The following is a 480,045-nucleotide window of genomic DNA, read 5'->3' as shown; positions in this document are numbered from 1 at the left end:
GCATCCACGAACCGAAGTGCTTCGCTGTCCGAAGGAGATATTGCAGTATTAATTCTGCAATGTAATATTTGTATAATATTCGGTAACTGAATAAAAGTTAAGCAAAATGTGTATGCAATGCCCTATATAGGATATATTCTTCTGGTAGTGATAACACGTTTTATTCACACAATCTAAAGTAAATATATGGTGGGCGTGAAATTTTACGCGGGTAAAATAGGGGTATCTGATGGCACACATTTAAACCACTTTCCTGAAGCGTACTGACACATTTAAATTAGGCATAGGAATCAACAAAAAATAAACACAACTCAAGAACTGACTAAAATTGTTACCTGCATTATGTAAGACCTGTGCAAAAGATGCAAACCTCATTTCCGAGAAGCCGAGATATCTGATGGGAGGAAACGCCGGAACTCCCCCATACCCGCTATTTGGTACCAATACCAGCGCAAGAAGAAAGACTGAAAATAGCATTTTGAACTGGTACAAGAACAATTGTTGCATCTCACAAATGTCATGTGTACATGTCACGTAATAATGTTAATCAGTGACCTAGGGTGATGTTCAAAGGTTTGAGAACAAACCACACTGGAGATAAACTGTTGCGTTGCTACTTTTTGGCTACTCTAGGGTACCAGTGCAATATCAACCCAGTACCAGTGTGTGAACATAGACCCAGTCTATGGTGTGAAATGTATGTGTCATTCCGATGTGTACCCACACAAGTAATCTGGTACCAATGAAGTAACTGGTAGTGTATATTGCACAATACCAAATTCCTATTACTGTCGACCACACTGACCACAGAGGTACACCGCTGCACAGCTACTTAGTGGCTACTCATCGGGTACCAATGCAGTACCACTCTAGCACCAGTGTGTGTGTACTCACTGTACTGCACATGTGATTCCAATGTGTGTACTCTAGAGTATCACGAAGGTACTCAAGAGTACCAATTATTATCTGGGCGGCAGTGTACTTCTGGGGCGTTAGCAATAGGTATCTGCACATATACACACAAGTAGCACACATATATTCACACAAGTAGCACAAACTGTGTTGGAACATGCAGCTATAGACCAACACTTAATGGCGATACAAACAGACGTACTTTGTGTCGCGCACTTGACTGGTTTCTATAAATGAACTGTAAATAGGGTCGGTTGGAGTGTGTTTGTATTGAATGTCAAATCTAAACATGTATATCATAATTTATTATAGTCAAGTTCAATTGCACCACATAGTTGTCATGTGGTTAATAGGCCTACACAGCTTTTAGTACGAATGATATTAAAAAGTTCTACCTCCATCATCGTATCTCTGTTATCTTACTGGCCAGGATATTAAAATTACCTATGTTTATACTCTTAAGGGATCTAGAATGAGCGTTTTAAGCGTTTCGACAGTATTTTTTGTGGGACATGAGAGCACCTCAGACCTATCGAATTGCATTCTGAATACGGAGAATGTCTTTCTGATATCAAATAATTTTCATTTTTCGAAATTCACGATAAAATACAAATTTTATGACAAATTATTAAAATATGATATTTTTTTCACATTTGTGATATATAACAGTCCTCGAAGTAAATGTTATAAATCTAATGATATATTCTTAAAGTGTCTGTAGCTGGGAGGAAACGCCGAAGATCAATTGAAAATTTTGACATTTCATATTGAAGATATGGATTTTTTTCCCAAAAGACCTAATTTTTTTGGGTGTTTTGGGAAAAAAGCCATATCTTTAATAAGAAAGGTCAAAATTTTCAATTGATCGTCGGCTTTTCATCCCACCTACATACACTTTATCATCAGATTTATAAAGTACTGTAAATTGGTGTCAAAAATATCATTTTTTAATCATTTGCCATAAAATGTGTATTACATTGCGAATTTCAAAAAATCAAAATTATTTGATATCATCAGGACATCATGCAGTTATTGTTAACTACATGTATGCACACAACACAGGGGCACTCACAATAGGCAATTGAACCCTACTGGTAGCGCTGTATTGTAGCTATACGGGTTGAACTAGTTAGCATCATATATCAAAAAGTATAAAAGCTATGATTTTAGTACTTGCTCTATGTTTCAATTACTTATTCTTTTCCAAATATCTGAATCTTCAACCCGGTACAAGCTTTAATAACGGGGAAGATACATTTTATTAAAAAGAAATCCTACCATATATCCAACTCGCCGTGTTATTCCAATGCACATTTTGCTTCACCGGGCAGCCCTGGCTTGGTCATATTTGGAAGATTGGTGTCATAAAACCGTCATAGGTACAAATTTAGTACTTTCTGTCAATCAAGTATGGCTTATTCTCTACATGTCAATCTTTAAATAATTGGCATAGTCCTTATAATAACGGTGGTCCGCCTTGATGAGTAAATGACAGCAAACAGCTGCCTTTCAGTGAAAAAATACCCCAAACTCAGTCAGTGGAGCTCCGCTCGTACATGTCAATAGCATCATTATCGATTGGATTAGTCTCCCGTAGCGGACAATTCGGTCGCTCATTGGATTAATATTATCAGGTGGTAATAAATTTGCATTGGACAATAGATTACAATAGATGGTTTAGTACTGCATATATCGGTTTAATCTTCAATAAGTCAATAAGCGGGTTTATGGCTGGAAAGGTCACGGTGAATTTGCCGTGGACGTAACTGCACTATGACATTCTTTGTATTCAGAATGCAATTCGATATGTCTGATGTGCTCTAATGTCCCACAATAAATACTGTCCATACGTTCATACCCCATCCCTTAAAGGTCATATATATTGTTCGGACAACATCACATCATTGGCAAGCTAATAGTATGAGGACAATGAAAATGACTCTTTTTTGAGAAAATAAGACGTTTAAAATTGATATTCCGCAAAAACCAACTTAAAGGAGTGTTTCGTGATCCTAGCATCCTCTTTTTATGACATTTTTCAGTACATATCCACGAAAAAAGCCTATTCCCAAAATTTCAGTTGATTCCGATTTTGCGTTTGCGAGTTATGCATGATTATGTGTATTACACTGCTCCATAGACAATGCGTTGTAATTTCGTTCTGGTGCACCAGAACGAAATTCAAATTTCACGATATCTTTGCAAAACGAATTAATCTGCAAGAAATATTTTGTACATCAACATTATGTAGCCAGAGGTTTTCAGTGATATAAAAATCTCAACTTTTTTGAGAAAAGTGGGGGATGAGGCTGTGGATCACGAAATGCCCCTTTAAGCGGTGAGTTCCTTCGAACGAGACAGATTAGACCTAGAAAAAAGTTGACGTAATGAAATGAGATGTGCCCGCTTTGTGAGAAGGACTCTAAACACTCTCAATGCACAGAACGTATACTGTTGTTGTTCTCAGAAAAAAAAACCCTCTGAATTAAGTATAACAAATTTAATGGTTTTTAAACATACTAGCGGACTAGTTGAGTTCAAACGGGTTCGATTACTAAAACGGGAAGAATCGCTGAACAGATGTATGATGATCTATACTATTTATAGGCCTAGGGCCTAAATGGCGTTTAATACCACGCCGAATTGCTATTACCGAAATACTTTACTAAATAGGCTTCCTTTGTTTTAATTCTAATATTTCTGGTTGGTGACCGCACCAGGATGTTAAGTCATTGGAATACAGCGATGTTTTTAGGTACATCAGGGTTACTGTATGTAAATTTGGTTCTATTTAAAAGGCTAGGTTTTAGTGATTTCATGAAGAAAACAAGTTAAAAAAAAATACGAAGAAAATGGAAATATAATGGACAATTAATAATTTAATGTCAAAAAATACTGACGATAATGACTGACTGATAATATAAATAATCGCCTCCTTTTGAATTAGTTGCAATATAAAGTTACCTCAATCTCTATATAAAGACGTTGCATTGGTGTATGTCGACGCGAGTTCGAGCCCTGGCACAGTCTATGCTTGTTCTCTTGAATAAATGAGCTATACTGATTAGGTATAATATTTTAAGTGTCAGGGATATGTATACATTTGAACTTGGTTTATTTATGTACAAGCATGAAAATGGATTTTTACCAAGTATTTTTGATGATTTGTTTGTAAAACAGTCTAAAATCCATGACATAAACACCAGAAATAAAGATCGTCTGAGGCTTCCTTTTATCAAAAGAGCTTTCTGTGAAAAATCCATCAAATATGCAGCTACTAAGTTATGGAATAATGTTGATAACAGCATTAAAAGTTCACCGTCAATTAATCAATTCCGCCATGTATTCAAAAAACATCTTATGCAAAGTTACTATTAACTCCTATTGTATCTGGTTTATATGACCACATTGGATATTTATATTTTATATTACTTATTTGTGTTGTGCATTTTCTTATTTACTATTGTTAACTGGTTTTTTTAAATGTATTTAGGTTAATTCATATCAAGATATGACAGCTTACTGTTACTTCATTGAAGTAACAGTCTGCTGCCATGTCAAATGATGAATTAACCAATCAAGGGATCACAGATTTTCAGGCCTCTCCTTGGCCTTTCCTGTGATTCCTTCACTCTCACTTATATTATGATTTTGTATGTATTCTAGCTTTTTTTTTTTTTTTTAGTGAAAAATAATAAATGAATTAATGAATATAGTTTGATCAGCACGTAATTGGCGGGCCTTATAACATCGCGTATTAATATCAATATATCTTATTTTGGGACATCTCGCAAGTCCTAGCATTACGAATTATTAAAACAAGTCTATTACTTTGTTAACTTTCTTTAACACACAGAATATAGGTCAGGCATGTCAACTATAGAACGTGGGTCTTCGGCGTAGTTGTAAAAGCCTCAAAATTCCCGCCGTTCACGAGCTAATCAAACTACCGTATAATTTCACATTCCTTTGGACAAGAACTAACTGCTTATTGTCTCGTTAAAGCCATAATGTGTGATCACAGCGACGCCCTCAATTATACTCGGATTTCTACTTTTTGCATAATTATACTGCCAAGTGGTATACTAAAAAACCACGTAAAAGACTAAGTCTGAAGTGCTTTAATAACAGTAAATTTTAACTTTTTGTATTAAAACCGGGTCGACCCGGTTTTATTCAGAGTTCAACGATCGAGTACTTGCTAACATGTACCATGGATGTCAGCTTGTATGTACACACGTCCAGCTCCGTGCAGTTACATGTAATACGATCGGCGAGCGTAGTACACGCATTGTAGGCGTTGGAATGAATCGCAATTTTCTTCGCTATACATCATTAGTTTGGCTCGAAATTTTAATTTTAAAAAGGGGATAATGTGATCAGTGAAAACAAACATTTAAATAAGAATCTAGTCTTTATGCGAATCACACATTATTGCTTTAACTGTTTACGAGAACGGGGAGTGATCCATTGTTTATAGTGATATCGTGTTCGTCGGTATGTGAAATTAATAATGAATCATGAAAACTGCTATTGTAGCTTTATTTGATCAAACATTTTGAAACTAATTTATACTGGGATAGGAAAGTAACTTCTTCATACAGTTGAACTTCACGTTCCTCAAGTAAGAATAGATGGGCCTCAGGAAAGAACCGATAATTTAATGTTTGTTTTCAACTGATTGAGTTTCACAGGTTAAAGAAGGTATTTAAATAAAACAAGCGGTATTATACATTTATTCATGCTTGTAAATATATTAATCTTTATTATACATTCAGACGTATTATCATGGTTTGGATACTAAATAATTTATTCATTACTAAATAATTGTAATAAGAACAAGAAACGGACAAATTAAAATCCACCGTTTGTTTTTAATAAATCAAAGATTAACGTTTATTACGTCGACTTTCAAGGTTTAAACGTATAGACGTGTAATTCACCCGCTGAATAGGCTGGTATGAAAACCTCCATGAAACCATCGTGATCTACGTCGGCTACTGCTGGGGAACCTACTGTACCCGACGCATAGAAGAATGATTGGTATGTGTAGGTCCAGACGGACGGATCCAAATCGGAATCATTTTCAAACATGTAGACGTTACCGTCATCATCTCCGGTTAGCAGCAACATGGGTTTCAATCTGAAATTCAATTACGAAGAAAATGAGATGATGTAAGGGTATTCACGTGTGCATTGGGTGGGATTTGCGTGACTGGTGTGTGATATTTTAAGCTTCTACCCAACAATCCACGGAGAGTGAGTATTTGGTCTTAATGCATTTAAGCAAGTGTGTGCCCACCATCCAACATTCACCCTAAATATTGAAGAAATAACAATTTGCTCGCATAATTGTTTTTTTGTTGTGATATAAGTTTTAGGGTTTACATATTGAAATGAAATCTAAGTAATGCTAATAAGATTATTGACATAGTTATGAATACCTGAATACAAAACCTATCCAAATCCACACTTAGGCCAAATTGAGTTAATCATGGGAAATTGTTGCTGATACATAGGCCTATCATACGTATAAAAGAACAACACAAATCCACCCTCTATAATTGAGCATATGAAATCCAAAACCACCCAAATCTAGGAATTGGATGGGTTTTGCGCACATATTATAGTGCCCTCGCAAACAGGGCAAGGTGGCTGACGTGCTAAATTGATGTGATAGCAACAGTGATGACGGAATAAGTGGTATAAAACGCAGAAATGAAGCTGAATGGGCACAGAACAAGAAAAAAAGACTGAGAGCAAAGGGTGAATAATACGTTAACTAGGCTTATGTGATAAAAAAAAAACCAGGTCCGGCATACAAAATGACCCCCATAAAGTCCCCGAAATACTAATGGTCAATAATTTAACCCACTCATTTGATGTAAAACTTGTCCTATTTACCAGGTAAATCTAACTGAAAGAATTAAAATGATACATAGTTTTTTTTTTCTCAAAATCTCTTTCCATGGACTTGGGTGGGTTTTGTATTCATGTTTTCATATACTTGATACGATCTAATCCAATCAGGCTAAAGAGGGCAGTTTGATAATTGACTTATCTCGCAGCAACTTAGGGACCGTTCACAAACACTTGTAAGGGGGCCTGATGCAAAAAGGGAGGGGGGTCTGAAAATTTTTGAACCTCCTAAGGGGGGCCTGAAAAAAATGAACACAAATTTTCCTCGGAAAATTGAGTTTATATGCTTTTCTATGGGGTTGACCCATAATTTTCATGTCAAAAAGGGGACCCTGAAATTTTTGAGGTCTGTAAATGGGGCCCAATATTTTTTTGCGAAGAAGGTTTTTTGCATCAGCCCCCCTACAAGTGTTTGTGAACGGTCCCTTATAGTAGTTGCAAGGTTAATAGCTTTTACCATTTTCTTACGTATTTGATTGTATTTGATCCCTATGTTGCCTGAATCTCAATTTCACAATGGGCTATTCCAGATGAAATCCATACGCCCCCTATGGAAGACTTTACCTTATTTTCCCACGGCATATACTTCAAATGGAGTCACACATTCAGGTAATCCCATTTGAAATTTACACTCCCTGTGTTGGAGATTAATGTTATGTATTTCATAGGGGTATATTGGTTTGAACTGGACGGAATAGACAATAATTATTTTGGTTCATATAGGCAAATTCGGAACTAGGAAATACAAACTCGTATTGCATTGTGCGACATTAAGTTGCAGCCATCCGTTCCAAACGCACGCAAAAATTACTTATAATGTGATTAAATTTTAAATTCTTTGCTGTTTGTACAATAAGTGAATACTTTCATCTTCATAAAATCGGTATGATAATGGGCTATTTCAGAAAATAAGTGCACACCCCCTTGAATAGTACATTTTCAATAAAAGAAATGTCTGGATATCCGAGTTAGCTCTTTGAAAAAGACTGGAATTCCAGTTGCCAAAGGTGTTGGAAAAAGCTTGGATATACAATAAAATGTATACAAAATCAGGATATTGTCCGAAATGACCTCTCAAATTGAGGATTTATAACTATTTTTGCTGAATATGTTCGCCATTTGGGAACTTTAAAAGTCTACTGGATTTTCAGCAATCACGACTGGACAAAAAAGTCCAGAAATCTGTACTCCTCTATAGGGGGTGTGCATCATTTTTTTTTTTGGAATAGCCAAAAAATTGGATTTTGAGATTTTTTTGAAGGCTGATGAGTTCAAAACACTTGACCTATGACCTAAACTGGAAATGAGCATCTCGACATTGCAAATTACCTCCCATCATGTTGCGGGTCTTTTGGATAGAATGCCATAGTTGTACCGGGAGCTCCATTGCCCTCTGTTATGATGATTCCCTGTGGTTTAAATCCTTCAGCAATACCATGGCGAATCCAGTTACCAGTACGGAAATCAGCAGGTATTTCGTATGCTACCAACTTTCCATTTTGTCGCTGAAATTACAACGTAATGGTAAAGAATTAGTTCTCAGATATTAAGGTGTCTTTTGACAGGGACGGATCAGCATATAACCAAAAGTGACGTGAGGAGATATCTCACTGCACTCTTGTTCATTAAATTACCGATATTCATGACCCATATACATTGTAGTATTCCCAAAACATTATGACACCCATATATTTGGTGTGCAGGTTAGGGTATTGGATCATTTAGGGTTAGAGTATAAAGGTTAGGGTTATGTTATGGGCTAGATTATAAAGGGTTAGCATACCAGCAAACTTTTCAGACAGGGCACCTTAGGACTAACGCACCTTGTAGCTACGCATCGACATCATTCGCAAAATATTAGAAAAGGTTGTCCAAATCGGGTAATATAGAGGATATCAAACGTTCTATAACATTGAAAAAAATATTATGAAAACTTGCTGCAAATGTACAAATTACTAACATATTTGGCAAACATGTTTTAAAAAATATATTATAACCCAAAATGAAACGGTTAAAAAAACAAGAGAATGTATATCCATATTAGGAACTCACTTATTAAGAGAATGACAAACCTCACCTGTTAATAGACACCAATAAATCACGTTTCCCATCAACATTTAGATCAACAAGCTATAATATCAACAACAAAAAAGAACGACAAGCAAGATTTTAATTTAAGAACAATCGTGATTTTGTTCAAATTAATAATGAAATTAATGTTATTTTATGTCATAATGGGATAAATTTGTAGATTTATCATCGTCGTAGTCGTCGTAGACCAGGATTAAAAACAATCTCAAATTTTACCACAGTTTTATGTCATTCTGTTTGCCATTTGCACAACTAGGTAATGTTCGTGACAAAATTGAGATATCAGTGATAATACTATTATTTATTTCCTAGATGCCCAGTATTTTCCGTCTATATTTTTCGTTTCCGTTTGTAAATATTTCGATGCTATTTGTTTGAAAAGTTCGCTTCAATAAAATACCCAAAGTACTTTACCTCGCAATCAAAATATCTCTCATCCACAACTGCATCAACCACACGGTGTTGAATGGTAGATGGGTCTTCCCAGCTGCCATCAAAAAAAAAAACAATCCAATTCTTTATTTAGAAAGATTTTTCAGATAAATTCTGACGAACAACACGAACGCATGTATGATATGAAAGTGAAGTACGGGGGGGGTTAAGAGCCCCGGCAACCTGAAGCCCCTCAACCCAAGATAGAAGACACAAGAGAGGTATGGATATACTGACTTGAGCGACAGAAGGAGGGATCGAGGCAACGTGACGGAGGAGGAGGAGAGGGCGAAGGAGAGGGGCGAAAGAGAGGGGCGACGGAGAGACACACTTGACATGCTGGAGAGGCAAGAAAGCAGATAGATTGTCTCAGTCGGATACTTACGTGGATTTGACGTTTGGGTTCATGCAACGTTATAACGTCTATGCAATATCTATAAAACGCCATTTCCCCTTCTGAGATAGAAGTGGATATTAAGAAAGCAAAGCAGGGAACAGAGAACAAGACAGGCAATTGAGGGACAGAGTTCAAAGGAACATTCTGGCAATCGCAACATTATGCCTTATCAGAAAAATAATTACCAGGCACGGATCACGTGGTTTTATTTAAATAAAACCGCCGGCTCTCACCACGCGATATTCAAATTTGCCAGTCACCGAAGTTGTCAGTGGCAATGACGTCCCAGTAATACAATTAAGGCATACTGCAGTTACTCTCCATTTTCCTATACACAATACACAGTGCTCTCACCATTGACCAGTGACCTCTACAACTAGTGTATGTTAGAAGTATAGGATATTGCCTAGTTAACGTCACTGTGTGAAAAATAACCGGCCAATATTTAAAATATTCTCTGAAATTCTAGCAAATATTGTTTTGTAACATGTCCTAAATTTTTAGCTAATTTAGGTGTTTGGAAATATTCGCACTTTGGTGTTTTAGTGTTATTTATGTTATAGGTAATAGGACATTGCCTAGTTAACGTCACTGTGTGAAAAATAACCGGCCAATATTTAAAGTTTTCTCTGAAATTTTGTAACATGTCCTACATTTTTAGCTAATTTAGGTGTTTGGAAATATTCGCACTTTGGTGTTTTAGTGTTATTTATGTTATAGGTAATAGGACATTGCCTAGTTAACGTCACTGTGTGAAAAATAACCGGCCAATATTTAAAGTTTTCTCTGAAATTTTGTAACATGTCCTACATTTTTAGCTAATTTAGGTGTTTGGAAATATTCGCACTTTTGTGTTTTAGGAAGGATATGTAAACGACAGATAACACCAAAAAAATATGAAGAAATTATTTCCAAACCGTGTTAAGTCAACAACCATTATGTTTCTCATTTTCAAGAATGCTGGTTAACAATAATCAGACTATTGTCTCATTTCGTGAACAAAGGTCCACATAGTATTGTTACCTTGCGTTTGCTTTATAATCGGTTACCCAACTGAAACTATAATACCAGCTCATTGCAATACCACACAGGTAAAACAGAAACACGTGTAGTGTGGATTTAACCAGAGAAGATCTGAGTTAATCAGTTGAGCTGTTTTCAATGAGTGTTATCTTGGTTTAATAGCTTTTAATGGGGTTTAAGTCCTGCAAAGGTCTTGGTGAAAGCTACTGTAGACATGACTGCATCATGGCTGACGACAATTGAGCACAAATAATCATGAAGTCATTACCACAGGCAATTTCAGCGTGGGTATTTTGCATATCGCGTGTTCAGAGTGTTTTTATGGTGAATATGAGTTTTTCACGGCAGTGAAATGATGCCACTTGCACCCATATCTCATATGCACAGTTTATCCCTTACATATCCTGTGTCTTGAATAGTTATATAGCCACCAACACTGTGGTTAAGAGGCTAAGAAATAATTCCTAATATCTCATACCCTAGTTTGTATGCCTTTATCTAATCTTCCCTCACATGACAATTTACTATTTAGCCTTAAATCCGGCAAAGAGTCTGTTAAGTGGAGGAATTTTTAGCCTTTTTTTATAAACATTTTTGCAATTGGCTTATAGCCATCATATGCTGACAATACACATAACTGATTACTTAATCAAAACTATCAGGTCATGGTGAGGCCTAATCACAAAGTAAACATATCATCTGTAATTAGAAAACTGTGCAGCAGGCGATTTACTTCAGAAAAAGTTCAATATAATTACATTGCACAAAACTAAGTCCAATATCTATAGTTAATTGAATGTTTATTGACTCTTGTAATAACCCATGTGTATAAACCTGTATAATATTGGAGTTCATAAAAGCAGCACCATGACCCTGACATGAAAATTCATTTAAAAAAGGAATGGAGCGCCCAATGTGAGCTTGGTCGTGATGTGGTGAATTTCATGGTGTTTAGATTTGGTATTATTATCTCTCTTGCAAACCCGGTGACACCTCATTATAGAAATCAGACCTGTCGATAGGTTGTAAGAGGGGATAGCCTTTTCCAGGCACAAATTGGGCCATATATAAAGAAAGTTTTGCTACTTTGCAACGCAATAAAAACCTAAATGCAAAATGAGGTTTTTAAAAATATTGTTTTCAGAGTCAAGACGCAGGTATCATTATTAAGCCTCATATCACTTATTTATTGTCGAATAAGTGCAGAGTAGGTTAGATATGAATATTAAATGTTAGACCAAAGTAGCTCAAAGTACATGTACTATACACCTGATCCGTGAAATTTTTTTTTTTAAAGACAAATTCTTGTTTTAAATAAAACCATTGTTTTTCTAACATATAAGGCATAATTGTGATTGCCGGAGTGTTCCTTTAAGATAAATCAAGACAACGGTATGCCAACAAAATACGGATTGACGAAGTGAAGAAAAAGAAGCACACAACTCACGTTCAATCCATGACACCACGAGCTTTTCCGCAAAGTACTGTGTACTGATAATAACATCGTATGTCCACCCGTTCACTGTCATCTGCTCGAATCGCCAGAGGGCGTCGGGTCCAGGGAACAGTACATGTTCTGTCCAGGTCGAGGTCAGAGGATCATTGAGAGTAGGGTGCTCAAACCATACCATTTCGGTGACAGCATTACCGTCTGAAATAATGTAAACAGATTCATGGTGAAACAAATCTTGTTTGCGCATACTGACGAGTAAAGATTACTTCGGCCCTTGAAAGTGTTTAAAACAAAACTTTGAATAAGTTACATAGGAGATTTTGCTTTAAACATGTTCAGGGGCCAAAGACACATAGGATGTTTTTCCTGCCCACGTAATGTAACTCGTAAATGGGATTACGCGACTCGCTGAGGGCGGGTGGTGACCCTCTGTCAACGTTACATAAAGGATCGGTTAATATTACCACATGTAGTTAGAGTGCGAAAACCCCTTCCCTAGTTTAGAATACTTACAACTGGCATTTTGTCAATTTGCTCATCGTAATCAAAATACAAATTCCTTTAAAAAGGAATGAACGATCAATGGAGCTTTGATGCAATGTGCTGCAATGTAACCGTTTGGATACTTTTCTTTTCTTTAAAGGGCAGGTCTATAACAAAAACAAGTTTATCTCTATTCGAAGAAAATAATTATTACATTACAAGTTGACACTTGTTGCAATTTTTTTGTGCGTATTTCTCCTGAAAAAGGAGAAATTGTGTGGGTTAAGTTCAGCCTCGTACGTGTTCTTCCCCCGTTTGAAGCGTACGTGTTCTCCCCCGTTTGACTGATGACGTAGGTAAATGAAGCGGACACTTTATCATGTTTATCGTGCTCTCATCATACAATCACAATCACTTTGACAAGTTTGACATTAGCAACAATGAGTTGTACTATCACTTACCATAACAATGCTGCATAACAATATGCACGCTTTTGTTCTCTTTCGGGAACAAAGCCCACACAGTAATTGTTACTATGCGTTTGCTTTGTAATATTTCATCCAACTGAAACTATAGCATTGCAATATAGAGGGAAATCAGATACATCAGTTAATTGAGTTTGTGGACTAACAGATGAAATTCTAAGCTCAAATTATGTAAATGTAATATCACAATTGTCTAATATATAAAAAAAGAAGCGGCTGATTTTATCCATATGTTTAAAAACCATGAAATTTGGAATACTTAATTTGGATTTTTTTCTGTGAACAGCAACAGTATACCGGTTTTCTAGGCCAAAGCTGTCTCGTTCGAAGGAACTCACCGCTTAAGTTGGTTTTTGCGGAATGTCAATTTTAAAACGTCTTATTTTCTCAAAAAAGGAGTCATTTTCATTGTCCTCATAATATTAGCTTGCCAATGATATGATGTTGTTTTTGCTATAGACCTGCCCTTTAAAACAATAATGTAATATTAGCATAGAAAGCAAAGAAAGATTCGGAAATATAAAGCATATTTATTTAAATGGGAGAGGTGTAAAATCGTTTGCATGGGATGTAAGAGGACTGGTTTCTAATAAAAAGGAAATAAGCTCAGGAGGTCACATACGGTTACTATTGTTAGGAAATGGTAGATCATGTGGGGGTGGTTGTTGGAGGAAAATTATTTTATTACGAATATAGGTCTACATATTTAATTCTTATTGAATTGTTGTAAAAAAAGGTTTTATTTATATTTTGCAAATTATGTAATTGTAATATCACAATTGTCTAATATATAAAAAAAGAAGCGGCTGATTTTATCCATATGTTTAAAAACCATGAAATTTGGAATACTTAATTTGGATTTTTTTCTGTGAACAGCAACAGTATACCGGTTTTCTAGGTAAAGCTGTCTCGTTCGAAGGAACTCACCGCTTAAGTTGGTTTTTGCGGAATATCAATTTTAAAACGTCTTAAAAAAAAAAAAAGGAGTCATTTTCATTGTCCTCATAATATTAGCTTGCCAATGATATGATGTTGTTTTTGCTATAGACCTGCCCTTTAAAACAATAATGTAATATTAGCATAGAAAGCAAAGAAAGATTCGGAAATATAAAGCATATTTATTTAAATGGGAGAGGTGTAAAATCGTTTGCATGGGATGTAAGAGGATTGGTTTCTAATAAAAAGGAAATAAGCTCAGGAGGTCACATTCGGTTACTATTGTTAGGAAATGGTAGATCATGTGGGGTGGTTGTTGGAGGAAAATTATTTTATTACGAATATAGGTCTACATATTTAATTCTTATTGAATTGTTGTAAAAAAGGTTTTATTTATATTTTGCAAATTATGTAATTGTAATATCACAATTGTCTAATATATAAAAAAAGAAGCGGCTGATTTTATCCATATGTTTAAAAACCATGAAATTTGGAATACTTAATTTGGATTTTTTTCTGTGAACAGCAACAGTATACGTTGGTTTTTGCGGAATATCAATTTTAAAACGTCTTATTTTCTCAAAAAGGAGTCATTTTCATTGTCCTCATAATATTAGCTTGCCAATGATATGATGTTGTTTTTGCTATAGACTTGCCCTTTAAAACAATAATGTAATATTAGCATAGAAAGCAAACAAAGAAAAAATATAAAGCATATTTATTTAAATGGGAGAGGTGTAAAATCGTTTGCATGGGATGTAAGAGGATTGGTTTCTAATAAAAAGGAAATAAGCTCAGGAGGTCACATTCGGTTACTATTGTTAGGAAATGGTAGATCATGTGGGGGTGGTTGTTGGAGGAAAATTATTTTATTACGAATATAGGTCTACATATTTAATTCTTATTGAATTGTTGTAAAAAAAGGTTTTATTTATATTTTGCAATTTCAGTTGCAATCCACATACTCCCCATGGAAGACATGACCTTAATCTACTACGCAGGGATTATGAAAATTGGGTTACATTAATGAGTGGCTCCTTTTGAAATGTACACCCACTTGTGTGGGAGATTACGGTGTCTTCAAAAGGGGTGTTTGGATTTCAACTGGAATATTTATGGCAATTCTGAATAAACATAGCGACATTAATTCTTCGATCTACTTATTACCTTCAAACAACAGCATCATACAGTTGAAATTTCCTATAACATAAGAATGCAATAATGATAGAATAATTCCCTTACCCGCATCAAGATATGCCCTGGCGCTGAGGGCGTCCTTGAGCCCATCATTATTCATATCGTGCCAATCTACTCTGTGGTACCACCATTTCTCTTGCTGGAAAGGCTGACTTGATATGTCATGTACTGGAGCTGTAAATATGTATACAAAGAACACGATGTAATGAAGTAGAATAACAGCTCTTTCAGATCTACCTTTTAATCCAGAAACAAAAGGCAATAGAAAAGTTGTCCAAAATATATTTGCCTCAAATTTTATCCGACGATATACGTTTTGATAATAGGCTAGCTTTCTAGACCGTTATATGCATGTCCTACCTCTCAGTGTGACTAATTTTCATAAGCATATGTATGAGTATTAAACTTACACGGTACAGTGTCATCAACTTCTATCAGCGCGATATTGCCGTCATCTTTTGTTGGTACCAAAATCCGACAGCACCCACCAGATGTCCTCGCGGCCAAATACATCCTCTGAAATTATAAATAGCATGCATATTAGATAATGTTTCAAAGATGTATCACTTACTGAATGACAGTATAGTATCTGTGAATCGGAATCCATATAAATCTAACAGCGTCTTAAATTGCGCCAGTCCGCCCGTGCAATCTGCTCGTCCAAGGCGGGGCTTTTGTTGACATCGGAAGTGTTTTTTGTTTTGTGTGTGTGTTTTTGTTGCTTATCAAGTTCCATTTGTCGTATTTCAAGCCACGATTATCCTTATTTTGGCACATTTTAGCATTAAATTGCAAAGTTTCATATCCCGGTAAAGTAATTCTGTTAGCGGGTGAGCTGTGCGAACTTTAGCTAGGCCTACCTTAGAAATTTGGTCCGGTACACGATTGATACTAGTCCATTTCGCTTCCTCGAGAGATTGACATAGTACACGTAGTACTATATCGCGTGCGTTTTAAGTAAGGTGACCGTGAGAGTAGACAGATTATCATCAGCGGTTACGGTTCCAATGGATGCCACCGTGTTGTTTTCTTAGTCAAGTAAGGAACTCTGTTACCTTCTGCCATCTGCCACCCAGGTGTTGAAACGTGTACCGATATAAACGACAACGCTCAAAGCACCACACTGGTAATGACGATGTGTCTGATCTGGTCTTACGTTTCGGGAAGGAGATTGAGATGTGCACGTCTCAAATAACCTTCCACGTTACCTTTACTTATAAGAATGAGTACTAGGTACCAGCACAGGTGTCTTACTCTCCAAAACAAGAGTAAACTATTCTTAATAACAAATCATGTACATTTAGATAGAGAGTACATTACTCTTTCATTGAGAGGCAGTCACTTACCAGGAACCTCTTCTACTTCATTTGGCCATGGCAACTCATCCGTCAGCACTTGTTTCTTAAGATCATTCCCGCCATATAATTTAACCTGCGTTCCTATATCCCTCATTACATATACAGGGTCCTTTGTTAGTGGCACGGCATTGAAGGTACTGACTACAAGATCTTCCTTTCCTGTAACAGCATTGTGAAGGATCTGCGCGAAGGCGCCCCATCTAATGTCTGTATATCCTAAAGAGCGAACAGGCGGGAATTCCGCGAAAGCATTATTCGCGACAAAGGCGAGTAGAAATAACGTAAGAAGATGCATGGCGATCTTGATTTGATGATTGCCTATTATCAAATGAGACTATAAAAGTACACATGCTGATGATGTGGAAAGTAAAATACATTATGTGGTGGGAAATATGCAAGATGTTTAACAAGACAAGAAGAAGTAAAAATAGTTTTAGTGTTTATACAGAAGACTCAAGAGGATTAGCATTATGTGATGTGTGTTATATACATGTGATGGGTTGTCTCAGGTTGATGAACGACAAAAGCGTGAATCCAAAAAATTCCACTGCTCAGTGCTAGAAGTGGATAAGTGCAATTACAGCAGTCCTGTGAACACTTGGCAATTTACACACAGTATATTGTACACATCTACACATGGCATATACATATTGCAGCTATTGCTCTTACCCAATTCTGGCACAGAGCGAGCGAATTATAGTAAAATTAATGAATATGATGATAATACATAAAAGAATACTACTGTAATTTCTCACTGGTGAAAGACTGTAAACATGGTAAATGATCACAAGCATTCCAATGTGCAGATGCTGTCACACCACTTCTTGTACTGTGAATACAAACTTCACATATTGTGCAGCAATAAAAAGATGATACATTGTTATTACCAAAAACCAAATCAATACCTGGTACAAATTATGCTGATACTGGTATGACATTTTATCTAATTATCAGAGTGCAAACAAGAAATAATTGGCAAAAAATCCAGAACTATGATGAATGTAAACTTAACGTGAATTATTAATTGTGTGTATATACCGATTTGTTTCTTTACTTAGGTTTTCTAGAGACTTTCTCGATACACCTTTAATGACCGACCGATCATTATATGCTTTTTTTCTATGACCATCATGAAGTATAATAATGCAACTGATCTGTTATCTATTTTGCTACGTTTCGTCTTTCAATGACTGTTTGTGTAGTGTGGATTAACCTCTGAACTTTAACATCGTAAACTTGATATTTCCGACATCAACATCTGTACTTTTAAGGATACGCGGTTACGCGTCTATAACACATTTGACTAATTTATTTATTTGGATACATTTCATAGCAGCCGAAACAATAACAACAATGCAACAATGAGACAGGTTTTCTCAGGCAAGCTGGAATATCTAAAATGTATAATAATCATTGTCAACCAAAATGCCACATGTTTCTGCGTTTTTAGATCCTAAATAATGTACCCTGTGATAACGCCACTTACGTCATTTTTTGTTCCAACTACATCTACATATAAACTATAGTGAGCGCTATTGCAGATCAACTCATATCATAGACATTTTTGTTCGGAATGCTGAAGATGGCGCTATGTGTTTCATATTGACCGTTAAAGGATTCTATGATCTTTTAACGTACAGCTTCCTATTTTAATTCACGATGGCGTAGAAACGCTTCCCGCGAAGTTGCAAATAGTCAAGGATGGCTTCAAGTTGCTTAAAAGTAACGTCTTTTTATTTTTATTATCATTATTGGTGTTTACAGTTGCATATGATAAAAATGACAAAAATGATGAAAATGGCAGTGTATACGTTGGTAAATGAGAAGCTACATTCAATTGCATGTGACTACAATTGAATACATGAATACAAAACCCACCCAAGTCCATGGGAAGTGATTTTGAGAGAAAAACCTGTGTATCATTTTAATTCCTTAAGTTAGATTTACCTTGTCAATATGGTAAGTTTTACTTGCAAATGAGTGGATTAAACTGTATAAAGTATGACGATTAGCATTTCAGGGACTTTGTAGGGTTCATTTTAAATTTTGGACTTGGGTGGTTTTTGAATCATATACAAAGACAACAACGTTGGAATGAGATTACCACTAGTAAGACAATACAAAATAAAGCACACAGGTGTGTATAATGTTGATAAGCATTCTGCCATGTAATATAAACCACACACTTTCCTTTATTAAACGCATTTTTTTCAAAAGTCACTCTCCAGCAATGAATGTGTTACAAGTGGACTTTTATACATACTGGATTTCAATCAATGTGTTACAAGACTAAAATCACGGAATTGGGTGATTCTTTCATACATGCTATTTCTCACATGCTCAATAAACACAGATTATGAATTTGAGTTGTTCTTTCATACATATGACTGGCCTATGTATAGCAACAATTTCTCATGCTTAACTCAATTTGGCCAACGTATGGACTTGGGTGGCTTTTGTATTCATATATACAATTGTCTGTATGGACAGATTCATCCAACAGTGAAGCTGAATTTATACTTGATCGGTTTTGCAGAAAAGCGATTCTCACGCATGCTCAATGTTTACTAACGTTTTCAGAGCGTCAAACGTTGGATCGCAATTGCTCGGCGATCGAGTATAAATTCAGCTTAACTATTTGACCGTGTAACCTAAGTAGATGGTCGTGTCCGGTCTTGGATTAACAGACCTATAATAATAAGCTACTCTCCAAAAATGCAAAAATCTGATTTTCGTAAATCATTGATTTCTTATAGACCGTCAAAATTTACGACTGTCAATGGGTAGTTATACAGCAGAATCCTTTTGGTGCACAATTTTGTCACATGCGTTTTAAAAGAGGCATCTCATTAATTAAAGTCTACATGCTATAGCTTATTTGGAATGACAGTGACCTACAACTATTATGACTGACCACTGAGTTTGTCAGCAAGAATATACTCTTAACCACTAAGAACAATATTACCGCCATTCTTGACCACTGAGACCAACAGCTACAATATATTTCAAATGTCTTTGGACTAACATCCAGTATAACATTATCAACGATACTCTTGACAAGGTGACCGGAACCGTGACGAGAAATTATTTTTTTCAACAACTTGGAATGTCTTTGAACGAGCCTGCTACCGATCATTGTTTTTGTTGACTTGGATGATCATGCGGCGGTACTCATTATAGAGATTGCAGTGAGAGATTGTCTGACATTGACTCCATACACGGACGTGTTTTTTTTTCTGATTTACTACAGCTACTAACCGGGGACGTTGACCCGTTTTACACAAATTATGCACATATTTTTTAATTTTAACCTGTCAACCGGGGACAGTCAACATACAGTGACAATTATATGCCCCCCCCCCCCCAAATAGAAAGTCAACACCAAACCATTATACACTTATTATAAACTGAGCTCAAAAAGAAACTTATAATTTTTCACAAGGTCATATCTTGAGATCCTGTCCATCAAATTGAACCAAAATTACACACAGATTTACTTCAATACTCTACTCTTAACACATGTCAGTAACCAAGCAGTTACCCAACTGACACAACAGCAAAATGCACTGACATGGGACAGCTTCCTGGACCACATTCACAGCCCAGCCCTGTTTCATGAAAAAAGTGTATGAAAAGCAGAAAGCAGCACCGTTTTATCATCTGTGCAAGGATCTTGTGTGCATTCTGACAGATTTTTTGTCCTGGGTGCCAAATGTTGGGCTGTGAAAGTGAAGGAAGTCCAGGAAGCTGTCCCATGACAGTGCATTTTGCTGTTGTGTCAGTTGGACAACTGCTTGGTTACTGACATGTGTTTTGAGTAGAGTGTTAAGGTAATCCTGTGTGTAATTTTGGTTCATTTTTGATAGACAGTATTTTAAGATATGACCTTGTGATTCACAAGTTGTAAAAAATTATAAGTTTCTTTTTGAGCTCAGTTTAGTTCACCCACAAGCATTATACATGACATAAAATATACGTAGGCGTATTGATACTGCACTGTTGGACAGACACAAACCACACAACAACATACAGACACACCACTTTTTATAGACAACAACAGTGTCTCGCAATATAAACTAACAGGGCCGTGATTACCATTGGCCCCAAAAAGTGCCCTGTGCAATATACATCTTCCATTTTAGCCGACAAACATTATGTTTTGGGCTAAAATAGCCTACAAAAATTGCACAATTTTGCGCGCATCGCGCTCACTGGTCTGTTATATAGCAAAATCCAGCTTTAATTGGGGCTAAAATAGTCTATAATTGAAATTTCCTAGTAAAATCTAAAAACTTGGCCACTTGAGTGCACATGCCTTCCTCACGATGCGTTTGGAGCCTCCAAATTTTGGCCTGGCCCAGGGCCCCAAAAAAGGTAAATCCGGCCCTGTAAACAAAAGCAGCCATCCTAATTGCCAGTTACCAGTATACTAAAGATAGAATCATGTTAATGCGGCAATAATGTACATTTATACAGATAGGCAGACGGACAGACATAACGACAGACAGAGCGACATAAATGATACGGAATGATACATGTCATGTGGAAATATGACCCGGGGCCACTCACATAAACGGCCTGTTACGCATGCGCGACCAAGAAAACAAGTAAAAAGGGGTGTTTTATTAGGGAAGGCAAGTTACGCGCGTGACGCATTTAGGGAAATTTGATAAACATATTCCTTAGCGGTGACAAACTTACTAAAAATAGTACATTCCTAAGTCCACCCCTACACAACCCACCAACACCTACTCCTCAACACAGCACACCCACTAAATTAATGCGATATGCACACATCCCCTACAACCACCCCTCCATTAATTCTAAAGACAAAGGCAAACACACGAAGCAAACAACTATATAAACAAGAAATAGACCATTTAAATTGTCTCTTATAATTAAGTTCTTCAGAAATTAAGACTATCCTACGGACGACTAATACAAATGACTATTTGAACATGAACCACCTCGAAATGATTCCGACTTGACCGACTTTATTGTACATGTTTTTATATCATGGGATCCTCACGTTTGGGCTGGGCTCAAATCTGCTCAAGACTGATTGCTGGACAAGTCAGGCTGGGTATTTGGAAAAATTATGCGATGAAACCCCACAACAAAAAGAACCCAAAAACAAAACATACGTACAACATTTGCGAAACTTTTCTCTTTGACTCCGATCGACTCAAACCGATCAAAACTCAAACCCTGGACAACCCAGTCTACTTAGACTACGTGCTTTACTTTGACGTGGCATATTTGAATGTAGCTTGGACCCAGGGGCTATTTTAACGTGCCTCACCGTCACGTTCGTGCAATGAGATAAAAGTGTTGATGAAGTAGAGTGCGTTTCAAAAATAAAAAAATTGACATTTTTACCTGAATGTGACCGTAAGAAAGGCTCTACCATTGTTTACTATTAAAGCATATCTACACGGATGGTTAATTGTCACTGCACAAATATTTTATCTCGTCACGTACGTGACAGTGAGGCACGTTAAAATAGCCCCTGCTTGGACCAGTGATGGGGCAGGGAGACCGCGACCCTCAAATCTTAGATCCCCTTGTTCACCCAACTCTTGTCAAATTACAAATTGGAAAATTACCGCTTTTCAGGCAAAAAATGACCCTTTTCCACCAATAAAATGTATGGTATCACCACTGAGTCTATAGTAAATTCATTGACTGCTTCATACCTTCTCTTGACTACGACCAGATGACATGCTTAGGACTAATAACGATTATTTCCCTGCTTCATCCCCGGGGGGGGGGTTCTTCAAAAAATTTCATACGGGGATGTGCCACGTATACTTTGAAATGCTGACTTTCTCTATACTTACATGATGCAAGTTTTACACCCGATCCATATACCAGGGTCAAAACACTTGACCACCGATCGCTATACCTGTTTTCTAATCTCCATCTCTATACCTATAATTTTGACCATTGTGCTCACACAATCATCAACAAACGGAATTGAATGGTGAGTAAATCTTGATGAAATATCTAATTCCATAACACTGTAAATTTATACTATCACAGCATTCCATGTAAACTGTAAATTAAACATTCTTGAATGAATCAGTTTTGGACATGCAGATGTCAGATCATGCAGGTTCAGATGTTATAGTCTAATGAAACTTACTAGTGAACAATGGCATAGACACTTGTTGGGATGCCTGTGCATGTGGAAACCAACCTTAGCTATGATATCACATTGGCCATTTACATAAAATTTAAAAATGCCTTCAATTTTATGTATGCATATGCCTTGAATTGCCTCGTAATTATATTGGAAGCCCACAATCCAGACCCATGATCAGGGGCAGAGTCCTGCTAGATGCAACAACCTTTAAGCAAGGAATTTAAGAAAGCATAATACAGAATACTAAGGTAGTATATTGTCAATTACACTCAAAATAATACACTATTCTGAAATCAAATTGTCCATTCATTATGTGGCTATTTATTTCAATGCTAAGTATCACTATCAAACTATGTGCTTCCAACAGGCTTTTACACAAGGCGTCATTAAATCTTATTATTTAAAAAAAATAGCTACTTAATTATTTGAAAAAAAAAGTAATATTCTATACTAAAGGTATTGGTACAGTGTAAAGTGCAAAAGTTATTTTCCAAGAAAATGGAAATTATACCCCTTTATTTTTTTAAGAAAACTTGAATCTAAGGATACTTGTTACTATATTGCATCAAGAACAATACAAAAACTTGACAATGCTTGGAAACAAACTTTAAAACAGTTAGACAATGAATAAGATTACTGTAATAAACATTAATTAAATGAATTTTCACCATCAATACTATGCTGCAAAAACAGTGTCTGGAGATTAAACATTTATATTCTAGACACCATCTTGTCCTCGATTTGTAAACATGTTTAAATGCTAAAATAAACATGTTTAGGAATTTGATGTCTTGTGTTTAGATATTAAACACTTGATGTTTTGAAGTTTGACATTGCTGTTTAGATTTTACACATGTTTACATCCCATACCAAACAGACGCACTTTCCCCTTTTTTTTACATCATAATGTCAATTCACCAGCATACGAACGACCACCAATGGTACGAATTTCTCATGTACAATATCTGCACGCACAGGTACAAACAATCGGTGTCTACTTTGTTCATACTGCGAAATGTGGGCATGTTGACTATAATAATAATAATAATAATAATAATAATAATAATAATAATAATAATAATAATAATATCTAAGAAAACAGGCAAGAAGATAAATATAATCACCAGAATAAAATAAAAGTTGTAGACCTTATATTGCAACATATATATCTGAATACCACTTACACATTCACCAAGTTCACACTCGCGCTACAAACACCTATATACACCCCAAGTACACCCCAACTCCAGCACACCCATAAATACCACCCACCCACCCCACCACACACCCCTTGCACCCACATCTTACTCCCATAGCGCACCTTCATCCTAAATCCACAAGCATGCATCCATAACACAATGACACGGTTTTAAAATATAAAATAGGTTATAAGCTATATTATAATGTACAAACATATTAATTAAAAGAAGAGCACCAGCAATATAGGAAAATTAAACCACATTGACAAAAGTCTACATCAGATTCAGAATTAAGGCGATTTTACAAATTGCACTAAACTAATACACATTTAAGGAACATCATATTGTACAGGAGCAAGAAGTCAAGATTGAATTTCTATGACACATAAATAAAAAACATTCATATAATACTATCAACATGGTTAAAGCAGTATTTAAAATGTTTAACATTACGGGCAGCTTTTAGATGGTCATCTAGCGCATTCCAAGACACAGCACCCCGGTAACTTAGACGTCTCTTCTTAAAATTTGTGTTAGGTTTAGGAATGCTTAGCGCCCGATAGCCACGAAAGTTATATCTCTCATTATTTCTCATATTAAAACGATCACTTAGATAGGGTGCCGTGTCGTTATTCATAATTTTGAACATTGTAACAACATCATGATAATCACACCTTTGCTTAATACAATCCCAACCTAGAACTGACAGTGCGTTTGAACTAGAATCAGACCATTTAGCGCCAGTGATAATTTTGGCAGCTCTGTTCTGGAGTTTTTGAACAATATCCATATCATTAACATTACAAGTAGACCATATTACATCACAGTAGTCTATGTGAGGTGCAATAACACTTTTAAAAATGAGAGACATTGTTTCTGATGGTAATACATTCTTACATTTTCTGAGCATGTATAGACCTGAAAGAAATTTCTTCCTGATGTTGTTTACCTGATCATGCCAGGTCATACTATCATCTACAATGACACCAAGATGTTTACAGTTGTGTACCTGGGGACTAATCGACGCTAAATAAGGTTTACCAGTTTACGTTAGCGAACTCAAAATTAACACGAGCATACAGAAAAGAAAATAGGTCTAAACGCTGTACCGGCTTAATTCAAGTACGCTTACAGAGCACAAGAATATAATATAGTATTTAGCTGTATTTCCCATCTCCGTTTTATTAATGTCTTCGTTAAAGGGGCATTTCGTGGTCCACAGCATCATAAAAACACTTTAAAACACAGATATTTACTGCTTTTTTACTTGATAATACTGTATGTTGTTTTGTGTGCAGACAGATTAACGCAAGTCAGTATGAACACAGTCTTTTGTCAATTTGTTAATTGCTAGAAATGGTCATGTGTCTCAAGGATGCATAATTATATAAGGTATAGGTCAAAGGGTAAAATAACAATGTCACAGGTCAAACTTTCAAAATGTTCTAAATTGAATGAAAATAGTATCCAGTTATTCGTCTGTGCGAATGATCATGATGAATACAATTATGAGAAGTCTTCTTTATTCTATATAGTATCAAGAGCCCGTGTTCAACAAACCTATAGAGTATGTAACCCTGACAGTTTATAGGTCATAGCATTAAATCTAGACTCCGTAGACATAGCAAACTATATATTTTTGTTTTCTCTTGTCCAGGCAAAAACAATTTGAGACTATTATTGCAATTAGTTCATTTTGAAAAATTTAAATGTTTTAATCTATACACTCCTCAAAGTATTGGCGTACATCAACTATTCACAGCAAAAGGTTCCGGGCTAGAACCAGTAATAAATTGTCAGTTGTAGTTTCTTTCTACGTAATAATGTTTTTATTATAGAAGACAAAAAAGCATAACATCGCAAATACTGGTATGATCCACCGAATATTGTTTATGTTTATATTCATTGTTGAAAGGGTTGAAATATAATTTAATGCAGAGAAGATATCTAACCATCCCCAGAATCCTTTGCAACATGATACATCACCTTACGTCATCAAATGACACTCCTGTTTTTTTGTACAGGTTCCTTAATTTTAATTTTGAGAATAGACTGGCGAAACATGGGTCGATATTTTGCAGTGTGCTCTGTTCGCTGAGGTATATTTCATCACTATCGACCCATGTGGCACTAGAAAGCAAATCAGTAGATTGAAAAGGGAGAACTGCATTGTGGGTAAATATCTTCCCTGAATTCAATATATGTCTACACCCTCTAAAACTGTCCATATTTTATGTGTCAATGCATGAACTAACTACTTCTCCGCTGTGTATCTCATTTTTCTCAAAATAAAACGTAACATACAATGTATTGTATGAGAAGATAAAATGTCGGCGGCATGAAGGTTGTCTTTATTTATTGGTACTCTTATTGTTATTATTATGTTTTGATGAATCTAAGTATGTAAAAATATTGGATTCAAAACATGATAATGATTCAAATTATTTAATAATGATACAAAATATTTTTAAAACTCGACCAATAAATATGGGCTCAATCGATCCAATTTTGTATCAGTGTTAGTGTCTTCTGCAAGGCATATAGGTGAAAGTAGGCAGGGGCGGATGTATAATCTAAATTATATTAATATAAAATTGGATCAATAAAATTGAGCCCATAAATGTCAACGAGAAACGTAAATAAATATTTCAAACTATAATGGATACTCTTGGAGTGTCAGATGACATCGGCGGATTGTCATTTGACACCAGAATTGGTGTCCTCATACAAATTAACGAAAACAGCCTGTACATTTTAATTCCTTTTCAGATCATACAACATTCTATGATAAATGTGGTTGTGCAACTATACTGCATGGGTTGTTGTTCTTACACCAATGGATAGCTGGCCACTGTGGCTATACCACATTGGTTGGACTTGTTACGTGACATCCTAATGTAACCGTTTAAACCCCAGCCTTCACCCCAGCTGCATAAAGAAAAAGATAAGAAAACTAAATGTTATACCATTCTACGATCATGATTTTTGACTTCGTGATTGATACAAAAATAAATACTGATGATATAAACTATAATGTACAATTATATCATTCATTATTTGATTCTTGTTCGTCACTACTTTGGCTTCCTCTGATCTGGTCTAGTCATACACAAAAGATATTACTGGTTTATAGTCGACTGTATCATTATAACCTCCTCGAATGCTCCGCTCAATTTTATTGCGCATCGTAATCAATTGCAATTGACGTTCATTAAAGTTCATCTGTGTTGGTATAATTTATGATTTTGATTTAAACTTTTGATCCAAATACAGGGAATAATTCCTACCTCGGAATTTTTCATCAGCGATAGTACCATCTGAAAATTTTGAGATCAATTCCTTGTGTTTGGATCAAAAGTGTCAATCAAAGTCATTAATTACAATCGACGTTTGCGGGTACCATCGTATTCTTGACACTTGTTGTTATTGTGTAGACTGCCCCACAGTCTTGGTTCCATCTCCGGGTAAATACTTGGAGCTAAAACCACCTTCCCTTCACTCCACAGATTACCCCGGTTTAATACCCACACCCCTAAGCCCTAACTGCTAGCAACAAAGTTATAGTGCTCCCAGGGCACTGTGTGTCGACGAAAACTCAATTAATCTACAGACCAACTTGTTTATTTTTTATAATAGCTCTCATAATCCGAGACTGCTTCGTTTTGAATAGAAAAGTCCCTTCCAACTAATTATCAAGCTATGTAATGTGACTGTGGCGTCAATTATGATAGCCCCGCCCCATTGTCAATTCAAACATGGTAGGCCTATAACATGCAGCGCATGGCCCAGTTCTATTGTCATTTTGCGCGCGGGTTGGATGTGATCAATAGACTATCAATGAATACCACTTCAAATACCGCCTTGCTTGCTGAGATCTAAAGTCTGCACAAAAAGTAACTCAGCTGTTAGAAATACGCCTATAGATTCAGAACTAATAATTGTTTTCACAATATTTCAACATAGCGAGAAGAATGATTTATTTACACGCATTTTGATACCCCATTCGTCAAATGTCGTTCAATATTAACAACACAGTAGTGCTTTTACAGAAAACTACCCGAATTTAAAAGTTGCAGTTTACAGCGATCAATGGTTATAATGCCAGCACTGTAAGTAAACACGCCATTATCTTTCGCGCTTACTTCAAATCAATACAAATAACTGCAACTTTTAAATTGGGGTATTTTTCTTTCAAAACACTGCTGTATTGTCAATATTGAACAAAATTGACAAATGGGGTATCAAAATGCGCGTAAATAAACTATCCGTCTTATTATGTTGAAATATTGTGAAAACAATTATTAGTTGTGAATCTATAGGCGTATGTATAACAGCTGAGTTACTTTTTTTGCAGACTTTACATTGATTGGTCAGGTTAAGTAGCCGCTTACACAAACAGCAAGACAGTGACACCACAGACGTGATACAAAACTCGTCTCACCCAGGAGCGGTAAAAGTGAACTCCCACAAAATGCTGGGAAATGGAAGGCAAATTGTCTATAGATTGGGAGGGTCCATGTATCTGGTTTATTTAATGTTATATAATCTACATTACCAGTCGTTCTCCATGGACTCGAGGGAGGGTGTAGATTAACACAGCCAAGTTAAAAAGTCACCACTAGTTCCATCCCCATTTAATCAGAGTCTGATGAGTTTAAGGCAAAATAATTTATGTAATAATTTTCTATACACTTTCCTTCGAAGGTTGATGACAAATTTGATATCAAAAGTTTTTTCAAGGCTGAGAAAAAAGATACAATTTCTGAACTGCAAACTTATTTGGCGCGCGATCTGAGCTGGTCCTTTTCTGGTGGCTGTGTCTGTTACAAGCACACTCACTCTGGAATCCAAACCAGGTTCCTGACCATTACACATACCTTTTAATTAAAATTGACGATATTTATTTCAATTAATTTTGTTTAAAATTACCCATGAGCACCGAACAGATGTTTCATTATGAATCAACTCAATTCAATCAATTTTGATAGACAAAGACACGAAAGTAGCCCAAGCTGTTTTATACTAAAGGGTTCACAAAAAATAACTCCCCCCTAAAATTACAAAACATTTCTTTGCGTAACTTGACATACATTTCGTTGATTTGAAAATTTTTTTAACCTGTGAATAAAGTAATCGTTTTTCTACCCTCCCAAAGTTCGTTCTTCTAAAAATCTTTTTGTTTTTAATTTAAATAATCACATTTTCCAAAAATGCTGCTTTTAGGAAAAAGTTGCACTTTTCAACATCCTCATTTATGTCAAAATTAGCTTCTAACATCTTCTCTGCTTCTACGAATCATTATTTTGCACAACATGATGGTTGCATGGGTGACTATAGGGGATCAGAGACAGAAAGGTGAAGGAAAAAACCCAATTAAATCAATCATAACATTGCATTGTTTTGTACATTGCATGCATGGGATGTTGAAAACTGCAGGATTTTTTAACGCATCATTTTTGAAAAATGTGATTATTTTTTACCAAATCAAAAGGATTTTGAGAAGCGTTAACTTTGGTAGGGTAGCAAAAAGATGCCTTTATTTACAGGCTTTTAAATTTTTATATATATAAAATGAATGTCAAGTTATGCAAGAAATGTTATGTAACTCCTAAATTGATTTTACCATTTTTGAAACACCTGCTCAATAAAACCTTCTAGAAATACCCCGTACATGTCAATAAATCATTGTTTTATACTGCAAAATGATTGCATGAATAACTGGGTTATCGTATACATAAAAATTAAAGAAAACAAAAACACCATTAAATCAATCAAAACATTGATATCGAGAATGTTTTTGTACACTACATGTATAGGATCTGAAAGCATCATTTTTGAAAAGTGTCATTATTTTTGGCCAAACCGAAGAGATTTTTCTAAAAAAGAACTTTGGGAGGGTAGGAAAATGATTCCTTTATTTACAGGTTTTTAAATTTTTCAAATCAACGAAATGTATGTCAAGTTATGCAAAGAAATGTTTTGTAATTTTAAAGGGGGGTTATTTTTTGTGAACCCTTTATTATGCTTTACATAATTAGCCATAGGCCTATCTTACATCGCTTGTCGACCACCGAATTTATTGAAACAAAGCTTATGTGGTAGATTATGAAATTACCCTGACGACCAAGTAAAGGTCAATGCAATCAAAGTGATATGTTTACCTAATAGTATTTTCTAAATTGTACTTTTTTTTGTTATAATCTGTACATGAACTTGGATCTAAAAAAAGGTAACACATTTTTTGAAAAAAAGTAGGCGTCTGCTTTCAGGGTACAGAACGGGTCGAAATTGGTATTGGCGCTGTTTAAACGCCAACGCCCCGGAAGACTATCCGTACATTTAAACATTATATTAACTTTTTATTGATTTGCAATCGATTAGTGGTATTTTTATATTCAATTTGTTGCCGAAAAGATCTAACATCGCGCAAAGAAAAGACGCGTTTCACGTGTGTTTCAATGAGGTCCTTTGGGCAATATCTCATATATTTGATTATAACCAGTCGATTAAAAATCGATGGGAATTCAACATATGTTTCAATGTATGGGTAGTCTTTCACCTCGTTTCCCGGTACAAGCCCGTAAACAGCACTCTCACTGTTTGTAACATGCTCCTAGGACTGCAGACGGTAATTTCCATGTCATACAATGTCATACGTACTTACCTATTTTTAACTAGCCAGTAATCTTTGGTTTCGTATGTGCCATAGCCAACAACAAGGGCTCCGCGATCTAGTTGTGTTGTACTGCACACGGGCTCATCATATACACCTGTGAAAAATAACAATGAGAAACCAAATGCTTGAAGAAAATGTTTATTGCCTGCAACACATATATCGATCTTTTTTTTTTAATCATTTTGAATTTTACAGTGAAAATTAATTGATAATAAATCTTTTCTCAAAACCGTTTATCAAACCATACCATGCGTTCACTCAAACGATTCTTTCAAAATATTTGTGCAAAAATGAACAGTGTAAGTGGTCTTTACCAGTGCCTGAGGCAGGAATTTTTAGGGGCAAAGGAGGGTGGATTTCAAGGGCAAAAATTGGACGAAACTGTTCCAAAAATGAGTCTAAATGTACAAAAAGGTCAACAATCTTAAATAATAGGACATCCAGCATCGAAAGAAACGTAAATTCTCACCTCACAGAGAGTCACTTAGTCATGTACTTAAGTATTAAGTATTATGTGGTAAACCTGGAATAATGAATGGCTGGCATCTTTGGCATGGTAATTAATCACAGTTGTTTGATGTAATGTAAAACTTTGTCATTTTAAGTAAAGTTGAACAATGATGGCGTATTTATTGTAAATCTTGTTTGCATCTTTGCATGGGATAGACACTTGTATAATGATATTAGAACATCAGAAAGAATACTGAAAAATGTAAGGGATAAGTCATATTATTTGGCTAATTTTAATTTAAAATATATGTAAAATAGCGCCTAAATATGTACTCAAATGTACAATTTATAGAATTAAAAATAAAACCGAAAAGGATTAATAATTTGAAATAGCAACGAATATCTATCTTAAAAATAGCTTCAAAGTGTATGTTTATTAGTGTGATAGCTGTTGGTATTGTCCATGTCTAGAATTGAACATTGTAAAATGATTTTTGTTTGAAAAATGAATAAATTATCACATCAAACAAACGTGCAATACCTGCACTGTTTTTAGACCATTACCACCAGAATCACAACCGTGCCGACCGGGGACACCCCCACCCCCTCGGCTCAAAATTCGGGGACAGCAAATTTGTGATGTGTATCTTCCTTTATGCCCGGATTTAGGCCATAATTATGGAAATAATGTCCCCAACAGACCACAACTGGAATTAAAAACATCGGTAGATGTTTTGCCACAAGTTTAAAAAATAACGGTTAGTTCATGAAAAAGAAGAAGTGAAATTTAGCAAAACGCGACGAGGTTTATTTGCCCGTAAGAGAGCTCTATTGTTCCGCTATTGTATCCGCTATTGTATCCACTATTGTATTCTATTCATAAAAGCTACTGCAAGAATCGTGGCAATCCCTGATATGTTGCTGGTGTCTACCGACGGCGTTTCGCATTTATTAACATTCAAAATGATCCGATACTCTTACATTTATAGACTTATTACCGCTTTTTATATCATATTCAGAAATTGCAATTATGAAAACTACAAACTTTGAAAGTGAAATATATTTACCATCGAAAATATATCATACTTAAATTCTATAGAATCTATAGATACCCAACCCAGAAGTGCCCAGTCTAAATTTTTGAGTGAACACGATAATGCGATTGATTTTCTTACACGTAAAAATACGGCCAATTCAGAGAAAATCTTGTTTCACGTATAGGGCCAGCTAAGGGCCTACTATAGACATTTTCTTTTTGTTGGCTGGCCGCTGAGCTACATCGTTTTACTAATTATAGATACGTCAAAACGTGTTGCCATGTTGAAAGTGTACAAGCTATTTCTACTTGCTTTAGAGAGAGCACAATGAAGACGATTTATTTATGCCAGGATTTCATTTAATATAACTATTTTTTATTTTAATAATACCCCATACCTAACAAGAACATAAGGAAATATTGTAAAGGCCATATACGCACTCATGCATAGGGAGACAAACATGATAAAGTTAATCTGTTCTTTTCATTCTCGTTCATTAACCTTTGGAACATTTCACATGCATGATGTTTGCATCAATCCTTCTCGGCAATCTAGGGCCATAGGCCTATAGTAATTTAAATCGTGAAACCGTAGAACGATCTGTTGGTTGGCATAGATATTGAATAAAATTGAATCCCATCACATCAATTCAAAGCTACACCCTTTTTGAAATACTGGTTACCACTGGCTTAAAATGAATTGACAATAACTTGAAATTTGGACATTTTGAGATAAATCCATATCATGGGTAATGTGAGGCCGCTCTTTTCATTGGTGACATCCTCAAATCACATCATGCCACCAAATAATGAAAAGTAATTGAACAAAGTGGTGTTGTTCAACGATGTTTTAATAAAAATTATACACTGACGTTTCGTACAAAAGTACTTTATCAAAGTGAGCAAAATAGAAAAAAAGAAAAAAGAAAGGAGGAAAGAAAGAAAGGAAGGAAAAAGAAATGAGAAGAAAGAAATGAAGAAAGGAAAAAGGAAAGGAAAGAATGAAAGTAGGCCTATGAAAGAAAGAAAGAAAAAAAGAAAGAAAGAAAGAAAGAAAGAAAGAAAGAGAGAAAGAAAGAAAGAAAGAAAGAAAGAGAAAGAAAGAAAGGAAGGAAGAAAGAAAGAATGAAAGAAAGGAAAAAAGCAAGGAAGGAAAATGAAAAGAGAAGAAAGAAATAAAGAAAAGAAAAAGAACTAAAAAGGAAAGGAATAATGAAAGTAGGCCTATGATAGAAAGAAAGAAAAACGAAAGAAAGGAGGTAAGAAAGAAGAGAGAAAGAAAGAAGGGAGAAAGAAAGAAAGAAAGAGAGAAAGAAAGAAAGAGAGACAGAAATTAATACAAAAACCTGCTATAATGGAGAGAATGAAGATCTACCAAATGGGCAGGGCGTGACCAAAAGGAAATTAAAGTTTGAATGCAGAAAATTGGACATTAAGTCCGATGCTATCAGGGCCAGCAAGGGTTCCGTAATGGCATATAGTATGTATATGAATGGATGAAATAAATTGATTGATTGATTATAATGTTGTTCCTTCAACCAACGCTAGTGATCTGAACCTGAGGTTTGGAGAAGGCCAGTGACTTTAAGATCAGACGGAATATGGGGAATTTCGTTGTAGTGGCGCGTGATGGGAGTGTCGCGGTTGTTTTTGCTCACTTTGATAAAGTACTTTTGTACGAAAGTCAGTGTATAATTTTATATTAAAACATCGTTGAACAACACCATTTTGTTCAATTACTTTTCACTTTTTACCATGCGATGTTACGTGGGACTCTTAATTTTTTCTGCACCAAATAATGAGATTTATATATTTTCTAAGACATTAGATCTGTTTAATAATTTATTTTATTCAAAAGAAAAACGTCAAGTGTTCAAACTTTAAAGCTCTTTTTCTCGAAACAGCGATTTTAATTTCAAGTTAGATCATTTTACCAAATCAGGGCCGAATTAGGCTGTTTAGCTTAATCATGTGAAGTGACCTCTTGAAATGATATCACACTGTTCAGACTGATCTTTATGTTATTACAGTGAGGCCCACATACAAAGTTCAACAAAAAGTGAACGATGTTATAGCTTGAGGGCTAACAAACCAACACCGCCAAATTCGACTGACGTGTGTACAACGTGGGAAGCTATGAGGAAATTGAACACTCGTTGTCTGATCATGCATGTGTTTATGGTTATGGATAACGGTTACTTAGCAGCTCTCGTTCTGCTTGGGTTTATTGAATACACTCTATTATAGTCATCAATATGTCGTTTCCAGTCCCTCGCTGAACTATTGGGTTCAGCTATTATTTTTTAAACAATTCTTACCCCATGCAGCTGATTGGGGTGGTCGTCAAAACCACTAACCTCGAAATGAGGATATCGAACTAGTTTGCCCCGCAGGGCTAAAAAGAACCACAAACCGCGAAATATGGATATCCAACTAGTTTGTCCCTCGAAGCTTCAAAAAACAAATCACTCATCCCGAAATATAATATGGATATCCAACTAGTTTGCCCCGCAGGGCTACAAAGAACCATTAACCGCGAAATATGGATATCCAACTAGGTCGCCTCGCATGGCTATAAAGAACCCACTTACTGCGCAATATTCTTTTACCTCAAAAAAAGAATTAATATCTACCAAAAAACGTTTCAAAACGTAAAAAGGGGCCAAAGTTTAAAGTATGAAAGTTTCTAAAGACCCATATGAAGTCATCTTTAGGCTACTTGTTTGTTTTCTTAGTTGTCATTGTTCATTTTGTAGAGTAAATGAATTAGAATTAATGTTCGTGCGTGATTGAAGTTTTTCCGTAAAGACGTTATAATGTATTTTGATTTAAGCAAAAGTAGCAAATACTCGCTTTGTTAAATTCTTCATCGTCTTGTGCGATTCTGCGCCTCATGTACAGATGTAGGGCCTATGTGCAAGTTGACAGACAGTCAATTTGCTAAGTATATATAATACTCTACTACTCTCTATGAACACGCAATATAATAAAACATAAACCTTCAAATGATTTTGATAATACATAACCTATGCTTTTGAACAGTCTTAAACCTAATAGTAGAAATTACTACTATACTGAATGGGACCAAGTTTAAAAAGGGTGAAAAGCCACACAGGAAAGATTTTTAAACTTTGGCCCCTTTTTACGTTTTGAAACGTTTTTTGGTAGATAATGAATGGCTGACATCTCCGGCAGGCGATAGTACTCACTATACCGGTTCTTAGACTACTTTATAAATGGCACGAGCAGGGTTTTCTTTAAGCATTTTGCTGAAGGGGTATTTTCAATTTTTTTTTTTTACTTTTTCAATTGTGAATTTTTCCTCTGAAGGAGTCACAAACATTGCCCAAGGGGTCTTTATTTTTATAATATTATTTTTGAAGACATTTTTAACAATATGTGCTTTTTTGGAGCCATAGGCGTATATCCGGGGGGGTGGTCAGAAGGGGTGGGGCAGTTTTAAAAGAAAAAAATAATATTCAAAAATGCCCCCTGAGAAGTAAGAAACTTTTGCAAAATGGAGACTTAATTGAAACAATTTAGTGGATCATTTTGGCACTATTAAATTTAATATGTAAAAATTTAGTCAAAAAAAGCCGAACATTTGTGAAATGAACAGTCCATGGAGTCTTTCGTGGACGGCAAGCTGTTGAAAGCAAAAGTGAAAGTGGCCATTTGTTTATCAACTACGCAGGGTGATGTTCCCCCCCCCCTTAGAACTTGAAAAATTTTGCAAAATGAAGACCTAATTGAAGCGATTTGGTGGACCATTTTGGGCACTATTACTGTGTAAAATTTAAGTTTGAACAGTTTGTCGCTGTTTTGACATACTGGCGTATGACGAAAAATGCAGTTTTGAGAAAATCGCATTTAAAGTTTTCCAATTTTTGAAGACCCACTGGAGAGCACCAAAGTAAAATATGTTTATTATTATCAAAGAATATAATCAATAATATATCTGTCTTTGTTCTCAACATAATACAAACTGTTTATTCATTCACTAATTAGTAGTAATTAATCTGCAAACTCATACGACAGTATGCCAAAATATGCACAATTTGAAAACCTGAAATGTATTAATAATGATACGACATTGTGATACGACAGTATGTCAAAATAATAGACAACTACAGTTACACGGTGGCCTATGCCGACGTATCATTGATACGACTGTATGTCAAAATACAGAATGACGTTTTCGGGGGGTTTACATAATGTCGTATCACACTAATTAGTGCCATATCTCATTAACTAATTACATTTAGGTCTCAAAACTTTGAGAATATAGAGTTTCTTTCACAGATTTTGAAAGTTTATATAATTCATTTTGCCCAAAAATCGTCATACGCCAGTATGTCAAAACAGCGACGAGTTGAAAAGCCGAAAATTGTGAAATGACGGTCCATAAAGCCTTTCGTTGTCACGTGTTCCCCATTAGACCTATAAATTGTGTTAAACATAGGGCCTAAATTGGCAAATTTCGAAAGCAAAAGCGAAAATGGTCACTTGTTTATCCACTATACGCATGGGCGTGTCTGAGGGGGATGTTCCCCCTGAGAGGGAAAATTTTGCAAAATTAAAGTCCAATTGAAGACATATTTGGTGCATCATTTAAAAAGAAAAAAGGACCCGAACCCAATTTGCAAGATTTCAAACTGACACTATACAATTTTAGAGACTCGCAATCACTAAAACTGCATACATGGATCGATGCTGACAAAATGTGATGGGCCCTACATATCGGGAGTAGGTCCTAAATGCCAAAAGCCGAGAATAAATGCACAATATCGGGTGTTTCTCTATTCAAATCTTGCAATATCAGAAACCGTACGTTTTCAAGATTTTCGCATTGGACTTTGGGACTATGGATTTGAAGGAGTCAGAAAAGTGCCTGAACGCGCCTGAACGCGTAAATACGCGTGTTTTGTGCGTTAAAGTAAACCCTGGGCACGAGAATGTCTGGCAACACTGTTTTTAGACTACTTACCACTATGATAGAACTGGAATGAAAAATGGCTGGCATCTATGGCAACTGATATTGGTCCCACAGTGGCGATTGCGTTTTGCAGTTCATCTTCAGATCCACTTCTGATCTCCACATATCCTGTAACTTTGGCTACCACTTTGTTTTTATCATACTTGCAATTACCATTCTAGTTAAAACAGTATAATGATAAAAAAAAATCAATAAAGGCCATACAACCATAAACAATCGTTAATAAGCATATGTGCCTATATAACGAGTTGCTAGAACAAATTTAGAGAAGAAAATTTAAAAAGTTAACATAATACTCGTAAATATGCACATGTGTTTATTATCGATTTTTACGGTATTGTTGTAAAACTGGATTTCCTTCATACGAATCTCGAATCTGAACACAAGGCAATATGATTTTGCTGCAACTTACACGCTCGTTTAAATGTGCGCTGCGACATCAATATCTGGACCATTGCAAGAAAAGAGCTGTTACAATTCGCTGAAATAAATTCTGCTTCAAATACATACATTTAGCATATAATAGAAAACCCGTTTTTGAATAAACTTCATTAGGGGGGTACTTTTTTTACCTGTACCCCTAAAGTATTTCTACAACGAACACAACCTGACATTGGTTTAATTTAAGGGATGGGGTATGAACGTTTGGACAGTATTTATTGTGGGACATTAGAGCACATCAGACATATCGAATTGCATTCTGAATACGAAGAATGTCCTTCTGATATCAAATAATTTTGATTTTTGAAATTCGCAATGTAACACACATTTTTAAGGCAAATCATTAACAATTTATATTTTTGATATTTAACAGTACTTGAAGTAAACTTTATAAATCTGATGATTTATACTTAAAGTGTATGTAGGTGGGATGAAAAGCCGATGATCAATTGAAAATTTTGACCTTTCGTATTGAAGATATGGATTTTTTCCCAAAACACCAACAAAAAAAATAGGTCTTTTGGGAAAAAATCCATATCTTCAATATAAAAGGTCAAAATTTTCTATTGATCGTCGGCTTTTTTTCCTCCCAGCTACATACACTTTAAGAATATATCATTAGATTTATACAATTTATTTCGAGGACTGTTATATATCAAAAAATATCAAATTTTAATAATTTGTCATAAAATTTGTATTATATCGTGAATATCAAAAAATGTAAATTATTTGATATCAGAAAGACATGCTTCGTATTCAGAATGCAATTCGATACGTCTGAGGTGCTCTCATGTCCCACAAAAAATACTGTCGAAACGCCATAAACGCTCATTCTAGATCCCTTAAGGTTACGTAGGGTGAATATTCCACTCAACTTGTCTTTTGTTTTTTATTTTTTATTTATGAAGTATATGTATAAACATCTCAGAGATGTAGATTGAAAAAAATTGTATCAACAAAGTATTTTTTTAATTATTGTTATTTGTTCTAGATATCCCACAGCACTAATTCTTTTTTAAAGAAAGTTCTTGTTTTAAGGGGACACTACACTAAATCCTTCCGCATTTGGTGTAACTCATGGAAGAAAGAGAAGGTGTGAGGGGCTATCATTTTCTTTGGAAGGGGGAATCCCAAATATACATGGGGGCCCGTGGGTTAGATTTTAAAAGGTATGCCAACATTTCGCGTCTCCCTCCCCTGCTCTCGGCCAGCCTAAATTGGCCAATATGCAAACTTTAAATGGCCTAGATATTATGATGCAAGCAGGAAATTCATTGCAGATTTGAATGTTTCTGTAGGATAGTGTTTCCCAAGCCTTATAAAGATGCACTGTAAATGTTTGCCAAAAACTGTTTCCCTCCCCCTCCCCATTCTACCCTCCCCAGGACTCATAATTATTGCACCTGGTTACTTTCTTGTATTTTCACATGTATTTCAATGGGACATTTATTTAGTGATGTGCCCTTATTCGCTGGAATAGTCATTACATCATCACCTTGGATAAAGACAGCCATGCATACAATTTGAGGTGTTTTGGTTCAAGCACCTCTCAAGGACAGTCCCCTGTGTACCATGTTTACACAGTATGACCAATTGGATTTTTGGAAACCAACCAGTTGGTAAAAAGAATATGATAATTTCTGACAAAACTTCACATTTTTAAGACATGTAAGCAGGATATTATGATTTATTTTACTAATTACTATAACTGGACAAATTTTTAGCTCTTAAAACTGTCTAGTTTTTGAGATAATGCCATTTAGGTGGATGTAAACTTCTTTTGATCAACACAAAGTCAATAGGAACCATGCATGACTGGGAACATGTCCTTGAACCAAAGTAGGCATACAGGCTGTATTATGACATCACACTATTCCAGCGAATAGTGATTATTTTTTCATGTGTTGCCAGTGCATTAACTGGCAACCCTATCACTTTCATTTGATTTCTAAAATCACTGAAGCATGAGCACAGTGGAGCATGAGTATTCAACCAGCACTATACTAGACAAAATCTTTAAAATAAGTACTATCACCTTGGTCCTGGCAACACTAACTACCATTGTAAACAACTTTGCACATGATTTGAACATGATATCGATAGTGTGGAAGTTTTGGCAGAAATGTGTCAATTTATGCAAGTTTTGTGAAAATCAGTTGATACTTCCCATGCAGTAAGGATTATCAGTAGTAATACAGAAGCACTGCACCTGGAATATTATGGGATTGTGAATTGATACTGTGAACACTGCAAAAACAAGTGTTTATATTTAAACACCATATTGTGTTTATCAGAGCAACACTTAATAAACACATAATTCATGTTAATGGTCTAACACTAATGTTAATGGTTCTAACACTAATGTTCATAAATTAACACTTGGTGTTATATTACAAACACTAATACCATTAACATGAATTATGTGTTTATTAAGTGTTGCTCTGATAAATACAATATGGTGTTTAAATATAAACACTTGTTTTTGCAGTGAAATAGCAGAAAATGTGAGTACTTGAACCTAAATCTGTGCATATCTCAAAACTCCATTTTAATTGGCCTGATATGCTGAGATAAAATAAATTATTTTTAATGTTTCCCTTAGCTGATTCATAAAATTTTGATATGCATGTGTTAGCTGATACTTCAAAGAAATAATGTAGGGAATAATTGTGTCGATATATATAGTGGCACACTACATTAATATTGTCGTTGCAAAAAAGACGACATTTACCCTATCATTTTCATTGATTTCTGTGAAAATGTAAGCTTAGTGTTTCAAATCAGGACGACCTATCGAAAGAATAAATAGGTAAATTATTTTATTGGTTTGTTTGTAACACATATCCGAAATCGCAATGAAATCGGACCCTCTCCCCATATTTTCCTGGCCTCTTTCCCAAAAAACCTCATGCTCAAGAAATTGAACACAAATTGAAACACTTACAAAGTACATTTGTGTATGAGCTGTGGCTGTGGCGTTAAAAGTATTACAATAATAATTATTAGTGTGTCAACTTTAAGATGAAGTATGATTTTTAGGCCTACCATGTTTATTTTTTGAAAAACAAAATATTTTAGGTGGCTACGTGCAGCCAATTTGCCTACACAAAATTTCAAAATCCTGTATAATCTTAAGTGTAATATTCTTCCACTGTGTCCTGTGATCGGTTCTCTCTAGTGACAAATACGAGTTAATACCATCTAAAACCTACTTGTAAAGAGCCCAAGCGATTTTGCTTCGTATGTTTGTGTACATGGGAGCGTGCGTGCATGCATCAGGAACCAGGTGTATATAGTATGTTTTGTTAAATCATGACTGTGATGCATTGTTGTTGTGGTGGAAATCACATCATACCATGACTACTTACTTCAGCATTGTATGGATAATCTGATTCTCTTTCCATTCCACCAGCATCTTTGATGTATTTAAACGCGTTAGTCATCAAGCCACCCTGGCATCCATGGTTACCATATGAAACGGAGCAGTCTACAAGTTGCTGTTCACTCAATGGTACTAGTCTTCCTGATTTTTTAAAGTGCTGCCCTTCTAAGGACCCAGTAGCACTAAATGCCCAATTTGAACCGCATTGTCCCTGTGGAAAAGAACAAAATGGGTTAAGGGATCGGATAGCGACGTTTTCATTAAAGACTAAAGTGTGTCTGATGTGCTTTCAGGTACCGCAAGAAAATACGTGAAAACGTCGCTATCCGATCCCTTAACCCATTTTGTTCTTTTCCACAGGGACAATGCGGTTCAAATTGGGCATTTAGTGCTACTGGGTCCTTAGAAGGGCAGCACTTTAAAAAATCAGGAAGACTAGTACCATTGAGTGAACAGCAACTTGTAGACTGCTCCGTTTCATATGGTAAACCATGGATGCCAGGGTGGCTTGATGACTAACGCGTTTAAATACATCAAAGATGCTGGTGGAATGGAAAGAGAATCAGATTATCCATACAATGCTGAAGTAAGTAGTCATGGTATGATGTGATTTCCACCACAACAACAATGCATCACAGTCATGATTTAACAAAACATACTATATACACCTGGTTCCTGATGCATGCACGCACGCTCCCATGTACACAAACATACGAAGCAAAATCGCTTGGGCTCTTTACAAGTAGGTTTTAGATGGTATTAACTCGTATTTGTAACTAGAGAGAACCGATCATAGGACACAGAGGAAGAATATTACACTTAAGATTATACAGGATTTTGAAATTTTGTGTAGGCAAATTGGCTGCACGTAGCCACCTAAAATATTTTGTTTTTCAAAAAATAAACATGGTAGGCCTAAAAATCATACTTCATCTTAAAGTTGACACACTAATAATTATTATTGTAATACTTTTAACGCCACAGCTCATACACAAATGTACTTTGTAAGTGTTTCAATTTGTGTTCAATTTCTTGAGCATGAGGTTTTTTGGGAAAGAGGCCAGGAAAATATGGGGAGAGGGTCCGATTTCATTGCGATTTCGGATATGTGTTACAAACAAACCAATAAAATAATTTACCTATTTATTCTTTCGATAGGTCGTCCTGATTTGAAACACTAAGCTTACATTTTCACAGAAATCAATGAAATGATAGGGTAAATGTCGTCTTTTTTGCAACGACAATATTAATGTAGTGTGCCACTATATATATCGACACAATTATTCCCTACATTATTTCTTTGAAGTATCAGCTAACACATGCATATCAAAATTTTATGAATCAGCTAAGGGAAACATTAAAAATAATTTATTTTATCTCAGCATATCAGGCCAATTAAAATGGAGTTTTGAGATATGCACAGATTTAGGTTCAAGTACTCACATTTTCTGCTATTTCACTGCAAAAAAGTGTTTATATTTAAACACCATATTGTATTTATCAGAGCAACACTTAATAAACACATAATTCATGTTAATGGTATTAGTGTTTGTAATATAACACCAAGTGTTAATTTATGAACATTAGTGTTAGAACCATTAACATTAGTGTTAGACCATTAACATGAATTATGTGTTTATTAAGTGTTGCTCTGATAAACACAATATGGTGTTTAAATATAAACACTTGTTTTTGCAGTGTTCACAGTATCAATTCACAATCCCATAATATTCCAGGTGCAGTGCTTCTGTATTACTACTGATAATCCTTACTGCATGGGAAGTATCAACTGATTTTCACAAAACTTGCATAAATTGACACATTTCTGCCAAAACTTCCACACTATCGATATCATGTTCAAATCATGTGCAAAGTTGTTTACAATGGTAGTTAGTGTTGCCAGGACCAAGGTGATAGTACTTATTTTAAAGATTTTGTCTAGTATAGTGCTGGTTGAATACTCATGCTCCACTGTGCTCATGCTTCAGTGATTTTAGAAATCAAATGAAAGTGATAGGGTTGCCAGTTAATGCACTGGCAACACATGAAAAAATAATCACTATTCGCTGGAATAGTGTGATGTCATAATACAGCCTGTATGCCTACTTTGGTTCAAGGACATGTTCCCAGTCATGCATGGTTCCTATTGACTTTGTGTTGATCAAAAGAAGTTTACATCCACCTAAATGGCATTATCTCAAAAACTAGACAGTTTTAAGAGCTAAAAATTTGTCCAGTTATAGTAATTAGTAAAATAAATCATAATATCCTGCTTACATGTCTTAAAAATGTGAAGTTTTGTCAGAAATTATCATATTCTTTTTTACCAACTGGTTGGTTTCCAAAAATCCAATTGGTCATACTGTGTAAACATGGTACACAGGGGACTGTCCTTGAGAGGTGCTTGAACCAAAACACCTCAAATTGTATGCATGGCTGTCTTTATCCAAGGTGATGATGTAATGACTATTCCAGCGAATAAGGGGGCACATCACTAAATAAATGTCCCATTGAAATACATGTGAAAATACAAGAAAGTAACCAGGTGCAATAATTATGAGTCCTGGGGAGGGTAGAATGGGAGGGGGAGGGAAACAGTTTTTGGCAAACATTTACAGTGCATCTTTATAAGGCTTGGGAAACACTATCCTACAGAAACATTCAAATCTGCAATGAATTTCCTGCTTGCATCATAATATCTAGGCCATTTAAAGTTTGCATATTGGCCAATTTATGCTTGCCGGGAGCAGGGGAGGGAGACGCGAAATGTTGGCATACCTTTTAAAATCTAACCCACGGGCCCCATGTATATTTGGGATTCCCCTTCCAAAGAAAAAAATGATAGCCCCTCACACCTTTCTTTCTTCCATGAGTTACACCAAATGCGGAAGGATTTAGTGTAGTGTCCCTTAAAACAAGAACTTTCTTTAAAAAAGAATTAGTGCTGTGGGATATCTAGAACAAATAACAATAATTAAAAAAATACTTTGTTGATACAATTTTTTCAATCTACATCTCTGAGATGTTTATACATATACTTCATAAATAAAAATAAAAAAACAAAAGACAAGTTGAGTGGAATATTCACCCTACGTAACCTTAAGGGATCTAGAATGAGCGTTTATGGCGTTTCGACAGTATTTTTTGTGGGACATGAGAGCACCTCAGACGTATCGAATTGCATTCTAAATACGAAGCATGTCTTTCTGATATCAATAATTTACATTTTTGATATTCACGATATAATACAAATTTTATGACAAATTATTAAAATTTGATATTTTTGATATATAACAGTCCTCGAAATAAATTGTATAAATCTAATGATATATTCTTAAAGTGTATGTAGCTGGGAGGAAAAGCCGACGATCAATAGAAAATTTTGACCTTTTATATTGAAGATATGGATTTTTTCCCAAAAGACCTATTTTTTTTGTTGTTATGGGAAAAAAAATCCATATCTTCAATACGAAAGGTCAAAATTTTCAATTGATCATCGGCTTTTCATCCCACCTACATACACTTTAAGTATAAATCATCAGATTTATAAAGTTTACTTCAAGTACTGTTAAATATCAAAAATATAAATTGTTAATGATTTGCCTTAAAATGTGTGTTACATTGCGAATTTCAAAAATCAAAATTATTTGATATCAGAAGGACATTCTTCGTATTCAGAATGCAATTGATATGTCTGATGTGCTCTAATGTCCCACAATAAATACTGTCCAAACGTTCATACCCCATCCCTTAAATTAAACCAATGTCAGGTTGTGTTCGTTGTAGAAATACTTTAGGGTACAGGTAAAAAAGTACCCCCTAATGAAGTTTATTCAAAACGGGTTTTCTATTATATGCTAAATGTATGTATTTGAAGCAGAATTTATTTCAGCGAATTGTAACAGCTCTTTTCTTGCAATGGTCCAGATATTGATGTCGCAGCGCACATTTAAACGAGCGTGTAAGTTGCAGCAAAATCATATTGCCTTGTGTTCAGATTCGAGATTCGTATGAAGGAAATCCAGTTTTACAACAATACCGTAAAAATCGATAATAAACACATGTGCATATTTACGAGTATTATGTTAACTTTTTAAATTTTCTTTCTAAATTTGTTCTAGCAACTCGTTATATAGGCACATATGCTTATTAACGATTGTTTATGGTTGTATGGCCTTTATTGATTTTTTTTATCATTATACTGTTTTAACTAGAATGGTAATTGCAAGTATGATAAAAACAAAGTGGTAGCCAAAGTTACAGGATATGTGGAGATCAGAAGTGGATCTGAAGATGAACTGCAAAACGCAATCGCCACTGTGGGACCAATATCAGTTGCCATAGATGCCAGCCATTTTTCATTCCAGTTCTATCATAGTGGTAAGTAGTCTAAAAACAGTGTTGCCAGACATTCTCGTGCCCAGGGTTTACTTTAACGCACAAAACACGCGTATTTACGCGTTCAGGCGCGTTCAGGCACTTTTCTGACTCCTTCAAATCCATAGTCCCAAAGTCCAATGCGAAAATCTTGAAAACGTACGGTTTCTGATATTGCAAGATTTGAATAGAGAAACACCCGATATTGTGCATTTATTCTCGGCTTTTGGCATTTAGGACCTACTCCCGATATGTAGGGCCCATCACATTTTGTCAGCATCGATCCATGTATGCAGTTTTAGTGATTGCGAGTCTCTAAAATTGTATAGTGTCAGTTTGAAATCTTGCAAATTGGGTTCGGGTCCTTTTTTCTGTTTAAATGATGCACCAAATATGTCTTCAATTGGACTTTAATTTTGCAAAATTTTCCCTCTCAGGGGGAACATCCCCCTCAGACACGCCCATGCGTATAGTGGATAAACAAGTGACCATTTTCGCTTTTGCTTTCGAAATTTGCCAATTTAGGCCCTATGTTTAACACAATTTATAGGTCTAATGGGGAACACGTGACAACGAAAGGCTTTATGGACCGTCATTTCACAATTTTCGGCTTTTCAACTCGTCGCTGTTTTGACATACTGGCGTATGACGATTTTTGGGCAAAATGAATTATATAAACTTTCAAAATCTGTGAAAGAAACTCTATATTCTCAAAGTTTTGAGACCTAAATGTAATTAGTTAATGAGATATGGCACTAATTAGTGTGATACGACATTATGTAAACCCCCGAAAACGTCATTCTGTATTTTGACATACAGTCGTATCAATGATACGTCGGCATAGGCCACCGTGTAACTGTAGTTGTCTATTATTTTGACATACTGTCGTATCACAATGTCGTATCATTATTAATACATTTCAGGTTTTCAAATTGTGCATATTTTGGCATACTGTCGTATGAGTTTGCAGATTAATTACTACTAATTAGTGAATGAATAAACAGTTTGTATTATGTTGAGAACAAAGACAGATATATTATTGATTATATTCTTTGATAATAATAAACATATTTTACTTTGGTGCTCTCCAGTGGGTCTTCAAAAATTGGAAAACTTTAAATGCGATTTTCTCAAAACTGCATTTTTCGTCATACGCCAGTATGTCAAAACAGCGACAAACTGTTCAAACTTAAATTTTACACAGTAATAGTGCCCAAAATGGTCCACCAAATCGCTTCAATTAGGTCTTCATTTTGCAAAATTTTTCAAGTTCTAAGGGGGGGGGACATCACCCTGCGTAGTTGATAAACAAATGGCCACTTTCACTTTTGCTTTCAACAGCTTGCCGTCCACGAAAGACTCCATGGACTGTTCATTTCACAAATGTTCGGCTTTTTTTGACTAAATTTTTACATATTAAATTTATTAGTGCCAAAATGATCCACTAAATTGTTTCAATTAAGTCTCCATTTTGCAAAAGTTTCTTACTTCTCAGGGGCATTTTTGAATATTATTTTTTCTTTTAAAACTGCCCCACCCCTTCTGACCACCCCCCCGGATATACGCCTATGGCTCCAAAAAGCACATATTGTTAAAAATGTCTTCAAAAATAATATTATAAAATACCCCTTGGGCAATGTTTGTGACTCCTTCAGAGGAAAATTCACAATTGAAAGAGTAAAAAAAAAAATTGAAAATACCCTTCAGCAAAATGCTTAAAGAAAACCCTGCTCGTGCCATTTATAAAGTAGTCTAAGAACCGGTATAGTGAGTACTATCGCCTGCCGGAGATGTCAGCCATTCATTATCTACCAAAAAACGTTTCAAAACGTAAAAAGGGGCCAAAGTTTAAAAAATCTTTCCTGTGTGGCTTTTCACCCTTTTTTAAACTTGGTCCCATTCAGTATAGTAGTAATTTCTACTATTAGGTTTAAGACTGTTCAAAAGCATAGGTTATGTATTATCAAAATCATTTGAAGGTTTATGTTTTATTATATTGCGTGTTCATAGAGAGTAGTAGAGTATTATATATACTTAGCAAATTGACTGTCTGTCAACTTGCACATAGGCCCTACATCTGTACATGAGGCGCAGAATCGCACAAGACGATGAAGAATTTAACAAAGCGAGTATTTGCTACTTTTGCTTAAATCAAAATACATTATAACGTCTTTACGGAAAAACTTCAATCACGCACGAACATTAATTCTAATTCATTTACTCTACAAAATGAACAATGACAACTAAGAAAACAAACAAGTAGCCTAAAGATGACTTCATATGGGTCTTTAGAAACTTTCATACTTTAAACTTTGGCCCCTTTTTACGTTTTGAAACGTTTTTGGTAGATATTAATTCTTTTTTGAGGTAAAAGAATATTGCGCAGTAAGTGGGTTCTTTATAGCCATGCGAGGCGACCTAGTTGGATATCCATATTTCGCGGTTAATGGTTCTTTGATTTGCGGGGCAAACTAGTTGGATATCCATATTATATTTCGGGATGAGTGATTTGTTTTTTGAAGCTTCGAGGGACAAACTAGTTGGATATCCATATTTCGCGCTGAGGGGTTTCGATATCCTCATTTCGAGGTTAGTGGTTTTGACGACCACCCCAATCAGCTGCATGGGGTAAGAATTGTTTAAAAAAATAATAGCTGAACCCAATAGTTCAGCGAGGGACTGGAAACGACATATTGATGACTATAATAGAGTGTATTCAATAAACCCAAGCAGAACGAGAGCTGCTAAGTAACCGTTATCCATAACCATAAACACATGCATGATCAGACAACGAGTGTTCAATTCCCTCATAGCTTCCCACGTTGTACACACGTCAGTCGAATTTGGCGGTGTTGGTTTGTTAGCCCTCCAAGCTATAACATCGTTCACTTTTTGTTGAACTTTGTATGTGGGCCTCACTGTAATAACATAAAGATCAGTCTGAACAGTGTGATATCATTTCAAGAGGTCACTTCACATGATTAAGCTAAACAGCCTAATTCGGCCCTGATTTGGTAAAATGATCTAACTTGAAATTAAAATCGCTGTTTCGAGAAAAAAGAGCTTTAAAGTTTGAACACTTGACGTTTTTTTTTTTTTTTAAAATAAATTATTAAACAGATCTAATGTCTTAGAAAATATATAAATCTCATTATTTGGTGCAGAAAAAAATTAAGAGTCCCACGTAACATCGCATGGTAAAAAGTGAAAAGTAATTGAACAAAATGGTGTTGTTCAACGATGTTTTAATATAAAATTATACACTGACTTTCGTACAAAAGTACTTTATCAAAGTGAGCAAAACAACCGCGACACTCCCATCACGCGCCACTACAACGAAATTCCCCATATTCCGTCTGATCTTAAAGTCACTGGCCTTCTCCAAACCTCAGGTTCAGATCACTAGCGTTGGTTGAAGGAACAACATTATAATCAATCAATCAATTTATTTCATCCATTCATATACATACTATATGCCATTACGGAACCCTTGCTGGCCCTGATAGCATCGGACTTAATGTCCAATTTTCTGCATTCAAACTTTAATTTCCTTTTGGTCACGCCCTGCCCATTTGGTAGATCTTCATTCTCTCCATTATAGCAGGTTTTTGTATTAATTTCTGTCTCTCTTTCTTTCTTTCTCTCTTTCTTTCTTTCTTTCTCCCCTTCTTTCTTTCTCTCTTTCTTTCTTACCTCCTTTCTTTCGTTTTTCTTTCTTTCTATCATAGGCCTACTTTCATTATTCCTTTCCTTTTTAGTTCTTTTTCTTTCTTTATTTCTTTCTTCTCTTTCATTTTTCTTCCTTGCTTTTTTTTCCTTTCTTTCATTCTTTCTTTCTTCCTTCCTTTCTTTCTTTCTTTCTTTCTCTCTTTCTTTCTTTCTTTCTTTCTTTCTTTCTTTCTTTCTTTCTTTCTTTCTTTCTTTCTTTCTTTCTTTCTTTCTTTCTTTCATAGGCCTACTTTCATTCTTTCCTTTCCTTTTTCCTTTCTTCATTTCTTTCTTCTCATTTCTTTTTCCTTCCTTTCTTTCTTTCCTCCTTTCTTTTTTTCTTTTTTCTCTATTTTGCTCACTTTGATAAAGTACTTTTGTTCGAAACGTCAGTGTATAATTTTTTATTAAAACATCGTTGAACAACACCACTTTGTTCAATTACTTTTCATTATTTGGTGGCATGATGTGATTTGAGGATGTCACCAATGAAAAGAGCGGCCTCACATTACCCATGATATGGATTTATCTCAAAATGTCCAAATTTCAAGTTATTGTCAATTCATTTTAAGCCAGTGGTAACCAGTAAAAAAAAAAAAGGGTGTAGCTTTGAATTGATGTGATGGGATTCAATTTTATTCAATATCTATGCCAACCAACAGATCGTTCTACGGTTTCACGATTTAAATTACTATAGGCCTATGGCCCTAGATTGCCGAGAAGGATTGATGCAAACATCATGCATGTGAAATGTTCCAAAGGTTAATGAACGAGAATGAAAAGAACAGATTAACTTTATCATGTTTGTCTCCCTATGCATGAGTGCGTATATGGCCTTTACAATATTTCCTTATGTTCTTGTTAGGTATGGGGTATTATTAAAATAAAAAATAGTTATATTAAATGAAATCCTGGCATAAATAAATCGTCTTCATTGTGCTCTCTCTAAAGCAAGTAGAAATAGCTTGTACACTTTCAACATGGCAACACGTTTTGACGTATCTATAATTAGTAAAACGATGTAGCTCAGCGGCCAGCCAACAAAAAGAAAATGTCTATAGTAGGCCCTTAGCTGGCCCTATACGTGAAACAAGATTTCTCTCTGAATTGGCCGTATTTTACGTGTAAGAAAATCAATCGCATTATCGTGTTCACTCAAAAATTTAGACTGGGCACTTCTGGGTTGGGTATCTATAGATTCTATAGAATTTAAGTATGATATATTTTCGATGGTAAATATATTTCACTTTCAAAGTTTGTAGTTTTCATAATTGCAATTTCTGAATATGATATAAAAAGCGGTAATAAGTCTATAAATGTAAGAGTATCGGATCATTTTGAATGTTAATAAATGCGAAACGCCGTCGGTAGACACCAGCAATATCAGGGATTGCCACGATTCTTGCAGTAGCTTTTATGAATAGAATACAATAGTGGATACAATAGCGGATACAATAGCGGAACAATAGAGCTCTCTTACGGGCAAATAAACCTCGTCGCGTTTTGCTAAATTTCACTTCTTCTTTTCATGAACTAACCGTTATTTTTTAAACTTGTAGGCAAAACATCTACCGATGTTTTTAATTCCAGTTGTGGTCTGTTGGGGACATTATTTCCATAATTATGGCCTAAATCCGGGCATAAAGGAAGATACACATCACAAATTTGTTGTCCCCGAATTTTGAGCCGAGGGGTGGGGTGTCCCCGGTCGGCATGGTTGTGATTCTGGTGGTAATGGTCTAAAAACAGTGCAGGTATTGCACGTTTGTTTGATGATAATTTATTCATTTTTCAAACAAAAATCATTTTACAATGTTCAATTCTAGACATGGACAATACCAACAGCTATCACACTAATAAACATACACTTTGAAGCTATTTTTAAGATAGATATTCGTTGCTATTTCAAATTATTAATCCTTTTCGGTTTTATTTTTAATTCTATAAATTGTACATTTGAGTACATATTTAGGCGCTATTTTACATATATTTTAAATTAAAATTAGCCAAATAATATGACTTATCCCTTACATTTTTCAGTATTCTTTCTGATGTTCTAATATCATTATACAAGTGTCTATCCCATGCAAAGATGCAAACAAGATTTACAATAAATACGCCATCATTGTTCAACTTTACTTAAAATGACAAAGTTTTACATTACATCAAACAACTGTGATTAATTACCATGCCAAAGATGCCAGCCATTCATTATTCCAGGTTTACCACATAATACTTAATACTTAAGTACATGACTAAGTGACTCTCTGTGAGGTGAGAATTTACGTTTCTTTCGATGCTGGATGTCCTATTATTTAAGATTGTTGACCTTTTTGTACATTTAGACCCATTTTTGGAACAGTTTCGTCCAATTTTTGCCCTTGAAATCCACCCTCCTTTGCCCCCTAAAAAATTCCTGCCTCAGGCACTGGTAAAGACCACTTACACTGTTCATTTTTGCACAAATATTTTGAAAGAATCGTTTGAGTGAACGCATGGTATGGTTTGATAAACGGTTTTGAGAAAAGATTTATTATCAATTAATTTTCACTGTAAAATTCAAAATGATTAAAAAAAAAAGATCGATATATGTGTTGCAGGCAATAAACATTTTCTTCAAGCATTTGGTTTCTCATTGTTATTTTTCACAGGTGTATATGATGAGCCCGTGTGCAGTACAACACAACTAGATCGCGGAGCCCTTGTTGTTGGCTATGGCACATACGAAACCAAAGATTACTGGCTAGTTAAAAATAGGTAAGTACGTATGACATTGTATGACATGGAAATTACCGTCTGCAGTCCTAGGAGCATGTTACAAACAGTGAGAGTGCTGTTTACGGGCTTGTACCGGGAAACGAGGTGAAAGACTACCCATACATTGAAACATATGTTGAATTCCCATCGATTTTTAACCGACTGGTTATAATCAAATATATGAGATATTGCCCAAAGGACCTCATTGAAACACACGTGAAACGCGTCTTTTCTTTGCGCGATGTTAGATCTTTTCGGCAACAAATTGAATATAAAAATACCACTAATCGATTGCAAATCAATAAAAAGTTAATATAATGTTTAAATGTACGGATAGTCTTCCGGGGCGTTGGCGTTTAAACAGCGCCAATACCAATTTCGACCCGTTCTGTACCCTGAAAGCAGACGCCTACTTTTTTTCAAAAAATGTGTTACCTTTTTTTTAGATCCAAGTTCATGTACAGATTATAACAAAAAAAAGTACAATTTAGAAAATACTATTAGGTAAACATATCACTTTGATTGCATTGACCTTTACTTGGTCGTCAGGGTAATTTCATAATCTACCACATAAGCTTTGTTTCAATAAATTCGGTGGTCGACAAGCGATGTAAGATAGGCCTATGGCTAATTATGTAAAAGCATAATAAAGGGTTCACAAAAAATAACTCCCCCTTAAAATTACAAAACATTTCTTTGCACCACTCGACATACATTTCGTTGATTTGAAAAATTTAAAACCTGTAAATAAAGGAATCATTTTCCTACCCTCCCAAAGTTCTTTTTAGAAAAATCTCTTCGGTTTGGCCAAAAATAATGACACTTTTCAAAAATGATGCTTTCAGATCCTATACATGTAGTGTACAAAACATTCTCGATATCAATGTTTTGATTGATTTAATGGTGTTTTTGTTTTCTTTAATTTTATGTATACGATAACCCAGTTATTCATGCAATCATTTTGCAGTATAAAACAATGATTTATTGACATGTACGGGGTATTTCTAGAAGGTTTTATTGAGCAGGTGTTTCAAAAATGGTAAAATCAATTTAGGAGTTACATAACATTTCTTGCATAACTTGACATTCATTTTATATATATAAAAAATTTAAAAGCCTGTAAATAAAGGCATCTTTTTGCTACCCTACCAAAGTTAACGCTTCTCAAAATCCTTTTGATTTGGTAAAAATAATCACATTTTTCAAAAATGATGCGTTAAAAATCCTGCAGTTTTCAACATCCCATGCATGCAATGTACAAAACAATGCAATGTTATGATTGATTTAATTGGGTTTTTTCCTTCACCTTTCTGTCTCTGATCCCCTATAGTCACCCATGCAACCATCATGTTGTGCAAAATAATGATTCGTAGAAGCAGAGAAGATGTTAGAAGCTAATTTTGACATAAATGAGGATGTTGAAAAGTGCAACTTTTTCCTAAAAGCAGCATTTTTGGAAAATGTGATTATTTAAATTAAAAACAAAAAGATTTTTAGAAGAACGAACTTTGGGAGGGTAGAAAAACGATTACTTTATTCACAGGTTAAAAAAATTTTCAAATCAACGAAATGTATGTCAAGTTACGCAAAGAAATGTTTTGTAATTTTAGGGGGGAGTTATTTTTTGTGAACCCTTTAGTATAAAACAGCTTGGGCTACTTTCGTGTCTTTGTCTATCAAAATTGATTGAATTGAGTTGATTCATAATGAAACATCTGTTCGGTGCTCATGGGTAATTTTAAACAAAATTAATTGAAATAAATATCGTCAATTTTAATTAAAAGGTATGTGTAATGGTCAGGAACCTGGTTTGGATTCCAGAGTGAGTGTGCTTGTAACAGACACAGCCACCAGAAAAGGACCAGCTCAGATCGCGCGCCAAATAAGTTTGCAGTTCAGAAATTGTATCTTTTTTCTCAGCCTTGAAAAAACTTTTGATATCAAATTTGTCATCAACCTTCGAAGGAAAGTGTATAGAAAATTATTACATAAATTATTTTGCCTTAAACTCATCAGACTCTGATTAAATGGGGATGGAACTAGTGGTGACTTTTTAACTTGGCTGTGTTAATCTACACCCTCCCTCGAGTCCATGGAGAACGACTGGTAATGTAGATTATATAACATTAAATAAACCAGATACATGGACCCTCCCAATCTATAGACAATTTGCCTTCCATTTCCCAGCATTTTGTGGGAGTTCACTTTTACCGCTCCTGGGTGAGACGAGTTTTGTATCACGTCTGTGGTGTCACTGTCTTGCTGTTTGTGTAAGCGGCTACTTAACCTGACCAATCAATGTAAAGTCTGCACAAAAAGTAACTCAGCTGTTATACATACGCCTATAGATTCACAACTAATAATTGTTTTCACAATATTTCAACATAATAAGACGGATAGTTTATTTACGCGCATTTTGATACCCCATTTGTCCAATTTTGTTCAATATTGACAATACAGCAGTGTTGTGAAAGAAAAATACCCCAATTTAAAAGTTGCAGTTATTTGTATTGATTTGAAGTAAGCGCGAAAGATAATGGCGTGTTTACTTACAGTGCTGGCATTATAACCATTGATCGCTGTAAACTGCAACTTTTAAATTCGGGTAGTTTTCTGTAAAAGCACTACTGTGTTGTTAATATTGAACGACATTTGACGAATGGGGTATCAAAATGCGTGTAAATAAATCATTCTTCTCGCTATGTTGAAATATTGTGAAAACAATTATTAGTTCTGAATCTATAGGCGTATTTCTAACAGCTGAGTTACTTTTTGTGCAGACTTTAGATCTCAGCAAGCAAGGCGGTATTTGAAGTGGTATTCATTGATAGTCTATTGATCACATCCAACCCGCGCGCAAAATGACAATAGAACTGGGCCATGCGCTGCATGTTATAGGCCTACCATGTTTGAATTGACAATGGGGCGGGGCTATCATAATTGACGCCACAGTCACATTACATAGCTTGATAATTAGTTGGAAGGGACTTTTCTATTCAAAACGAAGCAGTCTCGGATTATGAGAGCTATTATAAAAAATAAACAAGTTGGTCTGTAGATTAATTGAGTTTTCGTCGACACACAGTGCCCTGGGAGCACTATAACTTTGTTGCTAGCAGTTAGGGCTTAGGGGTGTGGGTATTAAACCGGGGTAATCTGTGGAGTGAAGGGGAAGGTGGTTTTAGCTCCAAGTATTTACCCGGAGATGGAACCAAGACTGTGGGGCAGTCTACACAATAACAACAAGTGTCAAGAATACGATGGTACCCGCAAACGTCGATTGTAATTAATGACTTTGATTGACACTTTTGATCCAAACACAAGGAATTGATCTCAAAATTTTCAGATGGTACTATCGCTGATGAAAAATTCCGAGGTAGGAATTATTCCCTGTATTTGGATCAAAAGTTTAAATCAAAATCATAAATTATACCAACACAGATGAACTTTAATGAACGTCAATTGCAATTGATTACGATGCGCAATAAAATTGAGCGGAGCATTCGAGGAGGTTATAATGATACAGTCGACTATAAACCAGTAATATCTTTTGTGTATGACTAGACCAGATCAGAGGAAGCCAAAGTAGTGACGAACAAGAATCAAATAATGAATGATATAATTGTACATTATAGTTTATATCATCAGTATTTATTTTTGTATCAATCACGAAGTCAAAAATCATGATCGTAGAATGGTATAACATTTAGTTTTCTTATCTTTTTCTTTATGCAGCTGGGGTGAAGGCTGGGGTTTAAACGGTTACATTAGGATGTCACGTAACAAGTCCAACCAATGTGGTATAGCCACAGTGGCCAGCTATCCATTGGTGTAAGAACAACAACCCATGCAGTATAGTTGCACAACCACATTTATCATAGAATGTTGTATGATCTGAAAAGGAATTAAAATGTACAGGCTGTTTTCGTTAATTTGTATGAGGACACCAATTCTGGTGTCAAATGACAATCCGCCGATGTCATCTGACACTCCAAGAGTATCCATTATAGTTTGAAATATTTATTTACGTTTCTCGTTGACATTTATGGGCTCAATTTTATTGATCCAATTTTATATTAATATAATTTAGATTATACATCCGCCCTGTCTACTTTCACCTATATGCCTTGCAGAAGACACTAACACTGATACAAAATTGGATCGATTGAGCCCATATTTATTGGTCGAGTTTTAAAAATATTTTGTATCATTATTAAATAATTTGAATCATTATCATGTTTTGAATCCAATATTTTTACATACTTAGATTCATCAAAACATAATAATAACAATAAGAGTACCAATAAATAAAGACAACCTTCATGCCGCCGACATTTTATCTTCTCATACAATACATTGTATGTTACGTTTTATTTTGAGAAAAATGAGATACACAGCGGAGAAGTAGTTAGTTCATGCATTGACACATAAAATATGGACAGTTTTAGAGGGTGTAGACATATATTGAATTCAGGGAAGATATTTACCCACAATGCAGTTCTCCCTTTTCAATCTACTGATTTGCTTTCTAGTGCCACATGGGTCGATAGTGATGAAATATACCTCAGCGAACAGAGCACACTGCAAAATATCGACCCATGTTTCGCCAGTCTATTCTCAAAATTAAAATTAAGGGAACCTGTACAAAAAAACGGGAGTGTCATTTGATGACGTAAGGTGATGTATCATGTTGCAAAGGATTCTGGGGATGGTTAGATATCTTCTCTGCATTAAATTATATTTCAACCCTTTCAACAATGAATATAAACATAAACAATATTCGGTGGATCATACCAGTATTTGCGATGTTATGCTTTTTTGTCTTCTATAATAAAAACATTATTACGTAGAAAGAAACTACAACTGACAATTTATTACTGGTTCTAGCCCGGAACCTTTTGCTGTGAATAGTTGATGTACGCCAATACTTTGAGGAGTGTATAGATTAAAACATTTAAATTTTTCAAAATGAACTAATTGCAATAATAGTCTCAAATTGTTTTTGCCTGGACAAGAGAAAACAAAAATATATAGTTTGCTATGTCTACGGAGTCTAGATTTAATGCTATGACCTATAAACTGTCAGGGTTACATACTCTATAGGTTTGTTGAACACGGGCTCTTGATACTATATAGAATAAAGAAGACTTCTCATAATTGTATTCATCATGATCATTCGCACAGACGAATAACTGGATACTATTTTCATTCAATTTAGAACATTTTGAAAGTTTGACCTGTGACATTGTTATTTTACCCTTTGACCTATACCTTATATAATTATGCATCCTTGAGACACATGACCATTTCTAGCAATTAACAAATTGACAAAAGACTGTGTTCATACTGACTTGCGTTAATCTGTCTGCACACAAAACAACATACAGTATTATCAAGTAAAAAAGCAGTAAATATCTGTGTTTTAAAGTGTTTTTATGATGCTGTGGACCACGAAATGCCCCTTTAACGAAGACATTAATAAAACGGAGATGGGAAATACAGCTAAATACTATATTATATTCTTGTGCTCTGTAAGCGTACTTGAATTAAGCCGGTACAGCGTTTAGACCTATTTTCTTTTCTGTATGCTCGTGTTAATTTTGAGTTCGCTAACGTAAACTGGTAAACCTTATTTAGCGTCGATTAGTCCCCAGGTACACAACTGTAAACATCTTGGTGTCATTGTAGATGATAGTATGACCTGGCATGATCAGGTAAACAACATCAGGAAGAAATTTCTTTCAGGTCTATACATGCTCAGAAAATGTAAGAATGTATTACCATCAGAAACAATGTCTCTCATTTTTAAAAGTGTTATTGCACCTCACATAGACTACTGTGATGTAATATGGTCTACTTGTAATGTTAATGATATGGATATTGTTCAAAAACTCCAGAACAGAGCTGCCAAAATTATCACTGGCGCTAAATGGTCTGATTCTAGTTCAAACGCACTGTCAGTTCTAGGTTGGGATTGTATTAAGCAAAGGTGTGATTATCATGATGTTGTTACAATGTTCAAAATTATGAATAACGACACGGCACCCTATCTAAGTGATCGTTTTAATATGAGAAATAATGAGAGATATAACTTTCGTGGCTATCGGGCGCTAAGCATTCCTAAACCTAACACAAATTTTAAGAAGAGACGTCTAAGTTACCGGGGTGCTGTGTCTTGGAATGAGCTAGATGACCATCTAAAAGCTGCCCGTAATGTTAAACATTTTAAATACTGCTTTAACCATGTTGATAGTATTATATGAATGTTTTTTTTTATGTGTCATAGAAATTCAATCTTGACTTCTTGCTCCTGTACAATATGATGTTCCTTAAATGTGTATTAGTTTAGTGCAATTTGTAAAATCGCCTTAATTCTGAATCTGATGTAGACTTTTGTCAATGTGGTTTAATTTTCCTATATTGCTGGTGCTCTTCTTTTAATTAATATGTTTGTACATTATAATATAGCTTATAACCTATTTTATATTTTAAAAACCGTGTCATTGTGTTATGGATGCATGCTTGTGGATTTAGGATGAAGGTGCGCTATGGGAGTAAGATGTGGGTGCAAGGGGTGTGTGGTGGGGTGGGTGGGTGGTATTTATGGGTGTGCTGGAGTTGGGGTGTACTTGGGGTGTATATAGGTGTTTGTAGCGCGAGTGTGAACTTGGTGAATGTGTAAGTGGTATTCAGATATATATGTTGCAATATAAGGTCTACAACTTTTATTTTATTCTGGTGATTATATTTATCTTCTTGCCTGTTTTCTTAGATATTATTATTATTATTATTATTATTATTATTATTATTATTATTATTATTATTATAGTCAACATGCCCACATTTCGCAGTATGAACAAAGTAGACACCGATTGTTTGTACCTGTGCGTGCAGATATTGTACATGAGAAATTCGTACCATTGGTGGTCGTTCGTATGCTGGTGAATTGACATTATGATGTAAAAAAAAGGGGAAAGTGCGTCTGTTTGGTATGGGATGTAAACATGTGTAAAATCTAAACAGCAATGTCAAACTTCAAAACATCAAGTGTTTAATATCTAAACACAAGACATCAAATTCCTAAACATGTTTATTTTAGCATTTAAACATGTTTACAAATCGAGGACAAGATGGTGTCTAGAATATAAATGTTTAATCTCCAGACACTGTTTTTGCAGCATAGTATTGATGGTGAAAATTCATTTAATTAATGTTTATTACAGTAATCTTATTCATTGTCTAACTGTTTTAAAGTTTGTTTCCAAGCATTGTCAAGTTTTTGTATTGTTCTTGATGCAATATAGTAACAAGTATCCTTAGATTCAAGTTTTCTTAAAAAAATAAAGGGGTATAATTTCCATTTTCTTGGAAAATAACTTTTGCACTTTACACTGTACCAATACCTTTAGTATAGAATATTACTTTTTTTTTTTTCAAATAATTAAGTAGCTATTTTTTTTAAATAATAAGATTTAATGACGCCTTGTGTAAAAGCCTGTTGGAAGCACATAGTTTGATAGTGATACTTAGCATTGAAATAAATAGCCACATAATGAATGGACAATTTGATTTCAGAATAGTGTATTATTTTGAGTGTAATTGACAATATACTACCTTAGTATTCTGTATTATGCTTTCTTAAATTCCTTGCTTAAAGGTTGTTGCATCTAGCAGGACTCTGCCCCTGATCATGGGTCTGGATTGTGGGCTTCCAATATAATTACGAGGCAATTCAAGGCATATGCATACATAAAATTGAAGGCATTTTTAAATTTTATGTAAATGGCCAATGTGATATCATAGCTAAGGTTGGTTTCCACATGCACAGGCATCCCAACAAGTGTCTATGCCATTGTTCACTAGTAAGTTTCATTAGACTATAACATCTGAACCTGCATGATCTGACATCTGCATGTCCAAAACTGATTCATTCAAGAATGTTTAATTTACAGTTTACATGGAATGCTGTGATAGTATAAATTTACAGTGTTATGGAATTAGATATTTCATCAAGATTTACTCACCATTCAATTCCGTTTGTTGATGATTGTGTGAGCACAATGGTCAAAATTATAGGTATAGAGATGGAGATTAGAAAAACAGGTATAGCGATCGGGTGGTCAAGTGTTTTGACCCTGGTATATGGATCGGGTGTAAAACTTGCATCATGTAAGTATAGAGAAAGTCAGCATTTCAAAGTATACGTGGCACATCCCCGTATGAAATTTTTGAAGAACCCCTCGGGGATGAAGCAGGAAATAATCGTTATTAGTCCTAAGCATGTCATCTGGTCGTAGTCAAGAGAAGGTATGAAGCAGTCAATGAATTTACTATAGACTCAGTGGTGATACCATACATTTTTATTGGTGGAAAAGGGTCATTTTTTTGCCTGAAAAGCGGTAATTTTCCAATTTGTAATTTGACAAGAGTTGGGTGAACAAGGGGATCTAAGATTTGAGGGGTCGCGGTCTCCCTGCCCCATCACTGGTCCAAGCAGGGGCTATTTTAACGTGCCTCACTGTCACGTACGTGACGAGATAAAATATTTGTGCAGTGACAATTAACCATCCGTGTAGATATGCTTTAATAGTAAACAATGGTAGAGCCTTTCTTACGGTCACATTCAGGTAAAATGTCAATTTTTTATTTTTGAAACGCACTCTACTTCATCAACACTTTTATCTCATTGCACGAACGTGACGGTGAGGCACGTTAAAATAGCCCCTGGGTCCAAGCTACATTCAAATATGCCACGTCAAAGTAAAGCACGTAGTCTAAGTAGACTGGGTTGTCCAGGGTTTGAGTTTTGATCGGTTTGAGTCGATCGGAGTCAAAGAGAAAAGTTTCGCAAATGTTGTACGTATGTTTTGTTTTTGGGTTCTTTTTGTTGTGGGGTTTCATCGCATAATTTTTCCAAATACCCAGCCTGACTTGTCCAGCAATCAGTCTTGAGCAGATTTTAGCCCAGCCCAAACGTGAGGATCCCATGACATACAAACATGTACAATAAAGTCGGTCAAGTCGGAATCATTTCGAGGTGGTTCATGTTCAAATAGTCATTTGTATTAGTCGTCCGTAGGATAGTCTTAATTTCTGAAGAACTTAATTATAAGAGACAATTTAAATGGTCTATTTCTTGTTTATATAGTTGTTTGCTTCGTGTGTTTGCCTTTGTCTTTAGAATTAATGGAGGGGTGGTTGTAGGGGATGTGTGCATATCGCATTAATTTAGTGGGTGTGCTGTGTTGAGGAGTAGGTGTTGGTGGGTTGTGTAGGGGTGGACTTAGGAATGTACTATTTTTAGTAAGTTTGTCACCGCTAAGGAATATGTTTATCAAATTTCCCTAAATGCGTCACGCGCGTAACTTGCCTTCCCTAATAAAACACCCCTTTTTACTTGTTTTCTTGGTCGCGCATGCGTAACAGGCCGTTTATGTGAGTGGCCCCGGGTCATATTTCCACATGACATGTATCATTCCGTATCATTTATGTCGCTCTGTCTGTCGTTATGTCTGTCCGTCTGCCTATCTGTATAAATGTACATTATTGCCGCATTAACATGATTCTATCTTTAGTATACTGGTAACTGGCAATTAGGATGGCTGCTTTTGTTTACAGGGCCGGATTTACCTTTTTTGGGGCCCTGGGCCAGGCCAAAATTTGGAGGCTCCAAACGCATCGTGAGGAAGGCATGTGCACTCAAGTGGCCAAGTTTTTAGATTTTACTAGGAAATTTCAATTATAGACTATTTTAGCCCCAATTAAAGCTGGATTTTGCTATATAACAGACCAGTGAGCGCGATGCGCGCAAAATTGTGCAATTTTTAGGCTATTTTAGCCCAAAACATACTGTTCGTCGGCTAAAATGGAAGATGTATATTGCACAGGGCACTTTTTGGGGCCAATGGTAATCACGGCCCTGTTAGTTTATATTGCGAGACACTGTTGTTGTCTATAAAAAGTGGTGTGTCTGTATGTTGTTGTGTGGTTTGTGTCTGTCCAACAGTGCAGTATCAATACGCCTACGTATATTTTATGTCATGTATAATGCTTGTGGGTGAACTAAACTGAGCTCAAAAAGAAACTTATAATTTTTACAACTTGTGAATCACAAGGTCATATCTTAAAATACTGTCTATCAAAATGAACCAAAATTACACACAGGATTACCTTAACACTCTACTCAAAACACATGTCAGTAACCAAGCAGTTGTCCAACTGACACAACAGCAAAATGCACTGTCATGGGACAGCTTCCTGGACTTCCTTCACTTTCACAGCCCAACATTTGGCACCCAGGACAAAAATCTGTCAGAATGCACACAAGATCCTTGCACAGATGATAAAACGGTGCTGCTTTCTGCTTTTCATACACTTTTTTCATGAAACAGGGCTGGGCTGTGAATGTGGTCCAGGAAGCTGTCCCATGTCAGTGCATTTTGCTGTTGTGTCAGTTGGGTAACTGCTTGGTTACTGACATGTGTTAAGAGTAGAGTATTGAAGTAAATCTGTGTGTAATTTTGGTTCAATTTGATGGACAGGATCTCAAGATATGACCTTGTGAAAAATTATAAGTTTCTTTTTGAGCTCAGTTTATAATAAGTGTATAATGGTTTGGTGTTGACTTTCTATTTGGGGGGGGGGGGGTGCATATAATTGTCACTGTATGTTGACTGTCCCCGGTTGACAGGGTAAAATTAAAAAATATGTGCATCATTTGTGTAAAACGGGTCAACGTCCCCGGTCAGTACCTGTAGTAAATCAGAAAAAAAACACGTCCGTGTATGGAGTCAATGTCAGACAATCTCTCACTGCAATCTCTATAATGAGTACCGCCGCATGATCATCCAAGTCAACAAAAACAATGATCGGTAGCAGGCTCGTTCAAAGACATTCCAAGTTGTTGAAAAAAATAATTTCTCGTCACGGTTCCGGTCACCTTGTCAAGAGTATCGTTGATAATGTTATACTGGATGTTAGTCCAAAGACATTTGAAATATATTGTAGCTGTTGGTCTCAGTGGTCAAGAATGGCGGTAATATTGTTCTTAGTGGTTAAGAGTATATTCTTGCTGACAAACTCAGTGGTCAGTCATAATAGTTGTAGGTCACTGTCATTCCAAATAAGCTATAGCATGTAGACTTTAATTAATGAGATGCCTCTTTTAAAACGCATGTGACAAAATTGTGCACCAAAAGGATTCTGCTGTATAACTACCCATTGACAGTCGTAAATTTTGACGGTCTATAAGAAATCAATGATTTACGAAAATCAGATTTTTGCATTTTTGGAGAGTAGCTTATTATTATAGGTCTGTTAATCCAAGACCGGACACGACCATCTACTTAGGTTACACGGTCAAATAGTTAAGCTGAATTTATACTCGATCGCCGAGCAATTGCGATCCAACGTTTGACGCTCTGAAAACGTTAGTAAACATTGAGCATGCGTGAGAATCGCTTTTCTGCAAAACCGATCAAGTATAAATTCAGCTTCACTGTTGGATGAATCTGTCCATACAGACAATTGTATATATGAATACAAAAGCCACCCAAGTCCATACGTTGGCCAAATTGAGTTAAGCATGAGAAATTGTTGCTATACATAGGCCAGTCATATGTATGAAAGAACAACTCAAATTCATAATCTGTGTTTATTGAGCATGTGAGAAATAGCATGTATGAAAGAATCACCCAATTCCGTGATTTTAGTCTTGTAACACATTGATTGAAATCCAGTATGTATAAAAGTCCACTTGTAACACATTCATTGCTGGAGAGTGACTTTTGAAAAAAATGCGTTTAATAAAGGAAAGTGTGTGGTTTATATTACATGGCAGAATGCTTATCAACATTATACACACCTGTGTGCTTTATTTTGTATTGTCTTACTAGTGGTAATCTCATTCCAACGTTGTTGTCTTTGTATATGATTCAAAAAACCACCCAAGTCCAAAATTTAAAATGAACCCTACAAAGTCCCTGAAATGCTAATCGTCATACTTTATACAGTTTAATCCACTCATTTGCAAGTAAAACTTACCATATTGACAAGGTAAATCTAACTTAAGGAATTAAAATGATACACAGGTTTTTCTCTCAAAATCACTTCCCATGGACTTGGGTGGGTTTTGTATTCATGTATTCAATTGTAGTCACATGCAATTGAATGTAGCTTCTCATTTACCAACGTATACACTGCCATTTTCATCATTTTTGTCATTTTTATCATATGCAACTGTAAACACCAATAATGATAATAAAAATAAAAAGACGTTACTTTTAAGCAACTTGAAGCCATCCTTGACTATTTGCAACTTCGCGGGAAGCGTTTCTACGCCATCGTGAATTAAAATAGGAAGCTGTACGTTAAAAGATCATAGAATCCTTTAACGGTCAATATGAAACACATAGCGCCATCTTCAGCATTCCGAACAAAAATGTCTATGATATGAGTTGATCTGCAATAGCGCTCACTATAGTTTATATGTAGATGTAGTTGGAACAAAAATGACGTAAGTGGCGTTATCACAGGGTACATTATTTAGGATCTAAAAACGCAGAAACATGTGGCATTTTGGTTGACAATGATTATTATACATTTTAGATATTCCAGCTTGCCTGAGAAAACCTGTCTCATTGTTGCATTGTTGTTATTGTTTCGGCTGCTATGAAATGTATCCAAATAAATAAATTAGTCAAATGTGTTATAGACGCGTAACCGCGTATCCTTAAAAGTACAGATGTTGATGTCGGAAATATCAAGTTTACGATGTTAAAGTTCAGAGGTTAATCCACACTACACAAACAGTCATTGAAAGACGAAACGTAGCAAAATAGATAACAGATCAGTTGCATTATTATACTTCATGATGGTCATAGAAAAAAGCATATAATGATCGGTCGGTCATTAAAGGTGTATCGAGAAAGTCTCTAGAAAACCTAAGTAAAGAAACAAATCGGTATATACACACAATTAATAATTCACGTTAAGTTTACATTCATCATAGTTCTGGATTTTTTGCCAATTATTTCTTGTTTGCACTCTGATAATTAGATAAAATGTCATACCAGTATCAGCATAATTTGTACCAGGTATTGATTTGGTTTTTGGTAATAACAATGTATCATCTTTTTATTGCTGCACAATATGTGAAGTTTGTATTCACAGTACAAGAAGTGGTGTGACAGGATTAATTACCATAGCGATGTATCTACACTACACATGTATTCTCGAATGAATTGCCCTTCACAAGACGTGACGTCATTTTAATTTAACAACTCGTAGTGCAAAAGAGCTTATTTACCTATATTTTCATAATTCATTAATAACTCAATTTCACTTACATTGCACCATGGATTGATCAAGAACAGGTAAAGATCACATTTTAATGTGATCTTAAAAGCTTTTAATAGTCCATGTATATTTCGATCGCACCTGTTGGATTAGTGATTGCACACTTATAATATACAGGTGTTATAGAGCAGACTATTACTAATCGGGAAGAGTAAGTGAAAAAAAGGTTACTATTCCAAAGTGGTATGCCATCTCTTTGACCTAAATTGACATAGGTCAGTCATCCTTCCCGGCATGCTTGGTAGGCACGTCCGTACATGACATTTTTTCTTGTGTTTCACACATGTACAATATACATTCTGTTCCATTTTGTCAAAATGATAAAATATTAATACAGTAAACGTGGTATAAGAACTACGAGGGTCGGTCAGTATGTAATAAGAGTTGACGCTATATGTGGATTGTTTTCATGTCATTTCTCAATGATCACATAAAACACTGTACCTTTGTGTTTCAAACAACACATGTAAAAATTATATCACACACATGATTACGAAACAATCCACATAGCGTCAACTCGTATTACATACTGACCGACCTTCGTAGTTCATAAAGGAACAACATTCGCCTGGTCAAGTGCTTGTTATTAGTCGGAGCGTACCAACAAGTTGCTCTCTCCAGCAAGCAGACGTGAAGTCCACGGAAGACAATTGAGATCTCAATTGTCAACGCGCACGAGCAGATTTATCATAAGCCCCATTTTCTACTACATTGATTTGCTGAATAAGCGACAATAGTTGGGTTAGTGACTTTTTGTGTCCCCAGTGGGTACCGATGGCTCCGTCTAAATGGGATCTGAACATGTACATCGTGCTTTTTTCTAAATGTACAGGCTGTTTCAAAATGATTGGTACCCATTGGTTCCAGTGATTATAGAGAAGACTGACGCATCAAAATGCAACATAGGAGTTGTTTTATGTATGAATGTTATAAAAGGTGATAAAACTGTAAATCATGGGCACAAGAGGATCCAAATTCGCATATATTGAAGAAGCAGGATTGTCAATAAACACAAAGAATAATGGGTACCAATCATGTTGATACAGCCTGTATCTTGATAACATTATCCAAATATTATGTATTAATTGTGTTCTATACAATGTTTTACTTCTCCGTACATGCCGTACTACGATAGAAAGTACTGTGGTGTGTAAGGATAGCTGAAAAAAGGCATAGGGCGCCGCGTTTAGCTTGGTCCTATAAAGCTCTCGGTTGAGTCGGTTCCCCCATATGTAACGATGGCTATTTCTATTAGACCAAACTAAACATGATGCCTGTTATGATATTATGATACATACTACAGTAAAAAAATTTAAAAATACTAGACAGAGAAATAATAATTAGAGAATGAAAACAAAAGAAACCGCATATAGTTTGTTCGGCTTATACTTAATTTATACTTAGTTTGCCTAAAATTATTCGATATTTATTGCTGCGCGAGTCAATCAAGCCCCAAGTTACTTCGCTCGCGTATATTTATATGAGCGCGCAATAGTCACGCATTACACACCGCGCAACTAGCGTATGTGCTGTGTGTACGTCATTCTATATAAATACACGACGTAATCAGTGTCATTTTGTTCGCCAATTATAAGCCGAAAAAACTAGCTTTGGACTAAGATATTATAGAGATATAAAACTCACATCAAGCATGATACAGAATACGGTATCAGTCACCCCAGAATTGCACTTTGACATCTTTGCTTTCCCAAGTACAAACACAGTATCTACAGACCTGTTTCAACACTGATACCGCCTTCTTGTTTGGGAAACAGGTGCATGTCTGCTCACAAAATCAAAATGCTGTATATACATGTAAATATCATTGGTCCTTTGCAGCCGTTGATGGCGTTTTGATTCGGCTAACTCCCAGACAAACGTGGTATGTCTATGGGCTAACTCCAATCAGGTCAGGCAAAGCGGAAAACTGAAAGCAAAGACGATTGCTTCGGTAATTCCGACCTGATTGGAGTTAACCGAACCAAAACGCCATTAACGTCTGGAAGGGACAAATTAACAGATATGTCATTTTGATTTTGGAGGCATTATATTTGTAATCAGTCTGCACAAAGTAAAAAGCAGAACATATAGTGCATTCTTACTTGTAAGGGCAGCTGTCAATAACTTTACTCCGTTGAAGAAGAAGTTATTTCACAAGTTAATTCTGTTTGCAAATCTATACAGGTTAGTTATTTACAAAATGAAAAAAAAAAATCATTTTCTGCCCATTTGATCCAGGTTGACACATTATTTCAGAGGCATAATTTAAGGCGATGGCATACGAGTACAACGACATAATTTAAATTGTGGCCACATGTCCCCCTACAAATCGAGTTTTGTATACTTCTAATGGTTATATTAGTCCTTTGAGTAATACTGTTAAAACCCCCACACTTGCACACATTCTGTAAAGAAAAGCCCTACGGTTTGAAAATTAGTGTTATACCATGAACGCTCATGATCTACCTGACTAACGAAGTAAAACAGCGGGATTCCCTATGCTTAGGCTACATCTATTAGACCCTATATGGTCGAATCCAACCAAAAGTGTACACGGGCCAAAAATAAAAGTCCAAAATAAAAATGTCTCCACAACTTTTTCCTTTTGCCCATTAATTGAAGGCATTTTGGCCTTATAGGAACCAAAATTGCCATTACTAATCTTGAAAGATAAAGCCAGGACGTGTGATAGTAAATGTGACATCATAACCCAATGTTACCTACAAATACCACTAGGATGCTTTCACTATCGCAATACTAATCACCCTAAAACAAATGGAATATTCCCATTAATGCTTTTTTCATGTAATGTAGACCACAGGGTGTCAGGAAAATGCTAGCTCAACCAGAAAATATTTGTTTTCATTTTTATAACGCGATCAATATGATCTTATTCAATTTATGCTAGTTTATTTTTGAAAATGAAGTTTAGGTCAGTTTCTGTATTTCATTTATGAAACGAGTATGAACCAATTTACATATTGTATAAGAAAGAGTGGGATATCTGTTTTCAGGAATATTAGGAATAATAAGCATACACCTAACGCTTTATAAAATGATAGGTGAAGAAACCCGGGTATTCGTAGGTAACATGATCGATTTAACAATATCTATATTGAGTTTAGAGGTTCAAATTTTGCTATTATGTTAAAGAATGAATAAAATGGTAGTTTTTAGATCGGTTTCAGATGGTACGTCCAAATGAATAAATGTTATTACCTTAGATCAAAATTTTTTGATGCTTTTAGCAAGATTTTGAACACTTCATTTTGATATACAAGGTGTTAAACAGCACATTTACATGATAAACCATTGTTGAATGAATCCGTATATGGGTAATAATATTGTCCGGGGGTACCGCTTAAAGTATTTGACAATTAATTTCCATTGGTTGGGACACTTCATTAAACATGTCATGTATTATGCTGTATTCGAAAGTAACATTTCAGTGTAGGTAAGAATTAGACTTTTGGTGGATATCGAAATCAAATCTTCATTTTATAAAGCACTTTGAATGTATTATTTTCTTTATGTGCGTTTATTTATACTAGAGACCCTATCATGTATTAATAATATCGGTTCACAGCGGTTGAATGAGGATTTAAGTAAGAAACAAAGGCACTAAAGTGACTTTAATTTGCTTAATTGCACACAAATCGCTTAAAACCGTTATTACAGACTTGTGAAGTCCATCTTGGAGTCAGTTACGTCTTGTGGCCTTTCGTTTGAGGGCAACTACAATTAGCTTTATTCCAAGGTCCATCACTGTGTTGTATAGATCACAAGACAATGAGAACAGTCGTTTTGTCCATGGTATTCGTAGGTAACCTAAGCGAAAATGTCAAAAGTTACCTCCGAATTAATCAATTTGGACACAAATTACTCAGAAACCTGAAGTTCGGTAAACATTTAAAATGAAGCACACATGACAGCTGACTAATCCAAGTATTTACCCCCTTCTAATCTTCCTCGAATCTGATTTTTTCTTTCAAATGAGCAGACCGTCGTCTATTTCAGTACATATTTTTCAACAATTAAGCCGTATTCAGTTTTGCATGGCAGGTATGTATGTGAATTTGCCACTTTCATTGACATATTATGATTTGATAGCGAACGTACGGGCCTTCTTTATGTACCGATATGGGCATTGGCATGAATGGCGATATTTCACAATAGGGTCATGATGTCAAATTGTATTTGTAGGCAACATTCGGCTACCGAAAGTTACCTACGAATACTTATTTTGTTAATATCTCAGAAATAGTTAAATGCAGGCTATTGAAACTTGGTAGTATTAAAGAGTGTATTACCCTGCACCTATTGCTTAAATATAATTTACTATTCTCTCAGTTTGTGGAAACGACGGAGCTTGTAACATGTATTCGGAGGTAATGCATATTTTTTACCAAACCTACCTTTGTGCCATTTAGAATTTCTGGCAGCTAAACACATTAATAAAGATGTCTCAATGCAATGCATTTCAGTATTGGACATATCAAAGCTTGTATCAATCGTGCATTTATTAGTGATTCCCATTTTTAAAGATATATCTAGTGCTATGAAAAATTGTATTCGTAGGTAATGTAAAAAAATACCACTCAAAAAATTATAACAAACAATTCATAATTATGTACAAATATGTGAAAAATTGAACAGGCAATCTTTGAATACACACCTTTCAGGAAATCAATTTAGATTCAATCCAATGTCTGCTTTTCATAACTGATGTAGATGTTTTTAAAAATACCTTAAGAAATATTTTGAAAAAATGAGTAAAAATAGCATGTTTTGTGGTCTCTGTGTCTAAGTTTTTCACAGAAGGGGGTCTTATTATATATGGCGCGAAGCGTATGATCAAGGGGAATAAACACGATACAAAAACGAAAGCCAATTGTTTAATACTTTAAAGTTATGGCCTTGAACATGCCGTGTACAATTTTGGTTGGATTCGACCATATGCGTGTACTTATTGGTATGTTTTACGCCAATCGTACGTCATTGCGTATAGTCCACATCCATGATAGTACTAATTGTCTAGTGATGTTTATTAGTTCCAGCTCAAGTGTAAATAAAATAAAATTACCTATAAATTGCTTTACAGTGAATGATAAGTTATTCAAATTGACATTTGTTATTTCTGAAATGAAAAAAAACCCGGCAAAAATGTTGAAGCCTCATTAAAATACATGTAGCCAATTTATATACTGTCAGTATAATACTACAGATTCATGTAAATGCCTATTTTTTTTTTGTCTTCAATACACAGCTTTCGGCTGAACCACTAGCAGGCAAAGTAAGCACATCTATAACAATGACAAAGGTACCAAAATCTGATTTTTTTATGATTGTTACGATCATCCGGATGAGCAAATCACTGAATGGGCCTTTAAGATTGTCAGGATTTAGTTTTTTGAGAACTCGTGACGTCAATTTCATATCATTCAATAGTGCCGATTGGTTACAAAGATATCACGTGACATGACGTTAACTGTCAAGTAAATGTATCAGTAGTCATAAACTAAGGATCTACGTACCAAAAGAAATCGAGTAGGCTAAGTTGCTGTGCAATAATTATGAGGGGGGGATTTCCAAATGGCGCACCAAAAATTGCTTGTCCCCATCTGCCTGCCAAAAATATTTGCCCCCCATGCACACGTCAAAGTTTTAGGATCCCGATTTGCAAACCTTAGATGGTCTAGATATATGTTGCAAGGGCAGCGATCATGACATTTTGCATATTTAAACGTTTCCGTACTGTTTTCCATAGCCTTGTTTAGAGCGTTTTATTTTAAAGGCGCCCCATGAATGTGTGCCAAAAATTGCATGGCACTCCTTGGCTTGCCAAAAATTGCTTGCCCCCCCTTTTGGATCGCCAACATTTCTTGCCCCCCGGAATTTTACTCTCCAACTAGGGTTCATAATTATTCCATAGCCCCTAAATAAAACCTTGTGCGAGATGAAACTAATTTGTTCAAACACAAAATCATATACAAACATCTGAATGTCTTTATATCATAACTTCTTTGCACACGTTTGCTGATGAAAAATTATCTAAGAACATTGAGCTGCTTTAATATCGTCATTTTGTTCAATGAAGAGACTGCAGAACCCTGCAATTAAATAACATTTAAAGTTTCAATAACGAGAAGACAATATTTCATATTTTTTTGGCAAAAGCAGAAATATTTCTTTTTTGCAAATGCAATTCATTCACACACAAACACCATTAAATTGTTCGTATTGTTAAAAACTGTACATCAATGAAAAGAGCACCCTCAACGTCTAGTCACAACGTGGACTCCATTTTGTTCTCAGCGACGCCATTGTTTTCTGTAGTCTCATTACAGTCCATTATGGTCATAAGTGCATCGCACTCAACTTTGTGTACACGGGGTTGAGGGTGCACGTGTGCTTTGGCGGTTAGCGGAGGGTGTCGCGGACAGAATGCGTTGTTCGTCGGTGAGTTTTGTGGTGTACGTTGCTCGTAAGGCTCAGCATCCCGTGATAGGAATTCGCCGTCCCATCTGCAGAAAAAACAACAAAAAACAAACAAACATAGACACAAATTAATCTTGAGCATTAATTTCATCAACATACGAAAGATCTCTGTAATAATGCCATTTCGTTTGTTTTTAGAGCTGGCTCAAAATACAACCACCGGCTAACAGGCAGAACCAACGGTTGGGCCCTCTTTCTTTCCAATATTTATAGGGGCGCAAAAAAGCATAAAGAGAAGCAAGTAATTTTGGCAGTGGATGTCGAAGGGGGATTCTTAGCAAGTCAAGGGGGGGAGGCGATGAGGACAATAGGTTTTTTAGCATACATTCATGGGGTACATTAAATAAAAGGAAAACAGCACGGAGTGAAAATGTCCTGCTCCTTACACTCGCATTAAATATAAAAGATCATTTTAAGGTTTTCAATTTGAATTTGGGTTCGCAACAATTTGGTATGTGTAGGGGACGAGAATTTTGTGACAGGCCGCAAGGGGGGGGGGGAGCAATTTTTGACCGATCGATTAATGTTATTTTGGTAGTGTTTTTTTTGGGGGGGAGGAGGCCAGTTTGTAATTTCCTCGCAAATTTCACACCAGCAGACAGATAATTAATGCACAGCCTTTAATTATTTGGAACAATATAACGCGGTCGACCAGAGATTGGGTTTTGAAACCACCCCTTCCGCATGCAGTGATATTTTCGAAATCTATTTAGGACACTATACCAGTATTGTCCAGGTTTTACATGTAGAATCGAGATGTGATAATTTCCTATTAGGCTTCTGAAAATTGAGACACGATTTGTTTACTTTTTTTCTACATAATTATGGATCAAAACCTTCATGGGATTAATTGAGACTGTGTGAATGACCTCCTTAAACATGTACGTAACAATATATCGGCTATGGGAATCTATTAAGTGGGCTTGCTTTCTTTGTAAAGTGCCGTGATATTCCTTGTAAACACAGTTCTCCATGGTACACTGACATAGTTACGACCAAAACTTTCTCCGTAATATCTTATGCAAAATCATTGCAAATTTTGAACGTCCCATAATGCCTTGCAACACGGAGAGAAACCAATATAACTATATTAATAATTAAAAATAAATAATTGAGTTAACGTTTGACCGTGTCAATCAAACTCCAAACGACATGTGATTGGTTAGTAGAGCGTAAATGGAGGTTGATTCATTTGGTGCCTTCATCGTGCAAAAGGAATTGCAGAAGATTGCGAACGATATTGTACTTTTTTAGGCATTGCTGATATGGCGTTTTTAGCATATAGATTTCCTGTTATTAATACCTAAATTGTGAGATGGTTTGCCTGTTTGAAGCTGAAAAAAGGGCATACTGTTTTACCGCTGAGTTCAGAAATTTCAAACATCACGACATAACAAATCGTAAACAAACAGTCTCGGAGTTTGATTGACAGGTAACGTCGGACGCCAACTAGTATCTGATTCCAACTGTTATTAGTCTTCGTCGTCAAGCTGATAACTGGTTCAGTAAACTTCTTAAGTCTGTCAGGTGGACCGGAATAGATACCCATCCTTTGCCTTTGATAAAGATCCTGCTAGGATCGAAAGCTCAGGCCACTAACCCAATTTGAAAAATTATAAAACTCAAACAAAGTGTTTACTTTGTTATGAATTTGTGAATTCGCGTAAAAGGTGATTTTAGCCTTGAGTCTTTCCGACGCGAAACCATGTTCAACAATCTTAACAAAAATTTGACTTCAGCTTGTGGTGTATGCTCCAAGTCGATCCATTTATTTCTCTAAGGGTGTACAACATATTAGAGAGATTGCGATTTCCAAACGTAGGTATCGGACGTACGTTGATCTTTTCAAAACCACTCGCCTGTATCGAAGCGAGGTCACGTGTTTAGCAAGTTTTGAAGATTTTCCACGTCCGAAATAAACGTAGATACATCGTTGAAAATGCACAAAATTTGTCCATTTCATAATAATGTTTAAGACAGTCAATGATAATGAACATACGAAGGAAAGTCTAATTACTATTATGATCCTTTTTGTTTGTACCAAATCATTATGATAAAGGTGTGTTGAAAATCGACTAAATTTATACGCGATGTCCATACGCAGAGATTGCCCATTGAAATGTGTGTGATACTTTGCGTACCGGCAAAAAGTGACATTGCGATTTCCCATTTTGGATTCCAACGTAGAAAACGCAGATGCTACGTTGAAATATGCTGATTTGACCTCATGTCGAAGTTCATGCAACGCGCCCAATTTTCAGGACGAAACATTTTGAAAGTAAAGTCATGATATATGGATGAAGGGATCTTTAATCTACCAAAATATATGTTTTGGGTAACTATAATATTTGGGGAGCACAAAAATACAATTAAGTTTAAGCAGCATGTTAGGTCAAAATGTTAGTAAAAATCAAAAGCGGGCTGTTTGAAGTAGGCCGAGACTCAGAAACCTACGCTTACTATTAATTTTTCAATCATTATGCCCTCTATCGACCTAGATTAGATTTGCTCAGATTTATAGTCTTTATTCCAGTCGACTTGTTCTCCTTCGTGACGAATGAGCACAATCCAGTTTGGAACCGAGACTAGCAATATTTAACACCATATTAACGTACGTAAAAACGTACGCTCCACGTGCTGCGTTTGGAACATCGCGCGCAATCTCTCTATTATGTTTAAACTACTTTGTCCTGGCAAAATGAGCATGTTTAAGATCCTAGTGTAACTGTTTGGTGTTTAAAATGAGGGTGTGAATGTAGGATCCTAAGAGACGTTTCTTGTTATTAAAACAGGAAAAGCATGTACAAAGATTCGCTAAAGATCAGAGATCACGTTTATGAGAAGCCCACACACAAACTAATAGGTAATTAGATTCGAATCAGTGTTTGGTTTATGTAATTGCATTGCGTATTGGGATGTATTTGGTACGTCCTTTGGAGCGGACTTGATATTCCCTGTCAACATACTTCTCAATAATACGTTGACATATTTAATGGCGTTGTTATCGATCAGTTTGAATTGGCACATTACAGGGCACAGTTTCTTGATTTACTCCAAAGGGTACTTTTGTATGTCATAAAACAGTAGTATAATGTGGTTCGATTGATAGACGTTATTTAGATTGTGGAACTTACTTGCGGACAAACGAGCGTTCTTTTACGCTAGGGTGTGTAAGCCAATTGACAGTTTTATAACTTCACCATCACCAACTTTCCTGATCAAATAACAGATTTAAAAGCCAAAGTGGGCTACTTCCACTTACTATACAATTGAAACATCAGAGCAGCTGAATTGTGTTTTTGATGATGATGATGAAGAGGATGATTATGGTGATGATGATGATGATGATGATGATGATGATGATGATGAGGAGGAGGACGGGTAGGAGGAGAAGGAGGAAGAAGAAGAATAGGAGGCGAAGGAGGTTATTTATTATCCTTGAGTGGCGCCGATATCCATACTATTATCAGCTGAATAATAAAGTCTTAATGTACGATCTTTTAAAGTGAATGTGGTCATTTTTTTCAAAACCTGATTTTTTGGCATATTTGTAATGTTTACACAATTTCCGAACTTAAATGCATTTAGCCAAATTCATTGCTATTTTAGGACAACGGAGCAAGTTTGAATTAATGTGATAATTATGACATTAAACCCCACTTAGAACACCACATTTAAGCGTTTAAGATGGTAAGTGAGCTTTCTTTCAATACCTCATAAGTTTAGTTTAAAATGATAAGAAAACTTTTTTGACAGTTGTTACTAATAAAATTTAATAATATTTTTCCCAAGAATAACCGAATTAAAATATGAATGAAATCACATACGCTTTAACTGTAATTCGTGGTCAACAGATTACCAATATATTGATAGCATGCACTTCTTTTTCGTATTATCGCATACCAAGAATTGCGGTGTATCTATATACTCACATTCCTACCGAAATATTATAGCACTGCATTTTTATGTAATGATTCATAAAAGAAGAGACAATGTACATATTACCACAAAGCTTTGGGAAATCTGAAAGTGGCGTTGTTGTTATAGTAAAGCCTCGACTCAGACGCGATATCCCGCATTACCACCGATCTCTAAGGTACGTTGACAAAATATTGATGTTTTCTAGATTAGAGTCGATGAGGTCGTGTGCGCTATGTGCACTACAATAGTCAATACCATATAACTAACGCCTTTCCTCTTTTAATAATATAATGAAAGATTTATAGGTTAATAAATGCGCATTACTTGTTGGAAGTGAAATTGTACGAAATTACACGCGTACTGAGATGTTGGTGCGTTTAATGCACGAGTCCCGTCTGCTATTTAGTCAGTCATCACCCTGTCATACCCCCTTCCTTGTTACTTAGTCAGTCATCTCCATCTCCCCCTCCCTTCCCTGCTACTCAGTCAGTTACCGCCGGAGTAAGTCAGACAGACAATCTGTATGTCTGTGTTTTGTCCGTCTGTCAGTCTCTCACCCTCTCTTTCTTTTCCACCTACATTTGTATCTTGTATTGTTTCCTTTGCATCATTCACATTTCAAATCTTATTATAACTTATTATTGAACATGTTACCATTACCCAGACACCCACGAACACATAAGCATAATAAGTAGGGCTATGCACCTCCAGGTATACGTCTAGTAATTGGAGTTGATTTGATGGCTTCCCAAAGCAATTGTGCAACATGAACAGAAAATTACAACACTAGCTAATTTTCTGTTCGTAAAGGCACTAGTACCCCAAACATGCGCATCAGCCACGGCATAGTTAGTTAACCCCAATACGTTTGTAAATTGGAAAGTGTGACTTGTCAATGTGTCGGTTACAAAACTTGTGCTCGTCAACTTGCGGTCACATTATAGGCATGAATACTACTGTAGGAGTATTGAACATTTGTTCTAAGATGTGACCATTTTGGTGTATAGTGAGGTTGCAAAGGGGTTACAAAAGGGGGGGAAATGGGTACGACAACATTACATAAGCTTTCAGAGGAGACGACAATGGGCATGCGAGACAGGTAGATATATAACTACATAGAGAGAAAGAGATATAGACAGAGAGAGACAGAGAGAGTTATATAGACAGACATTTTGTTTATGTCAGTTAAAACAATGAACTGCACTCATGCCAATGTACCCATCAACGTATATCTTATGAACCGTACAGCTCTAATTTGGTAAAAGGGTGTATCTCATTTATTGCCATAACATGCCAGTTCTTTTTGTCATAGCTTTGGGAAACTATTTTTAATTACCCTTGGCCTAAAAGATATAACTTGTATTAAAGATGATATTTAAGAGTAAGATATGTTTTACTATGGCAAGAGCAGTAACGTTATGTTAATTTCTTTATATGTTGCAACAAAATGTGTGCACGTGAGTCAAATAAAAAGTGAGCCATGCCAAAATGATAGTAAAATGCTAGTCATGTAAAATAATATACACATTTTACCATTACCAGAGCCGCGTTATGCATATTTATTTGTTATGTCAATGTAATATTGTGATAACCCATATAACCCAATTCTTGGACTATAGTCACGTTTTTGATAATACAATCCGTGTGCAAACTCTGAAACTGGTTGTCGAATCCTAATAAAAATAACAGTTTTCAAAATATCAGTTGAAAATCAGGTCAGATTCGAGTTTGAAATCTTTACCGCATCCGACTTAAGGCAGCCGGTTAAAAATAGACAGCATCGGATAAACTAGCAGACATTGAATAATCTATTGAAAGATGTGATGAAGTGAATAAGATGCCTCCAATCGTTTTCAACAATTATCTGTGTCGTATTATAACATGAAAATTCAAAGCAGAGGACTGTTTTTAAAGGAAATTAAAAAAAACCCAATGGTATCTTTGTACCCGATTCTTATTACATTAACCAATGTATACGAGAAGAACACTGGTAGGCATCGAACATTGTGGTTGTGATATAATTTAGTATCACTCGACCTAATTATTCAATGTACAACGGATACTAACTTACATCCGGGCACTCTCGCGTCAAAACGAGTTACATTGAATCGGTAAATTGGTAGATATTGTTTAGAATGTGATTTTGTTTTCAAGAATTGCCTGTCTGTTTGTAAAGTGCTCGCTGTTTAATTGTATTTTCGTATCACTCCTTCCTATTCTCTTCACCTGTCGTCTCCCCACATCATACTCCCTTCCCTTCAGTCAGTAACTGTCAGTTATTAATCAGTCGGTTAGTTTATTTATTGTCTGTCTGTCTAGCTCTCTATTTCCGTCTCTTTCTCTTTGTTTTGTTTCATCTATCCCTCTCTCTCACTCTCCCCCTCTCTCTTACTCCATCTCCCCTTTGTCTTATTATCTTCGCTTTCCTTTCTTTTGTATTTCAAATAAGCGGCGTAAAAATCGCAATAAAAGATAGCTCTGCAAACAGGTTTAACTCAGACACTATAAGAACATAATAAGTAGGGCTGTGCACCTCAAGATATATGTCTTGTAATTGGAGTTGACGTGATGGCTTCCCAGAGCAACTGTGCGCAACATAATTATAAAGACAATTATAACACATGGTTTTTATTTTCCGTCCATGTGCAGGTTACAAAAGGGTTGAGAAAGGTGTGTTAAACATGCTAAATAGTGAAAAAGGTTAAATAATATTACTCATAAAGTTCTGAGGTTCCACACCACTAATGCAGTCCCTTATATTTTATATAAATGCAATTTTCTCAGCTATAAAGCGTCTGGTTGATTCAAAATACAATAGGTTGGTTGCCGGTATGGCACATGCCTTGGCAAAAACATATTTCCTCTTATCATCAAGTTATATCCTTTTACCATATAGATGAGGTGACCTATGATGTCACATGTTTACATTCAGACCGCCCTCTGTTTTTTCAAAGCAGGCAAAATAACTGTGTGTCTATGACAGACCACATAAATCTGTCTAAGTGTCTATGACAGACCACATAAATCTCTTTAAAACTCAACTTTTAAAAACCTTTGAAGTTTTGTGTGATATTATGTATATAGCTTGATGCATTTATAAACAAGATTGATACCATTTTTTGTATTATTTGCTTTGAAACCAAAGTTTATGAATACAAATCAACTTCTTCCATGTAAACTATAGTGTTTTTTGCCTGACAATTTTGATCACAGACCAACAGAGGGCGTATCAAATGTAAACACATGTCACCTCATCTATAGCCTAAGCGTCATTATGTCAAAAGGAAGTAATATATATGTTATAGAACTTAAATAACATTTAAGTTTTTTTTAAAAAGTTATAGCTATACGGTTCATAAGATATACGATCCACGTTGATGGTACATTGGAATCATACCAATTTTAGTTTGATCTGACATAAACAAAAATTGTCTGTCTGTCTTCATATCTGTCTGTTTGTCTGTCTCTTTCTTTGTCTTTCTCTCTCCGGAGTCCACACCACTAAATAAAGTAACATGGTAGATGACGCGAGATCAATCATGGAAGCAGCTGTCATCGTCACATTGAACAATTTTGTATGAAAATGTGTGTTTTGATGCTACTTTGATATCAAATCATAGATAAGGTCACATTCCAACCTATGGCGAGAACAGTAACATTGTTTTTAGTAACTTCGTATGTTTGTTCTATCCATTAACCTTCATCTTCATCAGCTTTCTCCAACTGTTGCGATATTTGGCTAGCGAAACAATTTTGTTTGGCTACAGCATCCCTTCAGTATCTCCCGAAAAAACCTTAACCATGGCCAAGAGGAGTAAATTGCTAGTGGTTTAAATATAAGAAACACCCTTTACCATCTTAGAACCACAGAATTGTTTTTGTTATTTTCACTGTAATACTATTTCAACCCACTTCGCCGATAGTCATATTTTATTGATATATAAAATCCGTGAAACCAGTTGTCGAAAAACAGTTTACAAAACATGAGTTGAAAATCAGGTCAGATTTGGGATTGAAGTCTTTACCACATCCGACTTAAGGCGGCTGGTTAAGAATAGACAGCAACATATATACTACCATATATTGAATAATCTATCGAAAAAAGTAAATAAGCTTTAACAAAAGCTGGCCATATTTTAACTACGATAGACGTGTTATTTCTGTAACAACGGCTGAGTATGCCATTCAAAATAATTGTTAAGCAAATCAAAAACAATTACAAAAGAACATTATTCACAACTTCCAATGAAAACACAAGTCTTTGATTAAAATTGTCACAAGGCAGCTATGGAATTTGCTCATTTCTTTCACCACCTGTCGTCAATTCTGCTCATCATGTTTGTGTAATTTTCAGGAATACTGTAGAGCTATGATCATGGCTGCCGTATAATGTATTCGATATGAAAGTACGTCCTATTTAAAGATAAAAGAAACTCCGCTTCAGTTTTTTTTTTTTTCAATTTTGTTTTTTTTTTCTACGTGGAGGGATCCATTTTAGTATTTAAATATTCAAAATGTACCCACAGTTCAAATGGGCTTTTAACCCACCGCATGATCCAGTGCAAAATGCGCATGACGAATATTTAGAAACATAATTAACCCGACCTATTTACTTACTAATTTTGCGGGTATAGGCTTTATACCACTTATTATACATGGGTGATACGTGGACACGGGAGAGACTATTATTTGTATGGATGTTTTAAAATAACTGGAAATACCATGTGAGGTACACTAAAATATATTGTATAATTGATGAATTAATTTGGTATAATCTACTTTTTTGGGTCAGTTTTGTTGACATGCTACCAAAATTCATCCGCACAGCTTCGATTCAGTACTGCATGGAAATGTTCTTGACATGGAATGCGTAAGATTAGGCTAGTAAATGGGATTAAAGATGCCACTTGTGACATTTATTTATTTATTTATTTATTTATTTATTTATTTATTTATTTATTTATTTATTTATTTATTTATTTATTTATTTATTTATTTATTTATTTATTTATTTATTTATTTATTTATTTATTTATTTATTTATTTATTTATTTATTTATTTATTTATTTATTTATTTATTTATTTATTTATTTATAAGCAGCCTTACCTTAGAGGAGTAATCTCATCTAGCTGTACATGGCGGAAATTATTCACGTCTTTTCTCGTCTGTTTCCGTTTCAACATTTCCCGAAATGCTTCGACATCAACAATCCCATCATGCAACGCTGCCGGATATTGCAAAGTATTCTGGGATGCATTGTTGTTTTTCACATTGTTCATGTAGCTCATACTTTGGTCATTTGTGGGTAATGTTGATGCACACTCGGGTCTATTTGCGGTAGAGTACGTTGTTTGACGATTTGCTGTAGGCGAATTCGGTTCTGAAGTTGGGACTTGTTCTGGTAAATGATCATCACTCTGGTCGCGATATGGCCGCGTGATTCTAAGCCAAAATTGTTGATGGAGAAGTAGATATAGCCAGGGTATTCCAGCTGGGTAGTATTCCGCCATATGCATTGCTTTAAATGTTGCATAATTATCGAGTGGCATTCCATGGACGTTTTGAGTTATTCTTAACTGTGGAGAGAGAGAAAAAAAGACAAAGTTATTGTCAACCTCAACTGTGGAGAGAGAGAGAAATAATTTTTGACTTTATATTTAGCAAACAAACAATAATTTCAAAAGAAAATAACAATTAAAAATAGTTAACAAGTAAATTTGTAGAAATCAAAACCATATTATTTAGATCTCCTTTTGCGTTGCAAGTTCGAGCCCGGGCACAATTTGAAATACCCCCAGGCTAGGAACTAATTGTTTATTGTCTTGGTAACCATTGCGAGAACCCGGGAAGCTGATCTTGGTTGTGGGTGTCAGTGTACGAGCAATGTTTATAAAACGTTTTTTAAAACGAGTTATATTTTGGGTTTGGCTTTGGGAAAAAAATACTAACATTAAATGTCGAGTTATATAAATGTGACGGAAACATTTTAACACGTTTTGTTTGAAAACACACTACAACAATATTTGTAACTGTTGTCAAAATATTATTCTAAAACATTATTTGCAATTTCAAAAACACTTAAATAGTATTATGTCAAAATTATTTAGCAGTAAGTTTTCAAAAGTGTTTTTGAATGTTATGTAAAGGTGTTATACCCTTTATGCCCATTATATAACACGACATTTAAACGTTTTATGTCAACTTTTTCTATTTTGTGTGAATAATATGGAAAACGTTTTGTGTTTGTGTGCATCCAGTTATGCTGTTTGTGTGATTCTCATCATTACTGCTTTGAAGTAGACAGGAAGTTGTCTTTGCTGTTTATGCAATCACTTTTAATAAGATTTTACATGTTTGACGTTGCGTGGAAAATAAAATAATTAACAGTATATCCAGGTGCAGGGGAATAAACATTAACCATTATTAAATATAATGGAGACTTTAATAATGGAGACTATTACAACTAATGATGTTCATATTAGTATGTCTGTGAACCTGTTTCAGTACTTTTTTATGAGTCATTCAATCAAATGTAATAATGGCACATTGTTTTAATTAAAACGGACAAGAGGGCAAACAAAGCACCGCCTTTATTATGGATCTGACAAAAACAACTAAAGTGCAGATATTTACAGCTGATTAGACTTTATTTGAAACGTTTGATTAATTTTGTCGTTAAATATCATATCATTGTAAAATTAATATAAATAGCGTTAATCCATGTGCTTACACATGGCCATATACCATGTATTATAAATAACATTGTTTCACCTTGCAAATAATTAAAAGAGAATAATACGAAAATCTAAATAAAACTCCAAAGGTGAAAATGGGAGGCAGTGTTTGTATAATTATATTCACTTCATAATTTAATTAAATCAATAAATCACTTTTCTGAAATAACATATTTTTGTCAAATGCAATCTTGATCAAAAAAACGTATTTGAATCTGAATCCGAAAACGAATGTTAATACCGTCCTTTTATTCACCATCCTTATTTTTTAAATAATTACAAGAAAGAGCCTTAAAAAACCTTAGAAAAAATTATTACCAGATTTACATGTTTTGTTTTGTTAGTATACAGTATACGGTATTCGCTATTCGCTATACAAAATACGCTCATTCGATCAGGCTGAGTTCACATAGGAGTATATACTATGTGAACTCAGCCTGATCGAATGACCGTATTTCGTATAGCGAATACCGCATACCGAATACTTCTATGTGATCGCAGCCTTATGCATGTTTGTTTTTATCCTTAGCATGGGAAATCAAATTTGGAACTTTTCTTAATAAGTGCTGATTTGGTCAGAAATCTGCTGTGGATTGGCGAACAATTGTCGTAGTGAGCTTGACGAAGAATATCAGAGTTTGTAGATCTTGTGGTTCTTGAGTTAAAATGTAAAGAGTATCAAAACGAAACACCATCATAAAACGACAAACATCTCAAGAACCAAGCACTTTTTGAAAGTCCATGTGTTGCAATCCGTACCCATTCAAATCTTCAAGGTGTACCTTCATTAAGTTACAAATTATTAAAAATACATACAAAAACAGACTATGATATTGAGGAATAAGGCCAAGCAGGCCCGGATATGATCTTCCCCTAAACTAAATATTTCAACAGTACTAATAATAATCATATACATATAAAAAATTGAAATCTAAATCACTGGTGTATTGCAAAAATAAAAATCACAATCCTCTGATCTGCTCTGAATTTTCATTCATAAATCAAGATGGCGATACCCTTTTATGCGCCTCATATACAACTAACGTTAGGTCACCCTGCATTACATTAGAAACTGTTCAAGGCAATATGAATTTCGTCACCTATATCAAAGGCTGGTTACTCTCTTCATTATCTCCAACAAAAGAAAAACAAATCAAAATCGCTGTAAGCCAGACACTCTACGCTGATCCCCTATGCTTTATTTCATCTAATTACCAATGGTTTAGTTTTCAACTAAAATAACACCCACAAATGAATGGTACTTAATTGAACAGTCTTCAAGTGCACGTAGATTGTGAAAAATATATCACTGTGATAAAAACATATGATGCGTTTTATTACTTTTATCCGTTCATAATTAATACTGACCTATGATTGAAATAGGTACAGACATATTATTATTCGAGTTTGGTCGAGTATTGATGTACTGTTTTGACTTTTGTAAAGGACATAAATAAGACAGCTGTAAGCAAGGCATACAGAAATAATACAAACAACGAGCGCTTAATATCAGCAATAATGTAGAAATATTAAGGGAAGGGGTATGAACGTTTGGACAGTATTTATTGTGGGACATTAGAGCAAACCAGACATATCGAATTGCATTCTGAATACGAAGAATTTCCTTCTGATATCAAATAATTTTAATTTTTGAAATTCGCAATGTAATACACATTTTATGGCAAATGATTAAAAATTGATTTTTTTGATATTTAACAGTACTTGAAGTAAACTTTATACATCTGATGATTTATACTTAAAGTGTATGTAGATGGGATGAAAAGCCGACGATCAATTGAACATTTTGACCTTTCGTATTGAAGATATGGATTTTTCCCAAAACACCAAAAAAAAAGAGGTCTTTTTGGGAAAAAATCCATATCTTCAATATAAAAGGTCAAAATTTTCAATTGATCGTCGGCCTTTCCTCCCAGCTATAAACACTTTAAGAATATATCATTAGATTTATAAAATTTATTTCGAGGACTGTTAGGCCTATATATCAAAAATTTGAAAAATATCAAATTTTAATAATTTGTAATAAAATGTGTATTATATCGTGAATTTCAAAAAATGAAAATTATTTGATATCAGAAAGACATGCTTCCTATTCAGAATGCAATTAGATACGTCTGAGGTGCTCTAATGTCCCACAAAAATACTGTCGAAACGCCATAAACGCTCATTCTAGATCCCTTAAGGAGTCCATGGACAATTGATTTTGTACACACAATGGTGCTTTAAAACAGGTGTACAATTCAGATAGCATTCTTGAAGCAAAATGGAATATTAGATATACTATCTTGACACCATACGTTCTTATGCTATTGTGATACGCCCAACATTTGTGATATTTTCAATGAAAAAAATGCAAAATCTATGTCCAATGTGTTGGGAAGAAATCTAAAAAAGTTGAATTTAAAACACGTGCGACTTTATTGCAAACAATTCTCTACTCTAAATTTCAATTCATAAATCAAGAGTATGATACCTCTATATCATTCATAACTAACGTTAGGTCACCTTGTATTTACATCACAAACTGTTCAAGGCGATATGAGTTTTAACCCTAAATTAAAGTTTAGTTACTCTGGTAAATTATCTTCAACAAAAGAAAAACAAAATCAGAATCACTGAGTGTCAAAAAAGTCTCTGCTGATTCCTTATGCTTTATACCACATATCTCATCACCAATGATTTTCAAAACGAAGCTCCGAAATGAATGGCACTTAATTCTACAAAATTGTGACGAATTCACTGTGATAAAATGTATATGATGCGTTTCATCAATTTTATTCAATCATCTGAAGGGTCATAAAATTTGTATAAAGGACATAAAATTTATATAAATATCACAGCTGTAACCAAGCCATAGGTACGACAATAATACAAACAAATTGTTTTTATATACAGTGTTTTTTAAACATCTGAACACTTCAGTCAGCATTTTTGGTTTTTTTTCCAATAGTATAATGCAGAATTTTAGTCTAATGTATTGTGAAGCAATCTATAAATAAATAAATAAATAAATAAATAAATAAATAAATAAATAAATAAATAAATAAATAAATAAAATAAGTAAATAAATAAATAAATAAATAAATAAATAAATAAATAAATAAATAAATAAATAAATAAATAAATAAATAAAACATGGGCGACTTTATTGCGGAAATAAAAATCGCACAATGTTCTACTCTGAATTTCAATTCATAAATCAAGGCGTCAATACCCCTCTATGGGCCTCATCTACAACTAGCGTTAGGACACCCTGTATTTACATCAGAAACCGTTCAAGGCGATATGAGTTTCGTCACTTAAATTAAAGGCTAGTTACTATCTTCAATTATCTCCAACAAAAGAAAAACAAATCAAAATCGCTGTAAGCCAAAACTCTACGCTGAGCCCCTGTTCTTTTTATCAAATATCTCATCACCAATGATTTAGTCGGTGATTGAAATGAAGCCACGATATGCATGGTACTTAACTCAACTGTCTTCAAGTGCACGTGGATTGTGAAGAATAATTCACTGTGACAAAATTGATATGATGCGTTTTATTAATTCGTTCGTTTTAGCTAAGAGGCCAAAATGCAAGTAATTGAGTCCCAAATATTGACGATTTAATACTAATTGAATTGGATACAAACATGCAACGTATTTGTTCAGTATTGAATGTTTTGTTTTGACTTCTGTGAAATAAAATATAGTGCACAGCTGTGACAAGGCATATTAAGACAAAAGGAAATAATACAAACAATGAGCGTTATAATACATCAGTAACATTATAGAAATTTGATGAGTTCAGACAAGATTGATTTGATACACGTAACGGTGCTTTAAACCAGCTGTACATTTCAGTCAGCATTTTTACAGCAAAATGGCGTATGTCATATCTACTTTCATGATATCATACATTCTTACCAAATTCGGATGCGCTCCTTATTTTTTTTTGCAATAGTGATAATAGTAAACAATGCTTTTCAATTAGTTTTAATAATGCATTGCCAGCCGTATCAGAAGTACATACATGTTCTTGTCTGTCAATTCCAAGATTGCAAAAGTGCAAAAAGTCTAAAAGACATACGCGTCTCTATATGAAGAGCTTTGTTGCAAAACCCCTTACATCCACTTTGGACTTTTTGAGAAAAACAGCTTTTTTAATTGTGCAAGTATTACTTGTTCGATTTGATTCAATTTGGGATTGGATAAAGTGTTGATGAATAGAAACTAAAAGAATAGGTTTGGGACAATTTTCAAGGCTTCTTATTTATTTTATTATTTCTTTTATATCGCACCTTTTGTGGATATAAGGGGTTTTGCAACAAAATAAATTTACCCCTTTTCTAGAAACCACCTTTGCGATCAAATTTGAGCCCATTTGTTTGCACTACATTATGCAACTTGACTAATGCTTTGAAAATCAAAAGAAAAATTGAAATACCTCATTTACTTTTTTAATTATGAATTTTTAATTAAATTCGGGAAAATGGCATTTTTTGGGTATTTCCGAAGCTACACCTTTTGTTAATTAAAATGATTTTTTCAAACATAGTGACCCAAAAACAGTTCCTTTTGGTTTTAATAGGTAAAGAACATTCCAGGCTACCATTATACATCACAAAATTTAAAACAAAACAATTCTATATTCATTTTAAGTTCAGATTTCCGGAAATTCCCTAAGATTTCCCAAACGGGAAATATGTGATAACTCCGGAAGGGAAGGTAGTATGAAGGTCAAACAATCACCAAAATGTGTATTTTTACCCACACTATAATATTATGCCAATAACTCAATTTGGCCAAAAGTGGATGTAAGGGGTTTTGAAACAAAGCTCTTCAATATTATCATGACAGTTATTTTGCATTGGTAATCCATAATATACTCGTATAAAGATTTAACTCTTGATCGCAATACAAAAATATTAACTCCGTAATTTCCAGCTTTTACTACTAGATTACGACCAGATTATTACGTCACACTTCAAGAGTGCTCGATCGGGTCATTCCTCCGACGAAGGCTGTAGTAGTAACGGAGGTAAAGATTTTTGGTACTGAGATGAAGCGTTAAAGTCTTTCTATGTAGCCTATATGATAGGCGTCTCTATAACGAATTCATCTAATTATTGTTGTAACGTATTAATGTTGACATAAAATATTGATACAAATTGAAACAATCATGGATGAGGTATAATTCTATGATTTAAAACAAGATACTTTATTAATCAAATTATTTTACAATCCATGTATACAAAAGTGTTTATGTATTGAAACATACTTTTGTATTTTATTTGGTTTTATAGCTGTAAGCTTCGGAAGTATAATTTGTGATCTAATGCAAAACGTATGCAACATCTAATTCGCAAAGATATTCAGAACTAAAAATCTTTAGTACATCGCATTCAATAACACAATATATATATATATTCATACGTAGCGGTAAACGTAAATAGAAAGCAACTTTATACTTCTACGCTACTCAAATTTGGTACACTCACCGGAGCGCTTTCACCGGTATATAATAATGGTTTCTTTCAATACCATAATTAATTTGAATGCATTGAAACCAAATGAATTAAATGAAGTTGGTTTCAAAGATATTGCTCACGAATTGATAATCGGTTCTTTATACAAACAGAATGAAATAGAGATAACAATCCGTTGATGTTCTCATGCAAAAAGGTCAATGATCGTGTGGTATTAATATAAGATGTATGACATTGAATTCTGCCCACGAGTCATTGTATCTATGATTGAAACATCCTCTGCTGGAACCTGCTTTGTTGAGTAGATGGTGTCCCGGGGATGATGTACGTCAGTTCCAGTCGGTAAAACCAGTTGAAATATCATCATGATTCGTAGTATCATTTTATATTGATAGTAATTTTCAATGTTGTCACAAATCATAGGAGTCGTGTTGTGTGAAGGATGCATTTCACGGAACATGAAAGAACAACGCACAACCAGAGACAACGAAACCAAAGATATTACATGTACACCTCACATACGCTGCCCTTACAAATACATCCTAGCGTTCAACACACATCCCAATGCACCCCTATTCTGACTATTGAAAGTAATTATCAGCGGTTAGTTTTTTGAGAAATTTATGAACGGAGACTTTCTTGTGCAATTTTCGGATGCAACTCACTTTTTGTTAAACTTAATGTGCTTAAAACCCTGAAACCTCAGAATTGTCACACAATTGTATATATTATGAGGGGTAGGGGAAGACTCGAGTGAAGGGAGAGAGAGAAAGAAAGAAAGAGATAACGGAAGAGAAAGATCACGATCTAAGAGGTTGAAGCAGGTTGATTACAACTCTGTAAAGGTCTTTTCCTGCGAACAAATGGTGCAAATGAAAAAAAAAAAACCGTTACGTCTTGATCAAAATGCATCTTCGTCCTTATAGGTAGTTTTGTAATGCATGCCGGGATACGAAAACTAAACATCAATTGGAATAGAAGCATACCCGGGACTGGCCTGTGGGTGAAGCGTATAGTCATGAGACTTCTAGCTACAACATTTACTCTATCCCAAACAACACTGTCATACATACAATGTTTGTTGAAACATTACAGGAAATGCAATGGCTTCCCGCGTACTAAGTAAACCCACCCTGTGCTATCACTAATGCGTATAAAATCGTCACCATTCTGATTATATACGTAATGTTTTATATTTGGTCTAAATTTGAAACCTTTATCAATTCAAGACGAAAGCAAATGAGTCCAAGTCATCTGGTAATCATATTAGAGCTTCAGGTGCATAACACGTTGTCCTTGGCACTCTTGTAAAAAAACCCGCCAAATATTTCCAAAGATGAGAGTAGGTCCTCCGTTAACGTAGCCTAGCGACAAAAACAACTGCATTGACTGCCAAATTGGGTTATTTTGAGCATAATGAATCATTTCATGAAACAGCTATAGTTTATTTTTCCTACCGGCTTTGGTTATCCTTTGATGATAGAGGAAATCGCACAGAAAGCTACCGACTTTGGTAGATCCTTTGAAAACATGAATACAAGCTATGATCACATGGGAACTTATTAACCACTTCACAGCGAAACCTTGTAGATGAGGTCAAAGTAATGTGTTTACATTTGGTACACCATATGTCAGTCTGAGAAAAACAAAATGCCAAAGACCCTATAGTCTATATAAGGATAAGTCATTCAAACTGTCATTAGGTATTTTGGGTATGAAACATTTGGCGAAAAACAAAGAAAACAGCAGTATTGACCAAGTTGAAGCCCCATTCAAATTAGAGATTTGTGTAAAATAGCAGGCTATGTTGAAGACCTGAATATTTATGATCATCCAGGTGAGCAAATCGCCTTTAATTTTGGTTTCAAAGCAAGTACTCTCAATGCCAAAAATTGTATCAAATATATTTAAAGGTGCTTCAAGCTACATTAAATTTTAAAAGTTTTTCAAATTAGATTTTTAAACCGATTGCATTATTTTACCTTGTGTGAAACAACAGAGGATATATTTATGCGAGCTGCTGAGTTATGCGTATTTGACACACACCTATAACGCCACACTATAATAGTAGCCGTTGTTAAGTAGTTTAATAAATATATTTTCACAGAGAAACTTGTTTTTGAAGACGATCATACTCTAAACACTAAGAGATGCCAAAATAAACCACTTCGGAGATACAGGGAACAAATAAACGCTTTACTTCTGATAAACCATTTTATTAGTATTTAGCATAGACTTGTTTTCGAAGAAAATTATTACATCAGGTACTTTAAACATTAAAAGATGCGATAATGAACCACTTCGGAGATACAGTGAACAAAATATTATTTTTTCTTACGCTTTACGTCTTTAATATTGACAGACCATTTAGTATTCAGCCTTTGCTTTCTCAGGAAGCCTTGACATGATAAATAAAGAAACAAGGATGACAAATCACTTGCTCAACAATTCTAATGATTGTCCTCCATCGTCGAAACAGGATAAGAATTGCCCCTAAGCACATCAAGTATCTTTGACCTTATTGTTGAATGGATGATATTCGTTTATCAAAATAATTATTTAAATGAAAGGAGCATCTGGTAAAGATTGACTTACTTGTTGCAGTGAGACTAAAAAAATACACATTCATATTTTCTTTTTTTCATAATCCTCATTATATCATGGCCACCTTGCTCTCTTTTTTTCTTCGACTTACTTCTCCATTTTTTCCTTCTTAATCGCCTTCGTCTTCTTCTTAATCTCTTACACCTCCTTCTCCCTCCTTCTCCTACTCAACCTTCTTCTTCCGCCTCTTCTTCCTCGTCTCTTTTCTTCTTCTTCTTCTTCCTCTTCCTCTTCCACCACTTCTTCTTCTTCTTCTTCTTCTTCTTCTTCTTCTTCTTCTTCTTCTTCTTCTTCTTCTTCTTCTTCTTCTTCTTCTTCTTCTTCTTCTTCTTCTTCTTCTTCTTCTTTTTCTTCTTCTTCTTCTTCTTTTTCTTCTTCTTCTTCTTCTTCTTCTTCTTCTTCTTCTTTTTCTTTTTTTTTTCTTCTTCTTCTTCTTCTTCTTCTTCTTCTTCTTCTTCTTCTTCTTCTTCTTCTTCTTCTTCTTCTTCTGGTCAAACATGTGAAAGAAAAAATCAGCCATGTTCCCATAACCGTATTGATGAGTTATGTTCGTTATTATTGTCACGTCGTAACTCGTCTTAATTGATCAAAATTGACAAGTTGAACGTTTGTTTTATAACATGGATATGCTAAAATAACAAATCATAGTGCTTTTTAAAATATGCCCGGAAATCACAAACCTCCTGCCTTTTTTCAGGACCATCGCTTTTGAATTTGTGTACTTAATTAAAATTAGAACTCTTATTAATATCACGAGCGCATTAGAAATAATATCGCCTGTAAGAGGATTATTAATTGGGGATGATTGTTTTTCTAATGCTTTCAAAAATTGTCGTAAAAAAGTAACTTCGGATTCAAAAGCTTATTATGGGTAAGAACAAAATTGTTGCACGAATAGATTGGGTTAATTACGGGTTAATAAAAACGTAATTGATACATATAATTTCCACGAGCTATTTTTCTTTAGAATATGGGACAGGATTAATCGCTGAAGTGCATACTTTTCTTATCAATATTCTGCGTTTAAATTGTACAAGTCACTCAAATACGCCTGATTAATTGTGGGAAAATGATTCAGATGCGGAAATTAAAAATTCATAATTACAAAAAGCCGTCTTACCCAAAGGCTGCTTTGTACTGGACAATTCCAGTTGAAATCCATACACCCCTATGGAAGGAATGACTATAATCTTCGACGCAAAGAGTTTGAATTTCAAATGGTGTTACCTGGATGGTTGACTCCATTTTAAATTCCCCTGTGTGGGAGATTACGGTCATGTCTTTTATGTGGGATGTATGGATTTCAATTGGATAAACCCATTACTTTTTCAAACGGTATTATTTTATTTAATATTTTAGATTTATGTTAAGAACCGACATGGACTCGCAAACATTGTGATAAATACATGTGACATTATAGTTGTTATATAAACACCTCAAAAGAAATAAGTCCCCCTCTGAACATGTTGTCATAACACCGTAAGGTTTCGTTTTGTACCAACAAAACTAACTTTGAAATAATTATATAACTGTTTACTAAGTGCTGTGTGAAAATGAGAGATTTCCATGACTTCAGGGCTGAATGAGCCTAAATTGAAGGCAAAAACTGCCCTTTTCAAAAGTCACAAAGTAGGCCTATGCATGTTAACTGCAAGGCGTATTGGGACAAGGAATGGAACTGACCATCTTACAACTCACTGTGTTGAACTCTGCACCAAGGGGATTTGCATGGCTGAATGATCAAGAATCGATACACATTACAGTAAATATTCACTTGGTGAGGATTTTAAACTGCACTCAAACACATGGGGTTTTCCATTAGTAACAAGCCATGAATCAACTTTTGTGACAAGCATAGGCCTACTTTGTGACTTTTGAAAAGGGCAGTTTTTGCCTTCAATTTAGGCTCATTCAGCCCTGAAGTCATGGAAATCTCTCATTTTCACACAGCACTTAGTAAACAGTCATATAATTATTTCAAAGTTAGTTTTGTTGGTACAAAATGAAACCTTACGAGGTTATGACGACATGTTCAGAGGGGGACTTATTTCTTTTGAGGTGTTTATAAAAAGAATAAGAAATGAGGAACTACGCAGTAAAAAAGTAATGATACTAATGACTAAAAAGAGTACACGGCAGCGTTTATATATATCACGTTTTACATTTGAAGTCGTCAACTATCAAGTGGAGAAAATTGTCGATAAATGTGTTATTGTAGCAGGTACTTAACATGAAATCGACAATCTTGTATCTAGTTAATATGTTAAACTTATCACATTTTATTTACTTTACTTGTGACATAATTGGCAATTGCCAATATCAGGAATATTCTACTAATCACTTGAAATATATTTTGAATGTCTTGAAAAGTCATTTGAATTAGGCTAATTGTTTTAAAACACCGGGAAAATTACTTATAATTGCCCAATTTTTCAGAGACTCAAAAACATATAATCACCATTACAACCTAATGGGCTATTCCTGTTGCGATATAAACACACCGATTTGAAAGACATATGTGACCATCCACCACAACTGAGCCCGGATGTCGCCAGTGCCACTATTGAGATATGCTCCATTGAACTTAAAAATAAACAATAGGAAACAAAGGATTTATTGACTGTTTTATTGATTTTTCACTACTTAAATGTCAAGTACTATAGACATGATATACATCATTTTAAAGCTAATTTCAAGCAGAATATTTTGGTTGAATATCTCAAAATGATGATTGGCGACTTCAGGGCTCAGTTGTGCTGGATGGTCACATATGACCTTAATTTCTCAGACAGTGGATGAAGATGTCAAACGTGTTTATCCAATCAGGTAACTCCATTTGAAAGTTAATAATTATGTGGGGGTGGCTAATGTCTTACCTGTTGAAATCCATACATCTCCATTGGAGATGTATGGATTTCAACTGGAATACTCCAATTTTAAACATTAATAAATTTAATTTTAATTGTGTTGGGAAGTACATAGAAGCCCCAATCGTAAACTCACTTGCTAACGTACTTGAAAGAAACGTTATGTGTTCGATAGATTTGTTAAAAGATTCATGAATTTCGGAAACAATGTTCGAACGCTAATTTGTTACTCCCACTGAATGTTAATACTTTGTATTCTCTGCCATAGGTTTCAACATAAAAACTTCAACATATCAAGAGCTATTAGAGGAAACATTAAACCAATACTGGGATTGTTTGTACTTATTGTAATTCATTTTTTCATGCTGAATTTAAGTATGGTCATGAAAATGTTCCATGAAAAAATTGAATTTTTATAGAAATTTCGGAACTTGTTGCCTGCAGTCGACTTCCGTGTGGAGAGGGTTTTAACGACACTGATTAATATTCAATGCTTTACACTTGTATGACTGCAACCGTTAAAGAAACGTATGTGTAGGGAAATATCGCTACTTCATTTGGGTGCTGTTTCCTAAATTTTCGAACAACCAAAAAAATTATTATGTTTTCTTTCATATGTGGTTATATGAATTTCAGGGGTCCACTTTTGGTGAAACAAGCCAACGTTGACCTTTCATCCTCTTTTCAGCCCACATGGCTTAAGCTAAGTTAAACGTCGGGTATTATAAAGGGCAGGTCTTATAAATAGTAAAGGGTATAAAACGGTTTATTAAAACTTGCTGCAGAAGGTTCATAATGTTATTTAAGTATTGAAAAAAATTAGTTGGCAAATGCTTACCCAAGATATTTTACAACGTTTTCAACATTTCAGCATATGCTATTGTATTTGTTTTCGGAAAAAAAATGTTTCATGACCTTTAGTAACCCGACATTTAAATGTTATTAAAACATTTTGACCAAAACCAAAGCCCATAAAAAAGTGTTTTAAAAACATGTGTTTGGGGGATATAATTATACAACAGCTATACTAGCCTAAAACGAACCACCCGATGTTATATAGATTCTTATAAAATGTGGACAATAATGTGCAGGAATAATTGTGTAGCAACACTAATTTCGATAACTTCCATTGAAAGATAAAACAAAATGTTGATAACTTCCTTTTCCATTTCCCTGCTATTATGAAAATAGAAATACTAGTACCCCTTCAAGAAATATATTTTTATATTTTTTGGCGAGCAGAAATGGCGACATTGTATAATGTTAAAGAATTATACTGTAGTTATAATGACCACTACAACAATTGTGGTTTATAACTACAATGTAATTCTGTAACATTGTACAATATTGTGCGTAAGTTTTATTTGTTTGATCAATCAAAAGTAGTAAGAATGTTGAGAAAAGATAAGCTGGAGATCACAAGTAAACATATAAATGAGTATTCTGTATTCTACACAGACACTCCTAACATAAGTACACAAACACATTACACATCACCAAAAGCAACCATAATACGCAATTTCCTTTATCGACAGTATTTTGTGACTTTAACACAACACAAATGATTTGATACAACTACATCCTTATATCATGTATATAATCCAAGGAAAAACAGTACATTGCTACGAATAACCCGTAAGTTACTCTTTTTTGCCACACAAGTGCTGACGATTTATCTATTTTTGTTCTCTATACATTGACGTCTTCAAAGCATAGATTTCTACAAAAGTAGCCTTAAGCTAAAAGAGCAATAAATTGGAGGGCTTAATTTAATGATACATCGTACATACTCGACAAGATGACATTCGACGCTTATTTGTTTGCATGCGTTTAAAATATGCCGCTTTAGATAATAATCATAATTCCTGCATCAACACTAAGAGTGTTTGTTCGTAATGGTATTACAAGCACAGTCACATCTTCCAAATAGAATACAATAATTATGTGTACAAATGTCATGTATGAATATTGCGGTTTTTCTTATCAAAACGTGTGAACCGGATCAGTCTTATTGCATTAATGGTTAATGTTGGCTATACGTGTTGAACATGATACGAAATTACAGGAAGTAAGAGAATAAATATAAAATGACTAACACCCTAGAACTAGAACAACAAAGAGTAATAATAAAAAAAGCTAAGTAGAGCAAGTAAGTGCTTTTAAGATGGATTTACACTAAGTCGATTAGCGATATTTTTTTTTACCAATGATGAATAGCGTTTTTCTAAACGCAACCAGAAACGCTCTCCCTTATTGGTCAAAAATCAATCCGCCGTCGCCTAGCGATTGAGTTTAGATACAGCTTTCGAAGTAGATCAAGGAACCGAGTTGCTATCGATTTTGAGGATGGATAATATTCATAGAATAAAGCGCTTCAGGATTCCGGCAACTCTAGTTTGTGAAAGGTGTTAGTATTTTTTTTTCAAAATTCAGATTATTATTGTGGAAATAAGCACACGTTTAATTTTTTTTACTAATATGTAAGAAGGGTTATATCTGTCATAAATAAACGTTTGCGTTCACACCCAAATAACTTTAAACTAATCGTAGATCCATACATTGCGCTTATTTTAGTGATAACATTTTAAGCCAGCACCTAAATACCCGCGGGTCGGACCAACCATCAAAACATAGAGGGTGTGTTGGTAGCCCACCATGGGTTTCTACAATAAAACTCTTGATTGTGGCTTTGAACTTAATAGTTAGTTTAAAAGAATGAATTCTTTTCATATTTTGGAGACAATTCAGTGAAAATCACAAGTTTGTATAATTTTTACCTGAAACCAATTTGCCTATAATTATTTGTGTACATATAGCCATAATTTCTCACTCAATTTTGTGAGATCGCGCTCACATTATTCCATCATATAATATTTGTACTTATTTTGGTATCATTGGGCAGAGGAGACACCGGTGTGGTGGGGGGGGGGGCAGAGGGGGCTTTTTGCTTTGACACCACATGGCGACGTCAAAAATGGCGATATCGCATCCGCCACCGCCTGCAAACAACCGTGTCAGAAGGCTTGATTTTTGTTGTAGTGACAGCTCAATGAAATTTGTGCATTCTTGACCTTAAAAAGTCAAAAGTGCAAAAAGCATACATTTCATAAAACTGCAATATCTGTAAAATGATAGTCATAAGGGGGATGTTATCATTGAAAATGGCTTAAGCTTAAAGTTATTAACATCATATTAAAAATTTAATTATTAAAGAAAATAATAACCATTCTTTTAATAACCTTTCTTACTAACAATTAACTCTTGCTGTTCTAGGTTAGTTTACCTACACTCTCCGACTTGTAAGAAAGCGAAACGTGAGTCATAGAAGAAGTGTTTCACGCTTATATTTATTTACATGGGCTATTTCAGGTAAAATCCACACACACTGTATCTCACAAGGAGTGTGTGAATTTCAATGGATTACCTGAATGGGTGACTCCATTTTAAATTGATATCCTCTGTGTGTAAGATTAAGGACATATCTGGGATCGGGGTGCACAGATTTCAACTGAAATAGCTCATTTTAGCAGTTAAGAAGCATTAAGGCGTGTATTTCCAACCGTAAAACTATCATACTTAATAAATCGGCCATCCATACTAAATACTTTGATATTATCGCTTATAAACCAAATTACGTTGCATTGATGCTGAAAATTCTCTGTCACACAGGAGAGAGTACAAAAATTAAACTTTAATGCGAGGGTTGAACTCTTATGAGGTTTTTCTGAGGCAATTGTTGCGCCTTTAATGCTTAAGAATAGAAACGATATGCACACATGATTTTGAACTGATAGCAAGAGTCTTATCCTTTTGCAACTAGATACTACTACCCGGAATAACATTATTTTTACAAGAATAAACAATGCTCAATTCTAACAAAATGATCCTTTAATATAATATAATTCAAACAACTTGCTAGGCAAATACAAACGTAACTCAATAATTTAGCTTCGGGTCTGGGTTTACGTCTTGATCACAAGTGACTTGGTCCACTGCTTTTGTTGACATTTCCCGGAAGTGATGATGTTTTTGTTTTCAGCAGTGGATCGTATACGTGATCGAGAGAAACGATACCTTCGTCACGACATCAACACTAATTCCAGGAACTATCAACAAGCAGAGGACGAAAGCTGAAGAAGTGAGTTGATTTTTGTTTGTATTTGATTTTATTATCTACAATCGTAGTGCATCTTTTTTACCAAAACAATTCTTTAGTGTCGCTGAAAGTCATATGAACAGTGGCTACCTCTTAATTAAATTTTGAAATTGCATTTGCAGAGGATACCAAAACTTGACAAAATGTTAATCTCACGAGGCATTGAAATGTGAGATTGTTTCTCAAGAAACTTAAGTTGCTCCCGGAAGCATTTCAAGTCCCACTTGCCTCATACTCGACACTTCAACTTTTTAGCAAATTTTTATGACAAATGGCAGCTTTTACACATACGACGTCCTTGCACTCACGTGACGAATGTCCCCCATCGATCATTTTAAATCACTTCTGTAAAATTTATGGTTTATATAGATTAATATTACCTATCAATGTTCAATGCGGATATTATGACCCCGATGGAAAAACGAGTACAGCTTTTATCCCGGGAAGTTCAATATGTCCTTAGTAATAGAGCAAAAGCCTCATTGTTTATAGTTTGTTTATTGTTAAGACTTGCCAAACGAAAATGTAGATCAAAGAAACAACGTGCTATGGCAAGCAGGTTAGTCAACAGTTTGCTACATAAGTTTTAATATCCACTGAATTTTGTTCACGAAGAGAAGACTTTTGACCCGTGAGATCTTAGAAAAATATTTAATCTCTGATAAATTCTGCTTGATTAAACATACCCGAATAAGATACACAAATGAGAATATTTACCGTGTATTTTTGACCTCTATGGAGAGATGAGCAGTATCATTGTCATAATGCGTGAGTTCACATTTGAAAGTTGAGTGCATTACCACAGATTGTAATCAAATTATATACATAATATATTGCGAGGCTTGAAAACAACATCTACAGTTTACGCTTGGGCATATTTACTGCACAAAACAGTTTGATAAATTTACCCATCAGCTGAAACCATTGGTCGGCCCTGACTCAGAAAGACCTGGAAACAAGGTAGCAACAACTATTTTTGCAACATCTAAATGTTGTTTCGACAGAAAATGACGTGACATTCTGGGAATGACATGGAGACAACGGTCAAAACAAAAACGCTCGTGATTGGCCAGCAATCTCAGAAACGAGCATCGCCATTGGTCCCTGCGTGGCCAATGATACACATCACGTTTTCTACTCTTGAGTGAATCGAACTATTTCTTCCACAGGGGATAATTATTTGATTTATTTGATAAACAAATAAAAAATGCATTCACAAAGTTAACAAAAATGTTTAAATAGCACCACAAGCTCGGAGCCTTGCACTTGTACTATTAAACAAAACTCCGTAATGTTTCAAATCTGCCCTCGTACAATGCAATTACTACAAATTAAATACATTACATAGAAAGTTATTATTTAGTTGTTTGCATTATTTACTTGTGGGTGCCGACTTGCTGAAAAACACCTGTCTCCCAAGTAGCATCTGCAACGTAATAGACCTATAATAATGTGGAACCTGCTACCACGAAATGAGGGTAAAGTCGCAAGAAGCTAGTTTCGAGACATCTTGGTTGACTGAATTGATGTTCTTTGTTTGTTGCGTATAAGTACAAGCCAGTGGTATGTCCTTCGTGAATGCCCCATTGTGCCCCTATTCACTAGGAAATACAGACATACTACTGGTTTGAGCAGGTGCGTACGAAACAAAAAACACCAACGCAGTTGCCAGGCGTCTCGAAACTACCATCTTGCGACTTTATGCTCATTTCGTGGTAGCAGGTCACATTTACATGTATAGCATTTAACTTGACAGGAGAGACATATGATGACGACTAATTCCCGGACTAATTATGGCTAACTCTCTAATAATAGACATGGTATAGGTTGTCCTGGTCACTGAAATCAATGATTTAGTTCATCTGTATACCGTGGGTACAGATCTAGTTGAAGAGTGGAAGCGAAAAAGATGTATATTAGTGCTGCCCGGTGTTATTTCTATCAATATGTTTGCGGGAACGTATATTATTACTGATATATATATACTTTTTGTATGAGCATGATGTTTTAATCATGTCCATATTCGCCATGTCCATAACAGATAGAAGTATCTTATCTAATGGCTCGGATAGCAACGTTTGCACGATATTTTTGTGGAACATGAGAACACATCAGACACATCAAATTGCATTCTTAGTTCGTGTAATGACGTTCTGATATCAAATAATTTGAGATAGGCCTATATAATACAAAATATTCAAAATTGATATTTTTGACATTTAACATTCTTTGAAGTAAACTTTATAAATCTAATGGTATGTACGTAAAGTGCATGTAGCTGCGGGAAAAGCCGGGGGAAAGGTCAAAATGTTCAAATGATGGACGGCTTTTCCTCCTATCTACTAGACTATGCCATAGTCGAATTTTGATAAAAATATGTTATTATTAATCATGATGAACGCATTCCGTTGAACTCAAAATTATACTGATGTTTATTAAACATGTTACAATTAAATTATTCAATAGTAAAATAGTCATAAAGAGTTAATATAATTTGATGATTAGTGACAATAAAAGTTATTGAATGCAACATATCTTGCATAATTATAATGGCTCCTTCAATACTGAACAATTCTGATTTGGAATCTACCAGTTTACTGATCGCGAAAGCCCGAGTAAAGCTAACAAACAGAGGGAGTATGGTGAGTGAAAATATCAGATGTGAAAGTCTATCAATTGCACACAAATTAATACAAGTCAGCGTGTTATGCTTGATTGTAATAGCCAGAGTATGCAAAATAGGCAAGTGGACTACGGAGAAGTCTACCTATCTACATACAAGTACATATCATTAGATTTATAAAGTTCACTTCGAGGACTGTTAAATATCAAAAGTATCCCAAACATAAATAATATAAACTTTTAATAATTTGCCATAAAATTGGTATTATATCGCGAATTCCAAAAGGTCAACATTATTTGATATTAGAAGGACATTCCTCGTATCCATAATGCAATTTGGTGTGTCTGATATGCTCTCAGGTGCTCATACTGTGCAAACGTTGCTATCCGATTCCTATAATACAATTTAATACATGTAACAATCATTGTAATATATAAATTACACAAGGCAGCGATAATATTATATTGGTCTTCAGTTGTACCGTTTAATAGATAGTATCTGTTCTTTTCATCAGACAGATGCTTCAAAGTTCCACATGACAGCTTTGAGTCGCTGCCGCGTTTAATAATTGACACTTAACAATTTGTCTATTGCGAAGTGAGCTTTTTGACCATTTGAAAAAATACGGTCCTAAATCTAAAACGTCCCATATATCATTGCCATTTGAACCTTTTTAGATTTAGCTGCTGTGTTGAATTGGAGCCTAAATGATGAATGAATTATAATAAAATATGCCTATACATATATAAAATTAGCAGTCTGGTAATTGTGAACATATGGATTGTCTATAAAATAGTAAAAATGGTAATAAAATTTTATCTGTTACATACGTTTAAAAATATAAAGAAAACAGATGACTGTACATTTGGAAAGACATAATTATAAATAATTTATATATTTTTATGCTTAATCATTCAGTAACCAGCATTGGGTTACAGTGAAAATCAAATGACGGTTTATAAACCATCTGAAAAAAAGTCTGCTTCCCAATCACTTTAATGAAAAGCAAAGTAGAAAATGTACAAACATGGTTGATTGCTTTAATTTTTTGACAGTTTTGTTGAAATGTTACCAAAATCCATCGGCATCGAATCTTATATAGTAATAAAACACTGTAAAACGGCGTGGGATTAGCTCTGAAGCACCAGGCTAATTGCTATAATCCAGGACACATTTACGGTTCAGTGCGCACAACTGTACATGAAAACCGTATGGTCAAGGAGGGAAATAATTTGATCATTTGGAATCTAAGTACTCTCATTTTTATCTCATAGATGAAAACCTTCTGAATACTAACAGTCATCAATTTTGTATATTCGTCTCCATAACTTCATTGTGAGTTGCTTTTGAGGTCATTCAGGGACTATTAATCGTTTAGTAGAATTGTTGCCAGTTAGAGCAGTTAGCTGTTGTAAATATTAGTAGAATCATGGTATCCTGTGAATAGTAATAACCTTTGGCGATGACCCCTGTATATCCTAAACAAAGACAGATATATCATAATTGGAATAAGCAGCCAATAGCAGCATCTGTATATCCAAAAACCCAAGGAAGATGTAAATTCAACAGTTGTTTTTTGCTCAGTGCATGCCCTATTGATTTGCACACTAAGCGTTCTCGAAAAAGAGAACTAGCCCAGTGCTTTTAAATGATTAGCACATTAACGCGGCTGTGTACTCTAGACATTGTTTCTTTCGCGAAATTGGGCTTTTTTAAATGTATTTACTTTGTTATGTTTTTTTTATAAATACAAGGACAGAAAATCCAGATTTGTTAACTCCAACTGCTCTATTTTATGGATTTTATTTCACTATTTCACTATTTCACTCGTTTCCGCAATTTAAAAGGAAAGAAAATCTTTGTTGTACCATCGGGGTATACGCGCGCACCAACGATTCGCGTTTTGTAGACGCGCAATTTGTTAACGCACAGATACACTACGCATACGCAACGCTTATCTGCATGCGCGGCGCATCTTATGGAAGCACCACGGAAGCACTGATTTTATAAAATACCTAGCGGTCAAATGGCCCCGTTTTAGATGATAAAATCAGAATTTTTCAAGTTCTTTCCCCCGATTTAAACATCAAGATATGAATAGATTTCGCCCAAACTTCTCAAGGGGCTGTGGATTTACCCGATGTTCCCGTAATGTAAGGTAGAAAAACGAGAACTGCCGCATTCTCCTGTGAGCTTCGATCAAAGTGCAAAAAGTGACCACTTTAAACTTCAACGGCCTTTATTTCAATGTTCATTTTCTCGGTAAAATGACGATTTAGGTACACGATAACTCAATACAGCATCTATAGGTAAGCAATTATGCTCATCATAAAAAGCATGATCGACTTAAGAAACGGTTTCTCATTTTTTATATTTTGGTCTATTTCCGATTTTAGGCATCATTTTGTGCAAATAGGCGTTTGTGAATTTTAAAAAGTTCATTTTGATGCCTTATATGGTCAATATCTCAAAAAATAAGGCCAATATCAAAAACTAAAAAAGCCGTTTCTGGAATGGTGTCTCAAGATTAAGAAAAACAAAACAAAATTTTTTGGAAAGAGTGTTTTTTTGTTATGATGTACCGAACAAAAATTGCCAAAAACTCACTTTTTTGTGATTTTCTTCATAATTGTTGTTTTTACACCAAATCTGTATTTATATTAAGATTCATTGATGTATTGCCTTTATAAAAATGTATACTTTTAAATGTCTTGCGTGAATAATTACAAAGTTATGGCACTTTTACTACATGCATGTCTGAGAGTACACAGCTGCCTTTTAAAACTAGCGCCGTGCTTTCATTGATTAGAACACAAAAGTACAAATTTTAATTTTGTTTCTTTCTTTGGTTTTAGATCACCGTTTCTTTAATTCTCAACCAATTTCAACAAATGAGGTCTTAAATCAGAGCTAAAGACTACATGTATTGGCTGTTTGTTTTAATTTTGACATATTTGTCTTTGTTTAGGATATACACGGGATAACATAACTGGTACCTTAATATTTTGCATTTTGCATTAGTATTTGGCTCTCAACTGAAAACGCAGCAAGTGTTATGTATTTATGTAAACTGCTTCTTATCCAAAATACCTGTCTCCAATGTAAGACAAAATCTATTTTGTAACTATTTGAAGGCAAATCCTTTTTTAATCAATGGAAAGACAGATGTATAGCAATTTGTGTACGAATATAAATACAGGTAACTAAATATAGATACTATAATAATTATATGTATAGATATTATTTTCAAGGGAAACGAGGATCTTAGCAATATTAGCCTATACGGAACATTTTGTGCACGAATATAAAGAAGACCCATTTTCTTTGATAATTCAAGATACATTTCAGCTCGAAACCGAGCCTTTATAGTCACATGAACTGTTGGTCACGTCACCATGTATCTAAATAAAGATGATATTGTGATTAACGTGGATCTTATTATCTTACTGTCAATCGAATGTACTATCTTTCGTATTCATGTTTAGAATGATTTGTTTAGACTCTGCATGGCTGTGTTAAAAAGTGTATTCACCATCCTATAAATATATATTATCTGAGAGGATTTTATTCTGCATATTTTATCAGCATGATCTGATCCATTAAGACCAAAGTCGAACATTTTGAAAATTGAGCTATTGCCATTTCTAACTTGCAACCGTCCCTGGAATACTTGGTTGCAAAGTTGAATTTTATTATCTGAATCAATATATTATTGAAAAATAACACTTTGGTGTTTTGCAAAAGTTCATTCTACAAATCATATACTTTGAAAACGTGCTTAAGTTATTGTTGTTAATGAGTTATGTACGTTTTACAAAAGTGTTCTTGTTTCAGCCCTCTTTACAACATAACTCAAGAACCACAGGACCTACAAAAGTATATCTGTGATATTTGAATTTTTCTACACGCTCGCTATGAATTGAGCAATGCATTTTTTGCTAAAGCTCACTACCATTTGCAAGATGCTGTGAACTCCTTTTTTCTGCTGCTTCGACCATCAATACATCGTATAACCTTAATGCCGACATTGGTCGTATTTTATCAGATCATGTCACATATCAGCTATTGAGAGTGCTTTCATCTTACTGTGATGAATATTCACATAAAATGGTGTAAATAAGACTTTAAAAAGACAAATTATGTCAACGGAAACGAAAGCAATGCAGATTTTCCATTAATTTCATATTCAAGAATAACAAATGTAACAGAAACTTGACGTATTTTGATATCAATCCAGGGTATTTGTCATATTAATTCAAAGGGAAGAGGGAAATACGTATGCCCTCACAAGTAGAAATGCAATATCCTGGAATTAATAACATGAAAGATGCAGTCTTTTTGTTTAGGAGACGGGTACTCTTCAATTTGTCTGCTTCAAAAGAAAAAAATGAATTTCCCTCTTTAGAGGCATTATGTAAATGTATACAATACTCAGTATACTCAGTATACTGGCATATACAGGGTGTCCCAGTAAAAAATACAGGGCGAATTAATTTGGACGTACGTTCAGAAATGGACACCAGAATCCAAATATCCAAAAATCAACGTGTAGCCCATCTTATTCTGCATCTTATACGCTAATTTTACTGGAATCTGTTGACTGATTGCGAGGAAATGGGTGATTACATAACGTATGCGTCAATTCACATCATTCCAAGTTGGAAAGAAAGATCATTCAACACAATGCGCACTAGTGGTTCCCAGCAAACACAAAAACGTTTTAAATAAGTTATATTTTGGCTTTTGGTTTAGGTAAAAACGTTTTAATAACATTAAAATGTCGGGTTATATAAAAGTCATGATAACGTTTTAAAACGTTTTCTATGAAAACACACTACAACAATATTTTTAATTGTTTTAAAAAAAATGTTATTGTAAAGTATTTTTGCAAACATTTGTGCCAAATATTGTGTCAATACTTAAATAACATTATGGTAAAATATTTGAACCCAGCAAACACAGAAATGTTCTTAAAACCTTTTAATAACATTTAAATGTCGGGTTATATAAAGGTCATGAAAACGTTTTTAAAACGTTATTGAAAATATTTTGGGCAAACATTTTTTTGCAAAATATTTTTTCAACCCCAAAATAACATTCTGTTTAGAATGTTTTGTATCACGTTTTCAAGAATGTTTTTGGAATGTTATAAAAACGTTTTTATACCCTTTATATAACCCGTCATTTAACGTTTTCTGACAACCTTTTGCAACCCTTTGCGAATAATGTCGAAAACGTTTTGAGTTTGCTGGGTTAACACTCTCAATGGCATCATATATTGTTCGGTAAAATCTTTTTTCGTTCTTTTTAAACAATATGTTTCTTTCAAAACATTTGATTAGGTTTTGTTCAGATTTGAAAACATACACGATCTTGAAAATGAAAGCGTGTACGTAAGATGATGTTCGGTACTTATAAATATCTTTTTTCGTTAATGTTGATATAAATGTTGCATAAAGAATTGTTGCATAAAGAATTCCAGCTGGCTTAAAAAAATTCTCACACACATTAATGATTTGGGAATATTTCCAAGAAATTGTAATGCAACGTTTAAATCTTTTAAAACTTCAACATTAATGTAGCACTTGATTATTGTCATTCTTGGCTCAAACATTCTTTGGCAAGTTAAAATATATTTGCACAACCTAAAGAATTAAAGTTGGAAGGCTTCCAATTGCAGACATCAAAGTTTTCTCGGACAAACTGTTATCTCAAGTGAAAGCATGAATAACTTAAAACATAAAACATAGCATAAAAACAGGATAATAAAATATATAGATAATGTGGACTACATTTTATGAGATACACAAACTTTAGGAAGCGGTGAGCGAGTACGTAAAAAGCGCTAGCCGTTGATCAACATTGAATGAACTGCATTGATGCGCGCATTATGTAGTCATAATCGTTAATTTCTTCGCAACCGAATCAAATACAATTTCGTATGTGATGTACAATAAAATAGGCTTTGCACTACATTTTAAATTTCTCGACTTAAGTTTAATTTTATTCACTCGGTAATTTTTTCTGGGACACCCTGTAGATTAACACTACAACCCCCTTATAAGGGTATTTTTCATAACAATTATTAGCACACCAACGTGTTTATATCGGCAATATAAACACGTTGGTGTGTTTATAATTGTTATGAAAGACACCGTTATAATCACCCTTATTATACACCTTTATAAACCTGGTTTAAGACATGACCACGGGCAATTTTCAAAAGAAGTTGCCTCTGCTTCAGAATAATTTTATGTCAACCCTTAAGCATGTCCCCGAGCTGTTGTTATGGTTTATGTTTACGATTTGGGCCACAGTGTTCAGCGAAAATTTGTCTTAAAAGTGAACAGGGGCCTTGTAAATTCTATCAAGGACATTATAAATCACTTTATAGTTGAGCTGAAGTGAAGAAATATTATTTTGTAATTTAAGTACAAATCAAAATGTTTGACAACTACTTTATGCCAAAGTACAACCTGAAGCAGTTATATAATGGGTTAAATCGTGTCATCACTTCTTTACGTAATATTATTTCATCCCTTCAATAATCCACATAATATACCATACCCCGCATGTCACACGATACGGTATGAAATTCATAACATACATATTTATATGTAATTCTGCACTCTTTTAAAACAGATTTCTAACGAAGGCATGAATACTGAATGCGGGGTACCTGACATGGTGAAGAATTGTATAATCCGATATCGTACTGAGATAAAATTACGGTTTTTAGTTGCCAGCAATTCTCTTTTGAATCATAAACTATTGTATTATAGCAAAACAATCTACAGCTATGTAGAACAACAGCAGATTGGGTCTAAGTTTTCATACAATATATAAAATATGCATTTTATTCAACCAACGACGGTATTTTGTTGAACCATTTTGCTTTAAACAAATATACAACCCAGGAGGATCTTGTTTCTTATACAAATCCCTGAGATAAATTAATAAACAAGCAAGAATGTAGTCGAAAACTGGTTGACGCTGTGAAACGCTGCTCAATTGGAACAATTTCTAGGTTATGTTTCGCTTTTCACAACAGAGAGAAAGAGGCAACAAAACAAGAGCAAAGCTATCTTTATAAACTGAAACAGAATTACAAGAGCAAATTTCGTTTTTTAAACCTAATAGTATACACTATCAGGTAAATTTATCACCGGGGTTACCCATACTGTGCCCCTCAGCTTCAAGAGCTGTAACGAAATTGGCAATTCCAGTTGAAATCCATACACCCCCTATGGATAACATGACCTTAATCTTCCACACAGGGAATGTGAACATTAAATGGGGTTACTTAAACTGGGAGCCTCCATTTGAAATCTACACTCACTGCGTGGGAGATGAAGGTCTTGTTGGCCATAGAGGGTGTATGAATTTCAATTGGGATAGTTCAATGAAAATAACATCGTGAACATAGACAATAATGACTTTGGCAGACAATTTATTTATTCATTTACACCTCTGTGTCAGTACCATTACGTACGCTCCTTCCCACTGCCTTCTCAATAGTGTGAATCCAGGTTAAATCGCCGGTAACAACCTACTGCTTCAGGCTAATCAAATAAATCATACTTTCGGTACAGAATCTAACAACAAATCTGATTGGATTGTGAACAATGATTCATCGCTGGCGATTCAATTATAAATTCAGATGAATGTTAGCACTTTATATTGTTAAATATAGCTGGATATTAAAAATTTTAACTCAATGTATATTTGTATTGTTCCTAAAATATTATTTTAAAGACAGGACGTGGAATCTCTTTGTATACATGTTCATAAAAACCCTACATTTGGTTAAAAGGGATAAAGCTTTTACACCACAAGTAAAAATATCACGATTCAAATTTACCCGAAATGGAAACCGAACGTCTTAATCAATTATAGATGAAGCAGTCATGAGCGCATGAAATATGCACATTTCTATTTCTGAATGATACTTGATGGCTGTATAATTCATTCGTATAAATAATAATTCTCGTTTTATTATTTGTGTTTTTACCAGACCATTTGTGACCGTACACCACGAATGAGCCGTAAATGTCCTCAATTGTATTCTGAGTTACAGTGTAAAATGGGCATGAAGGTCGTATTCATAGGTACCTCAATTTGGTGCTACGTGTACCTCATTTAATGAGATACACGTAGCACCAAATTGAAATACCTATGAATATGACCTTCATGCCCATTTTACACTGTAACTCAGAATACAATTGAGGACATTTACGGCTCATTCGTGGTGTACGGTCACATTTAGCCTTTTAAGAAGTCAATATAGCTCAAGCTGAAGTCAGAATGTTAACCCTCACCCAAGAAACACAAAACGTTTTCGAAATTTCGTAAAAGGTTATAAAAGGTTACCAGAAAAGGTTTAATGGCGGGTTATATAAAGGGTATAAAACGTTTTCGTTACGTATATTGAAAAAAAAATGCTTACAACAAATATTTAACAATAACATTTTGACAACATTCTGCCAATTTTGTTGTAGTGTGTTTTCTTTCAAAACATTTTAAAACGTACTCAAGACCATTATATAACCCGACATTCGATGTTTAAAACGTTTTTACTAAAACCACAAATATATCCTGTTTAAAACGTTAAAGCGTTTTGCATTTTGTCGGTGCATCTTACTGTAGGTAAAATATCTAATTCTCGATCATGAGAGGATTTACCTTCTGCGTCAGCGTACTTTTCGTGGAATAACACGATCCGTATTCGAAAACCATGATTGGTCAAATCTCAAAAGCTGTGTTTGCGCCGTAAGCGTGCTCGAGGGATGCGTGTGGCATTTGCGTAGTACGCTCGACGCAACTGTCTGAGCGTGCCCAAGGTGGCTCTCATGATCGAGAATTAGGTATTTTTGCCTATAGTGGGTACGATGTGAACTCACACCCCCGACGTGATTGTCCAGTAAATCGCTCAAATAAGCGCCCAAATGACTTGGGGGTAAACTTATGTCCACCTCATTGCTCATTTTAGTAACTTTTAATAACACATTATCAAACTGCGACGATAGATTTTTTTCAAAGGGTGGTAACCATCACCTCCACTTTAGTACAAGTACAGCGTATGTGACACGATCTGGTCCATTTGAAATTGAGATAGACGCAAAAATATGGAGTAAAAAAACAATAACATACACTAAGAAAATATAAATCACAAAACTATAGAACCGAGTATGCTTGACCAGGATATCCTAATGTATGTATAAGGTAATAATTATAGTAACTCAGTTGTCAAAAATTCCTCCTTTGGCCTCCATGAACCAATTCGTGTCACCTATCTAAAAATACGTCAGTAGGAGATGATTTATAGAGATATTCAGAGAAACGTCATTCCGTCATTTACCAATCCCAATAAATAATCCCTACAATGAATAAGCTACTGTATTTTCATATCATGTTAAGAGACACAATATTAATTCTTAAAAGATCTATTGGACGTAATCTTTCAGGTTTCTTTACATTTTGTCAATATTTCTGAAAATATTTTAAGCGTATTCCCTCCATTTATTCAACCATTTTATGTAACTTGCAGATATTGGACAGACCTCTAAATGTCCCTTTAATGACAAGTGTTTTACCATATCATCTAATAACCAGTCTAATGTGCCTCGACTAATATGTCTTCACTAAATTATTCCACATCTTATACATTACGTTCAACACCAAATAAGACAGATATCATAAGAGAAAATACTTGGACTGATAATGTTAGTACTCAGTGGCTAACAGCCTGGATTGGACAGAGGGGAGGGGCAGAGAAGAGAAAAGGCGACTTTCGAGGCGGGTAAAATTTGACAAAATAGTTTTTTAAAAAGGCACAAAAGGCATAACATTCTATAATATCACGGCGGTCACTATCCCTGAGGAGGATAAAAAGAGCAAATATTTCCTATTGGCTACACTAATAGGTATTTTTTTAAATTTTCAGATCTATATAGTAAAATTGGCAAATTCAGAACTTGAAGAAACACATTATACACTGTTCATATATGTCATCAATAGAACACCTGCGTTAATAAGGGGCTAGACGAGTCATTACGATTAAATATAGATCAACGCGAGTCAACGAGATGGATGTCAAAAAATTGACAATTGGGGTTTGGTATCGCTGCAAGATGCATATTACTAGTATTAGGAATATTGATTCTTAATCAGATCTGTATGTTTACAGTAAAAATAATAAAATTTTGATATAGACATAACAAACATACATAAAGATTTAGTTACGAGGAGTAATATACGCTATTGGTTGCAATCGGTAAATAATTGGCTACAAAAACGGTGAAAATGTGGCTGAATTGTTGTTAGCATGGTTAGGGGACGCGATACGTGGGATACACTGCGTAGGCACGGTACGAGACACAAAGAAGCTTATTATGGGAAAAGTGTAAGTAAAAGTAGAAACAGAGGAAGAATTATAAAAAAATAAATAAATAAATGTAGATATTTATATAGCGCTTTATGCCGTAAACAGCCTCAAAGCGCTTTACATTTATTCCGCCGTTATTAGAATATGTCGGAACCACGTTTGCTGCCTACAAATAGCGCAGGGTTCATCAGTACAACGACTGTGACTACCCCTAACAGCTTCCCATTGCACCTGGGTGGGGTGAGGCAAGCGAGATAAAGCGCCTTGCCCAAGGGCGCAACACGGTGGCGGGACGGGGACTCGAACCCACGCACGTCAAGCAAGCTCTCAGATTATGAGTCCAAGGCCGTAACCACTGAGCCACCGTGCCCTTCAAACAACATGACTGGGTACGAGATACGCAGGGGACCGTCGTAATACGGTAAGAAGAAAGTGGTAGAAGAAACTGAAGAACAAGAGAGGAAGAAAATAAGAAATCCATATAACGACTTCAAATTCTTTAAAACCCGAGTCTTTACACACATAGTTTTGGTCTCTATAGCAAACACATTTGCCGATATCTGTCTTATTGACTCACGTTGATGTACAAAATACTAAATAGGGTTATCCCAAGTCATATCCTGATTACGTGGCCCGATTATACAGGAGGAACATGAATAATTCAAGTAACTATTGGCGTATGTTGCGAACAGGTAACGGCTGGTTGAAAAGCTGAAATGATTACTAGGTGCGACAATGCACTGTACAAACAGAAATGATGTTAACAAATTGGCCAAACGAACAGTTGAAAACTCAACAGTGCAAGATGCTAAATTAAAGGATGTACACTAAACAAGATCCATAGACAAAAACGGAATAGCAATTAAGAGAAAAAGATAGCAATCTGAAAAAGATAGAAAATATTAGTAAATGACCAAGATGAAATGTGACTGACATGACTTGAAGGAGGCCACGGTATGAGATTGTGACCATAGTTATGGGGATTCCAGAGGGAGATTGCATTGGATAAGAAAGACTTCTGAGAAAGAAAAAAGCCGACATAAGACCCGTGTCTGTTAAGGCATGGGTGGTGATGAAAAGAATTGTACGGTTTCAGAGAGATGAGCATTATTAGTGCACATCTTTCTATTGTAACGTTAAGTGGAAATATCAAAGTGAAGTGATAAGGTATTTTACTTATTGTAATTTACTTTCCCTTTTTTCCCTCCTCGTCTTGTGTCCCTCCTCCTCTCCTCTTCTCTATTTTATTCGTTCCGTCACCCACCTAAATGGTTCAATTTATTAATTTTAATGTTGCATTCAATTCCTAAACAATGAAGCCAAGCAGCCAAGGAAACCACATGACTAAAACCAAAACCAATAATGAAACTCAATGCTTAAAACGACCGACTGTCAAAGGAGGTTTTGAATCAGTGTCCTTGTGACATTGAAGTGTTTCGTAATAATTGGTTTGACATGGCACAGAAGCTCATCCACGTTCTGGACATGATCTGGACAAGCCTGGGAAAACCAAGACAAACTTACTTTGATTTTGGATGTCTGTACATTCCTGGGCACAGAAACATCTGAGATAATCAACTGTCCGGGCAAAGCCAAGGCAGACCTGGACAAAAACTACGTACCTCTAGACATTGACTATTTATCCTGCATGCTTCAATATGCATGTTTAACAAGCTAACAAGCTTGTGAATTACCAAGAAGAAAACAAAATAACCAAGAAGTGTCAATAGCACCACTGCATAAAATCGAGCCGCACTTAACAGGTATCACTCATATCTATAACGTTATATATAAGTCATATTTCGTTGTTATGTTACCATCGTTATAAATGTCACAGGCTTATCGTGCATTCAAGTGTGTTTCATATTACACCTTGCATGTCTGCAGAGCTACCCCGGTAAGAACGCATTATCTCTACACAAATTATAAAATTATATACTGCTTTTTGGCTCGGGAGACGGTTTTTTTTTAAACCAGTCTTGTCCGAAGTATATAACACACCAGTTATTGTGTTTTTATCTGGGAGAGAACAGGTTATATCTGGTTGGAAATGATTGCTAGGTGCGAACAATATATTGTAAAAAAACCCAACAGATATGATATTTAAAATTGGTCAGATGACCAGTTGAAACAGTGCAAGATGCTAAATTAAAAGATACCTAATAACAATAAGCAAGAGTTATAGACAAAAAAGGAATAGCAAATAAGACGAAAAGAGAGCAATCTGAAAAAAGATAGACGAATAAGAAAACAGCTGAGATAAGATGTGACTGACAGGACTTGAAGGGGCCACGGTATGATATTGTGGGGATTCCAGAGGGAGATTGCATAGGGTAAGAAAGACTTCTGAGAAAGTGAAAGCCGGCAAAGAAACGTGTCTATTACGGCCTGGGTGGGAATGGTAATAAAGATTGTACGGTTGGGAACGTAACAATCAGTGCACAACTTATTATTGAAATTAACGTTAAGGTAAAATACCAAAGTGAGGTGGTAAGGTATTTACTATGTAATTTACTTTCCTCTTTTTTGTCCTCTTTTTGTTTCCCTCCTCCTCGCCTCTTCTCGCCTCTACTTTGTTCTTTCCGGCACCCTCCTAAATCTTACACGTTATTGAATTATTTTAATGTTGCCTTAAATTCCTAAACAAAGGAACAGGAGCAACCAATGAAGCTAAGCAGCCAAGGAACCCACGTGACTAAAACCAAAACCAACCCTGAAACTCAATATTTGAAACGACCGACAGTCAAAAGAGGGTTTGAATCAGCGGCCTTGTGGCATTTACCTGCACTGAACACTAGATTGTTCCGTAATAATTAGCTTGACATGGCACGGAAGCGCATCTACGTTCTGGACATGAACTGGACAAGCCTGGGAAAATCAAGACACATTTACATTGATTTTGGATGTCTGTACATTCATGGGCACAGAAACCTCTGAGATAATCAACTGTCCGGGCAAAGCCAAGGCAGACCTGGACAAAAACTACGTATCTCTAGACATTGACTATTCCTCCTGCATGCCTCAATATACATGTTTAACAAGCTAACAAGCTTGTGAATTACCAAGAAGAAAACAAAATAACCAAGAAGTGTCAATAGCACCACTGCATAAAATCGAGCCGCACTTAACAGGCATCACTCATATCTATAACATTATATAAGTCATCTGTCGTTGTTTTGTTACCATCTTTATAAATGTCGCAGGCTTATCGTGCATTCAAGTGTGTTTCATATTACACCTTGCATGTCTGCAGAACTACCCCGGTAAGAACGCATTATCTCTACAAAAATTATAAAGCATGTACTGCATTTTGACTCGGGCAAAAAGGTGTTTTATAAGTACATAACATACACCGGCTACTGTGTTTTTATCCGGGAGACATGCATTTTGAATGAGTAGGACACCGAAGTAAAATACAGTAACTTTCAGCATTTAGGAAGGCGGATAAAGCATTTTACTTAGGAGACCATATAGAGAACCAGTCCGTCATTTAATTTACCAAGAGACATAGCCACTGGGTACATTAAACTTGCAACTTTTTATTGTCCAATCGCAAACGCTAGATGATCAAGTGCTCTTGTCCAATGAAATATATCGTATTACCTAGCTCAGGAAGTATTAATACATCTTATAGGTTAATACTTGCTTTCTTAGTTATAGCGATTTAACTATAAGTTCGGATTCAACGACAGAAAAGAATGCAAATTCATGTTGCATCATGTTATGTAATCGAGGCATCATATAATATATTGGGTAATTAACCCATTTTATAGGATTCTCATTTTCAAGGTCAAGGTGAAAACAGCTAGAGGCTGTCTAATTTACACGATCTTGTTGTCAATGCGGTGAAAGTGACATTACAGACTTTGGTTAGTTTGATTATTTGTTTCATATGTTTTGTTTCCCATGCATATGCTTTTAGATTTCACTATTCGGCGTTAAATTTTTCCCAGAACTATTGACTATTTACTGGTTAGTTAGGTAGAAATAGTAATTTCTATTTATATGTATTAGAAAATTGCATTTTTGTACTTTAAAATTGCATTTTTGCACTTGAAAATCGCATTTTTGTTGACTTTTTAGATCAATTTTACTATACTTTTGTACAAAGCCAGAATTTCCCAAATTTGCATGGGCGCCCTCACATTATGACATCATAGCGACATTACGTGGGCAGTGTTTGTACCTATTTTTGTATTACTAGATAGAGGAGACCCATAACTATACATTGGTACCAAATATCCCAGCAAACACAAAACGTTTTCGACATCATTCGCAAAAGGTTATAAAAGGTTGTCAGAAAACGTTTAAATGTCGGGTTATATAAAGGGTACATTAATGGTATAAAACGTTTTCATAACATTAAATAACATTTGTTGGTAATTTACTGCACAGCAAACACAAATGTTTTACAGAAAACATTTAAATGTCGGGTTATATAAAGGGTATAAAAACGTTTTAATAACATTCCAAAAACATTTTGAAAACTTGGTACAAATCATTCTAAACAGAATGTAATTTTGGGGTTGAAAGATATTTTGCAAAAAATGTTTGCCCAAAATATTTACAATAACGTTTTTAAAATGTTTTCACGACCTTTATATAACCCGACATTTAAATGTTATTAAAACGTTTTGTAAAAACATTTTAAGAACATTCCTGTGTTTGCTGGGTGCAAATATTTTAACATAATGTTATTTAAGTGTTGGCAAAATATTTGGCCAAACATGTTTGCATAAATAGTTTACAATGACATTTCGAAAACATTTTAAAAATATTGTTGTAGTGTGTTTTCATACAAAACGTTTTAAAACGATTTCATGACCTTTATATAACCCGACATTTTAATGTTATTAAAACGTTTTTACCTAAACCAAAACCCACAATATAACTTATTTGAAACGTTTTAAAAACGTTTTTGTGTTTGCTGGGTATAACGGTATATGACGTTTATAATTGAAAATTAGGGGTGTTGCAATATCCCCACACACTTCGCAGTCCGTGTTACAAAATATAGCTCAGTAGTTCTAGGGTTAAGTCTGGTTATTCTATTAACGTGAGTATATCATCACTTGCTAACATTATTCACTTCCCACGTGTTTCTAAACATGAAATGTTGCCAAATTAATGATATCAATGTGTACTATCCAAATTCCTAAGAATAAAAAGTTAATCTATTCGATTTCGATGAGGGACAAATCCAAGCTAAGAATAATTGTTTAAAACTTTATAGAAAGTTTAGCGTAATGAATAAAATCACATGGGATATTGATATTTAGTTGCTGCTATATATCAGATTTTGTCTTTAGGTTCAACATCACTATTTGCCTATTACACGGGTTTCATTGCTAAACAATTTTCATCAGAACTCTCTCAGTTAAACGCCAGCAATATTAGATGAAACTAGATGAATTAGATGGCAAGTGAATAAGAACTCAACGCATGCAGCTGACATGAGCCTTTTCTTGTTTTAACCCACTGAACCGTAGAAGGGCGAATATTGGCTAAAAATCGATGCCATGAGAATGTAATTTGGTCATATAATGATAGAAATAATGTACTGTTTCGAAGCATCAGAACCGAAAATATCTTTTTTTTTTTTTTTTTTGCTTTGTGACTTGGTCAATTTTAGCGATATTAAAGCAGACTTTTTAGATGGCCCGCAAACAAATACAGTTCCTCGTCGTATTTTTATGCATCGCTCGCCCAGGCCTATAAGAGGTACATAACGTTTAATGTGTATTAAGGTTTGGCAAATCGTTGATAAGCCCTATAACCAAAATGAGACTCTCTGATATACGAGTTGAATAAACCGATATCATTTATTGATGATTGGAACAAATTTCTGACAGCGAGTCTTCTTATACTTAAATGACCGACTAATAGCGGGGAGGTATACCAGTGATATTTGGTCGCTTGATATCATATCAATCGGCTGCTTAGAGGATTTTCAGTGATTCTGACGTTGAAAGTTTTCCCCTTGAAATTCAAATTCCTCAGTCAAGTAGATATAAAATAAGCAAAAGGTGAAACGATTATTTTACCAGTGAAAAGAGTGTAAAGGTTTAAAAATAGACTCGCAATATCTAAAAAGAGTACGTGTTTCGGTATTCTGTGTATGATATATGTCACATATATTTAATATAGCTTACTAACGTGCTGTTTTTTGTAGTTAAATTATTGTTCTTCTTTTGTCTTAAAATATGTTCTTCAACCCATAGGGGCTATTCCAGTTGACATCAATACACCCCCTATGGCAGACATGACCTTAATCTCCCATACAGGGAATGTTGATATTAGGAGTCGCGCATTTAAAATTCATACTCCCTGTGTGGACAATTAAGGTCATGTCTTCCATAGGGGTGCTTGGATTTAATTTGAATAGCCCAATGAGTTTAGTAGTAGCATTTACCCTAGGCTAGAGAGACACCTGTTGTCGGTCTCCATTATGGGGCGCCTCTCAAATGACAACAACAGGTTCAACTACCTCACTCGGACTAAAGCATGTCTGGGACTGTTTTCTTGTCTATTCAGTTATCTTTTCCTTTTTTTTTTTTTTTTTCTATTTCGCTTGATTTTCATTCACTTTTTATGTTGTCTTGTTCTCTTTTTTCATTAACTTCTCTCTGTTCGATTGTCTAAGTAGAATAATTTTTCTTCTCCTTCATATTTCTTTCTTTCTTTCTTTCTTTCTTTCTTTCTTTCTTTCTTTCTTTCTTTCTTTCTTTCTTTCTTTCTTTCTTTCTTTCTTTCTTTCTTTCTTTCTTTCTTTCTTTCTTTCTTTCTTTCTTTCTTTCTTTCTTTCTTTCTTTCTTTGCGAGGTATTTCCGCTGATGGAAAGACTACTTACTGAACATTGTGCAAAATGTATAGATCACAATACCCAGCATATTGCTGATTAGCTTTAATGCAAAAGACATGGTCAGATGTGTAGCTGTAGAAAGTAATTTAGAATTTAACGCATTTTGAACACCTAATACTCTTAGTATCTCATGTCACGTATGGTCATTGAAAGAGATATAATATTCCGTAATTTTTGTAAAAAGAAAATGGCTCTATTCTGTCATTTGCACGGATCATGTAGGTGGATACTGTCAGCACCGAGGGATTAGACACGTCCATCAGTCAGAATCATGGAGCTACATGTATAGCTATGTGGTCAGAACAAAGCTCCCTGTTGGTACCATCAGTAATCCCACGTAAAGGAGTAAAAATAAAATAAGGATGACTTAAAAGCTAAGGATATAGTCAACAGAATTGCCATTGTGTTTTTTTTTACATAAAAGCAAATTTGAAACAGAAATCGTGTTCGATCTTAACACCTAACATGTATGTTAACACTAATCGAGAGTAAAATCTCTGATTTTGACGATAATACCTTTAATTTCAATATGCTTGCACAAGCAATATGCTCACATTATGGCATTTTACGTAGTGATTTTGTATAGAAACTCATAATCCACAAACTTGAGGCTAAATTTTAAACTACGTTTGTCTAATGGAGGTCCTTGATAGAGCCAGTATAAATTCTAATTGCTTGAGAAAGATGTAGTCATTGTTGAATCGTTATGAGCTTACTGACCATAAAGCCATCACTCAAGCGATCGGACTATTAATTGAGCTCAAAAGTTACTCATCCTTACTAAATTTATTAGTTAATATCCTGAGTCAGTCAACCTTATGGGTCAGTTATAGTCGCAATTCCCTGCTTATAGTGTGCAACATACGGTATCTCAAATTAACATTTTATAATAGCTTGAATACCACAGGGACACAGACTTATTATGTAGGTTTTTATAATGAATCTTGGGTGTTCTGTCTTGCGGAGTAAAATGTAGTAACTACAGAGGCAGGTGTTGTCGTTTGCACGGACCATCTAGGTGGATAATGTCAGCACCGATGGATCAGACACGTCCAGCCGTCAGTACCAATGTACCATGGAGCTACATTTACAGCTATGTAGTCTGAATACACAAAGTACCCGGTTGGAACCATCAGTGATTACATGCAAAGGAGTAAAAAATACCATTTTTTTTTATGGAATGACTTATAAGTTAAGGACATTGTCAACAGAATAACTGTTATTGTGTTGTTGTTGTTTTTATATGAAAGCAAATTTGAAACAGAAATCGTGTTCGATCTTAACGCTTAACATGTATATCAACACCAATCGAGTGGAAAAATCTCTGATTTGGACGATAATTCCAATATGCTTGCACAAGCAATATGCACACAATTATGGCATTTTACGCGGTGTTTGTGTATAGAAACTCATAATCCACAAAATTGAGGCCAAACATTTTGAACTACGGTTGTCTAATGAAGTTCCTTGACAGAGCCAGTCGAAATTCCAATTGCTTGAGAAAGATGTAGTCATTGTTGAATCGTTATGAGCTTACTGACCATAAAGCCATCACTCAAGCGATCGGACTATTAATTGAGCTCAAAAGTTACTCATCCTTACTAAATTTATTAGTTAATATCCTAAGTCAGTCAACCTTATGGGTCAGTTATAGTCGCAATTCCCTGCTTATAGTGTGCAACATACGGTATATCGAATTAACATTTTATGATAGGTTGAATACCACAGGGACAAAGACATATTATGTGGGTTATAATAATAAGTTTTTGGAGTTCTGTCTTCTGGAGAAAATGTAGTATGTGCAATACTAGTATTACTTTGCAGAAGATGATTCAAGCAAGTCTGTCTCCAGAGTGAAATGTAGTATAATTTGTACTATAAAGGTTACTTACTTGTAAATGGTATATGTACCAAGCAATAACACACAACGTTTTACAGAAAATGTTTTTTAAATGCGGGTTAGATAAATGGTATACAAACGTTCATTAACATTCATAAAATATTTTTGAAAACGCGATACAAAACATTCTAACAGGATGTTATTTAACTGTTGAAAAAAATATTTTGCAAAAATGTTTGCCCAAACTATTTTACAATAAAGTTTTAAAAATGTGTTCATGAATTTTGTGTAACCCGACATTTAAATATTATTAAAACATTTGGAATTAACGTTTTAAGAACATGTTTGTATTTGCTAGGTATGGTGATCCGATAAACCTAAATACGTGAGAATTAATGTATGATAACTGTGTACAACCTTTTGGTTTAGAAGAAGTAGAAAAAAAAAAAAACACTTTTCTTGTTTCTTAAAATTAATGACCCCTGATTTGCATGAGAACCTGATTATGATCCCCAAATGTTATTGTGTTTTCTTGATTTCATTTGACTAAGAGTATTCTTATCAATGTTGCACCACAATATAAAAGAGCCACATGTCCATCATTTTGGCATAAAATAGTGGATTATTTTCAAATTTCTGGAAATGTCTTCCATGATCTGCTCATCATTTGACCCCTTTTGGAACAGTTGTTTTTCGGTTATAATTCCAAGTAAGAAATAACTATAAGCACTGCAGGAACGTAATGTATACCACTGGCAAACCCCAAAACGTTATGCCACTGAGAAAACCCAAAACAAACTTTGATATAAGGGGACGAATAACTATTAATACCATCTCCAGCACCTGCATAAACAGCTTATCAACGGATATTTCGACTCAAATATCCTCACGTTGTACCAAAGGAAACTCATCGGTTGACGTACGTTAACCAAAGGAATTCGCCACTTACCCCGCACAAGCAGTAACCCTTCTCAGCCCAGAGAAAGGAAGCATATAACTTTAGTGCAATTAAACAACATATATATGAAGAAGTTGCTCATTGTTATGGATTATGTGAGTCGTACACATTGCACTCGATTGAGTACAAACATATCAAGCATTATGTTTTAAGATAGTTATGGGAAAACTAAGAAAGAAAAGTATGGGTTGTTTTTTAAAATATTATTTTTACCTTGTTGTGTGCATGGATTTATCCGTAGTTTAGCACCCGAGGCAAAGAGTGCTTGTGGGAGTGCTGCTAATGAATTTGACGTTGTATTATGTGACAAAATAATGACGGATTTCGCGACATTCATGTAGTAACATGATACAGAATATACATGATTTAAAGTACGCGTGTCGCCGCCATTACAATAGATTGTGGCTCGGATTTGATGGAAAAAAACATTTAAAAAAACATTAATGTTCGAAGAATTTTCTCGAAAATGACAGCGATTTTCTGAAACCCAATCTCCCATTATTTTACGTGTTAAGATCACTTTTCAGTTGCAATGATAACCAATGATGTTAAAATATAAAACATCACGTTCGTTGGTGTGTTCCATCTTATTCAGCAGATAATGGGTAAGATTTTGAACGGAAGCTCCCATTACCCATTTTATTCTTCTTTCAACACAAGGAAAAAATCATCAAATCTATTCTAGGCATTTTCTACCTACTAATACTATAGATTTTCATTTCTATATATTTTCAATATGACATCGAAGGTTGATTTGTGTTTTCGAGGCATTTTTCAACATACTAATATAAATTTTCATTTCTAATTTAAGTATGACATCGAAGTTTAAAAAAAAAATAGTTTTCGTGTGTTTGAGGCATTTTTCAACATACTGATATAAATTGTAATTTTCTATTTTGAATATAACATTAAAGGGGTGAAGAGAAAGTCAGTTTATGTACAGTCATCTCTGCCCTCAAAAAGTAAAAATACAATTACTGCTCTGCTTATTGCAAACAGATAAGTGTGTTTACTTTGAGTGCAGACTGATTAAAAAAAATCTGCCCCAAAAATATGGTACCTCCACCCGTCACTCTCAAACCACACGTATTAAACCCCTCAAAACTTATGCACTTGTAGAATATGTACTAATGAAGTAACTAACCCCCGCAATAAATAAGAGAGACCAATTTTATTTCTTTATGCCCGAGCATATAGGCCTATTAATTCCAAGTGAATTGAGTAGACCTTTTTGTTGTCTTATTACTATTAATCGATTTAATTTTAAGGGCTTTCTAGCAATAATTTATTAACCATTTAACCAACTGTACAGATTTGCTTAAGTCCCTTAAACATAGTTTGCATTATCTCATTTTTATAGCTGGAGCCCCCTGAGGTCGTCAGCCATGTAGTTTATAGCTAGGAAGTGACATTCGCCTGAGGCAATTGGTTGTCAAATGTTGACAGTCTGCATGGGGGTATGCTACGGACACTAAGATTTTAAACATGCGTATATTGGGATATTCCATCCACACAGCCTCTATGGAAGAGAGGACCGTAACATTCTACAATGGGAGTGTGAATTTCTAATGGGGTTACCTGAATGGGTGACTCTATTTGAAATCTATCCGCACTGTATGAGACATGAAAGTGATATATTGCCCATAGTATAGTGTGTATTGGATTTCAACTGGAAATACCCATTGCAGGGCACATTACCTTAATTTAATTAATTAACCTTTAGAAGAAGTGACGTAACAGGTTAATTACCATAGCAATGGGTTTATGAATGTACTATTTTTGAATGTACTGCCCTGCACAGAACGTTACGCTGTTCCTCTGTATTGCACATATATTATCAAGGAACATGGATAAAGACTTGCATCGTAATTCTTTAGAACTTTCACATCATGCTGATCACTAGCACCTGTAAGATTAGTTTCTTTGAAAAGAGCGGTATTATAGTCAATCTATATCATGTTTGCACACATACACAGGTGATGAGCGCATCCGCCTGTAATACATTCAAACATTAATGAGAGACTGATTCAACACCTACCTCCAGTTATGTCCACATCTGTATATCCTAAGCAAAGAAAGATGTATGTCATAGCTGCATCTTTTAGCTCGGATTTAAGACCTCATTTTTTGTTTTGAAATCGTTCAAGAAATAAAGACACGATGATCCAAAAACCCAAGGAAATTGCAAATTCAAAAGTTGCCGTCTGCTCCATTCCATACTTTTGATTTTGTTTCTTCCTTTAATTTTTGACATGTATTTTCATAAACAATGATATGGATTTTTTTGTATATTGCTATTTCTTTTGAGTTGGATAATGTGATAAAGTTTTTAAAACGTTCTTCCCGAGCACGACTCGCACGAGGAGGGTTAGCATAATAGAACGAATCTGACACACACTATATTTTCTAGTTTCCAAATATCAATATTTTCATAATGAGTCTATCTAGGCCCATATATTAACCCATATCTAGGTAAATTATTTAAACATTTATGCGATATTATCTCAATATCTAGCGTCCCTGGTTGTATAGTTTAGCCATATTATGATACTGCCATTATTCGTATTGTTATGGCGACTACACCTACGTTCGGCGATGAGATATTTCAGTAGCTTACAGCCAGACCTTTTTAGAGATGCTGTTGTTGAAAGGACTTGAGTGAAATACCTAATAATGATTACACCGTCTATGCTTGTCTAAATAGTTTAATTAATTACTTCGTAGAGTATAAGAGGGGCGCGACTGACACGTTACATCATCAAGTTCTTTTTAGACGTCGAAAGAAACAGTACATTAGTTTTGATATAGCAATTTACATTGTACAAGTTCAATGTGTTAAGGCTGAGCACAATGGCGTAAGTTTTCCTTTTAAACAATGTGCAGGAAAATGTCGTTATTTAAACACCCGCAATCTAAAGGCAATTTGAAATATTAAACATGTACGTAGAACTTTATTCTCTCTTCAAAATGGTAAATTGTTTTGCAATAATGAATGGTAGTTTCGAGCAAGAAACTAAACAAAAATTGTACGTATATATTGAACTGCTTTGTTCATGTGTGTGGGTGTGGGTGTTGTAGTGGGCGAGATAGGTTACAAGTACGGGTACAGTTTTGTGTGGGGTGGGTTTGTTTCTGTGTGCAATATTCGTAAAATCATAAAATGCTATTTGTATATTTAATGTTGTAACATTGTCATGTTTGTCACTTTGTTCAATGATCAGGCTGTTTAACCACTTCAACGAATTACATTAAGGTTTTGACACACTTTATGTTAATTGAATTGATATGCCTTACGTTAGGTGTACATTTTGTGAGTAGCGCGGTACCGGTTTATGGGGCTAGTAGGGCGTTGCAGGTGTGTAAAAGGTGGTGGAGGTCTGTGTGTAGATTTATTGGTATATATGGTGTGAAAGTAATGGTATTTATCCCGTCAATAGGTGTTCATGCATGGGTTCTTAAAATTAAAATAAAAAATGCGATTTTACCACTCTCGGCAATACTTACACATTGTGTTGTATTGAGTTACCCATTGTTTATGTACAATAGCAGATATTGGAACCAACAGCTCATACTAAAGTTGAAGGGTGTATGTAGGTGTGTGCATATGGAACAATAAAGTGTCTTTATCGACTGCTCAGTGCCAGAAGTGGGTAAGTGCTGCCATGTGTAGCTGCCATGTGTAGATGAGTACAATATACTGTGTGTAAATTGCCAAAAGTTCACAGCATAGCTATTACACTTACCCACTTCAGCACTGAACAGTCGAAATGCACGTGTGTGTACGCGTTAATTACAAGTGGTTAAGTGGTGACCTCGAGTGAACTCGTTGACACTTTCTCTCCCAACCGGGATTCGAGCCTGGCCCCTCTGTTAGGTCAATGTTAAAACAAAGTATAAACAAATAAAATTAATCTTTATATCCTTTCCATAAATGAAAGAAAATGATATATACTCACCACAACGGGAACATAGCAAGTCATCAGTAGGATAGCTATCACATCAAATTGTATAGTCAACCACAATATGGCTCCATTATTCCGTTTTTTAGTTCTTCGAACATGTAATGCTCTAACAGCATCCCCACGTTGTATTTCCACGACACTAGATTTAAGTTTACATTCTATGATACACTTATTCAATGCGAATAAGGTGGCTCCAAGACCCAGGCAGAATATCACAAACATTACACCTCCCAGTTGAGCAGCTAATATACTCGTATATAATTTTCCTACGGTGCTGTCATTTCTCCAATCAATAAAACACCATGTGTTCGGGTATTGAAGCGTCATTCTTCCAAAACCAATGATAGGTAAAAAAGCGGTAAATACAGCAAATAACCAGATGAGAGTTATTAAGTATGGAACTTTACGACGTTCTAAACGTTTTGCATACACGGAGGGTTTACAAGCTGCGAGGAAGCGTTCAAATCCTAAGACTCCTGTTAGGAAAGCAGTAGCGAGAAGAAACGACAGAACAGACATACCATGAAAGTCACAGGACATGTCACCTCCCCACCATATTAACCCCCTCAAATGAGCGGTTATCATAAACGGGTAAACAGATGCGTAGCCTGCCAGATTGGTAATGAACATGCCTTTAATTAATCCATAAAACGCAATCTTTTGATGTCGTCTACCAGAGCACTCGTAACATCCAATAGCAATAACATTCCCCATAAATCCAACAGCAAACATGATGATCGGTGATAATATATTAGCGCTTGGTTCCAGCATTATCATCCCAGTGATGTTGTTATCTTCATCGTTCATATTCATGATATCTCCAACAGATGGACATATTTCGGACGGGTTCTCCCGTGGTGGAGATTGCCCCCGTGTTTCCGCACGGTGTGTTGTAAACGGTGTGTCATTCATGGTGTACGGCACGGGTGTCACACCCGTCGTGTTCACACCGTCCGTAGAAAGTGTATAATTTTCAAGCAAAGCTTGCATAGTCGATGTTGCTGCATCCATCGTGGCAACACTTGTTTATTACAAGCGCCCTCAAAATGGCAACGCGTTTATGTTGTCTTTAACTAGTGAATAATGATGATGGTATTATAAAATAATGCAAATAGTGAATTATTTGTTAATATCATGACCTACACAATTTGTAACCAATATAACGTACAGGTATGAAATGTAAAGACATACTGAAAGTGCTTTTGCGAAGATATATATTTAATCAGGCATTACGATGTCCTTTTTTCTACATTCATGCACTGATATAAGATGCAATGTTATTCAAAATAAAAACATCCTGGTTTGCTGATATGGCCGATCGTGTTTTTTGTTACATCCCATTGATTGGTGAGGCAGTTTATGCTCGTCCTCTTATATCCATTATTTGCAGTAAAACGGCATTTTCCAAAGCTAGTTCAATGAGAAGTACGGGTAATCATCTGAAATAAACAAATAAGAGAAAAAAAATGTTATTAGAAGTTGTAATTATTGTGTGTATAAACGCAAACTGTAAGTATACAGTAATAGCGAAGAAGTAAGAAAATAATACCATGGACTTGTATTAGTCATTTGCAAGAATCCACAATCCAGCATGTAGGTGGGAGATAAAATTAACATGTACTAGATCACATAAATAACATCTGTTATTTATAGAACGCAATGCAAAGCAATATAGACACAGAATAGTGCAAATCACATACACTCAAAACAGAAATGAGCTTACTCATAGAATACATATGGTTTTGGTTGACTACATGTAAAACCGTAATTGCTTGGATCATGAAAACCATGTATGCTGCAAATTGTCATCAGTACTTTCAATCTAAAATTGGTAAATTGCCAGATATGTGACATCGTGTATCAATTGAGTACGTTATAGAGCCTGTAATTGCCAGTATTAAGTGTTAACATATATCATAGCTATGCATGTATGTATTTATTCTCTACCCGCATTTTGTCCTCAAAGTAAAAACGAATGTATCTGCTTATCTGTTTATCAATAGTTGCCAGAAAATACCGTTTTTAATACTTTGGAAGCAGTAATACGTAAAAGGCAGTGCCAGACGTGATTTGTGCTTGCAGATACCACATTTTTTGCTGCACTTTGGAAGTAGACAGCATGATTAAAGCAAAATGAGTTACAAAGAATATACTGTAATTGTTCCAATCAGCACGCGTCATTACAGAATGATTGAGGTTATCAAATTGTATGGTTCGTATTCATACAGACGGCATTTTTTTTTGCAGAATACCTCAAGTCAAACATTCAAGAGACAGGATTTGTTTTGATTTAATGTCAGGTATTATCTTTACAATTTATTTATGAATGCAGATCAGATCTTGAAGTATTTACTTTATTGTGCTGATAATGGTCAAGTATTATACTCTCACACAACAAACATAAAATTACATAGTAATTACTAACCGGTACTGTGTTTTATCCTTGGAAGCAGATCGATTCGAAAGTATTCAAACAGTAGGTTATCTGACTATATATATGTACAACCAACTAAAATCTGCTATGGTTTTCACTTGTTGTGGACAATAATAATTTTACTTTGAAAGTAGACCGAGTCACTTACACCTGGCTCCGACATAAAAAATGCAGTATCTCATAATATTATACATGTATTATTTATTTGACAATATGTACATTTTTGGGAGGCTGTTTACGCGGAATCCAATGTGGAACATATTTACATATATATCTTTGCACTCTGTTTTACATAATTAATTACCATGAGATATGCAATCAAATGATGCCGATAGCTGAATATGTTTCCAATTACATTTTAATTGTGTTTAAAAGTGGTTGTTACCAATATTTTGTGACTTACAAAATGCATTTACGATTTTCCTCAATCAGAATACGACATTAGCATGATTATTACGTTATATTAAAAGGAGCGTAATCATACACACGGCGTGATTTGAGCTGAATCTCACAAGTCAAAATGCTGGTTCTGATTTATAATGTATTTACAGACACTGTGAGATACGGCAGATCGTAAAGATATATATATAACGTCAACTATGCCCCTATGTTAATGTTACAGGTCGATATATAACGTCAACTATGCCCCTATGTTAATGTTACAGGTCGATATATAACGTCAACTATGCCCCTATGTTAATGTTACAGGTCGATATATAACGTCAACTATGCCCCTATGTTAATGTTACAGGTCGATATATAACGTCAACTATGCCCCTATGTTAATGTTACAGGTCGATATATAACGTCAACTATGCCTCTATGTTAATGTTACAGGTCGATATATAACGTCAACTATGCCCCTATGTTCATGTTACAGGTCGATATATAACGTCAACTATGCCCCTATGTTAATGTTACAGGTCGATATATAACGTCAACTATGCCCCTATGTTAATGTTACAGGTCGATATATAACGTCAACTATGCCCCTATGTTAATGTTACAGGCCGATATATAACGTCAACTATGCCCCTATATTAATGTTACAGGCCGATATATAACGTCAACTATGCCCCTATGTTAATGTTACAGGTCGATATATAACGTCAACTATGCCCCTATGTTCATGTTACAGGTCGATATATAACGTCAACTTTGACCCTATGTTAATGTTACAGGTCGATATATAACGTCAACTATGCCCCTATGTTAATGTTACAGGTCGATATATAACGTCAACTATGCCCCTATGTTAATGTTACAGGCCGATATATAACGTCAACTATGCCCCTATGTTAATGTTACAGGTCGATATATAACGTCAACTATGCCCCTATGTTAATGTTACAGGTCGATATATAACGTTAACTATGCCCCTATGTTAATGTTACAGGCCGATAGTTTCTCATTTCAATTTATACCTAATACTTATTGAAAAAAGCATGTTTCATTCATAAAACTAATCATTTATTTAAAAGTAATACCAAAGTGAAAATTAGGACAAAATATCGGCATGTACTCACAATTTTGAATGCTTAGATTTCTTCCAAGTTTTGCCAATAACACAATACCTGTTTGGTTAATTATGTTGGTATATAGTTGGTACTGTGGTATATACTTTTGGAAGCATATTGCAAAATTTAATTATTAAAAACACAATTATCTGCGTTAATAAAACAAACCATAATCTGCTATGGTTTTTACTTGTTGTGGGTAATAACATTTTACATTAGAAGTAGTCTGAGTCACAAACACCTGGATTCAGGCAAATGAAATATCGGCATATACTCAAGGCTTTGAATGCTTATCCAATTTTCCCCAATAACACAGTACCTGTTTTGTTATTTCCTAGTTGGTACTGTGGTGTATGCTTTTGGAAGCATTATTGCCAAATTTAATATTAAAAGCATAATTATCTGCGTTGATAAAACAACCCATAATCTGCTATGGTTTTCCACTTGTTGTGGATAATAACATTTTACATTAGAAGTAGTCTGAATCACAAACACATGGATCTGATTTAAAAATGCAGTATTTCATATATTATTTATTTGAAAACAAAACAGACAGTATAAAATTCACCTATGAAGAAGAGAAAGAAGGAAAAATTCCATTTCTTGACACGCTAATTGTCCGGAAACCTGATGGTTCGGTAAAGCTCCTGGTATACAGGAAACCAACCCACACTGACCAATATCTCAGTTTTAAGTCAGAACACCCTCTCCATCAGAAAATGGATGTAGTCCGAACCTTGTTTGATCGCATGTACAGCGTGGTCACGGACGAAGCGGACAGAGCAAATGAAGAGAAACATGTGCGAGGAGCCCTAAAAAACTGTGGCTATCCAAAATGGGCAGTAGACCAAGTGAAATCAAAAATGCACCTTAAAACAAAACCAGCTGTGAAACCTACCGCAAAGAAAGACCAACAGAATGAGGACAAAAGCAAGAGTATGGTAGTGCTCTCTTATGTCAATGGAATTTCCGAGCGTGTTCAAAGAATTTTCAAAAAGCATAAAGTCGACACCGCTATGAAACCTCATCAAACCCTCAAAAAAATCCTGGTCCACCCCAAAGACAAAAGAGACAAGCTAAAAACAGGCAATTGTATTTATGAGATTGGCTGCCAAAATTGCGATCTCACTAATGTTGGCGAAACCTCACGTCTGTTTGGGATAAGACTTGCGGAGCACAAAGCGGAAGTAAAGAAAGCCAACGAGAAACAGTTTACTCGGTCAGAACGTAGGGCATCCGAGCAAGAACAAACAAAGTCCGCCATATCGGATCATGTCGCAAGGGCAAATCATGTAGTCAATTGGGACGACTCCAAGATACTGGGCAAGGATCATGTCAGAAAGTCAAGAGAAGTACGAGAAGCGATGGAGATCAGAAAGAGGGGGACCAAGACCATGAATAGAGAGGAAGGCACTTATTTCCTAAGTCACGTATTTGACCCACTTTTGAAGACTGGAAGTAAGACTACTCAAAACCGGAAGCCAGTTTCCCGGGAAAGTGGATCAGATGCTCAAATCTGATGAAGTCCTCCGACGAGATGGACGAAATATTAGTAAGTAAAAACTTACTGGTTTTGCCAAACAAAAATTACTACTTGAGAAAGAATGTTGTCTTTATACTTGAGAAAGCAGATATTGAAATGTGATCTAGATTGTCTAATGTGTAAATGATTGTAAAAACATGCGTTTTATGGCGTTTTTCGTATGCTGTAACAACCAAGTCTAAAGACTTGTACGAAGTCTGATTTCAATTAATACATTCTAATTTAAAAAAAAAGGCACTTTCCATTCATAAACCAATAACTTAGTCAAAAGTAAAACCGAAGTGAAAATTAAGGCAAAATATCGGCATATACTCAAGGCTTTGAATACTTATCCAATGTTCCCCAATAACACAGTACCTGTTTTGTTATTTACTCGTTGGTACAGTGGTGTATGCTTTTGGAAGCTTTATTGCACAATTTAATATTAAAAACATAAGTATCTGCTTTAATAAAACAACCCATAATATGCTATGGTTTTCCACTTGTTGTGGATAATACCATTTTACATGATAAACAGTCTGAGTCCCAAACACCTGGATCAGATTTAAAAATGTAATATTTCATATATTATTTATTTGAAAATACTGCATAATTAACGAGAGGGTAGTGTTATTATTAATTGGCGTCTTTCCGGGAGCTAATAATATGGAACAGACTGTTCATAAAACCCACACATTTTTATACTAATGCCACGCGTTATTCTAAGGAGAATATGATATTGAGAGTTGAATTTGTTAACACACATAAGCACACCATCTGGTATATAACACAAGATGCAAAGCAATAAGTTAAAGAAATCAGGCAAATCACAGGCATTCAAAATCAGAAATAAGCGTACTCTGAGAATACATATGGTTTTGGTTGACTTACAAAATCAGAATAAGCTAACTCTGAGAAAAACATGGTGTTGGTTGACTTACAAAGAGTATTAAGGTATTTATAACAGTTTATTAACCGTCTAAGATAACAGATAATTAGTTCAAACTTTGCCTAATTGAGGCCAATTTGCGTACGGAGGTTGTTGCAACCCCTTAATTGTCTGTATTAATTTTTACGTCATATTGTTACAATTGCTTCAAATTTATCGACATGAGTCTGTTTTATCCAGCGATACCAAAATAGGTATACAAAACATCCCCACATAATATCGCTATGACGTCATAATGTGAACGCACCCTCTCAAAACTAGGAAATTCTTGCCATGTACAAAAGTATAGATCGGTTTTTGTTTAAAAATCCCACGAATATTCTGCTAAACCCAAGTCAATATACCAGCAAATCTCCACCGCCAGGAATTGAACCCGGGACCTCTTGCACTATTTAGGCAAGTACCCTCACTATTAAGTCACGTTCTCCTTTAATTTAATTACCAATACCTACTTGTCAATAGATTATTTTATCAGTAATTATAAATAAGAGCTCCAACACTTTCCTTACTTTGATATTCGCGTGAAAGGAGTTTACCTACGTTAATGGAAGGAACACTTTGTTGTTGTACTTGATTTTCATTGAAAACATTTACTGGTGTTGTTCAGAAATTAACTGCAAAGTGACGTTAGCCATCGAATGTGTAAATAATGGCCAAGGAGTAATATCATTTACTTACCGAGATGGTCCTTCAACGGGGTCAATAACATGTACTGGATATGGTTTATTTCAAGTTTGTCTCAAAATGAATGGTACCCACGCAGGTGTCAGTTGCCTTGATATTAATATTAATATTTCAGGACATTAACTCATTATTATGCTGGCCACGTGGCTGAATATTATTAAATAGTGATCAAATACAATTAAAAATCATTTTTAAATGATGCTAACATTCGAAATTAAAACAAAATTTATTATTAAACTTCTGAAAGACTGCGCACATAATATCAAAAAATGATTTATTACACATACAGGCCAAAGGCCTAATCCAATAATTGCATAAGTATCATTCCCAAACATCCAAAGAATACCTCATTGCTTGTTACAAAATATGACTCAGTAGTTCTAGGGTTAAGAGTGACTAAAACGTCCCGAGTACTGGTACACGAGTGATTTTTGAGAGGTTATAACTTGTATTGAAAAACAAAGGGATCTTAAGGTGACATGTCCTAGAAAAGGGCCCTATTTTGATGTATGCTAAGACGGGGTCCTTTTCAGTGACATGTCGTACTATACTAAACAGACATCTTTATCAGACCGAATGGATAGTAGAATGACAGATGACAGGCCTTAAATGACATTTTTGGTAAAAACATGTCATTTCGTTACGAAAAAGTAAAAACTAGGTGTTTTGTGGCAGTTTGTTTAAAAACATCCGGAGTTGTTTCTTTAGAACTTATGTTTGCAAGTTATAGCATGCAAATACGCCTCCCTTCAGATTATTTTGACATATTTTGGCAGTAAGTATTAGGAGATACACGTTTGAAACAAGGTCATGCACAAAAATGGGAAAACTATTCCAAATTAGTCTTTTGTCCCTGGTTGTATATCTTAATATACACTTGTTAAAACACTTGTCTAACATTAATCAAAGCGAGGTGGTTTTTTCTCTTATGAATGATCTCAAAACACCTAATGGCGGAGTACTTCTTCAACCATTGGAATATAACAATGCACTATATTGGTGCTAAAGGCACAAAAATACACCAAAAATTTATTTTTTTCTACTCCCGTAATTTATTAAGAATTCATACTTAGCTCTATAGTAAGATTGTGTATATATTTACGCACTAATTTTGTTTTGGATTATGGCAAACGCTCTAAGTGCACATTTTCCGATTATTGCTATACTCAAACACCATTGAATAGAAATGAATGGGAAGCTTTTGTTCTCAAACACCGTTGATTACGAATAAATAGGACGCTTTATTCTCAAACATTATTGATTACAAATGAATTGTAATACAATGATATTAGAAGCCAAGAGCAAATAGCGTGGAAGGAGTAGATGTTCAAAATATGGATATACCGTTCATAGGTAATAATGGTTAGATTGTTCATTAGTGTAGCATTTCGATAAATAAGTGATAGTTAATGACAAACTCCCGCTTCAACAAATTTATCAAAGTAAATTTCAAACTATAGTACCACAAAGGTTAACTTTTCCACTTTGTTATACCACTTTTCTATGTAATTGATGGCAAGGTTATTTGATATTTGCAGTATTTAAATTTAGATTAGTTAGTAAATGGCAGAATTACTGCAATGCAGTTTATTGGAAATAAGTTATGTATAAATTGTTGTAGCTTTTTACACGATATGACATTTACTAGATGTTAATACCGGCAAATCGAAGGAAAACAACGTGGATCGTTCACTACAACATTACCATTTTAGTTCTTAGAAGAATAAATTAATGCAATTTTAGTTCATTTCAGCAATTTCACATACTGATTGTATGCAATCCAATAAAATAACTATAATGACAAAATGGTAGGTAGCTCAACGGTGGGCTATTCCAGTTGATACCCATACACTCAATGTGCACGACGTAACCTTAATCTTCCACACACGCAGTGTGAATGAGATAATAATCTTACTATAAATAGGGGAATGGGGTGGATTGGGGTGTGTGTATGTGTGGGAACGCAAAAGCTCCGTCAGTTTCGATCCAAATGTCGCCAAATTCATACGGGAGACCAAGGAATATACGGGAATGTGTTTAAACTTTATTTGGTTAAAAACGGTCAAGAATTGGCCTCAGAATCAGTAAAAAAGTGAGTTTTCCGGGCAATAATAAAGTGGTTGTTTGTTTACGGCCTATGCAACCCAACGCGTCCACATGTCTAGCATAAACCGCGCCGTCGTTAGCGTCGTCGGCGTACACGACGCGCATCACTTGACTTGCACGCAGGGCGTACACGAGTTCGCATAGCCATCTTGCGTACGTGGTCATGGTTTAGGGTACGGGATGGGATAACGGGATTAGGCCTACGAAGACTATAAATAAAAGGTAGGCCTACTTTAGATGGATTACTGGTACAGTGTTGTGGTTTAGGGTACGGGATGGGGCTAAGAGATTACCAAGGTGACAAAAATCGGAAGGAAGGAAGGAAGCGGTATAGTAATGCAAAAATGGTAAGAATACGGAAGAAAACTACAATTATGAAAGAACAAATAAATAAAATATATATAAATAAATAAATAAATAAATAAATAAATAAATAAATAAATAAATAAATAAATAAATAAATAAATAAATAAATAAATAAATAAATAAATAAATAAATAAATGTGAAAAAGGAAGCTAACATAATAAGAACAGAATTAAATGGCCAATTTCATGCAAACGGGGAAATGTAAGAAAAGCAGATTTAAAAAATAATTAAATGCATTTCAAAAAAAAAAAATAAATAACATGGAAACGGAAAATTACAAGCTAAGCAGAAAATATTTTTAAAGGGGGGTAGGCCACGTAGATGAAACTGAAAAGAAAGAAAGAAGCTAAAAAGAAAATGCAAGAAGGGACAGGTATAGAAAAAATAAAAATTACCTTTTTAATGAGTCTACCTGTTCAGTAATTCCTCCTGTTTGAGTGAACGCTCCCGTTTACTCATCTAGCGGGGACCCGCGCGAAGCGCGGGTGTCCCGCTAGTAATAATAATAATAATAATAATAGGCCTACTACTACTACTAATAATAATAATACACAGATTTAGAGAGCGCTTTTTAAATGAAGAAACAAAGCGCTATGGAAAAGGAAAAATGCAAGAGGGAGGACACATTAGGTGAAAAGGTGAGTTTTTAGGTTCTTTTTGAAAGTTTAGACATTGGTAGAGTCACGAATGTGGGAAGGCAAGCCATTCCATAGAACAGCGGCAATGATGGAAAATGCTCTGTCACCAGCCAACTTGTGGGATCTTGGAATGGAAAGACAAGTGGCAGCAGTAGAGCGCAAAGAGTACCCAGAATGACGGGTGTGAAGGATGCATGGAGGACAGTTATTCAGGTGTAGATGAAGCAAGAACCTTATAAACATGGACGAGGGTGCGGAACTGGACACGTTTAGCAACTGGAAGCCAGTGCAGACTATGAAGCAAAGGAGAAGTATATGCGTATATTTTGGTTCTCTGAAAATGAGTCTGGCGCACTTGTTCTGGAGAAGCTGTAGGCGGGTGAGGTTTTTCTGGGAGATACCATTAAGCAAGGAGGAGCAGTAATCAATCTTGGACAGGACAAGAGTCCTAGCCGCATTGGTACACGCATCAAAACTAAGACACCGCCTAATCCTCCAAATATTGCCAATCTGCCAGTTCAAAGTTTTGGACAAATGTGCAACATAACTGGACATCTTCATGTCATGGTCAAAAATGACCCCTAAATTCTTGATGGATGAAGATACAGATATCTCCAACCCATCCAAATAAAGGGTGAGATGTTTGAGATTAATGTAGTGATAATCAGAAGAGGCAGCAAAAAACTCAGTCTTCGCCATATTGAGCTTGAGCTTGTTACTGGTGAGCCAAGCTTGTAGCTCATGGATGCAGTTGGAAAGTTTGAACAAGACACAAGGTGCATCACCCGGGTGAGCAGGATTAAAGGTGATAATCAGCTGAACATCATCAGCATAGAGGTGATATTGGAGGCCATGATTACGAATAATGTTCCCGATGGCATGAGTGTAATAGGTGAACAATATCCGGCCAATGACCGATCCCTGGGGTCACCATAAGGCAGATGAACCTTATCAGAATAGCATCCCTTCACAAAGACCTTCACCCATTCTGAGATTACCTGAATGGGTGGCTCCGTTTAAAACTCGCACCTATTTGTGGGATATTAGGGTCATGTCTTCCACAGGGAGTGTGTGGATTTCAAATGGAATATCACATTTCAGTACCTTATAATGTAAGGTGCTGAAAATTAACTCCTTTTTACTGACAGATAACAGGCCTTAAATGACATCTTTGGTAAAAACATGGCATTTTGTTATGAAAAAGTACACAAATTTGTTATGTTGCATTTTGTTTTAAAACATCCGTGGTATTTTCTTTAAAACTTGAAAACCATAGCATGCAAATACGCCCCCATCCAGATTAATTTTACATGTTTTTGGCAGTTATTATTGAGTAATACACGTTTGAAACAAGGTCATGCACAAAAAAGGTGAACACTAGTTTTTTATCCATGATTGTATATTAACACTTGTCTAACATTAATACAGCAAGGAAGTTTTTCTCTTATGAATCATCTCAAAACACCCAGTGGCAGAGTACTTCTTCAACCATATATAACCATGGAATATAACAATGCAATATATATTGGTTCTGAAGGGGTAAGTGGCAAAAACACAAAATGTAATTTTTCTACTCCCGTAATTTATTAAGAATTCATACTTAACTCTATAGTAAGATTGTATATTCACGCACTTATTTTGCTTTGGATTATGGCAAACGCCCTTAGTGTACATTTTCTGATTACTGTTATACTGAAACACCATTGATTAGAAAAGAATGAAAAGGTTTTGTTCTCAAACACCGTTGATTACGAATAAATGGGACGCTTTGTTCTCAAACACCATTGATTACAAATGAATTGTGATACAATGGTGTTGGAAGCCAATAGCAAATAACGTGCATCGAGTAGATGCTCCAATTACTGATATAACATTTATAGCTAATAATGGTTAGATGGTTCAATATTGTAGCATTTTGATACATATGTGATATATAGTTAATGACAAACTCCCGATGCACACATTTTTGAAAGTAAAGTTCTACTTTGATGAATGTGAATTTCAAATAGGGTTTACCCGAATAAGTGGATCCATTTAAAATTCACACTCCTTGTGTGTGAGATTCGGGGCATTTCTACCATAGAGTGTATGTGGATTTCAAACGGAATATTCCATTTCTCTAACTTTCAGCACCTCATATTAAAATGTAAGGAGTTGACAAGTTGTCGACAAACTTCTGAAAGAAACTAACCACGCCGAGAGTGTAGTTTATTTTCTATTACAGCATCACAAAACTGAAATTGATAGTAAAATGGGACAGCATGTCAATTTTCTATCATTTAAACACAGTGATATTAGGGTATGACCACAGGACAGGTTTGCCACTGGCTGCAACGCCACATATTATGAATCAAAATATGATAAAGCTGGTCTAGATGGGAAACGACGCACACTTACGGCAATGCTATGAAGTACAGTGGTTGTAAAATGTTACAGTCTAATATTATTTTGCAGAAAGTAGTTGGCAAACATAATAATGTAGATGTTCAAATTACTGCAGTACCATTCCATAGATTAGGTATTTGTGTTAGTAACAACTAAAATAACACTCCAAAGTGAAATATTGTTTCAATCTATTACCTATTACCTATAGGAAATATTGGATGATTGATCCATGCATTTTCGATTAGATAATAAACTTTGTTCACAAATTTGTAACACTTAATGCAATAGCATTGATTACGAATTAATGTTAGAACGATTTGACATCGTAAAATTTTAATTGACAGATTTTGGAAGTAAATGACACATACGCCCATTGTGCTAATTATCATATTAATCGAATTAGTAATAAGCATGATAAGTAAGTAATACTCAATATCACAATATTGCATTCTACTGATGTTGGCAGAATGCCTAGAAATCCACACAATGTGAATGTGTTTCAATTTAATGTTATTCCCTTGGATTTAATGGTCAGGTGATTCATTTATTTGCATTATATAACACACGACGTCCGCAGTGCACATTTCACACGTGCCACAATCCCAGCATACATATAACGTCATCATTCGCAAAAGGTTAGCAAATGTTGCCAGAAAACGTTTAAATGTCGGTTTATATAAAGGGTATAAAACGTTTTCATAACATTCAAAACATTTGTTGATAACTGACTGCAAATATTCTGACATAATGTTATTTAAGTATTGATAAAATATTTGGCAACAAAGTTTGCACAACACATTTTACAATAACATTTTAAAAACATTTTAAAAATATTGTTGTAGTGTGTTTTCGTACAAAACGTTTTAAAACGTGTTTCATGGCCTTTGTATAACCAGACATTTAATGTTATTAAAACACGTTCCCCCAAAACCCAAACCCAAAATATAACCTGTTAAAAAACGTTTTAAAAACGTTTGTTTTTGCTGGGATGCCACTACGAATTAACATTGTTGCGCTATACGATGACATTCTACACACTATTGTTGACAATGTGACAATGAATCAAGGGCACTGAACATTACAACATACCGTATCTAATATATATATATATATATATATATATATGTGAGGAGAATGAAATCCGAGGACTTTTGTACAAGTTATGCCAAATCCATTCATACTACGTAGCTAATACATTTAGAACGATATCGACAATTCATCAATGTCTCCATTCTGCTATCCGAGTAAGAAAGCATTATCTGCTCTGTTAACTGCGAAAAGATACTACTTTTTGTTTTTTACTTTTGTAGCAAAATGATTCCAAAATATCTGTTTCCCAAGCAAGATTACAGTATCCTACTTTGTTATCTACTTGTCCATACTGCTTTTTACTTTGGGAGCTGGGTGTTCACATACACCTATATCCAAAGTAAAGTACCTGCTATTTTATCTATTACCAGATATTGCCATTTACTTAGAAGGGATGTATTGGCCTTGGGTTCGAATGATGACTGTACTTCTTGATATTATCAATCTAATCACCTTTACCATCTGTTTTGATCCAATGACAATATTGAAGAGTGCATGCGCAAAACGTGATATATACCGCGTGCTGCCTTGTGATAATGGGCTATTCTATTTACAATCCACACTACCACTGTGGAAGATTTGGTAAACATTTGCCACAGATGGAGTATGAGTTTCAAATAGAAATGAGCACATTAGGCAGCTATATTTGAATTTTATACACCCTCTGAAAAAGATTCAACCCGAATCTTTCCCAGAGGGAGAGTGAGTACCAAATGGAGCTATTAAATTTGTCAGTTCCATTTGAAATTCATACTCCCCCTGTGGACAATGGTGGAAGATATTTCCAAAATCTTCCACATTGGTAGTGTGGATTTCAAATGGAATAGCCCATTTTTGTATCAATTTTGATATTGATATTTTTTTATATATTGTGTGTAAATTGTATTTCTTTTTCAAATGGTTATTCGGTGTTGTACACGTAGTAGGTGCTCCTCTAGTCATTGCAAAGGGATAACATAACATAACATTTTTTTTGATAACATAACAAATTGATATAAAATAATGTATCCAAGACAGCCTTTTAGGTAGATCATTTTCTGGTGTATTGATCTCTTCTATTGAAAACAAGAACAACTGGAATACAAGAGCTGCGGTGTGCTATTTTTTTTAATTCAATTGTGTAGTTACCGTGTATATTTTACATGGTAATCAGATCAAAAACACTTAGTTATACACAAGGCAGGTCTAAACACTTAGTTATACACAAGGCAGGTCTATACTTTGAATTTGTATATATATATACTGGAAATCTTGTTAAACGGCAACCTTCAATTTATCCAAGCGTTACTCGTGGGAATATCATTCACTAGATAAAAATATGCAAATGTGTTGATGCATATTCAAATAGTTACAAGAAAAGGTGTGGTATGCAATTTCAAAATTTTAATCCAACTATCACTTTTATTTACTGTATATTCTGTTGATTTTATCATAAACATAGACATGAGCACACGTTGTAAGCAACATTTTATTGGGATTAATCATAATATTCAAAGTTTCAACCGTTCGCGGGGATGGGTTAAACATCATTTTTGACTATCATTCTCGTTGACATGTCAATTATCACATATGTATCAATGCATATAGGTATTTTTGTCATGCAACCATTTTGTTTATTCGCATTCTTCTACGTCAATAAGAAGCACATTAAAACGCATTGACTACAGTAAAAACATAATGACAAGAGTCTAAACACCACACACATTCACTTTTATTATTAAAAGCAATCATTATTTATTGGGCTATTCCAGTTGAAATACATACACCTTCTATGGAAGACATGACCTTAATCTGCCACACAGGGAGTGTATATTTTAAATGGAGTCACCCAGTCATGTAACACCATTTGAAATCTTCACTCCCTGTGTAACAGATTTCAACTGGATTGAATAGCCAAAGTTATTACTTGCTATGCTCTTTGTTTGGCCTGTACGCAGCGTCTGGATTATTTAGGCGGGGAGTATAACACGGACAACCCGGGCCTTTTCAAGTATTTGGTATACAAACTGTAGTCACTATGCCCACCTTAATCATAACAGCGTGATATTAAATGTGTAACATAAGGATGCACAAACGATCGTACTCAAAACTTGATTTGCTAAGGTATCAAAACACAATCAACGCCATTAAAAATGACACGCTAATGGCTCGTATTATAAGAGAAGCTTGTCAAAAGCCACGAACAAATACGTTAACGCAAGCTTTGGTTTCGAATTCACGTGAAGTTACGGGCATTCGGTTAATAAAAGATGTTATCTTGGCGTTACCTACTTTAATGCTCTGCGTGTTAGAGATAGGCTTCAGCATAAAAGTTTTGTTTTTCTTCTCAAATATCACGAGCAATCTGAAGAACCACTGGATCAATACCAGGCTTGTTTGTACTCATTTTAATGCATTTCTCATGCTGATTCCAAATATGGTGATGCAAATGTGCAATTCAGAAATTTTTGACATTAAAAAATTAAACTTGTCGTCTGCAGTCTACACAAGCGAGGAGAGGGTTAAATATAGTATTTGTCTCTAGATATCATAATATAATGACTCGGAAAAAGAGCGCGTTCTTGTTCCATATTTCAGTTCTTATCAAAGAATCAGCATAGATTTGTTTAATATACTTTTTATGTAGAGTTTACATACGCAATTTGAATGATAAGAGTTTAAACTATGACATGTTTTGATTTTACAAAATAGTTTTCATCATGATCTATTCGACCGAAAAGGGGTTTAAACTCAAGTGTGAGTTTAAGTGTTATACTAAGATCGATTTCCTGTTTTCAAACACGGAAATAGTGTCAGAACACTAACATCTCACGCATCCCTATTTCTTACAGCCCAACTGCACGTACCTTCACTCAATCATCCTGTATATAATTGTATTCTGGTATTGAAACGCATGTTTTTACAACATACAGGAAGCTTGTTTTGCTATATGATTACAAGTTAGTGTTAATACTAAGTTAAGAGGACATAGGAGCAAAGTTGTATTCGTGTCTATCTTTCTTTGCGTTCCAGATGTACCATAACGTTAGGGATGGAATCCAAACTCGACCACCGGCTCCGGTTGGAGCCAGTTTCTATTGTTCTGAGCAAGGGAACGCTGTGTAACCAAAATCAGTGTTTCTAAAACTGAAATAGGGGTTAAAATATAGTACGACCCCGGGTTATATACGACCATAACATATGCTCCAAATATAGCACCTGTTACCAACTGTCAACATTTGACCGATTGCTTCAGGTCACTTTCCGGAAAGCTGGACGTACAAGGCCATATGATGTAACTGGTTGCCTATCATGACACCTGTAACCAACTGTTAACATTTGACAACCAATTGCACCAGGTGAAGGTCACTTTCTGGAAAGCTGGACTGTACAAGGACAGTGAGAAGAAATATAATTTCCACGTGTAGTAAGTCTTTTAAGGTGGGTCGAAGGCGAGTATAACGTTGCGATGTTTTGCACTTAGATATCACTTGATATTGAGACAAATAAAGCTGACACACAAGATAAATGGCATGGGTCCTATATGGAGATCCTAAGGTTTTATAAAAGGGGTGTTATTTCCGCCACATGTTCATAATTTATCGGGAGAAGGAAACGCCCGCGCCTAAGCCTTTGTTTTGATTTAATAGTCCATGACCTTGATTCAAGACCCACAAAACCTATGGAAATATGTGATAATAGGTTCCTTGATTCATTTCCTATGAATAAGATCAATGTAATATTATTAAGACGTACACTGCAGTTTTGTAGTTTAATCAGTGGACTTCGGGTATATATATATAAATGCGCTTTTATAAATGCGCACGTGACATCTACAAGTCGCCATACCGTGTTCAACGATGTAAGGTACCCGGATGTGCACAAATTCCACACGCAAAAGTATAGGCGAAAATGACAGGTTACAAGGAAAATTGGTTTTGCAAAATAGTGGCATTGATTGCAAAGGGCAAAATAATTTGACCCGAAACATAAACTCTTTATTTGGATTTTCCATTACGGAAAACAAAAATTTATGACGGAAAAGCTAGATATAGCTGATTTAAAAAGTTATATTTCATTATTTCCGTGCTAAATGGGCGTGGCAATTGGCCATATTGATGACGAAATGTGATTCTTACTGGCATTAAGGTCAGAACTGGGTAGTTGCCGATGATGTTATTTGATAATGTTTGCACGTAGGGAACTTAGGGGGCTGTCATTTTCTTCGGAAGGAAGGGGTCATAGATTTATTTATTTGGGAGTCAAGATAAGTATCCCCCCCCGTAGTGCCGCCAATGAACATAACTCTGACCCTAATTTTAACCTTAATTATAACGTAAATTGAGGAAACTATAACTTTAGCCCTTTTCGGTATAATGACCCTCTCAAACTAATAGGCTAGATGTCCCCGCCCGACCTCCTCAACTCTAACTTACTCATTCGCTCGCAAATGGACAAAAAACAAATTCAAAATGTGTTTTTAAGCACCTTTTTGTGTCCCCCATGCTAAATCCGTATTCTGTACACCCTTTGTCACCCTTTGACGTACAATTTAGAGTATAAACACGTAGATGACTGTACATGATCTAATCATCCCGGCTGGAAGATGTTGAGGAAGACTCGTATACTATACATCACGCTCATACGTTATATGACAATTTGACGTACAATCACGTATGTGATGCATGGTTTGAGGTTGAATAAGCATGGTAAGTTAGATCTCGTCATACACATTATTGTCATGGTATTATATTGTAACTGCATACGTCAATTTTGTTCAGTTTGATTCAACCGGCTTATAAAGTTTTACTTTACACGGAAGGGGGAGGTTAACAAAAAAACGATTAATTTATGGGGAGGGGTGGTTTTGGGGGAAGGGGGACAAATAATATTTATAAAATTATATTAAGTAAGGCGAGAAAAGAGAAACCCTGTTCTACGGGCGAATGTACCTTTCAAGTAGGGTCGGTCGGTCGGTTGGTATTTAAATTTTTTTTAAATAACCCAAAAAAAAAGCACAAAAATCTGTAAATAAATTTCAATTTGAGAAAATACAAAAAAAAATTGTCCTTAAAATTCCGAAATTTGGGGTCGGCATTCATTTGTACAGGAAAAATTTGTTTCCCAATTTGTTCAAAATAGAACAGGGTTTTCGTTTTCCGTCGCATAAATAAATAAATAAATAAATAAATAAAAATAAATAAATAAACATTAGTTATGTTTGTACATGGGGGTGCTGTGCAATAATCATGATCCTTTGATATCCATGATTTATCCTTGCAAATTTATAGCATCGAACCTCCAGCCAATGTTCCTTGCCAGTGCTAGCCATGAAACAAGGTCACAACTGTAGCCACTCCTTCAATGGTCGCCATTTCAGTGATTGACAGTGATGTAATGCAAATATGGCGCTGGCCATCTGGTCACGAGCGCATTTATAAAAGCGCATTTATATATACAACCGAAGTCTACTGTTAATAGCTGAAACTGGGAAAAACATGTCTCCGGCCTGCCATTTAAATCTCGGGATCGCGTTGTTGACAACAATGATTATAATTATAAAATGGTGTGTAAATCAGTAAATGTGTGGCAACATCCAATAAACAAGTAATCATTACTAGCTATTACTTGGTTATTGCTGTAATTATGCTATTAAATAGTATTCTTTTTGCTTTCGTCACAGCACATTGCCTATGGTTACATGTACAATAGTTAATCATCGACTTGTCATCGAAAAAAAAAACATGTATAAAACGAATAAAATAAGAAACGAATTAACCCACATATTCTTACCGTGCTGAAACATACAAGTCGGCAATTTTATAGCCAAAATGGTAATTATTCAAATAATAAACTGCAGAAATTCCGCGCAGTGCCGAGATAACGTCCTCTTGTCTTCCATGGGGTATATGGATTTCAACTGAAAGAGCCCATTATTGTGTTTGCACAACATAATTGAACGTATTAATGTTTTGGGTATTTTGATTAAATTATCTGTTTGAGATGAGAAGTTTAATATTTCGATGAGGCACTCGCGGGGAAATGTGGCAAAAAACCCCAGAAAAGCAACATTTATAAAAACACTGTATATTCGTATTCATACTGATGTGGGTAGTTTTACGTGCACGCTTTACTATCAGAAATTACATGTAGTATAACCCTATGGCTTTCCATTAAACTAATAAACATCCCATGTCTTCTCGTTTTTTCTATTGTAAGCGTTGTATCTCTTTATTCCAGTGACACCAAAATAAGTACCAGCATAGAAGATGAGGCCAAAGTAAAAACAATACATTTGTTTCCTGTAGCAGGTCTAAAAACTCAAATGCGAAATGGGTTTTTTATTTTTATTTTTTATTTTTTTTCATCCATGTCTTAAAATAAAAATCCTGCAATAGTAATTTACACACACCCCGCCCACACACACGAGGCCCTGTTTCTTCATATTCAAGAATATTTATGATCCCATTTCAACTGGCAGATTAAAAAGGTATTTAAACAAAATCACAATAGATATTTTCTAATTTGTATAGAAAACATAGACACAGTACCGTTCTTTTCTTCTCTTAGTATGTATTTGCTCACTGAAATCAAGATGTTTTGCTTCAGTGTTGAAGGCGCCAAGTCTGGGGAGTTTAAGTTATTATATAAAAACAAGTCTTCATTGTCTCGCAAATAAAAATACAAAAATTTGAGACTTTTTGTGTGTTTTTATCTTCTTCTTCTTTTTTTTTTTGTTGGAAAGAATGAAAAAAAAAAATCTGATGCGCAAAATAAGCCGTCAAAAACGAAATGCGCGCTACGGGAAACAATCGTGTTTTTTATATTTGGCCTGCCATAACAAGAGAACACCCTCACAATATTCATGTACAGACATCTTTAGGTAATTTGCCCACTACAAAAGGGATAATTGATTTTTGGATGCAAATATCGTACACATATGTTGCTTTAACCAGATTTTGGATACACATTGGAAAAAACTAGCATGATAACAAAACCATCAAGTTTTATCTCTGTATCGCTAAAATATCCTTACATGAAGTAATGTTATTGTACATATCAAGTCATATTGCTTAGACATTTTCACAGCATGGAAAGGGGTTAAACTCCATGTGGTGTTATACAGACTTGACATTTAATATGGAATATTTCTTCACGAAGTTCCAAAACTAATCTTAAAGGGGTATGCAAAAACCGCACGGCTTAAATATTTATTCGGGTGTGTCGGGAGATGGTGACTATTAATTTGGTAATGTGCTTTCTATGAGTGTACATTAGGTGCTCATAATATAGTGCATTTGCCTAAAATGCCAGATTTAAGGAGGCTGAATTTGAGCTTTGTGGAGACACAATTTTGAACTGTATGCAACGTTATTCTGTTATTATCAAATTTATTGGGATTTGGGGTGATATTTCCTAAACTGTGTTAGCAATTGACATTTGTCACAGCTGAATGCACTTGCAATGTACATTTTTTGAAAATGGGATGTGCTTAAAATCTAGCTCTTCAAAGTGGTACGAACTCAGAAAGTTTAAATGACACACACTGGGGTCAAATGTTATAAACCTACTGTACAAAAACGACTGCGTGGATTCCTGGTTGTCCAATGAACTCACACTGTTTATTTATGTAAATTAAGTTTATAACACTTGAACCAGGGGGGCATTCAAATTTTCTGAGTACGTACAACTTTAAGGTTATTAACTATTTTTAACTGTTGCGATTTAGTAGTTCACATCATCTTGCGAATGGTAGTGTGCTTTGGCGAAAACGGCATTGCTCATTTCATAACGAGCGTGTAGAAGAATCAAAATATCACAGATATACTTTGGTAGGTCCTGTGGTTCTTGAGTTATGTTGTAAACAGGGCTGAAACAACAACACTTTTGTAAAACGTTTGCAGCACATTTTCTATCAAACATTATTTGACACCATCTCCCGACACACCCTAATAAATATTTAACCCGTGCGGTTTATGCAGACCCCTTTCAGATTAGTCTTGGCACTTCGTGAAGAAATATTCCACACTAAATGTCAAGTCTGTACTATACCTGAAGGTGCCAATTGATAAAATGTTTCATTGATAAAACGATGCACTTCAATTGCATTTCGCACTTAACTCTTTTTAATTTTCATTTAGGAGAGTAAAATATAAAACACCGCGCACGAACGACTTGCTTGTGTTCATCGCCATCATTGGTCTATATACAGTGTAGCATTTTCAAATAGAAGTGAGTGGCGATCAGCAATCGACCTTTAAAATTTGCAATGTCTTACGTAAACGCTAATGTCTACGCGTACGGTAGTTTAAACAATTTAAAAATATGAAGTTGATCGGGTAGCTTATATAACTTAGATGTTAATAAATTTGCCTCTGTTTTTCTAAGGGTATTGTGAAAAGTAAAAAAAAAATAGTTTTTGGAATCACAGAATGCATTCCCCTCTAAATAATCGAATAGCCAAAGAAGGATTTAGCAAATCCTTACTACTAGTGACCAATCACAGCACTGCAAAATCACTCAATGCTCAAATACAAAGAGAATATAGATATTGCGATGTTCCATACGTGCTGCGTGGACCGTGTGCTTATACGGCGTTCAAATCGTGCGTACATATTGCTAGTCACGGTTCCAAGCTAGATGAGTGTACACAGAGGTCATTACCGCGTAATCGAGACTACGTCACACGTTGATGTCATTTATGAATATGTGTGCGTACGCGTCGTCAAATGAGCAATTTGAATTGGAAGCACTTACTACATGTATTACGTCATACGCGGAGATTATGAATTTATCATAATACAATGACAAACTTTAAGACGGGGTTAAAAACAACGGTATTCCAGGATCTGTAAAGGCAACGGTATTGTACATTTGTTTCCAGTGATCAAACACAACAAGTATTAAGTTAATCAGGAAACAAGCGTTTGTCAAGTTAAAATGCACCGTTGGCTTTGTTATAATTATTAGTCTAACATTTCAAAAAGAAAATGTCATTGTTTGCTTTTACGTGTAGGCGAGGAGATAATGCTTTGTCTATATAAGTTAATATACATTGTAACCACCTGTGGCATGTGTGTTCTCCTTAGTAAGAACAAAACATCTGCTATTAAAAACAAAACCCCAGCAGTTATTATGTCCTAATCTGGGGCAGGTGCTTTTGAATTAATGTGGTACCAAAGTAGGACGCATCGAAATAATGTATAATAAAATGAATTGGCAGATATACAGCTTTTCAATTAAACCCTCCCGCGGGCTCGTGGATAACGACTGGTGATGTAGACTATACCCATTGCTAATAAACTCAAAAACGAATTTTCTATAATTACATCACGTCCGTGCTTTCACTGCCTTGCCGTTTGTGTAAGCGGCTACATAGCCTGACCAATCAATGCAGCTCTCAACAAGCGAGGGGACATTTGAAGAGGATATCTTCAATATTCTTTTTATAACAATTAAGTCTCGCGTGTAAAATAACAATAGAACTAGGTCGTGTATGTTATGTGCTTACAATATTTGAATAAACATGGGGCTGGGCTATCATAATAACCAAAGTCACCATACACAGTTAGCTACAGTCAGCCACCTGGACAACCGATTCTTTAGAAATGCTTAGTCGCGCTAAAAGTCGATCGATACATGTTAAAATCAGCACAAAAACTTGGTGCTTGGATATACATTTTTTTTTAAAATCCTGGTGTTAAAATTAAGCATCAAATTGTGTCTTTTAGTGTGATATTTTTGATTTTTGTAGGCCTTGAATTCGCCCGCGAGCTTTTTACGGAATTCATGTTTTAGCGTCTCAAACTAATATAGTTTGCTAAAGAAAGATATTTCCCACCCCTGTAAGGCACATCGTGTTGGTCTATATGTTATAGTTTTGTCAGAATTTCCGTTTTTGTTTTACCCTTTTTCCCTTCATGCTCCGAAATGTCTAACTCAGTACTTTTATCTCGAGAGCAACCAGCAGAAATAGTCGATATTTCCTTTGTTGTTTATCCAGGTCAATTTTCCATTGAAAGCAAATTGCCCGACCAGCGATTTGGTAGCCCAAATCCCCAATTGAGTGTTCTGGTTAAACATGATCAGTAGGAGCGCTATAGGCCTGGGAATTTCTTTGCTATATTGAAGTTCTAGCAACACTATAGCCATGCCGGTATTCCTATTAAACCCAGGGATATCGATCCACAATGCTAGTATTAGCCTTAGATTTCACGCGTTGATTTTGAAAAATGGTCAGCCGGCAGTAAAAATGGTGAAATGAAAACGCAAATTCTGACAAAACTATGATATATCGCTCACGGTGATGTGCGTTAGAAAGTTGGGAAAAATCCTTCTTTAGCGAACTATCTTACTTTGAAAAGCTAAAAGGTTAAACCAAAAAAAGGCTCGCGGGCAGAGTTTAAGCCTATCAAAATCGAAAATCTTACACTAAATGACTAAATTTCACGCCTAAGTTTAACACTAGAATTTGAAAAAAAATACAGTATCAAGCACTACAATTATTCCTGACATTTACTGAAAAAATTAAAATGATTGCTTTTCATTTGGCCGAGAAAATTAATTTTACATCGAAAAGGTGTAACTAAAAAATTAGCTCATTTCAACACCAAATTCGATCGTTTGTATTGCCTCATTAAATGACTGAGTGAGCCTTGCATAACAAAAGAATCGGTTGTCCAGGATGCTAACTGGCTAGGCAATCATTTGAAAGGAATATCGAGAGGTCGGAGCGGTTTTGAAATGGTCGCGGTCAATAAAACGAGTGGATTAATGATAGAGTTATCGTCAACACACAGTGCTCCCGGTACACTGGGGTTCAGGTAGTTGTGACGATAACTCAATGTTGCTAGTTCTATAATCCAGTGTTGTGTGGATATGATGAAGAATGTGGCTTTCGGAGCGGATTTTGGAGAGAACTGATCGGAGGTGTCGGACTGATCGTTTCACATTACATTAGGTCTTGTAGAATGCCTATGTATTGCTCCAATAACGGAATCGAGACCGTGAGAGAATCTACACTGTCTTCAATATGAGAGGCAGATTTTTTTCCATGCTTTTAAATCAGTTCGCTCCCAAAGTAAAAGACAGTATATACAAGTACTTATCAAAGCAGGTACTGCGTTTACACTTGAGATGGCAGATGTGAGGGTTTACCCAATAGAGATAACAGCCTGTCCCAGGGGACAACGCGATTGCACACGTAACCAAAGAGAATACAAAAATAAAAGGGGATCCAAAATACTTTGTACTGGACTTACATCAGCCCCTATAATACTCGTGCATTGGTCTCCAATCAAAGTGCCCCCTTCTTATTCATTGGATAGAGGGTATATAACGTATGTATGTTGAGCACAGTTTGATTCCTCGCGGTGATTCCTTTGTGCCCCGGGACAAACAACTATCACGATCTGATACGCAGAGACGATTATAGAGAGACAATTAAAATTGCCTCTTGTGACACGAAAAATTGCCTCTTGTGACTCGCTGTTTTTTTTACTTTGCCCACTGCGGGGGAGCTTACTACATTAGTATTGCAAACATGCAAAACCTGGGAAGGTATTGTGGGCGATGGGCTTTAAATTTGCCTGAAACTCTTTATCTGAATTTCTGAAAGCCTGCAAAATTCGGTCTTAGCATGTGCAGGATATTATCACGCAATACCTGCATTTAAATTATCCCATTTCCCATCACCTTCAGTGTTACGTTCTCCCCTTACGATGCAGCCCCCTTCCTTTTTTACCTGACATTAACCAGTTAACCAGTCATACAGCCAATTCGGGATATTTTAACAAAGATGTGGAATCAGTTACATCAGATGACTTTGTTTAGGCCAGTGACATTCACCAGAGGCAATTGGTTGGTAAGACACCAGCACCAAAATTGGTCCGATCTTTGGATCGACCGTCGATGCTGCTAGCTTCAATCAACTAATTCAGTATAAAGAATGCTAAATTTGTATTGGAAAGAGTCATATAATCACATTTACCAATGACGTAATAGATTCATAAATAAGGATCGACCAAGAATTGATGGTCGAGCAAAGATCAAGCTAACTTGGTTATATTGCCTATAATAATCACACTGGAGGCAGTTTGGCCATTGTTGAATAAGCTTTTACTCCCGTTTTAGCTAAAAAGCACCGATTTGTTTAATGAGACTCTAGCCCAGCATAATGTATGCCTGTTATGTTTCTCGATATTCCTTATAATGATTATGATGGAAATAAAATAGAAACAGCTATTATTTTCTTGTGAACGTTATTTATATTCTGTACTTTAAAAATCATTGATAACATATGTTGTAATGTCTGCTATATCTTGCTAATGTAGAATAACTGGAATACCGATATTTTACATAACTGTTTAGTGTACTTGTCATTCTAAAAGTGTCAAGGGAAACGATCCAATTTTAATGTACTCCTCAAAATTCATAATTGTCGTGCTACACTTTGTTTATAGTTGACTATATATAGATATATATACAGATGAACTATTATATATCTCAATAGTGAAATTTAATTCTGACGATCCAGTGGAACTAATTTTCCTGATATCATATATCCCGAGAAACAAGCAACGTATTCAAATATACAACTACTCGTCTTTGAAGATCTCATCAACGTGATCAGTTGCCAAAGCAGATATTTTACCCTTCCCAGAAACCTTTGCAGCAGGATACATCACCTCATTTCATCAAGTGACACTCCCGTTACTTTGTACAAATCCCCCTAGTTTTCATTTAGAGCATAGTCTGGTTAATTATAGGAGCCTATTTTGAATGCTATGGATTCATTGAGGTACATTACATCAATACTCTCGACCCATGTAGCACTAGATAAGCAGATACGTACAGGAAATTAGAATAGGAGAAATGCATTATGGGAAGTGTAAGATATCTTCTTTTATCACTTCCTATATCATCTTTCCCTCCTATATATCTAGTTTTCTCAAGCCTGAGAGTATAGTTCAACATTTATTTAAAAGCCGATTATGACAAGTTTTCTGATATGAACAAAATCGCAACACCCATTTCAATTGGCATCATTTTATTGTACTTGAATTTCTTAGACGTCTACGCTACAGCCTCCTCACAAAATCAGTCCTATTCTACCAAAGGTTTAGCTGAAATGTTTAAGTTCTAACGAATATTTGATGACGTAAAATCGATAATATATTTCTGCTAGATATTGTATGTAACATATTATCGATTTTCGTCATCAAACATTCGTTAGAACTTAAACATTACTGGAAATAGAATGGCAATAGATTAAATAACGTACATATTGTACATACAATATTGTACGTCTAATACTCGGAGTCTGTATACGACTTTAATGTCAGTGTTTGTTTAATCTCATAGAATAACAGATTAGGTATAAAGTAAGCTGTACAAGAGTTTGTTGGGTATGATAACTTAAGTCTTGCTACTTCCGAGTAATTATATAATGTCGCTCGTCTGGCCATACAGATCTTAGATTAAAATTCTACTTTGAATTATCTTACGCTGTTATAAATCGTGACCGATTATGTTATCACAGAATCACCTATAGTAGCTTTTGGTTATTACTATGTATTATTACTGGTACCTCTGTGCCTCTCGATCCAATTTTTAATTCCTAATAGATCACTCTGATCACTATAAAATTCATCACACAATCTGAAAACAGTCAAATCACATTATAAAACTTGTACAATGTTGTATTTGTATTTGAACAGCTAAAATTGTCTTGCTGTTTGCTCAGGAAAATAAAATAACCATTTTATTTGCAATATAATATCAAAGTAACTAATTTACATTTTGAAGATGAAATCTTCTCTACTTGAAATGTTTACCAACTCGTATTAAGAATAAAGAAATCTTCACCATACAGTGATATATAGAGTAAGCAGTGTTTACTGACTTTTTGTGCTCATTGAAATTCACTTCTTTTGACTGATTTGCAATTACGAATTCGAGTATATTATACTGATACAATAAATAACGGAGATACAATGAAACACCTGATATATCGGATTAATACTAATTGGGATCATGGCATATATTACAGGGCTACCCACGCAAAGGTGTTGTATATCTTGATTAAGTCTGTTTGCACGATTTCGCTATAAAAAGGCAACTGCATTTTTTGTTATATAAAATAGATTATTCATACGAAGTTGTATAAACTAATAGATTAGAAGAGAATATAAACTTGGACACTAGTAATTTTGATCGCTTACCACGCTTACCGGGAGCGCTTTCACAGTACCATTCGTAACTTCAGCCATAAATCATCAGCCACAACATCATAATATATAATTGAAGACGCAGCTGGTACTGTGAAAGCGCTCCTGGTAAACGATCAAACTTCGAAGTCTTGGCTTTTCTTCTAATCTACTTTTTATTCTATAAGATATCACACCACAATATTTAAATCTGGTCGAGCTCCCTCTATATATCCGGGTGTTTGTTTCAAGGAAAAAGGTCAGTCTAAGTTAAAGACCAGGGTTATAAATCATAATGAGCGGAAACATACATGATTTTGGTTAGAATTTGAAATGAGCGGGATTACTAGTGTTCATTCTGCAAGAATAGATATTGCTGATTTTAAGCAAACGATTTCTTCTATTTGCTGCATAGATTCTGTAGCCTGAACTCTGATAGTGTGTATGTGAGCCCAAAACATTCATAGACGTTAAGGTTCAGTCGTCAGAAACTTAATTTGAGCCTATTGTTTTTCCAAGTCATATGCATCAGATAAAATTTCATTATTTATTTGATGTTTAGGATTTTCTCCAGTTACCCAGCAAACACAAAACGTTTTCGACATCATTCACAAAAGGTTATAAAAGGTTGTCGGAAAACGTTTAAATGTCGGGTATATATATATATATATATATATATATACATTTTTAAAACGTTTTTGTGTTTGCTGGGTAGCCATTAGCTTGCGGGCTTTAAACATTATTGCATTACGTCACGATGAAGGAATATTACAGACTTTAATACCAATCACTGTAACGTACATGTACATAATGTGCTTCCGTCTTAATAAATCTGTTAAATAGATTCCAAAACAATGTTTCTCTATGAGGCTTTATAATCACAAAATTGTTATTCAATTAAGTGGTGGCATTAAGAATCCTTATTTTTCAGAGATGTTGCTTAATTGCTAATTATACCGCCAGATCACTCTGCTGGTCCCCCATGTGTTACGATCCAATAGGGGGGATTTCCCGTTGCCTTACACATGGGGGTTCAACTATTGAACAGTCTGCCGTCAATGAAACGCAACAAGGTGGATAGATGCACCCTTGCTTGCAGACTCAAACTGGTACTAACATTAAAACAATAACGATTTGCGCAAAAATGCAGATGATTCTTTTGAACAAGCTATTAGCTTTGTAGCTTTGTTTGTGACAAAAGGAAGACGGATGGTTCAATATTAGTGCTTGTATGTTAAACTGTTTTCAAATACTTGACATGATGCTATTTTCGGAAAGAAAATTTTGTATTATTAGGCATATCACCTCAAAAATAAGCGCAGCAGAAGAAGTTCTTTCGTTCTTTTGCTAATATAGTTCCATGTCTTCCTTTTAAAAAGCTGAATTTTTAATATATATAAATATATATCACGTTACACTACACTCTCAGAACATTGGATAAAAATTGAATGGGCAGAAAACAGTTGGCTTAAAATTGCCCAACAATGGTTAAGATTCTTGAAGTTGGGCAAAATACAGTTTAATACATGGATGGTCAAACCTGTCAATATGGTATTTACACAGGTTGGGTGAATTCAGAGTTCAAAATTACCAATGTTGGTTAAAAGATAACCAACCTTGGTAAAGAACATCCTTTTCCCGCCAATAAAGTTGGGTAAAGTATGGTTTTGCCCAATTATGGTCACATGGTGTTCCTTTGCGAACTGTGATTGGTCATTGCGTTGGGCAAAAATGCATTTCAGAAAACAAGATGGCCGATGAGTGGCTTGCTGCAAAGCTGTGGATTGGGGTCTTCAAGATCTGTTGGAGACATTTGAAGGTAGGAAATTATATTATAAAGTATATCATTTTATCGGGTATAACACTTAGTTTAAGTGTGTGCGAGGCCGAGACTGTGAGCAAGACTTACGATGCTTTATCGACGACAGCTACCACCACAACCGGTAAGCTTAACCAACTGTTAAGCTTACCGGTTGTGGTGGTAACAATATAACCAACTGTTGGGCTGTTCACCTGTGAATACATAGTTGGTTAAAAATTTTAACCAATGTTCTGAGAGTGTATTTAAGAAATAAAGGGCAACGGTGTATCGATATCCTTTACAGTAAAATGCACATAATAAACGAGGCACAACCGATCCCAAAATATTTAGACGTTTTAACTGTTTTATGTACTATTTGGAATTTCGCGTGACAGGCTCATAGTAATTAAAAAGTCTATACATTTCTTGCAACATGTCAAGAAACTGTCTGTTCAAACTATAATTTACATGTTTTGTTCATATCCATTTTAATAAATGTTATAGCGCCACATTAACAGCAATAACTGCTAAACCTCTTTGAAAATGATTGTACCTGTCGTATGACATCCATGCAGGTTAGTAGCCAGGGATTATTAATGGCCAGTTTGTCCGGTAGCTTAGTAATATTTACCAAGACGGTAATGACTTGTCCCAAGTGATGATGTTAACCACTATGTACTGATATTACCTGCATGGTGATCATATATATTGATTGTTTTTCTTTTAAATTTTGCAAAAATGTTGAAATTCCATTACTTCAAGGCTATATTTGAAATTTTCGTCTACAATGCGTTACAATGAGTACAAACATGTGTAGTATTGGTTCAGTGGTTCTTCAGATACGGGATATGAAATAGGAACATTTTTGCAGGATTTGGACGTTAAAGGCTATTTTATCCTGCGTAAAGAGGATTAAGCAGTACGTACGGTAATGTCAGTCTCACTGGGAGGAGGTTTGACCAACAGCAGTTTCCTTAGAGGAATTAATCCGTCAGTGATGTTTTTAGGTCAAGATATTTTCTTTTGTATTTTCAAGTAGAGCATGTAGAGTGTGCGAATGTTGCTCTGCATATTTTCCTGTTATTTACCTCGACAAGTGCGTGGTGAAAAACGTTATGTTGTTTTACCAGTTTTAGTAATAACCTTTGGGTGATTGTTAGAAGCATGAAAGGGAATTATAATGAGACGGAGAGAAATATATGCTGAAAGGAACGGGTAAGAGAGTGAGCGTGATAAGAAATGAGAGATAGAGAAGAGAGGAGCAGAGCAGAGCAGAACAGAGGAGAGGAGAGCAGAGCAGAGGAGAGGAGAGGAGAGGAGAGGAGAGGAGAGGAGAGGAGAGGAGAGGAGAGGAGAGCAGAGCAGAGCAGAGCAGAGCAGAGCAGAGCAGAGCAGAGCAGAGTACCGCATAGGATAGCAGAGCAGAGAAAAGTAATAAGAGCGTGATCATGATTAAGAAAATGGGAGAGAGGAGGAAAGAGTGTAGAGGAGAGAGGAGAAGAGAAGAGGATATGAGAGCAGAGTAGAGGGAAGAGGAGAAGAAGGGAGGAGAGGGAATGAAAGGAAAGAGGATTCCATCTGCAATTATAGCTGCCACGTGTATTATGTTTTTTTGCATTAAACATTCGAGAAGTTGAGATAAATCATTGTAAATAGGGAAGAGACAAATGATATGACAAAGCGCGATATAAATGGTGTGTCGGGTGTAGGTTGGGTGCAGATATTGTGCAAACGCCTCGAAGTGTGTGATGCTTGTAGATCGGGGTGCGGGGGTGTGTGGGTATTGTGCAGGGGTGGGGGTAGATGTTTGTAAGTTCACTTTCCTTAAAATGTATCTTGTTAAAGTTCAAAGCCAACGATCAGGGCATTCAGGATCTTTTTCATTTACTGATTCAAATTCAAATTGAATTTCTTGTTCAACTCTATAATACAAGTATAGGCATGTATCTACTGTCTTAGAAATTCCAGACATGTTTAAGAGAGACTCCATTATGTCAAAGTGTCTGCAAGTGTGGCCTTTTCTCGGGATATCCACCCAGTACTTTGAGTAAACACACCACTCGGCACGTGGGTTTACGGTCACCAATGGTATAGTCAAAACATTACATTCTTTCTTTAAAAATATCCCAAAATGAGGACTCAATCTCAAGAACCACATACCCAATACTATGTACGTCTTTATTTGTTCAAGTGTGTTTTTCATGTGACGTTTTATTGGCAATGAAAATGTATAAGTGTGTGAATTCTTGAAATGTCTTCTAAGAAATTGGGAACTTTTCTATAGCTTGGGAAAGGGTTTATACGGCGAGAATGAGTGTGTGCTGAGTGTTCAAAGGACGGACATGAAATACACCATAATGCATGATGGCGTGTGGCTGGATTTCAATGCTAAAAGGATATGGCAAGAAAACAAACCTAAGAGACAATTTACATCATCATTTTCTTCACCCCGCTTCAATAAGCCCAATCGCCATTCTAACTTCCGGGCAGTTTTGTGACACTTTGACCTCTGACATATCGGGGAAATTGACGTAATTGTTATTAATTTTCATATTATTGTCGTAATGTTGATCATTAAAAATACTAAATAATTAATTTATAAAATACTAATATTTTTGTTTTTGTTTTAATTATTGTAAAACATTTTAGATTATATTTTGTACGTACAAAAACTCACAAGAGAGCTTTCTTTTCTTTGTTTTTTCAGTCTGTTGACAAAACGTGAAAGGTACGATCAAGTCGCACGATTTCCTTGTTGGTCTTCAGTTTAGAACAGCTAGACTAAATGTTTTACCTCTTACCCACCAGCATTTGAAGTTACCCGGATAATAAACGTTACAACTTGCCCTAGTATTTCGAATGATTTATATCAATTTTACAGCTTGCCCGCTAGCATTTCAAGAAATCCGGATTTCAATATCTACAGCTTGCCCGGCGGTATTTCAATTTATTCGGATATACCGCTTACCCGCCATCATTTCAAGTTACCGGATATCAGATCTTACAACTTGCCCGTCAGCATCTCAAGTGGCCCGGATAATTGCTTCAAGCGTATGCTATTCGTATGACCAGTCAAGCAAATGTGAGGAGATTCGACCGGCTACGGTTTACTACTGGACCCCGGGCAAGTATTGGTCGTTTGATAGTGGGTTATCAAATTGGCAGTTAGCAAGTGCCTATTGTGCCCTTTATTTCTTAAATAGTGTAACGTATGATATAAAAAATCTGCCTTATAAAAGGAAGGCATGGAACTATGAGCAAAAGAACGAAAGAACTTCTTCTGTTGCGCTTATTTTTGATGTGATATGCCTAAAAATAGTCCTTTAACGGTTTTAACCCCCTAAGATGTTTTTACCCATCACTAACCAACGCGCATGTACGCCCAAATGACATAAGCTAATCGTAGCTCCATCCTTTGCGCTCATTTTAGTGATAAGATTTTTACCCCCCAGCACCTTACCCGGGGGTAGGACCGGTCATCAAAAGTGACCATAATACGGGACGGGATAGTTGGTGAGGCCATTGGTTTCTACAGTAAAATCCACAATTTTAATTTCAAATTATTCCAAGAGTTACTTATTACTTGTTAGTTAAGTATTATATTTCCTTCTATATTATAAGAAAATTTGGTGAAAATTGCATGTTCGTGGAATTAATACCCGAAAATCAATTTTGCCTATACTTGTTCATAGCTAGAATTTCCCAAATTTGCATGGGCACGCTCACATTATGACGTCAAAGCGATATTATGTGGGGAATTTTTGTACTTATATTGATAGCACTGGATAGAGACCATAGCTATACCGTAAAACCCCGTCTATAAGCATATATAGTGTATTTTATGAAAGCAAAATTAATTCGAAGCAAGCGTAAATATACCGATACAATAGATTGGTCTTAAAATAATACTTGTTTGTATTTGCTTGGATCCGTAATTTATTTGCTCAAACTCCATAATGGCGCCTGGATAAATGTAGCTTTCATCAGAAGTACTCTATATGCTTGTAGACGGGGTTTTACAGTATATTGTTACCAAATCACCATGCAGTTATTGTTGCCTACATGTATGCACACAACACAGGGGCACTCACAATAGGCAATTGACCCTACTAGTAGCGCTGTGTTGTAGATATAGGAGATGAACTAGTTAGCGTCACATATCAAAAAGTATAAAAGCTATGATTTTAGTACTTGCTCTATGTTTCAATTACTTGTTTTTTTTTCAAAATATTTGAATTTTCAACCCGGTACCTTTGTATGAGAAAGAAATCCTACCATCTATCCAAACTCCCGTGTTATTCCAATGCACATTTTGCTTCACCGGGCCGCCCTGCCTTGGTCGCATTTTGAACAGGGGTGTCACGAAACCGTACAAATTTAGTAATTTCTGTCAATCAAGTATGGTTTATTCTCTACATGGCAATCTTTAAATTATTAGCATAGTCCTTATAATAACGGGGGACCACCTTGATGAGTAAATGACAGCAATCCAGTGAAAAATACCCCAAAACTCGGTCAGTGGAGCTTCGCCCGCACATGTCAATAGCGTCATTATCGATTGGATCAGTCGACTGTAGCGGACAATTTGATCGCTCATTGCATTAATATTATCACGTGGTAATAAATTTGCATTGGACAATCGATTACTATGATGGTTTACAGTGGACTTCGGTTGTATATATAAATGCGCATATATAAATGCGCACGTGAGCAGATGGCCAGTGCCATGTTCGTGTTACCTCACTGTCAATCACTGAAATTGCGACCACAGTTCCAGGTGGTGGCCGCATTGCATTCTCTAAATTCAGTAAATTTTCATCGTCAACCGTGTAATTGAATGGGATTATTTTGAAATTTTAAAACGCTTGAAATATCACAAACAAATAGGCCTATGTTGATAAATAATATAAATACAAGCTAAAACCGTTGGGGTTCGATAATGAACCCCACAAAATTAACCGACTATATTGGAAAATGCCATACAGCCGGGCAGTTTCACAAGTTGCCGGCTCGATCATGTCATCCGCCGCCTGCACAGTTCTGACCTTAAAGCCAATCATGTCCCCTTTCATACTTTCATGCCGTTGCGACAAGAGGCATGACTTATCAGCCATTCACAAGTCTTGACTGTGTCTGTTTGTCTACAATGCGCGTGTGTCACGCCGCTCGGTGGCAAGCAGCATGATGATGAAACCAGCACTACGTCATAGATGCCCATTTAGCACGGAAATTATGAAATATAAGTTTGTAAATCAGCTATATCTAGCTTTTCCGTAGTTAATTTTTTTTTCCGTGATGGAAAACGTTAATAAAGAGTTTATCTTTCGGGTCAAGTTATTTTACCCTTTGCAATCAATGCCACTATTTTGCAAAAGCAATTTTCCTTGCGACCTGTCATTTTCCCTATACTTTTGCACGGGGAGTTTATGTACATCCGGGTACCTTATATCGTTTAATACGGTATGGCGACTTGTAGATGTCACGTGCGCATTTATATATGCGCATTTATATATACAACCGAAGTCCACTGGTTTAGTACTGTATATCTCGGTATAATATTCACTAAGCGCGTTTATGGCTGGATAGGTCACGGCGAATTTATAATAGTATAAGACGGAGAAATAAAGTTTAATCTATGTGGTAAATTAAATATGAGCAAGGTTTTTAAGTCAAGTCAACACATACATAAATGACAGCCAGTGAAAAGATTTCACTGACTATCCAGGATTTGAACCTGGGACCTTCGGATCACCGGACCGATGCTCTACCAACTGAGCTAATAAGTCAGATGGAGAAGAGCAGTGATGTTATTATCTATAGGCCTTCAGTTCAATACCCGCCCTCTATCATCTTCTCATCCTGGATAGTCAGTGAAATCATGTCACTGGCTGTCATTTATGTATGTGTTGACTTGACTTAAAAACCTTGCTCAATAGTATAAGACGCTTATAATTGAATATAAGGGTGTGTGTGTGGGGGGGGGGGGGGGATGTTGAAACAACCCTCGTAGTCCGTGTTAAAAATAGAATATTTCTATGCTTAAGGAATCGTAACTGTACCATATCTGCCTCCAAATCGTGTTGCGATGGGTTTTGGACTCATAATGGGTTTCACACTTGCGATGAGTTGTAAAGGTTTGTGAATTGCAATCCTGGTCAAGTTACATAAGCCGCAGCCCGTCAAGAAACCCGGTCAATAAACTAGTCCTATCCTAATGTCTGGAGGCCATATACGTGGTCCAAATTATAAGATATAAGAGACCATCTGATATTGTTTATTTACATATTCATGTTTGTAATCACTATCAGATACGAAGAAAGGTAATGATGACCATTTTGGGCTTTTTAAAACTTCAATTTCAAACCGTTTAGAATTACACGATCGTCACTCTATTTCAAAGTGAAGGGTTTATTCACTAAAATGTAGGCAAAGCGGTCACTAGACGGGAGAACACTACACCATCAGACTATTACGTTTCAAAAACACATAACTAGAACAAAATAACAATCAGCCTTGAAATTCACTGCTGAATAGCAATAAGAATAAAAAAAATCATCGTCAAGCCCACACACTTATTTGACATAAATTCTTCCAGCAGGTTCTTCAAAAATTCAACATTATGAAATTATTTGGCAGTATTTTTAAAACTTATCCCTAGTTCTCAAAAGTCGAATCTCAAACAAAGTGGTTTTAATATGTTCTAAATGATGCTTCTAATTTGAAAGAGCTGAAAAACCTAAAAATGCTCAAAATCTATAATTTACTATAATGTTAGAATATAACAGAATAAAGACCCTAATTCAGCTGTTAGACCATACACTATTAATAATAACGCATCCATTTCATTGTAAAAAGTGTTTTAAATCTAAGTGTTACAATGGGATTGAGTTTTGTGGGTGATTTCCATTCACTTCAATAATATTATAAAAGACATAGACGTACAATCTCCAAGGGCTGAGGGTGTTCCTGTTGATATGCTTTAAAAACAGATGAAATTTAATTGATATAGGGCTCGTTTTTGGTCCCAATATATAATTTGTGGTAGTGGGGGTAACCCCTTCACCACATACTCCTAGCCGATTACATCAGAGATACATGTAATTGTTTTCAAGGTTTAGAGTAAAACAAATGAACAAGCCCCATCCCCTCACACCCACATTGACCACAGACTCTTACCAACACTGAGATGCTCAAAGTTGTTTTCAAGGGTTTACTATATATAAAATACCAATCAAAAACCAATATGTCATAACCGAACGAGTGCTTGGTTATAAAGAGACCCACGGGTATACGGTTCTGTGAATAATGATATAATCTTAATAGTCATGTTTCTTCTGCTATGACTATTTTGTGTATCAACATTTACCATGAGTTGACATAATATTATTCAACGACAAAGCCCCTGACCACAATATTTCGAGAATGACATAAGATGTGAGTTCTATATGAAGATCAACATCAATCACTGTGACTAGACAAACGTAGTTTTTATTATACAGACTGTCCCAAAAAACCTAGTCGAAGGACCAAAACAAAGGCTACTTACAGGATCATGACCATCAAAGTAACTTCGAAGTTCCCTTGCATTTGGTCAATTTCTCGATTGTTCTTCAAACATCTAATAATCACCCGACTTTCAGCGCTACGAGTATGTGTGACACGCCACAGCAAAATGAGCATAAAGTCGCAAGTTGGTAGTTTTGGAATGCCCTGGCTACAGTGCGGTGGTGTTCTTTGTTCCTTACGCACCTGATCGAGCCAGTAGTATGTCTATATGCCAGGATGTCGCGAAACTACTAACTTGCGACTTTACGCCCATTTCGTGATGCTCTTTATTTGATGCGCACCTGTACAAACCTGTAGTGTATTTGTGAATGTGGTACCGTACAACATGAACAAGGATTGTCAAGGACACATTATACTGGCTAGTGCGTGTCATATCGATTCAGCAGCATGGGAGTTTTGAAACTAGCCAATTTAACTAAGCCAACGTGCGATATTTACCCTCATTTTGTGGGTGCAGCTCACATAATGTGATTTGGTTAGCACATTCTCATATAATTTTTCGTAAACACTAAAATAACCATACGTAATACCATATTGCATTTGAACCGATATTATAGAACATAATAGGTCAAATACAAGGGTTATTAAGTCATGCGTCGGTTTTTTTGGAATGACCTGCACTAAAAGTATTTGATCGTCGATATACACGTAAGCTTCGTATAGCTTCATGAGCATATTTTTTATACAAAAGGCTATTTTGTATAGAAACATTCTCGAAACTACCACAAGTCTGTGGCAATATTATTGCAAGCCAAAGCCACCCTACATTTATATCCGAGATAGCAAACAGTACGTCTGTGGGCGAATCCAAGAGAGAAAGGTAAAGGTTGATGCCTGGTGTGTTTACAGACCATCTTTCGAAGTGATGGCACCAGACTCATGCGTGTATTATACACTTACGGTCCGCTCAGGTCCGATACTCATCCAGCACTCCGTGTCTTATTTTGCTGAAGGAGGGATGGGTGTCTTGCACAACGAGTCGAATTAACTTCCCAGTTTAGTCGGTGTCCATTAACGACTGTGTTAATTCCCATTGCCCAAAGATACAACAAGTTAGCTGCGATGTTACTCTAACCCACATCCGTATGATTTTACAAGAATTGCCCACCATACTCCGTGAATTATAGGTTAATGAACGCGTATTACTTATTGGGAGAGAAATTAGACAAAATAATGCGCGCGCTGATGTTGATGCGTCTAATGCACTCCCCTTCGGGGCTCGTGCATTAGACGCATCAACATCAGCGCAAGTGCATTATTTTGTCTAATTTCTCGAGCAATAAGTAATACAAATTTATTAATCTATTTCATACACGAGAAGAAAAAAACGCGTGATTTTTACTTTTTTATATAACAAATTATCACTAAAAATATCTTGGTGTAACATCTGACGTCATCACGTCTTTCGGACGCAACGTAGCAAAGTGAGTTGCAAATTTTAGTTCCAGTATTTGATTTAATTTACAAAATAATATCACTAAAAATTTTGGAAAACAGAACCAAATATAAATGCATCAACCCGCCCGAAAAATGAATCAATCCTACGCGACGCGAACGAGCGCGAAACACTGCGCGTAGTACACGGAGTGCAATTAGACACAATCAATGCATGGTTTGGATTTTTCTAACGCTTGCTCTGATTGATTCTCGCTATCTAAGAGTGTATGAATTAGAGGTTAATGACTGCGCATCAGTTGTTTTGAGGGTATTGTGAAATATCTAAACATTGTGCTTTGGAACCGAGGGATATTCCAAGGTCCAAAGCACAATGTTTAGATATTTCACAATACCCTCAAAACAACTGATGCGCAGTCATTAACCTCATTCATAACCGTCACTTTTCACTTTTTTAAATCAATTTACGTCGCATTTTCTTCTTTTAATTTGAAAACAGAACTCAATTTTAACTTTATCTGTCGTTTTCCCTGTAAAAAATCGATTAGCCCATTAAGGAAATACCGCTAGTGACCAATCACACTAGCACGCAAGCATGCGATGTCCAAATACGGCGGCCAGCGTCCGCGTAAATTGTTCGAACGCGTAACACGTCACGTAACGCGTCACGTAACGATTGTAGAGCGTACTTTTAGCTACGTCACGAGACGCGGTCATTATACTTTTTCAATGACCTGCATTTGCGTCCGCGTATTTAAAAGTTATTCTCTGTGATTGGATCGCAGTTGCTGCGTATATTAATGAGGTTATGAATCCCATACAATGTCTCAAATAACTTTCGGGGAACAAACTTGCGTGGCAAAATGATAATGATCCTGTTGTTAGTTCCACCATGACAGTACATCTTCATGTATATATTTAATCTCAAAATGTTTGTAGACTAAAATAAGGAATAATCGCTGAATGTATGGGTACAAAAACTCAAGGTGCGGAAGCAAGGTCAGAAACATAATTTTACGAAAACCATTCTTATTAAATAGGACATCGGCTTGTCATAGAGAATGTTTGTATATATTCGACATACAGGTATCATTGCTAACATGGCTCAGGGCGGACACACTGGACAAGTAGTGATTTATACTTTTAATTTACAAACACGATCTCAATGCCTGCAGACGATCTTAGTACGAGAGTGTAAAATGTATTATTTATACTCGGGCAGCTTCCCGGGCAGTTTACTTGTATGGAATGGGCTATTACATTTAAAATTCTCACTCCCCCTTCTTCATGAACAGTATGAATTCCAAATGGAATCAGTAACAAACTCTATTTCAAACTCACCCTCCCACTGTGGAAGATTCAGGTTGATTCTTTCTCAGAGGGTGTATGTAATTCAAATGGAGCTGCCTAACGTGTTCATTCTATTTGAAATTCATACTCCTCCTGTGGAAGGCATTTCCAAAAAATCTTCCACTGTGGTAGTGTGCCTTTTAAATTGAATAGCCCAATGGGCCAATGGAGTTACTCGGGGTAACTTTCTTTGTAAAGCTATCTACACAATACTAAGAAAGCAGCAGCAGAACATAGACCTATATATGCCTCAGGACCAGTGTGTCTTAAGATCTGCTCCAAATGAGACAACTGTAAAATTAAAAAAATAGGGAGCAAACACCACATAATATAATATGTCTGTCACACTACGACGGACTGGATCAACGTACATCACCGAATACAAAAATATTTTATTCGGTGGAAAAATCACCAGTCCGGCAGAAGATTCGGTGGGATTTTGGGTCCGATTCCCGTTCGTCTCTCTATGCGTTGTGGCCGCTAATAATCCTGCAGGCGTCTTATATCCGATCGTTCAACGTCCGACAAATGACCGGATTTGGGGATCCGATTCCCGTTCGTTTCTCTATGCGTTGTGGCCGCTAATAATCCTGCAGGCGTTTTATATTCAATCGTTCAACGTCCGACAAATGACCGGCGAATCCGTGGCATGTGGCACCAACAAGGACGTCCACCCTATCAGAAAAGTGGGGGAGGAGAGGGTGTTTGAGAGGGTTTTGACCCCTTAGAGGCAGTGACGTAGCAAGCACTTTTTCAGAGGGTGAACAAAGTGGGGAAAGACAACTTTTAAGGGAAAAACTCCCGGGGGGCACTTCAATATGAAATGGATATAGGTGTAGGGCTGGCACTTTCGCACTAAGGGGCATTCGGTGAGAGCAAAATGTAAAAAATATGGGGTCATTGGGTGAGAGCATGATTTTTGGCATTCGGTGAGAAGCAAAATGTAAAAAATATGGGGTCATTGGGTGAGAACATGACCTTTTTTTTAAATGGAATCTTTGGGTGAGAGCCGAAAACGCGCTTCAGAAACCTCGAAAATCGAATTTCTAGTTCTATTTGGCTTCAAATTCATTGTTTTTTCAAAATAAGAAACAAACTCAGTGATAAATGAAAGTTGCTGTTCAAATTGAACTTGTAAGGGTCTTGGGTGACAGATAAAAAGGAAAAATAGGGGGTCTTCGGGTGACAGAGTATGTGTTCGTAAAAAATATGGGGTCTTTGGGTGACAGCGATGCTGAAAAAGGGGGTCTTAACAGCCCTACATACGCGTCACCTCCAAAGTTGAGTGCCCCCCCCGGGGAAAAACTTTGACGAAAATGGTCAAATATTGGCTAATAAGTACAAAAGGGCTACAAATCTGATATATCAGGGCAACCAGCGTCCGGGGGCAATAGAGGTGAGAAACCTTTGGACAATGAAGGCCCAATTGAAGCCATTTGTCATTTTTTGGATCAATTTTAGCACTATTACTGGGTACTATTTTAGTTTGAAACAGCCGCAAATTGGTGAAACGAAAGCCTAATTGAAGCAATTGAAAAGTTTTCACCATTATTGTATAATATAAACAATTGTTCAAAATGAAGGTCCAATTGAAGTCATTTGCATGGGGACTGTAGGGCCTATTTACATTATTAGGCCTAGGCCTATTGTGTAAAAATTAAGTTTTAAAAATGGAAAATTTGGAAAATTGTTTTTGGTGCATCAGTTTTACACTATTATTGCCTTAAACAAAAAACAAAGAAGGCCCGAACTGAATTTGCAAAATTTAAAATGTTACACTGATCCACTGACACTTAGATATAAGACTTCAGACTCGTAATTTCAGGTAAAGCATGCATGGATTGATATGTTAAAGTCAGTAATAGACCTAAGTCCGTCTTAAATACTGACTTTGGCGACAAAATGTCACGGGCCCTACATATCGACGGGCCGGCAGTATTTTCACAGGCTTTTGGGCCAAGGAACCACATTTAAGCACGGCCTATAATAATCACAGGCCTATACTTAGGCTTACTATACTATCCTGGGCCTACTCAATAACGTACAATTTAACCTTGTCCATGTTTTCTCTTCTTTTTTCTTTCTTGTCAATCACTAAAACTGGTAGGAATTTGATATTGCATCCTCTACCCTTCAGAAAGTGCCCCTCCCTCAACACTACTTACATGCATAGGCCTACTAAATTACGTAAGTGCAATTTAACTTTTTCTCTTCTCTTCTCTCTTCAATTTTTCTCACTTTCTTTTCTTTGTTCTCTCCTTTCCCCTTTTTTCTACTTGTCAGTCACTAAAGTACTGGGGGATATATGATATTGCGTCACACACCCTTCAGAAAGTCCCCCCCACCCCATGATCGATGCACATGTTCGCCATAGGCCTACATCCGGCACAAGCTTCTGCGAAACCTTGCAAACACCTGCGGTATATAAACGAAAGAATAACGAACAAACCCAGGGTATTATACAGAACAGTACGAACACACATCGGACAACTTCCGAACATGTGTATTCAGCACACTCCGTTTCAAGTTTTGTGCATGCACAAAACTTGAAACGTATTGTCGACGGACTAAACAAACATCACCTAACACGAAACGCATTTGTCGGATAATAGCAGGACATATGAAGAACATAAAACGAACATTGACGAACACTAACGGATTTGCTAAAATACCATCCGTTTCTTATACGGAAGACCGATCCGGTGTAGTGTGACACTAACACGGTCTGGGTCAACGTACATCACCGAATGCAAAAATATGCTATCCGGTGGTGAAGGCCTCTCAGGAACGTATTTGCAACGAACACGGGCCGAGTGCAACGAACAAAGAACGAACATGAACGAAAGGAGAGCGAACAAACTCCGGCAATATGCAGCACCATACGAACACACATCGGATAAATACCGAACATGTGTATTCGGTACACTCCGTTTCAAGTTGTGTGCATGCACAAAACTTGCCGATGGACTTAACGAACCACGAAACGCATTTGGCGGATGATAGCAGGACATAAAAAGAACATAAAACGATCATTGACGAACAACAACGGATTTACTAAAATACCATCCGTTTCTTGTACGGAAGACCTATTCGGTGTAGTGTGACAGGCGCATAAGCAAATTGGCATTGTTTGGGTTGGGCGGATTTTTATTTTTTATTTTTTATTTTAGTGTGTGCCTTCAGTGGGCAAAGTTGATGATGAGTTCAAAATTATCTTTTTTGGCATGGTTTAAGATTTGGTCGTATCACATTATACAAGTATACTATACAGGGTGACTCTCAAAGAACTGTACCGTCATAAATTGTAATTGTTTGCTATTTGAATTCCTGAATAAGATTAAACTTCTCCGTAGTCCAGTTGCCCATTGCTCATATTCTGGCTATTACATTTAAGGATAAAACGCTAATTTGTATTGATTTGTGCACAATTGATAGATTTTTACATCTTGATCTTTTCAGTCACTGTACTCCTAAGTGGACTATACTGACTTTGGATTGCGCTTAACATGCTTGACATGGTTGTCTATGGATAAGATTGTCGGATTTCTGGCCTATTAAGTTGATCATGATGTAATGCGTCTTTAAATGGATCTATCTTGTGATTGGTCGCCCAGATATCGTTATAGTTTAAATCCTCCGGGCACGTGCCATTACCAATAACTGCATCGTACACAACTATATGTGGACTTATGCGGCGCTTTGTGTTGGCGCGAAAATTAGACTCTCATTAGGTACATTACGTACTTTCTAGCGCGTCGTGTACTTCAATGTTTTCTACATAATACTTATTTTTTGAACTTATTTGCTTAAATTTAAGTACTTTTTTCTTTAATTGCATTGAGTAATTACAATCTTAGTAATTACAATCTAATACAATAAATCTAATCAAATAAAGCCAATATACAACACATTCCGGCAACTCACTAATGGATTTTTGCAACCACTTAGATTTTTTGATTTTAAAGTTGACCACTAAGACTACACAATTCAGCCCAGCATACCTAGTAACCACGAATTTCGTAATGAGCATATAATAAGCACTCTTAAACGTGTTGAATGGATTTTAGTTTTTGTCACAACTTCGTTAATTTAGTTCCGTGAATTTATGATATATACTTTTAGTGCAGTAAACATAATACGGAGTAAAATGTATTTAAGCTTATGTAATGTTAAAGATATTTGAGAGTATTATGAAATTGACCTATTGTGTTCACTGTCCAATTCTTGGAGCTGTAAGATAAAACAACTGATTACGCTGCATACACCATAGGCCAAAATCACTTGACCTACAACCACGCAGTTTTCATCAAATGTTTGGGTAAATATGAAAAGAAATCACTTGAATACCTAAGTAATATTTTCTTAAGAGTATACACATATTATGCTGATGTTGCAACAGCCTCCTCCATCAAACACCCAACGTTTTAAAACGTTTTAAACGGGTTATATTTTGGATTTTTGTTTTGGTAAAAACGTTTTAATAACATTAAATGTCGGGTATTATGAAGGTCATGAAAACGTTTTAAACGTTTGTTTGAAAATACACTATAACAACATTTTTAAAATTGTGTCAAAATATTATTGTAAAATTATTTTTGCAAACGTTTTCTGATGAACATTTTGTCAACACTAAAATAACATTAGCGTAGAATATTTTGCAGTACATTTTTAAGAAATGCTTTGCAATTTTGAATGTTATCAAGACTTTTTCTGGCAGCCTTTTCTAACATTTTGTAAATAATTTGTGTTTGCTCGGTCCCTATACCCTATATAACCTAAAATATTCATGAGACAACGAGAAGATCAAGCGCGATATAAGCTGCTGTAAAAAATAAAACAATATCCGTGTCCCCGATGATTGCACCGATCATAAAAGCTCACGTAACCAGCGAGTCATAAAATCAGTAGTAAGCTTCTAGCAATGTGTCTTCTTAAATGTCTTAGATGTTCTTCCCTGGGAAGAAACACATCCAGAATAATAGCAATAGTAGTAATGTGTTCTGGTACAGTTACTGCAATAATGCCTGTGGTTATAAATAACATGGTGGATTACTAAAGCAACTTTTTGGGTTGTGCTGTAGAGCAACTAAGTATTTTCCCCTTAAGTTAAGGACATTATTCTACAGCTAATAATAATAACCGTCGATGCTTAAAATTGGTAATAATATTAAACCAAACAAGCACCTATTCAATACTCTATACCAGTACTAAGCATGTTTGTACGCATTTGAATGCTTTATTCAATATAATAGATGTCAATTGTGACCTTAAATATTACTCTTTTGACATTTCGTTAAATTATAAAGTCGTTCCTGCGCGAAGATGTTCTAGGAAGTTTACACTTTAAGCAGGGAATACGATCACAAACTGTCTCAAACATTATCATACCCTAATGTACCATTGTAAAATTACAGATTAGGTTGTTGATCCACAGAATACAGAACTCTGATATTTTTAATTGTCTGTACTTTTTCAGGCATGTATAAATTAATGTGGTGAATTCCAGAGCAATATAGTACTATATCTTGAGAAATAGGGCTATTATAGATATGACAGAAAAGAAGGGTGCAGTTGTAGTTGTGCCTTTATTGGAGATACAAACATGACGAACCACGTTTCCATGAAATGACTTTATGCTTCCTTATTTATTACCTAAAATATTCATGAGACAACGAGATGATCAAATGAGATATAAGCTGATATAAAAACAAAAATCATCCCGTGTCCCCGATGATTGCACCGATCATAAAAGCTCACGTAACCAGCGATTCATGAAATCAGTAGTAAGCTTCTAGCAATGTGTCTTCCTAAATGTCTTAGATGTTCTACCCTGGGAATAAACACATCCAGAATAATAGCAATAGTAGTGATGTGTTCTGGTACAGTTACTGTAATAATGCCTGTGGATATAACTAGCATGGTGGATTGCTAATGAAATGTTCTGGGTTGTGCTGCAAACCAAATAAATACTACCTTTTGACATGTTTGAGGTAAAGGAAATTATTTCCAAACATGTAAACATTATTCAGCACTTAAAATAAGTACTTACTGTGTGCGTTACCGAATTTGTGTTTTTTTTTAGTTTATTAGTTTATCCTGAAGAGATTGTGAACACGAACTTTGACCTCTTAATGAGTGTTAAGTCACAAGTTGGTAGTTTCGAGACATCCTGGATGCTGAGTTGATGTTCGCGAATGACCCTTTGTGCCCTAGTCCCAAAGGACATACATACATACTTTATTACTAGTGACTTGAACAGGTGCGTGTGAAACAAAGATCATGCACCAACGCAGCAGCCAGGAGGTCTCGAAACTACCAACTTGCCACTTAACGCTAATTTCGTGGCAGCAGGTCACATATTTTGGAGAAAAAAAATATTTGTCACGTTTTCTAAAAATATTATCATACAAATGGCGAATTCATTTCCAATATGCTTGGTTTCTTTTATTTGTTATTATTTTATTTTCTGTCAATGATAATCACAACACTGCGCAGCTATCTAATATTAGGTAGTGCTGACGGGGTAGCGCCAGCAGCTTACCTCACACTAGACTTCTCCGTAGTCCACTTGCCAATTGTGCACTACTCTGGCTATTACATTTAAGCTTAAAACTCTGATTTAATTAATGAGTGCACAATTGATAGATTTTCACAACTGATCTTTTCAGTCACCGTACGCCCTCTGTTTGTTAGCTTCCCAAGTGGACTACTGACTTTGCCTTGAGAGTTAGGCCAATTTCTGGCCTAACTAAAATTGGTGATGATGTAATGCATCTTTAAAAATGAATCTGGCTTGTGATTGGTCGCCCAGATCTCGTTATTGTTTAAATCCTCCCGACGCGTACTGGTACCATTATAACTATACATGGTACACAACTATCTAGGGAATGCGGCGCTTTTGTGCTGGTGGATGAACGTATGCATCTAGCGCGTATTGTACCACCATGCTTAGTCTTGTGGTTAGATTTTATTGATAAACAAGTATGATTGACAGCGTGTGAGTCCCGGGGTAAAGTTCTGCTTAAAAGTGAAAGTCCATAGTCGGTTTTTCGGATAATAAACTGGCAGATTCTAAAATTAGAATTGTTCAGTATTGAAGTGTCATTATAATTATGCCATTATGATATGTTGCATTCAATAATATAAGCCTACGTAGGGCCTATACTTTACTTTTACTGTCACAAATATAATTATATAGCCTAAACTTTTTCATAACCATTTTATACTAGTATTTTGATGTACTAAATATCAGTATAATTTCGAGAAGAAAGAGTAAACAGTTTAACCAACCCAAAGTGTTACAATTAAACATGACAACAAATAAACACAAATCCCGACCGGCACACAAAAAAACTTGAAAAAAAAAAAGCAAGGGAATGTGCCGGCATGGGAATCGAACCCACGACCTTCCGATATCTAGACGGACGCCTTATCCATTAGGCTACCAGCTCCCACTGATAAACGGTGGTTAAAGCTGGGTCTAATGTTATAGCAGTCATGGTATACAATACACACACACAAGTATTACGCAAGTACGCATGTGCAGGAGATCATTATTGATGCTTAATCGTTTCCCCAGTATAATTATAAGTAAAGTAGGTAATGGGGATACGCATCCTGCACAAGAACAAATAAACACAATGGGGAACGGTTGCTCGCTACAAGAGGAAACTGAATATATTTAATAAGAAAGAGTGAACAGTTTAACCAACCCAAAGTGTTACAATTAAACATGACAACAAATAAACACAAATCCCGACCGGCACACAACCCTACTTGAAAAAAAAAAAGGCAAGGGAATGTGCCGGCATGGGAATCGAACCCACGACCTTCCGATATCTAGACGGACGCCTTATCCATTAGGCTACCAGCTCCCACTGATAAACGGTGGTTAAAGCTGGGTCTAATGTTATTGTCATGGTATACAATACACACACAAGTATTACGCAAGTACGCATGTGCAGGAGATCATTATTGATGTAATCGTTTCCCAGTATAATTATAAGTAAAGTAGGTAATGGGGATACGCATCCTGCCATTACAAGAACAAATAAACACAATGGGGAACGATTGCTCGCTACAAGAGAAACTGAATATATTTAATAAGAAAAGAGTGAACAGTTTAACCAACCCAAAGTGTTACAATTAAACATGACAACAAATAAAGCACAAATCCCGACCGGAGCACAACCCTACTTGAAAAAAAAAAAGCAGGGAATGTGCCGGCATGGGAATCGAACCCACGACCTTCCGATATCTAGACGGACGCCTTATCCATTAGGCTACCAGCTCCCACTGATAAACGGTGGTTAAAGCTGGGTCTAACAAATACATCAGTTTCCTCTTGTATAACATCGTTCCCCATTGCTTTACCACCGTTATGTGCAGGATGCGTAATGAGGTCATTACCTACTATAATTTCGAGTTCAACTGAATGCGTTCATCATGGCATAGTCTAACCTCACACATGAAGCTCTACGTATCCTGGTCAGCCATTATGTTTTCAGGGAAGGTGCTATTCTTGTTGGTGATCTTTAAGGGGGACGATCTTTTGACCACTTATATTTTAATCAATGCAGATTTACTGTGATATTTATAGGTCAGCATCGTAAAATTCGACAGATATGATTATAACTTTAGTAATAGCACTATACGGCAGGGGCGTAGCCAGCTTTCTTGGTCAGGGGGGGGGGGCAAAATAAAATTTGGGGGGCACTAACGTAAACAATTGCAGTTGCATCATACAATACATAGAGACTGTATGTCTTCGAGCTTCCCGAAAAGGGCCTTATTGGGATGATGTGCGCGCGTAGCGCAAGAAAATGGTATTTTACACTACTTTCGCCCATTATCCGGCTAAAAAAGGCTTTATTGTTACAATGTGCGCGCGTAGCGCGGAAAAATTAGGTATTTTACACTATTTTATCCCTGAATTTTGCTAGAAAAGGGGCTCCTTGCCCTTTTTCTTTACCTTTGCCCTCCTGATTTTCTCTTTCATTTTTTTGTCAGAGGGGCACTTTTTCTTTCATTTTGTTTGTCGGGGGGCACTATGCCCCCCCTCCCCCGCTGGCTACGCTACTGCTATACGGTTGTAATTAGAAGATAAAGTATGCTCGCAAATGCCGGTTAAATATAACTTCAATTTTCAAGGGGCTATTTCAATTGAAACTCATACACCCCTTAGGAAGACATGAACTTAATCACATGGGGTATGAATTTCAAATGGGGTTACCAGAATGCGTGGCTCCATTTAAAAGCTACACCATCAGTGTGGGAGATTATTGGGCCGGGATCGATTATTGATCATGACCCGAATGTCTTTCATAGTGGTGTATGGATTTCAACTGAAATAGCTCAATAGAATTGTCTTTAAAATAACCTTTGAAACAGACAATTGGAATAAATTAATGTTATATTTTGATCGTTGCCATGACAAAGGTATTTTTCTATAGATGGGACTATACGGAACTGATGGATAATATATGTCATCATTAACTCTTGTGGTAGATCAAATTATTATGGGCAACATGCGGCGAGAGGGTGACATGAGGTGTGATTGATGTATTGAATTTACAGTGTACACAATCATGAAGTCCACGGGTCTCGCAAACCTAAGATGGGGGGGGTGAGTCCCGGTCAAAATTTCTTTTCCCGTTTCATCATTTAACACTCCTTGATTTCTTTCTGTGTAAAAAACTTCTTTTTCAAGAAACAAAACAAAAATAACAAGATATGAATATTAAATGAAAAATTAAATATTGTCTTTAATTTTGTGTGAACTTTTGTAAAAAAACCCACACAATATTTACAGTGACACTGCAAAACAAAGTTACCCACTACGTGCTACGATTTCTGGCGGCAAATTGTATAAAATATCACGCAAATAATAATTTGTCAAAAAATATGAACAAAATATAGCTAAACTGTGCAACCGTTATTTCGCTTATTTGAATGTAAGTACTACACAATTTATGAAAATGTTTATGTAATAAATATTTGGAAAAAATGAATAGACTGGTTGATGTCCAGTCATTTGTACAACAGCATACAAGAAGGGTATATGTTCCACACGAATATCGTTGATCAATACCCGTAATTTTGAAGTTATAATGATTATCTATCTAAGAAATTAAAAGCTGGGTCAGCTGCATATAAGTTTACTGGTATTTTATGAAATACATTTATGTAATTTACAATGATATGGTCATAAAAACAGCGAAATTTGTAATTTTTTAAGATAAAATTAGTGTTTTCTTTACTTGCTCTTCGCGCCAAAAATGGTTAACATAACTACGTGTGCGAGACGGAAATTACGGGATGATGGGATTATAGGATGCTTAGCTAATGTTTTCATCTTCCGGACTATATTAGAAAATGAACTTACTTGTAACATAAAAGGGATTACGCATTGACTGTCTGGTGCTTACTCTTGACGTGGTCAGGGATTAGATGGCATTGGGAAAGGAGATGGAATTGAATTTAGCATTGAGGAATTATTGACTTCACAAATAAAATCGTAGTATCTGTAACAACGTTGCAAAACAGATGCTGCCTTTTAGCTTGGGAGTTATTGTTTTGTGTTAGTATGATCGTAGCAAGTACCGGTACATCATGGAATAGGTAAATACCAATAAGGTTGTTACTCCTTACAGCTCCAAAAGTAAAGAAAGTATCTGCTAGCAGATACTCGCGCTTTTGTGGTCGACTGTTATTGTTGCTGATGGTGATGGTCGATGATGATGATGAGGATGATGATGATGATGATGATGACGATGATGGTGATGATAACGATGATGATAAAAGATGAATATGATCGTGCATAGTATGATGTTTCAGGAAGAGGCGGAGGAGGAATCACGCAGAAAGAATACAAAACAGAAATGACAAGGCAAGACCAGCAACAGTAACACGATCGATTTTTCTTTCTGGTCGCATGGTCAAATCTTAATGGTGATAACGTACCCGATTCTCACCCTGTAGCAACTTTGACGTTAGTGTCGGTTTACCGGTCACAGCGATAACACAAACAGCGTACTTGTTGACTTTATACACCTGCTTTTGGGCTTCATAGTGCGTTGTCTAAAAGAATGCTATCAATTCTAAGTATTAATATTTGAACCTTATTTTTTGTTTTGATTTTTTTATAAGATGAATCCAGTGGCGGCACTACAGGGGGCAAGGGGGCATTTGCCCCCAAATATTTTTCTTGCCCCCCCCCCCCCGCTTTTGAGGCAAAAACCCCAAAATCACGTCAATTTCCACTTTTTGCGGCAATTTTGCGCAAAATTTGCCAATTTTGCCCCCAAAAAAAAATTCACTTTTCCCCCAATGCCCCCCGAAAAAAATTCCTGGCGCCGCCACTGTATGAATCAGACTGTGTTAGTGAATTTTAAAATAGAAAATAAACATGAGTGGAATAGTAACAAGACGAAAAGTTCACGAAGATTGTGCAAAAAAATTATAAGAAAAATAAAAACGACTTTATATAATAAGATCGTTGCATGCGACATCTAACTTGACTTATGTTGATTCTTATGGCATTTCATTCTAATAAAGCCTGTTAAAATCATAAGTGAAACAATATAGTATAGAAATCATAACTGACCACGTGTAGTTTTCTTTTAGGACCTTGCGTGATATTTGACGAAATAAATATAAACATCATTGACGATAATGGTAAAGATGATATTTACCTTTGTCCATGAGGCTCATTATCTTCATTTATGATTGTACACTAATTTCCTTAAACATCCTTTATATGATTCCTTATGATCCTGATAGCATATTTAGTAGCCTGTAAAAGAAAAGAAAAGAAAACGATAACAAAAACTCGTCCCTCCTCTCTTTTAACCATGGATACATTATAAAAAAAGTAGGAAATGGACATCTACTATAAACGACTCTTTTCAGAGCCACGTATCTTTCAGTTGTCTTCTAGTGGCCAGTCTGTTTAAACGGCTCTTTTTAGAGTCACATTTGTTATGAAATACTATACTATACTATAATACTTTGCAGACAAAGTGAGTTCTATATGCAAGTTCCTACTATTTTTTTTAGTTTATCATTACGAAAGTCGTACAAGTTGTGAAAAATATATCTAAATTAGTTAATTGAATAAATACTATGAAATGAATGGGTCATGGTATATTTATGTCAGCTGAAATGAGAACACGTCTAGAGCCTAAACATACTAAACATAAAAGTATCACCTTGAAAAATCTTTGAATTGTAGGATATACATTGTCACGTGATTTTCCTTTTGGTGACAAAATAATGATGAAAATGCTGTTGAAGAAAGTATCGTACGGTAACCTTGAATTTTGGTTAAACCATATAAGAAACTTCAGGGGGTCAGCGATATAGCAATTAACAAGATGTAGGCGAAAACCCTGATATTACTTAGTAATTACCCAATAGTATGGAAAACAACCCCGAGAAACGTCCACGATTTACAGTAAACACAGAATATATAACCAATTACGTGCGGTAAGGATATTTTGGTAACTTAAAATTGACTTTATGGCTCCTTCTATAGGCACGAATTTCAAGCCCCATTATGTGATTCATTTTGGATATTTTATGTCCACTCACACGCAATACCAGCTTAGAATAACAGCAACAAAACGCAGCTTTCCTTCGTTTTCTATAAAGGAAAATGCGAGGCGACTTCATCTCATATAAAGATCAAATTATCTTTAACCTGATCGATAACAAAAACATCCCGGACGGACCTTTCATTTTATGCCTTATCACGTAATGGAATACTATTGATATACGTAGAAACTCACTAACCATGCGGCCATTTTAGATGCACTTCCTTTTGAACTGATCGAATCCGGCCTACTCAGTAGAGAATGGTGCGGAACTCGCGCATTATTTGATGAGAATGAAGCGCACATGTGGTATTGTGGTTCAAAGAAATCTGAATCAGTTCAAAGGATATTTTGTCAACAAGTTACAGAGAATAATTATATAAAATCATACGAGATCCCATCAAAACAATCTGAATCAATCCTGATTTAAATATGTCGTGTGAATGGGTAGCATATTCTCTCATCGTAAAGACGTATAGAGGTAGCCCAATGTAGTTAACCATTTTCGCGCCAGTTTCCTATGCAGACGATATTTTTTTCTAAAAATATTTACTAGCAAATGTCAACTAATTTTAAATCTAACTTTCATTACCGTATTTTAAACAGCATAAACTATGCATTTAGGTACACACAAACATTCCCATCATTACCTCAGTGGGCCTCAGTTTAGTCTTATTTATGGTAGTAAGAAAATACTAAATCAAGTAATTTTATACGGCGATTTTAAAGGCACTAGCTATAGGGGTAATTGACTTCTTCATTGCTCTTTATATAATATTTGCATTGGCAAGTTATTCACCCAGATTTTAAGTGTAAAGTGACCTAGTTATTCAATAGGTCCCTGATGAGACATAATGATGTATCATCAGCTATTATTTAAATACTTATATAAATACCTTAATGGTAGATTTATTCACAAAAAAAGAAGAAACGTTTAGCTTGAGATACCAGGATTGTCTGTACTTGCATGGAAGCAAATTGCACGGGGAATTAAATGTAAGCATGGACGTACATTGAAGATTGAAGAATATTCGATTTTGGAGTATTTTCCAAAAAATCTTGTCTCCAATTGTATTCTCTTCACCAACCATCTACGCTTTCAGTGGGTTATTGGGTAAACAAAAGCCACGGGATTCATTTCACTGCATAAAGCATCGTGATTCACGGCAATACACAGTTGGCAAAGAAAGAAAGAAAAGCGTCGTGATTTAGAGTGCGCTACGCACAGGCATAAATCCACAAACATCAGCACACTTTACAGGACTTTGATAACCACTCTGGCTCAAGATAAACCATATGCCCCAAATCAGTTTTTGCAGCTAGAAGAAACGCACACCACATACATACCACAATTATCTATCGCAGCCAGTGCTCCATGAGTTCTCGTCTTTGCCGCCAAAAGGAGGAATTTCAAGTTTTATAGCCCAATTATTTAACGGGAACAAACATGGACTGTGCCGGGGCTTGAACTCGTTCCAAAACACTCCAAAGTGTAGGAAAACATGGACCATCCCCTTCTCAATAAAATAGAATAGAAAATAGAGAATAGAGAGAATAGAGAATAGAGAATAGAATAGAACGTTCGCTCAAAAAAAAAGTATACTATTAATCCGTACTATAATAGTATGATTTTAAAAAAAGACGCGACGCATGGTCAATGTGCAATCATTATTATGTCAGGCAGTTGCTGATTTTGGCACCAATGAACCGAAGTTCCACTCAAACAACAAGGAAACTGCTTGTTACTAACTGAAGAAATCTGTAAGTGTTGAGTTCTCTTATATTTTAGGATGCGTACCAGGCAGTGAATATTCATGTATTAATGACATAAATATTCATGAGCACTATACGCATGATATTTCCTCCATTAACTCGTGTGTATAATAACACCCTTGTCTAAGATTGCCGAAAGATAACCATTTCATCTATAGTAAGTGGTGATCGAATTACATTATTTCATCCGTGTTTCTAAAATAATCTAATCTTCTGTTCAAGTACTTCTATCCCATAATTATGAATTGTATTATACTTATCCGTATACTATCCTGGTAACATTTTTTTTCTACAGAAGGAATCGGTGTTTAATATTAATACCTTAACATGTTTGCAGACGGGGACCCAACTACCCTTAGAGACCAACCGAATAGCCACGTTCCTCATTATTGTCAACTAACAACTGAAATGGGACACCGCACTCTTTTCAAAACTGACTTTCATGACATGTACAGATACGCCTTTATTCTATGCACAGGACCGACGATAACGACTTAACATCCCTTCAAAGGACGAAGCATTTTTATGGTTTATATTAACAAAATTATGTATATTTAACCAAGCTTATCATCGTACCCCGCGGGATCCTGTATCTTTATTATTGTTCATCGTTGAAATAAAGACACTGTCAACAATCTGTTATACGGGCATTGTGGTCAGCGACAATCTGTAGAGTATGCAGGGGCCTCATGGGGCACTATAAGCATACAAAAATCAATATTTGTTCACCCAAGGGGACGTGTGCAACATATAAACATGATATAAATCTATCAAATTGTAGATTTAACCTAACTTCCTCAGTGTACCTTTATCATTCTCCATCCTCATTATTCTATATTGAATGTCAAAACGCCCAGAGTCAATCCAATAACAACTAGATATAAATTCAAAACAAATGTATATTTTGTAGTTATGAATCCAACCTCTGTGATCTATGTCGTGTGTTATTAGGGTTGTTTGCCGATGATGTGATGTCCTGGTCTGACCTCAAGCGACACATAAAAGCAACAATAACATCTCCTATATCATTACCTTGCTTCTTGATGTCAAGGCACGCACAGGACGGCAACAATTGTGTTCACAAAATTGAAGATTGATATTGTTATGATCATAACTGACCAAAACATAAAATTGCTACAGGGCTTTTATATTGACGCAGTACCTTTTGCACGCTCATTAAAGACTTATAAAAATGGGTGTTACTAAGTTTGGTCAAAAATTATATATACTTTTATAAGGGAGGGTTTACACACAAATATGCGTGAGCGAACCGCAAACGAGAAGAAAAATATGCTTTCAGAGGTCTCATCGTTATTGCTGCATGCTGTGAAAGTAACCGACATCGCTTCCAAGTAAATATTATAATAATAATAATAATAATAACAATAACAATAATAATAATAATAATAATAATAATAATAATAATAATAATAATAATAATAATAATAATAATAATAAATGGAAGTAAGAAGCTGACATTTTGACTTGGGAGCTTTGAAGGATTTTATCACGATAAATCAGCCTGGCTTGAAAGCACACATTCTGTATCTACAATGAAGTGACATAGCACGATACTGCAGTTTTTACTAATTTAAGGTATTAAGCATACTATTTCACTTCTGCATAATATTATTGGTTTTCATTTGATTAAAAACGAAAACACTCTACATGGTGCCTATCAGAGAGAGCCATCGGTACATATCGGGGTAACGATAGCGTTAAAGGACCAAATTAGAAGCTGTGCCTAAACTACTCCCAAAATAAAACCCAGGGTATAATAATTTCCAAGCAGATACGGCGAAATTATACTTGGAAGGTGAGCACCATTAATTTAGTATAATGTAGCATAATAATCATAATTTGTAGTTTATTGTAGATTTAAGCTAACTTCCTCAGTGTACCTTTATCATAACGCCCAGAGTCAATCCAATAACAACTAGATATAAATTCAAAACAAATGTATATTTTGTAGGTATGAATCCAACCTCTGTGATCTATGTCTTGTGTTATTAGGGTTGTTTGCCGATGATATGAAGTCCTGATCTGACCTCTCTCGACACATAAAAGCGACAATAACATCTTCTATATCATTTCCTTGCATCTGGATGTCAAGGCACGCACAGGACGGCCAAAATTGTGTTCACAAAATTGAAATTTGATATTGTTTATGATCATACCTGACCGAAAAATAAAATTGCTACACGGCTCTAGTATTGTCGCAGTACTCTTTGCACGTTCTTTAAAAAAAGAAAAGGAAATATAAAATATGTGTTACTGATTTTGGTCAAAATGTATATATACTTTTATAAGAGAGGGTTAAAATACAAATATGCGTGATCGAACTGTAAACGAGAAAGAAAATAGTTTTTCAGAGGTCTCATCTTTATCGCAGCAGGCTGTGAAAGTAACCGACGTAGATTTCACGTTAAACTATCAATTTGCCGATCATCAATCTTTTATAAACTTGAGCTTGAAAACTATACTTCAACGTTAAGTTGATATCATAGTCGAAATATGATCGAAATGTGGTTGAAATTTAGTCTTCAGGTTGAAAATGTGGACGAACATCGACGCCGATTTGACGTCAATACAAACTTTCAATTCCTACTGTCATTTCAACCGGCGGTTAAAGGGCAATGCTACGTTGAAATATTATTACTTTACCCCCTTTTTATTCACGAAATACAGGAAAATATCTACGGTCTGGTGCCGTTGCCGTATTCCATGAAGCCGGAGGTGCAGTCATGCCGGGCAGTCATGTAGCGCGTGAAGTTTGCATGTGTCTTAGGATATCGTGCATGTTATGTTTCGCACACGCATGCGTGTTTTGATTACACACCCAACAAACACAAAACGTTTTCGACATCATTCGCAAAAGGTTATAAAAGGTTGTCAGAAAACGTTTAAATGTCGGGTTATATAAAGGGTATATTAAGAGTATAAAACGTTTTCATAACCTTAAAAAACATTTTTGATAATCTACTGCTCAGCAAACAAAAATGTTTTACAGAAAACGTTTAAATGTCGGGTTATACAAAGGGTATAAAATCGTTTTAATAACTTTCCAAAAACATTCTTGAAAACTTGATACAAAACATTCTAAACAGAATGTTATTTTGGGGTTGAAAAAATATTTTGCGAAAAATGTTTGCCCAAAATATTTGCAATAATGTTTTAAAAACGTTTTCATGACCTTTATATAACCCGACATTTAAATGTTATTAAAAGGTTTTGAAAAAACAAACATTTTAAGAACATTTCTGTGTTTGCAGGGTTCAAATATTTTAACATGTTATTTAAGTATTGACAAAATATTTGGTAAAAATGTTTGCAAAAATAGTTTACAATAACATTTTTTGAAAACATTTTAAAAAATATTGTTGTAGTGTGTTTTCATACAAAACGTTTTAAAACGTTATCATGACCTTTATACAACCCGACATGTTAATGTTATTAAAACGTTTTACCTAAACCAAAAGCCAAAATATAACTTATTTAAAACGTTTTTAAAACGTTTTTGTGTTTGCTGGGCAGGTATTAAATACGGAACATTTGACCTGCCAGTGTTGTATCATAAATATTAGTTAAGAATTAGTAGGTAATACGGATTTCTATCTAAGTGGTGTTTGACCAATGAGATTGGTAGAATTGATAGAATTCATGTCAACTAATGGATAACAACATGTGTCCACTAGGAACCCCTCTAAGTCAAATGACTTATCTTTAACTACAGGGTGTCCAAGAAAAAATTACCAAGTGAATAAAATTGAACGTAAGTCGAGAAATTGACATCAGAATCAAAAAAATTAAAATGTAGCACATTGCCTATTTTATTGTGCATCACATACGAAAATTGTATTTGATTCGGTTGACTGGTTGCGAAGAAATTAACGATTACACAATGCGGGCATTAATGAAGTTCATTCCAAGTTTGATCAACAGGTACTTTTTCATACTCACTCACCACTTCTTAAAGTTTGTGTATCTCATTGAATTTAGTCCACATTATCTATTTTATAATCCACGGCGTTATGTTTTTCATGGTTTCACTGAAGATAAATAACAGTTTGTCCGAGAAAACTTTGATTTCTGCAATTGGAAGCTTTCCAACTTTAATTCTTTAGGTTGTGCAAATATGTTATATTTTAACATTCCAAAGAACATTTGAGCCAAGAATGACAATGATTTACTGTTTTACGTGTGATATTTGATACCATGCAAACATTAATGTTTTGCATTACAATTTCTAGGAAATATTCCAAAAAAAATGATGTGTTTGATAATTTTTTAAGCCCGCTGAAATTCTTTATACAATAATTGTTTATGAAACACTTATATCAACATTAACGAAAAAAAGATATTTTCAAGTACCGAGCATCATCTTACGTATGTACATGCAAAGGTTTCATTTTCAATATCGTGCAGGTTTTCAAATATGAACAAAACCTAATTAGATGTTTTGAAAGGAACAGATTGTTTAAAAAGAACGAAAAGGATTCCACCGAACAAAATATGAAGCCCATTGACAGTGTTAACCACTAGTGCGCATTGTGTTGAATGATCTTTCTTTCAAACTTGGAATGAAGTGAATTGAGGCATGCGTTATGTAATCGCTCATTTCTTCGCAATCAGTCAAATGATTCCAGTAAATTAAGTGTATAAGATGCAGAATAAGATGGGCTACACGCTGATTTTTAGATTTTTGGATTCTGATGTCCATTTCGTGACTTAGGTCCTAATTCATTCGCCCGGAATTTTTTTTCTGGGACACCCTGTATACAGGTAGGAAAGTCCACTTTTGACAAAAAGTTTGAAAAATAACCACAAAGAAAAGCGTGAAAATGACCAGAATGGTCCTAAAACGGGCTGAAAATAAAATCTGGATTACTATAAAGCCGGAATTCAGGCAAAAGCCTGAAAACTAACATCCCTGAATTATATATAAGTAACAAGCAGACACTGACCTTTAAATTGAAGCTTTGAAGGATGTTATAACTGATAAAACAGCCTGGCTTGAAAGCACAAATTCTGTATCTACAATTTAACATAGCAGGATACTTACTAATTTAAGGTACCACATCAAGTTGGTCCTATAGCTGTGTTATCGGTGGCCTGTTATAATGGCTCTTTCTATCATACCCTAGTCGTGTATTAAATTGTATCAAGCATAATAATATAACTTTTACATAATGTTATCGGGTTTCAATTAACTAAACAACGACACTGTGCATGGTGCCTATCAGAGAGAGCCATCGGTACATATCGGGGCAACGATAGCGTTAAAGGACCAAATTAGAAGCTGTGCCTAAACTACTCCCAAAATAAAAGACAGCATTTTTAATGTCTACAGCTGGTACGGCGTATTATACTTGGTGTGTTAGTACCTTTAATTTATATAATGTAGCATTATACGAGTTTATAAATTACAGGAAGAATATGAAGATTTGTCACATTCTTGTGGAACTCCTGAAGAAAATAAATTACAACTCGCATGTTAGCTAAGATCTGTATGAGCATGGGTATATTTAAACATGTGTAGTAGACACATTGAATTATGTACGTGACTAATGTCTTTGTAATGTCTCTCTAAATTATCATGTGGATGCATCCCACTTCATTGTACTGAAACAAAACACCAGCAGGCATGTAATATAGTAATACCCGCTGTCATTACTGTCTTTGCAGGTGCAAATGGCTATTCCAGTTGAAACTCATACATTCTATGAAAGACATGATCTTCATCTCCCACACAGGGGGTGTAGATTGTAATTGGATTCATCCATTCGGGTTAACCCATTTGAAATCTCACTCCCTGTGTGGGGGTGTGTGGATTTCAACTGGAATAACTGACAGGGTTTGTCACCTTCAATTTCATGCAGTAATTAATGTTCAGAGTGAATGCTCAGATATTCACATTCGAGGCTTATCTTGGAAAATCTGTTGAATGTTCAAATGTACATTCCTGTGTGTGAAACAAAACCCTACTTGTCAAACACTAGTGTCATCTTTCCTGTACGAATGCATGTACACTATTGTCTTCCAATATGGATTGAGGGAATGTTAATGATGCTGGTGACAATGATAATTATGACATTGATGCTGATGGTGAATTTGAGTGACTTTAACGAAGAACACCGAATGAGGACCAGCTTAAACTTTTTCCGAACTATTATCATACCTCTACATCAGACTCATACAGTTCATAAATTTAAGGTTTGTAATTCCTGACTGTGCTAAAGACAAAATTAATCATTCGCATTTAAATTACTTTTTTCTTAGCGAGTTTCAAATCTATTCTTGTTTTGTTTATTAATTCAACATTTGCTAACTATAAGCAGAATGTTGTAACAAACTTAAATTTATGCACCAAAAAGTAATAATTTAGTTTACTGCAAGTTTCATCACTGACACTAAACAACAAACTCTAATGCTAATGCTCTAACAGAATGGCTTCTAAAATTAGATCAACTTTACCCATCATGCCCCAAAGCCGGCGTACAAATATGCCCAGTTGCGCATTAATTGATCACTTGGATGCACTTGATCTACTTGTATATATTTATTAATCATCCTTCCAGCTTGAGTAGTACAAACGTCCAAAGTATTGCTTTGGTAAACTAAAGTTAGCACTAAATAAACTACGTTCCGATCTAACTCACATGCAACTTATACTATAGTCGTCTCCCCTGCCTACGGGTTCCCTGTATATTGTATCACCAGCCATGTCTGATAACAGCATCACCAATAATGAAACGCGATTACGGACCACAATGATGTTGACAGAATTTATTAGGGATAGAAGAAAATAGACTAGTGGCTATGTAAGCTTAAGCGTAGCTTTTATGTAGGACACATAATGTTGTACTATTACAAATTAACTTGAAAGAAACTAGCGAGCCAGACGCTATTGTATGATGCTATTGTTTAATTTCGAGTTAGTAATAAACCTGGTCTTATATGAATAGATTGGTAATGGGCTGTGTACTATTTATAAGGTCACAACGGGTAAATACAGATTGGATTTGTTACTTTATGCACGTATTTTTTTATACTTTTATATCCAAAGTCACTATACTTTTTTTACTCTGATGCCTCATTTAGTAACGTTAAAGGAAAGGAAAGCAACATCTATTTTGTGGGACATGAGAGGACATCAGAGGACATCAGACATATCGAACTGCATTCTGAAAACTAGGAAAGTCCTTCTGATATAATTTTTTTTAAATTCGCAATATAATACACATTTTATGTCCAATTATTATTATTATTATTATTATTATTTTTTGATATTAAAAGTCCTCAAAGTAAACTTTTTCAATCTAATAATGTGTACTTACACTGTATGTAGCTGGGACACGGCTGATTGATGTATAGAATTGGGTTCATTATTAACTAAATGCAAACTATAGACGGCGCTATTTATCCTAAATCATATTTCTTTATTTGCAAGGGTTGGGTGATTAATACCGCCATTAAAACAGCTGAAATAGGTGAAACAAGCAACAAGGATATTTTATAAACATATTTTATAAAACAATAAAAGGAATTATTTGTATTTTAGCTTGAAAGGGTAATTTCCAGTAACCAATTTTGTCATTAATACATAAAGGTACATTTTATATCCGAAAAAGCTTATAAAAGTGAATAATTTTGTAAAAGAGGGGAAATTAAATTAGCGACTCAAAAGCACCTGTTTACATTAGCACAATATCACTTTCAGCTGTTTAAGACTAAAATTTGGTTATACATGATGTTTTGTTTGAAAAACTAATAAATGAGACCATCAAACAACTGTGGGGAGGAAAAGCCGCACATCAATTGAAAACGTTGACCTTTCGTGTTGAAGATATAATTTAATCCCTCAAAACACCAACAATTTTATAATGAATATTACGTTAAAACATGCAAGTATTGATTTGGTAAACTAAAGTTTTCATTAAATAAACAATGCTCAGATCTATTATGCTACAATCTCACATGCAACTAATACTCTTAAGGCTGGTTCAAAGTGAATATTCGAAGGCGAATATTCGGCTTCGAATACGTTTTGGGCGTCAAAATATATATGCGGCTTCGAATATAAAACTATGAACCGGAGAAAGATATATTTCTACAATTCACAGCGTTGCCCGACTGTTAACAAGTATTGCCCGTTGACCAATGTAAGCAAAATTTAGAGAATTTCTTTAACGAAGTTAATAAAATCATAATAGGTAAACTCCATTTAACTATTGTCATGATTTAATGTCTGTATAAATGGGTCTAAATAGGAGCAGAGGCGTAACCAGTGGGGCCGGGGGTGCAAGCTGCCCCGGACACAAAAAACCTGGAAGAAGAGTCAACAATTGGGAAGGGGGAAAGGGGGAAAGCCAAGAAAATGATGGAAGAAAAAAGAGGGAAGAGAAAGGGAAAGACGAGAAAAAGGGAAGGGAGAAGAAAAAAAGGGAAAGAAAGAGGGAAGAGAAGGGAAAGAAGAAAAGAAAAAGAGGGAAGAAAAGGGAAGGGACTCAAGGGAGAAGAGAAAAGGGAAAGAAAGAGAGAAGATCTATAGGCCTACTACTTTCATTGTGAAATTTGTACTCTGAAACACTGATATTTTCTAATATGCCAAAAACCAGGAGCTTCATGGCGCTCAGCCCCCTTGACCCCGCCTGGGCTTTGCCCCTGGACCCCACCGACTCCACCCGTTTAACGCTTCGCGGTAAGCGAGCTCTCTCTCGAACATAAATACTAAAACTTTTGATCAGAAATTGGGAAATTTTTCAATCTTGCCCCCCCCCCCCGGAAGGTCAGGTAGGGCCGGATTTACCATAGGGCCAGATGGGCCCGGGCCCAGGGCCCCCAAATTTTTGGCCCCCAAAAAATCTTCCAAATCGCCTTGTGCAGTGTGCATCTTCCATTTTAGCCGAAAACACCATATTTTGGTCCAAAATAGGGTACAAAAATGACAAAAATTTTCGGGCTTCGCGCGCACTGGCATGTTTATAGCAAATTTTAGATTCAATTTGAGCTAAAATAGTCGCGCACAAATGTCCTAGTGAAATCTAAAACTTGGCCACTTGAGTGCACATGCCTTCCTCACGGTGCGTTTGGGGGCCTCCAAATTTTGGCCTGGCCCAGGGCCCCCAAAAAGGTAAATCCGGCCCTGAGGTCAGGTCTGGTTACGCCCCTGAGAGTCAAAAAGATTTGCTTTTCGGGGCATTTACGACCTCCCTGTAACCGGCGCGGAGGTTGACCCACCCCTTCTTGCAGGTTTCAACTGAAAAACAAATCAAGAAATGAATGAGGCAATAGATAAATAAATAAATAAAAAATAAATAAATAAGTCAATAAATAAGTCAATAAATACATAAACAATGAAATAAATAAATAAATAAATAAATAAATGAAATAAATAAATAAATAAATAAATAAATAAATAAATAAATAAATAAATAAATAAATAAATAAATAAATAAATAAATAAATATCATAAGATATGATTGAAGCGACGACAAATATGACAGCCCTCACAAGTGTTATATATGAGACCACCAACGGTGACCCACCAAATATATATCTGTCGAGTTCAACAAAATTCAACTCCCACAAATATATTTCCGGTAAATACTTTTTCATTGGCTGATATCCACTTGAGATCGGTATCATCAAAGTAGTATTGCTCTCATTTCATGATTCATTGAGCAATCAATTTTGGCATTCGACCGAAATACGCGTCAAAAGATAAAAAGTCTCGTTCCGAACTTGTGTAGGCCTACATTGCTAGGGCCTAAGTGTGTTTTAATGCCTGATTCACAAATTTACAGAAATAAACAAGAATATTTTTTAAAAGAACACGCAATGATAGGGTACCAACGCTCGTGGTTTTGGTTGTTCTGCATAGTTTATGAAGATATTCATTGCAAAGCGCTATATATCCATTCCTACATGTTACTTATTTTGCCCTCTTAATTATTAATTATAATTATGAATTTGACTGAACGCATTACATCTTTATTCCGCCCAAAATAACATCGTTTATATGTGCCCAAAAACGTCAAGAATTCCGCTAGTGCGGAAAAGATGACAAAAATGGGTGAACCTCCGTGGCAAACGCATTTTTATATCAATAACCAATGATTTACCACCCCCAGACCCTCACACATCCTCTGCCATGGGCAGATGCATATGGGGACCTAGAACTGGGGCCAAACATTATTTATGTAAAACCGGGGTCAGAGGATGATTTAAGGAAGCACTATCATGCACTGCAAACGTGTTATCACTAGAGTTTCAACTGCCACTTTACTTTTCAAATCCCATTGAATTCTGTGCAAAAGATATTGTTTAAGAATATTGTGCGTGTGTCATTTAATTATTACTTGGTCGATTTCAGAACAAAAGTGATGTATGCATAAAGGATAATTCACACCTTCTGTAGGTAACATAAAATGTGAAATCGGCTAGCATTTTGAATGCGTTTTTATTGTAAATATATCAGTCCAACTTCAAATTTAACCATGCCCGTCGATGCAATGTGCGAGCAGTGGTGTCATGTTCACTCACACAGCTGTGCTAACCGCAAGTCAACACAGTGGCGTGGTGGGAAGTGCTTAAATCATCCTCTGAACCGGGGTGGAGGCATAAATCTGAATTTGGAGTTAGACTTTTTCGCCAGCCCATCGGGCTGGTACCTATTTCTGGGATGGGGTCAGTTTGCTCAAGAGATTATTTTTATTGGTATTGGAATGACTTTTGTTTAAAACTTTTTGTGGTTGAATTTTTTTTTAAATATTTTAATTCGATTTGTAAGGAAAAGTAAGTATGTTTTGCCGTTTCAACGAACGAAAACGAGGTAGTATTACCAAAGTTATGTTTGAACTAATTATGACTTTAAAAGTTCTAGGTATGAGGCCTAAATGTAACAATAATAGTTAATATATAGCATCATATGGTCAGCAGAAGAAAATCTGACATCACCTATGATGTCATATCAGTGTCCTTGACCGGGGGTCCTTACTCCTTGACCACTGAACAGCGTGATATCATGTTGATAACAGATCTATAGAATCAAAATCTTCATCATATCCCTGGATCATATCACAGATTCTCAACAATCTGTGATCATATGGACCATATTGATGTGAAAGTAGTTATCTATCATATCCTGTGTCGTTTTATGGATAAAAATGACTCAAAATGTTATTGATGAAATGGTTGCTATCATAAACATCAGTTTTGTCTTTTCAACGGGAAAAATCCGATGCAAAATAAAGTTTTTAGGGCCTAGCTATAATACATAATTTATGCATGTAGGCCTATAGTATTGAACAATGTACCCCATTTGACATGCACTTATAGATAAATAAATTGTCTTACTTTATTAATTTAATAACTTCTTGATTATAAATAAAATGACACATAATTATTTGATTCATAAAATTACATTCAACAAAATGATTGAAGAGAAAACACACAAGGCACTATAGGCAGACTGTTATAGAATGGAGTATGTAAGATGCCATGTCCATAGCTTCGCAGGAGTTTCCGACTAGCAATCAACATGATCAGCACATTCAGAAAAACACAGTTTAAGAGTGAAGATTGTAGTGAGTAACCAGTCCTTTATAAATGTGCTGGCCACTATCTATTATAATATAGTAGGCTTAAACTATACATTGCGAATTAATTAAGTTATTTTAAAATAAAATGTAAGATGCCATGTCCATAGCTTCGCAGGAGTTTCCGACTAGCAATCAACATGATCAGCACATTCAGAAAAACACAGTTTAAGAGTGAAGATTGTAGTGAGTAACCAGTCCTTTATAAATGTGCTGGCCACTATCTATTATAATATAGTAGGCTTAAACTATACATTGCGAATTAATTAAGTTATTTTAAAATAAAATGTACATGTAAGTTAACTCAAACCGGCAGTGTATTTGTGAAGTGGTATATCGAAAGCAGTGAAATCGGACATTCCTAAGCGAAGATATTGAGTTTGTAAGTTCTGGTATTACAAAATTGGAAATTGAGATATCGTGGGTAAAAAGCTGAAAAGACAAAAAAACCAAAAAACAACAACAACAACAAAAAAACAAACAAAAACAGACCAGAACAATTTGGAGTAATGAATTAAAAGAGTTGACATGAGATTAGGAATTAATGTTTTCTGCTGTTTCAGTGTGCATGTTCTCATCGTTGATGGTTTGGTGGACTGTCATGTAGATGTAAGCGTGATCCTAAAATGCCTTTCACATTGACCAAAACTAATTACAAGACCTCTTCTACATTGAGGCTGGCTTTCCCTTTTAAAGGGAATTTTTATTCCTGCATCAGTCGATTTAAATAGAGCTACGTTAATATGGAAACATTCACTTGTACATTTAGGTTATGTTTGTAAGCCTTAATATCATAATTTTGCATAAAACATTACTTTATACCATCACTACAGCATTGGAATGCTATTGCCTGCCAGGCATTTTCCTTTTCCTGGACGTCTTAGTAGTCCCTTACTTTCATATCATATAAAAATGGGTACGCTTGTACCGCACTAATAAGGGGCACACCACTAAATCAATGCGCCATTTGTGTAACCCTAATGAGTTCCGGTAAAATACAAAAACAATTTGAGGTATTTTGGGCTGGTCTTTAGACTTATTAATCAGAAAGAGTGGCGAATTATAGCTTAAATAAAAGTGGAAAGCCTATACATAAATTCGTCGCATTTTTACAAAAAAAGTCGCATTTTATAATTATTGAGAAAATAGGTCCGCGAATTAAAAATGGCAGAATCGGGTTTGCAGTCTTGAGAGCATGTCAAAATCATTGGGGATTTTTGAAATCATCGTTCGTCGAACGATATTCAGGTGACCTCGAGCCTTTCATATAAATCAATAGTATCTCGCTATCAGTTGAGCGATATTTAATCCGATCCAACTCATATTTTATTCGTTGCCGTATATATTTTGACGTCACAAAAAGTATTCGAAGCCGAATATTCGCCTTCGAATATTCACTATGAACCGACCCTTTACATAGTCTTGATGGCCACGGATTCCCGTAAACCAACCATGTCTGAAAACAGCATCACCAATAATGAAACGCGATTACAGATCACAATGATGTTGACAGAATTTATTAGGGATAGAAGAGGAGAGACTAGTGGCTATGTAAGCTTACGTTTAGTGTATTATGTAGGGCATTGAGCCAAACGTCTATTGTCTAATGCTATTGTCTAGTTTAGGGTTAGTAATGGACCGTTGATAATGGTTTGTGCACTATTATGAAAAGGTCACATCGTGTAAAAAATTTGGTGACGTTACATTGTTACTCATTTACTATGTTTGGTCATTTGTTATGGCTATACATTCCATCATATGCTTTTATTTGTTTGTTTGTTTGTTTGTTTGTATTGTTGTTGTTGTTGTTTTTCATAAAATTTGATGCTTCATTTTTGTTGTTACACCAAAAATCATTCAAAAAGGATTCTATTCTTTCGTGAGCGACCTGCAGAACTCCAGGGGCTTAGTACAGAGCTCGCTCAGTCCACTGCCACCATATTACTCATTTACTTTATTTGAACATTTGTTTTCAACATGACCGTTTGTTTGAGAGAGAAAGAAATAACGTAATCAAATAATTTAAAATTGAAATTTGTCCAAGCATGTTCGTATTTGTATAACAGCATTAGATTTGATAATGAAATGGTACGGACATGCAAAGTATTTACTTAGCACATTTAAAGTTAGCACTATATAAATAAATCATGTTCAGATGTATAATATTACAAGCTCGCATGCAACCAATAATCGTCTTTCCTGCCTACATGTTTCCGTATAGATGAGGTGACCTATGATGTCACATGTTTACATTCAGACCGCCCTCTGTTGTTTCAAGTCAGGCAAAATAACACAGAAGTGTCTATGACAGACCACATAAATCTCTTTAAAACTCAACTTTTAAAAACCTTTGAAGTTTTGTGTGATATTATGTATATAGCTTGATGCATTTATAAACAAGATTGATACCATTTTTTGTATTATTTGCTTTGAAACCAAAGTTAATGAATAAAAATTAACTTCTTCCATGTAAACTATAGTGTTTTTTGCCTGACAGTTTTGATCACAGACCAACAGAGGGCGTATCAAATGTAAACACATGTCACCTCATCTATACGTTAACCAGTCATGTCTGAGAACAGCATCACCAATAATGAAACGCGATTACGGACCACAATGATGTTGACAGTATTTATTAGGGATACAAGAGGAGAGACTAGGGGCTATGTAATGCTTACGTTTCGAGTTTAATGTAGGACACATTATGTTGTACTAATTAATGTTATAAATGTGTTACAAATTACTTGCCGGGGTTACTTGTCGCTAGCAAGCCAGACGCTATTGTCTGATGCAATTGTTTAGCTTCGAGTTAATAATATTGGACATTAATGAATATTATGTTGATAATGGGTTGTGTATTATGTGATATGGTCAGCGTGTAATTTGCTACTTTATAATGTTATCGCTGGGTCCCGGCGCTGGGTAGTATTTGCCTTATTGGATCATTCTATCATTATCATATGACAACTTTACTGTCTATTCCACTCAGTGACACCATTGTGACACCTCATTAATTCCCTACAATTCGTCCGCTATGTATTGTCATAGGTATGACCATTTACTTTGAAAACACAATATAGCAGAGCTGTAGTCCGGGACAGTAGGGGTGCTAGTTTTCATAACCCTCAGGTAACAATTGACCTTATCCTATCATTGGCAAAATACATAAAGTGTCACCGGAATTGGAACAGATAATAAAGTATTCTGTTAAGTCATTTGCTGCTGAACTCTTCTTGTCATTAAACCTTTTAAAAAGTAAGTAAGAAAGTTAGTAAATAAATAAGTAAGTAAGCGCGTTAATGATAAGGTAACAATAAATGTAATAGTTTCTTAAAGATTATTTCAAATTATTGAATGTTTGAAGTATTGCTAGATAATAGATATTTTATTTTAAAGGCTGTTGGAAAAAAAAAGAAATCAACACACAAGTTAAAAAAAAAACATTTTATCAAGTTTCTTTCTATTTTTCTATCTTGTAGAGAGCATAAATTGACCGTTTCAGTTGAAATCCATACTTCAGTGGGGTTACCTGATGAATGCAGGGGCTATTTTACGTTCGTGCAGTGAGAATGAAAATCCGTGCAAACAAAAATTGAACTCCGTGCTTAATATTTCTATACTATTCAAGTTTTAAGCACACTAATCACCAGGAAATTAAAGTAGTTCCGCATCAAACACAAACCGTTTCACAGAAAACGTTTAAATATCGGGTTATATAGAGGGTATAAAACGTATAAATCTTTTGCAGGACCTTTATATAACCCGACATTTAAATGTTTTTAAACAAACTAAATCGCGTTTATAAATTATAACGTTTTAAAAACATGTGTGTGTTTGCTGGTTCCTTCTAAAGGCAAGACTAGTCGGGTCAAAAATTTTATCCAAAAAGGTTTAATTTGTGCATGCAGTCAAACGAGAGAAAAAATCAAGCAATTTTTCATTCACTCCGGACAAAACGGGGCAAAGTGGTAAAAAGTGTGTTTTTATGCAACTTGGCGACTTTGTATGCGTTTCTTGGATTCTTCTTAACATTAAATCATAATACCATTTAACTCGATATCAGTAAACCAGCTACAGTGTACTTTCATCCCGATGCAGCTGATAAAAAAAACTTACAATTCAATTCAATGGATTTTAAATGAAAATCTTTCTTTCTAAATAAAACCAAAGATTTTATTGTCTTATCAACATTTTACAGAGATTTTAATTTTATGAAATTGTAGGCAATGTGTGCATTGAATGCAACTTTGCACATTTTACACGAATCTGTAATTTCACCACATAAGGGCTGGGTCACCCACTTTTGCTCAATATTTTTCATGGGACCTGAGAGCACATCAGACGTATCGAATTACATTTCCAATACGAGGAATGTCCATCTGATATCAAATAATTTTGATTTTTTGAAATTCGCGATATAATACAAATTTTATGGCAAATGATGATATTTTTGAATTTTAAGAGTCCTTGTAGTAAATTGCATAAATCTAATGATATGTACTTAAAGTGTATGTAGCTGGGATGAAAGTGTATGTAGCCGCCCATCATATGAAAATTATGCCCTTTCGTATTGAAGATATAGATTTTTCCCCAAAACACCAAAAAAAATTAAGGTCTTTTTGTGAAAAAAATGCATATCATCAATATGAAAGATTATTATTTTTAATTGATGGTTGACTTTTCATCCCAGCTACGTACACTTTATATCATTATCTTACTATAAATAGGCTAATGTTGTAATGTCTCCAAATACCGAGACGGTAATGCGAAAATTTGGTTGAAAACGGTCAAGAATTGGCTGCCAAAACAGTGAAAATATGTAATTAGGCCAACGGGTTAAAGTAACTAAATGAAACGGGAACGAAACAAAGAAGGAAAGAAACTAATCAGGTAATGTAAGAAAAAAGAAGCTAATAATGAGAACAGAATGAAATAAAAAACATGGAAACGGGAAATCACAAGCAGCAAAAAAAAGAAGCTAAAAGGGAAATGTAAGAAAGAACAGATGTAGAAAATAATGGGAACGGGGTTAAATAAATAAATAACATGAAAACGGGAAATCACAAGCTAGGCAGAAGAAACTAAAAAAGAAAATGTAAGAAGAGACAGATTTAGATAAATAAAATGTACCTTTTCAATGATTCTACCTGTTCAGTAATTCTTCCTGTTATAGTGAACGCTCCCATTTACTCATTTAGCGGGGACCCGTGCTTCGTGTCCCGCTAGTATTTATAATGTTTACTTTGAGGACTGTTAAATGTCAAAAATGTCAAAAATATCAATTTTTGATCATTTGACCTAAAATTTTTATTGTATTGTGAATTTCAGACAATCAAAATTATTTGGTATCAGAAGGACATTTATCGTATTCAAAATGCAATTCGATATTTCTGATGTCCTCTCAGGTCCTACAAAAAATACGCGAAAACGTCGCTATCTGAGCCCTTAAGTAGAGGCATTAGCTACATGTATTTCAATGGGGCTTCAATTTTGCCACGGATTTTTCACGGAAAATTGTCTCCTTGTGAATAGTGCTGTTTCCTTGATGTTGTTGTTTTTTTTTGTTGGTTTTTTTTTTTTTTTTTTTTTTTTTTTTTTGGTTTTAATATTTTGTTTTGTTTTGGCCCAAATTTTTCATTTCAGAAATGCATAATGATAATTTTTGGCGGTACACTACGAATGACTACGAAAGTCGGCCAATTGTATTCTGAGTTACAGTGTAAAATGTGCGTATTCATAGGTACCTCAATTTGGTGCGACATGTGTCTCATTTGATAGCGCCAGTAAACACCGTTTAAACCAATCAATAATCCTATTGCTGTAGAGGATAACACGCTTCTACCTATTTCTATATAATCCTTAAATACCTCTAGACTTTGTATGCATTGGCTAAATCCTGTTCAAGTGGTGGGTTACAAAGCATTTTGTCTAGGTATGTATAACCAACAATTAACAATGAGAGGACATTCCTGAACCTCGTTGAATTGGCGATGATTGGAAATAACCACCAATTCTGACTGTTTGATATTTATTACCAGCAATGTGGAAAAAGAGACACACGTAGAACCGAAATCAGGTACCATTTTGTTGAAGAAACAAAGTTCAACAAACCATAACTATGCTTCTGGATATCGTCAAATGATATACCATTTTAAAGCTTATGATATAAATTTCTTAAACACGAAATAAAACAAAATTGACCAGGCCGACATTACGGCTGATTCGCGGTGTACTGTCACATTTGTTTATACTTTCACTGAGATCACTGAATGGGACTTTAACTAGGCCTTAGTGAACCAGGTGTGTACTTTCATCAATCTGTGGCTAATAAAAATAATGACATGTAAATTTAATTGATTTACAGTTTTAAAGAAAACACACCCTTGTAAATAAATTGTAGGCAGCTGTGTGCATTTTGTGCAACTTAGCAAATTATAAAAAGATAAAAGTAATTCCGATTAACATTTTTAAATCGTTAACTTTGCATTAGTTAACCAGGTGTGTACTTGCATCGATTTCTAGCTATAGGTTTAAAAAAAATGACAACAAGAATCGGGTCATAAGTATGCACTTTTAAAGATTATACGTTTTATGCAGCTATTAATTTTAGTTATGGCAGAAAAAAAGTCACATCACAAATTAGTGAGAATGTTGGTCAAACGACGAATAGTTGGTTAACATGTTTATCATCATTTGAAATAATCTTAATCGTGTAACCAATCGTGGAAAATATTCTTAGAAACAACAAGTTGTCCTTACGACGATATTACGCGAGCTATTGGTAAAATTGTAAACATTGGTAAATGATAAAAAGTAATAGCTTTAATTTTAGAATATAAATTGTGGTGTACCCCAAGGGTAAATTCTTGAACCTCTTTTATTGTTTATGAATGATAATAACTGTATGAAGGATGTTCTAATTTATTCTCAAATACAATGGGGATCAATTTTTCGATACCCAAGGAAACGGAATATCAACATTAACAAGATAAAAGTACAGTATGGCAGGTAAGGTTTTAGACAGATTGATAAATACGGTATGACCCTCCCCACCATGCACTTGTACATGGATTGTTCAACGACTTCGAGATGACGGCCACCCCCCCCCCCCACATGTCAAAAAGAAATCTATATGCCACTGGTTGAGATCAAGAATGTACCACCAAATTGAGTGAATAAAAAGAAATCAGAAACCCCTTCTTCTTGCACAAGCACAACATGCTTGGGCATCGAGGCAAAAGTAACCAACAAGTCAACGTGCACTAACTTTTTTCCCCTAAAATAGCCCTTGGATGAATGGGTGACTCTATGTGGGAGATTAAAGCAATGTCTTCCATATGGGTATGTATTCCAACTAGAATAGCAGAATGAACAATTAACTTGAAGTTGTCAACTAGCAACTACACATGTCACAGAAAATGATGAAGTGGATGTTCTATATCCACTATACGTCAACGTTTATGATGTATGATAGTCCTAGCTGTCAAACAACCTCGTCAGGCACATCAATCTCCAATCGCAACAGGTATATTTTTCAAAACATGCCTGTATGGATGCATGCGGGACCGTGTTTTCCGGGAAAATGTTTGACTTAACTTTCATCATATCTTTTAAAGTAATACAGACAAGCATTACGTAAGAATATTTTTGGAACGGCATACGCAACGATTACGACATTAATTTTGAAATTAGGGATAAGTACCGATTTGAAAGTACTTGTGTACTTAAAAAAATCACCTAAAATATTATTTTTCAATATTTTTTGGAAACACAATAACTGTTTACGCTTCCACTTCCAACAAATTATTTAAAAAAAAACCATCAACCTAGAGACAATAATATCTTACCAAAATTGTAATTGAAAAATATTCCCAAAAAATTTCCACAAACACGATCATGGATACATCCTCAAACTGTTTTCTTCTTTTTTTTCATAAAACAATGCCGTTTTATAAAGCTTTATAATTGACCATGTTTTTTTAAAAATTAAGTTTCAATTACACGGAAATGCTGTTCCCCAATCCTTCAAAGGGATATTGCACTGATGTTGTTCCCATTCGCCCTAAGTCTACCATAGGGGGTGTAAGGATTTTAACTGGACGTTGTTCCCCCAGCCGGCTCCTTCAAAGGGATATTGCTACTTAAAAATGCTCCAAGTAAAATGTTATTTTTCTACACACGTATTATAGCAGAAACTGCCTGTCCTATCTGCAAGGTTTTCTTGTCATACAGGGTGACCAAACAATGGCTTTATTCTCTCTCAGTATGAGCAGACAATATCCGTTCGAGAACAAACTTTCACTGAAGATTAAGAAGATGTCAAGTTCGCAGCCTTCAAGCTCCAGCTCCAGCTCGCAAGGAACAACGGTGCAAGGTCCGAGAGGACAGGCGCCTAGTTCAGTGGGAAACCAGGTGCAAGGGTCGAGAGACCAGGTGCCAGGTGTTATTTCTCTGTCAGGGTTAGAGCCATTTGGACCTACCCAGGACTCTCAATTAATTGCCCCAGGTCAGAAAGTGCGAGCCGTTGTCCCCACACCACCGTCAAATTCTGTTCCTGAGATAGAACTCTCAAAACATAATCACGCTTTTGTTTTCGGCCTTATTGACATGGTGGAAAGTAAATTTATATGTCTGGCGATTCTCGAGGACAAGTTGACCAAGCTTACAAAATGCTGGATGGTCAACTCGAGATTCCAGAGGCGATTTGTGCGGTCCGAAAGTTGCCTAGCCTACCGGGGTCTAACTTCTCTGTTAAGATGAGGTCGGAAGTAGACACCCTTTTTAGAACTCACGATTTGGATTTTGTGAAACTAATGAAAGAAGACCTGGAAAAGAGGGTCATTCCCGATTTTGAAATTGAAATTGATGAGGCTAAGACAGCATCTAGACGAAAAATAGATGCAAGCAGCCCGATCATTGAGTTACATGTCGCACGCCGTAAATTTGAAGAGGCATGCGAGAAAAAGAGAGTTAACAGAGCTAAGTTGTTGGAAGACAAAAGAAAGCCGAGCAAGAATAAGAACAAGAGTGAGGAGCTTTCTAATGAGAGACCTGCGAAGAAGAGCAGAACAGCGAACCGGCAACCGCCTCATCCTTCACGGGGTGGGGGTTCTCACCGTCAACCCCAGCATGCTAGAGGTTACGGGAAGCAGTACCCGGCTCATCATGGTGAAGGCTGGAATTTTAGGCGAGGTCGCGGCAGAGGTCGTGGCTGGAGTTATTAACTCCACTAAAAACCAAACGGCTCTTTTCAGAGCCACCATTTGTTTTAAAAAAGAGAGATGAGGTTGTGTCAATAAAATGCCCCTTTTAATGTTTTGCTTTTACAAATATATAAATAAAAAAAAATATATATAAATGAAATGTTTTACTTTATAAGCTCTAGAGGCATGAGAATGCATTAGGGCTTAATTATAAATAAAATTTAAAACCTTGTGGTTTACTGAAAGTTCTAGAGTCATGAGAATGCATTAGGACTTTAGCGTTCTACCGATCTTGATAGCCCTGCGGGGCCTATATAAAATTAACTCACTTGGAGTGTTTAGTCGTCGTATGGGAGTCACCGGCCTCGGGCCTTCGGCCCTGCGGCCTTGATGTTTTCTAGTTGTCAAAATACACTTTTCAGTCTGCTTACGCAGACGGTTTTTGAATTTTTATATATAAAAAACAGAAAGAAGTAAAAATGGTTGAGTAATAGATTAATTTGGATATTTGTAAGATTTTTTATGGTTTGGAAAGATTTCGAAACAAAATACTTTCTGAAGCTTGAAATATATGACGGTTATTTTAAGAAAGACAATTTTATATGCATGCCTGAAGTTATACTGCTAAGTTTCGAGAGATATAAGTGGTATTAGGTCACTTCAACATGTCCATATATAGCTATACTACTCTTCTAATTCAGAAGATATAAGTGGTATATTTTGAGAAACACATATACTTTCCTTAGACATGTTTAAGAAAGTAGTGTTTGTTTTGCGTATATATTATGCATTTCAATTCGTTTTATTTAGTTTCACAGAGTGAAACAAACTTTTGGATATTTTCTTTTATATATATTTTGTTTACCCCTTGATGGTTTGATTTGAAACTGGATTCAGGTTCCGACCATGGGCCCGCTCACTTTCTTAAAAAATATAATTTTTGTTAATGTATTTTGGGTTTCATTCTGTGTTTTATTTTAGCTGTTACGAACTTACAATCTGTTGACCGTCCCCGTTTAGCTGACATGTGCAATTGACTGCAAACAGAAATGCATTTGAGAGTGCGTCCTCTATTGTCGATATAAAAATCAGTCCCCGATAGATTTTAAAAAAAAGTATAATTTGTATAAAACGGGTCTTTTAACTCGGGAGACAGGTGGTTTGTTACCCAGTCTATTCCCAACTCAAAAGTGTCTACACTAACAGATTCCCTATTGCATCCGCCCATAGGTACACTGCTGCCCAGCTATTTAATACTATGGAGTACCCGTGTGGGTACTCTTAGTAAACCGGATGTAAAATACACACATTTGTACTAGATTGGTACTACACTGGTAGTCTAGCCACACTGTGCAGCAGTGTAGGCTTGTCTCAGGATTCGGCAGCAATAGGAATCTTGGGGTATTTGGTAGTGTACAAGTAACATACAAGTGCTGTGTTTTCATTTGGAAGGCAGATATATAGTGGAGCACATACTGCCTTTTATTTGCAAGGGTATTTATTGCACATATATCATGTCGCAGTGGTCTGAACAGCAAATACCGGAATGGTTTAGATCCATTTTCAAATGTCAACTTTCTCACATTCCTGGTGATGGGTTTCCTCTTAGGACAATCGTGTCCCAATTTATGACGAGCGACAAATTACAAATTCTTGCAGAACAGTTGTTGTTGAAGTAGCACTCAAGTTAATAGCTCAATCAGTTAAGCGCTAGGCTCTTACTAGTTCGTGACAGTATGGGTTCGAGTTCATAATTCTGCTTTAGTGAAAAAATTGAGCCAGCTGAAAATAAGCCATAATGGCATTAAAATTTGCAATGCATTGTGGGCCAGTTTTTGAAGTTTTGGGCATTTGCCCTCTAACCTATAGGTTTTTTTTTTTTCTTGTTTCTTTTTTTTTTTAGTGCGCACTACATAAAATTTAAAATGTTTTACTAGAATAAAAATAACATTTAAAAACATGTTTATGGGCACTATTTTAAGTATTGTGGAATCAATCGGTAAATTTCATAGCTTAAACGTTATTTGCTCATACGATTTGTTCGTATTGATTTAGATTATAGTTGCTTTGTTTTCATTTATAACTGTGTTTCTTGCATAATTTCTCATCCTTTTACAGCTTTTACCCACGACAACGGTTGCGTAATTTACCGGACGAACGAAAGAATAACAACGCGCAGTTCCCTCTTAAGATAATGGAAGAGCAATTATCATGCACTAACATGTATAGCGGAAGTGTTGGGGTTCATCGTGTGTTGTCATTGTGATGTTTAACAAATTGCCCACTACTAGTTTTACGCCACGGCTTGATTATGTGTTAATTAATAACTCGACGTTTAAAACATGCCTACTTTCAGCTCTATTTTGACTTTCAAGCCTCCGACAAAGCAGATTATGGTTTTCCTGTCTTTATTGCTCTGCTGCAATGAGCTATTCCAGTTGAAATCTATATACCCCAGACATGACCTTAATCTCCTACACATGGGGTGTGAATTTCAAATGGAGTCACTCTTTCAGGTAACCCCATTTAAAATTCACATTTCAAATGGCAAGTGACAAAAATTGGTTGGGTGTCTTTATTTTTAGCATTCAGCTCTGAAACAGAACTTAAAGTCCCATCACTCAGTGATTTGCTCATCAGGATAATCATAAAAATCATCAAAGTTCGACTTTTGGTACGTCATTGTCATAGATGTGCTTGCTAGCATAGCCTGCTAGTTGTTCAGCCGAAAGCCGTGTATTTTTGACAAAATAAGGCATTTTACATGAAATTTTAATTTATATACTGAAAGTAGGCCTATACACATCAGCTACATGTATTTGAATGTGGCTTCAACTTCGTCAATACGATTGTTTCATTTTTTGCCAAATTTTGAATTTCAAAAATACCAAATGATAATTTGAACGACTTATATTTCACTTTTAAGTACTTTATAAACAATTTTATTTTTTACACTTTGCGCTCGGAATACAGAATGGGTCAATTTCATTCAGATGATCCCCATGCATATTCTCATGTTCTGAAAGATAACCAGACATAACAGTAAAACTGGGATGATGGTATATTTTTAAAAGTTAAAATGCATTTTATCACTGGTCATCTTGCTGCTTGGTGACACATTTATGTTATTTCAGTCACAATCTGATAGCATTCACAACACCTAAATATCAAGCTAAACTCATAGAGGGATACAAATAAATGTTTTTCAATTTGTTACCGTTTACGGTTTGTCCTAATTTCCGATGTCACCTACAAACATCTGAAATAGTTATCAATATTCACCCTGATCTGTTGGTAACATTCCAATGTATAATTATGCTGAGTTTGATCAAGCAACCAGAGCGGATAGAACTTAACGACCCTCGTATAATATAACTTTTGTGCTTTAGAGCTTTAATTTGTCAGACAAAAATAACATTTTTTAATTTCCACACACACAATTTAAAAATGAGCAACATTTCATTCTTGGTACGCGTATATTCTATAAATGCATTATTACAATTACAAACAGACATTATACCGTAAGCACCTGTTTAACATCATGTTTAATGACTAGGGTACTGCACTATAAAATACTGCATTGCACTCTTAACAATATTTTACTCAACAAAATGAATAAAAATACCGTCAATGTTGAGTAATATTAATCAATATGTTGTCAATGTTGGATATTATTTCCTCAATTTGAGTAATATTAGACTCATTTGTTGAGTTGTGACCTTTTTACTCAAGTAAAATATTTTGCAGTGTACATAACATTACCATGAATGATTTTTTTTCGTGACTAGAGATAATTGCATAATCAGATTATTTATATAATCAAAAAGACTTTCCGTGTGCAAAAATAAACATACACTTTATCTTTGACTGAACCTTAATATCAGGTTTCAAAAAGAACGGCGACATAATGAATGCTTAATTAGCGATCAAGATTATGTAAACATCACTTGATAACAAAGATCAACAAACACATAGCAATACCCTGCCCTTTAGACTCTAACTAATTCCATTTGACAGCTGTAATTCTGTATCTGTTGCTGAGATGACCAATGGGTTATTCCAGTTGATATCCATACACTTTCTATGGAAGATATAACTTAAATCTCTAGCAGAGGGAGTGCATATTTCAAACGGAGTCACCCATTCAGCCTTCAGGTAACCACATTTGTGTGGAAGTTTATGGTCATGTCTTCCGTAGGGGCACGTATATTTCAACTGGAATAGCCCAAATCATCACTCATTCTAAATTGTTCAACCCAACCTAATTTTAAATTGAAAAGTGCAACAAACTTTGACAACTTAGATTACTCTTTTTAAATTCAACTTTTGATTTTCTTTGTCATGACCCTAGAGATAAGCTTAGTATTGATATATATATATATGATCAAAATGTCTCCCCGTATATAAGAAAAAAATCACCGTGCCCTCAATCCTATTACCAGTGCGTCGATGGAACTATAAATTATTTAATTAGCAACCGGGATTATGTAAACACCTTGCAGCATTTCCTTGCCCTTTAAATTCGAACCAATTCCGATTGACAGCTCTTGGTCAGAAGTTAATTCTACATCAAAAGTGATAGTAACTTGATAGTTTCTTCTATAGCATTCCGTACATTGCATTATTCCAAGCATAGAAGAGTTAATGAGTATTGTAATTATTTTATGACTGCCGTAAATGCATATTGCATAACCTTGCAAAAATTAACATTTCAGCTTTTCAACCAATCTTCATGCCATCGCCGTACCAATAGATATATATAAATGATTCAATTAGCAATCGAGATTATGTAAACACGACTTGATAGAAAGGATCAACAAACATGTAGCATTACCCTGCCCTTTACATTCGAATAAATTCCTTTTGACAGGTCCAAGGTAATTCTTTATCTGTCCATGACGAGCACGACCATATTACTAGTTTGACCCAGATTTGGAGTCAGTTACATCTTTCCGGAGAGTGACTTTCTTCTGGAGGAATTAGTTATTAAATGTTGACAGTTTGTAACAGGTGGCATACAGGGAGCATTTTTTATCAGACTTGAAAATGCACCTAACATGGCGTCCTCATCATCAAATGTTACAATATGGCTTTAACAGGTTTTGCGCTCCGATCAGTCGATAAGTAACTTTATATGTCTCCTTACCGTTAACGGAACGCATCTTATTCTTAACTGTTAATTTACATAGAAAAAATATCATCCAAGCGGTCCCCTTCTTTTGCAGACAATAAGAGCAATGTTATTCACTCAACCTAAATGCAAATTGAAATTGAATAATATAAAACACTTTGACAACTAGATCCAATTATCTTGAAACTCTATTTCCAATAAATTTCAATTTCAAAGATTGTATTAACGTAAATACATAAAAGCGTACTACAGAATCAGGCCTGGCAAGATGTAAACAATAAGGATTCATTCTCTTTTCAAATCACAAGCATTGTTAACTCTTGGTGTACTGTCGTACTTTACCAAGGAGAGGGTCATACCACCCCTATGGATTTCTATAGCAAGCCACCTTTTCTATTTGGTAACAAAGGATAGCCAATGGGCATGATGGGTCTCCAGTGATACCACAAAACCAGCGAACACAAAACGTTTTCGACATCATTCGCAAAAGGTTAGAAAAGCTTGTCAGCAAAAGTTTAAATGTCGGGTTATACAAAGGGTATGTAAAGGGTATAAAACGTTTTCATAACATTCGAAGACATTTCTTGATAACCTACTGCAAATATTCTAACATAATGTTATGTAAGTGTTGACAGAATATTTGGCAAAAAATGTTTGCAAAAAACTTTTACAATAACATTTTGAAAACATTTAAGAAATATTGTTGTAGTGTGTTTTCATACAAAACGTTTTAAAACGTTTCCATTACCTTTATACAACCCGATATTTAATGTTATTAAAACGTTTTTATCTCAATCAGAACCTAAAATATAATATGTTTAAAACGCTTTTAAAAAATTTTTGGGTTTGCTGGGTAAGTCCCAACATTCCCAACATATGGCCATAAAATAAGTGCGCCCATATGTAGCATTTGTGAGCACCTGTAAAATCGGTTTATACAGGTCGTATTAAGCCCTCGCAACGATCTCCCTCTTTACTAGGAAGACGAGGGTTACTATATATATAGGCTGAATATTTTCAAAGCATACATGTACTACATGTTGCTTTACAATTTAACAATATGTGACCGTACAGCACGAATGAGCCGTAAATGTCCTCAATTGTATTCTGAGTTACAGTGTAAAATGGGCATGAAGGTCATATTCATAGGTATTTCAATTTGGTGCTACGTGTATCTCATTAAATGAGGTACACGTAGCACCAAATTGAGGTACCTATGAATACGACCTTCATGCCAATTTTACACTGTAACTCAGAATACAATTGAGGACATTTACGGCTCATTCGTGCTGTACGGTCACATATATAAGGAATAGTAGTAGTCGTATACCCAAAAAGTGAAATTTGTTACGGTTGTATTAAATGATATAACAAAATGCATAGTTTATAATTTCAAATAAATACATAATAACTTCAAATAAAAAAGGAATAATTGCCATTAGAAAGCCTTAAAGATAGAAACAGCTCTCATAACACACAATTTGTAATAACTATCATTATCTAATAATCATGTTTGACATAGATAAAACTACTTTTTGAAACACTTTTTGCGCTGCAAGCAATAAGACTATATAATACACAGCTTATTGCAAAACCACGTTTAACAACTTATAAAAGCAACGTGCCTTGGAACTGCTTTTCAAAAAATAAGAACAATCTATGAGGTTCTATATCTGATGCAATACATGATGCGAGAACTGATAATGGGTTTTCTTTGAGGGTTTTTATGAATTAAAAAATGACAAATTATGCCAATTTCGTAGAATTCTGTTGGGAATACAGATGGCATAGAACACACATCACTAATGTGTTCATAAATCGTTGAGTGAATTAATGAGAATAATAATGCAAAATGTTGCGAATTGTTTGATTGTGCGCATGGTGCTTTTGAATCCAGACTATCATGGAATAACGCGCTAAACATTGACCCCAAATAAGGACGAATTACATGTGTAGTGTTACAATGGCTTATTGCGCATGTTAATTGGATTAGGACCGTATAGATTGATGTGAATTAATATGTGTCAAGAGATAACCCAATGTTATATTGTTATCGGTGATGAGTAGCTCCCTCGTGTCTTGTTATTCCCATAATTATTTCACAATTTTACTCAATTTAGTCTCTTAATTTGACATGTTTGTATTTCGGCAATGTTATGAGCCCAACATCGTCCAGGTCTCACTTAATGACCCCAAATCTGTAGGAGCTTCTCACCCAATGACCCTATTTTTGGCGTCAAATCTCACATCGAAAGTTTTGAATCTCTGTCCGCACAACCCCCGTCACTCGAATGTCTAGTGCCATCCCCTTTTTTAAATGCTAGAGTGAACAATAGCCCACGAGGAATGGCACAGCTCAATAACATATAATATGCACCTAGGCACTATAAAAGACAACCACATGGGCCAATCAGTGGTTCACAGCTTCTGGAATACAACCTTCCCTATATATAACCTACATGTATATACCCCATCTATTCTACTTGCACCGGTCGTATTCTCATAGCGCCTATTCGCATGTTTGTTTTACTGTTGCATATCTGCCATCGCATTTTTAAAGACACCGCCCGGGACACCGCCATTGGAAACAGCAGTGTTCGATGCATGCATGTGAATAGTACATTTTAATGTTCCATGATTTATTACTACATTAAAACCAAAAATGCAATATATGAAGCAGCCATTAATAAAACGTGGTCCCATAACGATATGGAATTAAAGTATATTAAAAAGGTAATGAGGTATAGCATGAATAAAATTAATGTAGAATGTTACCAACTATATACAGCTATATACATTACACCGATAGTGATACAGATGCGACTGCGGTGATATCCGTCGGGTTTTAGAAAATATTGATACGATTTCTTTGTAGTATTTGTACTAACATTGTGTAATGTAAAAAACGACGAAAACTCACTCTACAGGGTGTATCAAAGTAAAGTATAGATTTTGAAAATGCCTCTAGATTAAAAGGGTTGAGGTATTTGGTCAAAATGCTTTAGGTGACAGCTGAATCAGCATCTTGTCATCCAACAACTGTAAAATCACAATTAATAAGGACCTGCTGGCATTTTTGCGTACAAATCCGCCCTACATTATACATGTATTAGACTAAATTGGGCGCTATTCTCAACATCCTTATTGTTCCGATAATACTCTATTTACAAATGAGGGATTGCTTCTCTCTTGCCTTCATGCTCATCTCCTAGTAGAAAGATGACTCGACTGTCTCCTTTACGAGAGAATATGCCCATATAGAGGTAGGAGTTAGCAGAACATTTCGGAAAGGTTTGAACATTATCTCGTATATATCGTTAAACATTTATGTTAACTTTCACAATAACAGTTTTCGATACGACTCTCTGCATCTATGAAAACAACGTTTTATGTGTGAAAAGGGTCATTGTTGGATTTGCTCAAAGCGTTTAGTCTCTTCTGGTAGATTAAATTATAAATCCGCCCTACATTATATTATTCACATTTGGCACTATTCTACTTCCTAAGTCACCTCGATCAACTCTTCTCATCGAGTCATTGCTCCACTTTCGCCTAATGCTCCATCTCACATTTTAATGGATTTATATGTTATGCATTTAGGACGTTCATAAACAGCGGTACATTTATTAATACATTTCTCTGAGGATTTACATGCTTTATTAGGTCGTTAGCACGGTTATTAAAATCTGGACCAAGACACTTGAAGTTGATCAAAATAAAGGCCGAATAAGCTAACGTTTAACCAATAAAGTACGTCAGTGCATGGTCTTTCAAGTAAAGTGACACTGATGCATCTGATCACTGGTGATGATGGCGCCTAATTCTTTCCAAGAGTAGAGTGATTGGTGATTAGCAATATGCCTTTTTTACCAATTTTTAGCTGACAAGAAGTGTTCATCTCCCGGTAGAAAAATAACTCGACTGCCTCCTTTACGAGAAATATACACTTATACAAGTAGAAGTTAGCGGAACGTTTCGGAAAGGTTAGAATATTTCTATTTGATTTCATCAGATAGACTAACATATGTACAGATACATATTACATCATGAGTACAGTATACAAATATTAACTGTCTATGAGTGTGATGGTCGAAATATAATCACGAGGTGAAAGATGGATTGTTCCATTCCACGAGCTGGAACGGCGAGTGGAATGGAACAATACATCTTTCACCGAGTGATTATATTTCGTTCATTACACGAATTTAAGACAGTTAATATTTGTTTTAGATCACTCATGCATAAATTCTATTACTAAAATACTAGGTAGAAAATACATTTTTTCATCAACATAACACCATGTTTTGCCGTGATATACTGTACTTCACATTTTGGGGTCCACCCCATCACTAAATCGGCGAGTGCAAGAGTCAGCGCACGGCTTGGCGCAGGCGCACTACGGCAGAGCACTATGATGGTAAAGAATATCACACGGAGAGGGTGATAGTAAAAATGATAAATGGTAATCAACCAATGAACTGTCTAGAATTTATGTATGAGTGATATAATATGTATTATCCTGTGAACCACGTGGGTAACAAAATATAATTGTAAATAAAAACAATCACACTCGTATAACTCAATTTCTAGTTGTTGTCCCGCTAAGTGTCTTGTGGCGTTTTCACATCCAAATTTCGCTTTTAAACGATTTTATTTTAACTTTCATAATAACAGTTTCTGGCACCACTCAGCATCTACGGAAACAAACCAGTTGTATGTGTGAAAAGGGTCATTACTGGATTTGCTCAAAGCGTTTAGTCTCTTCTGGTAGATTAACTTATAAATCCGCCCTACATTATATTATTCACAATTGGCACTATTCTACTTCCTAAATCACCTCGATCAACTCATTTCATCCAGGCATTGCTCCACTCTCGCCTTCATGCTCCATCTCACATTTTAATGGATTTATATATTATGCATTTAGGACGTTCATAAACAGTGGTACCGTACATTAATGCATTTCTCTGAGGATTTACATGCCTTATTAGGCCGTTAGCACGGTTATTAAAATCTGGACCAAGACACTTGAAGGTGATCACAAAATACAAGTGTATTGTCTCTTCAAAATAAAGGCCGAATAAGCTAACGTTTAACCAATAAAGTACGTCAGTGCATGGTCTTTCAAGTAAAGTGACACTGATGTATCTGATCACTGGTGATGATGGCACCTTCTTTCCAAGAGTAGAGTGATTGGTGATTTGCAATACGCCTTACGATACTAATAAATAATAAATAAGCATTTATAATGCGCCATTTATCTAGAAAATTAAATCTAATCCAAGGCGCAGAAAACAAGATACACGTACAAGTAAACATGAAAACAGAGTTTACAAAAAGTATAGCTGATTAAAACAAATCAGCTATCCAAATTGTTAGCTCAATACAATTTCATACAAAATACATGTACAATCAACATGAAACCAAAGAATCCATAAATACATGTAAAACAAAAATACAGAGCAGTATAAAAGCATGATAAATCAAACACTGACATTATACGCAGCATTGAATAAGAAAGTCTTGAGTCCAGATTTGAACTGATCAACAGAAATTCATTGTCTCAGATTATAGGGAAGCGAGTTCCAAAGTTTTGGTGCAACAGTAGAAAAAGCACGGTCTCCCAGAGAATAATTAGATCGTGGATTTTTTAATAGACATTTGTCTGACGATCTGAGAGTGCGTACAGGTGTGTATGGAACAAGAAGGTCCGTGATGTAAGAAGGTGCAATGTTGTTTAATCCTTTCCATGTGAGAAGAAGAGTTTTAAATACAATTCTTTCACGTACGGGAAGCCAGTGCAGATTCATATGAATGGGTGTGATGTGATCATATTTGCGAGTGTTTGTCAAAACGCGTGCGGCAGAGTTCTGTACAAGTTGAAGTTTCCTAAGCTGTTGTTCAGTAATTCCATTTAGTAGAACATTTCCATTGTCTAAGCGCGAGGTAATGAAGGCGTGAAGAAGTATTTCGGCAGTATCCTTTGACAGAAGTTTCCTAATACTACGATACTGACCCCCTTAAGCAAAAATTGCCCTTTTTACCAATGTTTTAGCTGACAACGAGTGCTCATCTCCCGGTAGAAAAATAACTTGACTGCCTCCTTTACGAGAAATATACCCTTATAGAAGTAGGAATTAGCGGAACGTTTCGGAAAGGTTAGAATATAATCTCGTATACCGGTATATATATTTCTATTTGATTTCATCAGATAGACTAACATATGTACAGATACATATTACATCATGAGTACAATATGCATTATCTTGTGAACCACGTGGGTAACACAATGTAACTTTCAATAAAAACAATCACACTCGTATAACTCAATTTCAAGCTGTTGTCCCGCTAAGTGTCTTGTGGCGTTTTCACATCCAAATTTCTTTACGCTTTTAGATGATTTTATTTTAACTTTCATAATAACAGTTTCTGGCACCACTCAGCATCTACAGAAACAACCCAGTTTTGTGTGTAAAAAAGGTCATTGCAGGATTTGCCCAAAGCGTTTTAGTCTCTTCTGGTAGATTAACTCATAAATCCGCCCTACATTATATTATTCACAATTGGCACTATTCTACTTCCTAAATCACCTCGATCAACTCATTTCATCCAGGCATTGCTCCCTCTCGCCTTCATGCTCCATCTCACATTTTAATGGATTTATATATTATGCATTTAGGACGTTTATAAACAGTGGTACATTTATATATGTCTCTGGGGATTTACATGCCTTATAAGGTCGTTAGCACGGTTATTAAAATCTGGACCAAGGCACTTGAAGTTGAGCACTATATACAAGTGTAATGTCTATCAAAATAGAAGCCGAGATATAGCCATAGAAATAGGAGTTAGCAAAATGGTCCGAAAAGGTTAGAATACAATGTCGTATATATATTTTCCAATTTAATTTCTTCAGATAGACGGACATATGTGCAGATACATATTACATCATGAGTAAACATGTAATATCCTGTGAACCACGTCGGTAACAAAATATAACTTTCAATAAAAGCAACTTAGCATCATTAATTTGATCTCGTGCGCTAGTTTGTAATGTTTGAATGTTTCCACGTGCCAGTGTATGATGGGTAAGCCTCTTCCCTTGTTTGTCTTGTAGTGTTTCGTATCCAAATTTCGTTACACTTCCAATGATTTTTATTTTAACTTTCATAATACAGTTTCCGGCACCACTCAGCATCTACGGAAACAACCCAGTTTTGTGTGTAAAAAAGGTCATTGCAGGATTTGCCCATAGCGTTTTAGACTCTTCTGGTAGATTAACTTATAAATCCGCCCTACATTATATTATACACAATTGGCACTATTCTACTTCCTAAATCACCTCGATCAACTCATTTCATCCAGGCATTGCTCCAATCTCGCCTTCATGCTCCATCTCACATTTTAATGGATTTATATATCATGCATTTAGGACGTTTATAAACAGTGGTACATTAATACATTTCTCTGAGGATTTACATGCCTTATTAGGTCGTTAGCACGGTTATTAAAATCTGGACCAAGACACTTCAAGCGATCACTTAATCATGGAATACAAGAGCATAAAGATTTAAAAAAAATAAGTGCAGTACCATTCAAGATGTAAACGCCTGCGTAAAACCACACAAAACTAAACTTGTCAAACAATCGATATTATAATCCAAAATGGCCGCAGGTCGGATAATTTAAAATCATAGACTGAAGCATAAACGCACTAAATTGCTTTGAGCTTGATTATGTAAAGTCCACGATGAAAGGACACCTTTAACTTGATGTAATGCATTGCTAATAGACTCACACTAAATATAACTTTACACAAAGACTGTGACTAGAATTCAAAATGGCGCCTGGTCGGAGAGATCAAAATAATTAAAGCTTCAAAACTCTCCGGTGTATACTTGATATCGATCTAGCAGACCATTACATTATCCAATAGGGAATGGTTTAATCCGCCTTCTAAAACGTGATATGCAAGATTTTCTGTTTCATACGCCTAGCAAAGATGCTACAAAAGAGTTTCCTCGACCAGTTGAAGTCCAAGTAAATGCGCGGTAAGTGCATTGATTTATTGTTCTTCCCTGACATACATGGCATAAGCATTAGTCTGAGATACATGTGCTGTGATTATTCCTCAGCTGTCGCTACAGCAAAAAAAACACGACATTAAACAACTTCATTTCACATTATTGACTAAAATAGTACAAATAATTGTTTTTGCACATATTGTCATCAGATTCGTAGTTTCATATTCCATATTCCAGGCTTACATTAATACATTTCTCTGAGGATTTACATGCCTTATTAGGTCGTTAGCACGGTTATTAAAATCTGGACCAAGACACTTCAAGTCGATCACTTAATCATGGAATACAAGAGCATAAAGATTTAAAAAAAAATAAGTGCAGTGTCTGCAAAGCAGAAGCCGAGTGGGCCAACGTTTAACCAATCAAGTGTGTTAGTGCGTGGTTTTTCATGTTGTGACATTGATTGCTTCTGATCACTGATGATGGTGCTATGGTTCCATTAAAGTACGTCAGTGCATGATCTTTCAAGTAAAGTGACACTGACGCATCTGATCACTGGTGACGATAGTGCTATCTTTCCAAGAGTAGAGTGATTGGTGACTAGCAATATGCCTAACGCTACTGACCCCCGGGCAGACCCCCTTAAACAACGAGTCCTTAATGTTTTAGCTGAAAACGAGTGCTCATCTCCCGATATAAAAATAACTCGACTGTCTCCTTTACGAGAAATATACCCATATAGAATTAGGAGTTAGTGGAACGTTTCGGAAATGTTAGAATACAATCTCGTATATTTCAATCTTCAGATAGACGGACAGATGTGCATATATATATATATATTACATCATGAGTACATATGTGTTATCATGTGAACCACCAGGGTAACAAAATATAACTTTAAATAAAAACAATCACACTCATATAACCCAATTTCAAGCTGTTGTAAAGTTAAGCGTCTAGTGGTGTTTTCGTATCCAAATTTAATTCCAAATGATTTTATCTTAACTTTACCGGCACCACTCAGCATCTTCGGAAACAACCCAGTTTTATGTGTGAAAAGGGTCATTGCAGGATTTGCCCAAAGCGTTTAGTCTCTTCTGGTAGATTAACTAATAAATCCGCCCTACATTATATTATTCACAATTGGCACTATTCTACTTCCTAAATCACCTCGATCAACTCATTTCATCCAGGCCACACCACATTTCGCCAAAATACATTCTAGAAACGCTTGCTGTTAGAATAAGAAAAATTTTAATGCTAATTTATTGCACATTCTAGGGAAGCGTGGTTACCTTTTTAAAATAACCGAGTGAGAGGGTTTTCAAGAAAATATTTTTCCTGTCAAAACTGAAGCATCCTCTGCATAAAAGAAAATATGAATATTAACTGCACATCATATATAACGATTCGTGATACCCAATTGTGGCACATTTGATGTCGTTTAAGAAGCAGAGAATTTTATTTCAATTTAATATACGCCAAAAAATTTTTTTGATTGAGCAAAAATAAGGATAGAAAAAACGTTGAAAATCCTATGTGAATATTACATTAGACCCGGCAAAAGATTACTGTTTCGTTTTTATGGTAATCTAATCTTTTATTTCCTGAAAAAACATTTGGGGTCTAAAATGGAATTTTTATGTAATTGATAAAAACATCGAACGTGTATACAAGAAAATGGTAGGTTTTCCTCTATAGTATTTTACTGACCATGGAAATGTACTGAGACACAAGCACGTGTCAAAATCGATATAATGTATTGTCCATACAGACGCCCAGTTATCACTGTTTATTATTGGATTTTTTTTGTATAAAACACGCAGTTAACTTAATTGAGCGCTAATAATACACGTAAATGTTTTTAGGCAAATAAAATTCCAAAATATGGTACGTTTTCTGCCGTTGCTTGTCACGTGGTAGGCCTATGTTGAAGTTGCGATTATACCTTCAAATAAGTTTCAAATGAATTCCAAGAAGACAAATGGCCGAGTGGTCTAAGGCGCTGGGTTCATAGTGTATCCAAAGCAGTCCGCCGCCGCCGTGAGTTCGAACCCCGCCTCCGCCAAACTTTAATGAAGTAAAATTAAAATTGAAATTTTACTTTTAAAAATTTTCATATTGGGGAAATGTGACTGGCATAATTTATGTATGGCGTGGAGTGGTGTGCATCCAGGCATTGCTCCACTCTAGCCTTCATGCTCCATCTCACATTTTAATGGATTTATATATTATGCATTTAGGACGTTCGTAAACAGTGGTACATTTTATACATGTCTCTTGTGGATGTACATGTTAGTTAGTTAGTTAGTTTGTTTGTTTGTGCCTTATTAAGTCGTTAGCACGGTTATTAAAAGGTATTGGTCTGAGGTTCTTGAAACCTTGCAAGGTACTGAACTTCGTTACATGTTAAGATAAGAAACCGGTTTCCAAATGTAATGACATTTAAAGCTAAATGTAAAACGTAAAACCCAATACGCGAGACATATTCATTGTGAGTAGCGTACGTACATAAATATGCGAACACCATTTGCATTATTTAAACACATTATTAAGAAATTTTTCTTGAAAGTAACGTAAATACTGCTAAAGGCAGTAGTATACGTATGTTTGCTATATGAAAAAATAAATAATCATATGTATGACTTGAGGCATGAAATATTATTGTAAAATGTGAAATAAATCTATGTGTAAAATGCAAACTTTGTCAAGTTGGCGCTACGAATGAATTTTGTTATTTTTATAAATAAACATTTAGCCCACTTCAAAATGCTATTTAGCTTCTTTATCATTTAGCTGTTAACTTTATAGTGGGGGCTACGCACCTCTCTTAAACTACCGACTACAATTGAAATTGAGACGTAGGTGTCTTCATTCCGAAAGTTACTTCTTTTTTTTCTAAAATAGTGGAAAAACAGATAAAAATGCCAAAATAGTGTACAAATGGTTTTAGATTAGAGGAAAAACCCAAATATGTGTCTAGATAAAATTGTTGTTTTAGTAAAAGTTGATAATCTATGAATCTTTACTAATTTGGACCTGCCAAAACAGTCGGCGAGCGAGCGTTATTTTGAGTCTATGACCCTAGGAATGATCCATCGGGTTATACAGAGGTAAAAAAGTTAAGCATCCTCCGATTCTACTCATTAGCATGTCAAATTAACCGTCTGGTCATAAGAATCACAAATATATAAATTCTGTGCATATACGACATGTGGTTGCTGACCATAAAGGATCGAAGGTCAATTTGCAAGTTGTATAGGGTCTAGAATTATAGTTGCTCCGATTTTCATGAAACGTATACCAAATTAAACATTTGTGTGTGTACTATTTTATTTATATCAAACAATATAAAAACGTGTTGTAACTTTGTGGAGAGTACCATTCAAGATGTAAACGCCTGCGTAAAACCACACAAAACTAAACTTGTCAAACAATCGATATTATAATCCAAAATGGCCGCAGGTCGTATAATTTAAAATCATAGACTGAAGCATAAACGCACTAAATTGCTTTGAGCTTGATTATGTAAAGTTCACGATGAAAGGACACCTTTAACTTGATGTAATGCATTGCTAATAGACTCACACTAAATATAACTTTACACAAAGACTGTGACTAGAATTCAAAATGGCGTCTGGTCGGAGAGATCAAAATAATTAAAGCTTCAAAACTCTCCGGTGTATACTTGATGTCGATCTAGCAGACCATTTCATTGTCCAATAGGGAATGGTTTAATCCGCCTTCTAAAACGTGATATGCAAGATTTTCTGTTTCATACGCCTAGCAAAGATGCTACAAAAGAGTTTCCTCGACCAGTTGAAGTCCAAGTAAATGCGCGGTAAGTGCATTGATTTATTGTTCTTTCCTGACATACATGACATAAGCATTAGTCTGAGATACATGTGCTGTGATTATTCCTCAGCTGTCGCTACAGCAAAACAGACACGATATTAAACAACTTCTTTTCACATTATTGACTCAAATAGTACAAATAATTGTTTTTGCACATATTGTCATCAGATTCGTAGTTTCATATTCCATATTCCAGGCTTACTTTCGAATTGCGTACATGATCAGCTGTTTACATTTCCCAGCTTTAATGTTGATCTTGAAACCTTAAGTGCTTCCATAAAAAAAAAAGGAAAAAAGGAAAAGAAATTATGTATGAATGTGGATGCGTCCATGGCGCTCTTCCATCGGGGCTTGTACATTATGATGCATCAATATCTCAGTGCGCGACTGCAATTTCTCTCTTAACAAGTGGTACGCATTTGATCATCTTTAATTACTCTATGATAATTCGTGTGTGTACATGGAGGGTACTACTGACGTAAACAAATGACATTGACTAATATATCACACATTATGTCACTCAGCCTTTAACGAAGGCCGAGTCTGTGCTGATGATTTGCAAACCACATTGGCGGATTGATATTGTCAGTGGCGTTTGCACTATTCTCTTTGAGACTGCTTGCAATTGATATGCACTGGTGAGTCTCACCTAGACCAACGTTTTCAAGTCCTCCGTCGTCTCTAAGAACTTGCATGGGTCGTCTGCGTAAATTTGATTTTAATCTATCGTAAGTTCCAAATTGACGTCAGAATTGATCAATACAAATAATTCGTCCTCCATTGTAAAAATGTTGCAAAAAGTCGGCCTACCTCAAACAAGGGTGACTCCTCTAGTTCATAAGGAAAATATTTTACTTAAAGAGTTAACAGCTGCATTTAAATGGTTAAGGGGAAAATCTTGTAAAGAAAGCGGTACTGTCTATAAAAGATGTTAAAGTTCAATTAAAAAGCTAGATAAAGGGTTACGATCATGCCTGCGGAATGACAAATTAGGCCTGGGTACAAAGCATGGTAGAACAAGGTGCTATCCCATGGTGCATTCGTGCAGTTATGATCAAACACACATGGAACCTGGCTTGCTTAGAGAATAAACTGTGGAAAGAACCACCATTTGAAACTAACCCACCCCTTTCAAAATAATCGGCAGGTCCACGCTAACGACCCAATAGACGACACCCAAAATCATGCTATTGTCCAATCAGATTTGTGTTTGCTAGCTAGACCACTCCCATGGACACCACATGGTGGAATAAGAATATAGTAAGGATCGTCAGTGTTTATGAAACACCAACGAAGTCAAATATCATAAACTTCAGTCAAAGTAATTGTCTTTTCTGTTCAGAAGTCCCGTGTTGTGCAAATGTTTTTTAACTCTCTCCGCGCGGGTGTTGACTGCAGACGAAAAGTTTCAATTTGTTGTTTTTCAAAATTCTAAAATGTCAGAATTTTAAATTTCTATGACCATCACATGAAAAATGCATTAACGTGAGTTCAAACAAGCCTTGAATTGGTTCAGTGATTATAGAGATAGCTCTTGATATCTCAAAATAATTTGGACTCTTTGTGTTGAAACCTATGTCACCAGCACGCACAACAAACTCACTGGAATCAGATATGCTGGGAAGGCAAACCCATCTGCTGTGGGTAGAAAGCGAACGTGTAAAGAAAGACGATTTTTTTTTGGTGGGAATTAAAACTCAATTTTAGTAGGAAAGTAGGTCACAGTGTCGTCTGAACAATGCTTCTTAATGGAAATTGACAATCATGTATGAGGATGTTGTGATTTATTCATCAAAATGTTTAAAATGGTGACAAAAAAGGAAGATACGAATCGGGCGAGAAACAATAGAAAAGAGATAACGCCTACAGGAGATAAATTATGCCACATATCGATTGCTGTGTGCAGATGACATATAAATGATTAGAGGAAAGAATGAAACGTTGTCACATTAATTACAATGGTGTCAAACCTGTTACAACACTTCCGTTTTTGACATTCCTAATTCCGAACTATTACATTACTAGATTACTGACAGAACAGTTTTGAAATTGCCGTACTTTGCTATAATCCGGATGTTTGTGGTTTATATTATACACCAGGCACAAAAAGAAACTCGTCAGTTATAATAATTGTCATCCTTGCTGTTCAACAACCAGATAACTTTGGATTATTCTGAAATATACCTTTTGTTAATTGAACTTTCCTTTCTCATTTGACATCCTTCAGAATTTTTTAGTTGGGATAGGGTAAAGGTGTAGTACGGGTACGGATTAGGATTAGGGTTATCTTTATGATTTTGTTCAATTCGGAATAACAAGGCGAGTATTACATACTAGTGGAAACATGCTGCTGGTTAGTGGTAAATTGCTGATGAAATAAAAATAAAACAGCGGTGATACACGACGTTCAAAGGGAAAAATGTCATGAGTTTTATATTAACCCTGGAATAATACAACTTGTCCGCCTAATTACTGATTAATTGTTGTTCTAAAAGATATAAAAGTATACATAACTTATTTAGAATGGCAACATTTTTTGGGGGAAAATCCAAAATTGTTTTAGACAACATAACAAAAAATCAGTCTAATTGTTTTTCTTATTAATTACAATTATTCGTATTTTTTTTATTATTACCAACTCCACCCATAATTGAAATTATGATTTTTCATGGTTTTCTCACAAATATAGCATTTTAAACCTTTTTTGTAAATATTTCTAAAAGTTGGTAAATTTTTTCATACGTTCCTATATCTATTTTTTAGAAAGCCTCTTTAATGAAGAATATTATTATGATGTCCAAAAACTGAATGCAACATGCGTATACATGAACCTATATCCAGTGCGTGTTATGGTAGAGTACACTCAAGATAACGTCATCCGGATAGCTCCATCCACTTGCGCCTCTTTAGCCGAAAATCTTGACTGTCTGAGTGTCTGTGATACTCTTACGTCGCAATAACATGCATAAATAAATTCGTGTTATTTTCTCAGTTTAAATAAATTTGTAAAGCATCTTCAGACAGTGCAAAAACAAAACATGACCGGACATCACACTCCTTGATTATTGAGGACCAAAATGTTTAGCTTCGGTTGAAGTATGAAAGAAACCAGTCAAATTATTAAAAACTTCGGTCGAAGTTTTGCCACAAGTTTAAAAAAATAACGGTTAGTTCATGAAAAAGAAGAAGTGAAATTTAGCAAAACGCGACGAGGTTTATTTGCCCGTAAGAGAGCTCTATTGTTCCGCTATTGTATCCGCTATTGTATCCACTATTGTATTCTATTCATAAAAGCTACTGCAAAATCGCGACAATCCCTGATATTGCTGATGTCTACCGCCGGCGTTTCGCATTTATTAACAATCAAAATTATCCCATACTCTTACATTTATAGTCTTATTCTCACCTTTTATATAATATTCAGAAATTGCAATTCGGAAAACTACTAACTTTTCAAGTGAAAATATATATTCCATCGAAAATATATCATACTTAAATTCTATAGAATCTATACCCAACCCAGAAGTGCCCATTTATTTTCTAAATTTTTGAGTGAACACGATAATGCGATTGATCTTCTTACACGTACAAATACGGCCAATTCAGAGAGAAAATCTTGTTTCTCGTATAGGGCCTACTATAGACAATTACTTTTTGTTGGCTGGCCGCTGAGCTACATCTTTTTACTAATTATAGATACGTCAAAACGTGTTCCCATGTTGGAAAGTGTACAACCTATTTCTACTTGCTTTATATAGAGAGCACAATTGAATGAAGACGATTTATTTGTGCCAGGATTTCATTTAATATAACTATTTTTTATTTTAATAATACCCCATACCTAACAAGAACATAAGGAAATATTGTAAAGGCCATAAATATACGCACTCATGCATAGGGAGACAAACATGATAAAGTTAATCTGTTCTTTTCATTCTCGTTCACTAACCTTTGGAACATTTCATCAATGCCTTCTCGGCAATCTAGGTCCATAGGTCTATAGCAGAGAAGATGTAGTAAGAAAGAAAGAAAGAAATGAGGAAAGAAAGAAAGGAAGGAAAAAGAAATGAGAAGAAAGAAACAAAGAAAGCAAAAAGAAAAGGAAAGGAAAGAATGAAAGTAGGCCTATGAAAGAAACAAAAAATAAGAAAGAAAGAAAGAAAAAGAAAGAAAGAAAGAAAGAGAGGAAGAAAGAAAGAAAGAAAGAAAGAAGGAGAGAAATAAAGGAAGAAAGAATGAAAGAAAGGAAAAAAGAAAGGAAGGAAAAGAGAAGAAAGAAATAAAGAAAAGAAAAAGAACTAAAAAGGAAAGGAATAATAAAAGTAGGCCTATGAAAGAAAAACGAAAGAAAGGAGGAAAGAAAGAGAGAAAGAAAGAAAGAAAGAGAGAAAGAAAGAAAGAAGGAAAAAAGAAAATTAGAAAACACAGGAAATTAATACAAAAAACTGCTCTAATGGAGAGAATGAAGATCTACCAAATGGGCAGGGCGTGACCAAAAAGAAATTAAAGTTTGAATGCAGAAAATTGGACATTGAGTCCGATGCTATCAGGGCCAGCAAGGGTGCCGTAATGGTATATACACTGCAAAAACAAGTGTTTATATTTAAACACCATATTGTGTTTATCAGAGCAACACTTAATAAACACATAATTCATGTCAATGGTCTAACACTAATGTTCATAAATTAACACTTGGTGTTATATTACAAACACTAATGTTTGTAATATAACACCAAGTGTTAATTTATGAACATTAGTGTTAGAAAAATTAACATTAGTGTTAGACCATTAACATGAAATATGTGTTTATTAAGTGTTGCTCTGATAAACACAATATGGTGTTTAAATATAAACACTTGTTTTTGCAGTGTAGTATGTTGTTCCTTCAACCAACGCTAGTGATCTGAACCTGAGGTTTGGAGAAGGCCAGTGACTCTAAGATCAGACGGAATATGGGGAATATCGTTGTAGTGGCGCGTGATGGGACTGTCATGGTTGTTTTTGCTCACTTTGATAAAGTATTTTTGTACGAAACGTCAGTGTATAATTTTATATTAAAACATCGTTGAACAGCACCATTTTGTTCAATTACTTTTCACTTTTTACCATGCGATGTTACGTGGGACTCTTAACTTTTTTCTGCACCAAATAACGATATATATATATTTTCTAAGTTTAATAATTTATTTAATTTAAAAAGAAAAACGTCAAGTGTTCATACTTTAAAGCTCTTTTTCTCGAAACAGCGATTTTGATTTCAAGTTAGATCATTTTACCAAATCAGGGCCGAATTAGGCTGTTTAGCTTAATCATGTGAAGTGACCTCTTAGCTCATGAAATGATATCACACTGATCAGACAGATCTTTATGTTATTACAGTGAGGCCCACATACAATGTTCAACACAAAGTGAACGATGTTATAACTTGGAGGGCTAACAAACCAACACCGCCAAATTCGACTGACGTGTGTACAACGTGGGAAACTATGAGGAAATTGAACACTCGTTGTCTGATCATGCATGTGTTTATGGTTCGGATAGCGGTTACTTTCCAGATCTCGTTCCGCTTGGGTTTATTGAATACACTCTATATATAGTCATCAATATGTCGTTTCCAGTCCCTGAACTATTGGGTTCAGCTATTAATTTTTGTAATAATTCTTTTACCCCATGCAGATGATTGGGGTGGTTACGGGTCGTTAAAACAACTAACCGCGAAATGAGGATATCGAACTAGTTTGCCCCTGCAGGGCTTAAAAGAACCACAAACCGCGAAATATGGATATCCAACTAGTTTGCCCTCGAAGCTTCAAAAAATCACTCATCGCGAAATAGTTTGCCCCGCAGGGCTACAAAGAACCATTAACCGCGAAATATGGATATCCAACTAGTTCGCCTCGCATGGCTACAAAGAACCACTTACTGCGCAATATTTTTTACCTCAAAAAAGAATTAATATCTACCAAAAAAACGTTTCAAAACGTAAAAAGGGGCCACAGTTTAAAAAATCTTTCCTGTGTGGCTTTTCACCCTTTTTTAAACTTGGTCCCATTCAGTAAAGTAGTAATATGAAGAACGAGTCCTAATTTCTACATGCAACAATTAGGTTTAAGACTGTTCGAAAGCGGTACAATATGACGAAGGCTATGTATTATCAAAAACATTTGAAGGTTTATATTGTATTATCTTGCGTGTTCATAAAGAGTAGTAGAGTATTATATATACTTAGCAAATTGACTGTCTGTCAACCTGCTATATGGTCGAATCCAACGAAAAGTGTACACGGCATGTTCAGGGCCATAACTTAAAAGTATTAATCAATTGTCATTCGTTTTTGTATTGTGTTTATTCGCCTTGATCATACGCTTCGCGCCATATATAATAAGACCCCCTTATGTGAAAAACTTAACACAGAGACCCCAAAACATGCTATTTTTACCCATTTTTTCAAAATATTTCTTAAAGTATTTTTAAAAACATCTAAATCAGTTATGAAAAGAAGTCATTGGATTGAATCTAAATTGATTTCCTGAAAGGTGTGTATTCAAAGATTGCCTGTTCAATTTTTCACATATTTGTACATAATTATGATTTTTTTGTGATAATTTTTGAGTGGTATTTTTTACATTACCTACGAATACAATTTTTCATAGCACTAGATATATCTTTAAAAATGGAAATCACTAATAAATACGCAATTGATACAAGCTTTGATATGCCCAATACTGAAATGCATTGCATTCGGACATCTTTATTATTGTGTTTAGCTGCCAGAAATTCTAAATGGCACAAAGGTAGGTTTGGTAAAAATATGCATTACCTCCGAATACATGTTAAAAGCTGTGCCATTTCCACAAAGTGAGAGAATAGTAAACAATAGTTAAGCAATAGGTGCAGGGTAATACACTCTTTATTTCTACCAAGTTTCAATAGCCTGCGTTTAAATATGTCTGAGATGTCAACAATAAAAGCAAGTATTCGTAGGTAAATTTCGGTAACCGAATGTTACCTACGAATACACTTTGACATCATGACAGTATTGTGAAACACCGCCATTCATGCCAATGCCCATATTGGTACATAACGAAGGCCTGTATGTTTGCTATCAAATCATATGTCAATGAAAGTTGCGAATTCACATACATGCCCACCATGCAAAACTGAATACGGCTTAATTGGTGAAAAATATGTACTGAAATAGACGACGGTCTGCTCATTTGAAAGAAAAATCAGATTCAAAGAAGATTAGAAGGGATAAATACTTGGATTTGTCAACTGTCATGTGTGCTTCATTTTAAATGTTTACCGACCTTCTGGTTTCTTAGTAATTTGTGTCCAAATTGATTTATTCGAAGGTAACTTTTGATGTTTTCGCTAAGGTTACCTACGAATACCATGGAAAAAACGACTGTTCTCATTGTCTCATGATCTAGACAACACATTGATAGACCCTGGTATAAAGCTAATTGTAGTTGCCCTCAACCGAAAGGCCACAAGACGTAACTGACTCCAAGATGGACTTCACAAGTCTGCAATAACGGTTTTAAGCGATTTGTGTGCAATTAAGCAAATTAAAGTCACTTTAGTGCCTTTGTTTCTTACTTCAATCCTCTTTCAACCGTTGTGAACCGACATTATTAATACATGATAGGGTCTAAAGTATCAATAAACGCACATAAAGAAAATAATACATTCAAAGTGCTTTATAAAATGAAGTTTTGATTGCGATATCCACCAAAAGTCTAATTCTTACCTACAAATACTGAAATGTTACTTACGAATACAGCATAATACATGACATGTGTAATGAAGTGTCCCTACCAATGGAAATTAATTGTCAAAAACTTTAAGCGGTACCCCAGGACACTATTATTACCCATATACGGATTCATTCAACAATTATTTATTATGTAAAATTGCTGATTAACTACTTGTATATCAAAATGAAGTGGTCAAAATCTTGCAAAAAAACAAAAAAAAATTTTGATCTAAGGTAATAGCATTTATTCATTTGGACGTACCATCTGAAAGGGATCTAAAACTACCATTTTATTAATTCATTACCATAATAGCAAAATTTAAACCTATAACTCAATATAGATATTGTTAAATCGCTCATGTTACCTACGAATACCCGGGTTTCTTCACCTTTTCATTGTATAAAGCGTTAGGTGTATGCGTATAATTCCTAATATTCTTGAAAACATATATCATACTCGTTCTCATACAATGTGTAAATTGATTCATACTCATTTGATAAATAAAATACAGAAACTGACCTAAACTTCATTTTCAAAAATAAACTAGCATAAATTGACTAAGATCATATTGATCGCGTTATAAAAATAAAAACAAATATTTTCTGGTTGAGTTAGCATTTTCCTGACACCCTGTGGTCTACATTACACGAAAAAAGCGTTAATGGGAATATTCCATTTGTTTTAGGTTGATTAGTATTGCGATAGTAAAAGCATCCTAGTGGTATTCGTAGGTAACATTGGGTTTTGATATCACATTTACTATCACACGTCCTGGATTTATTTTTCAAGATTAGTAATGGCACTTTTGGTTCCTATAAGGCCAATATGTCATCAATCAATGGGCAAAAGGAAAAAAATTGTGGAGACCTTTTTCTTTCGGACTTTTATTTTTGGCCCGTGGACACTTTTGGTTGGATTCGACCATATATAGGCCCTACATCTGTACATAAGGCGTAGAATTGCACAAGACGATGAAGAATTTAACAAAGTGAGTATTTGCTACTTTTGCTTAAATCAAAATACATTATAACGTCTTTACGGACGAACATTAATTCATTTACTCTACCAAATGAACACTGACAACTAAGAAAAGAAACAAGTAGCCTAAAGATGACTTCGTATGGGTCTTTAGAAACTTTCATAAATGGGTACAAGTTTAAAAAAGGGTGAAAAGCCACACAGGAAAGATTTTTTAAACTGTGGCCCCTTTTACGTTTTGAAACGTTTTTGGTAGTACCCTTTGTCGGCATACATTTCAAATCTTGCCTCAAAATTACTTCCTTACATGCATACAGATATGTTTATTCGTTTGTACGTATTTCTTTGCAGATGCTCAAAATGGCAGTGAAGCATAATAAAAAGTCCTTAACCCCGTGAGTATACCTGCTGATCATGCTGATTGTTTACAAGAATACTGTCATGATTTATTGAGCCAATCACCAGCATGGTAAGAACTTTGTTAGAGCTGACGAAGATTGGACTTCAATATTTAACAAAGCTGTATTTTAATTGGTCACTCAGACGAACATAATCACTTAATTAACCAATCAGAAATCCTGTAAGAAAATCAGAAGTTCTCACGGGGTTAATTATTAACAAGTTATAGATGTTTGATCCTGTCGAATGACGTCGCGTGATGTCGCGATTTTGATTTAACATTTATGAACTTGAAATTGAGGGCTTGACAATTCCTTCTCCCTAAGACTTTTTAATCTTCCGCATGTGAAAGCAAGTGAACACAATCAAAGAAACAGGATTTGAACGCAATTTCACGTTTGAAATGTCACTATATTACACTTTAGTTACAACATGTTAATGTTCGTGACACTATTAATTTTTCGAACTAGTACGAACTAGCTTTTGTTTTAGTGAAAATGGTTAATGACATAGACTTTCATAAAGAAAAGACTTGGTCGTTGGCTGCCAAGCAAGAATCCCAATACAAGAACTGCCAAACGTCCCGGGGTAAACGTGCGATTCTCGCTATAGTGTCTTATTATGAAATATTAACGACGTCACGCCTGATACATGCCCGCGTTTAGAACTCTGTGAACGGAGGTGCCAGATGGTTTTTGGACAGACTAGAGCAAGGAATCATTTTTGCATGTTCTGCTTTGGCTGCTCTGTGTAACACAAATTTGTTACGAATTTCTTTCAATAGAAATTAAGCTTGAAAATTTATTTCACCTCACATAGGAACTCCACATTATATATATGAAGAGCTTATTTCCAAACCGTGTTAAGTCCACTATCCCATGTTTCTGATTTCCCTGTGCGATATTGCAATGTGTTGTGATGCTATAGTTATTATAATTTCAGTTGGATGCACCATTACAAAGCAAACAGTGGATAGACGCAGAGGAACAATACTGTGTGAGGCCTTTGTTTCCCAAATGAGACCAATAGTCTGCATATTATTATGCAGCATTGTTATGGTAAATAATAGCTTGTTGATGGTACAACACATTGTTGCTAATGTCAAACTTGTCAAAGTAATTGTGATTGTATCTCACAAGTAAATGAGACACATGGGGTTGTGGACTTAACACGGTTTGGAAATAAGCTCTTCATATATAGATTGGATTTCTTGCTCAAATTTACTTCAACGCGACCGTCTGACTAGCTACTGCACCACAAGTGTCCTATCGCATTAACTCGGGGCATGTGCAAGCGACCGCTGCCAATTTTCTCCCTTTTGTTTTGGTCAAGTGGTTTGTTGGTCACACTTCAAGACAAAATATTCTACCTTATGCGCTTTTTGAACCGCATTTCATAAACTCTCATATCACATGCTAGAATCAACGTCGTACATGTACGTTTACTTTAAAGAATTAAATGTATGTGGTCCTTAGAACATTTATTTCTTTTTAAAAGGAGCAATACCTGCAAAAAAAATAATAGACGCATAGATTTGAGCTGATTTGCAATTTGGCGATGGTGAGGGAATAAGAAATAGTCATTTTTTCTTAAGGATAATTTTTGTGGAAATTAAACAAATTTCATCATTGATTGTATATTTACCAATAATTTAACACGGCCTGAAGTTAATTGCATGACACATGTGACGTCATACCAAATAGATAGTATGCTATGGCCATTGTTTCTATTCCTTCAGTATGAACGCGCATGTCAGATCGTAAATCGTTTACAATGATTTGAGTGCTCAGATACTCTCTCATTTCAAATTATAGGTTTTGGTTTCTCTTTTGTTCAGAAACAAAAAAAGAGTAATTAATGGCCTATTGTGCTAACATAATTATTATCGGATATGTATCACTGCGGCCAGAGTTGACGAACTTTGAAATCTGATTTAATCTTACTTCAGATAAGTTTGTCGTAGGTGGCATACTTTCATGTCTAGGCCTAGAAAGTATGCGGGTATGTTGGGGGGGGGGGGGCTTTGTTTGTTTGTATGAAACATAAACGACGCATGATGGAGATGATTTGATTATGATTAGTTTATTGTCCCCGGTAAGTACAGCCCATACCTCTTACCTAGGCTCCCCTCTCCCCCACCTACTATATAACCTCCTCTTCCCTAAGTGTCGCCTCCCCACATTCGATATCTCCTCTATCTCGAGCTCCCCCCCCCTTCACTCTCCACTTCCAATGCTCTCTCCCATCTGTTTCTCTTTCTCCTTCCTCTTACACCCTCCACACACCCCTCTCTACCTCTTCTCATTTTATAAAATCTCAAGTAATAAATAAAAGTCAATTTAAACCAGCCTATATATTGGAAGTATAGCTTTATATTATATCGAACGATATCGATAGCTATCGATAATGAATACACTCAAGAGCTTAGGCAGGATAATAGGAATCCACGTCACCAAAACCAAAACTAAAACTCAATATTTGAAATGACCGACTGTTATCACAAGAGTGTTCAAAGATCATTGCCTTTCGTTTGTTGTCACCACACTGATCATTGCTGACCTGTAGCTTCCCTGAGCCGAAAATGTTCGGGTGGTCAATAATGGCTGCAGGGAGGCGAATTGACACGTCCTTGAGTTAATATAAATGAAATAAATCATCTTAACAGGTAATATCTGAATTAATCGAAATAACAAATCAGTGTAAAAAGCAATTAAATAAACAAATATTTGTCTAGTTTAAGGTTACACGAAGAAACGTATAAAAAACGTATAAAAGACGTATAAAGTTGTTCTCTAAAACCCCGTTTTCTCAGCAATCAAATATCGCAGTGAGTCAAATGTTGGTGCATGGATGTATCTTTACATTATTTTTGTGTGTTTATACAAACTTTTAGAATCCGTTTGAAAATCCTTCGTTTAAATACTTTTTACGCACCATGTTCACAAGATCAAAAACGCGTTCCATGCAATTTTTGTCAAATGTGCGCCCCGTATAAAACCACGCCGAGTGATTGCTTTCTCCTTTTTTGTATTGTACTACAAATCGACCAAAGAAATAATGTTGCCATGGGGAAGAACCAAATACAGTACCGATTAAATTTTATTAGCCCGTTTTTGGGGACAATTTTCGAGAATCTTGTACCATAAAACACTGTTTTGTTACATTGTCGATATCTGGATTGTGGAACGTTAATTTTGATATCTAACTGCCTACATTATTTCTCAAATATCTGTCGCTTACTTTACCATTTGAATTTCACTCCGAATTTAAGCTACTTTTGCAAAAAACGAGGTTTTTCGCCATCGATACCTCCGACATTTACATCGGCAATGAGCTTGTTTATCATAACAGCCTGTTATGCACTATTCCATAATAGTCAGTTTGATTTCAATCATTTTCATATGTCCCTCCGTTGCTCAATCGGTTAACGCGCTGGACTCACATTGGACTATATAATACTATAGTTTTGAGCTGGAAAACTTTGGTACGTGATCGAGTCCCTATGTGGTCCATTCCATTTAGTTTAGTTTATTTCTCTCTCACTTTTGTTCTTTTTTTTTTCTTGTTCGTTTCTTTCTTTCTGACTGCAGTGATTGATTGTTTTTGCCCGGTTTTTTTTCATTATATAATTCAGGAATTTTTAGGCCTATACTAGTCTAATAGGCGCGGCCTATGAATATATTTTTACAAATTAGATTAACTTGGTTGTTGGTTTTATTATTGTTGTTGTTGTAGTTATTGTTGTATATATTGCATAATCAGGGTATAAATATTATAGCCTATAGCATTGATTTATTTCACGACGGATAGCATCCAGGATAATTTTAAAAATTGAAAATTTAGAATATCCATAGGAAAATTGCCGAAAACGGCTGCCCACAATCAACCCCCCCCCATCAGCCCATATGGTCCTATCATGGTCGCCCCCTCCCTATCCTAGCAACATATAGGATGGCTCACGAGCCGCGGTTTGTCAGTGGCCCTAGTTCAGATTGATACACTAAGTACGCTTGAGTTCATTCTTTTCTGCATGGCTGTTTCCATTATTAACTTACGCCCTACTGGAATCAAGCCTTGAAAAATCAATTTTATTTAACCTTAAATAGTGAAGTATAATATGAAGACATAAAAAGCAGCCTTTGTTGAAAGTATGGAAATGGCATTCTTGCAATAATACCACCTTTCGAAAGAGCAAAATACAAGTAATCAAGGACGTGGCTACTGAAACTGAATTATTCATAGCAAATGTCAATGAATGGTATCACTTGAAGCGTTTTCACTGTAACTAGATAAAGTCCACTTTGTCCAAGTCCAAGATTTTACATACATTGCGCTCTAGGCTCCTTTCTAAAACGTGTTGCGTTTGATCCCGATTGGGCCAGAGAAGGTGGTTATCACTCATTTCTTATTATTTATTATTAAAAAACCAGCTTTTCCCAACGGACTGTAGCAAATTAATCATATTTTATATAGCTCATTGAATCTCATTTTGGGACTTTTTGTATACTTTTCCAAACTTGGGGGGGTACGTCGCCCCCCCGCACCACCCATGCGTACGGACCTGGTCACCGCCCAAGTAAAAAAGCAGCACCTACTTTGTTAACTATAATTAGATACAAGATTTTTCTTTAGTAGCAGAAAACAAAAATAGCTGCGCTAAAAGTATGATCGCATGCACTGTCAGTTAGGCACAGATTACATCATTAAAGTATGGGAGCAGATTGATCCAAATGACGTACCTTCTAAAGACTGGACATATTTTGTGTTTAACTTAGGACGGTAGAAAGTTAATCTTCTCGTAGTTAATGTGTTCATAAAAAATTCTTAATATATTCTCACCAATTTGGTTAATATGTAAAGCAATGGCACATATCATTGAAGAGGGGTACCCTCAATGGCACAAATTTAGATTTCAGTTTCACTTTGAGATCTCTTTTCTTTAGATTTTTTTTATTTGAGCACTTACACCAGTCATCTGGGACACCAATGGTACTCACTCGGACAGACATCCGGGAACATTGTCCCCTTTACAAAAGCGCACACATTATAGCAACCCGGTCGACGAAGGGCAACTGCACATGCGCATACTGGTTTTACACGGGTTTTCCCTTCGTGTGTTATCAACCCGACCAAGAGAATGGTTGATCTGGAAGGTTGTGTTGGTTTTGAAGGGGGTTGCCAAAAAGTAAACTATACCTTGGTTTCATTAGTGTAATGTGTGCCTATCATGCTAATGCGTCCTCTAAAGCATCGGCATGTTCAAATTGGGGTCAACCCGCAGAAGTAAGGTCCAAAAATGTGATTTCGAAACTAACATACTATGAGCTGTGTATTCTAGTAATACATGCTGTGTGTTATGTCGGAAAAATTATTGGACCAAAATCATTTTTGAAAGGTTACCCCTTTACTTGGTTTAGGCCCGGGATTGTGGCCCTGAGAATAAATAGAGATAGATAATACCTATTTATCTATATCTATCCATATGTTTAGCTCAATATCTAAATACTTTTTGCACATGTGCTAACAAATGCAGTATTTACACGAATCAGGCATGAAGTCGCAGAAAATAAAAGCAACATTTCTGGATGTGTGAGACACATTGTAAAACTTTAACGGATAATGTTGTCAACGTGATGAATGTGTCTTGTCATCGCATATTTCGTAAGTCTTCAAATCTGATATTTAGATATTTTAATATAGAATAGAACTTGATTTATCAGTGTAAATGCTTTTCTTGAAGTGTAGGCATATTTACATGTAATTATAATGGGCTCACATAAGACGCATGATTTGGTATGTCGTAAAATGGTATTAATGATTTGTTTTCGTCTGGTAACTTCACGCATTGTCTACCTTTTAAAATGGCTTTGATGTGCGAACTTTTAAAATCCGCTACACATAACTATTCAAACACAAAACATATAGAGTATTTTTTTCCAGTTGCCGGTTTTCCGTCTAATTCTTTCTGCACGTTTTCATATTTTCCTGAATATAAAATAGTTGATCAAATAAATAAATGAATAAATAAATAAATAAATAAATAAATAAATAAATAAATAAATAAATAAATAAATAAATAAATAAATAAATAAATAAATATAAATAATAAGTATTCAACGGTGAAATAAATGTCAAAGTACAGACCTCTTGAAAGGCAACCGTTACTTATAGTTCCACGGCATACCCTCACTTACGATCATTGGGTATACCGATCATCAGACAGATTTAATTATTTATTTATTTAATAAATAATTAAATAAATAAATAAATAACTATATACCAATAAAAAATAATGAAATAAGCATATTATAAAAGTATAAAGAAGTTTAAAACATGTTTACCTATGTCTGTGTATTAAATGTGTAACATATATATTTTGATTCACGAAAGAAGAATCCTTTTACTATTTTCAAATGAGTTAGCTAATAACTTTGCACTACATTGTTGAATGTGTTATATAAGTGTGTTGAATATTTACCAAAAAGGCGCACATTTCCACGCATATGTGCCTGGACACCTCGAATAAGCCGTAAAGTCCCCCTCTGGTCATTTTTACTTTTTTGCATATTTGCAAAGAGCATGTTTCAGGTATTAAAATGACACCTCAATGAACTTCATATGACACTCAGAAGCGAAGTTATGGCTTATTATAGGTTGTCATGAATCAAAACGCGAAACCGAGAAAAACGCGTTCAAAGTTAGGGAAGCATAATGACCATTCATCAGATGGGCCTCAGAAAATGTAGATTATTTCATATTTTCACTTATTTCTTTAAAATAAAACTTTGTATGTGTTTAGAAGAAAGCTTAAACATTTAAAATCTGCAAAATCTCAACTTCATAAAATACGAGATTTGCATATATTTTCACCTGTAGCTCGAAATGAAGTTTGCCGAGTTTACGGCTCATTCGCCGCGTCCAGCCACATATGATATTTCTATTTTGTTATATTTTTACATTAAACTATTTTGTTCAAACGAATAGCATATTCTGTATTGTCAGATACATAGCTCATATTTTATATACACCACTATAATACGTGTGACGACGTTAAAAGCACAAATTGCATTGTAATCCCATGAGAGTAAACTCTATATTGCAATCGTTTTATTCTTCAATTGTAGCACCCTTTATCAGACTCTTGAATTGCTTTCTTATTGAAGAGTATTAAGTATAGATGACAGATTCAATTTCGACAAAACTTGATGGAGATACAATAAGAATTGTATATGTTATGATGAAATATACATGTAGATACATACATAATTACAATATTGGCCCTCGTGAAACGATGAGGGGGTTTACCAAACGTATAAAAGATTTGTATTCTCCGTCAACAAATAAGCGCAAAAATGACTTAAGATAATCGTAAACCCATCTTAAGACAACAAAGAAAATATGACTTTCAAATAACATTATCAATACAGATAGGCCCATACTAATCAGTCCATACATCGTTAATTTTGGTAGAGCGGTTCTTGGTTCCTCCGAAACGAGTCCTGACTTACCTAAGTTGTATATAATAACTTGTGTTGGGAAAACTACAAACATATAAACAAGCGCTACAAACATTGCGCGTGTTCATTTGTATACATCCAAGCATTGTCAGGCAGACTATTAAAAATTTATAAGCAATTACACAGGTTTTTTTATTCCCCTGTTTTGATCATCCGAGAGATGACAGGTACATGCCGTTACTCGCGTTGACGCCCCGATAGGTAGGTTATATCCTCGGGAGGAAAGCGTGTCGTAAGCACGTTTGCAAGAGGTTTGAAAGAGGAGTTTTGACTTTGATTTTGTTCATATTATTCGGGTTTTGTAATCACTGGGGTACGTGATTTGTGTATAAAAGATGCGACATGCATGTCAAAGCGTTACTTCATATTGTTAATGTGTTCACGTTGCATAATTTGAATGATTACGAAGCTTTGAAAATGGTTTTATGTAGAGTAAACAGTATAATATTTGACGCCAATTTTGAATATGGTTATTTTGTTTTTATATACTTTTTCTATATCCCATGAAATGTAAGTGCCTGCTGGAATGCATTATGTTCGCGATGCATTATGGTTAGGCAATTTAAATTTACCTAGGTTTGTGCATTATTTATGATATTTTATGGTATTTTTTCATTGCATTGTGGAAGGATATCATGTTTCCCTTTGACATGTCATGTCTGTGCATATGTGCGTGTATTATTTATACTATGCCAAACAACCAGATTCGCAATGCATTGTGGAAAGCTATGTATCAACTTTCCCTCATTGTGCTACTTAAGTGATATAGCGCAATGCATTGTGGTAATGACCATTTTTCCCCGTGTGTGATATATTCCGTGTCAGCAAGATACATCTGTAGTATTCTGTACCTGTTGATGATGAATGCATTGTATTCACCTCTACTGACGCGATACGAATGCAAGAAGGAGGTACAGAAATAGAGGTGCGATTTCAGCCTTGAGAAATGACGGCGCGAATGCAGCAACAACGCCTTGCCTTGTAACTGATATGATACATTTGGGCAACTATTACATTTTAAAATATTATTCCGGCTAGACACATCCTGAATTGTAAAAGAAAGCAATTATTTTAACACAAAGATTTGAGCACATTATTCGTGTAATATTACTTAGCGGCAATTGCAATCTTGAGTTCTTGGGATGTAAACAAAGGCGTGAATTCAGTCTTTGGTCATGATGGCACGGATGTAGCCACATCACTTTACCTTGTAACTAGGAAATGCATACATTTCGGTAACTGTGGCAAATATATAATATTATTTCGCCAGATATATCCTGATTTGTAAAACAATGAAATATTACTATCATGTTACTTAGCGGTAATTACTGTCGTAAGTTTTTGCAGGATATGCTTAGAACTTTAGAGGCATTGGTTTATGGAAAGCATATGGATTTGAATTGGACACACTGATCCAATTTATACTTAACATATAAATGGGAAAGGGTTAGAAATACCCGGTTTTCTATCACACAGTACACTTTCTAAACATAGTGTAGTGGTTAGTCCTCTATACTGGAGTATGGCATAGAATTTGTTGAGAATATTCTACTATATATATATTTCCTCAAGCTTCTGGACGCTCTACATGAAAAGGGTATTCAAAGTTAAGGTAGGACTTTGGATGACGGTATGTGCGGGGTATGTGTGGGATGTATGAAAGGGGATGCGGGGCTGTTGGAGCGTATCAATTACACACCGATGCGCGTCCTTAAAACTAAGTCCTCTGAAACTGTCGTGAACGGGATCCTAAGCCGATCTACACTTTCTATGTAATGTAACGTCCTGTTTACGTTGACCTTCCTTCCTTCCTTCCACATTATTTCCTTCCTTCCTTCGTTCCTATATACCCCATAATATACGTACTGCACCTCATTTTTTAGTATTAACGCACGGACTTAATACTTGAAGTATACCTATGCACAATCATGGCACCTAAGATTGATTGCAGATATCAGAACCGATGGGACTTTCTTTTTTCTATTAGTTCTGGCACCTAACGTGACTCCTTCTGTTCACGGAAGCAGCAACGTTACGAGACATCCAGGGGCTATTTTAACGTGCCTCCTGGCACTTTCGTGCAGTGAGAATAAAAATCCGTGCAGTGAGAATTAAAATCCGTGCTAAAAATTATTTCTATACTATTCAAGTTTTAAGCACAATAATGACCAGGAAATTAAAGCAGTTCCACATCATACACAAAACGTTTTACAGAAAACGTTAAATGTCGGGTCATATAGAGGGTATAAAACGTATAAATGTTTTGTAGGTCCTCTATATATCCCGACATTTAAATTTTTTTTAAACATTTTGACAAAAACTAAATCGCGTTTATCAATTATAACGTTTTAAAAACATTTCTATGTTTGCTGGTTCCGCCTTAAAGCAAGACTGGTCGAGTCAAAAATTCTCTCCAAAAAGTTTAATTTTTGCATGCAGTCAAACGCGAGAAAAAATCAAGCAAAATTGCCTTACGCCTCTGGTAACGCCTTTTCTCCCCAATTTTCTATCACTCAGGACTTTGGAAAAACGGGGCAAAGTGGTAAAAGGTGTGTTTTTTTATGCAACTTTGTATGAGTTTGTATGCGTTTTTTGCATTCTTATTAACATTAAACCATAATATCATTTAACTCGATATCAGTAAACCAGCTACAGTTTACTTTCATCCCGATGCAGCTGATACAAAACTTACAATTCAATTAAATGGATTGAAATTTTAAATGAAAATCTATCTTTCTAAATAAAACCAAAGATTTTATTTTTTTATCAACATTTTACAGAGATTGTAACTTCGTGAAATTGTAGGCAATGTGTGCATTTTATGTAACTTTGCACAGTTTTCATTCGTTTTTGCATCATGATTAACATACTTTAATCGTTAATCAGTGATTTTATCATCCGGAGGATCGTAAAAATCTTCAACATTCATATTTTTGCACCTTTGTTATAGTGTCACAGGTGTTTTAATATAGGCTGCTAGTGGTGAACCAAAAAACGGGTATTGTAAGTCAAAATTAGATATTTTACATGAATCTGTAAAATTCCACCACCTAAGGGCTGGGTCACCCACCTTTGCGCAGTATTTTCATGGAACCTGAGAGCACATCAGACGTATTGAATTGCATTTCCAATACGAAGAATGTCCTTCTGATATCATATAATTTTGATTTTTCGATAAATACAAATTTTATGGCAAATGATTAAAAATTGGTATTTTTGAGTCCTTGTAGTAAATTGTATAAATCTAATGACATGTACTTAAGGTGTATGTAGCTGGGATGAAAAGCCGTCCATCATATGTGATTGACACTACGAATGAGCCGTAAAACTCGGCAAATTGTATTCTGAGTTACGGTGTAGAATATGCGTGTAGGTCGTATTCATAGATATCTCAATTCGGCGCGACAAGTATCTCATCAAACACTGTTTAAACCAATCAATAATCCTATTGCTGAATGGAATGATAAGCTTCTACCTATTTCTATAGAAATAGATCTTGTCTTTGTTTGTCTTTGGCTAAATCCTGTTCAAGTGGTGGATAACAAAGCATTGTATTTTGTCTAGGTATGTATAACCCCGTGTATAACCAACAATTAACAATGAGTGGACATTCCTGAACCTCGTTGACTTGGGGATGATTTGAAATGACAGCCAATTATGACTGTTTGATATTTATTACCAGAAAGGTGGAAAAAGAGACACACGTAGAACCGAAAAAATATACAATTTTGTTGAAGGAACAGAGTTCATCAAACCATAACCACGCTTCTGGATATCGTTTGCAGTCAAATAATATACAATTTTTAAAGCCTGTGATATATATTTTCTAAACACGAAATAAAACAAAATTGACCGGGCCGACATTACGGCTGATTCGTGGTGTACGGTCACATTTGTTAAAACTCTCACTGAGATCACTGAATTGGAGTTTAACCCTGCCTTTGTGAACCAGGTGTGTACTTTCATCAAGCTGTGGCTGATAAAAATAATGACATGTAAATTTAATTGATTTACATTTTAAAGAAAACCCACCCTTGTAAATAGTAAATAAATTGTAGGCACATGTGTGCATTTCGTGTAACTTTGCAGGGTTTTTATCCGTTTTTACATTTTGATTAACATTTTTTAATCGTTAACTTCGCATTTAGCGAACCAGGTGTGTACTTTCATCGTGTCCTATCGATAAGTTTCGAAAAAAATGACAACAAGAATCGGGTGATAAGTATGCACTTTCAAAGAGTATACGTTTTATGTAGCTATTTAGTTATGGCAGAAAAAAGTCACATCACAAAATAGTGAGAATGTTGGTCAAACGACGAACAGTTGGTTAACATGTTTTATCATTTGAAATAATCTTAATAGTGCAACCAATCATGGAAAATATTCTTAGAAACAACAACAAGTTATCCCTACGACGATATTACGAAATTGGTAAAATCGTAAATTTAATTTTTAAGCTTTAATTTTAGAATATAAATTGTGGTGTACCCCAACGGTAAATTCTTGGATCTCTGTTATTGTATATGAACTATAATAAATGCATGAAGGATGTTCCAATTTATTCTCTTTGCTGATTACATAACAATATTATACTCAAATAAGAATATCATTAGAAAAGTATTTTTAAAATAAGAAATATAACGTGAACCAAATACAAACACAATGGGGATCAATTTTTTATAAACATTAACAAGATAAAAGTACAGTATGGCAGGCAATGATTTGGACATATTGATAAATACGGTATGAGCCTCCCCACCATGCACTTGGTTGATGGATTGTTAAACGACCTCGAGGCGACGGCCATCCCCCACAACATATCATGAGGTGAAATACACCCCTCGGGCCCCCCCCCCCCCCTCCCTCTTGCACATGCACAACCTGCTTGGGCATCGAGGCAAAAGTAACCAACAAGTCAACGTGCAGTGTCTCCCCCCCCCCCCCTAAAATAGCCCTTGGAGACATCCGATCTTGTGTGGACCTTTGCGGTACTACCGACTTTGCGAGGTCTTTGTGAGGACTTGGCTTGACATGACAACACCAACAAAGAGTTAGACTTCAAAAGTTTTCATCATTTTCAGGTCCTGAGAAATATATGTAATACAAGATAAAGTGCGTGGGGTGTTATTACCCGTAAATGTAAGAAAGTACAATCACCCGCATACAAACAACCCCGATAATTCTAAAGACATTTTGACATCAACACAATAATACTTTACTTTAAAATCCATTAAGTCCTTGCAAGCACGTCCTGAGTATGCATTAGGCATAGCTACCTGTCGAACCCTCAAAAGAATAAGACAGAGTCTAGTGTTCAATACAATACACGCTTTCTTGGGACAAGCACGGTGAAATTAGATGGGAATTTAAGAATTACTACACCCCTGCTCAAATTTGTGCCTATTTTGCATTTTCTTAAAAATTTAGCGCATTAGGGACAAGTAAGATATGTATATTATAGGGGCAAGGACTACAACTACTGCACTGGAAATTTTATTTCAGCACATACAACAGTTGTAGAGTTACAGTCACAAATGAGGGAAAACCACTATTTGATCAATAAATCTATAACTACTAACTTTGAGAATTTTCAGTACAGTAGTTGTAGTCCTTGCCCCTATAATATACATATCTTACTTGTCACCATGTGCAATAATTTTTTGTGAAAAATGCAAAAATAGGCAAAATTTTGACCAGGGGTGTTGTACCCCCTTAATAAAACCCATTAGCCAGAACTTGCGTAGTCTTCAAGAGGTGAAACGGAATAGGCATTAGAAGAAACACAGAGGGTTGTAGGCTGAAATTCTACTCATGTTTATTGGTACACAGACTTGGCGAATTGCATTTTAAATGTTGTTACATTTAAGGAATGGCTTATATACAACTGGCGGTTGATCGGAAGTTGGATTTTGAAGCCAACTTTAACGGCTCGTATTTTTGTGGGACCTGAGAGAGCACATCAGACACCTCAAATTACATTCTGTATACGAGGAATGTCCTTCTAATATCAAATAATTTTGATTTTTTTTTTTAATTCGCGATATAATACAAATTTTATGGCAAATTAGTAAAATTTGATATTTTTTAATTTTTTGATATTTAGCCGTCCTAGAAGTAAACTTTACCAATGATATCTACTTAAGGGATCTAGAATGAGCGTTTATTGCGTTTCGACAGTATTATTTGTGGGACATGAGAGCACCTCAGACCTATCGAATTGCATTCTGAATACGAAGCATGTCTTTCTGATATCAAATAATTTTCATTTTTTGAAAATCACGATATAATACAAATTTTATGACAAATTATAAAAATTTGATATTTTTCAAATTTTTGATATATAACAGTCCTCGAAGTAAATTATATACATTCTAATGATATATTCTTAAAGTGTATGTAGCTGGGAGGAAAAGCCGACGGTCAATTGAAAATGTTGACCTTTCATATTGAAGATATGGATTTTTTCCCAAAAAGACCTTATTTTTTTGGTGTTTTTGGAGAAAAAAATCCATATATTCAATACGAAAGGTCCAAATATTCAATTGATCGTCGGCTTTTTATCCCACCTACATACACTTTAAGTATAAATCATCAGATTTATAAAGTTTACTTCGAGTACTGTTAAATATCAAAAATATCAATTTTAATGATTTGCCATAAAATGTGTATTAAATTGCGAATTTCAAAAATCAAAATTATTTGATATCAGAATGACATTATTCGTATTCAGAATGCAATTCGATATGTCTGATGTGTTCTAATGTCCCAAAATAAATACTGTCCAAACGTTCATACCCTAGCCCTTAAAGAGTACTTAGTTGGGATGGAAAAAAATCCGACGATCAATTGAAAAGTCTTACCTTTCATATTGAAGATATACATTTATTTTTTCAAAAAGACGTAAATTTTTTGGTGTTTTGAACAAAAATCTTCGATAAGGTCAAGATTTTTTTATGATGGACGGCTTTTCATCGCAGCTACATTCGCTTTTAGCATATATCATTAGATATGTACAATTTATTTCGAGGACTATTAAATTGCAAAATATCAATTTTGAATCATTTGCAGTAAAAGGTGTATTATATCGCGAAATTCAAAAAATCTAAATTATTTGATCTCAGAAGGACATTACTCATATTAAAATTACAATTCGAAATGTCTGCTGTGCTCTCAGGTCCCACAAAAATACACGAAAATATCGCCATCGGAGCCCTTAAGATACAGTGTAAAAATATTTCAAACAACGAACAAACAACAAGGCAGCCGTGTTAAATTCCTTGACGGTTCTCATAAAAGGTGCTAGTCATGTTGTATTTTGCAATGCTAATGGCACTCTTATTTGGCAATTAATCTTTTGAACTGACGTGTTCGAAATTGTATTCTAATTATGACATGAAGTTGTCAGATATCCCAAAAGGGATTTCAACCGCGTGACCTTGAAATATATTAAACTTAAAGTTTAATATAGCATGCTGTTGCGAACAATCTTTAGCAAAAGTCACTTTTCCGAAATAATGTAATAATAATAATAATAATAATAATAATACCAGCACTTATATAGCGCTATTACAAATTCAAGGAATATGAACATAGCACTTTACACAAAAAGAAAAGAAGAAAACAACAACAAAAATATTATGAGGTGAACAAATGAGTCTTTAGATGGCTCTTGAAACTGCTGACAGTGGGACTTGACCGTATGGATGATGGCAAGTTGTTCCAAAGTTTGGGACCAGCAATGCTGAAAGCCCCACCACCAACCACCCGGTGATTCCAAGGGATGGCAAGACGCGTAGTGTCTGCAGCAGATCGTAGACCTTGTCTAGCTGATTGATATATGGTAATGCAGTCGGTGAGGAATGAAGGAGCCTGATCATTAAGTGACTTGAAAATGTACAAAAGTGTCTTGAAGGCGATTCTATCTTTAACTGGGAGCCAATGAAGACTAGCGAGAATAGGAGTTGTAGAATGGCGGCGAGCAACTTGAAAGATTATGCGAGCAGCCCTGTTCTGCAATCTCTGAAGGCGGGTGATGTTGCTAGAGTTGCATCCAATTAAGAGCGAGTTGGCATAGTCTAATCTGGACAGAACAAGGGCTCGCATGGCATGGCTGGTTGTGTCCCTGTTGATGAATCTTCTTATACGGGATATGTTCCAAAGACAGAAATTTATAGAGCGACATAATGATGTGATATGAGATGACATGTTCATGGTAGAGTCAAAAATAACACCCAGGTTTTTTACTGTGTTAGAGGAACGAATGATGTCAGATCCTATGTGGATTTCAGTGTCCTGTAATCTGTTCATATTATGTTGAGAGGCGGCAATAAAGAACTCAGTTTTGGATTGATTTAATTTCAACTTATTGCTGTTCATCCAGCGATGTATTTCGTCAAAACAAGCAGTTAGTTTAAATAAAGCGCAAGCACTATCACCGGGTATTGTGGGATTGAAACAAACATACAATTGGATGTCGTCGGCATAAATATGAAACTGGATGCCAAATTGACGAATGATGTTAGCAACAGGTTGAGAATACATTGTGAATATCTTAGGGCCGATTATAGAGCCCTGATGTACTCCAAACTTGAGATAATGCCTTTCAGACATATTACCACCAACACATACTTGAAAATTGCGATCAGTCATATAAGATTGAAACCACTCGAGTGCTGTGCCTTTGATACCAAAGTCACATTCAAGTCTGTTAAACAAAATTGTGTGATCAATGGTATCAAAGGCAGCAGAAAGATCGAGCATGACTAAGAAAACAGCTTGGTTCTCATCAATGGCTGTCATGATGTCGTTTTTGACAACGAGCAAAGCAGTCTCAGTGCTACGCTTGCATTTGTAAGCAGACTGCAAACTTTCGTCCAAACCGTTACTCTCAATGTGCTCATTGATCTGAAATATGGCTGCTTTCTCAATCACTTTACCAATATAGTTGACATTTGAGACAGGCCTATAATTGGTAAGGTCGTTCCAGTCTAAAGAAGATTTATTTAGTATAGGCGTCACAATAGCTTGTTTCAACTCACTTGGGAAAACACCACACTGAAGGGATGTATTTACAATTTCAGCGATATAAGGTAAAATAACACTGATATTGGTTTTTAGCAACCAAGTAGGAATACAATCAAGATTACAGGTATTGTCTGCAGAACTGGCCACAATCTCACGAACCTCACCGTCATCGAGCAATTTGAAACTTGACATGTGGGTCTCGAGATTGACACCTATATTCTGAGCGATATCATGACGTATATATAAATCATTATGATCAGATACAACAACATTATTATCAATACCAGATCGGATCTTGACCACTTTCTCATTGAAAGAAAGAGCAAACTTGTTACTCAAGACGTCTGGAGTGTCAAATGAAGGAAGAGCTTTAACATTCTGGTGCATAACACTGCCAAGTATTCTGAATGTCTGTTTGGTGTCAGCATCTTTAAGAGTATCTTTGTAGTAATTCAGCTTTAGATCTATCAATCAACTTATTTACATGCATTTGTTAAAATTGTCCCCTATCACACTGGAGATGAGTTCTCCTAAACCTTCTTTCAAGTTTACGTGTTTCCCTACGGGCTTCACTTATTTCTTGTGAGTACCATGGGAACCTTGGTCTTATTTTACGTGTTCTTGTACTTGATGGAACATGCTGATTAAGGACACGAGTAGAAGCAATATTGAAATTGTTCAGTTTCATGTTCACATCGGCATCAGGTTGAGCTTCAACAGCAAGTTCTTTTTCTAGATCACACTTGAAGTCTTCCATGTTAAGATCACGATAGTTCCGTAGTGTACACGTAACCTTAAGGGGAGGTGGTTTTTGCTGTTGAAGCAAGAAGATAACCATATTGTGGTCTGAGCCATAGCGGAGGTCACCAGCGCAGTATCTAATTAATGCCTCATCTGATCTTGAAATAACCAGATCAAGCATATGACCCGATATGTGGGTAGGGAATGTAACATGATTTTCAAGACCATACGAAGACAAAATATCAGAAAACCGGGCTACCTCAGGCTTATGTGGCTCATCCATATGGATGTTAAAGTCCCCGACGAGTACAAACTTGCCGGGAAGCAATATGATCTCCTGCAGAAAGTCATCAAATTCTTGAAGGTATTCAGAGGTTTTGAATCTGTTAACAGCAGATGGTGGGGGACGGTAGATCACCATATAGTGCACACCGTTTTTAGGGTCAACTACACATGCATGCTCAAAGTTAACAGTCAAATGTAACCCGTAAAAGTTTTTAGCCTCACCAATTCGCCAGTTTCAGTAATTTATTATAGATATTATTATAAAATATGATTTAAATCACTCATGCTACTTACAAAGCTTCTTATATCAACAGTCTTAGTTGTCAAGACAAGTCGTTTCGACAGTTGTTAAGTTCAATGTTCAATTTTGATTTGGACGAATCAATGTGAAACTAACTCCTCCTTCATTCCTTTCTCTTGCTTCTTGTTCTCTCCGTCACTCTTACACCATCTCTCCCTCTCAATCAACATTCTCTCACTCTTTCTCTCACTGCAACTGACAAGGCCAATATATTTATAATATTACAAATAATTTAACATTTTATTGGCTTGATATAAATAAACAAACAAAAACGTTCATTTAATTCTAACAGAGTTACAGAAGAACTCTGAAATTCCAGTGTTTATGTCATATGTACTGGAATTGCGAATAAATAATAAAGTTCAATTACATCTGAATTTCCCTGACTTATCCATCACTCTCTGTAAATAGGATGTCCATTTGCCGACTGCTACAATGAATTAGTTTTTTGACAGCTCGTAAAATGTACAACCGCACTTTGAATGGACAGAGAAAACGAGCTTTCTAAAATGCAGACATTAAGTCCCCAATTTCCGGTCACATTTGCCGTGCCTCTAATGCAAGTTGATATGGCAAGGCTTTTATCTGAAGATTAGTTGTCCAACAACTACCTGAGTATTTCGGGAAATAATTTCAGTATTCATTTTTTTTTTTTTCAAATCAAGGCAGACTATACCTTGTTAAAAGAAGAAAGTTCAGAAAGGAACATTTTTGTCCTCTCATGAGAACCCTTGGAGGTTCTTAGGAGGAACCATAAAAGGACACAATGTGGAACCTTTTTGGGTTCTCTGAGAGTCAAAAGGGTTCATGTACATCTATTAAATGTTCTATATGAGTTTCAGAGAACTAATAAAGGTTGAGTTTTGGAATTAAATACTGGAACTTACTTTTTGCAACTTTTGCTACGTTGCGTCTGGAACCACCAGACTTCATCCGGCAACTGACCCGCGGGGCTGGTCACGTGATAGACGGCTAGGTATCGACCCCATGGCCCGGTCCCATGGATGAGATAAGTTAAAGCGGAGTCCCACTTTCTTGTTCAGTGATGGTTGCTCAATGCGTTAGTCCCAAATGGCTTCTTTTATGCCTCTGCTATGCCATTGTTCCTCCTGATCAAGAATAACGACTTCCTCGTTCTTAATTGAGTGTCCAGTGTCCTTTAAATGGAGGTAAATAGCGGAGTTTTGGGCTTCGTTGGTACTTGGTCTCCTATGTTGACCAATACGGGTTTTAACGCCTGTTTGGTTTCTCCAAAATAAGCCGCTGAGCAATCGGTGTCACCACACACAACACCGCTTCGAAGGATAAACGCTCAAACTTAGTGTACGGAGTTGTATTATTCAACTTTTACTGCATTGCATGCTTAGAAGCATAGGCCTACACACAGTTATATCTATAGGGATTTAAAAAAAGGGGATGCCGTACATTTAGACTACAGAGCAACCAGGATATTTACTGCGCATTATTATGTGTGTACATTGTACTGCATGATGCTATGATAGCGATTTATCGCATGTATTGTAGTAATAGTCATCTTTCCCCACGTGTCGCATATTCATCTTTCCCCATGTGTGAATTATATATTCCGTGCCACAGAGATACATCTGTAATTGTTGATGATGATTGCATTGTATTCAAACTCACTGACGAAATACAAATGCAATAAGGGGGTACAGAAATATAGAGGTGCGAATTCAGCCTTGAGAAATGACGGCGCGAATGCAACAGCACTCTACTTTGTAACCTGGGAATTTCTCTATTTGGCATCTATTGCGACGTGTTATATTATTGCAGCCAGACATATCCTGACTTGTAATGAAAAATATTTCTACCCAAAGATTTGAGCACCTTCTTACTTTTCTCGAAAGCCATCTTTCTCCATGTGTGGCATATAGTTAACTTTCCCCCTGTGTGAATTATATATCCCATGCCACCGAGATACATCTGTACTTGTTGATGATGAATGCATTGTATTCAAACCCACTGACGAAATGCAAATGCAATAAGGGGTACAGTGATATGCGAAAGAGGTGCGAATTCAGCCTTGAGAAATGACGGCGCGAATGCAACATCACTCTACTTTGTAACCTGGGAATTTCTACATTTGGCATCTATTGCTACGTGTTATATTATTGCGGCCAGACATATCCTGACTAGTAATGAAAAATATTTCTACCCAAGATTTGAGCACCTTATTCGGAAAATGACGTCCTGAATGCAGCAGTGCCACTCTAGCTTGTCACTTGGGAACATACATTTTGGCGACCAATTCAATTTAAAATATTTCGGCCAGCCATCTCCTGATTTGTAAAACAATACAATATTTCTACCCAGGATCTAAGGATATCTGTTAATGTAAAAAAAGTACAATCAACCAAATACAAACAAGCCCCGGAACAAGTCCGATATCTCTAAAGACGTTTTTAACATTAAAACATTAAGAATTTACTTTAAGAATCCATTAAGTCCTTGCAAGCACGTCCTGAGTATGCATTAGGCATAGCAACTTGTCGAACTCAAAAGAATAAGACAGCGTCTAGTGTTCAATACAATACACGCTTTCTTGGGACAAGCACGATGAAATGAGATGGAGAATTTAATGAAAACCATTAGCCAGAACTTGTGTAGTCTTTAAGAGGTGAAACAAAATCAGCATTGGAAGAAAAAACAGAAGGTTATAGGCTGAAATTCTATACATGTTTATTGGTATACGGACTCGGTGAAGTGCATGTACTTTAATCTTGTTAACGGGTGGCTCAAAATTGAACTTCCACATGGTAGTGCATGTTCAATTCCTTGACAGATCTCCAAAAAGATTCTTGCCGTGTTGTGTTATGCAGTACGAATATGTTTCATATTTGGCTCTTCTCGACTGACGCGGGCAAAATTGTATAATAATTATGGCATAAAGTTGTCAAAAATCCCAAATGGGCATTGAATTGTGTTACCTTGAAGGGTCAGCCCGGCTTCAATAACATATTATTACGAAAAATTCACTATTCACCAAAATATTGTTTCAATACTAGAAACTAGAGTTCGATCTCGATTTGGACAACTGTGAAACTCCTCCTCGTTCTTTCTCTTTCTCGTTTTCGTTCATTTCTTTCCCCGTCGCTCTTTCTCGCCATTGGTTATTTCTCTCTCACTTCCTCTACTCGACCTTCTTTACCCTCTACCGCCTCTCCCTCACTCTATCTCTCTCCCTCCCTCACTCTCACACAATGCAACCGACATGGCCAATAACATCATACAAAAATTAACATTGTAATGTTTTTATATAAATAGAGAGAAAAAAAGGTGAATAATGTTAAACAGATTGACAATGATCCAGAAGATATTAAGATAGAGCTGGGAATATTTTGAGAACATTACCATTCCTGTGTGTATGTCAAACTTGTCTGAGACATTATTAAATAATAAAATTCAATTAGCACCCGAATTTACCCTGGCTTATCCATCATTCTCTGTAAATAGGATGTCTGTTTGCCGACTGCTAGAGTGAATTAGTTTTCTGACAGATTGGACGACAATGGAAAACCTATCTTTCAAAAATGCAGACATTTATTCCCCTGTTTCCGATCACAGTGGTCGTAAGTCTATGTGCGTTGATAAGATAAGCCTTTCGTGTGAAGATTTATGTTTTATCCCACAATTACCTGAGTAGTTGTGATTTATGTCAGTATAATGGCAAATAAAAAGTCAAGTCCAAGTTTCCCATTACATTTTTTAAGATTGAGTAGGTGACTTTTGTATTATTCAATATTTTGCAAACGTTCATTATTTGAGCTGGGTGAAGCAAAAGGTACTAAGTATGCATCACATGGCTGAGTAATTACATATTCGTTAATACTTAATAAGTTCAATTGTGACACGGGGGCCAAAGGCGGCAAATTTGATAATGAGGTAAAGGCAAAAATATGCAGTAACAAACAATAAAATACATAAGAAAATAGACATCACAAAACATCAGAACTTCAGAACCAAGTATGCTAGACTTTTGGTGTTTTCAGAAAATGAAAGCTTAGTGTTTGTGTAAGATAATAATTATAGTACTCAATTTTCGAAAATGCCTCCTTTGATCCCCATGGACCAGATCATGACACAATTTAGTTCCATAGGTAACTGCTTCATACCAGTACTGTATCTGGTGCCAAAAATACATTCAAATAAGTCAAGATAAACAATCTTTTTTCAGCAGAAATTTTGAAATTATATTTGAAACTTGTTAACCCTAACCCTGCTGCCCTAACTGTATAGTCTTCGCAATTAAAATGTCAAACAACATGAAAATGCAATAAACACGAGTAACTCATCAGATTACAGTGGCTAATGCGTATCCAGGTACTATCTTGTGGTACATGCAAATCAGCCTCGTTTAATAAATCGTCCTACTTAAAAATGCAACTGCACTTTGTGTTAAGAAAAAAAACTAGGCAACATCGCTTCCAAAATAATGATAACTGTTTTTGCGAGTATTCCTTCAGATTAATATCACCATTTCGTTATATTTTCTCGTTTATATAGTATTTACAGAAGTTAGTATTCAAGCAACAACATCTTGACAAATAATAATTGCTTAATTCAGTGGCAAATGTTTCCCGTTTCACCATCTTTGTTTATATGCGGAATGCTCACCAGTGCATTATCACTGATTATACACAAATAATGCATGGTTCGTATTTTCTAACGTTTGCTTTAATTGGTTCTCGCTATTTAAAGGCGTATGAATGTTACCTGATTTAAATAATGTTATGAACTGTCTGTCTCCCAACACATAATCACATTATATCACTAGTATAATAATATGTATACTTTTGGAAGAAACGGACTCAAAACATCTTCCTCCGTAATAAAACATCTGCAATGTCTAGTGATTAAGTTTCACAGATGTTCCAATATTACATTTCACTTTTCTATAATACAACAACCACAATGCATTAATTCTGCTTTTATCTTTCCTCTTACAGGTAGCTGTCTGCTGATATATTGTTGAAATACTGTATTACAAATCTGCAGCACGACCTATTTCCTATTGAAAGACAGAAATCCGTTACTTGAATAGAATATAAAATCGCAACTCGATATAGCGAAAATTGTAATGTAAGTCTGGTTCTATTTATCATGGATACATGATGGAACCAATGTTATACTAGCTCAATCCTTTAACCTTTGAACTACAAATGGGGGGGGGGGGGGGGTGATGTTTTCCGTCGAAAACGGGCGTGCTTACGCCCAAACGACCTAAACTAATCGTAGATCCATCCTTTGCGCTCAATTGAGTGAGCTGGTGTTGGCGATTGACACACACACCTTCGTAGTCCGTATTACAAAATATGGCTCAGTAGTTCTAGGGTTAATCTAAAGTGGTAAATAGTCTGTGATTTATTTGCACGACAGTGCTAACGTGACGTTTAACTTTGCCTGATATTAAATTAATACAACCGCGCGCGCATGACGCGTTGCGTGACATGCATTTACGGGCTTCAGAAGTTGTAACTTTACGAACGTCGAGCAAGCTCTCAGATTATGAGTCCAAGGCCGTAACCACTGAGCCACCGTGTCCTCACAAGGGGCTATGCAATTATTATGAGCCCTGGTGGGAGGGTAAAATAGGGTGGAGGAAAGACATTTTGGGCGAGCCAAAAAAAAAAAGGGGGGGCAAGCAATATTTGGCCAGCCGAGAAGGGGGGGGCAAGTGATTTTTGGCACACATTCATGTGGAGCCTTTTAAATAAAACGCTTTAAAATGGCTTATGAAAACAGTACGGAAACGCATATTTTCCTGATCGCTGGGCTCGTGACATATCTAATCCGTTTAAGGTTTGCAAATTGGGATTCCAGATATTTGGCATGTCATGTGCAAAATGGGTGGGGGCAAAGATATTTTGGCGGGCCGAGAGGGGGCGAGCGATTTTGCCAGGCCGAGAGGGGGAGGTGCAAGTGATTTTGCCAAGCCTTTCGGAAATCCCCGAAGCGGGGCTCATAATTATTGCACAGCACGTTAGTAAGAAGCGTAATAGAAGAACTATGCTAATGAAAGACTGGCCCTATTCAATGACTGTGAGTATTAGTGAGCTTAAAGTCAACATATCGATAGCGGGATCGGGGCAATACCTCGTGACGCGTTATCATCCACATAGTGCAACCACTGATACTCGTTAGTATTTTTGGTGTGAGGGTGCAGAAAAAGTAGAACATATGTCTTACCTTATCAGACTCGTATTTTAGTCGTCTATAAGTAGATTTTGTTGCACCTGGAATTTAAAAAATACAATTGTTTAGGATCAATGTTCAAGTATGTTATCTAATGTTTGATATATCTAAGATGAAGCCGTGATTTCATCACATTGACGTTAAGTTTTCTACAGAAAGACTGACAGCTCTCAAAAGCTTTCTCGTAAACTAATCCAATTGCATTAAATGTTATGTACATCAATAAGAGTTTTACGTTACAGCCTCATTCTTAATACTCTGAGTGCTGGCCATGGGATTTACCATAAAAGTTTTGAGATATTTCTTAAAATATCAAGATCTTTATCAAGAACCACTGAACTAATGCTGTGCTTGTTTGTACTCATTTCGTTGCATTGTTTATGCTGATTCGCAATATTGTCATGAAAATGTACAATTCTGAATTTTGTCAACTTTCAACCAAATTTGAAACTTGTCGTCTACAGTCAACTTTCGCGTGGAGAGTTTTTAATTAAACGATCGAATGAATTTCAAATCGTATAATAACGGTTGTCGTATTTCTTTAAGAATTGACTTGTTTGCCACGTTTAATTAACTTTTCTTGCAAACATATGAATTCGTGGGTATATATATATCATCACATCTTCCCCTGCTCAAAGATTGTAATTTTCATTAGTTAAATGTGTTTATGTCCCATGCAGAATCAAAATACCGTCAAATTTGACATTTTTTTCCAGACAGCATCACACCCAGCAAACACAAAGATGTTTTTTAAAATTTTATGTACGTGTTATAAACGCGTTTTGGTTTGAGACGTTTTTCAAATCGGTACGTATTGAAGCCATTAGCATTAAAGAAGATTGAAATCTGTTCCCAGTCTACTGTACTTGTGAAATTTGCAACACCCTATGCTATTTGTCCCCGAATCTATTGATTTCTAACTGACAATAATTATTCAGTAAAATAATTTCCCTTATGCACAAAACAAAAATAGTTTACTCAATTGACATGTTCGCGTATCATGGTCGATAGGCATCATCAGAATGATGTTGGTAGATGTTGGTCTGTATAGCTGACTTGGATTGTTCACTCGCTGACTGTTGTAATTGGGTGTAATTGTAATCACTCATATGTTGGTGAAACGGGAGAAAAAATGAAACTCGTCTAAAAGAACACCAGAAAGAGACGGACAGGGTGTCAAAAACCAAATCCAATTACACCCGGCAAACCCGAAAACAATCAGCGATTGGTTAAATTTCGAAAAACTGGAGCTTTATAATGAACTTTACGCTTATTTTTTTAAAGTGTTACTAAAACTATGCTAGATAATATGTGAGACAATTGGCAATTTCTTCATGTCACGATGTCAGTTTACAAAAAGGAACTGTAACTAAGTTATCAAGTACACACGAGTAGACGATGAGGGCATTAAAAGTCTCGGCGATTTAAGATCGAAATGGCTGATGGAAACCGTCAAATACATTATCTGATTCTGAGTTTTAATTACTTGCATTTTCATTCAGCATTTCGCGCAACCCAGTTGTTTTTCCTGCTTTATATTAGTTGCTTTTGCATTATGGGACAGAATAAACAGCTTCATTTGGTCAACTTGTGACGATAATTGTCTGAGTCATTTTTTGTAATTTTGAAAACAAAGTACAAAATATGATTCAAGCATGCATCAGTTACGTAAATACCCTAATTATTTCTGATTATTCTCTTTATACGAGTACCATCATTATTTGTTCTTGTGCAAAGATTGGTGAATAAATAATTGTATAAATGCACGCTTAAACCAAATGTTGTACTATGTTCTCAACATTACAAAAAATGACTCAGGCAATTATCGTAGCAGGCTGATGATTTGGATAAGAATGATAGCAGTCACTCATCATGTGATCATGAGTAGAGATAACATCAGTGATATCTAGGGCACAAAGATTGCATCGCCGCTCCACTTTTACCCTTACTATGAACCCAATACGCACCAAACTCCCCAGGCTAAGTTCGGTAACCTATATTCATTTTATGCTCTTGTAACTGACCTCCTGGCTTCAGGGATGAGATATCATACCAAAGAATAGGTTATATTCAATGGTAATCGTACAGACACATGCAAGGGAATCGAAAGAACATTTGGATTTATTTACAATTATTTTTACTATTTATTTATGCAGATGATTTAGCAGATTATAGCAGACTATCAGACTCATACTCTAATATTAATTTTAATTGTAAGCAGACTGATCCCTTTCAATTTAGCTACGTCTTGACACATGTCGTACTCCCCATTTCAGGAAAATACAGCACTCTTTTTGTTTCTATTTAAAAAAATATTATCATGATTTGCCAAATGAAACATACGGTAGCTAAATCCTAATCATTTGGTTAGTTGGCAATAATTCTAACTGATAATAAATAAAAGTCAAATTTAAGTTAGGCAATTTCAGGGGAAATGCATGCAATTTTGCATTTTTCAATTTCTGTAACAAAATTTCAAAGACTTGGCACAAGTCTAAGCATTCAAAATGTGTAGTATAGGCTAAGAGTTAGCTCATTGATGTTAATTCTGATAATTCGTTATAAAACATGAAAGAAAATGTGTTTTCCAAAAAATTAGAATGCATAACCCACAAGTCTTTGGGCTTGATTGTCACAGCATACGAAAAATACCCTACAAATGGCATATTTTGGCTCTTATTTCCAAAAACTGCCCAAATATTAACATTTGACCATTTGCTGCCATTTATATAGAACTAAGTAAAGCATTAGGATTGATTTTTCTTTCTACCAGTTTTAAGTTGTTAACAGACAAAGGTATCGGTAATGACGTCAGTCAAGTACTTAGACAGGATAATAAGAAACCACGTGACCAAAACCAATCCTAATACATGTACTCATAATTTGAAACGACCGAATTACTAGACATACGACTGGTTTTAACAACAAATCTGTTGCAACTTCGATGACACCTATATCACTTTCAAAGGTATTAAATGACTTGATGACACAGGTGCTCTGTTCAATTCTTAGTTGAAATTGATGCTCTATTGATTGCAGATGTAGTTGCTCCTTTGCATTGACATCCACAAACCTCCTCTGATAGTGAATGGAATCTGTCCAGCGTGACGTCACAACATGTCTGGAATGTTTTATAAAACCCTATATCGGATGAAATTTTAAAGTGATCGATATGTTAGCAGTTCTTATTTGAAGGCTGGCTACTAAATCTGTAACAAATTATTGTTGGCCAATTTCTTACACCTTTTTATAGCTATCTTTTAGCATAAAACACCACCGCAGCACCTGTATGTCTCAATTTTATTCAGGAGTATGATCCGTTATCAAACTAGTTTAATCCATATTTTTTATATTTTATGACACATGTGTGTCAAAAAATAGCAGTTGTGTCAAAAAAGTACGTTGTCATAAAAGTTAGATCTATTGTGGGTGTATATAGAATACGTATCCGGTTATGCAAACGTATATAGCTACCTTATACATAATTTGGCAATTATTGCACGGTTCCACCATGCATGCATATGCGCGGAAAGCATCGATCTGGCAGCATATATGAATGGGAATTGAACCAGTCATATAACCAAGGAAGATGAATAGAGCACGAAGTGCGATGGAATTGCAACTCCGATCATCGATGTGAGGTCAGCGATCGTCACGCTTGCAACATGTGGACGTAGATGGCAGCAGCATTTTTCTTTAATTAGCATATTCGTGACGTCATGTTAACGTAAGTCTCCACAGCACTACGCATATTTTTTTAGGTAGCTTTTAGTACTGTCGTGGTGGCAGCAGCATTTTTCTTCACTTTTCTAAAATGGCGACGCCCAGGGTTTAATTACAAATTCTTCAATTTATCAATATTTCATGAAAATTTACCAAGCAAACGGATACACTCATGACAGTTAATATTTAAAGTACATGTATAAATGTCATAGTTATAAAAGAAAGAATATAAGAAACTTAAACAAATGAATTGTAGCAATATTCGATATTAATGGCAGCGGCCGTGACTTATCAATGGCGCTGGTGGGTAATACACGGGGGAAGCCGACGGTGTCGCCACCTTTTTGCATTGCGCTGGTATACGAGTTGCAACGGCCTGATATAACATTGTGCAAAGTTTCGTGTCATGTATATATTGCCAGTTCGGGGCTCTAATTACATATGGCGGAACAAAGAACAACAGCTACTGTTTTTCTGTGTGTTAACATGCTTAATATTTTTGCAGACATTAAACAAATGCATACATTTCACTTTTAACTGCCGGAACACTCACTTCGTCAGCTAACATTGTCAACATGGCAGCTATTGTGTACGTTTTTATAATCCATAGATAATATTTGAGACAAGAACGTGAGATTAGCTTCTCAGGAATCATATACAGTTGTGTTATTTGCTTTCGAATGAAAACATAGAAAACATCGTGAAATATTTAGTTACTGTATTCACTGTCTCATCAGTCAGAGTCAATAGGACATTGACTTGGAGAAAAGTCTTTGTGACATGATCGATGAATACTTGCTATCGAGAAAAATGCATCTGTATACAAAATACAAAACATACACTGCTTTTTCAATTGGAAGACAACTAGTCTGATCCTAAAGGCAAATGTTGTATCTACAAGTAAACCATATATTAACCATGTTAACAGATAATGTGTTTTTATTTTTAAAGCAGATATATGTATTTTTTTTAAAGTTTGAGTCAGTTTACATTCGAAGTCAAAGTCAGTATATGCTAGCTATTTAATAATGCTTTGCTTGCTATAGTCATCGGCTTCAACATAAAAATTCGAAGAGCTATCTGAAGAACCACTGAACCAATTATTGGTTATTGTATTATTGTATTATACAAGGCTTGTTTGTACTTATTTTCATGCTGATTCCAAATAATGGTCATGAAAACGTTAATACATAATGTTTGATACTACTATATATTTGGTGCAGCATGAGCGGAAGTATGCATCTGAATGCACATGAACCAGGTTATACTTCAGATTTTTGGTCACAAGTTGTAATCATTCAGTAAACAAAAGATTTGTTATGCTTTTTTTTTTTTTTTTTACAGTTATAGTAATACTGAAAACTTTACTCTAAACCGAAATTAATAAAGCAGACTCGGTCCTCCCGATATAAATTTCCCAAAATGTGGACCTTTTTTAACCAAAAAAGCGTAAAAAACCTGATTTGTTTGCTCGCCACGCTCGCAAATTCTGAAATGTTGGGACTTTAGGTATACTTTGGCAAACTGTACCCCCCCCGGCGTACGGATCTAAGGCTGACAACAATATATTTTCCCCTATGTAACCAGAGTAATAAATAAATGCGCAACTTGCATTGTACGGTTCGAGTAGGCCGGGATAACATAGTTAAGAATACTAAACTATTTAGTCAGCAATCAATGCATTATCAGTCAAAGTTAATGACTCCATTTACGCTGCAGACAGAGGTCTGGTGATGATATTTACTTACTAAATATTTAAAGTCTGCACAAAAAGTAACGCAGCTGTTATAAATACGCCTATAGATTCAGAATTAATAATTGTTTTCAAAATATTTCAACGTAGAGAGAAGGATGATTTATTTACGCGCATTTTGATACCTCATTTGTCAAACATTAACAACGCAGTAGTGCTTTTAAAGAAAAACACCCGAATTTAAAAGTTGCACAGTTTACAGCGATCAATGGTTATTATGCCAGCACTGTAGCACATAAAGCACGTCATTATCTTCGCGCTTTACTTCAAATCAATACAAATAGCTGCAACTTTTTAATTCGGGTATCTTTGTTTCAAAACACTGCTGTATTGTTAATAATGAAGAAAACTAGACAAACTGGATAAATTATCCTTCTTTTTATGTTAAAATATTGTAAAATCAATTATTAGTTCTGAAGCTATAGGCGCATTTATAACAGCTGCGTTACTTCTTGTGCATACTTTATATACAGTGCTATATCCTGATACTGAACTGACCATAGTGGACACTGTGGCGAACAAAAAATCCTAAAAATGCTTGATTCCGCTGATTTAAAAAGGTGTCTTTCCTTTTAAATGGCAAACATTAGTGAAATAGTGCAACAGACATGCAGTTAGTGTTTACATATCTGGATTTGTTTTATTAACTTGTATTAATATACAGAACATAGCTACAAATTAGGCTTACAGATTAAAAACGACAATTCAACGAAGACACGACAGCGGTGTTAATAGGTGACTAAAGGTGGTTCATTACACAAGTTCAAGGACGAAAAATACCCCCTCTCTTCAAGCGTACAACTAAAACATTTAATACCTTGTTTAAGTAAATCGTATGCTACTTGTCATGCTTGTTGTGGTAGCAGTGCAAATAAACATCGATTGCTTAGCCTCTTGATGCATAAAATGCATACAATAATCGAAAAGTTTTCTTATATTTCTGCCACACGAGACGGACATAATTCCCTAACCACAAGCAGAATAAACGCGTAAGCATTAAACCGGTCAAGTAGCGGTTAAGATTGTTCAGAATATTAAAATATTTAGTCAGCAATCACTGGATTATCAGTCAAAGTCAATGACTCTATTACACTGCGGACATAGACATGATGATAATATCTCCCTGAATACAACCAGGGACCGTATTTTATAAGGACACAGTGGTTAATCTGCTTATGTCGTTCTGCTGTACAGAGAGGACGAGGATCTATATAATACTGTTCTCCTTGACCATTTGTACAGATATTTTGCTAAACATTAGGACACCCGGTCCCATGAAGTTGTTATGAATGGCCAAGTGGTCCAAAAAACGCGTAAGATAAACGTGTAAGGTTACACGTGTAAGATTGCATCTTACACGTGTAAGATTGCATCTTATACGCGTAAGATTGCATCTTATACGTGTAAGAATGAAGCGGGATTTTTAAATTGACGAATCACAGAGTAAGAAATCACAAACAACCAATCATCTCATGCGTAGCAAACTTCAACCAATAATATGTAATACGTTTTGTAATTTGTAACTTCCACGACTTCTTATACGTGTAAGATTTGGATTTCAGTGATGGGCGATACGTGATATTATTGGCGACGTAACGAGGATAAGGAGAGCTCGTCACCAAAATCGTAAACGAGGCATTTTCTTAATTTTTATGAGTGCTACAATGTCCTGTATTTTATGACGAATCTATGTCAGGAATTATTCCGATTGTTGGTCCGTCATGGCCACATCACGATTTATTTCACTTTTGGCTACGTTTTTCAGTTATCTGGAGTCAATTGATACTCATATCAATTAAATTTCAAGAGGTGATGGTAAAATAATCACGTTTGCGAAAACTACCGCGGTGCAGATCGATATCGAGGTTGAGATTATTCGACACTCGTCGTACTAGTCAAATCGGAATACCGTCCATCCCTAATAGGCAATTCTTACGCGTATAAGAAATGCTATGGCGAGATTTCATTGGTCGACGATGAATACGCGTAAGATGATAGGTTGTTTGGGGTTTAAATATGGATTCTTCATATATGATTCGTCAATTTAAGCATCCCGCTAGATTCTAAGACGTATAAGATGCGATCTTACACGCATAAGATGCAATCTTACACGTGTAAGATGCCATCTTACACGTGTAAGGTTACACGTATAATCTTACACGTTTTTTGGTCCACTTGGCCATTCATAAGTTGTCAGTCATTCTTCCTAACAGCAAAGTTCTCAAATGAAGTCTTTCCCGTGACCCTGATTATCAGTTTACTAATTTATCTTGTTACAACCATGTGATCCGGAGCAACTCGTAATAACATTCGCTAACATTCACCCACAAACATTCACGCTGATGACATGTTTAACTACTAAGTCACGTCTGTCCTTTCTCTCCTTAACTACTAAGTCACGTCTGCACATTGATTATTGTTTTGAATTACTTAAAGTAAGCAAATAATAATGTATAATGGGAATAAACCTCTTGACTAAAGAGGTTGATGACTCTACTATTCAAAGACCTGACATCATAACCTTTAAAAAACAAACAAATAGACGAGCTATTAACCTCTATAAACAGAAATATCACAAACAAATGATGCAAAGTTGATATAAGTACTCCTTTAACCCATATAAGCAGACATAGAAAATTATGTGGAAGATCCTGATACATTTGGTGTAGTTTTATGCCAATTACGTATAAAATGCTCATGGTCGTAGTATGTAAATTCCATCGCATTTTAGTGACTGCTTGTGCAAAAACCTATCCATGGGGCCCATTGCTATAAACTTTACGAAGCTACATAAGTCTTATCATCAATCGTAACTTATGACGTATGACGTATCGTAAGTTTCACTAACATGACTTACGATCGGCATGATCGGTAGCCTTCGTCATAATCATTCGTAAAGTTACGTCTAGTATTAGGGGATTTAACGAACGGTTACTTCAGTTATAGAGGAGTTAAAGGGTTATCCAAATGCACCGCAGGACCTATTTTCCTACCCGCAACACTTAGATATTGTACTATTATTTGGTAGACTTATGTAGGTTTCTAGTAGTAGTAATGTTCATACTAACCTCTTTCTAAATCATAGAGAAACAAAAATTTAAAACTTGATAACGCCCATCTTATTACAAAATGAGCATAAGATCCATTTCATAAACACACAAGTATCTAATCCCGATGATAATAAACATCGATAGCTTCTTGGGCAAGCATTGGGAACAATTCAATTTTGGGCAAACCAGCATGCCCAGAACTTTTTTTATCATCAAAGTAATCCGAGTTCAATGTTCTGCAAATAATTTATCCTTATAAAGTTTTTTCTATTGAATAAAAAATAACTACGAATATCAGATGCAGTCTCATCTCATATTTAGAGGGCACAGCCCATTTGTAAGTACATGATTAAGTGACTACCTGGTAGTGGGATGACAGCAATATTCTTAAATAATAAAAAAAAAAAAACTATAATAGTTATATAGACATGATAGAACTAATACAACTTTTGACAAATTCCTGATAAAAACAATATACTTCTTTACATCGGAGTCAGCATAGTTCACTGATTTGATCTTCTCCCAGCGGAATTTTGTTCATATTATTAATATATCTCTTTGCTTTCCAGCTTTAGCATGAATAAAGTGTTTCCGAGTGTTGTTTTATTGCACGAGTACTTAAAATATCCGCATTGGCAAACATTCGAAACATTCACAAAACAATGCAAAACGAGAGTGTGCTTGGAATAAGTATTATGTTCATGGCGACACTCACTGCGTGTAATGTCTCTTTAACCTCGCCTGAGAGTAAATCGCAATATTCTGATTTTATCTTATCATTTCTTTTTTGCTTGTATTAACATACTCTGTCTATAAGCTGAATTTATACTCGTTCGCTTTTGAAGTATAAAGCGAATACAAATAAAGCCGATTTTAGCGCATTGAGCATGTGTCACTGATTCTTCGGTTCATTTGTCTGCAAAAGCGACCGACTATAATTTCAGCTTCATTCCAACGCTTGTCGTCGTGATTTCCATGTTGATTCTAATCATTCTGCAAGAGTCTCAAACATGCTCATATTTCACTACTAAGTTCTTCAATCCCAATACGGTCGCATGCGCGTAGTATGACCTTTGACTGCATTGAGTTCAAAACCCATACCCCCAAAAAGAGGTCAATTCCTGGCTTCTTGACCTTTGAATGTTGAATGTGTGCTTTTGAACTACGTCACATGATATTATTATCAATTATCATGATTACCATATCCTGAGGCCTGGCAAATTGAAACGCAAGTAATTATTATTATTCATATCTCAAAAAGCTCACCGAGAGAACTGAAAGGGGAAAATAAGCAAAATAAACACACGATAATACGCCTAACTGGGCTTTTGCAAATTGAAATACGGAACCTTATGATATTCTACACCTCCTTATATAATATTTTTGCACCTTCTTCTTCACGCCATATTGAGCAATATTATGCGTGAGTGAAGCGGATACGGGAAAACAAAATTACCGGGTTTAAGAACGTGGAACACATTAAGCATATCAAGAGACATTAACCTTATAATAGAAGTCAGAACTTAAGATGCCACTTAGCGAGGTATTATTTTTACTTGGTATCGTTACCATGGAACAAATCAGTTGAATGCTATTAGGGCGTAAGTGCAGAGTAATGAGAAAGGAGTTACGACCTTATTGGATTTGCAGTAATGGTTATTCCAGTTGAACTTCAAACATCACCTATGGAAGACGTGATCGTAATTTTCCTAACAGGGAGTGTGAATTTCAATTGGGACTACCTAAATGGGTGACGCCATTTGAAATCTACACCCCGTGTGTTATTGAGTTCAAATCGTCCATCATGTTCATAGGGGCTTATGGATTTCAACTGAAATAGCCCAATGTCGCCAATATCGTAAAATAAGGAACATGTCGCTTTCCGATATTTAGACTCAGTTATAGGTAGGGTGCATTAAAATATGATAGTAATAACACCATGTTTTGTAGCATTCAGCGTCCAATGTTCTTGAGTTTGCGATAGTGCTGGAGTCAAATAACTCGGTCCCGATATGTACGAGCATGTTTGTATTACTCAACATTATCTTTTAAATGTGCTCGAAATGTTTATGTAAAAGTTTCAGCCTTACTTTTACTTTATTTTCTAACGACAACTTACCAAATGAAAAAAAAAACACGTCAAACGTGTATGATATTTTAAAATGCTAATTTCTAAATAATTCATCAGCAAATGCAGTAAGTTGACATATTATTCATTCATGAATTACAAACAGATATGCACTTCGCTAAAAACAATCTAGAAATACTAAAAAGTGTAAAGATAGTTGAGTTAAACGTCGTCACCATCTTTAATTCATATTTTTTTAAAGTGAAATTCATCAGTAATTACAATAATGTGACGAATTATTTATTCATTGCATGATAAACATCGTTGAAAACAATCTATAAATGCTTAAGATTCAAAAGATAATTAAGCGTGTTAAGTTAAGCATCGACGCCATTTATATATCGATCATTAAAGTTTTTGAAAGTGAAATACGAGCTTTATTATGCTTTTATGTAAAAGTCTCCCATTAAGTTTACAGGCACCATGCATAATCACCCCATGGAGAATACCATTCTTAAATAATGCTTACAATTCCAGACTTCCGTACCCAAACGAAATAGTCCTTTAACTCTGTGGTAATTTTCACAGCCGAAGGCACTTGTAGCTCAAGTTTCTACACGTTGTTAGTGAATCAGGATTAAACTGGGATATGAACGTGCGTGAACCACCAATACTTTATGTGCGAATGAAATGCAGGGGTATATCACCCTTTAAATGACCCACCATATGACGTTGGTATTATGATTATGAACTCTTGAGTGCAGTACGCCATGTCAATAATGCAGTTTACTACGCATGTAAATAAGCGAGGATGAATCGAATGTTTCTGTTCGCTGTAGAAGTAGTTATGTAACAGGATTACCATAGCGATAGGTGAAAGCAATTTTTGAATGTATTGCCCGGCACTAGACGTACGCTGTAACTCTGTTTCGCACCATTGGTAATAAAAAAATAGGCATAAAGACCTGGCATAAATACGCACGTGTCCCATGCATTGACCACTATACAGAAAAGGATAGGCACTCTGTAGATGAATATCATCAAATGTACGTATTAATTGAATTGCAAATTTATTACACATTTTGCAATTCCGAATTTGTAATATGTTGTCAAAAACAACATTTTGAAAGTATTTGACGACGGAAAAAAGTATTCAACGACGGAAACGTTTACAATATAATGACAAAGTTGAGCAAAATATGCAATTTTGTTGCACATCAGTCTCATGTTGTTCCGCCTTTGCATTTTTAAATTAAAATTGTATAGGAAGACCACTCGCTATGTAGAAGGTCACTTCTAGACTTACTGTCAATAAGCTGTTATGGCAGCGCGGAGGTGGTCACGTGCGAATTTATAAAAAGGCATTTATAAATATAACCGAAGTACACTGATTATAGACTCCATGTACGTCTCACTAACACCTGTACGATTAGTGTTTTCGAAAAGAGCGGCATTATGTTCAATCTATGATTGCACATTATGCACATACATGCAGGTGATGATGGTACTTATAGTGCAGGGCAATACATTCCAAAAATATTTACACCTATCGCTATGGTCATTATTCCTGTTACATCACTGCTTCTACGGCGAATAGCATCATGTGCTATATATGTACAGGAATTCCACATTGAGTAGCTGGCAAAATACAAGGTAGGGCCCTATTATAAAATGCAAGGTACAAAACTAAATAAGCTACAAAATAATGTGGTTTTGGAAAGCATGATTGTGTAAATTAAAAAAATCCCTTTATCACATAGTATCACTTTAACACGAAGAACTGAGCTATATTTAGTACTCACCAACTTGCCGTGGCATTATATGAGACACTTTATAAGTCCACAATTCTACCTCGATCATATTTATATATCACTGATTTGAATAATGTAATTAGAATTACCTTTATTTAATTGTGCCATTCATCAGATTGCTCACGAACTTGATGAAGGGATATCGTTCTTCAAAAATACGCGCGTCGATCCGCATTAAATATGATCCGGATTTCACCTGGATTGAGGAGGAGAGAGTATTATGCATCCCCTGATTCGGAAGGAAATCATGCATAAAAGCTGAAATTAACTCAAATAAAGTTGAAATTTAAGCTTCTCTACGTGTAATCTATGTAAATGCTCACCAGAGAGTGATAATTGCTGAAAATAAAATAGGGATTAACGACTAATGCGAATAGCAATTAGTGTAATATACCGCATAAAGGTAGATGATAAAAAGAATGCGGCAGAGAACACATTATGCTTGAATTTCACCAAGACATTTAAATTTAATTTCCGAGCAGCACTTGGTTGTACGCTAGGCTAATAAATACCACCCATCACCCAATCGTGTCAGTGACTTTTCTTCCAAATTCAAATTATGTCTATAAAACTGCTCATTGTACAACTATCTTACCGTGATTTTGCAATCAAATAAGTGCATATTCTCTTATCATGTAAATTTCGAAATCATATGAGAAATAAGGACATTCTTGAAATTTGTTTAATTGATAAAAATGGGTGACCTTTTCGAAAAGTAATCTTTATATATCCGTACTGATATAACTAGAGAAAAGAACTTGTCCTTTTGATATTTAAGGGCAAGATTACATGATTTAGGCACGGTTTCAATACATTTCTATTGTTATAAGGCTCCTATAATTCAGAATAAAAGGACGGGATAATAATGGAATTGTCTTAAAATCACAAAAAATGGAAAAGGTGTATTAACCACTGCTCATAATGCCACGTGCGTATACTCAACCAAAAAAACTTGTATTCGCAGATTCAGCCAAACGGCAGGGTTTCGACGTTCGACTCATATCACAAGGCTGTGATTTCGAACCATGTCCGGGCCAATAATTGAACGTGCTGTGTCCTAGGGCAAGACACTTTACCTCTCTTGTCCCGCTCCACCTATATAGTTTGACAATGGGAAGCTGTTTATAGGGTAATCATTCTGGCACCACATTACGTACCCCGACTACAATGCAAACGACCTTGAGCAGAGAGATTAAGGTTTAAGCATAACAAAGGAACGTAACAAGCCCCGAAATACAGTGTAAAAGCTACTGAGTGAAACTTGAGGTAGGTGGGATGGGGGTCATCTTTGGGGATGTAGGGGCAGAAATGTATGTGGGGTGTCTGTGTGCTCTTGTCTTTGTGCAACACCACCACGTAACACCAACAATAATAGGGATCATGTAAATCAAAACTTGATACCGAGACAAAACAACAATACACGTGTCTTGTCGATTTCCATTAGTACACAACCACGTACAAGCATATAGGGGTGAATTTTGTAATAATAGAAAATATGATGTTTGGTTTTATAAATACTTCAAACCTTCGGGCAATGGCCGTGATCTATTGTATTTTACATACAACCTGTACACCGTGGAACATTTCATCTAACTTTCTTCCTCATAGCTCACGTTTCACTAAATCAGTTGATGCAGGCAATACATAATACAAAACTTGTTGTGTTATAGACATGATACAGACCCTTACTTTTCGCATAATGCTGTAATCATGGAAATCCAGGGTTATACTTTCACTGTCAATTAGGATACTGGGTCTTGTGCATCGAGTGATGGGAGCCCGGGGCGTAAGAAAGGTTAGGGTGTTCAATGAGACTCATGATCTCGCAAGGTTTCGGGTTCGAACCCTGTTATGATCAACGGTATTATCCTCGGGAAAGACACTTCATATCTCTTGTTCCACTCCACTCATGTGTATAACAGGGAGGTGTTGTGGTTGACAACCACATGAGGTGATATATCCTATTGGAAAGGCTCAAGAACAGTGCATTGTTGGATATGATATAATAATACCATTATATAGATGATAGCATCATTCTTTGCAGATGGTACAGTGTCTTTTGTGATAATATTCTTTTATCCTGACCCATATTTTATTACTTTTTGTCTCGTCGGAAAGCTAGACATGATTTTATCATTTGGTATTCTTGAATATAAATGGGCCTTGCAAAGCGGACTTTGAATGGATTGCAATATATTTCAAATTTAAAGTGATGTGTGATGATAATGCATTCCGTAATATCACGGCATTGACATACTATGATACGACGTATATTATGTTTTAGGTTCTTTATTCGTTGCGCATGAAATGGACAAAAGGGCAAAAAAAATTCCACTTTCACTGGGATCACTGAATGGGTCTTTAATACGCTGTTTTAGTACAAATCGTATGCTACTTGTTGTGGTGGCAATGTAAATCCACAATTAGCAATTAACAAAATGCATAAAGTAATCGAACAGTTTTCTTATATTTGTGCCACACGAGATGGACACAATTCCCTAACCACAAGTAAAATAAACGCCTAAGCATAAACCGGTCAAGTAGCGGTTAAGATTGTTCAAAATATTAAAATATTTAGTCAGCAATCACTGGGTTATCATTCAAAGTCAATGGCTCTATTACACTGCGGACAGAGACCTGACGATGATATCCCCCTGAATACAACCAGGGACCGTATTTATAAGGACACAGTGGTTAATCTGCTTATGTCGTTCTGCTGTATACAGGACGAGGATATTATACCGTTCTCGTTGACCATTTGTACATATATTTTGCTAAAGATTGGGACACCCAATTCCAAGACGTTTTCAGAAGTTCTTCCTGACAGCAAAAGTTCTCAGTCTTTCCCATGACCCTGATTATCAGTTTACTCATTTCTCTTAATACAGCCATGGGATCCGGAAGCAACTCGTCATAACACTCGCTAAAAATCACCCATAAACATTCACACTGATGACTCTATTTAACAAGTTTAACTACTAAGTCACGTCTGTCCTTTCTCTTCTTAACTACTAAGTCACGTATGTACATTGATTATTGTTTTGAATTACTCAAAATAAGCAAATAATAATGTATAATGGGAACAAACCTCTTGACTAAAGAGGTTGATGACTCTACTATTCAAAGACCTGACATCATAACCTTTAAAAAACAAACACATAGACGAGCTATTAACCTCTATAAACAGAAATATCACAAACAAAATGATGCAGAGTTGATATAAGTACTCCTTTAACCCATAATTATAAGCAGACATAGAAAATTATGTGGAATATCCTGATACATTGGGTGTAGTTTTATGCCAAATTGGGTGTAAAATGACCAGCCAAAATGGACATAGTATGTAAATTCCACCGCCTTTTAGTGACTGATTGTGCAAAAACCTATCCATGGGGTCCATTGCTCTAAACGTTACGAAGCTACGTAAGTCTTAACATCATTCGTAACTTACGACGTATCGTAAGTTCCATTTCACTAAAATGACTTACGATCGGCATGATCGGTAGCCTTCGTCATAATCCTTCGTAAAGTTACGTCTAGTATAAGGGAATTTAACGAACGGTTACTTCATTATATATAGAAGATTAACTCTTAATTCAAATACACCGCAGGACCTTTTTTTCCTACCCGCAACACTCATATATTGTACTATTATTTGTAGACTTATGTAGGTTTCTAGTAGTAGTAATGTTCATACTAACCTCTTTCTAAATCATAGAGAAACAAAAATTTAAAACTTGATCAGGCCCATCTTATTGCAAAATGAGCATAAGATCCATTTCACAAACGAAAAAAGTATTTAATCCCGATGATAATAAACATCGATAGCTTCTTGGTCAAGCATTGGGAACAATTCAATGGAAATGCAAAATTATTGTTCAAGGTTTGGGCTAAACTGGCCCACAGTCTCGGTTTGGTTCCATCTCTGGATAATGTAACAATACATAATTACATAATATCCTATGAAAAAAAATGTCAAAGTCATGTAACACCCCCCTTAGTTTTCTCAATGCCAAAATCCCATTCCTCTTCATCCACAAATCGACGCCACTGATTACACACACAGTCAACCATGCAACAATATAGAAACATACTCGTATTATTAGTGAACGCGAAAGTCCATTGAGCGCTGATTCCTCGACTGGACCAATCTGTTTGAGATCTCCCTTCCAAATAATCATTCAACGAAGCCCGGTGATTCCGATGTCAGTTACGAAAGCCCCGCCCCAGTTTCAATTCAAATATGGTAGCACAAAGCTATGCCGCGGGATGTGACGCAAGATCGGATGGGACACTTGTCAACAACTGAGAGGGGTGAGCTCAACTGGCACGCGTCTGATAGACCCATGGTACGCGCAATAATAAAAGGCAACCACTCGACTCGGAGTTAGGTCTATTGTCCATGTTGCGCATATTATCGCGTGCGGTTTGCAAATGTTTGCACATTATTTAGCTAGGGAAGCTTCTTCAAATATCCCCGCGCTGCGAAGCTGCGTTGATTGGCCGGATACAATATCGTTGTTTTAGTCGCTTACACAAACGTTAATGTAGTGAGGACATGGACGTGGTATATAGAAAAATCGCGTGACCCAGGATCGGTAAAAGTGAATTCCCACAAGGTACTGGGAACTGGAAGGCGTATTGCCTACAGATTGGAAGGGTCCGTGTATTGGGTTGATTTTTAATGTTATATAGTCTACAGTACTAGTCGTTATCCATGGACTCGAGGGAGGGTCTAGGTTTGGGCAAACCAGCATGCCCATAACTTTGTTTATCATCAAAGTAATCCGAGTTCATTGTTCTGCTAATCTCGGTGCAAATCATTTATCCTTATAAAGTGTTTTTTCTATTGAATAAAAAATAACAATGAATATCAAATTCAGTCTCATCTCATATTTAGAGAGCACAGCCCATTTGTAAGTACATGTTTAAGTGACTACCTGGCAGTGGGACGACAGCAATATTGTTAAGTAATAAAAAAATATAATAGTTAGAACTAATACAACTTTTGACAAATTCCTAATGAAAACAATATACTTCTTCACATCGGGGTCAGCATAGTTCACGGAATTTTTCTTCTCCCAGTGGAATTTTGTTCATATTATTAATAGATATATTTGTCTTCCAGCTTTAGCATGAATAAAGTGTTTCCGAGTGTTGTTTTATTGCACAAGTACTTAAAATATCCGCATTGGCAAACATTCGAAACATTCACAAAATGAAAGTGTGCGTGGAATAAGTATTATTTTCATGGCGACACTCACTGTGTGTAATGTCTCTTTAACCTCGCCTGAGAGTAAATCGCAATATTCTGATTTTATCTTACCATTTCTATTTTGCTTTCATTAACATACTCTGTCTATAAGCTGAATTTATACTCGTTCGCTTTTGCAGTAAAGCGAATCGCTCACTAAGCACAAATAAAGCCGCTTTAAGCACATTGAGCATGTGTCACTGATTCTTCGGTTCATTTGTCTGCAAAAGCGACCGACTATAAATTCAGCTTCATTCCAACGCTTGTCGTCGTGATTTCCATGTTGATTTTATTCATTTTGCAAGAATCTCAAACATGCTCATATTTCCCCAGCAAACACAAAAACGTTTTAAAAACGTTTTAAATTAGTTATATTTTGGCTTTTGGTTTAGGTAAAAACGTTTTTAAAAAATAACATTAAAATGTCGGGTTATATAAAGGTCATGATAACGTTTTAAAACGTTTTGTATGAAAACACACTACAACAATATTTTTAAATGTTTTCAAAAATGTTATTGTAAACTATTTTTGCAAACATTTATTTTGTCAATACTTAAATAACATTATGTTAAAATATTTGAACCCAGCAAACACAAAATGTTCTTAGAATGTTTTTACAAAACATTTTAATAACATTTAAATGTCGGGTTATATAAAGGTCATGAAAACATTTTTAAAACGTTATTGCAAATATTTTGTGCAAACATTTTGTGCAAAATATTTTATCAACCCAAAATAACATTCTGTTTAGAATGTTTTGTAACTAGTTTTCAAGAATGTTATCAAAACGTTTTTATACCCTTTATATAACCCGACATTTAACCGTTTTCTGTAAAACACCTTTGTTTGCTGAGCAGTAGATTATCAAAAAATGTTTTTTAAGGTTATGAAACCGTTTTATACTCTTAATATACCCTTTATATAACCCGACATTTAAACGTTTTCTGACAACCTTTTATAACCTTTTGCGAATGATGTCGAAAACGTTGTGTTTGCTGGGTCACTACTAAGTTCTTCAATCCCAATACGGTCGCATGCACGTAGTATGACCTTTTGACTGCATTGAGTTAAAAAAAAAAAAAACTCATACCCCAAAATGAGGTCAATTCTGACTTCTTGACCGTTGAATGTTGAAAGTGTGCTTTTGAACTTAGTCGCAACACATGATGTTATTATCATAATTACCATATCCTGAGGCCTGGCAAATTGAAACGCAAGTAATTATTATTATTCATATCTCAAAAAGCTCACCGAGAGAACTGAAAGGGGAAAATAAGCAAAATCAACACACGATAATACGCCTTACTGGGCTTTTGCAAAATGAAATACGGAACCTTATGATATTCTACACCTCCTTATATAATATGTTTGCACCTTCGTCTTCACGCCATATTGAGCAATGTTATGCGTGAGTGAAGCGGATACGGGAAAATAAAATTACCGGCTTTAAGAACGTGGAACACATTAAGCATATCAAGAGACATTAACCTTATAGTAGAAGTTAGAACTTAAGATGCCACTTAGCGAGGTATTATTTCTACTTGGTCTCGTTACCCTGGAACAAATCAGTTGAATGCTATCAGGGCGTAAGTGCAGAGTAATGAGAAAGGAGTTACGACCTTATTGCATTTGCAGTAATGGTTATTCCAGTTGAACTTCAAACATCCCATGGAAGACGTGGTCATAATTTTCCTAACAGGGAGTGTGGATTTCAAATGGGACTACCTATATGGGTGACTCCATTTGGAATCTACACCCCGTGTGTTAAAAAAATAAAAAAATAAAAAAATAAATGTAGATATTTATATAGCGCTTTATGCCGTAAACAGCCTCAAAGCGCTTTACATTTATCCGCCGTCATTAGAATATGTCGGAACCACGTTTGCAGCCTACAAGTGGCGCAGGGTCCATCAGTACAACGACTGTGACTACCCCTAACAGCTTCCCATTGCACCTGGGTGGGGTGAGGCAAACGAGGCAAAGCGCCTTGCCCAAGGGCGCAACACGGTGGTGGGACGGGGAATCGAACCCAAGCACGTCGAGCAAGCTCTCGGATTATGAGTCCAAGGCCGTAACCACTGAGCCACCGTGTTAAGTTCAAATCGTCCATCATGTTCATAGGGGTGTATGGATTTCAACTGAAATAGCCCAATGTCGCCCATGTCGGCCATAAACAAGGAAAATGTCGGATTTTAGCTTTCTGATATTTAGACTCAGTTATTGGTAAGATACATTAAAATATGATAGTAATAACAACATGTTTTGTAGCATTCAGCGTCCAATGTTCTTGAGCTTGCGATAGTGTTGGAGTCAAATAACTCAGTCCTGATATGTACGAGCATGTTTGTATTACTCAACATTATCTTTAAAATGTGCTAGAAATGTTTATGTAAAAGGTTTTTTTTTTTATATTTGAAAATGCTAATTTCTGATTAATTCATCACCAAATGCAATAAGTTGACATATTATTTATTCATGAATTACAAACAGATATGTACTTCGTTAAAAACAATCTAGAAATTCTATGAATTGGAAGTCGCCATCTTTAATTCATATTTTTAAAGTGAAATTCATCAGTAACTACAATAATGTGACGAATTATTTATTCATGCATGACAAACATACGAATGTCGCTGAAAACAATCTAGAAATGCTCCAGATGCAACAGATCATTAAGCGTGTTAAGTTAAGCATCGACGCCATTTATATATCGTTTATTAACAATTTTTGAAAGTGAAATACGAGCTTTATTATACTTATTTATGTAAAAGTCTTCCATTAAGTTTACAGGCACCATGCATAATCACCCCATGGAGAATCACATTCTTAAATAATGCTTACAATTCCAGACTTCCGTACCCAAACGAAATAGTCGTGTTCACATTTTGAGTTACACCCGGCGTAAACTTACGCTAACATTGATAAAAATTCCACAAATATTTTCGCTACTCCTACCGCGTGTCCACACCTAGCCTACTCCTAGCACTACGCCGACCAGTTCCACCAAGCATTTACTTCTGGTCGGCGTAAACATTGGCTACCACTTCCGGTGTTTCCGTGACCTTTTTCAACCACACGGTATGTAATGTCTTAGTTCCGACCAACAAAAGGTCAAACTTACACCGGGTGCCAGGAGTAGCAGCGTTCACATTGCAACTTACGCCCGGCGGAGGTTACACCCAGCTCGCTACTCCTGACCTTTGTCAGGAGTAAATCGTCGGACGTACCCCTGGCGGAACTTACGCTGACCATTGTTCACACTGCCACTACTCCTGGCAGGGCCTACCGCTACTCCTAGCAACTTGTGCCGACCAAGTTCCGCCGGGCGTACGTCCGACAATGTGAACACAACTAGTCCTTTAACTCTGTGGTAATTTTCACAGCCGAAGGCACTTGTAGTTCACATTTCTACACGTTGTTAGTGAATCAGGATTGATTCGAACTAAACTGGGATATGAACGTGCGTGAACCACCAATACTTAGGGACGCACCATTAGATATCAAGGGGGGGGCTGGGTAGTTGGGGTCGTGACAATTTTTTTAGTACCTCGGTGAAGCATTTTTTTAGCCCTGGATGAAGCAAAAAAATTTCAACACCTCGGAGAGACAATTTTTTTTTTTGCAATCGTAAAGTCCTATAATTTTCAACAATTTGTTTATCGAGTTGTAAAATTTTGTCCATATTTTTAATAATTTTTATGTTTTGTAGCACCTAAATTTCGAGTGCCACAAAAAACATCAATATTTTTATGTGTAAACATTTTCTTGAAGTATAATGAACCTCTTTTGGCGCGAAAAATGTTGGCATATTGGAGCTAAACTGGTGAAATACGGTACAAATGTGCAATAAATGCGTACGAAGCGCGCAAAAATTGGGGGTTTTCAGGTTAATTTCGTCAGAAACCCACATACAGGCGTCAACATTGGGGATGATTGTATGGACCACCCCTAGCAAATATTTGGGGGATTTACCCCCCCCCCGGATCTACGCCTATGATCTCAATCAGTCATGTGGCCCCGGCAGGAACAGATTTCTATAATAATTTTGACATTGGGGTGGAATTCGGTGAAAATCTGTGAAGTAGAGTGAATCAAGTGTTTTCACTCACAGATCCGGCTCACATAATAACTTTTCATAATCAAATGCGCACAAAATACGTACCAGTTCGGAGCTAAAATAAATATTCTTGATGAAAAAAGGAGCAAATTCGCAAAAATTTTGCAATATAAAAGCTATACCGTAAAACCTCGTCTACAAGCATATAGAGTGCTTCTGATGAAAGCTAAATTAATCCAGGCGCCATTATGGAGTTTAAGCAAATAAATAACAGGTCCAAGCATATGCAAACAAGCATTATTGTAAGACCAATCTATTGTATTGGCATATTTACGCTTGTGTCGTATTAACTCAGCTTTCACCAAAAACACTGTATAATGCTTATAGACGAGGTTTTACGGTATGAGGTTAATTTTTATTCACTAACTGTGACAATTTTTTTTTCACCCTTGACATCAAATCTTTTTTTTTTTTCTGGTCCGATGTGGAGCAAACTTTTTTTTTTAGTTTTTGCTCAGATGGCGCGAAAATTTTGTTTTTCTTCAAAAAACTACCCAGCCCTCCCCTTGGTATCTATACTTGGTTATAAATACATCTCATATTCAAAGTCAATACAACAGTGCAATATTAAAAAGCTAGAAGACAGAAGGGTTGAGCATTGCCGAACTTTTGCCAATGGACTGAGAGACAGTCTAAGAACCAGTCATTTATTACCCCCACCAGAATCTCGGTCCATGGCAGAAGTTTGCGCAATGCTCAAGATCATACACAACTCAGGGCCAACACGAATCGCTTCAAACAGAGCCCCATCCCCTTTTATGTCACACTTTTAAACATGCATTAAATGCCCCACTTGCTTTTATCTAAATTCAATTTGTGTGCATCCATGTCAGAGGGGTGCGCTTGTCGGCTGCTACATGTGTCTCATTTCGCATGGTAGCTGGGAGTAGAGGCCGGACTTGTCTCGGGTGGATGTCGCTTTGGGTCGTCCCTGGTCACGTGGTTTGGGAGTACGGAGAACATTCCTTGGCCATGTGACTTGCGGATGATTTGGAGTGGCCTCCGCTTGGGATGGGTCTGGTGTTTGTTCCTGGCTGTTGTGCGGGGTGGGACGCGTGTGGCGTCCGACGGGTGCATCATTTTGTTATGGATGTACACATTTTTCATAAAGATTTTATCCTGCTGGCAGGTTAAATTTTGATTTTTAGTGCTTTTTAATCAAATCTTTTGGTGATATTTTTCATTGTAATTGGCCTATTTTATTTGTGCAAATTTCATATCTTTATGTCCTTGTAATAATATATTTTCCATGTGTCATGTTTATTTATATTACCATGTGCAATACTTGTGTATTTATAAATGTTTTAAATTTGTGTGCTATTCTAAGTATTTAATTATAATTGTAATATTTCTCTGTAATTTGGCCCATGGCCACGATTGTGAAATAAATATATATGAAATGAATGAATGAAATGATCTAATGGTGCGTCCCTTAATGTGCGAGTGAAATGCAGGGATATATCACCCAATAAATGGGTAGTTTTAAATTACCAACCTTATGACGCTTGGTATTATGATTATGAACTCTTGAGTGCAGTACGCCATGTCAATAATGCAGTTTACTACGCATGTAAATAAGCGAGGATGAATCGAATGTTTCTATTCGCTGTCGAAGTAGTTATGTAACAGGATTAATTACCATAGCGATAGGTGAAAGCAATTTTTGAATGTTTTGCCCGGCACTAGACGTACGCTGTAACTCTGTTTCGCACCATTGGTAATAAAAAAAATAGGCATAAAGACCTGGGTCGCAATTCTATGGAAATTTCACATTATAGACTCCATGTACGTCTCACTAGCACCTGTACGATTAGTGTCTTTGAAAAGAGCGTTCAATCTATGATTGCACATATGCACAGACATTCAGGTGATGATGGTACTTCAGGTCGCTATGGTCAATAATCCTGTTACATCACTGCTTCGACGGCGAATAGCATTATTAAAAAAATGTTTATGCTATATACCTACACATATCCCACATTGAGTATAGCCGGCAAAATACAAGGTATGGCCCTATTATAAAAACAGTAATGCAAGGTACAAAACGAAATGAGCTACAAAATAATGTGGTTTTGGAAAGCATGATTGTGTAAATAAAAAAATGCATATATCATATAGTATCACGTGTACTGTATAGACAAACTTTAACACGAAGAACTGAACTATATTTAGTACACACCAACTTGCCATGGCATATAATGAGACACTTTATAAGTCCACAATTCTACCTCGATCATATTTATATATCACTGATTTGAATAATGTAATTAGAATTGCCTTTATTTAATTGTGCCATTCATCATATTGCTCACGAACTTGATGAAGGGATATCGTTCTTCAAAAATACGCGCGTCGATCCGCATTAAATATGAGCCGGATTTCACCTGGATTGAAGAGGAGAGAGTATTATGCATCCCCTGATTCGGAAGGAAATCATGCATAAAAGCGGAAATTAACTCAAATAAAGTTGAAATTTAAGCTTCTCTACGTGTAATCTATGTAAATGCTCACTAGAGAGTGATAATTGCTTAAATTAAAATAGGGATTAACGACTAATGCGAATGGCAATTAGTGTAATATACCGCATAAAAATAAATGATAAAAAGAATGCGGAAGAGAACACATTATGTTTGAATTTCACCAAGTCATTTAAATCTAATTTCCGAGCAGCACTACGCTAGGCTAATAAATACCACCCATCACCAAATCGTGTCAGTGACTTTTCATTCAAATTCAAATTATGTCTATACAACTGCTTTTTCTTACCATGATTTTGCAATCAAACAAGTGCATAATTATTCTCTTATCATGTAAGTTTCTAAATATGAAAAATATGGCATTTTTTTTAAATTGCTGAAATTGTACAAAATGGGTGACCTTTTCAAAAACTGATCTATATCCGTACTTTAAGAATTTGTCCTTCTGATATTAAAGTTTACGAATACATATAAATCTAGGCACGAATTTAATACATTTCTAATGTCACGACGTTCTCATTATTACTATTAGGAATAAAAGAGTGCACACCAGTAAATACAAGTCTCCTACACCCTGGGAGAAAAAAATCAGTGTTTCAAACGAGGAAACGTGCAATACGACGGAATTTAATACATTAGAAAAGGCTTAAAACCCAACTATTAGGCCCTGATTCATATTTAATCCTCATTTAGGCCTGGGAAATAGATTGTCTGTGAAAAATGTGCAGGATCTGACTTTTTATGACAATTTGGCTAAACTTTCAAAATGTGTTACATTTCAGAAACACCAAGCTATTCGTTAGGTGGCGTAAGCTGTGTGGGCTATGGGGGTGATCTAGTCGGCATTTTTCTGCGAAAAAATGCTGGACTCCGTATATAATTTCTACAATGGATGTCTTCATCTGACCTTCGACTTGCAGAAAGGGTAAGTTTTGAAGAACTGAGTCGCTCTGGAGTCAAGAAAATGACGTTTTCCCAGACCCTGTTTGTACACAAAGTCAATGGGGGCTATTTACTGGTGTGCACCCAAAAGGACGGGATAATATATTGTCCTCAATTCACCAAAAATGGAAGAGATTTATAAACATAAAGCCATGTAATCGAGCATTCGCCCAAACGCGAGGGTTTGCGCAGTCGACTCACATCAGAAGGCTGTGATTACGAACCATGCCAGGACCAATTTAACATGTTGTGTACTGAGGAAAGACACTTTACCTTTCTTGTCCCACTCCACCGAGTTTGAAAATGGGGAGCTGTTTAAAGGGTTATCATTCTGGCACCGCATTACATTCCCTGAATACACTACAAACGATCTTGAGCACATAGAATAGGGAAAAGTCGTTAGCATAACAAAAGAACAAGTCCCGAAATACAGTGTAAAAGCTCCTGAGCGTGAAACGCGAGGGGGGGGGGGGGCGTCATCTTGAAGGCTGTAGGGGAAGGAATGTATGTGGGATGTCGGTGTGCTCATATCTTTGTGCAACACCAGCATGTAACAACAACATAATAATGATTGTATAAATCAAAACTTGAGACCGAGACAAAACAAAATGCATGTGTTTTGTTGAATTTCCATTAGTAAACAAGCACGTAACAGTGTAGCGAAAAATCTGATGGTTGGTTTTATAAATACTTCAAACCCTCGGGCAATGGTCGTGATCTATTGTATTTTCCATACACCGTGGAACACTTTCATCTTACTTCCTTCCTCATAGCTCACGTTTCAATATAGATCGGTTGATACAAGCATTACATGATACAAAACTTGTTGTCCTAAAGACATGATACCGGGCATGATACAGACCATTACTTTTCCCATAAAGCAGCAATCCAGGGTTATACTTTCACCGTGGATTAGGACGTTGCGTTTTATGCATCGAGTGATGGGAACACGGGGATTGCAGGTTCGAACCTCATCATACCCAACGTGTTGTGTTCTTGAGCAAGACACAGCATCTCGCTTGTTTCACTCCACTCAGATGTATAACAGGGAGCTGTTATCGTTGACAGCCACATGAGGTGATATGTCCTTGTGAACAGGCTCAGGAAAAGTGCTTGTGGGATATAATAGAATAGTACTATCAGCTGACTATAGATGATAAGATCATTCTTTGCAGGTGGTACATTGTGATAATTTTCTTTTATCCTGACCCATATTTCATTACTTTTGTCTTCTCTTGCCGGAAAGCTAGACATGATTTTATCATTTAGTTTTCTTGAATATAAATGGGATTGCAACGCAGGCCTTGACTTCAAACAATGGATTGCAATATATTTCAAAATTTAAGTAATGTGCGTTGCTAATGCATTCTGTAATATCACGGTGTTGACATACTAAGATATTATGTTATGTTTCAGGTTCTTTATTCGTTGCACATGAAATGTACAAAACGGCAGGTGCAGATCCCGGGCGGCGGTTACAGTAAGTAGTCTACTTCAACGGATATTCACTATGCACTAAATATCATCGGTTCATGGGTGTCATAGGCGATAGCCGATAGTAGCCGCGTCGTCGGGGAACAAGCTTGTCGAGGCGCGAGTATGTCCCATTCCAGAAAGTACAGCATTAATTTTGGGGGATTAAAAAAAATATTATCCAGTTTTGTCAAATGAAACATAGCTAAACCTTATCCATTAGTTCTAACTGGCAGTGAAAGTTAAATTTTAATATTTGGTCAATTCTGTGAAATAAGAGCCAAAAACATGCGTTTTAGGGCGTTTTTTGTAAGCTATGATTAAGCCCAAAGACTTGTACAAAGACTAATTTCATGTTATGCATTATAATTTTTGGAAAACACACTTTCTAAACTTTTTCATATCCAATTATCAAAAATAACATAGAGTATAACATTATGAGCAACTCTTAGCCTATACTTAAGATTTTGAGTGCTTAAACTTGCGCCAAGTCTTAGAACTTTGTGACAAACATTGTAAGAAAACTTTGGTCCATTTTCCTTCAAGTTGTAAAGATATAAATTATTGACTTTTATTGCCAGTTAGAACTATAACTAAAGGGTCTGGATTTAGCTATAGGCCTATGTTTCATTTAGCAACACAGGATAATATTTTTTAATTAAAAACATTAGTGCTTTTTCATACATAGCACCGGTATATTTTTAAGGGTACCGTCCCGGCTTAATAGAATATCGGCCCGATTATTTGAATACGGTGTTACACGATAGCTGGTGGGTAATTACACCCGCTCGTTAGTATCAGAAGGTTTGTGCGGAGATATGTTGCATATGGTACCATACCGTAGAAACCCGTCTATAAGGAATAGAAGCGACTGTGATGATAGCATATTTCACGCTAGCGCCCTCCACAATATTATATCATTATGGAATTTGAGCAAATCATTTACCGACACAAGCAGGTATACAATGTATTATTTTATCTTTATTTCGCATCTCACGAGCATAGCTCACTTGGCAAGGCATAAGACTTTGGTTCTTTAGATCGGAAGATGGTGAGTTCGAGCCTCATCACGGTCACACAAACTTTTATAAACAAAATATTGTTCAAACTTTTCATTTATATTTTCTTGCATTTTCTAAAGACTCCTTTCGTGATCATTTTTTTTCATATTTAGTTTAATTTATTCTATTGTTTTTCTTTTATTGTTTCTTTTCTTTGTCTTTTTTTCTTGTTTAATTTTATTTTTTCTTTATTTTTCTTTGATTCATATAATATTGGCAGGATAAGGAGAGGAGGGAACTAAAGACCCATTCAGTGATTTGCTCATCCGGACGATCGTAAAAATCATCAAAATTCACCTTTGTCATTGTCATAGATGTGGTAACATAGCCTGCTAGTGGTTCAGCAGAAAACCGTGTGACACATAATATACATTTGGCTACATTTTATTATACGATAAATACGAATTTATTAAACATGGTAACAAATATTCTCTAGCAGATCGGTTATACGATGGAACTGGTAGGCATAGGCTATTATAAATTCGGGATATTAAATATCTTCCTGACGAGACAGATCTGCGCATGTGGTCAAAGACGATTCCTTACTAGCCACAGACCGTCCGCTGGAATTAGTTGAACATGAACCATTCGCTATGGCTGTTGGTCGGACCTCTCATCTCTCCACATCGATTGTGACCTATAATCCCCGACATTGCCCTTATGAACTCACATCCTCCTGTTTTATTCAATACGCTGGCGAAGTTACGTAATAATCGGATTAACTACCATAGCAATAGGTGAAAACAATTTTTGAATATACCGCGTTATACACTGATACGTTCAGGCGGTACCTCTTCATTGAACCATATCATGCTGCACCTGTAAGATCTTTGAAAAGACCAGTATTGTATTCAATCTATGATTGCAGACATACACAGTACAGGTGATGAGTGTAACCTGCTTGTAGCGCAGCGCGATATGTTCAAAATTGTTTTCACCTATTGCTATGGTAATTAATCCGATTAATTACGCAACTTCACCCAGGCGGCGGATGACACGATCGAGCCGGCAACTCGTGAAACCGCCCGGCCGTATGGCATTTTCCATATACTCGGTTAGTTTTGTGGGGTTCATTATCGAACCCCAACGGTTTTAGCTTGTATTTATATTATTTATCAACATAGGCCTATTTGTTTGTGATATTTCAAGCGTTTTAAAATGTCAAAATAATCCCATTCAATTACACGGTTGACGATGAAAATTTACTGAATTTAGGGAATGCACGTCATACACCACCTGACTTCACCAGCGTATAATGGCCGAATAAATTCTGACCATCACTTGGCTTGTTGGATTCGTCTATAGGCCTACTACAATTCGCTGTCGAAGTGACGTAATAATCGCAATAACTACCATCAAGCAGATTGCACTAATCACCCGCGTATGTCACCAAACATAGATTGAATACCACTCTTTTCATAAATACTAATCTTACATGGCGAGTGATTAGCATTTCTTTGACAACTATGGTTTAATGCATAGGTGCCACGTGAACGATGAAGTGCAGGGCTATATATTCGAAATTGTATTCATCAATTGCTATGGTAGTTAATCCGATTAATTACGTCACATCGACAGCGAATAGCCTATAGTATGGGTTCAAGTGGAACAAAAATAGTGTATGTCCATTGCTAGCTATGGTAATTAATCATGTTAGTGTTTACATCACTACTTCGGTGAAGACAAGAGAAGTGTGCCTTCTCTACCAACGCCTGTGATATAACAGGTGCAAGCGAAACAAAATTGAATGACCAGAATAGTTTCCTTTGTCAGATGAATTGATTGAAGTTTTTGAAGACACTCTATTCTTGATGGGACAATAGATTCAAATATGGAATAATTATTATTCCTCATCTATTTTTTTTATTGAAAAAACTGCAATTGTGGCAACAGAACAATATTTATTTTGATTTCATTTCAAGTAGAAACAAAATCGTGCTTAAGCCAAAAACGCACCCTACCTACCATTCCTCAAGAATTGGGATGGCACAAAGGTGCAACATAGGTTTTTATTGCAAAGACGAGGACAGACAAGTAGTTACAACACATCTGTCTAACCGTGGGTTTCGCTATTATTTAGAATAAATGCTTTTACTAGTTTCTATAAAACCACAAAATTACTAAAAAAACTATAAAAAACTAAAAAAAAAAAAAAAACACACCTAAAATTAAAAGTAGAAAGGTAGATTTGAAGAAAGATAAAAGAACATGTCAAAAGTTAAAATTAAACGAGAATGAAAAAACGGATCCGGTGCCCGGACCATGCTCTCTTCAGCATGTCTTCAGTTCAAAAGTCTGACGCTCTATCAATTGAGCTATACGATCCTGATATACGAACAGTCGTTATTATGTCAATACAATTGATTGGTGTTACAACATACTTAGATGGAATGCATAGCCACCCAGTGCCAGTATATATTTGCTCAAACTCCAAATACAACAAGCAACCAATTTTATTGAGGGCGTTTCTTAGGTATATCCTTGTAGACGGGGTTTTACGGTATTGTATTAGGCTTCGTTTGTTAAAATAGTAAACAATGATAACATGTTAAAATGGGTTTGCTGAAATCTGGCTTTTAGACGGTCTGTTTTATATAAGTATGAAAAACCGGTAGTTCCTACGTCTTTACCAACGACCCTCTTTTAACATTGATCACAATAGCAACTCGTAAGCTTGTACATTTATTTGCCAAATAACCGTCTATTATGTAACAAGTTTGCTTATAATGTGTTATTGCCTATGGCAAATTTTTTGTCATCGTCATCCTTTTTGTTTACACAAGAAGTGTATTTTTTCTTCTTCTTCTTCTCCTCCTCCATTTGTTCCCTTTCTACCGTTTTTTCTTGCTCTTTTTCTTGATGTGTAAATAGCTTTTTGTCCGTTAATCTGCTAATATTTGCATTCATCTGTGTGTGTATGCAGCTTGAGAAACCTATGTATAATTCAAGATCAGCCTTTGGGTGTTAAAATTAATTAAAATTTTTAGAGTTTGTGCCATTAAGGTGTGAACAATTGGTAAAACATACCAAATAGTAATAATAATGAAACAGCATCAACAATGTTATTAAAATGCGTTTAGGGATGAAATCAAAACTCCACCACCGCTTGATCGCCGGGTACCGGCGGTTGTATTGCGTTACATTATTTAGAACAATAAAAACGTTTAGACATGATCCACAAGCCTCAACACACTTTAGAGGTTGTCGCTGACCACTATGTCAAGTCAGATTTGAGGTCCGTGAAAATATTTACAGCGTAAATATTATTTCCCGCGATTCGTGCGCAGTGCGTCCAAAAGATTTATAGTTTCAATGCCCATGCACCGGCGGTCGTAAATGACCCAGAGGATGATTTAAGCACTTCCCAGCCAGTCTTGCGGTTAGCACAGCTGTGTGAGTTAACATGACACCACTGCCCGCTCACTGCATACACACGTGCATGGTGAAATTTGAATTTTGACAGATATATTTACAATAAAAACACCTTCAAAAGGTTGGTCGATTTCACATTTTATGTTATCTACAGAAGGTGTGAATTATCCTTCATGCATACATCACTTTAGATCTGAAATCGACCAAGTAATAATGACACACGGGCAATTCTAAAACAACATCTTTTGCACAGAGTTCAATGGGATTTGAAAAGTAAAGTGGCAGTTGAAACTCTAGTGATAACACTTTTACAGTGCATGATGGGGCTTCCTTAAATCATCCTCTGTAAATGACCTCGGAACAATAAAAAGTAGATGTTCGGATGTAAGTACCAATTGCTTAGTTTCGTACGAGAAAGGCCGAGGTTTCCAATAAAAACCAGCTCCAACCAGACGGAACCGTCCGGAAACGACGGTCGAGTTTTGATTTCGTCCCTTACTCTTACATTATTTCAATAGACATTCCGGGGTATGTTGGTGCATAAACATTATATCATTTCATGTGAAAGATCTGTCTTTACTTCCGTAAAATTATAGTTGCATTGTCTGCAAACATCTAGTAAAAGGCGTGTTTCATTTTCACGAAACCGAAGTACATATTCAATACATACTATTTCAATAGATTGCCTCACAGTTCCTTCGCGGTATTTACCACAGTTATGGTAACTACTGGGTAGCTCCGGCTCCAACACAGATAAATCAGCAGGTTATACAGAAGTCCAAGAAAGATGCCCGCATTCCAGTAGCATGATGTTGCATGGAGACAGCATGTCCGTTAATACAGACCAGCTACCATTACTAATTAATATAATGAAATTGAATCCCCTGTTAACGTCTTTAACAGATAATTACTATTCAAATAACAATTTTCTTAAAGCTGCTGCAAAATGCAACTATTTGTCTTGTAAGTTAACATACAAGTGTATGAGGAGTTTGACCCGGGATTATTATTAATCATATTCTATGCTTTGCAAAAGCTATAAGAAAGTTTCGAATCTTGTAGTTTTTGATACAATTAAACTAAAAAAATATCCGGACTAGAATTCAAACAGCAGGTTAAATAAAGCATTGTATACACTTTCAGTCTTAACATTTGCAGAGGATGTTATATCGTAGCACCCCACCCCATTCTCTTAAAAAAATGCATACAATTCGATTTTCATGATTTGTCTAAGTTATTTTTTCTGTTTTAACAATAACATGTATAGTATACTTTTAAGTATACTATAAATGCCATGACTGCGAATTTCAAAGCCGCAAAGTACGTAGTAACCATGTGCGCATTGGCGTGACGGCATCCGCGGCATCACAGGTCTAACCGCAAAGGCTTATGGGATTTACCGAAATGGTGAATTGTCTCAATTTGGCTAAATAACAGATTATGCGACGGTTATAAAATAATGCATTATGGGAGAACGTGATTCTCAGCTATACTTCAAACTACACATTTAGCATGTTTAGTAGTCGAGGAAGATTATTAAAATTTTGATAGAGTGCGATGTTGTCGCCTAAGGTTATAATGGGGATTGAAAAAGGAATATTTGTATCAAATGTATAGCAAAGATATTGAAAATTCCATTTTTTTTACCAAAGACGTGAGATGAGAATTTCAAGAGGTTGGGTGTATAGACAAAGTAATTTACATTAATAGGTTTTTTGAAGGTAATCCCGGTTCAACGGCCGTTAAATTTTCTTTGTAAAATAAGGAATCTCTGCCACAATGATCATATTAATTGTTCTGGGCTATTCCAATTGAAATCCATACTCCCCGTATGGAAGACAGTCACCCATTCAGGTAACATCGTTTGAAATGCACACTGCCATGACTGCCTGTGCTGTGTTGTATTTAAGATTACGTCTTTCATGAGGTGTACAGATTTCAACTAGAGTAGCCCAATTTAAAGGAAGTCTGTAATAACACTTACAATTTGCGGTATCTACACTTAGAAATCACCGTTTTTTACGGCACAAACCGTAAAATTTTTCCGGTAATTTAAACTGAATTACTATTTCTCTACAAATAGGCATGCTAGTACTGTTAAATTTGATTATTTTGTAATGTGTTGCATCGTCCACATTTTTCAAATAGGAAATAGCCGTATTTGTCTTGACGCTACTGTAATTTTAACGAGAAAACCTTGGCAATAAAACTGTCAGGTATTTTACCGTAAAAAATACGGACATTTTGCCGTACATTATACCGCATACCGTATATTTTACGCAATATATCGTAAATATGCTATTGTTACGGTAAAGTACTTGTTAAATCATCGTTTTTACGGGAAAAGGTTGGCAATATAACTGCCAGGTATTTTACCGTAAAATTTACGGAACATTTCTAACAGTGTAGGTATTATACAGTTATATAGCTCGATGACAAAACAGAAGGTTATTTTCAATAACGCATTATATCAAACAGCATGAAACCGAAGTGAGGTGTCAATTTGAATTTCTTGTAATCCTTTCTATGTTACATCCGATAAAGTGTTACTGGGAATTATTTCTGACAAAAACCCACAAACCATATACATGACTGTCACATTTCATGTTCCTTTATTATGTGTTGACTGTGTGCATTCATTACGTTCAGAGTATTAAATGAACACTTCTTTATTTATATGAAAAATGTTCGGTTTTTAATTATGCAATGATGTATTTAAACATGAAAATGAGACGTTGTAAGTTTAGTATGTAATACTTCACGCTATGCATGCGCTCTACCGATTCTATCATATAGGCCTAAGTCAAACAGAACGTAAAATTCAATTCGTCCACAGCGGGATTTATTTACTTGTGTTACTGTTTGGTTACAACGGTATTAAATGAAAGTCGAGTGCACTGTGTTTTCTTTATAGCAAAGCGCTACAGTGAGAAAAACAAATGACATGTATTTTTTTTAAGTTATTGTATTGCTTTAATAATAATAATAATATATTCTATAAAATGGTCGTTGAAAAAAACAGACACACTGTATTAAATCATGTTCTTTTTCGCCCTGTAGGCCTACAAGAATTTCGGAAACTAAGACGCATTCATTTAAACAAGTCAAAAATTCATCTGACAATGTCAAAACCTGTCCAGGAACCCTAAATATTTATATAATGAACACAATCAACATAACACCATATTACGCATACCCGCCACCACTTCTATGCATCGTGCACACATTGTCGAATTCATTCAAGTAAACCACGTATACCGATAACCGCGAAAGCCGAGAACCGCCGTAAGAAATACTCATACAAAACGTTGTCTTGCCAGTTCCGGGTTGTCACTTTATCATTAACTTTTTTTTAAACCAATTGCACGATAAAACAACCCGTTTCTTATGAAATATAGGCATGGTAATTTGGTGCGCCGTGACTTCATCACATTCTACAAGACTATGAGGAATTTTACTTGTCAAAGGTCACAGATCCTGGTGTTAAATCTTATCCCTCTCATTTCCTCAGTAAAATTAGAATTATTAACTCTGCGTTTTTTAACGTACGGTATGTTTTCAGCAGCAAAAAAAGTATATAACAGATTACCAAGTATTCATTGGTTCATGGTCACTAATTTACGAAGGCACCGATGTACAACGATCTAACATGCAATCATGGTATAACCATGGAAGAATCTCCTTCTTCAACGGTATAATCGCTATCTTTTATGTTACAATGTAGGCTATAATAGTATATGACGTATACCACAGATATTAGAATGGTAAATGCACTTCCCTCCCGCTTATACACAGTAGGGGCTTATTTGTTTATGCTCTGCGTGCTAGCCATAGGCTTCAACATACCAAGTTTTGAGATATTTTCTCAAAATATCAAGAGCCACTGAACCAATACTAGGCTTGTTTGTACTCCAAATGTAGTCATAAAAATGTACAAATCTGAAATTGAAACTTGTCGTCTACAGGGGACACCCAACATAACCCCTAACCCTAACCTCTAACCCCTAACCCCTTACCCTAATTCGCATATGGTGGTATACTTTCTTAAATGCCACATCTATCATTTGTACTTTGTTTTAAGTTTTTAGACATTTACTTTTTTTTTGCTTCCAATTTAAGTATATTAGTAAAGGGATGTATCTGTTTATATTATAATATACAGGCACCGTCTACTTAGAGGATGGGCGGACTTATTGTACATGTACGCGGCGTGACTTCGGCGCTTTTTATCCGCTAACGTGGGATTCATTCCCATCGCAACCCCTGGGGCTAGATTTTCTACATTGAGATGCCTCCATGTAATTGTTTTGGTCTGCATCTCATTTATATTCCAATCACTTTGCTTCAATTAGCATCAACCCTCATTGCATAGTTCAATAACCCACAATGCACATGTTGAACATAGTTCAAAATTGTTGGTGCCACTGGAATACTAGGCTTCGTACGAACCCAACGCAATCCCAAATTTCAAAGGTATACTATCATGATTCCCAAAATCAGAAAATCTGAAAAATCATCAAAAATCTTATTCTTAGCATTTTTATAGTAGCTACCATAGCATGCAAGAGATATGAAAACGACCTAAAATGTGAAATGCATCATTTTTGCGAAATTTAGTTTATGATTGTTCTTTAATCAAGGATAGTGTCTGTAATAAGTTAACACATTCATGGCAGAGTCATGAATCAGGATAACTGAAAGTGAAAATGTCCTGACTTTACGTTTTAGATTGTAGTGAATGACCATTTTCTAAGTCGGGTATAACCATTTCTGATGCGACCATCAGCATCACATAAAATTACCAAAATTGCACCAGTTTCCTTCAAATTGATAAGGGTTTCTTCAAATCACTAAACTGGCACAAGAAAAAGAGCATTATACTGGTCCTTTTCTTTTCTTTTCTTTTCTTTTCTTTTCTTTTCTTTTCTTTTCTTTTCTTTTCTTTTCTTTTCTTTTCTTTTCTTTTCTTTTCTTTTCTTTTCTTTTCTTTTATTTTATTTTATTTTTTATTTTATTTTATTTTATTTTATTTTATTTTATTTTATTTTATTTTTTATTTTTTACTTTTTTCAATATTAAAAATTGCAATTATTTCCGTACTTGATTTATAATAGAGAACAAGGATCACTTCCGTCTTTTTGTAGTACTCTCTCTCTCAGAATTTCACATAAAAAGGGGGAGTGCCTCTTCCTTTTCCTCGAGCATTATTGGAGAATTATGAAAACTGCTAACAACGCTAATTTTACATTAAGCACAGCACATCCATCCATTATCAATTCATGAAAATTCTTTGAATGAAAACCAAGCAATTAGTTTTAGTTGGCCTATATAAGGAGGCTATGGTATAGGGCTACTTTCCGTACACTTTCTTCGCCCGGTTTCTCTTACGCTATTATTAATTTTGTACTATAGACAAAATACGTGTTGGTGTGATTATAAGGGAATATCCCTCATGATTATAATGCATTTACTTATCTCTTGCTATGTACGTATTTTGTTTTCATTTTTATATCAAAAACCACAGAACCAATTAAGTACTTTTTCTACTGAAAGCATACCGTACATTAAATAGACACGTTTTATTCTAAGCTTACTGGGAAATGAGAGGGCCTAGATTTAACGCCTGCATCTGGGCCCATTGACGAGTAGAATTCCTCGTAGGCTTGTACAATGTGTTGAAGTCACGATGCACGAAATTACCATGCCTGTATTTGATATGAAACTGTTTATTTTCTTTTTATCAAGCAATTGGTTCAAAAAAGAGTTAATGACGGTCTGGAACTTGCAAGACAACGTTCATGGGCGTCTTTTTGTGGATGCACGTACGTAATTGTACTGCCTTTTCGAAAAAGTTTTTTTTTCCTTTATGACATACACAGACGAAAAACACAAGAAAGCTATCACTGTCATCTTAAACTATTTTAAGGTGGTTATAAAAGAGCTCGATATAAGTCGAGTTGCTCTACACGTAAGGAGCAATGATGGTTCCTGATCATAATTTTCATTTTTTTAAAAATTGGAATCAGCGTTTTAACGTTTCGTTGTGTTTCACTGTTTCAATGATTCAATAATATAGATACATAATCCATGTCTCTTAAAACGCAAGAGCAACATTGCGTTTATACAAAAAGAACTTCAGCAAAAATACAAAAGCAATAACAACCAACAATCAAAACAAGTGTGTTTTTAATGACGGAAATTGCTGAAAATGCTCATGAACATTAATCATGTTATAAGTTGATCAAGTTCAATATTCATATGAATAAACCATCATTTATATCTTCAGAGTTTGAGTCTGAAACTTAGCCAAAGTGTCTATAGTCAATGTGAAATGTTAATGTTGTTTAGGGGCCTAAGTAATGATTAATCCGACGGACGGACACAAAAAACATCAAGGATCAACGGGTACCTTGAATATACCAACAACTGAAAAGAGAACAAGATAGGCCTACACCAACTTAATGTGGGAAAACAAGGAAACACGAGATAACAAACATCAACTTTAGGCACACAAAGTTCGATAAACAATACCAATATCACAGTCCCATAAATTAACATGCAAAAACAACACAGAATGCAATGAACAAAAGTGCACTGGAATAAGCATGATGAGCGCTATGTACATAGGCAGACAAACTGAACGAATATAACAAAATATGTACAAAATTAGTAGCCATAAAGACATTCCAGAGCCCCAGCGGTTTAAACCAAACATTACCATAAATGGTCAGCCCAGCGGCCTGTTTGATCAGGTACAGGTATATAGTAGTTTAATTACTGTCTATTCTGTGTCTCAAGGTCTGATTAGACAACATATATTGATCAGTATTGTATTCTACCAAACGTTTGTTGGCACTTGGCAGCCATTTTGGATGAAAGCAAATAATCTCAACACGATGTCGCATAGAGTAAATACACTGAATGTGATCAATACAAATATCCGCGAGTGGTTACAATTGTTTCATACTAAACAATGTAACAAAAACGTATTACTGACTATATTGCTGGTTTAAACCGTAGATTTTTCCGATCACCATGATCAGCTAGAGAAAGGTTGATTGTTTTTTTGGTATATAGTATTCATGGTATTAGTACTATTACAATTGTAAAATGGTAACAATTTTGAATCTTAAATAGTATATTATTATAATAATGAGATGTTCCTTAACTTGTAGACATTAGATTTATCAATCTCAATTTATCCTGTTCATTGTGTCATAAACCTCCAAAAGAAACTGATAACCTCGAGTATTAAATTAATATACCTTTAACCATAATTCCATGATTTAACATAATCTACCTGTCTGATTGTTAGAAGACCTATTTCCCAAGCAGAGAGGGTTTAGTTGTCCCCATGAGCAGCATATTAATTGATGATAGGTCTGTCAGTGTACAGCACACAGGGTCCCAAATTATGGAACAACATCCCTTTAAATATCAGAGTTTCCCCCGATGTAGATAGTTTCAAGAGTAACCTAAAAACTCACCTGTACTGATTGCTGCTATTTTTGGCCTTTTTTTTTTCAGGTATTATTATGTTTTGTATAATATTTTGTATTTTTGTAAAGTGATGTGATCAGGTTCTGGAAATACGCTATATTAAGTGCTGTTTATTAATTAATTAATAAATTAGCCCATGTATGGCATTAATACAAGACGGTGTTCAAGATTGTGATCGGAGAAAAAAACACCCGAATGCACTGATTAGAATGATAGCGTACATAATAACATCATCTTGAGCATAGCATGTACATGCATACATGGACTATCGCTGATAATTATAGAATCCACATCAAACAAATCACTCAGTACCAGTAATATTTGCCAAAGAAAATTTACCAAGGTTCGAACACATTCTCTCTAAATATACACCGAGTGGAAATAAAATGGGAGAGTGAAATGGATGACAACCCTTTTTTGAGTGGAAAATGTTCACTCTTAAAGAAAAAGGGTAGTCTGTATACTCTCAAAAAGTGAATATTGCCTAAAGAAATAATGTAGGCCTACTTTCTTTCGCGTTTCCCACTCAAAAAACGGGTTGTCCTTCGTTCATCTCCTTGAAAGAGTGGAAATTCACTCTTTTACATTTAGAGTGTTGCTGCAGATACCCATATGGCGTACAAAATCATCTCGTTTTTAAACTAACGTGCATGTTGATCTCATTCTTATATTAGCATTTGGAATTTCAGATCCATGGCTCATAATTTGTTAATTCACACTTTAAAAAGTATAATCACACTATATCATCATTCAATGTTCATTGCTTTAACTTAAGGGTAGACGTGGTATTGTTGGTCGAAGCACCCAATCGATTTTCATTATCTAAATCAATATAATAAATAACACTTTGAGTTTTGCAAAAGTCCATTCTACAAATCTTATACTTTGAAAACTTGCTTGATTTAATTATTGTTAATGAGTTATGCAAGTTTTATAAAAAGTGCTCTTTACAACATAACTTAAGAGCCACGACCTACAAAAGTATATCTGTGATATTTGAATTCTTCTACACACTCGCTATGAAATAACCAATGCAATTTTTGCCAAAGCTCACTGCTATTCGCAAGATGCTGATGTGAACTACCAAATCGCAGCAGTTTAAAATAGTTGCTAACCTTAAATACACAACGCTATATACTGACCGGCATGGTCGATTCTGTAATGGTTCGTAGTAGGCCTATTATAATAGCTTTATAGAGACGTTATTCCACTTACCAAAATAAGTAGCCTCGACAAAATCCACTCAGCCTTCTGGTAAAACCACTCTGCATAAAACAATCCAGAAGATAAAAGATTTCACTAATAACACATTAAGTTGATTAAGTCTCCTCTAAGACACTTAATTGAGAGAATTGGACGCTTTTGGTCGCGTAATTGCCGACTCATCCCGTGTTTGCGGTGCTCAAATGTAAATACATGTACATTGTACATAAGTAAGTTGGCAATTTTGAAGGCCGCCCCTTACTATAGCCTGGCTTTCTGACTTTATTGATTTGACAATTTCGAGGCAGGTTGGGACTATGGCCGGGGTTGCCCCTTCACCTGCCGTAAGGTACAGTTTAATATTTGGACCATTTATATTTTTAGAGCAAGTATACCCTTTTTTTAAGTTTTAAAGTTAAATATGCCGATGATCTAGGCCTCTAGTTCGATTTCTAACAAACATGTGGGTTACGTTACTTACTATTGCACCTGTCTATGCCCTTATGACATCATAGTGGGATACATGCATATGAATCAAATCACAATTTTCCACATTTTCTCTAAATTTTCTCTAAATATATAGTGCTAATGGCATTGAACTATTCTTTTAGTGTTTCCAACATTCGAAAGTTAATCTCATGTTCGACTTAATCATTTTTATATTCACATGGAATAACTTTTATGTAGATTAAAACGAGTGCAGAATGTAAGTTCTGCAACTTTTGATATTTCGATATTTTAAGCACACTATTGTCATGCTTGTCGTCTGTGACATTTTAGTACACAATACACACCACACATACAGTACAGACTCTATTTAGAAAGTGTTACTTGCAAATTGATGCAATATTGGAGAATCTTAAAGTCGTAAAAATGCTTAAAGAAAGAAACAGTCACTTACACAATAACATACGAGCTTAGGCGATGCAATAGTATTGATCAATTATCGGTTTTGCTTCACAAAATTGTTGGCATAAATCAATTTAGTGTTGAAGCTATATCTAATGCCATTTCATACCATTTACATTAGGACCAGAATTTATCATGTTTGTTTAGGGTTGGCCTGAGGAGAGTTGAGGGATATTGTTAGCGTATCAGAGTGTTTCGGTTTTGTTAAAGCTACGGTACATATTAAGGACAGGAACGCACACGGACGATGTAGCAATAGACCATAATAACAAAAATAAAGCACCCAGTGGTAACTTGATGTATTATGGCAAAAGTGGTTCAAATTAAAATATATATTATAGTGTATCAAGTATTAAATTGCCTACTGGGTCTTGGTTCTTTTTTGTTAAACTCCACAGGCTATACCTCTTGTCTTGTTTGTTTACTCCTGTTTTGTGACTGTTTTGCTTCTGCTTTCTGTCTGTGTAAATACCCCGCTTAAATCAGAGTTATATCACCTGTGTTGTTTGAGATGTAACTGAAAAAAATAAAAAACGCACCAAAACTTAATGATGCTGTTGCAACGGTAAGCATAAAGTGGCAAGTTTTCCGCGTCACGGAAAAATCCACGAAATTTACGAAAAAACGGAAATTCGCGGAAAACGTGTTTTTCCTATAAAAATGAAGAACAAATAATAAGAATGCGAGGTAAAAATAATGAAATTTGAAGTCCGTCTTCAAAGATATTAACCTTAAAACAATTAGACATATAGAGTAGACATACGCTTATATTTAATGTTGATTTGTGAAATGTGATTTAAATCACGGAATGTGAACCCGGAATTGGAATTATACATCACGGAAAATCACGGAATTTAGTATTTAAAACCATCCACGGCAAATCGCGGAATTTGGCGTTTTCTATCACGGAAAACTTGCCACTCTAGGTAAGCATGATATTAAAAACCTATATAGCCCCGTTATATGTATGCTTTATATCCTTTTAAACATAAGTGTTAAGATTACATATGAAGTCTCATGATTATTGAATTCTTTTTTGATAATGCATTAAAGTGTTCTTCGAATATTTGTAGTCACACAATTTGCTGTCTTAACATTTTGAACTCTCTATGCACATTTAAACTGTATAATACAATTTTATTGATTAGTTTTATTCATATTTGCTTTTGCCCCACAACTTCATTTTCTTCCATATTATCGATATATAATACATTTTTACAAGGTAAGGGGTGAAATCTATAATCATATCAATAAAATCGTTTAACGGTTTGATGGTTAATTGACATAATTCAGAACCTTGGTTCAATACGTGGGTCATACTTATATAAGGCGACGCCATCATTCACGGTTGATAAAACAATACGTTATGTAACTATACTTTATGTATGATATTCTTTGTGGGGACTTGTGGCCATTAATTTTTTGATCAACTTAGTTATACCCATTCCCATTTTATGTTAATTATCATTTGAATAATAATAATAATAAATAACACTATTGATAACACTAATAATAATAATAATAATAATTATTATTATTATAATACAATACTACTACTACTACTATTACTACTATTACTACTACTACTACTACTACTACTACTACTACTACTACTACTACTACTACTACTACTACTACTACTACTACTACTACTACTACTAATAATAATAATAATAATTATAATAACACTAATAATAATAATAATAATAATAATAATAATAATAATAATAATAATAATAATGATAATAATAATAATAATAATAATAATATTAATAATAATAATAATAATAATAATAATAATAATAATAATAATAATAATAATAATAATAATAATAATAACAAATAAATAAATAAATAAATAAATAAATAAAAAGTACAAATTTAGAAGTACAGCTTTAGAAAAAGATAAAAAATAAATCAATGAATTAATTAATTGATTAGTTAATTCATAAATCATTTTTAAAATTAATTAATTGATTAATTCATTCATTAATTCATTCATTCATTCATTAGTTAGTTAATTCATTCATTCATTACTAATTAATAATATAATATACACACTATCAGTGAAATTGTATTTACTTACATTAAAAAAAAATTGTTAAAACGTTATAAACGTGTTACAAAAACGTTTGGGTTTTATTCAGAACGTTTTAATAAAATTTAAATGTCGCATAATAAAGATCATGAACAGTTTTTGAATTGTTTTAAATGAAAACAAACAAAAACAAAAACAAAAACACTACAGAACATTTTTAATATAATGTCAAAATGTTATTGTAATAACTTTTTGGCAAACATTTTTACAGAATGTGTTATCAACTCTTTAATAACATTATGTTAAAATGTTTTTCATCGGTAGGCCTAACGTAATTAAAGCGTCGTTTTTTACCCTTATAAAACGTCAATAAATTGCTGGGAAGCGTACCCTACTCACTATGCAAAGCCTGTAAATATCTTGTCATTTGTAAATCAACACCATCTACTAGTGTATGCTATATTTTCCACACAGGCACACATTTGTGCACAAGTCCATACAATTCCCATACATCTACCTGGACGTGACGTGGGTATGGGAAACAATAATCTCAATAAACTCACAAAAAGAATATTGCGTGACTTTTCTTTCTTGTGTCTTATGTAACTGACAAAACGATTATGAGGCTGTTGCAACGGTAAGCATAGCAAGCCTCTGTTTATGATAGTGGCGCGGCGGCTAGCTTGACGTGTGGAATTATGCACTTTAAATATATCACAATGCATGCAAATGTTTAGTAGAAGAAAGGAAATGCAAGCAACAGGTACATAATTATAGGTAGAAAGATAATACAGGTATAAGCAGGCATATAAGTAAGTAAGTAAGTAAGTAAGTAAGTAAGTAAGTAAGTAAGTAAGTAGGCCCTAAGTAAGTAAGTAAGTAAGTAAGTAAGTAAGTTATTAAGTAAGTAAATAAATAAGTAAGTAAGCAAATAAGTAAAAGTAAGTGAGTAAGTCAGTCAGTCAGTCAGTCAGTAAAAAATAAAAAAGTAAATAAGTAAAAAAAGTAAAAAAGTAAAAAAGTAAAAAAATAAAAAAGTAAAAAAGTAAAAAAGTAAAAAAGTGAAAAAGTAAATAAGCAAGCAAGTAAGTAAAGTAAGTGAATATAAAGTAAGTAATAATAAATCAATGATCATCACAAATCACATCACCAGCTTTATTTATTTATTTATTTATTTATTTATTACACGTATATCAATACAGTATGTATTGGACTCGCTACACTGTGTTTCACGTTGCTAAACGATCATCAGGCGAATGACTACAAACTACGGAGGTTTTTTCTTCTTCCTGGCAGTGTTGCCATGTCGACATTTGCTTATGAATTCAGTCCGTTTGTTTAACGATCTGTTTGGATCGGCTTTTTTATTATTAAGGATTGCCAATTTCTCTTCGAGGCATAGATTGCACATACCCGTTTTGCGCCTAAAAGTATTTGATTTGAGGATGGTTTCCCAGGATATATCATATTTAACATTATTGTCTTTCAGACTCCAAATGTGTTTAGATAATTCGGTTTCGTTCTTGTATTTTTTGTGGGTAAACGACTTAACATGGTTATTATACCTTTCCTTGAATTTGCCACCAGCAAGGCCTACATAGGTTTTACAACCCTTACTGGAGCTGACGTTAGCTTGGTACACTACTGCTTCTGACAAGCATTTCCCTTTTAAGGGGCAATTTCCTTTATATTTGCGAGTACAGTTGCACTGTTTCTTGGGGGGGTTTCTTCATTTTGCGTTTTATTTTTGAGTTTTGCGCTTTGATAATTGCACCAACATTTTTCATGCAGCTATAGCTTATTTTTACGCTGTTGCGGTTGAAAATTCTGTTCAGTTTGGACCCCTTGGGGAAATGCTTGTCTACAAGCTTTAAAATTTCTGACCAATATTCGTTTTCACACTTCTACTATACGGAGGATTATACCAAGTGGTTTTTCTTTTTCTGTTACGAGATTTTCTACCACTGGTTGCATTGTTCTTTTGGTATTTGATTTTTTCCTCATATCCTGAGGATGCTAGAGCTTTGTTGTAGATTTCTGCGTTACGATTGAAGACTTCCTCGTTGGATGAAAGTTCTGAGATTCTACGCCCGATAGCAGCTGGAATGTTTTTGGTTATGTTCGGAGGATGGTCTGAGTTGGCATGCACATATACAGGGGTGTTGTTGGGCTTTCTGTATGGTTTATGTATTCCTGTACGAAGGTCTAAGTTCGCGTCCAGGAAGTTGATTGAGCTTGCTACTGCCTCAACCGTGATTTGCAAGCCTGCTGATCTGAAGATTTTGATGATCTTCTTTCTTGTTCTTTCTGCTTGGACAATAATGTTAAATATGATATATCCTGGGAAACCATCCTCAAATCAAATACTTTTAGGCGCAAAACGGGTATGTGCAATCTATGCCTCGAAGAGAAATTGGCAATCCTTAATAATAAAAAAGCCGATCCAAACAGATCGTTAAACAAACGGACTGAATTCATAAGCAAATGTCGACATGGCAACACTGCCAGGAAGAAGAAAAAACCTCCGTAGTTTGTAGTCATTCGCCTGATGATCGTTTAGCAACGTGAAACACAGTGTAGCGAGTCCAATACATACTGTATTGATATACGTGTAATACTACTGCTCTTTTTCGAAATCGAGCACTCTTTTACAGCAGTTTGTGATAACTTTTTTCGTGTATATATTTATTTATTTTATTTATTTATTTATTTATTTATTTATTTATTTATTCATTTATTTATTTATTTATTTATTTATTTATTTATTTATTTATTTTATTTTTTTATTTTTTATTATTTTTTTTGTTTGCATAAAATCGTATTTTCCATACACATGAGATGTTTCTTTAATATCTTCAAATTCTGTAAATTTAAAGTCCATACAGCGATAGATCTTTAATATAGTCAAGTGCAACGCCTGATCTAAAAAACACAATAATTTCCATAAATTTATCGTCATAATGACTTGCCATACAAACACGGCTAGACGTACGTGACGTGGGTACCGGTTACAATAATCTCGATAAAATCACAGGGAGAAAATTGCGTGACTTTACTTTCTCGTCTCTTATGTAACTGATAAAAAACCCAAAAAAACTTAATAATGCTGTTGCAACGATAAGCATGATATTACAAACCTCTGTATATAAATAAAGGTAGCTCGTTTTGAATACATGACGTGTGAAACTTCTTATGCATGTCAATGTTCACACCTGTCCCATGAAATCGTTATGATTGCAACATAACTTGGATTCGTGTATTTTCGATAATGTTTGGACATACTGGCAATTCGCGATATAATACAATATGTATGGCAAATTATTAAAAATTTATATATTTTGTATTGTGATATTTTAACAGTCCTCGAAGTAAGCTTCATAAATCTAATGATATTATACTTATATGTAGCTGAGAGGAAAACCCATCCGAAATTATTTAAAAATTGTGACCATTTGTATTGAAAATATACATTTGTCCCCCAAAGGCCTACAAATATTAGGTTTTTTGTGCAAACGTTTCTATCCGATCCCTTAAAGTTGATCACGTTGAAGACGGCTGTAGAATCACCTGTTCCGTAAGCAAGTTAATCCCAGGTAAAACCAAACTAAACAGAAGTCTACTTTTCCAAATCCATCTTAAGACAAGTAGGCTTACAACCGAACTCCTTTTAATAGGGATATTGCAGTTGAAATACATACCCTTTATGAAATACATTAATTTAATCTCCAACACAAGGGGTGTGGATGTTAAATGGAGTCATCCACATAGATAACCCTGTTTGAATTTTTCATAGGGGGTTTGGATGTTAACTGGAATATCCCGTGTTTGAATAGGTGCACTCTACATTCCCAGGGAAGTTTAGACAACGGCATTAAGGGATCCAAAATGAACGTTTATTGCGTTTCGACAGTATTTTTTGTGGGACATGAGAGCACCTCAGACCTATCGAATTGCATTCTGAATATGAAGCATGTCTTTCTGATATCAAATAATTTTAATTTTTAAAAAATCACAATATAATACAAATTTTATGACAAAAATTGATATTTTTCAAATTTTTGATATATAACAGTCCTCGAAGTAAATTATATAAATCTAATGATATATTCTTAAATTGTATGTAGCAGGGAGGAAAAGCCGACGGTCAATTGAAAATTTTGACCTTTCATATTTAAGATATGGATTTTTTCCCCAAAAAGACCTAATTTTTTTTGGTGTTTTGAGAAAAAAAATCCATATCTTCAATACGAAAGGTCAACATTTTCAATTGATCGTCGTCTTTTCATCCCACCTACATACACTTTAAGTATAAATCATCAGATTTATAAAGTTTACTTCAAGTACTGTTAAATATCAAAAATATCAATTTTAATGATTTGCCATAAAATGTGTATTAAATTGCGAATTTCAAAAATCAAAATTATTTGATATCAGAATGACATTCTTCGTATTCAGAATGCAATTCGATATGTCTGATGTGCTCTAATGTCCCAAAATAAATACTGTCCAAACGTTCATACCCCAGCCCTTAAAGAGAACATAGTGAGTTTCCGTCATAAAATGACATATTCAAGCCAATCGCCAGATTAGAATTCCATATTTGTTTAATGACGATGTTTATTCCTCGAGAGAGGTTTACCCCACCGTGAATAAATACACAGCGCTAATATGCACGTGAACGCAAAGGGTGGGCAAGGGGGAAAGATGAACTTTCAATGGGGCAAACTTTATGGTCAACAAGGGGAAGCTGCTCGATTTTCCCCCTTTCTCGGCTACATCACTGTGGCACAATCATGCGTTTACGTTCGTTCCCCTATATCTATCTATAAGCCATTGTAACCTCCGGTTTTTGAGAGCAGTTTTGGGTCACTTTGACCTCTGACATAATTGGGGAAATTGCTGTAATTATTATTAATTTATTTATTATTGTCATAATTTTATCATTTAAATTATTTGAATAATTAATTCATGAAATGATAATGTTTTTTGGGTTTGTTTTCATTCTTGTAAAACATTTTAGATTGCATCTTGTACACACAAAAACCAATTTTTCTGAATATTCCCAATAGGTGATGGTGAGACAAGTCATTTGGTGAAAAAAAGGAACCCAAAACTGCTTGTGTATTTTGTATGGTTAACTTTATAGCCGCTCAGCAAATGGTAATCAATACCAAACGTCGTGACTAACCATACAAAATTACCAATTTTAACTCTCTCCACGCGGGTGTCGATTGCACACGACAATTTTAAATATTTGGAATCAGCATGAAAAATGCATTAAAATGAGTACAAACAAGCCTAGTATTGGTTCAGTGGTTTTAAAGATAGCTCTTAATATTTTGAGAAAATATCTCAAAACTTGGACTATTTATGTTGAAGCCTAAGCAATAACTTGGGGGGGGGGGGAGTTTCAACAGACGATGCTTCAGTTTTGCAGGCGACTGCGCAAAATTGTAAAACTGCGCAAACATAGTCATGAGATTGCTGTTGATATGCTTTTACAAAGTTGTGTACAATTTTCAATATCTATTTCGTTTTCTCTTTCGTACTTATCCCAGCTATCATGGGAAGTCAAACCCCATGATCACGATGTGTGTATTATTACAACCCGATATTGAAATTTGGGTTATTTTGTATTCTCTAGTGCATGGAAACAGAACCGATGTTGTTGACCCCACTCCTGCAAGTCATCCATACCTGACGTATTACTAGTATTGTCTTTGCCAATGCATTTTTAACCTGTGCTTTGAATGTGAAAGTGTTGAGAGAAAAGTTATCTGGTTTTGAACGCAAAGCATTATGATCTCAAACAAGCCAGCCCTTCAATGCGCAGCTCCTGTACCGCAATATAATGGTACACACTAACAGAATGACATTTGTTTGCATATGGTTACAAAAACTCATACGCCATATCATTGAGCTAAAAATCATGGTTGCTGATCGTAATTGGACACTGCCATTGAAACTGGGAAAAAATAAGGCTATCAACTACGGTCACGTGATCGTCTTCCACGGGGAGATTAAAAATAATTATGAACAAAATGTGATCATGCTATAGTTTGATCAGCTCGTAATTGGCGGACCTTATGACATCGCGGATTAATATCATTTTATTTGTAGAAGTATCTTATGACATCTCACGAGAAGTATATCAAATTATTCAAATTGGAAGTCGTATTATAATTATAGGACGATGAGTGATACCTTAAAAATGTAGGAACATTATTTTGCTACATTTGTTAAGGTATCACTCGTCGTCTGTCTACTTTTCGGCGTAGTAGTAAAATCCTCACAACCCCCCCCGATTACGAGCTGATCAAACTATAGCGTCTTTGATTAAAGTCATTGCTAAAATTATGAAACCACCAATGTGCATTATGCAATGTTGATCTAAATTGATTTCATCGCTAGTGTTGATCTATTTTCTCCACCCACATTACACAACTTCCGAAGCTAGCTCATCCAGGTATACATGGTGAATGGACACGTGTAATTATAGCGATATAGGTTATTATACATGTGAGGCATTGCGAAGGTATGGGTAGCCATGTTGACAACCTGTCTCGGAATAAGTGTTCGGAAGTTGATTAACCACATGGCGCGAAGGGAAATTGGTACGAATTCGTCCAATTCACCCTAGAAGTGATGATGTAAAAGGGTTAACTACCATAGCCATTGGTGAAAACAATGTATGAATACATCGCCCTGCACTACAAGCAGGTTGCGCATCTGCACTCAAAAATTGAATACAATACCGATCTATTCAAAGAAAGGTGCGAATGATCAGCCCGATATTGTGATGTACCCTGTATAATCCTATGTCATGAGAAGTGTGAGACAAGGGGAAGTTACATTTCATGCAATAGTTTGTTTATTAAGACTTTTCTGGAAAACCCCTATAATAGCAATAACAACATCATTTTCAAGACTGTTTATGTCAAGGGAAAACCCCTAGAGATTGTAAAATGAAATGACATGATGGGAAAGACCCACAGGAAGTGATGTAATGTGAAATGTTAATGTCTATTATTAGAACATTGGGAAAGTCCAAGATTTGCTACAAAACATCATGTTGGTAGTCATTCTTGTATCAATATGATTGTAATGTGAATGAATGTAAGAGACCAATGATAACCAGTTAAAATCAGGATACTCAAGGAGTATTACTGAGTGTGGCCATGGAGATCGTGAGTTTCCTACAGGGATATTTAAAACGGCCTCTAAGCGATGAAGATGGGTGGATATTTTCACCGACAAGCTGGAAGTATGGTTATTTCGAAGCTACGAAAATGGACCCAAAGTAAGACATAGGGTCTACTGCGGATTGTGAAGGACTTTATGGAAAATGTTACAATTATTATCATCTTGATACAGATCTGACAAGCTGCAATAACCTTTATTATGACAGAATGTCATGGGGGATTGTAAAACTCCACATGTGTGTGTTGGTCTTCGTGCTTCAAAAAAAAAGAAGTACATTTTAACCAGTTTACATTACCAATAATTGAGCTATTTTAATACAGCAACGAAGGGGATTTATGAGTACGCGAATGTGCTCTTCCTCATCGAAGGATTAAAGTTCTTCTGTCGACTTGCTGGAATCTGGTTTTTTAAACAACACATCTGCCAAATACAGTGGAGCAATGCAGAAAAAGCCTGTTCCCGGGAGAAAGAGTCATTGGTGAAAGAAACACCATTTTCGGAGAAAGCAGCGCAAGGAGATAAATGATTGGAGAAAACAGCGCAAGGAGATAAGCTTTTGGAAAAAAACTTAGGATTTAATACGCAAGGATATTTTTAAGTGCAAATGTACAAAGTGAATACAAGTGTACAAGTGAATAAGGATATATACATCAGCCATGTCAGCCGTCCAGAACATTGCAAGAACTTTATGATCACCAACAACAAGACTGCTGGCTAAGTACTGATTAATTTAAAGCTGTAATTGTGTGATTCTATTGTGTATGGAATTGTTGTTATATGTACCAATCATATTTAACTTTCAATTAAAGACTTAGATTTTGTTAGCTTAATCAAACAGTGTATTTGTGTTGTGCATTCGTGTGAATTCTGATAAAAGGTGATTTTGGCCTTGAATCAAGAACGACTCGTAACAATATGAATATTCTATAGAATATCCAGGTCTTTATCCATATTCTTTGACTGTTCTATGGTTCAATGCAGAGGTACCTCGTGAACATACTTGTGCAGTGCGGTATATTCATTAATTGTTTAAGCAAAGTGCTATGGTAGTTAATCCTGTTACATCATCACTTCTATGGCGAATAGTTTTAAGAAATACACGTTGGCATCAAGAAGTAGAAATATTGGAAGAAAGGAAGGGAAGGACAAAAGAAATATCCATGCCATCCTCATTTACGCTTTTGTTAACATAGTTTTCGCAAACGGACGTCTGTTTGTTAGCATTTAGGGTAAACATGCCTTAAAGAATATTACAGTTCATCGCCCTTTTTATTTCTTTTTTTTTAGATGGATGGTGGGGCCTATAACTCATTTTAGTCAAACATTGTCTGCGGAATACACCATGTTTAGTTGGATCAACGGGCCTTGTGACATCGCGGATTAATATCAATATTTTTTGTTTCGATAATTTTCTTGTGACATTTCGCAAGAAGCATCACAAATCATTTAAAGTCCTATACTTTTGTCTACTTTCTTTCACACGCAAAATCTACACCACAACTATATTACTCCAAATGTGGGTCTATTTTTCGGCATAGTGGGAAAAGTTTGATTACGAGCTGATCGAAGTATAGTTCGACTCCTGGGTTAGACTGTCAACATTTGACAACCAAATGACCCCTGTGAAGGTCACTATATGACTGCACAAAGTTTAAATTATGCAACTAATTGACCCATATCCATATTCTATCTTGTACTGTCTCTCGTGACAACCTGTTTTTGTAATCACCTCCATGAGAAATCAGATCAACACTAACTTGCTATAAAGGGCGTCGGCTCTCAAAAAGTTGTGTTTTGTTATGTAAATCAGACCATTTCACGCTCCGTAATTTTTACGCTGGATTTTGGAGCGTGCTCTTTTGATATGCTAAAACCTGTCCCATGTTCACAGGGATGTTTTTAAATAGGTGAAAGAACTTGAAAAGAGTATAATCGCACACAGTTTGTAACTCAGGGAATGAAAATGCAAGGTAATGTGGTGTAACGAATACTTCTCATACTCACAGGCTCCTTAGCATTATCAATGAATCTAGTCGTAATCATATTCACGAATTACATCTGAATGCACGAATCACGCTCATAATATGGAACGTGGAAAGATCAATTAAACGTATTGATGGGTGGAATGACGAACTTGGTCTTTCTTTCTCTTCCCCATCATTGCCCACTGCTCCTTCTGCATTTGCCCGTTTGAAATTTAGTTTGGTTTCTATAGCAATAGATTTAAGCATTGATTTCTCTTCTCCCCTTTCCTTTCATTTCGGTATACATTGTAGGATTATGTTCAAGAACAAAGAAAAAAGTCACAGGTGGTTCACCACAAGTCAGCGAGTAAATGTACATACACAAGCCAAGGTTTACCTACATAAATATTCATGAGATATTCATCATGAATATTCATTATCCATTATCGCTTTCTCAGTTGACATGTGCATGACCAAACAATATTGTGTCCTCAGTAGGTGAAGTTAACCTTGAACGCAGTACATAATACAGTTTTAACAAGTACGATAAAGACTCATGATCAAAATATTAAACGTTCTGTGACATTTGCCAAATCATATTTAAAATCCCGCAATTTTTTTAGCATTCTTGTAATTCACGTATATGCTAACAAAGCACTCGCTAACATAAATGGCAAATTAACGGCGATATCTGAATAAAGCAAATAAGTGAAATTCAAAGACACTTTCGGGGAACGTTATAGAATATCCTTATTTTGATTTGCTGATGCGGTGCATTCCAAATTTACACAATAAGTTGCAACAACAAAAATAATCTTAATAGTTTTTCTTCAGTTCATTTCACACTATATCGAGGGTTTGATCTATATATCTTATACTGTGAACAAAAAGTATATCTAAACGAACCTAAAAGTAATCAACATAAATCATTTTGTTCTGCGTATTTTGATACCTCATTCGGCACAATGCGACTATATTTCTATAACTAAGTTATATACTGATTTGAATGGAAAAAAGAGAGCATTTAAAAATGACACATTGGGGATATTTCATCCGTCGTAGTGATTCCCACCGGTTGTAACGGGCTCATTATAGCGTAAAAGATCAACACCCACTCACCGTGCTCGTAATTAGCGTCTTTTTCATTCAAATTTGTATCATTTGGGAAAACAAAGTCGCACCGTGACGAATGGGGTATCAAAATACGCATTCCTAAAAGTTCATTATGATGCTAGAGAAAACAATGCGTGTACGTAATGCAGCAAATGTTTCAAATATAAAGCATATGTCCCTTTAAACGCATGCTACAATTTTACAAAATGCGCACCCACACAATATTCCCCACGTGGTATGAACCCGGGGGTATGATCAACATGATATATGGGAGGCGTCACGGTTCCTTATCCGTGCGTGATACCAACGAAATATACCTTTTGCGTCGGATTTGATGGCCGCGTAACAAAACAAACTAAACCAATGTGTTCGTTTCTGCACATACATGCTGCTCTTTCCACGATTAACATTTCACACAATCTACTTTTGAAAAGTAAAATTATCTAAACAGCATATTCTAAAACCACATCTTTAAAACGAAGGCAAAAACCTTAGTTTGAGATGAAGTGTATCCAACTACTGGATTTCACCTTTGAACATTGTGTCCACTTATCACTGTTAACATATTTTGCAATGTAAAATCATAGCAGAAATAGCAGATGTAATTGTCAGCTGTCATATTTACGCCCAAGATATGTTTTGCTCAAAGAGTTGCCGAAAGTATAATACTATCATGGGTCAATTTTATGTTCGTTTTTGCTCGTAACTTCAAAACCACAACGTTTGGACACATATTGGTTTAATAGTAGTCGCCAATTTAAGATAGAAAACAAAATATGAAACTATCATGAAAATCAGACCACATACCATAAACCTGCTGAGTAAGCAAAGTAAACAATCAATGTAAATGCAAAACCACAACTGTAACCAAAACCTAGAATCAGAAAGGCCCAAACAAATCCCAAAAACTATCAGATGAGTTTAGTCCAGACAGAAAAACTATCAGATGACTTAGTCCAGACAGAAATAGCAGAAATCATTTATTTAACTGTGTCAGCCTGAACCGGTACTGTCATGGAATATATTAAGGAAATGCCAGATCTAATTCCACACATCAAACATTCAACTCCAGTATCGAACTTCTGTATTGAGTCAAGTTTCAATATCACTTTACATCACGAGACCTGGACTTAATAACACATCTATGTTGATGTGATTTTCTACAGTATTGATACAGACGTGAGCTTGATAACACTGTTAAACTTCTTTAACCAACTGTGTGGTCATGGTGGTTGAGCAATGGGTAGTCATCTGTAAAGCTTAAGGCAGCTCAAAAATGGAAAAAATAGCGCTCAAATTCAAAAGTACTTGACAAATTGTGGTTGTACAATGCATGTAAGTAAAATAACCCCGGGGAAAATAACCCTTAAACTATATTAATATCAAAAGAAAGTTTTTATTTTTCTTAATAACCCAGTAAAGGTATACACCCAAGATATGTTTCGTTTTGAGATATATCGTTTATAAGGTAAACGCGATGTAAACAATAATGTGGTAAAAAGTAAACCCCGCCTGAAGTACGTACGGAGCATTGTTTTGTACGTTTGTGCTTGTAACATCAAAACCGCTGGAGCAACTTCGACATTTGGAAACGCGTGTAAACAGGCGTAGTGTAAGATGAAAACAAGCGGACCACGCAAATCTAAAGATTTTGAAAAAAACTGCTCTTGGGATATTATTAAACTAAAACAATCAAGGTAAATGAAATGCAAAACCACAACTATAACCAAAACCGAGAATCTGAAAAGGCCCAAACGGATTCCAAAAACTATCAGATGAGTTTAGTCCAGACAGAAATACTATCATATGACTTAGTCCAGACAGAAACAACAGAAATCATTTATTTAACTGTGACAGCCTGAACCGGTACTGTCATGGAATATATTAAGGAAACGCCAGCTCTAATTTCGCACATCAAACATTCAACTCCAGTATCGAACTTCTGTATTAAGGAGGCTGTGTTCTCTCAGACATGCATGTAGTAAAAGTGCAATAACTTTGTAATTATTCGAGCAAGACATATATAAAAGTATACATTTTTATGAAGGCAAGACATCAATAAATCTTAATATAAATACAGATTTGGGGTAAAAACAATAATTATGAAGAAAATCACAAAAAAGTGAGTTTTTGGCAATATTTGTTAGGTACATCATAACAAAAAAAACACTCTTTCCAAAATATTTTATTTTCTTTTTAGCTCAATCTTGAGGCTCCATTCCAAAAACAGTTTTTTTATTTGTTTGATATTGGCCTTATTTTTTGAGATATTTACCATATAAGGCATCAAATTGAACTTTTTAAAATTCACAAACGCCTATTTGCACAAAATGATGCCTAAAATCGGAAATAGACCAACATATAAAAAAATGAGAAAAGAGTTTCTTGAGTCGATCATGCTTTTTACGATGATCATATTTGCTTACCTATAGATGCTGTATTTATTGAGTTATCGTGTACCTAAATCGTGATTTTACCGAGAAAATGAACATTGAAATAATGGCCGTTGAAGTTTAAAGTGGTCACATTTTGCACTTTCATCGAATCTCGCAGGAGAATGCGGCAGTTTTTATTTTTCTACCTTACATTACATAAACATCGGGTAAATCCACGGCCCCTTGATAAGTATGAGCGAAATCCATTCATAACTTGATATTTTAATCGGGGGAAAGAACTTGAAAAAAAACCCACATTTTATCAGCTAAAACGAAGCCATTTGACCACTAGGTTTTTGTGCTTCCGTGGTTTTTCCATAAGATGCGACGCGCATGCAGATAAGCGTCGCGTATGCGTAGCGTATTTGTGCGTTAACAAATTGCGCGATACGCAACGCGATGCGTTGTTGCGCGCGTGTACCCTGCTGGTACAACAAAGATTTTCTTTCCTTTTCAATTTCAAACACGAGTGGAATAGTAAAATAAAATCCTTAAAATATTGCAGTTGGAGTTTACAAATCTGGATTTTCATTCCTTGTATTTACAAAAAACATAACAAAGTACAAACATATCAAAAAAGAAACAATGTCTAGAGTACACAGCTGCCTTAAGTCAAGTTTCAATAGCACTTTAAATCACTAGACTTAGACTTACTAGCACATCTATGTTGATTTAAAGCGTTTCTCATTTGCTCAGTAGATCTTTGAATATATTGATACAGACGTGAGATTGATACCATTAACTTCTTTAACCAACTGTGTGGTGGGCATGACTGTAGCCACCTGCAAGACATCCTAGTTTTTTGAAAATGGGAAAAATATGGCTTAAATTTCAAAGTACTTGACAAATTGTGGTTCATGAAACATACGATGCATGTAAGTCATTGTAAGTGTGATATCAAAACCCTTAAAGGAAATCTGTACCATAAACTAATTAATGGCTAATATAGCTATATACCCCTAAATTAAACATACCAGACGGTCTATATGAATTTCGGAATAAGAAATAGCACTTTTAATCCTGCGTTACTGCGATTCATGGAAGCCGCCATGATAGCTGCTTCTGCCACAAGCAGTAGCGTAACCTTTCACACAGACCCACGGCGAGCGTATGTTGCTATGGCATTCGCGACCCCACAGCGAAATTTGGTTTTTAGTGCTATTTTTACTTTTCGTTCTCAAAAGACTTTGTTGATCATAAATATTACTTAAAATACATTTTTTTATGTTCTTCTGTAGTTTTATGGGTAAAAATTGTCGTTTTTTTTTTTTTGAACGAATGTTGAATATGAACTTTGGTAGTATTCGCTTCCTGTCACCAAAGTTCACGAGCGCGAGTGCTGGTGGCACGGATTTCGCTGGTTTCAATATCAGGGTACCGTTACAGCGTAATAAAAAATACATCGGGTATCAAGGCCGCCGCCATGAATTGCAAAATGACCGTTGATCGTCGTAAGGAATTAAGAATTTCTCCTTTATTTGTACGTATATAAGCTTGGGACTTTTATTGTTTGTCGTTTTTATTATTACTGCAACTATATAGCCATTGATTATTTTATGGTACATATTTCCTTTAAATGAACTTATAATCTAACCTGTGTGGTATGGTATCAAATGATACACAAAATGCATCAATCATAGTCGCATAGTTCACACACTTCCATTCAACAATTTGTTATAATAGATTACAACTTGCCCTCTGCTTGTGGAATATGAGTTTTTGTACTTAACACATTAAACGGTAATTCTACAAGTGTGCAAGCAAGTTAAGGGTAAACTATTGTGACCTAATATATAGATGAACATAATTGAGAGGGTAGTGAACATCGCATCAAGTCGCCAACATTGCTAAACCCACGCCTGACATTTTGGCGGAATACCTTTGCTTCGTTGATTCTCGCGAGCTGTCATAAATTGAAACTCCCTATGTGTATAGGCAGACGACATTGGATGCTCTGGCACAACGAAGCTATTGGAAGAGTTTGCAAGAAGTGGAAATTTCTTAAAATATGTCTATCTATCGAACCATAATCAACCATTGAACCAATATTATGCTTGTTTGTACTCATTCGAATGCAAATTTTATGTATATTCCAATTACATTAATGAAAATTTAAACTTGTGCAATTTGTGACAAATTCTTTCATTTTTGGCGCCATTGTGTAACACTTGATACCCGCGCGTAGGGGAGGTTAACCAAATCCCTTCATGTGCTATAGATCACCTTATGTAGCACGGGCTGACAAGTTGCAGGAATTAATAATATTCGAATCATACTTGATCCCCTTGTGAGTACGCGGTGAGATGTGCAGCATTATTTTTTCTGTCTGGGCCTGAAATTGGATTCGTTATATTTTTTGTGGCTGCATCCTCATTTTCTTATGATATAAGGTATGCTGATAAGAGCATTTTGACCCAATATGTATTTTGTGACCCCTTTTTAATGAGCAAAGCAAACGGAAAGAACAGGCGAACTGACATTGCAATAAATGGAAAAAAGACGGAAAGAATATAAGAACTGACGGGGATCGAACTAGAGCATTCGTGATATCCGGTCCATAGATTTTCTGCGACGGAAAGAACTGCAGAGGATTACTTGCCAATCAAGCTGCTTTTCTCGAATTATTTTCATAATATTAATAATTGATTTAATGATATTTACGCAACCTTAATAACTGAAACGATACCAAGGAAACGTGGCTTTGATTGGGGCAAAATTGGACCAGGAGTAGATATACATGTACATCGTAATCACGTGATTTGAATCAGAGACCTTACTAAATATGTGACCAGAACCAGAAAACTAGCTAGTTGTAAAGCTATCCGGAAAACCCGGTAGACCCCTACCTTTAAGCCGAATGAATACTCAATAGCTTTCGCGGGCATACTATTTGTCAATAAACTATGCGTAGTTTGTTCACTGAGTAATGTTTTTGTATACTGCCATACTTTCAATACGCTAATCTGCAACAGAGATCGAGTATACATTAGACTTGATTTCCAATTCCATTTATATTAATTAATATCTATATTATGTGTCACCTCAACAAAGTACGTACAGAAGGATAGCATTCAGAAATTGGATTTTGAATCTTTTATGTCCATCTAATATTTTCTTACAGCCGCTGACAGCATGCACCACATACTTAATTGTGATATTGGGGCAATTTTACATGGAATGGGAGATCCACATCAATGTGGTCTTCCGAAATCAAGATCAATGTAGACATGCGTAATGACTGTCTACGCAGCACACATTTCACGCAGTAACAGTGCGAGTATTTTAAACTCTGAACAACATCACGAAATGCAGTAAAAGTCTCGCTAAAAGAGCGCACGAAGTTCATTATCCCGTTATTGTGGTGGGGGTCGCGCGGAAGAATGCAAAGGCGGCGAATTATGAATATTCAGTAGTTTTCATCAACCAATATTAAAGAAGTTCGCATCCATAAGTTTAAGCTTTAGGTAGGTCATTTGGCCCTACTAGCCCTGTGGGGCTTTTATAACATTGGGCTAACATCAACCAAGTCTATACCACATAAGTTTCCTCACGCTTGTTTTAATATAATGTTGTCAATTTATGTAATTAAAGTGTTTTCAATAGAAATGCGTACTAGCAAGGTTACCCCGACGCGTTGTGAGCGCGAAAAAGCAACACTTTTCATCGCGACTATGTGAGTCTTGAAATGCAACGCACGGCGTGCTTCCGTTACACGCCGCTGGATGTGCACTTACGAGCTGCTGATGTTTCAAAAGACACAGCAATAAAGATATCACTGCACTACGTGAAATTTACGTCAAGTACACAGCCGTAAAGATTGCTATAATGAAAGACAAAGATAAAAAGACTAGTTTGCGTCTGACGTCATCTGTCAATCAAACTCCGAGCACGGTTTGTTTACAAGTGTCGTGATGATATGAGTTGCTGATCACGGCGGTAAAACCGGGTGCCTTATTGTTAATTTTGCACCATCAAACATACAAACCATCTCAAAAGTTAGGTCTTAATAGTAGGAAACTTTCTTTGGTGAAGGCACCATGTCCACAATGCCTAGAAAAGTTGCTTTTTGCCTTGTAAGAGTACGTATTTTTCGCCATTCACTGCTATTCCTTTTCTCCGATCGGCACCAGCCAGATGAATCGACCTTCCTTATACGCGCTATTAGCCAATCAAGGATCGTAGAGAATTTGATTGACAGTGACGTCAGACGCAAACTAGTCTTTTTATCTTTGTCTTTCGTTATACACAAGTCCACTCTGCATATCCGCCATCTATATTGATGCGGTTTAGTACCCGTGTGAACCACCCACTGATGTAGATTAATACGCATCACAATTCCGGCGTGGATTGCCTCGTATTATTGTTTCCTCTGAGAAAATAAGAATGACACGTAAGAAAACAGGTCGTTGAGTTGTTTACAGCATCTGTTTTCTGAAAACAGGGTCGGTCATGTCTCTATTGTAATCTCATCCGATTCATTACATTGTTTTAATAACTTTTGAGGATAAAAAGTTAACATACAATGAGACATACACATCCTTTCCATTTCCTACCTTCCCCATGTTCCTACCTATCTTTCATTTCTTGTTGCTCGCTTTCTCTCTCTCCATTCCTCTTTCTTTACTTATTTAAGTAATTAATTATTGGCTTTATGAGACACCTGCCAAACTGCATTTGAAAGAACAGATCCCGTCAGTGATTTCACACAAAAAAACCCGGAAAATATAGGCAAAACGTACGCGAGATATAGATCTATAATACTGATTGCAGCTTAGAAGTCCAAAGCATAATCTGTAGGTATGTTTTGAAAATTTTGGCCATTCATATATGGCCAAGAGACTTAAAATAATAATGATACGCTTAAGGTTACACAAAGAGACGTATAAAAAACGTATAAAAGACGTATAAAGTTGTTCTCTAAAACAGAGTTTTCTCAGTAATCAAATATCGCAGCGAGTGAAATGATGGTGCATTGGATGTAGCTTAACATTTTTGTGTGTGTTATATACAAATTATTAGAATAAATTTGAAAATCCTTCGTTTAAAGCATTTTTACCCACCATGTACACAAGATCAAAAACACGTTCCATGAGGTTTTTTTCAAATGTGCGCTCCGTATAAATCCACACCGAGCGATTGTTTTCTTCTTTTTCGTATTGTATTACAAATCGATCAAAGAAATAATGTTGCCATGGGGAAGAACCAAATACAGTACCGATTAAATTTTAAAAGCCCGTTTTGGGGGAAAATTTTGGAGAATTTGCTTGAGAAAAAGCTGGTTTGTGAAATTATCGATATCTTGATTACGAGACGTTAATTTAGACATCTGAATACCTACATTATTTCTCAACATTCTGCCAATTGCTATTCCATTTGATTTTCACTCCAAATTGAAGCTAGTTTTGCAAAAACGAGGTTTTCCTCCATCAGTTCGTTCAAAATTTCAGCGCCGACATGCGTGTTTATTCTAAGAGCCATAATGCGGACGCGATTGTAATCATATGTAATTGCATCCAATTACAGTAATATCATCCGCTTTGAGAACAGTCAATTGCGTAAGCGGAGCTAAGGCGCAGTGGATAGAGCGTTGGACTGGGAATCTAGTATGAACTATTTTTGTGGGTTCGAGTCTCCGTGTGGCTGAATTTTCTTTTTTTTTCTCTTTTCTCATTTTTACTTCCTTTCTTTCCTCTTTTCTTTCTCTCTCTTTCTTTTTTTTTCATTTCTTTCTTTCTCTCTCTTTCTTTCTCTTTTTCACTATTTCTTTATTCTTTCTTGCTCGTTTCTTTTTAGTTTTATTTGATTGATTCGCTGAGTGCAGTGAATCGTGATTGATTGTTTTTCACTTTATATAATTCAGAAATTTGTAGGCCTGCTAAGTCTGTCTTGTTGATTTTCATCCCAAATTCGATTTACAAATAATTGCTTTTTAATACCCTTACATTGTAATCAGGGGAATAGCAGCATTGATTTCATCAAAGATATCAAGGCTATAAATTCAAAATGCCCCCAATCAATTTTAAAATTTATAAAATCCTTGTGAAAATTGCCGAAAACGGCTTGTGTCACCCCCCGGCATCCGAGCTCCGGGCACGAGCTAAGCCAAGTTTCATAGCGTTTTCATGTCTTTCGGACCGTGGATCGATATTCTATTGTAAGTAGGCCTACGTCCCGGTACGCTTGTTCATTTTCTGCATGGCTGTTTCTGTTATGAACTTACGCCCCTCTGAAATCAAGCGCATGAAAAACTCTCGGCTAACCTTAAGGCGATTCGGAGAGGAGCTCTCAAATATTGAGACAAATAAACCTGGCCCACAAGAGGAGTGGTATGGATGTGTAAAGGAAATCTGAAAGCTTGATACAATAAGGGTTGTCATTTCCGTCCCATGTGCATAATTATTTTCGGGAGGGAAAATGCCTAACCTCAAGAAACACAAAACCCATAAAAATATACATGCAATATATGGCTCCCTTGACTCCCAATGAGATCAATGTGCAGTCTTTAAGTTAAATGGATAATGCTGGAAAATATGACTCGTGCCATCGCACTTGCCTTAACTCTAACACCCCAGGTACTACAAAATACTACACTCTTAGAAATATTTTACTCAACTTGAGTAAATAGGTCACAACTCAACCAAAATTGAGTAAATAATACCCAACATTGAGCTCACTTTAATTGTTGAGCCCTATATGAGCTCAATGTTGATTAATTCTTTACTCATCTGTTGAGTTGTGACCTTTTTACTCAAAGTTGACTAAAATATTTTTGAAGTGTATGCATCCCACGTGATGGGATGACGCAATTACGCTAAGTGATATACACGCTGTAACACGCACGCTTTCTTTGGTCGGGTCAGCAAAATACCCGTAGCTACCGGTCGACGACCTAGTGCTTGGCACGCGAGGGGTCTCGGGTTCGAATCCCGACCCAAGCAAACATTCTTCTTTGTTTGTTTTTCTCTTTGCTCCGTCCTAGCCTTCTTTCCCTTCTAGTCGGCCAAAAGCCCTCGGGACATTACAGTTAGGATGATTAGCTGTATGTGATTAGTTCATTAAATTTTTTGAACGTCAAGCATCGCATCGATCTTGGCAATACTGAACGTCAGGATTGAATCCTGAATCGACGTTAAAGATTACATCTTTAACAATACTTGGTGTCAAAGTTTCCATCCTGGACAATACTGGACGTCAACGATCCATCATTGACAATAATCGACGTCAAAGTAAACATCTTGAACAATACTGGACGCCAAATATGCATCTTGAACAATATTGGACGTCAATAAATGCATCTGGGTCAATACTGGTCGTCAAAGATTCATCCTGGACGTCCAAGGTTATTCGTATAATCTTATGCCGGTTTCATAATGTCATGACGCTGATATGACGCACGCGCATTGCAGACAAATGGACACAATCATTGCTTGCCATTGGTTGATACATCATGCCGCTTGCCACAGCGACAAGCGGCAAGAATGTGTGACAGGGGCATTAGGCGTGTTTTGAGTCTCTTGGTCATCCATAACAGTATCACAAATTCTACTAAACCACCCCAGGGAAATTGTCACACCATGGCTTGCCTTCTGTATGTCTATAACTTCGGTGTGCAAGTAAATAACTCAATAGACACATGAAAGATCTGTCCTCAGATAAGATGTAATGGGCATCCTAAGATTTGATCAAACTTGTGTCGATTTGATCCTACCTGAGGCTATTATAGGATGTTACTCCCTGAACTCATTTCCAATGTTCAAATCTCTAATCTATCAAGTACAACCTGTCTATATGTGCCGTATCCACTTTGAATAGTTTGTTTCAATAACCCATAATGCATTGGGTTTTTTCTTTGCACATATCAGAGATCGCAAGTGTCTTCACAGCGAAATGACGTGATTATCTCTCATTCATGTACGAAAAAACAGCATAAAGAATCGAATGTAAATTGAAAATGGTCATTTAGTGTGACGTCTAAGGCTGAGTTTTTACTTTTGCATAAAACGTATTTCAAGGATGTTCAGTGTGCAAAATCGATAAAGTTTTTTGAACATACGTGCGTCTCGCTTTTAAAGTCAGTTTTGCTTTGCGACAAAGACTCCGTCGCTGCCGCAGTGTTTCTTACTTATTGTTTTTCAAATATAAAGACAACGAACGTGAAAACTAAAATTTTTATTTTGTTCGTTTAAGTTTAAGAGGAATGACTACCTCACTCTGCCCAAGAATAAAGACAGTATCTATGTTGTTAATTAATAACGTATACTTCGATTTCCTCTGGGAGCTATGACCCATCCCAAACACGAGCACGTCATTTGTCATTTTATTTTCCTTGTAGATACTACATTTATACTTACAGAACAGACCTGCCCAAGTAATAAGGCAGTAAGCTTTTTGCAAAGATACTTTTTAACCCTCCTCTTCACATGGGTGACAGCTGCAGACGAAAAGTTTCAAATTAATAAAATGTCAAAAATTACAAAATTGTGCATTTGCATGGCATATTTGGAATCAGCCTGAAAAATGCATTAAAATGAGTACAAACAAGCCCAGTCTTGGTTCTGTGGTTCTTGAGAAAGCTCTTGATATTTTTGAGAACTTATCTCAAAACTTGGACTCTTTATGTTGAAGACTATGGCCAGTACGTAAAGCATTACTTATGCATATACTGCTTTTGCACTTCAGAGAGAGGACGACCGGCTTTCCACAAAGTTTGATCAACCCCAGCAATATCATGAATATAGAAAGCCGCTTCACGCAGTAAATACATACCGCACACTAAGAGCTTGTGTACTCGCTAAATGAAGTAAGAGTGTGAGAGCCAACTAAAATAACACTGGCACAAAACCCTTGAATAGAATGGAACTAAAAGCAGGATGCCGTGCATCTGACGGGACTCAGGAGTTGTCTCGTTTTAATCTGTTCCGATTTATGCTCCAAGCGATGCTTGTCTTTATAATTGGATTTTTCGTGGTTAGTTAGTGAGATGGGTCGCCAGAGTATGCCGTCGTCGCTGCAGCACCAAATAAAAACAGTTAAAAATCGCTGACTTTAAGTAGGATCCTCCCTAATTTTCTCATGACCTTTTGCATTGTTGATCCTTTAATTTTTCCCACACAGTTGTATTTTTATAGAATGATATTCCAGCGATACTTGTATGGGATTACACACCGGAAGCATATCAAATGTATAAAGAACACGAAGTTAATCACAACGGCAACGTGTAGATGACACTTTTGAGCATGAACTGCCTAATTGCTGTAAACAAAGAATTCTTTATAAAAACACTTTTAGAAATGGCATTAAGTACAAAGGTACTTGTGTATGAAAATCACTTGGCCTGTATGGAGACGTACAGATATTAGGGGATATTTTCAATTAGATTGGGTGCATTTTGGTGACGATGGATGCTTTATCATTATTGCCTTACAATAGCCTTTGTTTGATTATTTGGTAAAATATCTCACCCAGACACTATTTCGCCACCCTTTCTACAACAAACAATTGTTATACTTAGAGAATAAAGGTCTTGTTTATTGCCGCTGTCATCATGGTCATGCATCTTTCGTCTCACCAGCGACATTCTCATAAACACTTCAAAACAAGTAAAACTAAGTATACCAAATGTTAATCAAATTACATGCTACATTAAAAGGAATTACCTTGTGCTTAGAATCGATCTGTCCCGTTGTTGCTATGCGCCACTGATTGGTTCACATAACGAGTACGCGTATTGATTCGACGCGTACGTGATTAACAGTGTTGTCTCGTGTCGTATCATATGGCTAAGAATTAATAAGATTGCAAGAACGCTCTCAGGTGTTTAAGAATTCCTCCTAGTGAATGCATTCACTGATCCCAAGGTGTGTTAGTGCGGAAAGTTTAATAGTATCCAAACCCTTACCATAACCCGCACTCTAGCTCTTTATAACTATCAGGGCTCGGGAAAGTTTTTTGAAAGTGGGATGGGCGAAAATTGGCACGCGATGTGCCCCCTCAGAAACTAGAAATTTTTTGATTTTTCAAACGGGATTCGTGCAATTTGGTGCATACTTTTGTTGAATTTGGGAATACATGTACATTAGACCATAGCCATAGGGGTGTATGAGAGGATTTGGCCCTCTGAGAAGCTGGACAATTTTGATTTTTCAAATGGGATTCGTTCAATTCGGTGCACACTTTTGTTGAACTTGGAATTCTTCTTCTTTTGCTTCTCTTTGCTAAAAAGTAGTGGAAGTTGCAATACATTATGGGTTATTGAAACAAACTATTCAAAGTGTGAAACGGCACATAGTAAGGATTTAATTGATGGATTAGAGAATTGTATATTGGAAATGAGTTTAGGGAGTAATATCCTATAAAAGGCTTGGCTAGGATCAAATTGACACAAGTTTGATCAAATCTTAGGATGTCCATTACATCTTATCTGAGGACAGATCTTTCATGTGTCTATTGAGTCATTTTCTTACGTACATAATTTAAGAGACTTACTGAAGGTAGATCACGGAATATCCTACGGTGGCTTAAAAGACATTGGTATACTGATAAAGGAATGAGAACTATGAATTGATTCACCTTCCTTTGTGCGTATTCTTCGTTTTAAGGTCAGTATCATCATGATTAGTGCGTGCGTTTCACCACGGGTTGCAATGAGTTACAGCATGGACGTGATGGATGAGGGACATTTCTGAGAACAAAGAATGGCAAGGTTGAACTGCACTCATCTCTGTTCTAGAGAGCTTCTTGTAATCTCTTATTTATTTGGTATAATTTGTAACATGCTACTTTTATTTGGATAGTCTATTCTTCGGAATACAAATCAATCAAAAGAGACTTTATTATCAAAACACCTGCTATCAAAACACAGGCAGCACTTGCGGTGTTATTTATTGGTAAAACAGATACTGAACTTGGGACCTATTTCTTCAAATACTGGCATGTACGGCCAAAATATGTGATCTATCAAACAGTAAATTCACTATTAGAGGACCATTAGTGGTGTAGATTTTTTTTTTTGTCATCGTGTGATGAAGAAGGGGTTTATAGGAAAAAATGCTTGAATATCGTGAATCCAGCACCTTTTGGCGACATAATACGTTATGATACAAATGCGCGCGAGGTGGTAAAAGTGGAACAAATTCGCACGAACAGCGCAAATACTGACACTTTTAAAGGTTAAAATGGCCAAATATGAAGTTAGTTTGGTCAAAACCCACATACTGGCGTCAACATTGGGGGATGATTGTATGCACTCCCCTTCTCAAAATATTGAACGGGGGAGGACTTATCACCCGCCCCCGGATTTACGCTTATGAGGACTTTCAATGACCTGCGAAGAAGAATGCTTGATGTTTAAGTATCATCAACGATAAGAATACCTTAAAACCCCGAATCTTATGATAATTGCAATAAAACTAGTTAAACAAAATAGGCTGCCCATCGTTGTGGTCAAGTGCACCTATGATATTTGTCAATACAGAGCAAACATACGAGGTACATCTGATCAAACATGAGACTCATGCAAACTGCATGCCTGTATTTGTCTTTCTCGAGACTAGACATTAGGCTATTCCAGTTAAAATCCATACACCTCGTATGAAAGAACTGACCTTAATCTCCCATCATGTATATGGGGCGTAGATTTCAAATGGGGAGCTTTGGACGCCCATTTAGGTAATCCCATTTGAAATTCACGTTCTTGTGTTGAAGACTAAGGTCTGGTCTTTCATAGATAGTATGTGTTTTAACTGGAATAGCCCATTGTATGATATGTGTGCCAATGAATTCTAAATATTCAAATTCATCATGATTCCGTGATTGCTACGATGAATAAAATATGTCCATCACGCATCCGTTGTTAGATAGACCATTAACCACTTCCTACTAAGAAAGGATTTTATGATCTTTGTAATAAAAAATTTATAACGACGCATCCTAAAAGGTATACATGAAAAAAGAGACAATGAGCAATAACAAATCTGATAATTTCTACGATAAAGACCGCACAAGAAGTAACATATCCGTTAGAAATACGGGTACAGGTTGTAACAAAACAATTATATAATTTAGAAAATAGTATTAAGTAAATATGTCACTTATTGATTGTATTGGATTTTAGTTGGTCCTCGAGGTAATTTCTTAAGCTACTACATAACCTTTATTTCAATAAAATTGGTTATCTACAAGCGAACATAAATTATGGCTGATTGTGTAAAGTAATCACAACAGCTTGCACTACACGTGTCTTTATGTAGCAAAGGTGACTGAATTGAGTTGAATCATGAACCATCTGGTTGGTGCTCTTAAGATGGTTAATTTTAAACAATGACAATGGGGCATTTGAAGTGGTATTTTGATTTATGATTTTGAAATAAATATCATATTATTTATTTACTAATGTAAATTAAGTGAAAGAAAAACGTGCAAAACCTTTTGTTCTTAAATCTTGGAGGATAAGCACAATAGTTCATTTACGCAGTACAAACTTGATGTGTGAAATTGGGGGGGAAATTGCCCAACTTGGGCGATTAAGTAGAATCGGGCATAGCGATTGAACTTTAACTATGAAAGACACCAAGTAATTTGTTTTTGTAAGCCAAGATGTTACTATTAATTCTACTGCATATCGCATTTACGCCATGACCCATTTTATTATTTTTGTTAATGAAAATCAAAAACGCAATTGCTAATCATGGAAGTCGATTTTACGCAATGCGAGCTTATGCGCGAAAATGTCAAAAGTGGCCCAACTCATTTTCTGGACGATTTGATTAATTGCATAGCGTTTGAGGCCGGAGTAAAGAAATCAAGTAAAGTTTTTCTGTTAGCGAAGATATTTACTGATTCCACTGCATATAACATTGTTGCCATGATCTCTTTTATTTTGTTTCTGAGAAGTGAAATTACAATTGTATAATTTTTATTGTTACAGTCGTTTATCTTCAGAACTGTTAATCGTATTCATAACATTTTAACATAGAAGAATGGTGGTTTATGTACGCGCATTTTGATACCACATTCGCCTAATTTCGTTCAATATTAACACACCACATCAGTATTCTTAAAGAAAAAAAACCCACAAGAATATAAAAGTTACGAAAGCAGTGTGACATGTAAAACATACCATTATCTTCGTGCGCTGAATTGGAATCAAGACAATTAACTGCAACCTTTGAATTCGAAATTGTTTCTTTAAAAATGTATTTCTGTGTTGTTAATATTGAACGAAATTGGGCCAATAGGGTATCAACATGCGCGTACATTAACCACCATTCTTCTATGTTAAAATATTGTGATTACAATCAACAATCCTGAAGCTATTAGTGTATTTGTATTAAACGGCTGTGTTACTTTTTGTGAGGAATATACTTAGTATCGCAATGCATGATGGGGTATTGAAACAAAATATTCAAAGTGTGCAACGACACATGTAGTCGGGATGTGGTTGATGGATTAGTAATCTGTACACTGGAAATGAGTTTAGAGTGTAACATCCTATATTAATAGCCTACGGTAGGATCGGATTGACACAAAGTTTGATCAAATCTTAGGATGAACATTAGATCTTATCAGAATACAGATCTTTCATAGCGTCGGGTTAATATCTTCCATACAATATAAAACGTAGCTAAGCCACTTACAGGACTATGTTAGACGACTCAAAAGATACGACTTAGGTACTTTTTCACACACTTATTATTCTGTTGTCGTAAGTGAACGAGTAGAGGGATATAGTTTTACTCTAGTGTTTTCAAACACTTTATTTCAGCGATTTTTGTATAGTTAAAGTGGCAAAAACTTCTATAAACATGTAAAAGTAAAATACTTCAACATCCACGCTGCGCACCATTAGCTACAACGTCCACGACACATGAAGACGTTTTTTGTTGTTATTATGTGATTAAATGAACGGAAACATAATGTTCGATTACATTACAAGCTGAAAAGAACCTGCATACCGAGTTAGCGATTTAGTATTCATAAAATTAATTTAGACAAGGATTGTTTCTCAATACTTGACAATTTTAGTAGGGACAATCGTGAATAAATATGCTATTATTCAATAGTCAGTCCCAACAAGCTTTTAATTTCCACTTGACAAGCCTGATGAAAAGCACTAAATTCTTTAAAAATTTGGTCGTTTCTCGCTATATTTTTTTCTTAAGAGAAGTAATTAACGTCGAATATATCATTAACTGTTCTGTTGAACTTTAAATCGGTCCATCTAGTTCCAGATCACGTCACCATTGGATGTGCTACTATATATCATAAATATAAATCGACCGAATTTCAAAGAGCAGAATACTTACTGGCTTAGGAAAGAAGGATGGTATTAAGAAAGTCACTTTTTATTTTCTCGATGAATCCCGTATATTTTAATGTTAATATTTGTGTGCATAATGCTCAGAATATTAATGGATATTGGATGAATGACAACCTTCATAAATATTACATTCCCTGAGTATAGTACACTAATGATATTTAGTCAGCACCAAAGAGTCGTGCGATAATCTCTTTTTATTCTCATTCACCTGTGTAGAACCTCCTTGAGCACATGAAGTATGGAAAGGTTTTTGCATAACAAAGAGCAAACCCCTCAAATCTCAGTGCAAAAGCTACGGAGCGTAAACTGTCTCATTTGCATAACAAGTACAACTTTAATTGTGATGTGATCAAGCAAAATCAGTCGGAACTCGGAAATATTGATTTTGAGATAGAACCAACCAAAGGAAATATTTTCTTTTATTTCCTGTTGTTTTGGAAACTCTTTAATTGCTCATATCTTTGAAACTAGTTTTTCAATTTCAGTGGGGTTTTCTGCAAAATCCAGCTTTGTAACTGTTGTAATATGTTGATACCTAGTTTCTAATAATGCTCAGCATTAATAAACTAACGGAGCTTCGCTGAATTTCGCGCAAGAATAATCGTTGGATCCGGTCTGATCAGCCATCAGCCACAGTTTAATGAATAGTATGATATATCCTGACACTCTATACCGCTGCAAAGTGAATATGCCATCCCTTAGCTGGATAATTGACCACCCCGGCTTGATCTTTTTCATGTTTTTGGCATTATAAGCACACTCACTGTAACGCACTGCAACGCACTTACAAGAAACGCGCTCACTAAGCGATCATTTCCAGGATGCGAATGCCATGTAGACACTATCAATTATGGATGCGCGTCGCACTGATAGGATCTCGCTCTCATGTAGAGTCGCTATAATAACACCTGCAGCGTAAAATGGTTGTCGACGACTTTCTGTGAAATTTCGTCAGTTCACAGGTGGAATTCGTTATGCTATATTAGAAACTACTTGAACTCTCCCAGAATAATGCACTGTTTTGTTTATTACTACATGTAGCGGAGACCGCCCCGTACTTAATACTTATTCAAACACGTAATCCCAAAATTGATATATCTCCAAAATAAAATCTTATACAAGGGGGGGTAGACTGGCCCCCAGTCTCGGTTCGGTTCCATCTCTGGATAATGTAACAATAAATAATTACGTAATGCCTTATGAAAAAAAATGCCAACTGCCAACTCCCCCTTATTTTCTTCAATGCCAAAAACCCATTCCTCTTCATCCACAAATCGACGCGACGCCACTAATTATACCCACCACAGTCAACCATGCATCAATATAGAAATATACTCGTATTATAAGTGAACGCGAAAGTCCATTGAGACTGGCCCCCAGTCTCGGTTCGGTTCCATCTCTGGATAATGTAACAATAAATAATTACGTAATGCCTTATGAAAAAAAATGCCAACTGCCAACTCCCCCCCCCCTTATTTTCTTCAATGCCAAAACCCATTCCTCTTCATCCACAAATCGACGCGACGCCACTAATTATACCCACCACAGTCAACCATGCATCAATATAGAAATATACTCGTATTATAAGTGAACGCGAAAGTCCATTGAGCGCTGATTCCGAGACTGGTCCAATCTGTTAGAGATCTCACTTCCAAATATTCGTTCAACGAAGCACGGTGATTCCGATGTCAATTACGAAAGCCCCGCCCCAGTTTCAATTCAAATATGGTAGCACAAAGCTATGCCGCGGGATGTGACGCAAGATCGGATGGGACACTTGTCAACAACTGAGAGGTATTGAGCTCAAGTGGCACGCGTCTGATAGACCCATGGTACGCGCAATAATAAAAGGCAACCACTCGACTCGGACTTTAGGCCTATTGTCCATATTGCGTACATTATCGCGTGCGGTTTGCAAATGTTTGCACATTATTTAGCTAGGGAAGCCTTTTCAAATATCCCCGCGCTGCCAAGCTGCGTTGATTGGTCGGATACAATATCGTTGTTTAGTCGCTTACACAAACGTTAATGTAGTGAAAACATGGACGTGGTATATAGAAAGATTGCGTGACTCCAAATCCGTAAAAGTGAACTTCCAGCAGTTTGTGGGAGCTGGAAGTCAAATTGCCTACAGACTGGGAGGGTCCGTGTATTGGGTTGATTTTTAATGCTATGTAATCTACATTACCAGTCGTTCTCCACGGACCCGAGGGAGGGTCTAGGGGGGGGCTTGTTTTTACATACAAATTATAAAAAAATTGTTATGTCTCAAAGCCAACGCGCGCGTTCGTTTTTGTTAGCGTGTCCATGTCAGCAGAAACGGCAAATATATATTTTTTTTTAAATTATTTTTTAAATATTTTTTTTGCCGTAAAATCATGAACATTTGGAAGGAAAGTTATTTGATTCGATACTCACAATGTTTAGATATAAAACAATTGATATTTGTACTTCAATTGTGTAAATCAACCACAATTTAATGCAGTGTACGGTGTATATATCAAGTAGAGTCATCCATTTTAGGAAGCTCCATTTGAAATTGATTAAGGATATGTCTTCCATAGCTACTCGGTCCCCTTCGTTGCCTTATAATCGACTTCTCTTTACTCATCTTATTCTTTGTTTTCTTTTTCTTCGCCCTTTTTATTTAATTTATTTATTTATGTATTTATTTATTTATTTTTGTTCTCTTTTTGGCTCCTCTTTTCCTATTTGTTCACCTTGTTCGTCTTAAGTTCTTATATTATTCCATGGGCATGTATTCAAGCGATCACAGCTTTGCTATCTCCTCCTTTTTTACACAGTGTAACACTGTGCAATATCTCTCACCGATCATGCTAATAGAGACCACAAGTTGTTTGACTTATCAATTGGACCCTCGACAGTAGACTTCCTTTCCGAGTGCCGACTTGTATAACGCAACGCATCTTGAACTTATTCAACCCGTATTCATGGTATTCTCCCATTTGAATACAATCTCATCAGGGCAATTCAACCAACTCATCCATGACTCACGTTAATTGAATAGGACCTACTTGAAACAGGTTTAAGCTATACAACATAACAATCATCTCAATTTCAAGAACAACCGAGCCCAAGACTAAAACAATGCTTATACATACTATTTTCAAAGAATAATTTATCATGTTAAAAATAACACATCCGACAAGCCCGATACACTCTTTACAATGTTTATGTAGTCTACATAATGGATAGTGTTTTAGCTAAATGCACATTGAGATAATCTGTCATCGTTCGTTAACCCTAACACCTATAAATACCACAAAATACCACGATGAAAACCACTGCGCAAGCGTGAATCACAGGGTCTGCGATGACACAATCACCCTAAGTGATATGCTCACGGAGTCGCTGCCCGGGGCAGCGTTACCCGTGTGGTTACCCGTCGGTGATCGTGCGCTTCGCATGCGGGGGTAGCAGGTTCGAATCCCATGGGTGCCAAGTGACTTCTTTGTTCGTCATCTCTCCTTTTTGTTTCTTTTGTAATTTTCGACAGTAAAACAGCAGGGTGGGATGTTTGGGTTAAAAGACAGTGGAGAGTTTGTGATATGCCGTTCAAATTTACTTCGACGTCTACCATGTCTACGTCAATGTCATTCACTGTTCATTGTAGGGGGCTTCGGAGTTATGACAGTAGACATGTCAAGTGGTTTAGGAACAGATCTAGACGGCAAAGAAAACTGCTTTTCGCACAACTCTCCATAAACTGTATAAACGCAAACATGTTATCAATATTAGCTGCACAATATTAATTGCAGAAACATTAGGCAGGGATGTAAAGAAATGCTACAGTTTTAATTTTATTCATCGGCATATCATTATTCATCTCAAATAGGCCTATACATTCACCATTTTCATTGTATTTTAGTTAATTAACAAAAAAAGACTGGACAAACAGATTCATTGAATATTATAAAATACACATTTTTGAATTACGTTAAGGTAACATTTAAAGGTATATATTTTATATTCTAAGATATAAAATTATTAAGATTGCAATAAAAGAAACTTTAAAAGAAACAGTACTGTTGTATATTCTGGGTATCAACAGCAAATACCACAATTATAACTTGCTATACGTTTACTTTGTGACTTGCCTATCCTACCCGTAAGCACGTGAAGCATCTCTATATAATTGCAGGTGTAAATGACAATTCCCCATCTCTTTAATTCGAATCAATCCACATCCTAATGTGATATGCGGATGTGTTCAAAGAAAACGATCGTTAAATTTCAATTTCAACGACGCCGAAAACTCTTTAATGGAGATAAGAAGAAAAAGAAAAAAAATCTTGCATTATTACCAAAAGGCAATACTATGATTATAAATGATAACCCTAGGTCAGACACATATAAAGATGGTATGTGCGGCGGTCAATGGTTCCACTTTAGGCTCTCAGGCAGTTGTCATGCTCTAGTTCTTTGAGCCCCCGGGTTGAGCCTCAAAATCGAACAGTTGTAACCCTCTAGCTCAGCTCAAATGTGCACACCCGAACTAAAATTTAAGGTAAGTGCCCCTCACCCGGATGATGACACATCATCTCTTTAAATCGAATCAATCCAAATCATAACTGACGAGCGAATAGTCTTCAAGAAAAACAATTCGGTCTACTTGAATTCGAACGACACCGAAAACGCTTTAGTGGTATTAAAATAAGAATATAAGAATAGATTCAGTTTTAAGTTCAAAGTGTATACCTTCCGATCCAGTGTAATCTCTCGCGGTCTTAACATGATTATAAAGGTTTCTGAAGGTACAGCGATTTTATTGGCAATACCTCGAATTTGGAGTTTACAGGTGCAATAACCTAGACCAGACAAATATCATCTCTGATGGCAAAGTTGAATATCCTGCATCCAACAAGCATAGACGCAATGTTGACCTCATTATGTGGAGTATGAGTTTATGTATTAAACACTCTCAAAGTTCAAATGTATGTAAAATGCCCATTGGGGTTAAAGAACTGTGTTTTTAATCTAAAGGTACGAGTGCCGTAATAATTACTGCTCATTGCAGAGATAATTAGCCCTGCAGTCAGCGTAAAGACACGCCACGGTACATAGGGAGAGGCAAAGAACATACTTGTGTGATTTGGTTGAAAATTTCTTTAAAATAATGTTTCACGTAATATACAATTAATGCAAAATCGGCTTCCGGATTGCCTTTATTTTTAACATCCATACATCCCCTGAGAACTTTAAACGGAGTTACTGGGTGACTCTATTTGAAATTCACACCCCTGTGAAAAATTAAGATCATGTCTTCCCTAGGGTGTATGTATTTCAACTAAAATAGCCCATTTTGCGAATGTGAGCAAGCTTCGTACTCTAATTCCTCGACGACATAAAACCGAGTTTAGTTTTCCGTACGCATTGGAAATGGATGCAGATCTTGGTATAGAATTGGGTCTATCTCGGTCGTTAATACGTACGCACTAATTTACATTAAGTATTATATGCCGGGCAGAATATATCAGTTACTGAGTGTACGTTAGTCTAGAAATTCGCAATAAAAAACAACGAGAAGTTTGCTTTCCGCATCTGCGATGCGCTGGATAAACTTAATCTTGATACTAATTTCGAATTGGAACCAAAATTGACTGATCAAAGAAGATATATTATCATTCCCAGAATCCTTTACAACATGATGCATCACCTCATTACATCAAATGACACTCCTATTACTTTGTACGGTTCCCTTTCTTTTCATGTGGAGAATAGACTGATATAAAATTGGATCGATTGATCCCATTGGTCGAGCTATGAGTTTTAAAATATTGGACGAGACGTATCGAGTCCAATATTTTAAAACTCATAGCGAGACCAATAAATATTGGGCGTAAAGGATCCAATTTTATCATTATTATGTGTTGGATCCAATATTTTCACACACTTGGATTCATCAAAACATAATAAAATGGCTAAACATGGGTCGATAACCAAGAAATGCATATTTTGCATGTGGATGTGCCACATTGCACTAGCAAACAAATCTGTGCAGAAAATTGATATCGAAGAAATGCATTGTGGGAAGTGTAAGGTATCTTCTTTGTTGACTGATGTTCTCCACGATACAACTTGAAGTATCACAGACAAGATATGTTACGTGTAACCTGTTCCTGCACCTGTTTAACTTCAAGCCATCAAATAACATCAGTTTCATTGCGTGAATCGAGGTGGAAATCTGCTCTTGCACAGGCTGTTACTGCTGCGCTTATTTCTCTATCAAGTCAGACGATACCAACCCTAATTTTTAAAGTCAACGGACTGGTTTACTTAAATTATTGTGGCTTAAATTCGTAGAGGTCTGTAGCAGTCATGGAGGGCGTTAACCGAAAGTATATACAATATTTGATACCCGAGATACTGATCAAGTTAGTAATAGATGGCTTAAAATTAAGAGTCATTTGAACAAAGAAGAAGTATTAATTGCACAGCAAACACTATTTTTTAACTTTCTTTTCGGGGGTACGGGATGATGATGATTATAATAATAGTAATGATAAAAATACCAATACTACAACTACTGTGAGTAGTAAACATGAATTTTTTTGTTTTTGTTTTTTTGTTATTATTTTTTTGGCTTTTATTGTGATGATACACCAGATGTGCCACTTATCTATTCTGTTAATTTCATCCCAACATTTTCACGAGTTTCTACGAAACCTCTCTACTTATTGCTTTTACGTGACCATTATATTATTTAAACTAGTTAATGATTTTGCAATACTAAAATAAAGGAAGATCCAATATCTATAAATTAAAACTCCTAGAAGCCAAAGGCGTGTAGAAGATAGATCTAAAGACAAAGTTACCAATAGAAATAATATTTATAGTGTTAAGATAAATGACAATATTGCGTATTGACCGTTACTAATCATTCTGGGGACGCCCTACATGTACTGAAAATCCCAATAACAATAACAATTATTTCAATAAGATCGAATGTAACATATTGAAGTGACAATCATATCGGAAATCAAGGTGATGTAATATTTATTACTTCTTTACAGCATACTAATTAGGTTACCAAGTTACGAAATAATGTTTAATTACTGCTACTAAAACAATTACATGCAATAGCGTTATGCTTTTGGTGGTTATCCTGCATGCGTTTAGGTCTTCCAAACCATGTCTTTCTATACATTCTTTGTGGTTTTCGTTCACGAATAAATACTAATTAATAAATAAATAAATAAATAAATAAATAAATAAATAAATAAATAAATGAAGAAAGAAAGAAAGAAAGAAAGAAAGAAAGAAAGAAAGAAAGAAAGAAAAAGAAAGAAAGAAAGAAAGAAAGAAAGAAAGAAAGAAAGAAAGAAAGAAAGAAAGAAAGAAAGAAAGAAAGAAAGAAAGAAAGAAAGAAAGAAAGAAAGAAAGAAAGAAAGAAAGAAGGAAAGAAAGAAAGAAAGAAAGAAACATACAAGATCTGTCACAGGCTTGGCCAACCGAGTCTAATTACCTGATCATTTGGAATATTAGTTAACCATATGTTAAATAATAATGTACTAATGAATGGTATAACATTCTTTAGTACACTGGCTATATTTTAAACGTCATCTTAAAGGGCATATCTATTTCAAAAACAGGTTTAATTTTTATGCGTATTTCTCCTGAATAAAGAGAAATTGTGTTGGTAAAGTTCGGGTTCGTACGGGTCCATCCTCCGTTCGAAGCGAAATTAATTTTCAAGGCAGCGGGCTGAATGACGTAAGTAAATGAAGAGGAAACTATAGGGGAGAGTGGGGTAATCCCGAACACCTTTTCAGCCTATTACTACACATTAAAACAACGTAAGATAGAATAAATCATACCAATATCAAGAGTGGGATTTCCCGCCGTTCCCCTATGTTCACGATAACACATGAGCCTAGAGCTTTTTTCTAGGTCAAATCTGTCTCGTTCGAAGGAACTCACCGCTTATAGTTAGTTTTTGAGGAATATCAATTTTAAACGTCTTATTTTCAAAAGAAAGGAATCATTTCCATTGTACTCATGTATAATATTAGCTTGCCAATGATATGATGTTGTCGGAGCAATTATATGCCCTTTAAACGCCATTTATCTTGTGAAGGGAATGTGGGTGTAGTGTGTTTTGCATTTTTGACTTCACCTGATTAACCTTTATTTCTAATTTTCAATACCAAAATTACGGATTCACTTAATCCTTTATGTATTCCATAACTGATCACCGTCCGTAAATAAAATTGAAATGAAACAAATAAAATTGATGAGTTATTATATGAATGAACGTGTTAGTTGGATCTTAGGATTATGGCCAATGTCCAAGGGACTATCGCTATATAAACTGGCATCAAAAAGAAACTTATAATTTCTGACATGGAACACCTTCCTGGACCAAAATTCACAGCCCAACAACAGGCGAATAATTGGAACCCAGCCAAAGAAATCTGTTCGGCTGTGAATGTTGGTCCAGGAAGGTGTTCCATATCAGTACATTTTGCTGTTGTGTCAGTTGGACAACTGGTTGGTTACTGACATGTCTTTAGAGTAGAGTATTGAAGTAATCCTGTGTGCAATTTTTGTTCATTTTGATGGAGAGGATTTTAAGATATGAGCTTGCGAAAAATTATAAGTTTCTTTTTGAGGCCAGTTTATATTAGCCAAAATGGTATCATTCATTTCAAATGTCAACGTATTAACCAACAAACATAGCGCTATCAGTTTGTTTCAAATTAAAACCACGTGATAAGTGCTTGATAATTATTTTTCTAACATAGAAGGCATAATATTGTGATTGCCGGAGACATATTTTAAGATCGTGGTGTACGTCACATTCCTTTTGGGTATTGAATTTTTCAACATAAACAGGGCAAATTATTGACGAGATATTATGTTTCAAATTGAATACGAGCGAATGTGACAATACCCAGACGACATTTACCTTTATTCGTTATTCTAATCTGTACACGGACAATGACCACTGACCACTATCCCAAAGGGCTATCATTATAAAGCCAAAATGGCAAAGTTAATAAAAGTCCATGACAACATCTGACCTCGTGATATGGAATGAGTGATATCATACCCAACAAATTCAAAGGTCATTCAATGAATATGAACAACAATGACATTAAGGAACCGTGTCCTATGAGGCGAGGAGTGACATCACATATCTCTAAGTATCTCCTGTGGGAATCCCATATTTACTTAAACAAGAGAAATTGACGAGATATTATGTTTCGAACTGAATACGAGTGACTGTGACAATTAATGCCCAGACAATAATTTACCTTTTCATTTACATTCTAATTAGACTACGGAACTCGGTCTTCAAATGTTCAATGAGAGTCATTCATTCATCATTTATCATTCAAGACGGAACTCTATTTTATAATACATTCTCCGAGGAGCAATTTTAGACAATAGCTTGGGATTATTGGAGCAGATGTTATCGGAATCCTGCCATGACAACTGAAGCATAACCAAGGACACTCGCGCGAATTAAAAGTCTTGTTGCTCGGGACAAAAGAATGCTAAAGGTAAAAAACACACATTTTGTGTAATCCGCTCCCCATAATATTGGTCATGAACAACGGAGCTGTAACCTATGGACAATGACCAATGCCCCAAAGGACTATCATTATTAGCCAAAATGGTCTCATTCATTTCAATTGGCAACTTTGATTAACTTTCTAATGGCTCAAAGTTTGACTTCGTGATATGTAGTGTGAGAATTTTATTCACCACACCTTAGGGTCATTCAATGGTATATTTTTTTTGGGGGGGCTTTGGGGCGCCAGCCCCCCGGGGTCAAAGCAGGGGGCGGCAAAATCGAAGGGGCGGCGGGAAGATGAAGGGGCGGCAAAAGAGGGGCGGCGGAAGAAGAAGGGGCGGCAAAAAGAATTAGTAAAGAAAAAAGGGCGGAAAATGTGAAAAATTGTACTATACATCAAAATGTGTTGCTTTGGGGCGGTAGCGCCTATAAATCCTTTTTTTTTTTTTTTTTGCTCTTCACTTTTCAAACGACCGTAACAAAATTGGGGCAACCTTTTCGGGCTGTTGAGGAAGGGGCGGCAAAATTGGCTTTTCTTCAGCCCCCCGGGGAAGGGGCGGCCACGGTACGCCACTGAATATGGAGATAAATTGATATTATTAAAGGACTCTGTCCTAACATAATGAGACTCAAGCGTGTTTGAGATCCATATGTATATATGTGTCTCATATTCCTGTAGCAGTATATTTCTGCTTGAAAAGGGGGAAATTGACGAGATGCTATGTTTCAAACTGAATACCAGCGAATGTGACAATACGCAGACGGAATTATTTTGTTTTCAACTGTAATATGCGGACAATGACCAGCGTCCCAAAGGACTAATTATATTATTTACTATCTTGTGTGAAAGCTTCATATACGGACTTGTGGATGGAGTGGTACCGTACATAGTGCAATTTAAATACTGCTGCATGTTGAACGAAAGGCGTGAAAATTTATATCAAACTTAATGAGACCAATCATCTATTATTTATAATAGCATTGAAATAGACGAACTCAGTTTGAGATCCATGTGTACACCATTCCTTTGAGTACCCCCTATTTAAACTTAAACAGGGGTGTTTGACGAGATATTAACTTTCTAACCGAATACGAGCGAATATGATGCCCAAATATAATGTGACAATAACCAGACAGAATGTTCCAATTCATTAGTTTATGCATTCCGATCTATGGACATAAGCTAGTGTCCCAAAGGACCATTTTTAAGTTATTATTTTCTCATTTGAAATGAAATGGCAAAGTTCATTTATTAGTTCCATTTAACAATTATATCTCAAAATTAACCACATTTTATGGAGGATGAGATAACATAAATGGGGCATTCGATACAAAAATGAAGCTAAAGAACTGTGTCCTATAACAGATGAGCGTGTTTGAGATTCTGCACATCAACTAAAATGATATCCATTGGCGTGGTTCAGTAGCCTCCGCTCAACATCATGGTACAGAATTTAGCCCTCAACTTGTGGGTATGGGGTTTTGCACGGTTGTTTGATGTGATCAGTTATTAAATTATCTAACAAAACATATAATGTTCAATTCTAGACCTGGACAATACCAACAACTATCACACTTATATCTACATATAAACTGAGCTCAAAAAGAAACTTATACTTTTTCACAAGGTCATATCTTGAAATCCTGTCCATCAAATTGAACCAAAATTACACACAGATTTACTTCAATACTCTACTCTTAACACATGTCAGTAACCAAGCAGTTATCCAACTGACACAACAGCAAAATGCACTGACATGGGACAGCTTCCTGGACCACATTCACAGCCCAGCCCTGTTTCATGAAAAAAGTGCATGAAAAGCAGAAAGCAGCACCGTTTTATCATCTGTGCAAGGATCTTGTGTGCATTCTCACAGATTATTTGTCCTGGGTGCAAAATGTTTGGCTATGAAAGTGAAGGAAGTCCAGGAAGCTGTCCCATGACAGTGCATTTTGCTGTTGTGTCAGTTGGACAACTGCTTGGTTACTGACATGTGTTTTGAGTAGAGTATTAAGGTAATCCTGTGTGTAATTTTGGTTCATTTTGATTGACATTATTTTAAGATATGACCTTGTGATTCACAAGTTGTAACAAATTATAAGTTTCTTTTTGAGCTCAGTTTATTTCCAGCTCTTTTTAACATAGATTTTTGTTCCTTTTCCAACATATTCATCTTTCCTACTTTTTGTGGTATTTTTATTCTTATAAACTGTATATTAATTGTGTGCAAATTGAGGGCGCTATTTACATATATATTAAATTTAATTTAGCTAAATATTATAGGTTGTTCCTAACATTTCGTGATAAAAGGATTTTAGAAAATTTCGTTGTTATTTGTTACCTTTTTCTGATGTTTTAATGCCATTATACCAGTGTCTGCCCCTTTTAAAGATGAAAACACGATTTAAGATAAATAGCGCCATCGGTGTTCACCTTTTCTTAAAAATGACGTAGTTTTAAATGCTATCATAACAGAGTGCCGTGCCATGATATCCTAGTACACCTTCCCTTGTCCCCCATGTCACAATTTGAAAAGTAATTATATTTTGAAAAGAATACAAGCGAATGTGACAATACCCAGGCTTAATTTACGTTCGTTAGTTAATACATTCTAAGCTACGGACAGTGACCAATGTCCCAAAGGAGAGTCTAGTTCACTAACTTGCTTTATCATGTTTACCCTACATGTGCGGATTGATGTACGGAATGATATTAACTGCATGCATAAAAAAAGGCCCTTTAAAAGGGAGAGCTTGGCCATAAATTACCCAAATTAAATGAAACATATGGTCAGGAAATTCAATGTAATAAAACTCATATAATAATTCTGAGATCATTTTTTGTGTAGTATACAAAATAGTACACTTCTCAGTGTTTGAGAGGTTTCAGAATTTGTCTGACCGTGTTTGCGGAAGTGTAGTTGACAATATACACGTATTAATGTTGCAAATAATGCGATCGAATAACAATATTCAGACGGAATATATATGTATACATTTCTCGAAACTTGGCTAGGGTTTAGGCTTCCTAAGCCAGTAGGCTAGCCCTATTATTGTAGATCAATTTTAATGATGTATCTATCAGGTGATGTACGATGTAAAATATGTAATGTAAGCACCGGTATATAGGACTAATTGGGCTTAAAGCAATAATGTGTGATTTGCATAAAAATATATATTCCTATTTAAATGTTTGTTTTCACTGATCATATTATCCCCATTTAATTTCGAGCCAAACAAATGAGGTATAACGAAGAAAATTGCGATTTCATTCCAGCGCCTACAATACGCTCGCCGATCGTAACATGTAATACTCCACGGAGCATCGCGCTTATTAAATTTTACTGTTATTAAAACACTTCAGGCTTAGTCTTTTACGTAGTATTTTAGTATACCACTGGGTATTATAATTATGCAAAAAGTAGAAATCCGAGTAAAATTGAGGGCGTCGCTGTGAAGCAAATCACACATTATGGCTTTAATTAGGGAGCCTGACCACTCGCCAAGCTTCGAGAAATCGGGCCTAATAAATGGTCATTCAATGAATATGAACACAAAATGAGGTTAAAGAACTGTAACCTATAGTGTTCATCACATTCCATTTGGGTAATAATATCCCTACTTCAACTGGAACAGGGGAAATTGACAAGATATCAGGTTTCGAATTTGAAAATACCCAGACAGAATTCGTTTGAAATTGTAATCACCGGATGACCAATGTCCCAAAGGAGTATCGCTATTATCCAAAATGGTCTCATTCATTTGAAAACGGCAAAGTTGTTATGTTTCGTAAGTGAATGCGAGCAAATGTGACAATACCCAGACGCAATTCACCTTCATTCGTTTACAATTATTGTAATCTACGGACAATGACCGGCGTCCCAAAGGACTAATTCTGTAATCCACTATCTTGCTTGAACCTTCATATGCGGACTTGTGGATAGAATGGTACAGGGTGTAGTTGAATCCCGTTAAATGTTAAATGAAAGGCATGAAAATTGATATCAAACTTCCAATGTCGTAATGAGATCTATCATCTAGATATAAAATTAGGAGCCCGGGAGACTTTTTGTGCTATCCTTGGTACTCTTAGGAATTTTAAGAATATTCTCATTTTTGTTGTTTTATAGTGGTACTTCTCACTTATAAACCATCTATGCACAGTTTCCACCTCGATACGCATGAGCACACATTTTCAACCAAGAGCTTCCAAGCAAGCAGTGAATTGTCAGTCTTTGACTTCACAGTCTCTGATTACACTACACGGTTGAGTGCATAGCATCGTAAGAGCTGCGTGAGCTTCTAGCTGGAAAATAGGCCTCTGTGATTGGTTTTTGTCAAAACCTCAAGTGTTCCCTTCATCCAATCAGATTTTTTTAAATATCGAACGAAGGCTAACACTTCCCCCTAAAACACCTTTTTTCATTGGGTCAACAGATAATGCAATTCAATGTTTATAGCAAAGCAAATGTTGTAAATCATCAAATGAAAGAGCACACTTATATTGTCAATATACTAGCCTCATTAAATTTCTCCTTAATACACAAATCATGTTTTAAATTTCCCAAAATATCATATAAGAAACTGTGATTGTTTTCAGACTTTTAAGAACTTGTTCAAGACTTATTTATTTAACAAAGCATACCAAACATAACTGATGTAACTGATGTATGTATATATTTTAATGTTGAATCGTACTTGTACTTTATGTATGTATGTTAATGTTTAATTATACTTATTTGTTTTTTATGTCTGCGCCTCGGAATAGTTCTACTAGATTGATGGCGCATTACAAATGCTTATTATTATTATTATTATTATATTCTTTCCCAAACAATAATATAGTTTTCCGAAAATATTGCATTTAATTTTCCAAGAACATAATTTAACTTACCCAAACAAAATGATCTTTAACAATCTGACTTAAATTGTGTGTAATTGTAATTTTTAATGTTTGAGTGCTGAATAAATAATATTAAATGAAAATAGCCCTGAAATATAGACAAACTTCCCACAGTTATAACTCAGTGTTTGTTTATACGATTTCAGGATATCTTCAGCAATATTCACAGTTGCATATGACGTCACTGCAGACACAAAGGCTCTATGAAATTCAAACCAAACCGGCTTAACATTACTCCATGTTTTGAAGTTCGTCCTGAAACATGCAGAAGTATCATGTGTCAAAATATGAAACTAAATCATATCATTTGTGGCTCAGTTTAACTCATTAACCGCAAAACCTACAGAATAATTGCAAAAAATACAGGTTTTGAATTCCTTCGTAAATTCCCTTTAAGATTCCCAAGACCCTGTCATAAAATTCTTCCTCTAGAATAATGTCAACAAGTTGTCAAAATGGGATGTTACGGTTAAGTGTGACTTTAAGTAGGGTCGAGAGTTTTGTATAAGATGAATTTTAAAGGAATTCGTACGGCAATTCCAATAGAGACCGTGGGGAAAGCTGTTATCATATTGACCTAGAAATTATCCATCATGATTTGTTGACCTACTAAGAAGTAAGATAACAGTTGAGATATGGAGATGCCAGCATCTTATGCTCATAGTTTGTTCCTTCACCTTCTTCCTATACATTATCTACCTAGACCCGCACTATACATAACGCTTCACGGTGGCTGCACCAGACATTTTGTCGGGGGGTATAAGCTTACACCCATCGTATGTGTGAGTTACGGCTTTTGACAATTTCAGGGGAGCAAAAATCAAAAAAATTGCGCAAATGGCGGCAAAAAGTGGAAATGTTCGTAAGTTTGGGTTTTCGCTATAATAAGCTTAGGGTATTTTACCCATGCCCCGTGGCGTGGTTACTGTCTCCATACAACCTCCTCACAATATCCTCCTTATCTCTCTCCCTTCATTCGTCGCTCTCCCCAGGCTCTATCTATATCGCTCACTGCTCAATCATTCCATTTCTTCCTTTCTTTCTATTTATGCTTTCCTATACTTCATTTACCTTGTAATTCATGCCATTTCTTCTTTTTTTACACCATCCCTTTGCGTATACTTGCGCAGTGGCGTTTATATTTTATGCAAGACACAATATGCATGCTGTTTTGCCAGTTTCAGGCCGGCCTTTTATCAAGAACTCTTGTGAGTTGACTGGTGTATTGGTGTGGGATGGGGTGTGTGTATAGGCCGTAAGGGGTGTAAGTTGGTGAATATGTGTTTGAGAGTAGACCTATGGATGGTGTTGTATAATATGACTTCTAAAACACGTTAATATTAAATTATTGTCTTTACTTTCATAGTATATTTTGTCTTTGTAGTGTACAAAAAGTGAATAAATTTGCGATAACTGAATACGAAAGATACGAAATACCTTATTATTAATACAGACTTACAGACGAATGAAAAAGCAAGAAGCCTTCAAAACCGGTTGACTCAAGATACAACGTCACTTTAAGATAACAACAAATAAACTTAAATGAATCCTGCTATCACATTATCAAATTATTCAACTAAATAGTAATTTGACAAATTAGATTTGCACTTGACCTTGCTGTAGTAACATCTAGGCAGGATATCTCAATACATATTGTAACGTAATGTAAAAGGAAAAGGGCCTTCGGGGATAACAATATTATTTTATAATGTATGCATATTATTTGCTATGGGAATCTAAACGACCACTATCAATTTTAATCAGAACGTATAAACAACGGACGAACAAGTTGGAATGTCATCCCGCTGTATAACTCTTTGCATGCATGATTATTATGTCCACTCAAATACACACTATATTTATGAACCGTACTACACAATTTCTTTGTGCGTAGTTCAATAACCTCTATTCAATAGTCATAGCTCACGATTTGACCTCAAGTTACAGGGAATGAGTTTTTGTGCCCACATCACTCAGTCGTCATTCTGTGAATATAAGCGCCTTTTGAGATTAAACAACTTTTCTCCCAAGAGGCGAGCACATGATAATTAAAATTTTAACAAAATTAAAACACTATAATAATTTTCAATTCTTACTGACAAATTTAAGATAGAGACTATCTACTCAAGAAGCTTATTTTAAATTAAACTGACTATTTTTCTTTTTAATCCACACATTTCAATTATGAAAAAAATATTTATATGAAATGATATTTACGGACGGAAAGCGTTAAGTTAAACACCCTGAGGCTACCTGTATCACATACTACTCCGTTGTGTTTACATACCTAAAAACCCTAATCAGTATTCATATATACAAGTTAAAAGCAACAGTAAAAGCAATCTATGGCTTGAAGCTAAATTTCACAAGTTTTTAATCCAAGTTGACCTGTCCGAGCGTATAGCAATCGACAAGAAGGCAAAACCAACTCAGAGTCAATTACTTAGAAGCATGGAAGCCTCTTTTTGATAATTCGATATTCAGTCTCGTGGCTTTTTTAATTGAAGAAGGCGTTATTTGATCTGGTTTCTAAAGTATTTGTTTTAAGTAAGTGAACTGAAGTATATAGTAACAGCTTGTAATGGGATCTTTAATTAGTGTAGGCCTATATGCTAATGAGGGAGTCAACGTGCGACTGCAGAGCGGGGATGGGTAAAGGACTTGTATGATGCTTACGGTATATATAATGGTGAATAAGGTGCGGGGAACTTAAATGAATATTGTATAGGTGTCTTACTAAGACAGAAATCGTATTATTGTTTTAACACTACCCCTCGGTGTATTTTGATGTGATGGGGGTGAGTTTGGGGGGGCGTGTGTCGGCGAGTACATTATGTATGTGCACAGCGTGAACACACACTCACAGTCATACACACTTTTTACACAAGCCCCCTCGATATCAACCGGTCACGAACAAGTACCAATGCCGATTTACCAGTTTGTGGACGACCTTTTATCAACGACTCACTTAAGGGTTGCGTCAATGTGTAGTTTGCTGTTGTTGCTGTTTTAGTTGTTGTTGTTTTTGTTAATTGTTGTTGAATTCTACGATTGGAAACCAACAGTTAAGCCTTTAACATGTTTCAGTGGAACCATTATCAACGTCATCAAATAAAATCAAACAACATTGCACAATGCAGATAATGTAAATCAGTATTTATTTTACACGGCAAAAAGTTTCTCTTTCATAAGGGTGATATTAATCTGCCCTGGCGTCTTTCCTAATATCGGAAGTAGATAACATGTAAACACATGCGTGTTACACAACACATTTTGTTCCGTGTGCGTATAATTATTGTCTATATCCTCTACAGGGAAGTAAAACTTTATAGTTTCTGAAGTATTTTCATAATTAAATTGAGTTCTTCTGTTCCATTGTCACCATTTTGAAAAAGAAATTGTCATATAACCTGTATAATGAAAATATGAAATCAAGAAATTAAAGAGATATGCACAGTCCTGTCATTAAGTCAGTTGAAATGAATACAAGCAAGCTGCGTATGGTATAGGGTAAAACATACCATGATATCTCTATGTAAAAATTGTTTTAAAAACGGCCTTATATTTATCTGTAAATTTGCATATATTTATAACAGTGCATGATGTTCGAGCTAGCGACATCATGTCACACAAGACCCGATTCTCCGCTGCACTACTCCATTTTTCAATGACTATGCAAACAACGAGTACTCATTGTAGATTGTAGATCACCGTACTCAATCACGTAGACTCCTCTGCTTTGTCTTAACTAAATAACATAATTTGACAGATAACAGGGTCAATTGGACTGTGTCAGTCGGAGTTATCAATTAAAATCGTATGAATGGTTTTCTACTGCTGATAGCTGTATATTATTACAATTGCTATCTACTGCTGATAGCAATATATTATTACAATTGCTATCTACTGCTAATAGCAATATAATATTACAATTGCTATCTACTGCTGATAGTAATTATATTATTGCAATTGTTACTGCTGAAATTAATATTACAATAGCTATATACTGATAGCAATATATATTTTTACAGTTGCTATCTACTACTAATAGAAATATAATATTACAATTGCTATCTACGGCTGATAGTAATTATATTATTGCAATTGTTACTGCTGATATTAATATTACAATAGCTATATACTGATAGCAATATATATTTTTACAGTTGCTATCTACTGCTAATAGAAATATAATATTACAATAACATTTGACAAATTGGTAGAATTTTAAACCGATACACACAACTTTTTTATTCACTTACGTGAGCTTTCGACACGACAACTCTGGTTTTTTTTTCTTTTTCAAACTGATGGAAAATAACATTTTGAAAATGTTTTTTGTGGTGTAAAAACGTTTTCATGACCATTATGAAACCCGACAATTAAATGTTATTCGAATGAGTTTACTAAAACCAAAACCTTATAACATGCTTTTTAAGTTTTAAATATATATTTTTACTCGCTGGGATTTCAATAAAATCGTTGCGTCTCAGGCTGTTAACTTTTTATGTATGACATGTTTTAGATACGCTGTAAAAAAATTGTAAGTAAGTAATTTTTCAAAAGTAACCGTACTTGCTTTACATTTAAAAAACAAAGTACACCGTTTTGTCAAGTGAAACATGGCTTAATTTTAATTCTTTAGATATTTCTCACTGTCAATAAAACAAATTGTAATAATTTTACAATTTAACGGATAATGTACCAAAAACATGCAATTTTGCACGTTTTATTACAATTGTACTTGTAGTCACAGAATTCTTAAGCTTGTCACAAGTCTAAGCATTGACAATCTTGAGTATAGGCCAAGTGTTCACAACTTTAATATTTTTATGTTATTTTTGATAATTGGTTATGGAAAAGATTAGAAAATGTGTTTTTCAAAAGTAAGAATGCATAATTTTATTAGTATTTGTACAAGTTTTTGGACTTGATTGTCACAGCATACGAAAAACACCATAAAAACGATTGTTTTGACCCTTATTTTGAAATTGACCAATTATTAAAATTCGACTTTAATTGCTAGTTATAACTAACTATAAAGATTCGGATTTAGCTACGTTTTATATGGCAAAATATGATAAATGTTCTTTAATAAAAAAAAATAGAGCTGTATTTTCTGAAATTTAGAGCAAGTATAGATCCCATGTTGCATTTTAATAAGTACTGGAAATTGATGGATACCAATAATTTTGTATACGGCTTTTTTCTACACCTCAATACTAAATCAATCTGAATAGACAGCGTGTGTATAGTAAAACTTTTGTTTTATAAAACTTCATGTTGAATTCACAATTTGATAGCAAACTTTACCCCCAACTTAAATAGCTAGTGAAGTGGAATGCAGTTAACAGTTCACATGCTAGGTAAAACATTCAGAAACCTACAATTTTGAAAAACTGTTGGAATGAATTTTACATTGACGACGCGTTTAGATACATAAATATAGTCCTAGTTCTGCTAGAAGGCTTATTAAAACCAATATACCAATATTTCTGTAAAGTTTACTACTGATTTTGCGAACAAAAAAAAAAGAAATAACATTATCACTGGCGTGTCCAGGATATGTTCCTGCAGGGGGCTCAGTGGGACTTTCAGAGTTATATGTGTGTGGGGGGTGTGTGTGTGTGTGCAGGGGGGGGGGTTGGCTTAGTGGCTAAAATCGCTGATTTTTCATCTTGGTCACTTAAAAATGATGCGCTCTATGTAGACTATGCCATAGTCGATTTTTGATTAATAAAAATGTTATTAATCATGATGAACGCATTCAGTTGAACTCGAAATTATACTGATATTTAGTACATCAAAATACTAGTATAAAATGGTTATGAAAAAGTTTAGGCTATATAATTATATTTGTGACAGTAAAAGAAAGGTATAGGCCCTACGTATGCTTATATTATTGAATGCAACATATCATAATGGCATAATTATAATGACACTTCAATACTGAACAATTCTAATTTTAGAATCTGCCAGTTTATTATCCGAAAAAACGACTATGGACTTTCACTTTTAAGCAGAACTTTACCCCGGGACTCACACACTGTCAATCATACTTGTTTATCAATAACATCTAACCACAAGACTAAGCATGGTGGTACAATACGCGCTAGATGCATACGTTCATCCACCAGCACAAAAGCGCCGCATTCCCTAGATAGTTGTGTACCATGTATAGTTATAATGGTACCAGTACGCGTCGGGAGGATTTAAACAATAACGAGATCTGGGTGACCAATCACAAGCCAGATTCATTTTTAAAGATGCATTACATCATGCCCAATTTTAGTTAGGCCAGAAATTGGCCTAACTCTCAATCCAAAGTCAGTAGTCCACTTGGGAAGCTAACAAACAGAGGGCGTACGGTGACTGAAAAGATCAGTTGTGAAAATCTATCAATTGTGCACTCATTAATTAAATCAGAGTTTTAAGCTTAAATGTAATAGCCAGAGTATACACAATAATTGGCAAGTGGACTACGGAGAAGTCTACGCTCTATGGCGATTTAAATGTTTTAATTGGGACATTAATACATCATTGAATTGCGCTGCAATGCTACAAACACATCAAATTAGGCTGATTCAAGTGACTTTGTGTAAACGTTAAAAATATGCTCAAACATCATGCTTGAACAAAATTAACTAAATTCGTTTAAAGAGATTGTACATTATGGCTTTAAACAAGTCACACACATGCTATATTTATACATGTAGATGGTTCATAAAATGTAAAATAGAATTAATATTCACTTTCAAAGCTTTTAAAAATGCCTCAAACCTACCTTTGTTTTAGACATAAAGTTCCATACAGCGCTCAAAAATGCAACATCACGAACCCTGGGTGAATTTATATCCTTTCTTCCAGCGCATCGTTCTACTCCGCTTGAAGCACAAAATGCAATGACAGGTTTTGTGTAAAAAAACGTATTTTCACGCAACATAGATTGAATAACCGTACTCTACAGTCTCCAAGAGGCGTTTTTGTGACAGACAAAATTGCATTTACTGCCCACAACACTTTGTTACGTTGACATATTTCATAAAAGCCCAATTTATTAAGTCAAGATGTTGGAATGATATTAAATAATGTTGTCAATGGTACTTGTCAGCACTCAGAGCCGTGGCGACAAATCATACTGGAGCTGCATGAGTATAGTCCGTGTGTGTTTCCGAACAATCAAATTAGTAGTTCCACTCTTTGATCTGGTAGCGTGGCTTGTCCGTAGCGAGCGGGATGGTACGTTTCGGGAGCCGCGGATATCTTGCATGCAATGATAGAGAAGTGCAGTAAAAATGATGACACCGCCACTTCCCATAGTGCAATGCGGCAAGTACAATTGCAAGTTGCTTTCATTATATTGGAATTTTGAGTTCATCACACTTTCTTGCATTATTAGGATCCCGTGCTGTTTAATAATAAGCATACACGAATCAGTGCTATTCACGATCATGGGTTTAACAAGTTGCTATCAGTATTTTTAACCCTTTCAGGTGGGATTGAACATGTGTTTATAAAATTCGGTGGTTCAGAATCATTTGATATCAAACATTATTGTTTGTTTGAAAAGTCATATCATTGGCAAAGTGCATGCAGATCAACGCTACGCTTCTGATATGGAAATTGGTCTAATATATGATAAGAAACAATCTAGATATCAGTAAATTAAATTAGATGCGGGAAATGAGGCATTCTGTCCCCAGTCGTACAACATCACGAGTGTTGCTAGTTCAGTAGAGAACGAAACGCAAGCCTGATTTTAGGTGGAATGTTATAAATTTTACCAAAATCACATAGGCCCTAATTCTGTTCATGTTTTATTACACAACTTGGTAGAAACATATAAATTACTCTTTCAACTCCGCTCTTGCTTGCAAAAAAACCCATGATAAACACACTTTCTCTACAATAGTTTATTGCTGATAGCAAAAATTTAAAAATAAACTGCTATAGTTATTATATCTACTGCTGATAGCTACCCCTTATAATTAATGGCTAATCTACTACCGACATCATTATATTATGACAATTGCTATCTACTGCTGATAGCAATATATAATTGTAATTGCTATCTACTGCTGATAGCAATATAATTTACAATAATGCTATCCACCACTGATAGCAATATAATTATAATTACAATTAATATCTACTGCTGATAGTAATATGTAATTATAATTGCTATCTACTGCTGATAGCAATATACAATTACAAGGGCTATCTACCGCTGATAGCAATATGTGATTATAATTGCTATCTACTGCTGATAGCAATATACAATTACAAGGGCTATCTACCGCTGATAGCAATATGTGATTATAATTGCTATCTACTGCTGATAGCAAAATATTATTACACGTCTACTCCTGGATGTCATAAATTGCTATCTACTGTTGATAAATACATATTATAGGCCCAATTATTGCTATATCTACCGAGGACATGAATAAATGAATACATTATTCAACAATACTGATGATAATTATAAGTCACTACATCTGCTATCTACAGCGGAAAGTGATACGGATATAAAAATGCAAGCTCAATTTTAATGTTTCGCCTGATCATGCTGATAGCCACAGGCTTCAACATAAAAAGTCCAAGTCTTGAGATATTTTCTAAAAATATCAAGAGCTATCTCAAAAACCACTGAACTAATACATGTAATACTAGGTAAGAAAGTACTTGATGTATGACGGGTCATAAGATATAGATGTGCTTTATACGTTAACCCATAAAGGCAACATTTACCTTCGGCAGACAGAATTGACGGTATTATTATTCAACATTCTTTACATTCTTTACTACTTTTTACTTCAAGAGAAATATTGATTTGAGCTTCTGGGAGCTAACCTTTGCTATTTGTGAACCGTAAAATTCATGGCAACATTTCAGAAAACCATTAAATTGTACACCTAAGGCACGATCCCCTGAGCGCAATCCAAATCGATACAAGTCCATTTTGATTCTAAGCCATAGTGTGGTAATTGGAGCATTGTTTATTGGCGGTTAAGTTTGACCTATTTTCCCGCCTAAACTGAGCAAAAAAAATGAATCTATAACCTTTTTATGTTTTGGAGGGTAAACTGTTAATAATTTGATGATTTCTGTAGCCTGAAATCATAACCACACACATCTCATATCGCGCTGAACCAACACGCAGAAAATCGATATACATTTATTTGGGACATTCCAATAAAAATTCATACACCCCCTTTGAAAGAGGTGACCTTAATCTCCCAAACAGAGGGTGTGGATTTCAAGTGGAGCCACCCATTTAGGTATCTCCGTTTGAAATTCACACTCCCTGTGTGGGAGAATATGGTGCATATTCCATTGGGCGTATTTATTTCAACTAAAATAGCCCATTTCCCATTTTCTGTAAAACATTTTTGTTTGCTGAGCAGTAGATTATTAAAAAATGTTTTTTAAGGTTATGAAAACGTTTTATACTCTTAATATACCCTTTATATAACCCGACATTTAAACGTTTTCTGACAACCTTTTATAACCTTTTGCGAATGATATCGAAAACGTTTTGTGTTTGCGGGGTACGTGATACAATAATAGGCATCAAAGAAGCCTACTACTCTCTAAATGTAAAAGAGTGACATTTTCACTCCCTGTCAAGAGTGAACTGATTTTCACTCTTATCGAGTAAAATTGGCTCCTATTCGAGAAAAAACTCTAAAAAGATTGATTAGTTTTCACTCAATTAAGAGTGAATTACCACTTTTTTGGAACGAGAGTCACTTCATTTCCACTCTTTTGAGAGTGGGTTCAGTCTTTTTAAGAATGAGAAAGCACTCTTTTGAGAGTGAAATATTTTCACTCTTTACAAGAGTGATTTTCACTCTTCAAGGACTGGTCCCTAGAGTCACTCTTTGTAAGAGTGAAAATTCACTCTAAAAGAGTGAATTTTCACTCTTTTACATTTAAGACTATATAGCAAGCAGCCTTGAACCCCGATCTCAACCAGGACAAAGGGAGACACGTGCTACCCAGCGTCTACAAGCCGATCATCACGTCGTGTGACCCCGGGTTACCCCGTGGGTCCCATGACTAGGTGTTTACCGCTCTACCTTACTTTCTGATAAAATCCCATGGATGTGGGATGAAATATCAAGTAAGTCAAATATTTGTTGAGAGAACTGTTTAAAATCTCTGTTTATCAATTAGTTGATAAGTTACGTAAAAGTTGCTTGTGACAGTTTCTGGTGTATTTGTTTACTTTATACGACAAGATAATGGGATCTCATTAATTCAGCCCTAACAAGTATAATATATGTAGCATGTTATTTGTTATTACATGCAAATGCTTTCTTTTACTTTGAAAGCGGACACAATCTTTAACATTTCAAAATACTTGGCTTACGCGCGTGACCCATGGGCACGACATACACTCTCAGAACATTGGATAAAAAATGGATGGGCAGAAAACAGTTGGTTAAAGAACGCCCAACAATGGTTAAGATTCTTGAAGTTGGGCAAAATACATGGATGGTCAAACCTGTCAATATGTCATTTACACAGGTTGGGTGAATTCAGAGTTCAAAATTACCAATGTTGTTTGTTTGTTTGAAAAGTCATATAATTGGCAAAATGCATGCAGATCAACGCTACGCTTCTGATATGGAAATTGGTCTTATATATGATAAGAAACAATTTAGATAACAGTAAATTAACTTAAATGTGGGAAATGAGGCATTCTGTCCCCAGGCGTACAACATCACGAGTTTTGCTAATTCAGTAGAGAACGAAATGCAAGCCTGATATTTAGGAGGAATGTTATAACCCAAAATCACATACTTCTGTTCATGTATTATAACATAACTTAGTAGAGACATACGTAATTATCATATATAACTCTTTTTTGCTTGCAATAAACATGATAAACAGACTTTCTCTACAATGGTTTATTACTGATAGCAGCAAAAATTTTTAACATTGCTATCTACTGCTGATAGCGATCCCTTATAATCAATTGCTAATCTACTACCGACATCATTATATTATGACAATTGCTATCTACTGCTGATAGCAATATTGCTATCTACTGTTGATAGCAATATATAATTACAATTGCTATCTACCGCTGATAGCAATATAATTTACAATAATGCTATCCACCGCTGATAGCAATATTACAATATCTATCTACCGCTAATAGCAATATGTAATTATAATTGATATCTACCGCTGATAGCAATATATTATTACAATAATTGCTATCTACCGAGGATAGCAATATGTAAGTTTAATTGCTATCTACCCAGCAAACACAAAAACGTTTTTAAAACGTTTTAAATAAGTTATATTTTGGCTTTTGGTTTAGGTAAAAACGTTTTAATAACATTAAAATGTCGGGTTATATAAAGGTCATGATAACGTTTTAAAACGTTTTGTATGAAAAACACATTACAAAAATATTTTTAAATGTTTTCAAAGAATGTTATTGTAAACTATTTTTACAAAAATTTTTGCCAAATATTGTGTCAATATTTAAATAACATTTTGTTAAAATGTTTGAACCCAGCAAACACAGAAATGTTCTGAAAATGTTTTTTTCAAAACCTTTTAATAACATTTAAATGTCGGGTTATATAAAGGTTATGAAAACGTTCTTAAAACGTTATTGAAAATATTTTGGGCAAACATTTTTCGCAAAATATTTTTTCAACCCCAAAATAACATTCGGTTTAGAATGTTTTGTATTAAGTTTTCAAGAATGTTTTTGGAATGTTATTAAAACGTTTTTATACCTTTAATATAACCCGACATTTAAACGTTTTCTGTAAAACATTTTTGTTTTCTGAGCAGTAGATTATCAAAAATGTTTTTTAAGGTTATGAAAACGTTTTATACTCTTAATATACCCTTTATATAACCCGACATTTAAACGTTTTCTGACAACCTTTTATAACCTTTTGCGAATGATGTCGAAAACGTTTTGTGTTTGTTGGGTACTGCTGATAGCAATATGTAATTACAATTCCTATCTACCGCTAATACCAATATATAATTATAATTGCTATCTACTGCTGATAGCAATATATTATTATATACAAAAGTTATCTACTCCTGGATGTCATAAATTGCTATCTACTGTTGATAAATACATATTATAGGCCCAATTATTGCTATATCTACCGCGGATATGAATAAATGAATACATTATTCAACAATACTGATGATAATTATAAGTCACTACATCTGCTATCTACAGCGGAAAGTGATACGGATATAAAAATGCATGATCAATTTTAATGTTTCGTGTGCTAGCTACAGGCTTCTACATAAAAAGTCCAAGTCTTGAGATATTTTCTAAAAATATCAAGATCTCAACAATCACTGAACTAATACTAGGTAAGAAAATACTTAATGTATGACGGGTCCTAAAGACTATAGATGTGCTTTATACCGTTAACCCATAAAGGCAACACCTTCAACTGACAGAAATGACGGTATTATTATTTAACATTCTTTACATTCTTTACTACTTTTTATTTCAAAAGAAATATTGATTTGAGTTTCTGGGAGTTAACAGTTGTGAACCGTAAAATTCATGGCAAAATTTCAGAAAGCCATTAAATTGTACCCCTAAGGCACGATCCCCTGAGCGCAATCCAAATCGATACAAGTCCATTTTGATTCTAAGCCATAGTGTGGTAATTGGAGCATTGTTTATTGGCGGTTAAGTTTGACCTATTTTCCCTAAACTGAGCAATGAAAATGAATCTCTAACCTTTTAATGTTTTGGATGGTAAGTTGTTAAGAATTTGATGATTTCTGTAGCCTAAAATCATAACCACACACATCTCATATCGGGCTGAACCAACACGCAGAAAATCGATATATATTGGGAAATTCCAATAAAAATTCATACACCCCCTTTGGAAGAGGTGACCTTAATCTCCCAAACAGAGGGTGTGGATTTCAAGTGGAGCCACCCATTTAGGTAACTCCGTTTGAAATTCACACTCCCTGTGTGGGAGAATATGGTGCATATTCCATTGGGCGTATTTATTTCAACTAGAATAGCCCATTTCCCATTTCTTACAATTGAAGCATCTTTTGCAAATAGTTGATTTTAACACAATTTGGCGCGTACTCATTGAAGTGAAAGCTAGTTCAAATATGACGGGATTTGCGCAAGAAGACCCCACCTGCAATGGCTGCCAGGTGTCATATATTAAATGTGTGAAGAATAGAATGCAGCAATTTAATCAAATAATGTATAGGGCCGCTATTGCAGATATGACTTTCTCGCATTAGCCCTTCGATATGTATGTTTGAATAATTTCAGGATAATTACGTGATACAATTAGTTGATAAGTTACGTAAAAGTTGTTGTGACAGTTTCTGGTGTATTTGTTTACTTTATACGACAAGATAATGGGATCTCATTAATTCAGCCCTAACAAGTATAATAAATGTAGCATGTTATTTGTTATTACATGCAAATGATTTCTTTTACTTTGAAAGCGGACATAATTTTTAACATTTCAAAATACCCGGCCATGACCAATGGGCACGACATCAAGCAGGGGTGGCGCTGGCCTTCAAATAATAAGGGTTCGAAAATAGCCAATGTAGGGGCTCAGATATACTTCCCTGTACTAATCATGTAATTTGAAGAGGTCGGAGCACAAAATAAGGGGTGATGGCCCCTGGACTGACCCCTTTAAAATGTCAATCCTGATACCAAGACCATCAAGCGTGACCAAATCCTCATGCCATTGAAAAGGATAGGAACTCTTCAGATAACAAAATTAACACAATTATTACACAGGGGGGGGGGGATTCCGAAATTTGTAATGGTATCATATCAAAAACAGCATTTTGAAATATTTGGCGATGGGGAAAAACATTTATCGACGGAAACGTTTACAATATAATCAAAAGTTGAACAAAATAGACAATTTTGCTGCACAGTCTCGCGTTGTGTACCGCCTTTGCATTCAAACGTACAGGAAGACCACTCGCTATGTAGAAGGCCACTTCGAGACTTAGTGTCCACACGCTGTTATGGCAGCACCGCGCGTACGCTGTTATGGCAGCGCCGAGGTGGTCACGTGCGTATTTATAAATACGTATTTATAAACCTGACACGATCTGATCCATGGGGCCAAAGGCGGCAAATTTGAAACTAAGATAAAGGCAAAAATATGAAGTAAAACACAATCAAACACTTAAGAAAATACACATCACAAAACCTCATAACTTTAGAACCAAGTATGCTAGACCTTCAGTGTTTTCAGTATATGATAGCCTAATGTTACTACAAGGTAATAATAATTATAGTAACTCAATTTTCAAAAATGCCTCCTTTGGCCCCCATGGAGCAGATCGTGTCACAAATATAGTCGAAGCATACTATCATGCCCTGCTTGAAAGTAAACATTTCCTGTCTAACCGTGGTTTTGAGAACTTGTATCAGTGCTGCCTTATTGTCTATCATACCTATAGTTATTAGCGATGTACCGGACAATATTTCCGAGTTGGGCAAATTGGAAAGTCGTCCTGCTCTCCCGCTATTAAAAGGACTTTAACGGGACGTATGTGCGCGGAACGCGGGCAAATATGCAATTTTAACGCTGAAATGGCCCAAAATAAAGGATAATTGTGACAGCCACACGGAAAAATATGACTATCACAAATTTGGCAATGTTTCCTTATATCAGCGGCAGTTCACAGTAACAACATTCCACGGTGTCCGTCGGACGGGTAGTAAAACACAAAACACTTTCTTATGAAAAACTAGCGCGCCTTGGACGTGCGGAGCGGCGCTATAGTTTACACATTGCATGGAAGCTATTTTTTTTTACTCTAAGAGTGTGCCCGCCTATCTATACAGAGGTTTCAGGTTTGTAAACCATGCTTACCGTTACAACAGCATCATTATCGTGTTTTCTATTACATAAGAGATGAGAAAGAGAAGTCACGCAATATTCTCCCTGTGATTTTATCGAGATTATTGTAACCGGTACCCACGTCACGTACGTCTAGCCGTGTTTGTATGGCAAGTCATTATAACGATACATTTATGGAAATTGTGTTTTTTAGACCAGGCGTTGCACTCGACTGTTGTAGATATCTGTCACCGCGTGGACTTTAAATTTAGAGAATTTTAAGACATAACCAAACATGTGAATGCATGGAAATTATACAGCCTGTCTCAAAAAAATTGTGCAAGTGAATAGCCCCCTCTATGGCAGTTAGAAAATACCGTTGTGACATGATGTTAAATCAACGACAAGGGCGAAGTCTTAGCTCTCAAATACCGTTTGTTCCGTTCAATCTGCTTGTTTTAATCTCGAGATATGCACATGTAATTCAATGATAGCTGATGTTGATGCGTCTAATGCACTCCCCTTCGTGGCTCGTGCATAAGACCCACACATGTCTGTGTTTGCCTCCAAACGTGGACATTGTGTTTTGCTATCTAACCGAGGACGTGTGTATGATGTTTTCATCGCCTAACCGTGGACTAAAATGGCGGATTTTTTGTGTGTATAATACGAAACGGAATTTTAGCCATCGCCCTGCGGACGGTAGTTTTTATACGTGTGGTCCTCGGTTTCAGGCAAATAGCGTTTAAAGCATCTAGCATGCATTTGAGGTCTTTTGTAGCAGTTTGAGACCGAGGGCAGTCCTCGGTTGGAAGTAGGTCCACAGTTTAGGGTGAAAAATCTTGCGTGTGTCCTCGTTTGTCGGTAAACACGTACGCATCAACATCAGCGCGCATGCATTATTTTGTCTAATTTCTCTCCCAATATGTAATACGCGCTCATTAACCTATAAGTATGCAATATTGTTTGTCTTTTAACATACCTTGAGTGACAAAAAAAACAGTATTTACCATGATAAATCTTTGACATGCACATGTATTTAATTTTATAGCAAAATGTGAAATATATATTTCTCTTTTATTCTGTTTTAAGTGGAAAAAGAGAATCATATAATACCTGTATCATGATAAAACAGTAAAAACAGTAAAAACTATTTTTTTTTTGTATAATTGATGCGTTCTTTTGATTTCACGAAGGAAGTCTTGATAAACTTAATGCTATCATTGATTTACATGTACAGTCCTCTTGATCTTCCCTAGTTAAAGTGGCACATTTTACAAGATTAAAACAAGCAAATTGAACAGAATAAACGGTATTTGTAAGCTAAGACTACGCCCTTGCCGTTGATATAAGCATCATGTCACAACGCTAATTGCCATAGAGGGCGCTTTTTACTTGCACAATTTTTTGAGACAGGCTGTATTTTAACAATAAAGCAGCTTTAATCATATTATTCATTTATTAATCATTTATTTATTTATTTATTTGTTTGTTTATTTGTGCTTAACCCTAGAACTACCAAGGGGTTGTACCAACCGCCCAAAATTTTTTTGTCCGTCATAAAAAAAACGTGTTTACGCCCAAACGAGTTAATCGTAGATCCATCCTTTGCAGTCTTTTTAGTGATAAAATGTTTAGCCCCAGCACCTTACCCGGGGCCGGTCATCCAAAATGACCAGGGGGAGGCCCACCTTTGGTTTCTACAGTCAAATCGACGATTTTCATTTCGCTGTTGTAAATTTATCCCAAGAGCTATTGAGCTATTGATAGTCTTGATCGCAGTCTCGGCCGCGCACACACCTAAACTATGTGTTATACCCGATAAAATGATATATACTTAAGAAATAAAGGGTAATGCATTATCCTTTACACAAAATTAATGTGTCCGAGGCAGTAAAAACGTAAATAATGGGTGAGGCGCAGCCGAACCCATTATTTGAACGTTTTACTGCCGAGGACACATTATTTGCGTGTAAAGGATAATGCTGCACGCTTTATTTCTATTCTATTACCATGAAATAGTGCGATTTAAAGAGAAAATATCACATTTTTTGCCCAATCTTTTCAAGTTGTTTACTTGAAGGTGGAGCGCCTACGCGTAGCCAAAGCGTAAGTGATAGCGAGTATTGCAGAACGCGTGACCAAGCGTAATGCTTTGTGTAGAATGCGTAACGACGCTAAAATACTGCATCGCGCTTTACTGTGCGCTGTGGTGCGAGAAGAACATAAAGCTCGTTGCCCTGGCCACTTTGTTGCTAATTAATGGTCTTTCACGTGACGCGTTTGAACAAATCACAGTGCGCGATTTTGAATAATGGGTCGTGGGGGTAATAGAATTTATAATATAATTTCATACCTTCAAACGTCTGCAATATATCTTGAAGACTCCAATCCACAAGCTTTGCAGCAAGTCAGTCATCGGCCATCTTGTTGTCTGCAATGCATTTCTGTCTAACCCAAATGACCAATCACAGTTCGCAAAGCAACACCACGTGACCAAGATTGGGCAAACCCATACTTTGCCCAACTTTATTGGCGGGAAAAGAATGTTCTTTACCAAGGTTGGTATACTTTTAACCAACATTGGTAATTTTGAACTCTGAATTCACCCAACATGTGTAAATACCATATTGTCAGGTGTGACTATCCATGTATTAAACTGTATTTTGCCCAACTTCAAGAATCTTAACCATTGTTGGGCGTTTTTAAACCAACTGTTTTCTGCCCGTCCAATTTTTTTCCAAAGTTCTGAGAGTGCATATGCTTCACCCTGTTGCTATATAGGTATAAGAATTATAATGTAAATGGGCTATTCCATTTTAAATCTGCCGTATCCTGTGGAAGATTTTTTCTAAATCTAAATCTAAAAGAGGGAGTAGATTTTACAAGTGGAATTGGCTAGGGTTAATCATTTTCCATCCTCCCTCAGTTGGGACTATATATGTCTTTACCTAATCTTCCAAAACTGGAGAGAGTATTTGGAAGTTACTCATTTTGTCTTTTCTATCTCCCTCTATGAATGTTTTGGCTAAATCTTCCACAGGGGGAATGTGGATTTCAAATGGAATCGCCAATTGAAAGACGATCATTCATTAGGTACATTATAGCAAGCATGATGAGTAATGGTCGCATTTCCAATGGCGTAGCTCATTAACCTCCATATGAACAAACAAAGCTCAAATTTGACCTCAAGTTATGGAGTATGAGTTTTAATACCCTACGCAAGCAATGGTTATTTTGTAAATGTACAGACATACTGAGGTCGCAGGACTTTGTTTAGGTTGCTGAGCATGTTTGAGATTCAAGAGCAAGGTGCTATTAAGATGAGTCTTTATAAGCTTAAGCAAAATTGTAACGAAATGCGTGATGTTAAATAGTTAAAAAGTAGCGTGTTTATTTTCTATAATGTTTCAATAATTTGTGGAACTAGCTTCCTGTTAAGCATACTATGGTATCATTGAAGTTCTAGATAATGTGAAATTATATATGTAATTGTTTTCTTATTAATAGTCAGTTGCAATAGACTAACAAAATAACAATGCTAATAGTATTACTATTTTCCATGAAATTCAAATAGCTCAATTTTCAATCTCCAGAATCAAAAATGAGGGCAATTGCGTCATTATTAATTTGGCAGATGCGCCATTATATACAATGTGGTTGTCCTCATCGTTTATGTTGCATTGAGTATACATATTGTGACCCGGTTAAGTAATGGGATAGCAACGTTTACACATTTTTGTGGGACCTGAGAGCACCTCAGATACACCAAATTAAATTCTGAATACGAGGACCTAAAGATTTATAAAGTTTACTTCCAGGACTGTTAAATGTCAAAAATATAAATTGTTAATAATCTGCCATAAAATTTGTATTTTTTGTATCTGTAATACATTTCTGAGTTTGGCGAATTGGTGAGGCTAAAAAGTTTTACGGTTTACATTATTTCGGAAAACAAACTGTTGCGATGCGAAGAACATGATCGTGCGCACTTCAATAAAACGTTGATTTTTTTACGTTAAGGGGGTCAAATTCAGTTAATTAGTTTAAAAAGCACTGAAACGGACTTTCGGTCTAATTCAACCCCCAACTATTCACCTATTGGGTTGTTGTATAACATGAACACCCGCAGATCCTTTGTCTGGTCTGATATTGGGTCACTCATATACCATTACACAGTAGAAACAATTAACATATATCGTTTATTCAACTTATTTGTCTTAATTAGCATGTATTCAGTGTTCAAATGGTGACTTTTTTAAGGAGATCCTATTGTTAATAGTAGAGTGTTTGTGTATTGAATTAGTTCAAGTGTTTGATGCTTTTGTGTTGAAGGTCAAATTAATCAGGGTTGCCAAACCCGTGGTTTGGTAGCCCAAATGGGTGACTTTTGAAGATTTTCGCTGAGACTTTTGACAATTCCCTGTCTCTTAGAGACAGATGGTTAAGAAAAACATTGGGTGAATTTTCAGCAATGCAGGTGCAAGTCTGGTAAGGTTAAGCATTTGGATGTCATGACAAATATCAGTACCGCAACAGTAATCGCGAAAGACGGTGACAACCAAAGACGGGTAACCGCTAGTAATTTCAAAACATCAAAAATATTTGATATCAGAAAGACATTCCTCGTATTCAGGATATACTTTTATGTGTCTGATGTGCTCTCATGCTCCACAAAAAAGGTGCAAACGTTGCCACCCGATCCCTTAAGCAAAATGAGAACAATGTGGTGAAAAGTCAATTTTGTGTACATAATATTAAAGGGGGGTAACCCTATCGGTTTAGGATATGGATTCTCTTCAAACTTACATACAATGTCAACTATTGTCCCCTTTATCAATCTATGTGAGAAAACGGGAACAATTTCAGCATAATGTGAATAATTAGCATATTAGCAAGCCGATACACTGGTACGCGTGAATTGCATTCTGGTCAGGCATCCCGAAACAACGGCCGAGCGCATGTCCCGGTGGAAACAGGAAGTGTTCGCCTTGGCACTGAAAACCGGCTCGCCCCTGTACACTTTTAAACCCTCTATTCATACTGATTAATCTTAAAAACATTACATATCACTGCGCTCATTATCATTCTTGACAAGATAGCCCATGCTGTATTTACTTCGATTAATTATTTCTTTATTTTTAGCTATGTGATCCACATTTTCACATATTTATGATTTTTCTTTGTTTTATTTTTTAACTAATTTTTTAATGGGTGGAGGTGCTCTCATAATTTTTTTCATATTCCTCGTATCATGCTTGACAATATAAGTCATGTTTCCTTATTTATTTCGCCTCTTATGTATTTCTTTATTTTTGTTTTTTGTTTTATTTCATTATAGCGCCATCTATAGTTTGACATTAGGGGGCCTATTTGATGTATTTTTGCGGACGAATTGGTACTGGGGTGAAGTCTTCCGAATCTATTCCGATTTCATTCTATGACTACCCAAAACTCCCGTGTCGTGTAAAATGCGAACAACTGGTAACCTGTAAAAACCGCTGTGTTTCATGATTTCTCCGGAAATACATCGACTTGGAGCGTCAAATTTCAGGATAGTAATGAGAAAAATAGTTTCTATTATGTGATACCAAAACCTCATCAACAATGAAAAAAATCGGGGGGATGTTGCTGTCGATCGGGTTACGGACCTTTAATACAGTAGTCCTACTAGTGGATGTTTTGAAATAGTTTGTGGAACTTTTATGGTAAGGTCTGTAAATACTGCTATTCGATTTGTAAGGAAAAAAAAGTATATCGTGGCGTTTCAACGAATGAGAAGAGCATATGTTTCGAAGAGTTTGAAGAAAATATGAGTTTCAATCTGAAACTTTTTGTTTAGGTCTAGGATCTTTAATTCAGAGTTCAGACATGATCTTCAGTTGACAGACATGTACTTCAAGCAAGTTTCATAATAAAACAAGTTAAATAATAGTGAAATGTCAAATGTCGTTATTTTGTGTCCTACAACAAAAACCAATACTAACGAGGCCTATTATAAGTGTCACCTTCAGCTACAAATGCCTAATTCAAAAACACAATTCAAATACGGTATAGATTAATATCATATCACTTGAATAAAAATAAAATCATAAGAATACCTTCCACCAAAGCTAATCACAAGACCTCTATATTGAAGCTGGCTTTCCCTTTAAAGGGAATTTTTATTTCAAATATTTACATTATAACATAAAATTTACATCAAAGTAACGCAAATGCCATCGACATATGGACTATAAGAAAGTTAAGCTACATGTTAAATTATAGCCTATTGATGGTTATACAAACGTTGACAAATACGACTAGAATTCATGGGAAATCAGCTTATCTCTAAAACACACTTTTGGCGATTTCATCTTCATTTTGCTTCACTGGGTCACAAAAATAAAGCATTAAATCGTGGTAACATTTTCAAGACGAGTTGTAGGATTAAAGATAATAAATCGTGCAGGAGATTGCTATTGATAGCTACATCACTCATATCATTCTTTAAACCTTTTACGCGCATTATAAATGGCGTCGATACCCCATTTACTGAAAACTGCCACCGTCGTATTTGAAAGAAATCGTGTGACTATACATAAAAAGTTTTAAAAGTGGTTTAGAACGTATAAGTCTTTTGTAAAATCAAGTATCAAGCTAGATAATTGAATTAGGGCCTACGACTGACGGGAACCAGTGGGGTGGTGGGGGGGGTGCGAATATTGCACAAAATACAACGCAAAATGAATCACATAATAGGCCTACAAAATATACGGTTTGAATCTTGTATTCTTTACTTTAGTCTAGTCTGTCGGACATCTAATCACCGATTTGAGCACATTGAACTGTGTAATCTTATTAATATTATTAATGTTTCTAATAAATAAACAACAACATAGTTGTCAATTTTAGACATTTATAATACCAACAATCACTATCACAGTAATATTACACATATATAATAGATTTTCTTTTCTTTATCAGATTTGTCATCCTTTTCTGCCTTTTTGGGGTAAGTGTTATTCTATAAACTGTGTATATTTTTTTTGTGGAAATTGAGGGCGCTATTTATATTTATTTCAAATCCCAGTCATATGCGTTATTCATTTCATTTCATGATAAAAAGTAGTTTGGAATTTCTTTGCTACATATGTTACTCATTTTTATGAGAATGATGTTTTAAAGGTGGGTAACCTGATTGCCAGCATCATCCCCCACTTTATCCCATGAAAATGTAGATTTTGGAGTCAGGCGAAAGCTCGTATTTTTCTCATAAACATATTAAAATTAGACGTTCCAAATCGGTATATTTTCGAAGAAATCATCAAAAACTGTTAAATTAGTTTTAACTGTGGTATACCACGTTTGAGACTAATTTGACAGTTTTTTTGACAATATCTTCGAAATTCACCGAGTTGGAACTTCTAATAAATTTCAATATGGAAGTAAGAAAAATACGGTCTTTCATTTGAAATCAATATGCTACATGATCATGGTGATTATCATTAATAAAAACACTGTAGAGTAGACTACCAATATCGCGCTGTATAAATGTCAGTAATTCCCATTGGTCATATTTACAAACAACATTTACCTGTTCCTTTGTTGTGAATGCTGGGAAGGGGTGACAATTTATGTTATACGTGAGTTTTAAAGAATTTGATTTTCCAAATATATCATATAAAGAATTTGATTTTCCAAATATATCAGGTCACATTCCTTTAATGTCAAACACGATTTAAAGGAGGATTTCGTGATCCTAGCATCCTCTTTTTATGAAAATTTTCAGTAGATATCCACGAACAAAGATTACTCCCCCAATTTCAGTTGATTTCGATTTTGTGTTTACGAGTTATGCATGAATGTGTGTACGAGCACGGTTGTAATTTCGTTCTGGTATTAAATTCAAATGTGACGATATTTTTGCTAAACGAATTAATCTGCAAGAAACATTGGTACATAAACATTATGTAGCCAGAGATTTCCAGTGGTATAAAAATCTCAACTTTTTTTGAGAAAAGTGGGGGATGAGGCTGTGGATCACGAAATACCCTTTTAAGATAAATAGCGCCATCAGTGGCCAGCTTTGCTTAAAAATCACCTCTACATGCCATCAAACAACTGTGATTGGGTACCTAACAGTAAGATATATGACATAAATATATTATAAGCACATTATAAAAGCAGCAATTTAAACCAACAATTTAATAACAACAGCAAGTATTTTTATAACCTCCTTTTTTTGTTCAGTAAAATTAGGATAAGTATAGTGTCCAAAATGAAAACAATAATAAATCATAAGAAAAGCAAATTCCTGTTATACATTTAATTAAATCACCGAGTCAGTACTGATATACAAATTTATCATTCGTCGAAAGGAGACAGACTAAATCAATTCCAAATCTAAATTACGATAACCCTATGACATTATAATTGTATATGGGTCAGGCACTAAAGACAATTTCAACAATTGATACACATCGGCCTTGTCAGACTATCTTTTAATTGACTGCGCCGAGATTTCTCCAAGTTATTTTTAGCGTAGATAAATCGGTCAATGATGGCTCATCTTCGATTGAAATAAGACGAATTAAAAAGCTCTTTGGCTCTTTTTTTTCCATATTTTGTTGTTAGCCACAAATTTAAATGGTTGCGACATATTTGTGACCCGACACGGCGAATGAGCCGTAAATTCCTCCCCCGGTCAATTTTGTTTTATTTCGTGTTTAGAAAATATACATCATAAGCTTTAAAATTGTATATCATTTGACTTCAAACGATATCCAGAAGCGGGGTTATGGTTTGTTAAATTTGCTCTTTCAACAAAATGGTAGCTTCTTTCGTTTCTACATGTGTCTCTTTTTCCACATTGCTGTCAATAAATATCAAACAGTCATAACAATTATAGCGGTCATTTCAAATCATCCCCAAGGCAACGAGGTTTAAGAAAGTTCTCTCATTGTTAATTGTTGGTTATACATACCTATACAAAATACTTTGCCTGGTAATCCACCACTTGAATAGGATTTTAATAGCCAAAACAAAGACCAGCGCTATTAAAAAATCTATAGCCATTTAAGGTAGAAGCTTATTATCCACTTCAACAGTAGGATTATTAATTGGTGTTTGACTATAAAAATGAGAAAGATGTCGCACCAGCTTAAGTTACCGATGAATACGACCTTCATACACATTTTACACTGTAACGGTCACATTTAGCGGTGTTCAGTTGTACGTATTAGCGGGTTGGCATTTTCTTCGGAAGTTCCCCCTCCCCCTATTTCGGCAACAACAATTTTATGACAACCCCCACTTCACCACCGATACATCTTACACCCTCCCTCCCTTAAACGGCTAAAATTGTGTTGAAATCAGACTTTTTGAATAAAATAAACAAACTATCTGCGGCCATCTTGCGACTCCCTACATTTTGGTCATGACAATGTTTATGACCCCTTCATATTTTTTCTTTCCAAGAAATTCTAACCCCCAGTATAATTATTTGGGACACCCCCCCCCCCCCATTCTGAAGAAAATGCCAGCCCCCTTAGTACATGGCGTTATTAAGTGATTTTGAGTTAGCATCTCAATAGCTTTACTACATAATAGTGGAACCAATGTATTTTTGGTATCCTTACACCTCAAAGGATAAAACCGGAACTGGATCCATCTTTTTTATGCCCCCTATGCTTCCCACGAGGGGTCAAAGGTCATAATAGGGCCAACATTTAAAATTCGTTTTATCGTGTTGTAATAAACCTCAAATTGTTCCAAAACATTCATTATGAAATGTTTGCATTCTGTACCCACAAAAATCTTCAAGGTGTAACTATTAATTAATCCTCTAATCTAGACAATGGAAATTGATTTAACTACCATGACTATTACCATGTTACTTACTTAAAGGTAATTAGGCGTGTTAATTACTTAAAAGTAATTTTAAGATGACTTTTGACCTTGGATGACCTTCACTGCATTGTTCCGCTCATATCATCTTGCAGATTCTTTAAAGTCTTTAAACACGGGCAAACTTCTTACATAAGTTACAAAACTTGCCTCTTACAAAAGTTACAAAAATTGCCTCTTACAAAAGTTACAAAAATTGCCTCTTACAAAAGTTACAAAACTTGCCTCTTAAAAAAGTTACAAAAATTGCCTCTTACAAAAGTTACAAAATTGCCTCTTACAAAAGTTAAAAAAATGCCTCTTACAAAAGTTACACAAATTGCCTCTTACAAAAGTTACAAAAATTGTCACTTAGGAAGTGCCACAGTTAGACTTGTTCACAAAATGACATGAAAATAGGAGGTACATTGCACTTGCTGGCACTGAAAAAGGCAAGATAATAGTACTAGTAACTGACGCCATTGCTAAGATTCATATCCTTCATTTACTAACAGAAAATAAAGGTTGCTACTTTTATTTCAGTCCTACGAGTAGATCAAAATTAGTTCTTCTTTTGTAAATTCCGCCAGTGATTTACCAAATATCGTCTTTTCTAAAACAAATAGGAAGACGTTCTTCGGTTACTGTTAGAATTATGAATAATTGAAATTTTCATTACCAGTTCTCGATATGTAATCTATATAGTGATGGTTGCTTTATTGTGGGTGTAATTGTGTACTGTATGCCTTAATCCGTTCAAGTTCAGTACTAAACTACTAAAATACAAAGGCAGTCATCGTCATGTGATGCCGTCGCTGTAACTACATCAGAGCTGTAACCAATTTACATTCTTCATTCTTGTGAAACCCCTTCTAGAAAAATGGTTCTATCATTTTAAGGACGTCTCAACTGAGTGCCCATATGACCCATTCCCTGAAGCTGACCCCGTGAGCATGAAAGTTACCCAGGGGCAGTGTTACGGGGGGGGGGGGGTATGAGGGAGGGGGAATGTCCCCAGTCAGAACTCTGCCCCTCCCCCATAAAAACTCAAAGTTATGAAAATTACACTTTGTGCGGCAATTTTGCCCAACATTTGTTGACTTTGCCCCTCCTGAAATTCACTTTGCAAGCCAATCCCCAAGGAAAAAAAAAAGATTCCTGGCGCCGCCACTGATTTAGGTACCCTAAGTTACTCATCACTGTTGTATGAGTTTTAAATCACTGTTGTATGAGATTTAAGTGCCAAAAACCGAGGTTTGACTTTGCCTAACCCTCAATAACATGAGGCAATACAAACTTGCTTTAATCATTTTATAAAGTATACAAATGTTTTCCTTTTATTAAGTTATTCAAGTTTCATACAGTCGTGTCTACAGTAGAATTCACCACGACCTTTGCAGGACTTAAACCTCATTAAAAGCTATTAAACCAAGATAACGCTCATTGAAAACAGCTCAACTGATTAAATCAGATCTTCTCTGGTTAAATCCACACTACACATGTTTCTGTTTTACCTGTGCGGTATTGGAATGAGCTGGTATAGTTTCAGCTGGGTAACCGATTACAAAGCAAACGCAAGGTAACTATACTATGTGGGCCTTTGTTCACGAAATGAGACAATAGTCTGCTTATTGTTAACCAGCATTCTTGAAAATGAGAAACATAATGGTTGTTGACTTAACACGGTTTGGAAATATTTTGTACATATTTTTTGGTGTTATCTGTCGTTTACATATCCTTCCTAAAACATAAAAGTGCGAATATTTCCAAACACCTAAATTAGGACATGTTAGAAAACTATATTTTCCAGAATTTCAGAGAATACTTTAAATATTGGCCGGTTATTTTTCACACAGTGACGTTAACTAGGCAATATCCTATACTTCTAATATATACTATTTGTAGAGGTCACGCGTCAATGGTGAGAGCACTGTGTATTGTGTATAGGAAAACGGACAGTAACTGCAGTATGTTCTCATTTTATTCCCACATTTTGTACAAAGTACACGCATATAGGTCGCTGGCGAAATTCAAACCCTCCCCCGGAATAGTGCACACTAATGTGCCAAAGAATGTGCCATTTTATGCCTCCCCTGATTAAATCATAGAACATTTCACTGATGCAAACATGGTGCTTGTTTAGTGCTACTCTGAAATGAATTAATGAATGAATGATGAATGAAACAAAACTGATACGGGAAGTAATTTTGAATATGCAACAAAACTGATACAGAGAGCGATGTGTGTTGACATTTTTGTAAGAGAATACATTCTCTGTACAGGGTTCACTTTCCTAAAATGACTTTCTGGAAAACATTCTCACAAACAAATTATTTACAATTTTGTTGAAGTATTTTTTTTACAAATAAAACGTTTTAAAAACGTGTTCATGACCTTTATATAACCCGTTATTGAAATGTAATTAAAATATTGGAGGAAATCCAAAATACGTTTATACCTTTTTTACGATTTAACATGTTTGTGTCTTTGCTGGGAAGTTCGCCACCTTGCTGTTATAATTATGAGCTTGAAAACTTCATTTACATGTAGTTCTCTGTATTTAATCAAGTTGTTTGCTTTTAATGCGAGTGTGATTTTGTACTGTATGCCTTATAATCCTGTCAAGTTCAGTTTAATTAAGAGTGTTGTAAAATAAAGACCGCAAACTGGATCCAGCGGAATCTTTAAAGCAAATATGCCAAAAAGATGGGTTTTTCATATAATATGATAGCTTAGGAACCGCAATACCTATACGAGCTAAACACTTTATATTACTTGAATTTTGTTAGCGTCTTTGCAATAACAAGTCAATTTGTACACTGCTTATTATAAATTTTGAAAAATATTTTAATCGGCGCAGGAAGAATTTTGTACCACGGTGACGAAACGTCACCTATGATAGATATTAAGCGATATTAAGCGATATTACAAATTGTCCTATTCCAGATATTCCAGAAAATAAATGCACACCCCTATCAAAGAGGAGTAAGTTTTCAATAAAATAAATGTCTAGATTTCCAAGTTTGCTTTCTGGAATTCCAGTTGCCAATGTTACTGAAATGAATTTAATGAATGAATGAATAACTACGTTCATTTATTCATTTATTCATTTATTCATTTATTCATTTATTCATTTATTCATTTATTCATTTATTCATTTATTCATTTATTCATTTATTCATTTATTCATTTATCCATTCATTTATAAAAAATAAAAAATACAATAAATGTAGATATTTATATAGCGCTTTATGCCGCAAACAGCCTCAAAGCGCTTTACATTTATTCCGCCGTCATTAGAATATGTCGGAACCACGTTTGCAGCCTACAAGTGGCGCAGGGCCCATCAGTACAACGACTGTGACTACCCCTAACAGCTTCCCATTGCACCTGGATGGGGTGAGGCAAGCGAGACAAAGCGCCTTGCCCAAGGGCGCAACACGGTGGTGGGACGGGGAATCGAATCCATTCATTCATTCATTCATTCATTCATTCATTCATTCATTCATTCATTCATTCATTCATTCATTCATTCATTCAGTCAGTCAGTCAGTCATTCAGTCATTCGGTCATTCATTCAGTCAATCAGTCAGTTTCTAGTCATTACTTTTTCCAATTTTTTTTAGCAGAGACAAAGGCATTATGTATCATAAAATGGTTAATCATTTTGGGTTTCATTATCAAGCTTATATCTTTGTGGGAAATTGAAGTTACTGTCAGCTATGAGACTTTTAAAGAATCATAGAACTGGTGAAAAAGTTCTTGGAAAAAACACCCTAAAATGATGAGAAAGAAGAATATCCGATAAAAGTAGTGGACAATGTCAAACCATCTTAAGCATGATCTTGGAACTAGATAAATCTATTATGTATTGGTGATGATTTGATTGGTTATCTCACAATCGAGTAAATCAATGAGTATCCTGAAGCAGGTCTTAACATTTCCAAGTAACCCTTGATTGGATTGAAACATTAATAAAACTAGAGGCAAATGGTGGTCATAGACCACAAACCTAGCTGGGGCATGTTAGTATTTTGGAGGTATCTGACCCCTGAAAGATGTTCCAAAAATGTTCCCCTGGTCATGAGGTTTGTTGTCACGAGTTTGAGTCTTGTACTCCTTACAAATGTCCTGAAAATATAATTCTAAGATTTGACCCCAGATAACCTTTGACCTGATCCCTGCACAGTGTTCCAAAGTGTTCCCCTGGTCAGTAAGTTTGTTGTCACATAGTTTGAGCTCCGTACCCCTTACAGATGTCAAGAAAATGCATTTCAAAAATAAATTTGACCTCTGCATGACCTTTGACCTGACCATTGCAAAATGTTCCCCATGGTCATGAGATTTGTTGTCACTGAGTTTGAGCCCCGTACCCCTTACAGATATCCAGAAAATGAAATTATAAGATTTGACCCCAGTTAACCTTTGACCTGACCCCTGCAAAGTGTTTCAAATGTTCCTTTGATCATTAAGTTTGTTGTCACCAAGTTTTAAGCCCGTACCCCCTTAAAGTTGTCCAGGAAAAGCATTTCTAAAATTTGACCTCTGTATGACCTTTGACCTGACCCCTGAATTTGAATAACTTATCCTTCCCTTTTAAGCAATTTATGAACAATTTTAAATTTTTACACTTTCGCTGGGATCCATGAATGGGTCTTTAATGACCTTTGACCCCAATTCCGTGTGCAAGTTATGGACACTGGGTAAAGCCGATGCACATGTGTAAGTGACGTCATTGTGCTATGTAATATGTGGCAGAAGGAGCATTTCGAAGGTATTTGAAATGCCCCCTTAATGACCTTTGACCCCAATTCTGTTTGCACCTTATGGGCACTGGATATAGCTGATACATATGTGCAAGATACGTAATTGTAGGGTGTAACCTGGAGGAGAAGCATTTTGAAATTTCCTAGTTTTTGTTGCCAGAAGAAGAAAGCAGAATCGGATAGCATTAGAATACCCCAGCTAGGTAAGGGTGGTGCAATAATTGTGTGTACCCTGGGGCTGAATTATAGGGGGGCAAAGATTTTTGGCAGGCCAAAAGGGGGGCAAGCATTTGTTGGCAGGTCAAAAGGGGGTCAAGCGATTTTGGCAGGTCGAAAGGGGGGGGGGCAAGCAATTTTGGGCACATATATTTTGGGCACCGTTTCTAACGTTACGAACACGTTCAAATATGCAAAATTTCCTGTTCGCTGCGCTCGCATTAGATGTTAAGACAATTTAAGGTTTTAAATTCAGGTTCCCCAAAATCTTGCATGTGTAAGGGGGGGCAAAGATTTTTGGCACATCAAAAGGGGGGCAAAGGTTTTTGGCACGTCGAAAGGGGGGGCAAAGGTTTTTGGCACGGCCAAAGGGGGTGGGCAAGCGATTTTGGCAGACCATTTTGAGAATTCACCCCCCGGTACACATAATTATTGCACCACCCCTAAAGAAAGAAAGAAAGAAAGGATCGGATAGAAAAACCTAAATGTACAGAGCAATGTTGAAATAATTACAGTACAATACATGATATGAAATGGAGCTGCATTAATTAAAACATTTTTTATATCTAAACCACAAAATGTAAAAAGATGCACACATTATGATGGTTGGACTTACAGCACTCATTTTAAATTGTTGAATTGACATATTTATGAATATCGACACGTATTGATCTAATCTAAATTTAAGTCATCCACCCAATATTAGAATTAATACAATGAAATCGATATAATTTTCTTACCTTGTTTGTTGCTCATTCAAGATGACAAAACACAGAAAATACAAATAAGTTTACATCAACTAAATATGTAAACAGTTATAATAGCAAATGCTCAAAGATCGTGAACCCCAATACTCAAAACATTTCAGATTTGGGATTACATCTATACTGATACTTGAACAGAATACAGCAGAACTAAAACTGGTTACAAAAATTTCACAAAGTAATGTCCTTGTGCAGATGGTATGGTACTGAAACGAGAGTGTTGGTGTAGTTGAAAATGGAGTGATCCCAATAATCTCACTCTCTTATATGATTCAAAATCTGGTTTCTATTTCAAAACCAATTTCACTGTTGACCCCGTTCTTATCACAAGAGTTTATAAAATGTGGTGTTTTTCTTTCAATCATAAAAAGGATAATTGACCAGACAATTCTTGGGGACCATAAATTTGGTCAGAAATGTTCCTTTTTATACCCGCATGCGAAGCATGAACGGGTATATTGCCATTCTATGGTTTCTTCTCCTTCTCCTTCTCCTTTTCCTCCTCCATCAAACAAATCATTCTGTCAAGGCTAGCGCTAAAACTACAAGGGCCACAGGGCCCATATGTGGCACACTTATGGGCCCTACCCCGTAGATTTATCCTTTGCCCATCTTGGCCCCAGAGGTCAAAGGTCACGGGCCCCAGGGGCCCAAATGTAAAAATACAAAGCATGCCGTTTCTCATCAAATGAAGCAGCCTCAGGGCCCTGAGTTGGTACAATGATAGCCCCAGGGGTACTCTATATATACAAGTATACATGAGCCCCACATGTCATATATTATGGGCCCCAGGGCCCCAAATGTTAAAATAAGGGGCAACAGATTGACAGGGCTAGCGCTAAAACTACAAGGGCCCCAAGGCCCATATGTGGTACACTTATGGGCCATACCCCGTAGATTTATCATTTGCACATCTTGGCCCCAGAGGTCAAAGGTCACGGGCCCCAGGGGCTCAAATGTAAAAATACAAAGCATGCTGTTTCTCATTAAATGAAGCAGTCTCAGGGCCCTAAGTTGGTTCACTGATAGATCCAGTGGTACTCTATATATACAAGTATACATAAGCCCCACATGTTATATATTATGGGCTCCAGGGCCCCAAATGTTAAAATAAGGGGCAACAGATTGACAAGGCTAGCTATAAAACTACAAGGGCACTAGAGCTCATATGTGGCACATGTATGGGCCCTAAGTTGAAAATTGCCATTTGCCCATTTTGGCCCCAGATGTTTAATTAAGTCTAGGGGCCCCAGAGGCCCAAATGTATGTTAAAACAAAGGGCCGGTCGTTTCTCAGCAAATAAAGGAGCTACAGGGTTCAGATTTGGTACACTAATAGGTCTTTAGCATTATATTGTTAAATGTATATATGAGACCCCATGCGTCACATAATATGGGCCCCAGGGCCCCAAAAACTAAAACATAGGGCCGGTCGTTATTCAATAAAGTAAGCAGCTACAATGTCCAGCTTGAGTCTGCTGATAGCACTTGAGAATTATATTTCAACATACGCACATGAGCCCCATAAGTCAAATATTATGGGCCCTGGGCCCCAAATGTTAAAGCAAAGGCCCGGCCGTTTTTCATCAAATAAAGCAACTTTAGAACTCAGAATTTGTACACAGATTACACCTGAGAATTATATTGTTATATGTACATATGAGCCCCATATGTCACACCATTGGCCCCAGGGCCCAAAATGCTAAAACATAGGGCCAGCCGTTACTCAGTAAATAAAGCAGCTACAGCGCCCAGCTTGAGTCTACTGATAGCACTTGAGAATTATACTTCAACATATGTACATGAGCCTCATAAGTCAAATATTATGGGCCCCAGGGCCCCAAATGTTAAAAAAGGGCCGTCCGTTTATCATCTAATAAAGCAGCTTTAGGGCTCAGAGTTTGTACACAGATTGCACCTGAGAATTATATTGTTAATAACACCCATCCCATCCCACCCCATACACGTAGGACTAAACATATTCACAGACAATAGCGTAATTATAATATAGATAACATAAACGTTACGGCTGTTCCAGTTAAATTACATACCCATTGGCTGTTCTATTTAATTTACATACTCCTCTGGAACGGCCACAAAATAGGCTGTTCCATTTAATTTACATACTCCCTCTGAAATGGCTGTTCCATTTAATTTACATACTCTCTCTGGAATAGCTTTCCCCTAATAAAATTGCATATTGTGAATTTCAATAGCGTATTATAATAATTATAGATGGTGATTGGAAATACTATGTGTGAAGCATTAAGACTGTCCCATTTAAATTACATACCTTTGGCTGTTCCATTTAATTTACATACTCTCTCTGAAATGGTCCCAAAATAGCTGTTCCATTTAATTTACATACTCCCTCTGGAATGGCCACAAAATAGACTGTTCCATTTAATTAACATACTCCCTCTGAAATGGTTGTTCCATTTAATTTACATACTCCCTTTGGAATAGCTTTCCCCTAATCAAATTGCATATTGTGAATTTCAATAGCGTATTATAATAATTATATATGGTGGTTGGAAATAATGCTTTCACCTGCCATTATTTAAATTACATATCTTTGGCTGTTCCATTTAATTTACATATTCTCTCTGAAATGGTCCCAAAATAGCTGTTCCATTTAGTTTACATACTCCCTCTGGAATAGCTTTCCCCTAATCAAAATGCGTATTGTGAATTTCAATCCATCAAATTGCATAGCTTCACTGTGAATTAGAGAGACTGACAACAGCAACCTAAGTCCTCAGCAAATAAGGACTGTAAGTTTGTGTAAACCGATAACATGCGGGTATAGCCGTATTTGTGTACAAATATATAGCCTTCTAGTTTTATTTGTTGTCTTCGCTCAGAGCAGTAGTGACCCACTAAAAGGCATAATGGGTCGATGAACTGGTATATGCCCCTAAGAGTGTACTATATCTGGTATAATTTATTATAATAATGGTTGTAAACTGACATATTTTCTGTACAGAGATGTAAAATAGGGCACTCTGGTAGCTTTGCTTTCACCTGCCATTATTTTAACTATTGCTTACTATACACTCTAAATTACAGGGATTTGAATTCAAATCCAAAAGACTTACTTACAAAACTTTCAAAGACTGTAGTTAGGACCAATCAATATAGGATTAAAATAAGTCTTTACAAAGTTTTATCAATTTCAGTCCCACAGGGATTTAAAAATAAAACTTTCAGATTAAAAGTTTAAATTTACAAAGAGCAAATGTTAATACTTCAAAGACTTATTTTCAAGTTTAAAAGATTTAATTTTTAAATCCAAGGCGGACTGTAATCAGTGACAAAACCTTTGGATTAAAAAATAAGACTATCCTTAGACTTAAAATGTCAAATCCGTGAAAGATTTAAAATGTGACAGCAAGTCCATTGGATTTAATATTCAAGTCCTTTAAGATTTACTTTTAAGCATATCTGGGATTTATTTCAAAATAATATAAATCTTTATGGGGATTTAAATATCGATATTAATTACAAGTCTGTGTGAATTCTTATCAAGTAATACGTCTATTCACAGAAGTAATACCAAGTCAGGACTACTTCTTTCATAAAGTTCAAGCAATAGTCTGCAGTGCCATGATAATTCCAGTGTCACTGCAGTGGCCGAGTGTGATCCATCATGGATATAAGCTTACCCATTTATAAATTATATATGTGTATAGGTAAGCTTATACAGCAGAAGCACAGACTACTACCTTGGCGATTGAAGATAATGTTCCCATTGGCCCTTCGTGCACAACAATGTAAGCTTTTTCATGGAAGATATAGTCACTGACATTGGCAATTACAGCATTTTCTGCAAAACAAATTCGCCCATATCACTTCATTCATTCGCTCGCCACCACACAAAATCGCAAAAGAAAGATGGCGGCTGAGCAGTCCAGGAAAACGTTTCGATTTGATCACGTGCACGCACCATCGCGTTGTGATTGGTTTAATGTTTAAGTCTTTCGAAAGATTTAAAAATTTTCATTTCCCGATCCCAAAAGTAAAATTTAAATCCAACCCCGCGTAAAATAAATCTTAACTAGAGATAATTTGCGCTCACAGAGCGCAGACAATCGCCAGGCATGTAACCTTTTAATGACCTTTTGATCTGACCTTTAACCTTAATGTTTAACAGGTCACGAGGTTTGTTGTCATCAAAATTGAGCCTCGTACCCATTGCAGATGTCCAAAAATGCATTTCTAAAATTTGACCTCTGCATGACCTTTGACCTGACCCCTGCAAAATGTTCCCTGGTCATGAGATCTGTTATCACTGAGTTTGAGCCCCATACCCCTTACAGATGTCCAGAAAAGAAATTATAAGATTTGACCCCAGATAACCTTTAACCTGACCCCTGCAAAGTGTTCCAATATATTCCCTGGTCATCAAGTTTGTTGTCACAGAGTGTGAGTCCTGTACCCCTTACAGATGTACAGAAAATGCATTTCTAAAATATGACCTCTGCTGACCTTTGACCTGACCCCTGTAAAATGTTCCCCTGGTCATGATATTTGTTGTTAACGAGTTTGAGCCCCATATCCCTTATGGATGTCGAGATAATGCAATTGTAAGATTTTACCCCTTAATGACCTTTGACCCCAATTCTTTGTACAACTTTTAGACACTGGCTAAAGGCGATGCAGGTATGCAAGTGACGTCATTGTATTATGTAATTTGTGGAAGAAGAAGCATTTTAGTGAAAATCACATTTTGGCCATAATGACCTTTGGATGACCTTTGACCTCGAGTTGGTCATGTAACATTTGTGCCCCTACCCAATGGACCTTGTGACCAAATATGGTTACATTGGCCTAAAGCATATGGCTACAATGGCTCGTTAAAAGTTTGACAGAAGAAAGAAAGAAAGAAAGAAAGAACTAGAGATAATTTGCGCTCACAGAGCGCAGACAATCGCAAGGCATGTAACCCTTTGATGGTCATTTGACCTGACCTTTGACCTTAATGTTTCCCGGGTCACAAGGTTTGTTGTCACCGAAATTAAGCCCCCATATCCCTTACAGACAATGAAATTACGGTATAAGATTTGACCTTTGACCTGACCCCTGCAAAATGTTCCCCTGGTCATGAGATTTGTTGTCACCGAGTTTGAGCCCCATACCCCTTACAGATGTCCAGAAAAGGAAATTATAAGATTTGACCCCAGATAACCTTTGACCTGATCCCTGCAAAGTGTTCCCAAATTATCCCCCTGGTCATTAAGTTTGTTGTCACAGAGTTTGAGTCCCGTACCCATTACAGATGTACAAAAGTGCATTTCTTAAATTTGACCTCTGCATGACCTTTGACATGACCCTGTAAAATGTTCCCTGGTCATGAGATTTGTTGTCACTGAGTTTGAGCCCCATACCCTTACAGATGTTGAGATAATGCAATTGTAAGATTTTACCCCCTTAATGACCTTTGACCCCAATCCTTTGTACAACTTTTAGACACTGGCTAAAGGCGATGCAGGTATGCAAGTGACGACATTGTGTTATGTAATTTGTGGAAGAAGTAGCATTTTTAGTGAAAATCACATTTTGGCCATAATGACCTTTGGATGACCTTTGACCCCGAGTTGGTCATGTAACATTTGTGCCCCCACCCAATGGTCCTTGTGACCAAATATGGTCACATTGGCTTAAAGCATATGGCTACGATGGCTCGTTAAAAGTTTGACAGAAGAAAGAAAGAACTAGAGCAACTGTGCCCTTTGCAAGGGCACGAGGTAAGTTAGGCGGATGATTGTGACGATCTGATCAAGCAGCAATACTGTACTGGGTGCTGGATAGTATTAATGTTAATAAGACTCTTTCATTGATTGCCATTTTAACATACCTTGATCGTGGAAAGCTGGCATTTTAAAAAATTGACATTTGACCTCTGTGTGACCCCCTTAATGACCTTAAATGAATTTTGAAATATTTAAAACATGTAAAGAATGCCATAAGGATCATTGCATTTAAATTTCAGCTCAATTGAAGCATTTTGAAAACTTGACCTTTGACCCCTTTATTGCCCTTAATGACCTTAAATGAATTTTAAAATATATTCAACATGTTTAGAACGTCATAAGGATCATTGCATTTAAATTTCAGCTCAATTGGAGCATTTTGGAACACTTGACCTTTGACCCCTTTATGGTCCCTAATGACCTAAATGAATTATAAAATGTTTTTAAAATGTTTAGAATGTCATAAGGATCATTGCATTTAAATTTGAGCTCAATTGGAGCATTTTGAAAAACCTGACCTTTGACCCCTTAATGACCTTAAATGAATTTTAAAAGATTTTTTAAATGTTTAAAATGTCATAAGTATCATTGCATTTAAATTTCCGCTCAATTGGAGCATTTTTGAAAACTTGACCTTTGACCCCTTTATGGGCCCCTTAATGACCTTAAATAAATTTTAAAATATTTGAAACATGTTTAGAATGTCATAAGGATCATTGCATTTAAATTTCAGCTCAATCGGAGCATTTTCGGTTGTAATGACCTTTTTTGACCCCTGTGACCCCTTGGATGACCTTTGACGTTAAACAACCCATAACTTTTGTAGCCAGCTACCCAATACTGCTTGTGACTGAGTTTGGTCGAAATCCGATCAAGGATGTTGAAGTAGTAGCAAATTGTGAGAAGAAAGAAAGAAAGAAAGAAAGAGGAACTAGAGCAACTGTGCCCTTTGCAAGGGCACGAGGTAAGTTAGGCTGATGATTGTGACGATCTGATGAAGCAGCAATACTGTGCTGGATAAGATAAGGATCATTGCATTTAAATTTCAGCTCAATTGAAGCATTTTGAAAATTTGACCTTTGACCCCTTTGATGCCCCCTAATAACCTTAAATGAATCTTAAAATGTTCAGAACATTATAAGGATCATTGCATATAAATTTTAGCTCAATTGGAGCATTTTGAAAAACTTGACCTTTGACCCCTTTATGACCCCTTAATGACCTTAATTGGATTTTAAAATATTTTTTAATGTTTAGAATGTCGTAAGGATCATTGCATTTAAATTTCAGCTCAATTGGAGCATTTTGAAAAACTTGACCTTTGACCCCTTTATTGCCCCTTAATGACCTTAAATGGATATCAAAATATTTTTAACATGTTTAGAAAGTCATAAGCATCATTATATTAAAATTTCAGCTCAATTGGAGCATTTTTCAGTTAAATGACCTTTTTTGACCCCTGTGACCCCTGGATGACCTTCGATGTTGAAAAAACCCATAACTTTTGTAGCCATCTACCCAATACTGCTTGTGACTGAGTTTGGTCGAAATCCGATCAAGGATGTGGCAGAAGAAGCAAATTGTGAGAAAGAAGAAAGAAAGAAAGAAACGCAAAGAAAGAAATAAGTTAGGCTGCCCGCCTAACTTAAAGAAAGAAATGGCAAGAAAGAAATAAGTTAGGCTGCCCGCCTAACTTAAAGAAAGAAAGAAGAACTGACCCAAAACAGAACACTCGCAAATTGGAAATTTGCGATTGTAAGAACTGACCAAAAACAGAACACTCGCAAATTGGAAATTTGCGATTGTAAAGACTTAAAAATTTACATGTCTCAACTAATATTTCAAGTCTTTCTAATTTAGAGTGTACACCAATCACTGTCACTATTATTCAAGTTTTTGCAATAACCTTTCAATTCCCACTGAGCCCTTCCAAAATCATATTAGCCATCAATCCTCTCATACACACATTCCCTGGGCTTGGATGACGAACAGATGTTAATTGCGGGCAAAACAGACACATCATTTATCGGTATGCCCTATCTATCTACCTATTGTGCAGAGCTACTACGGTATGGGTTCCTCGTACTAACTTTGTTGCCAGCGGAAGAAAACGGGAAGATTACAGTGGTTTGTTGCCAGCGGAAGAACCAAACGATTACAATACCTAGCTGGGGGGGTGTAAACCCCCAGCTAGGTAACAATTGCATTAATCATGTTAGCATGGCTACGAAACTCAGTGTCTTATACGGTGAATGGTGTGAATTGCAAGCGACACAAGACATGAACAGAATAGAAATGATTTACATGCGAGTTCTTAAACGTATTTTACGGTTTAATCATATTTTTAAGAGTGTAGGGGTGTGCTGGTGGTAAAGGTGCGGATATACATGTAGGTGTGTGAAAGGTGTTGGTATGTATTTTTGTATGGATGTGCGAAAAGTGCAGCAGGGGTGGGTCTGTTTACTTGTGGTGTGTGTAGGGGTGAGTGTGACCCTGGTCATGGGCGTCAATCCCGGGGGAACAGGGGGACGTGTCCCATGACCCATTTTTGGTTCTTTTCAGTCGCTTTTTGACCATTCAGGATGACTGCTCCCACAAACGCACTGAATGGTCTATTGTTCTATTGTGTCCGATTTGAGCGCTGACATATTGGAAAATGTTGGCAATCAATATTCATGAGAGTGTAAATTCAACGTCCAATTTTCGAAATTGAGTGACTTGTGCTTGGCATGTGTAAAATACATCTGACTGGGCGTTTTAATTACGTAACGCATAAAGGCATTGACATCATCGAATGGCTGCCTATAGTGCTGTTAGTGTTAGGCCTATGGGGGGGGTGTGTTTAGTTTCTATAATATTTATTATAAGGCCTACATTTATTTGTCATTCCTTTCTTTTCCTTTCTCTGTACTTATTCTTTCCTTGCTAAAGTATCACTCCCTCTTTTTTTGCTCCTTCCTTCTCCATCCCCTCTTACTTTTTGTCCCCTCTCATTCCTATAATTTTCCTTACCTTTCTATTTATTTATTTATTTATTTATTTATTTCTATTTATTTATTTCTCTTCATTTCTTCCTCTTTCTCTCTTCCTCCAGTCCCCCTCTCATTCTTCATATCCCCTCCTCCACCTCTTCCTCCCTCATCCCCTCCCAAGACCTCTCACAGAAGAGATGCTCCCCCCTTTCGGTACGCCACCTGTGTATGCCAATCTCCTTCTTAAAATAAAATAAAATGTCAATTTGTGAAACAACTTTTATATAGGCTTATTTATGTATATGTAGCTACAGGGTTCAAAAGAACTACCCCCCCCCCCCTAAAATTACAAAACATTTCTTTGCATAACTTGACATACATTTTGTTGATTTGAAAAATTGAAAAAGCTGTGAATAGAGGAATCGTTTTGCAACCCTCCCAAAGTTGTTTCATTTGCAAAAACAATATTTTTGGTCAAAAATAATCACATTTTCCAAAAATGATGCTTTCAGAAAAAGTTGCACTTTACGACATTATGTGCAAAACGTTCTCAATATTAATGTTAAGGTTGATTTAATTCTTGGTTTTTTCTTCACCTTTCTGTCTCTGATCCTTCAGTCACCCATGCAACCATAATTCAGTGCAAAACAAAGATTTGTGGAACTCAATTTTGACATAAAATGAGATTTTCTTTGAAGTGTTTAAACAGCAGTTGTTGCAAAAATGGTAAAATCACTAGGAAAGAGAAATGAGCTCTCCACGCACACATTTGACCAAATGGGTGAACATTTACCTGTATTGGGTCGGTTGAACCATCTTGCATGTTGATTTAAAATGATGACTTTCTTGGATAAATGTGTAACACTCATGATGTGGCCACAAGAGATTGGCTGCATGCAGTTAATTGGCTGGATGCTGACTTACAACCTCCAATCTCTGTTGGCTATTTCGTCTTTTCATGTACGCCTTTATTCAAGAGAGCCGTTGCTATAGATCTTTACAACTGTTTCAGTCTACTTTGCAAATAAATTTTTCATCTCTTCTTCCCAACGAAAGAAATAAGCATCACACTACAAACCTTATTTCTACTCCTATACTGATTTTACCAATTTTGAAACATCTACTGAAAATCCCATTCATGTCAAAATGCATGTCAATGAATCATTGTTTTATACTGAAAGATGATTGCATGGGTGACTGAAATAATTGGATACATACAATTTAAGAAAATAAACTAACAATTAAATCATTCAAAACATTGATCACGTTGATATATCGAGAACGTTTTTGTACATTACATGTATGTTGAAAAGTGCAACTTTTTCTGAAAGCATCATTTTTGGAAAATGTGATAATTTTTGACCAACAAAAATGATTTTTAAAAAAGAAGAAAATTGGGAGGGTAGCAAAAAGTTTCCTCTATTCACAGGTTTTTAAATTGTTCAAATCAACCAAATGTATGTCAAGTTATGCAAAGAAATGTTTTGTAATTTTAGGGGGGGGGGAGTTATTTCTTTTGAACCCTTTATTACCATTATACAGTACTATAGACATGCGGACATGGCAGCCTTTATGTTTAATCGATCAGCAAGCGCATTCAATTTATTTAAATGAAGCACCTAAAGTCAGTAGGTGACAACGAACTGTATGTCGGCGGCTAATGTGTGCCTTTTGTGCTTACGGCTACTCAATCACACCCTTGGGGTGTATGGTAACAAAAGGTACTTTTCGTTCCAGTAGGCGCTTTCACGCGACTTTCGTTTGATCACTTATTGACAGTAGCCTGCCTTTAAAGCGTTAATACGCTGTCAGGTCAGTTACCGATTTAATGGCGGAACTCCTTTGTCTCGAACAAAAGGTACCTTTCGATGTATAGCTGGGCGGAAATTGAAATCGGCACAAAGCAACAATGCGATTACATAATCTATTGCTCCTCCAGGTTTACTAGCTCCATGGCTCCCACCCCCAAATTTTAAGCCGGATTGGCGCTAATGGCCCTGGTGTGTGCACGATAAAAAAAATCAATATTCGTTATGCGTCGGTATCCGCAGTTATGCACCGAGGTGCGTCGGTACCGTGGTGCAATATCCAAACATAAGTATCATACGCACGTGCATCTATTAAAAATCACGTCACACGCTGAGGTCACACGGGGTTGACTGTGTAGGGGTGCACGGGCGTATGACAACCACGTTTGGAAATCCTAAGCTCTCTAACATGTCTGATAGCACCTGCCTTTACCAGTTTCCGTTGGTAATAGAAACACTGTAAATTTCAGGCACAGTAAGTATACTGCGCACCAAAAAATGTCCTTACATTTGGGGGAAAATCCCAATTTTAAAACTATAAACCATATTTGGGTATAGATGCCCCATCTAATCCAGCACATTCATGACATTATGACACTCCATTGAATCCAACATGGCCTCGAATAAGTAAAGTTACACACATTTGGTTAGATGAAGGTCCAGTTTTAAAAGTGACACTAACCATATGCACTAACTGGCCTATTCAAAATCCCCGGCGTAGACATCTGATTTGAGAGTGGTGGATTGCTAATTGCGGGCATTTTTTAGTTTCAATTTAAAACAAACGGAGCAAAAGAAAACTGAAACAAAACACCTGAAAAATAAACTAAAAGTTGAGAAAAGTACAGAGCAGGGAAAAGATGAATTAAAAGCTTACTGCTTTAAATAAAGCTTGTACGTTGCCCTTGTAGGAATCTTTTCGAATTGTATATAGACCAGTTTGTCAATATTAAAATTGGACCTTCTTCTAATCAAATGCTTGTAACTTTATTCTTGAGGTCACATTGGATTCAATGGGTTGTCATATTGTGCAGGATTAGATAGAAAAATAAATTTACCCAAATATGGTTTAGTTTTAAAATTATAATTAGAAGTGAAAGAATTTTATCACATCAAGAGCAGTCAAAACTTACGTTTCTGGACGTTTCATCAACCATCGGTTGATTTCATCAGCAGTGTTGCTGTGTTGATGTGTTGTGTGATATTGATCCGGCAATTCAAGGAGTATCATCACGATCATGCTTAAAAGAGTTTTAAATGGTTTAGTTTTAAAATTGGGAGTTGCCGGATCAATATCCCACAGCACATCAAAACAGCAACACTGCTGATGAAATCAACCGATGTTGATGAAAAGTAAAGAAACGTAAGTTTTGACTGGTCTTGATATGCATGATGAAATTCTTTATGTTATGGATAATCTACAGATCTGGTGATATTTATTCAAGGATGAAAGGATACTTTGTGGGCGCAGTATAATAATGGTCTATGATAAACATGAGGAAGAAGATCTTGACAAAAGTACATTGATTGGAAAGAAGAAACCCGGGTAAAAGCAATGTCAAAACTTAAGCATGATCTTGAAACTAGATAAATGTATTATGTATTGGGGATGACTTAAATTTGTTATCTTCAAATCAATGAGTACCTTAAAGCAGGTCTTAACATTTGCGAGTAACCCTTGATTGGATTGAATCATTAATAAAACAAATGCATTAATCATGTTAGCATGGCTACGAAGCGTATAGTCTTTGACGATGAAACGGTGTGAATTGTAAGTGACGCAAAACACGAACAAAATCTAAATGATTTATGTGTATGGGTGTATGGCGTCAGTGTTCATTGTGTTCGGTAGTTTGTTTGTGTTTAGGGTTGGGGCAGAGAAAGTAAGGTTATGTGTACTACATAGGATGTATTTTGGGCGAATGGGGTGGCTGGAGGAGTGTGGGAGGGGTGTCGGATGTGTATGTGTGGGGTGTGTTTATGTCCCGAGTTTACTTCTCTATGTGTATAAAATGTTTTATAACATATCTCGTTTACTAAACATAATTATGCTGGTGTCATTCTTTGATGCCGCTTGCCGATGAGCGGCATAACGCATGAGTATTGCAGACAAACGGACATAATCATGGCTTATGACTGGCTGATACGTCATACCGCTTCAAGTGGCATGAAAGTCTGACAGGGGCATTAGGCGAAGGCGCTCTATTTAACGCTAGCTTTGGACAATTAATTATTTTATTGACGAGTAAGTCGGCAGGGAAATAAATAAAATAATCAAATATCCAAAGCTAATGCTAAATAGGGCGATTCCGCCTAAAATCATGCCATGAACATGGCAAGGCATTCTGACTCTTTTGTTTTGTATATGGCATGAAAATCCTCTATCAAGGAATCATGGGTAAATAATTTTGAACCCATTAAATTCACATCTTTGGATATAGATATCATACTTAAATTGGGTGCGATAGTTATATATAATGTAATTATACTGCCATAAGAGTTGGGTTAATTGAAAGAGTCCTTAAATATTTGTTTCTGTGAATTGTAACATGGTTTGAGATACACGTTGTATTGCAATATTACAACCCGTTTCATGTTGTAATCCAATTGCAATTGCAAATCACCAGCTATCAACAACTAAATTTCTTAAACGTCTCCGGAACAAAACACAGCTAATACTTTCCGTAATTAAATTAAAAACTCCGCTCAGCACGATGTGTGTTCATTATAAATATACATTCATCTGTTAGACAAAGTTCGTGGACAGAAGTTATTCCAAGCATCTGGGTCCATCAGCAGGGGTAATTCAAGAAAGGTTAAAATCACCACACACGGTAGGAAATCAAACATGCTCGTCGGTCGAGACAAATGTCTACATTCTTTAACCCCGTAGGAGTGTGCATTAAAATTAGGTATACAAACTCGTGATCTTCAACTTGAGGCCAAATTATGAGGTGATACTGTTGGATTGAGATTATTGAACTACGTATTTTGAAATGATACTACTTTGGTTTATAATATAAATAGTGACGGCACATGGGCAATGCGGGTTTTCTTAGCTCCACAAGTTTAAGGCGAGCGAGTTGGTAGAAGCTATATGTATATATATATATATATCTAATCCTCACAAAATAACAGTCCTGCTATGCCAAGTACCCGTGGTGTAGTGGTTAGCATGCTAGAACGTTAATCTAGCGGACCGGGTTCGATTCCCGGCAGGTACTGTTTTGAGGATTTTTCTTATTTATAGGCCTTATGGTCATTTGAGAGTTTATACTCGATATACAGCGGTGAATGCATACCCCTTCTGCACTAACGACCTATATATATATATATATCTTATAGCTCATTATTCCGTCCGATCCACCTTAAAAAATCGTAACTTGAGTAACTATATCAGCGTACGTAGAAGAATTTAAATATGTTGTAAAGAGGGCTGAAACAACAACACTTTTGTGAAACGTACACAAGTCATTAAAACAATAAATCAAGCACGTTTTCAAAAGTATAGAATGAACTTTTTCAAAACGTTAAAGTCTTATTTAAATCATGAAAATCTATTTTTTTTTGCTCCTTCGACCAACAATACGTCGTGTACATTTTGTACCTCCTTAAGTACGATCGTGTTACTCTAGAAGCCGAGTCCAGCCACTACGCGACACTATGTCTACAATGACTCCATATTGAGAGTCAAATGACTCCTGTGTAGAGTCATCAACGGTGACTCTTCTGCGGAGTCCAGAAATTTATGACTATTCAAGGGAGTCGGATGACTCTCAATATGGAGTCATTTTAGACAAAGAGTCGCAGAGTGGCTGGACTCTGCTTTTAGAGTCACCCTGACTCCAGCTTGGCTTTCAGTGACCCCGACCGTGGTTGATTTAACCACGAATAGGTTTAAAAAACCCTGACCACTTAAAGGGGTTTGATATTTTGACCCCGTCGTTTTAAGAGTAGCAATACGTGAATGCGGGATGATCTGCTCTGTTATATTGTTTAATTACCAGAATTAGAAGCAGATATAGTACTTGCCAAACAATTTTGCAAAATATTTTGTCAATATAAAAAAAATGAATTATCTTGAATGACACACCCATTAATTCTGTGACGTCACCGCGTTGAGACAGCTGTTTTGCTTGCGCATATATGCGGAGTCTTTAAGGTTAGCAACTATTTAGCAAATATTTTAAACTACTACGATTTGGTAGTTCACAGCAAAAAATTACATTGATCATTTCATAGCGAGCGTGTAGAAGAATTTAAATATGTTGTAAAAAGGGCTGAAACAACAACACTTTTGTGAAACGTACACAAATCATTAAAACAATAAATCAAGCACGTTTTCAGAGTATATGATTTGTAGAATGAACTTTTCAAAACGTTAAAGTCTTATTTTCCAATAATAAATTGATTTAAATAATGAAAATCAATCTTTTTTTTTGCTGTTTCGACCAACAATACGTCGTGTACATTTTGTACCTCCTTAAGCACGGTCGTGCAAGCGATTTGAAACGCGTTGAAATGCGCACTGACGTCACTGCCACATCAGGGTGAAAATGGTATAGGCCTACTACACTATCCACAAGCGATGTTGAAGCCCATCCGCCATGTATCACTTAAATAACATTATGTTAGAATGTTTTGCAGTCAACATTCAAATTGCATCATAATTATGACGCTAAATTATACACGTTGCAACCCGACTTATCTTTTTCTGTAAAACGTTTCGTGATTGCTGAGTGGTTACTTAAAGAGCAGAAGAAGGCTACACTACACTAATGGCTTTGCATCCAAAACCTTTTCTCCGATCAGGATTGTTTTGGTAATTTTCCAAGATATTTTAGTTTATTTATATCAGTATACACTTTTAAAAACAGGTATAAACCGGGCATTAATGTAATTACAATAGTGACGTATGGTACCGTATTACTTTACATTGTATATTTCAGCTAATATTTACTGGACCCCGTTTAAGTAAATATAAACTGAAACATATTGCGTTGATATCGATTTGAAATTCTAATTATATAATATTGGATTCAGTTTTATTTTTTAAATTTATTACATAAATCAACGCATTTTTCTCTCTCCTATTTAGGCGTGTATACAGTACGGGTAAACACACATTTTTAAACATGTTTAAACCAAAACTGTGTCTCCGGCGGACTCACAACATGTTTTTTGTTTGTTTGTTTCTTTGTTTGTTTAATAAGCTCATTACTAGTCTACAACGTCCATGGTCATAATTCAAACTAAATCTAAAAATTATAACCACCACCAATGTATCATCAATCTGTGTTCGTCATGAAAATATATTTATATTAGCTTACATATTATATTACATTTACCGGATTGTTAAAACAAGACTGCTTAATATTGTGAACAATGATATGTTTAATAAATCGTGATATCTAAACTAACGTTCATAAGTAGCTATGAAATACTCTAGAGACAGGGCTTGAAAGGTAATTTGATCGAAAAAATGATTCCGGTTGACCAATGCACAACTTGATGATGTTAGTATACTCTGACCATGCTGACACATCATCTGTCAGTACACAGTTCCTTGACCCTATATGCCATTACATAAATACAGTGACCTTTGAATGCGTTGGGTATACAATCTCATACTCCTTACCTTTAAGTCATATTTTGAGCTATGATTGTTAAATTGTTGATAGTGCACTGCGTAATTAGCATTGAGACCATTAATTCGTAGTGTGTTAACTTGTGTATATATTCCCCTGAGTCCTATACAAGATTAACAGCAGTCACCAGATACCTCAAGAGACAGACACTGACCGGTTTGACCCATATAATTATATTAAACAATGTCTCGCATAATCTCGCATAATCTCGCAATCTTTTTTACAAATCTGCAATAAAAATTTAACTATGATAAAAGCCATAATTAAAGATAATGACGAGTTCACGGCCCGTGATTGGTTAGGAGCGTGTAAAAGGGAGATTGATTCATCTGGTGCTTTCATCGAAAAAAAAGGAATACCAGAAAATGGCGGACGATGTCGGTACTTTAACTAAGCAAAAAGCAACATATATATATATCGACTGCTCAGTAGTTAGCCTCTCAGCCACTTTAACATTTGAGTAACTTTGGTGTCGGTTTGATTTTAATTGTTCAGCAAGGCAAGAATATTGTCAATTTGAAAATCCAAAATGGCTGCCGTAAGCTTAACATCAAAATGACGGCACTTATTAAGATAATTTAATGGATTATCTTTACATAGTGAAATGCTATATATACGATCCTGGTGGGCCTTTAAAAAATAAAAATAAAGTGCCCAAAATGCCTTTCTTTTTCCCATTTGCGGTGTCAAAATGCGTTTCGAGCATGACAAATCTATTCCGATAGTTTTTAAAATCACAAATAGCTACCTTATGCTCAAAAATCCAAAATGGCGCCTAAATGCAATATTTGTCCAAATTGAAATATGTCCCATGTAGGTACATTTTTAAAATGATTTTAGTATACCTATTTGCATGTTGTAGGGTACAAAGATCACAATCAATCTATTTTCAAAATTCGAAATGGCTGCTGCATACCCAAAACTCAAAATGGCGGCCAAAACGATGTAGTTATGTGGCTGAAAGAAAACAATGATCTACAACTTAAAAGTCGCCCATTAAGTGTTAGTTTAAATATAATTATGTAGAAATGTGTTGGCAACAGTTTATGAATACTTAAAATGGTTGCTATTGGCATGAAATCATACTGGTAATCACGGTCCTCCACATGGCTCATAGTGACTGTTTCTACTAGTCATGCTAGCATATTATAATGATCTTAGGTTCAATTTGCATTTTCTTGATTTAAACTTCAAAGCTGCAAGTAAAACAACACCTAATACGGTAGTGATTTTCTGTTCGCAGGTCATTTTGATCGCCATTTGGAACACCAACTACCTTAATTACCATTTAATTCAAGATGGCCGATAAAGTTCATTTCGTATTTTCCTATTTCATATGGTTATTAATTGTCATTTTCAATAAAATGCCACATCCAACATGGAAACTTTGTAGTAAACTGCATGGTTAATTGCCTGGTTGGTATGTTCAAACAACAGACTCCTCTACACTACGGCTGGGAACTTGATGATGATGATGTTCTTAAGCCCGTTTGGTACCGTGGTTCGGCACTTCCAAATGAAGATGAGGTGAGGCAGATGGTGGAAGAGGAGGAAGGGGATGAACCACCAGAAGCGGGCATGCCGACTCCAGAAATCACACCAGCACTAAAGGAGGGATATGAACTGATCAGCGACTCTGAAGATTCAGAGGACGAAGATGTCCCGTTGAGTGAAGAGAGTTCAGAAGAGGACTCGTAAAAATGACAATTAATAACTATATGAAATAGGAAAATACGAAATAAACTTTATCGGTCATCTTGAATGTAACGGCAAATAAGGTATTTGGTGTTCAAAATGGCGAATTTTCTTATAACGATTTGGGTGTGTAATTTCAAAATTTGTTAACAAAATCTTTGTTATGAATACTCCCCCACCTCGAAAACTTTCCGGAAAAACAACCCCCTTCTATAATCACAGATCCTGCTATAATTCAGCCCATATTAAAACATGCATTCTATTTCGTATGTATTTTATTGTTTTCAAGCAGTGATATTTTAGAAATCATTGAATACAAATTAATTACAGATCTAAAATGCATCAGTTAAACCAAACATATTGTTGCATTGAATATCAAAATGTTACAACAGTAAAAATAATCATTCCAATCATCAAAATTATGTTAATTAGCTAATTAATATTCATTATTGATTTTGTAAACTTTAAAGTCAATTTTTTCGTATTTCATATTTTCACCAATTTCGGAATTGCAAAAAAAAAAAATGTGGAAGCAAAACTACACCCCCTACTGGCCTGAAATTTGGACTGAATATGCTTTAATCCCTGATCTGTGCATTGAGCCTACTTTTGAAAATGTTGACTGCATACTTCAATGTGAAATGTCTGCCATACGAAAGTTGCCCATGACGAAAAATGTCACATGGCATGATTCTTGGACACAGTTGATAGCCTTACCACCCAAGTCTGTACAAATAGGCTCAATGCACAGATCTCGTTGAGAGCTTTAATTTGATACCTTAAGGGGGTTCGAAACGATGTTTCTGGAAAACAGAAACTGAATTTAGAACCATTTGAATAGATTGAATAAGTTAAACTCATTTCGATTTGGATTTGGAAGATACCTTCTCTTAAATAACAGTATTGCGAACCACCAGCATACATAACTCGATGTAGAGAGTCTTTCCTATTCAGAGGAAATATTGCAATTACTCACCTTATTGCCTTTTAACAATAACCATTGACACTAGCACATATCAGAGAAGATGTAAGAAAAGGAGAAGGAACAGAATTATATCCTTGAGATAATCCCGTAGGTAATCCTGTTGCACCTATTCAAAGTTGCGGGTTAACCAACAATTAACAATGAGAGGACATGCCTGAACCTCGTTCAGTTGGGGATGATTTGAAGTGACCGCCAATTATGACCATTTGATATTTAATACCAGCAATGTGAAAAAAAATATAATGTACCCTTTTACAGAAATCCCACCAGCACTAAAGGAGGGATATGAACTGATCAGCGACTCTGAAGATTCAGAGGACGAAGATGTCCCGTTGAGTGAAGAGAGTTCAGAAGAGGACTCGTAATAATGACAATTAATAACTATATGAAATAGGAAAATACGAAATAAACTTTATCGGTCATCTTGAATGTAACGGTAATTAAGGTATTTGGTCTTCAAAATGGCGATTTTTCTTATAACGATTTGGGTGTGTAATTTCAAAATTTGTTAACAAAATCTTTCTTATGAATACTTCCCCACCTCGAAAACTTTCCGGAAAAACAACCCCCTTCTATAATCACAGATCGTGCTATAATTCAGCCCGTAATATATACATATTGCACCATTCCTTAAAGTGGAAAGGGAGTGTTTGGGTGATAATAAAAAATAAAAAAGAATCAACCAATTTTGGGGGGATTTCTCTTATGATATTACTTAAGGTATTAGACCTGGGATTGGGTGATAAAAATGTCATTTTCTGAGGTTTTCATGTGGAATTCCCCAAACTTTCAGCTATTTTTTACTTTTTGTTTGATCAAAATTGAACATTCCTTTCAAATTTTACAAATGAAAAACTGTCAACAGAAAATGCGAAAATAATCCATAATGAGTGTTATCCCATATTAATACATGCATTCTATTTCGTATGTATTTTATTGTTTTCAAGCAGTGATATTTTAGAAATCATTGAATACAAATTAATTACAGATCTAAAATGCATCAGTTAAACCAAACATATTGTTGCATTGAATATCAAAATGTTACAACAGTAAAAATAATCATTCCAATCATCAAAATTATGTTAATTAGCTAATTAATATTCATTATTGATTTTGTAAACTTTAAAGTCAATTTTTTCGTATTTCATATTTTCACCAATTTCGGAATTGCAAAAAAAAAATGTGGAAGCAAAACTACACCCCCTACTGGCCTGGAATTTGGACTGAATATGCTTTAATCCCTGATCTGTGCATTGAGCCTACTTTTGAAAATGTTGACTGCATACTTCAATGTGAAATGTCTGCCATACGAAAGTTGCCCATGACGAAAAATTTCACATGGCATGATTCTTGGACACAGTTGATAGCCTTACCACCCTAAGTCTTTACAAATAGGCTCAATGTACAGATCTCGTTGAGAGCTTTAATTTGATACCTTAAGGGGGTTCGAAACGATGTTTCTGGAAAACAGAAACTGAATTTAGAACCATTTGAATAGATTGAATAAGTTAAGCTCATTTCGATTTGGATTTGGAAGATACCTTCTCTTAAATAACAGTATTGCGAACCACCAGCATACATAACTCGATGTAGAGAGTCTTTCCTATTCAGAGGAAATATTGCAATTACACACCTTATTGCCTTTTAACAATAACCATTGACACTAGCACATATCAGAGAAGATGTAAGAAAAGGAGGGAGAACAGAATTATATCCTTGAGATAATCCCGTAGGTAATCCTGTTGCACCTATTCAAAGTGGCGGGTTAACCAACAATTAACAATGAGAGGACCATTCCTGAACCTCGTTCAGTTGGGGATGATTTGAAGTGACCGCCAATTATGACCATTTGATATTTAATACCAGCAATGTGAAAAAAAAATAATGTACCCTTTTACAGAAGGAGCAAAGTTTAACAAGTTATAACTCCGCTTCTGCAGTACGAATGTCAGCGGCGAATGTCAGGTTATTATTTCCCAGTCTTTAAAAAAAATTGCAGGCAAATGTGGGAATCGATCTAGGTACCTCCCGGTTAAACAGCACTGTGCAAGACCACTAGGCCAACTAAATATCTGTTGTGAGATGTGTGACATTAATCTTTGATATTGCTTAATGGAACAAATCGCGGAATTAAATCAGTAATAAAAGAAATAGATTCTTATATAGCGGTCAAATTAGATAAAAGGGGAAATATTTGTCCCTGCTCGAAAGAAATTATAGGTTAGAAAATTATCAAATAAATTTAAATTACAAATTGAGATTTTATATTTCTTTCTTTCACGAGGCGACATTATCACAGACAAACACTGTATAAGCTAAAAACTCGACTCTCATCACTAGATGCTGTCATTTAGCTCAATGGTAGAGCATCAGACTGCTGATATCAATATCGTTGGTTCGAGTCCTCCTGCCAGCAATGGTTATATTTATGGTTTTAATGCTACGCTAAAATTTGTTCAATTTTTTTCGTTTATCTATCTATTTATTTATTTATTTATTTATTTATTTATTTATTTATTTATTTATTTATTTATTTATTTATTTATTTATTTGTTTTTGTTTATTTATGTAAATACTTTGATATATTTGAAAGAGGTATTTGAGCAATTCGAAATTTTGATTTTATAATCCTATGGGGTCATTTTGAACCCCCACCCTCTCCCAAATTGCCAAACGCACAACACTTATGAGTTTGCATCCTGCATAATGATCAGTACGTCCATGTCATCATCATTAAAAAAAAACCATTCTATGTATACCTGACGCCGCCGCCGGCAGCTTAATTTCTTTCTGCAACCATAATGGGCCGCAATATATCACTAACCGCATAGTCCGAGGCAAGGTTCATTATTGTCAGGGTTAGGGTCTTATGGTTAGGGTTAGGGTACGGGTTAGGGGTTAGGGGTTAGGGGTTAGGGTTAGGGTTTAGGGTTAGGGTTAGGGTTAGGGTTTAGGGTTAGGGTTTAGGGTTAGGGTAGGGTTAGGGTTAGGGTTTAGGGTTAGGGTTAGGGTAAGGGTTAGGGTTAGGGTTAGGGTTAGGGTTAGGGTTAGGGTTAGGGATTAGGGTTAGGGTTAGGGTTAGGATTATATACGTATTTATTAGTACTAATATACTAGTAATAGTATATGTGACGTGTCATGTCAAAAGGAGACACATTTGGGCAGGTTATCAATTTCGAGGTTTTTACATATCTTAAATATAGAGATATTTTGCTCCACAACGCCCTTTTTTTCAATGAAATCGGACATTCCTAAGTGAAGATATTGAGTTCGTAACTTATGGTATTATAAAATTGGAAATTGAGATATCGGCCTTTAAAAATATTGTTGACAATGTTGAGAATAGGAATTACCTTGATAAATGTCTCCAAAAATACAAGATGCCAGTTATATTCCGGTCTGGAACTATCAGACAATATTTCTAACATTAATAACATCACAAATTCGCAACAAACCCAAATTGTGAAAAAATCATCCCCGGGCAGATTTTTGGCTATTTCTCCATTCATGATCTTGCCCAAAAGTGTCTCCTTTTGACACGACACGTCACATATTGTGTGTATGCACTTTATTCCGTAATCAATAAGTTTCATAAACAAACACCTTTCTGGCACAGCGAATCATAGCACAGTAGTGTAGGCATTAGACTTTGGATAGATAGATTGTGGGTTCGAACCCCCAAGTAAACCGTTGTAGAATTTTAATTCTATCGATTGCTTTTTATTTTATTAAGTATGAGGAAATAATAATGGTAATAAACTCGTGTTATATCTAGCCTCATAGGCCTATAATCACATGTATGTACTATGTGTTATCGCATTGCGGCCCATTATGGTTGCAGAAAGAAATAACGCACGCCGCAGCCAACTAGACTACTATAAAAAAAAATAGTATCACATCTTTCCTGCTCAATCAAAATAATACTTGCAAATAGATCATAGTTTACTAATCTAATCCTGTATTATATAGACCTGTAATATCACCTGTAATATAGGTGATCATTGTTTACATGGTTTGTTATGGTTGGGATTAGTGTCCGATCTCTGTAATCATGGAAGTAAAGCAGTATTCAGACTTTTGATTGTACGTAAAATATTGTATGCAACATATCTACGTTGTTTAATCTATTGCCGTTCTATTTCCAGTAATGTTTAAGTTCTAACGAATGTTTGATGACGTAAAATCGATAATATATTTCTACTAGATATTACATGTAACATATTATCGATTTTTCGTCATCAAACATTCGTTAGAACTTAAACATTACTGGAAATAGAATGGCAATAGATTAAATAACGTAGATATGTTGCATACAATATTGTACGTACAATACTCGGAGTCTGTGGAGCGCTTAAGAGACATGGAAGCTGGTCGATCCAACACCTATTGAATTATTTACGTAACAATCTATAGAGGGTACGTATCAAGCTATTGTGATAACAATGTAGTCAGCGTGTCTTTGATGTGGATCAGACTTGCCGCCTGTATTGCCAGTTCGTTTATTTACAGGTTTATTATTTTGAGCAAAAATCGTGTTTTTCTTGATTATGTTTCAAGTATGTTGTTTTTATTCAGAAAAAAGTGACAGGGATGTTAGATTGGCAAAGTTTCAGGTCAAAATTCTTAAAGGTAAAAGTAGTATGAAGGGTTATTCATAAAATATTGGGAAAATATTGGCAAAAATTAATATTAATGAGCACATTTTGCCAATTTTCCTCATTAACTTCATCAATATATTGGCAAAAACAATAGAATACAAAGAATCTTTCAACAGCAATATCTCAAAAACCGTTTGTCCGATTTGGCTCAAATTTTGGAATTAAGATTATTTTGCATATCTCTCTGCAACAAGTCTATCTTAATCTCAATCAGAGCAACTTGATTTTGCCTTTCGTACCACCTTAAGGGGGTACTACACCCCTGTGGTAAATTTGTGACAGTATATATGATAGGAAATGAGGTACATTCTGGCGGTACCTTTTTTTCTTATCATAAATAACGAACCGCTTGTCTTGGGTCACTGAAATATCAGTGTAGTAATTGGATTCCTTGCCCCTATAATATACATAACTTTTGTTACCACTGTGTTTTTAGTTTTTAAGAAAAATGCAAAAATAGACACAAATTTATCGAGGGGTGTAGTACCCCCTTAATGAGCTTCATAGGATGTTTAGTTCTTGCTCTACATTTTTGGCGTTTCTCGGTTTTCCAGCTAATTAATTATGCAAATTAGCTAATTAATATTCATAAAACTATGCACAAACGTATTTCTCCATATGGTCATCATATATGTATGACTTAACAATGATGTAATGTTTATTTACCAAAATAAGTCAATCCCAGGTCGAATACCTTAAACATTCAGCTTTCTTTTATTTTTTATTTGATACAAATCGCACATCGTACCCTCGTGTTCAAAAGTTCCGTGTGAAAAATGTCCAACACATGACGTAAACAACTGTCAGAATGAGCATTTATCCTATATTAAGGGGGTATAATACCATGATTTTCATTAGTACCCATCTTCTTTTTTTTTGTTGCAAATTTATGAAGTACATAAATACAGTATGTTCATCACCTCATGTCCTGAACTTATAAAATATCTCTACATACAATGTGCTTTTAAACCATTTTAGTAAATCATTTTAGCCCTCTATATTTTTGTTTACTGTATCCTAGTATTTAAACTCAGATGTGTGTTTCATAACAAACCATAAATAATTTCTATTCAACATGTTCAAGTAGAGTACATGAATAAAATACATTAAATCCTTTGTTATACTCTCTATAGAAAATTTATTCAGTGGTGCATTCTAAATAACACTGAATAAATTAAATAAACTCTTCAATTGATGCATAGTAAATTTAATACTATGTACCTTCTATAATGTGTTGTTAGGAAAAGAGATATAAAAAGGCTATATGTCATCATAGGTCAGGTTATAGGTCACTTGGTTCAGGTCAAATTTAGGCATCCATTTTGAATACATGTGATAGTCTGTGATATCATAATGAGGCATCAATTTTGATATTTTGTCTTTTACTGGATATATATTGAAAAGTGTGAGGTAGATATACTAAATGGCGAGTACAATTTAGATTGCCCAGTTGAGATGGATTGGACAAAATATAAAATAGTTATCAAAATCACCGAAGCTTACGGAAAACTACCTAATATGGCGGTATAGGTGACAAGAAATTTTTCAACATTGCTGTAGTGTGGTTGTGGTAATCTGTTACCTATGGCTTAATTAAGTTTCACTGAAATAATGTCGCAAGATAAAGGTACAAAATATAGCTCAACATTGAACATAGAAGTATTTTAACCAGTTTGTTTTTTGATAGTTGTGGAGCACCAAGTTCATGAAGTCATAAAATAAATCAGCAGCCACTTTATACCTATTTTACATATCAACATTATTTCCCTAATGTGTTAGCAACACATATCCAAATTTTTAACGAAATCCGTTCTTATTATTATTATTATTCAAGATTCATTTGAGAGTCTGTTTTATTTTATTTATTTTTTTTATTTTATTTTACAAATTCGGCTAAAAATACATCAAAAAGCAAAGTAAAATTACGCAATACATGCAAAAGGAAACAAAAGTAAAAATAGACCCAATGGGCTAGCCAGGAAGAGTCAGAAGCATCAAGACACTGTCACCAAAAGGTGTGACTCCTCCAACCCATTGGGGCAATTACATAAACAGATATACTATTGCACTGTTTAAACACATTGTGTGTACATCCACATCACAAGGATGCACCCACCAGCCACCACACATGTCTCCCCCACCCACCAGCCAGGAACAAAAACCAGACCCATGCCACGTGGAGGTCACTCCAAATCATCCCCAAGCCACATTGACTTTTCAGACTTATTGAAACCATTCCCATATATTAGACACGCATTGGGCCATAATTTGGTAAAAGAGTACATGCAACTGTTACTTCATTTTGTCGTGGTCGACCTTTTTTATTTTTCTCACGTGGAAAAAGGTCGTACCATACAGAGAGAACAATGTTACTGTCCTTTGCCATATTGTTATCATGTCAGGGCCAAATGGAAAGGAACCGTGTTTAGGAAGACGCCCTCTAAATATAAAACTTTCATTCTCTTATGGAGGGCGTACTGCTGTGATCATATCAAGCCCAGGCGGCATAGGACACATATTTAGTAAAAATGTTATCAATATTAAGTTCCATTTGACTCATTTTGTACCGCGATCTGTGCCCTTTTTACTCAACGTTGAGTATTATTTTACTATTTTTTATTTAGTACGTATAAAGCAAAATTGCATAGAGTTATGATAAACAACATGATACAATCACATGTAGGCCTATACTCAGCCAAGCACTATAATTATAGACTGTGCCCTAGTCGATTTTTGATAAATAAAAGCATGTTATTAATCATGGTGAAAGCATTCAGTTGAACTCGAAATTATACTCATATTTATTACATCAAAATACTAGTATAAAATTGTTATGAAAAAGTTTAACAAAAGTTTGGAAAGTTTTTTCAAGCATTTGTATCTCCAATTATTTGTGACATATTCATATCGTGTTGTATATCACTGGATAGCTACAATACTCCCCTATACAATGACACCCCATTTGAAACAACAACATTTTTAACGGCTGAGTACACGCCTTGTGAATGTAGAGGGGTCTCAAACAGAATTTGCCAAATTGACAAAGCTACCTCAATAGCGGGTGGAAAATCCACAGCCAGCCACAATAGTCAGGCACCTTCTCCTCACGCTGTTTACCGACCTGGTTACACGTTACTGTGAGATGGAATTCCATTCTTCAACAAGGATTCGTCGCAGGTCATTAAATGTGGCTGCATATGGGCTTCTCTGGCACGCACAGCACGATTAAGCTGGTTCCACAAGTGTTCTTTCGGGTTGAGGTCTGGCCCCGGGTCTGGCCTGATGGCAGGCCGTTTTGACTCTACTCCCATATTCTGTAGGTAGTCGTGGCTATGTGGGGTGAGCGGTGTCATCTTGGAGGATTGCATTAGGTCCCAGATTGTGAAGTTATGTGATTGCAGATTGCTGCACAGAATAATGATCAATTTGGCAAATTCATTTTGAGACCCCACTACATTCACAAGGGGTGTACTCAGCCGTGAAAATGTTATTGTTTCAAATGGGGGTGTCATTGTAAAGGGGAGTATTGTAACTATCCAGTGATATACAATACGATATGAATATGTCACAAATAATTTGAGATACAAATGTTTGAAAAAACTTTCCAAACTTTTGTTGAGGAGTTTATAATTATATTAGTGACAGTAAAAGTAAAGTGTCCGTAGGCTTATATTATTGAATGCAACATATCATAATGTCATTATTATATTGGCACTTCAATAATGAACAATTCTGATTTTAGAATCTACCAGTTTATTAATCGCGAAAGTCAGAGTAAAAAAAACTTGGGAAGCTAACAAACAGAGTGAGTACGGTGATTGAAAAGATCAGTTGTGAAAATCTATCAATTGTGCACACATAAATTTAATCAGAATTTTTAGCTTAAATGCACTATCCAGAGTATGCACAATGAGCAAGTGGACTACGGAGTAGTCTACACTATATAAGATCTTTGTTGCAAACCTGTAACGAGTGCGTACACTGCACTGCCGTGATGTTGCCAAGTCGGAGCTAACAACACATACGGCGCAAAGTTCATTCATAAATATTCACTCGGTAACAGAAGATCGCATCTGCACCCGATCAGAGCCAAGTGCGTTTCAAAGCAGTAGACACGCGATGTACGCTTAAAATAAGCTCTCGTCATAAGTTTACAGGAAAAGATTATCCCTTCGGTAAATGTAAATTTCGCCACATGACAGGAAAGGAATTCTTTGTTTGATGATACATATATTCATCACCTCATGTCCTGAACTTATAAAATATATCTACATACAAAGTGCTTTTAAACCCATTTGAGTAACTCATTTTAGCCCTATATATTTTTTGTTTACTGTATCCTAGTAACTCAGATATGTGTTTCATAACAAACCATAATGTATTCCATTCAACATATGTTCAAGTAGGGTACATGAATAGAATACATTAAATCCTTTGTTATACTCTCTATAGAAAATCCAGTGGTGCATGCAAAATAACAGTTAATATTAACACTGAATAAATTAAATAAACACTTACACAATGGATGCATAGTCATTAGTCAATTTAATACTACAATGTGTTGTTAGGAGAAGAAAAGGCTATTAGGTCACCATATGTCAAGTTATAGGTCAATTGGTTCAGGTCAAATTTAAGCATCAATTTTGAATACACATGTGAGAGTCTGTGATATCATAATGAGGCATAATTTTGATATTCTGTCTTTAACTGGATATTATCGAGAAGTGCAAGGTGGATATACTAATATACCTTGGGATGTAAATGGTGAGTACAATTTTGAATGCCTAGTCGAGATGGATTTCACAAATAAATATAAAATAGTTACCAATATCACAAAAGTTAAGTTTACGGAAAACTACCCAATATGGTGATATAGGTGACAAGAAATACAATTTGTTTCAACATTGCTGTAGTATGGTTGTGGTAACCTGTTGCCTATGGTTTAATTAAGTTTCTGTGAAATAATGTCGCAAGTTAAAAATACAAAATATAGCTCAACATTGAAAATAGAAGCATTTTAACCAGTTCCTTTTTTGATAGTTGTGGAGCACCAAGTTCATGAAGTCATATATGAAATCAGGAACCACGTATTCCCATTTTACATATCAACTTTATTACCCTAATGTGTTAGCAACACATATCCCAAATTTTAACGAAATCCGTTGATAGTAAGCTTTCCAAAATGAAGTGAATTTAAATCATCAGTGATGTACCACCTTTTGGCTTCTACTTTAAAAAGCATGTAAGCTACGTTGATACCGATGCCACCAATAAAACGAGAAGATTTTCCCCTTCATTTTGCATACCACTTTGTCCATTTTTGTTGTTGTAATTTCTTCACAAAATGCAAAAAAATGCACAAAAAACAACTGGTCAGTGAGACGGTTAGAAATTTTGGAGGACACCCTTTGAAAAAAAGCTGTGTACTTCGGTTATATTTATAAATGCGCTTTTATAAAATTAATACGCACGTGACAACATCCGAGCTGCCATAACATGTTGTAGATAGTAAGTCTCGAAATGACCATTCTACATAGTGGGTGGTCGTCATTTTCTTTTGGATGCAAAGGCGGAACAACACGAGACTTCTGTGCAGCGAACTTCTTTATTTTGTTCAACTTTGTTATTATATTGTAAACAATTTCAAAAAGTTTAAACTGACTTTCAGCACCAAAATTCACCAACCTTAAATTTTCGATGTGTAACACACATCTTCATCAGAAGAAGTCCTAAGATGTTGTGATGGACTTGCCCATTTGTTGACCATTGGCGACTGTTGGTCGAATGAGGGCGTTGTATAAGGTTGGCAATTCCAGTCCTTGATCGCGATTTAGTCCTGGCGATTTTTACTTGATCTGGATGGCCTCCCGCACTAAACGGGGGTAGGCCTACTCTCTATCATCATTGGCTAAAACATTTGTGGATTCCCAGTCAATATTGTGGCGAGAGTCTGTTTTATGCTCTGCGACAGCAGAGGGTTTGCGGCTGGGGGCGGTTGACTTGTGCTCCTTCAGTCTATCTCCCAGTTGTCTACCGGTCTGGCCGATATACGAACTGGTACATTCGCCGCAGGGAAGTGCTACACTTTTTTGCATCTATTTACAAACTTGATGCTCCAGCATTGAAACTCATTTGATTGGAACCTTTATATTTAGTATTGCTATATAAAGATATCGACTGCTGTACATTTGGGATAGCTGTGTAAAACGGTAACTCGTGTTACGAGCATAGGGCATGCTGAAAATTACTCATTTTTATTGTGATGGTGTCCTAAAAAACAAACAAAAACATTATAAAGCCTAACTGATTATGATAAGTAACTACTATGGTAAGGTTTATCTTCATATATCTTAAAAAGATTTGCCCTTCATAGTTTTACATTTTCTTGCAAAAAAACATGGTAACTCGTGCTACGGTAACTCGTGCTACAGTTTGTCCGGCCAAAAAGACCGAAACAAATTACGTAATAAATACATTATCAAGATAAAAAAACCAAGAAAAACGTCGCAGAATATGAAAATGTCGATATTCCTTGAGCAATTCAAAACAAAAAACATGAAATAAAACGTGAATGATATGTGCAAATGTAGGTCTTTTTTCACTCCAAAAAAGAAACAAATTTGGCAAAAAACAGGTTTAAAAAAAAATCATGCACCGACGTAACTACAAGACAACTATTTAGGGAGCATGTTAACTTTTTTCATTTGATACCAGATTTGCCGTTGTAGCACTTGGAGTTTTAAAGTTCTAATTTTTTTAAAATATTTTGAGCCATGTCCACTTTTGCATGGAATTGCCCATTTATTATTATATATAACCGAAATACACTGAAAAGTATCGAAATATGTAACCGTACAGCACGAATGAGCCGACACATATGGTTGTGACGTCATAGCCTCGGGTGGTGCACCTTTTAATTGCTCTGATATTTTCGTCTTTCAATCCTTGTTTTTCCAAGGAATATATCATCCATCCAAGTTTATTTGTCCATGGTTTGGGTTGTAAAACCACACTCTGTCATCTTGTGTGCTATTTTGTGGTATTTTTGCCCGTATGAACTCAAACAGGTGAAGAGACTTTTCCTACCTTGCTTTACCTATGTGGACAGACCTGCTGAATTTTGATCCCTGTGTACCTTGTTGGACAGACCTGCTGAATTTTGATCCCTGTTTACCTTGCTGTTTTTGCTGCAGTCGTGTCAACTTTCGCACTGTACGGTAGGATCCAACTATTTTGTACCATTCTCTTGTATCATATTTCCAAATCACTGCAAGGATGGCACGTGATATTGACCGTAAACACTCAATTATGAAGAATTTTTTGATGATGTCTTCGCATCTGTTATTTCTTGTGCTACTCAATCATGTCAATGAAAACTACGTGATTCAATCATACTCTCACGATAGCACTTATTCTAGTGATCATAGACATAGTAGTCATAATACTAGCAACCCAAACCTAAGTATGCATACATGTGCCCAAATACCCAGTTTAGTCATGCAAGGGGTGGATATTTCTGAACTTACACGATGCAGTGATAGTTGAAGTGTACTTCTGTCCATCCAAGCATTACAAAAGTCTACCCTTTCAACTAGCGTGTGGAATTTCAAAGCAAATAACAAGCATCACTTATTACTTGCGATACTGTTGAGTGTCCAAGTAGAAACCAACCCTGGCCCTACAAACCCTGACTTCCCATGTGGCATTTGCCAAAATGAAGTGTATGAAAGCGACCAAGCACTTCAATGTGACTCCTGCAATTTCTGGTGTCATACTAACTGTTGTGGTATGTCAGATGAAAATTATGAAACCTTATGTAACACTACAAACAGTTTCTCTTGGATTTGTTATAAATGTGACTGCCCTAACTTTAACAGCTCCTTGTTTGCCACAGCCGCCTTGGATATTTCAAATCCTTTTTCTCCCCTAGATTCTTTGTTTGACACAACTGATGAATCTATGTACTCAAACCAACCCAAAACATCAACACCAATCAATGTAAATAAAACTCAAGCTAAACTGTCTCCACCCAAGAACAAGCGTCATGGCCTCAAAACTATGATTATAAATTGTGACGGACTGAAAAGTGCTAAAAACAAGCTACCTTCAAATCTCTTGTTGACCATCATAACCCAGACATCATCCTTGGTTGTGAAAGTAAGGTTGATGATAGTATCCCAACATATTCCCTATTCCCAACCGGATATACAATCTACCGGAAAGATAGGAACAAGAATGGAGGAGGTGTTTTTATTGCCACAAAAGATACTCTTATTTCTATTGATCTTCCCAATTTAGATTCAGACTGTGAATTAATCTGGGCAAGCCTTGAATTTGCTGGCTCTAAACCATTGTTTGTTGGAAGTTTCTATGGCCCCCAAACAAACAAGGCCACAGCAATTGATGAATTGTCTGATTCTATCTCCAAATTGTTAAGCCAAAACAAGCGTAGCCATCCCAATATCATCATTGGTGGCGATTACAATTTTCCTGACATTAACTGGGCCACTTGGTCCACCACGAACACCAAAACTGCACCTGTTCATATGAAATTCCTGAATTTTCTACTGGAAAATTCCTTGTCCCAACTTGTTACCAAGATAACTGGTTAACAATATCGAGGTGTTCCCAGGAATGTCTGACCACGATATTGTTGTCTTCAACATAAACATGAAACCCAAACCACAACCCAAAGTACCAAGAAAAATCTTTAACTTTAATAAAGCTAATGTTGATTCATTGAAAGATAAAACAAATGCCTTCTGCCAAAATTTCTTGGCGTCAAATCCAAATAAGCGATCAGTGAACTCAAACTGGGAGATGATCAAAGACCACCTTCACAACATTATGAACTTACACATCCCCTTCAAAATGAGTAAAACTCGCACAAGCCTTCCATGGATAACTGTCCAGCTAAAGCGCCAAATGAAGAAGAGAGATCGTCTCTACTTGAAAGCCAAGAAATCCAACTTATCGCAGGACTGGAAGTCGTTCAAGCTGTTTAGAAATAAACTTGTCAAAGTGATCAGCCATGCCCATGCTAACTACGTCAACAATGTTGTTGGTGCCAGCTTGGGTGATAAACCCAAGGTGTTTTGGTCGTACGTGAAGCTTATGAGGACTGACAACCTTGGTATACCAGCCTTACGCTCCCAGAGTAAATTGTGCACAACAAACTTTGAAAAGGCTCAAGCTCTTAACGAGCAATTCCAATCTGTATTTACCCCAAGGCCATCTCAGTCAACACCAGTCAAACCAGACTCGCCTTTCCCATCCATATCAGAACTTATTATTTATCCCGAAGGTGTGGCTAAACAACTAAATGATCTCAATCCATCAAAAGCAAGTGGGCCTGATGAACTGCCACCTAGACTCTTAAAACTTGTTGCTGAAGAACTAGCTCCTGCTCTCTCATTCTTATACCAACAATCCATCAACACGGGTCAAGTTCCAGATGAATGGAGGAAAGCGGTCGTAACACCAATCTTCAAGAAGGGCACCAAATCAGACCCAGCGAATTACAGGCCTATTTCGCTTACCTGTTTGTGTTGTAAGGTCCTTGAACACATCGTCTTGAGTCATATGGCAAAGCACCTTAGTCACCATGAAATTTTACTAGATTCGCAACATGGATTTAGGGAACGACTTTCAACAGTCACCCAACTCATCACCTCTGTTAATGATTGGGCCTCCACCCTTCAACACCGGGGACAGACTGATGTCGTTTTATTGGACTTTAGCAAAGCGTTTGACAAAGTTTCCCACCAACATTTGTCCGCCAAGCTCCATTATTATGGCATCAGAGGGTCTACTCTGCTTTGGATTAACGCTTTTCTTGCAAATCGCTTCCACGCCGTCTCTGTCAATGGCCAACATTCTTCATGGGTTGATGTTACATCAGGCGTCCCCCAGGGATCCGTGATAGGGCCAGCTTTATTTTTGTTATATATAAACGACATACAAGATAATATCCAATCAAACATTCGCCTCTTCGCCGATGATAGCATCGTGTATAGAGAAATAAACTCACCAGATGATCATAAAATCCTGCAACAAGATCTTCAGGCTCTTGCAGAATGGTCGAGTACATGGCTCATGAACTTCAACATCAGGAAATGTGCCTTCCTGAGTATTACCCGCAAGAGGAAGCCAAGCAAATACCAATATACCATCTTTGGAGACGTTCTTGGCAGAGTCAACCAACATGACTATCTAGGTGTCACCATATCCCATGATCTCAACTGGAACAGTCATTCTCACCAAATCATCAACAAAGCCAACCAAACACTAGGTCTTCTCAGAAGAACACTTGCACCATGCCACAAAGATGTGAAGGTTAGAGCCTACGAGCCGTTGGTACGTCCTCGCTTAGAATACGCTGCCGAAGTCTGGAATCCTCATACAACATCTATTATAGTGGACCGACTAGAGCAAGTTCAGCGAGCAGCTGCAAGGTTTGTGTATGCTGACTACCGTAGAACAACTTCTGTCACGACTCTCCTCAACAACATTGGATGGGACTCCCTTCACACCCGTCGGCTCACTGCACAGGCCATCATGTTCATTCCAACCAGCCACCTACCTAGCAAGGCAAGATCATATGTTCAAATACAACATCCCAGCTGCTACAATTGATTCATACAAATTCTCCTTCTATCCAAGAAGTATCCGGATATGGAACCAACTACCATCTACCACCGTCACTGCTCAAACCACTGCTGCCTTCAGGGACTCAGCTCTGCCTACCATCAGGATGCTGCGCCCCCCAGCAGGGTCCACGCTTCTGTAATTTCTTCAAGCTCCTTGTACATAGTGCACCCTCGGTTTCCTGATCTTCATTTTGTTCGGATTTGTTTGTTTCTTCACTTTCTGCACCAGCACTGGCTTTGACGTCACTTCACAGTCATCCTAGTTTAGCTATCTGTTTAGCTCTTAGGATTAAGCCACCAAGAACACCCATCTCCCACCCTCTTATTGCTAAACAAGATTCATATTTGCAGGACATAACAGACTTCATCAATTTTATCAACATGACCAATTTGCTGGGCTCCCTCCCCATTGATTGATTGTTTTCTTGTTTCTGCTGATGTTAGTGCTCTCTGCACTAACATCCCACACAAAGATGGTTTTCTTGCTTGTAGAAAAGCTTTGGACAACATAACCATAATTCAACCCCCTATCAATAATTTGATTCGTCTCTTTGAACTTGTTTTGAAATTGAATCAACAACAAATATTCATATTATTTCAAATTAAGACAATGGGATCACCAACAACGCCATTATGCCAACATATTTATGGGTAAACTAGAGACTTACATGTTTATGATATCCCCCATTAAACAATTTTGTTGGAAAAGATTTATTGATGATGTTTTTTTTTAGTATTAAATTCACCTTTGATTCGTCATTAGTTAACATCCTTGCGTCTCTATCCAATGCAGTGACTCTGCGCTAAAAACTAGTCTCTATTATAAGCCAACCGATGCTGGTGCGTATTTCCTCCCATCTCTGTGTAAATCCTAGACATACATTCCCTATAGCCAATGTCTTCGCATCAGAAGAATTTGCTTTGATAAAAACGATACTGAAAAGCACACCACAGACCTCGAGAATTACCTCGCGTGATTCGACTCTATTGAAGGAAGAATTTTAAAGTGGGTGTAGATCGTACTTCTCTTCTTACATAATGAAGAAAAAACAGGGTTCATCTTGTTCTTACTAATGATAAGAAATTGACCAAAGCTTCCCACATTAGTAGAGATCACATGAAAGTCATTGATGAAGATGAAAGGCTCTCAAAAGAGTTTCCAGAACCACCTCTCATCTCATTCCGTCGTAATCGGAATATCAAGGACTTGCTGATTTATTGTCCATTGAGCGCGGCCAAACGGTACTGGCATACGTTGTTTGTCAACTGACATATTTTATAATAACATCTGATTAAATATAAAGCTCTTTATAAAGCTCTTTAAAAGACGTTGTATAAGTGCCAACATTTATTTTAATACATTTTATTTTATTTTGGGTAGCGTATTTACACCGAGTTATAGTACAATTTGAATCAAAGTGTCCGTCATTTTCCCTCGATATTTGCCTGAGTTATTGAAAAAAATCCACAATCGGTTCAACTGTAGTTCAATTCGCCAGGTCATTATCAGTAAACTATTGTTGCGACTTAGTTAGCCGTGTCAAAACCATTCCCGTAGTAGCTGAACTGAGTAGTCAAGTAATCGACCACAAAGTGATACAAGTATCAAAATTGACAAACACTCTGAATTCTTATTACCAGGGTAATATTTTAGAGTTGACCATCGAATTGCACAAAGAATACATGTTGACTGACGTGTTCTTTCCTAATAAGTGACCCACAAGTATTGTAAATGCAAATTATGCCGCTTGTATCAATTTGTTATTAACTGGAATACAAAAAATGAACAATCTGCCCAACTATCTGTTGTTACTTAATCTGTTGCTATCGAAGTATTCGTATTGTTATTTAGTTTTGTGACCTCTACCGGTACACCTTCCCGATTTCGTTTAATAATCGACTCTTACTGGTATGGCACAGGTATACGTGGATATCGGGACGCTACCTGTAAGTTCTAGAAACACTTTATTGAAAGTACTTCTTTAATACCCATCTGGTCAATAACAATTTGGTCTTATACCCATTTGGTCTACAAACCATTTGTTCTAACAAGCATTTAGTCTACAAACCAATTGGTCTACTAAATAGCCTAATGCAACCGGTTTTCACACTTTGTACGCTTCGTAGCGATCGATAGCTGTTTTGGGATTCACTTCCTATTGTGCATAATGAAACATACGCAGTGTGTTTTTGCGCTGTACAGCTGGCTAGCGATGATCAGGTACATTATTAGGGTTAGGGTTCATTATTGATCTTAGATTATATACGTATTCATTGGTAATATACTAGTAATAGTATATCATGTGTATGCGCTTTATTTTAGCCATATAAACTCTTCAACAAAGTTTTGAAACTTTCAAAAATAGCTGTATATCAGAAATTTTAGAAAGATATCGCCATTTTGTTTCATATCAGTGTAAACATTGTTCTTTCCTGTCAACAATGACACCTCATTTGTGACGATAACTTAATCCACGGCGCAGATAAGCAACATATTTTTTTTTATTATTATAATAGGGGTGGATCATTGTTGCGCTCGAGCGCAGAGAATCCACTATCGGAGTTGTTGCGCCCTGGCGCAGTTTTTTATGTGTAGTGGTGGATCTTTGCTGCGCTCGGGCGCAGAGAATCCAATATCGAAGTTGCTGCGCCCGGGCGCAGTTCCTTATATATAGTGGTAGGTCATTGCTGCGCTCGGGCGCAGAGGATCCACTGTTGGAGCGTCTGCGCTCGGAAGCAAAATAATATAATAATTTTTGTTTTCTTATTATATACGGGATTATATATAGCGGTAGATCATGTCTGCGCTCGGGTGCTGAGAATCCACTGTTGGAGCTTCTGCGCTCGGAAGCAAAATAAAATATTTTCTTATTATAATAGCGGTGGATCGAGCGCAGATAATCTAATATAGGAGTTGCTGCGCCCAGGCGCAGTTCCTTATAGGTAGCGGTGGATCATTACCGCGCTCTGACGCAGAGAATCCACTGTCGGAGTTATTGCGCTCGGAATCAAAATAACATTTTCTTTTTTATATATCGGTGGATCATCGCTGCGCTCGGGCGCTGAGAATCCACTGTTGGAGCGTCTGCGCTGGGAAGCAAAATAATTGTTTTCTTATTATATATAGGGGTGAATCACTTCTGCGTTTGGGCGCATAGAATCCACTTTTGGAGCCTCTTCGCTGGGACCGGAAGTTCTGCGGAGGGGCGCTGGAGCTCCACTGGTGGATCACGTACATACATGGAAACCTATAGAACATCTCTTCGACCAAATTGGTCGGGCTGTGCGTACTAAAGTGACAGATCAAACCACCTTGGCTAGTTTAAGACAGACCTTGCTTTAAGAGTGGAATACAATCCCTCAGGAGCGTGAGGTTAATAAGAAGCATATGAGAAGACGATGCGATGCTGTTGTGAACACATTATCGATTCTCTTCTCGTTACTGATTTTGTTTTAAGGGGGCACGCAGGATCACTCAAAGTCGGAAATTTAGACATTGTTTTGTATTGTATCTTTAAAATTAATGATGATAAGTACATAAAAGTACAGAAAGGAAATGACACAAGAAATACAACTAGCACAGCAGATTTCTGCAAAAATGAGCAGTTTTTGAGAAAAGCGCCAAAATTGATTTTCCATGCCAATTTTTTTCGATCCACCATTACAACTTACCATAAATATCAAAATTGATGAAAACTGCATATTTGTGTTCTAAAGACAGCTGGGCGGGGAAAGCCTCATATGTAATGTAATTGCAAAATCTCTGATGCAAAAATTGGGCCCCAATTATAAAATGTGCAATTTTACTCAAATTCTATTTTTGTGTGTGTCAACATGACGAAAATGTCCCAACACACCTTCTGGTGTTTCCCGTTTAACTGTAAAGTGCATAAGTGTCTGTAAATAACCAAAAGCGCAACACCATGTTATATGTAAATCCTGTTGATTTTAACTGTTTTGTTTTTGCGTCTCACACAAAATGGCAAATTCGTGACATATGAGGTTTTGTAATTGGGGCCCACTTTTTACTTATGAGGTTTTACATGTGACCTATGGAATTACATGTACATATGAGGCACACCGACATCGCCTGGCTAATAATTATTTGGTGCAGCAGTGACATTAAAATGAATACACGGGATCGATATACGTGAATTGCTATGCACGATTTTGATATCAGACGAAAATCTTCGGATACTGAGTTAGAAAATGATGAATATCTCCGTAAATGAATTTTTCTCAAGAAACCAGATGTGGTCTCATACACTTGAAAATACGTGTTGAACAGATATTATAGTCGTTAGCGTGCGCTTTGAAAATTGGCCGTGCGCTTTGAACTCAAAATTTGACCAAGACTCTCAATTTTATATTGCGTTGGTCTTGTATGGAGCAGGCTATAGCGGCACTCGCTCAAGTGGAGAGAGCATAACCATTGACCGCAATGTCGTATACAAGCTTGCTCACAGAGCGAGAAATCAATTACCCCGTCTATGTCAGTAGCCTTAGTCAGGTCACTTCGCTAATAATATGCATCTCATAAGGTCCGAATAAAATGGTCATGGGTGGCTGTGGATTCAACCTACCATGGCGATTTCTACTATGAAGATATCGGGGCGATGTCACTGTGTGAGGTTGTTCCCGCCCAATGACGAAATGTTATAACGTAACGTAGCCTATCAACGTTTCTTAAACATTTTACCCCGGCAGATCCTCATCCTTGCTGCTGATCTACTACTTCTTTACGTATGTTAAAAGACTTGCTTGGATCGGAGGACAATGGTGAAAGATAATGCTAGATCGTGGATTGTGTTAGCAGTGATTACCTTCAGTAAGTTTCTGGAAGTAGGCACCATCAAAGGATTCAGTATTTTATTACCAGACTTAAAGCAGCAACTTGACACTCATACGCGGGTTATTGGATCGAGTATTGCAATAATAACGGGGTTTGGTTATACGTTTAGTAAGTGAATACCAGTATTTTGGTAGTGGGTTGTTTATTGAAAAGCTAGCCTCTTCCAAATGCAACATTGGATACTCTTGAAATGTCCAGAATGTATAGTTTATGTTTTTTACGGGAAGTGTTCTACACATTATTTGACTGAATTTTAAAGTGCCATACTAATTAATTATCAATGAAAACTGTTGGGTACCAATTCCGCTTGTATAAATAAGGATATAGTTACCCCGAGGTCATTATTGGAAATCACGCAATGTGATAATTGAAAAGCATGCACATTCTATTAAAGCAGAGCGTTTCGAGAGGTTTGTATATATTTCCGCGATACGAGCTATCATTTGCGATGTGGATACGCGCTCGCGCTTTACCTTGATGTAAACTACATGTAACGTAGTTTAAATATTTGGGCAAAACATTATATTTTCTCTTTAACTCGCACTATGTTTGCAGTAAAAGAATATAAATAAACCTAAGAAACGTTTAAATAATACGGCATACCCTTTATAGTTTAAATTTATAGACATCTTCAAAATTGAAAGTAATAGCTTAACTTTTGTAGTAAATTGGGTACTTGGGTGGTCGTACACCAGAGTCCAGAGTTATCACCGGAAGAAACGGACCCAACGTTTGACTATACTATTTTTTTGCAGCAGCTTGTTTCAATTTATTATATCACAATAGCATATCGTTTATTTGAAGTCTTGGAAGCACGATCTTGTACACTTGTTCTAAATCGTTATGACCAGAGGAATACTTTGGTGTCGTTTTTGACCAAAATCTGAGAAATATTGAATATTTAATACCAATATTCTTATTGGAATTTGTTAACATAGCTTATTGTTTTCTACCCATTGTTCTGATCTAGAGACGTCGATTAGAAGTTAATTTCCAAGGGTGTACAATGGCCATTTCTTCCAAAGCATCTAGTATACTCTGCGGGATTGATTACTCAACCCACCCTCACTTCTTTTATGCTAATATTAGTGATGATTTAAGATGACAAAACTGACAGTCTCTGATGGTTAAAGATATACTAAGGTTACGTAAGGTTTTAACATTACGGCTATCATGTCAAAATGCTAATTCCGTTAGAGACATCCCATCACACTGGCTTTCTTGCCTGCGGGGCTGTCATATATTGGAACTTCATCAGTAGCCAGTTTTTACTCGGGCATCAGCCTTGCAGCCTTGACGTGTTTAAAGCCCTGACGAACCTGGCAGGGTAGAGGACTTGCTGCAAATGAAGTTCCAATATATAATAGCTACGCATGGTATGAAAGCAAGGTGGATGCGTAATCTTAACGATAAAACAGCCCGTCACCTATTTCATAATTTACTCCTTAATTTTAATCATTCGTCAGGCTAAGTCCCATGTGCACTCCTAATTGAATTTCTAACTAAATATCAATTCTGGTTTAAATTTGATTGAAACAAGTTTGCTAACAAATGTTTTAGTTAAGATATTCAGCCCCACAGTTTCTAACTAAATATCCATTCTGGTTTGCATTTGATTGAAACAGGTTTGCTAACAGATGCTTTAGTTAAGATATTCAGCCCCAGAGTTTGTGTCATGACGTCTGGATTGATCGCAAGTACTGGTCTGATTGTGTGCTCTTTGGCGACAAGTCCATTCACACTGCTTCTAGGCTTGATTTTAACAAGTAAGTAACAAACAATCAAACAAACAACAGACATCTCCACAAACAAGAAATACATTCAGCTTTTTAAAGTGGTATTGTGAGATTTCATAAATGTCCTTTTTTATAAATGTACTTGAAGTGTATGCATCTTGGAGGCAAAGCATTTTGACCTTTCATAATTGAAGACATACACACATTTCCTCAAAAAGTATCAATATTTTATGTCTTTTGTATTTGAAATTTCATTGGCAAAAAGCAAATCGCTATCGCTCAGCGATGTAGTATAGCTTTAGTCATCATTAGCTTACAATATGAAATGTATTACTGCAGTTACGATTATAGGAGAGGTTTAATATAAGTCTATCATACGGAATATGTTGAAATATTTTATTTAATGTGTAAATATGGCCCATTGACGTAGTGTAGGTCATCAAATGGGGGGGGGGGCATCGGGTATGATAGTGGGGGAGGGGCACAAGCCGTTTATCATGCAATTTTCTTATGTGATTTTCTAAATTTTGCAATCGATCGGGGAGGGGTGGATACTATCGACCATGACATTTTGATTCATCGTATGAAACTTGGCTTTGGTATATGTGGTAAAGCATTGCAGTGGATAAGTTCTTATCTTAAATGTAGAACTAGCTAGGTTCACATTGATGGTATTTACTCAGATTCCCACGTTTTGGATTATGGAGTGCCGCAAGGCTCTGTTAAGGGCCCATTAGATTTTGTTGTTTACACTACTCCTGTTGGCCTAATCATCCGCAGGCATGAATTAAACTATCACGTGTATGCAGATGACACGCAAATTTATGTGTCATTTGACCCAAATGTTTCAGGTTCATATAAAACTGCTCTTTCAAAACTTGAAAAATGCATCTGTGAGCTGAAAGATTGGATGGGAAACAACAAACTTAAACTAAACCCAGGTAAAACTGAATTTTTCATCGCTGGAACTTATCAGAGTCTGAACAAAATACCACCAGTGACACTCAAAGTCGATAATAACATCATTGTTCCTTCAGATACAGTCCGCAATCTTGGAATTGTTTTTGATAAGCATATGTCCATGACTCCACACATCAACAGTTTAATATCTTCACTAAATTTTCATTTGCGTAACGTAAGACGTATCAGTAGATATCTGGACAAAGAAACCAAACATAATGTAGTTCGAGCTCTGATTCTATCACGGCTAGACTATGGAAATGCCTTGCTCTATGGTGCGAATGCTAGAGATCTTGACCGCTTGCAATCACTTCAGCATAAAGCTGTCAAGCTGATTCACTCAGTTGGTAGACGTGAAAGCCCGTCGCCTCTAATGCATAACCTCCATTGGTTGCCTATCCGTGATAGAATCAAGTTCAAGATTTGCATGTATGTCTATAAATGTTTACAAGGTAATGCCCCCAATATTTATGTGTTTTACTCTCTCATAGAGAAATACCTTCAACTGGTTGTAGGACAAGATCTTCCAAAGACACCACATTACTAAGAGCTCGTGTTGGTAAAAAATGCATCGGTGACAAATCGTTTTGTGTTGCGGCACCTTCATTGTGGAACAGCCTCCCACGTAACATCAGGGAGGCTTCATCACTTCACTCTTTCAAAAAAATGCTTAAGTGTCATTTGTATCCAGAATGTTGATATGTTTTGTTTTATTGTTGTTTTCTCTTTTTTTGTGTGCGCTCTGATCGCTCTGTAAGAAGCGCGTTATAAAAATATTTTGTATATATATGTACACCACTGATATGGCCTCACTCAAACTAGATGTGTAAAACTATTGATGCTAGTGTTAATGTTAAAAATCACTGAATGTCCTCTTTCTCTATTTCACCCCCAATAAAGGTTTCCTTTTGATTCAAGTAACCTTAATGGTTGGAATCATACCGGATTATTTCGACATTTACTTTAAAGCCGCTATTGGGATTTATTCCTGCGGAACAGCACTCGCTGTTTTAACATTTCCACTACCAACGCAAATCCTTCTCGATACTTATGGTTGGAGAGGCACCTTGCTTCTATTAAGTGGAATCGTACTTCATTCTGTTCCATGTGGATTTCTTCTGAGTGCCGAAAAGAAGGCAGACAAAAGAGAATACGAGCCAATATTTGATTTATCAATATCATATTCAAATAGTACGTCTGATGATACAAATGGATTCAACGACTTACCAAGACGCCTAATGAAAAACCTAGGCTTACATCTCATGACAAGAGTTAACTTTGTGACACGTGTTTTTGTCCAAGCGTTAGCATGTGGGTATATTTTTACTGGATGGATACTCTATATGGTGTCATTCGCTGTATCTAAAGGTGCATCTTTGAAAGAGGCTACTATTATAGTTACCAATGGAGGAATTGGTATGTTGGCAGTTAGACTTGGGAACAGCATGCTGCATACAATCATGACATACAAACAACTTCTTTACCTGGCATCTGCAGTAATGGCGATCTCACTGTCGCTGATGACTGTGTTTACAGATTTTATCGTACTTAATATCACATCAGCTATATTTGGAACAGCAATGGGCGTGTTTGGTATGGAACTGTTAATATCTGCAAATGTGAACTCGTGTGATTCTGATCAATTTCACTCCATTGCTTGGTTGCACTTAGGGCTTGGTTGGGCTGCCATACTTAGTGGGTTTGTTACAGGTAAGATATACTAACTCCACGCACATCAAACTGCACTATGGATGGCGGATACCTTCAAAATACGCCTAAGAATACGCCTAAGAATACGCCTAACCTAGACGTCTAAGATGCATTCTTAGGCGTCTAAGATGCAATCTTAGGCGTCTAAGAATTTCGCGGTAGACTTAAATCAACGAATCACAGGACCAGAAATCCCAAACAACCAATCATCTAAGGCGTATTCAATTATTGACCAATGAAATCTTAGACCATGAGAAAGGACATTTTCCTTTACATTTGCTTAAGTTATTTTGTATTATTTTTGAACATTGTGTTAAAATCTCTAGAATTTGCTAGCTACTCTAGGAAGGAAATAAGAGAAAAGGACAATACCTGGTGGAACTTAATTCCAGTTAGACCAGGTCTAACTTTAGACCCTCTCTAACTCTTTTTTTTTTGTGCATACGGACCTTAGTGTGCAATATTTGTTTGTCTTTTGACATGTCTTGAGAAACAGTAGAAACAGTAAAGAGAACAGTATTTACCATGATAAAATCATTGACGTGCACATGCATTAAATTTTACAGCAGAATATGAAATTTGCTGTGGAAAAAGAGAATCATTATTCCTGCATCATGATAAAATAGTAAAAACAGTAAAACAACATTGTATTGTGTAATTGATGCATTCTTTTGATTTCACGAAGGAACTCTTGATAAACTTGATGATATCGCTGATTTACATGCAAAGCTCTCTTCCCTAGTAAAAGTGGCACAATTGTGATTTTACCATTTCATCGTTAACTAAACATATCTCGAGATAAAAAAACAAGCAAGTCGAACAGAACAAACGGTATTTGAGAGCTAAGACTACGGCCTTGACGGTGATGTAAGCATCATGTCACAACGGTATTTTCCAATTGCCAAAGATGGCGCTTTTCACTTGCACAACTTTTTTAAAGACAGGTTGTATTCTGTTATAATCTTTATTTATTTATTTATTTGTAACATTTGGCACAAGGCCAGGCAGATCCAATATTGATTACACAATAAATTGAAGGATTGCCCTTACCACAAGTTTTAGGAGTGTTCATTTTATTTGGCCTATCTTCACCCACGCCTCACTACACACATATGATTGACACCTACATTGAAGACTAGGAAGCCACATTTGCATAATGCTCACTTGACTGTGAAACAACTTGTTGCTAAGTTGCCAGTTCTGAAGTCATGCTTACTATGTGGTCAATAAAAACTTTTGTGATCAATAATTTATCCGGTACACTGAACTTGATAACAATAGAATGTGGAAAGATCAATATTGATTTTTACACTAGCAAACACACAAGATGTCCATAATATTGCTTTATTAACTTTTCACAGACCTATATAGAGGCCCTGCATTCTTTTTATCGATTGGCTCCAAACAAAGGATTTGAAACGGTGTCCTTCACCGTAGTTATGGCGGAGTGCAGTCCATTCAATCAAATGTTGTCATCAACCTATTCGATCGTAGTGCAGGCAGGGTTATATGAGCGAGACGAACTGTCACGGTAGATTGCAATCATGCTTTTGTTGAATGCATTTGAGTAGTCCGCCATATTTACGGGATGATACGTCACATGCAAGGCCTCTATTCAGCATCGAAGTGGTTACGTAATTCTCTTGGTTACCGGATCACGCTACTTTGGTATGCCTTCGAGTGCCATATACTTTATGTGGTGATCATTTCGATCGTGGTTCATTACTCTAGCGCGTGATCCCGTTGACATAGTAACATTACGTAACTTCGATACTGAATTGCTGCATGATAGTTTTGCTACCCTCAGTTATTTCCTTTCTTTGCACTTTCTCATATTATTTTTATTTTTATTAAAATAAATATATGAATAATGAAAATCTCATGAGTAAGAAAGCATTTTCTACATTTTTAATTTCTGCATTTATCAGGGCTTGCGTCAAATAATTATATGGGTAAAAACAAGGCCTATGATGTTTCCACTGACCACTGTGTGTTGTGCATGGATATGCAGAGAAGATGTAATACGCCAGCGAAGTGATTACGTAACTCCCTGGTAACTGGATCACGCACCTTTTGAAATTGATAGTTTCGATCATTTCGATCGTGGTGTAGAAATCAAAAGCGTGATCCAGTTGACAACGTGATAATCGGATTACACGTAACACTTCGCTGGCGAATAAAGAGGAGAGTCAACGGAATTACATACTTGAGATAATCCCGTAGGTAATCCGGGAGGTAATCCTGTCGCATCTATTCATAGTCCTTTATTCTCAAGTATAGTTAGACATCCACCTGAAATATCCTATGATGTTACGTGTGTGATCGCCCATGGTTGACCGATTTTCATTTCATAATTGGAAATATTTCCAATGTTTCTATAGAGAATTTGTTGAAAATTATGAAACGCGCGTGTTAAGGACCTGCTGCTTGGATGGGATACCACATGTGGATAATACAAGAAAGAAATCGAGTGTTGTAAAATATCCCACCAAATCCGCCCTTTTTTGTAAATATATAAATTTCTAAAGAAGACATTTTTAGGATTTTTTACAGAGGTGATGATTGTTGATTATTTCCATTTTATTTTTTTAATGTATGTTCCTGTCATTTCCTGCAAACCTAGTAAAGATATTCTGATAATTGAAAACATTCTCTATCATAAATAATAGAGGCTGAAAGTGGCAACTAGCAGCAAAAATTATAATTTGCCATGGAACTTCAGTCATATTTTATCTGAAATCTGACTAGATGACAGGGTCTGCATGCATGGTATGCATGGCATGACGCCAAGCACGCACTGACCTATCCCTAAAATCAGTTAGCTGCAACTTGTGTATCACACCCATCCCAGGTTCAAACCCCATTGTGGTATTCTATTGTATAAGCGGCTAAATAGGGTGATCATCATTTACTTTGAATGAGCCGTCTCACACATATTTTGTTTGAGGATAGCTGGATCAACCTCCTCTTTATTACATCTTCTCTGGTACATATGTACATGCTACACAAGTCAATCCATAAATCAATCAACACAATTTAACACAGCATTTAGTCAACACCTACCTCTGACAATGTTTGACACTAACTTTTTACGCTTATTTCGTGCTAAAATCAGTTAATAACAGAAAACAAAAGTACAACTAACTTGTATTTGTCATAGTTTTGCTTTCTGCAAGCATGTAGCTTGATAATCATGATAATGAAGTACGCTTAAAACTATTTACTGTACACAATCATACGTTGCTATGCAAAACTGGTTCATCATGGTGTCGATAAGACTTTCGAAATGAAATGATTTCAGAAAAACTGCTGCACCCATTTTCACAAACATGGTATCATTCTGCTCTTGAATAATCAAAGAAACTCCATGAATATAAGTTGACTTAATATTTCAAATCAAAATGGAGAAATAATAAGTTTATTTTCATGTTATTTGCCACATGAAACTTCAACGTCCTCCTACTCAGCACTCCAGTACATCAGCGTCACCAAAACTGTTCAGGGAGCTAGATCAGAGTTCACATGAACCAAACATGCCATCAAACAAACTTTCCCATTCGCTAATTTTCTTAAACAATATCATTAATGAATATATCCAAATTACCAATATCAAACTTTCTACTATGCGTTCAACATAGGGACATTTAGTGGGCGGGGCCTAAAATTGGACACTCAAGTGGGCCCATTGAATGTCAATTTGGGTTGCTGTAAATTGATTTTCCTCACAGTATTACTATAGAACCTAATGAAGCCAATATATTAAGTGGTACCACCTTTCTCTGTGTGGTGGCGCTCTAACATGGTTCTAATAATGAGCAAAATTATTTGTTTGTTAAACTTGTGTTACATTAAAATCAAAACATTAATAGAAAATACATATAATCAATACAGAATAAAATAAAACAAAACAACAAAAATATGAGAACTGGTTAGAGGAGGTGGGACTGAATGGCCAATTTGAAGGCCTGGAGTGAAGAAGCATTGACAATAGCCTCAGGGAGATAATTCCAGATGGAGGATGCAAACGGATAATTTTCTGACCAAACTCTCAAAATAAAACTGAACAAGTTTAATTCCCTTTTTAACAGGATAATATACACCGTCATGCTATGGCTCATCCTGAAATGAACCGCCAAATACACTATAATGGCAGTGAACCTCATGTTGCAGTATGTCACGTAAACATGTTAAACAACAAACTTCAAAAATGCGTGGAATGTGGCCTAAACACGCATGTCATAAACTTAACATTCACATGGGTACCAGTGGAGGGTACAAAGATTATTTAATGAAAAGGACATTTTTTATTTATTAGCCTTGACTTTTATTATTTTCAAAGATGTACATGTAATCTTTTTGGGACACTGAAATTCACTGATTGCTTCACACAATCCCATTCTTATTAAAACAGGTTACCTGTTTGACATGACGGGCAGCTTCACTATTCCATTTAACATCTTGGCAGCCGTGTCTTTGATGGCAACATTATCACTTGCAGTAGGAGACCTTCTACTACACAGCAACTGAGCCATTGGTGATGATACCATTGCTTTGGCCCCAAAGTCAAGCGATTTCACATTTACTCGGCAGGGAACCTTGTTTCAAAGTCGACATAGAGAGCCCTCTGATGTATAAAATGACCAGTTTGGCACATTTGACCAGTTTGGCACATTTGACATAGAGGGCGTAAACCGTTACTAACATAAAATACCACTCTTGTTTGACACAGTAGATTTGAACTTATAAACTGCTCAAATAAAGAAAGTCTGCAGTCATGTAACCCGTCGTACACCAATACCTGATCTTGTTATGACAATTTGATTGATACGGTTGTGTGCAGAATCTTGTTAGCTCCAATTTGATACCAAATTTACTACCAAACACTCAAAAGTGACAAAGATTGAAGCCAGTTTATGGCATTTGGTGCATTTTCAAATGTTGCAAATCAAAATGAAGCACGCGGTCGAAATTGCTTAGCGTGGCAATATGGTCAAGCTTGCTCGCCCACGATGGGTCCATGACGACTATCCCAAGTGCGCGTTTTATTCAATAAATTGTTAATTTAAAACGCTTGGATTGCTCATGAAGGTAGTAGAGAAGGAGTGAGCTCGCGTTAAGCTCATTATGTGAATCCTATTGTATACACAATAGAGACAGATATACCTTTGATCTAATGATCATCGCCGATAATTTCTGGAATGACTCCGTCTCATGGGGGGTTCATATTTAGTAACAAGTAAATCACGTATGCGCAAAACATGTATTATGGATGCGCATACATTTACTTAGCTGTTGAACTTGAATATTCATATTTCATTTAATATATGATGTTTTTTACGATTAATATGTTGAAACATGTTGTTCCAGAATGTTTCTAAACAGTTTATTATGGAATAGTGCAGTTCACACACATTTTAAGGACGGGTAAAATTGTTTTAACCACTGTTTTAAAAATACGAAGATCTTATTAAAATAAATTGCGCAGTGATGAGTTGAATTATACTCCCATCAAACGAGATGTATCTCAGTGTTGCCCGGTACTGCCCGGGTTGGTCCGATTTTATTTGTTTACCCAAAACTTTAACAATTGTTCCTCCCCCGAGGTTTCAAATTAAACCGCGTCCTGAGCCCTCTTTTAAACTAGCCAATAAAAGAGATGTGACGCATAATGTGCATCATTTTCATCAAGTTAGAATGACTTATGCTGTTTCATCATATTTATTCAGTATCGAACGTAATGTTACTATGTCAACGGGATCACGCGCTTGAGTTATGAACCACGATCGAAACAATCACCACACAAAGTATATGGCACTTGAAGGCATATCAAAATAGCGTGATCCGGTAACCAAGAGAATTACGTAACCACTTCGATGCTGAATAGCGCACACAAGTGTGCGACCATGTATGTATACAACACAAAAGATTATAAGTGATAATCGTGTTACATAATCAAAACGTTGATCTGGAAACCTCAAAGGGCGGCAATTATGATTGTACAATAGAATGTGTGCGAGCTTTCTCCTTCTCTACTACCTCCATGGATTGCTACAGTGCTTTACTGATGAATACTAGGGCACGATGCGATCGATATGACTTAGTGGTTGTTTCGGGCTATGTCAATAGTCGCGCTCTGCCATTCTCCTCTACAGGTCCGCGTGGTCCGTTTTTAATTTGTAACTTTTGAAAATGCACCAAATTTCATATACTGGTATCAATCTCTGTGAATTTAGAGTTTTCGGCAGCAAATTTGGTATCAAATTGCAGCTAACAAGATTCTGCACACGACCTTTTCAATCAAATTGTCATAACAAGATCAGGTTTTGGTGAAGGACGGGTTACATATATAAATATTGCACTTTTTTAACATGTATGAAATGACATAAAATGTAGCAAAAACCTGATATAAATAATAATAAATATTGAATGGCTTATTTTCGTGTGATACAATAATATATTGCACTCGATAGAAAAATATTATTGTATCACACGAAAATAAGCCATTCAATATTATATAAATATGATTTTAGTGACCTTTATACTCAATTTTCTCAATGTTAATTCAAATTGTATATTATTTGTGTGTCTGTGCAATTCTTGCTTAAATATTTAATTCTAATTGTTCGTATGTGTATTCATATATTGTAATTTATTGTATGTAATTTGGCCTATGGGCCACGAATTGGCAATAAAATAAAATATCAATCATTCAATATCAAAAAAAAACATTTCAAATTAGTATGGGCTGTGCAAACATTATGAGCCTTTGGGAGGGTAAATTTGGGGTGCGGCAAAGATATTTTGGCAGGCCGAGAAGGGGGCAAGCAATACTAGCAGGCCGGGGACTGATGAACAAGCAATTGTTGGCACACATTTACGAGGCAACTTTTAAATAACACGCTTTCAAAAGGCGTAGGGGCGTACTACGGAAACGTTCACACAATATACACAATACCCTGCCCAATACGCTCGCACCATACATTTTATCTAGACCATTTAAAGTTAGCAAAATTGGGAACCCAAACATTTGGCATGTGTAAGGTTGTTGGGGGAAAAGAATTTTCGGCAGGCTGCGAGGGGGGGGATAAGCATTACAAATTATGACATTTGACAATTCTACCCCCTCCCCATATATTCCAATACAGTGTGAAATAAAGTTGATTTAAATCGTTGCAATTATGGTACTTGTTATGATGTTAATTTACGCCAAAATACCAAACACACAATAACTAATGAATCCAATAAATTAATTTCTTTGCAATATAATTGAGTGGTTCAATTAAAAATCTCATATTTGGGTTATTTTGAGAAAACTGGAAGCTTTGTGTGCAATTTTTCAATAGAATAAATAACACTTACGGGCTGTGCAATAATTGCAATAATTGCAATAATGAGGGATAGGGGAGGGTAAAATTGTGAGGGGGGAGATATTTTTGGCGAGCCGAAAGGGGGGAGCAATTTTTGGAATGCCGAGGGTGGAGGCAAGTGATTTTTGGCACACATTCTTGGGGCGACTTTTGAATAAAATGCTCTTAAAAGGCTTAGAAAAACCGGAAAACCATACGGAAACGCTTATATATGCAAATTTTCCTGCTCGCTGCGCTCGCAACATGTATATAGATCATTTATAATTTGCATATTGGGATCCCAAAAATTTGGCATGTGCAAGGGGGAGGGGGGCAAGCGATTTTTGGCGAGCCGTTTTGGAAATCTTACGGGGGGGGGCATAATTATTGCAGAGCCTCTTAGGCCATGTCCCACTTTGGCCATGTCACGCACAGCCATGTCTTTATTTGGCCATGTCCCACTAGGGTCATGAATACCGATGAGTACTTGTTTGGATAAATGTCACAACAGTTTATCTACGTGTATTATGGATGAAGGTCATATGAATTAGTAATAATAATAATAATAATATAATTATTATCAGTATTACTACTACTACAACAACAACAACAACAACAACAACAACAACAACAACAACAACAACAACAACAACAACAACAACAACAACTACTACTACTACTACTACTACTACTAACTACTACTACTACTACTACTACTACTACTACTAATAATAATAATAGTAATAGTAATAGTAATAATAATAATAATAATAAAAAATAATAAATTTAAATTCGCATTTGAAAAAATTGTTTATTCGCTGTACTCTACTATACGCCAATATGGGATACATCGACGATTTATATAGTATAAATAATGTACGTGTGTCGTCTGTGTGCGTTGGGCAGCCTATTTATACCGAGAGATAGAGTACAATCTGAAATAATATTTCCGTCATGTTTTCCGCGATATTTGCTTTGTTACTGATAATTTCCAACATTACTTCACTATAGACACACCGTCATTGCCATCGTTTGTTAGGACTTAATTAGCCGTGGCAAAATGTTCCCGTAATAGTTGCACAAAGTAGTGAATCAATCGACCACAAATGGATACAAGCATCAATATTGGTATACATTGTCTGATTCCTTATTACCAGAGAAATTTTTTACAGTTTCCATTTGAATTGCACAACGTGTACCAGTTGACTAAACGTCCCCTTTCTTAACAGGTGACCCAAAAGTATTGTATATGCCAATCATGCTGCTTGTATCACCTTCTTCTTAGTTGGAATATCAACAATAGATTAATCTACCCGACTATCAGTGTATGCAAGAAATCTGTTGCTATCCAGTTTCATATAGTTATTTAGATTTCTGACCTTTTCCAGTAAGAGTGCACCTTCCAGATTTCTGTCCATAATTGACCCATATTGGTGCAGGTGTACATGATGGATATAGGGAAGATACTGTAAGTTGTAAAGACACTAATTTGATGCCTTTTTATGGTTTTAGAATACACTTGACGGATCACAGGTATGTGTAATATGCATTTATTCAATTCATTCATTTTTTGGGTTTTTTTTTTTGCATGTTATAATGGTAATCAAATACATGTAACGACTTCATTTTGTGCTTTGTGTTTGCAGGCTTGTGCTTGTGCTTGCTTTGTGCTTGTCAGAATATCTCCCAGGTCAATTTCAACTAATAACAAATATTTTGTATGATAAGTATTTTATATTATTACGTCTGGATATTATTTGTTGTGGGACATGAGAGCACATCAGCTATATCGAGTTGCATTCTAAATACGAAGAATGTCCCTCTAATATCAAATAATTTTTAACTTGTGAAATTCATTTTATGGCAAACGATTACAAATTGATATTTTTGAAATTTAACAGTCCGCGAAGTAATTTTCTAAAATCTAATAATATGTACTTAACGTGTATGTAGCTGAGATGCAAAGCCGATGATCAAATGCAAACAGTTCATAGTGTTAAAATTTATATTCTATTTCAGCCTTATTTATGCATTATTATTAAAAAAGTCAATTCAAATGTTAGAAATTCGGATTAAGATACAACTAGGCAAAACGGGAGGGTGCTAAATTTGGCAGGAGAAACGGGTCATTAAATTAACTGTTATAACATATCGTCGCTCCCAAGACATAGTGGCGTATCAGCCATTTTTGACAAAATGAGATAAGATCAGTTTCATAATCTATGTATAAAGCTCTACACTCTGACAAACTTTCAAGACATGCATGTCATTAATTAATAAAGTATTATCACTAATTTGGCGTATCTCACTCAATGGAATTATTGTGTACAACATTCCCCTTGTTTTGGACGACATAGTGGCGTATAAGTGACATACGCCACTATGTCGCAAATATGTGACATACACCACTATTTTGGTATATCGCGGCTGTGTGGCCAATATGGATATGAATTCAACTATTATTCCACATACTGGCGTATCACGTGTCGTATGTCAATTTTGAAAGGAGAATTTTTTTTTAAATTGACATACTGGCGTATAAGTTTAATGACTAATTACAATTAATTGGTGAATGACAACAATGTATTTTATACATTAAATGTAACTTAAATATTTATATTTTCATATCCATTCAAGAAAAGGGGACATTTTAATCGAGGCAATGTATGACATACGGTTAAAAATAAAAGTTGCACAAATTTCAGATGCAATTATCTCAAAATGGCCATTTTCGTGATATGCCACTATGTCTTGTGGGCGACGATATAATTGAAGACGGTATTAATAAGACTAGTTTGCGTTTGACGTTCTGTCAGCTAGACCAAAAATGCTGTACTGCGCAGGTCAGCAACCAATCACGCCGCACGTTTGCCCTGACGTCAGACGCAAACTAGTCTTTTAAATTTGGTCTTCTAAACGTTTTACGCCTACAGATCCTCATCTTTGTTGCTGATCTACTACCTCCTTTAGGTTAAAACACTTGCTTGGATCGGACAACAATGGTGAAAGACAATGCTAGATCGTGGGTTGTGTTAGCAGTGGTTACCTTCTGTGTGTTTCTGGAGATAGGTACCATCAAAGGATTCAGTATTTTATTACCAGACTTAAAGCAGCAACTTGACACTCATACGTGGATTATTGGATCGAGTATTGCAATAATGACTGGGTTTGGTTATACGTTTAGTAAGTGAACACCACCACCAAAAAAAAACAACAAAAAAACAAACAAAAACAACAACAACAACAACAACAACAACAACAACAACAACAAAAAGATTGGCAGTTAATTGTTTATTAGACTATGCCATAGTCGAATTTTGAGAAATTTAGAAATAGGCCTATGTTATCAATCTCGATAATATAATGTAATAAATAGTCTATAAGCAAATCTAGTTGCCCTAGATGTAGGCATTCTAAGTGATCATTTGTGTCCTGCCTTACTTTTGTTTTTTTTTAATATTTTTTTGAAAGAGGGCTCCTTCATGCCTACCAGTGATTTTCTAGCAGTCTGTTTTATTTTCATGATTTTGGAGAATTGCTCACGTTACTCACGAAAATACACTTGGGTATCAAGCTAACAGAGGGCATACGGTGACTGAATAGATCAGGAAAATTATCAATTGTGCACACAATCGGAGTTTTAAATGCAAAGGTAATTCTGAATATGCACAATGGCAAGTGGACTACGGAGAAGTCTAATTGTTTATTGAAAAGCCATCCTCTTCCAAATGGATACTCTTGAAATATCCAGCATATGGAAAGGTTTGACTACAAAACGATTCTCATATAAACCATCTATGCACAGTTTCCACCTCGATACACCTGAGCACACTACACGATTGAGTGTATAGCGTCATAAGAGCTGGGTGAGCTTCTAGCTGGTGACTAGTGAAAATAGGCATACGTGATTGTAACATTGGTTACTATTGAAGTGTCCAGAATGTATAGTTTATGATTTTATATGGCAATTGATTTACAAATTATTTCATTGAATTTTAAATTTGAAGATTTTGAATTTCTAACTAAATATCCATTCTGGTTTAAATTTTGATTGAAACAGGTTTGCTAACAGATGCTTTAGTTAAGATATTTAGCCCCAGAGTTTGTGTCATGACGTCTGGATTGATCGCAAGTATTGGTCTGATTGTATGCTCTTTGGCGACAAGTCCATTCACACTGCTTCTAGGCTTGCTTTTAACAAGTAAGTAACAAACAAACAAACAAACAAGCAAACAACAGACATCTCTACAAACCTTCAGCTTTTAAAGTAGCATTGTGAGATGGCATTAAATGTTTTTCTGATATCAGATAATTTTTCATTTTATAAAAATACAAGTTGCATGGATTTTTATTAACAATTGGCATTTTCGATATTTGCCAGTCATTGAAGTAAACTTTATAAATCGAATGATATATGCTTAAACTGTATGTATCTGGAAGGTATACACGAAGTTTCCTAAAATGCCTGAAAATGTTAGGTCTTTTGGGAAATTTCATTAGCTAAAAGCAATCGCTCAGCATTAGTCTTTATCAGCTTCCAATTCCGTCTAGAAGCATATATGCCTCTAAACGAGGTTTTTTTAACGAAAGATATGAAAGGCCAATACCCTTCTCAAAAACATTGCAATAGATTGGTCTTACAAATATACATGTTTGTACAGCCGCCTTTATCAGTAATATAGTTGTTCAAACTCCAAATAACGTTTTTGTTGAGAGTGTCTGCCTCTTGTCTCTTGTGTCAAAAAAACCTCGTTTAGAGGCATATATATGCTTGTAGACGGAATTTTACGGTATGTTATTACAGTTACGATCATAGGAGAAATTTAATAAAACTCTAAAAAAAAACATTTTATTTATTTTGTGTAAATATGGCATCACTCAAACTAGATGTGTGAAAAAATTGATGCTAATGTTGATGTTGAAAATCACTGGATGTCCTCTTTTCGTTTTTTCACTCCCATTAAAGGTTTCCTTTTAATTCAAGAAACCATTGTGATTGGAATCATACCGGATTATTTCGATATTTACTTTAAAGCAGCTGTTGGGATTTATTCCTGCGGAACAGCACTTGGTATCTTAATATTACCATTACCAACTCAAATCCTTCTCGATACTTATGGTTGGAGAGGCACCTTGCTTCTATTAAGTGGAATCGTGCTTCAATCAGTTCCTTGTGGATTTCTTCTGAGTGCCGAAAAGAAGGTAGACAAAAGAGAATACGAGCCAATATTTGATTTATCAATGTCGCATTCCAATAGTACGTCTGATGATACAAATGGATTCAACGACTTACCAAGACGCCTAATCAAAAACTTGGGCTTACATCTCATGACAAGAGTTAACTTTGTCACACGTGTTTTTGTCCAAGCTTTGGCATGTGGTTATATCTTTACTGGATGGATAATATATATGGTGTCATTCGCTGTATCTAAAGGTGCATCTTTGAAAGAGGCTACCATTATAGTTACCAGTGGAGGAATTGGTATGTTGGCAATTAGAATTGGGATCGTCTTGCTCCACAAAATCATGACATACAAACAACTTATTTACCTAGCATCTGCAGTAATGGCGATCTCATTGTCGCTGATGACTGTATTTTCAGAATTTATCATACTCAATATCCTATCAGTTATATTTGGAACAGCAATAGGCGTGTTTGGTATGGAACTGTATATATCTGCAAATGTGAACTCGGGTGATTCTGAGCACTTCCACACCATTGCCTGGTTGCACTTAGGGCTTGGTTGGGCTAACATACTCAGTGGGTTTGTTACAGGTAAGATTTACTCAGTGATACAGGCACACCCCACCCCCTTCAGACATAGCAACACATAGCTTAGTTTACGACTTTTATTTCAAACATGTAGAGTTTGGAAAAAATGGCGTAGAATGTGATTGATAATTAAGGTGTCCCATAACTAGGTTACATGTAGAAAATGAACCGCATTGCAACGGTATAATAAAAAAAACTGTCATATTTTCGGATATCATTTATTAACCATTCTTGCAATTGTTCGCTAGGTTTGAACTCTCTATTTTAAAAGCTTTTTTAAAATTTTAAAACTTATGAGCGCAAGAGGGCGTCTAGAATGACTATTCATCAAAATATCGTACAATGGAAATTGAACACAAGCACATCTTTGTTTTCATATATTTTCTTATTATGATTTATTTTTCTCATACTTTTTATTCTTGTTATTATAACAAATTAAAATTTTGCACATTTTGGAGCTTCCTGACTCTTGGTGGTAAAATACAAAGGCAGAGAAAGATGGTAACTAGAGAGAAAAAAACCCTTTTTAGTGGAGGCATTTCTGCACGCTGTATCCGCTGCCATTAGCATAATGGAATTGATAACAATTTACATTTAGACTTTTTTTTGGTTTTTTTTCAATTAAACTCTCAAAATAAGACTGAACATGTTGAACAGCTTCCTCAGAAAAGCGTAAATACGCGTGTTGTAAACATTCACAGGGGTACTAGTGTAGGGTACAACGATTATGTATTAAAAAGGACATTTTATCTGTTATTATTTTAACTTGGATGATTTTGTTTTTGGGGTGGGACACCCAATATGTACAAAATGGACATTCACTGCGTGCTTCTCACAATCTCATTCTTATTAAAACAGGTTACTTGTTTGACATGACGGGTAGTTTCACCATTCCATTTAACATCTTGGCAGCCGTGTCTTTGGTGGCAACATTATCGCTTGCAGTAGGAGACCTGCTACTACAACGCAACTGAAACCTTGGTTATATGATATTATTTGCTTTGGCCACCAAGTGAAGTGATTTTACATTTACAGTACTATTTTATCCATTCGCAAGCCTATAGCTTGTGCCCGGGGGAGGGGGGGGGGTCAACTTTGGTGGTAACGCGCATGTAGGGCTGTTAAGGCCCCCTTTTTCAGCATCGCTCCCACCCAAAGACCCCATATTTTTTATGAGCACGTGTTCTCTCACCCAAAGACCCCATATTTTTCCTTAGGATCTGTCACCCGAAGACCCTTTTATTTTCATTTTGAACATAAGTCATCTATCACTGATTGTGTTATTTTTTTGGAAATAACAAGCCATTTAAAGCCATTTAGAACTAAAAATTCAATTTTCGAGGCCTCTTTTGGCTCTCACCCAAATACCCCATTTAAAAAAAGGTCATATTCTCACCCAACGCCCCCTAATTTAGATCCAAATGGTCCGTCTCTCACCTAATGACCCCATATTTTGAACATTTTGCTCTCACCGAATGCCAAAAAACATGCTCTCACCCATTGACCCCACATGTTTGATATTTTGGTCTCACCGAATGCCCCTTACTGCGAAAGTGACAGCCCTACACCTATATCCATTTCATGTTGAAGTGCTGCCCCCCCGAGCTGGTGAGCAGTGTTAATACTCGTCCTTTGCAGAGGTATTGCATAACACGTGAATCGCTGGAAGGATCTTAAAGGAGTATTTCGTGATCCTAGCATCCTCTTTTCATGACATTTTTCAGTAGATATCCACGAAAAAAGCTTTAACTATTCCCAAAATTTCAGTTGATTCCGATTTTGCGTTTGCGAGATATGCATGATTATGTGTATTACAATGCTCCATAGACAATGCCTCATTTCAAATATTGAGTTTTGGTTTTGGTTTTGGTTTTGGTCACGTGGTTTCCTATTGTCCTGCCTAACCACTTGAATCACAAGATATCGAACTCATTGTTTCTACCTTTTGTTTAAAACTAAACATTTGTGACAGGTAGTTTCGGTTTTGGTTTCAGTTTCTTATAAGTGGTGTGACGAATAAAATTACACGATTTTCGAGTTACCTGATCTAAGTATACAAAAGAAATGTTTAAATTTCGCAGTGCAATATTCACGAGCAGAGAAGTCGATTTAGTTTGAAAGCATTGACTTGAGAATACGAAATAGCCTAAGCTGATTTCACTGTGAAAATATATAGACCATCGAAATATTTCCACAGACATTACAATATACACTTGACAGATTATGACTTCAGTGATATAAACAGTATTATACACAACTCTATTTATGTGCATGTCGCATGACGGAAGATCAATATCATAGAAAGCTGGTTTAAACTGACTTTTATTCAGGAAAGAAAAAAAGCAAGGTACACCAACTTGATGTGTGGAAACAAGTAAAACGCAGACCAGACAGTATGCAGGGGGACAAAAACAGCAAATGTACATGTAGGCAGAAGAAGTAGGCAAAGTTCGATAGCCACAAATTACCAGTTCCAAGGCCCACTAAGTGCGTGCTGAACCTGCAAAAACAACACGGATACAAAACTGCACTAGAACAAGTGATGAAAATCAATGTGCATATAAACAGACACGCTAAACCAAACATCCAGAGCAGGCATAAAACAGGCAAAGTTCGATGGCCAAAAATTGCCAATTCCAGAGCCCACAAAAGTGTCAGGAAAACAGTACACTGGAAGTGATAAAACGTGTTTACCTAAACCAAAACCCAAAATATAACTTATTTAAAACGTTTTAAAAACGTTTTTGTGTTTGCTGGGATGATAGGGCGTCTAGAATGACTATTCATCAAAATATCGTACAATGGAAATTGAACACAAGCACATCTTTGTTTTCATATATTTTCTTATTATGATTTATTTTTCTCATACTTTTCGTCGGGTGCATCACATACTGGTCTATCTTGATTTTTTGACTTTTTTGAGAAAATTGGTTTATAGTTCTTTTTTACGAAGCTCTTCCAATACAACAAATTACAGACCTCAATTTTTCCTAGATAATTAGTAATAAAATGTTAAATTTAAACTATCTCTGATTTTTTCAAAATACGTTTTTCACATACTGATCTATCTCGAAAAAAACACGCATTTATAGAAAATCTCAATTGAAAATCTTCGTATTAAGTTTACCTTCCTATAATTGAATTAGCCTATGGATTTTCATGAAAGTGGTTTTAAATTAAAGCATATACTTAACAGATTTATTTAAGTGGAATCTTTTATTATATTTACGTATGTAATATTGCTTAAAACTATACTAAAGTTGTAGTTCTGTATGTGAAATCGTTAATTTCCCGATATCGTATTGAAAGTGCATTACATACTGGTCTATCTCGAGATAGACCAGTATGTGATGCGTCTAAAATAACGTCATTGTTCGCGAAATCGAGATAGCCCCCAAGATAGACCAGTATGAAATGCACTTTAAATACGATATCAGGAAATTAACTATTTCACATACAGAACTACAACTTTAGTGTAGTTTTAAGCAATATTGCAAAGGTAAATATAATTCAAGATTCCCTTAAATAAATAAATCTGTTAAGTATATACTTTAATTTAAAACCACTTTCATTAAAATCCATAGTCTAATTAAATTATAGAAAGGTTAACTTAATACGAAGATTTTCAATTGCGATTTTCTCGAAATGCGTGTTTTTCGAGATAGACCAGTATGTGATGCGTCCGACGTTTTTATTCTTGTTATTATAACAAATTAAAATTTTGGAGCTTCCTGACTCTTGGTGGTAAAATACAAAGGCAGAGAAAGATGGTAACTAGAGAGAATAACTTTTTAGTGGAGGCATTTCTGCACGCTGTATCCGCTGCCATTAGCATAATGGAATTGATAACAACTTACATTTAGACTTTTTGGGGTTTTTTTGTTCAGTTAAACTCTCAAAACAAAACTAAACAAGTTTAATTCTCTATATAATAGAATAATATACATCGTCTGTGGTGCTATCTCACTTTATCTCACTTGTATCATTAACACTAACAGTGTTATAATCGGCATTTACAAATCAATGCTAGTGTTTACATTTTCACACTTGTTTAAAAGTGCCACAATATTTTTAACATACCAACACATAAACCCATGAATCACTGTGTTTACAAATCAATGCCAGTGTTAAAATTTTTACACATGTTTTTTTTAAAGCATAGGCCCATACCCAACGGGTGCAGGAGCCCCCCCCCCCCCCATCCACAAAGTTCCACTTTTTGCTTTTCAATATATTAAAGGATTAAAAGTGGGAGAAAAATGACAAAAAGTCCATTTTTTTGGTGACAAGGCATTCAAAAAATCCAAAAATGGAAATTTTAGGGGGTTAAGGTAAACTAACTTTAAAAAAAATCTGTCCAAGCACACAATAGGCCCAATGAGCTTAATAAAAAAAGCCCAAATAGATGTGATTGTGATTTGGGATATTTCTCTAATGTTTCAATTCATTTTATAGAAGTGTGAAGAAACTGTTTAAAAACTGTTCAAGATGTCAAAGATTTCGAAAACAAGAACAAACCTTTTTCTTGAATTTCAAAATAATAGGGTCAGTAGTCGGTATTCTTCTGTACAGTAATTTTTTCCAGATATTCAAAATTAGTTGCACATGATATAATCGAAGCTCAACCCACAAAAAGTTAACTGTCACAGACACACACACACACCCCTACACTAGCAAAACTGTATGTACTCTTGATCCTCACTCATTTGCTCCCTCACTCTTACACTGCATGACCTGCCAACCCCCCCAACTTGAGCTTGAATTAACACAAACTATTATGAAAAACAAATTAAAATGAGTGGAAGTGAAATACAGTGATAGACTGATAGCACGTTTGATATTAATTTCACAAACTTATATTGCACGTTTGAGAGATTCTCAACTCATTCATTATTAAAAAATGCATAAAATTACACACACAATAGTCAATATCCAAATATTAAAGAATTAAAAAAAAGAGTAGTACCATACTTTAAACATAGTTAATTATAATAAAAAGTCATAATACGAGGAGGGACATGTGGGCTGATTTTCCCAGGTGGTCTTAAGGTGGTACTACACCCCCTGATAAATTCTGTGACTAATTTTGCATTTTTCTCAAAAATAACTACACACTGGTAACAAAAGTTATGTATATTATAGGGCAAGGAATCCAATTACTTCACTGAAATGTCAGTGATTCAAGACAAGTGGTTCATTATATATGTTATCATGGTTAAGAAATGAGGAACATTCTAGCGGTACCTCTTTTCTTATCATAAATAATGTACCGCTTGTCTTGAGTCACTGAAATTCCAGTGTAGTAACTGGATTCCTTGCCCCTATAATATACATAACTTTTGTTACCAGTGTGTTATTATTTTTGAGAAAATGCAAAAATATTCACTAAATTTATTAAGGGGTGTAGTACCACCTTAAGCAATAAATGACAATATATGATCTTACACCACATTTCGCCATAATGCATTCTAGAAACGCTTGCTGTTAGAATAAGAAAAATTTTAATGCTAATTTATTGCATATTCTAGGGAAGCGTGGTTACCTTTTTAAAATAACCGAGTGAGAGGGTTTTCAAGAAAATATTTTTCCTGTCAAAACTGAAGCATCCTCTGTATAAAAGAAAATATGAATATTAACTGCACATCATATATAACGATTCGTGATACCCAATTGTGGCACATTTGATGTCGTTTAAGAGGCAGAGAATTTTATTTCAATTTTATATACTCCAAAATATTTGTCTAATTGAGCGAGAATGGCGATAGAAAAAACGTTGAACATCCCATGTATAAATGACATTAGACCCAACAAATGATTACTATTTCGTTTTTATGGTAATCTAATCTTTTATTTCCTGAAATAGATTTATGGGTCTAATGTGGGTTAATTGCATAATTGATGAAAACATCGACGTGTATAAAAGAAGCTACAAGAAAAATGGTAGGCCACGCCACATTGATAATCTATGCTTTAAGTATACGGCGAGTTCGTAGCGCACGTGTGAATCAAAATCGATATACTATTGTCCCGACTATTGTGCGTATATAGCCTCATTTATAACACGTAGTTATCAACAATTGAGCGCTATTAATACACATTAATGTTTTTAAACAAATAAAATTCCAAAATATGGTACATTTTCTGTCTTTGCTTGTCACTTGGTATGTTGAAGTAATGAAGTTGCGATTATATTTTAAAATTTTCATCATGACACCATCAAGCCTGATAGCCGAGCGGTCTAAGGGGCTGGTGTTATGTCAATATCGTATAGGAGTACATTATAGCGGCTGAGTGCAGCGTGGGTTCGAACCCCGCTGACAAAATAAATTTGATTTATTTTTTTAAATTTCATATTATGTTAGGGAAATGTGGCTGGGAGAATGTATGTATGGCGAAGAGTGGTGTGATATGATCTACACTGTATGAGAATTAATTATTATATAATATGAAGCGTCCATCTATACCACTCATTTTTAGTACTGAATGACGTTTAAATCAAACTGTTCAGTATTTTTACAAAACTGTTCAATAAATATTGATACCCGCACGCTCATCACAATACCCAGAAGGCATGCATCACAATTACAGCTTTCCTTATGCTACGGTCACCATTCCAAACCCGGATGAGCGTCTTTTTCTCCATTTGTCTATATGAGCATGATACATGTAGAAAGAGTTAAAATATTGTTCCCATATGGCAATATTTGTTTGATACATGAGGTTCTTTCTGGAACAAATGTTGCACCATAGGCATCCTTACAAACAGTTGATTTGGTGTGCATACATGCTTTGCGTTTGAGTTGGAGATACACAGGAACAATTTATTTCTTTGCTAACTTGCGCTGTTTCTAACTTTCGGATGAGAAGGAACGTCCTGTGCTCATACATGTAGATTTGCTCTAGTAATGCAAACTCTGGGAATTATTCAATGTCATAGTCTACTAGCAAAATACAGCCTGGATGATATACACAGCCATGTATTGTTGCAGAAGATGTGGAGTACAATAAATTACCTACTCCTGGTACAGCAACAGATAGTAAGTTTTGTACATTCTCTTTTAAATCAGCCACCAACGCTTGTTGTCCATTCATAATATCATCACAGCATAAATATAGTTCACTGATCTCTTTCCAGAAGTGGAAAGCATTTGCCCGCACATCCACCTCTGATGCCGTAGGGCCATACTTTTTGGTATGTTTTTGAATGATATCCACTTAATGCTAGTGAAAAAGGAGTGTTTACCTTCAAAGCGCATACACCAATGGAACCTTGCAGGCCCAAAAAGTTCAATCTGTCTAGGAAAATGACACATGTAATGGAGTTTTGGAATAAATGATGTAGTTGGGTATTCTCTTTTAAATTGTATGTGATGCTGCTCAATAAGGTGCGATAACTCAGCAGATGTGAACATGCAATTGTACTTGTACACAAGTGGGTAATTTGAAGCAAAAGAAGAAAGAGTCCCCATTTTCTATCAGTTGCTGCTGGAATTCTTGATCCAACAATGTATGGCAGAATTTCACAAAGTGTCATCATTGATGCTGAAGTTGCCTTGACTCTGTTATTAATGGTAATGTTATGTTTCTGGATTGGTTCAGGCTTGTTTCTGCTTTCAAGGTATGAGTAAGGGAAGCTAGCCAACTTGCTGTTCAACCATTTCAATGTAAACCACTTTTTTGTGTAAATGAAATAAAACAGCAATAGAGCCAATTCATACGGCACAACTTCTAGAAGGACATGCATTGGGTCATGCACCAAGCAATTACAGATGTCAAAGTCGACCAGATCCATTAATACGCTTTTGTTATTGATGCCCCACTCCTTGCTCCAGTATTTTTTGTTTCTCTATTCAGCATGGGATCCATGAGAGTTGTGCACTTTAGTGCATGGTCTGCTTTGGTCCTTATATGCATGTTCTTTTCATTGAATATTGTTTTCATGTCATGATCCTTTGAAATAAAGCCCTACAAGGCTTGTTTGCGAACCCTACTCCCTCTTTAAACCCACCAATCCAGGCAGCTCCAAGGGTATCTGCTGGCACCATTACTAATGCACCTTCGACAACCTGATTAATTCCATCAACATCCAGATTCAAACCTCCAGTTGATAACTCATTAACTGTTGTTATGAAATCCGCTAAAAGCTTACGTGTTCCATTTGCATGCTTGTGCAAGTGCTTTGTTTTAGCTACAGCCAATAGATGTATAGCTGATAATTTGCTCCTAAACTCTGGGTTAATGTTTCCAAATGATACATAAAACATAGTTACTTTATGTTTCTTTGTTTTGGTTCCTAAAGGATTTGTAAGTTCCAAATCATCTGTATTTAGAATAATCTGCAATGCCCGGTGATTTCTATTAATTAGGCAAAAAAAAATTGTTTGCTTGCCTTCCACCGACCGACCCAAAATTGGCCAAAATCAGGGTCGGCCCTTTAAAAAAAATTTGTTTCGTTTTATAATTGTTGTACTTTTTGTGTGTCTAAATTTCATTTCGAAGCTAAATTTGGCCAACAACATTTTTCTTAAGAAAATCAATACTGTAAACTCATTGTAACATTTATAACTGTCCATTCCTGCATCTTTAATAATAATATTTTTTTCTTATAAAGCGCATTACATTAAAAATCTCAAGGCGCTTTTTGTTCTAATTGAATTTCTATGGTGTATTTTGCGTATTGAAGGTCTGAAGTGAAGTATTGACTCTTTCCACCTGACCAATGTTCATTGCCTACAGCCTCAGGCCTATACAGTAGTGAGTCATTAAAAAATATTTAAAAAAATATTTTTCCGACCGACCGACTCGCTCCAAAAATCCCACTGGAGGGCAAGCAAACAATAAAAAAATAATAATAATAACCAAGCCTCAATAAATAAAAAGATATTAAAATCAATTTATAAATAAATAAGTAAATAAAAAATAAACTTATAATTAAATAAATTTATAGGCCTACATAAATAAATAATAATTTGATAAATATATAAATTCAGTTACATTCAGATTCAGTTACATATGTATGATCTCATCTTCACAACAACAATTTATGTATAAAAATTATGATGATAGATTTACAATGATTGCACAGATGATAAAGTTTATTGGACACTATATTGCAATCAGTGTACGAAATAAGCACTATATCTTGTCCAAAACTCACTGCCGACAACCATATACAGCCTGTCTAAAAAAAAATTGTGCAAGTGAAAAGCGCCCTCTCTGGCAATTAGAAAATACCGTTGTGACATAATGCTTACATCAACGTCAAGGGCGTAGTCTTAGTTCTGAAATGCCGTTTGTTCTGTTCAATATGCTCGTTTTAATCTCGAGATATGTTTAGTTAAAGACGAAAGGGTAAAATCACAATTGTGCCACTTTTACTAGGGACCTCTTTACATGTAACAGTGATAGCATCAAGTTTATCAAGAGTTACTTCGTGAAATCAAAAGAATGCATCAATAACACAATACAATTTTTTACTGTTTTTACTGTTTTATCATGATGCAGGAATGATGATTCTCTTTTTCCACTTAAAAGAGATTAAAAGATAAATAAATATTTCACATTCTGCTGTAAAAATTAAATACATGCGCATGTCAATGATTTTGTCATGATTTTATCATGGTAAATGCTGTTCTCTTAGTCACTTAAGACATGTTAAAAGACAAACAAATATTGCGCACTTATAATACATGTTATAGGTTAATGAACGCGTATTACTTGTTGGGAGAGATATTAGACAAAATAATGCACGCGTGCTGATGTTGATGCGTCTAATGCATGCGCCCCGAAAGGAGGAGTGCAATAGACGCATCAACATCAGCTATCATTGATTTACATGTACAGCTCTCTTCCCTAGTAAAAGTGGCACAATTGTGATTTTGCCCTTTCGTTGTTAATTAAACATATCTCGAGATTGGAACAAGCAAATTGAACAGAACAAACGGCATTGGAGAGCTAAGATTGCGCCCGTGACGTTGATGTAAGCATTATGTAACAACGGTATAATTGCCATAGAGGGCGCTTTTCACTTGCACAATTTTTTTTGAGACAGGCTGTATATTTTATCTCTAAAATCATGATTTATAAAATATAAATAAAAAAATAAAACTTGACGAGAGATCTCTGGGCAACTGCTAGCACATAGGGTCTTTTTATCTTTTCAGTTTCGGGAGCTCTGTTGTTCAGAAACGAAAACGCAAGGGATTATGTGAGTTGATCTGTAATTTGAATTCATTGAAGTTTGAAGTACCAATCAGCTTAATATTCCAATAGAGGTGAATGCCTGCTGTCAATCAAGGCTGGATAAGACAAGATTATAGAACACACTATTAAGGGTCTTTTTATCTTTTCATTTTCAGGAGCTCTATTGTTCAGAAACGATAACGCAAGGGATTATGTGAGTTGATCTGCAAGGCCTAAAAAAATTGTTTGATTGGCGTAACATGAAAAAAAAATAGGGTACCGTAGGTTTGTAGGGATTTTTTTTATAGTATATTCAAGGACATTCTCTGTGATAAAAATAAAAAAGTTACCAATGCAAGTTTAAAGCTGTTACGTTTGATAAAGGACTTGGATCTTTTTTCCTTCTTTTTTGAAATTAAATTTTTTATTTACTTTTTTTATTATTTTATTTTTTCTTGCAAAAAAAAAAAAAAAAAAAAACCGGGCCTAATTTTAGGGTAGGTCAGGTTACGCCAATCAAACAATTTTTTAGGCCTAATTTGAATTCCTTGAAGTTTGATTTACCAATCAGCTTAATATTTCAATAGAGGAGGATGCCTGCTGTCAAGTGTCAATCAAGCCTGGATACGAACATATTATAGAACCACTGTGATAGAACACACACAGTGTTGAATTATAGAACACACACACCGGTGCAGCCTGCACCGGTGTTTTTAGTGGTCTAGCGCCCTCTCGCTTTTATGTCCTCTAATACCCATAATAGGCCTTTGATGTCGTTAAAGTGGTGACAAATTGCCAATTCGAATGAAAAGGTCCACTTTTTTCTGTAAAAACTTTGAAAATCAGCCCTTAAATCACAAAAGGCCCACTTTTGAACCGATCGCAGCCCAATAAATCCTGGCTACGGACCTGTGTCGCCCTTCCCTCCTGACTTTTTTTGTATCAATGTAGCACACCCTATTTAACTTCACCCTCCCCCTCCGAATCAGTATCCCCTCTCAGCCCCTTCTCTCTCCTCTTTTTCTAGTCTTTCCGTCTCTCCCTCTCCTCTCTTTCTCCCTCGCCCCCTCCCCTCACTTGTTCAGTCTGTCAGTCACAAGTATCTCCCCCTCCCTCTTTGTGAAATTGATCCTTTTGATCAATGCCTGACAAAAATCAGCTCCGCAAAAATAAACTCTAGTCTCGCATAGGCCCAACCATCAGATTAGCAATTGCCATTGTTACGAATTGTTACAAATGAATAAAATAAATTATCTTCGCTCCAATGCAATTCTTTTGTATTGCATTTCAATATAAACATGATGACCAAATCGCCACTTGCACGCCTTATTGTGAGATATTTGGCTACGGTACTTCAGACGCTCCTTTCATCGCCAATATGAAAGACTTTTGCATATATGGTTAGTATATTTCAATGCTAGGCTATTTTCGCGAGTCACTCCCGCCTAGGCGGCGCGGAAGTACCTATACACCAAACGCAAGTCATTTGAAGCCGTACATCTTATCGCGAATTTACGACCGTAAAATTTAGACTAAGCATAAGGAAATGCTCCATTTTTGAGAGCAAAATGCGTGCGCCAGTTTTTGAAAATGCGCAATTTGCAAAATGCATGATTTTTCTTGATTCAAAGTTTAAATTTGCAATATTTCAGAAATTTTGCTTTTTTTGCAACAGCTAATTTTCTATACTTTATTTAACATGGATTGCGTTGCATGTCATTATGGATTCTTTGAATCTAGCAGTGAAAACTTGCAGATTTTTGAAAAAAAATGAGTACTTGAAAATGGTTATTTTGAGAAAATCTTAAAATTTGCGGTCAAACCTAAAATGCCAAATGCGCACATTTCGGCGTTTTTTGCGCATCACGCATTTTCCCTGTCCTTAATTTAGACACTTCTTTTGTCTAGATTAGCACCAACCCTCTCATCTCACGTTTTCATGTCAGAAATTAACATAACTCCCCAAACCGAAAACAGAAATTATCTTTGTTCAACTTTTTAGTAGGGAACAAAAAACTAGAATAAAAGGATTGTTCATGCTATTACAGTAACACTTCAAAATAACAATGAGATCCGAAACCGAAAACTGACACAGGAACCGCAACTGAAAAGATAAAAAGACCCATATACCATACTCATAGTTATGTGCTTTGATGTCCACTTCTTCAGCATGTCCAGTTTTCAAAATTTTTAATTAACCATTTCACTGACTGCATGATCAGATTGGCGAATTCTGAAGCTTGCACAGGTTTACCAATTTGTGGCTACATAATTTTCCAGAGCAAAGACATGAAACAAATTTGATTTTTTGCACTCAAAATGTTTTGAGGCTCGTGACAACCTCCATATTTTCCTTATTTCGGACACTGATTGCAATAATAAATAAAAATGATAAACTATTGATAATCAAAATAAAATATAAACAATATTATAATAATGGTAATATTAAATACCAACAATAATCATAACAAACAACTTGAAACAAGCCCCCAATAAATAAACAAATAATTAAAATTAAATATGGCCATGTGTTTTAACCCTGTCCTTGGCGACTTTTCGTCACACACTGATTTTTGCAATTCGCCACACTCTTTCACCTTCAAATGACCATATTTTTCAACCTATACCCCCCAGCACAATAAAAGTATACATTTTCTCAAAGGAAATTGACCAAGGAATCTAACAAGATACTTAGAAACACTGTCAGGTGTAAGGTGCTAAAGCTATATTTATTTGAATGAGACTCATAATTATTGCACAGCCACTTACTTACTTGGTTGATATCCTCCTAAGAACGCCATAAAGGTGCTTTGACTGATAATCTATACTACTAAAATAATAGCCGTTGTCTGTCTGTCTGTGTGTCTATCCGGCTATGCGTTCCGCCGCGCTTCGACGCATCATTCCGATATTTCACACATAGATGGGTATCGGGCGTGCGCTGTTTACCGGGTAGTTTCGAAGGTCATCGGAGGTCAAGGTCAAAGGTCAACATTTCAAACTTTGTCCGATCGGGCTCAAACTTGGTGGGTCGAAACCTTCGTATGAGGGGAGCATGAAAAACATTATATGGAGGTCATCCGAGGTCAAAGGTCAAAGGTCATGGATTTCAAACTTTGTCCTATCGGGCTCAAACTTGGTGGGTGGAATCCTTGATACGAGGGGAATATATGCGCAAAACAAAATTGAGGTCAACCAGTGCTCTCACAGCATCAGGGCTCTCACAGCTGCAGGTGCACTAGTATTATATTATATGAAAGGATTTAATTATAAAATTAATAACGTTGCAATAGGCGATGAGTCAGGTTTGAACGTTTTGTGTACATGTGTATACATGTCCTTGACATCCAGCACGATAACCCCCGGGCATACCCCGGGGCATAAACCATGAAACGGCAACACATTGTTAGTTTGTTAGTTAAGCTTAAGCTTTCCCCCGGGAGCTTTCCCAAATTAATAGCCTAATAATTAGTCAATTCTTCCAAGAATACAATGTATAAATCAACAAATATTGTGTATCAATAGTATTACCTTGTAATGATCAAAGCAGTGTCTTCCTTAGAAGTCTGTGGACTGATAAAGTTGACGCCTTGTATTGTATAAACTTTCCCGATTTCACATGTGCTGGAAAGAAAGTGCTCTGCTCACGTCACAGTCTGCAGTTTAGTATATTGACTCCTTCGTACGTACGGGCCCCGGGAAGGTAGTATTTGCTTTGCAGAACGTCCACAGATCCGCAGAGGGCTGTAAGATTTAGGCTAACGCTTTCGCGCCTTTTAATCACATGATTGCGAAATAGCTCTGGAAATCGCGCGAAATATAAACACTATAGTGTTTTTATTTAAAAATATAACTGTTTCTCGCATTCTAGTCACGTGATTATAGAATTGCGAAATAGCCTAACCCAGGAAATTGCGCGAAATATAAACACTAAAAGTAGGCATGTCACAGTGGCTGCACAATACTTCTGCAACACTGTGCATGCAAGCATAACAGTAAATTGAAAAGCGCGCGCATGAAAGTTGTTCAATTTTGGCAAACATCCATGCCGAAAAATTAATTTCCTCATATGTGCTATTTATCACAATTGTTTGAATTTTTGATATATGGTGTGTGAAACCTTTCTGTGACTACCATCGGGTTTTTTTAAAATAAATATTGCTTCGTTTAAGAGCTACTACCTGTTTTTATGGATTTTTGAAGATCCCTCATAAATCAATAAATATAGGCCTTTTGAAAAATCAAGATCTACCACCATTTAGCTGAAATACTAATCTTTCTAAGCATGTAAATTATTTCCGTCGACAACGAATGGCACACTTGAGGAAAACGATTTGAAACAAAACATTTTTTAAGTGAGTTTAAAGGAGTAATATTCCAAACCACAATAGCTCTAAGTTATTGTGTGTGTCCAAGGCCACACCATTTTTGTATACGCGCTATAATAGAGGGGCTGTTCCTTTTACCGTTTCTCTTCCCATGTTAATCCAGATAACAAAATGTTAATTTAAAGTCTCATTGCAAATAAAATTTTATTTTTACTTTTCGGATTTGGCTTTGAGCAATGGTGACACATACCATATTTACAGAAAAAATGAAAATATTATTCCAGACACCGTCAAAATGTCAAAGTTTGTATTTTTTGTATTATATTAAAGTAATTAACTGCAGATTCTTTACTCAACATCATAACAGGTTCATACTTGACAAATTCATGATGAATGAAAAGACTTTCATTAAATATCGAAAAACAAAACAAAATTACTCATGCCTAATTTACATAATAATATCATGAATACATAATTAGCTGTAATAAGCTAATTTGCATAATTGATTACTTTTTGTGTATTTTTTTGTTATCAATTGAAAGAGTTTTGTATACATATGTTTGTGAAAAAAACCGCACTCTGATATCATGTACGGTTTTCTTTTGGCATCAATTTTGCATATTAATTAGCTGAACTTAGTCATTTTTTCAACTTTTATTTGTCTGCAGATTGGCCGGAATTGCTAAAATAGTAAATTTGATTAATTTATTCTAATTATTCAATGATAGATTTTTTAATTTAGTTTTCTTTGACGAAGTTAAAAAAGATAGGCAATTAACCTGTGATACTTAAATTAACGTTGCTTTTTCAAGCAAGTGTCCAAATAAACCTTCAAAATCTCGAAATGTGCCAATTTTGTCATTATAGCAATTTGTGGCAGATTTGCATTCCATTTATGAGCATCTTAAAATTGACACTACGTCACAATGCATTGACCGATTTCAATTCGGTTTTTTGATTTTTGATGTTTTAATAAAGGTCATTCATGTAGAAACATTAAATAACGTGTTTCTGCTGCCCTTATTTTTGAGGTGATATACCTACTAAAAGTGTTTTTATTTAAATCAGTGTTAATGTATAAAATAAGGAGGCAAACTCCATGATTAAACATTTTGTCATTCATGGCCCCTCTTAGGCTCCTTCATGGCCCCCACCTCACGCAATAGCTAGGCCTAACAATAGAAAAGTAACTTAGCCTATAGCCTAGGGCTACTTGAGGCCTAGGCCTATGCGTCTCATTTCTCCCAAATCAGATTTGCATCTGATCCCCTATAACATCAAGATATGAACATGTTTAACCTAGGCCTACTCTTAAACCAAATGTTAGTAGGCCTAGGCCTAGGACTAGGTTATAGAGGTGTTTTGGGTTAACACGTAATGCATTTAGGCCTAGGCCTACATATGGCCCCTACGTGTTAATATATTAACTCTAGCATCAAAATATAAACACAACTCATTCTTATTAAAACAGGTTACTTGTTTGACATGACGGGCAGTTTCACCATTCCATTTAACATCTTGGCAGCCGTGTCTTTGATGGCAACATTATCACTTGCAGTAGGAGACTTTCTAATACGAAGCAACTGAATCCTTGGTTATATGATATTATTTGCTTTGGCCACCAAGTGAAGTGATTTTACATTTACAGTACTATTTTATCCCTTCGAAAACCTATAGCTGGTGCCGGGGGGAGGGGGGGGGGGCACTCCAACTGTGGAGGTAACGCGTATGTATGGCTGTTAAAAACCCCTTTTTCAGCATCGATCCCACCCAAAGACCCCATATTTTTATGAGCACATGCTCTCTCACCCAAAGACCCCATATTTTTCCTTAGAATCTGTCACCCAAAGACCCTTTTATTTTCATCTGTAACTGATTGTGTTAAAATTCAATTTTCGAGGCTTCTTTTGGTTCTCACCCAAAGACCCCATTTAAAAAAAGGTCATATTCTCACCCAACGTCCCCTAATTTAGATCAAAATGGTCCGTCTCTCACCCAATGACCCCATATTTTGTACATTTTGCTCTCACCGAATGCCAAAAAACATGCTCTCACCCATTGACCCCATATTTTTGATATTTTGCTCTCACCGAATGCCCCTTGCGAAAGTGCCAGCCCTACACCTATATCAATTTCATATTGAAGTGCCCCCCCCCCCCGGTAGCTGGTGAGCAGTGTTAATAATGGGATGAGAGTTATGAGAACTGGTTGAACCACCAATAAAAAGTAAATAAAACATTATATGGACGAGAAATAAATTATAACTCAAGGTAGTTTGAAACCTGATTTCCGATTACATAACAAACTGAATTAAAAACCGAAACGGCTTGCTACACATTTTAAGTTTCCCACAAAGGGTTCAGACAAAGATATCGATAGCTATCGATAATGACGTCACTCAAGAGCTTAGGCAGGGTAATAGGAAACCACGTGACCAAAACCAAGACCAAAACTAAAACTCAATATTTGAAATGACCGAGTGTACCTGGTGTATACTTGAGCTTACTTGGAAAGATAAAAAACACTTGACCAGTTGCACCTTGAACTTGGCCTTGCACTTGGAATATTACAAAATTGTTATCTTTTGTACTATTCTTTATGGGGTGTGTGGTATTCTTTAGAGCGGAATATCCGTTCGATTACATTGTACTTAACGTATTTCGTATGTTTGTGATATTGGCAGCCAAACGAGGAAAAAAAGGAACATTAGTTGTTAGTTTCTTTGTGACGTAAAGCAGGTAAAATTTACATTGGTTTATCTTTACTCTCTTGAATGACCGATATTTTAACTATTATATGGGACCAATATGATGACCGTTAAACACAAAAGGGCAACAATACCTACAGTATGATATAGGCTGAGTCGCGATAGGCACGAGTAAATTTCAACGCCAAATGGGCTAATAAGCCTATATGGGGTTAACTCAGGTCAAAAACAGACACATATCTAAATCGTAAAATGTTTTTCGAGCCGGGACGCAACTACTCCTGCCTTCAATATGTAAGCACAACCAAGCAAACACAAAACGTTTCCGACATCATTCGCAAAAGATTATAAATTTGTCAGAAAACGTTTAAATGTCGGGTTATATAAAGGGTATATTAATGGTATAAAACGTTTTCATAACATTAAAAAACATTTTTTGATAATCTACTGCCCAGCAAACATAAATGTTTTTACAGAAAACGTTTAAATGTCGGGTTATATAAAGGGTATAAAAACGTTTTAATAACATTCTAAAAACATTTTTTAAACTTGATACAAAACATTCTAAACAGAATATTATTTCGGGTTGAAATTTTTTTTGCGAAACATGTTTGCCCAAAATATTTGCAAAAACTTTTTATAAACGTTTTCATGACCTTTATATAACCCGACATTTAAATGTTATTTGTTTTAACATTTTAAAAAAGGTTTTGAAAATAAAACTAATTTAAGAACATTTCTGTGTTTGCTGGGTGCAAATACTTTAACATAATGTTATTTAAGTGTTGACAATTGGCAAACAATTTTTGCAAAAGTAGTTTACAATAACATTTTGAACACATATTGTTCTAGTGTGTTTTTATACAAAACGTTTTAAAACGTTTTCATGACCTTTATATATAACCCGACATTTTAATGTTATTAAAACGTTTTTACCTAACCAAAATGCCAAAATATAACCTATAAAAAGTTTTTTGTGTTTGCTGGGAATATACCTATCATGCCACTGCACTGGTGTCAAATATTGCGTAATCATTTCATGCACCCATCATTACAATCCAAAACATCCTCTTGACTAGTATTATACTAGGAGGGTATTCTGTTTAGAATGTTTTGTGGCATTTTCAAATTTCCGTGAAGTTTTCCGTTTTTCCGTATCACTGAGAAATCATGGCTTTAATGTATTGTATACATAATGTGGGAAACACAATTAGTATATCATCTATGAACGTCACCACTGTATTATAATGAAAGACAGACATAAAAAAAGACTTTTATCGCGTCTGATGTCACCGTCAATCAAGTGCCCTACGATCATTGTTTGATTGATAGCGCGTAAAAGGAAGACCGATTTAGGGACCGTTCACAAACACTTGTTATGGGGGGCGATGCTAAAAGGGGCCCTGGAAATTGTTGACCCTCCTAAGGGGCCCTGAAAAAATTGACCACAAATTGTCCTGGGTAAATTGAGTTTATGTGCTTTTCTATGGGGTTGATCCATAATTTTCATGTCAAAAGGGGGGGGAAACCCTGACATTTTTGAGGTGTGTAAAGGGGGGGGGGGCGAACATTTTTCGCGATGATTTTTTTGCATCAGCCCCTCCCTAACAAGTGTTTGTGAACGGTCCCTTATCTGGTGCCGATCTGAAAAAAAGGAATAGCAGAGAATGGCAAACAATTACGTACGTTTACAAGGCAAAAAGCACATTTTCTAACCATTGTTGACATGATGCTTTCGGAATAGAGAGTTTCCTACTACGAAGACCTAACTTTTGAGATGTTTTGTATGTTTGAAGGTACAAAATAAACAATAAGGCGCCCGGTTATACCGCCGCGTTCAGCAAGTCATCATCGCGACACTTGTAAACCCTGCTCTAATTTGATCAGACGTGATCAAGTTTTTTTTTCTCATTATATGCATGCCAGGAAGGATACTGACCTATGTCAATGCAGGTCATAGATATGATATACCAGTTTTGGAATTGTGACTATTTGAGTGCCTTTTGGTCACTCTTCCTCTCGAATAGATAGTATAATAAATAATAATAATGATAATAATAATAATAATAATAATAATAATAATAATAATAATAATAATAATAATAATAATAATAATAATAATAATAATAGTAGTAGTAGTAGTAGTAGTAATAATAATAATAATAATAATAATAATAATAATAATAATAATAATAATAATAATAATAATAATAAATTCGAGTAGTTTTGCAATTATCCATGTTTCCACATTTATTTAAGAGAAATAATATTATGTTTTGAAATTCCTTTTGCACTTCTTGTAAAAGTATTATGTTCTTTCATTTTGAAATCACTTATATAGTAAAAGATTCTTAAAGATGAAATGGAAAACCACAGGACTACTGGTAACTTCCCTTGCGCTCGGAGTCTCACTATATACAGGTAAGCAACGCACTGAATGGTATATTGTTGTATTGTATCCGATTTGAGCGCTGACATATTGGAAAATGTTGCCAATCAATATTCATGAGAGTGTACATTCAACGTTCAATTTTCGAAACTGGGTGACTTGTGCTTGGCAGGTGTGGAATACATCTGACTGGGCGTTTTAAATACGTAACGCATAAAGGCATTGACATCATCGAATGGCTGCCTATAGTGCTGTTAGTGTTAGGCCTATGTGGGGGGGGGCTGTGTTTAGTTTCTATAATAATTATTATAAGGCCTACATTTATTTGTCATTCCTTTCTTTTCCTTTCTCTGTACTTATTCTTTCCTTGCTAAAGTATCACTCCCTCATCTTATCTCCCTTCCCTTCTCCATCCCCTCTTACTTTTTGTCCCCTCTCATTCCTATCATTTTCCTTACCTTTCTATTTATTTACTTCTATTTGTTTATTTCTCTTCGTTTCTTCCTCTTTCTCGCTTCCTCCAGTCCCCCTCTCATTCTTCATATCCCCTCCTCCACCTCTTCCTCCCTCATCCCCTCCTAAGACCTCTCACAGAAGAGCTGCCACCCCCTTCAGTACGCAACTGTTTATGGCATAAAATAAAATACAATGTCAATTCGTGAAACAACTTAGTCCTATTATACCGGTATACTTATTATTTGTTACATGTATACGTAGCTATTTCCATTATACAGTACTATAGATATGCAGACATGGCAACCTTGATGTGTAATCATTCAGCAAGCGCATTCAATTTATTTAAATGAAGCACCTAAAGTCAGTGGGGTGACAACGAACTGTACATCAGCGGCTAATGTGTGCCATTTGCTCTTACGGCTACTCAATCACACCCTTGGGGTTTATGGTAACAAAAGGTACTTTTCGTTCCAGTAGGCGCTTTCACGCGACATTCGTTTGATCACTTATTGACAGTAGCCTGCTAGGTAAAGCGTTAATACACTGTCGGGTCAGCTTACCGATTTAATGGCAGAAGCCCATTGTCCCAAACAAAAGGTACCTTTCGATGAATAGCTTGTCAGATTTCAAATCGGCACAAGTGGACAATGTGTTACATAATCTATTGCTTCTCCATCTTTAATAGCTCCATGCAGGTAAGTATCATGCTATTTAAACTGTTTCAATATTCGTACTAATTTATGCTCTAAAATCAAATATGAAACTGCGATAAGCCTCTTGTCTAACATCACCCTGATAGCAAAGACTTTATCAACCCTCATACGATCGGTCGCATGTCAAAATGGGTCACCCAAATATGGAGGATCCGTGAGATGAAAACTATTTCTTTACATTCCATTTTTTATGTATATATCATATTCATTGAATTATTATACAATATAAATAAAATAATAAGAAATCGATTATCTACGGTCTGATATAGTCATATACGCAAGGCGTCGGAATAGACATCGGGCAGTTAGTTTGATCTGCTGCCTGCAACCGGTGAATACCGTCCACGCGAAGAAAGTGTCATTTTTATGTCATGATAATTTGCACCAATTTCATATTCGTGGAAGCAAAAAATGCAATATATTTGAAGCCAGGCTTTTAGTCAACTTCAAAACCCGGTTTATTAAATCGCGTGTCGAATGTGACCTGATGACTATGAATAGGCTCTGTTGCGATTCACGGCCTGTCCACATCTTCGAATGGATTGCCTCACTGATACCATTTCGATTTTTCGGCTACTGAAAAATGGAAAGATTGTATATTTTGCGCTGTCTATTCTTATTTCTAAAATACGTATATTGCCCTTATACACATGGAACTTGAATTAACGAAATAAAATAAACAAACTTTGATTTGATGACATGAAGTTGACTTATGTCCTTATCGAGTAATTAAGTGGTATTCAAGTCATGGACATCATGCCGTTATTGTTAACTACATGTATGTACACAACACAGGGGCACTCACATAGGTAATTGACCCGTACTGATAGCGCTATGCTGTGGGTATAGGAGATGAACTAGTTAGCGTCATATATCAAAAAGTATAAAAGCTCTGATTTTAGTACTTGCTCTATGTTTCAGTTACTCATTCTTTTCAAAATATCAGAATTTTTAATCCGGTACAAGCTTTAATAACGAGGGACCATGTATTTGTATGAGAAAGGAAATCTACCATCTTATCCAAACTCCCGTGTTAATCCAATGCACATTTTGCTTCACCGGGCCGTCCTGACTTGGCCGCGTTTGGAAGAGGGGTGCCACCAAACCGTAATAGGTACACATTTAGTACTTTCTGTCAATCAAGTATGGTTTATTTTCTACATGTCAATCTTTAAATTATTAGCATAGTTCTTATAATAACGATGGACCGCCTCGATGAGTAAATGATAGCAGACCAGTGAAAAATCCCCAAAACTTAGTCAGTGGAGCTCCGCCCGTATATGTCAATAGCGCGGTTATCGATTGGATTAGTCGACCGTAGCGGACAATTCGATCGCTCATTGGATTAATATTATAACGTGGTAAGAAACGTGCATTGGACAATCGATTACTATAATGGTTTAGTACTGCATATTTCGGTTTAATCTTTCACTAAGCGGGTTTATGGCTGAAAATGTCACGGTAAATTTGCCGTGCACAAAACTGCACTATGATGTGTGGGTCATACGACAGAACGACCGTAAGGCGCAGGCGTATTATTGCAACCTCTCAACTGAAACTGCCACAAGTTTCGAACCTAATGAAACACAATTAAAAATGACATTATGCTTCCGATGCAATTCCGATTGTTAATTAATGCTAGAGTTAACTTGTTGTTCGAAAATTAAATTTCAGTTTTCATGTGGAATGATGAGCTTGACCATGTTTACATTGAACCCTTGCGTAGTCATGTGGCTTTTACCACGTCGTAAGTATATACATTAATCACTCTCAGCCAAAGAAGGCCGTATGACCATAACTCCTCTATGTAGAAATGGTTTCAATAATAGGCCTATATTAATATTAATATCACTACGTCGTACATCATGTACTTAGTAGAGTAACAGCGCTAAAGTTCCGTGATCAGATCATTGTAACAAAGGTTTGAAAGTTTTTGTTAACTTGCATGAAGGGTACAGACATATATTGGATTGAGCCGCCCTCTTTAATGTCCTGGCAATTGTATGTAGAGGTAAATTACGGTCAAACAGGATTCAAAAGTCGTAAAATGTCCCGATCCTGTCGAAAAGTACAATTATTTGTCTGGTCATAAGGAATGAATAAAGTATAGTTTGCTCTATCTTCGAAGTTTAGTTACGACGCTATGGGCAGAAACGTGTCAAATGTCAACGCACTTTGGATATTATGCACGGAATTTCAACATAGTGTGCCAAGCGTTCCATGTATTTTTTCCAAGATGCAGCACCGGGTCTGTATCAACGGTCCGTCAGTACATCGTGTCAAATTAAGCGTTTTAAACAGAAGTTCGTATTCTGTTTACTCACTTTACCCCATAAAAATAATGGAGATTATTTCATCTGAACAAATTTCATATTTTTCTAGTAACTCCAGTAATTTTAAGCCTGAATTATTCCGTGAAATATATTTCTGTTAAATGGTATGAGCAAAAAATAGCCCATTCCCCTTGGTATCATACCACCTACCGATATACTGTTCTATCATGGGTCATTGAGATATATGTTTTTGTAATATCAAAAACTGGATAAGTGGACATCCAAAAGGCGGAATCATATCGTTTAGTGGGTGTGCCCATTGGGTTGAGGTACCACTTGGTAATGACAATAATACAATAATGTCATACTTAATGTCAAGTCTGTATAACAATAACGAAAGTTTTATATGACGCCACCCCCTTCTAAAAAAACATCATGCACATGGTGCAGCAATAAGAACCCCCAATATCAAGCCTTGTGATCTCCTTTATAAATCCAATCCAACAATTTTGCATGTGTCAGCTGTGTTATCTGTATCAATATTAAAGGCAGACACCACGACTCTCCATCCCGCTAATAATGTCTTACCCTATGCATAAATTTCTTCCACAGTTCTTCATCGAAATATTCAAATAAAGCTGTCACAAGAGATCTATCAAAACATTGTAAGCCCGTGCAGAAGATTGTTTACATCAAAATTCATAAGACAGGGAGTGGAACGACCACGTCAATCCTAGACCGGTATGGATTTGCGCACAATCTGACACTTGTCGCACCAAAAATTAATGTAACAATTAATTCACCTTTGTCGAAAAATATATACGAGTTTGATTCAATGATGGAATGTTATGGCAGGTTTGATATGCTGACTAATCACGCGATGTACCAAAAAGAGGAAATGGATAGAATTATACCGAATGCAGTATACATCACCACTTTGCGACAACCCGTCTCCCATTTTGAATCACTGTTTTACAATAAAGTTGCAGATCATGTGTCCATTCCGGCAGGAGTTGAAGATCCGATTCAAGCATTTTTTATGCAAGATCTTTTTGAATCTGATGATTTTCATAAAAACTTTCAATTACGCTATCTTGGCATTAGCGACAGTGAAGTAAAGACTGATGACTTTCCACGTATATTTAAAAGATTAGATTCGGAAATCCACCTTTTTATCATTCTGGAATATTACCTAGAGTCGCTGGTTCTTCTAAAGAATCTTTTATGTTGGGATATAGATGATATTGTCCACATATCACAACATGTTAGGATACACTCTAGCCGGCATGGAGAAATCTCTGAAACTCTAAGAAGTAAAATTGAAAGTTACAACTTCGCTGATATTAAGCTTTATGATTATTACAATAAAACATTATGGACAACAATCGCAGCAGCCGATCAAGACAGGTTTTGGCGGGACGTTAGTGAGCTTCGAAAAAGGGTATCAGCAATGCAGAAAATGTGTGTTGACAGAACGGGAGTCACGCATGGAATATGGATTGAAAACATTGCCACCACTAATAAAAAATATTGTGATGATTATGTGCGACTTGTCGGGCGCGATGGAAATATCAGATTAAAGAAAGCAAGAATTGACGAACTTGTAACAAGCTGCACAAATAAACGTCGTGACTGAGAGTCACAAATAATGGAAAACTATGAGAAAAGATATATAGCTAATTATTATATCCAAGGGAGCACGGTGGTCTAGCGGAACGGGCACTGACTCATAATCGTAAGGTTGTGGGTTCTAGCCCCGGCGACGCCATCGTGTTGTGCCCTTGAGTAAGGCACTTTATCTCGATTACTCCTCTCCACCCAGGTGTTTAAATGGGTACCGGCATTCTTAAATGCTGGGAAGGTAACAGACTCGCTGTAGAGGAGGTGTAGCGATCCCCCTATAGCAACATTACATTGAGGAGTCTGGCCCAATCACCAATGAAAGAGAGATGGGCACTCCGATCACTGTTTATATACAGGATCGATCCCCTTTACCTTAATTATTATATCCAATGCTGATAAAGGATAGTTTAGATAAGAACATGTTGTTTTGAGACACAACCGTGTATCTATCCTCAGATAGAACACAGGATATACCATTATTCTAACCCTAACCGCCTAAGGGCTTTTTGGCGACGGAAGGGAAAGAAGGAAGGAATAAAAGAGAAAAGAAGGAAAGAAGTTGTTTGCTCTGGGTGGGATTCGAACCCGAGACCCCTCGCATGCCAGGCACTGGGTCGGCGACACTTTGCCACGGGTCTTGGGCTTCGCTGGCCAGCGAAACCGTCCCTATATATCACTTAGGGCGATTGCGTCATCACACCACGTGGGATGCATGCACGAACAGCGCATATATCAAGTAGTATTTTGTAGTATACCGTCCTGTTAGGGTTAAGTGGCACAACAGGGCGTAAACCAACGTCACGCCCGACATACACAAGCATTATTCTCTCTCATTTTGTTTTCTCACTCACTGTGTTTCTAGCAATGATCTAAAAAGATACCTTTCAATGCTCAGTAATGATATATTAATTCTTCACCTATAAGCCACCTTGGATACAAAATGACGGTCTTAAAAACATAACAAACTTACTTTAAAACACACCAGTATATTAATATAATCCATTTTGTGTATTCCATTTTATTAATTATGTTTATTCTGTTTAAGCACTTGATCTTGTATGAAATACTTTTTGTGGGATGGTACAGGGGCTATTTTGGTGTTATTGTCATTTCTTACTTTTATTTTGTTATAAGAAACCACCCACGAAATGGGTACAGCAAGGGGGCGGGAAAGGGGGTCCTACAAGAATAGCTTTTCCAGGACAACTGGGCAACTGTGCAACCTGCAACCTATCGTTACGGAGTTATCCTACAAAAATCTAAATTTATCCCATTTTTGGTTGTGCAGGGGTAAAAAATTCAATTTACCGCGATGTTAGCAAAAGTGGTGTTAAAGTATTCGTCTTGACATTAGAATCAAGAAATGATATAGAACTTGCCTTCTAAACAGTTTACTTGTTACGCGCAATGGAAGTCAAATATCAACAGTGCCTTTGGCCACCCAATGGCCTTTGACCTCTATCTCAGTCGTTGAACACAGGCAAAACTATCCAATTCGTGCCTGGAAAAGGCTATCCCCTCTTACAACCTATCGACAGGTCATAAATCTATAATGAGGTGTCACCGGGTTTGCAAGAGATAATAATACCAAATCTAAACACCATGAAATTCACCACATCACGACCAAACTCACATTGGGCGCCCATTCCTTTTTTAAAGGAATTTTTATTCTGATACGTGTCGATTACACGAACAATTTGTCATGATTAAGGGCTGGGGTATGAACGTTTGGACAGTATTTATTTTGGGACATTAGAGCACATCAGACATATCGAATTGCATTCTGAATACGAAGAATGTCATTCTGATATCAAATAATTTTGATTTTTTGAAATTCGCAATTTAATACACATTTTATGGCAAATCATTAAAAATTGATATTTTTGATATTTAACAGTACTTGAAGTAAACTTTATAAATCTGATGATTTATACTTAAAGTGTATGTAGGTGGGATGAGAAGCCGACGATCAATTGAAAATGTTGACCTTTCGTATTGAAGATATGGATTTTTTCCCAAAACACCAAAAAAAAAAATAGGTCTGTTTGGGAAAAAAATCCATATCTTCAATATGAAAGGTCAAAATTTTCAATTGACCGTCGGCTTTTCCTCCCTGTTTCATACACTTTACGAATATATCATTGGATTTATATAATTTACTTCGAGGACTGTTAAATATCAAAATTTGAAAAATATCAAATTTTTATAATTTGTCATAAAATTTGTATTATATTGTGATTTTCAAAAATGAAAATTATTTGATATCAGAAAGACATGCTTCGTATTCAGAATGCAATTCGATAGGCCTGAGGTGCTCTCATGTCCCACAAAAAATACTGTCGAAACGCAATAAACGCTCATTTTAGATCCCTTAAGTGGGTTGGTACAATCTATCCTCGTAGTTCTAGGGTTAAGTGTAAAGAATGCGCGAGTAGCCTACCGTGTGAAAATATTGAGTTACAAGCCCTGAATAATTCTATACCCCCTATTGGTGTGAAAAGGTTGACTCCCTATCGGTTCAGTTCACGTAGCGGACCTTCGACATAATGAATCTTTTGTTTTTATTATTCGACATAGAGAACCTTCGACAAAGCGAACCGTATTTCATATTTACACAACGATTCTTACTTTTCGACAGGGAACCTTGTTTCAAAGTCGACATGAGAGCCCTCTAAATGTATTACCAGTTCGGCACATAAGTGAAGAGGGCGTTAATCGTTAGAGACATAAATACTACTCTTGTTTGACACAGTATAGACGCTCAAATTTAGCGTTTTCTTATACCAAATTTCGTAGCCATATCTAAAAACAAAGGTATCGTTGCTAAGTTGACTAAACTTGATTTTCTCAGTTTTTTTCTTTTTAATGTACCGGGGTTCAAATTGTTGTAAGTTTGTAAACACATGTCGTATTAACATTTGGTTTCTACTATTATGGAGCTGTGAATACGCTAAAAGTGAAAATGTAAGAATCCCAAAATTGACATTGGCCTTCATTAGAATACTTTTGCTTATTCGCATTACATATGATGATCTACTAATTCAGAATTTAATAAAAAATGTGAAAAGATTATTGGAGAAAGGTATTCACCTGACAGTGGCGTACCGTGGCCGCCCCAACCCCGGGGGCTGAAGAAAATTCAATTTTGTTGCCGCCCCTTCCTCAAAAGCCCGAAAAGGTTGACCCAATTTTTTTCTCGGTCGTTTGAAAAATGTGAAGAGCAAAAAAAAAAAAAAAAAAAAACTGTTTCAGGCGCTAGCGCCCTAAAAGCAGCACATTTTTATGTAGAGTACCATTTTTTCAAATAATTTTTTGCTTTATCAAATTTTTCCGCCCTATTTTTACTTACTAATTCTGTTTGCCGCCCCTGTTTTTGCCGCCCTTCTTTTTCCACCGCCCTTCATTTTGGCCGCCCCTGCTTTTACCCCGGGGACTGGCGCTCCCAAAGCCCCCCCAAAAAAAAAACGCGCATGCCTGATGCGCAATATGATGGGTTTGTATATTTTTTCTATTATGATACATGCGCTTAGATTTGTAAAGCATGGCGACCAAACTTCCTTGTACTCGCGTATATAATCACAGCTACGTTACTTACACAGTATAATTGAAAAAAGTTAAAATAGTCTCACGTAAGTCTTGCGTATACATGGAAGCCTGGACAGTGAAAACCAGAGTTCGGCTTGATGACGACAAGAATGAGATGTTATATTGCATTTTGTTGACTCTGAACCACTTCCACTGGTTACGATTGGTAATGCGTACATCTTACAGCTTCAGACTCATGTAAGCAACATTTGTCGCATTGGCTAGACATTTTATTCACATGCTTGGAAAAATCATGAAATACATCGATATTCCACTGAACGTTTAGTTCTACCTCCCGCTTCTTACGTATACCTGTCGGATATTGATCGGCAGAAACACCAAAACGCTTCGATCTGTTTCGTCACATGCACTAAACGCAGAGAACATATCACTCCCATACTTGAGCGCTTCCATTGGCTACCAGTGTATCACCGAATCAAGTAAAATGTTCTTCTTCTTGTATTAAAAATGTAGATGAGCTGATTTACCGCTATATGCCCAGCCGCTCCCTCCGTTCTTCTTCACATAACTCTCTCAGGCTCCCATCGCTGCGTCCACGGACACAATAATATAGATACGGCATTCCCAGTGTGTGGGCCAGCACACTGGAACGCTCTGCCATTATAGACATGATGCAGTCATCTTCTCTGGTTGTGCACATGTGTCTGTTTTACATGTGCGATATCGCAATAAAGCTGATATTATAGCTTCAGTTGGGTAACCGATTATAAAGGAAACGCAAGGAAACAATGGTATGTGAACCTTTGTTCACGAAATGAGACAATGGCCTGCTTTTTGTTAACCAGCATTCTTGAAAATGAGCAACATAATGATTGTTGACTTAACACGGTTTGGAAATAATTTCTTCATATTTTTGGTGTTATCTGTCGTTTACATATCCTTCCTAAAACACAAAAAGTGCGACCTCTCCAAACACCTAAATTAGCTAAAAATTTAGGACATGTTACAAAACTGTATTTTCTAGAATTTCAGAGAATAGTTTAAATGTAGCTTGTACCGTTTTTGTGGCATCCTTCAGAACGGAGCGGTCCGTTACCAATATAGCTCAATATTTTCGGTCAAATCTCCATTCAATTAACACGGGGAGTTGGCTAGCTATGAGCCAGCTATGCTTTGCCCTCACTCATATTCTACGAAAGTGCGACTATTTCTGAACATCTAACCTAGCTGTAATTTTAGGTCATGTTAGAGAAATATATTTGCTAGAATTCGCCCAAGCAAAAATAATTCATGGGTATTCCCAAAATTCGCTACTGGTTGCTATGCAAATCATGCCATAAACATGGCATGTTCATGTCATGAACATGGCAAGACATTCTAATTCTTTTGAAAATCCTCTATCAAGGATTCATGAGTCGTTAATTTTGAACCCATTAAAATTGTAATTGACGCCCTTGACTAAAAATTAATGGGCATGGAAGTAGAGAAAATTTGACATTGACCATGATTCATGCCATGAGTTACCCATGAATAAGGAACTTATGGGCATGAAAGTTGAGAGAATTTGACATTGACCGCGATTCATGCCCATGAGTTGCCCATGAGTTGCCCATGAACATATCAAGGCTCTGACTACACGCATGACAAAAAAAAAGCACGCAAGGGCATGAATATCCATGGGTGAGCATGAATGACCCATCAAAATTTCCCAAATTCATGAAAATTCATGCCCGTTGCTAGCGAAAATAAGGCATGTTCTTGGCATGTTCATGGCAAGATCTTGGCATGTTCATGGGCATGACTCATGCCTAAATTTTGTGCTCTCACCATTGACGCGCGACCTTTACAAATAGTGTATGTTAAAAGTATATTGCATTTGCTAGAACCGGCCAATATTTAAACTATTGGAGAATAGTTTAAATATTGGCCGGTTATTTTTCACACAGTGATGTTAACTAGGCAAATGCAATATACTTTTAACATACACTATTTGTAAAGGTCGCGCGTCAATGGTGAGAGCACTGTGTATTGTGTATAGGAAAACGGACAGTAACTGCAGTATGATCAGGAATGCTACTTGAACTGGTCAATTCGAATGCCATCTGAAAACATTCCTTTTTAAGGATTACTATGGTTGATTGAACCATACTGACTTTGCTTTCATGCTGGTGCAATATCATGACTTTGAAATTAGTTTTTAACATATTTGTGTCGATTATGATATTGCTTTTATTGTTTTTTTGTTTGTTTTTTGTTTGTTTGTTTGTTGTTGTTTTTTTCATGTGTTTATTGCTTTTAGTAGTACCTGGAACTATGTGATCTCTGTAATGTATAGCATTGTCTTTTTACCTTATATCGTGTTGCTTGTATATCGCTCAGTAGCTTGCTTGTAATGGGCGCTTATAATTCACACCAGTGGCCGTTTCTTCTATTTGAAGAGCGATAAGAATCGGCGCATTGTTAGCACCGATTTGACACGGACTTTGCGCCATTGCCTTTTGTATTTCCATGTCGTCAATAAGGTACGTACATTTTTGACCGGGAGCTATAAAATGTTCAGTTTAGTTCAGTTAATTTTGGTAAAGGAACTAATGCTACGACGTATTCCAAGTTACCATGTTGACAATGTTATGTTTCAAACTGGTCATATGGTTATTGTTTAACTTTGATGGAAACGCGTGGGAACACACTATAGACCTTATGCAATAGAGGTTATCCGTGTTCTATAAGCTGCATACCCTACCAGCGACTCCTATACCTTGTTTAGGACTTTCAAAAGAAGTACCTGCATGTGCAACCATGACTATTTCAAAATAGCCCGCCAAAGTCATGCAGGTAACTCCGAGGTCGTGCATTGAATTAGTTTGAATGAGGAATACTACGGGAACCAGCGCCTTTTGTTAGAAGTCACGCATGAGTAAAGTGGATAACCTCTATAAACCAACTGAAAAGGTATAATAGTGGAAATGACAGGTCTGTGGTTCGAATCCGCAATCAGATGTTTCATTGTATTATGGTGTGTAATCCCCTTTGGAAGCCTCCTCGGTGAGAATTTTATATATTTAAATGACTATTATTCTGTCATGAGTGACGTCGTCTTGCATACCGTCTATAAACTGTACATAATAATAGGCCCCACATAATACGTAGAGAAATCTGTGCAACTTAAGGGCTGTGCAATAATCATAAGTCCCCCGAATAGGTAAATACAGGGGAGATTTTGACATGACAAACAAGTCATCATGGTCATTAAATTAACTGTTATAACGTAACGTAACCTTTTTTAAACGTTTTACGATGGCAGATCTTCATCTTTTCTGCTGATTTCCCATTTCTATACGCATGTTAAAACATTTGCTTGAATCGGGGGACAATGGTGAAAGACAGTGCTAGATCGTGGTTTGTGTTAGCGGTGGTTACCTTCAGTATGTTCCTGGAGATAGGCACCATCAAAGGATTCAGTATTTTATTACCAGACTTAAAGCATCAACTTGACACTCATACGTGGATTATTGGATCGAGTATTTCAATAATGACTGGCTTTGGTTGTACGTTTAGTAAGTGAACACTACTATTTAAAAATAAATAAATAAATAAATAAATAAATAAATAAATAAATAAATAAATAAATAAATAAATAAATAAATAAATAAATAAATAAATAAATAAATAAATAAATAAATAAATAAATAAATAAATAAATAAATAAATAAATAAATAAAATACAGGATGCATCAAAAGATTGATTATTGGTTATTGGTTGAAAAGCTGGCTTCTTCCAAATGCATCATTGGATACTCTTAAAATATTCAGAATGTATATCCGAAAGCGGTTTTGTGACAATATTGATCTATAAATTAATTGGATACCATGTTATTATCTGGTGGGTACCAATCAGTTGATACAGTTTGTATAAATAAGTCTATAATTACCCTAAACCGTATCACGTGAGAGCACTTTATTTGAAATAGAGTGTTCTAATTACGTATGGAACTATACCGCAAGGTTACTCGTATACATCGATACGCCCTGTCATTTGCGCTGTGGATACGCATATCTTAATGTAAACTATTTTAAATAATTACTTGAGCAAAAAGTATTTTCTCTTTAACTATTTTTACAGTAAAAGAATAAAAATAAACTTCGGCAGTAAAAAAAACATTTAAATAATTTATTTCTTAACTTGATAGGCATTTTCCAAATTCGTTAAACCACATGTTGACTTCTGTGGTAAGTTGGGCACTTAGGTGGTCATATACCAGAACCCAATGTTATCACCGGATATAATAACACACTATAATAATTTTGGATTCTAAGTTTGGATTCTATTTTGGTTCAATTTATTATATCACAAATAGCATGTAGAGGATCTGTTTCTGATGTAGAAACGTCGATTAGAAGTTCCGAGGGTGTACGATAGCTCCTTTCTTCCAACGCCACTAGTAACCGCTTTGGGTTTAATGCTCAACCCTCTCTCTCTACTAAAGTGCTAAGATGATTACTGACGGCCTCTGTTGGTTAAAGTTATATCAAGCTTTTAACATTAAGGGTATCACCTTAAAATGCTAATTCCGTTAGAGACCTCTCATCAGACGTGCGTTCTTGCCCTGTAGGGCCATTATAATTTGGAATCCTATTAGTTTGCAATTCTTTACTATTGGAGTCGCAGGTCTCAGTTCTGTCGGGCTTGCAGTTTTGATGTTCTTAGGCACTGACGAATACGATAGGGTTGAGGCCGGAGACTTCAATATTGAGGACTTGCAACTAATGGAGTTCCAGTATATAACAGCACCGCAGTGCAAGATAACAAGGTGAATGCGTAAACTTAACGATAAAAACAGCCCGTACCCATTATATACATCTATGGTTTTGAGCGCTGTTGTTTCTCTCTAACCATGCGGGGTAACTTGAAGCATTTTGTTTTTGAGCACTATTGTTTCTTACTCATAGATTAGAGGTCAAAGTTTATGAGGGGATCACTCCACGGTTTAGAATACGTCGTTTCTAGTTATATGTCCTTACCTTTGCACTCCAAATTTAATTTCTAACTAAATATCCATTCTGGTTTGAATTTGATTGAAACAGGCTTGCTAACAGATGCTTTAGTTAAGATATTCAGCCCCAGAGTTTGTGTAATGACATCAGGATTGATCGCAAGTACTGGTCTTATTGTGTGTTCTTTGGCTACAAGTCCATTCACGCTGCTTCTAGGCTTGATTTTAACAAGTAAGTAACAAACAAACATAAAATTATTTTATTTTTGCAAAAAACACACTTTATGGCTAATGATTAAAAACTAACATGTTGATATTTGCCAGTCCTCGAAGTGAATAAATCGTCGCCCGTATCATATAGTGATGTATTCGACATTTTCAACCTTTTTCTAGAAAATTGGTACACTAGTTTCTTACGTCCTACTCTATACAGCCTGTCTCAAAAAATTGTGCAAGTAAAAAGCGCCCTCTTTGGCAATTAGAAAATATTGTTGTGACATGATGCTTACATCAACGTCACGGGTGCAGTATTAGCTCTCGAATGCTGTTTGTTCTGTTCAATTTGCTTGTTTTAATCTCGAGATTATGTTTAGTTAACAACGAAAGGGTAAAATCACAAAATGCCACTTTTACTAGGGAAGAGGGCTGTACATGTAAATCAATCATAGCATCAAGTTTATCAAGAGTTTCGTCGTGAAATCAAAAGAATGCATCGATTACACAACAATGCAAAATTGTGTTTACTGTTTTTACTATTTTACCATGATTCTCTTTTTCCACTAAAAACAGATTAAAATATATATAATAAATATTTCACATTCTGCTGTAAAATTAATTACATGTACATGTCAATGATTTTATCGTGGTAAATACTGTTCTCTTTGTCACTCAAGACATATGTTATAAAACTTAAAGACAGACAAATATTGCACACTCTGTTGTAAAATCAAAATTAAGTCAACGATATATTGCACATCATAATTATACGTTTGAAATTTTAGACTAATGATTTAAAATCCATTGATGATTGTCATCAAATCATAAGCACATTTCCGAGTGTGCAGCAGCTGAACCCGGTTTTGCTTGAAATCAACAGTTTAGTCCATTTTTACAGTTTGGTCTTTAACATTATTGTTCGTGTACATTGGTTACTCAGAAACCTTTCCTTCTGCGTGTCATACCGTCACCTGTAGCAATGCATCTCATAATCTTGCTGTCCCGTCTTCAATGTAATAATTGAGCGACTGTATATAATCATTTCTAATCCTGCAAAAGAACGTTCTTTTATTAAATGTAGGGATAACCATCAACATTTCATGTTGCCCCTATTGCTACAAACGATTGTTTTCTGGATAGAACTCATCAACAGATTTTGGTGGTTAAATGGTCAAAATCGGTCAAGAACTTTTCGAATTGTGAATTTTCAAAGTTTCCCATTCTGACCGGTCATTGGAACGAAATAAAATGACAAGGTCCAAAAATAGCAATTGGGAGTAAAATTGGCATAAGCATATATTTACCTTTATATATTTATTTATTTTACCATATATGCAAACATGAAACAAGCATATTGTAAAAGGGAGCTCAACTGTGCACTGCTTGTCTATGGGAGTGTTCTAATCAAGTTGATGGTTCATTGGTCATCCCTATTAAATGTACTGTACAGGTATTTGGTTATAACATTCTATTCAGTTTTCCAAAAAGTGGCACAGAAGGGTATTCATACATTTGTGTTTAGTGTAGCTAGGTCTCGTGATTGCCGAAACCAAAATGAATAAAACAAACGGCATTTAAAAGCTAGGACTGCTCCCTTGACGTTGATGTAATCATCGTATCACAACAGTATTTCCTATTTGCCAAAGATGACCCTTTCCATTTGCACATTTTTTGAGACAGGCCTTTTTAATGGGCAATACGGTTTGAGTTTGGGGTACCAAGAAAGAGGTTAAGGTTACCGGGCACAGTGTCATCGGCCCGATATCTTCATGGCAGAAAATGCCATGGTAGGTTGAATCCACAGCCACGGATGGTCATTGTATTCCAACCTGTTTAATAGTTTTTAAATGCATAGTAGGCTGAAGGACATCCGACTAAGGCTAATGATATTAGCCTGTGACTGACCTCTGTACGGTCAGCGAGCATACATTCGCCATTGTCATTATGCTTATAGACTGTCTCTACGATAGTCTCCTACACAGCCAGTTTGTGTCAGTCGGTCTGACACTCGTCGATCCTGTATGTTCGTGATAGCCACATATAGTCTGGCCTGAGACTACCTCCACGAGGTTCTACGCTGCGCTATTTAAAATCTTGAATTTTGGTCACTTTTTCAGCTCAAGACGCAAGCTACTCTCTCAAAACTAACGACTATCATATCTGTTCAACACGTATTTTCAAGTGTATGAGACCACATCTGGTTTCTTGAGAAAAAATCATTTACGGGAGATATTCATCATTTTCCAACCCGGTATCCGAAGATTTTCGTCTGATATCAAAATCGTGCATAGCAATTAACGTGTATCGATCCCGTGTACAGCGTGTCCCAAAAGTAACTTAACATTGTGAATTGACCATATCTCAAATATTTCCTACTTCATACCAAAATGGAGAACATATTCATATAGATTGATCTTTTAGAATTATTCTGATACCAAAAACAGCATTATTGATGACCCTTTGACCTTACTGTGCGACTGTACATATGTGTGTATCAAACCCACAAAAGCAAGCTCATGTGTTCTTTGTTCAAGAACATGAATGATGTGCTTCCCTGAACAATAGAGTTGGTTCACTCACTGCGCACGCTACATTTTAGTATGAACATTCATGGATTACATGGCTTAGCGTAAGCATGACTGCTGTTTTAGATTATAATTAGGATATATTGACAATATTAAACTTTACTTTAAAACAGTTGAAGTGAAGATGAATTTCCTATAGATCAACGGATTCAGGTCGTATGGTTCTTTGCCGAGACAAAGTCGGGCAAACTCACTGAAGCAATGTTTAAGGAACAGTTTAATGTAAATTATGCACTACCCAGCCGAAATACAATCCAGCAACTAGTGCTGAAATTCCTATCAACTGGATCTGTTCATGATCTACTTCGGGCAGGACGTGGAAGAACAGGAAGATCGGCTACAAACATTGATGTCATACGAAGAGCGGTGGCGAAAAGCCCAAGGTGACCAGTACGTCGACTTTCAATGGAGAACAACGTACCGCGTACAACTGTTCATCGAAGTAGTTTCCATATAAAACCCAGATAAAACAGAAAATGAAGATTACGCATTGAAAACAAACAAACAAACAATCAAACAAACACAGCCAAATTAAACAAAACAGATTTTAAAATGATAACAGGTTATATCGTGTTCACGTCTCAAATGACGAGACTTATTTTGCGTTTATAAAAGTGGGTTTTACGGTACGGTAGATATCCATTAATTTCATGCCAAAGGGTCATGACCACATAGGCATGTTTGGTATCATAACATTTCTAAAAGAATTATCTACATACTATGCAATTTTTGTAACAACACTATTAACCCAACGCAAGTTATGGCAAATTCACAATGTTAAGGGACGTTTGGGACACCCGGTATTTATTTGAATATCTCTGCTGCATCAAATATTTATTAGCCAGGCGATGTCGGTGTGCCGGGCATTAGGGAAGGGACCAGACCTGGGGTTACAGGTACATAATATGGACAATTTATTTGGGTCCCAGGGACGGGTCATCGGTCTCGGGGATGGAGTTAGAGAATCTAGAAATGGAGTTAAAGTTCTCCTAGTTGGTGTCAGGGGTCCCGGTTATAGGTTTAGGGGTACTGGGGATGGAGTTTGGGGTTTCCAGGTTTATCAGGTTATAGGACACTGGGTAGTGGACTATGGATCCCTGTGTTATGTTAAGGGGTTCCTTGGATGGGTCTAGGAATCCCAGTGATGGGTAGGGGTACCAAAAGTACATGGTTATGCCAACCGAGGGGTAAGGATTGGGCATTCAGGTAATAGTGCGGGATACATGTTATGGGATATAGGTATCAGAGAACGATGTACGTTTAACAGGGTACAGGGTTATGAGTTAGGGTATGGGAATGGGGATGGGCTGAGCGGGAACATAAATATATATTATTATCATATCCGGATGAGGAAACATGAAGACATTTAAGGTGGAAGTTACAGATTTTAAATCCAGGAACCAATTTACTGTGTGGAGAAGTATAGGAAGCAAGATTCTGAAAACATAATAATGGAAAATATTGGGAATTTATTGCCAAAATGGGTGCCAATTTGACCAAAAAAAGAAGAAAAAAAAGATGACCACCATCTGCTGCATTTGGATTTATGTAAACACGTATAAATATGTTACTTGGGATCCAAGCAACATGTTTATAGGATTGGTGGAACATTGTCATCAAAAAAGGCCAAGGGATTCAGTTTGCCACTAGACCATGTTGAAATATCTTATGTAATGTGTGAACATGTCCTCACTAAAACTAAGTGATAAAAGTTGTTTTCCGTAAGGTCTCGGATGCGTGCCGTTAGACCAATAGGCCTATAAAAAAAATAGAAGTGTGAATTTATTGATGTTCATGTTGATCACTGAATGTCTTCTTTCTCCCTTTCTCCCCAATAAGGTTCCCTTTTAATTCAAGAAACCGTTGTGATTGGAATCCTACCGGATTACTTCGACAGGTACTTTAATGCCGCTGTTGGAATTTTTTCCTGCGGAACAGCACTCGCTATTTTAACATTACCACTACCAATTCAAATCCTTCTCGATACTTATGGTTGGAGAGGCACATTGCTTCTACTCAGTGGAATCGTACTTCATTCTGTTCCATGTGGCTCTCTTCTGGGTGTGGAGAAGAAGGTAGAAAAAAGGGAATGCGAGCAAATATTTGATTTATCAATGTCACATTGTAATAGTGGGTCTGATGATACACATGGACTCAGCGACTTACCAAGACGCCTTATGGGCTTACATCTCATGACAAGACTTAGCTTTGTCACACGTGTTTTTGTCCAATCTTTGGCATGTGGGTATATTATTACTGGATGGTTAATTTATATGGTATCATTCGCTATATCTAAAGGTGCATCTTTGAAAGAGGCTACTATTATAGTTACCAGTGGAGGAATTGGTATGTTGGCAATTAGAGTTGGGAACACTATGCTGCATAAAATCATGACATACAAACAACTTCTTTACCTGGCATCTGCAGTAATGGCTATCTCACTGTCGCTGATGACTGTATTCACGAACTTTATCGTGCTTAATATCATCTCGGTTATATTTGGAGGAGCAATAGGCGTATTTGGTATGGAAATGTACATATCTGCAAAGGTGAACTCGTCTGATTCTGATCACTTTCACTCCATTGCCTGGTTGCACTTAAGTTTTGGATGGGCTGCCATTCTCAGTGGGTTTATTACAGGTAAGCTAAACCCATGGATACAGAAACACCCCAACGCACATCCACTTCACACTAAATACCAACGCTCTTAAGACATTCTATCATTCCCTCGTTCCAAAATAAGTTTTAGCTTCTCTTTTGCTTAGAAACCAAAAATCAACGGATTAAAAAGAAGGGAAGAACTTGTCTGCAATCATAATATTTAAAGCTAAATTTTATACCACATAGCAGAGCAACAAACAACAATTGGCTTTACCCCAATGAGGTAGAACGTCTTTTGTTGCGTTGGGAAAAGCATCGCTACCTCATTGGTAAAATACCAACCGCTTTTTGCTCAGTGATAGAGTAATAAATTAAACTTAAGTGTAGAGAGGACTATATATATAATAGCTTATTCAGACTATTGTCATTATTGTGCTAAGCAAATATGGGACACATATCCATTTGTCTTTATATTGAATGAAAATATCGGATGTCAATCACACGTGGACAATAAATGGACTGGCATGGACTCCACCACCTATATAACCCCATCTTCCTTTTCCCAAGAGTCTTCTTCTCGCTTACACCTACATTCGATATCTCCTCTCCCCTACACACTATTCCTCTCCGCTCTCGAACTTCCCCTCTTTCCTTTCCAATTCCAATGCTCTCTCCCATATATTTATCTTTGTCCCTTACCTTACATCCCCCCACACATTCTCCATGAAGGCCACGAATAGATGTGGTTTATATCATCGGGTCACCCTTTTGTAATTTCGAGAGAAAACATTTCGATGGTCTATATTTTTGACAGGGAAAATAGCCTGGACTTAATTATTGCATTTTCTACACCAAGCTTTAAATGCAGATTGACATGCTCGAATTTTCTGCTCGTGAATATATTATGCTCATAATGTAGTGAATTAGCCTAAAATGCGGATTTAAGGAGACTGAATTTGATTTTTGTGAGGGTAAAAGTTCTGAATTTAAGCATCCTTATTCTGATATTATCAAATTTATTGAGATTTGAGGTGATATTTTACTGAACATAAATACCAATTAGTGTTCGTCAGAACTTAAATGCACTAAATCTACAAGTTTTGAAGGTGGGAGGAGCTTTAAAAATATTGCTCTTAAAAGTGGTACCAGTATCTTTGGAGGTACGCACTCAGAAAATCTGAATGGCCCCTGGGGCCAAATGTTATACTTACTGTACACAAAGAAACAGCGTGAGATCATTGGACAACCATGAATTTGTTTTTGTTCCCTAAGTTTATAACATTTGACCCCAGGGGGCATTTAAATTTAGGTATTTGTTGGTACATTGCAAGTGTGTTTCAGCTGTGTGATGAATGCCAATTGCTGGCAAAGTTTCACATTTCACATCAAACCCTTATAAATTTGATAATAACAGAACAATATTGCATACAGTCCGAAATTGTGTCCCCCACAGAGCTGAAATTCCGCCTCCCTAAATCCGGCATTTTAGGTAAATTTTCTACATTATGAGCACGTTTTCTATCAAACAATTATTTTACACCATCTCCTGACACATTCCAATGAATATTTAGCCCGCGCCCGTGCTGTTTATACAGACCCCTTCCAGACCAGTCTTGGAATTGTGCGAATATGTGTTCCATATTAAATGTCAAGTCTGATATGTACAATAAAGAAAGTCGCTGATTGCTTCTCACAATCTCATTCTTATTAAAACAGGTTACTTGTTTGACATGACGGGCAGTTTCACTATTTCATTTAACATCTTGGCAGCCGTGTCTTTGTTGGCAACATTATCGCTTGCAGTAGGAGACTTTCTAATACGAAGCAACTGAGCCGTTGCTTATGATATATTTAGCTTTGACCACCAAGTGACGTGATTTTATATTTATAATACTATAAGACACCAAGTAGTCCTACGAACCAGTAGCGTAGCCACCACTTTTTCAGAAGGTCGACAAAAGGGGGAGGGGCAAGGGGTCAAGGCAAAAAAAAAGTCTCACTGATACGAGCATCGTTTTGCTTTCAAAGGTGAAATGGACACATTATTTCTAACATTTTGACGATGTAGCTTTAGCCCAAGGCTTGGGGCCAATAAGTCACAGCAAATCTCACGATATATGCATATACAGTACAACCATTGCTTTATATGACAACCTCCCTCATTGTGTTGTCTTATATCCCTGGTCAAATGCGCCCTGTAATAAATGGTGGTTTCTTTGATGTTAATCACCTTTAATGGCTAGCATAATCTCAATATCCTATACATATGGTCTTATGATGTAGAACCAAGTACTAGAAAATAGGATAAATAGTGCCCTCACAAGTGTACAAATCAAACTCAAATAAGTGCAATACCTTTTATCTGTACAAGATTCTGTAACTTTTGTATAGGCATAAATGAATTATTATTATTATTATTTTAATGATTCAGTGAAACCACTGTATAAAGTATTATAATAGTATAAAGCATGATAACCACATGATATAATCTTACCATATGCCACATGCCTCATGACTTAATAACTTATACATAGACCTACATGGATTTTAAGCAAACTAGTATTTTTAATTCGGTCTTCAATTATAACACTTTTGCAATGAATTATGTAAAGTTCTTTTAACCCTAACCGTACTAATTACTACAAAATACTACTTGATATATTCGCTGTTCGTGCGTGCATCCCACATGGTGTGCTGACGCAATCGCCCTAAGTGATATATAGGCACGGTTTCGTGTCGCCGAGCCAGTGGTTGGCATGCGAGGGGCATCAGGTTCGAATACCACCCAAACAACTTCTTTTTTTTTTTGTCTCTCTTTATTTATACCTTCCTTCTTTCCCTTCCCGTCCCCAAAAAGCACTTAGGCGGTTAGGGTTAATGTTACATAGAAATCAGGCGGTGATTTAAAACTTGCTGATTTTCATTATATTCTATTTACCTTTTAATTTACCAAAAACGTCTTCCCACTTGAACATAATATAACAATATTTTCCAACAACGAAAACGTTTTTATTTATTTATGAAAACACCATTTGAATAAAAGCGCACTCCTTGTCTCTTACACTTAATGTAAAATCAATGCTTCATTTACAGTAACGGTTTTCTTTTAACATAGAATGTAGAAATTAACGAGATTACGAGGGCCGGTCAAAAAGTTCGTAGAACTCGGTATGCTACTTTGTCGCACGGTATTGAATTTGTTCTCATTTGAAAGCTTGTTCCTTCAAAACATTACTGCAAAGATATTATATTTTTGCATCACTGTATATAGGCAGGACACTCTTCAGAGGAAACCTACCTCTATGTATTCACAGGTACTACCAGAAGTGAATACAGAGTCATCATGGAAATTTCTCATGGTGGTGAAAACTCAAACATTAACACTGTACAGTTGTTGTAAATGGTAATGAAGTCCTTGGTATTCAACAGCAACGAAATGGTTCTTAGAGTTCAAGAATGGAATGAGCGTCCTTGAAGATCATCCAAGGTCCAAAAAACTTGCTGACGTCACCACTAATGATATACGCGCTGGTACAGTGGCATTGATAATGAATAAAGAGCCAAATAAGAAAGATGAGATAGCCACAAAATATGACAACTCTGATGAATGTATACGAGTGGATATTCATACGTAGTGGTAGATAAAATGATTAAAGAGTTTAACTTCAACACTACACTATTTTTCGCTCACCTGGAACGTTTTCACTAGTTCGACTAGCGTCTTCAGCAGATGGTGATGCTGTGATGATATCTTGTCTACAATCAGGATATCTCTCACTGATGACGTCATATGATTGACAGGATGACGTCATAGGATGTTACGATGTAGCGCCGCCCCCCCCCTGGGCATCAGCAAGTTATCCCAGATGGGGTCTATTTCTAGACCTTTGTCTCGATTCAGTCTTGGTTTCTGAGTCCTTATGTGTATTGCTTCCAGAACTCTACGGGAATATTCCTTTTGCTCCCGTCCAAGAACTTTTACATTTTCCCAGTCAATCTGGTGTCCTTTTGACCTTACATCGTAACATCCTATGACGTCATCCTGTCAATCATATGACGTCATCAGTGAGAGATATCCCGATTGTAGACAAGATATCATCACAGCATCACCATCTGCTGAAGACGCTAGTCGAACTAGTGAAAACGTTCCAAAGAAGAAAAAAATAGTGTAGTGTTGAAGTTAAACTCTTTAATCATCTGATGAATGTGTTTTCAATATTAATCCATTAACATGTGGGTATTCCAGGGTGTCTTCTAGATGGGGTCCCGGAATCTCCATGCACAAAATTGATACCAGTTGACATATTCAGGTCCACACCTTCTATACACTAAGGATGACGACCAAGGCAAGTTTCATCTATAGGTGGCTAAAGGTCTTCGTCGCTGTTTCTGAGATCCAGGGATAGTCTTGATGACAGTTCATTTGCCAAATGAAAGTGCAATCATAGGCATATATCATACACTTTTTATAGCAAAATTGAAGCAAGCCATCACATGAAGAAGATTGATGGTAGGAATGTGGCTGTTCTCGGATTTTGTCCTGTACGCTATTCTTAGTTTGTCAAGCTGCCATTCACGACAGAGGGGTCAGTTAATTAAAGTAACCATGTTGTGGTTCAGGCATGGCCTCCAGGTAGTGAAACCTATATTAGAATTTTAAGTCCTACCTTCATAATATCAGGTTTGCTGGTGATCAATGCTGGTGAGCCTTCACTGAAGAGTGGCTCAAGGAGCTATCGGAAGACTTCCATTATGTTGACATAGAAGGTTTCAAGACAAATTGCGACGGGTACATTAGTGTATGTAGTGACCATGCTCAAGAGAGAGATAGAAAGAATTTGGCTAGTACTCTTTCAAGTACCTTGTTCTACGAACTTATTGACCGCCCCTCGTACATGTATAAAGAAAGACAGAGATAAAAAAAAATATTTTGCCCCTTCAAACATACTTACCATCTTAAAAGTTAGGTCTTTATAGTATAGTTGGAAACTTTCTTTCCCGAAGGTACCATGTGACCAATGCCTAGAAAAGTTGATTTTTGCCTTGCTTTTTCTGCTATTCCTTTTCTCCGATCGGCACCAAATAAATCGGCCTTCCTTTTAGGCGCTATTGACAGATCAAGGATCGTAGGGGATTTGATTGATAGTGACGTCAGACGCGAATTAATCATTTTATGTCTTTCATCATAGAGTATATGGGTATGGTTAAAAAGTGACTACCATAAAACTAACTTTTTATAGCACTGGTATGATGATCATGGGGCATATTTAAAGGCAAAGGTTGTAACATGGACCCATTAGTTGCCAGCCCATGCCATAACTAACCATCAGTAACCCTCTCCTGGCCAAAACTACATGCTGGCGATATCGCATCCACACCTACGACAACCACCCTTTTCTTCAGCATGCTACCTAAACCACTTCGCCCAGAATCCTACAAAACCCTACAAGCTGCATGCCTCCCTTGTAGCGAACGGTGGCATGTAACACATAGGGCATCTCCGACCAAGCCCTAGAGGGAGTTAAGGATTAATTGATATTTGGGTACACGTGCACAATACGGTACGCCAGTGGCGCGCGCAAAAGGGTACGGTCCCTGGATCCTGACAGGCTATGGGTGCCAAATTGACCGATTCCGCGCCCACTTCAAACATCGGGAACAGACAGTTATTCCGAAGGACCGTTATTCCGAAGGATCATTATTCAGCATGTTCATTATTCCCAAGGGTCATTACTCCAAATTAACAACAGGATCAACCAGGGCTGTCAACTTTTTGGAAATGCTTGGCGTGAGACAAAGACGTACGGGATTTGCCGACTCCAATGTTCATTTTGTACCATGATTATTTGAGCCACGGCGCTCGAGAATGTGAAAAGCGGAGGGGGGGGGCTAGGAGCAACAAATTATTCATGACGATGCGTGAGATTTTACTCATTTTCCAGCTTTTTGCGTGAGCTTTACTACCTTGGCGTAAGATTATACTACCTTGGCGTGAGACCGTGAGAAAGTGACCCAATGCGTGAGACTCACGGCCATTGCGTGAGAGTTGACAGCCCTGGGATCAACGGAGTAATGAACCTTGTTGTAAATTCGGAATAACGGTCCTTCGGAATAACAAGACGTAACCCTTAAAACGGTAAGAGTAACAAAATGCCCCCTTAGTCGTCAAATCCTGTGCACGCCATTGCGGTACGCAACTTTTGTCCATACCATCCGGAATATTTTAATGAACAATGCATCATGCATGGAGTGACTATAAAGCTAAAAAGCCACGTTCTTGGTACCTGGACATTTGCATAAGAAGGAGACGTTTCATAGTTTTATTGCTGGTGGTATTTTAAGATCGATGTCTCATTAGCAACCACCAGTGATCCATCATGTGTCATTGACAAATCATAGGGTTTATACAATCCTTTGGCTATGCATTGTAGGAAATCACCCTTTGGACTGTATGCATGAATGTGACCCGTACTCTCTACGTCATCTACAGCAACAGTAACATAAATGTTATCATTGTCATCACACACTATCCCAAGTGATACTACCTTGCATCCTGTCATATCGTCGTCAGTGTTATGTGTGGAGCTGAATATTTCATTACCTGAGTAATCTATTGCTACTACCTTACAACACACTGGATCGGCTGAATAGGAATGAATCAGGATTTGATTCTTGCTATTGACAACCATATTTCGATTATAACCAATTGAATGGCATTTGATCTTCTTGACTACCCTACCATCTGGACATGTATGGATTGTGATATTATTCCTCTCCCTATCACCAACCAATAACTGTCCTTTTCTATCTACGGCAAGACACTTCCACCCAAGGGATGTTTTGCTTGCAGGTGTGAAGCAGTGCATATATGCCCCTTCTGCAGAAAACACATGGACAAATCTACATAACTTACTTACAACAACGATGTATCCTTGTGGGGATACACATATGTTACAAACATGACCTATTTGCCTTTCAGAATCTGTCTCAGTTGATAACAGTTGCGTTTTGCATTTGCCATAACCATCAAGTAGATAAAGTTGATCATTAACAGACGTGACCATATCTCCATTGGGACAGCAGGCGATACGATAACACTCAAGTTGTTTCCTTCATGTTCGCGACAGATTTCACTCTTCAATGACCAGTAGCCATGCAATTCTAGGAAAAGTATAATGTCATGAACTATTATGATTTGTTATTACCCATTTATCAACTATTGTTATAATTCCCTTTTCATAAAATTGTTGGTTTTCTCGCGCCAAAACTAGCAATGTGAGAAATGAAAATATTGTTTTAACTTGACTTGACATAATTAGGAAGATCATTTCAAGGTCGCAAAGGGACATCTGATATCAGAGACGTATTACAATGTGATCATAATCGCATAATCATAACTCGACATAGATCGAGTTAGTGAAGTAGGTAAGAACTTCGGGAAAGTATATATAATTGACGAGCTGCTCTTTTCATACTGGTCGATAAAACGCTGGTGCTATTAATCGTGCAAGCAGTCAAAACTCCTTACTTTTACAACGTTACTATTAAACTGAGCATAGCATTCAAAAAAGTTCAGCTATCTTCTAAAATAAATATTACTCTTCGCCTCGTTGTACTTCTTTACAATAACAAAATGTTTTACATACCAGCTACAATTGACTCAATAGTAGATCGTTGTTTAGGGTTACTTTTCCAACACTGCTGCATGATATCTGACAAATCTTTAGGGCAGCCTTCAGGTATGGATGGTTTTGCTCCACTGCCAACTTCAAAGATCACTCTGTGCCATTCCAAGTGTTGAAATGGTTGTTTCCTTGTACAGATCTCTAGTAGCAGCATCCCATATGCCCATATATCAGCTGGTTTTGAGTAGACAGCCCTTCCACGCTCATTCCCTACATGTATTTCTGGTGCCATGTAGCGATAGGTTCCTTTCATGCTGGATGTCGTCTGAGACTCTTCTATCTCACGTGCAAGACCAAAATCACACAATTTCAAGAGGTCGTCTTGAAAGAGAAGGCAATTTTGAGGCTTAATGTCCCTATGCAGGAAGTCAAGTCCATGGAGATACTTGAGTGCAAGTGCCGATTCTGTTGCCCACTTTTTCTGCAGCTCATATGGGAGAGGTTTTGATGGATCTTTTAGATAATCATGCAGTGATCCATTAGGTGCATATTCCATTATAATACAGTGAGTAGTTACAATTTCACAAATTCCTAGTAAGTTAACTATATTTGGATGACGTAGTTGGCTCATGATTTCAACCTCTCTCCTTCCTATCTCATAAACTACTGTCTTGCTGGCAGCTTCTTTGTATCCTTTGTATGGCTTTTTAAATGAAACACGGCTGACTGATCCAAATGCACCTACACCAATACTTTCATGGGTGACAATATTGCTATCATCCAGTCTGTCAACAGCAACTGAAGCACCCATTTTAATGTATCTGAATCAGAAATGAAAAAAAGAAAACACAACAAGGGATGAAATCAAAACTCAACCAGCGGTCAACCACCGGTTCCGGGGTGTTCTATCCGGTTGGAGCCGGTCTTTATTGCTCTAAACAATGGAAAGCGGTAAAACATTTCAATATGACATCAGATATTAAGGTTGAAAAACATACTTTTCATGTGACTTTTACCACAATTTTTAATTGTATGTCATTATTACAGAGGATATAACTTCCGCAAGGATCTTCCGCAGTAAATTTTAATCTTCTTCGTTACGTAGCTGTGGGTTTGCCGTATACTGTGGACATTAATGCATGCTGTGACACTAAGGACGAACCTTCTTTATACTTTTATGAAAAATCCTTCTCTGCCGACATTTCAAATGATGAAAACTCACACACCTCAATAATTGTCTTCAAAACTGCCGCCAAAGAAAGAATAGTTTACGGTCACTCAAGCGTAACAAATCCTTTATTCCATACTATGGTTGCTTCGTAACATCATAAATAAACGACATATATCGACTATTTAGTAGAAGTAAGAACATGACACAGCAATACACTGCATAACATTACTTTGTGCTGAACGGTTAGTAATTGTACACTAATCCAAATCTTACACATAATTTTCCACTGACGTATATAAAACACCATTTACCATTGACCGGAGGTCAGAGGTCACTTGTATAGTTGATACGTGTTGTGGATATACGCTATTAAATATCACATTATTTCACCGTGTTAACGAATCCATCTGTTAATAAAACCTTGATTTATACTCCACGGAACATCTATAGATTTCAGTGAACATTGTGTTTACTTTTCCAAGTCAAGGATTTACGAGATATTTTGGGATTTTATCGTGTGTGGTGTCATCGCTATACTGTCAATTTAAATATGGCGCCGACCGTAAGTACAACGAACAGTGACACAGCTGACTTGATAAAAGACATTAAAATATGGGTGCGTATCAATATACCACGCTTTATACGTGTGAGTGAATGCGAGGTAGCTTCGGCTATACTTGCCGCCGCTAATACAGAAGAAGATGGTTTCTTAAGTGCTAAAGACATTTTAGGGTGCAATACATGTCGGGTGCACAGCCGTTTTGGATTGTCAACCTCAGATCTATTCAAGCCAAAGCCCGTGTATTAGCTGCTGGCAGTGTGGAATTGAAAGAGAAATCACTTCAAATATCAGATTTTTCTGCCGCCCAGTCTACACACCCCAAGAAAGACTAAGTATTCACGGCATTCCACAGAATGTTCCTGATGCTGAGGTTGAAAGTTGGGTTGGTGTTTTTGCTACCCTCGCTAGCCCTATCTTTCGCCATAAGAGTAAAGAAAAAGGTGAAAACAATGAATTTGCACACCTGTTAACTGGACATAGATACTGTTTTGTTAGCAAGATACTTGAAGAACAACCCAGATATTCAAAGATGGCAATACCAGATCCACTGGATCCAAAATCTTTGACTGATGTAGAAGTTGTCCTATATTACAATGGACAAACCAAGGCCAATTGCAGATATTGCCATGGTACAGGTCACACCATATCATCGTGCCCTGTGAAGCCCAAGCCAAAATGTTACCATTGTGGTGTTGTAGGTCATGTGAAGCAGCGGTGTCCAGACCTGGCAAAGGGTCCTAAATGTTTCAAATGTTCCAATTATGGACACAAGAGTTTTGAATGTAGCGGTGCCGTTGATCAAGATCAAGACCTGCAAACTCCAAAAGCAACAAGACCTGCTGGTAAAGGCGACAAAGTAGCAGAAGCTTCAGCGTTAGCGCAAGAGCTGATCGACCACTGTCTGCAGCATGATAGCAGTAAATCGCCAGAACTTTTAAACAAGGTAAAGGCCCTACTGAACTTTGATGTTGTAAGCGAGGAAAATGAAGATGATTTCCCATCGTTGTCTGAGCAAAATACTAAACCTAAGAAGAAAGGTGGTAAAAAGAAATCAAAAGTACCAGTAAATAAAAAGAACCCTCCTCCTAATACCACAGCCGGTACATCAAATAAAACGAGGCAATCCTCAATGAAAGACTACGGTAGGCCTACGGCCTCGCAAACGCTTGCCTCAAATAAACGTAAAAACCTGTCTCCGGCATCAGCAGACTCTAAACAACCGGATAAAAGAGACAGGCGAGAACGGTTATCGCAGGAGGATAAGGGGGTTCTAGTTCAAGTAAAATTCAGGAAAGTGCCTGCACAGAACCAGGAAACTCCTCTGTACAGTAGTTTTTCACAATATTATGTTTGTATGTTTGTTTTAACTGATGAACTCAATATCTTTATGCATTTATCATGTTTAATCTTGTTACATTTAATGTTCGTGGTTTGCGAAACCAGAAAAAACGCAAGACCATTTTTCACTGGTTGAACACCAAGCAATGTGAAGTCTGTTTTCTACAGGAAGTCTATTGCTGTCAAAATGATATTGATACCTGGGAAAAAGAATACAATGGTACCTTTTATAGTAGTACAGGTACAAATCATAGTAAAGGTATTTTGATTGGTATTTCTAATAAATTTGATTTACCAACTGATGTTGAAAAATCTATGCTGATAATGAAGGTAGAATACTTGGTATAAATCTTTCTATTAATGATGTCAATTACAATTTGTGGAATGTGTATGCACCTAATGATATTCCAGATAGAAAATTATTCTTTGAGCATGTGCGCAATATTATTGATAAATAGAGTGTAGGGGGTCACACAATTTTGGGTGGTGACTTCAACACTGTCCTGAACCCACTGTTAGACAAAATAGGTGGTAATATTCCTAATCGTGCTTGTTCTGATATTATTAAAACAATGTTGGATGATTATGAGTTAAATGATATTTGGAGGCTAAGGAATGGTGATAAAAAAAGATTCACCTGGACACAAAAATCTCCTCCAGTTAAGTGCACACTTGACTATTGGTTTATTCCTAATGCTATTGAGCACACAGTGAGAAAAATTGATATCATATCTGCACCTAGATCAGACCATTTAGCTGTATTTTTAACTATTTGTCACAATGATATTGTGAAAGGTAATGGTTATTGGAAACTGAACAATACATGGTTACAAAATGCTGATTACGACCATGGCAGTCAGCTACCTGCACAACCGATTCTTTTGTTCTGCAAGGCTCACTCAGTCATTTAATGAGGCAATACAAACGATCAAAATTGGTGTTGAAATGAGCAAAATTTTGAGTTACACCTTTACAGTGTAAAAATTTTTTTCTCAGCCAAATGAAAAGCAATAATTTTCATTTTTTCAGTAAATGGCTGGAAAAACTATAATGCTTGATACTGATTTTTTAAAAATCCTGGTGTTAAACTTAGGCCTGAAATTCAGTCATTTAGTGTAAGATATTCGATTTTTATAGGCTTCAGCTCGGCCCGCGAGCTTTTTCTTGGATCAACCTTTTAGCTTTTCAAAGTAATATAGTTCGCTAATGAACGATTTTCCCCAACTTTCTAAAGCACATCACCGTGAGCTATATATCATAGTTTTGTCAGAATTTCCGTTTTGATTTCACCATCTTTCACTGTCGGCTGAAAAAATTTCTAAATCAACACGTGAAATCTAAAGGCTAGTACTAGCATTTTGGATCGATATCCCTGGGTTTAATAGGAATACCGGCATGGCTATAGTGTTGCCAGAACTTCAATATAGCAAAGAAATTCCCAGACCTATAGCGCTCCTACTGATCATGTTTAACCAGAACACCCAATTGGGGATTTAATCGCTGGTCGGGCAATTTGCTTTCAATGAAAAATTGACCTGGATAACAACAAAGGAAATATCGACTATTTCTACTGGTTGCTCTCGAGATAAAAGTACTCACCATTGCCTACTTTTACTTAGTTTGACATTTTCGGAGTATAAATGGAAAAAGGGTAAAACAAAAACGGAAATTCTGACAAAACTATAACATATAGACCCACACGATGTGCTTTACAGAGGTGGGAAATATCTTTCTTTAGCAAACTATGTTAGTTTGAGACGCTAAAACATGAATTCCGTAAAAAGCTCGCAGGCGAATTCAAGGCCTATAAAAATCAAAAATATCACACTAAAAGACACAATTTGATGCTTAATTTTAACACCAGGATTTTAAAAAAAATGTATATTCAAGCACCAAGTTTTTAACTGACATTACTGAAGAAAAAAAAAATATTGCTTTATATTTGACCGAGAAAATTAATTTCATAGCAAAAAGGTGTATCTCTGAATTGTGCTGATTTTTACATGTATCGATCGACTTTTAGCGCGACTAAGCATTTCTAAAGAATTGGTTGTCCAGGCGGCAGACTGATGGCATTAACAAACTTATTGATGAATGTGTTGTTGATTATGGTGATGTATTGTCCCCTAAACATTTCTGGGACTTATGTAAAACTAAAATCCGGTGTTTTACAATTGATTTTGCAAAAGGCTCACAAAAGCAGAGGATGAGTGCGCTAAAGCAAATTGAATGTAAACTACAAAAGCTTTATGAAAATTGCATCAATCAGACGGATGATGAGAACCTGAAATTGCAGTATAATGCTTGTAAACTGGAGTATGAAGTTATGTACAGTCATTTTATGAAAGGGTTACAAATAAGATCTAAAGAGAAATGGATTGAAGAAGGTGAGAAATGTACTAAATATTTTCTGAATTTGGAGAAAAAATGCTTCTAAGAAGTCAATCAACAAACTTCAGTGTAGTAATGGTGTGATGACAACTGATCAATCTGTTATTTTAAATGAAGAGGTTGTCTATTTTTCTGATTTGTTTAAAAGCAAAGTTGATGTGTCTGAAATAGAATTGGATGAGTTTTTTCGAGATACAATTTTTCCTACTCTGACTAATGAACAGAGTGAAAGCTGTGAGGGTATCTTGACAGCAGAAGAATGTGTAGGCGCGCTCAATTCTATGGCAAAAAATAAAAGCCCTGGCTATGATGGTCTCACGGTAGAGTTCTATCAGCACTTTTGGCCAAAGATTGGTCCCATTGTTGTTACGGCGCTTAATGATGCGTATCTTTCTGGGTCACTTACCACCTGTCAGAATCGTGGCATAATCTCCCTCATTCATAAGGCTGAGTTCACATAGAAGTATACGGTATACGGTATTCGCTATACGAAATACACTCATTCATTCAGGCTGAGTTCATATAGGAGTATACTATGTGAACTCAGCCTGATCGAATGAGCGTATTTCTTACAGCGAATAGCGAGTTGTCAGTTTACCCATTTTCTTCGTCTAATCAAATGCTTGTAACTTTACTTCTTGAGGTCACATTGCATTCAATGAGGTGTCATAATGTGCAGAATTAGATAGCGCATCTATTAAAAAAATGAATTTGCCCACATATGGTTTAGGTTTTTAAAATTTGGACGGTATACGCTGCACTAAAATCGAACATGCGCGATTCCCACTATACTATACTATACGCAGGTATACGGCCTTTTCGAATAGCTCTTATGTGACCCGGTACTATGAAATTACCTTGCTCGATTTAATCTATACGCGTGCACCTGCAAAACGTGCATCGTATACCCGAATAGTATACTTCTATGCGATCGTAGCCTTATGTGACCCGGTACTATGAAATTGCCTTGCTCGATTTAACTATATACGCGTGCACCTGTAAAACGTGCACCGTATACCCGAATAGTATACTTCTATGTGATCGCAGCCTAAAGGTAAAGGCACAGAGAACCTATTCTTGAGAGGGCACTCTATTCACGTGGTTTCTTTTCAACGCTAAAAGATCACGAATTTTGGTGGTTTGCAAATGAAAAGCGTCCGCACTATCGATTGATTACGTAACGGTTATGAATAATTTATTAGGTTTTTCAATGCAATCGCCTCGACCCATTAATACATATTATCTGTATTATCAAAGGACTTGGAATAGCAATCCGGTGAGTTCACTGAACTACGCCCTAATACTAATGGCGTTAATCCTCTCCATACACAGTTGAACAAAACAATAGATGAAGGTCAACACGTATGACCTCCTATGTGACATGTTATATTAGATACAGACTTTAAGGTACATATTTCGAGGTGCATAACAGACACAAAATTTGTGTCATAACAAACACCAAATTGGTGTCGATGACCTGACATGCATGCATTCTTTTGTGATGGTCTTTCAATTTGTGCCGAGTGTCCTTGGGAGACTTGACTATGCTTCAGTGGTCATGAAAGGATTCAATAGATAACCTCTGCCCCACTAATCCCCAGCTATTGTCTGAAATTGCACCTCGGAAGATATATTATAACAACTCAGTCCCTCAAATGATAGTCATATAACGACCAAAAGATAAATGACTGACTATCATTGAGGACTGAGTTCCGCAGTCTAATGTTATATGTGATGTACAAAAACCTGAATATCATAAAGATCAGTATTCGTTTGTGCATATGAACTGCACGTTTACGTTGCTAAATATTATTCATTATATATTATGACAAATATTGGTATTATGACAATACGGTATATACATTGTATATAAAACGACTAATAGATCCTGCTATCATGGCGTCAGGTCAATGTTCATCATATCCCGTATAATTCTTAAAATTCACTCATATTTGAGACAAATTGCTGTGCCCATTTTATAGGTGCACAGGTAGATCCGTGTTGTTTGTTATTTTCATTTCTTTTTAATGAAATAATTAAGGTTTTCCACTGCACGGGGGCCACAAGGGTGATACTATTTTTAATGTAATATTTTCAAAACGAATACGTGTTCCCGGTTGGCTCTATAGCGATTTCACAGAAAAGGTATTTCTAGTACAATGCAGCGTCGGACTCTAGCTGAGAGCGTAGCCTAAGTCATTATAGACTCCAATAATGGCTCTCCATACACAAATGAACAAACACAAAGGAGGGTAGTCTCCTCCGTGGCCAGCTTGATTTCGATGGAGCGAAACCAAATTGGCTGCGGAGGAGACGGGTAATTATGCCATGCAAATGAGCTGAGTGTCGTAGCCCTGGTTAAGGGCTTCCCCGGGATTCCCTTAATAACTGGCGTCCAATTGCTTTGTTGAATATTGATTATAAGATAGCCACTAAAGCATTGGCTGCTCGTATTAAACACATTCTTCAGTCTGTTGTGAATACTGATCAGAATGGTTTTGTTAAGGGTAGAAGTACACACGAAAATATCCGCCTTATTGAAGATGTTTTAAGATATGTTGATAATAATAATTTACCTGGTGTTATGATGTGTATTGATTTTAAAAAAGCATTCGACAGTATAGAACGTGACTTTATATTTTATGCACTCAGAAATTTGAATTTTGGTTCAATGTTCAGAAAATGGATTTCAGATATTTTTTTCCAATACCACTAATTGTATTATTAATAATGGTCACATCTCAAGTTCCTTTGATGTAAATTGTGGCGTACCAGTACGTCAGGGTTGTCCGATTTCGCCTTTGATCTTCGTCCTTAGTGTGGAGTTGCTCGCTTGTAAAATTCGTCAATCCAAGCAAATACAGGGTATTACTTTACCATTTGAGAACTATGAGCGTAAAGAAATTCGCATCTCTACTTTTGCAGATGATACTACCATTTTTGTAAAATACCCTGAATGTGTTAAAACGGTTATGGATGTATTTGATAACTTTTCAAGATTATCTGGTCTTTCAGTAAATCATGCCAAAAGTGATGCCGTATGGATTGGGTCCTAGAAAAATAATAATTTCGGCATCGGAAATGTTAACTGGAAATTAGCGCCAAATAACACTGTTAAAATCCTTGGTGTGTATTTCTCCCCAAGTATCTCAATAAATCATTTGTCTTGTAATTGGGAGGATAAAATGAATAAGATCGAGTGTTCAATCCGTGCATGGAAGATGCGAGGCCTATCAATGGTTGGTAGAAACTTGATCGTGAAAACATTGTTGGCTTCACAACTTTCATACATTGCTCCAGTTGTAGACCTTCCTGAGAGAGTTGTAAAGAAATTAAACACTATGTTTTTAAATTTATTTGGAATAGAGTGGAAGCGGTGAAGCGGAACACCATTATTGCAGATTATGAAAGAGGTGGTATAAACATATTTCAGGTTGAGATGTTTTTCAATGCTGTAGGCTGCGTTCACATAGAAGTATACTATTCGGGTATACGGTGCACGTTTTACAGGTGCACGCGTATATAGTTAAATCGAGCAAGGCAATATCATAGTACCGGGTCACATAAGGCTACGATCGCATAGAAGTATACTATTCGGGTATACGATGCACGTTTTGCAGGTGCACGCGTATAGATTAAATCGAGCAAGGTAATTTCATAGTACCGGGTCACATAAGAGCTATTCGAAAAGGCCGTATACCTGCGTTTAGTATAGTATAGTGGGAATCGCGCGTGTTCGATTTTAGTGCATGCGTATACCGTCCAAATTTTAAAAACCTAAACCATATGTGGGCAAATTCATTTTTTAATAGATGCACTATCTAATTCTGCACATTATGACACCTCATTGAATGCAATGTGACCTCAAGAAGTAAAGTTACAAGCATTTGATAAGACGAAGAAAATGGGTAAACTGACATACTCGCTATTCGCTATACGAAATACGCTCATTCGACCAGGCTGAGTTCACATAGTATACTCCTATATGAACTCAGCCTGAACGAATGAGCGTATTTCGTATAGCGAATACCGTATACCGTATACTTCTATGTGAACTCAGCCTTAAAGATGTCTTGGATCAAAAAACTAAACAATTCTAGTCCTGCTTGCTGGAAGAACATTCCACTTTACTATGTCAACAAGTTTGGTTTGGGTATGAATGTGTTTAATTGTAATTGTAGCTTCAACCAAATCAACACTGTATGCAAGAATGTTATTGACACCTTTCCTGTTTTTTTATAACAACATGTTTAAAGTCTGGTTCAATACTAAATGTACTTCAAATAAAGCTGACATATCTGATTACTACAATCAAATCATTTGGAACAATGATGCTGTAACTGTTAACAAGAAAACACTTTTCTATAGAGACTGGATTGAAGCTGGCTTTATTTTTATAAAAGATCTTTTTGATGATGATGGTTCAATCTACTCACTTGAGTATTTTAGGCACCGCATTCCGCGCACTGGCAACATTCTTTTCAGTACTTCGCTCTTTGCAATGCTCTGCCGAATGATTGGAAGAATGCACCAATTCTAGACCAAATTAGGACTGAAGCAATTGTCTTTAATGCAGTCCCTATAGAAGCCTGTTCTTCAAAGTTTTTAGACTTGCCATGGTTGATAAGATTTATGTTCCACCAATTTGTATGAACTATTGGTGTAGAAGATTCCCCAATTACAATTTTGATTGGGAAAAGATTTGGGGTTCAATACCATGTTGTACCAGTGAGGCCAGACTTATTTCACTTAATTGGAAAATTATTCATAACATTTATCCTACAAAAGTTTTATTATGTAAAATGGGGAAAGAAGATACAAATGTGTGCAATTCCTGTAATGCTGTTGATCATCCAGAGCACTTCTTTTTTCATTGTAATAAGACCACTCCTATTTGGGAATTTGCTAACAGGGTTATTACACAAAGGCTTGGTAAGAACTTTAGGCTTTCTGTTGAAAATGTTTTATTTAATTATCATAATGACATTACCAGTGATCGGTCAAAATATATCAATTATGTTATATGTGTTGGCAAAATGTGCATTGGCAAATTCAGATACGGGGATCATCCTTGTCTTCTGTTCCTCTTTAGGCAGGAACTTCGTATGAGAGGTTTGGTATGCGATGTCTTTAGCTAGTTGATCGCAGATGAACAGTTAATTGGATGACTTCCGTGTCCGTTCTTGGCTCTGTCATTTTGCTTAAATTATTTGTTTGATTTTCTTATAATATACATGTATGTAAATTGGTTTTATAACATCTACTATTATATATAGATTATGTGCAGTGCAATAACTTTTGTTGTTATAATATTTATAGTGTATTTAATGTGAATAAAAGGCAATTTGGATGACATACTATGTCAAAAGATAAAAAATTTACAAACTTTCATACTTCTGGGACCGTACGAAAATGGGGGGGGTTATACAATTTAATGTTGCATTCATACTTGGAGTGTGTAAATAAACGAGTTAGATGAACGAAAGGATAACATCGTTTCACTTGCAGTTGCCCGTAGATACAGGTATGAACTTTCATTTGATATTCTAAATACCATTCTGAACCAAGCACATTTACCTCATATGAAACCACCTACTTCGCGTTTAGGCACACATAGTCCAAATGTACCTTAATCGTACTGTAACTGCTAATTAGCCCTGATCTGACAACTTTCAATCCAATAAGAAATTCAAAATCACATTACCATTAAAATTCAATAATTGCAACTAAACTGGTCATAATAAGCGGCATTGCACTGTGTACTCAAGGTCACGAAGATATCCGTGAACGTCCTATTTAGGACCGCCATCTTATTTTTGATAATACTGTTATTCAATCAGCACATTATGTTATACATTGCATTCCACAAGCAAACACTCACCTTGTATGGATATGTTGAAGCTGAATCCGATTTAAAAGTTGTATATTCTTTACTTTCTCATAACAAGTCTGCCCATTACTCTGGTATACGTTTTGGAATTTAAAGGCAGTGTTGCCCAAACGTACCACAGTGTTGGGATAAAACACTATTCTCTTGACAAAATATTACTCAAATGCTATTCCTATATCGCCCAATTGATATAGGAGAAATTTAATCACGTGACTTCAATGTTGAATTGCATTACTTACAAAGTGGCAAACGCGTGACTTTAGCAACTCAAATCAAGCCCAATTATGTGGATAGGGGGTATATATGGCAACCCTGGTACCCAAAGAGAGCCATTCAATGCATCAGGAGTTCATCGCCAATTGGCATTGTTATATGCTATTTGTGGTTTTGGGTGACCTTGGTATTTATTATGAGAAAATGCCTTTGCCATTGAGACTAGTCATTGACCTGTAACTTTCGTTGGACAAATCGTAGTTAACGATACTTGTTTAATCAGCTTTAACAATAGACACACTGAATTATTTTTATATCTATTTTATTTTCACAATACAAATGAGTAATTGAAATGGTATATAATCAAAGTTTTATTTTTTTCAGTTTCTATTAATTACTTTTTAACATTTATTTTATACAACAGTGCGTTTACACAGTAATTAAAATTAAGGAAATATATAACCATAAAAATATGTGTTTCATTACTCACTTATCTTTTCAACAACGCCCATGTCAATAATATCTGGGATTCCCCATACTTTGTTTAAATTGAAATTATTTTGTAGCTAATACCAATTTACAGATTTTTTTACTTCCTCATGAGTGTTTAAACTGTTTTAAAATCATTTCAGGATGTAAACAATTCTAAAAGGAAAATAATTTCGAGATGTGGGTATTCATATGTATTCATTGTATATACAATCCAACCTTTTCTTCTGGAATTTCAAAATAGGGGTCAATCATTGGAGGACAACCAAGCAATTTCTGGGCCTCAAGGAAGAACAGATGAATAATTGTGTTTTCAACTGATTGAGTGTCCCAGGTTAAAGAAGAAAATAAAATAAACCATCAAAACAAACAAATTGTATTGGCCTAATAGTATGTGGGATTACCATAGGCATGATGGGATTGGTAGTAGATGCCTCCAGAATAAAAAAAAATTGACCTTTCTGTGAAGAAAATAAGAAAATCGGTGCAAGCCTTTCATATTCCGCTTATTTTTTGTCAAACAAATTGGCTCAGTAATAAACAATTTTCAGTAAGTTTGGCACGTATCTAGGGAGCCAAGTTAGATTAATTTAATTAGTGTATTTAATTTCCAGTTAGTGTATTTAAGATAAAACCTGTGATTTACAACAAATAAACATTTCTTGAAATAGAAATATCATATGGGATACTGATATGGTAGGCCGCAACCGCCACAACGTTTTTGCTCCGTGGAGCCAAATTGACCAATCATGTTAGAGTTTTTCATTACTCGGAGGTAAAACTGACCAATCAAGTACGACTTACTCATTACGTGAAGCGAATTTATTCATTAAGAATTTGCCAGACGAGCGTCACGTAGTTGCAAGATATCCTCGGTCACGAAAGTTATGATTCAAAAAGTAGTTTATGAAAAGTACGAACCGACTTATTTTTAAGATGGACATACACTCATAAGAAACTCATACAGTATTGTACATAACTATATAGCTAGGCAGAGTGGTGGTAAACCATGCACACAGTTCTGCG

At 35.8% G+C, this 480,045-nt stretch overlaps 8 protein-coding genes and 1 non-coding gene across 9 annotated transcripts in view; 3 read left to right on the top strand and 6 right to left on the bottom strand.

Annotated features, from left to right (window-relative positions):
• LOC140142182 (uncharacterized) overlaps window positions 1-1,100 on the bottom strand; it is a 7,374-nt gene extending 6,274 nt beyond the window's left edge. Inside the window, exon 1 of the mRNA XM_072164152.1 lies at window positions 336-1,100. Coding sequence (XP_072020253.1) covers window positions 336-507 — 172 coding nt within the window. The 5' untranslated portion in view covers window positions 508-1,100. The remainder of the gene's footprint in view (window positions 1-335) is intronic.
• A 4,659-nt stretch (window positions 1,101-5,759) lies between these two features.
• Window positions 5,760-16,988, bottom strand: LOC140142173 (uncharacterized). The gene is given in 11 exon segments (XM_072164142.1): window positions 5,760-6,055; window positions 8,161-8,336; window positions 8,655-8,661; window positions 8,909-8,961; window positions 9,337-9,409; window positions 10,775-10,784; window positions 12,222-12,425; window positions 15,374-15,502; window positions 15,739-15,797; window positions 15,799-15,844; window positions 16,675-16,988. Coding segments are annotated over 11 exon segments (1,296 nt in total). The 5' UTR covers window positions 16,982-16,988; the 3' UTR covers window positions 5,760-5,823.
• A 9,465-nt stretch (window positions 16,989-26,453) lies between these two features.
• On the bottom strand, window positions 26,454-41,160 carry LOC140146536 (digestive cysteine proteinase 3-like). Its single transcript, XM_072168415.1, has 4 exons — window positions 40,998-41,160; window positions 37,180-37,345; window positions 30,695-30,800; window positions 26,454-26,958 (listed from the first exon to the last, which is right to left on the bottom strand). The coding sequence occupies exons 1-4, from the start codon at window positions 41,070-41,072 to the stop codon at window positions 26,859-26,861; spliced, it is 447 nt and encodes a 148-aa protein (XP_072024516.1). The 5' UTR covers window positions 41,073-41,160; the 3' UTR covers window positions 26,454-26,858.
• Window positions 41,161-41,292: 132 nt separating this feature from the next.
• Window positions 41,293-55,951, top strand: LOC140142165 (digestive cysteine proteinase 3-like). The gene is given in 6 exon segments (XM_072164135.1): window positions 41,293-41,304; window positions 41,372-41,502; window positions 41,504-41,597; window positions 45,226-45,391; window positions 51,748-51,853; window positions 55,589-55,951. Coding segments are annotated over 6 exon segments (609 nt in total). The 3' UTR covers window positions 55,689-55,951.
• A 15,149-nt stretch (window positions 55,952-71,100) lies between these two features.
• LOC140146535 (prostaglandin E2 receptor EP3 subtype-like) lies at window positions 71,101-340,990 on the bottom strand. Its single transcript, XM_072168414.1, has 7 exons — window positions 340,503-340,990; window positions 289,308-289,357; window positions 249,486-249,532; window positions 175,788-175,888; window positions 124,100-125,544; window positions 80,737-81,206; window positions 71,101-71,733 (listed from the first exon to the last, which is right to left on the bottom strand). Exons 5-7 carry the CDS (start codon window positions 125,114-125,116, stop codon window positions 71,496-71,498), a joined length of 1,725 nt encoding a protein of 574 aa, XP_072024515.1. The 5' UTR covers window positions 125,117-125,544; window positions 175,788-175,888; window positions 249,486-249,532; window positions 289,308-289,357; window positions 340,503-340,990; the 3' UTR covers window positions 71,101-71,495.
• Window positions 159,497-159,570, bottom strand: Trnat-ggu (transfer RNA threonine (anticodon GGU)). Its single transcript has one exon. It is a non-coding gene; the product is annotated as a tRNA-Thr (tRNA).
• Window positions 340,991-400,224: 59,234 nt separating the features above from the next.
• On the top strand, window positions 400,225-420,902 carry LOC140142146 (uncharacterized). Its single transcript, XM_072164114.1, has 8 exons — window positions 400,225-400,297; window positions 403,058-403,310; window positions 404,828-404,968; window positions 406,799-407,608; window positions 412,020-412,133; window positions 417,934-418,137; window positions 419,015-419,155; window positions 419,921-420,902. Exons 2-8 carry the CDS (start codon window positions 403,127-403,129, stop codon window positions 420,787-420,789), a joined length of 2,463 nt encoding a protein of 820 aa, XP_072020215.1. The 5' UTR covers window positions 400,225-400,297; window positions 403,058-403,126; the 3' UTR covers window positions 420,790-420,902.
• A 31,415-nt stretch (window positions 420,903-452,317) lies between these two features.
• On the top strand, window positions 452,318-461,172 carry LOC140142137 (monocarboxylate transporter 12-like). Its single transcript, XM_072164106.1, has 4 exons — window positions 452,318-452,501; window positions 454,030-454,170; window positions 458,579-459,379; window positions 461,057-461,172. The coding sequence occupies exons 1-4, from the start codon at window positions 452,318-452,320 to the stop codon at window positions 461,170-461,172; spliced, it is 1,242 nt and encodes a 413-aa protein (XP_072020207.1).
• A 5,002-nt stretch (window positions 461,173-466,174) lies between these two features.
• LOC140146534 (mitogen-activated protein kinase kinase kinase 7-like) lies at window positions 466,175-478,477 on the bottom strand. The gene is made up of 3 exons (XM_072168413.1): window positions 478,309-478,477; window positions 466,987-467,786; window positions 466,175-466,501 (listed from the first exon to the last, which is right to left on the bottom strand). The coding sequence occupies exons 2-3, from the start codon at window positions 467,774-467,776 to the stop codon at window positions 466,305-466,307; spliced, it is 987 nt and encodes a 328-aa protein (XP_072024514.1). The 5' UTR covers window positions 467,777-467,786; window positions 478,309-478,477; the 3' UTR covers window positions 466,175-466,304.
• Window positions 478,478-480,045: the final 1,568 nt, after the last annotated feature.

Source organism: Amphiura filiformis, chromosome 2, assembly GCF_039555335.1.
Source record: "Amphiura filiformis chromosome 2, Afil_fr2py, whole genome shotgun sequence".
Classification (NCBI taxonomy): domain Eukaryota; kingdom Metazoa; phylum Echinodermata; class Ophiuroidea; order Amphilepidida; family Amphiuridae; genus Amphiura; species Amphiura filiformis.
This window is presented reverse-complemented; position numbering and strand designations above follow the sequence as displayed.

Coding starts and splice junctions, on each gene's coding strand:
- LOC140146536 (XM_072168415.1), bottom strand. CDS start 41,072: ATGACTAACGCGTTTAAATACATCAAAGATGCTGGTGGAATGGAAAGA. Junction 37,346..40,997: donor ATTATCCATACAATGCTGAA/GTAAGTAGTCAT, acceptor TGTTTTAACTAG/AATGGTAATTGCAAGTATGA. Junction 26,959..30,694: donor TACTGGCTAGTTAAAAATAG/GTAAGTACGTAT, acceptor TTCTTTATGCAG/CTGGGGTGAAGGCTGGGGTT.
- LOC140146535 (XM_072168414.1), bottom strand. CDS start 125,116: ATGGATGCAGCAACATCGACTATGCAAGCTTTGCTTGAAAATTATACA. Junction 81,207..124,099: donor CTTGCTATGTTCCCGTTGTG/GTGAGTATATAT, acceptor CTCTCTCCACAG/TTAAGAATAACTCAAAACGT. Junction 71,734..80,736: donor GATGAGATTACTCCTCTAAG/GTAAGGCTGCTT, acceptor TTTTTTCTGCAG/ATGGGACGGCGAATTCCTAT.
- LOC140142146 (XM_072164114.1), top strand. CDS start 403,127: ATGGTGAAAGATAATGCTAGATCGTGGATTGTGTTAGCAGTGATTACC. Junction 403,311..404,827: donor GGGGTTTGGTTATACGTTTA/GTAAGTGAATAC, acceptor TGATTGAAACAG/GTTTGCTAACAGATGCTTTA. Junction 404,969..406,798: donor TCTAGGCTTGATTTTAACAA/GTAAGTAACAAA, acceptor CCCCCAATAAAG/GTTTCCTTTTGATTCAAGTA.
- LOC140142137 (XM_072164106.1), top strand. CDS start 452,318: ATGGTGAAAGACAGTGCTAGATCGTGGTTTGTGTTAGCGGTGGTTACC. Junction 452,502..454,029: donor TGGCTTTGGTTGTACGTTTA/GTAAGTGAACAC, acceptor TGATTGAAACAG/GCTTGCTAACAGATGCTTTA. Junction 459,380..461,056: donor TCTCAGTGGGTTTATTACAG/GTAAGCTAAACC, acceptor TTATTAAAACAG/GTTACTTGTTTGACATGACG.
- LOC140146534 (XM_072168413.1), bottom strand. CDS start 467,776: ATGGGTGCTTCAGTTGCTGTTGACAGACTGGATGATAGCAATATTGTC. Junction 466,502..466,986: donor TATTGAGTCAATTGTAGCTG/GTATGTAAAACA, acceptor TACTTTTCCTAG/AATTGCATGGCTACTGGTCA.